We start from the raw sequence: 576,716 nt of genomic DNA, 5'->3' as shown, positions 1-576,716 counted from the left end.
ACAAACAAATGGTTGTATGGAAACATGTTTATTTATTATTTATTTGCAATTTTACATCAGGTACAGACACATATGTGCACTACATAATGGTATAAATACACATAATATATATTTGCCTATTGTTCAATGCTCTCTTCAGGATCCTTATCGTAGAAGGGGATAGAAAAACACCACGCATCCTTCCTCATTAAAACAAATAAATGCACTTCCTTAGAAAGAAACAACCAATCACCTGTCTCTGTAACTGTGTCAGCTACATTAAATAGACTGTTAGCAATAATAAAAAATTATATAAAATAATAAATAATACAATCATAGTACTATAAAATAAACTAAGAGAAAGAACTAAATGCAACATCATCCCATTTTAAGAGAGCAGACAATAATAGGATTATGATCTTATGATTGACAGTTGTCCGGTTATTTCTGTATTTACATTTAGCGTATAGTGTAAGTTGTTCAGGAAAACAGAAATACATAGAAAAAGTCTATAAACTCTTAGTGTTAATAGAAATCCTGAGGCTTATAGTTCCTACTACAAAATCCTGTACAGAAACAGAAACTTCCATTTTACGGTGAGACAAATCTGCCAAAGAAGAGGATGGTCCTGGCGGTTTTGTGCATTATAAAGAAGAGGAAAGGGTGATCTGCCACAAACTGTGGGCCTCCGTGGCCAGTTCTCCCGGTGACGATGGCCCCGGTGCCAGCAGTTGCTTCGGTGCCCTCCTCGTTGACATCCACGGTGGCTTGATGAAACACTTCGGACAGAAAGAGGTTGTCTTCCTCTGACATTCCTAAGAAATTGGCCTGGCCCTTGAGGAAGGCATCTTTCATGCCCATGCTTCTGAGAATGGGTTTGAGTTCATAGTGCTCTTCTAATCTGAACTGCGGGAGGTACACCTCCACATCATCCTCACCCATCGTGTCTTTGCCGATCCACGTGTTGAGTTTGTCATACGTTATTTCACGTTCTAGCTACAAATCCAAAAATATAAAAAATAACCAGTGGGTGCTTAGAAAGTAAGGAAAACAACTTCTAAGTCTAATGATAAAAATCGGTGACTACATTGTGAGTGATGTAAAACTGTAAGAGATTGGTAAACTTTTTGCAAGAAGGTAATAGGAATGATGTACGTTTAAGGTTTTGAATGAAAATTTGAGACATGCCACACATACTATCAACTAATTCACACATTTCTGTAAGTAATTGCACACGATTTCCTAAAGTGTAGACATGTTCATTATGAAAGGTAAGTTTAGGCCCAGAAGTCTAAAATAATTAAGGTTGGAATGGCTTACCAACTCCAAGCCAGTAGACACATTTGCAACTGCATCTGGAAGCAACAGGAACATGCTGACATCTCCAGCATATGGGAGTTCTAGAATCTGAGCCTTTAGGTCTTCTATGTATCCAATGTTCAGCATCTCACGCAAGTACATCATCTGTACAGGTTTACTCAGAGTCTAAAGTGATTAAAGAGTAAAATATGAAATTTAATACTAAGATGTCAAGAGATTTACAATTAGATATAAAAGAGAATGGCTTCTGCTTTCATGTTTAAAAAAATCAACAAAATAAATTATTTGTATAAAATACTCGGGCCTTATTACCTTTTTTAATATTACACCCGTTGTGGACAATAATACTACTACTACTAAGAAATTTGTTTCGTATCCACCATGGGCCAAGAACTCTGCTAAATCTCATTGAAATCTTACAACAACCTTTTGAGTTGGGTATTATTATTAGCCAAGTTTTGCAGAGTGAAAAATGGAATTCATGGAGCATCCATAAGGTTATAGCTAGTAAGTGGTAGAGCCTACCTTTGAGTCCAGGATTTAAGTACAGCATCCATGGTTTTTCACCATTGCTCATATGCCCTCATAAAATTACTCAGTGATATCCAGTAGCTTGAAAGAGCCAATCAATTGTCCAATATCCATAATTTATAACTAGCACATCACATAGTGACATCAATGAATGGTCTCTACTCTTTATTTCTCTGCCTTGTCTCAGACCCTACAATACATGTTGGGAAAATCTGTCATGTTGTCTCATACCGTGTTCACTCGAAAAGGATAAAGCCCATTTAATTTCTTCTCAAATGATGTTTTCCATTTTCCTTTGAAGTAAACAGCATTCACCAGGACCATCCTGGTCTCTGAATCTACAGAACCTTCAGGTAACAAGTTTGAAATTTTACCTAAAAAAAAAAAAAAAAAAAGCATATGAAAATTTATGCTGTTCTCAAAAAACAAAACTTTCATGTGTCTCTAGTTAGGCACTTCGTTTTTGCTTTCACTTCTGCTAATCTTCACTTTCCCTGCCTCTTTTACACCATGGTGTAAAACAGTGGTTTAAAAATCCAGAATGGAAATGAAGAAGTAATAAAATAGTTCAACTGCTTTCAAAGGAACAAAAATGTTTCTAAAACCTGTAGAACTTAGTCCATGTGCTTCTTTTTCATTGTGGGAGCTAAGAAATCAAGACACAAAACTATTGCTTGAAATGGTGTTTTAATCCCAAAAGGTAAGAAAATCCTTTTTCTTTTTCTTTTTTTTTCTTTTTCTGTCCATAGCAGACAGAGTGGCATGGTTATTTCAATCCTGGGATTTCCTATGTTTGAAAACATCTGCCATCTCTCATGTTCTACACTAATGTTATTTACAAAATCCAATCATTTGAGTCCTGATCATACGTCTTCCGTTAGTAGACCTCATTTAAAACACCGCTCAGCTAAACAAGAATAAGGTCGCATTCACCAAAATAACTCAGGTCAAATGAATTTTAAGGGATTTAGGGCTAAGCTCAAGGATGGTTTTAAGAAATAGATCAGAGTTTTCTAAGTGGAAAGAAGAACAGAAAATATTTCCCTGGTTTTACCTTTGGTTTCTGTCTCGACCCAGAAATTAATCTTTTTTCTGGCTCCTTCTGCACATTCTAGAAAGTCGACTTCCTGGGGTTCTGCAGAGTAATATTTCTTAGAGAGTTGCATGAATTCCTTTAAAGCAAGAAAAGTGCAGGTGATTACATAGAAGGTAGGCCTTGGTGTAATTGTAAATTATGGGTTTCCTGTCAGGACTGGGGGGCCTGCAACTGGGATGGGGTGGAAGGTGGCATTTCGGGGGTGCTGAAAGGGATATGCACACTGGGTGGAACACCTTCCCTACACTCCAGCCCCAACTCTATTTGCCCTCCTGCATGCTTCGCATTATAGACACTCAATCAGAGGGAGATGGGTGCATACAGTGGCTCTGGGAGCCGGCTCTGTTCCTCCTGACTTACAACCCTGCAAGCAGGGCTTTTGCAGCAGGGAGAGGAAGCACCACTAGGGGGAGCACAGGGGCAGCTGCCACGGCCAGGGCCTTAGGGAGCCCGTGCAAGCTGCACTCTCCCTGGAAGTACGAATCCTAGAGAACAGCTTTGGGAGCGACCTCCCTGCAGCGTGAGGGCCCTGCTGTTGCACTGACAAGATTTACTTACTTTCCTGAATCTCGCAGACTTCTCGCCAAACAGCTTGTTGGCACTTTCCAATGTGTAACCTGCGGTGGGTGTGTTGACGGCGGAGATGAGCTCATGGAAGCCTGAATGGATTGCGTCTTCAGCCTGAGCCTTGAACAGAAGGGAGGAGTCCTCTTTATGTGACACGGGGAGATATTTCTTAAGCAATGGCATTTTTTTCTATGCAACAATAAAATGCTTTATTAATAGGTACTTTTTTCTGGTGCTTGAGAGGAATCTCTGCGGAAACGCTTTTGACATGGATGTGGTGCAGAACTAATGAGATGATGTTGCGCTTGTCTCCTATTTCGCCTGCGGATTGGATTCAGCCGCCAACTACCCGGAGGAAAGGCCACGCCTCTCACTGTCTCCTAAACCCAAAGATCTCTGCGGAACTTTTATTACATTAAAATGTTCCTTTACGAATGTTCTTTAAAAGTTCATATAACTTCAGAAATTACCTACTTTATAACTAAGGGATAGTCCAGGCAGTGGAAAATGTGGGTTTTGGAAAACCATGGAAGGGAGGGGCAATTCCTGCCTACAACCTAATGCTGGTAAACACGATGCCAGACATGGGGCTCAGTCACAGCAGGAGACAGGGCCCTGCCGATGGCTGCCCGCTGTCTCCAGACACCTGGCTGCATGTCCATGTACCGGCCCTCTCCACCTCTACCTCCGCTAGCCCCGTAATTCCCTGGGTGACAGCCAGATGAAGGATTAGTGACCTCAAGTAGGAAGCTAGGGGAGATATCTTCCCATAACCTCACTCAGGAGTGCAATTATGGAAGGTGGTTACCAGTAGAAACATATCTATGTCCAGTTCCTATAATTTAGCTGGAGAGCTGGTATTTAAGGACTACAGTATTGAGAACACATAACACTGCCTGAGAGAAATGGAGAGACAGCCAGAAAGATAATAAATGGACAGAGAGAGAGGTATGGGAGGGATATCTAAAGGTCACTGGCCTCTCAGGAAGTCATGGAGCCTGACCTGCTCCATTCCTCAGCTATTTGTCACTCCTTCCCTTCCCCTCTGCATTCATCAATGTGCATTCTAGGAGTCTCCTCTACCATGGTTTTAGAATAAATTACTCAAACCCAACTAGCAGCAGGGGGATGTGACAGAATTCAGAGTCTTGGCCTAGAAGTCAGCAAGTCTGGATTCTGCTCTGGCTCTGCCCTTTCTTAGTGTTGGGACCATAGAATATTTACTTCAGGACTGTGAGTGTTTGTTTTTCTTTCTGGGAATGGGGGAAGTTGTACTAGGCTCCCTCTCAGCCTAACGTTGTAACTCCAAGACAAGAAGATTCTAGAAGTAAAAAAAAACAAAAGAAAGATGAATGAATGAGTCCAGTACCTTCAAAATAGCATCAGGGTAAGTGACTGTCTGGATCTGCTGCGTGAATTGACAACCGGTGACATTCTCTGGGCTCACTGGGGCGGCTTCATGGACTCCAGTTTTGTTAAACTGAAGCACCTACAATGGGAATTAGAGGGAATGGTTACAATTGCCTACTAAATTACTTAACTTTTAAATCACTGCCAACAGGTACCTCTTAGAGGCCCTAAGGCAAGTTCCCTGCCATTGTGTATGGGGTATGAGCATAAGTACTTTTTATATGCAGTATGTGTCAGCCAACCTAAATTTCCCTCACAGCAATCAGTATAAAGTATTTATACTAATCTGTACACTAGTCATTAGTCTCTAGACTCAGAGAACTTAAATGCCTTCACTCCCACACTTGGTTTAAGTGGCAAAGCCACAGATAGATCTTGTCCCCAATGCTTGTGCTTCCTCCTCCAAACCAAAGATCTTCTTCTCTTGCTTTTCTAGTAGAGAATTAACAAAATTTGCTTTTGAATTTTAAAATGTGTACATGCAGCAGAATTACAAGAAAACTATAAAATCTTTGCGTAGTCCCATGTGTTCTAGTACTTTCTGGACACAAAAAAAGTTTACTGTGCCCAGAGTGACCCGTAAGCTGATTTTCTTTGGGTATCAAACTCATTTTTTTTTTTTTAATTCCAGCAACCCAGAGTACTTCCTTTAGCATTTGCCCTCAAAATACATTGCTTCTGAGTGCTAGTGATTTCTTTACATTAAAAAAAATTAAGACCCTGATGTTTTCTAAAGTTTTTAGTGCGGGTCACCATCTTTTTTTTTTTTTTTCCAAAGCAAAGAAAATAAAGAGGAAGGAAGGTTGCCAAATGTTGCTGGTGTTGGAGTTGAACAACTAAGTGTTACTGCAAGTCTTGATGTTTAAACTGCCCCTGATACAGAGAGGGATGCGGCCATCCCTTTCCTCCTGCGAGGACACTGGCCAACATTCTCTCTTCAAATGAGACCCATCCTAAGTGGGTCACCTTGTCCCTGGGAAGGGCATATATACAGTCAGGTACAATGCTCATGGGAAACCCAGAAGTAGCCAGCAGCATTTTGGTGTGGCCGAAAGCACAATGCGTGCCTGTAAGTAACCAGGATGATTCAATGGTAACGTTTGTGTGCGTGTGTATAGGAAAGAACTTTAATTATAGGGTAACCTCATCTGGGTCGCTGACCTAGGAAACAACCGGATCCTGTGCATCCTCAATGTGCTGAATTCGTCCCCTAGGAATATTGCCGTGTGCAGTTGAAGAAGTCCCGGGTACTTTCAGGGCCCTGGACTCAGTGAAAGGGTCCCCTGACTGAGCTTGTGTCATCGCCCAGTAAGGACGCCTGCTGCCCACACCCTGTCCATCTTGATTTCGAAGACTGAGCATCAGGCCAGGCCTCATTGTATTGACATGATCTCACAGGGTTGATAACATGGGTGAGTCAACGTTGCTCTCCGTGCGTCTCCGAGAGCATAGTCACCACGGCTATGGGACATTCTTTTCCCTTTGTGACACTCTCTTAAACCATCAGGAGGAATTCTTTCCATGAATGAGGAACAAACACAGCACAGTGGCTGAGCAATGGAAGGGGCCTGAACTAGCAGTGAGGAAAGCTTAGGAGACCTGGGAAAGGTGTGTCCCTCACAAGGTCTGCCTTCGCAAAATGGCACTTGTCTTAAAGCCAAAGGAGGTATAAGGCATGCAAGACACTTTAAAAACATAAACATTATATTATTACAATGTAAGATGTGGTTCCTATTCATCACTTCCAGCCCTGCAGGATAAGAAACTCTGATAAATCATCTGCTATCTACAGTTGAAGGCTTGTAATCTGGCTCTTTGGCAGATCTGAATATCAGGAACTTGTGTTGTACTGGCAGGACAGGTGACTTTGTCATGGCAGGGCAGGTAATAAAGGCCGACCTTGAGATAGTCAAGATCTCTCGAGCACACAGTCAGAGCGATTCTGCAGCTCGGCTCAGGAATCACTCAGCCCTTAGTTTGGAACTTCCACGGAGACTCACCCTGGCCATCTGGTCTGCAGTGTTGCCTCTGGCACCCATGTAGACCATGACCATGGTCGATGAGATGCCCCACGGGGAGAAAAACAGGTTCTGGGTAGGGCTCGTATTTGCCAGTTGCTTGAAGAAATTGATGGCAAAGATAGTGTTTGCCACATAAATGTCTTCCATTGTTTCAATCTAGAAAGAAAGAAAGAAAATACCACTCTAAAAGATGACACAACATTTTGGGTGACGTCAGCAGAGGGGCACAGGCTGTACTTTGCCTAGGACAGGGGTTCCCCCTCTGTTCTTCCTTCATGGAGCAACATGAAGTAAAGCAGGAACAGCATTAGGGTCATGTGACCTGTGTAGCCACACGGTACAAAGCTGTGCTGTCACCATCTTGAATTGTCAATAATTTTCCAAAAGGAGTTCTACATTTCCCTTTTGCATTGGATTCTGCAAATTTTGTAGCCAACCCTGAGACACAGTGAACAGTTCTTTGATGTGTAGTGATACTCCATTTAATAACAATGATAATACTATCAACAGTATTTATGGTATTCTTACTGTGCAAGAGACTCTGTTCGAAACATTTTACCTGTACTTTTTGTCTTTACCAAAACCTATGAGGAAGGCACTGCTAATTCCTCTCCTATAAAGGAAGAATCTGCTGCACAGAGTGGATAACAAGAGTGACCACTGTTGCTCGACTGGGGGCCAAACTGGGAACTGAAGCCAGTGAGTGGCCCCCAGGGTCATGGTTGAACCTCTGTGCAGCACCTGCAAACACACACCACACACACAGATAAACCCACACGTATTCACACATATGCTACATGCCCACATATTCGTGTTGGCTCCAGTTGAAATTTCCTGCTTCTGGAAGTGGCTCAGACTCACTGTTTGAAGGTTGGGGTTTTCATAGTCCTATCTGCCCTTCTCCACAGACACACACACACACGTCACACACAGCCTTGCTACAAAAGAGCTTCTTAGGCTGAGTTCATTCCCAGGAGTGCTGGAAAGGTCCCTTCCTTTCCTGCCATGCGCTAGCAGGGAAGTCAGTGCCAGGTAGCACCACAGGATGATCCTGGGTATGTCACACACGCATACACACCCAAGATCAACCATCTGAACAAAAATGACAGACACCCCTTCCATGGCCAAAGGCTTCACATGCAGCCAAACGCTTGGACGCATGCAGATGTGCAAAGGTATCTGTTGGTCCTGGCCAGTGATCACCTTCCTATCTGTATGTTCTGCTTTCATATTGGCTTTTAACACACCCTACAATTACCAGAGTATGCAAATATACCAAACGATGCTGACACTCGTCATTCCACAGCAAACCTTGTTGTGAGGGCAGTTTCCCAGAGCTGAGGGAAGATGGGCGGGCCCCCGGCTGAGGCTCGCCCTGAGCCCTCCTCTTGGCTCACGCGGCTGGGCTTCCCGCGGGCCGGGCAGCCCCCTTTCCGCCTAAACTGTAGACGTTTTATGTGATCATGTGGGCTGTGAACATTTCTTTTTAGGAATGTAACTGCAATTTGTATAGAAATTTCTCCTTTGAAATACCACCCTATTGTATTTTATCAAGACAAAATAGTAAATTAAGTAAAACCTGTCTCCGAAACTTTCTCACTGCTTCTCATTTAATCTTCACAGGATCCCTATGAAATAGATACTGGTATCTTCAATGAATGTGTAGGCTCTGTCCTGATGCTCAGAGAGGTGAACTAACTTGTATAAAGTCACACAGTATGTATGTAATGGCGCAGGGATTTAAGCCCAGGTCTGCTTTGGAAACCACTCTATGAACGTCCCACAATGCCTCACCTGTGGGTGCACAGGACACCTCAGATGTGTAATAGATTAGGCAAGATTTTAGCTAGAGAAATGCTAGAAAAAGAAAATAAAAAGAGGAAGCTTGTGAGTCTATAATGCTCCTAGAAGGTTTTTTAAGTTAAAAAAAAATTCTACATTTTTTTTCTCTTGCTTCATCACTGAGATTAGATGAACTTGAATGGCTCAGAAATTTGTCTCCTCTTCCTCCTACCAATTTTAAATTGTCTTTTTAATTAATTAGTCTTATTTGAAAAATGGAGTTTTTTTGTAAAACATTTCCGTATTTTGGAAACAAACAAGAATTACTAAATAAAATTTTTCTTTATTCCCATGTGAAAAAACGTAAGAGATCAGAATCAGAAGAGTAAATGTAGGCTTCTCTGGTAGCAAACTCTTTATAATAACCTGTATCATCATTCACCTGGACACTAACAAAATATAAGTATCAAAAGAAACTATCAGAGAGTGCTTATAATGCCAAATTAGGATGTCAGGTGACTTTACACAGGGGAGAAAAAAAAGAAGATAAGGACAAAATTAGATTGTCACACATGCACTTACTTCTTTTAAAAATGGTCTAAATTTTATTTTTAGAATAAGTTACAAATAACTGCATTTAACATAAAGAATATCTGATATCTATTCTGCAGTTACCAAAGTTCTTCAATTGAGTTGTTTTGTTTACTTTGCGTAATTCCTTACCCAGTAAAGTCCCGTGATTCCTGTCCTGCAGGTGAAACGGTAAAGATGGAGACTGCACCCCTAATTAGTTTCGAAGCCTCCACTGAACCTCAGCCTTTGATTGCAAGTCAAGGGCTTTTCCTACAAATCTTTCAAATGAGGCTTGAGAAGTTTATAGCCTTAGGAATCTAATACACGGTGATGGAAGGCGGTTTGAATTGGGGTGGTTGGTCCCACAGTGCAACACACAGATCTTATATCATTGAAATGGACACTTGAAACCTGTATGATTCTATTAACCAATGTTACCCGAATAAACTTAATAAAAAACTTTTTTTAAACAAGAACTGTCTGAAGGCATACATATACAGTGTCTCCTGACCCTCAGACACATCCGTGGCTTACATTGGAGTGGGAATCTTCCCAAGACAATGTAAAACTCAAGTCACAGAGGAGGCATCAAGTAGCACGACCTCCCAGAGCAGGTAACACCTGTTGTGACTTTCTTAACAAGAGTAAGTTATACACCTTCATTAACTCCCTGATACTGCGCTCATAATTAATGTTTACTATTGTCCTTGAGGAGAATGGGTGGAAGCACGTGTGGGGCCGGGCTCCTTGCTGTTTGCGGCACTCCTTGCTGCACAAGTGTCACTGAAACTTGGCACAGGTAACCAAGGACTCGGGAGGGGCCACCAGGTCCCTCTTCTCCCTGGCACTTGATGTTAGATTTGAATTTGCTGTGACATTTAAAACAACTTCTTCATGACTACACAGTGCAAATAGTTTGATATTGACCACAAAAATCAATGGGAACAAAGAGAAAACAATAATTTCAAGGAAACTTTCTGTCCAAAATGACCAAATTTCCATTCCCCTCCCCCCCACCACACAAACACAAAATGAAGAGCAGTTTCTGATACTTGATGACTTTCATAGTGAGTAATTATCTGTTTATAAGGTACTAAATTATTTATTGAACTATTAATTCATTCACTCAGTTCAACAATGTTTGGCTGATTTTTCCCTTTCACTAAATTGACTGATTAAATTCAATACATATATTCCAGTATTGAACTAACTCAACCCAGAAAGCTGCTTACTTTCTGATTATTTTAGAAAAAATCTCAGTCAATTTTTAATTTTTTTAATATTTATATTCAATTGAGAGATTACTTTCCATTATTTAAATTAATATACTTTAATTACCCTAGCTGTTCTCATTAAATTCAGTGTCAAAACATTAGCTAGTAAAGAATACACACATTCTAACCTCTTCAATAAAACTGATATCACAACTCTAATACTCATTTTGGTTTGGTTAATGTTGTACAGGCATTTGCTGGCTTTCGAGAGTCAAGATGAAGTCTTGCTATACATTTACTTCAAATCTTGAGCTACAATATTTTCCATCAAATAACTATACAAGAGAACACCACTAAATTTTTACTCATCCTCTAAAAACATCACACACTTGACATTTCATTAGTAACAACAGAATTACATCTATTAGTAAGAGCAGTAAGGAAGGAGGAGAAGCGAGGAAACCACGCTGCCTAGAGGTGGCCACAGAACTCACGGAAAGACCTGGTGTCCCGGAGGTGCTCTCTAGCAGGAAACACGCCCTCCAAGAGTTGCTGGAGTTCACACATGGTGATACTCGTTTTATAAAGCTTGGCCCCGCCCACAGAGCATTTTTTTCTCTCTCTTTCTAAGCTGAAGCCTTTGAGTGATTCAACATTTTACTCAGAAAGACATCACTAGCATAGAAATGTTTGTTTCCTAAGGCACCATTTAGGAAATTTGTTGGCAAAATGACGTCACTCAGAAACTTATGAGTTTGGTAATTTCTGCACATGCCTGTCCAGAGGAGCTGCAGACCATCAGTTCCACCCACCCTCATGGGCAGCGCCAGATTCTACCATATCCCTGCTATCTGTTGATGAGTTGGCTCATGGGCTCTTTTCAATACACAAAAGTAATGTACTCCTTTCTCTCTTTTGATTCTAGCAACCTCCCAGGGGCCCTTTGGTCAGGGGAAGAAAAAGAAAACCACTGTTTTCTTTTTTTTTAATTTGAAATTCTCTATTTTAAAACCTTACATTTTTCTTAAGCTATAACTCCCTCAATAATTCTGGGTTCCACCTTGATCTCCTGTCACCAGCCACACCCAAAATACTTTCCTTTTGACCTTATTTAGAACACAGATCTTATCTTATTGAACAACAAAAATCCACAGTGTACTTTAAGTTGATATTTAACTCTGGGTAAATCATAGGTGTTGATTGAAAATTGTGATGTTGAAAACTTGAATAAGAAAATTGTTACATTTTTTTAGACCCAACCAAAGGAATTTGAGGAACAAAAATAAATAAAAAAATATGAATGGAAATGTAATTTAAGTCTGAAAACATTCATACTGTTAGAGCTTATAGAAAAGTGTTTGCAACATATTATAAAGATGGCTTCACTTCTCTTCTCTTTACTTTTATGCTCGGGCAATCCCCAGGATAGGACGAAGAGAAGTGAATGCTCCAGGCTTCTTCTCAGCTGGAGTGGGAAGCTCCACACCTTTGCATGGAGAGCAGGGCTGACAATCTGAAGTCCAGAAAACCAAGGCTGTGGATTTGAGTCCTGGGTGAACTACTGCTCAGCTTGGCTGTGGTCCACAGAACCAATTTTATCCGTACCTTCTCTGGCTATTGTGAGTTTCCGGTAAAAAATATGCGGGCTTACTTAACCCAAACCTCTCATTATTATTACAGGGACAATGGCATAGGTGTGTTCTTCAGAACTTTGTCTAACAGTCAAAAGCCAAATTACAGTCATGTGCCTCTTTAATGGTGAGGATAAGTTCTAAGAAATGCATCACTAGGTGATTTCATCACTGAGCAAACATCACTGAGCATGCTCCACAAACCTAGGTAGTACCGCCTACTGCACACCTTGTGTATATAGCATAACCTATTGTCTCTACACTACAAACTTGTGCAAAACAGCACTGGATTAAATCAAACACAAGAGAAGATGATGCAATCAAGAAACACAGGGTGTATGAGGTTGCTGCGATGTAACACAGCTACTGTTTTATGGCAAACTTATTTTTTTTAAGTGTAAACAGTACACTTTAAATAACAATATAAAGTATAGTATAATTACACAAACCAATAACAGCCATTTATTGTCATTACCAAGGATTATGTATGTAGGTGCATAATTGTGTGCCATACTTTTTATATGACTGGCAGCCCAGTACAATTGCTCATAAACGTGTGAGAAATGTGCTTCACTACAGTGACTTTACAATGGCTACCATGTCACTAGGTAATAGAAATTTTTCAGCTCTATTTATAACTTCATGGAACCACCATCAGGTATGGGGTCCCTCACTGACCAAAATGTTTTTATGTGGCGCATGATTGTATTTGAGTGTTTAATTGCTGGGAGATCTCAGGTCACATAAGGAAAAAGAGCTGGAAGTCCACCCTCAACATTGATCTTTCAACAATTAAGTTCCTTCATTAGTCCAAAGGAAATTTATAGGCAGTCATTGACCATTTTACGAGTTTTAATATCCCTTGGTCCTTGGCCAGTTCTCTGTGTCAGTGAGCGTTCGGTAGATGCTATTCCTTGGTGGTCCAAGCCTCTGTCACTTATCAACCTCCATTCCCTGGAGGGCCCCCGCTGCCAATGTCTATGTGACCAACCTGTTCAACTGCTCTCTAACCACACTTCATCAGCAACATAGTCTGCTAAGCCAATAGCGAATGTGCCAAGAACTTTGTTTCGCTCACTTTTCAGGCTCTGCTTTTTTATCCCTCGCTTTCACTCAAGCTCTTCTTCTCAAAGGGAGTGCCATCCTTCCTCCTCCTACTGCTGCCAATCTCACACCTCACGGCTTTCGTGACATCCAGTCCAACCTCTGAAATCCTCGCTGAACTTCTGCTACATAGAACTGCCCCTTTTACAGCTGAGCTTGCAATTTAATCATGTATTATTAATTGATTAATCTTGTGTATTCTAGTTGTGTTATCTGAGTTGGGCTTCTACTTCTAACTAGAGTCTATACTTATTTCCCCTTTGGCAGCAAGAACAGTGCTGAGCATCAATGGGTACTTTCTAAATATTTTTTTACGAATTGAGTAAGATGTTAAAACTCTTTGGAAGGGCTCTAGAATGTGGCGAGCTGGACTCAAGAGACTCAGAAGAGTTTGATTTGAAACCTCCTCTTTTGTTTTTTATCCTTACCCAAGGACATTTTTTTTTTTATTGCTTTTAGAGAGAGAGGAAGGGAGAGAGAGAGAGAAACCTCAATTGGTTGCCTTCCTGTATGAGCCCTGATCAGAACTCAAACCCCTGACCTTTCAGTCTGTGAGATGACGCTCCAACCAACTGAGCCAGAGCAAGGGCTGAAATCTCTCTCTCTTCTCTCTCTCAGCACTTATTAGTGGTATAATCTTGCACAAATTTCTCAACCACTCTGAGCTTTAACTTCCTAATAATGTTATATGGCTGGTACTGCTCATTGTCTACACAAAAGAAATCCATTTTTCCTATCCCTCTTCCTGATTTTGTTTCGGTGTTATTCAGAGATTTCTTGATCTTGGGAAAGGAGGACCTGGTTGCTGGTCTGTGGGAGTGGCTGTACAACCCAATCTGGTAAATGAGATGTAAGAGATGTCTGCTGGGAAATGCTTGGGGAAATTTTTACTTCCCAATAACAGACATGCAAAGAGAAACTCCCTGTCCTGCACCATACCTTCTGATCTGACTTTGAGCATGGTTGTCTAAGGAGGCAAAGCTGGGAGATGCTACAGCCCCACTGCAACAGTAGAGGAAGGTGAAGATATTTGAAGAGATGCCAAACCAGAGCTCTGACATCAGAGACCTTCTAAGCCAAAGTGGAAACCACCTACCCCCAGCTGTTCTCGTTACAGGAGATAAGGAACAATAAGTCCACATGGTTTACGCATTGTTAGACACTTTGGGTCTTCTGTCATTTGCAGCCAAAAACATTCCTAAATGACAAAGACTTTTGTGAAGAATAGATGAGATAATGTCTGTTAAGTACTAGGCGTATTACCTTTCACCTACGAAATGCTCCTTAGTGTTAGGAGAATGAGGGTTGGTGGCCAGATGTAGGAGTTGCCTTCCTGCCTCAATGAGAGAAATTGTATGAGCTCAGCATGAGAAGATGTTTGCATATTAATCAATTAAATAAAGTTGTGAAAGGCAATATATGATTAAGAGCCAAATTGAGTCATGCCAATTGTGTATAGTGTGTGACAGGAAGGAGGGAAAAAGACTGAGAAATGTATGGTAGGACCTCATAAAAAGGGTCAAAACAATTGAAAAAAATTGAATATTGAAAGGAGTGGCCCTGGCTGGTGTGGCTCAGTGGACTGAGCGCTGGCCTGTGAACCAAATGTCTCCAGTTCAATTCCCAGACAGGGCATGTGCCTGGGTTGCAGGCCAGCTCCCCAGTAGGGGATGTGCGAGAGATAACCAAACATTGATATTTCTCTCCCTTTCTTTCTTCCTCCCTTCCCTTCTAACAATATAATAAATAAAATATCTAGAAAAAGAAAAAGAAAGAAAGGAGAAGGCACGGAAATTATAGAGGTGGGAAGAGGAGACCACTGAGTGGCTGGCTGAGGTCTGCCTGGGGCAGAGTCAGTGTTTTAGGGGAGGGAGAGAGAGGAAAGGGGACAGACGGTATCTTGCAGAAGGGCCTCTGATTCCAACGGAGTTAAGATCTAACCTAAACGCCACCTATTGCAAACTCTGGAGAAGTAAAGTGACTTGTAAAAGAGTTATTCTAACCATACACTAAAATAAACTCAAGACGGATAAAAGACTTAAATATAAGTCATGACACCATAAAAGTCCTAGAGGGAAACATAGGCAATAAAATGTCAGATATCCCACACAGCAATATCTTTGCTGATATGTGTCTTAGGGCAAGGGATATAAAGGAAAGAATAAATAAATGGGAGTACATCACATTAAAAAACTTCTGCACGGCTAAAGAAAACATCAGTAAATTGAAAAAGGAACCAACTGTATGGGAGAACATATTTGCTAGTCATATCTTGGACAAGGCTTTCATCTCCAAAATACAGGTTGTGGCACAAATAACACCCCTTTTTTATTACAAAATTATAAGCATATAATTCTGTAATATAACAATATCACACTCAAGCACACCATATGACATTTTAGGCAAAATGTTCAAATTAAAACTATAAATTATTACACACATATTATTACCCTACCAACCACACTCAAACAGGCCTCACTTCTGGCAGACCTTGCATATAAAGAACTCATATGACTCAACACCAGGAAGACAAATAATCCAATTAAAAAGTGGTCAAAGGACCTGAACAGACACTTCTCCAAGGAGGATACACAGAGGACCCATAGACATATGAAAGAATGCTCAACATTACTAGCCATCAGAGAGATGCAAATTAAAACCACAATGAGGTACCACTTCACACCAGTTATGATGAATGACCATCATAAACAAATTGATAAACAACAATTGCATGTGAGGTTGTGGAGAAAGGGAACCCTGGTGCACTGTTGGTGGGAATGCAGGCTGGTGCAGCCACTGTGGAAGACAGTATGGAATTTCCTCAGAAAACTAAAAATGGAACTGTCTTTCCACCCAGTGATCCCACTGCTGGGATTATACCCTAAGAATCCTGAAACACCAATTCAAAAGAACCTATGCACCCCAATGTTCACAGCAGCACCATGTACAAAAGCCAAGTGCTGTTAATAGCCTAAGAGCCCATCAGTAAATGAGTGGATCAAAAAATTGTGGTACATTTACACAATGGAGTACTATGCAGCAGAAAGAAAGAAGGAACTCCTACTTCTCACGACAGCATGGATGGCACTAGAGAGTATTATGCTAAGTGAAATAAGCCAGGTGGTGAAAAACAAATACCATGTGATCTCACCTATAAGTGGAACCTACTGAACAAAATACACAAATGACCAAAATAGAATCAGAGACATGGAAACAAGGAACAAACTGACAGGGACTCAAAGGGAGGAGGGAGGGGAATAACAGGGGAATGAAGGGGAAGGGTCAAGTGAAGGAACATGTATAAAGGACACATGGTAATGGACAACAGAATAGAGATTGGCTGTGGGAGAGGGGTGGGCGGGGCAGAGGAGAGCAACAGGGGGCGGGGGGAAATTGGGACAACTGTAATTGAACAACAATAAAAATAAAATGGTGTTTTAAGAAGAAAAATCTGGAAAGCCTGGAAGGGGAGGAACCAAAGGACATGTCTTAGGAGATGGCTGCCTAACACAGTCAGTAGTCAACTAGGAGAAAGAACCCAGCCACTGCAAAGTGTCCCTCCCCATTATACAGTAAGGTTAGGGTGTCTCAGATGACCTGAAACACTACATGCTACAGGTACAGTGCAGATCGTTTCTACGGAAGCAAAGAAGAGGGAAGCAAAATGTCTTTCACCGTCTCAATTTCTGATCTTCTAGGAAAATATGTATAAGATAATCTTAAGTGGAAAAAAGGATATAAAATTATATGTGTGGTATGACTCAACTATGTAAATAAAATATATGCAGAAATATGACCTGAAGGAAATATATCAAGTGTAACGTGGTTATCTCTGAGTGGTAACTTCATAGATATTTGCCTTTTTTTATTTATACTTCAAAAAATTCCCCACGTTTTCCATAATAGGTATGCAATACTTTTAATTTCAGAACTATGTTACCAAAGTACCTATATTGAGGTGTTTATTTTCTTCCCAGGAGCACTACAAGGAATCGTGTATAAAAGAGAAATAATGACCAAACTTTTTTTCAAAGAACTTTATGAATGAAGTTCTAATATTCTACTCTGGAGGTGGCCTACGCAGCATTTTCTTTGAAAAGCCTCCCAGCTGCGATGGAACGGCCTGCACAGTTGACTATCCAGCGCCTACCTCACTGCCAGACAAAGCCCCAGGGATCTCACAGCCACCGCAGTCTTCCGCGGTGACTGGGACAGGCCCTTGGCTCATCCGGGGTGCTCTCTGAGTGTTTGCTAAATGACTTAACGTGTGCGTAGCACATGGCAACATATTTCTATTCTCCTCTCCACTTTGAATGAGCAACCACAGGTACTTCCATAACTAACCTTTACATGGGACTTACTGGTAGATAGGAAATATTCAAATTAGAAAAATATATCATCTCTGAATCAGCAGTAGTGTCCCCACTGAAATTATCCAAGGCATGACATAATTGTAGGTCAAAAAGGAGTCTCGTTTTGGCATTAAATTTCATGTAATAATGTTATTTTATTAATGACTTTCAGTTAAATATATTGACACTGGTTTTATAACAAAGATCACTAATACTAATTAGCCTTAGAATTTAGATAGCATGATTTGCTCTAGGAATTTAAGTATCTGCTGCTGCGAGCAGGACCAAACAAATGTATGTGAAGGTGGTCACCTCAGTGGTGTGAATTTGGGGTCCCCTTGACTAAAACAGCCTCCAATATATACTTCTCAAAATATCCTTATCAGAGTATAAACCATCCCCTTTAATAATTAGCAATAAAATTTAGTATGGTAATGGCTCTGGGAGAAATGGTGACTGTATCTAAGTTCCTGCAGAGAGGGTGTTGATGGGGTGGAGCGAAGCAGTTTCAGGGTGTGTGAAGAGGGTGAGGGAAAGAATGAGAAGGCTTTACATGAGAGAGAGGGACAGTCCCAGAATCCAGAGCAACAGAAAGCCAGCCTCGCCTATTTTAAGTTAGTGCCCTGAGCCAGCCATGAGTGTGAGAAAGTTTGCACATGAATCAAGCTCGGTTGGGGAGTGTAAAGCCTCAGTCAGAGTATTTATCTCGTTGCCAAGTGATCACCGCAAGAGAGATACCGCAGTCGGGAGACTGTGGGAACAAATATCCGGTGTTCTGTGAGTCAACACTCAAAAAAGCCAATCACATACCTAAAACATGTCATGCCAGAAGCACACACAGAGAGAAATTACCTTTTCTGAACTGCTCCAGAAGGCTTTGTGAATAGGAATTCACTCATCCCACACACCAGGTGAAACTCAGGGCTTACAGTGCTGTACTTCCTTCATGGGTCTAATGATATAATATTGGACTTGTAACCACAAGGGACACATTATTCAACTTTCTATTATCCTTGGATTATGTGTGGGTGACTGGATTATTACACTACTGAACAAGTCTTAATTGAGCCACTCTCTCCTCCAGCATATCCTGAGCACATCTCAGCCAATGCTGTATGATGCCTAATAATAGTAACCCATTTCAATGTCAACTTTTATAAAACATATTTAGAAGGTGAACATAAAACCACATCATAATGGGTATGTAATCATAGCATACATTCCAAATCTAAATGTCGATGATTTCTTTTTACTCTTTCAAGGATTTCTGTATTTTTTGTCATTAAGAGTAGATAAAAAACCAGAGACCTATCGACACTCACCATTATAATGTACATGTGATTCACACACAGACACACAGAATTGGTCCCATATAAAATGCGTGTGGGCATCCGTTCATTTCTAGGAAGGAAATGTCAAAGAAAAATTAGAGGAGTGATGAGCCAGTGATCACAGGATTGAACCAGAGAATCTACATTGTCTTCAAACCACGATGCCTTGTTTAGGCCTGTGTCACAATGAGGAGGAAGCACAGAAAATTATTGCTCAGTTCTTTCCTCTGTTAATTAGTCAGAATCCATGGAATGCATGGACAGGAATATGGGAATTCAAATGTGATGTGTGAGTGACTGGGAAGGAAGAAACGAAAGGAGACAAGAAAGGCTCCTACGACTGTATCTGCAGCCGTGACCTCCCCCCAACCTAGAGGCTGCCAAGTCTAGCCTCCTCGTGGATATCCCACTTGACTGCCCATGGCCACTCAGTTTCAGCATGTCCAACACTGGACCCGTTACCTCTTTCTCTTTATCTACTTCCCATCTGTGTACCAGTAATCCAAGCCAAAATCAGAGAAACATCATGGACTCTTCTTTTTATCCTTTTTCCCATCCATCATTTAACAAATCTCACTAATTTTAGCTTTAATTTATTCTCTAAAACTATTGCTCTGCCTCTGGTCTTCATCATCTCTGGCCTGATCTCACTGTCTGTAGTGTCTTGTCACTTAAGCCATAAGCTTGATCTAGTTACAATGTGAATCTGTCCCAGTCATGATTCTTCTTTAAATTCTTCAACAAGTCCCATTACATAGAGGATGACGTGCTAACTGGGTTCACATGAGTCCAAGATCATCTGTGATCTGGCTCCTGCCTTCCTCTCCACTCACATTAAGTTCAAGACTCTAGATAAGCCTTTATCATAATACCTGGCACATAGTAGGTACTCAAAAGTGTAAGCATTAATGAGTACTATAACTTATATCTCTATTATTATACTTAGAAAATTATATTAAAATTCTATTTTTACATATTTTACATATCTCAGTTTTTACACTTAGTATAATATGTGCTCATTGGGGATGCCTACCTAATTTTTTTTGAACTAAACTGCACACAAACTATTGTATTCCAATTTTGATGCTTCCTAGCCTGCTAAGATAACCCCAAAGCCAGGCTTTCCTTCTCTTCCCCCTTCTCTGGGAGGATAGAAAACTATCTTCCAGGACAGGCAGCAGTGAAGGTTGAGTCCCATAACTAGATCTGAGACGAAAGTTGGGATTCTGGGTCTAGGAGCTGGGGGAACTTCAAGGGCAGGTCCTGGGAGAGCACTCCATAGGCAAAGGAACAGATAAGTTGATCTTGGCTAACTGCAATAGGCAGAGAAGGGAACAGACCTATGGAAAGGAAAATACTTCCTCTCCCCCAGGGCTTGGGTGAAGGCGTCATAGGAGCTCTGATACCAGGATTTCTAAGAAGTGAGCAAGGATGCAGCCATGAAGAAAGAGGGGAAGAGCTAAGAAAGATGGCAAAGGTCAAAGCCACAGGAGGAGGACTCACAATGGAAAAGCTACTTCATTTTCCTCAATTTTCCAAGTGTTGTTTTGGATACTTGACTATAAACAGAAACAAATAAAACTTTAAATTGGCAGGGGTGGGGGGACTTTCGAAGACGCTGTTAAACACCACGTCCCAGGTGTAGACTACATAGACTTGGCAAGAAGATCGGCTTCAGGGAAAGAAACAATTCAAATGATTTATGTATTAGATATTGAAATAGGCTAATGAGATCATATTCAGCTCAGAACACCTCAGACTTCCAACAGGCCTGGACTTGTGATGGCTTCTTTTTTCAGTCTATATCCCTAATCCATCCCTTTGAAACTCTTGCTTATCTGAGATCTGAGTCAAAGGAAAGAATCTTTCCCCAAATACGTTATTTCTCAATGGTTTCTGCTCTTACTACCCTTCCAACACTTTTTAAACCATGTTTCCTGGTGATTTCGGTACTTGCACCTGTGTGCTTGCTAACCTAGTATGAAGGTGTGGCTCCATTTTTTCCCACATTGGCAGAGCATGGTATTGGGTGCAGTATTTTAACTTTTCTATAGTAGTGACTTCTCAATGTTCAATGGCTCTCCAAATCAGCTACATATTATATTAATCTCATGTCTCATCAAGTGGTGCTAAGAAACACAGATATGTAAAGGGATAGGGAATAAATCCATACCATTTGCTCCACGAAAGTTTTAGACTTTCCCACAGCAATCAGGTATGTATATCTTGGTGACCATGTTTTGGAGTTACAAATATTTAACAACTCTTACTCCGTAATGAATTCCTGTTTATCTAGACATGAGTGCATAAAGCCCATTTTAAAAAATTTCTTGGAAAACTTCATCAAGGAAGAATCACTTGTCATCACACTTTTCTAATGAAAAGCCATGACCCCTTAGCCTGAATCTGTGACTCATATGAAATAATGTTGCATAATTTTTATAATCTTGAAGTAAGACCCCCTTTTTTCTTATTGTATTAATGCAAAAAGTGAGGCTCAAGTCCTACTTTTCCAAAGTTTCTCATTTAGTCATTTAAAACATAATAATTCTCATGAGGTCCAACAGCTCTGGATGAAATTCTAAACTCACTTTAAAGAGACTTGAAAAGAGTTATGTGTTCTCTATACAAAACTATTGTTATAAATGAAATAATTTAGGTGAAGCCTTAGGCAGAATGTCTAATCATAATAAGCACTTATTATTATTATTATTATTACTATTGAAGTAGTGGGTAATTATTTCCACTTGAGTGTTATACCAATGTCTGCTGATAGCTGTGTGCTCACAGGTAGATCACTTGACCTCTTTGGGTTTCCCTTTCTTTATTTACATTGTAATAGTCCCATACAATTTACAAAATGTCAATGCACGTTATCTTATTTAACGTTTTCAATGACTAAGTGGGACAAGTTTGTTTTACAGCTGAAGAAACAGAAGAGTAGAGTAGTCGTTAACAGTAGCCTCAAAGTTAGGAATGGTAAGGATTAAATTAAACCCAACTGTTGTAGATCAATGCTCTTTCTGCTGACACTGCTTTTCATACCTTTCCCAATTGTGAAATGCTGGGATTCTAGGGTTCTGTGATTGAGCAAAGAGCTGTTAGGACTTCAAGTCCAGAGACAATGTTGTAATAGAGGATATTGCATTCTAATTTGTAAAGAATCTTTACCTTTAGTGACATGTACTGAAATATTTGTGGCTAAAATGAAGTGATGCCTAGAATTTGCTTTGAAGTAACCAAAGTTGAGGAAGAAAAAGGGTGGAGGTGAAGGTGAAACAAGAGGGGTCATGCAGAGACAACAATCAAAGCTAGTTGATGAGTATGTTGAGATTCATTCAACTTACCTCTGTATGCTCTTATGTTAAAATTTTTCTACAATAAAAATAAAATAAAAATCAATCCCCTAATACAATAAAAGACTTTTGTCAATTACTCAGTGGTTCCATGTGGATCAATGTTTTTGGCAGTCTGTGCAGTCTGCCCCATACCCACATGTGAGATTCTTTGTTATCTAGCAAAAGAGCCTTGGACAAAGCTTCCAGCTAAAGGTTATTTTGTGACATAATTCCAGGGCATCGAGAGAGGATGGAGACGGGAAGTAATTCAAAGAAGGAAGGACACCTCTCTATTAGCTGGTTGGCCACAGCTGGAAAACCCAGCCAGGTGCTCATTCACACAGGACATCTCATGGAAGCTGTATGGAAACAGCACAGCGTGGAACAGTCCTTCAAAATGAAAATGAGAGGGTATTTATCCACAGGCTTCTTCTAGGTTCCTGTCTCTCGCTGATTCAGGCTTGTTCTGTGGAACATTAACTCTCAGCTTCTGGGCTGTCTTTCCCAGCCCCTCTCAGCAGCTGCTGGGAGAAGCATCTACACGGAGTATGCTTTGTTGTCATTCTCTCATTTTTGATGTTTTCCTTAAATGCCAGTGGACAATTGTCAGTCTATTACTCCTGTCTTAGGAGGGAGAGAGTCACCCATAAGCTCTCTGCTTAGAAGAGGATCTGGGAGGAGAGGAGAGAAATGCTGAACAGAGGATGTCCTAGCTGAGGTATTTCTCTGGGGTATCCCCATATTTTGTCTTGGATGCTCAGAGAAGATAATTTCCACCCTCTGCCAGAAAGAAAATGGCAGCCAGATTTTTGAGGCCCCAGGAGGCATGTTTGGTTCAGAATTTAAAGTTTCACTTACTCATCCTTTTTAATTGTGGCAACCTTGATCTTAATTCACATCTGGTGTGATGCAATCTGAAGGTGACCCTCTGTTTTATTCTCTCTGAAGAACCAACCTCCAGTCATGTGACCTCCTTCCAGGCAGGGGGTGGGCAGTATGCTGAATGCATGGAATGTAGGGGAGGATCTGAAGGTCAAACAGCCCACCATTTGCATATTTTGGGCTCCACACTCCATTCCTGAGGTGCCTAGTGCTGCCAATTCTTCAGCCTTACATTCTGTGTGTTCACTAAACTGATTATCAACCTTCCCATTGCTCACTTTCTAGGATTCAACTTCCTTGGTTCTGCTAACTCAGTTACCTCTCATAATCACCAATCTCCCTTTTAGCCTCTGAAAAGTCATTTCTATTATACTTTCTTTGATTCCCTTTACCTAAAACAACAGCAGTAACAATAAGAGAATGTTATTATTTTCCTGTGTGACCTTAAGAAAGACCTAAGGTTCAACGGGTATGTGTAATCTGCCAACTATTAACCAGATGTCTCCCCAAATTTCTTGCAGCAGCCTTCTGTGTTAGTTGTCCCTGTGTCTCTGTGTTACCTGACTGATCGCGTTGTGACTGATGGCAGGAGTTTTCAGTGTTGCTGAAGAGACGTTTTTGCACTGTTGGGGTCAAGAATGCCCAACATATAATAGCCCAGACGTTTCTTCTCATGTATGAGTTGAGTCATGACTCCTTCATGATGCATGTCTGAGTCAACCGGTTTACCTGTGATTTTTACAAATGTCTTTCAAGCTTAAATTGTGGAGTCAGCTCTAAACCTTGTCTTAGTTTGTATTTTGCTCTTTCCCATGTCACACCCGCACTTTCCTCCTCAGACTCTCTCTCCCCACCCCTCCCCACCCTTTGACACCCACAGTGAAGTTAGTTCCAGATAAAGTAATTACACCTCAGAGCCCGGGAATTTGGGGCCCGCAAGCCTGAAGGGACAGGTCCCCAAGTGGCGAAGCCACCGCTGCCCTGCTTTCATCTGGGAATGGGTCTCTTCCCCCTGGTTTCAGCTTCAGGGCCAGGCAACCTTCAGGCTGAGCTCCATCCCAACCCACCACCGCTGCCAGGTTCAGAGGCCAGCAAAGCATGTTTTCTAATACTCTGGAGCCAGGCTTCTTAGAAATTAATGTGCATACAAATCTGAAGATCTTCTTTAATTTTTTTAACCTTCACCGAAAGATATGTTTTTATTGATTTTAGAGAAAGAGGAAAGGATGGGGGGCGGGGAGAGAGAGAAACATCAATGTCAGAGAAAAACATCAACTGGTTGCCTACCATACACATCCTGACCGGGAATCAAACCCACAACATTTGGGTATATGGGACAACGCTCCAACCAACTGAGCCACACTGGCCAAGGCTGGAGATCTTCTTAATATTCATATTCTGATGAACTAGGTCTTCAGGGAAGCCGGAGATTCCACATTTCTAATAAATAATAAGCTCCTTGGCGATGGGTCCCCATTAGGACCCCATTTCGAGTAGCAGGGCTCTGGGCGCTCTCTCCTTCTTTCTGTCCCATCTCCAACCTCCCACGCTGCTGGGTGTAGTGGCCACTGTTGGTGTCTGGCCCACACACCCATCCACCAGCTTCCGCCTGCTTTGCTGCTAGTGGCTTACACTGGCACCCTCCTGCGAATTGCCTGTGGGTGCTAGGACCATGTCCCCAGTGATGAGAGCTGGAAGTGCCTGGAAGTTCTCCACTCCCCACAGGAGGCCATAGCCAATGGCTGGCTCGGGTGGGAATACAGGAACCCACCTCCTGTGCTCTGGTGTGGTGCAGACTCAGAAGGGGTGCCCTCCAAGCTTCCCACAGGGTCAGGCTGAGTCTGGGACTTCACCGGAAACCCCACCCTCATTTGGCTTCTTCTCCTTCCTCACCCTGCCTCCCGTACGCCCTACCTCATTCCCCCAGGACACCTCATTAAATGTATCACATCTCCATGAATCCTAAGCCTAAGGTCTACTGTTGAGAGAACTCAACCTAAAACAGGTGGTGCCCTCACGTGGTTTTACATTCTAGCCATATAAACACAGAGGGATTCCGCAGTGAGATTGTGTGCTGCCTCTTCTCAGCACCCAGCACAGATTCGGGCGCACAGTAAGCACTTCATCAATTTTAGTTTGATAAAGTTAATTTGTATAGATCAGCACCCACAAAAATGGGGGCACCCCAGTAACCTGGGCCACACCACAACCTAACCCTAAATGAGCCTGCCCTTATGGAAACACAGGTCAAGGACACTGAACCTACACCCATCATGATCCTCCACCCAAGCTTCAGCGAGCTCCCCTCACCCTAGAAAACACAACCTGCTGGCCTTCCAAGGATGTCCCTCGCCTCCAAGGCCATATGTCCTGTTTCCACGTGGCCTCTTCCAGTGCTCCACATACTTCGTTCTTGCCCTAAATCCTCAGGCCCAGTGCTCTACAGCTCGTGAGGCACTCCCCTCCCCGATCCATGGCTTGTTCCCCTTGAATAAAGGACATCAAACTGGATACTGTATTGTTTCATCATTTGACAAGTTGAATGACTTACTGGGTGATTGAATCAAATTTCTTGATAGCATTGATTAGACACCTCACCTGATTTTCTGATCCTGTGGTCATGGCAGAACCTGAGCCCCCGTTCCCCCCCCAACACTTGCCTAGGTAGGGCTGGCCCATGTGCCCCCTCCCCTCCAAACCACCCAAATCCTATTTAGGGATCTCTAAGAGGTATAGAGGGCTCAGCAAAAATGTTGCCAAACCTCACTTTTTGAAGCATAGATCTGGGCTTGAGTTCTTAGATGCTGGCACGCCAACCCTTGCCCCTTCTGCCCCGCTCCAGGAAAGAACGCCAGAGCATCTGGTAATTGCCACATCAATACTGAGCGGCTGACCCAACACTCATCCCCAACAATACATCTTTCTAATCATGAGGAGGAACAGGAAGGTCACTCCACACGCAAAACCCATTTCCTGCCTCTGTGTAACGGCCGCACACCCACAGCTCTGTCATATAGCAACGCAGTGGTGCACGGGTTCTTGCGACATTTGTGGAAGGCAGGCCCAGCCCACACGCATGGGGTCAGAAGCACCATCCTTGTAAGGATGATCAATTTACACAAGAAGTTTGGAAGAAAATGTCCACAAAATATTGTTTGTGGTTCCTCCAAATTACTGCATAGCATTACAGGCAATGGAAGAGAGGGGTACAGGTACCGTGGTCCATGCAGACACGATACAAAATAAGAGAACTCTGGATGCAGCTGACGATAGAAAATGAACAGAAAAAGGTAAAACAAACGTTTTGCTCAACTAACAATTTCCATCCCCGCAGAGAGGGTGAAAGCATCTTATTTTGGCTTCCAAAGGAGTGAAATCAATGACAGATGTTTGCGAAACATGCTCCCGCACTTGGGGGTGGCAGGGAGTCTCTCTGATTTACACTTTGCTGTCTGCCCTTGCTAATCTTCACTTTTCTGTTTTTTAATGGTTTATTATAGCATTGGCCTATTCTAGTCCATTTGTGATTATTTCTTCATGTGTTTTTAATAGGCCATGAAACCTTGTTCACGTGGAAACAAAAACTGACCCTTTTCTTCACTTCCAATATGATTCAGCACTTCACTTATAACAAGAAAAAAATACATCCTGAGATAATTAAGAACATGGTCAGAGCTGGTGATGGTCTTTCAAATAAAAAAAACTTTGAAGAAACCCAGACTCCCTAACAGAAATCACTACAGTTCTGACTTCTGTGTTGATATGTGAAGTTATGCCATGACCCTTGTGAATAAACCGATACATGAAAGTTGGTTCCCCACTATGAATGGATTCCCATAAATTGGGAAGCCTTGGTAATTTTGCACATTTTTTTTTCCTTCTGAAACCTGAAGTTGACTTATTCTTTATATTCCTCAATGCTTCTGTCCCTGGGTCTTCCTCGATGCCCACCCTCCAAGGTTCCACCCACATAAAGCTCACCCAAATTGTGCATTTGACACCATGAGGAATGCTTGGCTTGTGGTGCATTTTGACCAGATAGCAGTGACCAGGAATAATCAAAAAGCAATTCCACTCTTTCCTGCCATCCTTGGAAGAACATTGTTGGCTTTCTAGTTGGGCACCCACAGCAACACCTTGTAAGTCTCTGTGCACTCCTTTCCAAATCTCTCAACACCTGTCCTGCCCCTGCATCTTGCTCTCATGCTTGCCTTTCTCTTCTGCCTGCATCTCTTGCTCTCTGCTTTCACATTCCCTCCTTCATCCGGGACCCCTCACTTTATAACAATTCATCCTGCCTCCTTCCTCCTTTCCTTGTATCGGTTAACTTATCATCTGGCTTCTTTGCATTTCCTCTTTGTTCTATGCCTCCCTCAGCTCCTCCTGCCTGGAAGCTCAGCCAGGAAGCAAGGAACCTCCCTACTTAGTAGAAACAAAGAGAATTGAGGGAAGCAGGAGTGGGGAGATTGTCAATGTCATTTATTAAGAATTCATTAATTTAATTGTGCATTTAATTCAACAAATCATTAATTTTTAAATCCAATTTTAAATGAGGATTTACATTATGTTAATAAAAGGTTTTGTGTTACTGTCATAAAACAGTTGTGCCAAACATTCGCTGGCTCCATTCCCTGCCCCACTGCGCCCAGTTCCTCCACATTGTTCAAACATGTTTGCATCTCCCTGGCTCTCAGTTCTGGTTCCAGATCCTTGTCTTCATCATTGCTTTTGGCCTCCTTTGGCCTTGGAAATTTTTTAATTTCTCTTTGTTTGTTTTTTTAAATAAAGACATTCCCATCTAACTTTTAGTTCCCCTTGCTCCTTGTTCTTGATATGACTCTTTCCTGGGGTGGGAGTTTCTCCAAACCCCTCACCACACGCACCTGATTCCTTCATCCCGAATTCAAGCAGGTGGTCCTGGATGGATCTGTCTTATTCACTAGGCTATGGTTTTATACTAAGTCATATTTATCTTTGCTTTGAGTAAAGCAAACCTTTAGTGAATGTTGGGTGAATCCACTCAACCGAATTATTCTTCATGGTCATTAAGCAGTTCCCCAGCTGCCCAAGGCCAAACTACTCATCCTCAGTATTTCCACTCCAGCACCTTCTCTGATTCCCCTCCTGACACCACCTCCTCACTTCCTTCCTCTTCCCCACACCCACAGTCCTTGTCCATCAAGGTTAAGTTCAAGTACCACCTCATCTGTCCTCACCTCTTTGTGTACTTATATACAGACAGTATTTTCTTGAGTGAAAGTAGCACAGGTTTTCATTTCATTAATAATGATAATAACAACATAGTGAAGATAGGTTTAAATATAGCACCTCCTTCATGGGGTTTTGTGAAAATTAAATAAAACAATAAGACCAAGTTCTGGTAACATTGTGAAGTGTTAGTACTCAATAAATATTAGCTTCTGAAAATAAAAATATTAACTTTACATAAAAACATTTACATTGCAAGTTCATCAATTGTTAAGATGTAACCTAATTTCAGAGGCATTAAAATATACATTCATCATTCTCCTGATTTAAAAGATAATCCTCGGCATCTTTTCATGTGTTTATTGACCACTTGCATGTCTCCTTTTGTGAAGTGTCTGCTCAAATGTTTTGCTTATTTTTTAAAAATTGAATCTTTGTCTTTGAGTTCCTTATCATTTTGAATACAAGTCCTTTTTCTGAAAGATGTGTACAAGTATTTGTTCCCAATCTGTAACTTGCAGTTTTGTTTTCTTAACAGCTTCTTTCAAAGAGCAAATGTTTTGACTTTGATAAAATCCAATTATCTTTTTTTCATTGATCATCTACTCACTTGGTATTTTAAGAAAGCATTGCCTAGGGTAATATCACAAAAATTTTCTCCCTTGTTTTCTTCTAGAGTTTTAACTCTGCCATTAAATGCTTCAATCAAGACGTAATGTGCCTGTACAATGAAATACGACTCAGTAATAAGAAGGAGCCATCGTGATATATGCCAACTCTTGAAACTATAGGCTGAGTAAAAGAAGCCAGACACAGAAGAGTAGGTGCTGTACCATTCCATTTATAAAAATTCTGGAAAATGCAAACGCATGTGCACTGACCGACAGCAGGTCAGTGGGTGTCCGAGGATGGTGCCGAAGGCAGAGTGGCCTCTGCAAAAGGCGATGAGGGAGCTTAGAGGGTGATGGAAATGTTGGTTTTTGATTATGCTGGTGTGTATACAATTCTCAAATGGACCAAAAGGTTTACTTTAAATGTGTGCAAGTTATTACACATAACATGTCAAATAAAGTTTTTTTATATGTATACATTTGAGATCAAGAACATATGAAATTGTGCTCAAGCCAATTGGTTCAAAATTAAGACCCTACACTCATACCACGCCAACCCCAGCATTTGTCTGACTCTTGATACCCCCTTCATATTCTGCAGCTGCCATTGGCTCTGGGTGGCTGGCATGCAATGCCTGTCCTCTGGCATCAGGCTCGTTCCAGAAAGATAATTCAGGAAGCCAGTCAATACACCGGCTCATCTTCACATTGTGAAGTAGCCTTAAGATGTAAGGGGGGAAATCTCTATGTGTGTGTATTTAATTTGCATCAAATAAAAACTGATACGGTTTACTATGAGAGCCACCCTGCCCCAGATGTATTCCTCTAGCAGGGGTGTCCAACCTTTTGGTGCCCCCAGGCCACACTGGAAGAACAAGAGTTCTCTTGGGCTGCACATTAAATACATTGCAACACATCATCGCAAAAAAAAAAAAAAAAATCTCATAATGTTTTAAGTACATTTACGATTTTGCATTGGGCCACATTCACAGCCGTCCTGGGCTGCGCACCCCTGCGAGTGAGGATGGGGACAGTTAACATTTTATGGGAGAACCCGCTAGTGAAATCTAAAGGGACCTTAAATTAGGAACCCCTGGTTTCATGAGGATTTAAAGTCAAAGCACTTTGGAAAACACAGACACACTTAGCAATTCAGGTTCTTTTCTGCCTGAAGTAAATATTGGAAGAATGTAATCAAAGGCAATTATTTATTGAGGGTCTACTATGTGCCAGGGACTGTACTAAGGGCATCATATAGGCCATCAAAATTAATCCTCACCACAATTCTCCGAAGTTGGTGCCAGTTCTGTTTTCAATCGGGAAAAAGCAGGGAATTGGAAGGCAAATTAAGTCTCCAAATTCCCATGGCTTCAAGGCCTGGTCTTGTTGCTCTCAAAATTTAATTGACTACCACTGCAAGACATTACATTTTCATTTTAACAAGGCATCTCAGGCCTTAACCCAGAGGTATAGTTCATTAATATAAGCAATTTGCAGCCATGGCTGAAGTTCTTGGCCAGAGGGTTTTTAAGGGCTATTCACATCACACTCAAGGAAAACAGAGTCATTGGATATGTTATTTAATGACTTCATAGGAGGCCTTGATGACAAGCTGTTTGAATTTGTAGTTGACAAGAATCTAAGGGGAGAATTTTGGGTAATATAGTACCTTCAGAATATATCAAATCCAAAAGTACAAAATTTAATAAGGATTAATTTTTTAAAAGCCCTGCAGAGCTTGACAAGAGCAAGTTAGAGGGGGATTCAAGCATCTGCAAATGGGGGGTTGTTCTTGGGCCTGTGAGTCTGACTGCCCCCCTCTCACTGTAGGAGACCCCCGGCCTCGACCTGAGCTGGGCTCCATTCGGGCCATGTGAGAGAAGGGGGGTAAAGTGTAACTGGAAGCAAAATCCACTATGATTCCCTTCTTGATGATAAAAGAATACATTCAGGGCATATGGGTTGTCCACAGTTGATTTATTTTAACTTTATTCTATTTGAAAATTGCATAGTAATTTTTTAAACTATACAATTATGAATTCTGCAGTTCTGGGAAGATTGGGAAACACCATTGAATGAACCAAACTGAAAAATTCTAGCAATGAATTTTTGTTATCAGAAAGTTAGATATTTATGTTAAGAAGGTCTTTGTAAAAGCATTGCTCTCTACTACATGTCTAGATAGAATGTTGGTTCTCAGCCGGGGTGATTTTGACCTCAGGGGGTGCTAGCAGTGTCTGAAATATTTTAGAGGGTCACAGCTTGGGAGGGAGTGGTGCTATTCAGACCCCGTGGCTAGAGAAATGAATACTACTATATATTAATATAGCTATACATCTTTTTTAAATTTTTATTTATTTATTTTAGCGATGGGGAAGGGGGAGAGAAACATCAATGTGTGAGAGAACTTTTAATGCACAGAGTAACGCATCACACCAAAGAATCATCAGGCACAAAATGTCAAGTGTTGATGTTGAGGAAAAATCCTCAAGTAGAGTAGGCAGGCCCATTGTGCATAACCATTTGAAAACTGCAAGTGCCACAAGGAAAACACTAGGGGGCAGTAAGAACTCACGAAATGTCACTTCCTAGGTACAAATCTTCCACCTGGTAAAAAGAGGTCCACATTGATTCTAAAACTTTGCGGCATGTATGGTTTTTGGAAACCAGGTCTTTTTGTTGTTGGAGAAGGATTCTACAAACAGAAAATGGGGTGAAGTGAGCAAGAACCTTGCAAGGCTGGATTTGATTTGCAGACGTCAAACTGTCCAAAGCAGAATTCTGATACTTGCCCAGATTGGGGTTCCATTTTTAATTCATTCATTTTTCTTGAAGAGGCCTTCTCTGAGAAGTCACTCTGAAAAGAGTCCCTATTGGCTTCTCTCCCGACATACCACAGTTTACCTTCGCAGTCCTCATCCAAATGCGTAATTGTATACACACTCCTGTGTCTGCTTTTTAAATGTTTATAAGCTCCACAAGGGCAGCAGTAGGTCTGTTTTGTTCTCACTGCACATCCAGGACCCAGCACTGTGCCTGACGCCCAGCATGTGTAAATAAGTAACTGTTGGCAGAATCACCGGTGAGGCTGCTGAGACAGGTCCTGGAGCACCCAGAGCAGAAGACGCCACGTTTGAAAAGGCATGGGTTCCGTGCCAACAGGGGTCTCAAACCCCCCACAGTCAGGCATCTGTAGTCACTGGAAGGAGGTGAACCTGCTAAAATTCAGAGATAGACCTCAAAAGATAAGGACTTAAGCCCTGGCCAGTGCCGCTCAGTCGGTTGGGTATCCTCCCGCAAAGCAAAGGGTCAAAGGTTCAACTCCCTGTCAGGGCAAATGCCTGGGCTGTAGGGTCAGTCCCTGGTTGGGACACAGAGGCAACAGGTTGATGTTTCTCTCCCTCTTTCTCCTTTCTTTCCCCTCTCTTTAAAAACAAATAAATAAATTTTTTTAAAAGATGAAAGCTTAATAATATAATTCCATATGATTTTTTCAATATTAAAATTTCTCCCTCTGCCTCCTCTTACCCCTGGAAATCATGGAAATTTGTACCTGTTCATTGTTCTTCACTCAGGCCTTCTAGAATGTATGTATATTTATGCTAACGTGGGTTTGCTAATTTAAGTTCTTTGCTTCATGAATCTGTGGTATGCAATATTTCATTCATGGAAACTCAAAAAACATATATCCATTCATTAAAATTCAACTATTGTGTCTTTTTTGCAATTGCTGGGAAAAAAAAAACCCCTGTATTTTATTCTGTATTCATATTTCCATCCATTATCCTACAGATGGGTGTTTTCTAATGATTCGGTACCTTTGAAGAGTCCTCAGGCTCAAGTTCACTGAAGAACCCCCTCAAGAAGGCATTTTTGTTAAAGATTTTATTTATTTTTAGAGAGACGGAACAGGCAGGAGAAAGAGAGAAAGAGAAACATCAATACAAGAGAGAAACATGGATATAGGTTTCCTCTCATATGTGTCCCAACCACAGACCAAACCTGCAACCCAGGCACGTGCCCTGACCGGGAACTGAACTGGCGACCTTTCACTTTGTGGGATGACACCCAACGAACTGAGCCACACCAGTCAGGGTAGGAAGGCATTTTTAGGGTCCAAAATACCTGTTCATTCTCTGAGCCTAAGTCTATTTTTTTAAGAACTTGTTTCATTTCTGTATCTAGCATTTTCCAGCTTATGAAGTAGAGAAAACTTATAGTTTTAATTCACTAAAACTGCTGTGCTAAACAGAAGGGAAGTCATTTAACAGTATACAGACCTTTTGTTTTGTCTATTTTCCACATGAAAAGGAAAGGACACACATTCTGGCACAACAGGACCGCCTTCTTCTCACCCAGAGACTCTGACAGCAGATTATTAAAGTGGGATCAGTCTTCGTTCAGTGTTGTCGTTCATTCTCTCTTAACTCTCTCTAGGCTTGCCCGAGTCTGTTGATGGTCAGCTGTGACCACTTCATGCCACTGGATGATAAACATTTGAAAGACAATTAAAAACAGGACTAAAACATCGAGGTCCTGAATAAAGCATCTGCTTGAAAATTCACTCTCTCTCTCTTCCCAACCCCTATATTTTCTAAAAACTGTATATAAGTTGTAACTGAAACGAATTTTACACTGCAAAGCATTCGCCCTCCACTGACGTGGAAGTGGCTGTCAATCTTACAAGGAATAGATTGCCTTAGTATTATCTTAATGGAAAAGTGTTTTGAGAAAGAAAATAAGAAAAACGCTTTACTGAGGTTTCTCCACTGCTTCTTGATTCTACACCTGAGTAGCCCCTTCCAGCTTCCTAACTAGCATGATAAAATATACGACAACAGTTATATAATACATATGATGTACATCTTAAATAATTTGGTAATGTACTATAATAATGAATAACAATATAACAAGATTGAGTATGTAGAGTCTTATTTACACATTCCTCTAGAGCTTGTTGCAAAAGAGAGCTATGCAAAAAGTACACTCTCTGGCTGATCTCTAAAATCTGTATGCAAAAGAACTGCTAATAGAGTTTTAAATATCTTTCATCACTTTATTAACTCGTACTTAATTAACTCACACAGAGTTAAAATACAGTGAAAAGAACCTCGTAACTTAAATAAAGATCCCTGGCCAGTTCAGAAATCGCTCTCCTGCCTGAGTTGTTTCTTTAACGAGAAAGAGTCACGTGTCCCAGAACGGAAGATGGCGGCCGCTGCAGGGAGAGCTTCCGGCGACGGCTTGCGGCTCCTTGGAGAGATGCGCAAAGTCAAGGCCTTTACCTCATCTCAATTTCCTTACTCTATTTCTTCTGTTGCCTCTTCCTGGATCAAAAGCACTACCCAGTCTTAGAAATAACAAGTGCCAGCCTCTGGCGTAAGCAAATCACGACCCAGCTGAAAGAATTAATTAAAATTTGGAAGCCAATAAATAGCATTCCTCTTCCTTTTGTTTTAATCGTCATCGTTATGGCTTACTCTCACAGTTTTATTGCCCATATTAAAATTTCTCATCGAGATGCTGGTCAAGAGTGTGTCACGGGTTGTTAAAACTCTGCCCAACCGTCGTCACAGGGGTGGGGGGAAATGTAAGATTGCACAAGTAAGTTTTATGATTCTTTGTTTTAGGAGCAATTCCTAAGGAATGCGTGTTTCCACACAGCAACTTAAGAAATCATTTAAAGTTTATTTTTTCAGACACTATTATTCTTCCTAAAGAAATAAGTGATTGTTCTGAAGTTTTAATCGCTGCTATCGTGCTCGTTGCAAGCGTTTCCTCCTCCTCCGCTGGCCGCCTGGGTGTCCGGTCTAAGCCAGTGCCCGGGGAAGCTCATTCTCAGTGTTCAACTTCGTGATAAGGATTTATTTGTTATTTTGGCAGATCTCCTCCCCTCATTCCTTGTCCTCAATTTTGTAAGGTCAAGAGCAAAGAGATTAATTCATAAAATGCTGTGTTTCAAATTTTATCTTCCATCTCATGCTCTATCTTCCTTAAATGAGAGACACAATGAAGCAGCACCTCTGCTAGGACAGAGCTGCACACAGAACAGCCCTCGGGCGCCCCGCCCGGGAATGGCGGCTGGGGGCGGTGAGGCTTCCTTGAGCAACCAGTCCCCTTGTGGCTCTGGGGAAGGGGAGGAGACATCTTCGGGTGGTGCCATGTTCCCTATAGATGCGCACCCAGCAAGTGGTAGCCAATTTCTCTAGTGCTGTCATTGATTCGTGTATAAATCCGTATATACTAATGAACCGAGCAAGCTGTGTACAAGATGAGGCATGTAAAGATGTAAATGTTGATGAATAGAAATGAAATATTTTTATCAGTACCAAATAAGGGTTTTGAGCCTATTATTCATGCAAATATAGGGTGGGGCAGAAGTAGGTTTGCAGTTGTGTTACTATTTATTAATTATTGTATTTTCCATACAAACAACTGTAAACCTACTTTTGCCCCACCCAGTATATAACTCCACGCTCAGTTTTGCCTGCTTGTGTGTATTCTACACACATTCCAGACTCTTTTAAAATGTACGTTCTTTATTTGAAGTAAAGGCATTTTTCTTTAACCCATGCTATCTACCAGAGCTATTGTTAGTTAGTTGTTGTTTTCAAGTATTTATCTATTGTAATAACTGTGGATGTTGCCAGGTGGGAACTGGAAATATTAGGGAGTATACTTTGTAAAATTATATGGTAGTCTAACCACTATGCTGTATACCTGAAACTAATACAAAATGATATTGAATGCAAAAGAAATGCATTTATACAATCTCTATGAAGAACAACTGGGTGATGTGTATCAAAATGAGAAATATACATAAAATTTATCCAACCGATATGATTTGCATATTATGGCTAAATTATACTAACCCAGAATGAAAGAAACTCAAACTTGCATTGTTAAGGAATAGAGCCAAGTAAAAAACGGTTAACATTTGTTTTAAAGGGAAAGGGAAGGAGATAAGTAAGCAAAGTTGATTATATATGGATACGTGCCTCTGAAAAGATACATAAACTCAGCATCAGTTGCTTTTAAGGACTGAGGTGCTGGTGACTTGGTGAGAAATGGGTTTTTCCCTATATAGTCTTTTGTACTTTTTGAGTAAAAGCCATATAAATGTAATGTTTATTTAAAAATAAATATTTTAAAAATAAAAAGATTTATCTTCAAAAATCAGTATTTGTTAAGAGTCATTCTACATGGTGTTTGTATAGATTTCTAAATTTTCTGTATTTTCTTAATGATTGTGTTTTGGGTATATTCTTTTCTGTTTAACACAGATATATTCTCTCTCTCTCTTTCTCTCTCTCTCATTTTTCCTCTGTTTTTGTTTGTTTGTTTGTTTGTTTTGTCTGCATCAGGCAGGTGGAATTCACAGAATTCCATTTACAATTTCTGTCTTTGGGAGTTAAGAAATTTAGAGCATTCATGGATGGTGGTTAGTTTATATGACTCTTGGCATGTCCTGTATGCAACATTCTTATCTATACCTGTTTTCAGGAAATAGAAATTGCAATCCAATTCTGATTGCATTGTGTTTCTGTGTATCAAATATGCTCTATGTTGTTTAAAACAAAATGAATTATTCAATAAGATGTCAAACTACTTATTCAGCAATGATTTTATGATTCAAATGAAGCTCTAATCCATTACATTGGAAAGAAAAATGTCTTCTTCTTACATAATGTTTGGCATCATTTAGTGCCATTGAGCAATATTTCAGGGTTTTTTTTTGTTTGTTGGTTGGGTTTTTTTAGGGGAGGTAAGTCTGTAAGGAAGTAATTGGTGTTCTAGTGGACCCAGTAAGTTTCCTCTTTCCCCGAAGGAGAAGCCGAGAAGCAGCATAGCTACAAGAGTAAAGGGCAGAATGGAGATGGGCAGAAGACTGGTCGGAGAGGCAGAGCCAGGCAATGCGTGCTCTTGGGGTGCAGTGGTTCCTCGAGAGGAGAAGGCAGAGGAGCGTGAGGACAAATAGAATGCAGGTCGAGTGAAGACGAAATCGCATGCCCACATCATCTAATTAATACTGAAATGCAAGTCTAGTGAAAAGAAATTCAATGATTTGAATTTTAGAAGAGCAAAAAGCACAGCTAAGAACACAGGGCACCTGACCAAGTAACGGGTGACATAACCCAACGTATAGGGTTCAGAAAGCGGAATCCACGGGTTGATTCAGGAAGAAATCCAGGCATTTAGCAAATCCACATATGAAAACAATCAAATATTGCTAAAACTACCCAAGCATCTCTATTTTGAATGATCACATTTTTTTAAATTAGTGGAACCAAAAGCACCCCATGAAAAATCATGGCCAATTAAGCTTCATGATTCTACTTGTTGGGAAGAGTGGGTTACCAGTCCATGACCACAGGCTCCCTTGGGCAGAGCAGGCCACCACACCCTCCAGAGACATGTCCCTGGCGAGGAAAGCTTTGGGGAAGATAGCTGTTTGTTTTGTTTACTTTAGTGACACACTGGCTTAGTATTCAGCCCATGTGCACTCCGTGTGAACTAGACTAGGCTCTTCAAATTTCATTTTTACAGAAAGTTCTCCAGATTATATGAGTCCCACTTTTCCCTGTTTGTTTCTTTTTCTTTTCTTTTCTTTTTTTCCTGTATAGCTGAGCAGGGGCATGACTGTAACAGCTTAAGAAGAAGAAATAATTCCAGCATTAAAATGAAAAACATTTTAAAGATGAAAAGTTGCAACATATAGACCACTTGCCCTTGCGCCTCACCTTTCTTTGACGTCCTTGGCTTGGCCAGCAGCAACTGGCTGCTCCTGGCGGTGCTGCACTTGGAAACCAGTGGCTCAGATGTCAGCGCCAGCAGAGGGAAGTGTTCGCGACCAGCTCTGGGGCTGCACCATTCGGGTGCACCCCGTCAGCTGTGTAGCACGGGCTGTGCAGTTAACTCAGTGCAAAGTGCTCTAGGCAATAGGTAAATGTTTAATAGTACAATTTTACCAACAGTTTTTCACCCTTTACACATTACAGAATTTTTGTTCAGATCTGTCTAAATATAATCGCTGTATCCCTCATAAAGTTATTAAAAATCTAAATTGTGAGGTAGTGGAGCACACATTGCAATGAGAAACAGTCTCATTACAATAAACCAGCATTAGTGGAATGATTCACTCTATTGAAGTTTCCAAACAAGTGAGTTAAGAAAAGTGGTTAATATTAGATGTTAGATGTATTATATTAGTTAATTTCAAGTGAAATGTTAAAAAACAAATTTTTAAGTTTTGACACAAGCAAAGGTATTGAACTCGTTCTAAAGTTGACTGTGTCCCTACCTCACTTGAAAGGAGAGCCGGGATTCAAATTTCAGATCTCTGGGGAAAATACTTAAAACTGTTTCTCTGAATCATTGCCACCAGATAAAAACTGAAAATGCAGAATGATTGCAAATTTATACCCCCAGGGAGTGTAACTGGCAGTAAATAATCAAGCCCACGGACAACACAAAGGAGTAAAACTCTTCCCATAGGAGAAAGCAGAGAGGAAAAACGGGAGAGACCCAACAAAAGAAGGGAGGCCCCAAAGAGGGATCTCAGGCCCCTCGGCCGTGTCCCTAAGACAATGGTACACTTTGGCAGCCCGTAATTATAAAGCTAACAACCAGCAAGCATTTTCTTTGGTGTTAACTTTCGAACCTCCCAGCAGGCTCAGGAAGGGGGCAGGATTGGAATGGCCATTTGGCGGAGGGGAGACTGAGCCCGGAGCTGTGACTCTCTCACCCAAGTATGTCACCCATCAAGGGCACAAAGTCAAGTTTTCAGCTTAGACCTCCTAACTCCACGTCTGGAGGGACTGGGGACAATGGGCACCCGGAAGCCAGGAGGAAGGAAGGCTTGGTCATCAGAAAACGGGAATTAAGAGGTGGGGCAGGGGCCCATACACACAGGAGAGCGCATAAAATAAAAACACATGTTTCTATTAAATAAGTTCAAGTATGAAACTTCTTTGTAAACTTGAACAATTCTGCAAGTGTATTTTCTAAACTGTGCTCATCCCTTCATGACATAAAAGAGAAAAACAACTCTCCTCCTTCTTCCGCTTCCTTTTGTTACCACAGAGGACACAGCTCCGAGTCTCAGAACGGACTTGTGATGAGGACACAGGGTTGATCACAGTTAAGAGTTGGGGTCTTGTATCAAACCTTATGGGTTTAAAAATCCACTCAATCGCTTGTGTGTTAAAGAACTACACCTAAGTTTCAGTTTCCCATCTTGGAAATGGGGGCGGGGGGGAGAGAAAATGATAATTCTTGCTTTTGAGGATTTTGGTGAGTCCTGGTATATGCCTCCCCCCACCCCCCGAGGCTGTTAGCTCCTCTTACTAAGCACCCTTTGTTCAGCCCCTGGTGAATGATACTGTTTCTTTGGAGAAAGGAATTCTGAGGTTTAGTAACCTGTAAATGAGGTTCTGAGCAAGCTGAAGGCGATTTATGAAAGAAGGAGTGCTGATCATACTTTTGTAGTAAGAACAACTAATGGCATGCTATAATTTTTTTAACCAGTGTAAACCGAACCAAGGACAGATAGCCTGTGTGAGACAGTGGAAAAATAAAATCATTGTTAAGAAGCATGGTTTGTCTCTTTCAGTTGCACCTGTACTGTTTTCTACAAGTAAAAGTCAGCTAATCTGAAGAATCAGAGAGTCGTTTGCCTATACGTTTACACTCTTGTGGAAGGGGTGAAAATTCTGCCATAGGAAAGAATAGACATGGTTACCTTGGGGAGGCTAAGGGAAGAAAGGGAGATCCGCCTTGAAGATGGAGGGGTTCCCCACTTGGTGTGTTTGGTTGATAAGGGTTAGCTCTTAGTCACCCTCTGAAATCTCTAGCACGGCCTTATGGACTACCCTGGAGACCACAAGGCCTGGGGCTCATTCAACAGTGATGCCAGACAAGGTCACCCTCAAGCGGTCAAAGACATCAGCCATTCCCAAAGCCGCCAGTCGGGAAGTCAAAGCTCCGTGACACACAGCAAGTCTCAGTGGGGGCAGGGGCAGAACCACAGCTGTGTCTTCCCTGTCGGCCGAGCCTATGCAGTTTTTTTAGTTTTTCCTGAGTTCCTCAGCAGCCTACGGGGCCGAAAACAAGAAGCAACAGATACATAAATTGTATTTAGAAAGATAAAATTATACCAAAACATGAAGCGTGCTAAGGACTGGTTGTGGGGTTATAAATGGTTAAGGCTACTTCTCACTGTCATCTTGGGAAGCAGAATCTATCAGAGTAAGCAGGAAAAATTTGTCCATGGGCAAGAATTTCAGTCAAAGCAGGTGGCCCTGGAAAAGATGCCTTTCAATCTACGATCAAAGCATGGACTCCGGGCCTTGGCACACCATCCAAGAGTCACTGGGAAAAATATACATCAGCATGGGCAGTTTTTACTTTTCTTCCTCCTATGATTCCTCTATAAATTGCTCAACTTATGTATTATAACTGTACACTTTATATAAGTGCCCAGCCTTTCCTCTTGCCCACTTAAAAGCCATCTTTGGGCCCTGGCCAGTGTGACTCAGTTGGTCGGAGATCATCCCGTAAACTGAAAGGTTGCAGGTTAGATTCCAGGTCAGGGCACATACCTAGGTTGCCAGTTCGGTCCCCAGTTGGGGCAGATACAAAAGGCAACCGATAGATGTTTCTCTCTCACATTGATGTTTCTCTCCCTTTCTCCCTCCCTTTCCTTCTCTCTAAAATCAATTAGCATGTCCTTGAGTGAAGATTAAAAATAATAGTAATATGTAAAAAACATATTACATGAGATCCTCCAATTCTGACAACATAAATTATAATTCTAGACTGATCAACGTAACAGTCTACCTCAACTCAACTCAAAATTCTCATTACCAGGTATCCATAAAGACTGAATTTATATCAAAGTAACGTATAAAACAACAATGACCAGCCTGTAAGTCCAAAAAAGGAAGTGCGTGGCTGTGCTTTGAAAGCCAGAAATTTTTTTGACAGGTACAGGCAAAGCACTCTAGTGCATGGATGTTTACTTGACCAGGGGTTCTGCTTATTTTTTAAGTGGACGTTACTTAGCACCGCAGTGAATCGGCTGTAAGCGGTTACTTTAAATGCTGCAGCTTTCTGCAGGCGTAAAGTTCAGAGCCTTCCCTTGTGGCTGTGGCTGTGGCTGCAAAAGCTCAGTGGTTTACCTGTCCCAGGCTAATGCCCGATGTCCTTGCTGGGTGGGCAGATGACCACACTCAGGTGACCCTCAGCATGGGCACCTCAAGGACTCGGACCCCCAGGGTCCTTTGCAAAGCTCAGTTTCCAGTGTTCTTGCAGCTTCATCATCCCCACAGCTTTGCCCTGGGACTGTAAGTGTAAAAACAGTGACACAGCAACGCTAATGCCTTCTTATTTTTCCATTTAAGACAGGAAATTTACATTTCTAGCCATCCTCCAAAATTGCCCTATTGAGTGATCAAAACAAAAGCCACTCATCTTCTCACAGAATCTTATATAGGATCATTACTGTGATGATTTAAAGGTGAGGAGCCTATACAAAGTAACTATTGAAGTACAAAGGATAGTCTGTTTTTATTCAACTGTCCTTTTTTTGATGCCCACAAGCTGTTAGTTCACTTCAAAGAGCAGAGAAATATGTACCATAAGATCTTATCAGGATAACCATTTATAAAAGTCAAATAGGTCCTTTCAAGAATATAATTTAGGAATCTCTCCAACTCAAGTAAAATCTGACCAGTATGCCTGCATTGAGTTGGAGATTACAAATTAGCTAAGAATATAACAAAGTGCTGAGTTCTACATAATGAGGCCATTTAAGGAAATTTAGTTATGACTACAACCATATTTTATGTTTTTCCCTTTGAGAGGCTAGTTAACTGGTTAAAGATATCTGTATTGTGTATGTCAACTAAGTAGATGAGAGTAGATCTGTATTGTGAAATTAAAGATTCTGTTTTATTAACTGTTTCCTCTAGCAAGTCTGTTTGCTTTGGGCTATTTTTACCCCTTCAAGTATCTCTATGAATCCTGCTAAAAATATCTTCCTCCATTTTCCTTATACTGTGGTCCCCCAACTGGGCTGATCTTTGAATGGACCTATAAGAGCTACTTAAAAATAAATATACTCAAGTACTTCTTGCCCATCAGAAGCCTTAGGAATGTGGCCCTGGAATCTCAAATTTAAAAAATGCTATAGATATATACAATTTTGCTATTTGTTTATTGACTTCAATATCTGATGGCAACATTATTTGGAAAGATAGTTCTAGATACTTGTAGATGTGATTAGTGTGTTTGGCGAGGGTATTACATTTTTCCTTGAAGTCATTTGCTATTTCTTTTACATGAAAAATATTTATCCACATGTATAAACCTTTTTTATTTTTACAATCGACTGTAACAAATTTTAAAGTGACTGATAATTTCAAGCATTTGTTGGTAATACATTTAATAGAGGGAATATATTTGATAGCTTAGGGACTTAATTATAATATACAGAGCCATTCTTTCATGTTAAATAGCATGTTTTGGTTTGATTGCAGCCTGGTGTTTAGCACACTTGGGAGCGCTAAGAAAAAAAAGCTGGGAGGCTGAGAGTGATAGGAGAGCCCACCTGGAAACTTTTATTTTGACTGGGAAGCTTTTTCACTAGTTTTGATTTGCTTCATAAGATCATACCCATTTTACAAATAACCTGCTGTACTTCTCCTGAATATTTTTTTTAATTTAAAAAGATTTTCAACTACAGTTGACACCCAATATTACATTAGTTTCATGACCTGCCTCTTAATTCCAGGAACGCTTATTAGTTCTTCCCCACCACCTGACTTCATTTCCAGTTTGCAACAAGTAAATGGCCTCATAGGGAATTAAGCCGAGCCCACAGTCTATACCTACTGTGAAAGCTTTTCAAGGTCTGTATTTTACATCAGTCTTTCACTTTACAACTAGAGAGCTAAGAAAACAACACATCTATTTTCAAAATAGGATAAAAGTTCTGTGAAGAATTTTGTTTGAAGGTTTAATAATTTTTTTAAAAAAATTCTTGTAAATATAACCTTGCACTTTATTGAGTATGTAAGGATAGTCACTTGGAAATTAACTCTCCTACCCAAATCCAGAAATAATTTAACATATATTTAGGGAATAAACTTTGAGGATTACCTTTAAGAGAAAAACAAATTAAATCATGAGACTACCTCATCTGACCTGAAAGACGCAGCTTTGGTTTGGTCTCTCTGAAGTGCACACGTCCAGGTCCCTCTGAAGGAGGTGCACTAACCAGCACCCATTTTTGAAAGAGCCAATGTGATAGGTAACCTTAAGTGAATGTGGATATTCTCTCTTATTTCTAGAGTAGGGTGTCTATGAAATCTCCAAAACCAGATGGGTTTGAAACCATTACTTGATTGTCTTCCAGGTACAATTACAAGTGTTTGACTTACTTTTTCCATCTGGGATGCACGGCCACCACCAGCCCCGAAGAGCCCCACAGCCAGGGCGGACGGGAGACGCGACAAAGAGGAGACACACTCACCCACGTGGTCAGAGCTAATCTCTTTAAAGACATCAAAACAGAACGGTGCATTTGCTGCACTAAGTGAGCCTACTTCTTTTGGGGGGCTCTGGAACACAAGGGCTATCAACAACAACGAAAACGTAAGTCAAAATACCACCATTTAACAGCTTATTTCAAAGCAGGAAAAGAGCTACATCTCTTTATTTTGTAAAATCTAAAATGGCCAAAATGAGGCGTTAGGGAAGCAACAAGAACACAGATTTTGCAAGTGTTCCAAATCTGTCACATTCTAGATTTATGACCATGGACCAATTATTTAAGCTTTCCTAGTCTCTGTTTTCTATTCTGCAAAGGCTGCTAAGTAAGAGCTTCCTTACGGGACTAGGGCGAGCATCAAATTACATAATGCATGTAAATACTTGTTTGAGCTGTGCCTGCATAGAGTAGGCGATCAAATGTGTCAGTGAATACCGTCATTATTGTTGGGATTTTGTTGTTGTTCTTGTTAACTTAGAATAGTCCACTGGGTTAGATAATGACAAAAAGTACAAGATTATAGTTTTAATCCCAATAGACACATGTCCTCTCTGAGTCTTTCAAAAATACACAAAGGAACTGACTGAGCGAGAGAATAAGGACACAGTGGCCGAAGCCCATTCCCACCATTGCAGAGACATCTCCAAGGCACATCTGCCCCACGGACTGGCAGTGCCATCAACATATATAATGGAGAGCATTACTTAATATATTTTTTAAGAGGAAGAGAAATATAACTAAGCACGTTAGAGTCCTACAGAATTTTATCCCACTTTCTTCTATAAAACCATCCTCAAATACCTATCAAGGAGAGACAGAGCTTCCTGTTCTGGGGTCTGTGAGGCTGGCAGAGCCCCCCTGGGCCTGGGGCCTGCAGGGGGCTGTCCACAGTCATGCAGGGTTCAGGAGCCTCTCCAAAGGAGCCACACCAAGTCACAGGGTGTTCAAGGAAGAAGGAGTAGTCAGTCATTCCTGACTTCCTTCCTTCCTTATTTCATGTACTAATCCACCCTTGCCCTGGGCTCTGTCTGGGGGAATAATGAGGTTAGAGGATCATAGGGAAACAGCATTTCTGCTTCAGCCTGCCGCTTAGTGCAGGCAGGCAGGCTGTGGGACCCCCGTTACTGTAGACTCACATCCTGCATCTCCCTTCCCACAAGGGGCTACTTGGAAGAACCCCCTGGAGTTGGTGGCCTCTAGAGATTCACTCTGGGACTAGGATGAGGGAACACCCTAGGGTGTAACATTGAAGGGAGCTCTCACTTTAAAGAATCAACTCCGTGGTCTACAACCCTGAACCTGAGAGTGGGCACCTCCTGAAGAATGAGCCACCCGCAGAGCAAAATTGAAGGAGGCAGTTGCGCTCAGAGTCATATACACATTGACTAACACCTGAGAATTAGTGCCCCCTTAAGTTTTGCTCCCTTTGGAGCTTTGCTTGTATCACCTTACTCCTGACCCTGCTTGGAATACCTGGTCAGGGTTTTGGATACCAGAGGCTGAAAGTCTACATTTGGGTGGCTGTTCTGTTACCTTATATTGCACTACAGAGGCTTTAAGGGGCTTCCATTAAGTTACTGGAATTAGAGTGAAATTTCACTGCCCCCTCCACCCCCCGCTAGTCTACTGTTCGCGTTAATGGAGTATCTCAGTCTTAGAAGGTCAAGTCACCTTAGGAAAATGCCTTGTTTGCCCTGATGTTCTAAAAAGGGAAGGAGACTCTATATGGTGAGGTGAGCATCTGCAAAGAAACACTTGTAATTGCTGGTTCTGAGTGATAATATAAATAGAAAAGCTGTCATTCCTTCTGCTGTTGACTTAATTTATAGAATGTCTTGCTAGCCTCCGGAGACCCAGCTGCAATGTCTCCAGGCTGAAGGGTGTGGTTCCAATAAAGCAGCCTGAAGAAGTCCTACACAGAAGAGAGCAAGTTTGAATAATTTTACGGGCAGGGTGGTTCACGTTTTATAGAAATGTTGCCACTTGCTTGGAAAGCTATCGCTCTCTTCATAAAGCCAAATTCTGTAAGACATCAGCATATTTCTATTGCCTGCTATCATATAATTAAGACTGGAGGGGGGGTAGGCAAAAACTAGGGCTGAGATGGGGTTCGAGTTCACAAGAAAATGGAAGTAAATGTCCAGGTCAGGACCTCGTTCTCAGTGTGTGAGGCACTTGGCCGACTGGTTTTTCCTCCTTTGCTCAGCTGTCTAGGAAGACTACCCCTCTGGGTAATTCATACGGTCGCCCTACAGCCCAAAACCTTCCTCTGGCTATGCCAGATTTTTCTAATTGGGTCCACCGCATCCAAAAAAACAGGTTTGTCCGGCTGAAGGACAGTTAGTTGAAATAGCCTTTCATGGGTCTTTTTAACAGAGAGCTTTTAAATCAGACAAACTTGAGTTTTCACATGAACTTTGCCTTTTGTTATACACCTGAGTAACTTATTTGACTTCTATGAACCTAATTATAGACTAGGAACCCTAGCAGAGACCTGACAAGGTTATTGGGGGTGTTCAATATGATAATGAAAACGAAGCCTCTAAAAAAGAAAATTATCCAATAATGTTTGTCTTTCCTCCCCCTTTGTAGGGATTATGGATTTAACTTAAATAAGAAGAGAAAGACTTGAGAAGAAAACCATCGGGTCCCCTAATTAGTCCTACAAATGGGGGAACTGACATCCTCCTAAAGACAGAGTCTAGGAGTATGTTATTTTTGAATGGCAATAGGTTGGAATGGAGTTAATCAGAAAGAACAGTTTCTCCCCGCTGCTCCCCTCAAAAATACCTGTGAAGATCTCTGAAAGACATAGTCATTTAAAGGGTGGCAGGTCGGTGACCAAATTATTTTAGTCTGCAGCTCCTCTATAGCTTTTAAATTATGTCTCACATTCACTCTTTCATGCATATTCACAGGTTCCACCATATTTGTTGAAAGTTGAGTACCTGCCAGGTCTCGCACTGAGCACCACAGAGCAGTACCTTACGCTTTTAGGAAGTTCAGTATGGCCTACTGATTCTCAATTTATTTCTAATCTGCTCTGTAAAGCTACCTGCGACTTACCATAAATATTCATGTATGCTAATCTTTCCCTCTTAGGAATTGAAATTTTAGTATTTAAAATGAGCCCATGTAATCAGCTGTAAAAGTAACTTCCATGTATCATAAATGAACAATATTTAACAAAATCAGGTTTATATTTGGAAAGCATTCTTTCTTTTTCATTGCTTGCTTGCTTGCCCTAGAAAACACAAGTGCTGTCAGTCTCCCCATTGGTCATCGGAGAGCAATCACACCGCACAGTTATGCTGTATTTCTTTATTCTGATAAATAAAGAAACACATGTAAACTACACAGCATATGAAATAACATACTGTAAATAACAACTGCAACAGTTAAAAGGTATTTAATATTTGAAAAAAAACTATGTACATATTAAGTCTCCATCAAGGAAAAGCCGAAAGACACTCACTCACTTGAAGTTATTAACAAAATATTTTGGTTGGCCCCAATCCCAAGTCCCTATTTTTTTTTTTTTTCTCATTTAGAGACTGAGTCCACATCAGTGTCAAAGTCAACTTGAATGTCTTCTTAGACCAGCAAGGAGAAGTCATCCCTCACCTTCATTTCTGGCAGCTGGGCTTACTTTCTAGACCATTTCCAGTAAAGACTAGACTGTCAGTGACACCTATGGAGTTTCAGAAAAGATCTCAGGGCTGCTTCGCTGTTGTCATTACCAGTGGAGCCCATGTCCGCCAAGCCCAGGTGCCATGCCCAGACCTGTGCGCAAGTGACTAAGGGGCAGACTGGTAGACACGAGTGTGGGCAGAAAGACAATGAAACTATAAATAGGTGAGGCAGATGGTGGTAGAAATGCTAAAAGCAAGATTGGGATAATCAACCAGGTGTCTGAGAAGGGTTCAGTCACCAAAATCATCTGCTGACCAACATTAGAAGAAAGTAACCTAAAGGAAACACCTCATGCTTCCCATTAAACTATATCTATTCACTGGTGGCAGTTCCTTGATGTTGGTGGGACTATCATAATAGCAACCAATTGGATCGTCAAGGGCAAGAGACTTTGCCACTAAACAAGATGACATCATTCTTCCTGATGACAAATAAGAAGGGGTGATCCGCCCGGAACACTGTAGACTCGGGGAGGAACTTTTCTACGATGTTGTTTCCTGAGACAACCGCCGCCTCTGTACCATCCTCATTCACCTCAATGTGGGACTTGTGCATCAGTTTTGACAGATACAGGCGACCTCCTGAAGCTATGCCAGAGAAGTCAGCTCGGGATTCCTCAAAGATATCTTTCAGCCCTAGGGCTTTTAAGTAGCCTTTGATTTCATAGTCCTTCTCTATCTTGAACTGAGGAAGAAACACCTTGACATACTGGGGGCTCATTTTTCTTGGATCGGTCCATTTCATTAGATTCCTAAAAGTCAGTTGGTTTTCAATCTGTAAGAACATGTAAAAGGCAATTTAGAGCCATGTGGTTAAGAAACAAATGAAACAACAACTACAAAGATATGGTTTTTCATAATTACCCTCTCCTGGATACTGTATTTAAGTGTAAATATGTGAATGGGTCCCAGAGGGTTTGGAAAGGGGAAATGAGGAAAATGGACAGTTCAAGCATTCTTTAATGAATCACATGTTTAATTTGTTCTGCTATGACAAGCTATGATTTAATTGTATAATTGTATTCCAGGGCATTTCTGTTCTCTGCCCACATAAGAACATATATAGAATTTGGGAATCAGAGATCATCAGAGGGAGAAAAGAGCTCAGTAGTTGTTTATTATTTTTCCTTTTTTTTAATTGTTGTTCAGTTACAGCCTAAGGGCCCATCAGTAAATGAGTGGATCAAAAAACTGTGGTACATTTATACATGTACCATATGGAATATTATGCAACAGAAAAAGAGAAGCTCAGTAGTCATTTAAATCAGTGTTACCTGACCATTTCCTCATCAAGAAAGACAAAAAATGATCTTGTTTGAGTACCTCACAGGAGTAACCAATGGAACAAACCCCAAGTGACCTGAGGCAAGGAACGCGGAGCTCTAGCCTCAAGGACCTCGATGATCGACATCTCCCAGCACAGTCCCCTACACTATCAGGGAGCCTTGGATCCAAATGGACTCTCCTACTCAACACATGGGACTGCTGAAACTCCAGAGAATGTCGGGAGACTTGCCCAAGGGGCGCAGCTAGAAGACTTAGTTACATAGCTAGGAGCCTATGTTTCTTTCCAACAACATCTGCTGTTCAATGATTCACATATTAAATCCACCAACTCCTGAGAATTAGTCATAGATTTTTCCAGGCTTATAATGGCAAGGTTTTTTTCATGCACATTGTCTGCAGGTCTTATGTATGGGCATTTGCTCTCAAATTCAAGTTCACTGGAATCCTAAAAAGATTTTCATAGCTATTCAACCTTATCTGTATTCTGATCAAGAATCCGAATTTATGTAATCAAATATAGGCTTATTCAAATTCTCTGTGTGTAAATTATCCATTTTGAAGTTAATCTGTCTTAACTTTTTTATTCTGAGTTAGAATTTTTTCTCATTTGGCCCACTGCAAAGCCAACTTCCTCAACATTATTTAGTAATACAGGATTATGTTGACAAGTACATGCATGCTAATCTGATCCACACAGTAGGCAACCTATTATAGAAAAAGACAACTTAGGCAATAAGTACAAAGACAAATCTATCTTTTGACTTACCTACTGCTTGTTTTATCTAAGCTACCTTTTTTTATTATTACAGATTGTTTGAAGTTAAAATAATTGATGTGTGCTACAATCTCATTGGTATGAAGATTGCCAAGTGAATTATTTAAAGAGAGTACCAACATTTTATATTGTCACACTTTTAATTTTAAAATGCCAGCTTTATGACATTTCACTTGCTGTTCATTCCAAACAAGGTGATATAAATGAAGCACTTGGCACATAGTAGGTGCAAAATAAGTAGCCCTTTTGATAGGAAGCACAAAGAAAGAAGATGAGACCTAGGTTTTGGGATTGCAAGCTGCAGACGGAGGGGGCCGAACTCCTGACGAGGAGGAGAGGATGAAGGGCTGAAAGAATATGGGGACCTGAGATACAGCAGTGATGCCTGGCTCACATGGCCACCGCTGCCTGCCGCTTGCACTGTGCTGGTCGATTGCTGTTGCTTCATCGGTCACAAGGCCGTCCCTAACCTCTGCTTTTGGTAGAGACACAGCGGTGCTGAGTGAGAGCACACATTTTAATTCTCAAAGGGCGAGGACCTCAAAACTCCATCACATCATTCCTGCCTGAAAATTCTTAGTCTGTCAAAATTTCAATAGACACGAAAGAGACAGTTTTCATGGCCAAAAGCAAAGAAGACAAAAACTCATGCCCTTTCTCCTCCATAGCTGAGATTTGCGATTTTCCAACTATTTAAATAAAATTATGTTAATCCAGGGTAAGGCAATCCCAACACCTGTAACAATGCCTGGCACCCAGTAGGTACTCCTTAAATATTTGTCAAATAAACAAATAAGCGGGTCAGTCTCTAATATTCCAACAACGTGAAATCTTCAAGCTGATGGATGAACACACAGCTAACAGTACCCTAAAAGTCATCCCCACCAGCGAAAGCGGGAGTGGCAGCTTACCTGGGAGAGGTCACTCTCAGGCAGCATTACATACATACTTATGCCCCCATGATATCTGAGTTCAAGGACTTGCATATACGGGTCCTGAATGACGGACAAATTGAACATCCGCTCTTGATACATCATGGCGACTGTTTTCCTAGAACACTGGAAGGCAAGTCACAAAAACATTTTAATGAGCCCACCTTGTTCCACTTACTGAGTGGGACAAAAAGAAGAATGACTCCAGTTTCTGTCCAGTTGGTCCAATAGGTTTTTCCTGACACGTTACCGATGGTGGTTGGGTTGGTGCACATCTCAGTGGTGACAGCACAGACTTTGACTGCCAGCTGTGTGACCTTGGGCAAGTCACTTCACCTCTCTGTGCCTCCATGTCCCATCTATACACTGAGTGTAACGACAGCCTCTACTGCACAGATTATTGCAAGGATTATGAGAGTTAATATTATATCCAGGACTTAGGACATTACCCGGTACTGAGTGTTTTATCTGAAAATATCTACATAATAAATAATAAATAACTATTCAATACCATTACAATTAAAAATTAATGCTATAGTTTTTTCTCTCATCAGAAGTAAACTATAGATAGTACTATCAAAATCACACAATTTAAAAATAAAGTCTTACAGAAAGATTTTTAATTCCTGTAAAATGCCTGACACTATTGCTCAAGGTAACTTGGAGGAAACACAGCAGCTCCCACCTTGAGGATATGATCTGTAGATGTGGAAACACCATGGAGGTGTAATAATCCATCCTTTTCCTAAACGATCCTGCGACTCTGAACGCTTGTCACCTTGCCTGTCATCCCTCCCTTTAGCACAGAAAGTTCTGCAGCAGGAAGGCAGATCGTTGTCTGTGCTGGAGCCAAAGGGCTTCCCCCTCTGGAAAGGATTTCCTTTTTGACTGAGAGTTTGAATCTCAGAAAGGACACAGCTGGAGCAGTTGTGGGGGAAAATGCCTAGAGACACAGATCAGTCCAAGTGAGCCTGGTGCAAATGCAGGCTGGCACGTCCTAGCCACAGTATTGCAATTCCGCACGGGACAAGAGCCGCACAGCAGAGTTTCGCTGGAGAAAGGCTGAAACAAGGCTTCTTGGCAAAGAGGTCATTTCCCCAAAACCGACATCAGTGATACAGAGTACACAGTCAATTAGAAGCTCTGCACTACACCTGTATCAGAAGGGACGGAAGACAGGCAAGAAGATTATTTCATACAGTTATTACAAACACGGCAGGGGACAGTCACGCCATGTCTTCACTGAAGGAAATGAATGCACAATGCAGCCTACTCTGTTAACAACGCCAGCCCCATCCCTAAAATCCCAATTCAAAATCCTAATGTCCTTCCTGTTGCAATTACACAGATAATGTCTCTAAGAACAGAGCTGCATTTTATTAGGATTTATTATATTACCGTTTTTCACATACAAATTTAAAAACATTTCTGTGCACCTCTCTTTACTCCCACAGAGCCTCCTGCACTGCGAACTCACCCTTCACACCCCGCTGTCGTCAGGGACTCGAGGCTGCAGTCTGTGCAAGGAGGTGCAGGGAGGGGCCATCACCAGAGCCAGCCTGGGGGCCACCCTGGTCCCTGTCTGCTCTGCGCTCAAGTCCTCCGCTCCTTCCTCTCAGACACCTCCCAAATGCCTTCCTCCTGCCACACCTGTGGTTCCAGCCTACCTGGGTGGCCTTTTACGCCCCGCCTCCTCACTCGTCCAGGGACCTTTCCTTCCTCCCGGCCCACAGCACCCCTGTGTCGTATCCTTCCGAGGTGGGACAGTGCAGAAAGAGCATTTCAGTAGCATTTTCTACTTGAAAGATAAGACTAAGTGTAAAGTTAAAGCTGAACTTTACCGCAGCATAATAGACTGAGGGATGGATAGATGTACCAGAAGAGAATTAATGGAGTCCCTTTGCTCCACTTGTGAGGTCTCCAGTGGGTAAGTCAATGTGCGGAAGACAAGGCAGCTTCTTCTATTTCCGTTGCTGTTCAGTTGCGCTGTCCCCGTTTCCCCGCACTGCTCGCCCCTGCCGCTCCCACTCCCCACCCTCCAGCCACAATCCTCCTCCCTTTGGCCTTTGTCCATGGGTCCTTTATACGCAGTCCTTGACTTGGTCCATCCTCCTCTTTCCCCCGAGAACCCCGACGTGGTATTTCTGACTCCAAGGCCTTTTTAGTTTCTACTATGCTAAAAATTATTATGTACAAATTGGTTAAAAAAATATGTACTTCATGAAGGTTGTTTTAAATCCAAGAGAATTAAATGATGAAATGGATATAACCAATACTTGGAAATGCATAACTCTAGTAAACATAATTTCATGTTTTGTAAAAGAAAACATGTATTTGCTTTAACTCAGAAAAAATCATGAATCGTAAATGACTCTAACTGTGCCCCCCGCAGTGAGCATCACGATAAATAAAACTTATGCTTTTGTCATATTTTCTTCCTAAAGGCCCCCCTACCGGACTATCTTTGAATAAATTCATGTTATTACTTTTCTCAATTTCAAATATATTTTAAGAAATATCAGTTCACAGGACACCTCCACGAGTATGTTTTCCATAATCTGCATCAGCAGGAAAATAGAAAGCTTATTTTTCAAGCACTGGACCGTGACAGGGATGTCTGGGCTTTCGGCGTCTCTGGGCCACGCTGGAGGAAGAGCCGTCCTGGGCCACACATTAAATACATTGCAACATGTAACCACAAAGAAATCTCATAATGTTTTAAGGAAAGTACAATTTTGTGTTGGGCCGCATTCATAGCCATCCAGGGCTGCATGCCGCCCACAGGCCACAGGTTGGATACTCCTGCACATTGTGTTATTGTTAATGCAGCAGAAAAATGAGGAAAATGTGGGTGAACCCAGCATTTGTCTACATAAATACCACAACTGCTGTGAAGAAATACTATTGGCAAAAAAAATACCCTGCATGAAATCGAGTCCCATACCTTGGGAGACTTGAAAGGGCAATGCATGGTGTCACTCTTTATGAAGGCTGACTCCCACTGGCCTTTGAAGTACACGGCATTTACCAGCACCATCACCGCAGACGTGCTGAAGCTTTCTTCGTGAATGACGTTCTTGATCTTGCCTTTTGAGAAATAAATTGAGAAAAAAAAGTTAAGTTTTTAATGTAAATTTAAAAAAAAATTAAGATGGGATAAGCATACTTTTCTTGTCATGGAATTATAAATAATTATCATAGTCATAGCAATCTACAACCAATGACTCTGTCCAACATTTTTTAAATGCTTTATGTGCAATATTTTGTTTCTGCCTCACAAAATCCCTGTGAAGTAGGCACCATAATTGTTTCTCCTCTTTCTGTCAAACTGGGCAGGGAGAGGGTAAGTGATTTGTACGAAGTCCCACAACAAGAAGTCCTCGCAAGAGGATTCCCACCCAGGAGACAATTCCCTGACCCTCTCCCTGTTCACAGGCACCAGGCGGCCTTTATTTCGTGGATGAGACACAGCACTTCATCCCGCTGAAAGAGCTAATTCTTTCTTTCATTCCACAGTCATGAGATTTTTCCTAAATGACTTGCACTACATAGTCTTGGCACTTGAATCACGCCAGTGAAAGACACAGTCCACGCCATCCTTGCGTGCACACTCCACATGCAGCTGCTACACGTGCAGGCTCAGTGTGTGGTGGGATGGGGCCAGAGGTACCCTCTCCAGCAGGGCCACCTGCTGAGCTGACCGGAAAGAGTGAAATGGACCTGTGGAAACCCTGACGTTATAGGGAGAGTAAAGCTGGAGACAGTGGAGTCAGGGGCCAGGTAATGAAGAGCCTTCAATGTCTGGTGAAAATTTTGGATTATCCTAAGGACAGTGGCTATTGTTCATGATTCTTTGGAAGACAAGAAAGGGCATGGTAATGACATATCAGATTTGTATTTCAAGAGGATGGCTCTGGTAGTGTGTGTGGGGGAGGGGGGGGGTGGCGATAAGACCTAAGTGGGTCTTTGGCAATATTGGCAGCATTTGAAATGTTTCCCCAAATGAGTACTGAGTACACATGCTTATCAAAATGAGAGCAATTCTATATATACATATATATTTGCATGGAAAAAGAAGGAACAGAAATAAATGGCCCAGATGGAGAAAAGTATTGGTAATCTGATACCTTTAGATACTAAAGAGCAAATAGAAGCCCACTCAGTTATTAGAAAAGTAATGTCATAGTTTTTCCTGATGCATGAATAGTAGATATTTAGGAAGTATGGCGCTAATGGCCAAAGTAACCCTCAACTGATGTAATGATGAATTAAGGAACAAGAAGAAAATTGAGACAATGTATTCTTCCTCCCAGGACCAATTGTATGCTGCTGAATGTTTGCATTTAACAGTATAAATCACATCTCATATTTCTATCACAGAGCCAGACTCAGCAAATACATGTATATTGGTCAGATTATCAAACAAAGCCAAGCCTTAGGTAAAGAAATAGCTAGCTTTGGAGTCAGTCGATGAACAAAAAGGCAAGGAACAGATCTCCTTATTTGCTTTGCACAGGACATTAGTTGTGACTCAGTGTTAAGTTGTGAAAGAGACCAAAAAAAAGATGCTCTTTTTCTTGAAGGTACTATCTGTGCTACATATACTATTTTGATAAATAAAAATAATTTTTAAATTAAAGACAAAGTATGCATCCTTAGAAAAAGCAATCACATGAAATATATTTTTTAGACAGTAGGAGGTCATAATTTTAATAAGATCCTCCAGTCCAAGAAGGAGCAGTAAGATGCTAGATTGGTTATTAGAGTGAAATATGTTGTGGTCATTAAAAACAATGTCCTGCAAACTACTCTTAGACTGGTTCACTAACCAGGTATAAGATATTGAGGATAATGGAGTAAATTACCTTATCACTAATTTATGAAATGGCCACAATAAAACCTATTTGTCTCACAAGATTATTTCCCAATCAAACGAGAAAACATAATAGCCAAGACTTCTTAAGAGTATAAAGCATTCAAATTATTAGGATTGCTCACCACCGCATTGCAGACAGATTTTAAAACAATTTTAAAAAAACAACAGTCATTATTTTGGATGATTTTGGATCATTATTTTGGTTCCTTCTATGTGCAAAAGACTCCTAACTAGAACGTTGACAGTTCCCAGTACTCACAAATAACTGACAAATCTCGTAGAAAAATCGAGCATTGCACTCACCATGTGTCTCATCTTCAACCCACTTATTAATCTTATATCTGCTGTCTTGTACAGCATTTGTGAAGTCAACACGTTCCACTTTGGCCTTGTATAATTTTTCAGCGCACTTAATAAATCCCTATAAATACAAATAATATACAGTTCTATAAGGAACATGCAGTTCTTATATTTACAAATCACCACCAATGAAGCATATAAAAAATATATTCTTGAATTTGCCTCTTTATTTTCACCACTTTACATGAGGATTCATTCCTGCCCCAAAAGCGAGGGAAATACAACTAGAAATAGGGAACCGGCTAGTGGCAAAGCAGGACAACGCGAGCACCCTGTTAAATTTAAGTTTGTCTGAAATGGACTGGGGCAGACTAATAGGGGCCATGGCTAATGCCCACCCCCTTGCCTTTACTGCTGCTTTCTCACCATAAATATTTCACAGGCCTCCAAATTTGTGTCCCTTGTTTATGTCATCGCTTCCTACTGAACACTTGCCAAGGCTGCTCCCCGTCCTCACAGTAACACCCAAACCCCAGGCCCGGCCTGTGAGGCTCTGCGGGTCTGCACCGCTCTCCCCGCATTTCTGGCCACCACCCCCGTTGTGCTCTGCTCCGCAGCCGGAGCCGACTGCAGGGAGCTCCTCCAAAGTTTCGTGTGTCCCACCTCCCGGAGGCCATTGCACAGCATTCATCCCGCCGGCAGTGCCCCATTGTGCCCCATATTTCTGTCTTACTCATTTTCTAGTGCCAAGCATAGATGTCTCTCCTTGAGAGAAGGCTTCCCGGGGCCCCTCCTGTGTCCTCCACTAATCCTTCGCTTCATTTTCTGATCAGCTGTTATCACACTGCATCTTACTAACATGGGAGATTTCTTGAGCCTCTCACAAAACAGTAAATTCAGTGAAATCGAGCCCATTGTATTCCCAGCCCCTGGCACATTGCCTTGCACACAGTAGGCGTTCAAGAGTATTTATTGTTTTTAATAAAAAGATACCATAACAAGCTCATTTGGCAATATACCAGTAGTACAACAAATACACACATATACATTTTGAGGGAAATATTTTCATAATTGGGGAAAATAAGAGTCATTGCAAATCATACCCTCATATGTATTGTCAAGGGATATCCTGAGAAATTTTGTAGGATGTTCAACCCTAATACTGAGGATTGGTTAGTTATCCACACTCTGTCCGCAGGATGACATTACCTCTATAAACAAGGCTTTCTGTGTAGTTTCCATAAATAAGGCTCTTTTCATCTCCTGATTCATCCATCCATCCATCCATCCATCCATCCATCCATCGACCCATCCATCTACTCTGACACTGGCTACAAAGAGTACTAAGAACCAGTCCCTGGCCAGAGAAGTTGATGAGTGCAGGGTGTCAGCACTTCCAGAGAATTCTAGAAGAGCTTTGGGCCACCAAGAATTTGTGTGTGTATGTGTGTGTGTGTGTGTGTGTGTGTGTGTGTGTGTGTGTGTGATACATATAATTTTTGTTTAGCCCAGCTAGTCGGGTTTGCTGATCTCCATCAAGTGCTGGTGCTTATGTCCCTCAAAAAGATACATGAAACACGAAAGACAAGGAATGAAACTATTGAGACTGATTGTTGGTCCATATGTTTATTGGCCTTTCAAAGGTGTTCTTTTGTAAAATGTCAGTTCAAGATTTTCTACTGGACTGTTTGTGTTTTCCTTATTGTCTTATAGGAGTTTCTGGTTTTGGAGATCAGTGTTTTGCGGCTTCTCTGTATTGCAAATATGTTCAGCCACTGTGGTTTACCTTTATACTCTCTTCATGATATCCTTCAATGAAAATAAATTCTTAATTGTAATGCCATCTATCCTGTCTTCTTTATCCTATAGGATTAGTGCTTTATATACCCTAAAAGAGAGATTTTTAAAAATCTTTGCTTATCCAAGGTCTTAAGAATAATATTTGTCTTCTAAACACATTGTTGTTTCACCATTCACATGTGTATCTGAGAGCCATCTGGAACTGATTGTTTTTTGTATACAGATAGGTATCAACAAAAGTTCTCTATGGATAGCCAGTTGAATCAATGCCATTTATTACGAACATTGTCCCTTCCATGTTGCTCTGCAGAGACATTCATCATGTGTCAAGTGCCTCTGAGTATGTCTCCTTCACAATTCTCCACTGTGTTCCACTGACTTATTGTCTATCTTTGCAAAAATGCCACCAATCTTCATTATTGTAGCTTTTAAGCCTTAATTTTCAGTAATATAAGCCTTCTGAGTTTTTTTCCTTTTCTTCACAATTAACTTTTCTTACTTCTTCGCATTTCTATGTAAATTTTAAAGTTAGCTCATCAATTTCTCCTAAATCAATTATTTTGAATCTATAAATAAATAGACATCTTTATAAGATTGTGTTCTATCCATAAACAAAATCTACCCTTTGTTTTTAAATTCTTCTTTCTCTTCACAGCTTTTTTGTTTTGTGGACATCTTTCATTAGATTTATTCCCAGGTACTTGATGTTTTAATGTCACTGTAGATGTTATTATTTTTAATTTTATTTTTAATTATGAATAAAGCATAGAAATACAAATAGTTTATAGGCTCACCCTGATAAATTCACTATTTAATCTAATAACTGATTCTTAAAATCTTTTAGATTTTCTACATACACAGCTGTTATCTGTGAACAATGATGATTTTATTTCCTCCTTCCCAATTCAAATCCATTTTACTTCTTTTTCTTCCTGCCTGTGACCTCCAGTTAAATGTTTGTATTGGTTATGACTTCAGCAAAACATTCATGGCAATGTTCCAGAAAACATCCTCATCTTGTTCCTTGTTTTAGGGCAGAAACATCTGGCATTTTACCAAGAATATTTTATGTAGAAAATTCCCTTTCTAGCTCTGACCCGTGTGGCTCAGTTGGTTGGGCGTCATCCCACAAAGTGAAAGGTTGCAAGTTCAATTGCTGGTCAGGGCACAGGCCTGGCTTACAAGTTCAGTCCCCGGTGGGGGCATGTATGAGAGGCAACCAATTGATGTTTCTGTCCCACATTGATGTTTCTGTCCCTCTCTTTCTCCTTCCCTTGCCCTCTCTCTAAAACTAAATAAATAAATTCTTTAAAAAAAATAAAATTCCCTTTCTAGATTGTGAAAATTTTGTTTTCTGCATCTTTTGAATTGAAATTAAGTGCTTTCCCCTTTAATCTCCCACTGCAGTGAATTACTTGTGTTGATTTTAAAATGTTAACTCAGTGTTGAGTCCCACAGTCATCTGCGTCTCCCTACCATATCTTCTACAGGTCATGGTTCTTGGCTCTTGGTCCGCACTCAGGAACTGGTTGTGGACTATTGATAGAAGATGGTACATCAGTGCCACTTCAACTGGAGGTGCCACAGCAATACGACGTATACTTTCCATTTTCAACGCATATCGAAGATTCAAAATTACAAATTAAAAATAGAAGTTGAGAGCCACAGAGACTATTTAGTATAATTCTCTCATTTTTATCAACAAGGAAACTGAGGTTTGAACATATCAACTGACGACCAAAGAGCAATAAAGTGACAGAGTTAGGACTCAGATAAGCCTGACTCTCCACCTGGCACTCTCTTGATTCCACCTGAAGGCCTTTAAAACAGTGGCTCTGTGGTTCGGTCGTTTAGGAGGCCTCCTGACTACATTGAGGATTACAGGGCTGCAGGTTGGAAAGAGTGTCCCTCTGACAGCTCTTGTCTTTCTGTAGGCCACGCTGCTTTCTTCTCCCCATCAGGGACTGTCCCCCGCTGTCAGTGGTCTGCGTGACACTCTTCCTCTCTGGAGTCTGCAAGGTCACAGTCACCTGGTTGAGTTGTTGAATTAAAGATTTTTGACTATGTGTGTCACTGTAAGCAGAGGGGGCTCACTGAGAGGTCCCCATCCCGTGACCAAGAAAAAAGTGTTCTCTTTTTTAAAATAAAATAAAATATAAATAGCTTTCATGAATCAAAGTTCCATTATGGTATCATGAGGCTTACACTGCTCCTCATCTCTCATTTTTGAAAATATCTGATGGTCCTCAAGTTGTAGCGAGAGGAGCACTCCTTAAAGTAAAAATGCCTGGGTGAATTCTACATGCTTACCTATACGTTTAATGAAGATAAAGTACGTGGCTTTTGATTTGTAATAACCAAGTGCTCTATAAGCCTCACTGGTAATCATCTTCACGTTGATAAACAATGAGCTGATTTTGTCTCCATTTTCCAAGTTCTTGGCCAACTGTCACCTTTACTGTGCTTCAGGTGCATTGCTCTGTACACTCACCAAGGACCAGAAAAGGGACCACGCAAGTCTGCCTTAATTAGTAGCATGACAGACATATCAGCTTTCAATTTAAGAGAGCTGACAGCCCTCAGAGACACAGCGGTATGTGTGGGAATAAAGACACAAAATGTGGAGCCAAACATACAGGGTAGCCCCTGTAACACTTGTCTAGGATTCTTTGGAGAAGATAAAAAAACAAAGAGCTCTAATGTTTCATAATTGGCAGACTGCCAAAGGACTTGGGTGTGGTGTGGGAAGGGGCAAAGAATGTGAGTGGGTGACAGACAGAGGAGACAGTAATGGCTGGGTGGAACTCAGAGAGCAGGGAGGATACAAGCAGGGATGAGTCCAGAGATGTCACAGAATAGTTGTCTCAGAACTGGAGAATTAAAAGGGAGAGCAAACGCGCCCAGAGAATCATGGCCACTGTGTCTGCTTGCATTGCACTAACCAGTTGCTGGTTGTCACGGCGAGGGTGGCTCTAACGCATGTGTTGAACGTAGCAACATACAGAGTGCATTCTGGTCTGCTGATCTCTGGATGAACATGGTACTATGATAAATGAATTGATCTTAAAACAGCATATAGTAAGGCTGAAATTTAGGCTGCTGACCTCAAGAGAACCTACTCCCCACCTCTGTGTCCAGTCTGAGCTGCTCCTCTGCCAATGGCTGGCCTCCTCTGGCTATGTCTCTTGCTAGGAACTCTTTTTATAAATGGTCTTACTGAAAAGATAAGTAATTCAGAGCTGCAAGGAGAAATGAAAGGGCATGGCTGAAAAAAAAAAGGTAAATTCAACACTGGAGATATGAAACTACCCCAGGAGACACAAAGCTCAGAGGAAAAGTGGACAGACTTTTCCCTCCTGCCCATGGACAGCCCTAAGTGGGCTCTCTGCTTTCCCCTCCCCAGTGACAGCTCCACATCACAGCCAGGGGACAAGTCTCTTTGGTTTTGGAGCCTGTCCGTCTAGTGACCTTGAATATGTGGATCACTCAGGTGAAGTAGTACTTTAAAAACTGGTGATGATATTTTGAATACACCTGAGAATGTAATTACTAATGACAAGAAAAAAATCACCTTTGTATGGCTCAGTAGAAAGATGCAAGCCTTTATCCAGATGCTGGATTGAACATGACTCAGGTCCAGAATGGAAATAACCTTCTAAGACAGGAGGCTGAACTTACCTCATGAATATCAAACACTTTTTCTGCAAAAAGACCATTGGCCATGCTGAGTTCATAATCTTTGTGGAATGCGTTTATATCATAGAGAAATCTTTTCAGTTGAAGTTGGAGTCCTGGCTGTTATTAAAAAGATTTATAAAAATGTATTCTTGGACTGCAAATATATGCACAATCTTATTTATGTAGAAAATAAAACATATATTATAAAAGAATTGAAAAATAATAACACTATAGAAGCAACAAACAATGCCACATAAATCAACAGTTTCTTACTCTTTTTCACAAGTGTCTGTAATCAAAGTTAATTAAAAGATTTACTAAAGTACATGATTAGCCTTAGAATAAAATTATTGACAGAAGATAATGAATTTGCCTACGGTGTATACTAAATAATTCATTTTACCAATGTAAGTTGGCTGTGAGTACCCAAGATAAAAGTAAAATATTTAGTTCCACACTACCGTGCCCAAATCTGGCTGACACACAAGGAAAATATTGGTAAATTAATAATTAAAAAAGAAATTATCAAAAATCATTCTTGAAATACTCACAACATGGAAATCTGAATGAAACATGTTCCTTTGTTTTTAAAGGAAAGAGCACACAATTCAATATATCAGCAAGGCAAGAATTTTTCTAAATTTAGTCTTGCAGTCTGTTTTTCTAAAAGAAGACAGTGCCTTTACCTGACTGTTAGAAGAGTTTCCATGTCCTGAGACAGCATTGAAGTGGAGGACCTGCACACAGAAACAAGGAGAGCAGTTAGCAGGTCATGTTGAACAAGAAGGGATCTGGGGAAACAAAATAAGGTGTAGAGACCTCATTGGTAGTGTGCATGCGTGCATGTGTGCGAGTGTGTGTGCACACTCGTGTGTGTGCGAGAGTGAGCCTGTGGGGCAGGAATGAAACATGCAGCTGCCCTACTGACTTGGTTTAAAAAGGTGGCTCATTGGAGAAAGTATAAACTGGGAGAGTTAAATCAATGGCTACAAATGAGATGCATTTAATTATTTTAGTATACTCATCCTGGAGAGTAATTTAATAATTACTCACTAATTAAACCTAGACAAGGATGAAAAAGGGTCAAATAAAAAATGAAAACTTTGTTTAATCAAGTGGGATGCCAGATTAAAGCTAACCACATAGGCACCAAAGCATAAAACAAAGTAGTTATGTCTAAGTAGAAATTAAGTAGACAATTAAGTAGAAATTCCTAAATCTGAAGCTAAATTGGAACACGGGAGATATAATTTCTGATACTGCAATTATTTGAAAGTAAGCAGTTCTAAGTTTTTCCTTTTTCACTGTGGCTTTCAAAACCCCCATTAATCTAATAATTGCTCTATGCCCAACTCTTGATTTTCTGTTGTATTTTGTCAGAAACCCCTCGCTCCAGGCCCTTACGTCTATGGAATCTAAAATGAAAACAACTCTACAAGGCAGTGATAAAAGTGTACTACCCATGTGACAATCAGCTGGGCAAGTGACTGGACCAAACCGCATGTGTGCTGCCCCCTGGGTGTGGATGGACAGGACACAGAGATAATCGCAGACTCATTTAACTTTTGCTCCTCCAACCAACTGTTGGAAAAGTCTAAATAGCTGCCAGGCACTGGTGGACTTGTTCTACTGTATCAGTTTGTGACTCCTAGAACCTTATTGGTTAGATTTTTGTAAAAATATAGTATGAAGCTTTTCCTTAAGGTGTCCTGTATGCTGTATTTGAACCACATCCCTAGTGAGCAGTCGGGGTAGGCAGAAGGGAAACTTAATTTAAACCAGTCAGTCTTGCTCTCGGTGCCTCTGTAGGGGCTTTCAACATCAAGGCTTCAGATCCCTAATTCATAGCACCATCTTATTGGTTATGGGAAATGGAACAGCTCCCAAAGAGATATGAACACTTAATAGGGCCATGAGTATCACTCTTAGTCCTGGAAACAAGTCACGGAGAGTTGGAACCTACTTCCTTTCTACATCCTCTTAATCTTGAATAATAATTACATGAAGGAGAGAGAGATGTAAAATCAACAAGGCAAATTTAATAAACAAATTAGTTAATTTAAAGTTCACAAGCAGGGCCTTTGCAGGCATCCAAACACCATTCTTGGCAGACTTTGTGTCATATTTTTTTCTCCAATTCAATGATATTATGGATCTTGAAGAACATCAGCCCCCTTTCTCATTTTGCTTTGGACAAGCATGGAGATTTCCAATGGCTTAAAGAATATTGTAGTTATTTCTTCCCAATCAATAATGTTGTGAGGGTCCTTAAACAATTCTGCTTCACAGTTTCGTGGCTTATTTCATGGCTTGTAACTATAACCCCTCTACTAGTGAACGTGGAGCGGTAGCTTGTCATTAAGAGAGGAAGGTTCAATGAAGACCCTTCATTTCCATGGAATCATTTATTTTGTTGTACCAAGGAGAGGAAATAAAAGACAGAGCCCTTATAAATTGGACTATGTCATTATTGTTTTTTCACTCTGCATGATAACACTTATCTTAGAAATAGATGAAGCTTGCTTCTCAGTGCCCCCAAAATGAAAACAAAAAGGTTGCAAACAGAAGTTATCACCAATGATCACCTCAGTGTCAGGTGGAGAGGGAGAGAAGCAAGGGCCAGATGGAGCCCACAGACCTTGAACTTGGGTTGTCCCTGTGTGTCTTTCCTCCCTAAGATGAGGAGTTGGGGGTGGGAAGATCCAGTTCTGTGAGCTTTGAAACAGTTCAGGGAGAAAGATTTAACAAAAAGAAGGCCGAGAAAACTTCAGAAGTCCTAGTTATTATTCTGTAATCTTGAGTAAAATATCAATGGCATTGTGGGAAAACCTTTCTAATAATGTCTGCGCCTCCGAGTTTTAAACATTTCATTCACTGCCTCCTAGAAATCTAGAACCTAGGAATTAATGTGAAGCCCAGTAAGGGGAGAACCTCCCCCTTTTCAGCCAAAATTCCTCCTTAATCTGACTTTTTAAATTTCTTGTAGTTTTCTTTAAAAAACAAAGACCACGTCTATGGCCATACCACCCTGAACAAGCCCAATCTTGTCTAAAAAAAAGTCCTAAAGTTCCATTGGATATATTGGTATTTGGAAGTATACAGATGTACTAGAAAAACAAAATACCATCGTAATGTGTCAGCACTCACAGATCCTAATGTCTTTTCTGAGATAACTCTTGTGGAACCCAGACAACATTATAAAAATCATATGAATCTCCAGAAATCATTCTTCTTAACTTTTGAGAAAAACTTTACTAAGCATCAATATTTAACATCACTCTTTGATTATTTCTAATTTTACTCCATTTTTATATTAATTTTGTTGTTTTTTCCTGACATTTCTAATTCGCTTTTACTAAACTAGACTAGTATAATATCAAGGTGAAACATATCTGTTTTTATGTTTCTTTAAATTCTAAGAAATTACAGATTCAATAATAAAACATCATAGCTACAGATGAATAATGATACCAGTAAATATTTAAATATGATAAATGTTAAATAAAGTTTCAAAGGGCATATTTACCATAACTCAAAGTGCTAGGAGTCCTACACTCTCATATACCCTAGTTTGCCTATGTCAAAAAATCAGATTTTTGTTAAATAACTGGTAACATACTCAGATGAGGGAAAAAAGAGGAAAATTAGGGGCTATACAATGTAAGAAGTTTCAGGATATTTGGATTGGAGGTAAAAAAAAGATACTATGAGACATCTGTATCCCAGCAGGTTTCTACCTGTGTTTTCACACCAAATGACAAAACTATTATATCTTCTCACAGAAGTGGTAAAATCAGTGATATATTATAATGATTACTTTTTGGTGAAACCTAATTGTGTTTTAGAAAATTTAAATTTGTGTAACTTTTAGATACTATTGTAATAAAAAAAATGACTTAGGATAAAAATTTATGACCTCTATTTTAATGGAAATGTCATGCAAGAGAGAAGAGGGGAGAGGAAAGTTCAGAAAAAGAGAAATAAATTTAAAAAATTTTATATGAAAACAAGAAAGTTCAGTAATATTAGAGCTAAATAAAAAATATAAACCTGAACACACAATCTTGTAAATAAATATAGTTTTCTGAGTCTTTCCCTCAAATGGCAAGCAGCTTGCAGCTCACTTTCATCCATGGAACCTCACTCGGGCTGATTCTGGACTTTAATACTATTATCTGTTAAAGGCGCCCTGCTTCATGGTCAGTAGCTGACCCCTCTTTGAGGCAAGAAAATTCAAGGCCAGTCTAGAACAGCTTGTTGTCAGTAAGCAAAGATAATTTAGAGTCATGTGTAAGGATTTATTTGTTTTAATGATTTGTTAAGTGTATTTTTTTATTGTTGGCACTATTCTAGATGTTCCCTCTTTGCCACTCCTTGCTGCCACCCTCCGCCCAGCCCTTGTCCGCCCCCTACCTGCCAGCCTTCACCACGTTGTTGTCTGTATCCATGAGCCATGCGTATATGCACATATATTCTTTGGCTAGTTTAAGGGATTTGTACTGACTGTGAACATTTGAGCATCAGGAAGAAAAAGGACTCTTGGTCCATGATAGTGCTTAAAAGAGACACGTAGATAGAAGCCGTAATGAGGGCAGTCACCAGGCAAAGGGGGTGACAGTGGCCTCCACATGCATTCTGGACCTGGCATCTCTACTGCTACCGAATTTTGAGGACCAATTCCTGAGAGAAGAGAGGGAAACCGCTGCTATTTCACTTCCCTGTGAGCCTGGCTCAGGGCGGTGTACAAGAGTGAGTTAATAAGCACTTTCTAAAGGTGGTGGCGACGATCTGATGACAGTCCAGGAAGGCTGTTATTATCTGGAATGTTCTATCATGCCATTTGTGCCCAGTCACAGCGTTTAAACTAGGACTTCCTTGGTATCTCCTTGGAACTCTTCTTTCTTATCCATATTTATTCAAGCACGGGTTCTCTAACTTTCCTCGTGCACCTAGAGAGTTTCTTAAAATGGGGATTGCGCTGGGCTCCATCCATGGTTTTGGATTCAGTAGGGCTAGGGGAGGCCCAAGCATTTGTATTTCTAACCAGCTCTCCCGGTCATGCTGTCGGTGCTGATCTGGGAAACACGCTTCAGGAACCTGTACTAAAGAAAAGGACCAAAGCTGCAGTTCTGGACATAGCCCTGCTGTCCCCCAGCTGGAAAACAAGGCCTGCGAGCTGCACGCATTCTTCACGTCCGGAGAGGGGCTCGTTGACATGCCCTCACTTCCCTGGGACCGGTGCGATCAAATATTCCCTGGGGGAACATGAGTTGTCCTGAGGGTTAACCGCAGCAGCCACAGCTGAGACTGACCTTATCCATCTGGGCACCACAGTCGCCTCGCGCGCCCAAGCGGACCACGGCCAGGGCAGTGAAGATGCTCAGAGAGGAGAATAACACATTTCCGCTTCCAAGGTTGTTATCCATCTCTCGGAAGAGGTTGAAGCAGAAGTCTGCATTCACTGCAGGAAGGGAGGCCATCGTGAAGTGGAATGCCACCTGAAGAAGGACGAGGACATGAAATGAGTCCCGGAGACATTGTCCATGAATGGCGTGGGCTTTATATTCTTTTACTTTCTAAAAGCTTCATTTCTTCCACCTTGGATGTAACTATCAAATAACTTAGAACAAAAAAGACGTTAATTTGCTCCAGTGTTCTTGTTGCCAACACACGAAAACTACCTCTTCTGGCAACAAAAATATGATACACTCATTTTTTTTTTTACATTAACATTCTCTAGTGCAATGTTTCTGTGTTCCTGCCCATGGTCTCATATTCATACCCAGGACATATTGCCATTTCTTCTTGATGTGGCATTTCTATCCCATGTCCTCTCATAGTTTCATTTGTAAGTCCTAAGCAGACACATTGATGGGGTCTATTCTAAAACCATCCCAGATTTCTAAGCTGAAATAAAGCAAAAGTACTGTTTGCAATAAAGTAAATATTATATTAGTCTGTTAAATGGACTATAGTCCTGGAGATTTAATACAGCATTTCCTTAGTCATTCTCTTCATTATAGCCTGCATACACATTCTTAAAATAATCATACATCCTAACTTTTTTAGGACCATCTTCATTTCCAACATTACGCATCCGTGGTCCTATAAGTATATTTATTATTTTCAGAACTTTTTCTGCTTCTTCTGAGAATGGAAATGTAATTACCATACAGTGTACCACAAACATTCATAAGACTTTCCACCTGAGAAGTCTACCTCTTACTAGAGAACCTAAGGTACAATAGCAAATTTAGAATCCAGGATGAAAATGAGATTATCCTTGAATTCTTGATGTTGTTCCTGCACCCCTCCATGGAATTCTTCCGGGATCTACTGTGGTATTTTGTTTTCTTGCAGACTCATTTCTTGAGTATTTTCCATAATACTCAAACTGATCCTAGTACCACAGTAGAGATTGTCTCAGGCTATGTGAATTCACATGAATACTCCAAATTATTATTCTTGAATATTCTGTGCTATCACACCCCATGGTGTGGCAGGTCCCAAGAGATGTGAACTCTTAAGGGACCGAATCCTAATCCAAACCCTATTGCTAATGATTGTGTGACCTGGGTCAAGTATTTAACTTCTCTGAGGTTTGAAGTTTCATCTTTTTCAGTGAGATGATTTATAGGACAGAAAAACATGTGTCCTTCCACCCTTACACCTGTAAGAGGACCACACCATAACATCTGGGCATCTGAAGTGAGGTGTCAGGGCATGGGGAGGAAGCAAAAAGTCAGAGGGAGGGACACATTTGTGGTTGGAAACAAGAATATTCTAAAACTGTTGTCATATTTACATCACTGAAGTCACAAAAATTTAATGCCTTGGAAAATTAAAAATGACATTAAAATAAGTTTTCAATTCTACTTTACCAAATGGGAGCTTGAGTTTAAAATAAAATTGAGAAAGAACTCTATATAATGCCTGACCCATTGTAGATGGTCAATGGGTTAAAGCTGCTGCATTCATTGTTCTCTATTCTGTCCTGAAAAACACCAACTTAAATATGTCCTGAGTGTTCTGAGAACCCCATATTCTGCACTTGGGAATTCCAAGCCCTGAGAACATCATGGAGGCACAAGTCTAAAACAAAACTGTGTTTCAAAGTCAAATTCAGCTCCCTCTCAATTCACTATGGATCCCACTCTACAGTTATACCCCCAGGAACACAGGGTGAGAAACTCATTTACTCTCAACATACCCTTTACTCCAAGAAAGAACATCTATGTTTTTTTCATAGCTATCCAGAAAAATTTTAACGGATTTCTTATTGAATCCAATGAGCAATGTTGGCATTGCCTAAGGCCCCCAAACTTTTCAAGGATTCAAAAATCATATTTTACATCTGAAAAGTAAGTATTGTTTATAAAAATATGAAAAATGGTAAGATTAAAATTAATGTATATACAAGTAAATACACTAAACTGAAGCATACGTTGGTTTTTATATTGTTTAGTAGTCATAAAAAGTTCCTTAATTTTAGGGAGAAAATGTGAGCCAGATTGTCTTAAAACACTTTCTGAGACTTCATGTTGATTGCTGAAAATCATAATAAATGAAATTAGTCACTCTTAGGAGAGTAACTTTAAATGCAAGGTCATATAATCCTTTTAAACTATTTACAGTGAAAATTATATTTAATAGAGAATTGTGGGTACATTATAATATAATTGGTATAATATGGAGTAAAATCTTCAAAATAAGACCTGAAAGATTTTTAAATGACCCTGTTTGGGGACCTGTTTTATCCAATGTAGTCTGGAAGCTACTTGGTAGTACCACATTCTCAAAGCACAAAAGCACATTTTCCAATACATTTTTCTTTGGTCAAGCTCTAACTTGTCTTGTTTCTTTACAAATTTATGTTTTAGTATTTTACCCCCTAGGGTGAAAAAACTCTTTCAAATAATTCTTTAAGTCACATTTTTTTTAATCCTCACCCCAGGATATATTTTTAAATTGATTCTAGAAAGAGAGAAAGGGGAAGAGAGAGAGAAATATTGACATGAGAGAGAAACCTCGATCAGTTGCCACCTGCATGCAACCCTCACCAGAGATCAGACCCTTAACCTAGTATGTCCCTGACCAGGGATCAGACTGAAGCCTTTTGGTGTATGGGACGAGGCACCAACCAACTGAGCCACCCAGGTGGGGCTGAGTCACAAATTTTCAGTTTCTTTTGGTCACCCTGGTGACTTTCACAAAACATCAAAGAGAAGGGAAGCTACACAGAAGTTGGTGTATTCAAGCATCAAGTATGTATTTTTTTATCACTGAAGCAGAGAAACTATACTAGAGAAATAACCATTATAGAGAAATATGAACCGAGACATTCCTAGACCATTATCAATTCTCAAGCAATGGCTTTTAAAGTGGTAAATGGAATTAGATTATATGTCTTTAAGCATTCTTGTTCATACATGTTGAAAATAAATACCAAAAAGTAAGTTCACTTCACATAATTGATTTTGTAAGCTTTATGCAGTTACGCTGTGGGTTCCAGAAATGAAAGCAAGATTCTCTTCTTCTCATCTGACATAAAGTCTGACTCTTGTTGGCAAATTCAGCACTTAATTTCCATCAAGTGAAAGATAAATAAATATTTACATGATACCAAGCTGTGATTTTTCTTTCTCCTGTAATTTCCTTTCATAGTAACTCTTAAAAAACAACAACAACAAAATACAACAAACCATCACCAAGTATACGATGACTTAGGTCTTAGCTAAATAACTAAAGGAAAGTAAAAACAAAAATAAATTTTAAGCTACAGAAACAATATCAGTATATCTGTTATGTCATTCAAACATAGCAATGAAGAAAAATCTTTTCATATGGTAAAAACTTGGCTTTCAACTAATTTTATATTTTACTACAAATATATCATATTCTTATGTTTCTTACATAAATATTTCAGTTTAATATATTGATATGTAGTTGATTTATAATTTTTAAGTTAATAAAACTCATGAACGTTTTTCAATACCAAACAGACTTGAGGACCTAAAAGTCCACAGACACCTAAAGCCTACTTGCTTACTTTCGGTATATTTCAGTCCAAGAAATGTTTTACCCCTTCCTTCCTATCATCAACACAAAAGGAAAAAAAGGTACTCACTAAAGCATTTTTTTTTAAGTCTAATTAAAAGAAAGAAAAGTAATTTTTAAATAAAGCATAAGAAAAACCAGAGACAAAACACATTCAATAAAACAAAATTATAATGATCATATTTCATGTACCCAAGAATATTATACTTGATTGATAAATCGTGTCTTAAATGTTTGATCAAAATATTATCTAATCTTAGAATAATTTTGTCTGCACAAGGAAAAATAATCATATTTCATAGTATATTATTGAGAGAGAAAAAAAAACTGTGTTAACAAACCAAAATACACATATTGGAGAAAAAGATGAATAACTGCTAGTTCACATGTTTAATTTTTATTGTTTCCAAGTAAGTTAATTGTAATGCTATAAATAGAGTTACTCCTTTACAGAAATATTTTCAAATCTTTCCATTTGTATTAAAAATGTAGTTTCAAATATTGATAAATCCCTAATCAGTTGTGCACTTTACTATGCAATTAAAACAGAGGTCAATTATAACATCAAAAATTAGTATATTTCAACCTGCAATGCCTTAAACAAGAACACTGGAAATACAGAATCTAGATTCGTCCATCATTCCCTAAAGGCTGTTCATCAGTCTGAGAACACACCACGAAGCTCCGACGGCCTCCGAGCCCCCGGCCGGCGGCGGGCACCCACCTCCCCGGGCAGCCCCGTGGAGTCAGCCATAGTCAGAGCCGGAACACAGAAAAGCTGAGAGCAGGACCTGGCAGCAATTCTGACATTGTTTGATGAGTTAGACTCTCAGAGGCAGAGAAGCAGCCATAAATTCACTTCCCTCTCTCAAAAGTGTCCGGCCAGATATTGAGTGGCGGGCTTTAGAAATATTTACCTTACTCTCTTCATAGAGGAAGTTAGCAGCTGGTTGGGTGAGTCTGAAAGAGCTCCTTGCACTACTCTGAAATATAAAGCCTCTGATTCAGACACTCCCTACTTCCTTTAGTGATGACCACGGTAGTTTTAAATAATGTCATTAAGATGGGACTGTGTTCAGGCCCTTCATAGAGCAAATTAAAAGAAGTGGGTAAAGTATTAGCTACAGATCCAATTTGAAGATATCAAAATAGATATTTTCTAATGAATCAAATTTGAGCATAAACTTTTGTTTAATTTGATGTGAACATCACATAGTATTTTCACATAGTATGTGTAGATATTCATACAGTGTGGTACAACTGGTATTTATAGATGGAAAGGTATGCTTTTCCTATTCAATCACTGATTTTTGTCATTGTTGCTTCAACTCCTCCTCCTCCTCCCACTCTGGTATCTAACAAGGAACCCAGCATAGCCTCACCTTCCAGGTCTCCTTTTCTAGCATGTCTACACGGAACTATCACAGAGGAGCTTCAGGGCAGTCCTAGAGACAGGGAGGGAGCAAAGCACTGGAGAAAGGGCTTGGGTGGGGTGTGGGGAAACCCTGCTCCAGTAGAGAACTGGGGGCTTCTGGATTTGAGGGAGATAAGCTATCTGACCGGTTCAGGAGAGACAGGTTTTCCTTTACATGGTCTTTCTGGCTTTACCTTACACATTATTCCTACAAGTATTTGCCCAGCTGTCTTTAATTGTATGTTTTAATGCTAAAGACAGACCGTATTGTTATGTCCTGACGGCCTGAAGCCCTCTAAGGTGAATGTTCTACGGGAGGGACAGATGTGTTTGGCCATATTGGACACCTGGGTTGCTCTCTTCCTTCAGCGGAAAAAACATATTAGTGATGGAGACACTGGAAACTAAACAAATGAAAAAATTAGGGAAAAAATAATAAAGAGTAACTCCAGGGAAAACAAAGATTGCACAGTGAAATGTGTGTCATACCACCCTTTATAGTTCAGCTGTGGATAATGATTTAGTTGCAATGATTTAAACATTAGGGATTGAGATGGACAAAACTTGTATCTCTGTAGGGGTATTTGGAGGTTGTGGGGGGGTGGAGTGGGGCACAGAGTATGCAAGAGGCACATGGTCTTCCCATGGAAAGAGGTCTGTCACGGGTCTCTAAAAGCAAAAAGCAAAAAAGACCAGCATTGGCGTGTGATTTAGATGTCTGGAAGAAGAATTTTAAAAGCAGCTGAGACAGAAGATAAGTATACACCTGTGAAACCATCACCACCAATCAATCATATCTCAATAAAGTGATTTAAAAAAAAAAGCAGCTGAGAGTTGCTGTTCCTGTTAAGTGGGACGCGGAGTGGGAGGGGGCGGGGAGGAGGCTGCTGTTCCACAGGAGAAGTTTTCAGTGTCCTTTGGGCTCCTCAGATCATGTATAATATAAAGATGAAAGAGATGAAGGATAAAATACTAAACTGAGATTAAATCCAAGCTCAGCACCTCTATTGGCTGTGTGACCAAGTAACTGCATTTCTTGGAGCCCCCATTTTCTCATCTATAAAATAAGAATTCAGGTCAACTTTATTGTATTCTCATTTGAGATATTTGTCTGTATATATTATATATACACCTATGTGTTTGTGTAAGTATATAATCACGAGCATGGTGTTCGGGGCAGGATAGACCTTCAATAATTTTCATCCTCTTCACCTGCCTTCGATGTTTGTTGGCCCGCATTGTATTGTATTATATGTTATTGTCCTGCCACATAAGATGCTGGAGCACTTTGGCCATTTTTATGTAGCATTTACCTCCCAGAGCCTGGGGTTTTGCTGCTACTATCCCTTTAGAGGAATAGTTCCAACCCTCTGAGGCAAATCATATGCCGGCTTCCTCAGGAGCATTTTCATTGCAGGGATCAAGAGCGGTTCTGAGTGAAAACTCAGTCAAGAGCCAGGAGAGGTGAGGCCTTGACAGCAGAGAGGCTGATGTGTGGAGGAAAGGACTGAGGTGACTAATGTGACCCAATTTGCCAGGGACTTTCGCCCAAAGTCCCGGAAACCCCCTCAGACCTGGAGAAATGCCCACTGGGGAGCTCCTTCCCTTTGACTGGAGTCCCCGGAGCTTTCCCCGACAATCGCTTATTTAGAGCACCCCACATCTGGGCTCCACACCATCACACGGTCATTCAATTCACACTGCCTTGAGACACACAGCATGTAATTCTGACACCCAAAAATAGGTCTCCATCTGCTCACTGATACCCAAAATCACCATGATGGGAGACATGAGGTCCCATGGCACAGTTAGAAGTCAGGCTTAGGAACCAAGTAAGTCAGGGACGAAAGACTAGGGTTCCCTCTATGGAATGATCAAGCCAAGCAAAACTGTATTTCAAAGATGCTTAGGTAGATGGGCGGGCTATGTTACGGAAGTGATTGTCTCCGCTTACCTCCCGTGGGGAGGGAGAATTTGTTGGTAAAGAGATGGCGGAGGGGGGCTTCAGAGGGTCTGGCAATGTTCTTTCTGTTTGTTAATCTGCAGGAGTATATTGAATGCATTTTGATGTATCCAAGTTAGATTTCATAATCTTTAAAAGTCAATCAAAAAATATTATAAGGTAATAAGGTGCCTCAGAGACAGGATCACAGCATTTGTATATATAACTAGTCATTGCTCTGCTCCTGAGAGCAGGTTTGGATGGAGGAGGCAGCTGAGGTCCTTAGCCCAGGATACGCACAGTGGCAGTAGCTAAAGAATAAAATGCCACATTAAACCAGGAGGTTTTACTTGTACTGACTGAGTGGATGCCTGGCAGAAACGAGGGCTCACAGCGCTCCCTTCAGCAACCCCCACGCCTAACAAGAACTCCTGCCGTGACACAGGCTGCCTCCCAAAAAGAGCAAATCCGTCTGGAGTAGTCCTTGGAGAGATTTCGGGCTTCTGCCTGTGATCCTTGGCCATTTGCTGTTTTTCTCCCAATTCAGTAGTGAGCTCATCTCTCACCTAAAGCAGTTGAGATAGGAGCAGTCTATGTGAATATGCAAATCAATAATGTAATCACACCACATCTGGGAGAAGCAATGATGAGGATCTGATCTTCTTTCCCAAAGTGACCCCTTCTCGCTCACAGAGGAAATGTTTCCCCCAAGCACTTGAGAAGGTGACGATGAAAAGCCGGGTGGTAGTCTGATTAACCTCTATCTAATGAAACCAAGCAAGCTTTTCTAAACTGATTTTTTTCCCCTAAAATCTTAGAACGAGCTTTTAAAGTTTGTCCCTAGGTGTGGCCAACACCCTGCCCGAGCACCTGCTTATTGATGTGTAGACCGAGCTTCTGGGATGGTTTTCCTCTGACTCAGTAAGGGCTGCCTCTAAAGAAGGTTATAGGCACTTAGCCTCTGCACCTGCTTTCAGACTGGTATCTAAGGAGGTCATTATGAGGGACATTCTCTTTGTGTGAATCAGATTTGAAGAGGTAATTTGCCCATCTCTGTTCTTTACAAAGCCAGTGGGTTTAATGTAGCCAAACAACCAAATGTCAGGGTCCCCAGCATCTATCAGCCTGTCTCAGCACATACCCTGTTTGTGGGTGGGAGCATTCCCAGACCAAAGCAAGACGGTAGTGACTTTGAGCTTGGTGTATAATTTTATTGTGTTGTGTCATTGAGCTCGTGTGCTCTAATTTCTTCCAGCTCTACCCTGTGCACACATGCTTGGCATAGGAACCTAGATAGAATTTAATACAATATTTTCATCACTCCTCAAACTCAGATGTCCATCTAGACCCCAAACTATTTTGGCCGTGGCTTCTCTTTTTAAGTGTTCCCCCATCCTTCCCTGTTTTTCTCTAACTTGGAATTTTCCAGAGACCTATCTGTCAAGTTAGTAATCTCACCTGGATGCTTACCTGTACTAAGCAGCTTCAGATAGGAGCTGAAACTTGGGGTGTTAGTTCATTCTTGTTACCCTGCCAGTCTCTTCCCCACCCTTCTGATCTGGCAGTCGCAACGTCTGAAACACCCAGACCCTCCCTGCTACGTAGTACAGACCAGAGTTCACTGAAATGGGTTTTCCCCTTGAAAGTGGCCAGGTGTAGGCGCAGGTAGGTTAGGACCAATCAGTTGCTGACACCATTGCCATTAGAACACGCCACACAGGGGCATGCCTTCCAGTCTTGGCTCGAGCATCACATCGTTGCTCTAGAAGTTGCACCCGCCTGCATCTATCATGAGCAGAAGGAAGAGCAAGCCTGTTTCTTCTGGCTGAACATTTTCCAAAGGATAGCCAATGCTCACTCTATTATGAAAAGCTATCAGAATCTGTAGGTACCATCACCACATATTTGCTCCTCAATTTTGTCTAGTTTTCTCTCTATTGCAGGACAAAGAGGGTCCTGGACCTTATCCAGAATCAAAGAGTAGCTCTTGCTCATTTCCATGATGGTTTATGAGTACTATAGTAGCAGAGGAAAATAAAGTCATAAATAATGTCTGGAAATTAATCTTGATTTAGGGGTTGCAGTCAATTTTCTGATGAAAAATATAAGCTTACAAATGGATTTCCTGTTCTCTGTATCCTGACTGTAGTGCTCATTGACTAGAGGGAACTGGAGCATTTCTAAATCCACGTCCTTTCTACTATCTACCTACTGAAGGGATCAAGGACTTCCAAGTGGTGCAATGACTGGTCGGTAAAAAGCAAGGGACCTGAGTGTCGTCCAAACCGGATAATCCTCCTGGAATTACCAGTGTCAGCCATAATTAAAGCTCTTGTCACCATTGTTTTTCCCTCCGCTTAAATCCAGACAACCCTCCCACTGTTGTGTTTACAATAGTTTACTCCCAACTAACCAATCCCAAAGTGACATGAATCCAAGAAGGAAACTCAGCCATGGGAACGAGTATCTCGTATGCATTCTTCTCCCTGGCCGTACAATGATAACCCAAATTTCCATGGGCCTTACCAGTTCATGAGTACAGATGTCACATGAGCTGTAAGAAGCTGATTTGACCGTCTCCTGTCCTCCCTTACCCAGAACTGATGCTTGCTATGTTTGCTCATCACCTGTGGCCACCCCACAAGCCTTTCAGGTCTCTTTTCCATGCAGGTGCCCTCATCAACTCCCTCAGTCTCCGGGACTTGGGGGGTTCCCTCACCTTTGTCACTGCCGCCAGGGCTCATTGAGAGAGCACCAGGGTCCCTGCCAAGAATGCTATTTCCTGGCGCCACCACAAACTCCAAGCAAGGTGTCCACACCTTCTCTCAGTCCCATTAAGAAATGGGAAGAAGGTCGCTTCTGCACACTTACACCCTACTGCCAGGATCTAGCAGAGCTGCTTACTGCACCTGCATCTTCCAGAGCTTAGCATTTATTTATACAGTGTCTTTGGCTAACGCGTACCCTTGGGACCAGGCAAATAACAGAGATTTTTCTGTGTTCCTTCATTCATGCACTGAAAGCATGGAGGCCCATATGTTCATATCCTTCTTGTAGGTTCCTTGCCTCAATTAAGTGAACAACTATAAATAGGCACTTTGGGGAACTACCAAACCCTCCTATAACACACTTTCTCTACTATTAATGAATTTTCTGTCTTTAACAGTTTACATGAAGGTTTCATCTGAAATATATTTTACTGTTAAAATCTTCAAATGAACCACGAGGCACATCTTCAGTTTAAAGGCACAATATAGAGTGAATTAAAAAAATGGTCACCATTCCCCAAAGAAGGCCAGGAAATAAAACAAAATGGTCCACCTAGATCTAAAGGAATTCTCTGCTCCAAACTGTAAATGTCCCGCCTCCCTAGGGAGTGATTTCCTGGGTAATGAGGGGAAACCCCAGTGTCTGGTGCCAGTGCTGCTTCCTCATGGTCATGTTCTTGCACACACTACAAGGAAAGGGCTGTTTTCCTCACATAGCTTCTATGTCATGACTGCCAGTCTCAGAGAGTTTGTCTGTCTGTTTGTTTGTTTATTCATTTATTTATTTTTGCGGTAGTTCTGCAGCTACCTGAACATTTCTTCATTTTTTAAAGATTAAAAAATATTTAATCAGATGTAACATGGGGGTTCCATGTATATATGTTGTATATCTTCTAGACACTAGGAGACTTTTTCAAGCCAGAAACCAAGATTTATTTCTCTTTCTTCCCCCATGTATATGACAGTGTCCGCCTCAATAAATGTTATTGAATGAATAAAGGACCTAGCATCAAATAAGTGTCATGACAGAGAGGCAAGCCGATGAAATCCCTGAGGAAGACACAGTGAAATGGAAGTGGGCCTCACCAGCGGGTAAGCATTTGATCTGGAACTTGGAAAATAAAATGAGAAGCGTTCCAAGGAGAACAGCATGAGTGAAAACCTGGGGGAGTTAATATGCGTGTTGCATGCTGGGAACAGCTAGCAAACACCTAGAAAGGCAATGTTGCGGGGCGGTTGCGCTGCAGGCTCTGCTGCCAGGATGGATGAGGATGGGTTAACAGGGACAGAGGATTCAGCAGTCGAAGTGTGCATGATGGAGGAAGACGAGGTAATGAGCTCTGCTTTGGATATACTGAATTTGAGGTGCCCACGGGACATCCAGCTGGACAAAGCAGCTGGAAATTCAGGCCTGTATATAAAAGTGGTTAGTGATAGAGACGTTAATTTGAGGGCCTTTCACACATAGGTTATAATTAAAACCATAAATGAGATTCCCAGACAGAGTCCAGAGCAAGGAGAAAAACTCATTGGGAAGGCTCCTTGGGAAATTTCTACATTTAAAGGTTAGGCGTAACAAGGGCGTGGAGGGGCAGAAGCAAGAGACGATAGAGGAGCAGGGAATTGCAATAAAAGATGCGATGGCCTCCAAAATTCCTATTCTTCTCTCTACACTAAATTGTCTTCTATTCATTGATGTAAGATTTTTTTTTCCACCTTTTCCCCCTGAAGTTTCTCTTTGCACAATTAAGATGAGGAAATTTCACAATTAATTGTGAAAATACACATACAGCTACTTCCTTGAGCTTCCCCTTTGAAAAGCAATGATTTCATATTACATCGTTTCTGTCTTTTATTCAGGGGCACTATTTTTGGAAGTAACTATTAAAATCCATCAACAAGAATAGCAATAAAACACTAGCCAAGAGAAATTTCCTTCACATCCTAAAGTATATTAGACTATCCCCTGAAAACTGAAGTCACTTTTGTTGTATTTGTTTGCTTAGTGTCTGTTTGTTCTGAACTGCAAAGAATGAAATTTGGATCTAAACTGTATTTATCATATCTAGTCCTCCTCATCTAAGTTATCTATTTGAATAAAATCTCGTAGTAGCAAGTTCCATGACTTAATTGCATGTTGTGTCATGGTTAATTCATTCTAAATGCTTTGAATGTTAGGTCTATTTTTACTTCTTGACATTTTCTTTGTTGTTTCATTATGGGCAGGGCACAAAAGAATTCAATCAGTCTACGTCCCTTATTTACATGTCAATATTTACCCTCTCTTCTCTCTCTACCTTCTCCACGTCTTCTCTTTTGCTTTTGAAATGAATAAACTTAGCTTTCACTCAGCCACAGATATTGTGATGCAGTGTTCCCTCAGACACTTAAATGAATGCAACCATGGGCGCTTTTTAGGAGGCCCTTCCACCAGAATCCTAAATCCTGGAGGCCTTCCTGGCTCCCCCTTGTCTGTGCCATGTCTTTCCATCCCATTTTCATGGTCACGACAGAGTCAGGAAGGGCAAATTCCCAAAGGATTCAGTCACCACTGCTGCCGATGCCTGACCTTTTTAATTTAAACTCCTTCAGGTCTGTGGTATTTATGAAGCACTGCAACAGGAGGTTTCTCAAAAAGCATCTGATTCAAATTTCTTAGGAAGAAAATTAGAGCTCCCTGTCCACAGCCGAATTCCTGCTTTCCAGATAAATGCGATCATGGCTCCCATTTGATTTCCTGAGCTCTTTTTTCACCTCATCATTGAATATCATCTTCCGTGGAAAATAAGTGTTTTAAATCTCCAGTTTCATTAAGCTTTACCTTTCCTCAGCTCCAGTGACAAAGTTAAATGTAAGTGATATATTTATTTTTTCTATAAGCTTTTATTTTCTCATACTTTGAAATCATTATTCTGGTTCTCAGTGACTACTTTAAAGTTCTATTCTAGCTATGTTCTTATACTTGCAGTGTTACTTTAAAATATCCACATAAATTGTAATTAATTTTATAAATTCAGCAGCCTGGGAGATAAAAATAAATCCAATTCTTTATTTACTGACAGATAGGTATATAATTAGCTAAAGAAAAGTTTAAAGATCATTTAAGTCTCCCATTTTACAATCTGAAAAAAATTAAACTCAAAAAGTTTGTGCTTTTTTCAAATAAGAAGCAGTTAGACTACTTCATATGATTATCTCAACATAAGATGAAAAAGCCCATTCAATACCCAGACAATTCAATACCCATTCATAATTTAAAAATTTTAAAAACACAAGAAAACAAAAAGATGCCTACTAGCTCTGTTACCACTTAGTGTTGTGCTGGCTATATTAGCAAGTCAATGAGAAAAATGAGTGAGTCAAAACTATAAGTAAAATTATCTGTATTTGTAGATATTGTAAAAGTATACCTGGGAAACCATAAGTAATTAATGATAGCAGCAAGTCTGAAAAGGATTCAGTGAAGTAACAGGTATAAATTAATGTTCAAAAATCAATAGAAAGTGCAGATTTATACCCAAATGCCTATGGAAACACCAAATGCCTATGGAAAGTCCAGATTTACACCCAAATGCAGAATGTGATAAAGACAACACCTCAAATCAATGGGATAAAGATGGATATTCAAATAAACAGCTCTGAGACAACAGGGTAACTATTTAGAAAAAGATAAAATTATATCCACATCTCAGTCATATCTGGGAATAAGCTGCAAATGAATTAGGGATCCAATGTAGCAAATAAAATCATGGATGTACTAGTAAAATATATACATGTCAATTCCTTTTTAACTTCTGTGAAGGAAAAGACTTTCTAACAATGATTCAAAGTCCAGGCAAAGGAAAGGAAGATTGATAAACTTGAGTACAAAATAAAAATTAAAACTTGTGTATGCCAGACAAATACCATATGATCCCACTTATATGTAGAATATAAAGAACAATACAAATAAACTAAACAGAAACAGGCTCATAGATACAGAGAACAGGCTGATGGTGGCCAGAGGGGAGGAGGTTTGGGGGGCTGGGTGAACAAGGGGAAGGAACTGAGAAGCACAGACTTGTAGTTACAAAATAGTCCTGGGGATGTGAAGTGCAGCGCAGTGAATACACCTCACAGTCAACAATGTTGTAATAACTCTGTATGGTGCCAGCCGGCTACTGGGAATATCAGGGGAACCACTTTGTAGAGTACATGGTTGTCTAACCATGATGCTGTACACCTGAAACTAATACAAAATGTTATTGAATGTAAACTGTTATTGAAAAATAAAAATAATGTAAAATTAAAAAAAAAACTTGTATATGTCAGAAAACACCAAAATCAAGCCTAACTGAAGAAAATAATTCACAATCCCCACAAAGTCTTATATCTTTATTATGTAAAAACTCTTACGAATGAATAACACAAAGTACCAAGGCTTAATAGGGGAAAAAATGTGGAAAAGACACGAATGGACAGTTTGCAAAAAAAGTTTTTTAGCCTCTAATAAGTTTTATTTTTTAGAGCAACTTTAGGTTCATAGCGAAATCGGGCAGGAAGTGAAGCGGTTTCCCTGATATACGCCTTGCCCCCATATATGCATTAGCCTCTCACGTAATCAACATCCCCCATCAGAGCGCCGCCTTTGTTACAACTGGCGAAACCACGCTGACATGTCTTTATCACCCAGAGTCCATAGTTTACAGTAGGGTTCTCTCTTGGTGATGTACATTCTATGGTCTGGACAAATGCATGGCACACAGCCACCAAAACAACATCATACAGAGTGGTTTCACTGCCCTAGACACCGGTCCTCTGTGTCCCCTCTAGTCATTCCTCCCTCCTCCCTGCTCCTATTTTAAATTTGTGTGCAGTTAAGAATGTGATGTCTTCTTCTACGCTTATGTTTTGAAACTCCTTCTCTTCTCTGAGATCTATTACCTAATTACCCATGTCTTCTGCTAATTTGGTTATTTTTATTTCTTTCTATAATTTTTGGTATAAAGTAAAAATCTACATATTTAATTATAATAATATAGTCAATTATTCTACTATTATTTCTATAAACTCTTCCCCCAAATATGTACAATTCCCATTTATCACACGCTAAAAGGTAACTATGAAAGTAAATTTCTGAGCTATATTCTGTTCCTTTCATCTGTCCATTTTTTAATCAATGAAAACTGTTTAATAAATTACATTTCAGCATTTGATAGGACAAGTCCCTCAAAAATCCTCTTGCTTTCAAAAGATTCTTAACTATTTTCACTCCTATAATTTCTCCACAGGAATTTTAGAGTTCTTTTTCAAGAGAAAAACATCCCAGTAAGGAGTACAGTGGCATCGATTTCTGTAACTTGAAAACCACCCTGAGTCTTGGGTTGCTTTAAGTTGCTGAGCCTTGGGACTGCAACACAGCACCTCCCAGGAGACCAGCACAAAGAGCCTCAGGACAGCCAGGAGGGGCAGGCAGCTGTGAGCACCGGATGCAGAGACGGATGGAGCCATCCAGGACTCCAACAAGCATCGACTTGACTTCCTTCAAGAAAGGGCCAAACCACTCAGTCACTCAATGTTTACCTGACTATGAATCAGAGAGAAAATAAGTTTGGCTCTGAAACCCCAAATGTACAGGAATTGGGGTAGGAGCCAGAAAAGAATAGAGACTAACATCTTCTTAGATTAGCTAACCGAGGCTGTAAATCACTGAGGAAAATCCATCTAAGGGGTGCCTATCAGTCAGTACTCCAAGTCTTGGGAGAATCCTTTTCTTTTACGCTGAAGGTTGGGTAAGTTTCACTCTCGGACCTGCCTTCAATTTAGCTCATGCCATATAAATGGCACGCAGAGTTTCTGTTTTCATAACTGAATACTACACAATTGTAATTGTATTACAATGCAATTGTTTATAGTGACCCATTTAGGAACACAGGTCAAACTTGTTCTTTTCTGACTCCCATGGCCTGGAATATGTTCCCAAGTCATGGAATTCTCAAAGCACGGCACGGTGAGATGTTAAAATTTAAGTCATCAAAAATGAGTACTTAATCTAGGAATTCAGGGAGTGTATGTTCAGAGGATGTGATCTTTACCAGCGGAAAGCAGCTGCAGCAGTTCTTGCCAAGCAGTCAGTAACTGCGGCCCCCATTCAATCAGAGCTTATTCACTGAAAGCCGCAACTCACCTCGGTTACGGTTCGTTAGCCCCTAATCTCCTTCCCTGGCTTTTGTTATTTGAAGTGCTCTTTGTAAATGTTTTATAGTTCCATAACACCTTAACATCAACTACTTAAGTTTTGGACTAGTAATCATCTTTTGGGTCAAGCATCTGATGAATTTGAGTATTACCAAATTTAGCTTCTGACTATGACTTCACCAGGATTCTTTTAAAATAATAAAAGCCTATTTTAGACCCCTTCATCCATTTAAAGTGGATTATTTAAATAGTACGTGCTAGACGAGCTCAAACATAAAATCATCCTAGGTTGAAAATGTTAAAATATTTAAGGAACAACAGAAATCCTGCAAGACAGTTTATTCTAGTGACCAAAATTCTTTCTGAGAATCATCTTAGCCGTTTCCACTTGTTAGCATATTGTTTGTGCTTGTTCAAAAACGAACCAGTGGCAGGAAAGTTTGAAGCACAAAGCTGCGTGAAGGTGACAAAATTTTCAACAACTCTCTGGAGGATCTCAGGAAACAATTACGTCAGCATTTCAATACTAAATGTAGAGGCGAGGATGCTCAGTCTGTACCTGGAGCAGGCCTCTCATCCTCCCTTCCATTCCTTTCCACAGACAAAGTGAGTCTGTGACTAACCACGACCCACCCAAACCCCAAGGTGGTGGAATAATTTTAACAATAGACCACACTTGCTGGATCCCAGCCCCCTCCCATTGTTTCCTGATGTAATCTAAAAATAAGGATATGATCTAACTTCTAATAAATCTCATCAAATGCTTAATTTACAATTATCTGCTTATGTTATGGGCCTAGGAGTAATTCAATGTTTAATTAAAAACATCCTCTTATGATATTTATATAACTCTTATTTTTGACCAAATACATGATAATTGAGAAATAAAGATCACTCTAGAATGTTTCATGGAATGTAGTGCAATAGGTCATCACATTAAATAACTCTTTCTTTCCCTAAGCATTTGTACACAAAAAGGCCAAGCTTAATAAAACTCCTATTTTACACACCTATTTAAAAAGTCTCATGTTCGTAGCACTTGGTTGTAAAGAGAAAAAATGCTCAAAACCAAAGAACAAGTGAGCGTGCGATGTATCAACAACACTCAGGCCTTCTGACACTTAGTCTCCTGCACTTGCCAATGACCACAGATAGAAGTCAGACAGAGCCCATACCACGTCCTCTTAGTCTCCGCTGCCAGCTCTTCCTGTTCCCTTTATGCTCTAATGGTTGCTCCCTTTTCTCTTCCCACCCTCACTCCAAGAGATCTCACCCGTACGCATTACTTCCAGACCACTCATCACTGAGGACTCCCAAATCTGCCTCCAGACCCAGCCTCTCCTGTATCTCCTATAACCCAACGTCCACTTGACTTTTCACAGACATCTCAATGGTCTCACTTTCACACCTGCCCCCATGGCCTTTCCCCCGGCGGGCTGGTTTCCCCCAGACTTCCCTAGCTCGGGAAAAGGAACTCCTGCTGGCCCAGTTGTTCAGTGTGAAATCTGAGAGTGACCTGAGGGTCTCCATCTCCCCCATTCGTACACAATCCATGGCTACATACTGCTGATTCCTCCTCCAAAACATATCTCAGGTCTGTCGTTTGTCATCTCTCAACTCTTGTCATGGTTTCCTCCCTCCTAACTCCTGGAATGGGTTAAGTTGTACCCCTCCCCCGCCCCAGAATATGTGACTATGACCTTAATTGTATCTACTTATCTGTGGAACCTTTGTCCGTGTGTTACACTGTAGGCTCCGTGAAGGCAATGTCTGTATCTGTTGTATCCCTAAGAGAACTTCTGTCCTAGCAGGGTAGACACTTAAAATAATTCTCCAATAAATAAAATTACAGAGCTAAAAGGGGACAAAAGGATCTCCTTTTGCTGGTGACTATTCTCAGAAGCGGCATGTCCCATGTTAAGTTAGCTGAATTTCATCAACTCTGGTAAAGTTAAATTTATAAAATGTTGATAAATTATATCCCATAGATATAAGATTAATCCAATTAAATCAACCTAACATTTGAAATTAAAATGCCATTATAAAGAAGTATACCTCCTCTTTGATATTTGATCTGTTGGAGAATAAGGTAGATTTTACTAATCATGGGAACTGACTGAGACAGGCATGATACACAGGTAAAAACAGGTAAAAACCATGCCAAGGAAACCCTACAAATCAGATCCTTGGCACATGAATGTGCCTGAAGCAAGTATCCTTAATATACATGATGTCTTCCCATTTCCTTTCAGCCAGTAAGCATGCCATAGAGGCCGCCATGTCTCCTCGGCATGACCCACTGCTACACATAACCATCTGAAACTCGGACTCAATAACAGAGGCATGTCTCAGGCAGGTGAAACCTGAATCAGGATACAAAAACTGCATCACCAGGAGAAGAGGAAAACGTTCCCATCTTATTTCAGAGGGAAATGCCAGCATTTTGGTGCTGCACACAAAGCCAAAGAAGAGTCTTAACTCTCCTGAACTTATTTTAATAAAATTGTGCATGCAGATCCTTCATCTTTTCACCGCCGTTGACTCAACAGTCATCCACTCCCTACTCAACAGACGTATGTCAAGGGCTGACAAGGTGCTGGGCCCAGCGCCATACTTCAGAGATACTACAGTAAGGAAGGCACGGTGTCTTCCTTCAGCGGGTCCCTAGTCTGGGCTAGGAGACAACTGGTGAGCAATTACAAGGCAGCATGAACTGTGCCACAGCGGGTGATGCGCGAACAACCCAGACACAGAGTTCACTGAGCATCCGAGGGAGCAGGGAAACCGACACCTGTGAGAGAGGTCGGACAGGATCCGGCCTGGAGGGGCAGACAGCAGCCTGAGCCGCACAGGCAGCCGTTCAGCGAGGGCCCAGGGCAGCCCCTCGAGTGACCGACAGAGCTGGTGGTCAAAGGCAGGAAAAATTAAAAAGGCAGAATGGGAGAAAAGTAAGGAAAGAGAAAAGCTGGGTAGTGAAATAGAAAGGAAATCGGGATTTGAAAATAATCGGTTGTGGAAGAAAAAACTAAGCACGCCTAGAGAGCGTGCTGTCCTCGCTAACGTCCCTGCATCCTGCTCCTGTGTGAAGGAGAATGTGTGTTGTTTCCCATGTGTCAGTTTTAAGAAGCAAGTGTCGTTACTGTTCATTATCACCAAGAACATTATTTTTCAAACTTCAGGTTACAATCCATTGGGGAAAATTAAATAAATTTAGTGGACGGAGGCCAGCGTTTTTTAAGTGAAATACAGTAAAACACGATAATAAAGGATAGAATAGGATACATCAGAGCAGAGGCATAGAATAAAACAGACCACAGAGCACTGCTCACAGTAGGGGTAAGTATTATTTCAGGTGTGCACACACATATGATTAATTACAATGTTACTGGGGCGGCGGGGGGGGGGATCAAAATTCCTTAAGAGCCACTGACCAAGAAGTGGGTCCACATTTAATGTTGATTCTGCTCAGGTTTTGACACACCTTTGAAATCTTTCTTAAATATTTAAGGCTTCACACACACACTCTCGGACTCTGGTCACAAGCAAGGTTCTTGCTCTTTGCACTAAATGCACCAGGACCCTGTGAAGATGTCTTTGAAGAAGTGGCTTTTTGCCAAAGCCTCATCGTGTTCATCTTCCTGGTGAGCAGGCGAGGTACTGGCAAGGAGCAGGCCCCTCACACACAGGCGCCAGGATCCCTGGGGACGCATTCTTGTCAGCTTTATGTTATGTACATTAGAAACCCAGACAAGGAGGATCTGGCCACAGAAGGGCCAGGCCCTGGAGAACTGCCCCCTGTGGCTTGTCCCACAGTCCACCGCTCCCTCTCCCGAGGTCAGATACAGTAGAGGTGAGACTGGCTGATTAGTCACTGCCATTCACAACCAGTTTCTAGACAGCGGATAGATTTTGACTGCTACGGTGAATCAGGGAGCATCTTTAAGAAAGGAGTTCATGACTTTTTGCTTTACTTTATATTAACTGATCTTTTCTAGACAGCAGAAAAATTGTTCACTATGAAACTGAAGTCCCACGTGCCACGTTTCCCAGCCAGGAAGTACACAAACCTGGGAGGAAAAGAGCTAATCTACTGTGGACAGTGGTTGTGGGCGTGGCTAGTCTGTTGGGATAAGTCACGGCCATGATACTGTGAAGAATTGCTAGGGTTTTATATGCGTGAACATGTTGAGGTCACCTAAGTCATGCCTTCTTTTGTCGTCTGCTATATAGGCTGAAGTTGATAATGGCAGTTTATACAAAGCATGTGTGCGTATGTGTGTGAAGAGACAGAGAGACAGAGAGGGAACGCCATGAGAATGTGGCAATGTGACAGTGGCCCCAGATATGAAGAAATGATTATTAGAATATGAGGACAACACACCCTCCTGGTAAAGCGAGGGAGCAGGTTAAGGATGAACAAGCAAACAGGACAGGATCCCTCAGAAACTGAAACCTATCAAGAAGGCAAACTAGACTGTGAACTTGAAAGGAAGCTCTTCTGCTATTTTTCCCAATGCAGTGCCCAGTGCTTACCATTATGTGAAAGATCAAGCAATACATTGTAGTTTAGAGAATGTGTTTCATCAGGAATTCTCGAGAGCAGAGGTTGGCCAATGTTTTCCGTAAAGGGCCAGATAACAAATGGTTTTGGGTTGTGGGCTATATAGCCATCTGTTGCAACTCAATTTTTCAGTTGTACCATGAAAACAGATGTAGCAAAAATATTAAACAAAAGGATATGGCTGTGTTCCAATAAAACTCAATTTATAAAACCAAGTGGCAAGCCAGGTTTAGACCAAGAGCTAAAATTTGCCAACCCCTACCCTCCATGGCACCATGGAGGTCAAATATGGGGTTACAGGCTTTGGTAAACCACACAAAAATTGACAGGTCTACATGTGACTCTATATCTGAAAACTATTGCACCAAGAAAATCTAGAAAAAGAGAATAGCAAATTAGCCTCTCTCGACCCTCACAAGCATCGATACAATTATTTATTCTATTATTATTATTCCTATTTTGCAGATAAAAATTGAGACGTCAAGCTATTCTGTTGTTTATGTAAAGGTACACACCTCTAATGAATGAGATAGAATTAATAGACAATCATTTAATTTTATAAGGATGAGAAAATCCAAATTTTCAGGTAGCAGCTGACTAACTGAATTTCCTAGACAAGGAAGATGGACCTTTGGTGTTATAAGCTCTTAATGCTGAACATCAACTTCCAAAATGGTGGTGGTGACTCATGTGGAAAGAGATAGAGAATTTGAGAAAAAGAAGGCTTTTAACTCACTACAACGCCAGCTACAAAGAAAAGAGGGTCCTTGTAAGTTTTTCTTTCTTTTTCACCCATGCGCATGTGTGCGCACGCACACACACACACACATACACACATACACACACCACCCCAGCACTGTGGAAACAACCAGCAAAATCTAAAATGTTGAACGGGAGTCTGGGAGGAAGCTCCAGCTGCCAGGCCTACCTGCCCTAAATAATTGCCGTCTTCTCATCTGGCATGATCTCCTTCACAGCTCCTCAAAAGATGCCCAGCGTGAAGGCAGGAACCTCTGCTTATCCCCGACCCTGACTTCAGCTGGGACGGAAAGGAGGCCCGGGCTCACCCTGTCATATAGGAATGAAGGGCTGCATGGCTTTAGCAACTTTAAACAAGAGCCCCGGATGAACTTATTGTCACATCTGAGGGTTGTTGCTGGATCCCTCTGTGGGTCCCGCGGGGGAGTCTGAGGAAAAACCACTCACCAACCGGCGCTCACTGTATGCTCTACAGTCACTATATGCTACACACACACACACACACACACACACATTCCCAACCAGCGTGCTGAAACATCCCACACACCCATACAGCGTCATGACGTTATGGAACCTGGTGTGCAGTAGAGTTCATACTGGAGACTGAAGCAGATAACAACACGCGTGAGAAAATATCTCTGGTCTGCACTTGCATCCCTTAGAGTGCACGCTCATTACATAACATCCCTGTGCACTGGGTTAAAAAAAAGCATCCCTCTACTTTTCAGCTTCAAAGGCTCATGTGTAAATCTCTAACATTTATCTCACTAAATGCTTTTCTATTTGTTTCCACCTTGGGTGTTAATATATTGGCAGGCCATTATAATAACCTTATAGGGAGAACTGGATACTTCTTCATTTATGAAGTGATGCAGTTCTTCTCAATTTGCAAATAAGGATTTTTAAAGTTCTCCAAAATGCAGATCAACGGAGCAGCGTTTGCCTCTCTAACTCATCTTTCAAAGTGATGTTATTGCAAGTGGCTTTTGCTCAGCTAACCTGCAAACTCCAATGTCTGCCTTTAGAAGCGCCTAATTATATACCAAAGGGACAGAAGACAGAAGAATCTAGGATCACCCTCATTTTATCCCAAATTTTTGTTTCTATTAATGTCTCCTCCAGTTCAAAAATTTCTCATGACTTCTCCCAGGAAAAGAAAATCTGGGAACAAGTGGGGAATGAGAAGAAAAGAAGCAATGAAGTGTTAAAAAAAAAAAAAAGAAAAAAGAAGTGTTTTTTATCATTTCAGGAGAAGCAGGGGAAAAACATTGGAAGCCTCTAACTATGGCCTGAAAAACCAATTCAATTCAACGCCTTGGTTTCAACACTGAGGGTCAGTAGGAAACTACTAAGATGTTGTCCCCGCCCCACTCCAGCCCCCGCCATAGTCCACGACCTGAACGTGAATTTGAACTTTGGCCTACAGTGTGATGGCGGGAGGTACCCTAGAAGTGCTTCGGGGCGGGGGGGGGGGGTATGGTGGAGGGAGGCTTTTCTGCAGGGTTGATGCCCAGACTCCTCTGGCAGAAAGAAGGACACAGTTCAGGGAGGTGGACAGGCCGCAGGGAAGGGCTCAGGAGCGGAGCGTCAGCGGCACTGCCGTTCCCGGGGCTCGGGCCTCGCTCGGAACCACCCGCCACCAGCATCAACCCTGACCCCGTCCTCACTCCTCCCAGGAGCCTCTGAGACCACAGGGCTAATGTCCACAAAGTGTCACTGGTGGAGCTTTCACGGCTTTACTGCTGTTCTCGTCAGCACGACCCGTGGCAGCAACACAACCAGGTTCAGGCAGGCAAACAAGACCTGGTTAGTCCTCAGAAGACACAAGAGGAAACGTGCGAACCCAGCCCCCACTTCACTGAACATGAAGACAGCCGCACTCTTTGCCTGGGTGAAGCTCCGTTTTTCCTTCTGCCCTGTGGACATCTCTGAGGCACTTTTCGGACACATGGGGGACTTGATACCTTTTCAGAAGAAAACCGCCTGGAATAATTTTACTTAATCCTTTCGGAGGAGTCACTGTGATTTTATCAGTATACATATAACCTTCTCTAATCCTGTGTGAGTGTTGGAAATCCGGCTGCAGACTTTGGATCAAAAGCTTCCAGATAAAACTGTGATTAAACACAAGGTTTCCTGTTGTTACCATTTCTGTGCTACCCACCACAGACGTCTCACCAAAACAGTCCTCCTCCCTCTCCTGTGTGTCTCACTCTCTAACAGGATCCCCTGAGAAGCCCCCTCTCCCGTGCATGGTTACTGGGGGCAAAAACACAAGCAGAGACGTCCCGCCTGTGAATTATTGGAGGAGACAATTGCAGCACAGAGATAGTCCAAAGCTCAGTGGTGCCCAGCTTTGCGCATTTTTTTTAGAGAATCTCTGATTCTGAAAAAGTTTACCAAGTATTCAAAAGTGCCTAATGTTACTAAAAAAAAAAAAACCACACACAACTACAAACTCAGACCTCTCACTATTGTTGCTAAAGTTGCCAAACAGCATTGATAACAATGAAAATAGAATCAATGGGGAGGGTCTCACAGCTGGCAGACTTTTGGGGAGACAATGGTCATCATTCCATTGGGGTCTCTAGCTTTTGTTTTTCACCTAGGAGTTGACATGTAACTTGTCACCAGGATTTTAGGTCACTTGCTATAAAAAAAGAAAATAGAAAAGGCAAGCTTGTAAATATCCTCCCCTTTCATTCATCCATGCATGTTTACCCAGCATTGTTGTGACTCCCGGCAATAGCAAAGTCAGACACAGGCATTCAGTATACTCAGTGTGCACATTATCTGTCATGAGCATCAGGATCTGTTCAGCATGCGGGAGGCGTATTTCACCTAAGGTAAAGAACAGTGCCGGCCTTCCTATACCCGATGTGTTGGCCATCGTGGTACACGCGGCCCCCCACTGTCTCTCTACTCTTGAAGATCAGTCTACAACAAGGGAGATGGGATAGGGGAGCTGATGATGCCTTCAAGGAAGTGCAGGAGGCTCTGGTTTTACCACGCAAGGGGGTGTCTCACTGTCCAGAGCCTGCTTCTGCCCACTCAAGAGCCACGAGGAGAAAAGAGGCACAGAGAATGTCAGGCAGGGGCTGTAGCCAAGGCGTTAGGGGCAGCGCTGTTTGCTGAAGACAGCTGAACCCTCCCACAGACAGCTCAGGGGGCTGCTCGTTAACTTTAGGGAGCCTGGGAACACTCAGGAGCCTGGAAGGTGGAAGAATAGTCCAGCATGTATAAGAATGCCACTTACCTCCTCCCACAGCACTTCGGAGGCCTTTACTGCGGGCTCCAGGTGCTCTGCCTCCTCCCTCCTAAGGCTCCTCACTCCTCCCATCTCACCTCTGCCAAGGTTCAGGAAAAATGTCCCAGACATCCCATTGGCTCAACCCCAAGGGAGAGGTTGGCAACAGCTGCGGCAACAGCAGTGACAGCAATGCATGGGGAGTCCCGCCCCTCTCCCAGATGGCACTCAGAGGAAAACCAGGGAAGGGGCACCAGGTGGCTGCTGTGTCCAGCTCATGGCATCTCCCTGCTCAGCTGGAAGCAGACAGCAGTGCTGTGGTGGGTGTTAGTCATCCTATTACCAACTGATGAAGAAACACACCCAATAACCATGAGCAAAACATTCAAAAGACCCTCCTTTCACATGCCCATCTACACCGTGTGTATCTGGACGTAGGGCCAGTTGTAGGTTAAGAGTCAGGAATCAGAGCCAGCTGAATAGAACACAGGGAAAAGGTAAATGTGAGGGTGAGTCAGAGCCAAGAGGGGCCACCCAGCAGTACAGAAGTCAGCCGCTCCTGCCCTACATCCAGGACGGAGGTCCATGCCTGGGGTTTAGCCACTCCTGGGCTGTCATTACCTAGGGTTCAAATGGGGTCCTTAAAAGATGAAGTGATTCAAGTCCCAGATCTCACAATAAGCTGGTAACATAAGGATGGTTTTGTCAACAGCACATGGCAACGCGCAACTTGGAGAAAGGCTGACAGCCCCAGTGCGCCGCTGAGACCTCCTCCGAACCGAACATCAGGAAGTGTCTTCTGGGAAGCACACTTCTGCTGGCAAAACACAGATGGTGTGGGGTAATGGGACACTCCAGCTCCTTCCTCATTCTCAGGTGACCGGTGGCAAGCTGTTCAGCGTCTCTGTGTCTTGCTTTTCTCATTTGAAACATGGAGAGAATTTTAGTGCATTTATGGTTGAGAGGGTCATAGGTAAAATGTGTAAAGCATGCAGTGTACACACAGTTGACCTCTGTGAAGGGATTAGGGGCACTGACCCCACGTAGTCAAAACTCCTCATAGAACTCTTGACACCCCAAAGACTTAACTACTAATAGTTCACTTGCGCATATCTGTCAATCCATCAATCACATGAGCAGTGACCTTGAGGGAGGAAGTGATGGCAACCCTGCCCTCCACACTTAGACTCGAAAAAGAGGGCAGGAGTGAGGGAGGCCAATGAGGCAGCAAGACCAACAGAGAGTGGCTCTCCATGGTTCTCCTCTGTTGTTGCAGACTGGCAGCGGGGCGGGACCTAGAAATTCCTTTGGACAAGAAAGCAGAAAGCTCCTGAAGGGGGAATTCCAGAGATGACAAGACATCTCTTTAGAGTCAGTAGTTGCCTGACAAAAATTGTCTTGAAAATCAAAGGTATTAGGAGTTATTCCAAGAGATATACAGCACTGGCGATATTTTAGAAGAGTGAATTTCCAAAAATGGCTCTGTTATAAACTGGAGAATAAAACAGTTATTCTAGTCAAAAAATGGATTTTATGCCCGGCCACCAGGGATCCTGAACCAGTCTCAAGGGTCTGGAAAACAACACAAGACAAAAGAGAAAAAAAAAAGTCAAAACACAGGCATGACTCCACAGAAGTGAGTTCTCCCCACCAGCTCGGTCCATGACTCAATCTCATCGTCGGCCCTGACGTTTGCACTGCTAACTTAATAAATGTCAGCATTGATGATACTTATAAAGGGGTCCAAAAATCAAAGTACATGCAAGACCTCCTCGTAGAATACTGAGGAATGTAACTGAGAGAAATAAAACTTAAATGGCAAGATATATCATGTCTATGTATTGAGAAACTAACTATTATAAATATGCCAATTCTCCCAAAATTTTTTCCATAGATTCTTTTTTGTTATTCCAAACAAAATCCAGCAAGTTTTCATATGGATATATTTATAAATTGACAAGGTGATTCTAAAATTTATATAGAACTAAAGAGAAAAATCTTGAAGTATAAAAATATAGTTGCAGCCTCACATTAGCAGATGCCAAACTCTAAAGCTACAGTAATTAAGAGAATGATAAGAGGGCAAGGATAGACAAGCAGATCAAAAAAACAGAAAGGAAAAGCTGAACAAATCAACCAATATGATCTTGACTTAAAGCATAGGCACCATTAAGTGGGGGAAGAGGAAGAAAGGTATCTTTTCAATAAATGGCTCTGAACAAACTGGATATCCATTCTTTTCCTTCAAAATTAAGTTTAAACCACACTTCACAGCATTTACATGAACAAATTCCAGATGGACCGCAGGTCTCATGGAAAGCAAACAGTACAACTTCTAGAAGATAACAAAGAAGAATATCTTTGTTAACTTGGTGTAGACAAAAATTTCTTTACCAGATCACAAAAAGCATGAGTTATAAAGAAAAAGATTGAAAAATTGACTTCTTTTAACATTAAGAACTTCTAGTCATCAAAGAAACATCTTCAAGAAAGCAAAAGACGAGATACAGGCTGGTAGAAGCTATTGCAATAAATATTTAACAAAGAGTTGTCATCTTGAACATATAAAGAAGTTCTACAAATCAGTTGCAAAAGGAAAGATAATCCAATAGAAGAATGTGCAAAAGATCTGAACAGGAACTTCTCATGCATTGCTGGTGGAAGCACACATTGTAAAACTCACTTTGGAATGATACCCTTTGGCAGCACCTACTAATGCTGATCCTCAGCCTATGCTGAAGCTGTTTCAGTCCTCGACATACATACTCAACAGAAATGTGCACCAGACTAACCACAGATTCTACTCCTCTCGTGGTTTGCACCCTGCATATTTAGTGTTACATTTTGTAAATTCAAGAGACTAGTCTCTTTCAAATTCAGCTATATGCAAGTAAAAGTTTGACTGTCAAAGCTGTTGTCTAGACAATCTACTGAGAAACCTCAGCAATGCCTCTGTCCCAAGTACAGACTTCTCTCATGAAGGCAGGTACAAAGAAGTCTGGAAGGTGGATGTGAGGAATCAAGGGGTGAAGTAATCCCTCAACTAGAACTTCAAACTGTCCTCTGATACACTTAAAATTTTAAAAGTAAACTAACTGAAAAAATATATATAATGAGGAATTATTTATATAAATCCTGATGTATCCTGTAAATGAATACTGTGGGGTTCTTTAGGATTAATTTGTAGAGAATGTTTATAGACACAGAAATATGTCCAAAATATATTAAGTACAAAAATCAAGTTTAACACGGTATATGCAATATGATCCTTCCTAAAATAGAAATTTAAATATATATAAATATATACATAGGAAAATTCTGGATGGATATTGGCATAATTTTAACAAGGTTATAGTTAAGGGAAAAATTAGTAATGAGGTTTTTTTCTTTATGATTACTTAATAATTTTGAATGATTATACCATTGGGTAAATTTTTTGTAAATACCAAGTCTCTTTGTATTCTCAAAAAATTTAAGAGTAGATCCTATTCCATTAACTATTGTTTATATTTGTTTCTAATTGTTTTTAGAATACCTTCTCACTTTAAAAATATGTGACTTGACAAGACATTCCATTGAGAGAGATCATTACATGTCAGTAAAAAAATATTTATCTGAAAACAGTCAACAGATGGTAGATGTACAACATACGCTGAAGTTTATGGACAAAAGTTAGAGGAGGTACAGGATTTGCATAATCTTAAAAATCTCCTTAGGTGTATTTATTAACTACAAAGGGATAGAAAAGAGCAACCTGACCGTAGAGAAACCTGGTAATCCCCAAATTAGCCAAGTGATCGAGGTGAACGGCGCTGACATGGTGAACTGAGAAGGACACATCGCTCTTCTGGTTTCCTTGCCGGAAGCACATCGCCCCCCTCCACCTGGAAGGCACCGCACAAAGCCAGGTCAGCGGACGTTCTGTAAATAATGGAACAGCCCCTTCAAAGCTGTCAAGGTCACAAAACACTAGGAAAGATCAAGGGACTTTTACAGACCACGTAGAAATAATGACTAAACGCAACATGAACGCCTGGGCCTGATCCCAGAACAGAAGGAGGATATTAATGGGGAACAATGGGTAGAAATTCCAAAACAGTTTGTAGTTTAATTAATAAGACTACGCCAATGTTCATTTTTTATTCTTGATACCTGTATTGTGTTTATGTAAGATGTTAACATTACTGGAAATGGAGTGAGAGATATAAAGGGACTTTAATATGTAATTTTTCCGTAAGACCAAATTTGGTTCAAAATAAAAGGAATTTTCAAAATTAGGTGCTTAGGACATGAAAGAAAGAAAAGCAATTATCAAATATTTTTGCGTCCCTACTATAGGCCAGATACTGTTCCAGACATAGTCATGAATGAGGCAAATTCCCAGCTCTCTGATTTACAGTCCTTTTGCAAATAATTGTATGTGTACATCAAACAAATAAAAAAGAAAAAATAGAGCGGTTAAATACAGAGTGAAATGAACGTAAGGAGTATAAATTTAATAGATATTTATAATGCCTGACTGCAATAGCCCATGAACTGCCATATTTTGCAGTGTATAATGCACACTTTTTTGCCCAAATTTTTGAGGGAAAAATAAGGGTGTGTCTTACCCAAGGGTAGTACCTGAAATACTTTGTATCTGTTCTTGTGTTTTGTAATTATTTGTTATATAAAATTACTTGTACCATAATATGTTTTAAAAAATGTTAAAATTCCTCTATAATATAAAAAACAAGTATCTAGATATGAATAAAAAAGTAACTGATTTTAAAAATTAAAACAAAAGATATTTTCCTGGAAGCTTGGGTCAGAAACGTGGGTGCGCATTATACATGGCAAAATATGGATCGTAGTCGTAGGATTCCAGATGAGGTTTATAAATTGCAAACCACACCACACCCCGTTACCTGCCGCTGGCAAGCCTGTCATCTAGTGATAAAACGGGGAACTGCAGCAAAATACCTATAGCCTCTAGCGTGAGTCAGCTCAAACTGCTTGGGGATTACAGGATTTTGAAAGGAGATGAGGCAGAAGCAGAGTTGGAACACAAATGTACTGAGTAGCATGATATCAATAGCACAGAGGATGAAGCATGGACTCCAAAGCCAAGCTGCTTGGGCTTAAATTTTAGCTCTGCCGCTAATATTGTGGCCTTAGGTAAGGTACTGACATTCTCTAAGTCTCAGTCAGAGTAGCCAGTAGCATCACATACAGTCTTGGGGTAAAACGCTTAATATCGTTCGTGGCATGTAGTAACACCTCAATAACTGATAGTTTTCTTGCTGTCATGGTCACGGTCTCCCACAGCACAGATTACATTTTACAATCTTCTCATGCTATTGTCTCACCCACTAGAGGGAGCTCAAGACACACTGATCAACACAGAGGTGGTAACGTCCGTGTAAAACCTGAGTAAGATTTAGCAGAACCACTGGCCAACAGGTTACATTATATAATGCAGTATTTTGGAAATGCCAAAAACCCTTGACCATCCATAACAATTGTACTTGATTTGATGGTGTCCAAACACACCAGCAATCACTGAACAGGTCAGCACCCTGTTACCGACACTTTGCCCTCAGTTAGGTTGGAATTCCCCTTGTACCTGCGACCATCATGGCAATGGATCAAGTGACCATGGTGGTCATCGACTCTCCTAAACTGTAGCTTAGATGTCCTAGGGAGCCCAGCTCCACACAAGGTGTATCTTAAACCATCTGATGTATATGGAAGTGTACGGACTCTCTCATTTCCTTTATCAGAAAAGATCATGTATGTAGAAATAAAACATTTTTCCACAGCACAGCCTAGGACCATCTTAATTTATGTACAGAACAATCCTATTAGAATTGTCGGTTGAGCTCTGCCAGCATGTCTTATTTAGACCAATAATCTTCACTTTGCAGCTCTAGAACATAGTAGCCACTCAAAATATTGATGTATTAAGGGAATGAATTCCATAATTTATTCAACTGATCTTTATTGAGTATCTACTACGCTCCAGACATTTTTGGCACTGGGACAACAACAGCAAAAGGAAATTTTTTTTTAAACCCTGACTCCATTAAGATCACATACGAATGTGGAGAGATTATCTATAAACAAAATAAATAAAATGCATAAGGAGAACACTGAGCACTAATGAGAAGAGTAAAGCAGGGAGGAGTCAGGCAGAAATTCAGGCAGTGGAGCCTGTGTGAGGGGTAATGAGGAAGCTCAGTGGAGTCGATTTGCATGAGGAACCAAGAAGCATCCTGGGAAGAGTTCATCAGGAGGAAATTCAGGGTGTCCGTGACTCAAGGACTAGGGTTCAGGCTTGGAGATGAAGGGCATCTGTGCACACAGCCCACCTGTGTGCTCGAGCCTGGGCCCCAGGGAGGGAAGCCTTCATGAGACAGCTCAGATAGTCTCCCCATCAAGTCTCCCCTTGAACAAGACTGCTGACCTGCTTGAGAATGATGGGATAGGACACAACCAACAGGTGGGGAGAGGTTCACATCCCACCTTCCACTGCCAGCACTGAAATGCCTCCCACACTAAGTCCATGGGCCCTTTGGGAAGAAACAGCAAGTCCAGGAGCTCAGGGAGTCTTGGCCCAATGCAGGTCTGGGTGCAGCACCAACAGAGGGTGGTACCTGAGGGACCTGTTGGCAAAGTCACAGGCTTTACCACTGCTCTGTGGCACCGAAGGGAGGGTAGCAGATTCCACACTGAGCCAACCATGAGTTGGGGAAGAGTGGGCAATCCCAATTAAAATTTGGGGAACCAGGGAAGTGAGGCATGGCATTCTGAAGGACCCACAATAACCAGTGAGATCCAATAGAGAGACTGTTAGTTCCATGTAGTCTGGGAGACATAGACTACACAAAGTCATACAAAGATTTTATTAACAGAAAGCAGTATTTTAAAAATAAATCTGTAGATTGCATATAGAATTTGGAAACCCTGCCAAATCCCAGTCTGGTAAATGTCAGCCAACAGCCTTATTACGTCCTAACAAAGGATCTTTTCAACATTGATGGTCAAAGGCTCTTGGGGACCAGACTGGGGAATTCTTGGCATAGATGTATCAGAGCTGTTGAGGGTGACTCTGACTCACGTCCACATTACTGGACAATTCCATCACCCAATTAAACATCCTAATGGCGCCTTCCACTGTCACACCTAAACTGTCAAAGATGCTATCTACGTGTAACCAAAATAAACCATGAACGTGTGTTTTATCCCCAATGCTAAACTTCCCCAGTCCTACGGAAGTGATTATTGATGTAGAAAATGCCCTTCGGTGATTTATTTCATGTAGTTATAATGCATCTTTCCCATCGTGACAATGGCTATTTGTAGGCCCAAGTGATCTTTCTAGAATCCCAATCCGATCAGGCCGCTTTCCTCCGGAAAGAGCCCTCACTCCCTGAAATGGCTTACAGGGTTCATCACTGCAAGGAGACCCCTGCCTCCATCGCTCCATCCCCATGGCTTCTTCTTGCTGATAACGGACTTCTCACAGCAGCCATCGTCATGGCTGTTCTAAAGTCTGCTTTCTCTGCTGACACGTAAGCTTATGCGGGCAAAGATGGAGACTCTTTGTTGTTCATTGTATGTACCTATGGGTTAACATGGTGTTGGAACTTAGTAGGTGCTCAAGAAATATTTATGCAAGAAATGAGCCAGAGTGTCAATGAATAGTGAAATGGCCAGAATCTTTCAAAGTCTGTCACCCTGGGGTAGCAAATCTGGTGTTTTATTGGCTGGAGGTATTTGTGCCTTTTCACATCTGGTTATGCTGAGCTACCCTCATTGTGCTCTGCTTTCTCTGTTGACACAAGAAGGACCATGTGCCACCAGTGGAAGGAGATAAAAGGAGAGTCTGTTACTCCATTTAGAGCTTAATAGAAATTTGGCCAAAAATTCCACTAAAATGGCTTCAAAGAACCTAAGGCATTTCATGTATTTATTAAAGTCGACACAGAATTTTGAACTAAAATTCATAATGTTACACTTACACATGCAAGGAAAATTATAACATTTAAAAATCTAACCAAAGTGGAAACCCTTCAATTGGTGTTCCAAAGGCAGAGTGCTCACTTATTCAAGAGCTCACTGACAGATACACACAAGTCAAGAAAATGTAATTCTTTGAAATTTTCTTCCATGATTTGATTATGTCACCCATATAGCGCTCAAATGATGCCCCAAAGATAAGGGCCAGAAAGCTTTTTATTCCTTTTTTTTTGGGGGGGGGGGACATATACCCGCTTCCCTGATTACCACAATCTTAGGGTTCACCAACTCATGGAATAAGTTGGGAGAGATCCTAGACCCATTTGGCAGACATGCAAGCTGAGGCTCAAGGGTGCGAGGGGTGTGAACTGCTTTGAGTCACAGGTCTGTCCCCGCACCTCCCCTGTGACTCTGAGCCTTGCTCAACCCCATTTGCTTAGGGAGAGGCGAGCTTTCCGCAGAAGAGAATGGTGTTGGTGCCGGAGTGCTTTATAAAGAACAGGAAAGGGCGGTTTGCCACAAACTGAGCACGGATGGGGAGTCTTTTCATGACAAGGTTGTCCCCAGTGGCCGTCGCTGCCTCGGTGCCCTCTTCATTGACATCCACATAGGACTTGTGGACTACCTTTGATAAATACAGGCCCTTGGCTGTTGATATTCCAGACAGGTCAGCTTTGATCTGATTGAAGACATCTATCATCCCAAGGGATTTTAGCAGGGAATTCAACTCATACTTGATCTCCAGTTTGAATCGGGGCAAATGGACCTCGACGTCTCTTTGCATCATGTTGGAAGAGCTGGTCCACTTATAAAATGTCTTCACATTCAGCTGCTTCTCTACCTAGGAGACAAAGCACAGATGGGCCCACACCAGCCAAGAACATGCCTCTGCACTAACTGCTGTTTGTGGTATAATTCTCAGTGTGAATGATTCAATTCCATTAACTTCTTTTTGGCTTTTAAACTGTGCTTAGATTTTGTCTGGGGGAAAAAAAAAATCTTGCATTCTTGCATTCGTCCACATCTTCCCTTTTCTATTTTCTACCTCTCATCAATATTTCATAATTAAACTTTCCCAATGTGCACCCCACTGTCTTTGCCTTAAATCACTCTCGCAATGTGTGGACTTGACCTAACCTCCCTCATGCCTCTGCAACCGTGTTCTCGTTTCCTGAATGAACTCAAGCATTTCTCCTTGGTTCTCACACCTGAAACATTTAGCAGCAACCTCCCTCATGCACTCGCTTGTCCTTTGGTTTCTATGACGCCAGGGCCCCTGTCCCACTCTCCTCTAACCCCCCCCCCCTCCCTACTCTTAAGGCTGACCTCTGGGGGCCTCCGTCCAGCCAGTCAGCTCCCACACCCCCGCTGAGTCCCCACAGCGGCCTCACAGCCCTGAGTTCTCCTTCTCCACCAGTTCCAGGAGTGTCTGTAAACGCTTCACACTTCCGTCTTTGGCCAACTGAAACTCTCCAGAGCCCTCCCCGCAGCTCCAAACTGATGAGTCAAACCATCATTCTCTCCCTACAAGAATCAAAGACTTATTGGTCGCCTTCTCACCATCCTGGCAATAGCAGATCAATGGTTTCTCTTCCTATTGTCCTTTTGTGCCCTGCTCCAAGTCACCACGGTTCCGGGACACAAAGCCACCTCGCTGCCTCGTCCTTCTAAGGCCTCTGCGCTCGCCCTGTGCTCTGGTGGGAGCAGCATGCATATGCGTGAGCCCCCTTCCACCAAAGCCCAGGAGCTCGGCTGGTTTCCTAGCAACTGTCCGGCTAGCGGAGCCCGGGGAGGTCCCCCTGCATCCATGGCTTGCTCGCCCTGGGCAGCTGGGCAGCTGTGACAGGAGCCAGGGAGAGGGGCTAGACTCCCGCCACCGCGGTGACCTCTTCACGGTGGCCGGGGCCGGGGCTCTCCTTTCCCCGCAAAACCAGGACGTTCAAAGTGGTTGTTAGCCCCCAAAGCATGTTACTTTTGGATCGGCAGCGGCCCCTGAGAGGAAGATTGGCTTCATCACGGACCAGGAACGTTACCATTTCATGACAAAGATGCTTCCCAAGGGTCCAAAGGTCAATGCGAGGGGGTGTTTGTACACCATGCACTTCTGCCTCTGGGTGCCTTTTTAATATAAAAATAGATTGTTTTCCCTAAATACATCATCCTGAAGGCAGGAGCTTGGAGGGCCCCCTTCCCCCTGCGCTACGTGTGCGCACGCGCACGCCTGCTCTCCCCGCCGCCGGCAGCGCGGCCCGCGTTACCTGATCTAGAGCCGTGGCGCCCGCCGGCAGCAGGACAACCAGGCTCAGTGTGCGGTCCGCGTAGGGCAGCTCCAGCACTTGCATCTGCGGCTCCCTGACGAAGGCCATGTTAAACGTCCCCGTCTGATACATCATGTCCACAAGTACGCTCTTACCCTATTTTTTTTTAAAGAACGATTGCAATTAGACAATAGTTACATAGGTGTGTGCACGTGCGTGTGTGCTGATTTTCTTGCACAACATAAATATCTGCATTAACCTTCTAAACGCATGGGGAAACGGTGAACTGCAAAATATACCCGTATTACTTTCCGCCGCAAAGGTTATGATTTTTTATTTGAAAATAAGTCCTGGTTAGAGCCTGAATAGTTCACATAATAATGATAGCAATAAAACAATAATATATATGCCTCCGCAAGACAAAGCCAGGGCTTCCTGATAAAATGAGATCTAGGGGGAAAAAAATGATATCATAGGGTCCTTTCTTAATTCAATTAGTTACTTTTTAAGAGAAAAATAATATATAGTTGTATTGTGCTGCCAGAGCAAATAACCACAGCACATCCTGAAAGAAGACAGAGATAGGAGAACAGACAGGGGGAAAAAACAGACTGGCTCTTGCTGGGCGTACCCGTGCCTAAGGCTCCACTCAGCTGCCCTGTGAGAAAGGTGACCATCACGTCATATGGAAAAACGAACACAAAATTCACAGAATACACAATTAAAGGAACCCAGGGAAATCAAGAGCACTATTTTCACTGAAATCTTCTCACTGTCCTTAAATGATTATTGCAGTCTCCAGAACTGACCATCAATCGGACGAGACACGTACCTCACTTAGCTGAAAGGGGGCTTTAATCGTCTCTCGCTCCTGAAATTTACTTTGCCATTGTCCTTTGAAATAGATGGCATTCACCAAGACCAGTACAGAAGAAGGGTCGATTGTGCCCTTTCCAAAGAGGTTTGTAATTTTTCCTTGTAATAAAAAAAAGAATAGAAAATATATTTGGATTTGAACTTAGATAGGCACAATAGCTAACATTAAATGCTCTCTCTCTATACATATACACATATAATTGATAAATATATAAATGAATTATTAAGGAAAAATAGTACTCTAAATAAATACACAGCATATGGATTCCTAATGTGCACCCACGGCAGACAGCACGAATCAATCTATTCATTTATGTTAAATATTTCTAAGAGATGGCACTGTTCTAGGCACTAGGACACTAAACTAAAGAGACAAAAGCCACCACCCTCATGGAGTTCATGCCCTAGCGACTCCGCTGTGGGCTTTCCCATGCCACCACAGTTTAAGCCTCGGACCCTTTCTCAACACACAGTTGGTTCCCAGGCAGCACTGGGAGTGGATCAGAGTTGGCATGTGAGGTGAAACCCACTTTTCTCCACTGTTCTGAGCAAATGAACAGATCTAAAAATATGTGGAACTTTCCATGAGTTTTCTAACGATACAAAGAATTGAATGGATACCTATTTTAATCTGATCGCCTATTACATAGTTTGAATAACACCCATCAATTAATGACAAGATACTTTTGAGAGCTCATCATTGTTAAGTGATAAAATAGATACAAATATGTTAGAAATACGGTCTTTATGCTCAGAGAAGTAATTATCTTCTACTAGTAACATATTACTAACACATTCTTCATAAATGCCATGAGCTCTAATTTAATACTTTGTTTTTATTTCATTCTAATTTTAATGTGTTAATTAATAAAGTTAATTCTCTTCCATATCAGAAAATATGATTATCTGTGTTCCAAGCCTTCAGGAATTAATGGTTCGATGAGTCAGTGGCAAACTCACAGAGGTTATTGTGACATGGTAATTTGACTGTACATGTTCAGTGGAATACGCCCTAAGGACAGAAAGAACTGCAAAAATATCTTCAGCTACTATTGTTGATTGTTTTATTAGTTAGTATTGCTTCTTTCGACACTGTGTGTTTTGTTGGTTGAGTCATTGTGCAATAATATTGGTGGCATTGAAAACTTGAATTTTTGACATGAGAACAAGAGAAATAGATGTAAAATGGAAGGGCATATTAAGTAAAAAGTCCTGTGAATCTGAATTTGAACTGGTGATATTAGTAAGAAATTAAAATTTCTAAATATATTTCATCTAAATATATGTAGTTCCTAGTTATAGCCATTGAAAAGGCCTAAAAATGATGATCAAACCAGTAGCAATGAGCACTCTTATACCCAAATGATGGTCTCTAAATAGCATTTTGCATTAAAAGGATCCAGGGTTCCTTGGAGAAGTAGGTGCTAGGTGAGGGACAAGAAATGAACAAGATTGGCTCTGGCCGCTGTGGTTCAGTAGATTGAGCCCTGGACTGTGAACCGAAGAAATGAACAAGATGAGCCTAGAACATCTCATCAATTCAGAATGAAAGGATGCTACCAAATTCTATAGGAGCCACGTCAAAACGACTCGTGGGCCATAGGAAGATGTATCCCCTGGCTAAAGGGAACAATTTGAGTTTCGATAGCTTGAAACATCTCATTACATGTTTAAATGTATGGATTCATAACGATACTTTAAAAAGAAAACTCATTGGCTACATTGGAGGACAGTGAGGGGGGAAAACGTTATTTTAAAAACTTGTGTTGAAGAAAAAGAATCCAGCATGCTTTTTGGTTTTGTTTTGTTTTGTTTTTCTCATATGAACCGTACTTAGGGCAACCAAATATTTTATGAGAAGTTTCTCATATAGAAATAGTCCAGCTTATAAATAAAGAAGGAAGGCAAGAATCGGCATATGGTAACTTTAGAGCCCCTCATAAAATAATGGACGTAAGCAGGAAGCATCAATTCCAATCAATCAGATGGAATTTTAAAATAGGCAGAACTCATACATAGCAATAGAAGTCAGAGAAGTCTTAAGATCTGGGAATGGGGTGGATTAGTTTCTGGGAGAAGAAATGAGGGTGACCTTGGCGTGCCCTTCCCAGTAGCAAATGTTTTATTTTCCTGATCTGGCTGGTGGTACAACAAGGTATTCACTGTTGTGATAATTCACTGAACAACGAATATGTAATGTATAGGCTTTTCTAAATGTACATGTATTTCAGTCAAGAAACATATTTTCAAGTTTATTTTAAAAATCAAGCTTGAAGGAACATATTCATTAGATGCAATGTAGAAATATTCTTTGGGGTCTGATTTGAACAAATAAAGAGGCAATTGGAGGAATAAAAAGCTCACTAATCTTAATAAGAAATGATTTTTTAATTTGGTAGGTATAATAATGGTGTAGTGGTCATATTTTTTAAAAGCTTATATTTTTGAGAGGTGCAAACTAAAACATACACAGAAAAAAAGGTATGATATCAGGGATCACCCCCCAAAATAATCTGAAAGCGGTGGCGGGAAAAGAACATGGGTTTAGTAAACAGAACTGCCCTGAAGTAATAAATATTGGAGCTGAGTGATGTGTAAATTAGGATTCATTGTATTCTCTTTTTTCTCTCATTTATTTTTCCTTAGCTAGATTTTTAAAAAAATAAATGAACACATCTTTGATATGAATATTTAACATTCCATGGAAAAACATTTAACAATATATAGGATTTATTTTAAAATTGGGAAAGGTAGACTTCAATTGAATTCAATTTAATGTTAAGCTGTATGATGACACCTCTATAACAGAGACATAGTATTCTCATTCTCAGAGTCACTTGCTTAGATCACTTAGGACACATGGTTATAAGGGGTATTCAAACATATTCCCCCATTTTCTCCATTGCTAATCTGTGTGTCAGCTTCCAGACTTCACCCCACTTCCTCATTAGTGCTGACTCAGGGAGTTTATCAAGACAGTGTGAATCAAGTTTGGAGACACATATGTGACTTATCCTTACCATTAGTTTTACTTTCAACCCAAGCATTAATAGTTTGCCTCGTTTCTTCTGGAGACTGTTGAAAATCAACAGCTTGCAGCCTGGCTTGGTACAATTTCTCAGAACAGCTTAAATATTGCTGTAAAAGAAAGGACTACTGCATAACAACACAAAAATAATGTAAGGAAAACAAACACACCCAGCTCGATGTAGTCTAAAATCATAATAAACAAAAGCAACTCATGCATATACCTAAAAAGGACCAGAATCCATGCAAAGATACATAATCAAATCAAAGAACTTTCCCAAAGGAGCGTTCAGAAATTTTTGGTTGCTACTTCTGCCATATCGTGGGCATTCTTAGTTTTAAAACATTCAAAGCAAAATGACCGATTGCAGTAGAGCACCTACCTTTTCACTGTCTCTCCTCTCTCCTTTCCAGAGAATACACACAAATGGGAGTTACTGCTTTAAGGTTCCAGATAGGAAAACTGAGGACAAATGTGATTAAATGGTTTCCTTGTTTGAGGTCTAACACAAGGTTAGTTCTCCACATGGTATATTTCTACCTCCTCACAAGCCACCACAGGTAAAATCAATAATATTATTCTCTGTCCTGGCCAGTGTGGCTCAGTGGGTTGGAGCATCATCCCATAAGCTGAAATGTCATGGGTGCAATTCCCAGACAGGGCACATACCTAGTTTGAGAGTTCATCCTCAGTTGGGGCATGTAGGAGAGGCAACCGAGCAATGTTTCTCTCCCTTTCCCTCTCTAAAATCAATGACAATGTCCTCAGGTGAGGACAAAATAATAATAATAATTAATAATAATAACAGTCTCATGGAAATTTCTTCAACCTTATGTAAAATGTAAAGAAAAATATCTTAAGGATACACTAGTTTTTTCACATGTATTATCCAAGTAATAAGTAATGTACAAATTCAGTGTAAAGATCCTAGTGCTCTCTTTTAACCAAATTGTCGCTCCCAGCGTGGCCCCCATGTAGTATTCTGGGGCCACTATCCACCGCCACCATGAACTGGGAATGTTCCACAACCACATCTATGTGGACCCAAATGGAACGGTTTCCAATTCCATTCTTGCAACCTTGGGGACATGCCTCTATAGTCCAGCAGGATCTGATGCCGCCCACGAATATCTAGGGTAATATAAGACCTACAACTGCAGCAGGTATGAAAGTGGATGGCCAGCATCGGGCTTGTCACTTGCTTAACTGAGTTCCCTTGTGCCTAAATCAAGTGTAGAACAAAAGGAGAGTTTAACTTAGAGCAAAACCTGGGCCGTGACATGATTCTTGTCCTGAGCTGGGTCCCACTGTGGCTGGACTGTGCTTAAGTGACTTCCCAGAGCCCACGAGATGGGAGTTTGTCCAGACAGAACCCTGCGATAATATTATCTATGGCCCAGACCATGACCATCGTCATCCTACTGATATGGAGCTTCATGCTTCGGGAACAGATGCAATCATCATTATCCCTAATCACCATTTGTCTACTCTTACGTCCAGATCGCTGTTTGAGGGGACAAAGGAGCGAGCGTGGTCCAACTCCAAGGATCACGACTGTTAATCCCCACCGCTTCCAGTGCTCTCCGTAAAACACTCTCTATATGCTTCTGGGGCAGTAGAGGGAAATACCTCCGAAATATCTGTAGTGTCAGGGCAGGCTACCCCAAGTTAAAAAAATTCTAACAATCAAAAACTTGTCTAATATTCAAAGTCATGAAAGCCAGGGACCTATGGCCAAGATTGTTCTACCCAGCAAAGCTCTCATTTAGATTGAAGGGCAGATAAAGAGCTTCCCAGACAATAAAAACTCAAGGGGCCCATCACCACCAAACTATTATTATACGAAATGTTAAAGGGACTTATTTAGGGAAAAGAGCAAGATCAAATCTATGAACAATAAAATGGCAAAAAATACATATTTATCAACAACTGAATCTAAAAAACGAACTCAGCGGACAAGAAGAACAGAGACAGAATCACAGATACAGAGAATGTTTTGATGGTTGCCAGATTTAGGGGGGGATGTGGGGGAATGGGTGAAGAGGTGAGGGAATTAAGAACAAATAGGTAGTTACAGAATAACATGGGGATGGAAAGTACAGCATAGGAAATGGAGCAGCCAAAGAACTTACACTCATGACTCACGGACACGAGCAATGGTGGGGGGATTGTCTGAGGGTGGAGGCTGGTACTGGGTGGAGGGGGGAAATCAGCACAACTGTAATAGTCTAATCAATAAAATATAATTTTTAAAAAACTTGTCAAGTGTAAGACACCTCTGGGCTAAAGAAGAACATTAGAAGTTCAGGGCTGCTTCAAACAACAGTGGTCACACAAAAGCTATGTCACTGACGCTGGCATTTCCCTTCAATCACAGCAAGATGATGTAGCAACGAGGAACAGGAAAATGGATTTGGACAGGGATCAAATTCCGGCTTTGCCACTTAATTATCTCCGTGACCTTTGTCAACCTGACTTTTCCGGATCTGCTTCACAATTGTGGAATACTGACAATTTTGTACCTGTATCTTAATACTATGTAAGGATTATATAAGCTAATGTCTTCAATGTATAGGGCAGAGTGATTGACACATAGTAAACACCCAATAAAACTATATATTCCAATGCAGTTGGGAAATGGCATAAATAGTGTTAGAATTTTGTAGCCAAAGAAAACTTGATCCAATACTGTCATTTTAAAGATAGATGCGGCTTGCCCAAGGTCTTATGTCTAAATGAGAACAGAACTCAGATCTGTTGGTTTCCAGTGCAGCATCTTTTCCACTCTGCCATTCAGGAGTTTTTCGAAGAAGAAATGAGAAACAGATTTTGTTTTTCTTCTGATCCATACAGGATAATTTTTCCCTGCTTTGTTTTGTGCTTCATCTTTGACCTTGGTTCTTGGACAACTTTGGTGATTTGGGGGATGTAAAATTTTTATGTGATATTTCACAACTTTAAATGGGGGTTTGGGAAAACCATTTCATTGAACTCTAACTCAGCTCAAATGTAATCTCTTAAAGATAAACATCAGGTGTCTCTTCACACTCTTGAATTACCTTCTGGTGCGAAATTCAGAGGACGCCAAGAAAGCTGTTAACCACCAGTCCAGGTGGACTTACCTGAAGGAATGCCACGTCCTGTGTCCCGTAGAGTTTGTTGGCAATGCTGAGCGTATAGTTAGAGTCTGGCTGGTTGATCTGAGAGAGTAAGACTCCAAACTCTGAGTGAATCCTTCCAGCTTGGCTGCACTAAAGCACAGTAAACAAAGGATGGAGTATTAAGTTGCTTGATTTCTTGCCATTGGAGAGTTATAAATAACGTGAAAACAATAAGGAGCTGAAGGGTTGAAAGCATTTTTCCTCCTTAATTTCCTCCAGCCCACTAATCTCTGCACCCTGTGACTCTGGTTACAGATTGTGAGCAGAACTATTAAGTTATTGCAAAATACACATGCACCTGTCAGCCCCCATGTTTTCATTCAAAAGCAGAAGTTACCATAAATAAAGAGATCCTAATCTCAGGGCAATAATCCAAGTTTTTGTTTTGTGTTGTTTTGCTGCCTTCGTACCTATGGAACCATTTCTCTTCTCTGTCGCACACTTTTTAAAGTCTCTGTTTCCTGTGACCATTTAATCAAACTCTTCAGCTCCTCATTGTACTGGCCTTCCACACCCACGTGTCCCTCACAGGGACAATCTGGCCAAGCATAAAGCTGTGACGCATCCAAAGGCACGGACGTCAAAGGGGTTATGCCTATATTCCCTAAAGCAGATTCTCAAACTATCACCTGTAATCTCCTAACAATAAATTGGGTTCTGTGAACCAAGTGTCCTGTGAACCTATACATACTTGGGAGTTGTGCATAAATCTCATGTCAAAAGGAATCCTCCTACCAGAAGTAACTAGGAACAGGTGGGCTAGGCAGCATCAGCCTTGTTTTCCTGGTGTCTAATTATGCACCAAAGCCTCAATGTCCTTTCTCAGTCCCTTCACAGATCTGAAAAGTGTGACACTTCACTGAGGAGGCTGGCAGGCTCACTATGCACACAGTTTGTAAAAGAACAGAAAAGTTTGCGTAAGGATGACAATAAGCCACATGATAAAATCTGGGGACTTTATTACTGTTGTCACTAAATCTGTAGGCCGTAGCAATTACCAGGGATATTGCAAGCCCTTTTAGGGGACAAGGAGGGGCTCTGCTCCTTAACCCTTGCACCCTTATTTCTTGGTGCTCTTACATTAAAGAACGTTTGACAGCTCAGCCATAATGTTATCATACCTCAGCCGAGTCCTTAAACTGCAGCTTTAATGGTTCTGCAATATGATTAAAGTGAAGCACCTAGAAAAAGAAAGAAGGATCAATTGGCATCAAAAGCAACAGTTGTAAGTACTTACTTTTCCATTTCAGATAAAAACCAATGTCATAAGTAACATTTAACGATGTTATGTTCCAAGTCCTGAACTAAGCCTTTGCATATCTTACTTTACCCTCCCAACAACTTTATGAATCAATATTATTATTCCCATTTTCTGCTAGGGTAATGGAGCCAAAGAAGGATTAAGTGACATGCCCAGACCACTGTCCGTGAGGGTCCCCACACTAGACTTTTCTTCTGTCTCCAACCTTTCTCAGGCCTATGACAGAACCCACTCAGGACCACGTAAAACATGGCATGGTTTTCCAGCACAACACCTATTTTAAATGCAAAAAACTCATGATAGTACATCAAACTATGGAATAAATCAATAAAAGACAAACAGTAATAGGATGTTAACAACTCCTGGGAGTTGTTAAGTGATATATTCTTCTAGGATTTCCACATCAATAAAATATATATAATGGAAGAAGTCACTGATCAGCCTATGTAATCTGAAAAGTCAATCTCAGCTTTTGTAACCTGAATAGGCACCCTTTCTCTCTCAGCCTGTTCTCCCAACTGTGAAATGGGGATAACAATAGCTACTTTGCCACGCAGGGTGGTTATGATGTTCAAAAAACTAACAAATATTTTTTAAAACTTGGTAATGCTTAAAGTGTAATTAAGTTTTATTATAAATTAAACTTCTAGAGAGGAAGAATCGTGTCATACATGTGCTCTCAGTCATGTTTAAATAAATGATTGACAGGATGAACTCAAAAAGTAATCATGGAAATGTGTGTGTGAAAACCTCGATGGTAAGGAAGAGACTGTGTATTGCATGGATTTTGCTATTCTCTTTATACTATGTTATATTACTTAAGCCATTATCCACTTTTAAGGATTATGATTTGCCCAAGTGTGTTCTTTCACAAGGTGGCAGTATTCCCGGTGTAAATATGCAATCTGACCCATAGAGGGTGCAAGTGGGACTTCCAGCCTCTGGGGCATCATTGGACATTCCATACCTTTTCCATCTGTTCTGCACTGCGTCCTCTGGCACCAAGTAGGACCATACTTAGAGCATAAAGCAAACTCAGTGGGGAAAAGAAGATGTTATCTCCCACGTTGTTATTGTTCAGCTCTTTGAACACATCAAGGCAAAATTCAACATTTGCTGTGCTGAGGGAATCCATTTTATGCCAAGCGCTACCTGAGAACAGAATGGAAAACAGCTCAGCATACCACATGGAGATACAGACAATACATAGAATTTGGTCATTACATTCCATAAATTAAAGTTGCCTGAGCACACTATTTTTTAAGAAATTAATGAAGGGTGGAGGCGGGCAAAGGGGGCTATAGTGTCAACAATAAAAATAAAGTAAAAAAGATATTAGTAAACGTTAGAGAGGAAGATTCAGAGTAGTTTTAGAGTTTGATGAATAGAAGATTTACGATTCCTTTCAACTGATACTTCAAAGCTATCGTTTGTGTACATTCAAAAGTGATCTGCAACTGTTCTGAAGCAAAAGAGCGGAAGGAATTCAGTCTTTGTGCTCTGAATTTCCATGTTTTATGACACTCCTCTCCTGGAATCTGTACAGAAAAATCCTTGAGCTACAAAGGCTCTGCCCATAACATGCTTTCCCACTAGACTGCCCACCTTTACACGGAAGGAACAATTCCACGTACATTCCATATAATGGGGCTTAACAACTTTGTCAAGCACATTGTTGCCCTCAGGGAGTTGTCATTCATTTTCCATAAGCCTTCATCACCATCAGACACTTTCCTCTTTTAATTTCCCGGTCATCGGGCCACCCCTTCTCAGTCTCCTGTGTAGGATCTTAAGTTTTGGGTCTCTTCTCTGTTTACACTCAGACAGGTGATCTGATTCAACTTCAAGCTTTTAAGTATCACTGATTGGCAGTTAGCTCCCAAGTTTATATTGCCCCTGAATCGCAGATTCTTAGATCTAATTGCCTACTCAACATCTCTACTTGAGTGTCTAATGTGGACGTCAAATTTAACAAGTCCACAAGCAGACTCTTGACTTCCTGACCCTCTCTCCAGCCTGCACCCCAGAAGCCATCTTGATCTCTGTAGATGACAGTTCCATTCGCCCCTGTGCTTGGGCCAAAAGCTGTGAGATCATCCTTAACCACTTTCTCATTCACATCACATTCTACCTATCAAAAAAATCCTCTTTTCTCTGTGTTCAGAAATACTCATCTACCCATTTTTTCCCCCTCTCCAATTACCACCCTGGTCAAGGCTGTCATCATCCCTCTCGTGGATTATTGAAGTAGTCTTCTCACTCACTTCCTACTTCAGCCCTCACCCTCCCCACTGTATTTTCTAGAAAAGACAGAGCGATGTTTTTAAATATCAGTTAGTTATCTCCTAACTGCAGAACTGCTTATGGCCTCTGCTCAAAACTCTAGTGGCTTCCCTTGTTCTCGGAGCAGAAGCCAGACTCCTTTCTGTGACCAAGGTCCTTCATGATCTGACCCCGGCAACCTCTCAGCCTCGCCTCGGTCTAGTCTCCCACCAGCTCTCTCTGTTCTAGCTACGTTACCTCTCTGCATTCCTTCAACGTGCCAGGCAGATTCCACCTCAAGGCCTTTGCGTGTCTTCTCTCTGTCCTGGCTTGTTATTCCCAAAGATACCCAAATGGCTCACTCTGGCAATTCATTGATCTCTCCTCTCCGCCGCATCCCATCAATAAGGCTGTCACTGCCCACAGCGCTCCACTTACACTTCATCCCGTGACCCTATTTATATGTATTATATATATGCACCCACATGCTTTTATGTAAATATAAATAAATTTATATTTACTTATTTGCCGTTATATATACATATTTTACTTATTTATTTGCCTTATACATTACATACATGTATTTATATAAATATAAATAAACTATATATATTATAGTGTATGTTATATGCTATACACGTATTTATTGTCTGATTTCCCCCTCCCTCTAGAGTACAACCTCCACTAAAGGAAGGACTTTGTTTTTTATGCTTCATTTCAACATCTAGACCAGCCCTGGCTCACCCCCACTGCACATCTGTGAAAGGAAGAAATGAAGAAAGGAATTTTAATCCAACTGGTCCTAGGACACACAGGTATAATAAGGTACCAGCAAAGCCACACTTGATTAAAGAATAAGCCACCCTCATTTGGCTCATTACACCCCTGCCCAGATGCCCTATTTTACTGCCCTTCTCTGCTCCCCTTTGATAGCAAGCTCAGCTGAATCCATAGAGCAGAGACATACTTCTCTTTACCTTTGTTGCTGCCTGGTGGCGGAGTGGACAGTTTGATAGGTGAGCGTGGAGCCGCGTCTCTGGAGAGGAAATATAAAGCCTTTACTTTTTGCCCCTCCCTTTCCATTTGTATCCTTAGTGATTCAGCTCTACACCTGCTGGGCAGTAGGCTCAGCCCAGAGAGGAGGCCTCCCCAAGTGTCACCAGAGCTGCTTTGGATTCCCGAGACTCTCAGCAGGGCCAGTGCTTTCTGGGGAAGTGCCCAGTTCTTAAACTTCTTCTGCTCTGCTAGAGGGGAAACACTGACAAGCCTAACCTCTGTTCAAGACAACACTCTATTCTTCTAAAAAGACTGACAGAGTGTTCAAGTTGGCAGTGCCATATGCCAAATCCCGGGGACAGCCTGTGTCCACGCGCCTGGCCCACAGCTACCCGATAGGAAAGGATCCAGCCATGACAGACGCTTCCTAGCCTGAGGCACATTCATCCCAAGGTCTTCTGAGCTCTCCAGCATGGAGCATACGTTTTTATGTGGAGTTTCAGCAATCTGCTGGCAGGTAATTCCTGTCCCATAAAAAGAACAGAAGAATGAGCTCCAGCAGGAGTCTTTCTGTGGTTTCAGTTTAAAAGCTTGGTGGAAGCAACAAGCCACCCTTACCTACCTGACGGGAGTTCAGACGTATGATTCAGGACTGTGTAAATAAGATTACAGATTAGGCGTAGGGATGAAACCTGGAGAGAGCAAATGTTTGGGGTGTGCAGTAGCCAGAATCAGCGCCGGGGGACAATTCTGTCTTCCCAGAGACCACTCGGGTGCACGTTACACACAGCCCAGCCTCCGGGGTTGATTCCACTGCCGCAAGGTGACCTAGGACGCCTGGCTACTCTTAGAGCATCAGTGAGTCCTTCGTGCCAGCGACTTTTCTCTTCATCCTCAGCATGCCATCTGTTCTCCCTTAGACAAAGGAAACTATTCTACAAGACATAGGAGCTAGAAAAGTTAGGCTTAAAATGATGGCCCTAAGATCCACCTTGCCCAAGAACTTCTTAAAAAAAACAGCTGTATACAGCCAACCACACAGAACTAAAAGGAATCCCAAATCTGTCCAGACTTTTTCTGCTAAGAGCCAAGTGTTCTCTGACACAAGCCAGGTCCAGCAGGGGGTTGCCAGGGCTTGGAGGCCTCAGATCCTCCTAGCTTAGGGCCAGGCCCTGCCTCTTCGTCCTGTGTCCATCTCCCTTGAGATCCAATAAGGAAGGGACTGGTTTTCTTAGCTTTCTCGCCATCTAAGAACTGGGCTGATGAAAGGAAGTCTTTTTCATCCTTGATCTAAAGTGTACCCCTGTTACTTTCCCTGTCAGAAGGGGAGATCTTGGGCTCATTTGATTTTTCTTTCCAGACAGAAGGATATCCATTATATAACACTGTTTGCCTCTCTTTATTCTCTCATCCGCTCATCCTTACTCCACCCAGCCCCCACCTAGGGTTTTAGCCTTACACAAAGTCTTGCATGCACATAATTTATTTGGGAAACTGTCTCAGGAAATAGAAATAGAAGAAAAAGAGGAGAGGAACAGGGAAACAAGGAAAGCTAGGCAATGATGGTTGTAAGTTGGCCCCTGGTACCTGGTCCCATAGACTTTCGGAAGAACCTTATAAAATGTGTCTCAGAATTCTCCTCCCAGAGGAAAACTGAAGGAAGCTTTTGCTTACTGGTTTTCACCCCATTAGTCAAGAATGACCCCACAGGTAGTAACTCAGGTTGCACCTGTACGCATGCCAAGCATGCACAACAGACACCAAGGCATCAGAAAAGCTCTGGCGCTGGAAGCAAGCTGTAAAGGGAGGCGCTGTCAAGTTGAAGTGCACAGACTCATTTACAGCTTGTGCAGAGCTGGTAGCCTGGCTAGCAGCCACATTAGGAGGAGGAGGTGACACAATCTGATGTGGCTCAGAAGAGGTGGCCAGCCCACCTCCTCCATGGCGTAGCCTGCAGAGGGCCTGGGCGGGGAGCTGTCCTCCACTGTCCTGACATGGGCGCTAGCTGTCCAGAGGAAGCACCCACTCCGGTGTATTCCTTTGGCCCTGGGTTTTCCTGGGCGGCACCCCTACTAAGAGCCCAGAAATCCCAGGGACTAGGCTGGACATCTGTCTGACTCCGAGAGCCAGAATTAGAAAACCCCTTGTTGGCTCACATCTAATCCTGTCTTTTAACCTATTTTTATCTGTAATAAATATTTTGCTCTTCATTGGCCTGAATTCATTGACTTTCTCTCAAATTTTTTCAGGATTCAGATGAAGGAAGAAATATCTTGCCCTGGCCAGGTGGCTCAGTTGGTTGGAGCATCAACCCCTTCACCAAAAGGTTGTGGGTCAATCCCCAGTCAGGTACATACCTGGGTTGCGGGTTCCATCCCCAGGCAGGACATGTGCGGGGCAGCCAGTTGATGTTTCTCTCTCACATGGATGTTTCTTTCTCCCGCCCCCTGCCCCATTCTGCCCACTTCTTCTCTCTCTAAAACCAATAAACATGTCCTTGGTGAAGATTTAAAAACAAAGTTCTTTATTGGGCCTCACAGCCTAGGACAGTGAGCATGGGCTGGACAGGGGAATAGAGGCTGGCTTCCTTCCCCCAGCCACCGCCTCTGCTTGGCCAGGGCATAAGTAGCGCCACCTGTACTTGATGGCCCACGTCAGAAGTTAAGGGAGGAGAAAGAACTGGCAGGTAAGTAGGAGGACCACAAGGAGATCACAGCCGGCATTGCGTGGGTGCTGTTCTAAGGCCCCAGGCTCCACTAATGTGCGAGAGAACACACCTGTTTTAGTGAGGGTGTGCCCTAAGGCAGCACAAAAGAAAGCAAAGCTGAAGAATTATTTTATCAGCGACATTAGGGGAAAACAATGAGTGACATATAGTTACAGCCTTCTTCCCTCCTGGCTTTCCCACAGGAAGGGTGTCAGGAGAACAGCTGAGCCCAGACCACCTCTGCGGTTTCCATGGAAATGATGAGGGTGGGGGAGGGGCACATAATGGAGGAGCAGAAGATTCACTGTGGAACTGAGAATCTCTCACGGGGAATGCAAAACACAGAGCTGGACCAGCGGGAGCCCGTTTAGACCGAGGCGGCTGCTCCTGGGAGCCTCAGTGGGAGTGAGAGTGAGCGTTACCTCCGGTGCGCCTGCTCGGCGTGGGACACCGGGGCAGAGAATGGTGACTGGAGCTTTCATGGGCCTTGTGCATGCCATGCCCTCTGTGCGGCGGCCAAATTTAGCAAGTGAAAAGACAGGATGCCCAGTTAAATTTGGCTTTCTGGTAAACAATGAGTAACGTTCTATATAAATATGTCCCGATACTGTAAGGGATGCATTTATACTATGTCTAGAACAGATACACACTAAAAATGGTGTTTTTTGTGTATCCGAAGTTGACATTTAACTGGGTGCTCTGTGTTTTATCTGGAAGTCCCACTTATTTGGCATTTTCATGAGAGAATGTGGTAAATATACATATATATATATTTGTATACATATATAATCTTATTTGAAATAAGATTATAATATATATAAATAAAATGGATATATTTGAACTAGACATTTGTTCGAACTAGATACAGAAGTAAGTCCACAAGGCAGCTTGAGGTGAAGCTGGGCACTAAATTTTGTAATGAAGGGAAGAATAAAGTGGACACCACGGGGCTGTCGGCAGAGAAGAGAGAGAACGATGGGAGGGAAAGCTGCTCGGAGAGCGGGGAGGAGGAGAGCCACAGCGCGGGAGGGAGGGCCAGCTTCACACACGTGGCCAAACACAAAAGCAGAGAAGGGTGGATGCGTATTTAAATAAATTTGCACATACAGTGGTTAAAAGTTTGGTCTGGATCATTAATTCCTCATGGGCAGGGGCTACGTTTTTTGCCTGACATTTAGTGAGCACTCGATAACCACAAGTCAAACTGAAGTGGCCATCTTTCTACTGAGTGGAGGGGCAGGGGTGCACTTCAGGGTGGGATGAGGCAAGATGTGAAGGCCTGGAATTGCCAGCTGGGGAACTGGAGAGCGGCCTGATGCAGACACACCAAAGGCTTCCTCACTGCTGCCCGGTGAGGGGGACCCACGCGTCACCAGTCAGATGGAAGTGAGAACACTGTCCTACCAAGTGCACTTTGCTGGGATGTGTGCCTCCCAGGCTTCCCAAGTGCTGGGAAAGTAATTCCCACAACCAACTTGCAAAAGTTTCCTTTTTCTGACAGGAAGTTTTCAAAAAGCCAGGCCTGTTTCAAATGCATCCCTGTAACTCTTATTTTCCATTACTGAAAGCAAGTCTTCCAAAAGAAGTCATGCCACGTGACAATCAAGAGTTTTGAGAACAACACTAAGGAAACTGTTACCTCTTGACAGTGACTGAGTTGTAACCCAAATGGAGTGTGAAGCACAGATCCAAGAAAAATAACTCCTATTTTCCGGAAGGCACAGAAAGAGTCTTTCAACTACAATAAGCAGTTCTAAGGACCAGAAAGATGGAAACTTCAAGCCTCGGACAGGCCTGGATGTTTTAGTCTGCACGCTTGCAATATCTCCTCAAGTAATTCAAGAGGCATTCACTACTTGAGACGTAAACCAAGAGAGAAGGGGTCTTTTTAAAAATCATGTAAGTCTTACCGAAAGCTACTATTAAGAAACTAGGCAAGCCATGTCTGGGGGACATAGTCACAATGCATATACTTGACAAAGGGTTTGTATACAGAAAACACCAAGAACTACAGACCAAAGCTAGAGTTAAATAAATGAGCAAAATATTTGTGCAGGCACCTCACTGAAGATGATTTATAAATGGCAAGAAGCACATAACAAAGCACTCAACATCATCAGTCATCAGAGAAATGTAAATTAAAACACAAAGGCATACCACTTCACACCCACGAGGATGAGTAAATAAGAAAGAATGAGGACACCAAATGTTGACCAAGATGAGGAGTGACCAGGGCCCCCCTGCGCTGCTGGTGGGAATGCAAAATGTTACAACCACTTTGGGGAAAGTGCCAGGCTCATAAAAAGCTAAACATGTATCTACCCAACCATCTAACAAGTCCTCTCCGAGGTGTTTATCCAAGAGAAATGAAAACATGCCCACAAGAAGCCTTGTGCAAGAACGTTGCTAGCGGTTTCAAACATGAGAGCTAACCACTAGGAATCCTTCAAGAGGAGAGAGTGGAAACATGCCACGGTGCATCCATGCATCCGAATATTCCACATCATTGAAAAGGAGCAAACTACTAACAGGCCTGACAACTCTGGCTCAATCTGAAAAGCACTGCACTGAGTGAGTGAGGCCAGGCCCCGCCCCCCACAAAGACGGATAACTCTGTAGCCAAGTATGAATGATAACAAAAATCAAAACAGTGGTTGCTCCTCTTGGGGGAAGGAACTTTCTGGATCATTACGAACAGCTCATTTCTTGGAGGGTTGTGGATTACGTTGGTCAAAATGGATTAAAGTAACTGATTTGAGCATGCTGTTCTATGTAAGTTGTACATCAATAACAGTGTTTTATTTTAAAGTAAACTTTGTATTTTGAGATAATAGCAGCTTCATTCACATACAGTTGTAAGAGAGAATGCAGAGAGATGCTGTGTATCCTTTACCTAGTTTCTCATAATGATAATACCTTGCAAGACTACAGCCCAATGTCACAAGTAGGATATCAACATTATCAAAGTCAAGATACCGCTGCAAGCGTTCCTTCTGTTCCTCATTTAAGATCACACTCACTCCACCCTAGCCTCGCACTTAAGCACTGGCAACCACTACTCTCTTCTCCATTTCAATAGTTTTGTCATTTTGGTCATGTCAGATGAAAAGAATCACATAGTAGATAATCTTTTGGGATTGCCATTTTTTCACTCAAAGTATGTCTCTGGAGGTCTACCGAGTTGCTGTGTTTATCGATACTCATTCTTCTTTTATTTCTGAGCAATGCCCATGGTATGGATACACCGCCATGTGCTTACCCATTCACTGGTTGAAGAACATCTGGGCTGTTTACAGTTTGTAGATGTTACAAATAAAGACCACTATAAATATTTATGTACAAGCTTTTATGTAAATAGAAGTTCTCATTTCTCCAGGATAAGTGGCCAATGTTGAGGTCATGTGGTAATTTCACACGTAGTTTAGTTCTTTGTTTTGTGTTTTCAGAAACTGCCAAATAGTTTTTCAAGGATGGCCCTACTAGGCTGCACGCCACCCGCAGTGCATGAGGGACCTAGTTCTCCGTATCCTCACCCGTCTCTCCGCTGTTGTTGCTATTCTTTATTTCGCCATTCTGACAGGTGCCTAGGAACATTTTACATTTCCCTAGCATTTAATGATGTGGAACATCTTTTCATCTGCTTATTTGCTATCTGCCTATGCCCTTCCTGGAACTATCTCTTTTTGTCTTTTCTCATTTTCTAATTGGATTGTTTGTTCTTTTTTAATGTTGAGTTTTGAGAAGTGTTTATTAGTCCTTGTTGGAGAGCTTGTCTTTTCATCCTCTTCATAGGGGTTTTCACACACCAAAAGTTTTTAATTTTGATGAGGTCTAATTTATCAACTTTTCTTCTTATGAATTGTGAGATTTTTTTGTTTTGTTTTGTTTTTTGGGCAAGCCTAAGAACTCTTTGCCACCCCTAGACCCCAAGTATTTTCTCCTATCTCTCTCGCCATCTAGAGACCCTAGAGCTTCTGCATTAGAACTACAGTTGCTCATTCAGCTTCCCTTCTGCCCCTATCTTGGCAAAAGCCTGGGGAGGTTGGGTCCAAAATAAAGTGGAGCGTCCATGCTGCCAAACCTTGGTGCCTGCGGAGCCCCATTGAATCCCCCCACCCAGAGCCACAAGCCCAAACTGTAGACCATTCTCACCTGTTTGACTGACAGGCTAATCTGCTCTCAGGGTTTCTCAATCTCTCAAAAACTCTCCAGGCCTCTGCCCTCGGCTGGCACCACCCTCTCCGTTTCCAGGTTCCTTGGAGACCGCATTCTACAGTGTTTGTGTTGGTGGGGTGGGGAGGCAGAGTTCAGCTCCCCGAAGGAAGGCTTACTCAGAGAACACGCAGATTGACAGTTAGGAGTTACTGTGCAGTGGCCTTGTTATTTGTACATTTTCAGCCTATGTACTAAGTAATGCTGAGAGCAGGAAATGGTAAATACTGTGTGCTGCTGTTATCTGAGGTGTGTGTATATCGCTGAGTCTAATTTGGAGAGTTAAGAAAACAAAAGAAATAAAGTTTTCTAGGGCTAGGATCCACAAGGGAACTTCTGGAGTAGGGAAGGAAAGAGGTTCCTTTTTTTGAGGGGTGAGGGGGGCGGGGGGTGGTGGGTGGTATTCAAATCAGAGTAAATGCAGGGTCATTAAGCAGTTTAATTAATGTACTGCTTTTAGAGAGATAAATATACAATATTTGACATAACCACTTGTAAAATAAAAAAAGATTCAAAACAGAGTACTGGATTGAGTAAGTATAAGGATACTATAAATTTCTACGGCAGACCAGATGAGAAAAAGGAGGTAAGGGTGTAATTCAACATGGGGGGATCTAAGTGGAGGAATGAAAGGGGGGAGGTGTGGAGAAGGGAGCAACTGTGAGAACTGGAGAGGAGGAAAGCAACAGCACCCCACGAGCTCCAGGAGGGACCTGGGAGGGAGGAGCCATGTCCCTTCGTCCCTCTGACTGAGGTCAAATTACTAGTCCTCTTTTCTTGCCAACCTTGAGCCTTTGGGCTTCATTTTTGGCACTTGCACATCAGGCGAGTGGAGCAAATGATGTTCTGGAGTTCCTGCCCCGTCCTGGCATCTCGCCCCACCTCTGAGGCCTGACGCTGCCCGCCCCCCGTCCCGCCCCGCGCAACCCTGTCCCTCGCCCCCCGCCGCCTCTCAGGTTCTGCAGCCTGGATGACCAACCCAGGAACTCAGGCTGCAGTTGGTTTTGCTAAATGTTCAATTTGCTTTTATATTTTTCACCCTTTCAGTATACTTCGTAATTTCATGCATGCTTGCTGGTGATTTAGCTTCTCAGGTCCTTTTTGGTTCCGAGTCTCTGATTCTGGAGCCAAAGGCTGCTTGGTTATCTGCTTCTCTGCGGTGACAGGGCCAGCCCACTGCCTCGAGGTAAGGAGGCCCTGGGCTCTTTGCCGGGGAAGAGAGCCCATCAAGTATTGAATCCTGAGATTCCGTAACCATCCCCCCTACTGCCTTCTGTTGTGGACACAGCTCTGTTGTCTACCTGGTTGCCTCACAGGGAAGAGGCAAACTACAATAGAATTGCGTCTTTCCAATTACACAGCACAATGAATAGAGATAAGCTAACAGCGCCTTTAGGTCATGTTTGTTCAGCTTATTAAAGAACAAGAGTTTGCAGGCAGAGCAAAGAGCTACAGCTTTGAGAGGCATTGTGTTTAAACAGTGGTCCCAGATTTCCTAGGCAGCTGCTCAAGACTCCGCGTTGCCTTCGAACCAGGTGAGTTTCATCACATCCTATGCCTTGGCCTCTCAGCTTACTTATTCGCTCTATTTAATGTGCGTTATTGGCAGATAATGCTCACGAGTGGCTGAGTGACACGAAGGTAGAATCTGTCTTGTGTTACTTTTGTCTTTCATAGAATCTGGGACAAAATTGGTACCTAGTAAGCATACAAACCATACCTTTTTATATTTTTTATTTTATTTTTAATTTTTAAAACATGTTTATTATATTACAGTTGTCTCAATTTTTCCCTCTTTGCCCCCCTCCACCCATCTCACCCCCAACCCCCGCTCCCACAGTCCATTCCCACTCTGTTGTCCACATCCACGGGTCATTCATACATGTTCTTTGTCTAGTCCCTTCCCATTCTTTCCACCATTGTCCTCTTTCCCCATCCCCTCTGGTCATTTGCAGTCTTGATTAGTGTCAGCTGTAGGAAAACACGCATTTCAAGGACAGCCAAGTTCCATCGGAAGCCATGGAAAAGCACAGGTGACAACCTGGACATGTGATCGCATCCCAGCCTTAACCTGAGGTCCGCACACTCTCTCTCTCTACCTGCAACCTTGCTGTGTACCCCTCAGGCAGGCCGGGTTAACTCCAGGACTCCTGAGTAAGAAATCTTATTTGTCAAGGCTCCTTGATACTCTTTTCTAAAGTGCACTATTCAGTCATTATAAGAACTACAGCCCTGGCTGGTGTGGCTCAGTGAATTGAGTGCCGGCCTGCAAACCAAAGGGTCACCGGTTCAATTCCCAGTCAGGACACATGGCTGGGTTGCAGGCCAGGTCCCAGTAGGGCGCACATAAGAGGCTACCACACATTGATGTTTCTCTCCCTCTTTTTCTCCCTCCCTTCCCCTCTCTCTGAAAAGACATAAAATAAATAATTTTACAAAAGAACTACAAGGGTGAGTCCAACCACAAACTTGGCCCCTGAACAGAAATACACGTGGGCAAGAAAAAGTCAATTTCTTTAGGATCCAGAATCCTGTACTATTTTTGGTCATGGTTGAAAATAATTTCATTTAGTAATGTGTAGTTACTGATAAATTACTCTTCAGTCCTTAATTTCTTAGCACATTGATTGATTCTCATATGTTGATCTATCCTCGCATTCCTGAAATAAATCTTAATTGGCCACGATATACAGTCCTCTCAGAATGCTGCTAAATTCAGTTTGCTAGTGTTTTATGAGGATTTCCGGGCTATAGTTTTCTTGTTATATCTGGCTTCAATAACAGGGTAATGCTGCCCCCATAGAATGAATTAGGAAATGCTTTCTCCTCTTTGATTTCTGGGAAAAGTTTCAGAAGGACTGGTGTCAAGCTTTTTAATATCTGGTGGAATTCACCAGTAAAGCCATGTGGCCCAGGGCTTCTGTTTTGGGGAAGAAAGACCACATTCCTGTGCATCATCAGGTGAAACGGGTCCTGTCTGTACAAGGTCAGGCTCTCCGCCTGGGTCCTCCTTCTCTCAGTAACTGTCAGAGCCCAGTGTGTTTGCCCAGTTGGGGGAAGATGAGGGGCAGTCAGCCCTGCCCTTGTTTTAAACAGGAAAGCCAATTTTGTCCCCAGGAAATGCGCTCTTGAGCAACTGTTTCGGCCATTGCGACGCAGTGTCACGAGCGGCAGGGCCGGAACGTGCTGACATGGCAGCACACAGCATCCACAGGCCTGGGACTGCGACCTGCTCCACAGCGACGCACAGCTTCTTAGAAACCCTCACGCAGCTTCCAGTTGGCATCTAAACTTTTATCCACAACATAAATAAATAGTTAAAAGGATGCAGTTTATGTCATATTATGAACATTGCAGTTTTAAAATAAAACCGTTACATCACTCTTTTAAATGCATCCAGTGGAATCTAACCATATGATACCCACGATCATCCCTCTTAAAATTTTTTTCCAGTTTTATTGAAAAATAATTGACATACTCACCGTATACATTTAAGGCATACCGCATGATGGTTTGCTTTACATATATTGTGAAATGATATCATCCATTTTTAAAATGCACAGGCAACCCTTTTATTTTACATCATTCCTTTTTACATGGAAATTATATTTCCATTCCACTTCCTCCAAAGAATTTTATTCTACTTAAATATTTTTATATTTTAAAATCTCTTACTGATAACTTTGTCATCCCTCTTGCAAATGAAAAAAGTATATAATTTTAAAATATGAAATGTTTGTATTTCTCATGACCATATTGCTCTAAACATTTAAAAGTTCTCTTATATTGAGTTATTACTACACTTATTGTTAGTATGAAATTGAAAAATATAATAAATACATTAAAATTTTTGCCATTATTAAACATGAAAGCTATTGTTTTTATTGGAGCAATATCTCTAATGAGATGTCATTAAATTTTTTTTATGTGCTTTATAGTTGAAGATAAAAATATATACTTCTAAATATTCATAGGTTCTTCATTTAACATAGAATCTTGGACTTTGTTGATGGAAGATTGAATGAGTAATAACTTTTAGGGATGAAATAAAATAAAGAGTAACTTTCATAGGAGTAAATATTCATGAAGAAATTGATTTTATGTATTAATTGACGAATGCACACTACATTTGAAAGAAATTTCATGGGTTTGATCCAATGTACCTTGAAAATATATAACCCAGTAAAACATTTCAATTAGTTTGATACTTTCTTGTATCCTCAATAAGTATCAGGAATAGCAGGAAAAAAAATGATCACATGTAAATCCATGGGTAGAAAAACCATAGTTAGTGTACAGTAGCTCTCGTAGATGTTTTTCTGCTCTGGCCTCCAGCGGAACACGATTTCAGCAGCAGCCTACGCTTCAAAGAGCTGTGTTGTTGTTGAAAATTTGTCCAACTCCAAACACCACCACCTTAATTTTTATATATTCTCATTCAGAAAAACTCACACTGAGCTAAAATACTTTCCTTCTGACATTCCATTGTCCAGTTTCCAGGATTCACTATAAAACAAGGGGAAGCAGGAAGCCCTACGCCCTAGCCAGGGGTGTCCAACCTTTTGGCATCTCTGGGCCACACTGGAAGAAGAGGAGTTGTCTTGGGCCACACATTAAATACACAAACACTAATGAAAACTGATGAGGAAAACAGAAAAAAGTGTTAAGTACATTTATGATTTTGTGTTGGGCCGCATTCATAGCCACCCTGGGCCGCACACCACTGTCAGAGTATCCCAAGTAATCGTTCAGTGACATTTTGCCTGTGTTACTCCTGGGCATGTTACTGTGTAAGGTATGAGGTAGGTGAAGTTTGCTTTTCTTTTGTAAAATGTGGGAGAATTGGGGAACCTACTACTGTGAAGACAGGACATTTTCAGGCAGATAAATTTTGGAGAAGAGAACACAGGCATTTGAGAGTTAGAAATTTCCATCCACCTTTAGGATTACTCTAGTCTCAAGACCACTCTTTAGAAGATGTTAGGGTTAGGGTTAGGGTTAGGGCTAGGGCAAGCCTCTCTCCCCCAGATAGTCAACTCTAACAATTCCATGACCCACCATCCACTTCAGGGACATGATTCTCTTTCTCTGTCTCCCCGTCTCCCTCTGTCCTCCTCCCTTCTACACTGTCTCACAGCCTCTCTTCCTCTCTCTGTTTCTCTCTCTTCTTTTCTTATTTCTCTTTCTCTGTCTTTCTTTTCTCCCCTGCTTTCTTCCTCTCTCTCTCCACATTATTTTCTCTCCCACCTCCCTCTCCTTCTCTTTCTTCCTAATCACATGTACATATACCATCTGACCAAGGGAACTGGGTCAGAAGTGGTCCATCACTAATCACATGTTGCCTTTGGAACTAGCCCTCCTTCAAGGCCTTGGGAAGAGCTACTCATATGAGATGCCAATTTCTTGTGTTGTCCTTTTTATCTTTGCCCTTGAAACTAGGACTTTACCTCTATGGCCTATCCATTACTGCCACCAGTAGTGACCCTCCTCCTAAAAAATGGAGAAACCAGAGTGTAACTCACCCTGAGCTAATTTCTTAATGTCTAGGGTAGATAAGCACCACAGGAAACATGACCTCAGTCACCCTATGCCATTTTGGTTGGCCTCTCAAGGCCGCTGAATGTCCCACCTTCTGCAAGCTCCATGGTCTACCCATTTGTTGCCCCAGGATGATTGACAGTCCTCATACTGATTATCCTGACCCATCACCCTCAATAGACAGATGATCATGAAGAAGTATACTATGGTGTCTATGGATTTCCCAGCATTTGGGTTGTTCAGGCTTATTTTGTATTCATGATCACATGAATACAAATGAAGATCTTATAGTTATGGAAAAATAGCTGAATCGTTTCTCCTCAACCTGTTCAAAGTGATTAGTGAGGCTAACGAGATTGCTAATTATAAGAGCTGAACGGTACCCCTCAAAAATTCAGAATCTCAGAGCATGACCTTATTTGAAAAAAGGGCATAGAGATAATCAGGTAAGATAAGGTCACACTGGATTTGGGGGGGGTCCTCCTCCAATAACCACTGCCCTTGTAAGAAGGGAAGAGACACCCAGAAATGTCATGTAAAAACACTGGCAGAGCTTGGAATCACAAGCCAAGGAACACTAGGAAACCCCAGGAGCTGGAGGACAGGAGGGAGGACCTCTCCCAGAGCCCTCAGAGGGAGCGTGGGCCTGAGGCCATCTTGATGGTAGACATCTAGTGTCCAGAAGTGTGAGGGAATAAATTTCAGGCGTAGTAAGCTACAATTTGAGTACCTAATGATAGAAGTCCTGTCTGCTGAGCCCCTCTCACACTTTCCTGTCTACATTTCTGAATTATTACTATTGAAGGAAACCAGTAATTCAGCAATGTAAAAAGAATGCTTTTGAAAAAGTAAAAATAAGCATCATGAGGATAATATTATAAATCAAAGCATATATTGACTAAATATTCAGTTTAATGCCCTGGGTTTCAAAAACAATTCTTTCATATAAAGTGCAATTAACTCACATGTTTTTCTTAAGTCATCCTCATAGGGTAGATGAAACACCCCTGAGGCAGTTTCAAAATAGGAGTTTGTCATGCAGTAACGGATAATGACTAATACTTGTGGGGGTACCTTTTATTAGGCTTGGGTCACCAGAAGACTCAAGGAAGTGATAACAACTTCTCCTGCAAGACTGGGCGATGCAAATGAAGGACAGGATTATTTCCAGGAATACAGAGGCTGGTTTCAGAGGTTATCCAGGGGGAAGTGCACGGCGATCAAATGGGCTCCGACGTCTGGCTCAGGGAATCAGTTTTAGCAAATCATTTCTCCTTGCAAACCTCCCTTGTCAATAAGTCTCTGCTCTGGCCCTGTGCTGCAGACCGTTCGCTTAGCCCACTACTAAGTCACAGAAAATAACCCAGAACCCGTTGCATGGAGAATGGATTACCGAAGAAGTCTTAACAATGTGTGATGAGCAAACATGTAACCATCTCTAAATTCAAATCGAACCTTCAAGAAGCACTCATGAAATGTAAGCAGCTAACAATCAGTTATTCCTGGTTATTGTTAGATTTGGTGTATAGAGGAAAATATCTCTTTCTGTCCCAGAGACACACATATTCTACTGAAATATCTACAAAGTTCCGTAACAAAAGAGATGCCTCTTGGGGCCCGTAGGAGGTTGCGAGAAAAGGTAGAACTGGAGAAGCAAAATAAAATCCCCAGCATGCCCACACCCCTTATTTCTCTGTCTCTCTAGAACTTTGCATCTCTGTTGGTATCCTACAGACTGGTATCAACAATAATTAGTATTGCCTTTCTATAAAAAGCATATTCAAACTGATAGGAAAACATCATGGATCGAATAAACTAAAGGGCAAAAAAGTGACTTTTTTCACAAAAAAGGAGATTCAACTAGAACACAGATGTAAAATAAAGCAAGAATGGATTTCAATTTTTGCCCCCCCAAAAATGAAACTTTTGAAGTCCCCTAGAATACTGGAAGCAGTTAGGATAAAGAGGAAAACCACAAAAGGGTAAGGAAGCAATGGAAACCTTAGTGAACATTAGGAGTCATGTAGGCGATATTAGGTAGGTGGGCATGTCAGGAAACAAAATAGCACATTGAGAAAGGGAAAGAAACGTGGCCAGACAAAGCAGTGGAAATAAAAGGAAGAGAAGACTGGCTTCCTGGTATGAAGATAACAGAGGGAGAAGCTGCCCCTGAGGAAAAAAATCAAGGAACCTGCCATCCTGAGGAAAATCTGTATTTCAGCTGAAGCATGGCAGAAGAAGGATAGTTCTCAGAAATGGGAGAGCCCTCACTGGCCTTTCTAGGCAAGAGAACAGGAATACCAAGATGAATCAGGGAGGGAGTTATAAAAGTTCACCAGAGTCAGGATTGGATTTGGTTGAAAGGACCGAATGGGATGACTGCCCTGGGTGGTGGTAGAAATGGGGGAGGGGGGGCGGGTGTGGAGCTGGTATGACTGTCTCCATCTTCCCTGATATACCTACTTATGAAACCAATTCCCTATCATCTTTTTAAATGTGACTGGAGTCAGCTCTCCCCATGAAAATTAGAGCAAAGTTAATTAACCCTGTCCTAAATTATTCAACATGTCCTTATCTATAGAGCTATCTGTGTCTGTAGAGCTTCTAGGGAATACAGTAACTGGCAGACATTCTAGCGTTTGATGCTTGAAAACTCTTCTCCACTCACGGGTAGTCCTGCAGACTGGCACAACCACAGTCTTGGTAAAAAGGAAAAAATAAAATGTCCCCTATGATTTACAACTCAACAATGCTGTCAAATCTTCACGCCTTCACAACCTTGGGAAATATTTCTTAACCAACCAATAAATACATTGGAAATAGCAGGATGGTGCCCGAAAGCTGTAATTTCCTCTTGGGTGTCATTGGGCTCCTGTTGGTGTTTGGGGATATTTCGAAAATCCCTGAAGACATAAATTGGCAAGTATTCACATGGAAAGACTCCTGAGAATTCCTGAGTCGTCCATGACAATAGGTCAGGGTGTCATAATCTTGTCTATTACAGGCCAGGAGCACTTTTCAAAAGCAGGAAAAAAAGTGTGAAGTGGTTGCTTATTTGAGCTAACCCAAACTCTGTAGTTAAGCAAAGGGCTGGTCCTTACCCCTTAGTGCCTTTTCCTCCAACCTGACTTCTGTGCGAGGAACCTTGGTAGCTGAGTCTCAGGAGGATTCAGCCCTAGTTAGAAGTTGCCTTAAAGGCCAATTTATCCTGCCTTGTCACATTCTTTCTTCCTGCATGTCCAGGCTGAGCTACTTGACTCTGTCTTATGGGAGTCAGGCCCCTTTCTTTTAGATCCCAAATAAACTCACCCTTCTATTACTCCAGGAGTTCAGCCCTATCCAGTGACAATGGCCTGTGATACAACCTTGACTGAGAACTCATATTCTTCATGTTTGTAATTTTTTTATTTCTTGTCATTTTCTTCTATCTTTGGACTTACTTCTTAGTTAATCAAAATTTCAATCCTCTACACCACGCCCCCCAACCAGACCCAGTTTCAACTCAGGGATCATTCACATGACAGTGTCAGTCAGGGGTGACTGTGCCCAGCTGGACAGAGGACACCTAAGAGCAGCATGGCCAGGGTGGGGGGCGGAAATCAAGCAGTTTTACAAAGATCCCTTTCTCACCCCACTTCCTACCTTCATCCTCTCAGCTTCTGGGACCCTGTGGTAGGTAAATCTTCCTATGAATTCATCTCTCTCTCTCTCTCTCTCTCTCTCTTTTGTATTCTCCTACTTTAATTTTTTTTCAATTACAGCTTACATTCAATATTATTTTGAATTAGTTTCAGGTGTATAGCATAGTGGTTAGGCAATCGTATACTTTATAAACTGTTTCCCTGGTATTTCCAGTTCCCGCCTGGTACCATACATGGTTATCACGATATTATTGACTCTATTCCCTGCTCCGTGCTTCGCATCCCTGTGACTATTTTCTAACTGCTGATTGTACTTCTCAATCTATTCACTTTTGTACTCAGTTCCCTAAACCCCCTCCCCTCTGGCAACTGCCCGTGTGTTCTCTGTGTCTATGAGTCTGTTTCTCTTTTGTTTGTTCGTGTATATTGTCCTTTAGATTCCACATGTAAGTGAAGTCATATGGTAGCTGTCTTTCTCTGAGTGACTAATTTCCTTTCACACCCTCAGGGTCCATCCATGCTGTCGCAATGGTGACATTCTTCAAGTGCTGGGACTAGAGACCCTGCTCATGGCTGAACCCATGGCAGTGACGAATGTCGGAGGGAATCAGAGAAATCAGAACCCTCATACGTATTCCCATCACATTCTGGTGGGATTGTAAGACAGCCTTGCGCTATGATCACACAGGTGGCATCTAATAATAATAATAATTTTTTAAATAAATAAAAATTTAAAAACCCAAACTCAGAGATAATGGAGAACAAACTGGAAGTTGCCAGAGGTAGAGCATAGGGTGGGGCAAAGGGGTGAAGGTGGTCAAAGGTATAAACTTCTGGTTATAAGAAAAATAAAACCTTGTTGGAATTAGTGTTTCCTAAATGTATCCGAGGGATGGCTGGCCGAATAAGAAACTAAATTTTTTTAAAAGTGTGAAACATTTGGAAAATTCTGCCTGCCTTATCTCCTTTTTAGAAAGGTATAATGAATACCAGGACAGGAGGGCTTTGAGAAGTCCCATGGTGAAAGAATTTGTTTCACTCTGTATAACTCTGTGGTTTGACCATCGAATTATCCCCACCTCTTTTCTCCCTACCATCTCTTGACATTTCATTAAACAGTTACTTTGTCTCAAAAAAAAAATAAGAAAACAAAAGGAAGATCTGAGATTTAGTGTACAACATGGCGAGTATAGTTAATAATAATACTATATGGTATATGCGAAAGTTGCTAAGAGAGTATTTCTTAAAAGTTCTCATCACAGGAAAAACATTATCACTCTGTGGTAGTGGATGTTAACTAAGTTTATTGTGGTCATTGAAGCAGGGAAGTAGGAAGCTAGGAAAATTCGTTGGCAAGTGGAATGGGGAAACTGAGACAGATAGCTGAACAAACTGACCAAGCAATTCACAGCCAGAGACAGATCACCAGGGTGGAAGGCCCCGCATGCCCAGCAAGGGGCAAAACCGGTGTTGGACCTCACCACCAGGGCGGCTGCCCCTCCCCGGGAACACCGCAGGTCATGTGGGGTAGCCCCCTGACCTCTCATATCACCAGTCCGTCATTCAGTTCTGACTTTCCCTTGACCTTTCCTCCCTGGAGAGGACATCTAGGCCTCAGCTGTATTTCGGCTACAGGGAAATAGAGCAAGAAAAGCAGAAAGACCAGGCAGGCAATGCCAGGACCAGTGTTGAGGACTAGTGACTCCCCGACTCCCCAGTGCTAACCAATCAGCAGAGACCACAACCCTGGAAACCCACACCTGAGAAGGCTGATGAATAGACCACTGAGATCTCCCCTGAGACCTGCCCTAAAACCCCCATTTTTGGAAAGCAGATAAAACCCCTTAAGACAAAGAAGCCAGCATTTTGCCCTTCTTGGGGCACACCCACTCCAATCTCTTATTTGAGTGAAGTTTCTTTCTCCTACACTCTAGACACTTGTAACGAGGGGAACAGTGGGCAATGGCAGCTCATCCCAGGCTAACCCCCCTGAACCTGTCCAAGCCCCCCTTTTCCCTGACTTCCCAGTGAGCTAACTGCAGCCCCACCTCAGCTCACTGCTTTCGTATAATGTTTCTAGGGAGCCAAAGCAGCCCCGCCTAGGCTCTCTCCTGGTACATCTTCGTGCTAAGCCCTTCCTTGTTTCCCTGTCTCCAGCTTTAATAAATGTACTCTGAAAATCACCCACACTCGTGTTGTGAAATCTTTCCTATGCAAAGTCAAGAACCCACACACCACAACCGGTCCTGCCCATCCGGTGACAATAATCATTTTGCAACATATATATATATATATATATTCCATCTTTAAGTGTGATTTCCTAAAACTAAAGCAATATTATGTATCAATTATATCTCAAATTTTTAAAAGAAAATAAACAAAGGAATTTGCACACAAGAGCTCATATCAGCATTATTCACAGTGTCCAAAATATGGACACAACAAAAATGTCCATTGATTCATGAATGGATTAAAAAAATTGTGGTATATCATACAAAGGAATACTATTTAGCATAAAAATAGAAGCACTAATACATGCTACAACATGGGCAGACTTTGAAAAATATACTATATGAAAGCAGCCTGATACAAAAGGCCACATACTATGCAATTCCACTTACATAAAATGTCCAGAATAGACAAATTCATAGCTTTAGGAGGAAGGGAGAACTGTGTACAGAGTTTCTGTGAACAGTGATAAAATCATTCTGGAATTAGATTGTGATGATGGTTGAGCAACTTTGTGAATATACTAAAACACTGCTTTGTCCAATTTTTTAAGGCGAGCTGTATGCTATATGAACTATATCTCAAAAATTCAGTCCACAGGACAGACATCTGTACCCCCATGGGACGTGGGCTAGGGGCCCAGAATGGCAGCCCCTGGCCCCAGCCAGGCATCAGATACAGTGTGCTCTGGGGAAAAACATCTTCCTTTTTAGCCCCCTTCCCTCACAAAGTCATTCACTTCTACTAAGCCCCAGCTGGACAGAGCTATGTGAGGTGTTAGACACAATTGGATTCTCAATTTGAGCTCAAAGGAGGTCACCCCCTGCCATTCACCACACACTGCTCATGGTTGCCTCTAGACAGAACCCTAAAAGGGACTGAAAGCTAGGCCATCTCTCCTGGTGACTAAGGGGCCCAAAGGAGGGCGTGGGGGCTTAGTATTTGACACATGCCTGCCTGCTTTGGATTCTGTGTGAAGACATTCTATCGTGAGCGCTGAAGAAAAGAGTTTTCTTTATTGAAACACAAAGGAATACCTCGTTGGAAGAGCAGAGTCTGACAAACATAGTGTGGGTAGTAGATACACATGCCATTCCTGAGCCACATCATCTGTCTGGAGAGCTCACCTGGGCAGTTTACCTGCAAAAACCTGGGCTTCTGTTCAACCACCCTGTGCCTCAATTCTATCATCTGTGAAATGAGTATAACAAAGAGACCTGGCTCAAGGGATTAGTAAAGCCATAAGTGGGCAAGTACATATCCCAGCTCATATACATCAACAGTTTTTAATATGATTCTGGGAACGCCATGCCCACAAAGAGAATAAGGCTCTGTTGGTAATGAAATTAACCACGTCATCAATAAACAGCTTTTTCTTTTTTTTGTTTTTTTGGGGTTTTTTTGTTTGTTTGTTTTTTGTTTTGGCAGGCAGGCGACTTCATTCTCCAGCCCATGGATCTGAAGCTGGTGTGCCAAAGGGCGGGGTGACAGAGAAATGTTGTGATCCTGGCGGCTGAAACGACTTGTTTCTGTTTCATAGCTATATCAAAAATAGCACGCAAAATGACCCACTTGTATTGACTGTTGTTGTCATTGTGAGCATGCTAAACCTGCTAGGCCGCTGAGCTTCCCGCTAACCTTGGAAAAGAGGGGAAGCCTGGGATGGGTTGTGGGGGTCACAGAATGCTACAGCCTTCAGGGGAAGGCAAAGGATTGCTGCCCTCCACGGGTTGCTCAACACCTTGTCAGAATTTGGGCTGTTTCCCTGGTCATGCAGAATAACCACCAAAGGAAGAGGTGGGTTGCCCACACCCTTTCGTGACTTCAACTTGCAAATGCAAGTTTTCGGTTTTTCAGTGTTTGAAATGGGCCTGAAAGAATTCACCACCAAGAGGAGAAAGGGTTGATTTTTTTAGGGCTTAGTTCTGGATGGGTGTAGCTGGGGGAATGTGAGGAAGCTAGAACTTGAACTTTATTCTCATTGGTATCAGAAAGGCATCTGTGTGTGTGTCCTATGGTCCAGAGGAGGCCATGATTGCAGGCCCACGAAAAGGAAGTAGGAAGGACCGTAATCGTGTCTTTACTCATATAGATTTTATGTTCATGGGTAAGGGCTGGTCTAGTTGAGAAATCAAGTGTTGGATTATTTGCAATAGCAACTATTCGAAGGCGGGGCAGGAGAGGTGTATATATTCAGGAGCTCACCCTTCACCACACACGGCCTCACAGGCTCCCTGCCCATCTGCTTCCTCCAGGAACACAGGTAAGTGCTCCAGCTGCTCCAACTTAACAACATGAATCATTTGGGGAAATAATAGCAATCATGTGTTTTCTATCATGCACTTACTGAAATATCCCATTCTGGATGAGGGGATTTTACTTATTCTGCCAGGGCACAACGCCAACACCTTCTTCATCTTGTTGTCCTTTATCAAATTTATTTCCTGGTAAACACACTCTTAGGAGTACTTTTGGAGAGTGGCAACCACATAGCCTTGAAGGAAAAGGCAAAGAGGTGCCTCAGGAGGGCTGACTGGATCTTGTCCACATGGACCATGACCTTGTCCACATGGACCATGACCTTGGTACCTGTTATAAAGCCTTTTCTGTACAGAGGCAGTGCAGCCAGTTACAAAGGAAAGATAAAGACATTCTCCTACTTTCTCACAAAACGCTTAAAGTAAAAATTGAGCTAGTCTTCTAATGATGAAATTAATATACCTACCTTATAGACGATGTGAAAGTAAAATGAACTTGAGTTGCCAGAATCCTAAAACCCAAATACAAGTCACTTCTTTAAGAAAAATTCATTGCACGGGGTACCCTTATGTTTGGTAAAGTCATTCTGTAATAAATCTGCTGCTTCCTCCAGGCGTGCCAGATCGCACCGCCACCACCACCATGGAATCCCTCAGTGAAGCAAATACCCGCTTTGCACATGATCTGTTCCAACAGCTGAGAAAATCAGAAAAGGAAAATATCTTCTATTCTCCGCTCAGTATCTCAGCAGCCTTAGCCATGGTTTACTTAGGGTCCCGAGAAAACACTGCGTTAGAAATTCAGAAGGTATGTGTCAGCTTTCTTTACATTGACCAGCTAGGGCTGGTCCTTCTGCTGGCTTATGCGCAGAGATGGTCGCAAATCTGTCTGTCCCTATGGGTAGCACGTGAGTATTTACATGACTAGTCCAACTGCTTCACTGTGTGTAAACTTCCTCTGGAAGCTGGGATAAACTCCTACCATTGCCCAACAACCAGAGGGGAGGCTTAAGTAAAGAATTATGGGTCAAAGGGATACATTGATTTAAATCCATGGGAACCATCATCACATGTGTCCTCAGCAATGAATGAATATAAATTGGATTCTTTGAAGTGGATGGTCATAGCCCACTTGGTTGTGTTCTCTCAAGGAGCAAACTCTCACACCAAAATTTTCTTTATTCTTTTTGGTTTGGTTTCATTTGGGGGTTTTGTTTTGTTTTTTAGTTTGGAGTTTAGTTTTCTTTTTTCTTCCATTCTTTTTTTTTTTTTCCTCTTAATTTCCTCAGATGTAGACAGACCTTTTGAGTAAAGTTTTTTGTCCTACTTCCTGTCCGTTCCAGGCTCTTCACTTTAATGAAGTCACAGAGGACACAAAAGGAGGAGCCACAACAGTTCACGTGAGTCATGCAGCACTTGGGTCTAGAAGGGGCATCAACTATCCAAGAGAGTCATCGTTTAAACTGGGACTTTCACATAAACTGTCAGAAGTCCATTTCATTTTTTAGGGGAAGTCTTGGGCAAGATAGACTGGATGAGCAGCATTGCTTTTTATTTCATATTACGTACTTATTTCCTATTTTTGTTTTCCTGAGAGGAGGTCAACATTGTGAGTAAGAGCACAGGTTCTGCACCCAGAACACCAGCTTCACATTTCTGCTCTGCTGTTCACACCTGGTGGCTGTCAGCAATGTGCAGCTGCTCTGAGCCATTAATTTAGGGGCAATAAAAGATGTGCCTCTTTTAACAAAAATATACTCAAAACATTACAACAGTGCCTGAATTACAGGAAACCTTGATAGAAACGTGTTATTACTATCACAGAATAACAATAATTCTAGTAATCACAATCACATTGCTAAAAATAACCATTTTAATTAACTCACAAATGGGATTAAGAAAAATAAGCATACATCCATGTATTTTGTGAAATGATTGTATGAGATGTAGGGCTCATAACCCTAACCATTCAAAACTCTAAACCAGCAGGTGGAAAGCTCTGGATTCAGATAGGCCTAGTTTCAAAAATTGGCTCTGCAACATTATGTCTCCTTGGAGAAGTTATTTAACTCTCTGTGCTTCTTCTTTTCATCAGAACTAGACTAAAGATGTAGAAATACAGATGTAAAGCCCTTAGTAGTGCACCAGGCACACATCGCTCCTACTCGTGGAGTATGACCACCATAAGTAAAGAGCGTAGATCACAGTCAATGGTCTCAGGAGCCAATACTGCCAAGCAGTATAATAGGACCTCATGTCATAGCACATTAAAATATACAAGGTTAACATTCTCATACCACTGACAGCCATTAGCAATGACATGTGGTCTAGGCTTAAGTTTAGCTGGAAAGCTAAGCTGAACCACTGAACCAATCAAAAGACACCCCAGTAGTTGCGCAGTGCTGCCTCTGTAGTTCACAGGAGAAAAGATTGAGATCTGTTAAGAAAAAAAATTATGGATGATTAAATGGAAGGATTCGATGGCTATTTGAGGTACAATACACTGAATATCAGAGAATAGCAACAAAAGCCATCCCTGGGGCTGTCAGAGGTTAGGTATGGCCCTGACAGACTTAAGTGTATGGGCTTAGTGCATAGACTTCCATTGACAGAGAATTCAGCAAGCTCACTTTTTGATGTTTGAAGGTTGAAAAGTCGGGGAACGTGCACCAGCAATTCCAAAAGCTTCTGACTGAACTAAATAAACCCACTAATGCCTACGAGCTGCACCTCGCCAACAAGATTTTTGCCGACGAGACGTTTCTGTTTCTTCAGGTAAGTTTCAGGAGTCTGCCATGCCTTCCATTTGCATCCTGGATCCTGTGTCCCAGTAACCAAACTGGGGACAGTGAGTCACATGAGCTTGGCTGACCCACATGGGGATCACGGGGATCCTTTACTCAGGCAGTTGTCAGGACCCCTCACCACAGCCCTGTCCACCAGAGTGTCCCCAAAGTGTGTGTTTAGGGGTGATTTTATGTACTGTATTTGGTCATGATTAAACATAATTTAATTTGGGAATACACAGCTACTGATCAATTAATTCTCCCTTTCTCACATCAAAGGAATACATGGATGATGTTAAGAAATTTTACCTAGCCAGTGTGGAAAATGTTGATTTTAGAAATGCTGCAGAAGAAAGCCGACAGATAATTAATTCCTGGGCGGAAAGCCAAACAAAAGGTATAGTATGAAAGGGTCACCCATGAGAAGCCACTCTGAGTCCCCACTCAGGGTGCATGCACCGCATGCCTGGCCTTCCGTAGGGTACCAGGATTGGAGCGGGGGCTGAGTTCACAGAGAGGCAGCAGGAGGGCACTACAGATGGTAGGATGGTCCAAGTTCATGTGGAGAGGAACGAGGGGACCCAGGACAGCTCACAGGACCAGCTACGTGGAAACACAGCTGGAGACTGATGGCATCTTTGTGGACCTCAAGTCTCTGCTCAGATCCCATCTTGGGTTCATATCTATTTCTTTAAACCAGAGGCTTAACTTCTGGATTATGATCCCTAAGAGAACATATTAGAAAGGGAGCCCTTATCCTCTGTTAACTGGGAAACAAATGGCTCTCCTATAAATTCCCTTCTTGCCACCTGCCTGGCCCACTCGACCATCCCTACAACATCTTCCCCGACCACAGAGAGAGCTTGACAAAGTCTCCATCCTATGAACCCTTTACTCCCTCCCACCTGCAATCTAGGCTAAACCTACAGCAATTTGACATGGGGAAGGAAGAGGAGGACCCCCCAGGGGATGGGGGCTGACCGCCCAGGGCGTATGTTTGAGATGACCCAGCTCATATCCTCCATCCTAAAGAATATTCAAGCCCTATTTCCTCTGAGTAGTGAGCCTCAATTTGAAAAAATAGAAAGGAAGGAAGGGAGGGAGGGAGGGAGGGAGGAAGGGAGAAAAGAAGAATAATAGAATGGGAAGGCAAAGGAAAGAACAGAGGAAGAGAAGGAAGAAGGAAGGGAGGGAAGAAATGCATGTGTTGGAAGAGTAGCTAAAACCAGCTCATTGGCACTCAGTGTGAGGTGGCTGAAGTTGCCCACAGAAACTCTGAGCACCTTCCGAATCATAAGAAGGGGTATTGTCTCCTCCATAGGGAAGACTCCACAAGGCTAGGGTCATGAGAAGAGCTGTACTTTGTGGATCCTTTGGCCATGGAATCCCTAATGTGACTTGGGCAAATTGCTAATGACAACTTTGACTTTCAAAGCCTCTTCCAGACAAACCACTTGTAGACCTTTGTTTGTCTTTCTTCTACAGGAAAAATCAAGGAAGCCTTTCCTCAAGGCTCTATTGGAAACGCCACCGTTCTGCTTCTGGTGAATGCCATCTATTTCAAAGGGCAGTGGAACAAAAAATTTGACCCAGAATTAACTAAGCTGGATGAATTTTGGGTGAACAAGGTATGGCTTGTTATTTATTTACATAATGAAACATAGCTCTCCATGGAATGTTTCATTTCAACACGTATTTGATTAGTGTACAACTGCAGGTAGAAAACAGAATTTTTCATGGCTGTCCTTTCTTTTCTTCTTTTTCCTTTTCTTTCTATTTCTTTTTTTTTTACTTTATTTAGTTAGGAACACTTAAAAAAAAAAAAACCCTTCTCTTTAATTCACAGATGTCCCAGGTTATCTCTTAGAAAAAGGATGTGTTTGGTATCTCGATAAGATGATCGTTTCTTCTTTAACTTGTGTCTCCCTTGGCATTTGTTCTCCACACTCATTTACTGCAGGACACAAGCAAGCCCGTGCAGATGATGAAACAAAGGGGTGTCTTTAACTTCACCCTGCTGGATGACGTGCCAGCTAAGATCCTGGAGATACCATATAAAGACAAGGACCTGAGCATGGTGTTGCTGCTCCCCAGCGAAATCGATGGTCTTCAGCAGGTAAAATCTTGTGCCCCCGATTCTTCCTTCTGTTGCCCCCTGGCCCAGGAGGACAGTGTTTGTGCGCTCTGTTCACGGAAGCGGCACTCACAGCTCATGGGTGATGTCTGACGGGGCTTAAGAACAGGTTACACTGTTTCTTCTCAGCGTACAGCCCGAGGAGGACCTGGCATTCTGTCATGTTCCAAAGTAAAAAGAAAGAAAGAAATCTCTTAAGTGTCACAGTGTGCTATGGAAGAGGATGATAGAAAATTTTCACATCACGGGTCTTGTTCATATTCTGATGAAACCATGAGTGTTAGTTCAGAAAAAATATATGTTTACCTTGGTGCACACAGAGAATATTTCATAACCATAAGAGCCTCTGTTATATTCTAGTTTGTTCATTTGAAGACAGAAAGGAAAACAACAAAGACTTTGATGTAGGTGACATGTGGAAAATATATGCAAGTTCCCATAAGCAAAAGCAAGCAAATCAAAGCACCAATAGATACCATTTTGCATACTGAACCACGGTGGGCTTATGGACGGTAGACAAGCAGACTTATCTTGATGTTCATTTTTTCAATTTAGATGAAGTCTACCCCTAGGAGCTCAAAGTCATTTAGAGCCTCTATTCTTGTGAAGGCAAAAAAAGGGAATTTTTCTCTTAACATTGTTATAATGATTAAAGGGAATATGTAAAAATATCAATAACAATATATGGCATATTGAGGATATTCCAAACACGCCATCTGCAATTACTCTAATAGTCAGTGATGCTGCTGAAATTTCTGTGAACTTGCCACACGCAAAAATTGTGCAGTAACACTGGCCATTGGAAGTCCTCAGGGACTGTCACATGGCAGGGTCTGTGAACAGCCGTAACAAGGGTGGCCCTCCCACTCAGCAATCTTCCTCTGCAATGACATCAGGAACCGCAGCCCCAGGATTTACCCTACGCCGACAAGTCCAAGTAAGGCAAAAGCTTTTGGATCCAAGTGGCTAAAAATAATCAAAAATTCAAAACAAGAAACAATCGTGCAGCTTTGTAGTGCCAACAGTTTAACTAAGGACTGATACATAATAATTGCTTAAAAAAATATTAATTACATAAAAATATATGTTAACTATCAATTTAATGGTAGTATTATATAAAAATTTAAACCTGAATAAAGAAATATATAGCTATATGGAAAATGTTTACAAATAGATCAAGCAACAAAAAAAGAATAAAAATAAGTTATATGCTATTAATTATTTTTAAAAAGTACAAAAGGACATTAACTAGAAAAGACTATTTAAAATTAAAACATGCAGTGGACAAGCAGTTAACAATGGAGATATATAGTTAATCTTTTACAAAAAAATTTTATTTAATGGTCCCATTGTTATATGTAAAATACAGAAGATTCAGTTTATTAGATATAATGTATATTGATATATTGCTGTGTATTATATAATATATAACTGAGGGTCCTGTATTTGTATTTGCTGTAACATTTCAAACCACTGTTACCTGGTGTTCAGAGTGTGCTGAGAATCGTGCCGTTTGTTCCGTTTCTCCATCCTTATAGCTGGAAGAAAAACTCACCGCTGAGAAACTGGTAGAGTGGACCAGCTCGCAGAGTATGAGCATGAGGCATGTGGATTTGCACCTCCCACGGTTCAAAGTGGCAGGGAGCTACCGCCTGCAGCGGGAGATGAAGGCCCTGGGCATGGTGGACGCCTTCAGTCACGACGCGGACTTGGCGGGCATGACGCGGGGCCGGGGGTACGAGCTGACCGACATCCTACATAAGTCCTTTGTGGAGGTCACAGAAGAGGGCACAGAGGCCGCAGCCGTCACCGGCGGAATGGTAGGGACGACCTCGGTACCATTCCACGAAAGCTTCCATTGCGACCGCCCTTTCCTGTTCTTTATCAAACACAACAAGACCAACAGCGTCCTCTTCCTGGGCAGGGTCTCCTCCCCCTCCTCCCCTTAGGCCGATCGGGCGCGGTCGCCGCGCGGGCCAGCCGCGCCCCCGCCCCGCCAGTGGCAGGGAACAGGGTTATTTAGCTTTCCTCGCCCACCTCCCAGGCATCGCTGAGAGTGGGATGCTTGAAACAGCGTGTTTGTGTCTCTTTCTCTCTATAAACAACAGTCATATGGACTTTATTTCTCTGCAGTAATTCCACCTATGGGACAAAAGGGATATTTCAAGACACGAGCTCCTAAGTTTGAAATAGCATATCTGCTGTTACACAAATCATATCTGCTATTCAAATGTATTAACCTTACACCTACGTTGGTTTAAATCTAGGTGATATCCAGGACCCTGGCCCGTCTGAATTTTTGTTTGTTTTAGGAAATACATGATCAATAAAATGGTGACTTATTCATGTAATTTGTTGCTTTTTCTTAGTCAAAGATGAAAGTCAAGCCTCATAAACTGCCTGTACTGCGTAAATCAGGGGTCACCGACCCCTGGGCCGCCGACCGGTACCGGTCAAGGGCCTGCCAGGACCAGCCCCACGCAAAGCTGGTCGGAGCTCTGCTCCCTGTCTCCCCACCCCCCTCATCTTCCACGAGACCGGTGATGGTGCCTAAAAGGCTGGGGCCCGCTGGTGTAAATGCAAGGACACATACCTTCTTCCCTTATGAAACGATACTGCCCTCTACTGGGAAAAACCCTCATGTATAATCTTGTCATGCCATCAGGACGGGGCGCCGTCAGAATTCTGCCTGCGCTGCACCCACAGCGCACGCGGGGATCAGCCGCTGTGTGACCAATGAGTGCACGATGCAGCCGCTCCCTTTAAGTCGCCCAGGAGCCTCTCCTTTCTTCTGTAAGGACTCACTTCTATTTCTACTGTAAAAGACACAAAAATCCAAGGATGTATTGATTACCTGCCTCACTGTGTGTAGTGTGGTATAGGCCATTTAATAAACAATTATGCTGCACCTACTATGTACCATGTTGGCTTAGGCAGTGGGTCTCAGATATAGAGAGAAAGAAGAAGAAAAAAAGGAGGGAAGAAAGGAAGGAAGGAAGGAAGGAAGGAAGGAAGGAAGGAAGGAAGGAAGGAAGGAAGGGAGGGAGGGAGGGAGGGAGGGAGGGAGGGAGGGAGGGAGGGAAAAGAACTCCTGAAGGCCAAAATAGGGAAACCAAATTCAGCACACAAGCCAACCAGGACTCGGAAAAATGCTCTAATGTTGATGATCAAGACAGAGTTCAAGGTCTGGAACTATAGCAGCAGTACGAACAGAATATTTACATGTAAGCACCTCAAGTCAGTCAGAAAATAGCTAGTGGGCAGTCAGAAAACTAGAACTCCACAAAACTTAAGGATCCCATAAACCACTGCTGAGGGGAGGGGAGTATGAGGGGACTAAATGGTAATGGGATAAAATACAATAAAGATTAAATAAAAAATAAAGAAATAAATGAATAAAATACTAAAATAAATAAATGAATAAATAAGTAAATAAATAAATTTTTTATTTTATACAGAAAAAAAAATAACTCAGAAATTCGGGAAGACATTTTGCAATGGACCCAGAGAACAGAACTCATGAAAGGTTCTGCAGTCCCAAGTGGCTCTGTGTGCCCTTCCCAGAGGGCGGGGCCATCCCAGGGCACGCCTCTGGGCCAGGCCCTGAGAGTCTCAGCATCTAAGGCTGTATTGTCTCTATTCCTGCTAATTATCTGCCCTAACTCGTGGAAACCAGAGACACTCATGCTCCAAAATATCGCCTAAGACGATGCACACTTCATTTGAGATGAAGGATGCACTTGCTTCTTTTCTAAGAAGGAATTTTTCACCTATATTTCATGCCTAATAATTTTAAGAAAAGAGAAGCTTTCTTTTTTTTCTTTTCTTTTCTTTTTCTTTTTTTTTAGTACGCTCTAAGTGATCAGGCTAAAGTTCACTTGGAGCTAAATTACACGTGACAAATGGCGCGTCGTCTGCAGGTTCACTGCCCTGCAGTAATGTCTATTCCAGGGACTGCACGTCAGTGACCTTGAAGCCAATGCCAAGGCAGCTGCTGCGGGGGATCCTGGACTCTGCATATCAGGACTGATGAAGTCCGTCACAGCGTCAGTCTCGCTCTTCAGAGCACGTCCCGGGTGGCACAAATGGTGGTGCTGGGAAGGTCATCCGGCCTTGCCATCCCCAAACCGCGCCCTCCCAATACACATCTGCACAAACACGGCAGTTAGACCAGTGCTCAGAAGTCCTGGGAGCGTCTGCTGACCCGCAGGGGAAGGCATGGAAAGGGTGTTAACTTTAGAACCAGTTATTCTGCCCATGTCTCTTGCAGTGAAAGTTTTTGGGTGCAGCAATGAGATAAAATTTGCTTGGAGAAGCAGAATGCATAACAATGTACGATCTGAAGTAAATATTTTCAAAATCCAGGGATTAGTCAAAGTGAGCTTAGTGAGTCAGAACTTATGAGCGCCCTTGATGGGCTTGATAGACACATTGGTGTACACTCACTTCCAAACGCCAAACATACCAACCAAAACAACCAAAAATATTTGGCTGTGGAAATGTAAACCAAACAGTGGGGACAATGCCTCTCTAACCAGGAGCCCACCATTTTAGAACTGATGAAATAACGGCTCACATTCTAATACGGTGGCTAAGGACAGGGTGGCCGTGATTTGGTCGCCATGAGAGGATGCCACTGTTGCTGTTGGTGATAATGACAATGACTGTCGTAGTGATGGTGGTAATACGGTGGTGATGGCAAAGAAAGTGGCAGCCAACATCTATTGCACGCGTACCATGTTCCAGTTTCTTTATTAAGTGTGTTTTCTACTTATCCTCACAATAGCTCAGTAAAGTGGGAACTCTTATAAAACCAATTTTTAAAACAAAGAAACCGAAGCTCAGAAAGATGAAACAGCCCAAGGCCATATATCTATTTCCAAAGCCCAGATTTATATTCAGTTTGTCCGACCCTAAAGATGACACATATAGGAGGAGGATTTAGGTACGGACAGGAATGCAATTTGTTTTTGTTGCTAAAGTGGTTGACCTTAATTCACTCTGTATGTCTGGATTATTTTCCATTATAATTAGATAGTGGACCATTTCAAGGAGTAGTCAACAATATAATGTCAGAATTAGAGATCATTTATACAACTGTATTCAGTTAAGCAATCAAAAAAAACAAAATTCCAAAGAAATTAACTGCTATCCTTGGGATCACAGATAGGTCAGGGCAGAACTGGTATAGATACTCTAGCTTCCTGCCTCCAGACCTGCCATTCTCTACTTTGCTTCCTTCCCTACACAGGCTGCACAGGCCTGGAGGTACCCACTCCCAGATGCACTTGCTCTTGGCCATCAGCCGCAAGCCCAGTACTGACTGCACTGAAGTTCATGCCTAACTGATTCTGTAGGCATTAAACGTTCCCACTTGTATATTCTTCATTGATAACTTGTCATTAGATGCTGTTTCCGTGTTCCCTCAATAGGTTGGTGGTTAGAACATTGTCTATAAGATGTGCAAAAAGCTCAAACTAGTTAGATTTTTGAACACTGGAACTTCAGACATTGATCTAGGTGCTGAGGGTACAAAGATGACCACAGTGGGTGATGGAGACAGAGAACAGATGCGATGGAGTCGGAGTGTGAACCAGTCTCACCCAGCTCTCTGGAAGGACAGACTTTGGCACGAGAATGGCTCTATGTGTCAGCATCTTTTCTCTTTCGCAAATACTGATAAGCAACAAGAAGACAAAGAAGAGGAGGAGAAGGAGAGATGGAAGAAAGGAGGGAGAAGGAAGAGAAGAAAAATATCTCTGTAAATTCCTTTTTCAACAAAGGTAGAGGCAGGTATAATTCATGGTCTCATAATTCATATAAAGGCTATGTGGGGGTTCAGAGGTAGTCACCCCAATATGTGTTTCTGTGGTATGTGGATCGTTATAAGCTAAAGGCAGCTGCAGGCTTGGGAGAAACCTCTGCCCTCCCTTCACCACCTGAGAGAATTTGAATTAGGGACCTTGCCCATCATGGGATATCATCAGGGACAACTTCTTTTGACCTGTCTGCAGGACAGGACAATTTTCTATTTACCAAGCATCTGCTCTTCTCATCCTGCCATGACCCTTTGAAGCCCCCAACTCACCTCACCTTGTCCCTAGCTCAGGAAGCCTCATAGCCCCATGTTCCCTTCCTGCCTCTGAACCTCTCCTGCGTGTGGGGTCCCTGATTCTCACGTGTGCAGGTCCCCATGCGTGTGTATGTATTAAATTTGGTTATTTGCGACTCTTTCTCAGGTCTGTTGGATTATGAGACCAGCTGTGAGAACCTGGAGGGTAGAGGAAAGCTTGTCCCTTCTGTGAGAACAGCTGAGATTGAGCAGGAGGCCCTAGAGCAGGTAAGGAGAAAAACAAGGGAATTGACAAGAGGGCTCCGCAGCCGCAGATTTCAGAGAGTCTCTGCAAAAACACATTTCTCACAGGAAAGAGCGTCTCCCTGGATACAGAAAATAGCACGATTTCCCTGGAAATAATTGGCATGGGGCCTGGACCCGCCGGGTCAGCAGCAGGAAGCTCCCTGGGCCTGGTCTGGCTCGGGAGCCCAGAGGACAGGAGTCGCCCAGGAATCACAGAGCCTTCCCACTTCTGTTGTGATGGGGAAAGCTGGGGAAAGTGCTACTCCACCCTACCCAGAAGAAAAAAGGAAAAACCATCTGGATAACACACAAATTCTGAAGCCCATCAGAAAGCTGTGGGTGCAAGGCCACCACCCAGCCTAAAATTTAAGGAAAGATAATGGTCTCCAAGAAGAGACAGGGTGCCAGCATGGTCTTGCCTGGGGCAGAACATGGGACGAAGACCGGGCCCCAGACAAGGGCGAAAGGCCGAGTGTCGGTGGCAGCATGGTATAGAACTCCCAGCAGCCTCAGGCACAGGGGGCATCTAGACCCAAAGAGGTTCTTGGGTGTTCACGAGAGTCACGTGGGGCTAGCTGGAAGGAAGCCCTGGAGCTCCCTCCCTTGGCACCTGCAGGAAGTGCAAACCAATCAAGCAAGTCTTGACCAGGCACAAGAATGCCCCTCAGCCAAGCCCAAATCCGAACCTTAATAAAAGCCCTCCTGGAACTCTGAAGCCAGCCACCCTGCCATGCTCTCCCCAGAAAGCCTCATTATATAAGTAATCGACCTCTTCATACCTTCTTGGTGCATGTATGGTATCATCAGTCAGTCTATCCATTCTATCTCCATGGGATGACCACAACATCCCATTACATGACGTCAATTCTTAGTGCAATAAACAGATGATGTATCATAACATTGTACACTTGAAATCTGTGTAGTCATGTTAACTAATGTCACCCCAAGAAATTTAATTAAAAAAAACAAAAAATAGAATCTCACTTTAAGTATAAGGACACATCTAGGATAGAATGAAAGGATAGAAAAAGACATATTATGCCAACACTAGTCATATAAAAGCCTGAGCAGTTAAATTATTAGACAAATCAAATCTCAGCAAGGACTATATTCAGGGATGGGAAGAAACGGACATATAGATCATCAGAAGAACAGAGGAAACAGACCCACATATACATCTGTCACAAAATCCCCAGGTTGATTAATTCATCGAAGTAAGAATAGTCCTCTTCAACAGATGATGCTGGAACAATTGAATGACTGCATGAGAAACAATGATCCCCAAACCTTACTTAACAATAATTTATTAAAAATAAGTCAAAGGTCTAAAGGTAAACATTAAGGCCATAAATGTCCTAGATGAAAGACTCAACAAACTAGAGATATGAAAAAAATTTTTAAATAAGACAGAAAAAAACAGAAATCATAAAAGAAAAAATTTAATGCATTGGAGTCCATTAAAATTTAAAATTTCTTAATGACACCAAAATTAAATTCATATAGCTGACATAGAACTTCTATTCAGAATATATCAATTAAAACAATTACAACTCAATAATAAGAAAATAATTGAATAACAATGGGCAACAATACTGAATATAGACACTTCACAAAAGAAGATAAGCATATGGCCAACATGCACATGAAAAGATTATCAACATTGTGTCATAAGGGAAGTGCATAAATTAGAACCGCAATGAGAGGCCAACTTCATGCCCACCAGAATGGGTGTAGTGAGGATAGTGAGGAACACCAGCCACGCCGACCACTGGTGAGGGGACAAGGCAGCTGGAATGCTCATTGGTTGCTGATAAGAGTGGAAAATGGTACGACCATTTTGGCAGCTTCTTATAAATTTCACCATATACTGCACATTATCATAGGACCCAGCAACTTCACTCCTAGGTGTCTACCTAAGAGAAATGAACATTTTGGCAGCTTCTTATAAATTTCACCATACACTGTACATTATCATAGGACCCAGCAACTTCACTCCTAGGTGTCTACCTAAAAGAAATGAAAACACAGATCCACACACAGACTTACGCACACAAATATGCATCATAGCATTATGCATAGTAGCCGAACACTACAAGCAACATAAATGCCCATCGGTGGGTAAACAGATAAACAAAATGTTGTTTATCCATATGATGGAATACTGTCTGTCAACAGGAAGGAATAAACTACTGATATCCCAACAACATTGATGATCTCAGTGCTCAGGCAAAGAAGCTAGGCACAAAAGGGTACATATGATAGGAACGCATTTGAATGAAACCCTGAAATGAAAACTCTACCCTGTAGTGATTGAAGGCAGGTCAGCAACTGCATGAGCTGGGGCTGTATGGGGCGGTTGACAAGGAAACAGAACCAGGGAACCTTGGGGGATGATGAAAATGTTCTGTATGTTGGGCGCGGTGGCGTTTGCACAGGTGTATACATTTATCAAAACTCATCAAGTTCATCCTGGTCTGTGTGGCTCAGTTCGTTGGGCGTTGTCCCGCACACCAAAATATCAAAGATTCCATTCCTGATCAGGGCACTACCTGGGCTGCGGTGTAGTCCCCAGTCAGGGTGTGTGCAGAGGAAACTGATTCTCAGATCAAGGTTTTCTCCCTCCCTTCTCCTCTCTCTGGAATCAATTTTTAAAAAGAAAAAAACGTTTTAATTCCTCAAGTTCTAGGATTAAAATGAGTGCATTGCATTTTATGATCACACTGATTCCACATTATCAAGATGCTCACAAGATGCAATTGACAAAGAATAATATGCCCGATTAGAATAGAGGGTAGAAATATGGGCATCCTTTGTTTCACTTTATTATGGCTTTTGAGTTTTAATTTTTATTTCACTAATGAGTTTCTAAATTCTCTTTCCTAAGTGCAGGTTGCTACACTATTTGCTGAGAAAGAAAAAAGTAACACATGAATTGAGTAAATTATTGTTTTTATTTTACTTGTGTATTATAATCTGCCAAGATATTAGAACTAGAGGGACTCCCAAAATCACTACTCCATAGCCTTTTCTGAGGAGGCTATTTCTTTCATTAGTGCATGAAATTACAAGTCATTAATTTACTTTCAGAAGAAATCAATAGCATATTATTAATGAGCCTTGATTTAACTCACTTTATACATAACACAAATAAAAGGACATTTCACTTTTGAAAAAACATTATAATTTTGAAAAAACATTATAAACACACACACAGTGCAATCACTAAGGCATCAATTTTGATGGTAATATTGGAATGCAAGCAAGAAAAGCAAAATTTTTTTTAAAGAATGGGCTAGTTCCGTAGTCATATTAATAGTCCAGCACTGGTTTCCTGCCAAGCCGATGACCGGCCTAAGGAGAGGAAAATCTGCCGAAGAAGAGGATGCTGTTGGACTCATTGTGCCTGACGAAGAACAGGAATGGGTGATTGCAGTGGACAGTTTCATAGTCGGGCTCTAGTGTGACCCTAAAGCCAATGCTGGTGGCCGCAGTGGCCTCGGTACCTTCCTCAGTCACCACCACAAAGGACCTGTGCAGGAACTTCCGGGCACTCAGCGTTGAGTGTGGGGACATTCCCGAATAGTCGGCCTTGGGCTCGCTGAAGGCCTCCTCCAGCCCCAAGGCGGCCAGCGGCGCCTGCAGGTCGTAGCTGTCTGCCACTTCAAATCGGGGCAGGCGCAGGTCCACGCGCCTCTCCTCCATCTGCCCTGGCCCCGTCCACTCTTTTAAGTCCTCGGGACTTATTTTATCTATAATCTAGTAAGAAAAGGGGCGGGGGCAGAGGGAGGAGAGAATGGCATGATGATCGATAAAAGTTTGAAACAGTGTAACACGAATTTGCATCAGTCAGAAATCATTAATTTTAGTAACAAAAGTAGAAAGTTCATTTCACTAGACTGTTGTCTTTCTATAGCAAGTACTTGTCTTATATTTCTCTATTTATATTATCTGTGCATATGGGAAAAGTCAATAGCATTTAGTGAATTTTTAAAGATGAAAAATATAATTTCTACTACATATTATTTCATAGTTTACTATTTTCCCAATGTCTTTGTATGCCTATATATTGTACAATTTCTCTAGATAATGAAATATGTTTATATAAATATATAATAAAATTATAATTAATGTAATATATTATTGTTAATATCTAATTTGTATTATAACATATCAAACATTAATATATTTACATATAAAATACATATTTATAGTTGCAATCACAGTGAATGTCCATTTTCTTATTATAATGTAAACCTTTTACACTACTGCGTCTCACTTCAAAATACCTTCAAGCTGATAGATATTTTCATCAAATTGATCAGTTTTACCCAACATTAACCCATTCTTTTACAAGTACCTAGTATGTATCATGCATTATGATAGAGGATAGATTCTGTAGATACAAAAATAATCATTGTGTTCCGTTTCAAACTACATATCCTAGTATATTTAATGCAGAAACTACTAATTTGGCTCAGACAGGCAATTTTTTTGTTCTGAATTATTTCCCTGGAATAATTTCCACAACTGCAGTTTTTGAGTCAGAGGAGGAATACTCTTAAAGCTTTCCTACAAACTGTCACTTTGCTGTCCTCAAGTACTTTCCAGTGTATTGTGAAGGCTATTAGCTAGTTTCACAGCAACAGACCAGCATCCAGTATTATAATAATATACGTGATAGGTGCTGTGTTATTATGATACTGATGTTGTCTCTGTGCATGTTATAGAGATAGAGACAGAGTGTGGTCTCTAATCATTATAATAACATGCTACACATTAAACTACAAAGCCCATTTTATAGATGGGAAAATATTGAGGTTCAAGGAAGTTAAATGGCTTCAAAGGACATAATGCTACTAAATATTTTAACAGAAAAGTGGGTAGGACTAAATCAAGGGGTTCAAGATTAAGGGTCTCATGGACTTTGGTTGATTACTGTGTATCGATGTAGGTTCATCCTTGGTTTTTTAAAATATATATACTATCTTTTTCTGATAGAGATGTTGATTATGTGGGAGGAGAGGAGGTATGAGGGAAACCTCTGGACCTTCCTCTCAATTTTGTGGTAAACCTAAAACTTTTAAAAATTGAAGGTTGAAAAAATTTCAGAAAGTCTCAATAGCATGCAAAATTTGCTGGATATATGCACATGTGATCTTTTTTTTTTCTGGGGGAAAAAAGGTGCCTAGAAAATCAACCATTTATCAGAATGCTGGGTGGTCTTTACAATCCCCATATGACCTTAAAGGTTCATTTTAGCTCATTCCCAAATATTTTAGTGCCGGTTGTTCCCAGTACACCTGATGTCATTGTTGGCTCCTCTTCAGACATCCTGCGCAGCGTCAGAAATATTCTACCAGGGCTCTGCCAGACACCTGCCCCGACTCAGAAGCCCCCTTTGCAGGCTCACTCAGAACAAGCTCTGAGACGCAAAGCCTCCAAAAGCGGCAGTAAGAATGGGCAGGAGCGAGGCTTTACCTTCTCCAGGCCGTCGACGTCATTGGGCAGCAACACGAACATGCTTAGTTCATTGTTTTTATACGGAATGCCCAGAATCTTGGCCTGCAGGTCCTTCAGGAAAGTGAAGCTAAAGGTGTGGCGCTGGGTCATCATCAGCACAGGCTTACTCGTGTTCTGCAACAAGTTAATAGAGCGCTGAAGGTCAAACTGGGCATAAGACAGCCAGGCAAGCTCATCAAAACCATGAATTCAATCTAAACCGTGATACCGCTCAGAACCCCCGACTCAGCATTTGCGGTACGCCCTGTGCCGCGACGCAAGCACGGCATCAGGACTTACATGCCATGTACAAGCATGTCCCATGTATATAGGGCTGTACCTTATCCAGCCAAAATTCCTCCTCCTTGGTCTGTTCTTTCTTAAACTCCCTGTCCCATTGCCCTTTAAAATACACGACGTTCACCACCACCAACTTGATGGAGCTGTTCAGAGAAGCATTTGGAAACAGGTCCTTGATTTTTTCTGCAAACAAACAACAACAACAACAATCAGTCTGGCCTATCTTGGAAATTATAAGTGATAGGCAGGGCAGGCACGACGTGGGTGCACTTGACTGGTCATTAAAGCCTCAGCCAGCTCATCACCAGCAGGCTCCACCCACAGAGGCTTCGGGGGATGTCCTCACTGCTCACTGCCCACGTATCCCACTGGATGGACTGAGGTGCGACGGTTCAAGAGCTCAGGCTATGGGACCGAACTGCCTCTGTGAGCGTCCAGTCATAGGTCTTATCAGCCAAGGAACCTTTGGCAAGCTACTTAAGCTCTTCATGCCTCAATTTACCCTTTGGTGGAACAGGAATGACACTGGCCTATCAGGTTGTTGAAAGGAGTAAATGATCTCTTATGTGAACAGCACTTAGATCGCCGTCGGGCTCACAGTAAGCACTTGGTAAAGGTTAGCTCTTATCATTTCTACCCACTTGATAGAGTTACCATCTGAGATTTAGAGGTTCTTATTTTACTGGAAAAGGAGCTGATGTTTTTGTCTCTGGCATCAACCCAGCACACACTAAATTCTAAAGAATACTGCCTTAAACTGACTTTTTGATAGACCTTTTTCTCCCCTGCTTTTTTTTTCTTTTTATTTCCCTCCAACTGACTATGAAGAAAAATGTATTCTGAAATAAAAGATGTCTTCCCGGATAACTGGAATAAAAAATGTAATCTAAAACTCTAACACTAAAGTATCAGCTATCACCCTCCCCCAAAGTATATTTGGTATTACCTTTCCTCTCTGGCGTTTCTTGTGTGTTTGGCTCATACTAGGTAGGGAACAGGGAGAGGAGGATGAAGGGAGGGCTTTATCAAGTTCTCTGCAGTGGATGGGGCTGAAAGTTATCATTCCCACGTGTTGCTCTAACAGAGATGAGAGCTAGGCAACCCCAGCTCAAGGTAACAAAAGTAGGTCTTGATGAGAGAGCTGAATGTTTCTCACTTGATAAAAAGAAAGGAAACCCTCTACATTTCCACTTAAGGACCGAGACTCAGAAAGAAAAACTCTAATATAAAGAAAAGGATGTGAATCCAAGAAAGACATGAGCCCAGTTTTCGGGGCCTCAAGATATTGTGATCCACAACCATGTGTAAATAATTCTCCACCAAGTGTTTCCATGTGCTAGGGTCCCCTCTCCATTTCTCTCCTCTATTCACAGTGCCTCCTCCCACTCCTCTGGCCCAGGCTGCCTTTCCAACCCTGAGAAACCCCTCTCAAGTCCCCGCCCAGAGCTCGTCCACCCTGACGCCCCACGCAGCGCCAAGCACAGGCTTCACTCACAGCGGGCGCTCAGGAAGCGTTTTTATGATGAACGACCCATCCATACTCTACCATGTGTTTGGCTTTCAACCCAGGAATTAATCTTCTTTCGACTTTCATCTGCTGCATTTACAAAATCAACAGGTTCCAGAGAGGCATGGTAATATTTTTCAACATAATCTAAGTATTTCTTTAGGAGAAACAGGAAAGGAATAGAAAGAGGTTGAGTTTCAATTTATCCATTGCCAACATCTCTAAATATGTTTAGCAGTACATCAAGATCACTAGCACAGTAAGCAGGGATTTTGAGGATCTGGGCAAATCATTTTGAGTACTTCCATGCACGTGTTGATGCAGGTGCAGTAGGGTTAAAGCAAAAATCAGATTTCAACTGCCGAGATTAAAAAGGACTCTCAAAGGGCCTGGATGTCTGAGAAACAGGCACTGGGGACCCCAAGGGATCCAGGCCAAGGCAGGCAGTCAACACAGGCAACATGCCTCCAAGACCCACGAATACCACTCACCGAGGTGGTGGGCATGGCAAAACTTACTTGAAGGAAAAGGTATGTCTTTTCTCCAAATAACCTGTTGGCTATTTTCAGTTCATGATTATTAGTGAGTTTGCTTATTTCACTCAGAAACATTTGGAATTGGTGGTGTATCTCTTCTGTCTTCTCAATCTTCAAAATCAAAACAAAAACTCAGTGAGTTATCTTAGCAAAAGCAAGTCTAGATTCTGCCCCAAGAGGACATGGCTGCTGGGTCTTTCCCTCATCTTGGCAGCCTTAGGGATGGCCCATGAATTTTGTGTGGCCCCTGATGTCAGGTGGCTTTGACACAAATCAGATGATAATGTAAGTCACAAGCAATTTCAGCTCCACAAAGAAGCCTGCTCCTCCACCCAACACTACAGATCTCGCTTTTCTAGCTCAGGTTGCATTTTTCATCTCAAATGTAATTACTCACTAAATGTTTCATATGTTTCCTGTTTGCTTTTCACAATACTAAGCACCTAAGCAAAGTAGATGGTTCCTTAGATGACTCTTATCCACTTTAAGGTTGGCAATATCTATTTCAGACAGTGGATTTAAAAAAACTGACTGAACCCTGGCTGGTGTGGCTCAGTGGATTGAGTGCCGGCCTGTGAACCAAACAGTCACTGGTTCAATTCCCAGTCAGTAAACATGCCTGGGTTGCAGGCCAGGTCCCCAGTTAGGGGCACACCAGAGGCAACCACACATTGATGTTGCTCTCCCTCTTTTTCTCCTTCCCTTCCCCTCTCTCTAAAAATAAATAAATAAAGTCTTAAAAAAAAAGTGACTGGGACAACTGTAGTAGCATAATCAATAAAATAAAAAAAATTAAAAAGCCACTCCAGAATCTGTAGTCCCACAGACAGACACCAGGGAGAGCTCCTGATAGAAACCACAAACTTCTTCAAGTAGATTACACACACATACATATGCCCAGAGAGAATGCATCCCCAGAAAAGTCTTGAGACATCTACAAAATCTCTAGTCAGCCTGACTTCAAAAAGTATTTCCTGTATGGCTGACTTTCCAAATGCCAGGTCCCAACAGAGCATAACAAGCATGCAAAGAAATGAGGAAACATGACTCAATCAAAGGAACAAATTAAATCAACAACTTAATTGTACATCTCAAGGGACTAGGAAAAGAACAAACTAAATCAAAAAGGTTACAGTTAGAGCAAAAATAAACAAAATAGAAAGTAGAAAAACAGCAGAAGAAATCAACAAAAGTAAGAGACTTTTTTTTTAAGATCAACAAAATTGACAATCCCTTAACTAGACTAAGAAAAAATAGAAGACTCAAATAACTAAAATTAGAAATGAAAGAGAAGACATTACAATAAATATCATGGAAATAAAAAAGGGCTACAAGGGACTACTATAAACAAGTATATATGCCAAAGCAATAAGTATCTTGAAAGAAATAGATATGTTTTTAGAAATATATAACTGACCGAGACTGAATGATGAAGAAATGTGAACAGACATAACTAGTAAAAAGACTGAATCCATAATCAAAGATCTCTAATTAAAAAAAGCCCAGAACCAGATAGCTTCGTCAGAGAATTTTACCAAATACTTAAAGTCTTCCAAAGACAAGAAGAGGAGGGATCACTGCCAAACTGATTCCATGTGACCAGCATAACCATAACACCAAAATCAGAAGAGACATTAAAAAAACGAGACTTAAAAAGCAACATGACATAAGAGAAGAAAACTAGGTACCAATAACCCCGATGAATATTAATTCAAAAATCTTCAGCAAAATACTAGCAAACCAAATTTAACAGCACATTAAAAGGATTATACATCATAACCAGGTAGGATTTATACCTGGAATGCAAGGATGGTTTAACATATGGAACTCAATCAATATAATACAACATATTAACATTAAAAAACAAAACCCGCATGATCGTTTCAATTGATGTAGATAAAGCATTTGAAAAAATTCAACACCTTTTCATGATAAAAACACCCAACAAACTAGAAATAGAAGAAATCGACCTCAACATAATAAAATTCTCATATGTAAAGCCCACAGACAATATCACACTCAAAGGTGAAAGGAAAGCTTTTCTTCCAAGATCAGACAGAGATGTCCACTCTCACCACTACTATCTGACATATTCAACATAGCACTGGAAGTCGTACCCATAGAAACTAGAGAAGAAAATAAAATAAAAAAGCCCTCGCTGGTGTGGCTCAGTGGATTGGGTGCCAAACTGCAAAGCAAAGGGTCGCCAGTTTGATTCCCAGTCAAGGTACATGCCTGGGTTGTGGGTCAGGTCCCCAGCTGGGGATGCAAGAGAGGCAACCATGCATTGGTGTTTCTCTCCCTCTCTTTCTCCCTCCCTTCCCCTCTCTCTAAAAATTAATAAAATATTTAATAAAAAAATAAAAGAAACAAATAAAATAAATGTAACTTCTGGTAAAGATGGCAATGAAAGCAGACTTGGCTCACCTCTTTGCACAACTACATCAAAATTACAAATAAATATGGAAAAACCATCAGTCAGAACTGTTAGAAATTGAGTTGAGTGGAAGTCTGACAACTACAGAATTAAAGAAACCACATCCATCCAGACTGGTAGGAGGGGTGCACACACAGAGTAGGCTGGCTCCTAACCCACATGTGGTGGATAAAAACTAGGGAGGGATACCTTGGGAGTAAGGAGTCCCAGCCCCACACCAGGCCCCCCAGCCCAGGGTTCCAGGTTTGCAGCCCTTCCAGTGCCAGGAAGATAAGTCCCCACAACTTCTGGCTGCTAAAACCAGCGGGGATTGAGTTGGTGGAAGAACCCCAAGCACTTCCTCTAAATACTCACCTACTCACACTCACTCCCTCTGAGCTCCAGCACTGGGGTAGCAGTTTGAAAGGCAACAGTGGTATAGAGGGAAAAACTGAAGTGTCTGGCATCAAGGCGAGCAGAGACTATTGTCCCTTTTCTAAACTCTCCCCCTCACAGAAGCATCAAGCTCGTGCCATATCTAAGACTCCATCAACCTGGCTAATGCCATTTGACCAGCTTTGGAGATCCCCAGAGACTCTGCCCCACCCTACTTATGGGCCCACCCAAGCTGTTTTTCCATATGAATGGCTAGTCTTGGCTCATGCTTCACAACTTCCTAAATCCCCTCAAATAAGTAACAGCTGGCTTCAGTGAGTCTCAGGGCTGGCACTAGCAGTAACCATCCTAGATGCACAGCTTGGCTTCACCTAGGAATCACCAAGCCCAGCACAAGTAGCAGCCATCTGAGATCACTTTATAGTTTAGGCAAGGTGGCCCCGGGCAAAACGCAGGTGGGACTGACCTCGGTCTGCAATACCTGGAAACCCCTGGGCCAGTACACCCAGTGGACAGCTACAGACCACATCAGAGTATCACCACTCTGCCCCTGCACAGTTGGGGCCCATGGAGCGCAGAGGTTGGTGGTAAGTGGTCACAGCCAATCCTTGCAGCTGACCAGCCTGGGTAAATCCCTCTCACTGACCTGCCAACAGCAACCATGGCTCAACTACAGGAGCGTATACTCAGGCCACCTTGTGTGCCCAGATTGGGTGATACGGGAGGCTGTTCCACTGGACCTTATAAAACACCTAGTGCATTAGGCCACACTACCAAGACACAGAGTCAAAGCAGCTCTACCTAATACATAGAAAAATACACAAGGAGGCTGCCAAAATGAGTAGACAAAGAAACCTGGCCCAAATGAAAGAACAGATCAAAACTCCAGAAAAAGAGCTAAACAAAATGGAGATAAGCAATCTATCAGATGCAGATATCAAAACACTAGTTACAAGGATGATCAGGAACTTAGTGAGGACCTCAACAGCATAAAAAAGATACAGTCAGAAACAAAGGATTCACTAATTGAAATAAAGAACAATTTACAGGGAAACAACAGTAGAGTGGATGAAGCTGAGAATCAAATCAATGATTTGGAACATAAGGAAGAAAAAAACAACCAATCAGAGCAACAAGAAGAAAAAAGAATCCAAAAAAATGAAGATAGTGTATGCAGCTCTGGGACAACTTGCAGCATCCAATAGTCATGTCATAGGGGTACCAGGAGAAGAGAAAGAGCAAGAAATTGGAAGTCTATTTGAAAAAACAATGAAAGAAAACCTCCCTACTTTGGTTAAGGAAATAGACATGCAAGTCCAGGAAGCACAGAGTCCCAAACAAAATGGATGCAAAGAAGCCCACTCCAAGACACATCATAATTAAAATGCCAAAGGTTAAAGATAAAAAGAGAATCTTAAAAGCAGCAAAAGACATTACTTATATACAGAGGAGTTCCCATAAGACTATCAGCTGATTTCTCTAATGAGACTTTGCAGGCTAGATGGGATTGGCAAGAAATATTCAAAGTCATGAAAAGTAGGGACCTACAGCCAAGATTGCTCTATCCAGCAAAGACCTCATTTAGAATCAAAGGGCAGATCAAGAGCTTCCCAGACAAGAAAAAACTAAAGGAGTTCATCATCACCAAACCATTATCATATGAAATGTTAAAGGGACTTATTTAAGAAAAAGAAGATCAAATTTGAATCTATAAAAACAAACCAAGAAAACGGGAAGAGCAGAGACAGAATCATGAATACAGAGAGCATTTTGATGGTTGTCAGATGGGAGGGGGAGTATGGCGGAAATGGGTGAAAAGGTGAGGGGATTAAGAAGTGCAAATAGGTAGTTACAGAATAGCCATGGGGATGTGAAGGATAGTATAAGAAATGGAGTAGCCAAAGAATTTGCACATGTGACCCATGGACATGAACAATAGTGGGGGGATTGCCTGAGTGGGTAGGGTTGCTGGGTGGAGGGGGCAAAGGAGGAAAATCAGGACAACTGTAATAGTATAATCAATAAAATATAATTTAAAAAAGAGAAATGCAAATCAAAAATAAAAGAAGTAAAATTATGTCTATTCACAGATGACCTGATCTTATATGTAAAAAACCTTAAACATTCCACAAAAATATGTTACAACTAATAAATTAATACAATAAAGTTGCAGAATACAAAATCTACATTCAAAATTAGTTACATCTCTATACATTAACAATGACAACCCAAAAAGTAATTAAGAAAATAATCCCATTTACTAAAGTATCAAAAAAGATAAAATACTTAAATATAACTTAACTAAGGAGGTGAAAGATTTGTACACTGAAAACTATAAAAAGTTGCTTTAAAAAATTAAAGATACAAGTAAATGGAAAGATATCCCATACTAATGATTGGAGGATGTAATATAGTTAAAATATTTATACTACCCACAATGATGTATAGACTCAATGAAATCCATATCAAAGTCCCAATGACTTTTTTTTTTAAATAGGGAAAAAAATCTTAAAATTCTTATGAAACCTCTAGGGACCCCAAGAAGCCAGAGCAATCTGGAAAATAGTTGAACAAAGTTGGAGACCTCGCATTTCCTGATTTCAAAACATGCTACAAAGCATTAGTAAGCAAAATGATGTGGTACTGGCATAAAGAAAACTATATGAACTGATGGAAATAACAGATAACCCAGAAATAAACTTTTGCTTAAATGACCAAGTAATTTTCAGCAAGGGTGCCAAGACTACACAATAAGGAAAAGACATTCGACAAAATGTGCTTGGAAAATTGAATGTCCACATGCAAAACAATGAAGCTGGACCTTTACCTTACACCATATACAGAAAAAAAATACTCAAAATAGGTTAAAGACCAAAAATAAGACCTATAACTATAAAACTATTAGAAGAAGACACAAAGGAAGAACTTTAGGAGACTGGATTTGGTAATGATTTCTTGAGTATGACATCAAAAGCACAGGCAACAAAAGCAAAAATAGACAAATGGAGTTACAGCAAACTAAAAATCTGTTCATCAAAGGATCCAATGAACGGAGTGAAAAGGCAACCTGCATAAAGAAAGAAAATACTAGCATATCATAAATTTGATAAGGGGTTAATATCCAGAATATACGAGGAACTTCTACCACTCAACAACAATAAATATAACCCAATGAAAAAAATGGACAAAAACCTTGAGGAGACAGTACTCCAAAGAAAACATACAAATGGCCAACAACATATGAAAAGATGTCCAACATCACTAATCATAAGCATACAAATCTCAAAACCACAATGAGATATCACCTCACATCCTTTAGGATAGCCACTATCAAAAGAACAAGAAATAACAAGTGTTTAGTGAGATTGTAAAGAAGTTAGAACCCTTGCACATTGTTAGTGTGCATTTAAAACAATGCAGGTGTTACAGAAAACAGTATGGAGGTTTCTCAAAATTTAAAAATAGAATTAACATATGGTCCAGCAATCACACTTCTGGAAACATATCCAAAAGAATTCAAAACAACATCTCAAAGGGATATTTGCACATCTATGTTCATTGCAGTATTATTCACAACAACCATGTGCTGGAAGCAACACAAATGATCATCAACAAATGAACGGATAAAGAAAATGTGGCATATACATGCAAAGGAATATTATGCAGCCTTTGAAAAGAAGGAAATGTGGTTAAATGTGTTAACATGGATGAATCTCAATAACATTATGGTAAACAAAATAAGCCAGTCATACACACACACACAAAACAAATAGTGTAAGCTTCCACTCATGAAGTATCTAATGCAGCCATAATTATAGAAACAGAAATTATCAATCAATCACCAGGCCCAGGCAATTTTACACCCAAATTCTGAACAGAATATTATGTGTGTTTCTGAATTTATACAAACTCTTACAAACTTAAAAAGAGAAAACATTCCCCACCTTGGTCTAGTGATACCTTGATAACAACACTAGAAAAGGATAGGAGAAAGCACAATATTACAGATTAATCATGTTTATAACATAAATTTTTAAAAACCACCTAACAAAATATAACCAAATCCATTTCAATAATGTATTTTTTTAAAATCATGACCAAGTTGATTATCCCGCGAATGCGAACATGACTTAACATTAGAAACTCTTACTGTAATTCACTCTGTTAACAGAGGAAAAAAACATCAGTCACCAACAGATACAGAAAAATATATATGTATGTAAATCATCTTAAAAGGATGGATGGTTGAAAATGGATGGCCGGGGACTGTGAGGCCAGTGGGATCTCCGTTCCCCCTGCCTCTGTACAACTGCATGAAATGGGCCTGTATCCACTGCTGAGAGGAGAAGATGTTGGCATCATCCTTTCAGCAAACATTGGTTGATATTTGATAAAGTGGAACATGCCTATACCCTACCTCCCAGATATATACTATAGGCCAGCGCTGTCTCATAGAAATGAAATGCGGTCACAAGTGTGAACCACACTTACTACCTTAAAATTTCCAGTATCTATGTTCTGTTTTTTTCTAATTCATACAAAGATCCTACTTGGGAAGGGAAGTGCTCTCCAACAACTGTGCTCCTTGACCGAGTGGAGAGCTGAGCAGCTATCTGACCCACCTCTGTTGTGCAAAACCTGGAAGGAAGCCTGACTGTCCACGTGTGCACCTGAGGGCCCCGGACTGCCTGGCCGTGTGGGATGGTGGAATGAACAGCCCGTGTGGCCCCGTGACCTGACCCCCGGCTTTAGGAGGGTCTGGGACTGGGCCATGACAACTGTCAGGCCCTCCCAGTGAGCTCTAACGATCTCCAAATGCCAGCCCCCATCTATGAACATTATCTCTCTCCCATGTGTGCACACTCTGTCCTTTCAGTGACAAACGTTACAACTCTAGAACTGGAAGAGCCCCCAGGAAGTCATTAGTCCTGTGCTAATATATTTTTTTAATAAAACATCAGAGCAGTGGGTGAGGGGCTTAAAATAAAAATACAATGTAGTAACAATATTACCTACTATCACTGTGACCACCCCTGGTAAGTCACCAGTGTGCTCCAGACATTCTGCTGGACACTTTCCAAAGGCCCAACGAAGAGGAATAACTTACCCAAAGCAGCACAACTGTTAACTCACTGGGCCAGGATTTGAACCCCCAATCTGTTTAACTCCAAACCCACCCACTCTGCTGTAGGGACTTTTCAGTCTATTAGCCTTTACCAGTATCTACCCTCGCAGTCAATATGCACGGACATTAAGGTCTCTTCTTAAGACTCGGGGATGATTATCATTGTACAACCCTAGGAACGTTATTTCACTGGTGTGATTATTACTACGGAAAAATAACTATTACCTCTTCCACACATTTCCCCAGTGAGCCCATATCTACAAAGCAACCTTAGTGAAGGCGGTCAAACATGTCTCGCACCTCTTTTTCTTCAGCTTTGACTCTTAAGCTTTCTGTGTCCTGTTCAGAGAAAAGCACCTGGAAGGGACAGAAAATATCATGACAGGGCAGGAGCAGAGAAAACCTCGCACAGAATCAGGGGAAGTGGACATTTGCTAAAGACACTTCGGCACACACAGGTAACATCTGTCTCCTTGCAAAATCATACTGGTTGTCTTCAGAGGAACCCAGTTGGTTCGTCCACGCATGTATTCATCTTTGATGTGTCATTTATACCCTCCTGGGGATTAGGCAACTTGTCCCAGCAGGTATGGTTCTTGACGCTCTGTCTTTAATTATGAGGTTAATGGCCGTGGACAGGGCCACCCACCCAGCCCCCACCCAAAGGAATCTCAAGCACCAGGGAGCACAGGGCACGGTGGACTTTGGAGTGGGAAGAGGGCTTTGCTGACAGACGCGAAACTGCTCCACGGTCACGGGCTTGCGCTGTTCCCTAACCCACTGGTCAGGATGAGCATATTGGTGAGGTCATTCGAGAAGGCCCACCCCAGAAAAGAGGCTGTGCCCGAAGAGCTGCGCAGCCCGCCCTACCCACCTTCCGCAGCTGGGCCGCGGTGGCTCCGCGGGCCCCCAGGAGGAGCATGCCGATGGCGGTGGAGATGCTCGCGGGGGAAAAGAAGACGTTCCCATTGTTTTCTTTGTTCAGCAATTTGAAAAGATCAAGCCCAAAGTGAGCGGTCATGTCGCCTAGCCACTCCATCGCGACTCCAGCGAGATCTAGAACAGCAGCCGCAACCGAAGCGCATACAAAGTAATGCTGAATGTGAACTGCAGTTGAAAGATACACTTTAAAAAGAAAAAGAAAGAAGAAAAACTGAAAGAGCACTCTTCACCTGTCTGAATTGCTTTGCTTTGGGTCCGGGGACCCTCCCCGCTTCTGTCACTCTTCCTGCCCTGGGCGAGAAGAGGGGGGTTTCGGAATATTTCAAGGAACCAATTAGATTCAGACGCTGAGCTCGACCTGGATGTGAGCAGCAGAATCCTCGCAGGGCGTTGCAGACGGCACCTCCGCCGACCACGAGAATGGCCACGAGCCCTTCGGGAGGCCTGGCTGTGTTTATGGCGTTGATCACCGACAGTGGTGATTTCAGGGGCGCACAGCTACCTCCAGACTCACTGAGTTGTGTACATTAAATAGGTGAGCTTTGTGCATATCAGTTATACCTCAGTAAAGTGGGGTTTTTTGCGGGGGGCGCTTTCCACCCTCTGGGTGCAAGGTCCCTGCCGCCTGCTTCTCGCCCCTTCACTTGGCCTCCTTGTGGCCGTGGCCGTGGCCGTGGCCGGAGCCGAGCATCAGCCTGGCACTACCCAGCGCTTCTCAGCTCTCCTGTCTGCAGGGGGCGATGTCACTGCCTCCTGCGGTTTGCAGCTCTGGTTCGCCGTCGGGACCTGCCTACACCTGCCTGCACCTGCCTGCCACTGCACCCCACCCCCTCGGGAGGCAGGTTCCCCAGGCAGGCGCAGCCCTTGCCCTACACTGCGGCTTGTCCAGACGCTGGACCTGCTGCCCGGCAAGAGGAAGGCGGAGGGAGCCCTAGGAGCTCAGGTCCACGCAGCTGCTGCGGCGCAGCCTGAGCAGTAACCCAGCCAAGAGCGCCTGCTTCTCTGATGTTTCAACGGATTCAAAATCCTCTGCAGAGAGCGGGAGGATACAGTAATTCTCTGAGACCCCACCCCCGGCTGCATGAACGCTGGACTCGGGGCCGGTTTTTTCTCAGCGGCCATAGTGCATCTTTAGCCACGGATTATTTAAATAGAAGGAAAGCGTTTCCTTTTTTTATAATTTTCTCTATTATTTCAAGTTTGTATGGTGAGTTCATATTTTTTGTTATCAAAAAATTTTAAACAGTTCATATTTACCAATAAACAAAATACATTTTCTATTGTCTTCAACTCTAGCTAGATATGTTATAAGTAGTTAATAAAGGCTTTAAGAAAAAAATTTAAAACAAGAATGAGGTTAAGGGAGGATAGATTTTTGTGACTGCCTGCACACTCTAGGGGTCTTTGCGACCAAGAGCCAACGACTCCTAAGGTATCCAACACCTGCCATAAAAATTCCATTTCACTCCGGGTTTCCTGGCATGGGTTCCTTGCTGTTTAACCCAGAAATACAATGAATTAACTTACTGGCAAAAAGCATGAAGAAGATACAGTATTATGGCAGCGTAGACACTGAAATAAATAAAACCCTCCCAAGGGAAGTTACGCACAACATAAGTTCTTTCATATCAACAAACATTCTCAAAACAGAAAGAGCCTTCAGTTGCACCTGAAGAAGGAACGCACCTGGGTTCTGGAGAGACGGAAGGAGCTGAGCGCGGACCTAGGAAGCACGTGTAAAATGAATGATTGAGTTCTTTAATTTATCTCCGTCTCTCTGCCTCTCCCTAGTCATTAACATTTTTGCATTTCCAGTGAAACAACCTTCGGTTTCTCAATGACCATTTCCCTCCTAAATCCCTCATGCAAAATTTATGACAAAATTAAGGATGGAATTTCCTCTTTCCTTGATGCCTGTCCACGAAGCTATGCCCTCGAAGGTGTCAGCAATTTTACTGGGCACTGTAGCTCAAATAATACACACATTAGACAGAGAGGCAGAGAGTTGCAATCTCTAAATTCTCCAAAAATCCCTTACAAATTCTTTTGGGGATCCAAGTATAAAGAAACCTACATTCACCAGAAAACAAAATAAGTCTAAAAGCAGGAGCTCAAGGCAGGACCGCAGCAGTCTGAGAATGGCCAAGTAACAGTACTTTGCCGTATTTAGTGCACACTTTTTTGGCCAAATTTTTGAAGGAAAAATAAGAATGCACATTATACGTGGGTAGTACTAATTCTGTATCTATATAAATGTTTTTAATTTTTTATTTATGTTTATGTGTTAAAAGCATAACCCTGGAAAGCAATAATGATATCTATATGCAAAATAATATTCTGGAATTCAATAATTGATTTTGTTTCTACATGTAAATAAATTTTAAAATGAATTAAAAAATTAAAACAGGAGATTTTGTTTCCTGATAGTTTGAGCCAAAAATGTGGGTGTGTGTTATACTCAGCAAAATACGGTAAGTACATCATGATCCCGGTTCAGGGAAGACCTTGAGAGGTCCTTCAACCATAATGATATTGGGGATCCTCTGAGAAGAATTGGTTCTCCACCTTGGGTGCACATTAAAATCTGGGGAACTTAAAAAAAGAAAGGAAAAAAAACAATGCCCAAGCCCCCTCCCCTGCTCCTGAGTCACTGAGTCAGAGTCTCTAGAGTGGAAATTTTTAGCAGCTCAGGTGATATGTGCAGCCAAGGTTTGAAACCACTGGTTCATGGCCACATGAAGCTCTCAGTTAATGCATACTTACTTACCACGATGTACAGAACTCTGCCTGGACAAGCCCGGGCTCAGTAATTACATTAACTTTGCACTGGCATTATGTGGATGCCAAGTGCAAAAAAGAAAATGAAAGGAAGCTGTCTTGCTAGAAAAATGGTGAGAAAATGTCATGAGGAAAGTCTGAGCAGGCAGACACACACACACACACACACACACACACACACACACACACACACACCCCAGCTCTGGTTCTCAGGTATTCTGCTCATTAATTATGAAATCTCCCACTTTAATTCATTCAGTAAACATTTATTGAGAGTCTGCTATGTGCCAGACATGGGGCTAAGCGTCATTAATTTATAAACACCCAACAAGCTCATTGATTTCAGGAAAACAACACTACTAAAAAAACCTCAACAGGAAATTCCACCTCCCAGTTCTAGTTTTTCCTGCCAACCCTCAGGCACCCCTCAGGCTCTGCTAGCTCATTAAAAGAGGCAGCAGTTGGGCAGGGTGTAGAGATCTGTCTTTGCCACCGAGCACCAAATCCTAGAAGGACACCTCTGCTCTTCCCTCTGAATATCTGCCTAAGGAAGCAGCTCAGCTCAGCGATGCAGCTTCCAGGGGCTAACTAATGTCTGTACCAATCCCAATTCACACAGTTTGCTTTAAAAAAAATGAAAAAGTATTTTAATTACAGCTCTTTAAGCAAACTCACAGCAGTGTTAATTGCCTCTGCTTTCTAATTGTCACTGAGAAATATACAAACAGAGGAAGGTTTAGAAAGAATTAGCAGTCAGTTATGGAGTTAAACCTGGATGCTAATGAAATAAAAAAAAAAAAAATCAAACAAAAACTCCCAGACAACAGGATGGCCGTCACCAGAGAAAAAGGAGGGTGAGTGTAGTAAAGAGTAAAAGGGTCAAACATATGGTGGCGGAAGAAGATTTGACTTTGGGTGGTGGGCACACAACGCAATATGCAGAGTAGGTATTAATAGAAATGTACTCTTGAAACCTATGTAATTGTTTAAATCTATGTCTCCCAATAAATAAGTTGTTTTAAAAAGAAAAAGAGATGGCATGAAATATTTGAGTTGGCAATAATGCTCTATGTTTTAATATCCCAATCAGTTTGTCCTCTAATTCCATTCTCCAGAACCCTAGACTCCCCGTTCCATCACCCAGTCATTTCCGTATGCCCTCAACTTCTGTCTAAGGCATTTCCTCTACCACCGGGCTTTCACAATGATGCCTGAGACCGCCACGTCCCACAGTCTGCACTGGGGACAGCCACTCAGATCTTGAGATCAGGAAGCAAGGTGCCCACTTGAAGTCTCTCTCCTGCTCTTGTTTCTTCCCAGCCGTCTTCCTTCAATCACTCCCAACGTCCCCTTTTCAATTTACAACATCTTGCTGTGCCACCCTTTCCCCCGACCACAGTCTGCCACCCCGTGCGTGGCTCATGGTCTTCCTGTTGCCTTAAACACAACCGCCCCTCTGGACACCTTCACAGCCCAGGTCAGTAGCATCGCCCCCGTCCCCCACCCTCGCCCGTCTCCTCCAGGAGCCCAGGTACAGGCTAGGCTCCGGGGGTCACCACCACCGGGGTCTGCTGCTGCTGCAAATTACTGGACACCAAAATGTCCCTGTCTGGTTACAGATTGCTCAGCCTTGTTCTTTCTAAACCTAATTTTCAAAGGTCATCACCACCTCCAATCATTGGGCTCCTCTGCCTTCTTCTATTTCATCTCTGCCTTCCCGTATCGAAACTGCCCCAAAGGTAGAAAATATGTTAATGATTAGAAACTATAAAAAAATGGTTTCTATGCTTGTAAGTGAGGACAGAGAATAATGAAACCCTGAATCAGAGGACTAAGGAGTTCTGCACCCCATTCCACGTTTGGCACAACTTCTGCGTGTCTGTAACTAATACCGCCTTGTAACATTTTTCATCTCCAAGACTACACTGTTGTGGATGATGCTGGGTCCCACCCAGAGACCCTTAACCAGCCAGTGTTTCTATCACCCAGTGACTGATTTGGCTGATAATTCACAGCTGCCCTCTCTCTGTCAAATGACTCTCAGGCAAATGGGAACCACCTACCAGGGAAGTACACAGCACCCCACCCCCGCCCGGGCACACCTCAGGAGTGACTAACTGGTGTACGGGTTTTTATTCAAGGACAGGACAGTCCCCTTGCATCAAAATGGGACCCATTGCATTTTGTAAGTGCAATTCATCATCCAGAGCTTCTCCCATAGGATCAGATGGAAACTAATCTCTAGCTGAGGCCCTGTGGCTGATTAACGTTTCCCTTACCTTGTTCTGCTTCTCTCAAAGACACAGCCCTCTGCGCCACTCCCAAAATACCTGAACAAGAATCCCCATCTTCAGCTCTGCTTCTAGGGTAGCTGACCTAACCCCTTCACTGGTTTTGCCCTCCAGAAATTCCTTGACAATCCTTGCATATATTCATTCTCTTTTAGATAAATTTTCCAATCAGTTGATCAAGGCCTATGAAAAAATCTCTGGGGATTTCAATCAGACTCTTTAGAACTGATACATTAATTGGGGAGAAATTGTAATCTTTACATATTGAGCCAGGAACATGCTCGTCTTACAAGTCCTTCAACAGCATTTCCAGATAGAAAGAAATGGAGAGACTTCTCTTTGTGCTGAAAAAACAAAACGAGCATGCCCATGATCACTGCCTCCGTTCAGACTCAACCAGAGACCTGAGTTAAGTGCAGTAAATAAGACAGTTGATTAATTAACTCATTAATTAATTAGTTAAAAGTTTCAAGACTAAAAATGAAAAAAAATAAAATTATCATTCACAAAGGAATTGACACACACATTATGAGAATTAAAAAGTGAGCTTACCAAGATTGATGATTACAAGGTAAATATGAAAAAATCAAATATTTTTTATGTACTAGCAACATACATTTAGGAAATGGAAATTTTTTTAAATATATGATTTTAAAAAGTATCAAAGAGCATCACAGGCCTATTAAAAATGAAAGATGTGCAAGTGCCTACCTAGAAAAAGATTAAACATAAAAGGGAGAAATTAAGAAGACCTGAGCACATGAAGAGAGATATTTTATTTGCGGTTTGGAAGACTCAATATTGTAAAGACATCGGTCCTCTCAAAATTGATCACCATAATTTTAATGAAATCCCAGGAAGTTTTATTTTGTTTTCCAAAAAATGGACCAGCTGATTCCAAATTTATATGAAATAGCAGAGAGCCTAGATCAGGTAAAACTCTGTTGGAGATGGAGGAAGAGTTTCTGTCAGATGGCAAGACGTGTCATTAAATGACTAAGTGTGGTTTGGGCTGTCATTAAGTGACTAACTGTGGTTTGGGCTGTCATTAAGTGACTAAGGGTGGTTTGGGTAAAGGAGAGGCCGGAACACCCTCCTGCACCCACGTGCACACTGGGTTTTGGGAAAAGAGTCACTGAAGAGCGGAGGGGAAAGGCGGCGCTTCCTGCCCCCCCCCAACCGTGCTGAGTCAGCTGGGCATCCAGAGGCTGCCCCAGTCCACGCACACAACTGCCACTCTCAGGGAACTGCCGAGTGACACGAAACATGCAAACGTGTTAACAGCAATAGTAAAGGTTACTATTAGGTACTATTACTGCCATCACACTTGAGTGATCGTGTGTATGGATACACGCTTCAGTTTCATAGTTTTTTCCTCTCAGAATTGCAGATACTGCTCTGTCTTCTTGTCGGATTACAGAGAAGCCTAAACCCAACCTGGTTCTCGTCCCATTGTATAAAGCCTATCTCTTTCCATCACAAGGCATTCAGAATACTTCCTTTTTTCCTGGATCTGTAATTTGTCACACTGTGGAAGTATGGATTTTTAATGAGCCCTCTCAATTTTCATGACTTTTTTCAATTCTGTACATTTTTCTTTTCTTATATCTTTGAGTATTTCCTCCCCCCACCCCCAGAACTCTCTTCCTGAAATCTTCCTTGATAAATGTTGGAATGTCTTAAACTACCCGGCATGGCTCTTAACATTTTTAAGTACTTTATCTTTTTTTCTGTGTTTTGTAGAATTCCATGATTCAGTCTTCCGGCTGACTTTTCTGCTGTGTTCATTCTGCTACTCAGTCAACTTACCAACTTTTTGTAACAATTTATTATTTCCAAGAACTCTAAATAAATATTTAATAATTCCCTATTTTTATTGTATGTTTTAATGTCTCTCATTTGACCTATTAACTCTGTTGAGGCTCATTCCTTTCTTCCAAGTGTTTCCTTCAAACACTTGGTAGTCTAGGTTATACTCTTATCTCTGTCTTTGAGGTTCCTCCTTAGACTGTCTCTGAATGCTGTTCTGTGGTTACCACCGCCCGCCTGAGCAATTTAGGAGTGGGAGGAGCCACTGTGCTTCCAGGCAAGGGTACCGGTGGCTTATAACCACTAAGTGGGAATTGCCTCCTCCTCTTTGATAATGACAGTCACCTGGGGCACTACTAGGCCTCTGCAACTGAAACAGGCACACCTACTGCTCCTGCCTGGGGACAAAGACCACTGTCACTGTCACCTGGCATCAGGCAGGGAGAGGAACACGCACACCATACTGATCTAGTTACTCCCACTGAAGCGCTGCCCCAACCTGTCCCCACAATGGGTACCTGCCTCATAGCTCCTCTTGCTTCCTGAATTTTCCGCCCCCAAACTTAAAGATCCCCTGCACTCTCAACTCTATTGGCCACCTAAAATGTTATCTTGATGGACCCTTGGCCCGCAAGGTTCACAGGTGCAAAATAAAGAAATAGATATGAATCACTTCTTGTACTCTTTATTTCTACTTGGAAGGATAGATAGAGCCATGGTTAGTAACCCACTGTATAGTATCTAGCCAAACAGCCTAGTTCGAATCCTTATTCAACCATTTGCTCCCTGAGAGATCTTACACAAATGTCTTCATCTCTCTGTGCCCCTCGGTTTTTTCATCTGTTAAACTGGCTAATAATAACATACCTCTCAGAATGACTGAGAGAATTAAATGGGCTGATGCATACCAAGGTCTTGGATCAATACCAGTTCACAATAAGTATGCAATAAATATTAGGTATTGTATTCCCATTCAGAGATTTCAAAGCTGCAATCTTATTCTTAATACTGAAACTCACCCCATGCCTGGACCCAACGTAAAAAAAAGAAAAAAATCAGTGCTAAAGAGAAGAGTCAGTGCTGCCAACAATTTTGTGACATCACTAGAATTTAAATTAAGAATTTCTCATCTTCTTTTGGTTGTCAATTGAAATCATATTTTCACTGATGGAACATTTAATACTAATTTTTTGGAATCTTTGACTGCATTGGATTCTGCTCAAAGCAACAAGAATTTAATTCCAGTTCCTATGATTTTTATAGCAAGGTGCTAGGTAGTGGAATTGTTCAAATGCTAATAGAATTGTTTTTTCAACCATTTTTTATTTTTAAAGATTTTTAGGATGTCCATTTTGGCTTATTTTTCTTGGAAATCTGCGTGACCAGGTGACTAATCAAGTTAAGAAAGTTTTTTCACTTTTATCTTCGGTTATTGATTTCATGCCAATTAACCTACTTCTTTTCTCAGAAACACCGTAATTCTTGGGTGGACTTTCTGTTCTCTCATTGCATCTGCCAAGAGCCCTCCTATTATTTCCTGTACATTCTAAGAAAGATACGCAACCACACCCTGTTAATCACTGGCTAAATTTCCCAGTGCATCAGTTTTGTTTCTTTATTGCCTCTAAAATCTATTTAAATTCTGCTGTTGCATTTTTAGTTTCCTAGCAGTCTTCTTATACTGTTTTCTACTCTCTAGCATCTTATCACAGTTTATGTTCCTGGAGTTCCCTTCCAATTTCATAGCTGCCCTGCCTTCTTTTTTCCCTTCTTTAATCCTATTGATCTTCTAATTCTTGCCATAAATCTTTTCCTGAAGTTTTATTTTTTGTCTGTACCATGATGTGTCCTTTCCTTGTTTGACACCATTTTTTCCATAACCCTTTAGCTTGTACCCATTTATTTAACCTTGAATCTGGATTGATATATTTACAACTTATGTGTCAACAGAAGGTCTGTGGTTTCTATCAGCCCCACTGCTGTGCATTTATTTGATTGCTTCTTAAATCCTTCTCACCCATCTCTAGCTAAAACATTGTTTGATGTATGCTATGGGTAACATTATTTAGAAGGGAAAGAGTGTATTAGAATATGAGAGTATTTAAATTAAATGTTAAGTACAGAGAATACATTGACGAAAGATGTGCATATGTGGGGTAAGTTTTGTGTCATGTTTATTGAGTGAAAGAACAGACTAAGACAGTGGCTTGGGGAAAACAAGAATACAATGTGAGTGACATAGATGAAGTTGACATTCAACTGTGGAACAAAGGACTCCACCAAGACAACTACACACTCCCTCCTCCTGTTACCCCAGGCACAGGACCTGCGCCACAGGTTACAGACACGGTGATAAAGACAAGTAAACAGCATCGGGATGAAACAACACGTGTTTTGGGCAGCTTCAGGAAAAACAGGGGAGGAGTTTGAAGGGGAGATACGCATTAGATAATGCACGGAATCATAGGGAGGGCTTGGGTTGAAATAAAACAGAACGTCCAGAGCCTGGGAATTCAAGAGTTGGCTATCAGCATAAATGAATCAACTGTTTTGAAATCTCCTTTGCTGTGCTTGTCCTGCAACATTGCTGGATGGAGGAAACTTTGAGCTAGACGTGGAGGAGCTCTCTCCCCGGATTTTATGCTCTATTTGGTTTTCCTGCAGTTACAGCAGCCTCCTGATGTGCATGCTCTCCTGCCTCCGCCTGCTTTATTGAAGTGTCAGTCTTGCTGGTGTGGAAAGATCAAAGAGTCAAGAGCTCCTAATCTAGTGTAGCTCTGCTGGATGGTGACTATGCTTTTCTCCATGTATGACCTGACTCTGGGGGTGGATGAATATACAAACCCAAACATGGCCAAATTCACAGGACAAATTCTCTGTGCAAAATGGATGCTGGCTGGTGCAGTTTTACACCTTTGAGCTCTCGCTGAAATCCACCCCCCAAGCCCTGCTTCCTCCCAAGGGAGAAGCCCCTTACAGGGCATCTTTCAGGAAATAGAAGACAGAAGAGGAAGACACATCCTGCCCAGCGAGACACCATAATTTTAACTGCCGTAGAAACAGAGCTGACTTTCCAAAGCACATTCCGTGTAAACACTTTCTCTTGCCACCATGTCAAAGTGGATTCTGAGTTTGCCATCCCCCAGAGGAGGCCTAACGATCTGAACTTTCAGGATTCCCTCATAAGGAGGTAACTTAAAGTCAGTATCATTCTTAGCGACGTTGACCTTCAGGTCACAGAGGGTGAATTTTTTGTATATGCATGAAAGCTCAGGGTGCTGAGAGGCAAGGGAGGGAGCAAGGGCACTTCGATACTAAAAGACTTAGATGAAGATCAGCTACAGGGCGAGAAGAGGAGCGGGACACGCGCAGGCCAGTGGCTGGAGGAAGGGAGCCCCGCACTGTGCTGACATTCCACCTGCTTTAGATAGTAGCGAAAGTACAAAAGCCCACATCAGGCCAGGGCCCGATTTCACTGCCAGGTTCTTCCAGCCAGTACTACACAGTGTGCTCCTTTCAAGGAGAGCAGATCCTGCCATAGAAGAGAATGGTTTTGGTTTTGTTGTGTCTGATGAAAAAGAGAAATGGGTGATCGGCGTTAAAGGTCTCCCAGGATGGCGCAGACATCACACTGCCGGTGGCCCCGCTGGCACCGGCGGCCTGGGTGCCATTTTCATCCACCTCCACAAAGGTTTTATGGACCACCTTGGACAGGTACAGACTGGGGCTTGGAGAGATTCCGGTGAGATCGGCCTTCTTTTCATCGAAGATATCCGTGATGCCCATGTCTTGGAGGATGGAATTGAGGTCATAGCTGTCTTCCAGGGTGAACTGGGGAAAGGCGACGGCCACTCTTTTTTCTGTCATATTTTCTGAACTGCTCCAGGCCACTATTTTTTCATAGGTGATATTCCTTTCAAGCTGCAAGAGAAATAAAAGAATGTCGAAGGTCAGCTTATGAGCCCGCAAAGGAAGCCCCAGTTACCCAGGCTCGAGTGCACTTCCGCAGTCGGTGACAAACTTCGCGTTCTTTCCTTGCACCTCGAAATACTCTGGCTGCACTTAGAACTCCTCCAGGTGGACCTCTTTTCTCTTTAGGAGTGGCAGGACAATTGGCGTTCCGGGGTTCTTTGGGGTCTGACAGACTAAGGTTCAAAGGCGAGCAAAGCTCAGCTGGTTAGGCTGGGGGAGCATGAGCAAGCCCGGACATTGGGAGTTCAATCTCTTCCAGAAAACGGAGATAATACCATTAGGCTCTTCAAGGATTAAACAAAATAATGTAGTTCAAGTCTTTAACATAGTGCTGGCACATAATAAATTTGGATAATGGTTATTATAGTATTTACTATCCAGCGTTCCTCTCTCACTTTCTCCTTCCCTCTGTCTCTCTCTCTCTCTTCCCCCCACAGGACTGAGCATCCATGCGGCTGAGCTTCCGCAGCCTTTATTAATTCCTGCAGCCCGAGCAATCTATTCCAGTATCAGAACCGCCACTGCTGTCAGGGCGCAAGCACCCCGCACCGGGCTTCAGCCACAGAGCCTTTAACTGAGCTACAGCAAAACAGCCTGCATAAGAGGCTGGCAGTCAGGATGCTGAAGGAAAAGGAAAAGCTCTTTTATCTGTAGCGATTCTCCAGTTACTCCCCATCCAGATTCGGGGATATGGAAACTATTCAATAACAGAGAGCAGTGAGATTAGAGCAGAAAGCCCTGGCGTCCATGTTTGGCCTTTGTTCATCACTAAACAAACGAGTAAATAGGTCACTGAATTGAGATTCTGATATATTCTTTGCTTGGCTCTGACTGCTCGGCACCACCCTGACTCAGGAGGGTAGAGGGTAGGTGGTGGTCCCTCCGAAGACCTGTAACGAGATGTTTTGGAGAGACAGGAGAAGGAAGGGTTACCTCCTGCAGGCCCTCCAGGTTGTCCGAAGAGCTAGACGGCAGGAGGACGAACATGCTCAGCTTGCCCTGGATGTACTGCATTTCAAGGATCTGTGCCCTCACCTCCTCTATGAAGCCCACTCTAAACATACCCTCTTGGTTCATCATCTTCACCATCTTCTTTTCATTCTGCAGTGAACAAGGAAGAAAGTCACAGGAGCGCCATGAGAAGCTCACAAACACACAGGGTCCCCAACTGCCCTGAAAACAGGGGCCCATTAAGATGAGTGGAGCCTTCACCAGATATTCTGAGCCACACCAGTGATTCAGCCTATGAGTCATGTACCCACTGGTCAGCTGGCCCTTACTTTGCCAACCCCTTCCACTTCCTGTGGTTTTAATGGGTTCTTCAGCCCCTCAAACCATTTGCTGGTAGATTATCTCTCCAGGCACCTGCCCACAGCCCAGCTGCCAGAAGCGAGCCCTGCAACTCTCTCTTTCTCTCTTTCATGCCTCAACCTCCCCAGCCTCGGGGCCTCTCACGACTCCCGTCCCCGCTGGACTGAGTCACCCCAAGGCAGGGCCAGTGGGACCCTTGCTTTAATGATGATCACCTACATAATCAATGACAACACCTGTTCCATGGACTTCCATCAGAGGAAAGGGGCGAGGCCCAGACCCCTTCAACCTCCTAATAACCTCACAGATGAGGATGTGAAGCCCTTGAGGGCGACACAGCTGGCAGGTGCTGTGCTGGGGCCTATGCTTCCCTTTCTTCCTATTCAGCCCGGTGGCTGACAACAGGGGTTTTCCAGGGCGAGACAGATGTGAATCCCAATGCAGGGATTTGGCTAGGGAACTTAACCTTTGCATTTCTTCCCCTCTCAGCCCTACGTGAGAATAATAATAATAACACCCACTTTCATAATGTGATTTTAGGGACCAAATGAAATAACAAACCAAAAATGCTGAGTGCAATGCCTGGCATGAAAATGCTCACTAAAGTTCAGACACTGATTTTTCTAAATAGCAGAAGTGTACTTGTTATAAACGTAAGCTGTAGCCCAGAGGCCTGCATTTTAGATTTGCACGCACATACAGCAAATAGTTCTCAGTGGAAACTGCGAGCGGACCCCTTAGAAAGCCACATGCTCTAAATATAGTACCTCATTCAGAGAGAAAGGTGCGTCAACTGTGTTTTCACATTCAAAGTATTTCTCCCACTTGGCCTTGAAGTACACTGCGTTCACCAGCACGAGCACAGTGGAGTTGTTAATGGTGTCCTTGCTGAAGAGGTCCTTGATTTTACCTAAAAATTTTTTTTTTCCAGAGAATGTCTTGAATAGGAATTGCACCAAAAGTATTCACATAGACAGATTTTTTTTTTTTAATGAAGTTTAACATCCCCAGAGCTAGAGTGTCTCATTCAAGAACTAACCCAAGAAAATTAAACCCCTCAGAGTCCTGGGTGGGATATGAGAGGAGGTAAGATTGGGAGCTGGGGGGGGGCGGGGGGGGGGGGCAGAAAATCCAATTAAGAGCCCCAGCACTGAGGGACTTGCTATCACTGTGAGTGGAACTTGGCATCAGACATCATATGCCCTGATTTATCCTTCAAAGGAGAGATCCTGCCACCTGATTACATTATAATGTCCTGGAGAAAAAGGGCTATTCTGTAAACTGTCTGTCTCATGCACTCATCACAGCAGCATACATATGCTTGCATATAAACAAAAAATGTATGTAAGTATATGAGACAATGATATAAGACCTATTTTATAAGGACTTTCCCATGCCCTCTTTCATTCCATCCGACGTCATCCAAGAGAGGTAGATAGTATATCCCTTCTCTATAGGAGAAGAGACTACAGCGCATGACAGAAGAGGCCACACAGCAAAAAAATCAAGAAAGATGGCTGAGATCAGTCCCAGGACCTTCCTTCCCACCCTTTTCTCAGCTCTGGGGCTCCTTCTGCACCTAACACAGCCCTAAGGCAGATGGGAGGAGCCTGTGCTATCAGGCAATAGTTCATTTTCAGTACGCATCCTTTTCTGCCTCAAAACACCAAATCACCCATATCGTTACCTGAATGCATGCCCAGGCTTTAGGATGAGGAGACCCTTCCACCTCAAGAAGATTTCCACTTATATCTCATAATACCTTACTTTTTTTGTGTCACCATCTACTCTGAGAGAGTTGACTAAGAAGAAACTAGATATTCATACCTTAATATAAAGTTTTTTAGTGAGCTGGCCTTCTTCTCAGCAACGGAGTGGAACCCTGAGGATGTGGGAGTTTTTGTGGCATGCGGAAGAAGTGAGGAGAAATAATTTTGGAGTTTGGGTGTCTCCCCCAAGGAAAGGCCAGGCAGGAGCAGCCCAGCCCTAAGCCAGTGTGGGGAAGACAGGAGATAGCGCATATTCCCATGTAGGAAAATCTTTGCTTAAAAAGCACATTAAAATATTTGACATCTGTCATAAGGAGACATGAATGGCATGTCAGAAAGGTGATTTCTTTATTTGGGCTCCTAGACTCTGCTTTTTATTTTAGATTTTATTTTGTTTTTATTTTTATAGAGAGAGAGAGGAAGAGAGAAAGAGAGAGAGAGAGAAACATCAATGTGAGAGAGAAACATTGATTGGTTGCCTCTCGTACATGCCCCAGCTGGCGACCAAACCTGTAACCCAGGCATGTGCCCTGACCAGGAATTGAACCAGTGACCTTTCACTTTATGGGACAATGCCCAACCAAACACCAACTTAGCCACACTGATCAGGACTGCTTTTCATTTTAAAGAATTTAAGATTTCATGTTAAAGTGTCCTCTGGGTCATTCCTGTTGACTCTCAGATGTTATTAAACAATCCATCATCTATCCAAGTATTTGGTAGAGTCCTTCCGGTCTACCTCTTAATATCTCCCACATCCATCCACCTCTCACCATCGCCGGGGCCACCATGTGGTCCAAGCCACCAGCGCCTCCCTCCGGGGCTTCGGCAATGATGCTCTCACCCTGCCATTGGCCCCTACATCAGAGGCGTCTTCTAGAAGACCTGCTCCCTGTCCTTAAACTTTCTCTGGCTTTCTTTTGTTCTTAGTTCATCATGTAAATCAATTCTGAAAGCGTTTATACTTGTGCGGGTTCTCACTAAGGCAATGTGACTTTATATATTAATTATAAGTAAATATAAGGCACTGAAACAGCTATTGTAGATTTGAAACTCCCTACATCTCATTTAAAGACTAGCTTTTAAATGTGCTAAGTTACTTTTGTAGTATGTTAGTTACTGTAAGCCCAAGAAATGGGGTCACAAGTATTTCTAATATGACAAATTCCAATACCAGTGGATATCTTGAAAAAAGATGAGTTTTTTATTCTACGGGCAAGTGAATGTTCAGTGGTTCAGAAACAGGAGTGATCAATACCACCAAAAGGAAACACTAAACTTTAGTGAAAGCATTGGCAGCATGAGAAATACTGAAACAAGAAATAGAACCTACGAGAAGGAACTATCTAGAACATGAACTTGTGGGTTCAATTTGCTAAAGAAAATACAAATTATGGAATGTTATGGGAATGAGGCATCTCACTCCATCATTTCACAGATGTGGCTCCCAGGAACCAGAAAGCTCATCAACGCCAAGGTCATTGGGCCCATTCAGTGGCTGTCAGCCCCAGTTCCCGGCAGTTTCTGCATTGTTTTTAATGCAAACATCCCAGGACTGAAGAACCCCACACGCCACCAAGCTAAGCTCAGGGGCAAGGGATAGGCAACACACGCAGACTGATACTATTCCAATGTAGCACAGTTTATGTGTTTTGGGGAACAGCCGAGTTAGGGAGTTACATTGAAGAGAACATTAGAAAGAGGACAATAAAGAGTAGAGGGGTGGATGAAGGTCAACATTCAGAGGGGTCTTGGCTGAGGATTTTAGTTGCCAGGCAAGTGTATTTGATGAACTGGGCTGCAAGCAAGCACAGCAGGGGGGCTGACTGTATTTAATTGTGACATGTGCCTGCTCGGTGGAGGGCGCTGCTGCTTTGGGAGCCTTGTGTTCACACAGTCCATTTAGAGACTTCCATTTTGCTGGAATCTAGCTAAAGCTGGAAGGGGAGCTTCATATTTAAAAATAATTGCATTTATGCTGAACTCTAATGTTCGCCACCACTCATCGTTACAGTTAAACCCCCTTGACTCAGAACACCTGTATTTCTAGTGAAAAGTTGATTTAAAAAAAAGGCTTTTATTATTTCCCTGTTCCTCTGAATAACTACGTTCTCTTCACAGTCTCTTTACTGACCCTTTAAAAGAAATGGAAATAGTAAACCTCCTGCTGGGCATCGCACTTGGCTGAAAGGCATGTCACCTATACGGTGGAGCACAGAGTGACAGTAAGTAACTGTCGTACCTAAGCATTTTAACTGTTTGAAACGTGCACAAGAAGCATTGGACCCAGTGCACACGCGGGAGCAGGTGGTCCCTGACAGACGAGCTATCCGAAAGCCAGGCTGGCCCGTGTGCTTCGAGATGGCAAGGCAGGCCAGCTGCAGCGTGTTTGGTCTTTCTTACCTTGGGACTGTGACTCCACCCAGAAGTTAATCTCTTGTCTGGACTTCTCAGTGTCTTTCCGGAAGTCAACACTTTCAATGGTTGTGTGATAAAATTGAATCACGCCATCTAAGTACTCCTGTTAAATTAAAATTAGAATAAATGGAAAGAGTGGGACAAAACCCTATCATCATGCTAACAGTTGGGAGTCGAGCAGTCACGGGCCTCGCCATTCACACCGGATGCGGTCAGTCTCTGTCTACCCCCGTCCAGGCAGCCAGAGGCTCTGCAGTTGTCAAAGGGGCCGCTGAGCATACAGAATGCTTATTTATGGGCTGGTTCACAGTTGTAACGGCGCAAGGCTTCCCTACCAGGTGTCCTTGGGTTTGGGCGTTTCGTTTGTGGAGACATTACAAAATACATATCAAGGAACCTCATGACTTAGCTGATTTGATGACTTGCTTCTATTTTAAAAAATTAAAACTACTTAATGGTTGTGGAGTTTCTGACTGAGGGGACAAAAAAGTGTCAGAGCATGACAATGACTCAACATGGTGAATGTAAGTGATACCACTGAATCGTATATTTAAAAATAACTAAAGTAGAAATTTTTATGTTATAGATGTTACCCAATTTTTTCAAAAATTAATAATGTGGTATTCCAAAACCATTGATCTGTACACTTTCATTAGGCGAATTGTACGTTTTGTGCATTTATATTTCAGCACGGACAGTTTTTTAAAACAGCATGCAAAAATCTCATTTGCATTGTAATATAACTACTTATTTTGGTCAAAGTAGGCTACCCCCTCCCTTACCAGGCCAGCCCTAACCAGCTGTGTCGCAGGTTTGTCATCGGGCACACCCCCTCCAGTTCAGTGCCATGGATACAGCTCCTTCTAGTGGTGACAGAGGAGACGGAAGCCCCAATTCAGATGAAGGACAGAGCAGTGTGGCTGCTGAGACAAGAAATGTGCCTTTTGGCTCAAATACAGTCCTCTTCTGCTAGGCTATCCCCCTTCTTAAAGGAGCGCCATTTCTCTGGGGAGTGGCCTGACGGTGGCATCAAAGGTGATTTTCCGGAAGTGCCTTGGAAGGCGTGGGTGGGGAGGGGACCACAGGAAGGGCAGCTACCAAGTCCATCTACCGGACCCCTTGATTGGGAAAGAGGTCTCAAGAGAGAACAGCATTACCAAACCCACGCACGCTCTGAAGGCCATGAGTCACGTGACCCTCTTTCCACCCACTCTAGTCCACTCACAAGAGACCTCCCACACTGTTCCAGTTGAAAAGTGGGAGGAGGGCCCCAGAAGGAGTGGGAGAGGAGGCGGCTCCCGGGCCTCCCTCCAGTCCGCCATGCGTACCCTGTCAAAGAGGTTTGTGTTCCGGATGGCGCGTGATTTTTAAACAGTACGCTCCCCGAGAGCTCGAAACACCGTTCTTGCCCAACTCACCGGACAGATTGGAAATTCCTGCTCTCCATAAAGCCTGTTCGCAATGCTCAGGGTGTAATCAGACTTGATTCTATCTAATCTGGAGAGAAGCTGCCCAAAGCAGTAACTGAGACGCGCACTGTCATCCTTAGGAGACCCCGCCTAAGAAAAGGAGAAACAAAATGTGATCTTAATCAGCTAAAAGCAAGTTGTCGTTTGGCTCTGTTACCCTGGCGGGGAGCAAGACGAAAAGAAAGAGAGCAAAGAGGTCCCGTTGGGAGATCATCCTTGAAAACTACATCTGGGGGCCCTGAAATGCACCCTATGTTTTAGATCAGTGCACCTTGTTTATCTCTGTATTCAAAAGATACAAGAAAGAGACAATATCTCCACCGTCCTCAAACTTCTTCAGTTTGAGGGATTTCTAACCCGGAGAATATCAGTCCTGCTCCTGGTGCAAGACAACCAATAAAAGGTGTGTGTGTCAGTACAGATTTCAGTGAGAAATGAAACCCGCAACAGTGGAGGGGAGACAGTGAGACTCTCAGAGCTGATGCCGCCGCCCCCCCCCCGTGACCCCCAGACAACTGCCTTTCATCCTCAGCCAGGCCCGTCAAAGCAGGTGCATCATGGGGCTTTGAGCTAAGTTTCTTTATCAGGAACAGATGATACTAGACCCTACTCTTTAGGAAAGTAGCATACAGTCAAGACCAAACAAGACGCATAAGCAGAGAGGACATGAGGGTCCTGTGGGGTTACGGCTGTGGCTGGAGCTGCGGGTGCCAGCCAGGAGATACGGCCCGTCAGCGCTGACAGGACAGCCAGCGGGGCGGTCTGTAAGGACGAGGGCGGGAGCTTCGGGGGCTCACCTGCGGCGCGGCTCCCTTCTGCCCTTCCGGAGATCTGTGGGCCAGCACCTCCTGCTCTTTGCCTTTCAGACAGGGATCCCCTGCTTTGCCTTCACTCTGGGAAAATTCGTTGAAGTGGAGGACCTGCGTGATGACGGCAGGGGGCCTTTGAGACAACATGACCAGCACAGAATCTGGAGCGCTTTGGGGACATTTTCATGACGTGGCAATGACAGTGATCACAGAGTCAAAACAATCAGCAACAGTTGGAAGGAAAGTGGATATTCTTTTGGCTTGGGTTGTAAGGTGGAACGGAGGAGAAGTCAGCTGAGTGCCACCCCCACCCCCTTGGGACAGGTAACGACAACTGTGACCAAACTAAAAGGCTGTCAGGTGTCCCTGAGCCACGTGTGGCTATTGACCAGTCTGAATTCACTTTGAAAATACAAATTGGATTTTGAAGACAATATGAAAAAAATAAAGAATGTAAACTATCTCCTTTAAATGTTTAATTGATTATATGTTGATATGATATTTTGGATGTATTGAGTTAAATAAAATAGTTCATTAACATTAGTTCACCTATTTCTTTTCACTTTCCTAGTACGGCTACTAAAGATTTTTACATGACACCCGTATTTCAGATCCTACGTGTGTCTGACAGTGCTGATCTAGCTCTTCAGATCCGTGAGCGAGGACGGGAGGATGCACGTTAACCAGAGCCTGACAGACAGGAGGGGGCCAGCAATGCATCCGGCCCTGCTCAGGGTAGGTTTGCTGGCCAGTGACACCCAAGTACCTGGAGAAAAAACACCTGAAACCTGACCTGGAGGATGCCAACCACACTCTAAAGCTGTTTTGCTAAAGGAATAATATACCAAAAACAAGGGAAGTCAAGAAAGTAGAATAACCCTAAGCACACTCTACCTTAATCCAAGACTTCCCTCCCCTGTATTGGGGAGAGCTTCTGGGTTCAGAGAGAACCCCTGTGCTAAGTGCTGGATCTGGGGAAGTATAAGACCCACCTCAGGAGCCTGCAGTTTAATGGGGAGTTGTTCTTGTCGCTTTCATTCATTCATTCATTCTACACATAAGGATTGGGGTCTGGCTTTGAGAGTGGACCCAGGGTTACCACATCCGCACCTGATCGATCTGATGTGCACTGTCACTTCTGGCCCCGAGGCGGACCATGCCAAGGGCAGCTGAGAGGCTCAGAGGACAGAAGAAGATGTTTTTAGAACTATCGTTTTTGCTTATCTCTTGAAAAAAGTCAAAGCAAAATTTGGAGTTTGCTTCAATGAGAGAATCCATCGTGAAACTGATGACAGTCTGAAGCAAATAACGAGAGAGAGAGAAAAATGATGATCAAAGGAAAACAGGTAGACAATTCTCATTTTAATTACCCAAGATATGATCGCATACAGTTATTCAGTATTTTATTAAAAACTGGAAAATCTGGTCATTGTCATCCTGGTGTATAGATACTGATTTCGATACCGATGCAGATAAGAATCTATTTTCATTCAGTGGTGTGAGTTAGTTTTCTAGGGCTGCCGCAACAAATTACCATGAACCAGGTGGTTTAAACAACAGGAATCTATTCTCCCTCAGTTATGGCAGCCAGATGTTCAAAATCAAGGCATTGGCTGGACTGATTCATTCTGGAAGCTCTCAGGGAAAATGTTTCATGCCTCTCTCCCAGCTTCTGGTAATTGCCAGGCATTCTTTGGTTTGCAGAGGCACCATCTTTGCTTCCACCTTCACATGTGTTCCTCCCTGTGTCTTCTGTGTGCGCATCCAAATATCCCTTTTCCTATGAGGACACAAGTCATTGGATTGACACCAACCCTAACCCAGTAGTTTTGACCTCATCTTAACTTGATCACATATTCCAAGACCTTATTTCCAAATAAGATCACGTTCATCATTACGAGGGATTAGAACTTAAGCACATATTTTGAGGGGCAAAATTCTGGCCACTTCATGGCAGAACTTCCTTTATTCATGTAAAATAAAATCGCAGGATACCACGTCCCCAAGGTCAAGTTACAACCAAGAAAATGCCAAACCACCTCCTTCTTCTCCTGGTTCTACTTAAGACATTTGTCTGCACTTTTCCTGAATTTCCTGTGACAGAACATATGCCCAGCAAACTGTCATGGGTCATGTCCTTTGTTAACATTCTCACCTCCTTTTGATCCATTCCCTCTGAAACCTATAGGACTTGAGGCACTTTACTTAATCCTTGATACTGTCCAAGAGATAACAGATCTTTAAAGATGCTGAGGGTTTGGAAGTCATTAGGTTTAGTGCTTTCTCTTGACAGTGTAGAACCATAGGTCATATAGAAGAAAAGTAAGGGAATGACTTCCCAAGAGCAGTCCTTTCCCCAGCCCCTACCCCAATAATCTATCCCAGAAATGTCAAGACAATCTCATGAAGAGCTCACTTTGAACCTTTCCCTCTCAAATAAACTGTTTTTTTTTTTTTTTTTTTTTTTTGTCTTTTGCCTACTGATATTGTGTATTTCCAAGATGGAACCTTATTTGTGTTTTTATCATCAGACAGATGGCACATGGCAAGCATTAAAAAAATAGTTACTGCTTTGAACTGAATGGTGTATATTGGTTTCAACATCTTCCCACTTTAATACCACTTTAATGTTTTTAGTCTATCAAACCTAATTCAAAAAGATAACATTAGGTAATTTTAAAAACATGTCACATACATCTTTACATCTATGCTAAAAAACATCCTTCAATCAAAAAAGTCACTGTTTGGCTACATATAAGTATGTATAACAGTAGCCAAACGGTTTGGCTACTGATATAGACTCTCTCTTAATAGGCTCCGACTTGAAAAACTTGTACCTAATGGGCTTCAGTAATCATTATTTTCAAACAGACTTGGAATAACCTTTTAAAATGATACGGTCCCTCAGAAATCTATTTAGCTCAAGGAATCAAGAAGACTTCATTATAAATGACTTTAGAATGAATAATAGTTACCATTTAATCTGAGCCTACAATGTCCCTGCCACCTCACAGATATTGTCTCCAATTTTCAAACAATCCTATAAGCCAGAAATTATCTTCATTTTACATCCAACCATGAAGTGGCATCGCTGGTGTGCAAATCAGTCAATTCAGCCTGATTTCCAAGCCACGTTCTGTCCTCATCGAGCATGCTGCCAGGCTGAGCAATAACACGGTGCCCTAAAGTGCCACGCCCCGGCATAATTCACGTCCGCAGTCCCCAACATCACCTCCTACCGACCACAGCTATGGATAGACGCTGAGGGATAATTTTATTCAGAAAAAAAGAAGTAAAAGCTCACTTTGACAGCAATAAAAATGTTCTGTTTTTGCCTGTAATACTTCCAAGTGATTTATCATTTAACCTCTAAAAAAGTAAAAAGAAGATTTTGATTGTCAAATGTAAATTTATTGTACAGATGACTGAGTATAAGGAATGAGGTCTGCCACCTGTATAATAAATTTGAATTTTGCTCTCATAATATTGACAAATCAATTGCCTTTATTTTTTCATGGGCCTTCTCATCTTGCAGCCAGAGCATATATATTCGTATATGTGTTCATTTGTCCATATATGAAAAATAAATGTTCATATTCCTATTTCCCTGATCACTCTGTCTATAAGGTGATTGTTTTGATATTTCTACCTTTCCTTCCAAAATATAATTCTTTTGAGAGTAAGTTCCATGTTTTTATTCCTCTTTGTATCCCATTAGTAAATATAAACAGTAGCACGCAAGAGCATAAATAGGTATTTATGGATTTATTTGCTATCATCTGCCCCTTTTTTGTTGTAAATAATTCTAATATTTGAAATAGTAGGTGTTAATTCCTATTTTGTATTAACTTTATACATTCTGCAGACAGCCATAATCAAGAGAGATGTTACACAATAGAATCAACTTTGGATTAATTTTCTACTCTATTAGAAATAATTTAGTTACTAAATATAGTTTCCTTTATTGTGACAATGTAAAAGCTTAGACTAGATAGATTTTCTAACGTCTCAAACTATTCTAAGGGTAATTATTCTCTTCAGTGTAGTAGGGAAAAAATTATATCCCAAAAATGTTTCATGCCTTATAATTTCCATAATTTTTACAAAGCTATGAATAAGCTGAGAATAACATTTTGACTTCACACAAGTAGATGCTATTCTGCTGGAATCAATGTCCAAAACTGGTTGTAACTAACTAAATGATAAACAATATCTAAAAAACAAAGACATGCTGGTGAAAGAGGCAAGCAAAACGTTTCCATCTCATGTTGCCAAAGAGAAATGTAAACTTGAATTAACTAAAATACAGATAGTCTAAATATTATACCATTTTACATTTCAGAAATCAGTAAAAACATACAATCTGCCAAGTATGTAAAGATCTTTTAAAATTTTTCAAACATTCACCTTTTTAAGAAATCAATCAGACACACCTGACATCTGACCAGGTATTAGGGGGTGAAGGAGGTGACAGAGACCACTGTCACATTTACAAAAAAAAAATTGCCACATTTACAAAAAATTCAAAACATCATAAAACAAATTGCTCATTTTCAAAAGACATTTGACTAAACAGACACAGCATATCTTTTGCTTTCAATCAAGTCTACTTTGGGTTTCTACTATTTAAAATAATTTTCCAATGCAGTGTTCATTGTTAAGAATGATAGCAGGCAATGCTAGCTTTTACCTTCTTGCCTTCAGAGGTGCTGCTAACAGCTGGCCAGGTAAGTTTCCATCCACACCCTGTCAGGAATGGAAATATATGAACTCTGCCCCTCCCACGGTGGCACTATTCCAACTGCCATTTTGGAAGCCAGGGTCAAATTAGTATTGATTGATTAAAGAGGAGGGAAAAAAAAGGAAGGCATGGCATATATATTTTTAAACAAATACGCTCTATGTTTTCAACTACATTAAATATTTAACTTACTATATTGATATTTTCTTTGCTCTTTCCAATTGGGTGTCTATGGGGCCCTCATAACAATATGGAGCTACACCTTTCCTCCCAAACCCCCCACTACATAAAGAGAAGCAGAGAACGATTTTGTTCCAATGCCCATTGTCTTAGACATTTTCTTATACCCGAATCTCTATGTTATTCTAAACTTTTTAAACTGATTTATAAGATGAGCTTTAAGCCAATGTCAAAGTTGTGGGTTTGTTTTCCTGCAGCAGGAACCTTGGCATGTGGGTAGGGATTACTATTCAATTTATTGACTAATGTAGCCGAATGGCAATCAGAAGATAGAAAATCATCAAGACAGAGAGAGGGGGCGAGGGAATTCCTAGAAGAGAACTTATTCGCTGGGAACTAGAAAACTAACAGCCCTTGTGCCAATGCCTCCAGAAAATCGGCCCCGCTTAGCTTTCTGCGCTGTGACCTGCTCGCCTATTTATCCTGTTTATTTCCTCAAAAAATTTTGAGAGCCCTAAACATCCCCACTTTCTTCCTTTTCTGTTCATCCTTCCTTCCCCCCACCCTCCTTCCTGCCTTCCTTCCTTCCTCCCTCTTTTTCTCTCTTCCTTTTTTTCTCTTTTATTTATTTACTTTTTAAATACATTTGTCTCTGCCTCCCCCCCACCACTTTCCCTTGCCCCTCCCTCCATCCCTCCCTCAGCTCTTCCCCGTTGGTTTTGTCCATGAGTCCTGGCTATATGTTCCTTGACTTTCCCCTTCCCTTACGGGGCTTCTGATACAGATTTCATGGGACAGATATACTCCACAATTGAAAAAAAAAAGTACGTTTTTAAACTAATCCAAGTAAGGTTCTGAGGTTCCCTTTAGTTCTAACATTCTATGATCCTGATTTCCGTAAGAACGTACACATGGGGGCAGTGAATGGGGCACAAGAGGTTGTAGTGGGACGAGCATTAGAAAGGGGGAAACGCTGGGACTCCACACGACTTGGGGACAACGAGGATTCCTTCTTGGCCTGGTTCCCTGTGTGACCCCCAAGTTCTCTCCTTTTCCAACTCATCAGACAACAATATTATCTCAGCTCCAGCCCCACACACACGATCCTGTCAGACGCAGGGAAATTCAAAGGAAAACGTTTTAAAGCAGGATATTGCCTTTATGGAGAATGTAAGCTGCTTATATGTAGTCAGCTTATATTTGTGCAGCTAGTGTAGAAATGAAACAAGTAAAAACATTTTTACAAAGTAGGAGATCGACCGACCGGTGGAAACCAGTAACTGGGCATCAAGGGGATCCTCAATTCCCAAGAGTGAGCATAGAAAACAAATAGGCCATTAATTTTCTTCACCTCACTTTTTCTCTTGACAAATGCTTGTCAGGGGAGGGGCTTCCACAAAATTCTAAAAACCATCATTTTTCAGTTGTATCGGGCCATTGCTTATGGTTTACAAGAGGTTAGAAATTTTTAACATGTGAATCAACCAACGCTTCATGCCGCTCGGTCAATAGCTACCTCACCCAGCACCCGCTGAGGAGGAGTAGCGAGCACGCTTAGAACAGGAGGTATTTTCGGCCAGGAGGGATTTTCGGCCAGCTCCCTGGGTTTCTGGCTGTCATGTTTGTTTCTTGTTGGCTGGCGATATTCACATCGCCTTGGGCTTCTGGATGCCTGAGCAGATGCAGAGCTTGTTTGGATCTCTCCAATCTAGGATTGCATCTGTTTAGCCTCCCAAATAATTCAACAAGGATGTGACAACGTGTGGTTGTGCCCTACAAGCCTAAAGGTCTGGTGTGGTGTGATTGTTCAATCGGTGGTGATGAAATCCACCACTACGTGTAGCTAAATATCAAAGTCACTTGACAAGTCACTAAAGAGGGCATGAGAATTCACGGAGCACCTGCTGTGTGTCAAGCACCAGTTGGGACTTGGCGTACAGAATCTCATCTGAGTGGGAGGAGAAAGTCAGGCTCTCTAGCACCAGGGACTTAAAGCATCAGAGAACAACAGCAGAGGTGGAAGGAATTTTGGAGGTCGCTAACCTGACATTGCCCTTCAAGGCATGCCAAAAAGGTTTTCTGAGTCGACAGGCTGTAAAAATAGGGTTTCATCAAGTGCAGCAATGGCTGGATCCTCCCAGGTGTGTTACCTACAACTCAGAGTGTGGGCGAGCCAATCATTTAACCCGTTAGTAGCTAGTCTTTTTCTGACTGGAATTAAAAATTCAGAGATGCCAGGAGGCAAAGCAAAACAATGTGACTAAAACTCTCCTGTGTGATAAAGGCGGCATCTCTGAGCTCTTGTAAAGAGGCTCTTTTCACCCAATTTTCCGTCACAACACTGAGGAAGACAAGTGTGTTGATGAGGAAAACATCAGCAGAGAGACTTGCGATCTAGTGAAAAGTGTATCTTTTGTCTAAAGTAAACAGTTGAACGGGCATTCACCATTTTATCCTCCAAACTTAGAAGCATGAGGAACAACATATAAAAATCAAAAAAAGGGGGGAAATCCATTAAAATAACAAAAAGCAATAATAAAGACTAAAACACAATAAACTTATTTTAAAGCTTGCAATCACCCTTAGGATAGCCATTAGCCTTTCCATAAAAACTCTCAGCTCCCTCAGATCCTAAACTGAAGGCTGCAGGATGGCCAATCACCTACCCGCTGTGTGACGGATGCACGGGGACCCAAGGCAGGCAGAGCCGCAAGGCGGTGGAGAATACACTGCAGAGAAAGCAGTACCTGTGCAAGCCGAGGGTCCAGATCCTGGTATGAATCTTACTAGCTTGAGACCTGGAGCAAATTCCTCTGGAACTTCAATTTTCTCACCTATTAAAAAAATAGAAATAATAATATGGCTTTACATGCTCTACTGTGTTATATAAATGTTAGAGTTATTCTTATAATTACATAGAATTATTACTGCATAAACTTTTTTTCACATCTTAGACAAGTCTATAGACATATAGCTATTTTTTCTATCATTGTAATCAGGGCTTCATCTTTCAAATCAGAGTTTGCAAATGATAGCCTGCGGACTAAATCTAGACCCATGTTTGTTTTTGTAAATAAAGTTTTATTGATACACAGCCATGCCCATTCATTTAGCTGCTTTTATTCTACAATGGCAGAATCTGAGCAGTTGTGAAGAGACCGTATGGACTGCAAAAACAAAAATATTTACTGTCTGGTCCTTCAGTGAAAAGTTTGCTAATCCTTGCTTTAAAGAATGAAACATAACAAATTTTTTAAATTTATTTTCAATACAGTTGACATATTATATTAGTCTGGTGTGTACAATATAGTGATTAGACATTTATATAACTCACGAAATGATCACCCCAATAAGTCTAGTACCCATCTGACACCATACACAGTTATTACAATATTATTGACTAATAGTATTCCCTATGTTGTATTTTACATACCATGACTGGTCTTATAACTGGCAGTTTATATTTCTTAATCCCTTTCACCTTTACCAAAGAGTTTGTTTATCCTTGCTCTAAATGGTGGAACAATAATACTTAAAGCCTATGACATTTTTACACCCTTAGACATTTAACTTCGGTCATAAAACAAATGTTAAAATACACTTAATAAATTTAAAAATATGCATTTTGGTTTGATCTTAACCCCAGACAAAACTCTAAGCCCCTTGAGCACTGCAGTAAAGTCATAGCCCAGATATTCATTTCCTGGCTATTGAACACCTACTATGTGCCAGACACTGGGTATAAATGATCCCAAGTGGGACTGTCCTTGCCTTCAGGCCCTTCTGCATTCCTGCCCATTATCTCGTTCAGTCCTTCCAAGAAGTCAGAGAGAGATGCCTCGTTATCCCACTATGACAAATGAGGAAACTAGACTCAGACGGTTCAGTTGCTCAGAGTCACGAGGCTGAAGAGCACCCGGGCGACAGCATCACAGCCCCCACGAACGAAGACCCGCAACGCAGAGGGCTTCCCCCGCAGGACCGCGGGCCACCAAAGGCACCTCCCCCAACAGCGGCCTGCCCACCTCCCGGCACGTACCTGGAAGCCGACGAGGGCTGTCCCCAGCTAAGGACTGTGCTCTGAAGAAGTCAACTCAATACCACACAGAGAAGGGAACAGCCAAGTCCTACCGCCTGTGGAAACTGGTAAAACATAGGGGTTGAAGAATTTCTGTGATTTTTCAATAATGACCATGAGTCAGAAAATTAACCTATAAGATAAGGGGGAAAAGACATATATTTACAGTCTCTAACTCAACGCGTGTTGAATTATCTCTCTGTCTGTGGTATCTCCCTCTTAGACCAGAGCACAGCCTCTCTTTACCAGCTGTCCCACAGCCTGGTTGTAAAGCAAGTCACAGAGGAAGCTTTTATAAAGGGCTGCTAGAAAGGCCCTGATTTCCTATCTCTGTCCCTGACCCCCCTAAACCACCTACAGATCCCTTTGAGTGCCGTGAAACCCCATGAGTCACAGTCTGTAAGTGAAACACACAAAACCCAAGAGGAATTGTTTTCCCAGCATGTCCCAATCCACTCCCAGCAAATGGATTGAGTGCTGACAAATTCCGTGGTCTGAGCCAAGTGTGAAGCAAAATGTAGCTAAGAGGGAATTAAGAAAGAATCAGGTATTACAAACTATTGTCTCTGTGCTTTCATTACTTACCTTGCTCAATCGCGGCCACAACTCCGTGGCTTCTAGGACAATTCCCTCAGCACCTTCCCCAGTTACTCATGTTTCTTCTGGCATCTCAGACAAAACCTAGCAAATGGACAAATTGTCTCCCCTCTTCCCTGGTTCCTTCTCTTTGTCTCCCTACCTGCTTCCCCATCTCTCTCTCTCTCTCTCTCTCTCTCTCTCTCTTTCTCTGCTATTTCCAAGGAATTCATCCACCTGCAAAACTCACAAAATTTGCCTTATCCTAGGACAGCATTGGCTCCTTTTCAAACCACACTTCATATTTTGTTGTTAAAGAACATAATCCCCCCTTGAAGGATTTTTGAGGCACTTGGAGGTCATCCTGTTCATTTTGCAGCCTTGAGTTTTCACAGAGAGTCTCTTCCTCCTTCTGTAAGCTCAGGACAGCCGACTGGAGGTCCTGTGGAAACCAGTTCCTGCGCCACGACTAAGTGAGGACCATGATTTGAGCAGCACGTGCCGTCGGTCATTCTATCAAAAATGAAGACTGTTACCCACTGGGAAAGGAAACCCGACAGCTCTGTGGGATGTTACAGCTGTGAACTCCTAACCTATAGACCAGAGAATGAGAGAATCTAAAAGAATTTAAAGTGGCACATAACCTGCAACAGTGAGATTAATTCTCTATACATCAGATTTAACCCACAGGATAGTAGTATAACTGAGGATGAACTGTAAAAGCCACAAAGTTTTGGATAGAGAGATGGTTGGAAATGTGGGGTAGTAGGCTATCAGTGAATTTTAAATAATGTCACGTCATGGGAGAAAATGAAAGCTATTTAGTAACAAGTAAAAAATAAAGATAATTATAAGCCCATCAAAACTCACAATTTCCTCTTTTTCTACTCACTCTCTTTTTCCATCTTGGAGCTCACGCTACATTTGTCCTTCCGTGTCCTGCTTTTCCCTTTCTAATGCTTCAACGTAAATATTTCTCCAGGTTTTAAAATTCTGTTTATAAGAATTACTTTTAATGACTATGTGGATGTGCCATAAATTACTCATCTATTCCTTTATTAAACAAGCATTTAGGTGGTTTGTAATTTCTATAAATAGTGCTATTGAAAATCTGTGTGTTTAGCTTTTTTAATCTGAATGTCAGGTCTCCTTATCTGGGTGCTGAGTTAAAGGATAAAATGTATGGGCGTTTTCATGCTTGACTACATCATGTCAAACGTACTCCCGAGAAATCCTACCAGTAGTGCACAGAAGGAGCCGCCTTCTCACTGTTACTCGCTGACAGGTCTTCCTCTCCCGAAGCCTGGAGCCTAAACCTCTCTCCGAAGAAAGAGGAATGAAAGATCAGCATTCTTTACAACTCCCCTAACATAAATCACTGCTTTGCACAACTTGAACCGTCTTTTTTTCAAGTCAGGTTTTGGATATCCTTCAACAAGCCTCTCTCTGCGGGGTGGGGACAGGGTGTGACCCCCTAATTTTCTGGATTTTCTTAAGGGAACACCAAAGACAAGTTGCAGCCTACCTGCCTCGTGTTTTCCCCTGTGGCTTTCTCACCCTGATGCAATTCCCCATCCAGCCTCCGAGCTGCTGCGGCAGCTCCCCGCAGTGGCTTACCTGGGGCACGTCATTGGGAAACCCAGGAGACCAGCCTCCAAAACTTCATTTACCCGTCGTTCTAGCACACAAGATAAAACGGTGCATACGGAGATTATCCATGCAGAGTGTTCCCCTGGCTCATGCAGAGTCCAGCTGGTTGTCCCTTCTACTGCGAGGGTTTTGGGGACAACAATCACCCCGCCACCATCCGTGTCCCCGGGTGCTGGGAGGCTACCTCACACTTGAGAAACACGCTGCACCAGACAGCGGTGTGAGTACCCAGATAGGATGATGGGAGTTTTCTGGTGATTTATTTGAAAGCGGAGGGAGGGGAGCTGGTGAGAGGAGGGGAAAGAAGGAGCGCGGCCAGAAGCATAGGTCCGTGACACAGCCTTTCCTGTACGTCAGCCGGGCAGCTGCTCGGCCCGCTGCCTGCGGAGCGGCCCGGCACCGAATAGACGAGAGTCACACACAGTCACTACGCTGCTCACTTGGCTGTTATTGAATGCAGGTTCACTCAAAGCAGCACAGCAACATACGTTAATATCCTACTCACACTTGAACAATCTAAGGGAAATGTGACACACACACACACACACACACACACACAGCAATCAACAGGGGATATGCAACCCGAGTCCCAGAGTCTCAGTCTGCGGGTGCAGGAGACAGCACGGTGGGCAAGGGGGTTGTCCCAGCATCTTGCAGGGAAGGACCCTCTGGAGCCAGAGGGCAGCAGGGCAGACGAAGTCCTCAGCCCAGCAGGGCAGAGGCTCCGGTGGCCGATGCCGAGGGACATCAGTGTGGCGTGGAGCAGCGCTCTGGGGTGGGGCGCTGGCTGTCTCCGCAGTGGTCTGGGGCCTGCCTCAGTTTTACCATGAGAGTGGTGGGCTCCACCCCTCCTGGGTCTTTTGACAAGTGTCTTGGTGCCCTGCTGGCAAGTGGGGAACTTCCCCAGGAGCCTGTCTATGGGAGGTCCCGCTCTGTAGACTTGGCTCTTCTGATCTCATGTGCCGATATCTTAAGTGTGTCTCCTTGCCAGGTATGTCCGCTCTGACCAAGTGGGAAGGTATGTCCCCTTTCCAGGTGTGTTTACTCTGACTTAGGTAGTTTTCTTCTTGAGCCAAAGTGTCATGGCTGACTGACAGCGTTTTAGTTGGCATGAGTGACCCCACTTTGTTTTACATACTTTATGCTCTCTTGATTGGACCAATGCCATTTTATTGGTCCTGCTCTCCCCCAGCGGACAGACAGCAGCTCCTGGACACTGCTGGGGAAGAAGGCAAAGTGTTCGTGACCCTCCTACGTGCCTTCCTGCCACCCTCTATTTTCGCACAGCCCAGCACACCTCTCTCCCTGTTTCTGGAGATGACAGTGATAAAAACATTTTGGCAGTCAGTGCCTCCTAGGGCTTACTCAGCTTTGTGGAAGAAGTGTGAACATTTTGTGCATCCCTTTATTTTCTTTTTATAAATAGACTTTATTTTTTAGAGCATTTTTATACAGAGTTTTACATTTCTACCCCTATAGATATATTCATTTGGCCATGGAAATTCAAAAGTTGGGAGGGTTCCCCAAAGGGTGTGTTGGGAGGCTGCCAAAGTTACAAATACACCATCATAGATGGAATTGTGTAAACTAATCCCTAAACCCCAGCCCAGGGTCAATAATGAAGATCAGCACCTATTCATTATAGTCATAGGAAATCTGGGTTAACATGTTTTCAAAAGGATCACAACTGTACCTCTGTTTCATTGTCTGAAAATTAGGGGTTGAACAAAAGGAACTCTCCGCTCTGACATTCTACAGTGGCAGACTTGGTGTGAGGTACGATGGGGTGTCATGTTTGTTCAGATGCTAATTGAATGGGAGGACAACTGGACTGACCGGTGGTGACTTTACCAAAATGTTGAAGCTCTAAGATCTCATTAAATGCCATAGTTGTCGTGCAACCTTACACACACCCACCCGTGAGGATTTAGACTTTGATTCATTCAACAATAAACATGTACTAAGTGCTTATTGCAGACCAAGGATTTATGTTATAAGGAGGTTCTATCGCTCCCAAAGTCAACTTTCTGTGGCTCAAGAAGGTTTACGGAAAAGCTACAAATAGACCCTGGTCCCTAACAAGCAAGAATGGTGATGGGTTTGCTGTCGCTGCTGCTGCTACTGTTGTTGCCGCTGTTGTTTGCCTGGTTTTCCCATCATCCTCCCTCTCAAACGTCACCCAGGAGGCAGCCTTCCTACTGCCTGATGTGCAGACACACCCTTAGAGTTGCACGGTATTCTTCATAATAGCAACACTTTAGCGAAGTCTTTTGTCCTGGGCTTCCACAGTCACTTATATTTACTGTGGAGACAATCTCTTGAATCTCAAACAGCCCTAATCTTCAGGATGAATACAGGGAGGGGTGAAAGGCAAAACTGTGGAGGAGGCAAACTTCATCCAGGACTTTATTTCCACCTCCAGCATCCCCAGTGCTCCTGGGGATGCTCAGCCCAGGACTCAACCCGGTAATACCTATTTCCTTAATCAGCGTTTTCTTCCTGCATTCCCAGTGCCCACATGTCAGGCCCCGGGGAGAAATGAACCTTTTCGTCATTCCCTTTGAAGTGAAGCATACGCCATCTAGCTGGCCTGATAACGTGTGCTGAGTGGAACCTTTCCTCCGGTGCATGTGGCCTTCTCCAGGGACCCCACCTCCCCTCCCTCAAGCCCCCACCCCCGCCTTGATGACAACATTAACATCGATGGGGGGTGTTTTCAAACACGAAAGAGGCCATCAGGGCTTTGGCAAACGTGTAAGTAAAGGCTGGGGATTAGCAGCCCCTGAGTCTCTAACTAAAATGTATGCTGGAGTCCTGTATCTGCACAGAGGCTCTACCACCAAAAAGATGTCCTCTGTCTTGCCCAGCGGAATACAGGGAATTAGAGGGCAAAAGTGGGAGCTAGAGTCCCACTGGCCTTGAGGGCTATAGGATGGATTTGTATTCATCACAATGATACTGTTCCCAAGATCTTGAAAATAACCTTTTAAATCAATGGCAATGACGGGATTCCGTGGCTGCCACGTCATGGGGAACAGTACCATTCCTGAGTCACACCAGCTGGAGGTCCTCAAGGTTCCGGGGGCCACCGGTCCGATTAAAATGTTCCAGGTCACAGAAAGAAAGCAGTCACAAGTAGGATTGTTTCAACATAATTTTTAAACCTTGGACACTTGTTGCAAGTTATTTATGTTGGGACTGGGTACAAGATGGTACTTGATTTAGGAGAATGAATAAAGCAGAGATAACAAATACATGTGGAATGAGGCATTAAACTCAGTGCGTTATTACTTTATCTCATTCACCCCTCAACAGGAGACAGGGACTATTACGCGCATGTTACGGGTTAGGAAATGGAACCTCGGAGATGTTAAATGAATGGCCCCAGGTCACTGAACCCCATACAGTGTGATTCAAACTCACATCTCTCTAACTCTGAAATCTATGCTGCCTCCTGTGTGTTATGCTACCCCCCTCCCCCCAAAATCCAGAGTTATCTGAATTGAAGAGTGAAAACTGTAGGGTGATCCATCCCTGAACCAGTTTCAAAACCCCCAGGCTTGTCTTATATCTCTGGCAGTTTTTCCTCCCTCCTTGTGAAGTTGGTCCAAATTATTAATCCACATGTTGACTAGAATTTAAGAAAGAAATTCAAGCTTAAAGATCCCAGGATTCAGAAGGAAGCCAAGAGAAAGTTAAAGGCCTCAAGGAAACACTTTTAATCCCTTCGTGTGCGCGGATTTATTATCAGCCATCGCTGACGGAACTCTCCCCGAGCTGCCGCTGGGCAGGCCTCCGCACATTTGGGCAAGCACGTGCTCTTCAGGCGACACCACCACACGGAAGACTGAGGTTCACAGAGCCTTGGGGAGCCCTGTCGATGTTAAAGAATGATTGTTTCTCCCTGCCATGCAGCACGTACCTAGGTATGAACTTGACCTCTTACAATGAAAATAATGTATGTGGACTTGACTGGTTCTTAGCAGCTGACAGGTAAATGTTCATTAAATTTATGATCTGAGTTTCTGAACTGTTCAGAATCTACCTTGTCCATAAAGCTTTACCAACTCACTCGCCCTCTCTGTAACCCACTCTTCCCATTTAAAAATATCGTTCTAATTATTGCCTTTCTGAGGACATACTTAATTATACGCCTGTCACCTGTGAATCCGTGGGGGAGGGCTGAGTCCCTGAGCACCATGGGTTATGAAATCCGTGGCCTGACCAGCGCTGTGCTTGCAGATTATATCAAGCTCTGAGGGCAACTCTTTGAAGGGAGGACACATGTTGAGGACAGCATTGTGACAGCAAGTTCTGATTTTCTCCAACATTGTCTTGACTGATGTCTGACAAGTTGAGTAGAGAAATATCAGTCATCCTGGGACAAGAAACAAAACCAAGCCCTAAATCCAAGGGAAGGAGGGCCATCTTCTGTTCAAAGGCTGAGACGTGGAAGTTTGAGGGAAGGGGTAGGTCCAGACCTGGCTACCCCGTGGCTTCCCTTAGAAAAATGGCTGTAAGTGTGTATAAATTAACAAACAAGCAACAGCCACAAAGTGGCAGGGTAACTGGAGAGAGTGGAGACATGTATTGATGAGGTCCACACATACAAGAAGAATAATGGGACAAAGACCTCTGCCACCCTGCCCCCAAAATAGTGTCACACAGCAGTGGTAGCTGCAGCCATCGGTCACCAAGGAGCTTTGCTTCAGGGGACAGGGATAGCCTGTCCTGCAGGGTGGCAATGCCCAGGTCACTTACCGCATGAGGTGCCCAAGACATCTGTATTTCATCAGGGACAGTGACAAAGGGTGGTCAAATGGGACTCCCCGACAAACTTAGGTGGCTTTTTCGTTTTTTCCCCTCATTAGTACAGTAATCCTCAATGATTCCTCAGCACCTGCAGGTTCTAAAATTATCACGGGAGGGAGGGAGTACCTGAAGAAGGGTTGAACGACACTCATCTAATAAGTTAGATGACTAATAAAAAAATTCATTAAAATGGAGAAAGAAAATACCTTCATTTTGTGCCCCAGATTGATAACCAAGACGCAAGTGGCTGAACGATAAATTATTTTATGTCTGAATGGCCTAATTGTGCCTTCACTGATTGGGACTTCACCTCCTCTCCCGCCACACACAGCCCTTGGTTACTGGTGCAGCCGTATTTGCCAGTTGTTTACTCTCACGAAAAAATACTCCAATATATGATTGTACGTCACAGTGCAAACATCAGGCCAGCAGACAACTGTCGACGTCCAAAACGGAGCTCGGCTCTTTCCTCCCAGCTGGTTTTCCTTCCACACGGCCCTGCCTGGAGCCCCACCTTTCTCCTGCGCCACCCCAGCAGCCTGCAGTCGGCACTTGCCGTGTCCCCGCATTGCAGCCTGTCTCCCTCTTTTTCTCAGTGTGCCGATCTGCTCGCGCACCTCCCTTGCCAGCGAGCAGCTGTCCAGGCCCTTCCCATCCAGGGCCACCCTGGTGAGTGGCTTCGATGCGGCCTGAGAAACCCCAGTCATTCTCCAGGCCTGGGAAGGCGAGCCCTTCTGTCCCCGTGGTCCAGTCCTCGTAACTCCGGGGCTGCGATCGCTTCACAGTCGAGGCTTCTGCCGCTCCAGAACCTGCACGGTGCCGTGGGCGAGGGCGTGCCCTCCCTGTCCAGCAGGTGGGTCTCACCTAAAAGGTGAGGGTCTCCCAGCATCAGTCTCTGAGGAGGCGCTGGAGCCTGGAGCTTGAACGTCGGCTTGAAGTGGGGAGACATTAGCGTGGACAACAGACGGTCCCCAGGGGCCAAGAGGCAGCCTCCCAGCGCCCGGCGTGGTGTAGAGTGCCGGCCTCTCCTCGGGGCGAGCGGGCGCAGCGAGGCGGGCGCGGGAGACACAGGGCTGTGACGGTGTCCCGCCCTGGGGGAGCCTCGAAACCTGCCTCAGAATCACCTGCGGTGCCTGTGTCAAAATGCTCATTCCTAAGCCCCGCATGAGATAATAAATTGGAGCCTGTAGAAATGGTGCTCCAGGATCTGCACTTGAACAGGCTCTCGGGAGAATCTCACGCAAGGAAACATCCTGGAATTCCCAGAACAAGCGATAAGGGAGCTCATGACAGCACAGGACGCAACCTCACCAACCACTGGCTTCCAGGGGATTCCGCCCACAAAATGCCGTTCAGCGACACCGGAGAGACTCCTGAATTGTGACAATGCGGCACACAGGGCTGGAATCTGGGGACCGAAGCCAGGAAGGCAGTCACTTGGTGTGGCAAGCTGAAGGGGATGGCGGGGGTGGGGCTGACGAGAAAGCCAAGAGAAATCAACAAGAGTCCAAGAAGCAAAGTGGGGATCGAGGTGCGCCGCGAGTCCCTTCCCGGTAGGGTTTTGCAGATGAACGCAGAAGAAAGTACCTGGCACACAGCTGGCTCTCAACAGATGGCAACTGTCTCTGGGTTGTTTCCGCTGGGCTTTCCTTCCACGTGCATTTTTGTGACCCCGGAGAAGCTCCACCAGGGAGCTCCACCAGGATGGACACCATCCCCAGCCCACGTGCCTGGCACTCCAGAGCTGCGGGCGGCAGCCGGGCGGGACTCCCGGGCCTCGCCCGCCGAGGTGCTCTCGCGGACCCGGTGCTCTCGGGCAGGGCGCAGCCCCTCCTCACCGAGGCCAGTGCCCTGGCCATCTCCAGCCGCCCTCCCAAACACCCCGGCCTCGCTGCCCCGAACTGCAGGGGTCAATCTGAGTAGCGCAGGAAGCAACATGAGGTCCGGAAAGACTGAAAATGATGAGCCTGTGGTTTCAACCCAAGATGAATGAGCAGGCAAGAGGTGATGGTGTTCATCGCAGGACGGGTGCTGGAGCCCTAGCCCAGGTTTCCTCCGTGTCAAGGAGTTCAAAGATCACGGGGGCGGGGTCAGGGGAGGTTTCCACCCCCCTCCTCTTGTCCACAACCTTTTGGCTGGGGCTCCTTCTGGCTCAGCACAGGGTGACCTGTAGGTCTTTCTAGGTGGCTCGAGAGTACCTCCAACACCACCATGCGAGGCTGAGCACCCTGAACGCAACATATCCCAGACTGAGCTCATCTTTCCCCCCAAACATGTTCCTTCTCTAGTAGTGCCTGCTCTGATTAATGACGTCACTATCTGGCGAGTGACTCAGCCAGAAACCCCCTCTCCTCTTCCCCTTTCTCTGCTATCCCAAACACCTGTCGATGTGATCCCTCACTTAAATGTTATGTTTCTTTTCTCCTCTCCACCTCCGCTCTCGCTGACTTAGTTCAAGTCCATCCTTGGCGTGTCTCACCGGGACACTGCAATACCCTCCTGGCTGTATTTCCTGCTTCTGACCTTTCTCCCCTCAGATATATTCCTGATGACGCTATCTTAGTGATTCTTCTTAATAAACAGGAGGCTCGTACACTATCTCCTATTTAAAAATCTCTACTGCTTTCTCCATTGTTTAGAACATTGGTGTCAGAAGAAGATGGGTAAGATCTTTGCCTTCCACCTCTGGCAGGAAGGGCCCTCCCTCTACGAAAGCATTTTTGCTCTTGTTGGACTCCCATGATGTAAAAGTGAGGTTCAAGAGCAGCATCGTCCAACAGAATGTCTGCAATGGTAACATCCTCTATCTCTGTGACCCAATGCAGTTGCCACAGCTACGTGTGGCTATATGGATCTCTAGATATACTTCATTGTACTAAGCACATGTGGCTAGTGACTATCATATTGGACAGCACAGTTTCAGAATCTATGTTAAAAAGTAACTTGCAAGCTGCAACCTGAGCTTGATAGGTTAATCAAACTCAAAAAGAAGAAAATCTGATCCCCAGACTTCCTCATAAAGCTCTGGGCTCAGAAAGGATTATGGACCAATTACAGATCAGTAGCTCCCCCTGGCTCTCAGCAAAGGAAAATGCAAATCGTTTGAGAAGAAATGCCTCCATTATTCCCCCAGATTAATATCAGCCAACCACAAAATATCGCCAGACATACAAAGAAATAAGCCATCATGAGAGAAGGCCTGCAGAAACCAAAACAACACCTTTAGAACCCAAGATTTTCAGCTATTGGACCCATCATATACAGGATATAAAATAACTGAAATGTTTTTAAAAAAAAAGTTTGAGAGTCCCAAAAATGAGTAAGTAGTAAGACAATCACACATGACCAGGCATATTTGAGAAGGAACCAAACAGAAATTGTAAAGATTAAATACGTATGTACTAAAATTAAAAATTGAATAGAAGATTAAGCAAATTAGACACAGCTGAAGAAAGAATTAGGGAGATAAAAGATACATATGAAAAAGTAACTGAGAATAAGGTATAATGCTATAAAGAGATTGATAGTATAAACTGAAGATTAATAGACATGGAAGATAGAATAAGAAGTTGTATGTGTATTTTAAGTCCCCAAAACAGAAAATACAGAAAATGGATGAGAGAAAAGAGACAGTGGCTGAGAAATTTCCAAAACTGATAAAATACACAAGTCCACAGATTCTGAAAGACTATCTTATGCACAGAACCAGACCCAAGCAAAATTACAAATTACAAGGTGATCTTCTCTGCCCCACCTACTCTTGGAAATGACATTCTCATTTTCAAAGATCCTGACAAACTTCCAAATGCCCAGCTTTCCCACACTGCTTCCAGCCTATTCAAGTTCATTATACACACACCCTCATCCAAAACAAGCATCCTTGAGATATCAGAGAATGATAAAGAAATGATCAGATAAAGGGTCGCCTCTCCCATCAGATAATGCTTTAAAATAGCTTTACTTTACAGAAGCTCCATGAGGAGTGGCACAATTATTGGAATGCAAGGCACAGTGTCAGAAAAAGATCTGGCAGATAAAACAACTCCGAATGTCCTTAATTCACCTATTGGATCGCTCCTGAGACAGATGAATGCCTAACTCACCCACGAGTAGCATTGGCCCAGAAAGTGAGGGGGATGCAAAGCTCCATGGGATGTCTCTCAGAGCACCCCCAGCTCTCTAAGTAGCGTGCACAACCGATAGCTAAGATAATCAAAACCCAGCATTCCTCCGGCCACAACCATTAGTCCAGCAGTGAGCTCCACCCTTCAGTGAACAGACACTGGCTGAGCGCGGAAAGCACAGCACATAGCAGAGTGCACGCGACTTCCGCCCTCATGGGCCTGACCGTGGGTCGAGGAGCAGACAACACATCAATAAGCAAAAAAATGTATTTATGTAATTTCCTTATAAATATCTCTTCGTACAAGGCTATATATGCGTGCATATAATGTGTGCGTGTCTACAACATGAGAATGGATGGAGGGAAACACCAGAGGCCATTTAGGAGTCTGTTGGATTGTTTTGTTTTGCCTTTTTTACGTTTTATTTATTTATTTTTAGTGAGAGGAGAAGGGAGGGAGAAAGAGAGGGAGAGAAACATCAGTGTGTGGTTGCCTCTCACTCGCCCCCTACTGGGGACCTGGTCTGCAACCCAGGCAGGTGCCCTGACCGGGAATTGAACCTGCGCCTCATTGGTCCTCAGGCCAGCGCTCCATCCACTGAACCACACCAGCCAGCGCCGGAGTCTGTTTATATTACCCACAGAAAAGATTATGGAGTTTGGATCAGAACAGTAGCCCCAGAGAAGGGGGTGACTTTGTAGGATATCGGGATGTCGGGTGGGGTAAAGCGGGGAAACTATGGAGGAAGTGGTGAGAGTCCAGTTTGGACCTCGGGAACCACGTACAAAGAAAGTGAGCAGGAAAAGAGGAGCAGTTAACGTCAGCTTGGGATGTCTGTCACATGTAGCTGTCCACGGAGCAGCTGGATATGTGGCTGGGTCGCCGAAGGGAGACTTGGGAGATAATAACTTGAGAACGGTCAACATCGAGCTAGTACGTGAATCCGGGAAACTGTATCAATCACAAAAGAGGGCCGCCGAATAGAACTTTCGGGAATGTTAGTATTTAAAGGGCAGGCGGAGGGAGAGTTGCAGAATGTTGTGTCTTGGCAGCAGGGCACTAAAGCAGCTTCAAGAACGTCCCCAGAAAAAGCAGGGTCAAGAGGTCTTAAAGGTGCTGCCGAAATTTGGGTGTTAAAAGTTGGGGAACCGGGCCCCGCTGTCATAGTGTGACGAACAGCACCATCTCGTGGACAATAGGATGAACAGACGCGAGGAGGCCGATTTTTCTGATTGCAGGTAATCAATCACCTTGAGCTGGACTGGCTGTGAACCTCACCGACCGCATTTTACAGAGGAAGCACAGGACACTGGGACAAAGTCTGATTTCCTCGCAAGTCACTCCAGTTCTCTGGCGACAGAGATGGGCTAGCACCTGGCTGGTCAGCTCCCAAGCCTCAGGACCCTGCACCGCCGCCACGCGGACTGCAGACCCCAGAAGGCATTCCGACCCCAGGAACTTAGGCCCCAGGTGCGCTGGGGTCTCCCTGCTCCTTCGGGCCTGCGCGGGGTTGGGGTCAAATCCCTCGTCCCTGCCCTGCGGAAGGTCGACGCCTTCCCAAGGCCTCCGTGCATCCCCAGACTCCCCTTTTTCGCGAACCTGCCTCCAGTGAATCTGCATCCATAGCACTGCTTCTCAGTGGTTCCTTTATCTCAGCCTTGACGCCCAACGCGGGACAGACCCTTGCTATGGTGCAGGGTTGAGATCACAAAAATGCCTCAGTGAGGCCAACGTGGAGCTGAAAGGAAACCGGGTGTTAAAAAGCCCTTTTCTTGACAGTATTTTAATTATTCTGCCATTCTACATGGGTTTCTCTTCTCTCTCCTTGCTTCTCTAACACTTACAGGGAGAAAACCATTTTTTCACATTGTCTTTCATAAAAAGTGTGACCATATCATTGATCATCCAAACCAGGACACTTTTGAAAGTGTAAAGGTCACCAAAAATAGTTAAACGCGTAGATATAACTGATATAGGTAGATACAGATATGCCTACGGATGATAGAGATTTATCAAACACTTAACAAGCTGGTTTTATTTTATTGGTAGGCCTTTAAAATAGTTCTATCCGAAAACTATTTTCAAAAATAAAATTCTCTTTTTAAAAAATAGCAGGGACCTGTGCACACTAAGCAAAATGGGAAAAAGGGGCCGGGCGGGGGCGGGGGCGGGGCGGGGGGGAGCGGGGGCTGGGATTCCTTGACTTGCTTCAGCATTAAAAACACAACAGACAGTGAGCAGAACACTTCAGGGCCAGCTCAGAAAGGCTGGCTCCCCTGCCAGCCGCTGGGCGTCTGTGCCTCCCCCAGGACGGGAGAACCTGTTCTCCACTGACCTAGTTACCTAGCCATCGAGCCCCTGCTTTCTCCTAAGTCAGCGAAGAGGACTTACAGGCAGGGGAAACCATCTCGTCCCAGCAACACGCAGCCTGCCTGCAGGCTCTGGTCACACTTCGCAACCGACACCAGCCTATTGGAAAAGAAAAGGTCTGTTTACCTGGGCGCAGCGTGCCCCGCGCCCGGCTCGCGCCGTGGCTGGGCTTTGGTCCGCAGGCATAAAACTGCCCTCATCCCCGTGTCCTCCTTAAGAAGCGGCGGAAGTGGAGACGGTGTGGGGGCAACCCTTGTGCACTGCGGGCAGCCAGAGGAGGAGGCAAGGGTGAAACCAAGGCATCGAGTGAGGCCTCAATCTGTCATCACAGTGAGCAGGATGCTCGTTGAGCCCACCCACCCCGGTGCTTACAGGTGCTCAGTATACGGACAGGAAGCCCCCCGCCCCCACCCCGCTCACCAGCTCTCTCCCTGGGTCGCTATGTCTTCGTAAGTGTGGCCCATTTCTTATCTGCTTATTTGCTTCTAAATTCTTTCTACTTCTTTTTAAATTGTGGTAAGAAATCTTCACCTAAGATCTACCCTCTAGCAAATGTTTAAGTGCATAATACGGTCTTGTGAACCAGAAGCACAAGGTTACACAGCAGATTTCTAGAACTGTATTCATCTGGCATAACTGCAACCTTATATCCGTTGAACAACCCCTGCCCACTTGCCCTCCTCCCAGCCCCTGGTACCCACCATTCAACTCTCTGCTCTATGGGCTTAGAGGACAGACAAGGAGGGCTCTGTCCAGGCTACATGGGTCTGGCAGGTGTCCGCGAAGGCAGTGAGACATTCCAGCGACACGCCTGCATCTATTTTATCTCTAATGGAGAACAAGGCCATCTGCCTTTCCCTTCTAGGACCTGGGTCCAGAACAGTCATTTACTGTCTGTGGGACACTGTGATCCCCTCCCTTGAAAGCCATCACAAACTGGGGCAGCTATTATTGTCTCGGAGGAGGACAGTGACTGAGAAGAAGCCATGGAGCAGGGAAACGCCCATCTACTAAATCTTTCGCATCAGTGGGTGGGGCGGAGGGCAGGAATGTTGTAGAGGTGGTTGGTTGCAGATCCAAGACCTAAAACTAAAAAAAGAAGCCTTTCAGATCTGGTGAGAACAGCAACAGGCGTACAGTTGACTGACTACGACCCCCGAGGAAAGGGCTCAGAATTGCAAAAAAAAAAATATTAGATTTAACCAGAAATGTTTGAAAAGTAAACATTCCTCGAAAGTTTGCTCATTACATAAATATTTAGCGGAGGTTTGTCTTTATCTACACTTATTGTCTTGGGTTTAACATCGTATTTCATTCTTAACATAAACGGAAGAACATCTGCCTTTGGAGGTAAATGATTTAGTTCACCGAGTAGAGATTCTTTTATGTAATCAAATGCACAGAGATTGAAAGTGTGGGCTCTGGAGTCAGAGAGTTGGGGGTTAAATCCCAACCACACAGCTCAGCCGTGTGTGCTTAGCGAGTCCCTTCGTGTCTCTCCGCTCCGCTCCTTCGGCCTCGGGCAGCCCTCACAGGGTTGCTGCAGGGGCTGGGTTTAGAATAGGTGCCATGCTCAGCACGGTGCCCAGCTCATTATTGGCAGTGGAATGAGTAAGACTCACGGCTGGGAAAATTAATCATTCATAATCATTATTTTAAAATAGTATGAATGGGGAAAAAAAGAAAGCTCAGCTTTTGTCCAGAACTGTGAAGGTCACAGACTTTGGCTCACTTGCCACCCAACAGGTTAGGCTGCCATCATTTTGCAGATGAGGGCAGGAGACACAAGACTCCTAACTCAAGGACAAACTGCACTGGCAGCAGCCCAAGGATCAGCACCTGCCCCGGGTTCCCCAAGCCCCAGTTCCTGCAGGCGATGCACAGAGGGCCCGCTGGTGTGTGCACCGCTAGTGCAGGGCATCATGGAGAGGAACCCCAAACTTAAGGAACTCAGTTCTTCTGTAATGGGCAGTGAGCCTGCCGGACCCGGCCCTGGATTGAGGCATTACCTCTATTATCTTGGACAAACTACCTACCTGCCTTCTGCTCCTAAGGGGAGACGCCACCCTTCTTCTCCAAGGCTGTTCACTATGCACACATCTTTGAAAAGATTGTTCAGAATAGCTTGGCTGGTGTGGCTCAGTGGATTGAGTGCCAGCCTGTGAACCAAGGAGTTGCCAGTTCGATTCCCAGTCAGGGCACAAGCCTGGGTTGCCTGCCAGGTCTCCAGGAGGAGGCATGAAAGAGGCAACCACACATTGATGTTTCTCTCCCTCTCTTTCTCTTTTCTTCCCCTCTCTCTAAAAACAAATAAATAAAATCTTTTTTTTTTTAAGTTTTTAAAAAAAGAAAAGAGTTCAGAACAAAGGCAGTTACGGTCTCTGCTTCAATATGTACAGTAACATAAGAGAAATATGGAGAATTGTTTCCCAGCAGTCTTTAACTAGTGCTTTATTTTAAAAGAGTTCTAGTGCAATGTAAAAACTTTAAAAAAGAAAGAAAAATTAACTATAAAATACTAGGAGGAAAAAAATAAAAAGACATTAATTTAAAAATTAATAAGTATCATATAATAATAAAAGATAAAAATAATTATCTATGAGATATATAATAATAATAATTAATAATAATAATTCAGGAAAACCACTTTGGAAAACTCTTTGGCAGTATCTACCGAAGCTATTTTCATCATGTATGATTCAGTAATCCCATTCTGAAGTATCTGTGTGTGTGTGAACAGATAGACAGAATTTTTTTAATCCTTAGTGAGGACATGCTTATTAATTTTAGAGAGAAAAGAAGGGAGAGAGAGCGAAACCTCAATCAGTTGCCTCCCACATGCACCCCAACCAGCGATGGAACCCATAAGCTAGCTCTGTGCCCTGTCGGGGAATTGGCCTGGCAACCTCTTGGTGTCTGGGACGACACTCCCACCAACTCTGCCACCCGGCCAGGGCTATAGCTCCCGCTTTGATGGGGCCATTGCAAGGCAGCTCCGACGTCGACACCGAGCCCAGGCCCCTGCCATCCTGGGGCTCCTGGGGCCCGGTGCCCTTCACACACTCAGCCACAGTTTCCATCCTGCTCCTGCTTTGTCCTTCAGTTTCCACAACCACACCGAGCCTTGAGTGCATCCCCTCATTTTTCCTTCCATAACAAGTGAGCACATATCCCTCCCTTGGGGGCACCCTGCCCCACCCTGTCCCCGCACATCAGACTGAGATTCCAGGCCCTTCTAAAATCCCACTCCCTCCTCAGTGCGTTCTGGGCCTGGCCACTGGCCACCGGAGGCAGAAGTCCGATTTCCGCCAGTCTTTATCAGGTGGCACTCCCTCAGCACAGGCCAGAGGACCTGCGACGCCTGGCGTCCTGTTGGGGACCAGCCCAGGGCCAGGAGGTATTGCTTTCTGTTGTTTTCCTGAAGGACAGCGAGAGGCTGATTGCTTTAGCAGCACTGGGTGGGCAGGGCGCCCAAGTGGTACAGAGAGTTTAAGCAGAGCCCTCCAGAGGGAGTCTGCCCAACGCACGGTCCAAAGGCCCTACCTAAGTCAGAGAGCAAGGAACGTGGGCTTTGGGGTCAGATGGAGCTGGGGGTGCACCCTGCTGTTAGCGAACTCCTTTGCGCCCATATTTCCTCACGAAATAGAAAAATAGACAAAAATAACTTCTAACTCCAGAGTTATTGTGAGAATTGAATGAATGAAGTCATGTCCATAAAGCACCTTCACATGCGATATCCGGCCCATAAACGATGCTCCATAAACATATCTATCAGGCCAGTTATACCTAGGGATGTTTTGGGTGACAAAAAAGCACTGCCAGAATGAGACAAGTCTTCGGGAATCCCGAAATGGCGAAGATCCAGAGGAGAGAGGATGTGCGCTGGCCATTGGCCGAGGCTTAGCGCCAGGGGGAAGATGGTGGCCTCAGGTACGAGGTCAGGGCTCTAGCTCTGGGCCTGGTTGCCCTGAGGTCAAACCTCGCCAGGAGCTTTCATTAGCTTGGTGACCTTGAGCTGGTTATATTAACATACCTATTCGGTGCATCATTATCCTCGTTCATGGGACGGGGTCGTGGTCTCCCTCTGCTGTACTTGCTGTGATGAGTAAATGAGACAGTATCCTTGTAACCAGTTCACTGGTGACCTGGCCGCCGAGCGCAGGGACGATGCAGCTGAATTCGTTGTGTGCGGTGCCCTGCCCAGCCCACCCCACCCTGCTGCATTTCCTCCCCACCCCTGGACCAAATCCCCTAGACCAAGTGCCCTGCAGGCACTTCCGTGTATCAACAAAGACATTTTCAGAAATGAAAAAGCCCGGAGTTCTTTTAAATCAGTATATCGTGCTTTTGATAAGGAGTGTCTCCCCGCACCCCGGCTGGGGCCTGGCTCGGGCTCGCTACCCCACAGGGAACAGAGGTGGCTTCCTCCCCCTGCCCCCTGCCCGCTTGCTCTTCTCTCCTCCCACAGCACCCAGCCTGTGGGGCCAGGGAAGGAAGGAGAGGGGAGGAGGTAAGGACCTTCCTTGGCTGGCCCAGTTGGAATCCAGTCTTCCGTAGGAGAGGTAGCAACCCCCGGCTTCTCTTCGTGGGCTGTTCCAGGGGGACCCTTGGAGACCCCAAGCGTTCACTGGGCAGACCTTTTGAGCCAAGTCTCAGAATCACCAGGCTGGCTGCCTCCCCCTCTCCCTGCGATGACAGCAAGCACAGAGCCACCTCCACTCCCTCGCTAGGCTTTTCTCCTGGCTTTGCGTTGGGGACTCCTCCAGCCGGCATCTGTCCTTTCGGTAGGCAGAGGCCCACCATTGGCGTTGTGTGATTATTTCTGTTTGGGCGTTGTAGAGTGTTTAGGAAAACCTTGTCTTCTATCCTCTGCTTGCCAGTAGCACCCTCCCTGCGGTTGTTATAAAATGTCCCCAGACATTGCCACATATCCCCTAGGGGGCAGAATTGGCCTTGCTTGAAAACCACTGCATTAGACTATCCTGGGCAAGAGTTAATAAAGAATTTCAGGGCTTTCTAAACTCCAGGAGAGACTTCAGGCTCCACAAACATTTGGTTTAAAGAGGCGCTAATGTCCCTTCTTCTAAGTACTCACTAAGTTTGTCAGGCCTCCCTGCTCCCTATTCCACAGCCTGGAGAAGGGGGACCAGGAGCCAAGAGCGGACAGGAAACCCTGGCTTGGGCCACGCCCTGCCATCATGCACAAATGGTCTTTTCTTTCTAGAATGTAGGGCATTTGTCACTTTTGGGACTCAACATTTATTGCAACAGAGGACACATTCTATTTGGGCACATTGCAGGGACAGGAAAAGGGCCATGTTGAATACTAGGTTACAGGGACACCACAATTTAAAACAAACGTACATGAGGAAAATGTACTTAGTAAGAAAATGTTCTAAGCGTACACAGCTTACTTGATGAAATGATGTTTTGAGGCTGAGTCCAAAGGCCTCCACTTCATAACACACTTGAATGTGACTGAAAGCCCTTTGAGGCTCCCCTGGGCCTCCCCCAGGATGAAAGTGGGGGCGGGGGGCAGGAAGCAAGAGCTGGCGGACAGAAAGAAAGGAAGACTGGAAAACAGGGGCAGTCATGGATTCTAATTCCTTCTTATTCTACATCAATCCCCAGGAATGTTTTCTAAATAGATGGCTAGGTTCTATCTCAAAATAAGAAATTCAACTTTATGGGAAAAGAAAAAGAAGATGTCATTTAATAACACTTTATTGTCAATAGCATAAAAGAAATTTAATATTGATCCTTTGGAGGAAGAAGACAGTTGAACCTATTTACAAGGAACACCAGAGAAGAGGTGAGGAAAGATTGTCACAAAATTCTCAGTAAATTAGTGCTCAGTGAATTGACGTGTGAATTCATAAGATAGGGAACTTATCAGATCAACTGGAAAAAAAACTATTAATGCAAGTTACTGACCATCTATAGTAACTAACCCCACAAACATGAAAAGAAGTATGTGTCAAAGTAGTGTGAACACTTCAATAGGTTTGGTTATATTTTCTAAAGGTGTACGTTCCATTCCCTTCCCCCCATCACATTAGACAAAGAGACAAGGTCCTTCAACAGTCATAAAATACTTTTATTGACTACCATGAGAGTCCCTGCTTTTTAAGGCCTTGGTTGTCAAACATCCAAAGCCTTGTTGAGTCAGAAGCCCCACCCAGAGGTCTGTCCCCACCCACATGACCAGGCGGCCATTCTATCAAAAGCAAAAATGAATGTTTAATTAGATCTGAACTCCCCTTCAGAGGGGCAGGCAGCATGTCAGCTACAATAGGTCTGCAATTCCTTATCCAGCATTTCAAAATATCAAAAGGCTCTGAAAACGAAGTGTGTTCACAAGCTGGTGGCACACGCATTTGTCAGCAAAACCTGACTCTCGTGGGCTGCTTGGAGTCTTTATGCATTTTGTGTCAATATTCTACATTTTATGGCAGAAATGGCAAGGTGTTGACTTACAGGTAAGGGCATCATTTCAGACTCTTTCAATGGACTTCCATAATATACAGTGTGTGCAATATAGTATCTTTCTAAAAGCCAAAAAAAAAAAAAAAAAAAATCCGGGCTTGAAGAAAACATTTGTCCCACATTTGTGGACCTACAGTAGCCTGAACATGTGCCCAAGTTTGAAACCAGAAAAGTTTGGTAGATCCCCTGAACCACAGTTCCTTTAATCTCTCAGGGAGGTAAATACATCTGGAACATGCTGTGTCCCAATAAAAGAAGGCACAGCTCTGGGAATAAAGCCGATCCTCCTTATAGGAATTTTCTTTGTGAGAGACTGTATTTCAGCCCATAACCCTTGATAGTGTGACGAATAATAAATACCTATTTCCTTTCCACTGAAAACATTATCGCTGCTGGGGGGTAAGAGGGTCTAAAGGAGCAGATTGGAGAAAGGAGCCTATCAGTGTGAGGGCCACGAGTGACAAGGACCAGGGTGTCCCTCATGCCTCAATATTAACCATTTATCCTGTTTAGAAAGTGATCCTCTGGATACAGTGTTTACAGAAAAGTCAGGTGGGACTTAAGCTGGGGTCTGCCACTTAAGGAGAACAGAACTTGCCAAAGAAAATGATGTTTCGCGTTTTGTTGTGCCTGATGATGTAAATAAATGGATGGTCAGCATTGAACTCATCTTTGTGCTGCAGGATCCGCGACCCCGGCACCTCGATGGAATCCCCGCCCTCCTCGGTTATCTCTAAGCACACTTTGTGAATGACCTTGGACAGTGCTGCTCCCTTGGTCTCTGACATTCCAGAGAAATCAGAGGTGTCCTCATTAAAGATATTTTTCAGCCCTAGGTTTTCCAGACTAGCCTTGGGATCGATCGTCTTTTCCACCTTAAATTTGGGAAGGGAGAGTTTGACTTTGGTGTTGGCCATGGTGCTGGGATTGGTCCACTGCAAGAGCGTCTCTGAGGTGAGCTGTTTTTCAACCTAAAGGACAAAGGGGAGGAGAAAATATTATTTTTTTTATTTTCAGTGGTGAAAGACCCTGTTTGATGAAAAACGTAAGTGTCGCTGTGGGCCCCGTTTTGAAACAGCACATATGGACCATCAAAGATGGCATCAGCCCTGCCGTTTGGGTGCACGACTGCTTCTCCCGTACGAGGCCTACTGCCCAGCACAGGTCTGCACCCCGTCCTAAGCTACGGCCCCTTTGCACGGGGATTCACAAGGGCAGTTCTTTTAAGCCATAGAGTAGCTTTGTAGGAACAAATGCAGGATTACGGCATTGCGTACGTAATAGTGACCTAAATGTAAAATTAGAAGGGTTTGCATACATAATATTTCTTGAATGCTCATTTTGATTTCACTACTAGGAAATCCAGAATACTCATGTACTAGGCATGATGTCACATTTAATAACTCAAACTGAAGCCAAGATAAGCTCTTTTAGAATGAGAATTTGAACTATGATCATCCTTTAAGATAATAGCTAACAAATGCATCTCTTTCAGTTGGTTATTTTTTTTTAAATAATAAGTAAAAAGATAAATATATGAGGTGATGGGTGTGTTCATAAACTGGATGGGAAGAAACTTTTTATAATTGATACATTTATCAAATCATCCTGCTGTACACTTTAAATATCTTACAATTTTATTTAGTTATAGATCAACAAATCTGAAAAAGAATAGGTTATGTTCTTAACCTGCATAAATGCTGAGTATTCATCTGTCATGAGAAGGAGCCTCTAAATCTGGGCTCCAATTCAGAGGCCACCATAGGGCTAGGATGCACCTGAACATGACCAGCGAGGACTGAAAAATGCTCTGTGTGGCCAATACACAACAGATTTCGAGGCAAAGGATGTCACTACATCTCATTAATACTTTTTATAGTCATTGCCTGTTGAAATGATAGTATTTTGGAAGTGTCGGGTTAAACAAAACATTTTATGAAAAAAATCTTAAATGAGGCATGAAACAGTTTCATCATAAAATGCTTCCCTGAGCACATCTTAAATTGCTCCTTTCATTTTGCACTTCAGTATGAAAAAATAATGATATAAGGATATTTTAAGTGAGGCAAGTCTGAGGCAGCTGAACAACAACTGATAGAGAAAATGAGACAAAAGCATGAAGTGGAGTAAAAAAGAGAGGCCAGTGAGTAAAAGAAGAATGGGGACGGGCTTCGAATCCGGGGAACCAGGCAGTGGAGCAGGCAAAATGCTAACTGAAGTCACGGCTGTGACCGAGTTACATCGACCCTAGAAAGTCAGGGAGTTGCTGAGGCGTGAGAGGAACTACAGCAGGGGACCCCTGGGCCCCTCAGGTCTCCCTCCTTGTCCCTGGCCGGGCTGAGAGCCTGGCTGAAGGTGGGTGGCAGGGCGGCGGTGCAGGGGTGCCGCGGGTGAGGCTGCCAGAGGTGAGGGCAAGCTACGCCATTCACAAGCGGGTAAAACCTCCACCGCGTGCGAATCTGGGGCCTCCGATAGCCTGTATGAAATGTGACGCATAATAAACCTCATCTATGCGGGTATGCATGAAAAGAGCTTCTCAGAACTCACAGAATGCACGACACACAGAGCGAACCCTGATGTAAACTGTTGACCTCAGTGGATGATCATGGGTCGACGCTAGCTCATCAATTGTTTAACAAATGCACTGTGTTGATACAAGATGCTAATGATAAGCAACTCTAGTCTAGAGTTAAGAACACGGGTTCCAACTTCCTGGGCTCAAACTCCGACGCTACGAACCACCGGCGAGTTGCGTGACCGTGGATCCGCTGCCCGCCCCCCTGCGCCTCCCTGCCCTCGTCGGCGAACGCCTACAGTGACAGTGGCCCATTGGGAGAATTCAATGAGAAAGCGCACATAGGGAATGTACAGTTCTGTGCACATTGTAAGTGCCAAATAAACGCAGCCATTTTGAACATTAAGGAGGAAAGCCCAGGAAGGACCTCAAACCCCTGGAGACAACAGGGCCGCGGCCCCGTTCACCGGCCCGGCCCGCACAGTGCCTTCCACGGGCTCTGCCACAGCAGGGGGCCCCTTGGCACGGCCTGCCGCCTCCCCCTCACCTTCTCCAGGCCCGTGGACTCATCCTCCAGGTCCTTGGGCAGCAGGATGAGCATGCTGAGGTGCTTGTTTTGGAAGGGGAGCTCTAGGATCTTGCAGTTGATGCTGTCGATGTTGCCCATGCAGAACATGGCTTCCAGGTTCATCATCTGCACTGGTTTGGTGTCCGTCTGCAACAACAGAAGACATCTGGGCCGTTTGATTTTCACTTCCCACAAGCGTACATACAGATATGTGTTTTATTTTCCACCATAGAAGACAATGACTTATGCTTTTATACATACACATATATACACACGTGTCCATATACACATATACACAGACATCTATGCACATACCTACTAATTTGTTCTTGTTATAATTGCATGAAACACCTCAAAAATGTGTTCCCTCCCTTTGTAAGAGGAGGAAATTAGCCTAATTTGGCCTTTTTATTTTGGGGTTAGCGATACATAAATGTGTGTGTATGTGTGTGTATCCACCTTTGTCAGAACGGGCACTACACTAAACTTTTAATACTATCGCTTCACGGATCTAGTCTAGCCCTCAACGGAGACACCACAGGACCTGAGGAAAATTTTCCTCACAAAAAATGCAGGGGCTGACAAAAGCAACTGGAAGGAGACAGAGAGAAAGCAATGGCCCCTGCCTTCAAAAAGGGGGCGTGTCCCCACGCAGCGTCCAGTCGTGTTTTACTGCCTCGTGAAGTGAAACGCAGTGAGATCAATAACATTTCAAAGCCAGGTTTAAAACCCAAGGACTTTACGTGAAAAGCCCAGTACAGTCTAAGAACGGAACGCCCTGTGCCCAGCGTCTGGGACGCACCTGTGTGGGGGTCAGTCTGCCCCCCCCAGGCACCTGTGAGAAGGCCACTGTGCTCTGGGGAGGTCAGCTGGGGACAGGAAGTGGGTGGAAGGTCCCCAGGAGGAGCGGATATTTTGAAGAGGTCAGCAGCCCTCGTGGCAGTGACCGTCCTTGCCCAGCGGATCTTCTATAAGGACCCACGGTGGCCCAAAAGGCCAGTCGGGTTTGTCTGCTGTTGACTGTATATCCAAACTGACCCTTAGGGACGGGTCACTGACTCACCTAACAGTTGCTGAGCACCTACTAATGGACCAGGATCTGCGCCAGGAATTGCAGAAACCGAGGCGAAGAAGGCATTCTATTCTCCCTGCCGCTACAAAGCCCATGCAACGTGAGAGATCTCAGTAAGTAAATGAACGATTGGATTTCACTGTGGAACGTGCACTTGAGGCAGGGGCGGGGAGGAGGGGATGAAAATAAAATACTGCGTGTACAAAGAAAAAGCACCAAAAGCCGGACCTGCTACAGGTATAAGTTGTGTATGGACGGTCTTTTCTTCCTGAGTCCTAGCGTTAAGGACGTGCAGTTGTAATATTTGGCAAAAAACAAATGTGATTGATGCTAGTTACTCAAAGTGCTGGAAGAAACTTGAGAACTGGAATGGATGCATAGGAGCTACAAGGTAAATGTGTAACCTTCAGGTTTGTGCTGAAGGCTGGATTTCAGCCTGCATTCTTAGCCCAAGTCAGATCCCATCACGTGAGATCAAAGTACGTGATCGTCACATAGATTCCTGGGGTTGTCTGGGTCCTCTACTGAAATGGGTCAATTCAGTAGAGGATTGACCCATTTGGCTTCCTTTATAGAAGAGGTACTTTACCTCATGCCATGAATCCTTTTTCACAGAGGGGAGGGCCTCGTTTTTCCCTCAGGAGTATTAGGAGACTTCCCTGCAAAACAGGTTTCTCATTCTTCCCCACAACAACGCCCAGAGCAGCAGGCACGTAAGCTGGACCTTTTCCTCCACAGCTGACAAGTACCTCAAAGCACCTTATAAATTAAAATGTCAGAACCACTGACTTCCCTACGAATAGAGGAGATTCTCAAGTGGCCCAGGTTTCAGGTTGATTTAAAGGCTTCTGAGGTTAGAATTTGGTTTCTTTGCCTTTCCTTCTAATGGTCCCAAATATCTGTAGCCACTTTCCAGTCGGCGATTTCATTTTACCCACTGGGCTATAGGCTCTAATAGGTTCTCATTCAACTCAGACTCTTAGAATATTCTGGAGCAGAGTGAGAATCTCCAGATTATGGTTCCTTTCCTACCAGAGAAGGCACGCCACCCTGATCCTTAAATTCCCTCTCTTGAGTGAACTCCTACGGTCCTTCCTGTTGCGACAATTTTTCAGATCTACAGCCGGGACCCCGGGACTCACGGCCCCCTTACCTTGTTGACTCGGAAAGGACATTCTTTGGTTTCTGATTCAGGGAACTTCTTCATCCACTTTCCAACAAAGTAGGCAGCATTGACCACAAGGATTTTGGTCTGATCATTTACGTTGTTGTTGGATAAAATGTTCTCGAAGCGGCCTGCAAACAATTTTAGGAAGCCACAAATTGCACAGAGTTATTCTTCCCAGGCACACATGCTGTTCACGTGCCTGTCTACTCGCGGGGTACTTAACGCTCACCCGAACCACACCTGGCAGGGGCTGAGAGCCAGACCACCTCATTTCAGAAGGACTCCTTTCCCTCCTTCTGTCCCCACAACTGGACTTACCAAAGCCTCCTCAGGAGGAGCAGGAACAGGGAAAGGAGGGAAAAGAAATGAAGAGGAGGGAGAAGAAAAACACAAGCTACCACCACGTGCTAGACATTCAGGGGCACGCTATCACACGTTCTTCCCCTTTTTGCAGATGAGGAAGCAGGGACCTGGCCTACAGTCACCCGCCCGAGATGACACACGCGCGAAGGGGGAGTCAGGGCTGGAGGCCTGTGCTCTGGACTGAAAACGCAGGAGCGTCCCGTTCACACCCGGCCCGGGCTCGCGTTTTCACAGGCATCAGCCCCCGTCCCTCACAGCGATCCTGTAAGGCAGAGGCCGTGGTCCCCACGTCACGGACAAGGAGCCTGAGGCTCAGAGAGGCCACGGTGCTTTCTGGTTCACTCAGCTGGAAAGCAGGTCTGAGCCCGGACGGATGCTCCTCTTCACCCCACAGCTGCGCCCCCGCCCCAAGCTGCCCTGCAGCGGGCAGGGCGGCCGGTCTGTGCCAAGGGCGGCCGGTTTGTGTCGGGGTCAGCTGGCTGGAGCATAGCCGTAGTTACTCCAGACCTCAAATCCCCAACAGCAGAACAGCTCAGTGGCGATGGTCCCCTAACGAGATTAAGTCCCCCTGTTTGAATGGCACTGACGGATTCTGCAAAGGATTTTCATTGACCTAATCTCCTGGATTTTCATACCACGGCTTGGGGCCGGCCTCCCGGCCTGCAGCCAGTGTGTGAGGGACCCTCCACGGACTTAATGCTGTGCTGTCACCATCTTAAAATTCGTACATTTTTAAATAAAGGGCCCTACATTTTCATTTTGCACCAGGACCTGCAAACTATGTCACCACAGCTGCTAATGCTGTGAGATGTGTCAAGTATGTAACAGTGTTCCTGGGAAACCCGAGGACCAGAGGAGAGGGGCTGCTGGGACCTGGCAGGGCTCCAACTGAAGCCTCGCGCTACTGACTCCAAACTCAGAGGCCCCCAGGCAACACTGTACATGGGTGAAGATTTTCGAACAAAGGCCCATAGGTGAAAAATATAATTATTTAAAAATTTTAAAAGCAGGCCTGGCTGATGTGGCTCAGTTGGTTGGAGCATCGTCCTGTGACCAAAAGGTTTACAGGTTCAATTCCCAGCCAGGGCACATACCTAGGTGGTGGGTTTGATCCCCGCTCAGGGAGCATGCGAGAGGCAACCAATCGATGCTTCAGTCTCGCATCGATGTGTCTCTCTCTCCTTTCCTCTCTCTCTAAAAGCAATGAAAAAATGTCCTCAGATGAGGATTAAAAAATAAAAAATTCTCACCCCAGCTGATGTGGCTCAGTGGATTGAGCGCCAGCCTGTGAACCAAAGGTTTGCCAGTTTGATCCCCAGTCTGGGTTGCAGGCCCGGTCCCCAGTAAGGGGTGCATGAGAAGCAACCACACATTGATGTTTCTCTCCCTTTCTTTCTCCCTTCCTTCCCCTCTCTCTAAAAATAAATAAGCCAAATCTACAAATCAATAAAAATAATAAAAAATTCTATATGCAGAACTGTTACATAGCAATTTAAACAGGAGCTGCTTTTTGCTTATAATTGTGTCTACCCTGATGTTAAACCATTTTTTTCTTCACATAGGAAGGCACAGGAACTTCATGTCAACAACAAATATATATGTATGCATACATTTGTGTGTTTGCATACATATCTGTGACTACCACGGACTCTCTCGGCTACCATACTATCTAAGTTAATCCTCACAATAACCATGTAAAAACTAAACTAGATAACATAGGCCCCATTTTACAGTTCAGTACACTGAGGCTCCAAATACTCCAGCTAATAGGGGGCAGTGTCTGGGTCTGAATCTGAGGCCTTGCCGATGCCATGGCCATATTTTTTCCACGCCCTCGCCCTGTAGTGAGGCGCCGACACTGTCGCTCCAGAGTCCTCACAGGGATGGAAGGCTCCGGCCATTCAGACAGGAAGTGCATGTCCCTCGCCCTGGAAGTATGTCCCTCACTAGACTGCGATGGCGCCCGAAATATGCATCCCTCCCTTTCATGCCTTCACAATTAGGCGCTGCATCCCAGCAGGTCCCTTGTGATGTAGGTATAAACATGTTCCTGGGAACAGGGGGACATGGACCCTGACCTGTACTCAAAAGCCATCTTATTTCCAAGTCCTTTCTAGCAAGGAAGACCCGAGGGGAACGTGCAGGGAGGGAGGCTCCAGGAGAGGAGAGGCCCGAGGGAAGCGCAGGGCCGGAGGCCGGGCCGAGTGGACGCTGCAGAAGAGACCAGAGGCTGCCGGGGGGCAGACGGCAGGAGGGGTGGGACTGGGGACACACTTCCGCCCGCTCTGATTTGTTTTATTTTTCATATATATATATAAGCGATTGCCTAAGACTCTCTATCCCTTTTTTCCTTAATAAACTTGGAGAATATTGGAGCTGAAAGTGGCCTCAGGCCTTTCATTTCCAGACTGAAAAACTGGACTTGTGACCCGCCCAAAACCATGCTCTGTTAGAGGCACAGCAAGGGGCAGCTCGTCCGAGAGCAAGGCAGGTAGGCTAAGTAAAATGGAAGCCCCGGGAATTTCTGCCAAGCGGAAAGGTGGTGGCGGAAAGGCCCAGAAACCCAAGGGCTGGAATGGCTGCATGGGCAACAATGCGGCTTCTGAACTGAAAACATCTCAGGAATCCGCCAGGTGTTCAATGTTTTGCTGAGCAGAAAGGTTCAGGAGAAGGCAGATTGTGATTTACAGCAGAATAAATAAAGATACTTGCCATCCGTGAGATCCTTAATTGAGTCGTTGATCTGACCTTTCGTTTCTTCCAATTTATCTTTGAAGTCAACAGTTTCCATTTCCTTTGCGTAGGGTCTCTTCGTGGAGCTGATGAACTCCTGAAAAGCAGCCAGTTCATAAAATCACAAAGCACTTAGCAGCCTGTAGTCGAACTCTCACGTTGTTACATGGCTCTAACAAAAGGGCTTTTATGTGCCTCTTACTACGAATACACTTTCAAAATCTGAACTGTTAGGTAAACTGAAACCTCAGCTAGGAATGAATGAATCTTCTTTGTATTGGGTGTTTCATTTTTTTTTAATTCCAAAACAACGCCTATCATTAAATGCATTCATCAATTTAGTATCAGCTTTGGGGAAGAAGAAGCACCATGCTAAATGTACGTAACAGTTAATATATGATTTCAGGAACATCAAAACGTGTGTACATGGATGTGTCTTAGAATGGAAGAAATGTGCAGAAAAGAGAACCCTAGGAGCAGAAAACTCTATTCTCACTGAAACAAACAAGCTATAGACTCTCGCTACTCAAAGTGTGGTCCAAGAACCAAAAGCCTCAACGTCATCACCTGGTACCTTATTGGAAGTGCAGAGCCTCAGGGCCCCCCAGACCTGCTGAACTTAAATGCGCCTTTTATCAAGATGCCAGGGTGATTCACCTGCACCTTAAGTGTGAAACAGTGCAGAGAACTTAGCTATGAGTCTAATTCTAACGCTTGTTAAAATGCAAAACCCTAAATCCCATCCTTATTCATTTTGATTCAAGTGATCTGAGGCCAGGAACTTGCCCTTTTAACACCCAGGTAGTTCTGCTGCAGGTGGCCCTTCTCATACCACACCTGTTTGTACCGTTACCAGTGAATCTGTGGGTGCTAGACAGCCGATGAGGGCCGTGAAAGCAACCTTGACATAAAATTCTTTGCAATTCCCGGTTTGGCTGAAATAGTTTGAAATGTTGGATAGATGTTCAACCAAATTAAACATAGCTGATTTAATGTCCTTACAGGGGGCGCCTTCAGTCCCTTCAGAGCAACCATGGCCTTAGCCAACCTGCTTCTGTTCATTGCAACCCAGCCTCTGGCCCGAGTGTTGCCCTTGACCAAGAGAACGGGGCCACCTTACAACAATCAGACAGTCTCAGCGAGATGAACGACCTCCGCCATCCTCAATGCTAGCAACAAGATGTATTAAGCATCTCTTTAAGAACTACCTAAGGAGCTTTCAAATTTTTTTCCACTTTCCAGGTCCCAACTCACATCTCAATATTTTATTTTAACTCCCTGAGTGATTGTTGGAAGAAAAATGGCCTCATATAGGTGTCTTCAAACAAGAATAAACTCACAACCATGTCCAGTGACCGATGTCCTCAAAAGATCTCAACCAAAAAAACAAACAGCTACTACAGAAAGTAACAAAACTATGGTAAAATATTTAAGTGGTAATCTACCTTTTAGGTTTGGAAAGCTTAAAATCATGACCATCCAAACACAAACTGAATCAATTCTGTATTACTAACATAGAGAATGCACTTTTTTCTCTAGGAACAGGGAAGAAAAAAATAAACTTCTTTCATGCAGTTGGAAATGTTGGCTATTTGTTTCAAACACAGATTTTTAAATATTATGTTATAGTCTGGGGTCAACATTAAGGGCACCAGAGTGTTCTTTATGTAAGTCCTTCAAGGAATGGCTGAAATTAAACACCCACGGCTACCTCTATAGACACCCTCATGACCAGCCTAGGCAAGCAAACAAAAACAATTTGTGACTGGTGAAAGCAGATGATTCATACAGTATGACTTTTCATATTGATTTTGAGAAAATCAGGAGAAGGTTGTGCACACAAACAGTGAGGTAGAGAACTTAAAATGTCCAGGCCAAGCGCCCGCCCTGCTGTTTAAGGAGAAGGGTGCAAATCATGAGCTGTCTGGCACTACAGAGGTGCATCGTCACCAGCTCCACTCTCCATTGCTCTGAGTGAGGAAGCCAACGGGAAGGGCAGGATCCACGAGTGTTCAAAAGGGAACAGGGAGGCCCACAAGCTTCTCCCTGTTTGGAGCTAGAAGATGTGACTACAATTGAATTCCATTAAATTCAACCTCTCTGCCAGGACTTATTTTAATTAGCCTCAAATCATAAAGGAGCACCCTAGAAGTGAGTTTTACTAAAAAAAAAAAACGTTGTGTGTCTGACCATGGGACAATGCCACTTCCGGGAAGAAGTTTAATCTTGCTGATGGCATTGAGAGACTTACTGTAGATGGATTCAGAGACTTGTCTACGTAGAGCCGTTTGATTAGTTTCAGCGAGTAGAAAGAACTAAGTTTGTTTACATCCGACGTTACTGTTTGAAATCCAAAGGGCACATCTTTGACATTTTCAAAATGAAGAACCTATGAAGAGAAAAAAAATCCATGACTCATGAAGCATCATGTCTTCCCACTGCAGTGGACACATAGTAACTGTCACTGTCCATGGGGGGTGGACTTCCCTGCTCCACGATCCCTTGAAGCAAAGCTTCTCAACCCCAGCACAGCTGACCTCTCAGGCAGGATATTCTCCGTTGCCAGGGCAAGCTGGGTGGCTATTGTAGGGTGCTTAACCACATCTCTGACCTACTAGGTACCCTTTGTGACAACCAAAAGTGTCTCTGGACACTGCCAAATGTCCCAGGGGAGTGGGGGGCAATATTGTCCCCACTGAGAGACATTACCATAAAATACTCTTCTCTGGATTTAACTACAGGGGAAATTTGCCCTTTCTTCAAAATGACACCTCCAATGCTCATACAGAAATCTTTCCAAACTTGGAAAAGAGTGAAATGGGGTTATAATGTCCATCTAACTCAGACACAAGAAGAGAGACAGTACTAGCAAGATAGACAATCACTGGGCAGTTACCAGACTCGAGGGTAGAGGTGTCTCTGGGCCCTTTAGTTCCTCTGACAAGTGCCAAACGGGCCGGTGGGTAACTTATGGAGGGAGCCCCCAACAGCGGTGGGCTGCCCCAGCGGGCGAGACTCACACAGCCTGGCCGTGAGCCCCGGCCTGAATTGGCTAGAAATACGGCCGAGCCCAACTCTGCGATGCTTCACTCTCCCCTCTGTGAACTGGGCTGGGGACACCTGCCGTCCTGAGTTGTGATGAGGTTTACAGGCATTACATGTAAAACACCAGAAATATCATATCAATTCAAAACGTTAGTAATTATTCTTAGAGTAATATTCTAAGCCATTTAAAACTAGGATGTCCTCTTCTGGAGGGCATAGCCCTTTCATTTGTCCTGAACTTTTCTTTGGTTCCAGTCAATAGGCCCGCGTCTCCGCAGCCCTGCGGCACCGCCGAGCGAGGTGTCCCCAGGAGGCGAGGCGCTCCCTGCTCCTCACTTGTGAAAACCGTGCCCAGAGGCCACACCTCAGCTGATGTCACTAAACGGACCCACTGCACCAGTGAGTCACACAGCCTCAATATTGCAGTGTCACACTGGCTAGGCCAAGGTAGTGCATAACTGTCATGCCTGGTGACAGGGGAAAGAACCCAAAAATTTAAAACCCAGGTAACTACTGCTGATGAGACAATGGCATGTACGTGACCCTTGTTATTACTGAGGAACAGATCCGCTCCCAGAAGCTGTCTTTTCTGCCCTCCTCTAGCGGCAGGTGAGAAATGAGGAATCGGAGACAAGAGGGTGGGGGGGCGGAATTGAGAGAGCAGGGCAGGTGAGAAGATGTAGCCCCTCTGCCCACAGCAGAAGGTTCTTTTTCAAGCACCATTAATTTCGAGAGTAAATTCTTCACTTATCATGACCCAAGCAACACTTCATGGGTCCTGCTTTCTGGGGCTTTATAGATACAAGGAGATATTCTCTTTTTAAATGCTCTGACCTCATGGAAAGAATTATTCTGTTGAGCTTAGGGTGATCAACCTAAGAATAATAATGGAATGGAGTTAGAAAGACACATACCATCTAAAAGTAAATGGGGGGGCAATTAAAAAGGAGTCGGGGGAGGTAAAAAAGTACAAAGCTCCAGCTATAAAATAAGGCATAGGAGGGGGGTGCAGTGTACAGCTGACTATAGTTAACAATACTGCATTGCACGTTTGGAAGGTAAGAGGATAGATCTTGAAATTTCTCATCACAAGAAAGAGAAATTCTATTCCTGTGTATGATAACAGGTTAACTAGACTTACTGTGGTGATCAGTCTGCAATACATACAAATATCAAATTATTATGTTGTACACCTTAAACTAGTATCATGTTGAATGCCCATTATACCCCAATAAAAAATAATAATAAAACATGATGCTGCAAACAAATTTTGTGCATAAGACAAGGATATAGATTTACACTTATTGGTCAGAGTATCTGCAGGGGAACATTCCGTAAGCACCACCTTGACTGGTTCTTGCAGTAGAACACGTACAAAGATGTCAGGTGACATGCCAAAGGCCACTCATTGGTAGAAGCCCTGTGACTACCTAGCAGATCCCAGGTGCCCCATCACACACGGCGCCTGGGTTGCAGGGCAGATAAAGGAGCTTTCTTTCACATTTAAAAATAGACTGAGAGAGTGTTAGAAGGGGCCCAACTCTCTACCCCTAGCACCTCTGACCAGAGCCCCACTCACCCTTCACTAGGCGCTACCACATTTTCTCACAACTATTCCCACGCAAAGCAGACGCAGGGTGTGGGGCTTACCTGTCCGATTTCACTGGCTGTGTCGCCTTTGGCTCCTACTTGAACAAGTGACAGGGAGGTGGAGAGACAGATTGGAGAGAACAGGACATTGTCTGCCGGCTCCTTTTCACACAGTTTTTTGAAGAGGTCAACTGCAAAAGCCGAGTTTGCCAGTTGCAGGGCGTCCATTGTGGGCCTGGAACAAAGGACAAGGGTCTTTAAAGTCTTCTCACCTGCATTCTGCAGCCCAATGAGAAATCCACCTCAGCAAAGCAATGGTCTTGGGTAGACAAGAGGAAGAAACCAGCCGCTAACTGCAATTTTGAAAGCCAGTGGGGAAGAAACTTCTGGGCAAATACCCTCAGGGGTGGACGGCGCAGCGTGTGAGGTCTCTGTGGGCACAGCCCTGCCCGGAACCTTCAAACTCAGGGGTGCGGAGGCCCCCATGGCCATTGTCGGGAACCAGACACCCACCGGTCTTCCTCTGCGAGGTCAGAACCGTTGTCAGCACTGATCTGAATCAGTTGGTTTCCTTTGTCCATATTGTGTCAATTAGGATGTAGGTGAAAGCATACAAAATGAATATTTCTGTACATGAAAAACAGTTGAATCACTGCAGCTTTGTGTGGCTCAGTTTTTAATAATTAATAAGTGCTATGGGGTGAATTTATGTCCCCCCCAAAATAAGCTGAAGCCCCACCCCTGGGTACCAATGAATGAGACCTTGTTTGAAAACAGTGTCTTCGCAGACTTAATCAAGCTGAGGACATCAGAGCTGCCCTCATCCAACAGGACCGGTGTCCTTCTCAGAAAGAACAGGAAGAAAGACAGAGGCAGGAATGCACAGACAGAAGGTGGCGTAAAGACACACAGGGAGAGGCCAGGTGACGACAGAGGCAGAGAGACTGGAGGGAGGCTTCCGCAAGCCAAGGAACCCCATGGACACTCAGGAGCCAAGAGAGGGACGAGGAAGCAAGGCTCCCGGGGCATGCAGACAGGTAACGCCCTGCTGCCATCGTGATTTCGGACTCAGGCCTGCAGGAATGTGGGACATCCATCCGTTGTTTAAGTTGCCCGGTGGGTGATGCTCGGCTTCTGCAGCCCTAGGAGACCACTACCGTGAGAAATGCCTCAGCAGGGCACCCAGCACAGAGCAACAGTCAATGCACAGAAGCTGTTACTGTTTCTCATGTTAATACACTTTGGAATACCCTGTGCGTAGCATTCAAAGGATCAGCCAAGCTCCTTCTTCTGCGAGTTTGCAATCTATTTGGGCAGATACGTAGAAAATAAGTAAAAGGCACGGCCACCCAATGCCAGACAAGGCGTATACCAAGCTCTGTGGAGTTCAAGGAAAGAAAGAGGGCAGCTCAGCAAAAAGTGGGGGAGCTGGGTGAGTGGAAAGCGCGCGAGTGGGCCTGGGTCTCATCTGAGAACTCTCTTATGCCGACGCTGGGGGCCTCTGTTGACCCTGGCAGTCCCCACAACCTTTTCAGCGGGTTCATGAGATCACCACTATTTCTGTAGTAATACTCAGACACATTTGCCTTTGCACTCACAATCTCTCACAAATATACAGTGGAGCTTTCCAGAGGTGGTACGGGGGCGGGTCTTCTGCTACACCGAATGTGAAAGAGGCTTGCAGAGATGAAAATCAGTGCTACCCTTCCCGCTTACCTTTCTTTACTTTAGAAAACAGTTATTCTTTCCATTGAAATATGTTATGCATGTTAATATGTAATGGTAACATTGTTTTTTTATTGAATTTATTGGAGTGACATTGGTTAACAACATTACATAGGTTTCGGGTGTGCCATTCTGTAACACATCATCTGTATGTTGTATTGTGTGTTCACCCCGAGTGTCTGTCCATCACCATTTATGCCCCCTGTGCCCTCTTCTACTTCCTCCCCACCCCCAGTAGCAGTACTAGTTTAATGAATTAGTAAATAAATATTTCAAACTGTCTCCAGTTCTAATTTGGTAAATATGGATAGATATTACCAACATTTTTAAGAAAAAGAAAGATAAGGGCTCAGGAATTTAAAGAATGTAAAGGGGTCCCAAGGTTTAAAGTTTGAGGACAGCTTTTCTAATGAAAGTTCTACCTATCTGGTCCTGTAGTTACTGATCAAGTCTGAAGGTGCTGGGGTAAATCGAGCGGTCAGGGCATAGCGTTCTTTTTATTTTTTTATGGCTACATCCATTTATTCTAAAATAAAGCAAAGAGAGTGAAATCAACCCCGTCCCCACCTCCTTACTCTGTCCTATGTTATCAATAAATAAGTTTATTCTTGCATTATAATAATAATAGGAGCAACAGGGATGGGGTGCAGGGGGACTGAGGGCACCCCACTTTTCCATAAGCCGAGCTGAGCTACACAGACCTGCCAGGCCCTGCCTGACCCAGGACAGTGTGTTGCAAAGGAACGTGGATTGATAGTAACACCCCTGAGCGGCCAGTGCTCGGATGAAGGCTTGAAGCCCAAAGCGGCCAGGCACTGCACAGCCTGCACACAGCCATGGAGAGCAGACATGGCACTGAAGGTCAGCAGGTGGGGCGCACCCCCCAGCATCCCCACTCAGGACAGAGCGCTCCCTTCAGCCAGACCCCAGGATGCGTTAGACCTCGAAGAAGTCTGCTGAAGGCGTTCGACTGCAAAAACCTCAAAGGGTATCAGTAAGGAAATGTTCATGTTACCACTGTGTTCCACCGAAGCATTGCTCGATCATTCACTATAGCATTTTGAGATCCATTTAGTCTAAGTAGCTCCATCCGAGTACAAGCTCATGGTAGCTTTTAGCACAGCTAATTTCACCATGTAGTTAACACTGTTGCAGCTCAAGGCTTTAGATTCAGGTCCCTGTTGGGGAATGCCAATCAGCACCCGACATCTGAGGCTTTCCCATGGGTGGCAGGACCTCCTTTCAAAGAGTCCCTTCCTTTGCATGAGAGTCAAACAGACCTGGTTTCCCATCCAGGCGATTGGTTCCAAGTCACCTGAAAGCACAGTGAAGCTGATCTGGACTAAGCTAGTTCAAGGGATGACCTGGGCCTCAGACCACGGTCACCTCACCATGTCACAAGGCAACCCAAGAATTCAAACAGATCTTAGCAATGTAAGCAACACACATAGGAAAATGCATCAGGTTTCTACACAGGCCATTATGCTATAAAAATTGTACAAGAGTAGAGATGAACAAGACCTACAGAGTAAATTTACATGTCTAATGACTTCTGTTCAGAGTACCAAAATTGCTACAGATTTTTTTCACTTTATTATCACTTTGTTACAGAGACAACTTCTTTGGTCTTCATGAAAACCTTCCAATGATTGTAACAAACAAAGAAGATTTCATTTACCACTCCAGTGTAGAAAACAGTGTTTTTTGTCACTTAAATGTTTAAAAAGCACTTTTTTTTAACCAGAGATGAAAATTTAAGTAGTAATACAAATGCAACAAATGGACAACAAAGAGCTGTAAGAATTTATCACTAAGTTGCCTGTTTTCTTTTGCAATATGTCTTAAAATCATAAACCTTAAAGTGGGACAAGATCTTGGTATGGATCTTGTCTGGCTCCATGTCTTCATTTTACAGATGAGCAAAGTAAGGCAGATAGAGGTGAAGCGATCCTCCAGGCCGCCCACACAGGGAGTGAAAGTGGTCAAACCGGCCCGGCTTCACTCCTCCCAGCGCCCAGCTAGGCGCATCCAACCAACGATGCCTCACCCCCAGCCCTGGTCACTGTGTCTTCGCTGGCATCGGCTCTCTCGCAAGCCTTTGGCATCCAAAACTCCCTTGTGTACTGAATTCCCCTTTAGGGATACCAAGATGCTTCACATTTTTTTTAAATCAACACACACTTTTTGTGTTCCTCCTTGAAGAATGGCTCATTCTCTTCCTGCTCTTTATGTTGCAAGTTGTTAATGTTACATGGCTTCCATGTAGTATTAGCTGAGTACTGAATGCCTGTCAGGCACCAAGTTAGGCGTGAAAACATCAAAGGTGAACCCACCACAAGTCTTGTCTCCAAGGAGCTTCAGCCTAGTGGCATGATGTGTGTAATGCGTCGTGGGCATTTTTCATGGGGCGGGGCGGGGGGGGGGCCCACAAGCTGCCATGGGAACCCTTTGTAGAGAGAGCTCATTTATAATGGAAACCTCAGCGAGGTCTCCTCAGAGACAGCGACAGCTAAGTAAGTCACACTAAAAGGTGAGTCCTAAAGACAAGTAGGAGGTAGCTATGCAAAAAAATGCAGGCCAAAAAGACCTGACACAACTCAGAGACCACAAGCAAGGCCAAATGAACGGAGGCGCGCAAGCTAGAATGCGAAGGGGAGCAGGCGTGCCCGCTCCTCTAGGCTGACTTACAGCTGGTCACCGGCCCCCTGCCTAAAGATGTCTGAAGTTTCTAATGCATCTAAGCCAATGCTCCTCAAACTTGTCTCTAGACCATTCGAGTGAGAAAAATGCCCATACGCCCCGCTCTGCCTGGAGCCGTCCTGGTTAATGTGTGTTGCCCTGACATGCCCCTTTCATTCTCAGTTGCGTTGTGTTTCAAACAATATATGTTCAGCCTACCTGCGGGCCACCCGCCCCACTCATCTATACACAGGTGAACACCACGCGCAATGGCTGGGTGCACGGGTTTCTCATTCCTTTTCATTCCTTCCCACTGTGTCAGGTTACTGTGGATCTCATTCATCCCGACCTGCCTTGTGTTACAGATGAAGAAAAATGTGAAGAAAAAAAACATCTCTCACGTATTTGGGGTAGTCAGTCCCTAGGCAATGGCCTTGAGAAAACTTGCCTATTAGAATAACTATCATGGAATGTCTAAAAACATCGCCGCTGCTGTCTGTATTCCAACTTCAAGAGGAAAAGCTCCAGAGCCAGGCTCAGAAAAGAGGAGACCTTGCAGCGTCTGCAGTGTGAAAGCATATCAGAAGCTTAAACGAAGTGACGAAAGATACACACATATATGAGAAGATCTCTGTTAGCAAGAAAGGACCGTGCTGCTATTAGCAATAAGGTCAAGTTCCTAGTTTCCAATGACAAGAGAGCCCCTCCTCCGCTCCAACATGCTGAGACAGCCTATCTGCTCCTGTTTGTTTAGAAGCCCCCACCTGGACCACTTAACCATCCCACTGGTGGCTAAGAGTGAAGTATAGCCAGGCCAGCTAGGCCGGCGTGACCAAAATTGCTGAGGCTGCAACCTTCAAGGTCAACCCACAACTCAAAGGGATTGAAGTGGCAGAATTCAAGGTGTTAGGAAGCAAAGATAGAAATCTGCCAAGTCATTTTCTGTGGAGGATCCTTTCTTTGGGCAGGTTAGCGTCTCTCCAGCCACCGAGGCACCCAGCACGTCCTTGCACCTATTTGTGGGAGGTTCGAGACCCACCTAATTCTATTCAAAACCTACTGAGTGACTTGAGTGACATAGGGAGTGGAAAGGCCACTAAGAATACCCATGGCGTCATGAAAACGTCCGCAAGCTGTGAGTCTGAAGGCTTCCGGTCTGCTGACCTTGCCACTTACAAGCTGTGTGACTTGGACCACCATGCCACCTCTGTGAGCCACCTGAGATGAAATACATCTAAGACCCCTCAGCTCTGAAGCTGAGTCTGCGGAGCAACCTGGCACGTTAGGTTGATCTTTAATGCGATACACTTAAATGAAGCCATAAAAACACTAGCATCCTTAAAAAGAAACCACAAGCCAAAAACCTATTGGAAACGTTGTCCAAGGACACATATTTGAAATTTGTAACTTGTTTCAAGTTCCCTGAAACCCAGAAACAGGGAGGGAGAATCCTTTCTGCCTGAAAGAACGTAGTTTCAAGTAAGTGGACACTGACTAGGTGTAGAAAAGTGGTAAAAGGCAGAGCAGCTCTGAAGTCTGAATCCCAACCCCACAAAGCCAACCAGGAAGGTGAGCCAGACACTCACAGGCGTCTCCACTTTCTCCAGGTTTTGAGTACCAGCCCTTTCTGGGATAAGCATTGCAAAATTCATTCTTAATTCCAAGATCGGGCTAAAAGTGTGCTCAGAAATATTTTCTCTTCTCTCGATTATTGCTGTGATCCACCCGACCCCCCACCCGCTCCCAACACCACCTCCACCAGCCAAACCTCCCAGCCATGTTACTCCTTCATATTCTTACTTTATATGGTTAAGTGATTTCTCTCCCTACTTGTCATCCTGGATCCCAAAGGACTGAGAGCTGGAGATGCCCCAGGTGAGAGGGGTGGGTGAGAGGGGCGAAGGGCCACAGCCCCTAAGCCAACAGCCTACCCTTGAAAATAACCCATTCGGTTGACTTTGTTCACCATCCTGAGTCAACTCAAGCGCTTTTGTTTTAAAGAATTGCCCTGAAAAGGAAAATCACCAGTCCTACGGCCCCACTTCACTTACCTGGAGTTACAGTTATCCTGGAACACACAGGGCAGGGCAGAGGAAAGCGAGGCTCAGAAAGGCCTGGATGTGGAAGCAGCTCTGCGGTCAGGGCCGCCTGCTTGGTCACCTGAACCCCGGCGCTCCCTCTGGCCACGCCCCATCCGCACTCTCCGCCCCTCCCACTTCTGCAGATAGGCTCTTACTCATGTCTCCTGGCAGCTTCTCCACGATTGAAGAAACTATTCAGGCTGAAGTTGCTGTTGCCTGTGCAGCTTCCAAAGGCCTCCGACATGCTCAGGCAGGAAGGGGCTGTCATAAATCCTGCCTTGGCCGTAACACACACATACATACGTACATACACCTATAAGGGGAACCCCAGCAGCCTGCGTGGAACCGGAAGGTGAAATGTTCCATGAAATAGCCATGTAAATTGCAGTAGGTCTTTCTGTTAGATGCCAAAGAGGTAGCTACCTATCAGATAAAAAGGCGATCACAAAGGAAAGAAGAGGATATATCTACTAAATTATACTTAGCAAAATATGTAATACCAAACTGGTAAGAGAAATTTTTTGGTAGGGTTATCCATAAAAGGTAGCGAATTGGTTTATACAGCTCTGCCCAGAAGTGTCTCTGTGGATCCTGCTCTTTGCTCATTTGTTGCCCTGACTTCCTGAGGCTCCATCCCTCAGGGGGACCTCCTCCCTACCCCGCCCAATCTGCTCACAGCAAAGGACCTCAGACTGAACCAGTCCCTTCTCTGCTGTGCCCACCCGATATTCCCTCTTGCTCTTTTACCACATTGTTTCTTAATAATCTACTTATTGCACGATCTCCTCTATCTGGACACAAGAATCTTTTTTTAATTGTCCAATTACAGGTGTCCCCATTTTTCCCCCATTACTCTCCCCTGCCCTACCCACCCCTCCTCCCACATTCAGTCCTCCCCACCCTTGTTCTTTACCCTTGTTCATGGGTCCTTTACACATGTCCTTTGAAAACTCTTTCCCTTCTTTCTCCTGTTACCCACCTCCCTTACTGTCAGTTTGTTCTTTATTTCCATGTCTCTGGTTCTATTTTGCTCCCTTGTTTATTTTGTTGATTAGGTCCCACTTATAGGTGAGATCATATTGTATTTGTCTTTCACCTGCTGGCTTATTTCACGTAGCATAATGCTCCGCAGTTCCATCCACGCTGTCGTGAAGAGGAGGAGTTCCTCATTTCTTTCTGCTGCGTAGTACTCCATTTTGAAAAGGTACCGCAGTTTTTTGATCCACTTGTTTACTGATGGGCACGTGGGCAGTTTCCAGCACTGGGCTACTGTAAATTGTGCTGCTATGAACATTGGGGGGCATAGGTTCTTTTGAATTGGTGTTTCAGGATTCTTACGGTGGAATCCCAGCAGTGGAATTGCCAGGTCAAAAGAATCTTAAAGGCAAAGACCAGGCCTCATTCCTTTTTGCAACACCAACACTTGGTATGGACTTGATAGACAGTGTGCCGCTGATAAGTGCATGTTGAGTAAATGAATGGCAGCAACTCATTTGGCTAAACAAAGATCGGCTAATAGCTTTCCTTCCCTCCAGACCCTAGGCATTTTCTTATTGACCAGGATCAAAGTCATAAACTAAATAAGTTAAATTCCAAAAGTAGAATTTCAGGCACCAGTGGAGCCAATGGAGGCAAGAAGGTCCTAAGAGAGTGACGCGGGCGGGCTAGCTCTCAAAACTCACTCCATCCGGCTGTGCCAGGCAAAGTGGGGTTAGAGGCCAAGTTGCAAACTTGGAAACCAACTCTCCCCCTCATTGCTTGATAAGTCTTAGACAAAACGCTTCACCTCTCAAGCCTCAGTTTGCTCATCTGTAAAATGAGGCACATACAAAGATGCTCAGACAACCTATCAGTAAGCACAGTGCCTGGCATATGGCATGTGGCCGCCCCTCACGGTGGTGGCTATCACCACTTTGTCTATTCTCCCGACAGGCAGGGCCCCAGGGAATATCAAAGTGGCCAAAAGGCTGGCGCAGGGGGTCCACATCTCAGTCACTAAAATAATGTCATGAACACCTGCTGCCTGCATGCTGCTGTGTCTGAAAGACGGTCAGAGAGGCTGGCACTTGCCTCAGGGGCTGTGTCCATCCTCCCTGTTGAGGGCTAAGTCCCCTCCATCAGGCCCCTAGTCAGCACGTGTCTCCCGTGGACAAAGCACTTCCGGAGACAGCGATTCCACGATACTCCGGGGAGCCCACACTTCGTTCTGACTGTAGGAGGCAAATGTTTCTTTAAGAATATTTAGTAGGAAATGAAATGCCGGCTTATAGGAAGAAGCATGTGCTCTATAATTCCAAAAATTATCCGTAATTTTCTTCGCTGTTTTTCAGTTGCCACAAAAATTATGTTATTGACTGCATATTACAAGAGCAGTTTTTGGAGGGAGAAGAGACCTATATCACTTAAAAAGTGAATTATCCATTCATTCCTCATACGCTCTTACCGAACACTAATTTCTTCTAGTTTAACAAAAGTATTCATCAGCCCAAATATTTAACAACCTAGGAGACTGCTCTGTGGGTGCTTTTTCTTACCTATAGGTTGAAATGTTACAGACATTATAACTTGATTATTCAGCATTCAGGCTGAGTGACGGTTTGACACACCTCGCCACTCCCAGGAACAATTCAAAGGAGCTTTGTTACAGCACGCTTAGAACCATTCATATTGCCTTTCTCTCTCTCAGAAGGTAAATTTCAGCCACAAATTCTTGAGCACCCTCCCCATTTACCGACAAATAATGAAGTGTTTTTCCCCACGGATAAGTATGAGTTTCCCATACAGCAGGGGAATAACAAGAACCTTGCACATTTCAGTAATTCACAGAAATGGTACCTGAGAATTATTATCTCCCTTTCACATGTGGAGAAACTGAGTCAGGAGAGATAAGGCAACTTTACCTTGGAGTTTCTGAGACAGAAAAAAAATGTTACAAAATCTCCAATGTATAATCTTTTGCCCTAACTACATCCATTTCAAGAACAAAACAGCCTAACATTTTGGTCTCATAAGCTTCTAGTGTTTAAGAAACTCAACCTCGGTCTAGAATAAATTTTATAGCAAATGATAACCTGTAATGGAAAATAACTTACGTGTAATTTTCTGCTGAGAAAAAACTTAAGAGGAAAATTAAAAAACTACGGTGAAAAAACAATAAGGAAAGAGTAATGCTCACAAGATTAAGTTGTGTAAGAGTATGTTAGGAAATATATCTATATAGATGTGTACTGAGGGACCTTTGTTTCTTGCTGTAATACACTTAAGGATTCCTTGATTTTGCCTTAAAAATTACATATGTGTGTGTATACTCAGAAGACAAAGAAAATGCATAAAATAATTTTAACAACAGTTATTTCTGGCTGGTTAAAGGCTGGATTTTAATTTTTTTGTGTAGTGACCTGTAGCTTCCAAATTTTCTGCAGTCATCATATATTATTTCTTATGATTAGAAAGTTCTTGTTTCTTGGCAAGTTACTTTCAAAAAGCTGCCTGCCACAACTGAGCCGCGGTGTAATAAATCTCTAGCTGTAGTCAATGACTACCTGTGGCGCCCAATAGATACCTGCTATTTTAGTAGCTAATAAAGAGCCAAGTAACTTTTTAAAATAAGTTATGTCTCTCAAGAAGTAGAAATTCCAGCGTCTCCGTGAATGAGGTCTAGGAGCTCAAACTGGCCCAGCAGAAGCTGGGGTCACATCCAAGACAGCACACAGCTCCGGCTCCTCCAGGGACGGATGTGGCCAAGGAGGATGGGAGCCAGAGGCAGGGCTGGCCCAGGGAGCACTTCCAGGAGGATCCCTGCCGCCCCCCAAGAGGGAGACTGACCCCCCCCCCGCCTCCTCCTCCGCAGCACCAGCCCCCACACTGACTCTGCCTGACTGTGACGCAAGAACCGGTGTCGAGGAGGAGCCAGCCCACGCTCAGCTCTGAAGGAAACTGGGCCATCACCAAGGGCAAACCCTCTGCTTCCAAACAGAGACACTGAAGCCCCCAGCACCTTGTGTGAGCATTTTAAAAAGTGAGCACTTTTTAAAAAGTATGCACTTTTACCGCATGACTTGTAATAACCACTTTACATACATTCTATTTTTTTTTCCATTTTATAGATGAAAAGAAAATAACTACAGAGGCTCAGGGCCAGTGGGTAACTTCTCCCAGGTCACAAGGATGATAACGGGGGAAACCAGAATCCCTACTTAAATCCAGATGGTGTTCTGAACACATACATGTCCCTCCTGTATTAAGAACTGTACTGCTGGGTGTAATCTGAGATTAAAGGTGGATTATGGAGTACATTGTGTGGAATATAAGACATGCTCCTTCCTCTATAAGTGTTAGCTCTGTGTAAGGGCATAGAACTATGCGAGAGGGAACCTAAGAATATCCACATCTCAGAAGCATGGAGTCAGCTGGCGTCCCTTGGAAAGGGAGGAAATTTTCAAGAAGCTTCCAAGAGATCTGGGAGGAGAGAGAGAAATGTGTGAATTTACCCTGGATGTGCATGTAAAGCACAACGCCAGGCTCCTCAGGAGAGCACTCTGAATTCTGGTGCCTACTTCTGAAGAAGGGATCTAAAGGGCCCTTGCTATCCCGAGTCTGCATTTTCCCCGGACCTTGAGGCCTTTGGGGTTTGCTTGTTGTCGCTCCAAGTCATCCCCATGTGGAAACTTGAGACCGGCACTCCTTCCCTGAGCCCCGTCTGCACTTGTTCCCCTTCATCGCACCCACTGCCATGGGCAACTGAGCCTGGTCCCTCCCTAGGCCAAAGCCACATGGAGAGCAGGGACCCCGTTTTATCACCTGTCCATCCCTACTCCCCTCCCAGACCTCACACAGTGCTTTGCACACTAGACCTTAAATAAACACATCTGGAATTTGTAAAGGACACGTGAGCAGATATGCAGTAGAAAAAATAGCATTCGTAGCAGCGACAGATGCAAACAATGGTTGTTATGAAAGCAACTGGTGCCCACGTACTAAGAAAGAGAGTGGCCATTTTAATATTTTGAAAGAGAAAGAATTAAAAATTATGGTAAGCCAAAAGAAAAGATGAAATACCGCCATCTGTGACACAAGGATGGATCTTGAGCATATCATGCTAAGCGAAATGTCAGGAAAAGTCAAGAACCATATACAAGTATTTTACTCCTGCGTGAGCTATAAAACTGAAAGCAATAAATGAACAAATAAGACAAACAAAACTCATAGACACAGACAACAGTAGGGTGGTTACCAGAGGGAAGGGGGTGGGGGATAGTGAAGGGTTAAAGGGGTCAAATATATGGTGACGGAAGGTGGTTTGACTTTGGGTGGTGGGCACACAGTGCGATATGCAGATAGAATTTTACATTTGAAACCCGGTAATCTTGTTAATCAATGTCACCCCAATAAGTTTAATTTAAAAATTATTGTAAGTAAATGAGAGTTTTCTTTTTTTTATCCAATTATATCAAAATACTCATGCTACTGGCTCTTTGACACCATTGTGCATCAGAATGTTAGGGGTAGAGAGTATGCGGTGGGGGAGGGAAGTACAACCAAACTGCACATGCCCAGGCCCAAACCGCCAGATGTGATTCCGTATTTCTGGCCCCCAGAATCTGATTTCCTTCCAGCGGTTCAGCACTGGTTGTTCACAAATCACACTTTCAAAACCACAAGTGTCTGGCAGGTTCCACACTGACACAGGCTGTCCAATGGTTAGCGCCGATTCTGGCAGGAAACTGGCTGATTCCCAGCTCTGTCATCTACAGACTCCATGGCCTTAGCAAGTTACTGCGTCTCACGTTGCCTCGGCCTCCTCATCCGTAACCCAGGGTAACATTAGCAACCCCTCGTAGGGTGAGAATGAGGACTGAGCGAGAAAACACGTGTAAAGTACTCAGAACAGCACCTTCCACCAATAAATGTCCAGCAATGGTAGTTATGATTTTTACTCTCTAAAAACTGTAATGAGGTTACAAACCTCAGAGAGATTTATTTTATCTATATAGGAGACACAGAGAGGGGAAAGGTAGAATATTTTTAATTGGAGGAAAATTTGATAGTCTTTAAAGCTTAAAAGGAATTAAGAATGTTTGACAATCTGACATGCATCACACACACACACACACACACACACACGTTATGTGAGGTTTTCACTTTCTACATTTAGGTCTGGGTGTCTTATAACCACCAAACGGCAACTGCAAAAGAACAAATTTAAAAACAAGAATGAAAGCAGAATTGACAAGCAGTACAAGAAGGGGAGGAACACTTTGAAGAGGGGAGTGTATATTTAATATTTCATATTAATTAATGGATACATCATTACTATCACTATGACAACTTATAATGCAATTTATAAGTTTTTATTGCATACCCAGCCTCATCCTCAGAGCAGTTTTGTGTATATTGTCTCTTTCAAGTCAGTGACTTGATTCTAATTATTAATTCTATTATGATTCTGATTTCATAAATGAGGAAAGTGATATTAGAAATGTAAGCAATTGCTGGGAAGAGATGGAGTCAAGCTCGACTCCAAACCCTGAGCCTGTGCAAACAGCGCCCCACTTTCCACTGCTTAGAAAAGAAAGTTTTCAAAAAGTTAACACGTAATATGGAGTCTAGAATGGAAGAAAACAAATGAATCAAACATAACTCCCTCCACATCAATGATCGGTTTTCTGTTCAAAGGACCTTTTGAGGGGAAAGCCCTGGGCCTCCCCGCAAAGCTGAGCCACTATCCCGCCTCACTGGGTTCAAGTGCAGCTCTGGACCCCCAACGACCCCCCACATGTCCTCCCGACCCCCCTACACACACACACACACCCCCGCCTTCCCGCCCCGCTGCGCTCAGCGCCCTTCCCTGGCGGGCTGCCGTGACTGCGCATCGTTGACTGCGCATTGTGATGGGCGTCTCCCACCCACTTCCCTGAACCGATTATATTGTCAGCTCCAAGCCTTGTTAGTATTACAAAGATGATGTAATCACTCTGTTTGTGCAAAAGGATGCCTCCTTCGTATTAGTCTTCAACCTACTTTCTTCAAGGTCTTTGTATTCCAGGCTTTGATAAGCAAGCCAGGGTTTGCTTGCTGATACCAGTCTTCAGAGGAAGATGTCATTAGCCAGAGGAGGGGCCGCAGGCGAGCCGAGCAAGGCTGGGCTTCCATTTGGAGGAGGAGGAGGAGGAGGAGGAGGAGGCCAAGCGAGAATGGCAAGGGCCCCCTTCCCCTTGCCTGTCCTGGAGGTTACGAGGACGCCTTCAAAGAGCTGACACCCAGAACAGCAGAGCTAGCTGGGAGTCAGGAAGGAGAAAAGCCAAAAAAGCATGCAGTTCCCTAAACAAAAAGGTCAATAAATACGTTTATTGGCCCATGAGTTGAGAATTAAATAGAAAGAAGAAACATGAGGTACAAATTAAACAGAGTCCTCACCCAATAAATAAAGCATGGAGCATTTAATTTCTCAATGACAGTCCACCCTACGTGGAAGGTATCAGCAGTTCTTTGCAAGGAGGAGCTAAATGACTAAGTCATCATCAAGTCACCAGATGGGTTGGAGGTTAGGAGTGTTCTCAGGTGAATAATAAAACAAATCTAATGTCAGAAAAAAAAGGCTTCTCAGTTTCTTCCTTTTGGGAATCACCTTAGGTTGCCCTGATCAGTGTGGCTCAGTTTGGGAGTCCACGGACCGAACAGTCGGCAGGTTCAATGCCGAGTAGTCAGGGCACACACTCAGGGTGTGGGTTTGCTCCCCAGACGGGGTGCATTCGAGAAGGCAACCAATCGATGTTTCTCTCTCACATGGGTGTTTCTCTCTCCCTCTCCCTCTCTCTCTCCCTTTCTTCTCCCCCCTCCCTCCGTCCCTTCCTCTCTCTGAGAGCAGGGAAAAATGTCCTCGGTGAGGATAAAAAATAAATAATAATAAAATTTAAGATAAATGAAAATCGCTTTATGTTAACTTGCTTTTTCCCTCTCTCTTGCACCACTGACAGCAGTTTTTATGCTGATGAAACAAGTCTCCCTAACAATTAAAGGCTGCTGGGGCAATTAGTCCGGGTGGAGAGCACAAATTGTGTATGTTCCAACTCCCAGGTGCTCAGATTATTTTAACTTCAACATCTCTCCATTGAAAAATCCAAGTGCCAACCCCGGTGTTGAGAAGTCCCAAGAATTATATCATCTCCTGTTTGACTCAGGCTCACAACTACCTGTGACTTCTCAGCATGAACTAAACATGTTCTAACTTGAATACCTGCTTTATCCAGGAAGTAATCCACACACACTAAACAGTTTTAACTTAGAGCAAAAATGACCGTCACCTTCCAATGCCTGGCGTGCAATAGTTAGAGAATCTGACTCTAGAGGTGAGCTTTCTGTCCTTGCCACACTCTTAGGCAGATCAGTAATAGCAAAATGAAGCAAATGAATTGTTTTGAATCAGCCAGCAAGCATGTGCTCATCACCTTTGGTATGTCAGGCATTACAATATCAAATACTTCATTGATAATTTCCAGTGGCACCGAGTGTCCTCACATTTCTGCACACTGCAGAACTCACGGTGTCAGAATTGAGTCACTGGTCTTGAACCCCATTTTTCTCTGGCTTTCCCCAGATCTCTCTTCCTCAGCACAAAATTTAAAATTAAGCCATACATAAATGTTCTCACCTTTCATGGTGACGCCCTCTTAGCTTGGGGCAAGTTGCTCTCATGTCTTCTTCAAGTCTCCATTTCCTTATCTTTAAAATGAGGTTAATAACATATACTTCTTGGGGAGATGGGAGAAATAATTAGCCCCGAAATGCTTTGAAGATGAAAAGTGCTCATTGTCTGGCCAAAGATATTGAATTTCCCATTTGTCTTGGCATGTTCTTCAGGAAAACTAAAGATGAGACTGTACTAAGAGAGTTTGTATATTTAATTCTTGGCAAACGGGGCAACATAGCCTAGAGTTGCAATCTTCCCCTCTCCTAACCAACTTACTGTTTTGAAAACAAAGGTAAAATGGAAAGAATCCAACATTAATTAAGGTTGCAGGTTCAATCCGTGGTTGGGGCACCTATGGGAAATAAGCAACCCTTCGATGTTTCCCTCACATTTATGTTTCTCTCTCTCTCCCCCCCCCCACATGCATGTGTGTGTCTCCTTCCTTCTCTCTGTAAAACAAGTAAATATCTTTGGATGAGGATTTCAAAAAATAAAAATAAACTTGGACTCTTACCTCACACCATATGCAAATATTAACTCAAAATGGCTTATTGACCTTAGCGCAAATACTATAAAACTCTTACAAGAAAACCTAGGAGTAAATTTTTGGGACCTTGGACTAAATAATTTCTTAGAAATGACATCAAGGCACAAACAACAACAAATAGATAAATTAGAACTTATTACAATTAAAAGTTTTGTTACGCAAAGGACAAAAGTGTGAAAAGACCATAGAATGGGAGTAAACATTTGCAAATCAGTAAAGGTAATTGGATCCAGAATATATATAGAAGTCTTATCTCTCCATAATAAAAAAACAAACAACACAATTTTTAAAAATGGGTTAAGGATTTGAATAGGTATTTTTCCAAGGAAGCTATACTAATGGCCAATAAACATATGAAAACAATTCACAACATTATTAGTGATTAGGGAAATACAAATAAAAACTATGAGATCCTACTTCAAGCCCACTAAGATGAAAATAAGTTTAAAAAAAGAAAATAGCAAGTGTTGTAGAGAAAGAGGAACCCTGTGCATTTCTGGTTGGACTATAAAATGCTACAACTGCTTTGAAAAACAGTGGGGCAGTTCTTCAAAATGCTAAGCACATGACCCAGTCATTTTACCCCGCAGCACACGCCCCCCAAAATGAAGAAGTATGTTCATATGAATGTCCCTAATACTATTGTGCATAATAATAAAAAATGGAAACAACCCAAATGTCCATTAGCTGAGGAATAGACTAATAAAAGGTAGTATAGTTGTACAGTGGATATTATTGAGCCATAAAAAGAAATAAAGGCCTGATACATGCCACAACATGGAAGAACCTTGAAAGCATTATGTTCAGTGAAAGAAGCCAGACACAGAGGACTACATACTGTATGACTCTATTTATATGAAATGCCTAGAAAAAAACAAATCTTTAGCGACAGAACACAGACTAGTGGTTTCCAAGGACTAGGAAAGGGGCATGAGAGAGCAGGTGATGGTTCAAGGGTACTGAGTTTGTTTTAGGGGTGATGAAAATGTCTAAAATTAGATGGAAGCGATGGCAGCACAACTCTGTGAGAATACTAAAAAACACCCAACTGAGTCCTTGAAGGGTGGATTTGATGGCATGTGAAATACACGTATCAGTGAAGCTGTTATTTAGAGAAGGTTTCTACAGGACCGTCAGAGTGACTCGTGACTGTCAGGAGTCAGCCTGCTGTAGGCGAGGAGAGAATCATGCTTTTCTGGGCACTTCTGGGTAGAATGAGGGCTGCTCCAGAGGCTCTGGAAAGGAGAAGCAGTGCAAGGTGCTGCTGGGAACCATCCCCGGAAGACGGAGCGGGTGGAGCGAGCCAGTCGCTGGAGCAGCCGGTCAGCCCGCAGGCTGTGTTCCCAGACTCCAGGGGTCCGTGTGGATACCTTGGGGAGTGGCTTGTTTTGCAATGACACATCACACAAAAGTAAGGCTTCTCAGTCGCCTTCTAGTTGTCATTCCCAAGTACTCCTGAAAAAAATCTGAAACCTAGACTATCAGTCCCTCGTTTTAACTCAGTCTTCCTTCAAAATCAAAGTTTTTGTGTTGGGACTCACTGAGAAAAATGCACCTCATCAAACCTCGTGGATGCAGAAAGTCTGTGAGATTCCTGTATGTAATTGAAAGGAGCACTGTACGGAGAGCCCCTCCCTGCATGCAGGAGTTAATGGAGCAATGGGTGGGGCAGCCAGTGGTGGTGTCTAAATAGCCACAGGCTGCTGGGAGCTCTCGGTGAGTGAGCATGACTCTGCCAGAGCCACTGCCAAGCCCATTAGTCTGGCTGCCAGTGACCTCACAGGCCAGGCAGCGAGGACAGCTCACGGCTGTGGTCACACCCCTCCATCAAAGCTGTGTCAGATCAAATGTGAAATGTTGTAAATGAAGGGGTGAGAGACTAAGGATCCTCTTTCAATTTTCATATATGAGTTAATGTTCCCCTGAAATTCAAAACAAAGACTAAATTGAGAGACGCAAGAGGCACCTGTTTCAGGCAGGCCTGTCCGGGAGGAGCTGAGGGGCTTCGGCGAAAGGGTCTCCGGCCACAGGGAGCGGGATCATGGGCCTGTGGGGGGAGCCAAGCCTCACTCTTTTCCTCAGGACGGAGAATCCTGTAGATCAGACACTGACAAGGTTGTGTCCAATTGGTTCCCCATTCATCACATTACAAGAGCGTGACCTACCTAAGCTTATAAAATATTATGTACATCTTATCCAAAGGCACTTGATCATCAGTTCATTTGAATTCCAATAGTGAATCCAGTTTGCTTTTTGTTTTTCCACAGCATCTCCCTGTGGAAGGAGAGAGTAAGATACATTAGGTCATTGGCTCCGGAATCCAATGCTCATTTTCCAACATTCATAAAATATGTGTCCTCAGATTAACTGTACAGCTTTTCCAAGCCTCAATATGTTCATCTATAAAATGAGGATAATTATACTAAACTCACAGAATTGTGAGACTTAAGTGAATGCCTTAAAGTGTAAGTAATCCCCATTGCCCATGAGTACGATGGAAAGCCAGCTTCGCCCTGGACAATCAGTCGTCTAGCAGGGATTCTCCTAGCTCGGGCTACCTGTCAGAATTGCCTGGGAGCAGTTAACAAGGACAGTTCCCAAGATCTACCCCCAGAAATACTAGTGTAATGAACCTGGGGTGGCACCCAGACATCAGTGTTTTTTTAGATGCTCCAGCGCCATTCTAAATAGCAACCGGAGGGGTGAGAAGCACAGATAGGTGTGTGCTCCAATTATGATTTAGGAATCAGTTTCAACAGAATCACTAGGGTTGATTGTAAAATGAGAATTCTAGGGCAGGGCCCCACCCTATACCTATTGGGTCAGGATTTCTGGGAGGAACCCCCAAATCGCCATTTTTAACAACTTCCCAGATCATTAGAATGCATATTAAAATTCAACACCAAGAAAGGGGAGACGGGGTGAATAACTAACGCTTCCTAAATCTGGTTGAAAAGACAGTTCTCTGAGTCCCACCCCTCGGAAAGATGATCGTTTTTTGTAGCTCTCCGAGATTCTGAAGTTTGGAGATCACTCATCCAGACTTAACACCGCTTCTATCGTTAGGATATAAAGGACAGATTGTGTGATAGATGACCCAAAACCTATATTCAGGGTGAGGACATCCCCAGACCAATTTAACGATCACATTTCTACATGAAAGACTTATGTAGGAGACACAGATGCCTGTTCACTTCAGAAGAAATGTGAGTCAATAGTATGTTGGGAATCCCCATCTTCCCTCACCTCTTCTGAACTTCTTCCAGTCTCCAGCTCAACGAGAGAAAAGACATAAAAATAACATATTTGCCCTGACCAGTGTGGCTCAATTGGTTGAGCATCGTCCTGCAAAGCGAAAGGTCGCCCGTTCCATTCCCCGTCAAGGCACACGCCTGGGTTGTGAGTTCCGTCCCCAGGCAGGGCGTGTAGGGGAGGCAACCAACCAATCCATGTTTCTCACTCACATGGATGTTTCTCTCCCTCTCTCGCTCCCTCCCCCTCTCTCCAAAAATAAATAAAATCTTTAAAAAATAAAAAATAAAAGTAACATTTATTCAAAAAGAATATGTTCACTAATATAGCCATTAGAATCACATATACATGTATACATACATATATACAAAATTGTGTACATGCATACACTTACACACACGCACACACAAATATACACACATACTCATTGAATTTATTCTAGAGTGTTTTTTCAGTGAATTGATCCTGTAGTAAATTGGCTTTTAGCAAGTTGACCTATAGTCCCTATTCTCATCAAAGGGGATTCCCTCTTTCCTGGATAAACTTTTTTTTTGTTTTTGTTTTTGTGTCATTTCTGCTGGTGCACCTGGAATATTTCACTTCCCTTTTCTCCACCAGTGCACTAATGCTAATGAGTATTACTAGACTGGGCAAGTCCTTTTGGTTGCAAATAATAGAAAAGCAAACTTGCCTAAAAACTAGATTGAAAGCGGGGGTAGAGCAGGCCCATTAGACCAGTGGCAGATGGGGCAGGAGCACACCACGAGGCAACCCTTCCAGAGCTTCCAGGCACGCCTAGCTCTCTGCTCCCCTCTCTGCCTGTTGGCCTCATCTCCTGCTGCAAGTGGGCGCCCGCCAGACAGAGGGATGGGGGCCCGGCCGCTTCAGCCCCACGCAGCACAACGTCATCCCCAAGGAACTTGGGGCTCTTTCCTGCCCGTGCCGCTGAGAAACCCCCGGGGAAGTGCCCCGCGTGTCCCAACCCCTCCGCAGACCAGACGCTGGGGTCCCAGTCTGACCGCAAGGGAACAGATCCTTGCAGAGCTTTGAGCTCGGGCTGTTCGTTGCAAACGGGTACACCCCTCAATGATCTTTCAGGGGCCTCAGAGCAGGTCTCATTTTAGTGATTGAGCAATAATTACTCTAATATCAGCAATAAGTCAAATAACTCTATTGATTTTGACTCCATTAATTTGAAATGTATTCTCATGCATACATAGTACTGCAGTTTGTATTTGCTTAAAAGTTCAAAGCAACTTGGTTTTTTTTATATATATTAAGATATGCTATAGGGCTAAAAAATTATACCTTTCATATAGTTGACTAATAATCACAGGCACTTAAGTTTATTATATATAATATAATATTTTGAAATAATGAAGTGTTTCAAGCATTCCATAATCCAGAATTTTCCCTTACTCAAGTTCACATTTTTCCTAAAAACCCTAAACCCTCCCGAAACGTTCCTCTCTTTTTCCCACACCTGCCTCCTCTGTCTCCCCTCTGGCACAGTGGCCCTCTGCTGCTCTCCCCATAACTCCCCGGACAGCACCTCTTCCCTCAGCAGCCCAGCCCAGGGTGCCTCCGGGAGGCAAGCGTGATTGGGTAGGTTCTCTGCCCCAGGTCTGGGCACAGTTCCCAGCGGGGTTTGCTCCGATGGAGCAACGCCCCGACAGGCCCCAACAAGACCGCCACCTGGTGCAGTTTCTAGAAATGAATGTATTTCTGTTACACATTCGAAAAGAAGGTGTCATCAGGGCGTGGGGCGAACCCTGTCCTCACTGAGCCGTGGCTCCACACAATGAACTCACTCTGAAGAAGGGCAGGGAAGGAATTTGGGGGAACAGTTTTAAAAAAGTATCATCCTCTTTTAAGTCACCAGTCACCCCAGGCACAGGGGGTCCCGAACTGAAACTTTGAGGAGTGAATGCTGAGTACACCAGCATCACATTCACTCGGCCTTAGGGATACATTTTTATGTGGTGATAAGAAATCACACATATATCTATGCATTTGCAGAGACATATTTATATCGGAAGGAACTAGAAGCAGAGCAAAGTGTTTCCCCGGGGACCCGTTTTTCTAACTTCCTGTCAGCCCCCGTGAGTCTACTGCCAAGGAATGACTTCATCGCTGCCTCACTCAGGCAGCACATTTGGAAAAGACGCTCAGCTTGACCCACTCGGACACAGGGGGTGTGTGTGGGGACGGGGTGGGGGAGAGCAATATTTCTATAACCTACCACGTGCTTTTAATTTCAAACATCTAGCCATTACTCAAGGTCAAAAAAAAAGTGAGTTTTAATGCCCAAGAAATAGAATAAGCCATCTTGTTTCCAATCACAATGAATAAATAAAAATAATAATAATACGAGTTTTCTTAGAACCACGGTGTGAAAGGCTCGCAGTATGTGGTTTAAGTTTTGTCGTCTCTGAATTCCTTCACCTTCGCTTCCACGACACGGCCCTGACTCGGTTCCCCTCAATCCCAACACCTACCGTCCCTAATTGTTGGTGGAAACCTGAGATCCCATTTCTTCCCAGGCTCGCGTCTCTGTCCTGACTGGGTCTTGTGTCCCCAGGTCCCACAGCCCCGCCATCCGCCCCCATCCACACGGGGCCACTTTAGACGCCTGTTCTCTTGGGAACGTACCTAGTATCTTGTGAGATGCTGTTGCCGGTGGCTCTCACCATCCAGATGCACCTTTCGTTTACACTCTAGGGCCCTCCCACCAGCCCCAGTGTGACCCGAATTAGTGAACAAAGATGTTTAACGCAGTAAAGCAGAAAGGATGGGAAAAGAGGAGAGTTGGAGCAGACCTGGCTCCCTGAGGCCCCACTCCCGCCAGGGAATTAAAAGGCCCTCTCGTCTGGGAGTGAGGAGGAGGGAGGTTTGGAAAGGAAGCAGGAAGGTCGTGCTCGGAGTGGGAACCGCACAGCCCACCTGTCCTCTGGCAAGGCCGGAAGGAGGTGGAATGAGAGGTAAGAGCGCACGATAAAGCCCCCTTGTATGTTTCTAATTTTGAGAACAGTCGGGGCCTGAGCCTCTGGAGGAGGCCCAGAGAGACAGCTCACCCTGCAGATAGCTTGTCCCCAGAGTTACCAGGCGGTCATAGCCCTACAGGGGAAATGGCAGCTGGAGAACATGTAGGGAGAGGGGCGGGCATCAGGACGTGCCACCCCACCCCCACCCAGGGGAGTCCTGCGGTGGCAGAGATGCAAAAGCACCACTTCCTGACGGCTCTCCTGGCACAGGCGTAGTGCCCGGAATGCTGGTCCTGCATGTGACTGAGTGTGTTCTGACTGTGACAAAGTTTTAAGTCAGTAATGCCCTGGCCAGATTCCTGGGCAGAGCTGAATTGACTTATAAACATCCAGACTATTTTTCTTTCGCTATATTAAAGCTAAATTCAGGCATCAAAACAGTTACATTTGTTTGGTCTGCCTTTTGAAAGTTCATCACGTTACCTGCCGCATTGGCCCTGCGTCATCCAACCGGCCTGACCGACCTCCATACGTGCAGTTCCTTGGAACTGGACTTTTCCCCAGTTACACTGCCCACCTTCCAGTCTCTGCTGGAGGAGGGTTGTCCCTCACGTCCCTTATGTTTAGCCTGTTGTCTCGCATGGGAAGCCTCCTAAGACCACCCCCTCTCCTATTCTAAACCTTCCCACAGCACGCTCTCATCCGAGCACGCATTGTACTTATAATTATTTGCAATCATCTATTTTTACTATTTATTTACGATTATTCTTTACTATTGTGACAATACAATCTGTCTCTTTTTGACTGTCTCCCTCCCTGGGTCCAGCCTGGTGCCTGTCCTACAGCCGGTATTCAAAAGAATCCGGTAGATCCTCTACGTTCAAACTTGTGCCTCACAAACATTCACAGCTTTACACGAGCTGCTCTGGCAGGCAAGGCTGCATCACATCAAATCGCCGACAACGTGCTGTCTAATCTCTACTGCCGAAACCGTTAATCGCTGGCTACAGGGAATGGATGGTCCACTCTGCTCTCTTTCATAGCGTCACTGCTTCAGAGAGGCTTCCGACAAGAAGCCGCACCTCCATCTTTTGGCATCTTTCCTAATCTTCAAAGTTCAATTTAAAACTTTTGAAATTCTATATCTTATTCAGAAGAAAACAGAGTTCCACTTGGTCCAGTTTGGTGAAGATACCCATTTTTCAAGAACCTTGATCATTTACTTTCGGCTTTCCCCACTCTGGGCCGACTTGGAGACAAAGCTGACCGATGTGGGGAGAGAGAAATAAGAGCTGCCTCAATGTAGAAGCGAGGTCTTGGGGGCGGGGTGGAATGCTGGTTGAGGTGTGATAACAGGTATGGAGAAATGGAAGTCCCTTACCCAATAAATTCCTTACAGGGTGGCTTTAATCACCACTGGTACCCCATAGTCTTCCTAAAGCAGCAGCCGAAGGACTGCCACTTGACCGGTTTAATTATGTATTTCTCAAAGGCTATCTGGAATGTACCCTACACCCAGGGAGGGAAAAAGTAGTGCGTGGGGTACACAGAGAGCAAGGACCCAGCCTGAGGAGGGGCCGACACTCTCAGAGGGGAAGGAGAGTTAGGAATGCAAAGGGTGAGCATCCATCGCGGATGGGAAAGGAAAGTGCTAAGTCCTCACCCTCCAGAGTGAAAAGTCAATGGGTAATTGGAAGGCAGTTTGAAAATGATCAGCTCAGCCCTGGCTGGTGTGGCTCCATGGACTGAGTGCTGGCCTGAGAACCAGAAGGTCACCAGTTCAATTCCCAACCAGGGCCCGCGCCTGGGTTATGGGCCAGGTCTCCCATTGGGGGCATGCAAGAGACTAACCAATTGCTGTTTCTCTCTCTTTTTTCTCCCTTCCTTCCCGCTCTGTCCAAAAAATAAATAATTAAAATCTTTTAAAAAAATGACCAGTTCAAAAGAGCAGGCCTCTGGGAAGAGGAAAAAGGTAGGGTGATGCTTTACTTATCAAATCATGTGCAACTCTTGGGTATCACTGACAAAACTAGAACTAAAAAGGGAAAACATTCATTGACACCTTGCTTTGAAAGCTGCGTCATATCCATCCTGTGAGGATGGATTGTTGTGAAGCAGTGTCCTGTTGCTGAATGCCTAAGCTGCTTCTATTTTTCCCTCATAAAAGACGGCCCTGTTGGACAGCCCCGTCCAGGGACCCTGGTCTGCATCTCTCGTCACCTCCCGAGGGCGGGTTCCCGCCCGGGCGCTCGGTTACGAAGGCCATGCCCTTTGCCGTAGACCATGACTCCTCCCAGTTCGACCCAACAAAAGTGCCTGGAAGACGGAGACCTTATAATCAATAACAAATGTAATGAGTTTAATGATACACTCATGAAATCATACATGTTCATTCATTAGTTTAATTTGATGTCTGCACCGTGTGTTTAGCCACTCCCGGCCTCGGGCCCCACGAGAAGGGACAGGGAGCCAAGAGTGTGACTGCCAGTGTCCAGGCGTGTCAGCGCCTCCCAGGCCCGGGACCCGTCACCTCTGGCCAGGCCTGCGGGCCCTGGGCTTGGCTCCAGAGCCGAGGGCGGCAGCCATCCTGAGAGCTGACAGAGACTTGCCAGAACTGGGTGGGGAGGCCAAAAGCCATTATCGACTGTCCAACAGGAGCTTGGCATCCAAAGCCAGTCTTGTGCTGATTCCCCTGCTCCCATGCCCGTACGCCTGGACACACAACATCCAACCACTTCCCAAAACCCACATAAAGCTCTGCTCCACCAATGATTAAAAAAAAAAAAGAAGAAATCATGAACCTCTAGGCTCCCGCAGGCCAATTTATTCATGTTTAATGGTCCTTTTCTAAATGGGTTTTACAGCACTGCGAGATGCTACCTGGAGCCATGCATGAATTGTAAGTTACGAAACAGCGGGTGACACATCCCTCCTGTTCCTGTTCTTGCTGGGCTTTCTCTAGTCCCTGCTACTTAGTTACCAGCCGCTTGCACCGAGGGGCCACTGAGCACCTGAAAGTGACCAGTCCGAGTTGGGAGGTGCTACAAGTGGAAAGGAAACCCCGAATATCAAAGACTCAAGGCAAGAAAAGAATGTGAAATAACTAAATATTTCTGTATCGATTACACACTGAAGTGATAATATGTTGGATATATGGGGTTAAAGAAAGATACGTACTTAAAATTAATTTTGCTTGTTTTGTTTCACTTGTTTTAATGTGGCCACTGGGGGATTTTTAATTACATTTGTGCCTTACATTTTTTTTTTTTTAATTGAACAGCATTATTGTATTTGAGAAGCATTTTTCTATAGGAAGCGCTTCTCTGGAAAGCTCTAGGCCAATATTCACTTCAAAGCTCATTGCCTAATCTGTGTCTCTTCTTGTTCCTGTCCTGACGCTACTAGTATCTCCAACAACTTTCATGGTGGGACTGGGGTACAACAAAAGATTAACTGCTTAGTTTTGAATCCGTGTGAAGGCAGATGCCTTAGTGAAGAACTGTAGTTTCTGTGATTAGCCAGGAGAGGGAGCCCTTACCACACTTAGGACTGCAAAATAATGCATACTGCACAGTACAAATTCTTTGCAAAAGATTCTTAATTGGTTAACAGGTAGATTGATTGAACTAAGAAAATTAATTAAGTCATATTAGTGGAATAATTTCTTTAAAATTAGCACATGTACCTGATATTTGGGAACTGCTTCACTAGCCAAAAAATATGTAAAAGGAGAAATATGTCACCTCCTCTTTTATTTTCCTAAAATTCTTTTAATTAAAAATTTTAATAGATTTTGAATTCCTCTCTTGGGCCCTTAGACAGTAAAGAGTAAAATTTTAAAGTTTCATGGTGTAACAAACTACTTTATTTATAAAGGAGCTTTATCTTTTGTCATTTGTGTAAAATATTTGCTAAAAAAGGTTGACTTGGTAGTCGATATTTAATGCCCTGTCATAATTAATGGTGTTTTTTAGTACATGAAAACATAAGTGGATAACTTTACTTTCATTAGTTTTAATTCTCACTTGAGGATATACTCACTGGTTGTAGAGAGAGAGAGGGAGAGGGGGAGAGGAGGCAGAGAGGGAAACATCTGTAGGCTACCCCCCATTGCCTCCCATACGACCAGGGATCACACCCACGGCCATTTGTTGGTGTATGGGACGATGTTCCCACCAAGTAAGCCACGCGGCCAGCACTTAGTTACTTTATTTTTCAATTGAATTTATTGGGGTGACATCGGTTAATAGAATTATACGGGTCTCAGGTGTACAATTCTATAACACATCACCTGTATGTTTTATTGTGTGCTCACCACCCCAGGTCACGCCTCCTTCCATCACCATTTATGCCCCTTTACCCTCTGCTGCCTCCCCCAGCCCCGCCCCTCCGGTCATCCCCATACAGATGCCTGTCTATGAGGCACAATTCATGTTCTTAATGGCAGTCACTCCCCTGAAGCTAATTGTCCCCAGGTTCTGCTGCTCTTTGGAGACTTCTGGTAATATTTGCATAATAAATTAGTTTAATTTGATATTGCCATTACTCAAAGTTTTTGTTTGCAAACAAGAAGAATTGACTTGGTCTAATTTAAATACAGGAGGGGGAATTAGTTGAAAGGATATTAAGACAGTGATAGAACTGAAGGGAAGGTCAGAGAATCAAGTTCAGGACTCAAAGCCAGAACCAGAGGAAGGCAGAAATCTCCCCCCTTAGCCACCCACATGTCACTGCCACGCACGAGGCCAGGTCATGGGGTCCAGCCATGCTCTCCATAAAACCCAGGGCCACGTGCTCAGGGTTCGAAAGCTCAGACAAGAGCCCCCGAGCTGAGACTGTGAGCTCCTCCTCTGCGCCCCAGGGTGTCCGCCCCCAACCCAGCCGCCACATGGAGGGTCCTGCCTCCTCCTGCACTTGGGCAATCTGGGTGTTGTGGTTGAACTGTGTCCTCCAAAAATAGACATGTGCAAGTCCTAACTGCCTGTCCCCGAGAAGGGGACCTTATTTAGAAATAGGGTCTTGGCAAATGTAACTGAATCAAGATGAGGTCTACAAGAAAAAAATTGTAACTGCGTGTGGTGATGGATGTTCATTATACATATTGTGGTGATCACTCTCCAATATAGGCACATATCGAACCATGATGTTGCACACCTGAAATTAATATAATGTTACATGTCAATTAAACCTCAGTGAAAATAAAATTAAAATGAGATCAGCCCTGGCAGGTGCGACTCAGTTGGGTGGAACACTGCCCCGCAGATCAAAAACTTGTGGGTCTAACCCCTGGTCAGGGTGCATATGGGAGGGCCGTCAACCCATGTTTCTCTCTCACATCGATCTCTCTCTCTCTCTCAAAAGCAATGAAAAAATGGCCTCTGATGAGAATTTTTAAAAAAGAAAAGATCATACCAGATTTGTGTGGGCCCTTAATCCAAGATGGCCGACATCCTTATTGAAAAAAAGAGAAATGTGCCCAGCAGCTCAGACACAAGAACAAAATGTGACAATGGAGGTAGAGGCTGGAGTCATTTATCTGCAAACCGAGGAACGCTGAGGATGGCAGGCTCCCACCAGAAACGAGGAGAGGCGAGGAAGGGTGCCCGAGCCTTCAGAGGGGGGTGGCCCTGCCGCCACTTGGACAGGGCCTTCCAGCCTCCACACTTCTGAGAGAATACATTGTTGGTGCTTGACAAGTTTGGGAGGCTTGGTTACAGCAACCCCAGGAAACTGAAACACCGGGGGTCCCCCAATCAAGAAAGGGGGGCTTGGGAGCTGGCCCACCCAATGTCCCGCACATACCTTCTGTGTTCTGTGCTGATATGTTGGACAAGAACTCTTTAAAGTTATCTTTTGAAGTCTTTCAATCCATCCCAGAAATATTTCAGAAATAACAGAGTTAGGAAATCTACAGATTCACTACATTTGGTTTTATTCACATACGTATATGAACTAATTTTATATACAAATTAATTTATTTGTATATAAAATATATTAATTTTATATAGTTCATGAATGAACTATATAAAATCAATAAACTGCAGCGATAACTATGACCCCATCATATGGGGGGCAGGTGGAGAAGTGGCGTCTCACATCTCTCAAGGGGCTGCTCCTTCCCAATCACATGGGTTCCCTTGATATTGGCGGTAACTGGACTTCACGTGGACACGCGGTTTAGCCAAGTTCATGCGTCCACTGCAAGAGGCCCACTCTTCTTCCCTGTGGAAGGCTACACGGAATGTCCACAGCGGAGGTAAGCTTATGAACTGATGGCGAAATAAGAATGGTCCGTTAACCTTCTCTGTAGAAGAGTCTGCACGAAGCAGGTGGTGGGCAGCGCCTGCGCCACGCCCGGCTGCGGCCTCTCCGCTCGCGCCGGGTCGGGACTCCTTCCTCGACGAGCAGCCAGCCCGGAGCAACGTCTCCTCCCTGCAGCCCCAGCGGCCTGCGACGCTCAGCGCAGGCTCGTCTCTCCGGACGGCCGGCGGATTCCGAAACGGATCGCGCAGCCTGCCATCGGCGGTCGCGCCTGCTCCAGGCACCTACCAGCCAAACCGTCAAAGCAGTTTTTTGGCTTAAAGCAGCAAGAGATTTCAGAGAGGACCTAGCTCACCCCCCTTCTCAGACAAGCACACCGAAGACGAGAGCAGCTAACCACCTTCCTGGTATCAGAAAGCGAGGCAGCGAACTGCATAGCCAGCGTAGAGCTGGGGTCTTCTGATTAAATCACACAGCGTTTTATCTGAACCCCTCTCTTAACTCTAAGAAAGGCCACGAAGCTGGACCCACTGCAGATCAATGCTCACTTGTGAGCACCAACAGGGGGTCACAAGTCCAAGAACAGTGAATGGAATAAACAAGCTATTTTCAACCGGTGTGCACAGGAATGTTTAAAACGGGCAATATGTGACTATTTAGTCTGGGGCACTGACCTCTTTTCCCTGAGACTGTCAAATAAAAAAAGAACCACCAACACAAAAACAGCCATCCAATGTGAAGGAATCAAAATGACACCTTTTTTTAAATTAGATTAGCAAAAAAAATTACAATTTACTTTTTTTAATGTGCCACAGAATTTTAGTAAAGTGTACCACGAGGTGAGAAAGGTTGAAAATCACTGGGATAAATTAATAGATTCAAAGCTGATTCTGGAGTCAAGCTTTAGAGGGTACAATGAAGGGTTTCTAACTCTGCACCTTGTGGTGGTCACTGCTGGTGCCAAGGATGAAGGGGAGGAAGTGGCCGAGGCCACCAGAAACCTGCGCGCTGGTCTGTGTTTGCCCAAGACAAAGAGGAAGCGGCCAGATGTGGCACAAACGCAGAAACACAGGGCGGTGGGCGCAGCGTGGGAGGGATGGTGGTAAAGAGCAGGAGCCAGAGGAGGACGGAGGAGGGCAACCCCGGGCTGCGAAGGCGCTTCGCCCCGTTCCTCCTGCTGCCCCTCCAGAGACAGGGCTGACCTAACCGGCTGGGCAAACCGCGGGCGCTCAGTGTCAGAGGTACCCGCACGATCAGAGGGGTGAAAGGCGTCACGAAGGTAACACCCAATACCTTTGTGGAGTAATCGACTCCCACTGGAGCCCATTAGTAAGTTTTCCTAAAATTTCAGACCGCGTCGCCATCTACACTACAAAAGACGGCATTATGCTGTGCCAGCCACGGCAATGCCTTTAGAAACCATAGATTGTTATGAACTCTTTTATTTTCCCAGAGGAATAATGCTACACCTTGGCGTCAAGTCGTTCGTAGAGGTAAAAATAAAAAGCACCCCATTTATTGAATGTCTATCGTGGGCCCATTCATCATAGTCCACTATCTCTTATCTTTGCTGTAACCTTGTAAAGCAGGAATTATTAGTCCAGTTTTAAAGACAAAACTAAGTTTCAGAGCAGGTAAGTGCCTGTCCTGGGGTCTCATTTCAGCATCCCTGCCACATTCTGCGGTGAGTAGTGCCTCGGCAATCTGGCATAAAAACAGAAGTGCAACCTAAGTATCCTCAGTAAATTTGAGTAATATGATTCTGCTTTTCTGCCAGGCGTTGGTTTAAAGCAGCAAGAGATTTCAGAGATGACCTTGCCTATACCCTTGTTGGGCGACCCAACTGAAAACGAGAGGAGCTAACGACCTTCCGAAGGCCAAAAAGCAAGGCAGCTGCATAGCTTGGGTGTAGACCCGGGTCCTGCGGATTAAATCACACAGGGTTTTATCTGTGTGATAAACACTCCTCTCAACTCTCTAAAAAGGGCCACAACGCTGTTGAGTGGGAGAGTCGGGATTAGAACCTCAGATGTCAAGGCTCCCAGCCCAGGGAGAGCCCTTCCCACCACACCGCGGAGTGCAGACACTGCGCAGTGAAATCACCACATCCCTGTTGGCACTTCCAGAATATATTTGTGTTGTAATACCCTTTAGTTAGACAATGAATGCACAATGCTGGCCTTTTTCATTTGGGAAATTTAGACGGAGTTTGGAGGGTTGGATGCCTTTCACATAATAGTCAACTCAATTTAGATTTGTTAATTGACACATTGTCCACTTGGATCAATTACATGATACTTTACAGTCCGGGGTCTTTGAAGGGAGCCAACTTCTAAATAAGTTAATGTCTCCATCTCTCTCCAAGGTATATATTACCCCTGACCTAAATCTACCTACCCCTTAGGGGCTTTTATAATATCCCTTTTCTGGAATTTCTCGCTGGCACAATAAAACCACTTTCTTTGGGGGTATTCCTTGCCTTGATAGGGGTAGTATACTTTCTCTTTTAAAAGGGAACCTGAATCTTTTGCATCTACAAAGTTCCACCATTTTAAAAACAGGCCCTAAAACGTGAAGAATGAAAGTTGAGCATTTCAGTCTTTTCACATCTTTATTTATCATTTCCTCAAGCATGATATCTCTTATCATAGTGGTTGAACAACCTGGGAGCACCTGATCATAATGACCCATGAGAAGCACTTGTCATTAACACCACAACTTGCTGTCTTCTCCATATGACTTTCATAGACTCAAGTTGCCTCTTTATAAAATTTATTACAAATTGCTTTTGAGACTGCTACTAGTTGTCATTCACATGTTACTAAGTGTCTTTTACATAAGTGTTTGGCCCAACGCTTTGTTACACTAGGTGAGGTAAGCCAAGGAACTCTCCAAGAGTACCAGGGGTGGAAGATGAAATTTTCCAATGAAAAATACAGCTATTTTGCAACTTCAGAACTATCATTGGCCAGGAGTTGCCCTTGGGAGTGGTTTGTCTGGCATAGAATATCTTATTTTGCAGCATGACCTTAGGATATAATTTGGTAATGAGATCATTTGGCAACCTTGAGATTTAATACAGTGAAATTAAATAATTGAATTGGCTGTGGTTTTTAACCTACCCTTCATCTTCCAAAGTGGACTTTGGCCAACATTATGAATACACACTTGAGCTTTCAAGACTTCTATTTTGTAATTAGAAATTGAATAATATGAAAGGACAACTCTCCCTGGTAGTACAGAGTGTCTTTATATGAACACATGGAAGCTCCTTTGCCGTAGCTGGAGTTTCCTCTCTAGGCAACATGCAACAGCCTTTTCCGTGATCGCTGTAGCCAACATTTCTCGCCACTCATTTTTATTTATTTTTTTTATTGAATTTATTGGGTGGCATTGGTTAATAAATTTATATAGGTTTCAGGTGTACAGTCTCACCACTTGTTTTTAACTCAGAAGGCATACATTGCATTTATCATCTTCGTTGATGGTGAAGACTGCTGTTTCTTTGTAACTGCTTGATTTTTCCAACTATATTAGAAGTTCTTGGAGAAGGAGCTATGTTTCATGTCTCCCCTGGATACATTTAAACATCAGCTTCAGGGACTACACACCTAACAGGGGCTCAGGCAGCACCAGTTGGTTGCATGATTGAAAAGCATTACAGGCCGGTTTCAGGGATGTTATGGGTTCGATTCCAGACCACTGCAATAAAGCAAGTAGTGTAATAAAGCAAGTAGTAATCTTTTTGCTGGTGGAAGTTCTTGCTTTCAGTTTAGAAACTGGGGGGGAAACAAAAAAGCCCTGGCTGAGGAGCTCAGTTGGTGAAAACACTGTCCCGATAACCCGGGGTTGTGGGTTCCACCGCTGGTCAGGGCGCTTATAAGTGGAACAACAAATCGATCTCTCCCATCCCCTTCTCTCCCTCTCTCCCTCTATTACTCTCTCTCTCAAAACAAATTTAAGAGAATAATATACTTTAGAAAACAAAAATAAAATGACATCTGTGAAATGCAATAAAACGAGATACGCTTGTATTGATTAGTTCAAGTGTCATCAATTCTACCGCCTCTTTTTAGAGTCCTAGGTTTGCATCTACGTACCCGTATAAATAGGAATCCCATCCCACATGCTCTGATTCCAAAGTCCAAGAAATAGAGAGGAGTGGGAGTATTAAATGTCTTATCTGGTTAAAAGATTGACCTTAAGGGACATTGAAACAGCAGCTTCCAAAAAACATTTTTTAGGCTTGGCACTTCTTGGTTTTTCATTTTACTATTGAAACGTATCATTTTAAAATGTTTTAAAATATCCAACAGGTAAACTAATAAATCCAAAGGAGAACGTTGCCAGGTGATACTCTATCTTAAAATGGTCAGCGTGACCTTTTACTCAGAGCTCCCAGGCCCTTTCCCCACACGCCCGTCTCCCCATATTCTTACCAGCTGAAATTTGCCCTAGTGCCATTCACTTAATACCTAGCCAGTAATTAAATGATGTGTTCTACACAAAACCACTGCTGATTTTTTTTTTTTTTTCCTGACGTGGTGCCTTTTTGAAAGTGTTTGCAGACGTAAGCTTATACATCTATGAAGGGAAAGAGCTGGGTGGAGCCAGAGTGGAGAAAGGTGTTTGAAATGGACTCCTGAAATACATTATCACATTACTGGCATTCACAATCTGGGGGATGAGGGGGTTAGGCTGCAAATGCCTTGAGAGCGGAGACCTCATCTTTTCTTCCATGCTAATGGCGCGCAATACATACTTTCCCGAGGTCATCAACCGTGGAAGGTGACTGCTTCAGTCAATATGCCCTCCCTCACGATGCCGATGGGTCTGTTCTCAAATCCACTTAGTCCAGAAGTTCTCTGTGACAGCAAAGGAATAAAACAAGCAGCAATGAGGGAGCAAGGGCTGGGCCTCCAGGGTTACGGAGCACGTTCAGAAAGGTATGCTGCCACATGTGGTGAACAGGTCCCCTGCCTCAGCACAGCCTGAGTCACTTCCTTCACATGACCAGCACTATCAGAATGTCGCCTTCCTTGTGGCTCTGTCCTAGGTCAGAGCTGGTGATTCAACAGGCAGACACCTCGCTCCTGGGTGGACACAGTGGCTGGCATGCTGGGAAGGCTTTCATTCTAATCATTTCCTCTACGATGGTCTGGGTACATGGATTCGGTCCTGGACGGGCTGGACATGAGAGCCTGTCGCAAACTAAATCCACAAATGCCACCTACCGGCCTACTCATCCCTCTCATTGTGTATTGGGGGGCAGGAGGGTACATGATATCAGTATGAGTTGTTACTGGTAATAAAGGAACAATTTTAGTTTGGTTCATATTCGGCATTTAAACTAGCCTGGCACATGGTAGTAGTCAACATGTGAATGGTCTGCTTTTCCCTAGTATATGTCTGTCTTCCACTAAATTGTAAACTCGTAAATGGCAAAAGCTGCATCTTGTCTTCACAGTTTCCTAGTGCTTAGTAGACTTGTGTCTAGTGGGTGTTCAGGGAATGTTCAAGGATTGAACTGAAAGGTAAATTGGAGTCTGATTGTATGGCCAGGCAAAATCTAGTTTATGGGACAGTCAATAAGGAACCAGACCCTAGTTCAAGTTCTTTCCAAACAGTTAAGGGAAGGCCAGAGGTTTCTCTTGAGCCTACGACTCAAGTTGACTCTAGCTCAAACAGTCTGCACACCACGGAGACACATCTTGGGGTGACTGGTTGTGAACCCCCTTAAGGACGAAAGGGAGAAAAAAAGAAGGTTGTGACTGCAAACAACAGAAAGACAGAGGGAAGGCCTTAGCTCTGCCCAAAGCCCTCACTTACGTGATCTCACATAAAGCCCTGAACCTTGCCGTTGTATAAACCGCATCCCATCTACCAGTTTCACAAGGCTTGTGTTCGCCAGGCTGCAGGCTCCTAAGGGCAGCGGCCCTACACATACCAGTGACCTCAAGGCCGCTAGACCCACGATTACAATAATTTGCAAAACGCTTGTTGGATGAAGTGTGTGAGCAGTAACCCGCGGCACTCGGACCGTAACTCTCGCCCGCACTGTGTTATGGGCCCTCCTGAGCACGGCTTGCCTTCTTCGCCACCCTGCAATGTCCCCCGTTTTACAGAGGACACAGCACAAATGAGGCAGGAAAGGGGCCCAAAGTCCACAACTGGCGGGCCTCGGAGGCGGAATAACTTTTTCAACCCAACGCTTTAGAGTGACAGAGCACGCTCCAAGACGTGGAGTGAAAAGAGCCAGAGCCAATAATTCATCTTAAAAGTCTAAGACTTCCGGAAAAAGAAGAAAAGAGAACTGCTCTCGGCAAGGGGCGGCTTCTAAGCACCTATGCGGGGACCGCAGCGCCGAACCTCGGCGGGGTGCGGGGTTCCCTCTCCCAGCCTCGCGATGCTCCAGGCCTCGGCGAGGTTCGGATGACTGAGAACTGGGTAGTGCGCGCGCTGATGACGAAAGCGGAAGTGCTGGGTCGAGGGCGGGACGAGAGCCCGAAGGGGCTCCGGATTGCGGAAGTTTTGTGGGGAGGGTCTGGCGGCTCTTGGAGCTCCGTGTGGCTTTGGAATACGTTCCGGAAGGGAGGCCGCTGCTAGAGGTCCGAGAGCCGCCAGCGTGCGCACGTTTGGGACTCGACGTCGCCGCTGTTGGTCCTGTGCCCTCGCTCTTCCGCGGGGAACCGCCTCGGGGCTCCACCATGGCATCCACCTCGTCCAACCTCCAGGTATCACTGTCGTCCCTCAGCTTGGAGGGCCGGAGCCGAGGGGTGGCGCGGGGACGGGGACGGGGGCGGGGGCCGGGGCCGAGGCCCGGGCCGGGGGGCGGGGAGGAGGGAGGAAGCGGCCGCGCCCCCGGAGCCGGGCGGGCGGGGGCGGTGCCCAGAAGCTGATGGGCGCGACCGGTGCTTTCCGCCCGCTTCCGGGGTCTCTCGAGTCCACTGGCTTTCTGAGACTTGGCTTCTATGCAGCTTTTTCTTGTTTCCTTCAAACCAGCCGACTTTGGCCCGAACTGGGCAGAGCTGTAAACAGACGCTTCAATCAGTGTCAGAGAGTGGAAAGCACGTAATGTTTGCAAAGCACCCCTCTGGACCAGTTTAAAATAGGGTGGTCCTATTTCTCGCCTAGTTCCTCAGGCTGGCATAGCAGAGCCTTTCTTCTCGAGCTGTCAGGCTAATGGAAACAGGAGGACAGTCTTGGACCCTGAAGAATCCGTGGGCGCATTGAGCATGCATAGAGATGTGTGTGTGTGCACTCTTCTCTGGCTCCCAAAATGTAATGCAGAAGATCAGGGAATGTTTTTTTAACTTCTTTGTGGCTCCACCTCCCCACTGGCACCGCAGTGAGCACGGTATTTTGTACACAGATCGTGGAGTCCTAAAATTGTAGACTTCATCGTTAGACCTCTGTAGAGTGGACTCGCAGAAATTTCTAAAGTGTCTCCCTTCCTCAGAATGGATCTGGAGCTTCAGTAGGGTTGTGACTTGGCCACGATGACGCCCAGTCCACTGGGTCAGTTTAGGGCAAAAGAGTAGAATGAAATACCTGTAAAGATTCCTTGTCTTGATCTTGCATCAATTGGTTAAATGGGCATTTATTGAGGGCCTGGTACAAGCACCAGAATAATGGAGGACCTACTTAACTCAGGACCATTGATCCTGAAGAAAGACCTCTGAGAGTAGACCCATTTAAATCTTTTCCAACAAGGTTGCATTACACTAAAATACAACAGTCTGCACTTAATGGTGGTTTTCTTGTAGCCCCATTCGGAACGGGTCTTTTGGTAAATATACTTGGAAAAATTATTGGCCATTTGAAAAAGTATTGTTCTTTGAACATTGAAGGTGATTTCTTTTGAGATGCCCATCATGTCATCCTTTTTGGTCCGGCAGCCTTTGCATGTGACTTGTGTATTCTACAACATGATTTTAATCCATTCATTGATACTTTTTTTTTCTTTTGGGAGATTTGCAGTTTCATTTTATAATCAGTTTGCATTATATTTGAATTGGATTGTTGGATGTTCTTGAGTCAGCTAGAGGTTGACCTGCATTAAAGGCATAGATTCTACTGTTAAACAGGGAGAGATACTGAGCTATAATTCTGTTAATGGTTGGTTCACAGATGCACTTTCTCATTCAACCTTTTCGGCCTTCTAACCTAGGAAACATGGGTGAAAAATACTCAGATAACGAATACCTTTCCCACCAAACAAGCCAAAAAATCCCTGTAGCCAGATGCTTGTAATCCAATGGAGGGATGCAGATAACTAAAAGTAAAAACTATAAAATAATACAATAAATGTTATTGTAGAATTAGAAGTTAATGTGGGAGGGCAGAAAGGAAGGGCATGTCTAACTTCAGGACGAATGAGAAACATTCACAGAGGAAGGATCGTGAACTTAATTTATAAAGGGAAAGGTACTAACACTAATTGTTTACCTGTTGTTTGATGTGATTTCATTTAATCCTCAAAACAACTCTTCAAGGTGAATATTATTCCAATTTTGCAGTAAGAAATTGAAGCTTACCAAGGTTAGATTTTGCCAAAGACATACAGTTAATTAATGTTGAAGATAGTTTTGAATCTAGGTCTTCGTGCTTACAAGTTTGTGCTTTTCTCACTACAAGATTATGCATCCTTGGACAAAAAAGTGGGACTCATTCCAGGCAGAGAAACACAACATGTCCTCAATTTAGAAGTGTAATAAACCTTGGAAAGGGTTAGGAGAAGTTGCAAGTGATGCATAGAACTTAAAGCTTACTCAGGACTGAGTATCTTTTGGAGTGTCTACTATGCCATGCATTTTGCTAAATCTTGGGGAATCATGAAAGAAATAATATTATTCTTGACTTCCAAGGGCTTATATTTTGGTGTGAAAATAGACATGTAGAGTGACCAATAGGATACTTTTTGATCGCTGGAAGTGTGCCCAGGAGGCAGTGGCAATCTGGAGGAGGCACAGGAATAGGCCCCCTGAGGGTGCTGGTAAGGGCTTGGCGGCAGGAGGACCAGGGCCGCGCTGGTCCTGCAGAATCTGGAGTTTTACAACAGACAGTGGAATCGAATGTTCCAGGTGGGGGGACACCGAGGCATGAAGCCTGAGTTGTCTGGGTTGTCCCCTTAGTTTGGAATGACTGGAACTGAGTGGGCAAGGTGGGAAGATGAGCCTAGGTAGGCCATATCACATAGATGACTGATCCTCTTCCAGGTCTAGATGGGGAGTCACAGATAGTGATGCGCTCAGGGGAACGGAACTATCACATGTCCAGGAAACAACTTGACTAGTCACAAGCCTGGAGCAGGAAGACAAATTAGGCAGGGTTCTTTGTGATGGGAGATGATGAGGCCTAAAGGAGTATAGTCCCTGCTAGAATAAAGAAGAAGAGAGTGATCAGACACAAATCGAAGAGGACGCATAGTCAGGCTTGGATCTGCATTTAGAAAGTGAGGGAGGAGGGAGAGTCTGGCTTTTCTCCCCATTCCTGGATTGGATATCTGAGCGGGTGGGAATTGGTTCTGGGGTTACAAGACGAGGGGCATATTTGGGGCCAAGGTGGTTCTGAACTTCTCGAGTTTGAAGTGCCTATGGGGACAATCGAGAGGAGATGTCCAGTGAGCAGGTGGATGCGTATGTGTAGGATTAGAGAGAGAGGGCTGGGCCGGACACAGGAATTTGGGAGTTACTGGCATGCAGATGGTAGCAGAGGTTGTGCACATCTTAGAGAGTTTATAGAAGGAGGGAAGACGTGGACCAGGGTAGAAACCCTGGGGAATAATGGGCACTTATGGAGCGAGAGAAGGGAGCCTGGAAAAGAATCTTTATGTAGCCAAAGTGAAACCAGGAAAGAATGGCGCCACGAGGGCCAGAGCAGGAGGCTGTGTCCTGGGGTCTCCTTTTACGGAGGAATGGCAGGGAGAGGGAGGTCAGTGACTGAGAGATTTGGCGATCGGGGAGCAGGAAACATGGACGTGGGGAGGGATTGAGAAACCGCGATGGGCTTGGGGTTCTCTTCGGGACCTTGCGGTGATGAAAAGGTAGTAAGATGGTAGCCAGAGCGGAACCTGGCGCTGGGGAGAGCTGGTGTGTTTTGGTTTGTGTCTGTAGGTCAGAGTCTGAGGTAGAATTTACATACTTTTTTATCCTGAGAAGTCCCCAACAGAAGGGGAAAGGTTCAATGGGGGTAAACAGTAGGGTGGCATGTAATCGGTGGAATAAATGTCTCAAAATTTTTGGAAGGTGGAGAATGGGCTCAAGAGCACAGGGGGAAAAATTGGCCTTGACAGACGGGTTGGGACATCTTTCCTCTGGAGATGTGTGATTCTAGAATATCACCAGTTTCCCAGGGTTTTTAGTGTGGGCACGTCATGGTCTCCCAATCTGAAAAGGACAGTCCTAGATGTTCCCAACCCTGACCTTTCCGTATCGATGACTAAATCCTGACTCACGCCGGGATCAGGTATTCATGCAGCCTAGTGCCAGCCCCTGTGCTAGACTCTGGAACATGAAAGAGTGAACTCAGTAGGCAGAACTCCCATGCTCGTGGAGTTTAAGTTCCAGTGGGAGAAGACAGGCAGAAACCGCACAGCCCCCTCCCACAGGGGCAAGCCGCTGGAAGAATTTTAAACGGAAGAGTGATGTGCTTTAAAATTGAATAAATTCAGGAGTCATCAGCATAGAGATAATCAGCTTAAAACCTCAAAAATAGATTACACAGGGTTTGATCAGAAAGAAGTGACTTCGTCCCACCCAAACCCCGAGGAACCCTAATAGTTCAGTATTGTGTGCCCAAAGAAGAATGGGTAAAGGAGACTGAGCCGGCAGCGGCAGAGAGGGGGAGGAAGACGGTGCTCCGGAGCTCAGCACGGGCCTTGTTCAGGCAGGCAGTGAAGATACCGCAGAGTATTGTCAAGCAGTCACCGTGCAGTTGGAGCCGGCCTTTGGATCTGGCACCGTAGAGCCATGGTCTGACCCTCTGCTGATGTGGTGATGGAATGAAGCCCAGACGGGCTGAGCTGAAGGGGAAGTAGGGTAGGGGACAGAGGAACTGGGAGAGGCTGCTTCGGTGCGATTTCGGCTCCAAAAGGTTATAGAGAAATAGTACTAAGCCGAAGGGTGTTTTCGTGTCAAGCATTTCTGAAGGAGGGCTATTGTGTGCGGACAGAAATGTCTAGCGGAGAGAGATTCTTGCTAGGGGTGACAGAGGTGGAATACCAAAAGGAAGGTTAGGAGAAAGTGATGGGGGATTTTTTTTCATTTGTTCAACAATTTTAATGGCTTTGTGTGCCCATGTGTGGGCACCTGTGTGTGCCAGGCATTGTTCTAGGCTCTGCGGGGATAAAGCAGAGCTCAGACGAAGTCCCTATCCTCGTGGAGCTGACCTTCCTGCTTAAGGAGACAGCCAGCGAGTGAGGGTGCCCGTACGTGTAATGCTAGATGATGGGGTGGCGGTGCAGGGCCGAGAGGAGAGCTGGAAGCAGCGTGCAGTGTTGCCTGTGGAGCAGTAGATTAGGGAGGGCCTCCCTGGGGACTGCCATTAGAACTGTGACTCACAAGAGACCCTCAGTGAACATCTGAAGAGCAGGGAAGAGTGTTCTGGGTGGAGGGGTCAACGGAGCACAGGCTACTGAGTGGAGGCTGCCGAGTGGAGGAGTGAAGGAGGACCGCAGGGTTGCAGGCGAGGCCCAGATGGCGCCAGGACCCAGGTCCTTTAAGCTCTTGTAAGTCGTGGCCCAGCCCTTGGGTGTTCCTGTTCATGGTGGGAACCCACTTATGGCTGCCCTGCACTGGCTGCTCTGCGGACTCTGGGTGGCAAGTGAGGGAGCAGGCTGACCGCCGAGGGGCCTGGGCGATCGCGTGGATGCATGTGATTGTGGGGTGAACCAGGGTGGGAGCGAAGGAGACTGTACTCTGATAGAATTGTTAGCCTCCCAAACCGCACAAGGCACGGTCACCTTGATTTCAAATGAAAAAGGCTCACAGAAACAAGGATGAAGTGGGGCACTCAGCAGGGAAAAATGGATGTATAGCCTCAAATCATCGTCCTTGATTAAAGGCGTAACATGTGGTGTCCAGAACAGTAGCTACATGTGGCTATTTAAAGTGTACCTAAAGGAAATCTAAAACTCGCTCCCCAGTCACACTAACTACACGTGCTCAAAAGCCGTGCGTGGCTGGTGGGTCCTCTGTTGGGCAGTGCAGATAGATGCATGTCCATCACCAGAGACAGGCTGGTTTAAAGCCGTGGGTCCCATATCTGGAGTTAGATGAAAAATACTGAATGTAAGCGTTTTACCGTTACAAAGATCAGTGCAGGGCCTAGAGGAGGGCCGACGGGGAGGGGCCGGATTGCAGGGCGGACCGCGTGAGTGCACAGTCCTCCCGACTGACGCCAGGAGAAGGTTACTGCAGGATAGGAACGGTCGTCTTCCTGCGGCAGGGCTTGGCCCCCGGCCTTCCGGGTGCGTTTTTACGTGAGCGGACCCACTGACCCACCGGGCGACCACGTGCTCCCACCCCACCCTTTCGAGTAGCTGGCCAGACTTTTCAAAGTTTAGCTTTAAGTTCAGGTTCGTTGAGCTTTGAAACATGTGACTTCTGCATGTTGTCAATTCTAAAGCGTGTGATTTTTGTGCTTCCCTCCTGCTACCACGTGGGGTGCGGGGTGCTGGGTGCCCAGCGAATGTCTCTTCTCCCGTGTATAGCGCTTGCCCCTTTGCTGTGCAGTCCGGCGTGACCGCTGCAAAATGCACCATTCTGACGTCTGATTGGTCGGGAGCTGTTTGAGTCGTTTTTTTCTTATATTAAGCACATGCTTATTTCTAATATAGCATAAGCATGATCATTTTTTTCCTACTGGTTCTTATTTCTGTTGAGTACAGTTTTACTACCTAAATTAATCCAGTTGGAATGTTTTAATAAACCATGTTGTCTTTTATTTGTATGTAGGTGTATGCTTTTTGAAAGTTAAAGATAGTGGTTTAATGAACATTTAATTTGACATAATTACATATTCACCCTCAGCTGTGAGAAATAACACACAGACCCTGTGCGCGCTCTGCCCCGTTGCCTCGCGCGACGGCCGTCGGTCAGGTGGCGGCGCAGCGTCACAGCCAGTGTGGTCACGCTGATCGGTTTCCCCAGGCAGGTTCAGAGTCCCCTAGTGTTACTCGTACTAGCGTGTATTTGTGTGTGTGTCGAGTTCTGGCGCATGTAGCTTCATGTATCTGCCCCTACAGTCATGACACAGAACAGTTCCTTTCATCGGGATCCCTCCTGACCTTTCATAACTGCAATCACCCCTTTCTCCCCCGCCCGTGCCAGCCCTGTGTCGAGAGTGCCTTCCTTTCCGGTACTGACTAATACTCCACGGCACGGATGTATCCCACTTGGTTTACCATGCAGTTATTGATGGACATCTGGTACATTCATGTACAAGTTTCAGTGTCAACATACGGCCTCATTTTTCTGGAATAAATGTCCAGGAGTGCAGTCGCTGGTTCATAGGGCAGGCGCATGTTTAGATTTGTAAAAAACAAACCAGCCAGTTTCCCAAAGTGGCTGTATCTTTTTACATCCTACCTGTAATACATGAGTGGGCGATTTCTCTGTATCCTCACCACCGATCTCTCTGTAGCTTCATTGCCCTTTGGTATTGTCACTATTTCTTATTTTAGCCATTCTGATAGATACGTAGTGACATCTCAAATGTGGTTTTAATTTGCATTTTCCTAATGGCTAATGATGAACATCTATTCATGTGCTTTTATATCTGTATATCCTTTTTGGTGAGATGTCTATTCCTGTCTTTAGCCCATTTCTTATGTCGATTCTTTTTTTAATTTTTGAGTTCTTTATATATTCCAGATACCAGTCTTTTGCTGGGTATGTGGTTTGCAAATATTTCTACCAGTCTGTAGCTTATTTTCTCACCCTTTTAACAGGATCTTTTACAGACCAAAACTTTTTAAGATTGATGAAAATTTTTATTATTTTTCCTTTTATATATTGTGCTTTTGGTGTCAAGTCTGAGAACCAAGATTTTATCATTTATATTTTTATTTAAATCCATAATCCATTTTGAGTTAATTTTTGAACAAAGTGTGGGATTTAGGTTGAAGGTCGAGTGCTCGTGCTTGCTCTCTCTTTTCTTTTGCTGATGGATTTCCAGTGGCTGTCACACCATTTCTTGAAAAACCTATTCCTCTGTACTTGCTTTTACCTTGTTGTCAGTTAGTTAGATCTGTTTGTATGGGTTTATTTCTGGGAGGTTTTTTTTTTTGTAATACTTTAAAAGTAGTCCGTGTGCATTATAGACATTTTTAGACGTTGTGAAATTAGGAAATGAAAAAATTAAGTTTCATCAAAGATAAGTTGTTAAATTTCCTTTACATCTTTTTCCTGTGCTTTTTTCCCTGTTATTTCAGAAAGTTGAACTTGCACTGCATGTAAAAATTGTATCTTTCCAAAACCTTTAATTATAAGTACATTCCATGTTACTACAAATGTTTCTTAATATTATTTTAATGATTCTATAATTTTCCACTGTGTAGCATTTTTTTGCTGTTTAAAAACTTAAGTTACCAAGGCTTGTTTTTGTTTTTTAAAAGACCTTTCTGGTTACTGTCTTTATGCAATAAACCTTTTACTTAATTACTGGGTTATAAGACATGGGTATTTTTTATTATTTTTGATGTTTTATTGCCCCATTGCTTCTGAAAGGGTTTTACCCCATTTACATTTGAATGTTATATGCCTCAGATAAAGCAGTATTTGATTTTGAGAATTTCCTTAAGTGCCTTTTAAATTGAATTTTCAGACTATTTGATTATCTTGTGCGAGTTCTAAGCTTGACTTATGTTGAGTGAAAATTACTTGAGAATCTTAGCTATTGCTACCAGATGAACTTGTATTCAGATAGCATTTACCCAAAAAACAAATTTAAATTGCATTTTATAAATAGTTACAATTTATAATAAAATGTTATCGTGGTTTAGGAAACAAATGGAGGTTTGTTTTAAGATTGTTTTTATTTAAAACTACTTTCCATATGATTATTTACTTCAAACTCACACTTATGCTTTGATTTGGATTGCGTGATTTGGATGGCGTGATTGTGGCGGTTTCATTTTGATGGTCCGATTGCGTGATTTAGGTGGTGTGATTTGGATGGTTTCATTTTGATGGTGCGATTGCGATGGTATGATTTTGATGCTATGATTTTGCTTCTCTTCAAACAGAAAGCAATAGATCTTGCTAGCAAAGCAGCCCAGGAAGACAAAGCTGGGAACTATGAGGAAGCCCTGCAACTCTACCAACATGCTGTGCAGTATTTTCTTCATGTAGTTAAATGTAAGGCCATAGTTTGTGTTTTTATTTAAAAACACTAAAAGAAAAATTCTATTAATTTATGAAAATTGCCATACAGTACCAGAAAATTCTAAATCATCATCTTGTTTAAAAAAAAAAAAATCCCACTCGCTGTCTAGTATGCATCTAGACAGGCTTTGGGTACTCTGCTTAGAAAGGTGCACAGCTGTTACTGTTACTACTTTGCATACCTGAATATATGAAAATGTCACATAGTCAATGGAAATATGTTTTTATTTAATGTACCTAGGTTATGTAATCTGAACCAGTACATTTTCTAAGCATCTCTTTGATTTAAAAAATGGGTTAGGAAACTTTGTTCCCATGTATTTTTCAAATATTGGATGTTTACCATGTGCGACTCCATTCTAGGCACCGGGATACAGCAGTGAGGAAAAATGGGTTAAAACCCCTGCCTTCATGTATCTTAAACCCTATTGCTAAACTTTTTAAGTTATTTTTAAATATAAAATTTAAGTGATTGGATAATTTAGCATTTTCATTTGAGCTTCTCCATTTAACCTTAGAGATTTTTTCTGTCAAAGTAAAATTAAGAATGAATCATAACAAAATGTGGGGCTAATCCCATGTGCTGCATATAGCGCTGAAGTCTGCTTTGCAGGTAGCTCTCACAGACACCTGCCTGCATGGAGTAAATTACTATATGGTGGTACTGGGGGTTTCTCTCACTGTTTATACTCAGAAATAAAGCTCCTGTAGACATTAACGGAAATGGTTACTATTGCTTTACTTCTGTTTGTCTTATAATTGGTTTTATATGAAGCAGGCAGCTTTCAATTCTCTGCACAAAATGTAGAGTATGAAACCCACAGGATATTAAGTAATTTCTTATTATCCAAACATTATCTTAAAATATCCTAGTGCCTTGCTCAGATCTCTTTCTGACTCAAACCCACTGTTGGCCTCCAGCCAACCTGAGAAGGAAAAGAAAAGAATTGATAATCTTTGGTTACGACAAACTAGAGATGATCTTCCTCCCACAAAACAGATTTTCCTTGTTTAAAAATATAGTAAGAACCTAAACGTGCCTGGACAGAACACTAATGGAAAAATCTCCCTCACTTCCCTTTAACAGATGAAGCGCAGGGTGAGAAAGCCAAGCAAAGTATCAGGGCAAAGTGTACAGAATATCTTGATAGAGCAGAAAAACTAAAGGATTACCTGAAAAATAAAGAGAAAAAACCACAGAAGCCAGTGAAAGAGGGACAACCGACTCCAGCCGATGACAAGGGGTATGTATTTTAGAGATTTAAAAAAAAATTTATCTCTGATTAAAAGATAAAATTAAATTTTGTTTGTGAAATAAATTTCTTTTGTTTAAACTAGGTGTTGGCAAACCATGACTCATGAGCCAAATGTGACCTGCAGCCTGTTTTCTTTTTTTTTTTAATTGTATTTTTTCTCCATTACCATTTACTCCCTTTATACCCCCTCCATTTCTCAGCTTCTTTTTGTAAATTAAGTGTCAGTGGAACGGAGCTGCACCCATTCATTTACCTATTATCTATGGCTGCCTTTGTGCTGTATCGGCAAAGTTAACAAGGTTGAGGAGTTGCAAAAGGGACTGTAAGACCCACAAAACCTAAAATATTTACTGTGTGGTCCTTTACAGAGGAAGTTTCCCAGCCCCTACTCTACCAGGCGCAGGGGTGACATACCTCAAGTGACTGACTCTCTGTAACCACTCGATAGTATTAGGAAAGGCATTTGTAGGATGGCGCTCAGTTCTTCACCCTCTGGCCATAATGTAACATTGGAGTTTAAAATTATAGGAGCGATTTGTGAATTAAATCTTTGATTAGTTATATTGACTCTTAGTCTGTACTAACCACATGGACAAAATGAAAAATGACTCCAGTAATGTAAATAATTTTTTGGATATCTTATGTAGAGTTCTTTGATGTGGATTTGCTTTAGATTTGCTTTTATTTTGTCATTGTAAAGAAATCAACACAGCATAATTTATAAACATCAAAACCCAGTTTTGGAATGTCACCCTGGAGGGGAGGTATATCCCTCACAGAGGCAGAGGTCATTATTCAGTGAACTCGTGCCCAGCTCTGTGCTGAGCAGTGGGAACGTATTCTGCGCAGACCCTCTGACCGTTCTAGTAACTGGTGCCGAAAGTGTTTCCAGGTGCCAGCACACGCTAAGAGAGGGAGATTCTGGGATGGAGTTATTTGGCCTCTTGGGTTTGAAGGCCAGAGGTTCTGCTTGGCTTAGAGGAAGTGACAGCCATAGGTCATGGTGGGAGGGGCACAAGCGACTTAGCCAGTCCCCCATGGTCACCAGGACTGGCGCTCCTTGAAGGCAGTGTTGTGGTGGCTTGAAGGGCATGAGCAACGTGAGAACTTGAGTTAACTGGCTGCTTCAAACCACACCGGAGAGTTTGAAGAAAATTATAAGCTCAAGGTTGTATATTCTCTGTTCAAGACATGGGTCTGGGAGCCAGGGATTTTCTGGGACACAGAAGAGCGGTTTACCTTCTGCAGCTGTAGCACTGACCTAAGGAAAATCGGCCCCTGACTGGTCTTGTGGATTAGAGGACTTCAACAGAAATTCAACCTCATCAGCCTTCTCATAGAGAGGTGGGGCACCTGTTGGAAGACTGGGGCTCCAAACGCGAAGGGAAGCGGTTGGGAGGAGTCCAGTTGACTGCGAGAGTCTGGCCCCCGGCTTCCCTGAAGTTGCCTGGGCAGCAGGACGTCCTCGCGCCCTGAGAGCCGGGGCTCTCCTGGTCTCGCTTGAGGACCCGACAGTGCAGCAGGGCCCACTGTGGCTAATTTAAGCAAGGTGGGGTTTATTACAGTGTATTACCTTACAGAATTCGGGGGCCAGGGAGTCAAGCCTGGGTTCCACGCGTGTAAGGGAAATGCCCAGCTCCACCAGGGACCCCACCAATGACGGGGACCCACTGCTGCCAGCGCCCCTGCCAAGCACTTCCGATGCCAGGGAGCGGGGGCAGACCTCCACAGCCCCCTCAGGGAAGCTGTGCTCTCTCCCCCAGAGGTGGTCGTGCTGCAGAGCTCCTCTCAGTGGCTGGCTTCCTTCTTGGGGGAACTTCAGTCTCGTGGGGAGCCCTAACGGCAGGGGAGCCTAGGAAGGGCAGTGTTTAGCAGTGCGGCTTTTTCTGTGCAAAACACCACGTAGGAGGAGGTTGGCGTGAGTGGCAGCCAGCGGTTGGCAGTCTCCCCCTGCTGCCTGCAGCCCCGCCTTCCTGTGACAAGCAAAGGCGGTCCCATTTGGGGATAAAACCTGTCAGGCTTTTTAATCAGCCTTTGAGCTTACATTTGAAAAATGATATAATGCCTTGTTTTTTGCTTTATCACTTTTTCACTCAACATGCATCGTGAACATCTTCCCAGTAAACTATGTCTACAACATCATTTTTGTTAACATTGCAGTGTATCCTATCATGTTAATCCCCGTATTTGAACATATGCTATTCCTGTTTTTCCTGTTGCAAACAGTGTGGACATGATTATCCTTGTAGTCAAATCCTTGAACTCATTTTAAATTATTTCCTCAGAATAAATTCTTAGTAATGAAGTGCCTGGGCTGATCTGCTTGTTCCTTGGACGCAGTTTATTTTCATCACAAGCTTCATTTATCCTTTGGAACCCACAGGCTAAGGGCTGTAGACCGTTGTACCTTAAATAATGATTACTGGGTTTTTCCTTCCTAGTTACAGCTTCTTGTTCTGACACATAGTTTGCTTGGTTCTGGTGGTGGTGTTGTTTACAATTCTCCTGTAATTCTTCTTAATTCTTTTGCGGGATAAGGCGTGGGGCATGCATCTATATGAATTAACGTGGGCCTAGGTGCGGCATGGCAGTTGGGAGCTAGTTCCTGACTTCATGCTGGTCTTTTTGCCCCTTTCTTGTTTGTGGTTCCATATTAATGGGTAATATGCTGCTTAATAGTTTATTTAATATTTAAAATAATAAAATAAATATAACTTCTAATGTGAATGTCTTATTTTGCCACTTACAAGTATTTCGAGTTAATCTTTCCTTCATTTTTCCTTATTTTGATAGCAGTGAGTGATCATTTGAATATATTAAATTCTTTTTATTAGGAATGACAGTGATGGGGAAGGAGAATCTGATGATCCTGAAACAAAGAAACTACAGAATCAACTTCAAGGTTGCTTTAGATTTCCTTTTTATATTTACTATCTCATTTAAAAAGAATTCATAGTGAATTGTCTGTTCGAATTGCTTTCTTTCCCCGCTGTATTGAAATGAGATTCAAGAACCAGCTTTAGTTCCTGGTGGTCATATGCTCGTTTTCATAGCATTTTCTTCTTCGGGTCTCTAATGGGTTTGGTTTGTTTTTTTCCCCCATGCAGTAAAAATACTGTTTGGTTTTTTTTTTTTTCAATCTGCCTAAAAAGCCTCTCAGTTGACTTATTCTCTTTTATTTTGTGTTATCTGTCCCCCATTAGAGAAGGTAGCATTGAGACTAATAGCACACCGCCACCTCTGAGGGCATTAATATTTCCTGTGAGAGGGTCAGAATGAGTTAGCACTTGCACTTGGCTGTTACTGCTGTTGCTTTAGCTTATTTATTGATGGTTTATTTCATGTCTCCTTCCTGCTCTTCCTCATCTCCTTTTTTATCCTATCTCAGCACTGCCCTTTATCTCTTTCCACTTTCTGTTTTTACCTTCCACACGGAGGGGGTGGGGGACCTGTCATTTTCTGGACTAGAGTTGAGTGGCATGAGGGAGGGAGTGTAGATTTTGGCTCCATTCAGACCTGGATTCCACCCCGGGTTGGCCACTTAAATGTTGGGCAAGTTCCCTAACACCTCTGAGTCTGAGACCCTAGCTCAAAAATAGAACTGAATAATATTTTCCTTTTAGGGCTGGTAAAGATTTATGACAATGTAAAAACTGCCTAATGTTATATTTAACAAATTCTAGGAACTCAATAAATGGTAGCTTCGTATATCTAACAAGTAGTCTCTTTAACGACTTCTTTAGTTCCTGAGATTGGATTTTTTAAAAATGTCAGGTAATGGTTTCTCAAGGTGAATTTTATGTGTTTGGTCCATTTGCATCTTGCCGAATAGAATGCATAGCTGGGGCAGATCTCCATTATGTAGGCTCAGTTTGGTTAGCGGATGGTAGCTGTGCCGAGCTTGGTGAGCCCTTTTCACCTTGCTGTGCTAGGCCCTGCATTTTGGAATATTCTGTCTCACCAGCTCCTCTGGGATGAATAGGGGAATACTAAAAGGGTAGTATCTTAAAAACAGTACAGTTAATGAGGCTATTTTTATATACCTGGCACATCAGTGGGAGATGTAGTCCAAGGACAGAGCTGAGTTTCCACCGCCACACCTCTGCCCAGGGCAGCGTGGACACACACTTCTTACCCAGGGAGCATGGTTGGACAAGCCTGTGGTCCATGCCAAGTAGCCTTATTTCAGTTGTAAGGCAAAAAGTTTTTTTCTGTTTGTTTGTTTGTTTGTTTTTCTTTCTGGGGGGGCAGAGGGTTGGTTTGTTTCCCATCTTACCAGCCCTGCCCACCAAACCAGGTAAAAATTGGATTGTATATTTAATTTTGAAAATGATACAACTCAGTTTTTAATGGGGATTTTTTCTTTAAAAATCAGTAGTGAGAAGGACCAGAGGTATATAAAAAAATAGAAATGCCTAAGACATTTAAATGAAGAAATTTGTTTGGAATTTTAAGATGTAGAATATGAAAGGAGTCCTACTCTTTCATGTCTAAGAACCCTTTTTTTTATCTTTTAATTTAAGGGTTTGCTTATGGATTTCTATAATATAATGTATAATAAAATATTGCATTTTTTTTACTCTTTTGTTTTTTTCCTTGAAACTTTTAAATCTTTAATTTCTGTTTCAGGTTATGACACGAAGTGTAATAATATTTGATTGTTAAAATTAGAGTTTTTGAGTGTTAGCTAAATTTGATATTTATGACTTTTTTAGATTAAATAACAAGTTAGTTTATGTAATAAGTAGTATAATCAAAGACTACATAAATTATATCATTGGAAATAGTCAAATTATTTGGCCTTTATTTTTCAATAATTCCTCCCCTCTTTTAATTTTATAAACCATTAATCAATGTCTAGTAAGTAATACCACTTTTATTTAATAACCTTTTATCACTAAACATTCCAAAGTAACCTTTAAACTTTAAGATAAAAAGTACTAGTTAAATGTGAAGTTTAATTATGACATATTTAGAAAATTCATAGCCAAAAAACTTTAGTTGACCAGATGACACTTATATGTAAATTCGCTTTTGTTTAACTAATCTTATTTGGTGACATAAATTATTTTTCCATGTAGGGTATCTAATCTGAATGGAACATAGAAAAGAAAAAGTGAATTGGTTTTCTTAATTCATACTTAGTCTGAATTTTTAGAATGCAAGAAAGTGTTTATGGTCTTAGTTAATTTTAATATATAGCTAAAGATTTTCATAATTTAGGGAAGTTGCAGAGTGTAGCTACTCTTAGAATAATACATGTTTTCTAATGAGAAGAAATACCCATTAAAAAATTTCATAGGTAACCAGTTGTGTAAGTGATGTTTTATTATACTTAAATAATTACACATCACTTTGGAACAGACTGCTTAGTAGTTTGTAGTTGAGCAGTTTCTGTAATATACTGGAAAATTGGAAACCCTTTTGATGAAAGATAAACTAAAAAGTTTTGCCAATAACTATATTAAAAGAAATCTTTGAACTCTTATTGCAGCAATTGCTATGGCTTTTGAATATATGGTGTTCAACTAATTATTTAAATAACTTTGTTAATGTAAAAAAAAACCAAAAACAACTGTAAAGGGGCCTGTTTAGAAGCCAAGCAGAAAATCTGGCAAAGTTTGGAAAATCTACAAGAGTACATTTTCTCTTCCTCCCTTCCTCATCCTCTTCCCTTATCTCGCGTCCCCTCCCTTCCTCCTCCCTTCTGTCTCTTTCTCCATCTGTCTATCTTCAGTTAAATTTCATTAAGTGTATTTTCTTTCTATGGTTAAAAAAGAGTATTATTAGATCATCAGTTTGTGTTGTTCTTTGGTTAAAAGGAGAAATCACCCCCATTGAACAAGTACTTTCACTACTCCAGGATTAGTGCTATAATGTAATGTTTGGTGCTTTTCCAAGCACTTTAATATTTATTATGTCATTGGACCCTTACACTAACCTGTCTGAGTAGTGTGGGCGATGGTGGTATTTTTATTTCACAGTGAGGAGGCAGTCACAGGAAAGGGACTTACCCGGGGTCACCTAGCCTCCCACCCCAGGTCCCTGACACCTGCTGCCTGCTCCTTGCTCCCGCCCACGGTGTCATCGCACTCTTCCAGAAAGGGTTCAGAAAAACAAACATTTTTCCTGACAATTTTATTATATATTTCTTTAACATCATTAGTTCATGTTGTCTTCTAAATTTGATGCAATAGTCCTCCATAATTTAAGGCTGACATAATTTTTTGTAGGTGCCATTATTATGGAGAGACCTAACGTGAAATGGAGCGATGTCGCTGGTCTTGAAGGAGCCAAAGAAGCACTTAAAGAGGCTGTGATATTGCCTATTAAATTTCCTCATCTTTTCACGGGTAAGATGACTTTTAGAGAATTTGTTTTAATGATTTTCCAAAACTGCACTGATGACTGAGGAAGAATGTTGTGAATCTTTGTCACCACATCATGAGCTACTACCTTAAATAAATTCTAAGGCCATGTTATGCCTTTATACAAAGATACTTATTTCATATACATATATGTATACATAGTGTTATTATATATACTGCAAAACAATCTAAAGGTCAACCAGTAGACAAAGGGCAGACGTCAGGAGGGAGTGTCGTGCTGTGCGCTCTTTAAATAGAGTCATCTGCTTTCAGCAACTTAGATCTACACTATAGTTAACACAAGAGCATGTCCGACTATATTATAAAGATCAAAAAGCAAGTTATAAAACCTGCGTAGTACGATTCCATGTTTGTTAAATCCATGTGTGTGCTGAGAAGTAGGTGTAGAAGGATTGACAGAAATGAGATGGATCATTTTTACTTTTTCTTTTGACTTTCATCAGAGGTTTTTTCTAATGGACATGTACTAGTTTTATAGGAGTATTTCCATTCCTTAAAAAGAGGAGGAATTGCTTGCCTTTACGGGTGATGCGGGTGTCCCTTAGTGGCGGAGGGACAGCCCGTGGCACTGTGAGGAGGATGTCTCTGGCCCGCCCTCTGTGTGTAGCTGAGGCTGTAGCTCCAGCAGCGGGTGATTGGTCTGTGCCAGCCCGTTCCTTTTCGTTGTCCTTGCTGTGGCTGGCAGCCTGTGCTTTAGATTTGGCTATACCCGAGTCTGACAGGGACACAGGGTTGTCTGGGGGGTTTTTTCCCTCTTAAACACAAGCTGGTGTATGTAGGGAGCAAATCTGTGCTGCTGGCCTCAAAGGGAACAGGCCTAGACAGGGAGGTCGTGTAGCGCAGTGAGGAGGAGCAGAGAACATGCGGGCCGCCGCGTCCTCCTGGCTTCAAGGCGGGGCTCACAGCCTGACTGCGGAAGCTGTGAAACCACAGTGTAAGAGTTGCCATCATAGTCCTATAAAGGGACAAGTACAGATGGGCTGACCTTGTTTTATGTTATTTATACCAGTGTTTCTCAATCATGAGCCATTTATGTATCATCTTCATGAATTTTTTCATATGCGTGTGCCATCATGTAAAAAATATTTTTCTTTAAGTCCGTCACTTTTAGAGCAAACCTTTATTAAAGTACAGCATGAATATACGGAGACATGCAGAAACCCTAAGTGTTCCACTTCACAAATTATTGCTAAGTAAGTAACGCCGCACAGTCGTCGAGCAGGTCGGCAGACGTTGCCAGTCACCCGAAGTCCCGCGCTGCCTCTCGTCTCCCTAGCGGCCGCCCCTCTCTCAGCCCTGGACAGTTGTTTTGCGCATATTTCAACTTTTAAGTCATCTCACTTATTTTACTTAGTAACTCTATGTTAAAAGACTGCTTTCTATTTACTATGAATGGAAAAATTAGCATTTGTCTAATACACATTAAAAAGATAATCATTTAAATAAAAAGCTTTTGTATACCACCTAAAAGTACTTTAAATGCCACCAGGGGTCTGTGTACCACACTTAAGGAACACTGACTTATTGCAGGCATTTAAAATAGGAAAAGAGAATTCAAGTAAAAGTTGAGGCTTTTGAAACAATAAATACAACAATATTTAGCTTAGCCATTAGTCATCTACATATCTTTCTTTTGCAAACACTGTGTACCCATCCGCAATTTGCACTCAGTTTTTTTCAATGTATATTTGATATTCTATCGTCAGGCATAACCCAGCCTGATTTATTTCGGGCAGCATTGTAATTTCTCATTAGCAAAACTGAGATACAAAGAGTTGATTTGTTCACGTTATATTTTGGGAAAACTAAGGTTTAAGGCAGAGCCCCTGTCATTACTCAGCCGTTTGAATGAGAGCATGCTGCCTGTGGAAATGGCCTGTGCGTCCTGGCCGAACCAAGACCTGGGAAGAACTTCACAAGGGGTCAAGCAGACTGTGTTAGTTTCATTCCTCCAAAGGCCTTAAGTGTTTAAAAGAAAATATTTCCAGCTGCCTTTCCCCCATGGATATAGTTTCTCCAACAATATTCGGATACCAAGCAGTGCACCCAGTAGACGCTCAGAAGTGCCTTTTAACTGAACTCTTTTCCCCACTAGACTGTGAGCCAGCGGAGGGCAAAGATCCTTTGGTATTCATAGTTCTCTGCCCACGCATTTTGGCTCCTGTACCTAATGGTTGAAGGAGAGAGCACGCAAATGAACGTCCTGTTAGAAGGATTATATCCATGTAAACACACTTCACAAAGTGGTCTCTAAAAACAGCAAATAAAACACATTTAAGATTCACCTTTGATTTATTTAAAAAATGTTTTATTCTACTGAGAGCTTTAGAGTGAAACCTCTTCATAGTATTCTTCAGGATAGATGATGTCTCTGGTAACTGAAATCAACAGTCTGGAAATTCTCATGTTACTTTTCTTATGCAAATTTCAGGCAAGAGAACACCTTGGAGGGGAATCCTCTTGTTTGGGCCACCTGGAACAGGAAAATCATATTTAGCCAAAGCTGTAGCCACAGAAGCAAACAACTCAACATTCTTTTCCATTCATTCCTCCCACCTTGTTTCTAAGTGGCTAGGTGAAAGTGAAAAGTAAGTAAGAAATTGTTTGTTTTAGTTTTTATTTGCCTGGTAGTTACTATGCACTCTATAAAGTAATGGGTTTCTGACATCATTAACAGACATTCAGGAAAGTGACAGAATGTCGTTGGTCATTATTTCTGTCAAATCAGCCCATAGCTTGGAGTTTATTTTGTAGAGAGATAATATATGTATAGTTTAGTAAAGCGTAAAGTGAACTGTCCAATTGTAGCATTCTTACTTTCTGGACCAAAACATGACTAGGCTTTTTAATTTATAGTGTTCCTGTGATATTTTGTATTCTGTTTTCGTTTTTTGTGTTGTTTTGTTTTTGTCTTTTCATTAAGTCACGTCGCCTGTTATTTTTTAGAAACTGAAAGCTTTCATTTGTTTCTAGGCTAGTGAAGAACTTATTCCAGCTTGCCAGAGAGAATAAACCTTCCATTATCTTCATTGATGAAATTGACTCTCTGTGTGGCTCGAGAAGTGAAAATGAAAGTGAGGCCGCGCGCAGGATTAAGACGGAGTTCCTAGTTCAGATGCAAGGTGACGGCACCGACCTCTAAAATAGCTTCCATTAATTGCATAACCGTTATTATAACCGTAATATAAAAAACATCCGAGCAGTATCTGTGCATTCTAACAGGCCGTTCCATACTGCCGTGTTTGCTTCCCGTGGCCTTTCGTCCAGCTGCAATCATCTTAGAGGCCTTGCCAATATAGATAGTGAGGAGATCCATAAATTCTCTAACACCAGGAACAACATCAATAAAAGGAATGTGCAGACTTCAAATGAAATCTCTCCAGAAATGTTTTGAAAAGAATATTAATAGTATTTGTCCGCAGTTGAGGAGAGTCAATTCTTGGCAATAGTTGCATCATATTTTAGTAATTTGATATTTGATTCAATACGGTTTTTTAGAGAGAGACTCAAGATGAGGTACTTTGATGTTAAAGTATCACATTGTTAACAGAACATGGAGATGAGGTTTAATGAACACTAAAACGACAAATTGTCTAAAATACTACCCATGTTGATGCAGGGGTTGGTGTGGACAATGACGGAATTTTGGTTCTGGGAGCTACAAATATACCCTGGGTTCTGGATTCTGCCATCAGGCGAAGGTATGATGCCGTAGTAAATCTTTCTGTCTACAGATCTAACAAGTGACTAAGAATTCCCATCCTGTCTAGCGAGGGGTCATTCCAATAAGGTTTTAGAACTTTCTAATGTGCCCTAACCGTGTTGCCTCCTGCCTTGGGGGAAGAGAGGCAGGCGTCTATTTGTGTGTGTGTTTGCTGTATTGAAGATACGAGATTTTCAGACACTGGAATTTTCATATTGGGAAAGGTAGTACCTGGTACCCTTTAGTTTTGGTTATGCTTAGGAGGCACTTTATAAATTTACAAATATTGTTTGATGTTTCAGTGAAGAACGTTCATATAAAACTTTGGCAAAATTAAAATCATACAAGTTGAAGAATGATAAATGATATATTTTTAGTTGAAAAACATATGTCTGAAATTTTTAAATTGCATGTGAAACTTGAGCTACAGGAAAGGTAGCCACTCTGACAGACTTTTTACTGCTTCACAGTTCCCTATTCTAGTCATTAAATTTTGCATGGTAGAATTAATACTTGCATTTTTGCCACTTTTGTCTCATCCACTTGATGGTTTGCCAGGATGATAGATTACCATCTGGTACCAAGAAGGGAAATGTGCTGAATATTTTTGAGGATGGCTTAATTCTGAACCCATCTCTAGAGATGCTGGCAACTTTTTAGATTCTTCTCATTGCCAGAGAATTACCTGAAGGGAAAAGAAAAATCTTAACAGATCACTTGAATCTCCCCTCACCGCTTCCTCCCTATCTCTAATCCTGAAGTTCTAAGAGGGCAAGCAAAGTTATTGTTAATATAGCATGATGTTTATTTACGACATAGTAGAATTATTTGTTCTGGATACCCATTTTAATAAAGTGGACATTTCGTGTAATGAATATATGTTTATTCTAAAAGCTTTTGAGGAGTTTTCCTGTTTTGAATTTGGAGAACTATTTTGTCATCTCTAATTTTGTATTGTCAGCTGTATTAATCTTTTGATCAGGCGTTCAGAGTATAATTCTGTGGGAAGCTATAATGCTGGAGGACATGTCATGTCATGACTTGCAGGCTTGTGAACAGTATGGCCAATGTAACCCGAAGACTGTGTGAAAAGACTAAACCACTCCCAACTAGTTCCCTGGCTATTTTGGTTTTATTTGTTTTGTGTTCTGGATATTTTCCCTTATTTAATGTAAATATATGTTTAACTTTGGCACATATTGGCCCATTTAACTTACTCAACATTGTAGAAGTGATAATCTCTAAATACCGGTTTCTTCTTGGAAATATCCTAATTTTCTACTGAAATGAAATATATGTAGTAATATTCTTGATTTTTCAATTTTTTTTTTCATTTTAAGATTTGAGAAACGAATTTATATTCCTCTGCCAGAGGGCCATGCCCGAGCCGCAATGTTTAAATTGCACTTGGGAACCACTCAGAACAGCCTGACAGATACAGACTTCCGGGAGCTTGGGAAGAAAACCGAGGGCTACTCAGGGGCAGACATCAGCGTCATTGTGCGTGACGCGCTCATGCAGCCTGTTAGGAAGGTGCAATCCGCCACTCATTTTAAAAAGGTAAGCAGCTTTTATCCTTCCTCATAGGTTTTAAAATGAATTTCAAGACCATCATCGCTTTGTCTTGAAAGAATTTTAGAAAGGTTCTAGTTTTGTATAATAAATATGTGGATTTATATAAGAGACTACTTCTATTTTGCTGGAAATAAGTTCTCCACAGAGACTGGCCTTTGGGTGCTAGACACAAATACAATACACAAGCGATGCACCATGGAATTGTGTTCCTGAAACTGACATAATCTTATTAACCGATGTCTCCCCAATAATAAAGTTTTTAAAAATGCTATAGCAAAAAACAAAGTTTTTTTAATAAAGTTTGTCTATTAGCCATTATTAATAGTCCTAAAATACGTATTTTAAATTTTTCTATGCAATGACTTTTGAAATACTTACTATTTTGATACAAGTGTAGAAACTTGCATGTCTAGTTACCTCTATGTAACTAGAATATTCCAGAGCAGAATCTGGTGTATTTGTACCTCCTTAACAGAGTAACAGCGAGAGCAGCTAACACCAACTCCCGGCAGGCCTGGCGCTGTGCCCTGTTATCTTACTTTTCCATTGGGCCTTCACACAAAAGAGGCGCACACAGCCACCTACTGATACTTCACCGGACATGTAGGTGTCAGCACGATTAAACTGGGACCTGGAGGCTAACACCAGTCACCAAGATATAGCTAGGGAGGGGCACAGGTGCTACTGTCCCCCAGGTAAGGGCGCTTCAGAATCTGAAGTCTCAACCGTTCGGCCCTCCTGCTCCTCCCCTGCGTTGTCTGTCTGCAGGGGCAGTTCAGCAGAGATGGCTGAGTTGGGGTTGGATAAAAGCGGTGATCCTGGGTATCCAGTTTAAGGAAAAATGCAGTGGGTGATTTGGGCCAACCCTTTTGCTGAGAACAGCAGTATCCAATGTCACTCATGAATAGGAATGTGAAAATCCTGAAACTCTATTAGTACACTTAATCCAGCAATGTAGGACAAGACCAGTGTGTCACGACTCAGGTACATGTGTCTGTCTTTTATATACCACAATACAATCTTTTTTTTTTAAAGTATGAACTTGAATTAAAACCTGAATTAGAATCCTGACTCCAGAATTTACTTGTTATAGCTTCTTTATCATTGCTAACACAGGGATGGTAACATTACCTTGAAGTGGTCCTGAAATGAAGTAGTAGTCATAAAATACTTGTCGTGGTACCTTAATAGCCTGGTAAATATTATTCATCTCCTCTTCAGCAGTTTCATTGCTGAGAGAAATATAGTCAACTGAGGATCAAGTTATGCCACAACCGTTGTATTTTCTCTCAAATTCGCTTTGCCATCTCCTTTCCTACCTACAACTTGTCATTCACACCACCAGGGACAGCTTCTGTGACCCTGAAGCCAGGCCCTTGTCAGGAGTAAAGGTGAAGCGTCCCAGTCACTTCGACCATGAGGCCTTTTGTTTCACCAACTAGATGGTCCATCTCTATGGCTCCATCCCTCCTCCATCTCTGTTACCAAGAACAAGTTGCCTGTTTATCACATATCTGAAGTACTAATCTGTGCCCAAGGTTAAGTCATAAAACACAGCAATCAAAAAACACAAAAATCCCTGCAGCTGAAAATTTTGTGAGGAAAGACAAACAATAAGTAAGAATACTTATTTCTGTTTTTGGTCTCAAGAATTATTTCCACTTAATAAGCATTAGAGAAGAAAAGAGAAATCATAGCCACAGGTAAGTTTCTTATTATTATTTTTTTTTAATCTTCACTCATTTTCTCCCTGTGATCATTGTAGGAAATTTCAAAATATAAAAAAGCATGAAGAAAAAAATTAAAATCAAGCAAAATCTATCCCCACACCCAGAGATAACCACTTTTTGTTGTATATTCTTATTTTTATTTTCAGAAGTAAACATTTTAATGAAACAAATAATATATGTTCCATTTTCCTGATTATGGCCTAAATCTTGATAATTACTTAATTTGTTCAAATAACTGTGCTAGATCACACTTTATTCCAGGTTCGAGGGCCTTCACGAGCCGACCCTGACACCATAGTAGACGATCTGCTGACACCTTGTTCTCCCGGTGACCCTGGTGCCATTGAAATGACGTGGGTGGACGTCCCTGGGGATAAACTCTTGGAGCCAATTGTTTCCATGGTTTGATATTTTTGTTTCATTTTAAGAAAAAATGTAAAACATATACTTTGTAATTTAGGAAAGGTAAAATTTTCAGTTATGTAAGGTTAGCTAGGAAATGTTAGCCTGTTAGGCATGCTTCTTTAATACTGCCTACTCACTTAAAAAGGCGAAAAAGTAACTGAACTTAAAAATAAAAAAATTATCTTTAAAAATAATTTCCTGGTCTTTGAGGAAAATTTCATTTTAAGTGAATAAGCTATTTTTCAAAAATATGCGTTTCTAACCTTATAGATTTTATAGTTGGGATATTATTGCCAAAATGCTCATATAAGTTGCGTAAGTTATTGTTAAGACTTACTAAAAGGTGGGATTGGTGAAAAATTTTTTTCTCTGGATTTCATATTTGATAAAATATCCAGAAACTCTTATGCATGTATCACAGTATTCATAATGGTGTTTTTCTGTTTTACCTCTCAAGGCTTTACAGAAAGTTTAAATAATGCAGTGCTGAAAAAAATCGTGAAACGATTTTTATTATAAAAAAATTACATTTCTGTTACTTATATTGAGGGAGTTAAAATAATTCATAAGACTTTATTTTATAAGGCATATAATTTGTAGGGAACTTACTATAACTGAAAAGGTATATTCATTATGTTTATGTTTTCTTATTGACAAACACTCAGTTTTTTAAATCTTCTCCTTCAGTTACAGATTTTCCAAGAGCTTTATGTCAGAATGAACAGTAACTTCTGGGAAAGAAACATTTGCATGATATGTAGACATATACATAAAGATAGGTGTGACTAAATATATGTGTGGGTGTGTGGCTATATTTATGTGTTAATTAACCATAATGGTTATCTGAGAAGTTATTCAGAAACGCTTTTTTCTTTGTTTCCATCCTTTTTTTTATTTATTAGTCTTGGTTCTTTTGACCATTTCCATACTGTTTTACAGCAAACATAGCCATAGCCTAGAACTTTTTTAACCAATTCCAAATATTAGCCTACTTTCTTGCCATTTTTATTTTAATTTTAATGAATAGTTAAAAATTTTGATCAGTTGATTTGATCAGATAATGTTTCACATAAATATAAGTGAGTGACAATATTCTTATGAGTTGCATTTGAGAACCTGCTCTCCTGTTTAAGAAAACAATGGGTAAGGCCGGGAAAGAGATGGGGAGCGTGTGTAGGGGGTTCTGGATCCTCAGGCGGAGAGGACTGGCTGCTTCTGACGGCCGGCGAGTTGCTGTGGAGGCTGCGATCGGGACAGGGCAAGCGGTGGCAGGAGTGACGTGGTCAGAGCTGTCCTTGGGCAGAGTAAGGGCCTGTTGCCGCTAACTTGGGGTATCGTGCAGATATGCAGCTTCAACCTCACTTGAAAGTCAGTAATAGCGGTAATGCAGTGACGAAATCTATGACTGATACTCCCCGTCTTTTTCCTGACAGCCGGATATGCTACGGTCACTGTCCAGCACAAAACCCACAGTCAATGAACACGACTTGTTGAAATTAAAGAAGTTTTCAGAAGATTTTGGCCAAGAAGGCTAAACCAAAGACAACGAGGAAGACGTTTACTGTGTGTGTTCTTTCTTTCGTAGGTGTTTTTGCCCCTCTTGGATGGCATTCAGATTATTTCAGTAGAACACTTTACCACAAGGAAATGTAGCTCTCACTTCTGTGTTCCTCTAACTTTTATGTGTATTTTTGCTGTATTATCCATTAAATGCTCTTTTTTAACAAAAATTGTGAAGTAATAAACTCTGAGGAAAAAATGAGTGATACATGAATGGCAGAAATAGAAATTACCCAGTAAAAAGAGGATTCAAATTGATTGAGACACAAATAGTTAACATTGTTATGAATAGTGGTCTTTGTAAAGAACATTTTTTTTTTTTACTAAAATGAAATAGGGCTTGTTTCATATTTTTAAAAAATTCTTAAGCATCATTTTCATCAATGTAAATTTATTTTTAATTAAAAGTTAAAAATTATGACATGTTTACTCTCAGGGATGGGGTAGTAAAACAGCAAAGAGCACTGTGGGCATGAAAGACTTTGAGTTACGTTCTAGCTGAGGCTCTTGTTGCTTTTTTCGGTAGGTTGTAGATTTAAATAAATTCCTTAAAAGCTGCAAGCTTTTATATTTAACTAAATAATACCTTTCACTGTGCAATCTCAAGGGAAAGCCTTTCTAAATTAAGCGTTGTCTTTATCTTGAAGGAAAAAAAATGTCTGTTTCAAATGTGTCCTTTTGTAGCAAGATCAGCCTAACCCAGTAGTAAATAATTACGTCCTTTTAAAATAACCCTACCATAAGATACTGTAATAGGAACCTTTCCTAAAAGGAATGGCCTTCCTTTGTATTATGGGAAGTGTCTTGTGTGTGATGTGGGTGTACATACATACATATATATATGTGTGTATATATATATGTATGTATGTATGTATAATTTTTTTAAAATAGGGTAGCAAAGCTCTTTTTACCTTTTAAGTTCAGGGAACCATGTGTCCTGGCCACACATATATGTGATCAGTGTGATGCTTCGTGAAGCTTTAGAAATGAGCTGATGTCTCAGTGATAAAATAAAAATATGACACTATGTTATTTTAATGTTTTCAAATAAGAATTCCGAGGGTATGTTACCCACTTCAGCACCAACACTAAGTTGTGCCTTGTATATTTGAGTTGGCTATACATGCAAAGGAATATGAAGTTAGCTAGAATGAGGTAGATCTCTACCTTGAAAATACTATGGATTGACTTGTGTTTTAAAATACATTTGCACATTCTATGTGGTTGCCTTAGGGTCTTCTGTACAGATTGTTTTTTGTTATTAAATGAAATCATAGGTCTAAAACATGTTGTTCTTAGTGAAGTAAATTACTATTACTAGTATTACCTATGTTCTGTGTATGCTTCTTTATTTTGGGTCTTCTGTATGGAAGAAAATGTCCACAATGATTAGGCACAAAAAATACTTTTAAATTATTAAGAATGTATGTATGAAAATCCTATTTTCAACAACTTTTATGTGAGGGTTGGGAATTAACTTGGCAGACCAATGCAGAATTCTGTATAGATGTCTTAGATAATATATATACTTTATTAGGCTCAGAATTATGTAATATTGCTATTGTATCATTAAGAGATTTAGCATAATTATATTACTCAAATAATATAATAGTTGAAGCCCAGAGGTTTTTGTGAATCCAGAATTTGTTTTGAGGAAGTATTTTACTTAAATTGATCAAATACATGAGCAAATAGTATATAAGTATAGTGTTAATGCTAAGTGGATAATTTATCACACCTAATTCTTACATGTGAACTTTGAAAACTATGTCTCAGTATTCATATCACTTCTAGGCATATCTCTGTTTTCTACATTTCTAGTTCTAAAACTGTTTCTGGAATCTAATAATTTTAGACTTATTCTAGAATGGTAGAACATAAGGCATTTCTGTGTGTTCTTTTTGGACAGATAAGCACAGGAAACTGAATGTTGCAGGCTCTGATTGTCTTGACCTTGACCATTATGAGATTTTGGATAGTTGTTTTCTGAGCCAACAAATATATCCTACTTGAGGAGCGTCTTTATGAGCTGTACCCTGGATGGTGAAGAACATTTTTTGTCTCAGCCTAAAAACTCTATAGCGACCTTAATTAATGAAATATTTCAATAGAAAATAGACATTTGAGTTCATTGTCCCCTACATGCAGAGAAAGAGAATGAGTATATTTGATATATTAAAATATTATTAACATGAAGTACTGTTTTTCCCCCTCATCTGAGCTCTCACTGATTTTAGATAGACAGGAAGTGGGGGAGAGAGACAGACATTCATGAGTCACTCTCAGATGGGCCCTAAATGGGATATGTGTTGGGTGATACGTAGTGTTACAAGTTAGGTTCTCCAGGAGCTAACAAGAGGCAGAATTTGGCAGCCAAGATGTTTATTACATACCAACACCTGTGAGGAGAAGGGGGCAGAAGCAGAACTGAGCAGAAGAGGAAGTTAAAATTAATGTAGAGAGTTCGTATGTAATCTTCAGAAGCTTCCCCTAAGGTTAACATCTCATATAACCGTGGTACAGTCAAAGCAAGAAATTAATGTTGCCATAATACCATTAACCAAATGACAACATGATGTTGATTTCATCAGTTTTTCCACTAACATCCTTTTTCTGTTCCAGGATCCACTCCAGGACTGCATTTATTGTCATCTCCTAGTCTCCTTTAGTCAGTGATGTTCTGTCAGCCTTCCCTTGTTTTTTCATGAATTTGAGACACTTTTGAATAGTTTTGGCCAGGTGTTGTGAAGACTGTCCCTGAATTTATGTTAATCTGATGTCCTCTCTTAATTAGACTAAGGTTAAAGATTTGGGGGAAGAATACCACATAAATGGTCATTTTCATTTCTTGTCATTATGATCTACTTCACTCTTTGACCTTCCCTGTCATGACTGAAGGTTAGTGTTTGCTGATACTTCACATTATAAACCCTAGCTTATTTTCAAACAGCATATCCTATTCCTGATCCAGTACGTTTCTCTTGTAAAAAGTGTATGTTCATTAGAAATTAGAAATGAATAGATTGTTTTAAAGTAATGGCATTATAAGTGATTTTAAAATTGTTTTCATATAATGTTGTGTGGTATATTTCTATGTAATGCATTCTTAAAATTTATTTTTCTAATATAAAAAAATCAAGTCAAGGGGACACGATCTCAAGACTTTATTCTTAGCGATGTTAATTAACTTCGGTCTTGTGATGAAGATGATGTCTGGTGGGTTTTCCCACGGCTAAGTTACTGGTTTATGCCGTGGCTGGTGTGGCTCAGTGGGTTCAGTGCCAGCTCGCTCATCAAAAGGTCACTATTTCAGTTCCCAGTCGGGGCACTTGCTTGTGTTGCAGGCCAGGTCCCCAGGTCGGGGCATGTGAGAGGCAGCTGATTGATGTATCTCTTGCACATCAATGTTTCTCTCCCTCCCCCTCTCTCTAAAAACAAATAAAATCTTTAAAAACTTTTTTTTTTTAATAGGCTTAGTGAAGTAGTAAAATGTGTGGGTTCCATTTGTTAAGTTAACGTTTATAACTTAAATTTGAAATTATTTAACAGCATGATGTCAGATAGGACAGCCATAATAAAATGCCATGGACTGGGTGGTTTAAACAACAGGAAATTTATTTCTCACAGTTCTAGGAAAGTCCAAGATCCAGGTGCCAGCAGCTTTGGTTTCTGGTGAGAGCTGTTTCCGGCTTTCAGAAGTTGCTTCCTTGCTTCGTCTTCACATCTGCCAGTATTTTGATTTTGGGCTTCCCACCCTCCAGAACTATGAGGAACAAATTTCTATTGTTTATAAGTCACCTGGTCTATGGTATTGTGTGATAGCAGCCCAAATGGACTAAGACAGTAAATAGCCTTAATACTTGTGGGAAAAATATTTCCTTAATTATTACATGTTCAGTGGGTAAAATGCAGATTGGCTGGTTATAAAACCTTGGCTCAACATTCTTTCCTTGAGAATCTTAGAGATCTATTGATGTTCTCATGTTGAATGTTACTATGGAGAAATCTGAAACTAGCCTGATTTCTTCTTTAAATAAGTGACCTGATTTTTTTTTTTTTCTTGACTGACCAAAGTCTTCATTCTTTTAAAACTCAGTGGGTTTTCTAAAGGTTTCATAGTTTTGCATTTAAGCCCATGATCCCTTCTGTATTAGTCAGGGTTCTCCAGGGAGACAGAACCAATAGCAGGTAACCTCGTGTTTGTTGATGTTAGAGAAGCACTGTACTGGGGAAGGACACTGATGGGCCCAGAACAGTTTCATACTGAAACGGAAGTGTTTTACAGGAACATGCTACCAGGAAATGCAAAGAGATGAACTGCGTTCACAGCAGGGTGACTCGGGGGCTGACTTTGGAGCCCCCTAAGGAACTGCTGGACCTAGAGTCACTTGGGCTGTGTGGGCAGTGTCCTACGCACAGGTCTCTGTTGACCAAAAGAGCTGCTTGGTTTACGGCTGTCGGTGTCAAGGTGAATGGACGGCATCCTGTTGGGAAGGCTGCCACCCTGGCTGAAGGAGAGAAAAACAAGTCAGCCTGGTTGGCTGAATTACGTACCGTCAATCCCTGTTTGGGTGTTGGACCGACTGGGCACCAGCTACTGGCCTGGCCGCGTGGTTAAGTAGAAGGGTGATGGGAAACTGGCTGTTAAAGGGGTGCCTGTAGGGGGCAAGGCTGTATGAAAATCAGGGAAACTCAAGGTGTACATTGAAGTAGGCCGTGTCCCTGGTCATCAGAAGAACCTCCTGAGATGGGAAGGCCGTTGGAAGCAGCCAGTGGATATCCGGGAGTGCTCACTTGAGGTGGCCACCTGGATCCGTGAAGTGAGGAGATGTGGGAGCCTCAGCCACACAGAGATGGGGTGAATCTAGACAAAGTCCTCTTGTCCCGCCTGGGGCACAAAATGCCAACCAGAATGACAGGAGTTGCTGATGGCTATGGGGCAGTTTCCCCTGAGGGAAAGTCTGCACAGCTGGCTCTGGAGAGACGCTAGTAGCCCTGGAAGGTTACAAATAGATCTTGATGGGATAAACAGACTGGACTGGGCTTTGCATACTCAGAATCAAATGCAATGCTCAAAATACTGGGTTGGCCACAAAGTCTGTTTTAAGTTTTTTCTGTAAAATGTAACACACTTTTCATTTTTACAAATTACCTTATTGACTTGGATATGTTGAGTATGTTGGCTGTCTTCTGTGTGGTAGAACAATTGTTCTCAATTCATGTCTCAGTCACTGTCAACTTCAGCTGGTCTACTCGACTGTGGAGCATCGTCGTCCAGCAAGAAAGCTCCAGCACGATACTTCGCAAACCACTTTTGATGCATTTGATCAGTCACAGCACCTTCTCCACACACTGCACAAATCTCTTTTCTTTGCATTTCAGCTGTGTTTTTACCTTTCTTGAAATAATAAAGCATGCTGAAAATGTTGCGTAGTTTCTTTCATCTTCAATATTAAAATGGCTACACAAAAATTCACCAATTTTAGTTTTTTTTAAATGCACGCTGATATGACAGCTGTCCAATACAATCTTAACTATCTTGAAGTTAAAGACAACAAAGTGCTACTAGAGCCATCGTATGGAGAAAAAGCAAATGAACTTTTTAGCCAACCTAATATCACGTAAGGACTGACTCAGAAGACACTGCACCAATTCGGACCTCGGGACTGTGTTTCCTCAGACCTAGAAGCATATTTTGCAGTCCCTAGTTTCTGACAATGGTCGGAAATCACATCAAATGGACATAGCATGTTGCAAGTCACCCTCAGAGTAAAGGTCTCATGGAGAACTGAAGCAGGCGGTTGGAATGGGAGAGGGGAAGATGAAGACTGGAAGGGCTAATGTGCACGTCTTGCTGAATACGCTCACACTCAGCAGGATGGGGAGCGAGAGAGGGTTCCCGCTAGATGCAGTCCTCTCCCTTTCAGGGGGATTTGGAGGAGAGGGCGTGGGGAAGGGTGCCGGTATGACTATGCAGTTCTTGCAGCTATACTTCTCCCTTTTTTCTCTATTTCACCTTAACTATTTCTGGCTGATAGAGTGATACGGTGGAAACTGCCATTAGTGAGATTGCAGTGTGGATACTGATGGTCCAATCTATAGGGAAATTGAGTGGAGAACCTCCTTCTCCACTCTGCCGCCTCCAAAAATTAAGCATCTGTTTGTTCATCTGTAGGAGAGCTTGGAACAAAGACCAGGCGGTGGCCTGTGTAGTCAAGACTCTCGCCTTGTCCAAAGAGAAAGGTCTGGCCTTTCTCTTTGGCTTCTGGGAAGTATGTGTCATCCCTGATAGGAATGTCTTTGTTTAGATGAGGATTGGCCAAACTAGATTTTAAGGTGGGGCTGGCCGTGGCAGAAAGACCAACTCTGGTGGACGTAGAAGCTTTGCATCATGTGTTATCAGTTGCCCTGGAAAGTGAGTTCAGCCTGTGGGCAATCAGTCAATCACACCTACATATAATAAAGCCCCAGTAAAAATCTCTGGACACCAGATGGACTTCCCTGGTTGGCAGTGCTCCATGCATATTGTCACTCAGCAGTACTGGGTGGTCACAATGTCCTCACGCCATTGGAGATGCAGAAGTGTTGCTTTTGGAGTCCTCCAGACTTTGCCCCATTCACTTTTTTCCTGAGCCGACTTTGCTGTAAAGCACAACCGGGAGTATAACAGTTCTCAGTCCTTCTAGAGACCAAAGCAGAAGGTGGTTTGGGAAACCCTCACATTTCCAATTGGTGTCAGAAGTCTTGGGGCCTGTGTTCTCACACCCTGCAATTTGGCTAACTCTGGGCAATAAATTGATAAAGAAGAAAAGCTCAGAACCTTTGCTCCTTAGCACCTTATCATTTCTAAAAACAACAAAAACAAAAAGCAGGCAAGAAAACACAAGTATGCCTTACGCAAGTCAAAATCACAATGAAATGTCTCTTCATGCCCCCAGGAAGGCTATAATTTAAAAACGTGGTCAAGTGTTGCAGAGGTTATAGAGAAATTGGAATCTTTGTACATTGTTGGCAGGAATGTAAAATGGCACAGCTGCTTTGGAAAACAGTCTGGCAGTTCTGGTGAAACAGAGTTACTATAAGATTGTCGACATCAGAATGGCCAAACCTGTAGACAATGTTTATAAAATATTTATTTGAGGATAAGCCTGGAAGCAAGATCTTGACACACTGAGATTCCAAGAAATGACCGTTTGCAGCCTCTTCTGTGCAGTTAGAATTAAAGAGGGAAGTAAGGAGGATCACCTGAAGGTGGGAGAAAGCAAGGGGGGGATTGGATATGGGGTAGTTAATAAGATTTTGTGTTCCCTTGAGGTCATGCTTTAGAAGGAGGGGGTCTAAAAAGATCATTTCAAAGGTCTGCAAACCTAGATGCACAGAAATAAGAAAGAATTTGCTGAAGGCAAAGGTGAGCCTTTTACTAGAGAAGTTCCCGAGGGTGATTACTGCCCAGTTAGGGATTTATGACCACGTCACCCAGTGAGGTTACTCTCCACAGAACCCCTTTTCTGGCCACAAGATGTAGCAATTCCACTCCAAGGTCTAAACCCAAGATAAACACATATGTCCCCACAAAAACTTGTATGTGAACGTTCACAGAGGCATTATTTATAAGAGCCCCAAGGTGGAAACAACCCAAGCGTCCATCCGATGGTGACTGGATAAATGAAGTGTGGTGTATCCACACGATGGAATATAATTTGGTGATTAAAGCAATAAACTGCAGTCCTGGCCGGGTAGCTCTGTTGGCCACTGTCTTCCCAACACACCAAGGCTGAGGCCTGGTCAGGGCACATGCGAGAATCCAGCAATGAAAACTTAAGTAAGTGGAACAACAAATCGATGTCTCTCTCTACCCCCTTCCTTTCTCTAAAATTAATAAATAAAAAATTTTTTTTAATCAATAACGTACTGGTACATTGTACGACATGGATGAACCCTGAGGACACTATGCTAAGTGAATGAAAGAAGCTGCATAATCTATGATTGCACTTGTGGGACATACCCAGACTAAGCCAGTCTAGAGGCAGAAGGAGGGGGATTGCCTTAGGGCTGGGAGGAAAGGGGTAGTGGCCGCTAATGGGCACAGGATATTTTGGGTGGAGGGGGGTGTAATGAAATGCTCTAAAATTGTCCTGGGGGTTGTTCAACTCTTGAGTGTACTAAAATCCATGTATTGAATCAGGATGTCAATTAGATCTCAAGCTTTTTCTCTTTTTAATTTAAATCCTAGCTTTGTTTTTAAAAAATTCTACTCAACGAAATCGAATTATCTGAGTGATTTTGGAAGACAGGCCCTGTTCAGGTTTTCCCGTTGCTGTGAGAAACGATAGTGATCTTTGACCTTTTACGCCCAGAAATTACGAAATGGAGGCCGGGATTTCATTTTGATTCCAGGGCTTCCAGGCCTGGGCAGAGTCCGGTGACCCCACAGCCCCGGACCAGATCGCCGCGAACTGCCTCCCGCCTGGCGGGCCACCGGTTCGGCGACACTCGGGGACGTGGCGGAACCGCACGACTAGAACGGGCCCGACGCCCCGACGCGCGGTCGGGAGGGTCCGGAAACCAGCTCTCCGCGGTCCTAAGACGCACCCGCGACACCAGCCCGCGGTGTTACCGCGTCCACGCAAAGGCGCTCTGCGTGGCGCCGCGGGGGGCCGAAGGGGCGGACTAGGGCCCCGCGCGGAGGCTGCAGGACCCAGCCGATCGCAGGGGGCGCTGGGCCCGGCCCCGCATCCCCGCAGGTGGCACCGCCCCGCCGCGGTCGCGCCCTCTACCGGCTCCGCCTCTTCCCCTCGGCCGCCGCCCCGCCCGGAACCCAAACACCGGCTCCTGCTGCGCGGTCGCGCGTGATCGCTTGTGCCACTGGCTCCCTGTCCCGGCCCGGCCCGACCCGCCGAGCGATGCTGCTCCTCGTGGCCACCTGCGTCGTGGCGTTCGTGCTGCTGCTGTACATGCTGTCTCCTCTCATCAGCCCCAAGCCCTTGGTGCTGCCCGGGGCGCATGTGGTGGTGAGTGGCCCCCAGTGCGCGCGCCCAAATCCCGGCCCGCTCGGCCGCCGGGCCTCCACCGCCCCTTCTCCAAACGGAGGGTCACCTGCCGCCGCGCCCCCCGGCACTGTCCCCGCGCAGGGCCTCGGGGACCCGTCCTGTCCTCCGCGGCAGCTGGCTCCTTCCGGAGGGCGCTCCGGGGGCTCGGGAGCCGCTCGCTAATCCCAGGCGCATCCCTGGGAGGTGGCTCTTTTTGTTCTCGGTTCTCCCGACGAGTCACCTGAGGAGCAGAGAGGCTGGGAAACTTTGTCAAGGACACTGCGGTCGGTGACGGCGCGGGTTGGCGAGGCGGGCGACGGAGAGCCCCAGCTGCCGGGACCGGCCGAGGCGGCCCCCAGCTGGGAGATGGCTTGTGCGAGTGGCAGACAGTTGTTGCCGAAGGCGTCTAGGGAGTGACTCACCAGGGAAAATTGGTCCGAGCCCAGTGGGCCGGGAGCCCTGGCTGGATGGAGGCGCTGGGACGCTTCTGCCCCGTCTGCACTGCTCGTCTCTGCGAGCTCAGTCTGGGGTCCCTGGGCGCTCCTGTGTCATCATTCCAGAGTCAGAGGGATGAGCTAAGCCACCTGGCAGGTGCTTTAGGAATGAAGAGGATGTGCGTCGGTTTGCTTTGTTCCTTCCTGGAGGATCCTGTCGTCAAAGGCCACCTTTCGGCAGGTGTAGCACCTGTCTCCAACTGAGCGAGAGCGCCTCCCTACCTGTGCCCAGCACCTCGCTGTTGGCGGTGGCTTTGTGTGCCGCCACCCCAAGGCACACCGAGGCGGGAGGTTCTGAGTAAGGGCAGTTCGTGACTGAGCTGGCAGCACAAATCCTCCTGGTACCCGAGGTGACATACTTGAGTCTCCCCCCTGGGCTGTGATGGGACGAGACGGTCATTCCTTTTAGCATGCTTGAAATCTGGGGGCAGTGTGGGGGCGGGGCGGGGGGGTGGGGAGAAGCAAAACTTTACTGTCCTGCTAAATCCTGAAGGTGTCACGGCCACGCACAGGACAACCTTTGCCACAAAAGCATGGCTTTAAAAGTTGTCTTCTTTCACATTTTATGTTTGCAGAGCGTAACTTGGTAAAAGGTAAGCCAACAGCAGTGATGAAAATTTTGAGCCTCTTGTTTAGGAGGGAGTTGTCACCAAACCTTGACCCTGGTCTTTGCAGCCCCATGAGGCTGCAGGCCGCCAGTGGGGAAGACGACAAACACGCTGGCGATAGACCAGGGAGAGTTTCTTATTTTCATCGACTCCTTTTCATATGCGTTTATAAATAACGCAAGGATGATGTGACTGATTCACAGGGTGCCACTCTCTGCCCTCTTTTTTAAGGTCATAAGGGGAGCGAAAATGTAATTATTTTCCTTGAGATTTGTCAGGACTAGACCGGGTGGTGGTAGGAGAGGGAGCTGACGTTTCGAATGTCTGCCCGCGTGGAGGCCTGCACAGACTGGGTCGTGACTATGGAGTGTTTGTTTTTGCTATCTCCCTAACTACTGCGTAGAAGTCTAACAGGGTATGTAATTATTTAAATCAGCTGGTTTTTTAAAAAGCTGTGTAATTGACTTGAGTACTGGAAAGTCAAGTTCTCCTCTTTTGGAGATGGCTGGAAGCCCTTCCCCCTCGTGCCCTCAATGGCGGTGGAGTGTGTGGTGAAGGACTTAGTCCCGCTTCAGCTGCATTTCCAGTGACGGGTAAGAGGGGATGAGAGAGGAAGGAAATTAAACTGTTATCTTGCATGTCCCGCATCTGGACTCAGTTTACCCGTTGTCAGGCAACTCCATACACATTTACCATTTTTCTAAGCCATTATGAAAATCTCTTACATTTGCTTGTAACTTTCAGAGTAACACAGGCCAGAAATGGCCAATCCTCAGGTGCCTGCTTAAGGAGGAGGTGACTTGACTGGGAGGTTAGTTTCCCATGAACCATGACCCAAAAGTTGAAGTCTAACTCTTGTTCTTATGGAAAAAGCTTAGCAGGGATCAGGTTGAACAGTTCTTTGATGTGCAGCAAGCTCACACAGCTCCTCTAGAGTGCAATAGTCTAGAAAGAGACAACAGTGATAACAGGACCTCATACCTACATAGCACTTTACAGCTTAGGCATTTTCTCAATAACCTCATAGCTTCAACTGCCATTAATTCACTGAATAGCAAATAGGGGAATTGTACTCACAGGTGCGGTTGCTGTTGTATCTTTCAGAGAAATGGCACTGTTCACCGTTCTGCAAACTAATGCAGCTGTTTACATGAGGCCCTGGTCTGGGAATGAGCGATGAATTGGACTGGGTGCTCATTCTCAAGGGATTTACGGTCTGGCATCAGACATGTGCATAAGGAGCTGTGCACAAGGTACAAAGTGACAGGTAAAGGACAGGGCTGAGTGGCAGTCGGGAAGAGCTGCTTGGAAGAGAGGACTCTGAAGCTGGCCCTGTGGGAGAGGCAGGATTTGGAAACAGAAGTAGGTGGAGAGACACTTAGGCAGCAGTTACATCATCCAACAGCCAGGACATTTTTAGGGGTCTTGTTAATTGCCATGGACTTGGGATGTCTGGTGGCAATTCATGAACCAGAACCACCCATGAAACAGCTTCCTAGCTGAGACCTCCTCAGAGGTGATCAGCTGCCTGGCAACAGGTCTGTTCTTACGGTAACCTTCTGTCGGTGATGGTCAATGATCCGCCAAAGAAAGCTCGTCAGTGGTGCAAAGATGAGGCTGGAGAGAAGGGGATGCTTAGGAGCTGTGTGCAGACCAGGGCATTGTGCACAAGGGGCTTCGTGAGGATTTACAGTCGTGGGATGGGGTCGGAGATGTTCACTGCAGCACAATATCTAACAGTAAAATATTAAAAATAATCCAAATGTCCCACTCTCGGGAAATGGTTGTTTTGATAGAGCTGTGAATGCAGTACTGTGAAGCCTTTTAGTTTTTTGACGTAAGACATTACAAGATAATTACTTTTTTAAGTAAGATATGGTACCCTATGAGGACAGATGTGTCCTGATCCTCCCCCCTCCCCTCCCCTCCCCTCGCCTCCCCTTCCCCTCACCTCCCCTTCCCTTCCCTTGTCAGCCCCCAGCCCCCCAATCCCTGGGCCCATGTTATACCATCTGCATAGGGAAAATGACTAGAAAGAAAACATTGCATTTGTCTTATTAGGTTAAATATACATTGAGTGCATCCTCTACGCTAGGCACTGTGCTAAGAGTTAGGAATATAGTGGGAGCAAAAATAGAGGTAGTATTTTTAATGGAGTTTATGGAGCGGTGATAGAGATGGTTGTGAATTAAATGAATCACGCAAATCAATCCGTGGCCGTTCGTTTCGGGCCTGCCCAGCATCAGGGAGGCCTTCCTGCGGGAGCCGCGTCTTGGCTGCGTTGTGATGGGTGAGCACGTGCAGCTCCGCGAAACGAGGGCAGGAGAGCCTTCCTGGCCGGGACCGTGGGACGAGCAGAGGCCCGCCGTGCGGTGGGCGGGAGCGTGGAACTGCAAGACGGCCAGGAGGCTGAGCTGTAGAGGGGCGGCCGAGAGAGGAGGAGAAGCTGTGCTTTTCAGGGTTGCAGTGGGATCGTATATTACGTTATAATAAGCAGTCACTGAGATGATTATAAGTCATAAGCATGTGACCGTTCTTTTCATCTCTTGTAGAGCAGGTCATGCATAGGATGTACGCAATAAGGACGTAAGATTCTGTGGGAGGCTGGGTGGTTTGTTTAGTTGGAGCATAATCCTGTGCACCGTAAGGTCACGGGTTCAATTCCCTGCTAGGGCACATACCTAGGTTGCTGGTTCGTCTCTGGTCAGGGTGTATAGGTACAGGAGGCAACTGACTTGATGTTCTGTCTCACATGTTGATCTTTCTCTCTCTCCGTCTCTCTCTCTCTCTCTCTCTCTCTCTCTCCCTCTTTCCCTCTCTCTTTGAAATCAATGGATGTTATCCTCAGGCAAGGATTTAAAAAAATAAGTAAATAAAACAAGGAGAGTTTATATACATTGAAACAAAGAAGCCCATGCAATATTATTAAAGAGGAACACAGTGTAAAAAAAAAAAGGTTCCATTGGAATGGACTTGAAGCCAGACTAACGTATTATCATTTTTTTTTTTTTGGAGTTTTCTTTTTCAATTTCAATTGACATTCAGTATTATTTTATTTTAGTTCCAGGTGTATAATGTAGTGGTTAGACGTTTCTATAATTTACGAAGTGATCCCCCAATAATTCCAGTGCCTGCCTGGCACCGTGCACAGTTACTACAATAGTATCGACTGTATTGTCTACGCTGTGCACCACATCCCTGTGACTGTTTTGTAACTGCCCATCTGTACTCAATCTCGTCACCTTTTCACCCATCCGCCCAACCCCCCTCCCAGCTGACAAGCATCAGCTTGTTTTCTCTCTGTCTGTTTCTGTTTTGTTTATATTGTTCATATAGATAGTGCTTTAGATTCCACATATGCGTGAAATCTTCGGTACTTGTCTTTCTCGGGCTGGCTTGTTTCTCTGAGCACAATGTTCTCCAGGTCCATCCACCTTATTGGAAATGGGAAGATTTCCTTCTTTTTTATGGCTGAGTGATGTTCCATTGTACCACATCTTTACCCATTTGTCTAGTGATGGGCACTTAGGACTAATGTGTTATTTATTAGCTAGATTTATAGGCACTTCCCCTCCAGGGAACTTTGGACAATATTGTAGGTGTGCCCTGGACAGCTCGGTGCCGAGGACAGTGACCGACAGCAGCGGGCCCTGCTGGTGGTTCGGTCTCCCAGGTTTGCACTCATCCCGCTCATCAAGTGTGGGATGGAGAAGCGACAGGAGCTACAGACCTAGTCCTTAGATTGGTTTCTAGAGCCCGTGATTGTTACATTCTGTCAGCTTCCCTCAGAAGTGTAAAGCCATGTGCTGAGGAGCCTTTTTGTCTTTTTGCTTCTAGGTCACGGGCGGCTCCAGCGGCATTGGAAAGTGCATTGCTATCGAGTGCTACAAACAGGGAGCATTCATAACTCTGGTTGCACGGAATGAGGTGAGTCCTCCAGGTGCGGCAGTCCTGGCTTGCTCAGCTGCCGCTGGTCCGAGAGGCTGCGCAGAGGGCCCGGTGTGACACTCACGCTGGAAATCTCTGGGTCGAGGTGCCACTCCGAACCACTGGTTATTTCTGTGGTTTAGGACAATTCCTGGGCCAAAGGCAGACCAGCTCCACGAATATTTATCTAGAGCCAGCAGCTGTTAGGGAGCACCGTAGATGCTGCTGACCTTGAAATGGGAGAGGCCAAGAGGAAGCTGGGCAGGCGGCCCACCTGGCTGGAGGTAGGAGGCTCTGGAGGGCCCTCCGCCCACCAGAGGCGCCAGTGGAGGCTGGAGGCCGTGGTGAAGCTCATGCTGAGTCCTGACGGCCGGGGAGACGTTTCTCCTTTGCCTGGAACTTGATGGTCTCTGGTGAAACACAGCCGCAGAGCAGTCTCGCCCCTCCCAGCGGTGCGGCAGAACGCGGGCTTTTCTGTGCTTAGTTTACTCGGGGTCTGTTATTCTTTGTGATCTTGGTCTGCTGTCCTTCCCAAAGTTGCTTCCATGGCCCTGTGTTCACAGTTGTGGGGATTCCGGCGGAGCCCTCTTGCTCCATGGGACAGGGGCAGTGGCCGGGGTGCTACTGTCCCCTGCCATTGCTCTGAGCCTGGCGGAGCTGGCTCGCAGCGGGCGCTCAGACCTCTCTGTTGAATGAGGGGTGATGGAGGGAATGGGAACGGCAGTGTGGCCTCCATGCTGGGGACTCGGGTGTCCCCCACGCAGAAGGAGGGCAGGGGTGCAGTGACTGCCCAGGTAGGGGCGTTCCAGGCAAGCAAGGCGCCACGACAGTGGCTGGCCGTGGGGGGCCCTGGGCGAAACATTCAAAGGAGGCTGTTGAATTAAGTGTGGGCATCCATTCTTTTTTTTTTTTTTAATCAAGAAAGGCAGAAGTAGCTACCTTTTATTTATATGCTGACTTCTCTCACAGTGAATGTGCTTTGTGCTGACACCACCTTGCGGGAATGGAAACACCACTCTAATAGGGGGGCATTTTGTGAATCTGAACAATGCCCATATTTGACGCGAGGCAGATGGAAATGGGGGTGGGGAGGCCCGTGTTTTGGGTGCTCAGAAGCCCGTTGTGTGGTCCCTGGCATGGCTGGAGGCGAATGGCCCCATGCCTTCTGGCCTCGGGACATCCTTTACTTTCTCAGGTGGTTTTTAAATTCTGATTTTGGTCAAGCCAAGTCGTGTCTCTCTCTATTAATAGAACAATGTTGTTTTTACTATAGACGCATCCATGTTTAGAAAGCCCATGTGACTTTCTGAAGGGTTGCCTTCTTCCTGTGCTTTTCTGCCGTCATGATGGGTTTAAATCACATCTTTTATAGAGCACACTAAGACACTGTAGATCGATACGTGTCTCCTTGAAAATGAGTGAAACAAGCAAAGTTGAGGCCTTGGAAGAGTGACTGTTAACCTGGATAGCTTTGCCTGTCTGAAGAGTATCTCTGAGAATAGCCAGGAACAGATTTACCCGATACATCTAAAAAGTGATCTGCTTTTGGAGCAGAGGAGGAAGATAATTGGGTGATCTCTTGACACGGAATCACGTACTCTTAATTATATCTCCATATGGTTGTTCTTGTTTTATATCAACTAAAAAGTGTCAGATCAAAGCGCTGACTGCAACTGATAGGGTGACCCTCAGCAATTAATGCTGTTAATTGGGATTTTGAAGTTCATTTATTTTTCTGTTCTCCTCCTATGCAGTGATTTTAAAACCTTGGTACCACTAAGCCCGAACTTAGCATATGCTGTCCTTCTTTCTTTTGGAGGCTGGCCCATTGCTCTGCAACATAGGTGCTGCCTTATGTGTTTCCTAGACTTTAACACAGACATGAATAATGATCTTTTCTCTCCTTTTCAAACAAACAAGTGGATCATAGACAGTCGCCAGAACTAATTGTTTTCTTTTGCTTTCAGGACAGGCTGCTGCAGGCAAAGAAAGAAATTGAAAAGTACTCTATTAATGATAAACAGGTAAAATCACCGTCCACCTGATGCCTTTTCTGTACGAATCAGCGCAGTTGTGTTAAGGAAAAAAAGGGTTTATTGAAAGATATAAGATTTTCCTAATTATAAAATACATATTAGGCTGTGTTTGAAAAGGTGAAATAGTTTGGATTGTCTAGAACTTCAGATTATGACAAAAAACATAGACTCTAACACACACAGATGATCAGATAACAAAATGCCTTATTAGAAAATGATTTTATTTCAATTATTTATTTAAATCAACTTTATAGCAACACTGAAGGAAAAAGGGGCATTTAAAATGCTTCTGGGTTATGGAATTGTTTGATAGATACAATGTTTTATATATATGTATTAGTATAAAACATAATAACAAATTAATACGCATACATTCGTCACCCAGCTTAGACATGGGATCCACCAGGGCCCGGAAGCCACTCTGAGAGCCCACGGCAGCTTACCCTGTGTGCCATTCCTCGGGGGGCCCCCCCAGCCTGATTTTTGTGTTGATCCTCATTTTGCTTTTCTCTATAATTTGACCATAAGTATTTGACCTTTAATAGTGTGCTGCTTTTTGAACTGAGTGGCATTTTTTTTTGACAGCTTTATCAACATGTTCTTCACCTAGCACACCATGTGCTGATTTAAGGTGTACTGTTCGGTGGTTTATAGTGTATCTACAGAGTTGCACAATCATCCCAGAGTCAACTTAACAATGTTTTCATCATCCCATAAAGAAAGTCCATGCCCGTGGATAGTCACTCCCCATTCCTCCCAGCCCGTCCCAGCCCTAGGCGATCCCGTCTCCTTTCTTTCTCTGTAGATTTGTATGACATCATTCTTTGAATCTCTTGCAACCTAATTTCTCCACCCGATACTGTTTTAAAAATTCCTCTGTGTTGCATAAAGCTCACTCTTTTTCCTGCTACATAGTATCCTCTCGTATGTATAGACCACCTTTTGTTCATCAGTTCTACTGTTGGTGTCTAGGTAGATTGTTTCCAGTTTCCTTGTTAGCTTCCTTTCTTGTTATTACCGAAGTTTGGCTCTCTGGGCACATGGGCAAGAATTATACCTGGAAATGGGATTGTTGGACTGAGCAAATGCCTGTCTTCAACCTCAGCAAAGTGGCACCACCCCCACCAGTGTGGTTGCTGGTTTCCACAGCCCCACGCCCTCGCCAACGCTTGGTATTGTCTGGCTTTCTAATGTTTCCCTTTTTGATGGGTTGTAAATAATATCTCATTGCAGTTTTTTCATTGTCTCCTTTTCCCACCAGAGCATATTAGAGATTTCTCACATCAATAGAAATTAATCTGCCTCACCTTTTTATTTTCCTGTGGCTTAGTACTGGGTACCCCAGAGCGTATGTCATCAGCCCCTTGTTGCTGGGCATTTGGCATTTTTGTTTTTGTGCCATTGCATTCTTTGCTGCAGGTAGAAGTCCCCACCTCCATGTCCTTGTGTGCACCTGCAAGTTTTCCCCAAGTACCGTGGTCTCTGCCTGTGCTCCCTTCCCTGAAGCACACAAATGCAGGAGAGCTGCCAGCTCAGCACACCTCCCCATTTTCCCCCACATTCTTGTACCTTCTGAAAGAGAAGGAAATACCATCTCAAACCATGGGGCCTGAATGCTCCAGCCTTGCCTGCCCCCCGGGACCGTCCCTCTGCTCTGGACTGGATTGTGACTCCCGTGCCCTCTTCACCTCTCAGGCGGCTTAGGGTGCGTGCACAGTTCTTGAGGGAGGGGAAGATATCGGGGCTGGGAGTGCCAGGGGGAGCTTGGCCTCCTGCAGGGCCCCCAAAAGCCTTGTCGCACCACCTAACATAAGCAGGGCCCTGGGGGCACTGTTGTCCTGGTAATGTGTGAACGCTTTTTTTTTTTTTAAATTTCACTTGTCCGTGGTATAGCTTTTATTTATAGAAAATGATCCAATGCTGGATAAAAAAGCATGTTTAAAAATTAATGCTATGGTTCCTACTCCCTTTTTTGTTATTCTTTTCACAACCTAAGATATTAACAACCTGAGATATATAATTTATGTCCAATTTATACATTCTTTATGTAATTTATATTCTTTTAATAACAACTCGAGGTAGACTTTGTGTGCAGTGAACCACACCCACTTAAAGATGTGTACACATGTGAAACCACCACCGAAATCCAGGCACAGAGCGCTTCCAGCGCCCCCCGGGGTTGGCCCTCGGCCCCGCAGGCCACTCCTGCCTCCCCTCCCAGCCACCCGCCGTCATCAGCCTGCCCTCTGTCACTTAGATTAGTGGCATTTCTAGAGGAGCATTTTTACTTTTTTTTTAATTTCCAGCCTTATCGAGGTATAATTGACAAATTCTCTCTCTATATATATACATATATATAGACACACACATATGCATAAAGTGTACAACATGATGACTTAAGACACATTTACATTGTAAAATGATTATCGCAGTGAAGTCTGTTAACACACCATCGCTTCATGTAGCTATTTTGTGTGTGAGTGTTGTGCGAACAGTTAAGGTCTGCTCTCTTCGCAGATTCCAGGTACACAGCAGGTCAGCATTCATAATGACCGCCTTCATGCTGCCCCAGAACGTACCCATCTTCTACCTGAAAGTCTGTGCCCTCCCTTTGACCAACATTTCTTTGGAGCTTGCTCAAAATAGTTTTCTACGAAAACTGCCGAGAAAATTAGAGTCTGCTAATTGCCTTGTCAACAGATTTCAAACAATGTGATGGGTATATCCAAAATTGGACCCCTTACCTTTTGGAAAAAAATTGTCCCTGATTAAAAAAAGAAAACAACAAAACGGCTTTAAAAAGTAGTTTCGCATACCTGCATAAGTTTGATCATCATTTTCTCTTCCTAACAGGTGGTGCTTTGTATATCAGTTGACGTATCCCAAGACTATAGCCAAGTAGAAAATGTCATAAAACAAGTAAGAGGTTGGGCAAATTGGAATGAATTCATGGCCTTTTATTTGGTTCTTGGCGTTTTGCTCTGTGGTTTGAAATTGGCAAATCATCCTGATAGGTTTAATAGTTTTACGGGTTTTATGTATTGGCACCGACTCGCTGCTAAGTGGTCCTTCTCTCCCTCCCCTCATGTCTGCCCTGGTCGACTTTTCCAGGCACAGGAGAAGCTGGGCCCGGTGGACATGCTTGTGAACTGTGCCGGGATGTCCCTTTCAGGAAAGTTTGAAGATCTTGAAGTTAGGACTTTTGAAGTAAGTGAAAATTTGGTTTTTGCCCCCGGGGGTAGCCCATACCCTCCAAGTAGAACCCGGCCTTGGGTAAAGGCTTGAGAGACGAAATACGTGAAATGGGTTCGGATTGCGCAGAAGCTTCAGAAGACCAGAGGAAGGCCGCGCTGCACCAGCTTTTGGTCCCGCTGCCGTGCGGTCCAGCCTTAAGGGTCCACACAGGTCTCTCCGCTGGGTTTCCCTGGGAAGTACAAGGGGATTGGACCCTTCAGTCTGACACAGGTGACCGTGATGAATCCCTGAGACAGTAAGAGATTTAAGAGAGAGCTTTATAAGCCGAGAGATGCTGCCTACCTGATGTCAAGTGTCAGTATTCTTAACATGGAAAAACCAGGAAGTTGAGGAGCAGCCTCTGTAAGAGCTCTGACATCAGAACAATAAGACAACGCAAGATATTTATGGTTCTATTTTCAAACAGGTGTGCCATGGAACCTCTCTTAGTCATTTGTTCCCGCTCATGCTTTAGAATGGACATCAGATCGGACATCTTTAAAGTGCAAGACACTTTTTATAGCTGACATTGCATGAGCCCTCTTTTTCTCAGTGTTCTCCCGAGCCTCCATCAGTGTGTGGGGCTTGGCCGCGCTGGTCTGCAAAGCAGACCTGCACCGTCCACTTTGGAGCCCGCGCGGCGGAGGTTCGGACGCCTGGCTCCCGTCGGGCGGGGGGAACGCGCCCTGAGCTCTGGTTGACTGCCGAGTCGGGAACGTCGGGGCGCCAGATGAGCAGGGTGCGCCCCACCTGGGGCTCAAGAGTCTCAGGGCTCCTTATCAACTAGGGACAGAGATAGGGGGCCAGTCTGCCTCTCTCTGTGAGCGATCGAAGGGGAATTTTGAAGAGTATGTCAATGGCTGTGTAAAGAATCGATGGGGGGAGATGGCTGTGGTAGTGACCTCAGCGTGAGAGGATGCGGGAGGGCCCTCAGAGGGGGCCAGCATGAGAGGAGTGGGGGGTTGGGGGGGTGAGAGAGAGAGAGCACGCGCGCCGGAGAGAGCTGGCACGAGGGACAGCCAGCAGACCGCCCCTGACTGCGCGCGGGGGCGGAGGACTGCGGGGTACTTGGTGGCAGGGTTGTAACAAACAAACGCGCGCTCCTAAAGCTAGGACCTGGGGTGGCAGGGCGGCCACCAGGGGACAGGGCGTCAGGGCAGATGTAGGGACGTCCCTGAGTGAAGGCGTGTGTTGTGGAGTTTGTCGCGGGGAGCAAGAACAGCAGAAACGAAGTGCACAGCCCCCGGGGAATGCCTGTGTGTGGCGTCAGTGACAAGGAGACGGTGTGAAGCAGGTGAGGCAAAGGGAGAAGGAAAATCATGAGAATGTGAAGCTTGTAAAATGTTAAAAAATGCACAATTCTAATCTTTTCAAAAAAAAACTTGCAGTGCTCTCAACCTTCAATCTCCTGTTCATACTGTTTCCTTTCCCCTCCCTCCTTCCCTCCCTCCCTCCCTTCTTCCCCTCTTCTCCTCACCAGTCTCCTCTCCCTCTCTCTCGTTTTAAAAAAACAAACCAATCACCACCGACTTCTTGTCCACACGCCAGCACCGCCTCGCAGCCCCCGCTGGACTCTTTGCTGCTCCCTGTTCCCACCAGACACAGCAGAGAAGGGGTGGACTTTGGCATCAGGCTAAACCCGTTTGAGATCCCAGGCCTCATGGTTTCTCATCCGACCGTTTGCTAGCCCTGTGATCGTGGGCAGGTCACCCTTTCCCCTCCGGCCCCAGCTCCCATCTCTGCCCCGGACGGCCAGCCCTCAGAGCTGTGAGGGCTGAGTAACGGGTGCGTGACCCCCGGCCCGTAATACTTGATTAGGAAATATTAATGTCCTTCCCCTCGTAACCACTCAACCCGGAGACACTTGAGAAAGCCTCTTCTGCATTCAGTACTGTTCTGGGCCGGGTGGGGAGGGGTGGTAAGCAAGAGTCAAGTCTTGACCCCTGTGAGGCGGACAGACCGCCTAGGAGCAAGCAGACAGCAGTGTAATTTCAGGCCGGGGTACGTGCAGTGACGAAAGGCAAAGGGGCCAGGGGCTCGGTCAGGTGGTGTGGAAGGAGACCCCGCGGTGCGGGGCCAGGGAAGAGGCCTCCTGCAGAAGAGCCTGCAGCTGCCCTGGCTGCAGGTGGGAGGAGCTCCGCACACCCCGGGAGCCGGGAGCAGGCCTGTGGCTGCGGCATCCCCGGGGGTGGCGGAGTGTGGCCTGGTCTGCGAGGGCCTTGAAGGCCACCCTCAGCAGGATGGAGTTTAGTCTAAAACCTCTGAAGAGGCTTAAGCCAGGCTGGGCATGGCGTGATCTCCATCTCAGTTCGCAAAGGCTCCCCCGCTGAGGCAGGGAGGCTTTTAGGAGCTCCTGGGGTTACTGAGGGATGAAATGTGATGTTGGGAAGTGGGCGGGGGCAGCGTGTTGGGCAATCACAGGGGGTGGGTGGCAGGAGTCGGGGGCAGGTCAGCGCAGGGGCTCAGCCGGCTGATGGGGGTGTGGAAGAAATCCTGCCCGCAGGGAGAACTCACCTGAAAAGGAGTTTTGACCAAACCTGAGGCCTCTATTCCAGCGGCAGGGCCTGACCCCAGGAGGCCCTCTCGGTCCCTCCTCCCCTGGCTACCCCCATGGAGGCCGCAGGGGACCGGCCCCTTCCAAGGCCCCTCTTCCCTCTGGGGCTCAGTCACTTGCTTTGTTCTAGCCAAGTCCAGGGGTCTTCAGGGAGCCCTGTTAGAACACACACTACCACGTTGCTGCATCTTCAGAAGCTAAGAGTTCATTTTTATGTAATTACTATGCAATTATAAATTCTGTCTCAGTTACTTTTGTTTGGCTTCTGGTTCTCAGTTTCCATGTTACTGAAGTTCACACGCACGTGAGCTGCCTAGGCGCCATACCTTGCCCGTGTCTTTCCTGCACAGTGCGGGCAGGGTGGGGGTGGGGGTGCAGGGGAAGTACGCCTGCCCCGTGCGAGTCCGCAGGCAGCCGACTCCTGGAAGCCAGTGCCAGGTGTCACTGGACTCTGCCCTGGGTGCCTTTGGCCCTTGCTGACTTTGCTTTGTGTCTGTTCACTGTAATAAACCTTAGTCATGAGCACAACACTGTGCAGAGTCCCACGAGGCCTTCCCATGAATCACAAAACTGGAGGTGAACTTGAGGAACTCCCTCTCACTTCCTTCTCTTCATTTTCCTTTTTGATGCCTTTCTTTGTGGTTTCTTGGAGCTGTGCCTTGTTTTCTCAACCTGTGAGTGTTGAGCTAATTTACATTTTTTATTGGGATTGCATTGACTCTATGGATCCATTTAGGGAGGATTGATGTCCTAACAATATTGCCTTCTAACCCGTGGACATGACCTAGACCTTCTACGTTAAAGACCACGTTACCTGCAATAGCTTTGCTGGTGACCCTGTCCTCCGGACTCCCTTGTTGCTCTGCTGAAACTTCCAGCACAGTTTTGGGCTGCAGTGTTGAGAACAGGCATTACTGTCTTGTCCCTGATCTTAGGGAGAAAACATTCAGTCTTGACCATTTAAGTAGGCTGTTAGCTATAGTTTTGTTTTTGTGGTTTTGATAGATGCCTTTTTTCAAGCTGAAGAAATTCCCTTCTATTTCTGTTTGCTCAGAGTTTTTTTTTTTTCTTAATAAGGAATGGATGTTGAATTTTGTCAAATGCTTTTTCTGCATCCATGTGGGCAACCAGAGTTCTTCCTTTTTTAGTTTGTTCATGTGGTGAATGACATTAATCTATGCAGTTAAACCAACCTTGCATTCTTGGCATAAATCCCACTTGGTTATGCTTATTTCTATGTTCTTGAGGGATATCTTCCTTTCTCATAATGTTATTTTCTGGTTTTGGAATAAGTAATGCTGGCTCTATGGGATGAATAGGGGAGTATTCTCTCCAATTTTCTGGAAGGGTTTGTATAGAATTGGTACTGTTCTTTCTTAAATGTTTGGTAGAATTCTTTGTGGGAAGGTTTATGATTTTAATTCCCTTTCTTTAATAAGTAGATGGCTACATATGTCTGTTCTTTCTGAGCAACTTTTGGTAGCTGTACCTTTCAGGAAATTGGTCTGTTTTATCTAAGTCATTGAATTTATTGGCACAGTGTTATTCACCATATTCCATTGTTGCCCTTTTCATTTCCATGGAGTTTGTAGTGTCACCTCTTCCATTCTAGAGATTGATCATTTGTGTCCTCTCTCTTTCCCGGCCAGGATGACTAGACGTTTATCAATTTTATTGATTTTTCTCAGTAACCAGCTTTTGGCTTTATGTTTTTTTTTCATTGGTTTTCTGTTTCCTTTCTCATTTATCCCCTCTATTATTTTTTAAAAATGCAATATACATATATATATTTTTAAGATTTTTATTTATTTATTTATTTTTAGAGAGGGGAAGGGAGGGAGAAAGAGAGAGAGAGAAACATCAACGTGTGGTTGCCTCTCGCTTGCCCCCAACTGGGGATCTGGCCTGCAACCCAGGCATGTGCCCTGACTGGGAATTGAACTGGCGACCCTTTGATTCACAGGCTGGCACTCAGTCCACTGAGCCACATCAGCCAGGGCCCTTCTTTTATTTTTATCATCTCCTTTTTTCTGTTGCCTTTGTTTAAATTTGCTCTTCTTTTTATAGTTTCTTTAGGAGGAAGCGGAAATCGTTGATTTGAGGCCTTTTACCTTTTTAATACAGATATTTCAGTGTGGCTTTTGCTGCAGGAAGTGTTTTTACTTTCATTCAGTTTCCCTTGCCATTCCATTGCTTGGCCCCTCAGGTTATTTAGAAGTGTGTTACTTAGTTTCCAAATATTTAAGTGTTTTTCAGAAATCTTTCTCTTACTGATTTCCAATTGAATTCCATTGATGTCAATGAACATACTTTGTATTACTTGAATCTTTTCACATTTATTGAGACTCATCTTACAGCCAGAATATAGTGTATCCTATAGCCATACTTGAAAGGTACACTTAGTAACATTGTCCTAGTCTTCTGTATCTTTGCTGATTTTGTGTCTACTTGTTCTATCAGTTATTGAAAAGGGCATATTGAAATCTCGGATTATAATTGAGAATGTTCTTGTCTGACTTTTTTTAAACAGGCTTTTAGTTGATACTCTTGCCATTCAGCCCCATGCCCTCCCCTCCTGATGTTTCTGGCCTTTATTTCTAAAAGTCATCTAACATTCTATTGGATTAACATTTCATGATTGCTTGAAAGTTCCTCCAGTGAAGTATTTGGTTTTACATGATGACCGATCTAGTATTTTTACGAGACTTGTAACATAAAAACATCTTGATGCAAGTAGTCTTCGATTTTCAAATTCAAATGTGAGGTATTGAAGAGTTCCCAGGAGGAGGGGAAAGTGTACTGTTGGTACTTATGGAAGGTCTTCCCCATCGCAATGTAAGCGCCAACATTTACCGAGTACTTACATTGGGTCAGGACCTGCGCTAGCGCCCAGCCTGGGTTCCCTCTTAGTCCTTGCGGTAGCCCTGTGAGATGACAGCATTATTAGAACCCTGTTTCAGCTGCATGGGACTTTCTTGTCTGTCACCAGGTAGGTAGTAAACGGTAGAGCTGAGGCTTCAAACCACAGCCCAGGCTGTCAGCCACCGTCCTCGTCTCTCTGGGGTCTTTCTTAGATTAGAATGAAAGGGCTGGTCCGATTTGGAAGCTCATTCCTAAAACGGCCTTTCCAAAAGTATTACCTGCTAAGAGAAAACTAGTTTTGACCCAGTTTCAGCAAAGACATAACTGTGATCATCAGGAGAACCCAAGACCAGATAGAAACAGACTTCAAATAACAGATCCTGAGCATCATGGCTCAGTGTCAGGGTCATTTTCTCGTTTGTTCGTTTGTTCCTTCCTTCCTTCCTTCCTTCCTTCCTTCCTTCCTTCCTTCCTTCATTCATTCATCGAATCCACCAGGCTCCCATCTGGAGAGCAGACGGCATGCCTGGGAGTGCATGCAGCCTCGTGGCTTTGACCTTCCTCATTCCCCACAACCTCTTTGCTTCCTGCAGAAACTCATGAGCGTTAACTACCTGGGCAGCGTGTACCCCAGCCGAGCTGTCATCACCACCATGAAGGAGCGCCAGGTGGGCAGGATCGTCTTCTTGTCCTCCCAGGCAGGCCAGGTGGGACTCTACGGTTTCACGGCCTACTCTCCGTCCAAGTTTGCCATCAGGGGGTTAGCGGAAGCGCTGCAGATGGAGGTAAGCGCTGTGTTTGGTTTTATATTTCTTCCTGTCAGCTCAGCAAAGGGTCCCCTTTAGTCTGTCGCTTCTTTACACATGTTGTTCTGTTGCATTACAGATTCGTAGACTTGACCTCAGTGAAAGGGCATTGGCTCAGCGCCTGAATCTTGTGATTAAAATGTTAATATTTTTTATTGCGTAAAATTGATTGTAGTTGTGACAAGTAAAATGGTTGCGAGGTTTTTGCTTGCTTAATTGAATACACAAAGTATTACTAATATCTTAATTACATCATTGGTCTAATACTGTGTATGTGTAATAGGGTTGACCAGATATTTTATTCTCTAGAGTTGTTTCTTTAACAAAAAGATCTGTCCTTATGACTCATTAATACAATGAGCGTGTGTTTGATGGGAGAGTGGAAGCTGCCTGGCTGGCAACTTTTAGACAAATCATTTAACTTGGTCTCAGTTGCCTTATCTGTAAAATGAGAGGGTTGGACTAAATCATTTGATTCTCCTCCTACATATATTTAATTTCTTAAAGAAGCATTAATAAGTGGGGCTGCTTTTTATTTTCACAGTTAATAGAACCTTTTGGGGAAGAGGGTGAGGTTGGGATTGGTATCAGAGGTAAGTGTCGCAACGTGACAGCCTTGGCCGCAGGCTGTGTGGAGTAGGCTTCCGCGTTAGTGTCACAGGGGAAGGCTCAGAGGCCGCCCCACTTGCCTGTCCAAAGTCACGAACTAACTGAAAAAGGCAAGGCGATTGCAATGTATGCAGAAGTATAACACCGCGCTGTGACGGTAAAGACCCAGGAGCGAATCCATGGTGGCCAACTCTCTCAGGGTAGCCGTGTGACTGGAGAATCCCATTTCATGACTGAGATCAGCGGTGGGAAAATGTTTTTCTGCCATGGTCCAGAGAGTTATATTTTAAGCTTTTGAGGGCTGAGTGGTGTCTGTCCTGACTACTCAAGCCTCCTGTGATGCAGGAAAGCAGCCGTGTGTGACACGTAAATGAATGGGTATGGCTGGCTGCCAATAACACTTTATTGATTAAAAAAACAGGTGAAGGGCCTGGTGTGGCCCACAGACCATAGCTTGCTCACCCCTGATTTAGAAAATCCCTAGAGGAGCCCTCAGTGGCATGTGACACAGAGCCACCCTGCTTGGATCCGGGATGAGCACTGCCGTGGGCGAGCTGGCTGGTCAGTGACACGTCCTGAGGTGCCACCAAGGGGCTGATAGACCGTGCCATTCTTTTCAAAGGAACCAGCCCCAAATTTCATGTCCATCTACTTGCTGAATGCTTTCATCAGTAATAAGTCATGATAATATGATTAGCCAGCCGGACACATACAACTGTGACATTTCAAACAAGAGTGCTGGATTCCTGTGGCAATTTTTACGTTGAAAAGTCTCTTTGTGAAGAACCATTTTATTTTTATAACAGTTTTGTGAAATACTTGAGGCAGAGGATGTTATGCCACCTTTCAGATCAGAAAGCTGAGAGTTTTCAAGAAGTTCATGGGGGAGCTGAAAGCCGTGTGGTAGCTTTGTGACCGAAATAGTTACCAAAGGCCTGATCTTTGGGCTTGATGTTTGCTCCTCTCCTCCAGCAAAAAAAACTGTCTGCAATTCAGGTCAGAGTCGCCTCACTCATCTGGCTGGTTGCCTCCACCCTTGACTTCGGTCTGAGAAACTTAGTAGGGGGAAGCGGTGTTTGGAAATGACAAGTGTGCTCATTAGGGCTGTGTGTCCTTACGTCTTGTTTTGCAGAGCCGCCTGATCAGGATTCAGTAATGTAGGGCAAAGCATAATACAGGCGGCCTGGTTCCACCTCAGGTAGAATGGAGATGTTAGTGAAAAAGAGGGAAAAGAACATCAGTGGCCATTGCAGAGTCCCCACAGCCTCTTTGTGACAAGTGTGAGTCACATGCTGCAGGTTGCTGGCCCGGACCTGCCAGTCTCCTTGACTTCTCTCTGTATTTGGACTCTCTTCAGAATGTCCTCGTGTAAACAAAAAATAAAATAAAGTAAACCTGTACAGTGAAGAATAGTTTTGGGAGGAAATAAATTCAATAATCCAAATCTAGTTTGTTCATAGTAGAACGTGCATCAAAACAGACATTTCCTTACAGACTTCTGGTGTTGTGCTTTTGAAACCTGGATAATTGAGTCTCTTTGGCCAAGATGGTAGTGTTTTTTTGTTTTTAAAGATTGTATTTATTTATTTATTTATTTTTAGAGAGGGGAAGGGAAAGAGAAAGAGAAAGAGAAACATCAATGTGTGGTTGCATCTTGCATGCCCCCTACTGGGGACCTCACCCACAACCCAGGCATGTGCCCTGCTGGGGAATCGAACCAGCAACCCTTTGGTTTGCAGGCCAGCGCTCAGTCCATGGAGCCACACGAGCTAGGGCATGTTTTCTTCCTTTTTGTGTGTGTGTGTGTGTCATTTAAAGCCTTTTTTTTTTTTAAAAAATAATAGACATAGGCAAGAAATATACCAAAACAGGTTTAGTTTCAACAAATAGTAAAGGGAGAATTAAAATGTCATTGTTACAATCAGATTAATGAGTATTTAAAATATTGGTAATATCAAGTATTGGCAACTCTGAGAGGAACTTGGTATTCATAGAAACTTTTTCTTCATCTTAAAGCAGTCCCTTTAGCATATTTTGCAGTGTTGGTTTGGTGGAGGTGTAGTCTTTTAGCCTTCTTTTGTCTGGGAAACTCCTTACTTCACCTTCCATTTTAATTGAGAGCCTTACTGGGTAGAGCAGTCTTGGTTGCAGGCCTTTGCTTTTCATGACTTGGAATATTTCTTGCCACTCCCTTCTGGCTTGCAGTGTTTCTGTTGAGAAGTCAGCAGCTAGCCGTATTGGGGCTCCCTTACATGTTACTACCTGTTTCTCCCTTGCTTGCTTTTAGGATTCTCTGTTTGTCTTTGATATTTGCCATTTTAATGATGATGTACCTTGGAGTGGGTCTCATTGGGGTCCTCTCGAATGGGACCCTCTGTGCTTCCTGGACTTGTGTGACTTTTTCTCTCATCCAATTAGGGAAGTTTTCTAGCATTACTTTTTCAAACAGGTTCACTACCCCTTGTTCCTCCTCTTCTCCTTCTGGTATCCCTATTATATGGATATTATTATGTTTCAGGTTGTCCTGCATTTCCCTAAATGCCTCTTCATTCTTTTTGAGTCTTTTTTCATTTTCTGGCTCTTTCTGGGAGTTTTTTTCTACCTCATCCTCCAGCTCGCTGATTCGGTCCTTAGCTTCATCTAGCCTGCTTTTGACCCCTTCTACTGTGTTCTTCAATTCAGAAATTGTATTCTTCATTTCCTCTTGTCTCTTATTGTTATTTTCTATGTCCTTTTTCATGCTGATGTAGTTTGCAGTAAGTTCCTCGTAGTTTCCCTGTAGTTTTTGGTAATTCTCTCTGAGCTCATTGAGCTTCTTTAGAACCGTTGTTTGGAACTCAGTCTCTGATAGTTTACTTGCCTCTATTTCATTTACTTCTCTTCTTGAGGATTCCTCCTTTCCCTTCGAGTGGGGCATATTTCTTTGTCTTCCCATTATTTGTGAGACTCTTTTCTTTTGATTCTGCTTCTTAAGTTGATCTGTCTTGATTTCCTGCTAGGGCATGTTTTCAATGAATGAAACAGACCTTGTAGAATTGTTCAAATGCTAACTCCTTTTGATAATCCTTTTTGGTTTAACTCTTAAGTCCTGTCCACCCCACCCCTTGCCCCAAAACTAAAGCCAGACCCTAGAAATGTATTACTAATTTGGAAAGAATGCCTTGTTGCATTTGTTTGTCTTTTCAAAAGTCAGTCTTTTAGGTACAAATACATCAGTTAAAGATTTTAATTGTTGGCTTTTGGGGAAAGCCGAGACCAAGTAAAAGAAAATCTTGTCTGGATCCTGCTCGCACCCACTGACTCCACCTCATCCCTCTTGACCTGGAGGTCCGTGCTGCATGTCAGCTCCTCTCATCTTCTCCCCTGACACCCTGTGTTTGTCGGGATGGAATCAGGAATAACACACCTTGGATGGGGTTATCCTGACACTAAATCAGTTCTTGAGTAGGTGATTGTCTTTCTGCTGAGACCGAGCCCAGGCAGCAGGGGAAAGATGATACATAGGACGGGAGGCGGGCAGAGGGGAGGGTGGGGATGAAGAGAGGCCGACAGTGGCTCGGGGGGCAGGGAGTCAGCTGGTCAAGTTCTGGCTTATAAATTCTGAGGAAGAGAAGTGACGCTTTCTGGAGCCCGCATTGTCTTGGCAAGAACAAGTGAGGCGAAACGAACCTCATTTTCTTCTCTGCAGGGGCTGTGGGATTAGTCGATTAAAGGAAAGTATAGATATAGTTTAATGTATTTGGATTTTAGCACATTATCTGACCAAGAATTTCAGGAGACCGTAAGCTCCGTGAGAGCAAGGATTCTGTCAGTTTTGGTCACATCCGTATGCTTTATTCTTAGAACAATACCGCCACAGAGTAGTAATTCGGTATTTGCTGGATGAATAAATAAACTGGTTGGCTTGCTAGCCGCTGGGAGGTATCCAGCCAGAGGCTGAGAGAGTCATTTGGCTTCCTGATTATAGACAGGGTACCGCACCCGAGAAGGGATTGGCCGGGTCTCTGTCCGTGCCCAGGCTAGGAGAGAGCTGCTCTGAAATGCTGTTTTAATTATTTGGAAACTCAGCCAAAACCTTGAGTTTGAGAAACTTGAGAAACTCTGCTTTGAAATGCTGTCTTCTGTTGGCTTATGTGCCACGATCCTTACTGTTGGGCAGCATAGACATGACTGTGTCTGAGAGGTCAGCATCAGGCCTTGTAGGGTCTGCTGACCACTCACTGGCTTTCCTTAATTAAATTTATTGAAGTGACACTGATTAATAAAATTATATAGTTTTCAAGTGTACAGTTCTGTGGCTCATCAGCTGCATCTTGCATTGTATGTGTACCACCCGCTCCCTCACCGTATATTTGACCCCCTTTACCCTTTACTCCCCCACCCCCATTCCCTCTGGTAGCCACCACACTGCTGTCTGTGTCTGTGAGTTTTTGTTTGTCCCATTTGCCCATTTGTGGCTTTCAGTTTTATATCCCGCATGCAAGTTCTCTGGTCTGTGCACAAGGCCACGGGAAACAGTTTTTAAAGTCACTGTCTCAGAAACAAGTGGAAGAGAACTTGCTTGCTCATCAGCCTCCCCGCCCGGCCTGGACCCAGAGCCATTTGTGAGCGTAGCCGGGCTCTGAAGCCGCATTCCCGGTCTGTGCTGACGGAGCCCTGGGCGCCCAGGGGTCCCGCCGACAGGAGCTCCCCCTTGGCTTCCGCACTGTCCGGGACCGGCTGCCTGGGACCTGCTGTCCGCAGGTTCCTCCTGGCCTTACAGCGCCCCCCATGGGCTGCAGAACTGGGCCCCGCAGAGGGACCCCGGGAGGAAAGGGCTCTGCGATGAGAAGGGACCCTGGGGGCTCTCCGAGGCTGCTGCCCTGGGTGGTCCTGCCATGTTTGTTCAGTCTCCGGGGAGACCCGCTTCCTGTCAGCTGCCTGTCCACTTCCAGGTCAACCAGAGTCCTGGTTTGGGTGGTGTGAACCATCACCCTTAGAGTCGCTAAGAACCCGGGTCAAGCAGGGCTTTGGGAAGGGTGTGTCCCACTTGACCGGCAGGAGAATCTTCTGGAATTGGAGAGGGCGTATGTTTGAGGGGGACGTTTGAGTGTGGAGGCACGGCAGTGAGGTGGATGTGTCTAAGAAGACGTTCTTCCACACCATCCGCGGGGCCCGCTGAGGCTGTCCCCAGGGGAGGCGCTGGGTTGGGCCTGCGCGGCGGCGCCGCCTGCGGGAGGAGGCCTCGTGTCCGGTTCCGGGAAGCACGAAGGGACTCCCGAGCCCCTCACGGGCAGGGCCGGCTGCCCAGGGAGCCCCTGCAGGAGCAGTCTTCTCGGGGTGCACGCAGTTCTGTAGCCAGGGCTGGGTGTGACATGCAGGACACGGGGGAAGGGTCTAAGTGATCTCAACATATTTTGTAGATGAAATCAGCGTAACAAGAGTTTCAGAAACAGCAGGAGGGAAAACACGTTTGCAATCTGATGGCGGAGCAGCAGACCTGGGGTGTCACCTTGAACCCAGAGCCCAAGCAGGGTGCGGTGGGCGCGGAGGCCAACGGGGCTCCTTCTAGCGTTGTCCATTTGTCACTTTTGTCACTGGCAGCAGCAGGAGGGGTGAATGGCTATACCCTAAGACCAGCTGTCTTCTGGAGTGGAAGTTAGGATGAGCTATTGTCTTTATTTCTGAGTGAGCTTCAGGGAGAGGCCTTCCCTGGCTCAGCGGGTGGTGCTTTTGCCCTTAACAGAATCTCCTGTCACGCTGGGGCCACCTTTGAGACAAGCAAGGGCGCGTTTGGTGCCGTATGTGTACCCAGCACCCCGTGCAGGCTGGTTGGGGTGGACGCGCAGTTGTGTCTTGTGTACTGAGGTGCAGCTGTTGTTTCCGACATGCAGGTGAAGCCCTATAACGTCTATGTCACCGTTGCCTACCCACCGGACACAGACACACCTGGGTTTGCAGAAGAAAACAAGACAAAGGTAAGCTTTGCTCTGTGCCCCGACTCAAGTCCTTAACGTCGGACACCCTGCTTCTCTTTCCACACTCCAGCCTGCAGGCATTTTCATCAGTCAGAACAATGAGTTCCTTTCAATTTATGTGCGAGCTATGGGCCTCGGAGCGTTCTGGAACATTTGTTTGACACCTTGGAGAATGCAGCCATATTTTCAAAGGCCATGAGTTTTGCTAATGGTCACTGAAGCCTTGTTGAATTAACAAGGTATCTTCTTTATGATGGCGCGTACAGCCTGTATTTTTAACTAACGAGATGATATTCTTTGTAAGTCATATTCTCGCCCCTGAACTCAAAGACCTGGTTGCAGTTCCATTGTCTCCCTGTGGAGCTCTCACGGGCACCTCAGACAAAACGGGACTTTTGATTCTCTCTCACGCCCCCTGGTTGTTTTCATCTCATTACCTGGCACCCACCGCTCACCCCACGGAGCAGGCGATGAACCAGAAGCCGGCTGCTCCCCGTCTTGGCTCCCCTGTCAGAACATGTCCCAAACCTGACCTGCTTATTTATTTATTTTGAACTGCACATGCCACTACCATTCAGGCGGTGACTACCACCGATGTTTTTGCCTCAACTTACTTTACTGGCTTCAAACTGGTCTGCCTGCTTCCGTTCATCTGCCCTGGGGTCTGTTCTTTACAGTCTCTGGTGGCCTTTTAAAAGCTTAAGTCAGGTCTTGCCACTCCCCTGTTTAAAACCCTCCTGTGAGGGAAAAAAGAAAAACACCCAGAAGACCAAACCCCTCTTGGGCAACACAGTCCAATAAAATGTTCTAGAATAGTGAAAGTGTTCTGTGTTTCACTCTCTAATATGGTAGTCACATTGTGGTCTGGCGCTCCCGCGATGTGGGGTGTGAGGTTGAGAAATTGAATTTTTAATTTTATTTCATTTTAACAAATTCAAAGTTAAAATTAAATAGTGCCTGTCGGTAGCGGCTACCACCATGCCGAGTAGACTGCAAAGGCCTGTGTGAACGTCCGCGGTGTCTGGGCCCCGACCGGCCACCCGCCCGCCCGCTCGCAACGCGCCCTCCACGCTCATGCTCGGTTCCGCGGGCTGGGCTGGCCTGGCCCGTTGCCACCTGCGCTCTCGCCGGGCCCTCTGGACGTTTGAATGGCTCACCCCCTTGGATCTTCCCATCTCTGTACAGAGGTCGCTTCCCTGACCCTCTGTAGCTCTGATGGCATCTCCCTGGGGGGGCCTCCATCCCCTGCCTTTATTTTTTTCCTCTGTGATGCTTGTCATCCCTGGACATGACATGCAGCAGCTGCCGGGGGTCCTGAGCTGGAGGCAGGCTTTGCATTTTGTTCGGTGCCTTGAGGCGCAGTAGGCACTCTCTGAGCACACGAATCAAGTGGAGAGGAAAGGAATCCATCAGAACGTACCACCTTGATCTGGTGTTGCTTGTTTTCCCCCTCTTTTGTAGTGATGTTTAGTGGGAACCTGCGCTGCTTACAAATGGGCGCTGAGACTCCACAGACTGTAGAGTTGCAGAAAGATGTTTATGATTTAGAAGCTTTTTTTCCTATTCACTTCTCTTCGGCTCTGCCTCTTTTAAAATCACTACTATTTCAAAGAAGTAAATTTAAGCCAAATGTCTGTCTTAGAATAAGCAGGGAATCTGCTAAGCAGATTTGCAGCATTTGGTAAGCAGTCTTTTAGTTTGAAGCCAACACTGACAAAGGGTGGTGATTTCCCTGTGAAGATGTGATTTTGATGTTAAGTTGGGTTATTTTTTTCCACCGCTAAAATGTTGGGCAGGCTCCTTAAGGCAAATCAAATGCTACTCTGGTCTGTGGCCCCCATAGGGGGCGCCATAGTGCTTTTAAACACAGTGTGGCTGTGGCCGCGTGGTTATCCCGGCGTCTCTGTCTGGAAGAATGAGTCGTGGCACCTTCAAAAAGGCCTTTCTCTGAAGTCAGGTTTCTCAAGAAATACTGGACTTTAATGAAGAGCTGTGCTTTTCTATTTTAAGAAGATACATTCTGGTTTTAATTTTAATTCTTTTCAGCCTGCACAGTAAATAAAATTTACAGATCTGTGCAGTTTAAGGCTTCAGTTTTGAAACTTCTACCCGAAATTCCCTTATAAAGCATGTTTGGGTGTTTATGTGTATCGCCACAAAGAAGATTTTTAAAAATGGGGGCGGGGAAAGACCCTGTCCATGAAGGACTTAGGAGGTAATTTGTAAATACACAAGTAGCTCTAATATACATTCATGCAGAAATGTTCAAAGACAGGAAATTACTGCTGGTTAAGAATTCACAGAAGGCTTTCTGGCCTCTGTGGCAGTGGAGACAGACCTTTAGCGAAAGGCTCAGAGTTGGGGTTCTGATGCGCCGACCCAGTAACAAGCACGCAGCCATGAGAGGGACCGACCCCTTAATACTTCATCTCCCAGACCTCATCGTCTCCCCTGCAGGTCCTTTAAGAAACAGCTGCGGTTGTGGCCGTCCCTCCGCTCTGTCCAGGTGCCAGTCCTTGGCTGGCCTCGGGGGAGAGTGACAACGGAGATGCAGGCGGTCAGAGCAGACGTGCTCAGGACGCCCGGCCCAGGCCGGGTGTCAGCCTCGTCGGTCAGGCGCCTGGCCAGTGGCGAGGGGTCAAGTGGGGAGGTTTCTGGTCTCGTGCCAGTCGTGTGTTCTCATTCAAGCTTTGGTGGTCCTCACTGGGGCCGAGACCTCCGTCCTACAGAGAGTGGCCAGGGCCTCTCTGCCTGGGTTCAGGTTCTGGGCTGAATTGTGACCGGGTCGGAACAGATTTAGAATCCAGGTGGCCGTAATTCCAAAAATAGGAACCTACTCAAAGGTAGAAAACTGAACTTACCTATAAACCGGAGGGGGAGGGGGGCTCTGAGAATTATTGATGTTTTCAATTTAATGGTGTTATGTCCATTTTCCACTTTAGCCTTTGGAAACCCGCCTTATTTCAGAGACCACGTCTATTTGCACACCAGAGCAAGTGGCCAAACAGATCGTCAAAGATGCCATAGTAAGTCACTCCTGGTTTTCTTTATTAATAGCTGTAGTTCTATATGTCTGAAAAGCTATTAGTCCCCAGACCTAATTCAAAACATAAATTATTGTACATTTTTGGTCAGTCAGATTCATCGTATCTAGTAGGGGACTCTGCTCTTCTTCTCTGAGAAAGATTACCTATTCCATGTTAATTAGCAGGCTTCTGGAAGCAAATTAGACAGGGTCCAGTACAAATAGCACCCCTTTTTTATTACAAAATCAGAAGCATGTAGTTCTGTAACATAACAATATCACACTCAAACACACCGTATGACATTTTAGATGAAATGTTCGAATTAAAACTATAGATTATTATACCCATAGTATCACCCTACCAATCACACTCACGCAGGCCTTATTTCTGCCAGACCCTGTATTATATCTTAACCTGAGGAACAGATTAATCATTGTTGGTGTCTGGGAATGTTGGTTCTTTAAAAAAAAAGGGGGGGGGCTTATCTGTGATGTGTCAATGGTATGTTCCGTGCACTGTATGTGGCATGCTGTCTCCTTCCTTCTTCCCACAGTAGTTTCAGTGTTAGATTATTTTAGGTGCCTTGCCAGACTTGTGGGTTTTTCCTTCACCTCCCTGCTTCCCAGAATCATTTTCTCAAATGTTCACAAATAAGAAAGTGCAGCCAGCCCATTGGGCCACCGCCTTCGCCCCGCCACCGCCCCCCTCCGTCAACCCACAGAATGTGCTTCTGGGCTACTGAGTTTATTTGGAATCAAACACGTTATCTTCAGAAACCACGTGCTGTTTTGTAGCACAGCACACGTGTCAGAGGCTTTTGGAACATTCCTGTTAACCCACACTCAGAAAAATAGCCAACAATGGGCGTGTCTGTAAGCCTGAGGCCCACATTGAACTGGGGAAATTGGAGGGCCCCTAGAATGAGACGCGTCGGGAGGCTGTGTCTGAGGCTGACCTGAGCCGAAGACAAGAAATCTCGAGCTTTATGAAAGCACATGCAGACGTTGGAAGGACTTTGCCCTGCTGTGTTCGAAGGCATGGAAAGACGGCCCATGGATGGGGTGGACTTTGTGTTTCTTGCTTATCTCAAGACAAAGCAAATACTTGGTGTTTTTAATGATCTGAAACAGCCCTTTGTATTTCAGCAGGATTCATTTAGTCTAGCGGCGATCAGCCTTCACCTCTTGGCCACTTGACACTTGGAATGGGTGACAACCCCAGAGAACTTTTGCTTACTTCGGTTATAGTTGCCACATTGCAGGTGGAAACTGTATAATTTTTAAAATATTTATTGACCCATTTAAACTAACAGTAACAAACCCGTTACATTTTAATGTAACATTTTTACAACCGTAATTATTTCTCAAAACAAACCTTTGGTGGACCAAAGGCTTTGCTTTACGCAGCAGTGGTCTCCTCGCTGTGTGTGTTCCTGGAAGGCAGCTGGGTTCTCCGAGCCGCTTCTGAGAACATATTCAGTGTGTTATCATATGTGGTTTTGAATGAAGGATACAAAGAAAACCTGGCCTTACACAGACATGTAGTTAGAAGAGGGAGGGGTATTTTAGAGGCTTTTCAGATCATTACGGACATGCTTTTATGGTTTGAAACCCACGCTGGATGAAGAGTAGTTTCTTAAAGGTTAGTTGCCGTGTGGAATTGGAAACTGTTAATGAACTTTTTGTTCTCTGTTTCATGAAAATCCATTGGTCTTTGCACTTTGAATGTTTTGGACCCATTCATGATTTTGTAATGGCGTGCATTAGTCATTCGGAAAATATGGGTTCGCCACGTTATCCAAAAAATCACATTTATTAATGTCGCGGCTGATCTTATAAAAGGGGAGCTGACAGTCTCATGGAAAGCTCAGATTTTATTTATTTGAACACTGACCATAAAAACTGCCAATTTTTCTTGACATGACAGGCCATTTCCTTAATTTTCCAGAAACAACCTTCCAAATACCAAGCGTGAGTAACCATAGGTTGTCTGTTGGTGGTTCTTGCATATAAAAATGGTATTCCATGAACAAAGTAGCAAGTTTCCATGAAAAAAAAAAAAGCAAGTTTCATGACCTAAGCCATAGGAAGAAGGGTGCTTACTTAATATCAAGAAGACATGTCCTCAAGGGTTGAGATTTAACTCAACAGTTCATTTTACTGCCTTATCAAGGGCATTTTAAAGCAAAACCGGCATTTTAAAATTTTACGAGTTTTTTTCAGAATTTCTGTTTGTGTATTTATCACAGCTGGTGTGTGTGGCAGTGGAGAGGTGTCACTGCTGTGATCTGTGCCAATGAGCATTTTGCAGATGTCACTCGGTGAAAAACTCCATGAATGCGTTTGTATTATGATGACAACCTTTTTGTCCTTGGGAACACCCAGGGTCCCCGACTGACCCACGTCTTGAGGACCTCCCATGTATCAGTCCCTGGGCCAAGGCCCCGTGCGTTTCTGAGCTGCGACAGGTCCTTTGTTAGCCTCTCCTGCCGCATAGGGTAAATGGAAATGCTTCTCTCTTCCTGACACGTTGAGTTGATTCCTTGCTGTGTAACTACTGTTGCTTCTTTCTTTTCTCTCCCTTCCTTCAGCAAGGGAATTTTAACAGCTCCATTGGCTCGGACGGGTACATGCTCTCGTCCCTCACCTGCGGGATGGCTCCTGTCACTTCCATTACTGAAGGGCTCCAGCAGGTAAGCGGTGCCGGGGCCAACAGGCAAATGGACAGACGACAGACAGCACCTCTCATTAAACCTCAGTGGGAAAAGGCTAAATAAAAGGAGATTTAGCAGCATGATCTGAGCATGTGAAAAATTTTTATTCAAGCAGCAACTTTCTCCCTGCCTCTCCCAGGGATAAGTCACTGAGGAGCAGGTTAAAGATTTCCCTTGGGTGACTTGGCCTGGGCAGAAGGCTCCCTTGCTGGGCACGGCAGAATCAGAGGCGCGGCGCTGTCTCTGCTGCTGGGGAGTCAGCCTGGGCTCTCGTCTGATCGCAAGTATTGGGAACATGGAACTCTCCTCTGTCTAGAGTAGTTTAGGGTGGCCTTGCCTGAGCATCCTGGGATGTTAGACTAGAGCTCCTTTCCTAGGTGAGTCAGGCCATAGGTAACTAAGCTTAGGGAGGTACAGGTTCAACACAACCCCCGCCCTAACGGACACAGTAGTTCACCCGGGACATAAACGGTTAACTGCTCCTTGGTGAGCTGGGGGCTGTGTTTGCTTCTGGAGGATGGGGGGGTGAACTCCAGAGGTGCACGGTCTGGGGGGAGAGGCCGACCTCCAGGGTCTCCAGTTACACTGGAGGCCGGCTCCGGAGAGACAGAGCCACGATGGTGCAGGGTGGGTGGGGGCCCAGCAGCGGCGGAGGCTGCCCACGCGGAGGGGTCCTTACAACAAAGTGCTGAGTTAGGTGCCCCAGCCTGCGTCCAGACTGAATGTCCGAATGACTTAGCGGTCGGTTTTCCTCACTCTTCTCTTCTCTAAACCCATCCACAGTGTCGCGATTCCCTCTCAGACACAGGCAGCTCTGTGACGTGTGGGCTCTTCCTCCGTCTCCGCCCCCGGCAGCCCCGGCTCTCTTGACCATCTCCGTAGTGTTGCCTTTTGCCAGCTTCCCTTGGGTTTTTACATTTCTCAGAGTCACCCTTGTGCAGACGTCGGAGAATCAAAGCGGTTTCAAGGCTCATTAGGAAAAGCAGCGGTCCCTCGTTCCGCGTCCCCGCTCCATCGCTGTCCTGTTAGCCAGACGTCTGGTTCGTTGCCTCCGTGAGTCTAGGTTATGGACGTAACAGCCACTTCCACTGTGCCTCTCCCTTTGGGATTGGGGACGGACTTCAAGGCCTCCCCGCTCCCCCGGCCCTTGCACCCACCTCTTCTCTATCCCCACCCTCCCTTCTTAGCGATACTGAGATTTTGGTTAGATTCACAGTAGGATCATCATTTTAAAAATGCTGTTTAAATGCTGTTCACAGCTGAGCTGTGCAATATATATACATCATTCATTTCTTTTCCTTGTACAACCTCTTGTTTTCCCTGAAACTGTTAGGGGTCTTTTTAATGTATGCTTTCCATGGATTATTAATAGAGACTGTCTCCGTCTCCGTTCAGGAATACTAGATTCTCTATCCGTTTCACCTTCCGGAAGGAATTCCTCCAGGAACCTGCCCCCCATGGGCTGGCTGCTCCCATGTCTGTGCATGGCGGCCACCGCCCCGCCTTCCAGCCCTCCTGGGGAGCCCCTGGACCACATGGCTTTGCCTTTCTGTGTTGTCCCCCTCACGCCAGCTGTTTGCTGATAGTAGCCTTCTGGGAAAAAAAGGTATATGGCAGGCAAAATGTTTGAGGCCTTGCACATTTAAAAATGTTTCCCCGTAGTTTTATGTCTTCCAAGAATCCCACTTAGAGGTGCTGGTAGTGAGTCTTTTAGTGGAAAAAGTGAAAGTCAGCAGATACAGTTATTTGCCATCCTTGTTGACCCTGAAACAGTACCTGTCTTTCTCCAATTGCTTGTCTTTCCCATTTGGGCATAAACTCCTGGAGGGCAGGCCCGTGTCTGCTCTCAGCACCTGGCACAGGGTCCGACGTTGTGATCAGACCATAGATCTTAAGGCAAAAAGCCTCTATTGCAGTTAAGATGTGGGTGATGCTGGAGCGGATTTTCCTGAGCTGTTGGAACCCCGAGACTGCTAGCAATACCTGCTTTGTTCTTGGTTCAATGTGAATTTATTAATCGGGGTGCATTCCGTTGTTACCTGCCTGGCAGGCCCTGCGTATCCAGTGATGCAGAGCAGACAGCCTCTGTCCTCAATGCGTCACTGATGCCAACAGAGTTGTCATCATCCTTCTCCTGGCCGCAGGTTGGAAGATGTGGCTCAAAAACTATTTATTCGCAACATACCCTAAACTCTCTTGAAACGAGCTATTGTATCGCACTGTTGGCTGAGCTCACAGTTCTGTCATTATCTTCCAGGTGGTCACCATGGGCCTCTTCCGTATGCTCTCTTTGTTTTACCTGGGAAGTTTCGACAACATAATTCGTCGCTGCATGTTAGAAAGAACAAAATATGAAACTGCCGACAAAACTGCCTAAACCTTGGGAAAAAAAAGAGCATTTCTAAATAATGTAAGCAGCTTGCTGCTGGACGGGACCCAGTTTTTGGACCACAGACACTTGCGTATTGCTTTTGAACCTGTCAGATGGGACCAGCGGTCTTCGGCAACCTGGCTGCGAGCAAGGGGATAGAAGTTCAAGTGCAGACAGTACTATTCATACTATGCAAACACGGACTGGGAGACCATCTGGTTCCCTGGGAGGAGAGGCGATGACGGTGGGGGAACTAATAGGTGCGAGCCGGCCAGGAGCAGGACTCCAGGGGGGTCATTTACCTTTCTCCTAGTTATTCTTTCCCATCCCCTTAGAGATCAAGTCCAGAGATGGACTGTATGACACATAAGATGTTGTGAGGACTTCTTAAACTTGCCATGTAAAACAGTTTATGGGTTTCTGAGGCCTTTTTTTTTTTCCCTCTTTAATTTCATGTATTTTATTCAAGATGAGTTTTACACGTTGCTGGTAAGTCTGATTACCTGATGCTTCTGGCTCCCTGTGCTGCTTGCTAGTGGATGCTTGTGGATTCTCTCGCTCTTCGATCCCACACCATTCCAAGGGGATGGGAGGGCAATGCAGAGAAGGGAAGGGGGGAGGTATTTTCCAGTAGGAAAAACCATGCTTTCTTATCTTCTTTAGGTTCCAGTTATTAGGGCACTTCTCATTTTTCACTCGGGGCAAGGCAGCCTCCTACAATGTTTTTTTGAAGAGGAATAAAATCTTAGAAGCTTAAACATTTACCATTTCTTCACTAGCCGTGATGAGCTGAGGTTTCATTCCATTGTATCAACAGTTTATCCTCATCTCTTCCTTTCCAAGTTTGCTTATACTATTACAATTTTTTTTAAAAAAGACCAGTTAAAAATTTTTGACTTGACTTGTTCAGTTCATTCATGAATTAGTGAAAACAAAGAAAAAAAATTGAGATGTGAGACAGTCTTCTCATAGTATATATGTAACTTTTAGGAAAGGCTCGTGATAGCATATTTCAAGTTCACTCATTGAGGGGGGAGAAAAAGGTGGACAACAAGCCGATTTTGAAGATGCTGGTTTTGGGAATGAAATGACCGCCTCGCCCTTTTGTGGCCCTCCCACGGGCCGCCAAGTGTTCTCTCTGAACCTCGCATTAAAGATGCCCAGTCAGCTGCTCACAGCAAAGCGTGGAACCTTGCGGCCCCACGGATGCTGTTTGCAGGCTGCAGCCTCCGTCGTCCATTTCGTGGGTCCCACAGTAAGTGCCTCGGATGCGTTTTAGGCAGCGAGGCACTTCATCCTGTCATTGTGCGCCTCTGACCCGAGGACAGTCACCTTCGTCCTAATGTGGTGCCCCACCTCGCACGGCCAGGATGCGTGTTGAGCTGTGCATTTCAGCTCACTTGGGTGAAGCAGACCCCTGCTTATGAAGAGGAAAGTTTTTATTGTTAAAAAAAAAAAACCAAAACTCCCCAAAAGATTAAAGACCTAAAAATGATAGCAAAGCCTTTTTTTCCTCTTGAGTTTTTAAACCTCTTGACTTTAAAATGACTTGATTATTTTTTAAGTAAGATGTTTAATGGCTTTCACTCAGAGGGCCTCATTAATCAGAATCTGAGAATGGCATAGTTGAACACTATCAAAGGAAGGAGAAGTTACTATTTAAGGTGTGAATGGCTTGGGGTGAATTAAGGGCAGCCGCCTGGGTGGGTCGAGGGCCTCACGAGGTCACGAAGCTCGGTCTTTGGTCGCCATCATCTGCAAACTTTGCAATGTCTCAAATGCAGTAAGAGCTGTATTTTCCTAATTCTCAGAAAACAATTACACTCCTCTCTGGGTTTTTCCTCAAGTTTATTCTTTCCTCATAAATGTTCCTCAAATGTCGGCACCTTCTGCTGGTCTGTGTGGGAAATCTAGTCCAAGATGGTGTCTCATTTAATAAAAGTAATGAGTTAACAGTAGTTATTTCAATATTCGTTTCTCAAGTTGTCCTCCTTGACAGTACTGTGACTGCAGGTGACCTACTGCCTGGACAGGTGTGAGCCCCCAGGTCCGTGGTGAGAGGTGATGTCCCCACGCCGTCTGAAGCTCAGGCACAAGGGCATATGGGTGGCGATCACACCGTCAGGGAAGGGGCTCGTCACAGACGCCGCAGGGCCACGGTCCTTTATCCAAACAGCTTCGAGAACTAAGGTGCTTTTTGTTTTCCTCTCTCAATTGGGTGCCATGATGCCTTTGATAGCAAGATGTGACGTGAACCGACATGAGATCCGTAGTTTCTGTTCATGCCCCTTCATGGACTGTTTGTTGGTTTTGCCTGGAGAACGACCCGTGGGTTTGATGATCAAGGTGGCCTCCCGATTCTGTGGAAATGATTCGCATCTCCAGCATATGCCCCATGTTACCTGTTCGGAATGCAGATGCGAATGCTGGGACACATCTGGCCGGAAGGCATTTGGGTAAAGGGATTGCAGACGTTTAAGCGGCGTTACGCAAAGAACCGACTTCACCAAAAACATGGACGTATCACAAGGCAAATTCTATTTATTTTTTTGGCTCAGTTCCTTTCTTTCTTTCTTTCTTTTTTTTTTTTTTTTTTACAGGAAGAAGAAAAAAAAGCCCTGAGTCAGATTGTTAGGGAAATGATTGGCTTTTTTCTTTTTAAAGGAGCACATTGATTCAGTGCTTTCTATTGTACCTAGAAGTGGATACATCTTCCCTGTGGCTGGAGGAGTTTAATTATAATTCTGTTGAAATGTTGGTTCCCTGTGACCAGCATCAGCTCATTATGTGAGTTTCAGTTCTGAAGTGCCTGTCTCTGCCGGGTTTGGCTGTACTGTTTTATTATAATGTATTTGTGAGTACATTTATTTTAGAATGGGTAATGTCATTCAGCCTTAGAAATTCCAAAATGTGTTCAAGGACCCTTCATAATTGAAAAAGGTATTTAAAAAAATATGCATTTCCTTTTATAGAAACAAAGTCAAGGGAATTATTTTCTATATTTTTTAAGTTTCATTTTCAGAGCTGAAAAGAGAAGAAATTTACAATGTTAACGATGGATGGTCTCTTTACTAACTCAGGTTGAGCTTTGAATCTTTATTTTGTTCTGTTGTTAAACGATATATCGAAGTGAAGTGTTGAGAGACTTTCCAATATTTAGACGACAGAAGCATTTTGGTTATAATTGCTTTGATTCAAATAATTATAGAAGACAGTACTGTAATTTTTTTTTTACTGAAATATCAACAGATTTAATTTTATTACATCATATTCTAATTTAAATGTGTCTTATTTGAGAACACTTATTTATACTTTTGACTTAAGATGCTTTGAAGCTTCCTTATTTCTTTTAGTTTTTAGTGACCCTACTTTAAAAAGCACCTGCTAACCATAACTTTCCGTCTTCTGGGCTAAATCTCATTTAGTTCAGTGCAGTGATGGCAGCTTTGATATTTTGAGAAGGAGATAGCAACTATTATATTTTACACTTGCTTGATGTCACAACTCTAAAGACTTTTTTTAAACCCAACAGTACACATGGCTATTTTGATATCTGAGACCTTGCGTTTGCTACTTTGGAAGCTACTTTGTGGCGTAATTGTAACCTAGTTTTCATACCTTGTATTTCTGAATGACAACAAAAATAAATGGGAATAAGCTTTGCAGATTTGAAAATTTACTTTGCTAGAAATATGCGTTTTTAAAGAGACACTTACGTAAAACATAAACCTCCTCCATAAGGTTTCCTAACCTTGCTTCTTGAACACTTGACAAGGCTTGATTGATTTTCATCATTTTTTAAGAGGTAATTTTTCAGAGTAAGTACTTGATATGATGAGCTCCGTTTCAAATAGGTTGTGTGTTTGCGTGACTCTGATGTGGGATCTATGAGTAAAACTCTTAAGAAATGCGGAATTTAGTCAAATTTCTTAATTATGTTTCATGTACAAATAAATTGATTTCCCATACCTTAAACCTTCATATTCTAATAATAAAATATCTCTGGTGCTGAAGGGTATAAATACTGATATGTAAAAGAGCACACCTTGACGTCTCTCAGTCCTTTAGTAGAAAAGCTTGTGTCACATTGAGAAGAGATTTCTTGGACATCTGGGTTTGGAAACTTCACCTTCCTTTACGTCTGAGCAATGTATATATGTGAATGGCATACGGTATCCCTTCTATAATTTTTATTTTTGGAGCTTTACGAAGAAACAATGTTTCTTCTGTTCCACTTCTGATTTTATAACTCCCATTTTCTCTCCTTCGGTGTGTATTTATGGAGTGCCTGTGATGAGCTCCGTCCCAGGCCCTGGGCTCCTAAGTGCATCAACAACTTGTCCCTCCCTTGGCAGTTCCATTTCTTGCTTCTTTCCCTCCCCCTCCCTCTTCCCTCTTACAAGTCTCTTTGGAGAAAGGACCACTCCCCATTCCTTTCTTTGGCTTGGGGCCTCTGAATTTTATGCCATGAATATTTGAATGCCAGGCACTATTCTAGGCTTGGAATGCTCAAAGGAAAAATACGGTCCCTGCTCTCCAATAGTTTATAATCTAGAGGAATGCCAGAAATTAACACTGTGGATCCAATAATAGCTATGATGAAGCTGCAAATAAGTAACGTTGAAAACATAACCAGTCCCAGTCACTGTTGTGGGTGCTTTACATTGAACTCATGTAAGTCATGCTCTAAGCTCCTGAGTGCATAACCCCCTCCCCCCGGCCCTTACTCACAGAAGACATGTTTGAAGACCCTCAGTGGAGGCCTTCAACCACAGGGAGTACTGAACCCTATAGATACTTTGGTTTTCCTATACCATGTGATAAAATTGAAGTTATAAATGAGGCACAACAAGAGATTAACAACAACCAGCAATAGAACAATTAACAATACACTGCTATAAAAGCTATGTGAGTGTGGCATCATCCAGTAAAATTAGGGTGACCCGAACACAAGCACTGAGACAACGGGACTATGGATCTGGTGACAGAGAGCCACTAAGCAACAGAATGGGTAGGGAGCGTCCACAGCTTGGACAAAGGGGTGATTCACCTCCCACGTGGGACAGAGCGGGATGGCAAGAGATTTCATCACGATACCCAGACGCGCAATTTAAAACTTGGGAATAGTTTACTTTTGGAATTTTCCATGTAATGTTTTTGGACCTTGGTTGACTGGGTAATGTGAAACTGAGGGTGTTGGGGGAGGGGCCGTTTAGGTCCCCGTGTTCTAAAGGAGGGCCCAGTACTTGGGCCAAGGTCACGTGTACCAAGCCATAGAGCAAGGATTCAGATCCCTGTGTTGATTCCTTAGCTCACAGCCTCTACTGAGTCTCTTCTCGGGGCGCAAGTGGAATCCTAGGACTGCCCAGGAAAGTCGGGGACAGTCTTACCGGGGAGATGGAAGTTGAGGAATGCGGATGCGTTTGCCATGAGAAGCCTGAATGCATTTCAGGGAGATGAGCGGAGGAGCAGAGGCGAAAGCTGTGAGGGACCTTGACATATTCCAGAAAGTGCACAAAGGTACTCTTGCTGCAAGAAGAGAGGAAAGTGGAAGGGCGCCCCGGCGGTGGGCTTGGGCCATGTGTCATGCCGTGTGAAAAGAGCTGAGATTTTAGCCTCTGAAACACTTTGAGCAGGAACAGGGACAGATTCGAGCTTCAGAAAGATCCCGGTTCCCCTGGAAATTCAGGAGTTGGTGAGTCCCTGGGCCTTAAAATAAACAATCCTCATTTGTTTTGAAAGGTACCTTACTGGATACATATTATGGGTGTAGTTGTGTGCCCTCAGAGCAGGTTGGTGTCCTAACCCCAAGTACCTGCAAATATGGTCTTATTTGGAAATAGAGTGTTGACAGAAGTGACCAAGTAAAGACAAGCTTATTAGAGCCCTAACCCAATAGGAGTGGTGACCGTGCAATAAATAGGAGGACACAGACACGCAGGCAGAGCGCCATGTGATGACGGGGCGTGGAGGGATGCACCCACAAGCCAAGGACTGCCCGCCACCACCAGAAGCTGGAACAGGCAAGGAAGTCTTTTCCCCTGGAGCTTCAAAGGCAGCACAGCCCTGCTGACACCTTGATTTTTGGATTTCAAGCCTTCAGAACTGTGGGAGAACATACCTCGGCTTTAAGTCCCCCAGTTTGGGGTATTTTCTCATGGCAGCCCTAGAGATCAAAGCCTTGATTTTTCTACATGTATTGATCAGGAATTAATGTCTGGGAGACACTGTTCTAACTCGCACGAGAGAGTGAAAGTTAAATTTTTGCCCATTAAGAATGTAAATTCCTTGTCTGTTAACCCCCTGGGTATCATGGTGTTTCAGGTTGTTTGGTTCTATTAGTGCTGTTTCAATCCAGGGAGAGTAGTAGGCATTTGGAAAATAGAAGTTTCCTCCTTTTATCTCACTTTAAAGTCAAACTCATTAATTTGAAAGGGAAAAATTACTGCAAGTGAATTTCCAGCGCGTTCCTTTGTAAACCCAAAGTAAAGTAAAAGTTAACTTGCCCGCTATTAAACTTTCATAAAGAATGATTGATCTGCTGGACATTGCCTACTTTCAAAGGTGGTTGTTTAATTATTCTAAACATTTCTGAAGTTGAGGACCAGCAAGCTCAGAAACCCAGGTTCGGAGAGCTTCCTGATGGTAAGGGTGGTTTGAGAGGATGGACGGAGCAGGCGACTTTGACGTGACCGCTCCTGCAGCAGAGGCTCGGGAGCACGAGTAATTGGGGAACAGCGTTACTGGTAGTATCAATACAGTGTCCGGCACAAATAATGCTCCTTGTGTATTACAAAATCATAAGCATGTAATTTGGTAACATAATATCACACTCAAGCACAGCATATGACATTTTAGGTGAAATGTTCAAATTAAAACTATAAATTATTACACCCATATTATTACCCTTACCGACCACACTCAAGCAGGCTATCCTTCTGCCAGACCCTGTATTAGTAACTAGTTAGTAACATTATTACACGCTTGCCGACCAGGTATACAAACCATTTGAGAGTATGGCACTAAGCATACACGTTTATAATGTAGCCCTGACCAGTGTGGCTCTGTTGGGTGTTGTTCAGCAAAAGAAAGGTCACCAGTTCAATTCCAGGTCAGGGCACATGCCTGGGTTGCAGGTTCAGTCCCCAGGCAGCTTGCGTATGAGAGGCAACAGATCTATGTTTCTCTCCCCTCCCTCCCTTCCCCTCTCTTAAAAATAAATTTTAAAAATATTTTTAGAAAAGAATTTATAATGTACAAGATACTCATGCCAACTACATCTCAATAAAGCTGGAAACTGATTTGGAAGATTCTTGAAACTGGAAATTAGCATTTTGGATTGTTTATCTAGGTCTGTGAAATGTTATTTTTTAAGCACTTTGCTTTTCCGCTTGTGAGGACTATATGGACTACCTGATTTTACTCTCTCTGGTCAGTTTGTTTTGTGTATGGATTTATCTCCATTTCAATTTGCCTAAATGGTTTGGGGTCATCTTTTATATTTTTTAACTCTTTTGTCTTAACTATTATCAATTCTCTCTCAAAGATGCCTTTCTGTCCTCATTTTAAATAAAAAGCTTAATAGCTGGGAATGTTTTATGCATACCTATGTTAAACATCAGTATAATATGTCCAGATTAAAAGAATGTTTTTCTTGAATTTCATAAACTTCGGAAATATTTATATTGGTGATAGATAAAGAGAGCTTTCTCAATGACACCATTACACATCAACCAGTAGGTGGCGAAAACTGGCAATAAAAAGCTTTTTGTTTGGCAGACTGGAGAAAAAAGAAGGAAAACACAGGCCTTTCAGACTCTGGATACAGGCTCCACTCCCTGCGTCTTGTTCTTCTCTTCCTGGTGCTACCCTCCTCCTAGAATCCAGCCGGGCAATGCTGGCAAAGAGCTTGTCTATTGGCTGTTAACAGTAGAAGACATCTTGGGAAATGAAAAGTCCGTAGCGCACACATTTGGAAGGGTGCTGGAAGGTGTCTGTCACAGATCTGAGGTTCAAACCCAGGGCTCCTGACTCAGGCCAAAGCTCCCTCTGCAACCTCATCAACGCCCAGAGACAAAGGGCTAAGGCACACACTTCGGAGGAACGCTTGGCCTCATTGTTCAAAGCGGAGTCTAATCAATATGGAACCCAAATGGAAGAAGGGTTTCAATCTTTCCATTCAAAGTCTCAGGGAATATAATCCTTAGTCAAGGACTGCCATGAAGACCTGTCCTGAGAATGTTTGGTGATGGTCATTGTGCCACATACAGAGTCAGTCTGGGGACATCTGTAAAGTGAGGCTCTGCGCTGCAAAGGAGGGGAGGAATAAGGAAGCTTGTCTTCCTCTGGGAATGGGGTATGTTTCGTTCTGGCTGCCCCTTTGCAGAAGTATAGTCTCTTTTCCAGCTCTGTCCTCTCATTTCCTCACTCACACACTGGGTCTCAGAAGCACTCAGCCTTTCAATTCCTCCTGAGTAGTTTTGGAGGTTTACGACAAGGTTCTGAGAAGATCCCCAAACCAGAATGCTGTGGAATTAGGTGGGTTTCTACTAAGTCTGTGGGAACACGTATCAAGGGTCAATCTATACCCAGTGTCCATCTCCAGGCCAGCACACCTCCCTGTCACGGCCACGGGTACAAGGGGACTCTGTCACAGCCCCCAGAAGACAGGGCAGAGCACCTTCCTTCATTCCCTCTCGCCTGGACACGAAGTGTGGACCAGGCGCTCATTCCCACATGCAAGAAGTTGGCATGTGGGCCGATTGGGATGATTAAAACAAAACCAAACAAAAAAAGGAATGCAATTTGCTGTGCTTACTTGGCTTAGGAATAAGTGCTTTGCTTTTAGGTGCAGAACGAGACAAAATAAAGGTAGCGTCTGAACATATTCATACAAAGTGCAGCGCTCATTGGTCATGTTTCTATGGCCACAGTCCAGAGTCCCTATACATTCGTACTTGAGCCCTAGTGAGCAAGCTGCCGTGCTTTTCGTAAACATGGTTTTCCTCTAGGCTTTATTTGTCAAAAGACTCTTGGAGATAAAAATAGTTAAGCACGTGCAACTTGATTGCAGTCTTGGGCTTTTCTCCGAGGGGCTATTCATGCTGATGAATTAAAAAATGTGTGTGCTTGTATGTACATATGTGTGTGTGTGTAACATGCGTGTGTGTGTAGCTCACTTGAGAAGGTGTGGCCATCTGGGATTGGCTGCTAGGCGACCGTGGAGGCCTTTAGAAACCCACCCACTCGGATGCTGGGACTGTGGGCCTGAAAGTTGCCATGTAGACCTTCCCAGAGCCCGGCCCTAACCCAAGGCCGAAATTGTCAGGAGCGGAGGAAAAGCATGTACAGAACCATTTCAAAGCCCCGATCTCCTCCACTCGCCCCTCCGCCGGCCCGCTGGGAGTTCCGTCTGGCCTTGGTCTTGGATGGTGTCTCCAGAGTGTGTGTTCTGCGTGGACACCTAGGAAGCAACTTGAAAGTAAACAAGACGCTTGGAGCTTCCCTCGCTAACGACTGTGCAGCGTCGCCTCTCTTCACGGGAGGGCAGCGCCGAGGTCCCTGTGCTTGGGTTCGGATCGGCCTCGGCGGCCGGGCGCTGGTAACACGATGGGTGTGTACGTACACACACACACACACACACACACACACACACACGCCACTCACACGGCTCGGAAGGGTCGCAGCGAGTCCCCGCGCTTGTTTTCTTGGCGCACCCACCCACCCAGCCGCCGCCAGCCCGGCTGCGTGTAATTCCCCGGGCGCCCCGGCCCCTCGCGGGCCCCGAGCGCGCCGCAGGCCCGAGGAGGCCCCTCGCACACCCACCGCGCCGCGGCCGCGCGGGAGGCCTGCGCCGCCCGCGCCGCCCGCGCCACCCACCGGCCGGGCGGAGCGGGAGGAGCGGGCCCAGAGGGCGGGCGGGGGCCGTCCCAGGCGCGCCCTCCCCGGCTCGGCCCTGCGCGCCATGTGTCCCCGGCGGAGCGCGCCGCTGCCCGCCCGGCCGCGGCTCCTTTAACCCGGGAAAAGGAGCGGGGCGGAGGGGGCGGCGGGGCCGCTCAGAGGAGGGCTCTTTCTTTCTTCTTTTTTTGAATGAACCGTGTGACGTACGTACAGGAAACCAGTCGGTTCGAGCGGAGAATGAAGTAAGAGGCCAGGCCCCCCCGCCCCGCGCCCGCCCCCTTCCTCTCCGCCCCCTCCCCCGCCCGCCGCGCGCCCGCTGGCCCGGCCCGCTCGCCCGCCCGCAGCTCTCGGTTTCCCCGCCGAGCCGCCGACGCCGCCGCTGCTAGCGAAGGTGCCGGGCGCCGGGCCCTCCCCGCCGGCGCGGCCGTCATCGCCCGGAGCGGGTGCGCGGCGGGAGCGCGGGGAGACGGCCGCCGCCAGCAACGCCGCGCAGGAGCAGGAGGAGGAGAAAGGGTGCGCAGCCCGGAGGCGGGGTGCGCCGGTGGGGTGCAGCGGAAGAGGGGGTCCAGGGGGGAGAACTTCGTAGCAGTCATCCTTTTTAGGAAAAGAGGGAAAAAATAAAACCCTCCCCCACCATCTCCTCCCCACCCCTCGCCGCACCACACACAGCGCGGGCTCCTCGGCTCTGCACCGGCGGGCCGGGCGCGTCCTGCCTTCATTTATCAAGCAGCTTTTCGGAAAATGCATTTGCCGTTCGGAGTTTAATCAGAAGAGGATTCCTGCCCCCGTGCCCGGCGCGTCCACCGGCCCCCGGCCCCTGTCTCTCCTGAGGAGGCGTGAAGCGGTCCCGCGGATAGGGGTCCATGTCGGTGCCCGCGCGTGTGTGCGAGCGTGTAAATTGCCGAGAGGGGGGAAATCACAGGACTTATGCAAATACTGGACTGAACGTTGTAATTCATCTGCCGCCACCGCTGCCCCCCCGCCCTCCTTTTTTTTTCTCGTGCTCTTGAGCTCTCCGGTTGGGATTCCTGCGGATTGACATTTCTGTGAAGGAGAAGTCCGAGAATCCATCTGCCAGTTCTCGTTTTTACCCCTCCGCACGCACCCCCACCGCCGGGTTCATTTGGAAGTTTCACAGCAGCTATCACCGGGGAGTTCGGAAGATCGATGGGGTCTTTGCCTTATGCATTTGTTTTGTTTTCACAAAAAAAGGAAACTTGACAGAGGATCATGCTGTCCTTAAAAAATACAAGTAAGTTCTTTTGCACAGGAAATTGGTTTAATGTAACTTTTAATAGAAGCATTTGGGATGTTAACTTTAAGTGCATTCGAGTAAGTTTAATTTCCAGGCAGTTTAATACAATCTTTTTAGCCGTGTGATTGTAGTGTGTGTCTGCTCTGCCTTCACCCAGAATGTAAAGGAAGATGCACCTGATTTTGACTTATCGGTGTTGTTGTTTTTTTCTCTCTAACCTTTCAGGGTCATAGAGGAAGTAAACTGATATTGACAATAATTAATAATAATGTGCCTCATGAAATAAAGATCCGAAAGGAATTGAAATAAAAATTTCCTGCCTCTCATGCCAAAAGGGAAACACCAGAATCAAGTGTTCCGCGTGACTGAAGACACCCCCTCATCCAAGAATGCAAAGCACATCCAATAAAATAGCTGGATTATAACTATTCTTCTTTCTTTCGGGGCCGTGGGGCGGGAGCGGGGGCGAGAGGTGCTGTTGGTACCCGGCTGCTTTTCCTCGGCTTTTCCTCGGGGGAAGGATGGCGCACGCTGGGAGAACAGGGTATGATAACCGGGAGATAGTGATGAAGTACATCCACTATAAGCTGTCGCAGAGGGGCTACGAGTGGGATGCCGGAGACGTGAGCGCCGCGCCCCCGGGGGCCACCCCAGCGCCGGGCATCTTCTCCTCCCAGCCCGGGCGCACCCCGGCGCCCGCCAGGACCTCGCCGCCGCCCCTGGCCGCCCCCGCCGCCGCCGCGGGGCCTGCGCTCAGCCCTGTGCCACCTGTGGTCCACCTGACCCTGCGCCAGGCCGGCGATGACTTCTCCCGTCGCTACCGCCGCGACTTCGCCGAGATGTCCAGCCAGCTGCACCTGACGCCCTTTACCGCGAGGGGACGCTTTGCCACGGTGGTGGAGGAGCTCTTCAGGGATGGGGTGAACTGGGGGAGGATTGTGGCCTTCTTTGAATTCGGTGGGGTCATGTGTGTGGAGAGCGTCAACCGGGAGATGTCGCCCCTGGTGGACAACATCGCCCTGTGGATGACAGAGTACCTGAACCGGCACCTGCACACCTGGATCCAGGATAACGGAGGCTGGGTAGGTGCATTTCTGGTTGGATGGGAGTCTGGGATGGAAGTCTCAGGTCTGAGACGCGGTGGTTGGAGTGTGGGTGGGCCCCCGGGCCCAGGACTGGCCAAGGAGCCGGCGGAGGAAAATCAGGCTTGTTGCTTCCCACCGTCTTCCCTTGGACAAAACTCGTCCCGCCAACCCTACTGTGATCATTCCTTGCCACCCAAAGTGTTTCCCTTGCTTGCCAGCTGTTGAGGTTCAAAGAGCCAGCATTTGCTATCCAGTAAGAGGATGGGATAAACGGGACCCCTCTAGGGCTGCCTCGTCCGGGGGGCCCCACGGTCCCCCGCAACACGGTTAGCCGGCCCGCGTAGCTCGTTGAAATGGGAGACCCCCGTTGGGTCCTGGCGGTCCGCATCCTCCACAGACTCCCCTGGGGGTTTCTTCTTGGTACTAAAATGTGAGAACCACCCAGTTAGAAGAACAGACTGCGCCCGAGGACCAAGGGGCAAGCTTTTTTCTGACTCACTTGGTGAAATCTACCCCAAGAGGGCAGCCAAGCTGGCCCCTTCCCTGGAAAGCTTAGCTGTGTTTTGGAAGAGGTAAGTCGGCTTTCCAAAAGCCCAGGGACCCCAGCCTGCAGGGTGTGCCACATTCCCAGTGGGCGTGGCCGAGTGACTTGAAGAGCACTCAGCTGTGGATGCTTTAGTTTGTCTCATCAGTGACAGCATTTGCATTGGCTGCGAACTTCACGTCCTATTTCTATAACGGGTGTACGGTCTTCACTGGGATTTTAGTATCTCTGAGTTTTCACCCCCCTGCCCCCCAGACCCCACATCATCTGGTTCCTGTGCTGCACACACTTGCGCCTACAGTACCTGCAAGAAGCGTAGAAGAAGTGATTCTTAGCTGTGAATTCTCTCGGGCTCTGCGTGTAGCTGAAGTGGTCGATGTCTGTAGTTTTGAGAAGCATCTGTGAGATGATTTTTTTCTGGGACTGTGTTGGATAGAGTTTCTGTCATGTTACCATAAAGGCCTGTGTGTGTGTGTGTTAGATCCTTGGGGAAGGGAGAAGAATTGTAATTGAGATCTACACCTTGTATCTAAAATTACTAATTAATGAAAGAGTACACGAGGGGTAATTCTGGTCTGAATTTTTTTTCCAGACTTTTTGTTTTAAACTACAGAATTACCTTTGAAAAAGGAATCAGTTCAGTGCTTCCTTTTATAGTCTCTAGGGAGAATTACTAATGTTATTATTTTATAGGACCTAACAGGAGCAAAAAGCCTAGAAACAATTACCAGTGGATTCAGTCTCAAGAAGCATGTTACGTATTTTACTAGTTTACAAAGTGTGTGGATGTTAAGGAGCCAAAAAGAGAAAAGGCCAAGAAAAGTATATGGCTGACAGGAATATCTTATCCTGCTTTACCAAAGCTGACAAAATGTTCATGCTACTCTTTAATATTTAAGAGTGAAATTGGCTAAAATACCACCCCCCCATTTAAATCTTTACTTTCTAGTACTCCTTGTAAATTGGTTGTTTGTTGTTGTTTTTTTGAGATGCTATATTATCAGATCTTTAGTAATTCTGGAAAAATTCACCAAGGGGCAGAAAGAATATTTTTGTTAAATGTTTGGTTAAGTAGGTGGTTTTATTTTTAACCACCATAACCAAAGAGGTACGGACTTCCAGACTCCAAAGTGGTCATTTTAAGACCAAAGTAAAACTGATTTAACAGTTTTACTATTTCATATTTTTATGAAAAGTAAAATATCTAAAAATTTTCTTTCTAGTTGACAGCAAGCTGAGGTGGTAACTGTCATCTATCAAGTAACTTAATAAAAAGATGGGAAACAGACATATGTTTATGATCGAAATTAAGATATAACTTTGATCATTGTTGTTGAGTTGTAGTAATCTCATGCAATTGAGTGTTCTTCTTAAGTGAAGGCTCACGTTTCCTCCTTTCAAAATAGAGTTTTTGTTGTAGAGCCCATCTTTGTGGTCAACAGGTATCTGAGGTTAATAAATGTAGAGGCTACATTTTATGATGCCAAACCACAACAACATACCATAGAACATGATAAAAAAATTTTTGACAAAACCTATTATAGTAAAAATAAATCAGAGAGAAGTACAAAAGGCTGAGGGTAAAATGTGGAGTTTTCAGAACAACAGATAGATGAAGGACTTTATAGGAAAATAGAAATAGGGCAAAAACTATATATCAGGAAATGCAATCAAAGTGGTCACGTTTGAATAAAAGTGGTAGGAATGATGTACCCATCCTTTCAAATGTGTATCATTAATGTAAATTTTTGTTTTAGGCACCTGGCATATAGACAGACAGACTTTCCTCCAAATTTGCATCTGTCAGGGTTGCATCTCTAATAACATGTTGCATCTTACAGTGTAAAGTACTCTTAATAACAGTAATAAAGTTTCAGAAGAGAGCTAGCACATTCTTTTTACATTTGACAGCGACTTGCGCTGGATCCAGGACTCAGTGGATCAACTTGTTTACTGAACAGATACTATTGGGGGCTTTAGACTTGAAGTCACAGTTTTTCTTTGCTGCTGCTGATGCAAAACCAGAACCTCTTGAGGCCACGAAAACTGTTTGCATTCCACGTTCCATAATTTGGAGAAAGCAGGGCCTTGGAATGAGAGACATTTGAGAGATGGTCCCAGAATCCTACAGATTACATAAAGACTAAAGAAGAAATTGGGTGTAGAGTGGGATGTGGCTTTATTCCTAACTCTGAATAAGGCATCGTGGGACGTCCAGACAGAGGCAGAACAGAGGGAGCAGAGAGGCAGCAGCAGTTCTAGGACATGGCCTGGACCCTGCTGGTCAAAGTGTGGTTCACGGTTCAGCAGCATGGGCGTCGCCTGGGAGCGGCTCAGAGATTCAGAATCTCAGTTCCCACCCCAGAGCTACCAAATCAGAGTCTGTGGTTCACACGCTCTACGGGAGTTTGCGTGCACATTAAAATTAGAGATGCACCATCTACTACTATTCCTGCGGAAGTCTTTTATAAAGACGGACAATCTGGGCCTCAGGTGTCCCTTGGCCATGGCTTCACAGGTCCATACTATTAACCCGTGGGGGAAATAAGTAGGAATGAAAGAGTCAGGAGATACACGATGATAATAAGCTCCGACTTCTCCTCAGTCGTTTTCATGGTAGTTACGCAGCTTGTATTGGCAGCACCCATGAAAGTAAGATCGCTTTCCTGCTTCGGTGGGAGGCAGGAGATTTAGTTCTTTTCATCTCTCTGTCGGTTATTGTTTGAGTGCCTTGTATCACAGTTTAAATTCAGTAGATGGGTTTAGCGGCCCCAGCACTGCTTCCAGAAGAAGGGCTCTTGCGAGCAAAGGGCTGAGATGCAGGGAAGTTGATGGTGAGTGAAAATTGGTAGCACTGTCCAAACTGAGAAATGTGCTATTGACTTTCATGTTTTAGAAGAGACTGAGCCGGGGGCTGCTGAGCGAACAACAGGGAGGACTGACTGGCTTCATTCTGCTGAGGAGATGGTGGTGCACCTTTGTTTTTTTTTTTTTTTCGGTCTTTTGGTCTTTGTGGTTTAGGAAGGCAGAAACTTCTCCACATCTAGTAGAGGTAGCTTCCTTTTTATTAGCTGGTCAACAAGCAATTTCTCTTTTCTGTATCTAGTCCAGTTCTACCAAAACATTTGATTAACTGGAAAGCAATACCATTCTCATGCCTGTGTACAAAATAACATGAAACAGCATCATTTTTCCAGGGGCTGAGTATCAGCGGCTAATGGCCAACTTTGGCAGCAAAATGATGAGATTAAAAATAGCCAGAAGATGATCCAGTCTTAAATAATATATTTAATGATGAACTTTCCTTGGGAAAGTGCATCTGCCTGCTAACAACCACATGACCCCTTTCAATAATTCATTTTGTAGAAAAAAAATACATGATTGCTCCTAGAGTTTGCAGTCATGTGCTGTTGAGTAATTATATTTCTGGACCTTTGTAAAATTTTATAGTTCACTCAGTTCTCTTTTCTATTTCAGGGCCGTGGTAACTATTTTACGTCTGTTGAAAACATGGCTTTTGTATACGCCTCCTGTTACTTTTAGCTGTGCCTTCTAGTGAGGACTGATTGATCTTGTTAGCACTCCTTGATTGAACTGGTACATTTCAGATTGCTTCACTGTCGTTAGGCCACACAGCACACCCAGTAACAAAAAGCCACAGTTTTTGTTTTGTTTTGTTTTGTTTTAAGCCAGACTCTTATAGTTTTTCCTTATCTCTGCTCCCAGGCCTCGCCAGCTTTCTGGAGGAATGATAACACACTCATAAAGCAGGTGTGTGGGTGCTGTTATTAATAGTGGTCTCTCCCACTCAGCACACCCCACACCCATTTCTGAGGTTACCCATCGCGTCTCTGCAATCGTTTAGCAAAGCAGGGTTTCAGCCGAAGCGCATTCGTGCTAGAAACACAACACTGTCTTTGTCGTGTACAGGTAGAAAGGTTTTTCCCCCAGAGATATATTGTATTTGAGGTTCAAAGGTTTTGTTAAACCTTTTTAAGGTAATCTAATATCACCTTATTCAGGTATAGCAGTACCTCCAAAGCTGGTCACCCTTTCCCCTGCTCTGTACAGAGATCACTCAGTGTATTTCCTTCCCTGGGAAGCTTCTCTTTTATCCCTCTTCGTTTGATTCCAACAAAATTAGTTTGACGTCTAAATGGAATTGACAATGAAAATCAGCCAAGGACGGAGACGGTTATTCAGCAGATGGGATCACAAGCCTCCTGTGTGCCCTGGGTTAGTTTGGGGCACGGGAAGGAAAGCTTCGCCCCTCTCCCGGGTCACCTCGCAGGCTCGTGCTGGGTGTCTCAGCCAACTCGTAGTTGCCACGCAGCCTGCTGGGCACAATCCTAGGCTTCAGAGGGAAAAGAAGAAATCTCAGGGTATGTTGTTATTTTGGGTACACATCGATCTTTGTCTAAGGAAGTTATTTCTAATCCTGTGGCTGTTCATTTGAGCATTAGGCCTGATTTACATAGGAGGAGAAATGTAGATAAATTTTGAAACCCTGTATAATAGCAAGACACATGCTTAAGAGAACTGAAAGGTAGGGGGAGTTCCCTTGTTAAATATTTACCCATTAAGCGCTCTTTCTACACATTAAGAAGGCTTAATAAACACTACTCTGCCATTCTCAAAGTATTCCATTAGTTCTTTTTAAGTAAAATACAATCAAGGCTCTGATTAGAATGATTAAAATAGCGTCATGAAGAACAGTCTTCCTTAAATAATTCTTGCATGCAGAAAAATACAAGTTGATTTTGAACCAGAACAGGGGGTTCTTCTATGGGGTAGGAAAAAAAAAAAGCTTTTGTTTTGGTTTGGTTTTAGGTTATAGTACTGTTCTATTAATCAAGAGGCTCCTCTTCCAAAATGCTGTTTGCAGAAATCCCTAGTCCGCTGTAATTTGTGTTCCTGAAGAGCAGGTGTTCAGCATCTAACTTTTTGCCCTCCTGGTCCCCTCTCTTTAAATGGAGATTGTAAAACTTTTGAAATTACAACAGAGCCATTTGCATTTTTAAAAGTATTTCTGCCGGTCGCCTCTTGTTCTAATCTACGCTCAGTTCTGTAGTGCTAACATTATTTCTCTGCTTTCTATTTGCCAGACAAAAAGATAAAGCCAGCTGTCCTTTAGGGAGAATGAAGATTGATTATTTCTCTGTCTCCAAAGCCATTTGGGCTTTCCCATAGGGACCCCACCCCATCCCCCATTGACTGTCTCCTACCTGCCCACGGCCCCACCACAGAGAGACCTCCTTCCTAGGTGTGGCTCCTTGTTCCGTTCCAACCCGTGAAGGGTATGATTCACCTGAAGAATGAGCCTTATGCCTGGACACCAGCAAGAGGCAGCAGAAAAGGGTCTGACCAAAGCTAGCATTAACCCCCACTCCAGTCTTGCTAGAGGCAGCAGGGCAAGGGAGACTTCTCTTCTCGGAGACCATGCGTTCCCTCTGGAGACCGTAAATTCCAATCCTGTGCAGGGAAGAGATAGAATCTCCTGGCAGAATTTTTCCTGGCTCTGATCTCTGCCGTGTGAGATTAGGGTGGGGGCTATGCTGTAGCCTTAGATAAGTTTTGACTTACCAACGTCAACTAAAATAACTTAGACCAAAGACACTTCCCCAAACACCTTCTTCAACATGTGCGCAAGGGAATCTCCCTGACATGGTGGGGTGACCATTTGTAGCAATATGCTAAGAGCTACTTGGGTGGCTTGCTTGTGCGACTGACGGATTCTACCAAAAGGTTCGCTGTAGAATCTCTCTCTCACACATTGCACACAGAGGACACGCTTCCCTGGGAAACCCTTTATTTGTAAAATTGGTATTTCCATGCTTCTGGTTTTGCCTTCAGAACTTCAGGAATAGAGCTCTATTTCATTTCCAGTTAAGAGAAGTTTCAGATTTTCAGGGGAGATTTTTACCATTGAAACCAACACCTCTTTCTTGCGACAATTACAGTGACTATATTTCTCTACTTTTAAGTGTCTTTTCTTAAGTTTTGAAAGAGAAGGGAGAGTTAACGCTTGAAGCACCAAACAAGGGATCAATGTTGTCGATTGACTTTTCTTGACTTGTTCCAACTCTTCTTAAGCAACACTAAGATTTCTTCCGCTTTATAACATGATGAATGCTATTTCTATGTATTATCTCTGAAATTGAATTGCAGCCAAATGTTCTACTCAGCTCCATTAGAATTTTCTAAGAGAACGTGGGACAAATACTTAGTGCTGTTCATTCAATGCCTATTTGCAACATATATTACCTTCTTACAATTAGGACAGGAATAAAATTAATTACAAATTATATCATCAGCTTTAGATATTGATTTTTTTATCTCTTTGAATAAAAAACAAGTTCATAAAGGATGCCAGTTGGCACTTCTGAGTCTAAAATTTCAGAACTGTCTCTGAGCCATTTCTGTAATTAATTCCGGCCAGCATCTCCCTGTCTCTCTCCCTGTGTCTCTTTTTTTAACAGTGAAAATGTTTAGAGGTGGCTTGGAACTATTTCGTAACAAAGTTATAAGTACAACGAGGCGGAGGCCCTTACTAATTATTAAAGTGGCAGTATAAGAAGAAAAGGATTTGAAGAAGTCTTAATCGAGGAAAATGAGCAAAACTTAACCCACAGTTCCTAGTCACCAGGACAGTGATGGAAAGTGAAAGGGTTCTAGGATCTTATTTGAGATGGCAACTTCTTTCACTGAAGAACCACTTATTGAGAGCCTACTATATGCAAAGCTCTATGCCAGGGGTTCCAGTTGAGTAAAACAAGTGCAAGATAACCTTCACCTTCAAGGAACTTACAGACCAGTGGTGAGGCTAAGATAAGTCCATGCATATATTGCTGTGCAGTTGACACTTTTTAGTGAATGGAGAGATCTGGTCCAGTTGGAAGGGGATCTGGAAGAGTTTCAAGTCAGAGATGATAGGTGGGGGATAAGGGGAGAGGGCATTTCAAGTTACTGGAGCAGAGGAGTCAAAGCAGGCAGAAATGTACAAGGCGTGTTTGGGGAATTAAATAGAGTTGGATCTCCCAAAACTTAAGACTGGGTCCTAAGCCCAGTGGTTTCTATTTAACTTCGTAGCCATTAAAAGGATGTTGGAAGGGTTCTGAGACATCTGTGGACTTGCAGAAGATTGACAATGACTAACACTACACAGTGGGAAACCGGGTAGGAGGTTTAAACCACAGTGGTAGAGTGGGGAATGGAAAAGACAAGACAGACATGGGGGATGGTAAAGTCAAACCAAAGAACTGACAACAGATTGGATGAGAACAATGAAGAACAGGAAGAAGCAAAGGACTCAAGTGGGAAACCCAGCTGGTTCAAAACCTGATAGTGTTCTTAAGAGAGAAGGGAAAGATAAGAACAGTCACTGTTTTGTGGGGTAACTGTGATGAAATTAATTTTGGACATTTTCAACTTGAGCTTCCAGTAGGATATCCAAGTGGAAATGCCCACTAGCAATCGGCCTTAAGGATCTGGAGCTCAAGAGAGAAGTCTTGGCCAGAGTACAATCTCCATTTCCCCCAAACCATGTAGATTTCCCATTTTCCCTTTCAAGTCCCAAAGCGGTCCTAGTGGCTGCTGCTGATTCTGTCTTCTTTTATCACTGCTTTTCCCACACCGCCTTTCCCCAAAGTTCTCTGTAGAGTTCTGTGGGTTGGGTTAAAGTGATTAACTTGGAGTTTTACTGTTTAAAGGCTGGCTTCCCGGTACTAGGTTGCCTACTTAAAAAATAATTCGACTTGAGTGAAATTAGTGTTGTTCCAATATCCTAATATTATTCCCCACTTGTCTTGTACAGTCAAGGTATTCTCCTTTGCTGGGACTTCCTCATTTGATAAAATATTTTTCCTATTAAATTTATCCTGGCACCTAGCATAACAGCTAATGGTGCTCACACATTGATTTGTTATTGAATTAATGAATTAATGGAATGATTATGTTGGAGGCATTCAGGGCATTTAACGCATTCTAACCCAACTGACCTTTCCCCGCCCCCCTTATGGTGTGTGTATGCGCGTGCATGTGTGCCAAATGTCCCATCCTACAGGTCTCTCAATATCTAATAGAAATGAAAAAAAGAAAAATACCTATTAACTCTTTTGATTTCATCCTTCATCATTGAATTGAAATGATATGTCATTTATACCTGAAGAGAGATCATCTAGATTTTGCTTGATAGTAAACATTCAACTTTTATGAGCCCTTAATGCTAATGTTAGACACTAAGCTACTGATGGTCGTGTTGTCTTGTTTGCACGAAGAATACATATGTACAATCTACATACACGTGCATAGGTGCTCTCAGTCCTCACATTTCATATGACACGCCCCATCCAGACTGTGAAAGTCTTGGCATTTGAGATTATCCACCCCTTACTATTAAAGAAATCAGGGCTTGTCCAAGCTTTGCCCAGCGGGAACAAGGTGGGCTTTGCCTCTGATCCGCGTTGTAGCTCAAATATAAAAGAAACAGGCAGCCAATTGAAGGTGGAAGTCAGTACAGCTCAGTGTTCCTCGAGGTGAGAGGCCCTGAGGCTTCATTTCCCCAGACACTGACCAACGCGAGGACCGCCGGGGGCGTCAGGGCTGAACACCGCGGGCCAGGCGGCTGGGGGCCAAGCTCTCTGTTCTCTGAAGCGAGCATCGCAGCCTCTCTGTGGTTTTTCGAACTGGTGGAATTTGTATTTTGAGACTCCTCGTCCCTGGCATGAAGCAAACTCAAAGCCTTATTACTCCCCATTTGTCATCTGTTTGAAAAAGATGGTATGATTTGTTTACTTGTAATGAAGCTTGACCATACTGCTCTAGGGACTTTTTAAGAAGAGGGATGTGTCAGCTTCCAGATTTGTCCCCATGAATGAAACTACAGTCAAATTTTCTCTTCTCCCCCATCCTCCCTTCCTCCCTGTCGTTCCTTCAGTGACCATCTGCGCACTGTGTTGCCATTGCCAGACCCTCTTCAAGTGGCTTATCTAGGAGTGAATTCAGAAACTTCAAATTATAAAGGACACCCAGATAATTGGCCTGTTTTCCAAAGTATCTGTCCCCTGCGCTGCTGCCAGATTCCTTCTTAATGAATACATCCAGTGACAGTGGGACTCTTGAGCTTGTCCGCATCCGTGAGAAAATGAGCTTCCCTGCTTTGTGACAGCTTGCGGCTCAGGGAAAAAAAAAATGACAGCCATTGCACAAGTTTCCTTTGAATGTAGTTTTCTTTCTCATAAACGATACTTTGAGAATACACTTAAGGGGTTATTAGTTTTCTATTTCATGCTTGGCCTGTGAGTGAGAATAACACAGGCTGTCACAGCAGATCAGTAGCTAAACATGCTTTGTCTGGTTAATGTGCGCCTTTAATATTTGGCTCAATTAAAAATTAACTGATGAAAGTACACGTCAAATGGAATTTGAAAATACCTTTGGAAGGAATACCGAAAGGGCATGACCAATGAGTAAATTAGTAGTTTGAAAAGGTGGAGACTTTGGGGAAATTTAATAGGAGTTGAAATGCTTGACTCTGCCTTCAAATTTCTCTATTTATTGGGCTCGGCATGATATCGAAAAGGATGTCCTTCTTCTTCCTCTTAAGGACCCTCTTGCATCTCTGTTTTCTAGAGAATTATTGTTTGGCGGGGGCTGGATCATACAATTAAAGCAGACAGAACAGGAGATCGGTTATTCATTAATCCCATGCATTTTTTTTTTTTTAATTGAGTACGTGCTGTAAGCCAGACCCATGGGAAGTGGGAACTGGATAGACGTGGCATACAGTCTGGGGGGCGGGGGTGAGGATCATTAAGCAGCAGGTACAATGAAGCAAGGATAGAGCTGGGGGGAAAGAAATGCAGCCACAGGAGGGGCATTTATGAGAGTCCAGGACATCTTCCCAGGAAAGGGGGCTGAAGCCTGAAGGACGAGCTGGCGTTAACCCAGAGGAATGGGAAGGAGGACCAGTCGGCACACGGAGAATGAAGGCCAGAGGCCCGAGTGATGAGTTGCAGGAACTGAGGGGCCAGCCCAGCCAGAGGGAGGGAGGAGGCCAGATCAGATAGGTGAAGCTGGACATGGACCACCAGGGATGGTTTTGCTCCAGCAAGGTCATCGGTTCATGAGACCAGGCAGAACTTGGCTCAGTAAGACCCTGTGCCCCACCTGGAGGAATGGATGGGGACGGTGAGACAGCTATAGCTTTTGGCAACGATCAGGACCAGCATGGAGAGATTCGGGGGAAGATGTAGTGACTGACTGAACGCTTCAAGTCATTGCTCACTTCTTCAATTTCAGTAGTCTTTTTCTATAATCCTTTTGAAAAGAATATGGTCCTTGTCGTGGTTATAGATGAGCATCTCCCCTTCGTTTTTCCCACTCTCTTAAACTAACACTACCTGGTTGAAAAAACTTTATTCTCTTGGAATTCACATTATATTAAATCTTCATTAACAACTAGTTAATAAAAGGGTATTTGAAGAATGAATTCAAAGCAGTTTTCAGAGTTTTTTCTCCAGGTGAAAACATTTCAACAGCTCGATGTTAGGTAGGACTTTAAAGGTTCCAAAGGCGTTTCATATCTACTGACCCATTTAACCTCTGAGGCAAACCCTAGGCAGGGCAGGCATTGTATTCCCCCTTCTCTCTGCCTCACTCTCCCCACACCCGTATTGTTACTGTTTATTTCCCACATGAAGAGAAAACTTTGCCTGACAAAGCCACAGGAGAGCCAGCAAGTCAAGAAAAGCTGGTATTCCTTCCCAGACTGGAGTCCTGTAGCTGCTGCTTTACGCCGTGGTGCCTTGCGGGATGTGATTTCTCAAGGACACCAGAGTCCTCACTAGAAACTGAATCAAGGGTATCTGTCTTTTAAAAATGGATCCTCTCCTGCTCTCTATCTAAAGATTTTCAGAAAATTAAAATGTAGTCTTTCCCTTCAGGCTACTGTTCCTTCTTCGAGCTTGTTTCTGAGGCGTGTTTTGTGTTTACCTCGGAGGGGCCCCCGACCCCGCCGCTTGCTGTCGTTTCACTCCTCCACGTTCACTCGAGACCCCGTGGGTGAGCGTGGGAGGCAGGCGGTGGGCTCAACCTTGCACTGCCTCTGTAGGGAACAACAGCGAGATGGTTGGGAGCATTCTCTAAAGCTCTATGCGACAGTTCTGGAAAACAGCCCCTTTCCATGGGGGACAGGTGGAATTATAGGAACGTAGACGATCGTTTTTGATGGTTGGTATCTAGCCACTCACGGTTTCATTTCCTTGTAAAATTGGGCTTCTCTCTTTAGGTAACCAAAGTGAATTGGGCTAGTGAAGTGCTTATGGAATTTAGAAGAAGGGGGGAGGCTTCATCAGGGAGCATTTCCAGTGTCTCATTGGCATGTGGCTATGTTAGTTCAACTTCTCATTCATTCAGAAAGTATTTGTGGAGCTAGAGTGGAAAAAAAATGACAGCCACGGACTGTCTGTACTGGCAATTTTCAACCTTTTTCATCTGACGGCACACATAAACTTAATTACTAACACTCTGTGGTACACCAAAAAATATATTTTTGCCGACCTGACAAAACAAAGTTGGTATAATCTGGACTCATTAACACCAGGCGGCTATTACTGTGTTGGCTGTTGTCTTTTTTTTTTTTTTTTTTTTTTTTTTACAATCTAATGGAAAAGAGGTCAGTGCCCTTGACTAAATAGTCAGGTATTTCACATTTTAAAAATTCTTGTGGTGCACCGGTTCAAAAATCGCTGGTCTATACCATTCATGAATCCAACATTGTGAGGAAGTCGGAACAGTAAACAGACAAATAGTTGACAATACACTACAAGGACTAAAATGTCACAGACACAGGACAAATTGATACAGGAGTGCTTATCTGCTTAGGTTAGCCTTGGAGGTTCATCTAGCCCTATATGCAGTTCACACAGAGGAGGTGGAATGGCTTTTTAAAAATTAACAGCTGAAAATAGTGCTCTACCTTAGAATTAATACATGTGCTAGTATACCACAGCCTGTGCATCAGTTAAAATGGGCCACAATGCACAAGGTAGGCTTAAAGGCTCTTAATGTTTTGGCTAAAATCTTTGGAGCACTTTCCCCTTGTCCCTGCCGATCCTGTCATTTTCCCCGTGGTCATTTATCACGGCACGGTCACTGGCCGCAGTTATGAAAGGCAGGAGGAAGGAAGGAAACAAGCATGTTTGAACCCCAATATGTGCCAGGCTCTGGGTTTAACACTTACATGGGCAGGAGATTATTTAACCCTGATAACCTCTCTTGAGGGTAGGAAGTGGAATTACAGAGGAGGAAACAGAGGTTCTGCAAAGGCAAGTAACTCTGCCTCCTAAGAGACAAAACCGGATCCTTTTTCAGTCGATCTGAGTGATAACTGATGTTCTCTGAAACTTAAAGAAATTTTCAAAAATTTAAAACAGAAACCTATCAAATATAACACTTTGATACATGTAACTTTTGGGTTTCTCTTGTGTCTCTTTCGAAAGCCAATTAGCTGTCTTTGTTTTAGTAAGTAGGAGGTGGATTTTTGTAAGCTTTTATAGTTTAAAAGAAGAGAGGGAAACATTTTGTTTCTGTCTCTCTCCTCTTTGGCTCCAATAGTCTGCATAAATAGCCTTTGAAAAATAAGTAGTAAAAAGCCCTTCATACCAAGACCAGATACCTGATTCAGAAGCTCTCCGGGGGTCGTCGTGTCTGTGTGCGTGTGTTGGAGTGATGTCCACAGTGTGCTCCTGGTTCAGGAGAAATGAGCTCACTGTCCGATTTTAACAAGCCTCAGGCCTTAATCAAAAGGTGGGAAAGTCTGCGGTTTTACCTGGGGTGTGATCCACAGCCCTTGGCCGTTCTTATTTTAGGCATGACCTTCGTGTGTTTTTTCAGGGCGCAGAAGTGGAATGACATGGTACTCAAGTTTACAAGATGATGATGTGTCTGTTTTTATATCTAGCTGTAAATTTTATTCTACTCATAAACAAACCCACCTTTAGCAACCCGGCTGTATCAAGGGAGAGTTATTTCCATCCCCTCAGTTTAATTTGGATACGTTTGGCTTAGAACAGCACAGTGTTTCCATAATAACATTTCAACAGGATGCTGCTGTGTTGATCTGCGGGGCTCAGGGAGTTTCACCATCAGCCAGGAAACTACTTTCTTAAAGAAACTTAAACATGAACTTCTGACAAGATAGGAAAGTCTTACTAGGCTCCTTATTAAACTGTTCTCTCTTTTTTTCCTGCTTTCTCATTAATTTATGTATCTCTCTGTGTTATCACACAGGTATAGAATGAATATTTAATTAATTTGAAGTTCATGTGCTGAATGAGAAACTCACATTCAGAAGAAAGAGAACTGTTGTAAGGGCTTTGTTTAATAAAGCATGCATAAATAAAAAATTAAACATTTCTCCCAGGCACAACATGTTATAACATTTGGAATAGAACTTCATGGTATTTCGTAAGGAAGCAAAAAAGGAAGGGAAATTATTATTCAGGCCGAGAGACAATAGTAACCTTTCATTAAGTGAGACAGAGTTCAACACCAGGTTCCCCAAACCCCGGGTTCTGTGTTAGTAGAACTGAACACGCCCCCAGCCATTTCCTCTCTCTTTTATGGACCAGACTGCTTTAAAATTTTTGGTCCAATATAATCTAAAATGTCTAATTTATACTCTCTAATGCAACAGTATAACATTTAAAAGGCTGCTTTATGTATTTTTAGAAATCCTTAAAATCCTAATGACTTCAGATAATTAGGACCTTTGTTGTTTAACGGCTTTATACGCGACCGCTTAGTTATAGGAGCTGATCTCAGGGACAGAGGGGAGGCGTAGAGTCCGTGCCCAGGAGCCCACGCCCAGGATGGGGCTCACTGGTGTCCAGTGCAAAGAGGAGAGGGCTCGTCCTTTCTCGGCTTCTGAGATTATTTGTGACGTCCATGTCGGGGTGAAGCGCACCTGTGTGTCACCTGTACTGTGATTTGCGAAGAGAAGGCCTCGATGGCTGCAAGGTCCACCGGACACCTTTGAGATCTCTGTTTGGCAATGACAATGATCCGAAACACAACTTGGAACTAGGAAGTAACTTCAAGCCTTGCTGTGCAGAAAGATGTCACAAAAGTTCACATGCTAAAGGTCATACCCTGACTCATAAGAGCTGGCACATCATTCTTAACAGGTTTGCTTTTTTAAAAGGTTATATATACAGTGGTAAAATATACATAACATAAAATTTACCATTTGAACCATTTTTCGGTGCACAGTTCGGTGGCAAGGAGACTGTTCACAGAGTCATGCAACCTTTGCCACCCTCCATCTCTAGAACTTTTTCATCACCCCAAACTGAAACTCAGTCCCCAGTGCACAGTGACTCCCCATCCCCTCCTGCTCCCAGTCCCCGGTGGCCACTATTCTACTTTCCGTCCTTATGAAGTTGACCGCTCTACGTGCCTCATGGTGGAATCATACAGTATTTGACCTTTTGTGTCTGGCTTATTTCGCTTAGCGTGATATCCTCAAGGTTCATCCATGTTGTAGCATGTGTCCGAATTTCATTCCTTTTAAGGCTGAATAAGTTTCCACCCAATTTGTTAAAAAAACAAATACAGTTTCTCACAAGAGTAGTTCTCATTTTTTTCCCAGGTAATGGAAACACTAAATACAGTAGACGAGTGCTAAGTTGGTAGTCGAGGCCTGAACGTTATTAGAAAAATTATTTTAAGAGTCTGATTGTAAGGAAGGAAATAAAAATGCGCCTAAAGCCAATTCAGGAACTAAGACGCTCAGCCATCGGAGGCTCCTCTGTGTGGGGCAGACAAAAATGAAGTTGTCACCAGCCCTTGAGGTCGTCCATGGGACCATCTTCCTTAGTCCTAACGACACCGCTGATTCATCGGGACTGGGTGGCTTTCCACAGGAAGAGTTGAAGAGTTTGGAGAAAGGGTCATACGTTTCAGAAGTATCTCCGTTGCAAATGGCTAAAAAGATATTTAAAGTTTCAGCCTCAGTTATCTGAAAAAGCCACTTTGGTGAGATGACTCATTCTAGAATATGGTGAAATAGAGGAAGCAAAGCAATCATGGTGTAAAGAAAATAAAAAAATAAAATAAAAAAGACAAAGAGACTTTAAATGGCCCCTGCTTACCTATTCTATTTCTTCTCCTACCTTGCTTTTTTTCCAGCAGAGAATTAGTAGGAAGATGACTTGGTGGATATGAATATTGTTGTTTCTGGGGGAGTCTGTGCTGTGTTGCTGTATCTCAATTACCCTCTGGTGCAGAGCTGCATCGCTCGCATAGTTTGAATAGCGGCCCATCCTGCTGCAGGACACGTAGGAGATGCCTGCACTCCCTTAACTCTGAACATCTGCCTTGCGGCTTCACTTGGAAACCTTCGTACAGTAAAATGTGCTCATCTGCCCCTTCGGCAACCTCTGCGCCTACAGTGTTTCTGGATGTGTTCTCTGGCCTGGCCGAGGGCAGTCTCCTGGGGAAAGAGACACACAGGCAGAACTAGTCCAACCCAGGGAGTTTTTCCTGAGAAACTGAAGGGTGGCTTCCCAGAGGAGGTGCCATTTGGCCTGGGTCTAGACCGATATGTAGGAGCCTGCCCTGTGGATTGTGGGAAAGGGTATCCTGTGCAAATAAACAGTGTAATAGAAGCGTCCCACCAGAATGATACAAAGGTCGGCGTGACCAGAACATAGGGGACATGGGGTGAAATGGAAAGAGACAAAGCTGGGGACTTAGTCGAGGTTGACTCCCCAGGGCCCTCAGTGTCTCCTTAAGGAACTTCAATTTGATCTTTCATGCAGTGGACAGCCAATGACCGTGTCGAGCAGGGTAGTGATTTTTGTTGGTGGCGGAGGGGACAGCAGAAGGCCAGATGGGGCAGGAGTCTATCCTGGGATGGGCCGAGCACCTGCCCCGCTGGGATGGCATGTCTGGGAAAGATGCTCCAGAGGGACAATCTGCAAGGCTGTTCATAGCAAATGGATGTGATCAGATCATCTCTGGATCCCCGGTGCTCAGCGCAGGGCACACCCGTAGCACGTGCCCAGTAAGCATCGGCCGATGGACAGTCATTTGGCTATACCTTTGCATGAGTACAGCCTGGCGGGGTAGACGTGACAAGTAGTACTGGCAGCATTCAGGGACACTGTAGTTCTACTTACGGTAAAGCAGATGTTCACGGGTGTGTACTCCATGCCAGACACTTTCTGAATGTTCTCCCTGTGTGGGTGCCTCCACTTCGTACGATAGCCGGGGGGTGGGGTCGGGATGAGGCCAGGAGAGGTGACTCAGTACAGCCGCCTTGGGTGTTGAGCTGGGGTTCGAACCCAGGCCCCCAGAGAGGACTTGGCGCTCGTGATCACAATACTCCGTCTCTTCTCTTCTTCTGGGGTTTCCAGGACGCCGCTGCGATCAAGGCCCCAGAAGTGAGGACTCGGGGCAAGCATGCCCAGCAGCAGGATGCAGAAAAGCCTGTTTAGGAAACCATTTATCTCACATAGACATACCATCGGAGGTGACCTTCGCAGAAATAACAATGGCGATAATAACGGCACCGCAGCCTTTACGCTGGCGCAAGAGCCCGGTTTTGTAATGAAAATGGAATTTCTCTGGGAAGTAGTCCTAGAAAGAGATAGGCCGTTGAGATAAAATAGCAAAATATAAACTGGTGTCACATTGTGTTCTCTGTGTTTTTTCTTCCACACGCGCCTTCTCGCTTGTGTCATTTACTTTGTATACTTGCCATCTGTAGAGTGGGCCCCTCGGTCCCAAAGGAAGAGAGAGGAGGTGTGTGCGCGCACCTAGAGGCAGTCGCACGTCACCTTGAGGGGGCCCCTCGCCATACCTGGCTAGAAGGAGACGAGGTCCTTTAGGGTGAACGAGGCTTTGGGGATGGAGGCCTGTGGCTTTCTGGAATGAAGGGTGGTGAGTTCGGTTGCTCAGGTGACCCGGAGGCCGGCCCCCGAGCTCTGAGGCATTCAGGTGTGTCTGCCGTCTTGGATCGTTGCAACCCCGGCCGAAGCTGTGTGCTCATGCCATAGGTGAGAGTCATATAAAATAAACTCTTGTCATAACAAAGGATGCAGCCGCCAGATTACATCTGAGTTCGCCCCCGAGGACACTGATTTTCATGTCAGTGTGGGGAAGGGATTCCATTTTTATGCCGATTCTAATTGGGGGTCTGTCTTGCTCCACCGCCCCAGTAAAGGGGGATAAATAGCGGTGGTCATAGCAGCCCGGAGCAAGAGCGGGGCCTGGAAACCCAGCCAAGATCTCTTGGCTCCGATGTTAGGCGAATTCACCGAACAGCATGCAATTGATTTCTTAGTGACACGGGACGCAGGGACAAGCGCTCATCTGTTTCCAGCAGGCTCCCTGGGCTTTTAGCGGCGGCCACTTTAGAGACAAGGACAAGTCGGCAGTGAGACAGGTTAAAGACGGTTTGGGGAGGAATGTTCACTCCATCAGTAGATTCCACGCCTGCAATGTCATCGTGGCCAGCAGCTTGCCTCTTGGCAGCCTGGGAGCCAAGACTTCTGTGTTTTGAGAACAGAAAAAGGTCAACACAGATCTAATGCTTTTTAAAGCTCCTATTCCAGCTCTTATTTTAAAGATGTTCCACAGTACGGGCTTGTACAGGATCCAAACGCTTACGCATCCCACGCACGTTGGTTGGGCACGGATTCCCTACAAGGCAAGGTGCTAGGCATCGAAGAAAAGCCAGCTGACATGCACCACCAAAGTGTGGAGCCATACGCCGCATCTAAAATCTGCAGTGTCCAGTACGGTAGCCACTAGCCACACGTGGCTGCCAGGCATGTGACTGATGGCTAGTCCAAATGCAATGTGATTGGAATGTAAAATGCACACCAGATTTCAAAGACTTAGTATGAAAATACCAATGCAAAATATTTTTATTATCACTTTTTGTTCATTGCGTGTAGAAATATTGGTTTAAATGAAGGAAATGTGGCCACTAGCAAATATACAATTACATATGTGGCTCACATTAGATTTCTATTGGGCAGCTTGCGTCTAGACTGCCAGCTGTTTACTGAACAGCGTGGTCACCATTTCATTCCCATATTTGGGTATTATTGTATAGAAGGGTAGGAAGACCTTCCTTTTTTTGCACAGATTGGGTAGAGTTTAGACATTTTCATGGCACATTGTGCAACTCTTTACAAAGTGTGTTCACATCCAGGTTTTTGTTGATGCCGTTGTTGGCCCACTAAGGTAGGCAGGGAAGGCCTGACCACACCCACATGGGTAAGCATGTTGAGGTGATAGAGGGAGCTTGCCCACCTGCTTTATGAGTTAGAGCTGGGAGTAGAATTTCAGAGCTTTGACTTCTAGTCCAACACCTGTTAGAAATATACTAACAATTACCCATGAAAATATTCACTTGTGTTTCTGTACTGAAGATAATAGAGCAGAGTCCTCTTTAGAAGTAAATATTTATGTGTGTTTATGTATTAAATAGACACAAGCATGTCCTGCAGCTGGCCAATGTGACACATTAGTCAGAAGCTGTAGCTGGTATTTAATGGAAAGTTTTGACTCATGTTGAAATTTTAAACCCATCAGGTCAAGGCAGAGCTTGGGTGGTAGGCATGTTGCCATGACAAGGATGTTTCTTCTGTTGGGAGCCAGCTAGTGTCATGTCAGATTCCTGGCAGCATGAGGTAAGGTTGGTGGATCTCACCTGTCTGAAAGGCCTGAGGTCTGTTACCCACAGGATGGAAGGATGAGGCAAGCACCCTGACCAAAGAAACAAGGGATCATATATAGGAGGTCACCTCTGAGTTACTTTATTCACAACATTCCTAACACCAAAGGTGTTACACCAGCAACCAATTCTCTAAATCTCTGGACATCAACTGGGTGTCGTAGAGTTTAATTTTGACACTAACTACTTGGGGTTAACATCAGATCCCACAAGTGAAGGGCTCAGTCCCGCAAGACTGCCCCCACTTTAGAGACCAGTCAGAGGTCTGGGCCACTCATACTTCTGACCAACCAGCTCTCAATCAGAGGTTTCCATGAGCCCCTCCTCACGTTTGATAGTCTGTTAGAATGGTTCACAGGACTCAGGAAAATGCTTTACTGACTGAGTCACCTGGGCGATTTGATGTTTCGCCAAAAAAACTCTGCAGAAGGCATGATGCATGAGCGGGCGTGTTGTGATGAAGCTGCCAATCACCAGTTGCCCATAGCTGCAGCCTTCTGAATCATCAGAGTAGCTTCATGAGGAATGTTCAAGCTTAACGCAGTTTGATGCAGATTCGTTGGTCTACTTGTTCAGTCATTTTAAATGCGACGGCCACACAGTACACATGCTCACTCAATAGTATCTACTGCCCCCACTGATTAGTATAGTGAAGTTGTCATTGTTCACACATGCTCATTCCAGTCCACTCTCCTTGGCTGCCAGGTTATGTCAATGTTGCGTAAACTATTCTTGTTATGTTAACAATGGTTGGACTTTTTCCGGACAGACCTCATTATTTCTTATTATATCACAACATCACATACCTAATATGGAAAGAGGATGGAAAGCTAGTCTGCTAGGGACCAAGAGAGAAGCTGTCAAGGTCAAGAATAGGAGTCAGCATAGCGTGTGTGATCAGCATAGTATTGAGGGCACTTAGGGCCAAGGGCTTGAGTTGTATCCTCCTAGCCATCCCAGGAACATACTATTTGGGGCACATCATACACTTGTGAGCTTCAGTTTTTTCATCTGCAAACAAGTTGGTTAGAAGGTCTCTCATGAGACAAAATTTGTGATTTTATGAGTTTGGAAGGCCAGAGAATCAACAAAAATAGCATTAACAAGCTATCGATGACAACAGAGGGGTTTGGTTCTTACTGCTGTTCTTTCTTCTGATATACTTGGGGGGCACTGAGATTTGTGGTAATACAGTCATTGGTCTACACCATTCAGTTGGCTGTGGATGAGGCAGGGGCTGGGTCCAGGACTACCTCACCGCTGAGTCAGTACACGGGTATTGCAGTGCAATATCTGAACACACTTAGACTTCTTTGTCTTTTGTGGCTCTCTGCTGTCCCTATCCCTATACTTTCTGTGAGTTATAATTATCTCTTATTTTATACCTTGAGAGTCTAATGTTATGCAGGTAGTAATTCCCCACATTGATCATATGCTTCTGTAAACCACTGCTTGTTCTCTGTCTACAACTATTTTCTCTTCCTTATTCTTCCTAGAAATTAAAAAGCTTCTGGGCCATAGGTGAACGACATAAAATTTTAACTACTTTTCCTTTTTGAAGTCTATATTTTAGTTGCTTTCAGCCGGTGTGGGGAGACAGAAGCCCTTGGATCTTGAGATAGCTTTGTGCTTTGTAGAGAAGCACCCAGGAACAATTCCCCCACAGAGGGTTCTAGCCACCCCTTCAGCCTCATTATACCTGGCTGAGCCCCGAGAAGCCTGGCATTGTTTCTGCTGGAATGAAAAGATTGGCAGAGCTGCCCTGGACAACAGCATCGCAAAACACTGTGGCAGAAGGTTTGGTCTACATACCAAGGCTGCCGGAGTATTAATTGCATTCTCTGTGATCACAAAAAAAAAAGGCGCCAAATTATTTTCTTCATGTTTTAAGAATGACAGGCTTGTGCCAACTCTAGGCATCGCGGTATCACATGGAAAGGAGATGATAGATTCCAGGGGAAAAAGATGCAGAAGTGGAGATCTCTCTGGTAGGTAGCTCGTTCTTAACAAAGCTCTGAAGATGCGCTCTTTCGTAATTGGTACCTGTAGGCAGTCAGGAGCGCGGTGAGGATGTGTTCCCATATATGTGCAGGAGCTGTTAAAGCGGTTTCCATTTTGCAATATTCCTTTACATTTGGGAATGGGGCTTTACAAGTTGCCCATTACAATTTGATTCTGTTTTCCTTGGTGTGGGGACTAGGGAAAAAGTGGTCTTCGTGATTTCTGCACGTACTTACTCTCCCCCAGGATCTGAGCAAACACACCCTTGGGAATGGCTCATGTTTCTGGGGTCCTCCAGACACGCCATGCAGCCGTGCTGTCCCGGGCAGCCGTGCTGTGTCATGCTGCTGTGCTGTCCCCTGCAGCCGTCCTGGCCTGTGTGGCGGTCCACTTGAGCCTGATGTTCCCTCTCCAGGAATACACCCCCTTCACCCCCACCCCCCACATACACCGCACTAACAGGTGCACTTTTTTCTTCCTGGTCACTCTCATCTCGGAACCCGGGGAGGACATTTCGTCAAGACCTGTTTGCGATGACAGCACTGGGCCAGGTGGATAGTGTGTGAAGCAGGTGTCTGCCTGTGTGTTGGGGATTTTCCGAGGCTGAACATTGTTATTGGGTGCAGCACCTCACCTCCCTTCACAGCCCCCACAAAAGAGAAGTAGGAACATGGCCCGTGTTCAGGGTTTGAATACGTTTCGGTTTAAAATGCTCAGCAGGTCAGAGAGCGTTTCATTCTGGGCGGTGCCGCCTGGAGAAGTAGTTTGTAGTCATGTGATTAAACCTCCTCTCCCCAATCCTGGTTGTGGGGCAGGGGTGGGGGGCAGTTGCTGAGCGCCGGCCTTGGCCCTGCGGAGAGGAGGGCTGTGTCCACGCAGGAGACGGGGTTGTCCGATGCACATGTCACGTGGTTGCCGGTGGCTCAGAGCCCGGCTTGACCCCTCTGGGCATCCCCTGCCAGAGCTCAGCTCCAACCAAAGTGAGGCTCCTGCAGCCGCCAGGTTGTGGTGCAAGAGCGTCGCTGACGTTACCTGTCACCTGCCACAGGAGGAAGATGCCAGACCACGAACGTGTGGCTTTAGGCCTGTCTGCCCCCGACCTACGGCAGAGGACTGCTTTTCTTTCCTAGTGCGTGGTGTGGAGAGTGCTTCCCCTACTCTGTGGAACCTTCCGCAGCAGAAACCTCTTCTGACAGTCCCTCCTCCCACCTACACACACACCTGTTGTGCCCACAGAATCAAAGGGAACTGTCAGCCATTCCTCAGCGTCATATCTTGCGCTCAAGGGCCATTCATTCAAGATGTTGGTGAAAATCGCTCTGGCACTGCCTTCTTGCTAAGGCCGTGTCGCCCGCTGTCTGTGTGCAGAGCAGCTGCCACGGGCCATACAGCGACGCTCCGCTGAGGGCAAGCCCCCGCCTCGGTACCAGGATGCAGCTCCCGACCTGGAACTGTGTATGTGCATGCAGCCCGTGAAGCCTGGGTTATTCATTAAGTACATTGCACATGAAGAAGGAGTGCCTTTCCAAAACTTTGTATCTTGTTTCAGTGTTCACCTTGGTTTATGGGCTTGCCATTCCTGCATATCTAAGGTGACCATAACCTCTATTGCCCCAGCTGGGGTGCTTGTAAAAGGGAAAAGCAGTGTTACTAATTATCAGACTGGACCGTCCTGGTAAACTGGGATGGGGCCAGGCCAACTGGCACCTATAGTAATAATCCCAGACATATCCACCCAGTCTTTTTAGGGATTGGGCATGATTACGATGATCATTGTTAAGTTTTGGGTTTGTGTTGAGTCCTTCTCGCATTTTTGTGAAAACCAAATGAAGGAATGCATCTAAACTGTCCTTTCGGCATTTAAAAAAAAAAAAACCAAACCTTGTTGAGGAAATAAAAGAGCGAATACCCATGAGAACCTTGTCTGATAGAGGGACCTAAAGGTTTCCGATGAACTGAGTCATTCAGAGGTGGTTCGCCCACCTGTGTGCAGCCGAACGTGCGCTTCCCTGAGCTTTCACGGGTCGGAAGGGGCCTCCTCCGTGTGAATGGCAAACGCCAGGAGGGTGTTGAGCGCCATTTGTCTGTCTGTCTGTGAACGACGCCCAGGGCAGCGCTGTGGGCCCTGGATGCGTCTTGGTTTCCATGCGAGCGATGACCTGTTGGACAGCAGCTGGACCGTCCGTGAGAGCATCTGTCCAACTAGGTCATGGACCCTTCAACACTGTCTTGTGAGTCTTTGATAAGAAAAGTGATGACTTTTTTGAAGAATGTAGACTATTTTTTTTATAACCATGAGCTTCTAGTCAAAATAATAATATATTTTGGGAATAATTGAGAGATTCTTTAGTCACGTAAAGGATGAAAACCAAGTAGACGCCCCTCCAGCATTTGATTTTGGAAGAAAATCAGCTTCATCGCACTGAGTAACTCTTTTGAAAACCTTCTCCGCTTCTTGCTTTTGTGGCACTTTGCAATCTTGCAGCTAAATTAGGCCACAGGAAAGGGAGAGCTACCTTCAAAGAGACAGTTGGGTCGCGGGGTTCTTTCTCTTTGTGGAAAACAGCTGTGGGTGCTGAGGGCAGAAGTCGGGCTTTTGTTCCACGCAAAGGTGGGAAGGTTCAGTCTTGAGGCGCGCCTGTCTTCCGTGGCGGGGGTCGCAGATGGGGAGCCGCCTTATCAACATCTCTGAGGGAGGCGTTTGAAAGGTGTTGATAAAGACCTGGGAAGGAGAAACGGGTGGGATGAGGGTGGGGGTAAGAAAGAAACATTCATCCTACACAGTGCTCACATCTTCTCTTGTTTTTCTGTCTGTGGTGACTGAAGGTTAAATGAACTAGGTTATTCGTTTCCATTGCCTTTGACCAAATAGAAGCACTTCTACCAGCCTGTCGTTATTTTTTCCCTCGCTGAGTGAGGCTCAACTTCAGCCTGGGAGCGGGGAGCTGTCCGAAGCCGCGGGCAAGACGGGCGTGTCTCCCTCCTCCCTCCTGCCACCCCCCTCCAGCGGCTTCCAGCACCGGAGTTCAGTTGAGTTTTGTTGAAAACGATTATGGCTATTACCCTTCTTACGAAGGGGGTGGTGTTGTTGTTTTTTTTTAATTTCAAGTTGAAAACCAGTTTCAGGAACTCTCTTTCGCTTTGAAAAATGTGTTCAAGGGGAATAGGTTGAGTAAATGGTTTGGAAGGTCCTTTAATACTTATTGTTTACCTTGAGATCTCTCTCTCTCTCTCATCCTTCTCCATCCCCACAGCTTTAATATCATCTCTACTCAGATGATTTTCAAATGGGTCTTTCTGCAAACGCCAGTCCTGTGTCTCTACTATTCCCTGACGAACCCACCTTTCCACCTGGATTTTCTGTTGGCAGCTCCCATTTAACATATAATCAAAACATTTAATTCAAGACTAAACTCATAATTATTCCCCCAAAACCTATCTGGGACTCCACAGTTTCTCTTCACGTCACTGCCATTCTGCTGGTCATCGGGCTCCAGCCCGCGGGTGCCGTCCTGGGGCTTCTGCTCGCCCCCCGGGCCGGGCGGCAGGAGCCCTCTGTTCCGCGACTCCTCCCTGGCCTGCTGCCACCGCCCTCGCCAGCTCCTGCCTCGGTGGCTTCGTTAACCTGCTCTGGTTTCTCCTCACTCCAGTTGATGTGATGCTTTCTAACAGATTTGAGTAATTCTTTTCTGGTTAAAAAGATAAAAAAGGCGTATCCTCTCCTACAAGACGAAGGAGGCTGATGCTTGAATTCTCCTCTGGTTGCGAACTTTCAGCATCCAGCAGCGTCTGCGACTCACTCCTTGACAAGATTTGTTAGTCTTTAAAGACACCCTGTCCTCTCTGCTCTGGGGATGTTTTTTTCCTGCTATTTTTACATTCGAGGACACTCTCCTTCCATCCAGGTTTGCAAAATTCTTCCTCTCTTAAGGCTCAGCCCTCCTAGGTGAAGGCCAGCTGGGAGTGACCCCGCTGACCTCTAACTCAGTACCCCTGCAACCTTCTCGGTGCTTCCCTTCTAAGCTTCCCAGCATGCTCCCTGATCATGCTTTGATATACAAGGGTTTGCTTTTTTTTTCTTCCTCTTCTAAATTATCAACATGTTGAGGCCTACAGCTGTGTTCTCTGTATATATACCACCATGCCTGAAAATGGCAGGGCACTAGTGAGTTCTCAATGATAGTTGCTGAAGGAAGGAAGGAAGGAAGGAAGGAAGGGAGGGAGGGAGGGAGGGAGGGAGGGAGGGAGGGAGGAAGGAAGGAAGGATGGTAGCTTTGCCATCTCTCACTTTGACTTGTTCACTTCTAGCTTCATTCATTCATTCAACAAGTATACATTGAAAGCTGCTATAGTGCTAAGCATTGGATACATCATTGAGCAAAACAAAGATCTTTGCTTGAAGGCACTTACATTGTAACTTCTGCCTGAGACTCACCAAGCTCAGCTCTTGAAAAAACAGGAAGCAGTTATTTTAACTGTTATTAACTTTATATTTTGTTATTCTGTGATTAAGCTTTACAGCCAAGAACACTATGCCTTCTTGTTGGCTTGTAACTTTGAGGATCCTGTTCTTAAAATTGGTTACATATCCCAGGGGCTGTGAGGGTGTTGAAAACTCTCCTCTTCCCTGCCTGTTACATCAAGTCATTTTGCAAACTGCTGTGAAATAATGACAAAAGTCTCCCCGATTTCAGTCTTGTCTGTAGCACTGACACTTGGGCTGGGCTGCTGTCGGTTGACTAGTAGTAACTCGATGTTCATCTTCCTTTGGTTATTTGCTATATGTGACAAAAACAAAAGCAAAACAGGGCAGTGAATTATATCTTGGCATCAGTAAGGATGGGAAACAAGTGTTTTTCAAAGTTTGGTCTGTATGTTACGGGTAAGAAAGAACAAACTTTGTTGTATTGATACAGGAACATATGGTAGTGTGAGTGGCGAACACATTAATGAAGGGTGTGCCTGACATCTTAATTGGATTAGTGTCATTATTTGTGATTTTCATGACTGTCGGTCACATGCACACAAATTGAGACAATCTAATGTGCCATCTTCATGTAGGACGCTATAGCCGTGAGTTCTTTTTTTTTTTTTTTTTTTTTTTTTGTAGCTGCAGTGAAACAGTATTGGGAAAAGATACTGCTTTTTTTATGCCAAAACCTAACCATTTTGTTTTCAAATTCCTGAAACCTAAAAAAAGAAATCTTGGTGACATAAATGTTCCAAATTCAAAATATCCAAAAGTGAACTCATCCACTTCCTCCCGGAGCCTGCTGTTCCCTGTCTGTGCTGTCTGGTTAATGATATCACCGTCCAGCCAGACAAAGCCCAAACCCTGAAATCATTTGCAACTTGCTCTTTTCATCTGCGAGACACAAGGTTCCTGGATGCTCCGTTCAGCTCCTTTCCAACTCTAAAAATCCATAGCCTACCAGCCTGTGAGTCCTCCCTCACACGCGTCCCCGCACATCTGAACCTCACCTCTGGAATCTCTCTCACCTAGGTCCCCCCCCTCTTTTTTTAAATTTAATCTCACTCTTGCTGGAACTCAGCTTCTCATTACTTCTTGACTATCCTATAATCTCTCAGCCAGTCTCTCTGCCATTTTCTGGAACTTATTTTTAAATTGACATGCAGTAAGACGCACCCACTGTGCACAGCTGGGTGAGTCCTGGCAGATGTGCGGACATCGCCACCGCTGTAATCAGAACACAGAACAGTTTCCACCCCCCCGGCAACCGCTGGCTCTTCTCCATACGTGGAGTTTGCCTTTTCCGGATGTTACGTCATTGGTCTTTCTCTCCTTGAGCACCTGTTTTGAACCCCTCCATTCTCTTTGGCAATGCCTTAACTCCCTAAATCACCTGTCCTAGGCCTTGAGAAAACCTTACTTTCTCTGAGCTTCCACTTCCTTGTTAGTATATGACTGGGCAAGACCATAAGATGATTAGCCTAAAGAATTCTAATACTTTCTAGGAAGAGGGGTTCTTAAAGAGGACCCTTTGTCTTGCTAACTTGAATGATTGATGGGAAAACCAGAAAAGCAGTAAGATGCTCTAAGAAAAGGTGCCCTGGAGCTATTGGGGCAGGAGAGAGAGAAAAGGAAGAGGGGGGGCGATGAGAAGAGGTACTACAAGGAAAAAAAATGAGGGGCAGAGGTGTTTGCAGAGGAGGTTTAGGGTGAGAGTTGCTGTGGAATGTGCCCCCTGCCACCAAACCCCAAAGTCGAGAGCTGCATTGCCTGAACTTGATTAGAGCCGCTAGGGTGGGTTTTGAATGGCTCTCCGTATTGAAGAGGGAGTCAGCAGACCCAGATCCGCAAAGGGAATAATAACCTCAGCTCAACGGGGTTATCATGGCAGTTCCATGAGGCACCGTGTGGCTGGCAGAGTTTCAGTGCCAAGGAAATGTTGACCCTCTTCCCACGAATCCATAGGCCATCTCCTACCTCTGCTTCACATTCCACCGTTCACTCCCAAGTAGCCCCAAATGCTCATTTTTCTTTTCTTTTTCCTTTTTTTTTTCTTTTTTTTGGCAAAAGAACTTAAGGGTCTATGTTTAGAAAATAGCCCACACCTGGAGACAGGTGAGCTAATGCTCCCCGGTGGGGTTCCGAGGGCTGGGTAATAAAGGGGGAAATCATTAGTCACGGAGACGCCGGGAGTTAGGGTCGTGGCTTCACTGGTTGGTCAGCGCTGGGGCCGAGGGCGGTGGATCGGTACGTTGGGCCTGATGTCAGTCAGTTCCTAGCTCTTTAACTTGGAGTGCGGGGTCGCCCGGGCTGGCACCGAGCCTCTCTCTCCCCGACTCTTTCCCTTTTGTCCTGACCCCCTTTCTGCCCCCCGACCCAATCTCATGCTCCAGCTGTGTTCGGCTCCACTGTGTTGAATCCTGTTTCCCCTTCAATCAGCATTAACCTCTCCTTTGTTTATGTTCTCTTTCTGTTTATATGAAGCACAATAGGTTTTGTACCATAATTATTCATCTGTGTCTCTATCACCGCACCCGCCACCCCCGCTGTGTAAAAGGTTCTCAATTCGAGTCCGACTCACTGAAATCAATTCCTCGATAGTCACAGCAACTGGAAGAGCAGTGGAGGAACAGCAGGCGCGTCCTCTACGTCGGGCTCTGTCTCCGGGCACACATAGCATGGCTGCTCTGGGGCAGGTTTCACTCTTACAGGTTTCTGTTCTCCAACAGCTGTCATATGGTCAGAGTTCCCCAAGTGACCCTTAAGGACACAGCTGGCTATACCCAGAGTAGCCGGGCATCCATGGCCTGGGAAAGGCAGGCTCCCACCCCCCACCGCTGCACCTCCCCACATCCCTGTCAAGTATTTTGTGTGCTCTCCAATTTAAGGTGCCAGCAGAAGGCAGGAGCACAAAGGCACACCTGCTAAGTAAAGTTCAGTGTGTGCACTTCCAGTGTCTTCCTCCAAACCCAGGCTGAGAGGCAGGGCCCCTCCCCCACAGCCCACCAACACCCCCCCCACACGCGCGTTTGCCTTCCATGTAAACCTGCCCCACCTTCACATCACGGCCCTGGTCCTACACGATGAGCCTGCTGCTGACACCCAAGCTCAGGATTCTGTCTGTGTAGCACACGGAGGACACGTGTTCAGTCCGTGGCCCGCACTGCCCCGTGAACATTGTGCTGTCGGGCACGTCGCTGGCGGTCCCCCGTCCTGTGTCTGCCCACGTTCCCCCTTCACAGGATGGTGGGGAGGATGCAGTCTCCAGCTGCCTCCCTGCCCAGACACCGCTCCAGTTAAGGCCGTGCATCCTCTGGGCCACGTCAGGAGACCCGCGCAGGCCCCGCTCGCCTGGGGACCGGTTCCAGGGGTCAGCCAGAGACAGCGCGCAACAAGGACAGAGCCCGCCCACGAATCTCTCCCCAGCAGCCACCTCCAGGACACTCGTCCTCAGCAGGGAACAATGCCCCCGCCCGCCGTCCTGGCCAGGGGAGCGGAGCGCACGCGGCTCCGGGACCAGTGGGAAGGTCCCCCCCGAGATCTTCGTTTTCCTGTTGGCACAGAATCCTTGTCCCAGCCTCTGCTCCCCAGCGGCTGCCTGTGCATCCCGCCGGGTCTCGTGGGTGGTGTCGCTGAGGGTGAGCTGGCCTGGTCGGCACTGGAAGAGAGCAGGTGGGGCGATGGCTTGGGAGTCCCCCGCACCTGGGGGATGATGCTCTGCAGCCAGTGCCCACGACACCTTTTCCCCTCTTCCTGCGTCTGCACTCACAGGAGTGGGGCCTGGTGAGAGCCGGCCCCTGGCCCCTGGGTTCCCCCTAGTCTGCAGCCAGAGCTGCCTGTGCCTGACTTGGGCCCGAGGGGGGAGTTTTCTGCCAAACCCCACATTTCTCCTGCCCTCAACCCAGACTACACTGTGACCAAACATGTCAGTATGTCCCCGTGCCATTTGAAAATAGGGTGCTCCAACTAGGGCAGCAGAGTTGTCTGCTCTGAAATTTTGGGCTCTTCAGCCATGCATTTGAAGGGACCTCCCTTGGTTTTAAAATGTTAAAATAGTGAACTCGTTTAAAGTCCGCATTGAACATTGGGGGCCTTGGGTGGAAGTACTAGAGAGGCTGCCTGTGGTCCAGGCTTGGGTCCTGCCATCGCACAGCCCGGACAGGGGTGGAGGGGCTCCTGGCAGAACCTGCCTTGTTGAGAATGACCCTTGTGTCCAGACACCTTTAGGACAACCCAGACCCCCAAAATATTTATTTGTGGGGCCCCCAAATAGGGGAGACTGTGATCAGGGTGGCATTTGGGTCCCTGCAGAATTATTTGTTTGGGGGATCAGTAGTCTTCCTTGCGGGGAGGAAGCTGTAGCCGACAGTGGGGTCCCTCCCTTTCTAGGAGCTTCTGCTGCCCCTCAGCTAAGCCGTGCCCTCGTGCGCCTCCCTCACTGGGCTTCAGCGTACTCCGTGCTGGGAGGGAGCCCCCACTGGCCCTTTCCTTACAATGGAATAGGGGCATCTTGACCAACTTCTTGGTTGCTATAGACTGTTCCCCACCCGCTGCAAAATTTGTGTGTTAAATCCTAACCTTCCGTGTGATAACATTTGGAGGTGGGGCTTCTGGGAAGTGAGTCGGTCACGAGGGTGGAGCCCCCATGAATGGGATTAGTGCCCTCAGAGTTCCCAGAGAGAAGCCTCTAGGCTCCAAATAGGTGACGTCACTGAAAAGGGCTCTCTGGGAACCCAGACAACGAAGCAGCTGGTGCCCTGGTCTTGGACTCCTCGGCCTCCAGAGCTGTGACAAATTTCTGTTGTTTGTAAGCCGCACAGCCTACGATGTTCCGTTCTAGCAGCCCGAACAGATGATGACACAGGGGTTCCCAAACTTGGCTGCACATTGAAATCACCCTGGGAACATTTAAAAGTGGCCAGGCCACACCTCAGGCGGATTTACTGAGAACATACGGGGGTGGAGGGTGGAACTCAGGAATCAGTATTTTTTTCAAAGCTCCCAGGTGCTCCCAAGCCAAGGCCGCCAGCCTCACATTTCCGAGCATTCAATGGCACACCGGTACCCTTCTTGTTGACCTTCTGAGGTTATGGTGACAAAAGCTAGATCCTGGTTGCCCAGAAAAGTAGGGTTTCTCTCCTGTTGCCACATTGTCTGAAGTCAGATTTTCCATTGGAATAGGAAACAAAGGCCAAGTTTATTTTAAAATTAGTGCTCTTGATCTACCTAAAACGAGGAAGTGCCGAGGCTCCTGCGGGAGCCGTTTATTCTCACATTTGAAGGAATCTTTGCTTCCTCGGAACCAAGCCTGCGGTTTTGTCCAGTACCAACGGGGCCTGTGACTTCCCAGGAATATGACTGAGCTGGAAATTCTGGGCCGTGCACTAGGTGACTGGGAAAGGGATTGAAACACTTTTTCGTGATGGAGTGAAAAAGGACTTGGCGAGATGGCTGGTCTCTGTGAATGGCACCCTTCTCTGTCATGTTCCGAGGTTGGGATGCGTATCTCACCAGTAGGAGATCATTCCTGGCCGATTCTGTCCAGTGATTATTTGTTTAAAGCTCAAAAAGGAGAAGACCAGATCCAGTACATTTACACTCAGTTAACCACGCGAACATTTTTAGGCTAAGAAAATAAACAACTAGATTGGTGGTTTGTTTTATTACAAAACCGGTCGAGTTGTACAGGCAGGATCCTAGCTCCCAGACTGGAAGAGGTTAAGTATTCTTGTCAAGGGAGACTGAAGACTCGAAAAGCTTTACTATTGGTTGAATTTCACTGAAATCAGAAAGTGATCCATTTGATAGCTAGGGACCAAAGACCTTTAACAGTGACATGGAGTGTTTTTAATTCTGAGAGATGGGCTCTTCAGAACTCTGCAAATTACATTTGTTTTGGCATTTGGTGTTTTTGTTGTCATATTTATTGCCTTTAGTTCCTAGTGGGAGTAGATTTCTGCTCCTAATTACCCAAAGGCAAGAAATAAAGAACTAAAATTAAAGGAAAAAAAAGTGGAGGGGAAATATGTCTTGAAAGTTTCATTAATTGCAAAATGAAGTTAAATGGAGCGTTCAATAAAAGTACTTCTCAGAATCGATGGAGGATTTCTCAGAAAGAGCCCATTAAAGCTGGATCCTCTAAAGCAGTGGAAATCCCAGGAACAAAAGCCAAATGCCTGGGAATTGAGTTTCAGAAGAACTTTTGAATTGGTGCGGCTCAGTAATTTACAAAATGGAATGGAATCATTGACTGTTCTAAAATCTTGCTCGGCTAAAACGGGATAATACATTTAGCTTACATGGACCATGTGCATTGGACCCTTGCTGTTATTGTATTTTTTACTGCCATTTATTAAGCATTTTTCTGTGCGCCAGGGCCTGTGTTCTGACATTCATGATCTTACTTTTGATGATTACAAAGATTCAGTGCCTTTCCCAGGAGTCATTAGTAGATTATGGAAGGGTCATACTGCCAGCACGACGTTTCTGTAGTGACATTTGAAATGTTATTTAGATGTATGTTAAAGCCGACCTTGAAAAGAAGATTTCCATTCCATTCACATGCTGTACAAATTGGACTTCCATTCGGGAGGAAAAAAGAAAAGTAAGTGAAGTCATCTTTCTTATTGCTTAAACCATGGGTTAAAGTGGGTGTTGGGGCAGATCATTTTCAAGGTCCTATTATTGCAGGCTGTTGTATGCATAGCTGGGTTTTTGCAGATTGGAAGCAATTTTGATAAACTTCCGGGGTAAATTCTGATCCTTTGACACACGAGAGACACAACTACTAGTTGCATCGTATGGACTGGAATTTTAGTTTGAAGAGAATTAGAATTTCACCCTAAACATCATGAAGCGTGACTCATAGCTTAACTTTCTTTACTACACCTGTCAAGAACTTGGGAGCGCAGCCCTGTGTGAAATGAGTTGTCAGAGACTGTTACTGCCCTTTTAATCAACACTAATCTTTCATTTACCTGATTGACATTAAGCTCATTTTCCTTCTACTGAAGGCTAGGGGCCACGTCATACTACAAATAGAATATTTAGTTAATATCGATAGTAATCTGATAATGTTAGTTACTGCTATGGACTAATTTGAGTTCTCTCTTTACCATTAGTAATTCTTGTTGGTATTTATGTTGAAAAATTAAATAACTTAGGGAAATTGTTAATGGAGTGTTGGAGAAAGTGATAAAAAAAATAACTACCAACAGCCGAACACCCATGAGCCTGTGGTGGACATGCAATCTTCACTCTTCTGAGCATTAAAATGAACCTCTCTGGTTTATGGATGTGCCTTACAGTAACAGTTGCTCTCATTTTTTAAAAATGTTAAAGTTGTTTTTAACATTGTGGTAAACATATATACACACGCATATATTAAAAAAAACATAAATTTTACTATTTTAACCATTTTAAACTGTACAGTTTAATCACATTAAGTGCATTCACATAACCACTCATCTCCAGAACTTTTTTTCAGTTTCCCAAACAGAAACTCTGTCCCCATTAAACACTAACTCACCAGTCTCCCCTCCCCAGCCCCTAGCAGCTGCCATTCTACTTTCTGTCTCTGTGAATTTGCTCGAGGGACCTCATAGAAGTGGATTCGTATTTGTGTTTTGCTTATTTCACTCAGCATAATGGCTTAAAGGGTTACCTGTGCTGCAGTATGTGTCAAAACTCCCTCTTTAAAGCTGATTAATACTTCACTGTGTGTGTATGTGCCGTTTCTGTTGGGTTCATCCCAAGTACTGGAGTTGTCGTAGACGTAATTAACACCAAGTGATTTTCCAAAAATGGTTGGATGACTTTACACCCCCACCAGGTATATATGAGAGTTCCTGGTATTTTGCATAAACTCCAAACTTAGAATTTTCAGTCTCTTTTTTTACAAAGTTTGTATTTATTTATTTGAGAGAGAGAGAGAGAGAAACTTCAATGTGTTTTCCACTTATGTATGCATTCATTGGTTGGCTCTTGCGTGTGCCCTGACCGGGGATGGAACCCACAACCTTGGCGTATGGGGAGGACTGAGCCAGCTGGCCAGGGCCCAGGCTCTTTATTTTGGCCATTCTGATATTTTCATAATGGTAGCACAGTGAATACTTTTTTGGTCTTTTTTTTATTTTTGCATTTCTCTTATTACCAATAATTGGTTACCATTGCTTTTCATATATTTAATGATCATCCTCTTTTGTGATGTACCCATTCAAGTGTCTTGCCCGTTTTTAAACTATATTGCCTAGCTTTTCCTTTTGGACTCATAGGAGTTCTCATAGCCCTTGGACTGAACTCTTCGCTAGTCATTTGTGTTGCAAATATCTTCTCATCTATGACTTGCCTTTTCACTCTTTTGATGGAAAGAAGTTCTTAATTTTAATGTAGCTTTATCACTCTTCCTTTATTATTAGTGCTTATTGTGTCTTGCCTGAAAATTTCTCCTACCCCAATGTTGCAAAGATTTTCTCTAATACTAACTTCTAAAACTGCTATTGTTTTGCTGTTCCTGTTTACATTTATCTAATGTACCTGCAATCAATGTATGTGAATGTTTTGAGCAGGATGGGTGATATTTTCTCTCTTCCCATACAGATATCCAATCAACTTGGCCCCAGTTTACTGGGAGAAAACATCTCTTTTCTAATGCACTGCCGTTAGAATTTTCAAAACATAGGTTCCGCACATGTGGGGTCTGATTGTGGACTCTCTCCTCTTTTCCTCCAGTCTCTTTGCCTCCACCATACGACATCGTGTCATATTTTTTAGAGCCTCAGAAGACTTGACATCCAGTAGATGTTGTCTTCTTTTTTCAGTTGTACCCTGACTGTGGTTGGCTGTTTGGGCTTCCCTTTTAGGGTCACTGTATCAAGTTCCACCAAAATACCTTGTTCTTTAGAGGTGGTCCTTTAAAACAAGGTACCCTCCTCCTTTTAACGGGCTCCTTTCCCTCCCCTGGCTCTTTGACGAGGCAGAGGGGGCAGCTTCAGAAACAGGATTGGTGGAAGAAAGAGCACATTTTTAGCAGCGGTTATGGGAGGATTTGCTGGTTCCCAGGGAAGCTGAGCCCTTGAAGATCAAACTTTAGTGAGTTTGTTTGTTTCTCTGTTTGTCAGCAAATGTTAATAAGTGCCTTTTGTGTGTCAGGCACTCTTCCCGGTGCTAGGCAACAAGGCAGACCAGTCCTTGGTCTCGTAGAACTTAACTCTAATAGCAGAGAAAGTCCATAAACAATTAAGTATAAATTTTAATTTTGGGAAAACAAACAAACAAAAACCTCATAAACACAGACAACAATATGGTGGTTACCAAAGGGGGAGGGAGGTGGGGGAAGGTAGAAATGGGTAAAAGGGCTCAAATATACGGTGATGGAAGGAGCCTTTGGGTGGCGGGCACACAATACAATATACAGGTGATATATTAGAGGATTGTACACTTGACACCTTTATAATCTCATTAATCCATGTCACTCAAATAAATTTGATAAAATTAATAAAATATTTAATGTTGGGTAGTGGTAAGTTCTATAGAAAGATAAAAGAGGGTAAGGGGACCATGAAGGGAAGGAGGAAGGTGGCTGAGGGAAGACTTGAGAGAGACACTCAGGAGCCCGGCTGCTCACAGGCGGGCCGAGGGGCGGCTCGGGGTGGGGGTTGGGGGTGAGCAATGAAGGGAGTAGCCCTGGCCAGGCCCTGGCTCGCTGCTTGTAATAGGTCTTCAGTAACACTCCTTTTACTCTCTCACAATGAAATTTGTAGCAAATACAACCTCCCTACCACCATCACTACAAACCATCAATATAATGCCTCAATCGGCTTAGAAAAGGAATACCACAACAAAGAGTCAGTTAGAATAAAGTGAGTGTTCCAATATATCGGTGTTGATACTGGAAGTCCTAGCGACGTGTCAGATTTTGTACCCCCGGGTGGGATTGCTGGCAGCATGGCCGGGACGGAGGCCGACGGCTGTGGACGTGTTATTGTGATGACTCAAGGGTAGTCGGTGTCGCCTTCGTGATGTGATCGTGCCGGAGCGGTGAACACGCCTTCACACAAAGTACACCATTCCCTGGTGCATCCCTAGATGTTCGGTGTTTATGAAAATCAAAAAGAGAACACTTTGTGTTGACCTGTAAAAAGGCATTAGGTTTTTCACCTGACGGAACGTCTGGTGGGCTTCAGACACTCATGGGGGACACAGAGCGTTTCTTGGCTGTGCTGGGCGGTCTATCCCATGCATTTCAGGTCCCGCCCCCCCCCCCCCCCCGGTGCCACTGATGACCCCCAGCTGTTGTGTGACCACCCAAATGGTCCCTACGGTTTCCCCAGATGCCCTGAGGGCAGTCCTGTTCCCATCGAGAACTTGGGCGGAGGGGGCTGGCAAAGCTCCTGCAAAGCTTCTGGATTTTGCTCTGTGTGCGACAGGAAGCCGGCGGACAGTTATGCGCAGGCGGGCAAAAGGCTCCGACTGAGGTTGCGACGGCACCTGCTGTCCGCAAACGGAATGAAGCAGAGAGGTGCCTGTGTCTCTCAGCCAGGACTGCCCCCCAGAGACGGCTGCAGAGGTCCTGAGCCGCCCTCCGTCCTTCCTGCCTAGACGTCCGTCTGCCTGTCCCAGAGCTGCCCGCATCACCCTCGGAGGGATTCTGTGGGCACCTAGGCAGAACGCTGCTGTCCACAGCAGCATGGCACCCCCATGGTGGCCTCTGCGCCCCAACCTGCGTGGGCAGGTGCGGGCTGTCACCCAGACAGCTTTCCACAGCATCAGCTCCCGCCCCCGATACACACCCCTCGCATGTTTTTACTCCCCTGCCTACACTAAAACACAGACCCACGCAAAGTGGTCAGGAGTAGCTTTGTAGTCAAACTTCACATCAGGTGACTCTACCAGGCGGCCTCTCCTTCGGAGCCCTGTGCTCTGGCGCTCACCCACCCCTCGTGGATGTGGCTCCGTCGGCTGCGGGGTTTGCTTCGGGCCTACGATCACAGCAGCATTTCCTGTAACTCGAATGCCCCGTACAGGCCTGCCAGACAATAGATAGATAATTGGATAAAGCCTAAACTGGAAACTGCAAACAATAAAAAAGAAAATGACACATAATGGAGTGGGCACGCTACTTCTCTGAGCTGGGCTGTTTACACATGAAACTATTTAAGCAAGTCCTTTATTTTCCAACAACAATGAAACTCCTCTAGTCCTGGAACTCCGGCGCTCTCTCAGAGTGTGCTGAAGAGGCTCGGGGCGGGATCATTCTTCGCACCAGAATGGAAAAGCAGGTCCAAGTTCTCTGCCACCCGGTGGCTCCTGACGGAGTCAGGATTGTGGAGGAGAGGAGAGGAAGGACAGAGTTGCTTGTAATTTGCTGTGCTTGGGAGAAGGTGAGGAGGAGTGAAAGGTATTCTTATTGATGTGCGTGTTTTAATGAAATCTAATGTTACTTAACATGGTCTCAGTAACTCAGTGATCTTCAGCTCACCGAAATCTGGCCATCAAAAATTATTTCCAGATTTTTGCGTATAAAATGATATGGAGCGAAGTAGCAAATGTGTATACCATAGTAGCCACATAAATGTTTCCCCAGGGACCACACATGGAATTATGAAGGCAGAACCTGGCCTTGAGTGTGTCGGTGAATGAAGGTTTGCATCCTAGAATGTGGTAATAACAGGACTACATTCTTGACATTGTGGGCATAGCCAGACTTAGAATTTTCTGTTTTAAAAAAATTAAGCTTTTATTTAGGTTTACCGGATAGGCTGACAGAGACCTGGACTCATCCTAGTGCCTGAAAGGTTCTCCCTTTGCAGGAAGGCGGGGCTTGTGGCAGGCTCTACACATGGTGCCTTCATGGGCATGCGGCAGGTTGCAGAACACTTCATTGCTTCAAAAGTAAGAGTGGGAAGGATTCAAATGCTGACCTTTGTGGATCTCCAGTGTGGGAAAGTGTTATTTCACATGCCCTTACAAAAGGCCAGCTCCTACGGTAGATGGGCCTCGATCGAGGTATACCAGCATCTCAGAAATCCGGGTGTGAGATTCTAGGCATGAAGCGGTGGTCCAAACTGGGCCAAATCAGAAGGCAGGGGAAATACCGCTCCATCTTTCCTGGCCTTGAGGGAGGTGAGAAAGTAAGAATCGGAGCTTCAGGAAGGGAGACGGAGGCAGTCAAGCATGCCGGTGGCTCTTCTAGACCCCTTCTTGAAAAAACAAGTCCAAGGAGTCAGTCTCCCAAAGTGGCTTTTTTCCTCCTCACAAATGTGTTTTTCTTCCTCTTTGCGGTGTATCACCTCAGTAATCTTAGTGCATCCTTTTATCTTCTTCGTACTATTCATTTGATCTGAGATGCTTATCAAACCAAGAAACAGAAAGCATCTTGATGAGGAAGGTCTAAGAAAGATCTCGTCTGTGTCTGCCTCCATGGCCTGCTGGTAATGCCGTGGAGAGAGAGTGCAGAGGACGTGAGCCAGGCCAAGCTCTGAGGAGGGGGAGGGGCAGCCCGGGCTGGGGGTGGCCACGGCCTTTGATCATGAACCACGGACAGTGAGAGCTGAAAGGAGCCTCAGAGCCACCTTGTTCAACTCCCTCATTTCACAGATAAGAAAAATAAGGTCTAAAGAGTTAGACGGCCAGAGGTTGGACAGCTAATTGGTGGCCGAGCTAAGGATCTAAGGGCAGATTTTTGGGGAGGAACTTTCTGGAGTTCTTCAGATAGGCTCATGTACCTGACACTGAGAGAACAGAAAGCACTCGAAGGATTTTTTTTTTTTTTTTAAATAAACAGGGGCTGTTTTAATTCTTTCTCATTGCCAGTTTACTTTGGTTTACTTTTGACCTTCACCACCCCTGCTGGTAAGCGTAAATTGTAGTTGTTAATTTGCTTTCCTTGACATGTTTGTGAAGGACTCTTGGTTTAAGGAATTGGTGGGGTTTAGAAGGGAGAGTGTTTATTGTCTGTTGTACCTTTCTACTCTGTGATCAATGAGAATGGCCTTGGAAGTTCTTAGTAGGTTCACTCAATGCAAAATCTGGGCACTGGTCTGCCAGGTTTGCTTGGTGCATTTTGCGTGTGCATTGGTTGGTTGGTTTTGTGGGAAACTCTAGCCAGGAGAAAGCATTCTGACATTGACATTAGCCTTGCTCCTCATGCATCCAATTTCTACTTTCTACCTTTTGTCTATAAAATTTGCCACGTAAAAAGGACTATCCTGTCATGGAAAATGGACTTGATTTTTTCTATGAATAGCATTATGGAAATGTTGCTTCAACACAAACTCTCCTCAAAGGTTAGGAAGCATATTTTTATTTGATCCTTGTCTTTCCTGTGAATTGAGACTAGGTTGTAAACAAGCCATCAGGCAAAGGGGTTACCAAGAGATGTACAACAGGCATAGTCTCAGAAATAGAAATTGAATTTATAGGCAGTGAGATAGAGTAATTAGTTTTTATATTTAAAAATATCCTCAAACCAGAAGGGCCTGTTGTCTCAGACAAAGGGTGGAATTGAGTTTGAATCCTAATACTTCAAATATAGTTCAGTAGAAACTGTCTGCTTCATATAAAATATATACATAAATCTGTTTATGTGTATGTATGTATAAAATTTAGATATATATAGTCCTCTCAAATACATCAATTAAAGTGTCAGTTTAAGTCCAAAAATTTAGATTGCACCAATTGTTTTTACTTATAATTTTTAGCCTTAAATAGCGGAGGATAATCTGATTAGCCCACTCTCTGCCTTTTTCCTTTGAGTTGTTATTTAGAGTTCCAAAATTAATCAAACAAAAAAACCCTTCTGCTTTTTGCATGGAGAGCAAGAACTGTATCTGATGTTTCCTCGGAGTTATACGTTTTTTATCCAACTGTTGTTCTCTACAGAATGTACACTTAAAACATGATATATAAGTAAAACAAAGACACAAGAATATGAAGTGTCAGTTGATGTTAAATATGTGTCAATTCAGCATAACTTCTGGAGGGACAGTGTTTTAGCCACTGGCCTCTGAAATGGCAGAAACCAGATTCTGGTTTTGGAACATGAACAGATTTTTTTTTTCGGGGTTGCATCACGCCTTTGGGAGGGCATCCTGTCTGAAATGTGCTGTCTCCCCAGCCTGGGTCAATGGGGACAGAGAGAAATAGTATCTGTCAGCTGTGCTGAAGTCTCCCACATGTGGGGTCAGTCATTGGTTCTTTGCCGAGCGTTCGGCTAGCGGAACTGCCACTGTGTGTGGCAACCTTGTTTTCCAGAGAAAAGGCGACAAGAATGGGAAGAACTTGAAAACAGGGCAAGATGATGCTGTCCTCTGCACCTGAGCAAAGAGAAGTTAGGGAAGCACAGTCCCTGATCCCTGCTCTGCGGGTCCCAGGAGGGCTTCCTGGGTCCTGGGACCTTTGTCTCTCTCTCTCTGCCTTCCGTCATAAATCTGTTTCAAAGGAAAGAAAAGAGGCGGTTGTTAAAGCATAAACCTCCAGGTCAGGTCTTGTTATATCAGCTCCAAGACGATGTCCAAACCTTTTGTTGAACCGCAGTGTTAGGTTGGTTTGCAATAACTGAGCCATTCATGGCCTGGGGATAGGAAATCTTTTTGTTGTAAAAAGGTGGCGCGTTGGTTGGTGTGTGGGAGTGTTTTCATCTGTGAAAGTGGAATATCATTTGCCTTGTGGGGACCAAGTGCAGCAGCAAAACTGGATGCGCTGAAAAACCAGAGACAGTGGGACAGGGGAGCACCGCCCCGTTTCCAGAGCCATCTTCATTCAGGTACGATTTCTTCCGGTGGCTTGAAGTTTTCTGTGTCAGATCAAGTTTTCTTTCATATACCCAATACCTCACGTGCTTGTTTGCCATCTGTGCATTTCCACTGCAGGCTGCTCTTAACACAATGTTACTTGGTGTTAATTAGAACATGTGTCTCTCTGTCATTCATCTGGGGAAGGGGTTAATGATGATTTATGTCCCTTTAATTGGTTTTCCTCCAAACTGTTATATGTCATTTATTATTTTATAAGAATGGAAAGAGAAAGAGCACCTCATTTTTATTCTTTTAAGAATCAGTCTTGACCTCGGTGTTTTGGTGTTTAAAAAATGTGGTCCTTACATTCTTCTTAAGGAGCAATGCATATGAGTGTGTATTTATTGCTTTGCAGCGAACAATTTATTATTATTTACATTGGTTAATTTATTTCTCAATAGGTAACACATTCACAGGGCTCAAAATTCAACATGTATATATCGGTATATGTGTATGTACCTGTACGCATACAGATGTGTATGTATTCATTCCCCCCCCTCTCTTTTTTTTTTTTACTAAAGGAGGCGAACATATTCTGCACATGTGCCTCTCACTTAAATACATTTCGGAATTTAGTGTTTATCAATGTCAGGAGCAAGCTGCTTCTTTCTTTGGTAAGACTACACTGTGTTAAAGTACACTGGGCTAAAGTACTTACTAATAGCCCCTTATTGATAGATGTTTAGACTGTTTCTGATTTTTTCTGGGACAGACAGTGATGCAGGGAATAGCTTTGTGTTACATTATTTCGCGCATCTAAAGGAAAGAAATCCTCGAGATAGAATTGCTGCCACCCAAAGTGTGCCTGTCATTGTGATTGAGTCTGTCAAATTGCCCTTTAGAAGTTACCAGTTTACAGCTCTCCCAGCAATGTGAATGGTCATCAGCCTTTTTCTTTTTTGTTTACATTTGTGAAAATAACAGGTGAAATATCTGCCTCGGTTTCTGGTTTAATTTGTCCTTTCTCTTATTTTGAGTGATGCTGGATATAATGAACAATTTGTGTACCTTTTACTATATATATTAATTTGAAATGTGGAAGCCTATTTCTGCACTTTCCCCTCAAAACACCAGTAAATGATATCTGGTTTCTAGTAAATTAGATATCTAATTTCCATATTGCTGCATTATTAACAGTAAATATGCCATAAATGTTGCAAGATACCTAATATTCTCCTTTATGTAATTACCAGAAGCATATTGCTGAAACCAAATGTCAACTGAAGTTTTTAAGAATAATGTATTTCAAACTAATCTAATCCAGCTTCGATTTGTAAGGGCACATTACACAGTATCTTTTAAGATACAATATTTTAAGTCAATTAAGCCCTGACATATGTTGCTTTTTACTAAAAGTACACAGATTCTAGAGAAATCACATTTTGAAAGACATGATAAAAAATTTTTTTTAAAGAAAAACTGGCCCTCTCCTCCTTGATATTTTTCTTTGTGCTGAGCTTTGGACAACAATGCCCCCCCGCCTGTTTGTGATGACAGTTGCCGTCGCTGTCATGGCAGAATTCGTAGGCGTCCCCGACCCCTGTCGGAGAGGGCAGTCTGGATCCGTCCCTCCGGCTAGGCTTCCCGTCCGCGCTTCTTCCTTGCCCTCTCACCAGTCACATACATCGCTACAAATAGGAAAAGACATTGTCCATTTCTTGGTAGACTGAACTTCCTATTTTCTGTTTTAAAAAGGTAAGCTGATAGTTTACACAGTTACAGACTGAGTAATAATTCCGCGGCGCGAATGCCATTGTTTTCCGCCCTGAGGGTCACAGCTGTGGACCCGTCAGACCGCAAAGGGAGATGGCTTCTTGGCAAGAATGAAATCTGAAAACGGAACACCCGCTGTCGTAGCGTAGGATGGGTTTCCCTTTAAGATACATATACTGGCCATTGAACAAACTTCGGGAATATTTCTATTGCGTAGTCAGAAAAATCAGCCTTCAAAAATGAAGTTGCCTTGAATGTTTAATGGTAGTTTTGAATTGTGGAAATATTCCTGTCATGAAACCAATTTCCATCTTCCCTCAAATCTAGACTCCTACAACTGTAGAGCCAGAAGGAAATTAGAGGTGCCCCAGCCGTGAGTCCCAATTTTATAGATGAGGAAACCGAAAGTGAGAGTTCAGGATCATTTTTGTGAGTCACTAACAAAACTGGCACTCTTGAATCCTGGCCCCACACTTCACCTGGTTAAGTTGTTCCAGAAATCTTGCTTAAACATGATTTTTTTTTTTTTTTTTACTAGAAAAATACATGCTCTTCGAGAAGCCAGTTCTAAGGTCACTTGGTAAAACCCTTGGACTTTCAGGGGGGAGTGTGGTTTTGCTGAAGACTCTCAGCTGGAGAGAACCACAGACTGCCCTTTCTAAGAAACACCTAGACAGTGCACCTGTTGAGACAGTATGAGGAAAAATGAGGTCTTAGGGATGCAGCTACAGGGCAGTGACAACGTTCTTGAGACTTCCGCGATGGATGCAGAGAGAAGCAGAAGGAGGGCAGTGTCAACCAGCAGTTATCGGTCCCAATTCAAATGCCACCAGGAATGCTCAAATCGGGGTGCGGTGAAGAAGGAAAATGCAAACAGCTTGCTGTTAACACAGGAAGGCTGAGAGCAGAGCACTGCTGTGGAACAGCCTGGCCACGAGGCTGCCCCCGGGGCCGGGTAACCCTGGGACTAGGTGACCTGGGGCCAGGCCTCTCTTCAGCTGGGCAGCTCTGGTCTGCTGCTTCAGCTGGGGGAAGCACAGTCTTTGGTCCTTTGTGGAAAATCCCTGCCCAGAGCCAGAGGGACCTGGCTTATATAGGGAGAAGTCTCCAACCCTGGTCCCTGATTGGTCAGAATAGAGCCACTCCCATTGATCAGAGCCGTGCAACTCCAGTTGGATGGAGAAAGTCTCAGTCTTATTGGTTGAAATAGGATTCCAGGAAACCTTTATAAGGGCGGGCTTGGCCAGCAGAAACACAGCGCAGGAAGGCAGAGTAGTGCAGAGGCTTCTCCATGAAGTGCAGCTTGCAGGAGAGAGGACCCTGTGCAGAAATGGCTGCTAGGCTTATTTTGTTTACGTGTATGTTTTGAGCCCAGTTAGCCACCAGGAGCCCTTCGTAGTCCTCAGAGTTCACAGCAGGAATATTGGAAAAAGGTAAAGACATCGCCACTGGTAAGCCGGGACCAGTCGCAAATGGTTGGCCGTATGTGAAGCATTTAAGGAAACCTCTCATGAGGACTACTGTTATGTTTTCAGGAAGGAGGGAGGACAGGTGGAAGAAAGAAAAAGAGAGAGAAGTGGAAGTAAGAAGGGAGAGAGGGAAGGAGAGGAGAGGAGAGGGAAGGAGGGAGGAAGCGTGGGTCTCACTTGCATCACAGGTAATGTACCTTCTCAGAAGTCTCTTGGACCGAAGGGGCCATGCCATTGTGTGACAGCTGCCTTAGCCATAGTCCGTAGCTCTTCAGCATTAAACATTGGTCTGGTCCACCCCATAGCTGTTACTCACTACACCAGTCCTTTCTCTAAAGCCCCGACACCTGTAGCTGAGGGCAAACCACCCATGAGACATTTGAACCTCGACAAATCTGGGACTTAACCTGCCCTCTTGCCTCCTCCCCCAGCAGTCCCTTTGTCGGAGCTCCTTGTCTCAGGGAGTCGCATCACAGTCCTCCGTACTGGCCCCGGTTCCGTCTGTCTTCCCACCCACCCCATCCCAGTCAACAGGCCCCAAGGATTCCACCTCCATGTTGTCTTTTGACTCCCTCCTCTCGTCCGCCCTCGCTGCCCCGTCTTTGCTCACAAACTCACCCGTTTCTTCTTGAGCTGCTGCAACAATCCCCAAGTGTCACCCAGTTTTTGCCTCTCCCCAGCTGTCTTCCAGACAGTGGCCAGAGAACTCTTTCTAGGAAAGCCTGTCCAACCCTGGAATTCCCCTGCCTGAATTCCCCACCCCATTTGCAGCCCATCCCCCCGCAGAGAAACGGTCCCGACAGGCCCACGCACGCTCCTTTGGCCATGACTCTTGCTGTCTCATCCTCATTGCTGCACCTGTTTCCTTGGGGGCAGCGGTGTGCTTCCTACCCCCTGACCTATGCACGCGCTCTTCCTTCTACGCGGCACATTCTGCTTCCCTCTGCTTCCCTTTCCCAAGTCTAATGCCTGATGTTCTCTCCGATCTCAGCTTAGATGGCACTTTTCAGAGACATCATCCCCAGCCAACCAAACACATTTAATTTAACACTTGCCTACTTATATCAAGTGCCAGGCACTGGTCTAAGGGCTTTCCATATACTCATTCATTTACTCCCCAAAACTCCAGCAGGGGGGAAGGGTTAGTATTCTAGGGATGAGGAAACTGAGACCTTCTTTGGGTGCCTGGCCCAGGGTCACACAGCTGTGAGCCGGGGAGCCCCATCCCGAGCCACTGTCCCAGCCCCTCAGCTGGGTTGGTTTCGCGGGGTGCTCCCTTGGGTGTTCTGTAGCTTCTCTCACTAGCCCGCTGGCCGCGAGGCTGGACCAGAAGCTTTGGCCACTGTGTGGCGTCTTGATTTTGATTTGTATGGGGTATATATCAATTCATGTATATGTGTATATATACAGGCAATTTGCATGTGTATACATGTCATATGTATAATAGTTTGTTACATATCTATACATATATGTTTGTGTATATAATCTATTAAAATCAGGTATATGTACACATAGAAATATATACTTATATATACACATATAAATATGTATCATTTATTTTTTGAATAGAGCATATAAGCACATATTATTAAATTCAAAAGACCCACGTTTAGGAAGTCTCTCTCCTACCCGTGCATCCCTGCCACTTCTGCCCGGAACCAAGTGGTGCTGCCAGCCTCCCGTGATCTTCCCAGGGGCCGTAGATAGGTACATCGGTGGACTCTGTTCCATTTGTTTTTACGTTTGTGATAGCGAATTCTGCTTGCCATTTTTAATTTGCTTTGTTTTCTTAGCAGTATTCCTTGGGGCTCGTTCCATATCAATACATGAAGGGCTTCCTCTTCCCTTTTGTGGCTAAATAATAGGCCGTTTGAGAGAGATGCCCGAATTTATTTCATCGGTCTCCTTTTGTTGGGTGTTTAGATTGTCCTCAGACCTTTGTTAGTACAAACATTACTGCAGAGATGGCCTTCCTACAGACATCGCTGTGCACACATATGAGTTTTATCTGCAGGATAAAACCCTGGAACTGGAATTCAGGGTCAGAGGGTAAGTACATTTATAATTTTGATGGATAGTGCCAGATTGTCTTCAGAGCGGATGTATCCATTTATTCTCCATTAGTAATTTATGAGAGTGCCTCTGTTCTCGTAGCCTCACCAATGTGTTATGAGAAAACGTCTTGTGTTCACCAACCCTAATACGTTTAGTGTGCATTTCTCCTACATGAGTCAAGTTTAGTATCTTTTAATGTGTTTGTGAACTACGTTGATTTTTTTTTTAATATTAGCTGATGGTCCATTTGGCTTTGTTGAATCTATCTTTTCTTATTGATTTATAGGCATTCCTTATCTATTAATGAAATTAGCCTTCTGTCTATGATTTATGTTCCAAATAGTTCTCTGCTTTGTCATTTGTCTTTGTTTATGTTTTTCGCTCCCCCCCCCCCATGACAGAATATTTTTATTTCCATGTAATCTCATTTATCAGTTTTTTCTTTTACAGCCTGTGGGGTTTGAGTCATAGCGCGACGAGCCTGCTCTCATGCCTGGAGCCTAACAGCCTCCTCCACGCGCATGTGCATGTGTGCGGAGTCGTTTCAGAGAGAACCAGGAGAGGATCAGAACTTGGAAAACAGATTCTGGAGTCAGGCTGGCCTCACTTGGAGCCGTGGCTTCATCCCTGTCTAGTTCTATAATCTTGGAGGAAATGCTTAAATGGTTTATTAGTGTCTATATCCTAGGGTCCCAGGGAAGATCAGATGCAACCACCAGGGAAGTGCCCTGTGTTTCATTACTAATAGCTGCCTTTATCGTCTTATTACTCCTCTGCAAGTGCAGTAACAGTTGCACGAGGACAGAGGTCATTTTTCTCTTTCTTCTGCATTCCTCTTGCCATCATGCTCTCATCATGCCCCCAACCCTCCCCTGCCTTGGCATAGGCTTTTCTGGACGTGCCTGAGTGGTTATTTTGGTTGCCTCACTGTTTATGTGGATTGCAGAGCGAGAAGCCTGGGGTCTGGCTGTGGCCACCTGGAGGGCCCCATGCCTCTCTGGGACCCTCACCTGCCATGCATCTGCTCCCCCGGCCCCTCGAGGACCCTGGTGCTGTGCAGGGCCTTGAAGTTTTGTGTCTTTTCGCGGGTCATCAAGGAGAGTCCGCGTTCTTCCCCTTGACTATCTTGCAGCCCCCTGACTTGGAGGGTCCCCTTGCCTCTGTGCCTCCCACTCTATGGACATTCTTCCTCTGTACGCAGCCACCTCAGCTCTCATCGCTAGTCTCTGTGGGTTGGTGCCATTCCTGGTTCCCGTTCACAGCTGAGGGGACTTGAAACGGAAGTATAGTCCATACCACAGGTAGCAGGTAAATCCTGTGACCAGATGAGAGGAGTAGAGGCATGAGGTATAGGTACTAATGGTAAGAGCTGTAAATCACCTGACATGATCTCCATTCCCATAGACCACGTCGGGGAGGGGAGTAACCCAAAGTAGGAAAATTTTTAGTGGATGATCACCCTAAAAATTTCCATGATGTCAGCATCTCTTAACAGTGACTCAAAATGTTAGTTGTCAGGGGTGTTAATGCCTTAAGAAGGTTTAAGATTATGTAGGCTGTTCAAAGACACCGGTACTTTGGTGTCAGCGCCTGAATTTCCTGACTCTTATCTCTGTCACTCCCTTTAACCCTCCTTTGCCTCTTTAAGTGTTTCCTGTGGACCCTCAGGCTTAGCGGTGGCCCCTTGACATCCCAGTGGTAAGCGATGCATCGAAGCGGTAAGTTCGCCTCCTGCTTAATTTTGCCCCTGTCCTGGCCATCAGCAAAATCACGCTTGGAGCACAAGTGTTGGGCTTTACAGTGGGGCGTATCCAATGTCAATCACAGCTGATCGGAAGCAGGCTAGGTCAGCGAGTGTAAGGACAAGGGCACAGGGGAGATTATGAGGGGAAAAAAAGAACAGAGGAAATACGACATCTAACTCTTTTGTTCCGTGTCCCAGGAGCCCTGCTGAGGGAGGAGTGGCATAGGGGACACAAAGAGGGGTCCGTCACAGGCCCTGCTCTCAGAGGGCCACTGCACGTTGAGCACTTGACTTACATTTGATATTGGCAGCAACCCTAAAAGAGGGGCGTCTTTATTCTGATTTTATGCATATGGGAGTTGAGTTGCAGAGGAGTTGGGTAGTTTGACGTCGGTCCCATAAGGGACTGTGGAGCTGGGATGGAGGTAGCCAGCCTGGTTTTAAAGCCTAGGCTCCTTGGCCGAATTGCCACCGCCTCCCAGGAACTAAACTCCGGTCAAAGAGAGAGAGTGACTATTCTCAAAGGAAAAGTAAAAAGTCACAACATAAAAATCAGAGGAGTGTATGGATCCCCTTGAGTTTTCTTTCTGGTTGAGGTTTTGGTTGAGTTCTGCTGGGCAGTGAACATTCAGGAGAGGAAGGTCCCTCCCCAGCCCCCACCTTGATGAAAGAAGTCTCCTGACCACCTGACTCGCCTGCAGGTAACAAAACAGGTTTTTAAAATATGTACTAAAGAAGCACTGCTTGTTCCTTCCTGGCAGCAATCCCGGGGGAAGCAAAACTACCTGGCACTGCCTGGAACCCTGGGCCCAAGGGGTTAATCGTAAGAAATGCCTGAGGTTCCTGAATTCCCATTATGTGTTACCAGAATAGTCTGTAGCTTTAAAAACCCTCAGCCCTCTTACCCGCTTCCCCACCCATACCCATTCCACATATTCGGAGATGGATCGGCTCAGCCTCCTCACTGGATGCCCCTGAATGCTGACATTCAGGAGGAGCGTAGAGTTTTCTTGGAAGAAATTCAGCCCGTCTGTGAAAGATTTCACTTATGTGCTCTCTTGCTTCCAGAAGGAGCTTCTCTACCCTGACTTGAAATCTTGCTGTCTTCCCAAGTGTTTTGGAAACAAACTGTGTAGTGGGAGAATTCCTGCTCTGTGAATATTGGATCACTTTGTTCCCTGGCACAACAAGCTCTCCTTTGTATTGCACATCTGAGAACAGAAGTTCTAAATAACATTTTTACATTCCCTGTCGATGTGAGTTCTTTATTTGGGGACAGCACCGTTGAGTTCGGATGTGCTTTTCCCTTCCTCTCGGACGAGGATGCTGCTGACCCACAGCGCTGGGTAGGGGTGAGAGGTGGGTGCCTACCCCCTGGGACTTTGCCGTGGGGTGTCTCCTATCTCCAGTGGGTGCCCTGTGTCATGCTGGGATGGCCGTGTGGTAGAGCGAAGGCACCTAATCGGCCGGCCTGACCGCGAGCTGAGCGGCTGAGCTAACCAGCTACAAAAGGACCAGATGGGCAGACAGACCAAAATAGCCACTTATCCACCTCCTTCCTGGAAATGCACAAGGGCTGCCCCAGAGGGCCAAGAAGGCCTAATTTGGTCAAAAACCCCGCACTTACTCCGAATAAGAGACTGAGTTGTGACCCCGGCGTGAGACCCCCCTACCTCCAGTGTTTTATGTTCACCAACCCCGCTTGCGCATCCCTGGACTCGATCAGCAGGATCAGCAACTGCTAATTGGGAAACTACCCTTCGCCTCAGAGCCCCTCTGACCGTCTTCCTTTAGTTCGTACTTGTACAGAGTGCTGGTACTTTTTGAAAATAGGTCTATGTATTCTCATCTTTAGGCAGGCCCTGTATTATAAAAATACAGTGTTGTAACACTTTAATTTGTTTGTTAGAAAATTAATCACCACATTCCTTAAATGGCACAGATAGTATAATAAAATATGATTTCCTCCCCAAGAATATTTATGTTTCTGTGTAAGTTTCAAAGTGATCCTTTTTCCACATTCATTTGACAAATGCACGCTGAGTTGTCCTACGTGAGGTCAGGCTGCCCTGTGGGGGCTCGTACAAGGAGCATGTGGGCTTTGGTGTTTAATAATCCCTTTGGGCCAGAAGTATGTTTCTTGCTCCTCGTGTCTTCAGTGAGTGTTTAGTTCGTGTTTCCTGTGGGCCAGGCTCTCGGCCGGTTTGCTCCGTGTCTCCTGGCCCTGACAAGAACAGCTGAAATGGAGGCCTGCGGCCTTGGAGGAAGGGGCCGTGGTTGGTCCTCGATGCAGCCAGGGGAGCCCCTGGAAGCCGATGCACCAGGAGGCCCCGCGTGCCCGACGTCCCGGGGTAGATCGGGGTACTTCTGAGTGGATGAACATTCTACTTTTCCTAGTTAACCTTTTCTTGCAAATGAATGTGGGAAACTGGCTGTCCTAACAGACAAGCTCAAGTGATAATGAAGGTTGCTCTTCAGGAGGCAGCTGGACAGTCAGTCAATGTTTAGATAAGGACAAGCCCCTCGAGCGGGACAGAGCCCTCCTCTGGACCCTAATTGACTTTTGTGTTCATTCTGCTCTCTTCATTCTTGGTAGAAAAGTGACTTGTAGGGCAAAGTGGCTTTACGTGTTCTAGGCGCCGTATTATGTAATACTGGTCTTATCAGAAGATCATTTCTGCTTGTTTTGCCTTTTATTTTTTCTGATCCAGCTCATGTTTATTTTTCTTTCTCATTTTATTTCTTCTTGTTTATACAATTATTGTTCCTCTTGTCCTTCCCACATCGTCAATCCCCACCATCGTCTGCCAGGACAATGGGAGGAGGTGGGACCCTTGGTCCAGGCCCCCCGCCTCCACCCCACAGCGCGTTTTAAAACCGATTGGGCAGACACCTTTGGAAATAGTCCCCATTTCCCTAGTGAGTCTGTTACATAATGCGGGGCCTCATTAGTTTTAAGTCTGACCCCTCAGGAGCTGGATTGTTTCGCTCTGAGAGATTGGGGGACTGGCCCAGCCTGCGTATCGCTTTGGGGTCTGCGCCATCACCCACCCCTGCCGACCAAAGTGAGCCGGGCCTAGGAGTGAGGCCACTCCTTACAGATGTGCCCTGTCATGTAAGGAAGTTCTGCAGAAGAGTAGCCACTGAAATCTCTTTTTGGTAAAATGGGGATGTGAAGCCCTCAATCATGTGCCTCTTAATTTACATGATAAGTCCAGGACGTGGCGATCCACAGGGTACTGGCATGTTCTCAGCGGCGTCGCTAGGGACCTCAGCCCGTGTCCTCAGATGGTACGTTGCTGTGTGTGCGCGTGCGCGTGCATATGGACGGAATGAGGAAAACGAGATAGTCTGTTTTTACCTACTCACAGAGACGGGTTAGGCTTCGAGCGTAACGAAAAAGACAGGATGTGTTTCCAGCAGCACTAATGGGACCGGGAACAAAGCAGCTGAGAAGTCGCTGGGCATGATCAAAGCACATTCAATAGATCAGGTTTCCAGAACCTCTGAGTCCAAGGGTTTGGTCTTCATCACAATACAGTAAGAGATGATGTTTTAACACAAGAAAGGAGGAGAGGCCAGCACTAGGGAATGGTAACCAAGATTGTAGGAAAGCAGATGTGTGAACCTGAATGTGTCAGTTCTAGGTGGATCCATAGCTTTTCTCTCTGTGGGGCTGGAGAGAGAGTTCCATGAAAAGTCCCATAAGAAAAACCAAGCCATTCTATTCTTTGGATTCGATGCAGAGCCACCGGTAGTGGCTTTGTGGATTGTGACTTGCTTTCTCATGGGCACAATTCTCACGTGTGTTGGGAAGGCCATCCCGGCTGACCCTGCCGACGGCAACACGGAAGGGCAGGCATTTGCTGAGACTGGAGGTCTGGTAGCCTAGTGGGTAGGGAAGGGACCGCCCCCGCACCCTGGGTGGCTGTGAGGTGTTACCCACGGAAACCAAAGGCTGGGCTGGCAATAAAAGCAAACTAGTTCCCCTTGGGCAGTGCGTTGACTTCAGTCAGGATGCTGCTCCTGATAAAATACCACCCCCTGGTCCGCCTCCTGCGTGTCCATCATGTGATAGCTCTTAGACATTCCACTGCTTTCAGCCAACAAGTGGTAAGGTGCTCCCCAGCTGTCCCCAGCGAGCCGTGTGCAGACCGGCCTGTGCGCAGGCCCCGGGGCCCACCCACCATGTTTGTCCTCTGCGTTCTGTTTCTCTCTCGCCGGGTGTGCTGGGAGCACTAATGCGCTTCCTGCTCTTTCTGCGACAGGGGCTGGTGCTCTTGCTCTAGGTCCCACAGTCATCAATAGGCCTGTTCATGTGGGAGGTGACAACACAGATTGCCACAGCATTACAGGCTGCTGGGCTCAATGTGAGCTTTCTTCTGAGAGTGAGCAAAGGGCATGGGACTTCTCAGGGCCGGGAAGGTCAGAGCCCACAGCACAGACGGACGATCCTTGATCCAGGCCACAGGGGAGCGCTGAGCATTTCTTTTTGTGGGTTAAATAAAATTTGATGAGCAAACGTTTGTGATTAAGCCCTATTATGAGGTTTTCTGATAATGCATAACCTAATCACTGAAATCTTTGTCAGGCATTGTTTTGCATGTTAATCTGCAAAGGAAGCCAGTGACAAGCTCTCTGATGGTCTCTGTTTTCATTATAGTTGATGCTTCATCACCCGAGTCAATAGGGAAAATTACCGTAATCGATGATACAAACCCACAGAAAGTCCCAAAATACTTTGTGTTTGATTTGGAGATGTGAACAGCAGGCAAGTGAGCACCCGGCGCCCAGACCTTCAGACCCTGTGCTTCCTGGCTCCCTCCCTCCCTGCTCGGCAGCAGCCCTCCCCGAGGACGACTGGGGACAGTGTCCAGGGAGAGTCCACTGGAGGCGGGGCGTGGGGTGAGCGGCAAGGCCGGGGGCGGGGGGCTTGGAGAAAGCTAACCGTGACATCCCGGGGATATTTCACTTATGCATTTTTAAGATCAAAGTAACACATGTGAGGTTAAAAAGCCGGGGAGTCCGGAAGGCATTTAATAAAGTATTATGGCCTCTGTATTCCCTTCCCGTAGGCCCCCTTCCCAGAGGCAACACCGTTTTCACCCTCCCACCCTTTTTTAAAGCTCTTTGGGCGATTACCTTCAGATCATTAAATAATGTATGTATAGCATTTGCTCTAGCGTTTGGGACTGCTGTAACACAGCACCGCAAAGCGGGGGGGCTTAAGGCAATAGAAATGTATCCCCCCACGGCTCTGGAGCCTGGCAGTCCCAGATTCAGGTGTGGGCAGGGCCTTGGCGCCTCGGACCGCTGCAGGGGAGAGTCCTTCCGCCGCTCTTCCAGCTCCGGGGGGTGGGGGGCGTCCACCCTCGGCTCCTTGGCTTACAGCTGTATCTCTCCAATCTCTGTCTCTGTGGTCACAAGCTGTCCTCCCTGCGTGCGTCTGTCGTCACATGGTGGTTTCCTCCTCTCACGAGGACACCAGTCATTGGATGACAGCCCCCCCCCCCCAGTGACCTCATCTTCACATCTGCAAAGACCCTATTTCCACAAAGGTCACACTCTCAGGTACCAGGGTCAGGACTCAAATGTAACTTTTGGGGGGGACACAGTTCAACCCATAACACCACTCTTTCTCAGTTCATAAGCGCTTGGCTTTGTTGACTTCCTTCTACGGTACATGAGGTTGTTATTCGGCCCCATCTCCCCCCGAGTTTCTCCTCTCTGTGGTATGTCACCCCTTAAAGGACCTTGCTTAAATTTCAAACAAATTCTTGCAACTCCCTTTCCTACTCAGTTAACCATAGGGAGCATCACTTAATTACTTATTAAAGAAAATGAGAACATTAGCTCTTTTGACTCCCATCCCTTCCCCCACCTCCTAGCCTCTGTCAACTAGTGCCAAGTTTGGTAACACCTGGTTTCCTTTTGGTTCGCTGCATGGTTAAATCCTCGGCCATCTGTCCTCAGGTGCAGAATCGATATTTGGCACAAGCTACCATAGAGAGGGTCTGCAGCTGGCGAACCAGTCAACAGCCTTTCCATTCTTTCCTATTGAGACCTTGTCTGCTGGATCCTGTTGCCTCTGTGTGCCCTGTGGGCTTTAATGAAAGCGCCTTGTACCATTTGAAGAAGGACGATGTAACATATATTTGTATAGTGCATTAGCATCTACGTTTTGTTTGACTTTAGGTGGCAGCATGCTTTTCTAGTTGAGCTTGGAAATCCCTTTTATTAGTACAGCTTTTGAAATCCTTTTGCATTACATGTGGAAGTGGAGCTTTGTGTCTTATTAGGAAATGTTTGATCACATGAAATAATACATGAAATAATACCCACGTGGGTCTCTGCTCTTTCCTTTTTTAAAATTTTTTTCATTTGTTGATTTGAGAGAGAGAAACATCGATTTATTGTTCCACCCATTCATACACCCACCGGTTGATTCTTGTATGTGCCCTGACTGGGGATAGAACCCACAGCCTTGGCATATTGAGACAATGCTCTAACCAGCTGAGCTACCTGGCCAGGGCGATCTCTACTCTTTATGAGTTGTTAACAGCAGGTTACTCATTGTTAGCCTGTGCTGGTCAAACTTGGATTTCAGACCCTTTTTTTTCCCTGTTTGTTTCCTTTTTTCTTTTAATTTAAAGACCAATATAGACATGCTAACTTCTTACTTTGCCAAGCTGGAATAGTAAGAAATTAGTTACCATTTACTCTCATTGGTAAAATAAAGAACACCAAACACCAAGAAGCTAGGAAGGTCATAATCTCAGAGTAAATTTCACTATGTATTTTTAAATGGGATGAATTTTAACTTTAAAAACATTCAGTACACTTTCTAAATTTTCCCATTTTGTGTAGGCTGGTGAAAACTGTTTGGAGGAAGGATGTCCTGAGTCAGCCTTGTCTAGTGGATCTGTGTTTGCTTTTAATGGATGTTGAGCGTAACTGTTAATTATGCCACTTATTTTCTGGTTACGTGGATTCATTAGAACCTGGGATAGAAGACGCTCAAGACCAGGGGGCATGCTCCATGTGGGCTGGGAAGGTTGGTCACTCTGCTTTGTGACCCCTAGCTATAATAGACCCATCCCTGAACATGTACCCCTTAGTGCAAGCCAACTGAGCCAGCTCACAAATTTGGGGTGTTGGGCAGGAGAGGGATTTAAGATTTGTCATCTTTGCATATGTAGCCCTTGATTAAATCGCCCCTTAACTCTGTCTTAATTTCTAGAAATTAAATAACATGGTCATAAAACAGTATCTGCTTTTTTGTGTGTGTGTGTGTGTGTGTGTGTGTGTGTGTGTATTCTAGCAGGGTCATTTTGTAACTGAGGTACTGTAATAACTGACAAACTTAAGCATTCAACAGATGCAGGATGACAGCATTTTTACAGTATTCTCAAACTAAATTTAAAACAGAATGAGATTAGTGACTAGATTTGTTCCATCAAATATATTTGATTAATTAACCATCTGGTTAAATTCTTTCTCTCCTTAGAGAACATGCAGATTGGGATATTACCATTACTAAATTTTATTACATTCCTCTGCTACATTCAATGGAATTTAGGTATCAGAGTGTTAATGTTAATATGACATTTTGTGAAATTCTCCTCAAACAAGAACAGAATTAATTCCTTGTTTGTTTGTCATTTTTTTTTTTTGTAAGAAACGTGAGTGTGTGTGCCCATAATCATCCACACACCGTCTTAATCACTAGTCACATAGAGTACATGGTGCTGTCCAAGGACCATGCGGTTTAAAACATCAGTTGGGTTATCTTCATGCCACCCCTGAGAGGTAGTTAGACTTTATTTTCCCACGTTTTTTACACAGGGGAAATCCACGGTTAAGAAGTGAGTAGCCCCAGTTTACTCAGCAAGTGAGTTCCAAAATGAGAAAAGGAAGTCCAGTCTCTCAAAACCACACCACCTATTCTGGCTAGTAAAGTGGCACTCTCTGGATCCACATTTTCAACTTTCAGGATTCACACTAGGCCACGTCAGTTTTTGAAGAACTGAATGGTCCGATGAGTCAAATGTGGCTTTCCAGTTAGAAGAACAGAGGGCCATGGCTCCCAAGGCCTTGGGGCTCCAAGAAATGGAGGTCACGGGCGCTGTCCTCTCCTAGGCACGGTCCCGCTGGGGTAGAGGAGGACGGGCTCTGAGCATGCAGCATCGCCGAGTCTGAACCGTTTATTCAAAGGAATGATCTGGATGGAGCTGTCCACAGTGCCACCCCGTTTTGTGGGTGACCCGTAATACGTAACACAGAAAAGATCCAGCTATGATTTATAGAGCTGGAAAAGGTGGGGGTGTTATATTGCTCGCTCTCTCTGTCATTCAGCTCTGTGGACCTCAGCAGCGCCATTGGTAAAATGGGAGAAATGACATTAACTACCCAAAGGCAGAGGATCAGAACAGACCTCCCTAGCACTTCGATTTTCCTAAATTCTCTTAAAGAGCAGGGAGACTGGCAACCCTAGGCTTCTTAGGCCTACACGCTCCTCAGCGGGGTCCCCCGTCCGAGACCCGGGCCCGGGTCCTGTGGCTTTGCATTTGTCTCTGCCCTAGTTGCCCTTGACCTTCGGAAGACCTCATGCCTTGCTGTCTTTTTGTTCCCGTCCAGTGGTTTTTGCTGTCATACAGGGAATGTGCTGCATGTGCGCCATCAGGACAGTGCCATGTGGCAACCCTGTGAAGATCGAATCTTCATTTGAGTTGAGAGCTGATGCTTCGTGTGAAGAAGGCAGACAAGACAGCTCAAAGGCTCGGCCAACCCCAGGCCGCCTCCTTTCGAGAACCCGTATTTGGAATATATGCATTAATTTAAAATACCAACAATAACATTGGACTAACAAAAAAAATCTGGCATCGATAATCACGGTCCCCATGGTGAGGAGTACTCATCAGAAAGATGGAATTCACTTGGAGCGCATTTTGGGTTTTGTCTGGTCATGTTGTACATGGTAATTGTTAGGAAACAGAAAAACACCAGGCATCCCTTTAACTCCCAAACAAACATTCTAAATAGTGGGAGTTTGCTGTACATAAAAGGAAGCTTTCTCTCACGCCAGAGCTTGCCAAACAAATTGTGAGTCCTAAAAGTAAAACCCAAAGAAAGAATAACTGAAGCTTTCCATGGGTGGAAAATAAACACTAACTTTATATGCATTTCAAGAACGTAAAGACACAGGTGGGAAACGAATCCTCCTCGATAAGAAAGAAATGCTTAGTCGTGTGGAAAAGAGAAAACATTCAGCTGGTTTTGGAACTGTGCAAGTCCAGACAGTTTCTTTCTTTCCTTTTTTTTTTTTCTGGTTAGCTGCTCATAGCCACAAATATGTATATTATTTCCTTCTTGCCCGCAATTATACTAAGAATCATCTTTCTAATGTACTGGGGAATCCCAAATAAAAATCTCATTTTCCTAAAAAACAGACAGGTTTTTAACTCTAGCAATTAAGTTATTTATATCTAGAATCTCTAAAAAAAAAAAAAAAAAGAGTCATAGAGGTCTCGAATGCCCACCTCAAACATTTTTCCCCGTTTATACTGTAAATGGCTTATGTGCGGAAGGAGGGGTTTGCCCTGGTTGCTGATGTTCCGAAAGAGTCCTCGGCAAGCTCCTCGGGAGGTCTCTCCAGTTCTGGGATAGAGCGGAAGGATCACAGAATATTTTAACCCTTTTATGAGCATTGAAATACATTCTTATATGGGAAATGATTGTTAATTACCTTAAATATTCTTCTTAGCCACGTATGTCAGAAAAATAAACCCAGCTAACTTCCTCATCGGCCCTTGGAGTGTCAGGTCCTAGTGGTATGGACCTGGGCTGGGCTGTGTGGTTTCACAGTTCATTGTGCCCTTTTCTACCTGGTGCTCAATGCTTCCTTTTGTTCATCTGCAAAGTGCCAATCACAGAGCACCTTGCCCGTAAGTGCTGTCGTGAGTCGACGTGAATCCATTCCTTAGAATGTGCGTGCCTGGCACATGCTGCGCACTCTGTCAGTGGCACCTATTATTTTTGATAATGAGGGAAATGAAGAAACTCAGACTGTTCATCGCAGGAGTCATTCCATTTACTAGGTTTCTGTTTATGGAGTTGGTATCTGTTGTCTGTGCATTCACTTAAGGAAAAAAAAAATCAGATCTGGAATAGCTGATGCTGGAATGCTAGCTGCTGCCTGTTCTGCTCCAGCTCCGGGTCTGATGGCTTTCTCTACTCAGAACCTGTGTGGAGTGGACCCTGCCAATGTACTTGCATATGGGAGGAATGGAAATGCTATTTTTTATAGGAGCTCTCCCACTAGGACACGAGTACGTGCGCGGAAAGTGCACGAGTGAAGTGAGTTTGGATACTCATGAAGCAAGTGAACCTGTCAAATAGGGCCGTCAGTTCACTGGAAAGTAAATTTTCTGTCAATAAACCATGACGTGAATGGTCAAGATTTAACAAGCTCTGTTTTGTTGTAGACTTTCACTTCATTATATCTAATAATCTCAGTGAATAAAGATTTTATTGGTCTTTTTTGAAGTATTAGGAAAATTGGCATCACTCCGATTTCAGAAATAAAGGATTGGTAGATACATAAGTTCACCCTTGTAACTTGTCCTTTGTTTTAATTTCCAGATGGTAAACCTAATGCTAAAGTTCAGTACCTAACACTGACTAAAAAAATGGCATTTAAATATAAAATGTCCTCCTTAGTCATTATTTTTCTTAAGGTTATACAATCATGGTTGACTTTTAAATACTGAAATTAAAAATTTCCCTTTCTACCAATATTGAAAGTCCATGGCATCCATAAACTGAATTGCACATTAATTATTATAAAGAGCACTATAAATCTTCCCAAGCCAGTTTTTTAAAAATTGATTACTCATGGAGTTGTTGATATAGTTGTTGACTACTATTATTTATTGTTGGCTTATTGTTGTCATTTTTAATATTTTACTTGGACTTATGGACCACATGCTGCTTTGAAAATTCTTTAAAAAACAGTAATTCTATGAGTAAGTGGAATAAATCCCTTAACCAGTGTTCAAAATACCTCAAAAACTAAAGAAGTTTGTATTTTAAAATTTGGATTACTGAGAGATGAATATGAGACAGAATGCTCTCAGAGTTCATCAGTTGATTAAACCTGGAGAGAGTTTTCTTTCCTTGTCTGGACCACAGTGGTTTTGAATGGCGTATGTTTTTGTATGTAAAATGGCAAATATACTGCTTGCCCTCCCCATTGTCATCACATTAACCAGACTTGTGCCCATCACGGCTTTCACGAAACATCACCTCGTGAACCCACGCTGGAAAGAAGCCAGTCAATTCTAGCATTAAATGATCTTGCACAACTTGGCACATGTATTATTTGCAATATTCAATTATACCAGAATTTTGTTCTCATTCCTTGATGAACTTGATTCAATTTTCATTCATTCAAAATTGTCACTTCATTAACGTTGAGGGAATTCCAAAGTTCCCCATCTTCTTGACATCCGCAGATGACAGAATATTTTGATGGAAAACAAAGGCTCACGTTGTGTCCTTCCTTGCGGCAGTGGCGAGGGGCTCTGCCTCTAATTTCAGATATGCAAATTCCTGGTTTAATATGTAATTCAACGTGCTTCCATCGAGGGCCTCTTTGTGGAGGGAGTATCATACTCTCGCAGGAGTATGTGTTTTGGAGTCAAACTGTTCTTGGCTCAAATCCTGGCTCAGCTACTTGCTTACTGTGTGGCCTTGAGCTTCCTCGTCTTTCAAACGCCGACCCACAGAGTTATGTAAGAGTTAAGTGGGAGGATGGGGTGCGAGTGTATGGCCTCCTGTGGGTGCGCTAGTCCCTTCTCTTGCCCACTGGGGGCCCACAGCTGTAATCCCTGCCCTCAGGGCGGATGGGGAGGCAGAACATGAGTGCTACAAAACATCCCGGCCATTAGGGAGCCAGACGTATTATATCGTGACATCCTCGGCCAGTCCCTTCACCATGGGGGCTTTGGTTAACAACTGCTCAATTCAGGGTTGACCTTTCCCTTATGGTTGTTTCTAAGAGAACTTCCAGATCTGACCTTCTGGGAGTCTATGCTACTATGAAGCAATAGGTTAAAGAATAAGAAACTAATAATAGGGTGTTATATGGGCAGCATCAACCACAACGATACGACATGAAGGAAGAATGGGAGAATGCGTTGGTCTTAAATGACAGATTGGATGTGATTAGCCGTGAACCAGAAATTACTCTAAGGTTCCATGCTTGAATATGTCCTCTACCAAACACCAGCTCCTTAGGATGGTAATGGGTGGTCACTGAGAGAAGGTTTCTGAAACCACTTGGGAAATGCTGACTTCCACAGGTTTCTTTCCTGAAGGCCTCCTGAGAATCTCTCCTACGCATTACGATTCCAGAATACGGGAGTCTAGTAATTGGACGAAGCATTTCCCAAGTGTATTTCATCATGGAATCAGAATCATGTTGCACCCAAGTAAACATTTTGCTGGACTGTTATTCCATGGGAGTTATTTTGCAAAGATGCTGCTCTGTGGTTTTGGACCAGGAATGTGCTACGGTGTGGATGCCATTGACTCAACCCACTGAATGTGTGGCGCGTTGACCACTTGCAAGGTCCTGTCAAGCCAGAGATTAATAAGACCTGTCACTGCAATGCACCTGGCGATGAGGCTTCGAGTGTGGCCCTGTCCTCAAGGCTGACAGCAGGGTGCCCACAGGGACAACACCCCACCAGCATCAGCTGAGGGTGAGGAGGCCTGGGTTCTGCCTTGCATGTGTTTTTATCTGTCTCTCTCTAATGCTCTTATCGTGATATTTGCATCCTGTTCACCTCAGAGAAATTCTGAAGATAACACGAACGTGCGGGGCCCAACCTCAGGTGGTTGCAGTTAAACGAGCTGGTCATTTGATTTGGGAGATTTTACAAAGTTGACTCTGAGCTTCAGCTTTGGGGCTGTCATTGTCTCATCCCTCCTTTGACACTCGGCTCTAAAGACAAAATATAATCTAAGGAGAGGAGCTTAAAAAGAACACAGCAAGCCACACCCGCAGGCAGCCTACTTCTCCAGGAGTGGCGGGATCGTGAAATGTTGGTTGAACCTGCTGGCGGAATCTACGTTTGAATATCTTATCGATTAAATATGAACAGATTTTGCTTAGGGCAGGTTTTCCTGGGACGAACCTTTCTTCTCGCCAATCCGATCTGTCTGTGCGCTGCTTCACCGCTGGATTTTTCCGCCTGTTAGGCCTTAGGAAACGTTTTGGCAGGTTGTGCCGTTATTTTGCTCGTGTTGTGAGTAGCATTTCTCTGACCTTTTGTTATTTACTGAAACAGTCTGGCCTGTTTTCTTTTAAGAGAAGCGTGAAATGAAGGGGAGTCAGGGAGCACAGGCTGACTTTGGTATCAGAAGACTAACTTCAGGCTGTTTGGCTCCAAGTAGACTTTTAAAGTCCAGGGGTCATTGGCCTCCTTGTTTCTTATTCCCAGGATTTTAAGGGGTCTTTGGGGGGAGTTTTTTTCACTAAAAGAGATACATGTAAGGTTAGCCATTTATTTAAAACATTTCATATCTAAAGCACAACCCTCTAAGAGTTTTCTTCTGACATCTTGGGCGTGGTAGGCTGTCCAAAGCCTCTCCTGTTTTGAACAGGGATGTGACCTGTTTCAGGAAAGATAGGGTCCATTTCAGGGCTGACCTTTACTTTATGATCATTTCTAAGGGCACTTCCAGATCTGGCCTCCTGGGAGTCTCTGATACCATGAAGCAGTAGGTTCAAGAACAGCAGCCTGGATTTGAATTCTAGACAGGTGACTTGGTGGACAGGGCAGCCCTCATCCTGTCCCTGTGAAACCACATGGTGAACGTGATGACATCGTTTCAGACACTCAGCCTCCTGCAAGGGCTCTTAGCCTCTTCTCTCCGCCTACCTGTGTTCTCCATACCTGTTTCCCTGTGCTCCTCTGCCTCTGCCCTGATAGAGGACTTGCATTCATTGCAGGATGACTTGCAGGGGTAAAGGAAGTACCAGGCATCTTCCTTTGGAGATGAGAAAAGGAATGCGTGTATATGTATTTGGATATATTCCTTTGTTCCTATCCTCCCATCTAACTACTTACCTCCTGGTCTCGTTGTACGTCAGAAAATTCAACAGGAATCGTGTCTTTTCACTGGGATTCTCTTAGCTCTTGTCTAGCATTGAAAGCCCCCACTCAGATTTTTGTCGTGTGTATGCCCTTAGCCAAACATAAAATGGTCTTGACATACATGACTTTTCATAATGATCTGTGTGTTTGAGAATCACCAGTCTAGCGACAGGCCATAGCTTTGGAAATGTTTCATTCCTTTTTTTCAGTCATTCAGTCAACAAACACTGCACTGTCCCCAGTGTTGGGGACACACTAGTAAACAGGGACAAACTGCTCATGCACCTCATATGTGAATGCAGAAATACATACAATACACAAGGAAGCCAGGAAGTAAGGTAATGGTAGACCAAAGGGTGACATCGGATAACTGGGCAGGGGACACGCGCGTTGAAATCAGTGTCACAGGAGATGTTGCTTTTGCCCCAGACCTACACGATGAGGAGGAACCATGAGAAGTCCCAGGACAATTTCTGGTGAGCAGTATCTGCCATCAGGGTACAGAACTATTTCATCACTACCAGGAAATTCCCTGGTCCCGTGGTCTGCTTCTCGTCTGGGTCATATTCTGTTTTGTTTTGTTTTTAAGATTTCATTTATTTTTTAGAGAGAATGGAAAGGAGGGAGAATGAGAGGGAAAGAAACATCGATGTGTGAGAGAAACATTGATTGGTTGCCTCCCGCACACCTCCAGTAGGGAACCTGGGCCACAACCCAGGCATGTGCCCTGACTGGGAATCCAACTGGCATTCTTTCTGTTCACAGGCCGGTGCTCAATCCACTGAGCTACACCAGCCAGGGCTTGGGTCATACTCTGTTTGATTCTATAGGGAGGTTGGGTAAGTCTCTAAATCTGTTAGTTGGTTTGGGTGCTGTGAATGAATAATTGACTGACAGTGAAGATCCCTTGTCTGATTTGGATGGAGAGCACCTCTAAGCCCAGCACAAAGAAGCACAGGTGTGAATAAATAGCCCTGGTGTCATTGTGGCAGCACAACAGTGGACACCCAGTGACGGGACCTCAGAAAAACCAAACACTTTCTGTTGCCACTACCTTTGGGGACTTAATCTTTATGGGACTTTACTACTGTATTTCTTGATGCTAAGGAAGAAAACATCCCCAGTGATGGGTGAATAGGTTACCTGTTGAGCAGGTACATGCCTTGTAGGAAAGAGAACAAATGATAGAAACATACCCCTTTCGGTTTGGAGGGAAGAAAGTTTTAGGACGTGCAGTGAGCAGGAAGAACTGGAGGTGCAAGTAAAAGGGAAACAGCTATAAACAGATTGAGAGAGACAGCGGGTTTAAGGAAAAACATCTGCCTGCCGCATCCGACATCCAAGAGCTGCATCTGGAGCCCAGGATCAGCCTTGTAATGCTTAAAAAAGGAATGCAGAGGGGCCCAAAGCAGGCTCCAGAGTTTCTCTTTGCTCGCGATTTTCTGTCCATTTTGCCCAGGACGCTGCCAGGGACTGATGAAGTAAACTCAGGGGGTCCCGTTCCTGGATGCTGAAGTAGCATTCCGCAGACGCTAACTTTAGAATGGTTGATGTCAAAGGCATTTTACCAGTATTGTTCCAGACACATGGGTTCAGATGAGCTATTTATTTATTGAGAGAGAAATATTGATGTGAGAAACATTGATCAGTTGCCTACCAAACGCACCCTGACAGGGGATTCAACCTGCAACCTGGGTATGGGCTCTGCCTGGGCATCAAACCTGCAAATTAGGTATGTGTCCTGACCGAGACCCTTTGGTGCATGGGATGACGCTTCAACAAACTGAGCCACCCAGCCAAGATCAGACGAGCCCATTTAGTTTGTCCAACGAAACCTCTGGAAGTCTTAAGATGGGCTCTTCAAAGATTATGTACTTCAAGTAGCAGTTGTTGGCATTAAAGAAGCTGGAAACCAGAAAGAAGGAGCGGATCACGGTCTCACGAAGCCTCAGAAGTGACCCGGGACACCTTTCTTGATGTCAGATTCAACTTAAAATGTGTCACATAAGCCCCTGGACTTGTGCATTATTTTTTTCTTGTGAGTCATTGGTTTGTATCCTGTAGGCACAGCCCAAGAGGCTAATTTAAAGAAAATAGAGATCAGGTGTTCTGCACACATATGCTGTTTCTCGATCCGCCTCCCCGACCCCGACTTCACAGTGGGACGCTGGCACACGTAGACTTCATGGTCAGTGGTTTTTTTCTTTGAAGAACATAAACGACCCAATCTATGTTACTTGAAGTCTGCCATACTGAGGTGGAGCAAGTGGTCCTAAATGATTGTAAACAACTTTTCTGGAAATTTCACTCCCTCGCTTTACACTTTCCTCTCACTGTTTGTGCCATGTGACCTCTCTTCTTAACTCTTGTCTTTATTTTTATACATTGCACCCCAAACCAAGATGGCAGTTAGAGTCCTGCGTTCCATTGCCACCTATGTTTTAAGCCATTTGAAAGTGTATCGAACATGAATTAAGCTTGTGTCAATAATATCACTTCCTGTCCCTGGCCCAGAGCTAGGGCTCTGTTCTGAAACAAGGAGGAGGAGGGAGTGTTGCCCTGAGGAGGGACTGATAAGAAGGGATTGTGATGAGACAAGGGGGAGGAAGTTCAATAAACAGAAGAAAGAAACTGGGGATGGTTGGGTGCTAGAGTGTTGAAAACAAAATAAAGCTGTGCGTGATGATTGGCTGCTTTTTGTGCTCAGAATCTGTGGCATCTTCATTTTCCACTCTCCAGCGCTGACACACAATAGACTCTGAACATCTGTTGAAATAAATTGGGCCATAGATAGTATGTCCTCTGATTTCCAGATTTCTCTGCAATGTGTATATCCTGGCCCTGTGTGAAAAATAAGGACAAGTTTCATTCCGCCTGATCGTTTGCCTGAAGTCACGTAGGTTGAATGTGGTAGATCTGAACTCAGGTCTTTGATTCCCCAATGGTGCCTTCAGTGGTTTCTCATTTTCTTCAGGCTCAGAATCCTTCTCACTTTTTGTACCTCATCCAGGTGTTGAGGAAAATCTTGGCCAATTGGAAAGGCTCACTCTTCAGTTTTTTTCTTTTTTACAAGAAATTTCAAGAACTCTTTCGTGACACCCTAAGGATGGCTGATGCAATTGGACGATCTCTCCCTTAGATTAGCCCATCTCAAAAAAATGGCCGCCTGGGCCCTCCTCCGCACATCGCTGGCTGCGCATTTCCTCAGACCTCAGAAGGACAGGCTGAATTTTTCCAAACCTAGCCATGAACCGTAGGACTTTGCATCTTTTCAGCTCCCATCACAATTCAAATCTGAACTCCTCTTTTAAGACCTGTATTTTGCACAAAAGGTAGCCTGATAGGAAGAGAGTAATGGCGGGCGGGGCCCTCCTTAATCAGGCCAGGGTGACAGGCTGGGACATCTTGTTTCCATCAAATTCTCGTAGCTGCCCTTTACTTCTCTGCGTGTTTGCTCGCGTTTGAGGTTCTGTTGTGCTTTTTGTAGCTGGATGTTTTCCAGAGGGTCATCAAGAAAAAGGAGTACCCCACTCTGCATTAATAAGCTTTGGAAGGAATTCAGCAGTAAAATCAGATGATGTGGTGGAGAGGGAGTGGGAGTGGCTGGGGGCGGCCTTCATGCCCCGTCTCCAGGGAAGCGCCTCGTTCACCCTGCCCCCGCGCAAGGCTCTTCCTTCCCCCAGCAATTCCGAGACCTTGAATCAAGTTTACTTAATAACGGTGATGTAAGTGGCAAAACTGCGACCCTCATTTTGGGGGATGAGAATTGTTCCCTTTAAAGGCTTATGATACACAAAATAAGTGACCATGTAATACGCTTGGAGTAACAGCTAATTTCTCTGTGTGTTTTTCTGTGTGTGTGCGTGTGCGTGTGTGTGTGTATGTGTTACCGAATTCATTCATGTGGAGTCCTAGAACAACTCTTGAATGTTTACATACTCTGCGCTTTAATTATTGCAAAGTACAGGTGCCATGTGAAAATTTAAAGAATATACTGAGATTTATGGCAAAAACAAACACCGTAGATTGCGGGTCAGAAAGCTGTGGCCCAGGGGCTGGACCTGGCTTGCCACGTGTTTTTTACATGCAGTGTTTTTGGAGCACAGCCATGCCCAGTGTGGGTTGTCTGTGGCTGTTTCGCTATTACAGCAGCAGAGCGGAGTATTTATGATAGCGAGCATATACCTTAAAATACTTGCCATATTTTGCTGTGTATAATGCGTACTTCGTGCCCAAATTTTTGAGGGAAAAATAAGGGTGCGCATTGTACATGGGTAGTACCTGAAATACCTTGTGTCTGTTCTTGTGTTTGGTAATTATTTGTTACATAAAACTTCTTGTACCACAATATAAATGCTACAATTCCTTTAGAATCCAAAAAAAGAAAACCCAAGTATTTAAATATAAATACATTTTAAAAATGACTTAAAAAATTAAAATGAAAGATTTTTTTTCCCCCTGAAAGTTTGAGCCAAAAAACGTGCGTGTGCATTATGCATGGCAAAATACAGCATCCTCTGGTTCTTTCCTCAGAGGTCTCCGGCCCCTGCCATAGACATCGCCATGATATTTACTTACTCATTCACTTATTTATTCTTTAATGACACCCTGGGGAATATCAAGATGAATAGAGCCGTCCCTAGTGTCCAAGAACTTAGGATGTAACAGAGACAAGTCATGGACTCAAACTGCCACCTGGCGAGGTGGACTGCAGCACCTAGCAGGCCAGAAATGATGAAGGCGTTGAGCACCTACCAGGCCCGAAATGATGAAGGCGCTGTGCAGAGGTGGCGCAGGCCTTCGACAAAGGGAAGGATTCGGGTTAAGTGGAAGGATATCGCTTTCATAACTGTGGCTCGCAGCGGTTTCCCCGTGGGAACTTCAGGAGAAGTAAGAGTCATTTCCTTCATGGAATTGCATAAATTGTAGTACCCAAAGGGGGGAAATGATTTAGGATATTGCTTAGCATCCAAATTTCTTTATCTGGAAGCTTATTTCCCCTGTAACTATGGGGATAATCGTATTTCTAGAAAAATTTTAAAGGTTTGAAGGAAGGCTTCCTACTTCAGGGCAGGAAGACAGGGAATTCCTTTTCTTTTTACTGACTGTTCACTGAACAAAGTAATATTAAATATTGTGGATGGAAAAAGGCATTCTATAGAAAGTAACCTCAGAAAGGGACGTGGCCGTAAGTTCCTAACTGGCAGGTCATGGTGGACAGTCACATCCCAGACTTGTCGCTTCTTAGTGGAAGGTTTATCTTGGCCTTAAGCAAGCCCTGTCTGCCGTTTTTGTGCATCAAGGTTAACACACCTTTGAAATGCCTCTTTTTCAGACCTGTTCTTAAAAAGGACACATAATCTTGTTCACTGTCCTGTAATCTAATTCCTGCCTCACTTTTTCCCACCATCATGTCATCTTCCTTACGTTCCCTCCTTAATTAAAAAAAAAAATTTTTTTTCAAAGTGATGAGAGCGAGAGAGAGAAACATCGATTTGTTGCTCCACTCAAGCACTCACTGGTTGCTCCCTGCGTGCGCCGTGACCGGAGGTGGGACCCTCAGCCTAGGCGTATTGGGACGATGCTCTAACCAGCTGAGCGACTCGGCCAGGGCCCCTCCTCAGCTGCAAGTGCATGAAAGAAACTGAAAAACCGTTGTTCTCGGGAGCACTCGATATCTCTCTGCTCAGCATGTGTCGCCAGTTTGGCTCAAATAAACTCCGACAAGTTTGCACATTCCTTATGTCGACAATGGTATAGATCTCAGAAATGGAATATGGACAAGAAGCCCCTCGAATGTCAGATGGATGAATAACAAGGTAAAATTAGAGAACCCCAGCCAGGAAGAAGCATGGCTCAGAGACAGTTATATCTCTTTCCTCTCCAGAATACCACAGTGTACAAGTGTGACCAGAGCTTTTAGTAAAGGTCCAGGTCACATGTCACCTCCTCCGGGAAGATTCCGGGCGGGAGGCCTTCCCGGATCCGCCGGTTGGAATTCACGTCTGCCTCTTCGTTCGTGACCTGCTTGAGGGCAGTGTCCGTGCCCTTTTGGTTTCTGTATCGCCAGTAGCGCCTCCTTCAGTATTTGTCTTTCTAAATATCTCTTGAAGTAACAAAAATTAAATGCAGACCGACGCTGTGCATTCAAAATCTAGGTGGGTGGTTTTGGTAAAGGACCCAAGAATTTCAGGTTTGTCTAAAAATAAACGAGCCCGACTCTTCCCATTCTGCTTCTATCAGAGGATCAAAATCATTGGCTAAATTCCAGACCCTCATCCTCTATCTTCACAATGATAAGATGCCAGGGCGAACACAGCCTAGTTTTGTTTTAGAAAATGACCTTGTGAAGTTTTACCCACCGAAAGTATAATATTTTGACTGATAAAGTGAGTATGTTTGGTGAGAAAGCTACCAAAAGAAAACGATACCGGACACCACCCCCCGCCCCCGACAGGTCATTTTAATATTTGAGGAAGCACGAACCCAAATACTTCACATTTCTTCCCTCTGAGTAGGAGAGGCCCCGAAGTGAGCGACCGACTGTGTCCCCTAGGGCTCCGGCCTCCCGGCACCAAGAAGCCCAGACCAGCCTGCCTTCAAATGTGTCCCCACTGCCCTGCGCTCACAGCCATCTGGGTTGAGAGACGTGTTCTGGAAGCTCCCCTTGCTCGCCCCCTTCCCCTCCCTCAGCCCAAAGAGGAATAGCCAGTGCATGAAGAACACACGTTAAGGCATTTACTGACAAATAGATGCAGTCACTGCATACACAGGAGTGCTGCGTTCTATCAAGGCTGTCTCCATAAACAGAGCCTCAGCTGTCTCCTTCTAGCCCCACGTGTATTTATGAATGAGATTGCTTCATCCTTCCCTTTGAGTGTCGGTAGCGGGGAAGTCAGAAAGCATTACCCCTAACATGGGGAGGGAACCCTGTGAACGCGCCCATCCCCAGCCAGCCAGGTGGCCACAAGCAGACAGGACGCCGTCCTGTACCCGGGCATCAGGGGCCCCATCCCTGCAGGATCCTCCCCGAGTTCCTCAGGTAGCACGGTCCCTTTGGAAGGCCTAGAGACGCTGAGGTGCGAGGCAGTGACCGACGAGGCTGCAGTTCGCTGTGTTTCCCCCGGAGTCTTTCTGGACGGCTGCGGATTCCGTCCTGCTGGAAGTGTTCGGTGGCATGAGTCCACTGCGTTTCTGCCCACATCACTGCATTCCTGGGATGCCTTTCACAGGCCTCCGCTGGATCATCTGACAGCCGCCTGTGAGGTCAATGAACTTTATACATAATTAAACATTCGCAGTTGGGAGAATTCATTTTTTTGCTCCCCGAGCAGCAGGGAGAGAGTACACGTTCTGTTGCCCTCCGTGACCGGGGAAAAGTTACGTGGACTAATCAGGCGAGTTTCACATGATTTAATGCTGAACCGAGTAAGAAGTGATTGCATCCTCTACTGGGCCTCACCGAGCAGTCACCACCCACACTGTTTATTCAGACTCGGATCTTGGCCATTTGGGGTTTAAGCCAAAAGAACGGGGAGGGGGGCTGGGGGGGGGGGCGAATCCAAGCCTGGAACGGAGGCTTTTGAAACTCTGTATTCTTGAGGAAACACGGCCAAGGATTCTTTTAAAAATCTATTTAAAATCAATTACTGGGATCATATTTTCATTTACAACGGATTGTTAGCAACAGCTAATTTTCTGTGTTCCTATCCAGCTCTGGAGTTGGGGCTGCAATAGCAACCGTGGCTGTGTTTTGCCTGGGTATCTGATGCTACCAGCAAACTATGTGTGGGTAATTGGGCAACTCTGACCTTTGACCAGCTTTTCAGAAAACAACAAGCGAAGGTGTGAGGAGGCAGGAATCAAGTGAAAACCAGCCGGAGGGGCTGCAGAAGCCGTGCCCCTCTGGAGGGGGATGTACAGGCGGCAGCGTGTCCAATACGGAGACGGGTTAGAGAAAGCAGGAGGTGGAGCCGGAGGCCTCCTGGTTAGGCACCAGGTCCGTCTGTCTGTACTTGGGATTGCAAAAGATCATCTCAGATATGTGAGATTGTACAGGGTTTTTTAAAGATCTCCAGAGGACATTCCAGAACCTCTCTTGGTTACTATTTGGCAATTCTGACAGGCAGGAAGTTCTTATTTCTGGCTGAATGTGTGCATGGAGTGCTGTTTGGGCGGATAAGTTATTGATCAGGACCACCCCAGCTCCCCGCAGTGTATATGACCCTGAGGGTGGGGTGGACTGTGTTACTTGCTGCTTAGTTAAAGCCACAGTCATCTTTACCTTGGTGCGTAAGCATCAGCAGACGCTGAGCGTGGGAATGGTGCTGGGGAATGGGGCAGAGTAGCAGCATTTTTTGCAGCGTGCAGGCACCAGGAACTAGGAGTAGGCATTTTGTGTATGTACGCAGTGGGGAAGAATGTGGCTGTGACATATCCAGGGTCTGAGCCTCAAGACCACGTGCAAATATTAAATGCTGAAGCTCCTCTTTGGGGTTTTAAAAGAAAAGAGAAATCCTGAAAACACAGAAAGGTAATGGATTCTAGAATTTCTGTGGCCTTCAAGTGGTTGTCCACCTCCTTGGTTTTCAGTAAGAAGACCTAAATGCCGGCGTGTGTAAGGGACTGATCGCAGGCTAGATCTCAGGCCTCATGCCCCAGGGGAGCAGCCTGCCGCTCCTTCGTAGAATGCTGTGTTCCGAAGGCGAAGTGATGCCGAAGTTGAGGTCATTTTTCTCACTTCCTCTGGCCACTTCTTCCTCCTCAGCAGGTGCACAGTGAATGGTCAGCTTGTCCACGAGTGAATTACAGATTCATTGAAAAGCGGTCAGATGACCCGGACAGCCTGGCTTCTTCCCTTTTTATCAAGTTATGTCATTGCTCTTCCTTGGCTGTGGTTTGTTCCAGAAGGGAAGAGGTTGTTGTCTCCCCACCGCCTGCCCGAAGTTGCGTCAAGTTCCTGTTCCCTGTTACATAAATTACTGAATGAGTGGGGTGAGCAGCAGAATTCGATGATGAGGCCCGGAGCCCTGGGAGAGCAGATCGTGGGCCCACGTGCCTGCTCCTCCCTGGCCTCCACCCATCAAGTGATGGTAGTAAGTCCTGCCCTGCCTACCGTGGGGGCTCTGAGAAACAAGTGGCAATATCCACTGATGTCTTAAAAATGTGCAAAACACAGCGATTTTTAGATGAAATATTTCAAGCAGACAGGAAATACAGAGAATAAGATAGCAAACACATCTGTGTTCTACCATGGTTTTGTCATGCCTTTATGCCATGTTTGATTCAAATCTTCCCACCCACCTTTAAAAAAAAACAGAGATAAAGCACTTCCCCCCAAGTCTACCTCCCTTCTCCAAGCTTCCATAGACAGTATGTACTATATTTGAAGTGTTTTAAACATTATCTCAATAATATCATTGAGTTTGTGTTCTACATTTTATTTGTAAGATTTACCTCTACTCTGCTTCATCTGTGTTCCATGCTGTGCAGTATTCTATCAAGGGAAGGACAATCAAGTTGTTTCTAACTTTTTCTTTCTTTTTTCTAAAAAGATTTTATTTATTTTTAGAAAGGGGAAGGGAGGGAAAAAGAGAAGGAAAGAAACATCAATGTATGGTTGCCTTTTGCATGCACCCTACTGGGGACCTGGCCTGCAACCCAGCCATGTGCCCTAGACTGGGAATTGAACCGGCGACTCTTTGGTTCGCAGGCCAGCACTGAATCCATTGAACCACACCAACCAGGGCTGTTTCTAACTTTTTGACGTTATAGACAATGCTAAAACATGCACGTGTTCTTTGCACACATGTGGCCTACTACTCAGCTATGCTCTATGGTCTAGCTTATTGCTCCTATGCTAAAATCTTTTAGCATGTCACTGCATAAAACCGCATGAGGTTAAATCAAACGCAAGAGAAAATGATGCAATCAAGAGACATGGTAAACATGAGAAGTATGAGGCTCCTGCCTGTGTACATGGCATACTGTTTTATAGCAATCTGGTTTTTTTACAAATAGATATACTCTAAAGTATCAATAAGTAGTATAGTATATAAATACATAAACCCATAACATAGTCATTTATGAGTATCGTTAAGTATTATGTACTATTTATAATTGTGTGCGCTATACCTTTACCCAACTGGAAGCACAGTAGGTTTGTCCATACCTACATCACCATAAGCACGTGAGTAAAGTGTTGTGCTATGTCATTTCCATGGTTGGTTCCACTGTCACTAGGCAATAGGAATTTTTTAGCTCCATTGTACTATGCAGTCTGCCGCTGACTGAGACGTCATTGTGCAACACACACTGTATTGCTAAAATCTAGCTTTAAACTGAACTTGCAAAAACATATGAAGAATCTTTTGTATCTTTTTCTATTATATTTTTGTGTGTCAATTTTGGTAACATTTTTCTAGATTTTCCATATCATCTGTTTTTAGATTTATTGCTGTAGAGAATAGAATGGTCGTACTTAAAATTCCTTGCTATATTCATAATTATGTCCCCTTTCCATGCCTACTAGTGTTTATATTGTTTTATTTCTCTTTCTCATATTTTTTTAATATCTTCTTAATTTATTAGTCTGGTTAAAGGCTCAACCTTTATTTTGTTCCTACTCTATATCATTTCTTTGTTTTTATCTTACTGAGTTGTTATCTTTATTATTGCCTTCCTATTACTTTATCTGTTTGTGGGAAAAGAATTTTTTATATTGTATTTAAGTTTACTTTATTGCTCTTTATGTTCTGAATTTAACAGTTTTCTTGTTTTATGATATTACAGTTAATGCTAAACTTCCCTTCTACTGAAATCTAGGGTTTTAATTATTGTTACTTTGAAATGTTTTGTTACTTGCATTTTGATTTCATATTAACAGCTTAATAGTGTGCTTTTGAAATTTCAAAATATATTGTGTTTGGAAGGCTGTAGATTTATTATTGATTTCAACTTTTAATGTCTCTCGGTCAATGAATGTAGTCTAGCTGACCGTAGTTCTCTGAAATTTGTTGAGACTTCTTCTGTGGCTTAGAACCTGATCAATTTCTGTAAACATTTTATGTATATTCTTTATCTACTGGGTGGAAGATTCTCCTTCCATATCAGTTAGAAGAAGTGTGTAATATGCATTATTTAAATCTATTTTTTGTCTATTTTTTAGCTTGGCCTATTGATTTCTTAGAGATGTGTATAAAAATTTATCACTATCATTTGAATTTGTTATTTTCATATCATTAACACTTATACATATATATATTTGACACTATATTGTTAGATATACAGAAGGATTCCTGGTGAATATATCTTTTTATCATTAAGCAACAATCCTCTTTATCCCCCAAAATACTTTTGGCTATAAAGTCTGTTTTATTAGATTCATTCATTCAGTTACATATTTATTGAACATTTATTACTTACAGGGATACTTACTCAAATATGTTATTTTATGTTTATTCTTGCTGTGACATTATGTTTATGGCTTCTTTCTTTTAAACAACTGGAGTTTTACAAAATTCACTCTGAGCATCTCTGCCTTTTAACAGATTAGTAGTTTAAGCTATTTACATTTATTATGATTAGTCATACATTTGGAATTCACTAGGAATCCAAATGTTTTCTACAATGTCATGCTTCTTCTGTACTTACATTTTCTGTCCTATTCTGTCTTCTACTAGATTACTTGAATTTTCCTGTTGATTTCACTGTCCCTTCCCTGTGCCTATTCTTGGCTTCTCCTGTGGCATCAGGTCCCCTGGGCCACGGCCACACTCAAGGTTAAGCCTGATGCCCGAAAGCCCAGGTGAATGTGTCCAGGGAAGAGCTGTGTAAGACAGAGAACCTGATCAGTAGCTCTTTCCCCAAGAAGCTTTCTCAGTTGGATGCATTTTGAAAGGAGCCTGCCTGAGCAACCTGAAGTCCTGGTGCCTGACCCACTCAAGGAGAAAGAGAAGGAGGAGCAGAGGAAACAGGAGTAGGAAGATAAGGATGAAAAGACCAAAGGGAAAGGTGAAGGCAGAGGCTCTGTTGGTGGCCCAGTTAGTGGCAAGGAGAAGGGGGTGGGCCTCTTGCAGCAGCGGCAGCCCAGGACCGGAGATGCCATCAAGCAGTCAACCTGGTCAGTCCATGGCTGAGGCCGCAGCCGCCTTGGATTGAGATGGGAGCGTTTTGGAGCGGCTCTCCAGGGAAAGGTCTTTGAGCTGATGGCTACCCTCCGTGCCAAGCTGACTGGCCTCTGCTCAGATTTCCAGAGATGCCACCGAGTGGGGCAATGTAGCCAAGCAGCCCAAGAGCACTGTTATCGAAAGACGGTATGCAAGCTAGGCAGGGCAGAGGTATCAGGACCTCGGTCGGTGGCCATGGATACCTGCAACGCTTATGGTATGTAGTTTGACATCATCCTGCAGAACATTGAGAAGCTCAAGAATCCCAGGGGAAGAACCAAGGGAATGATGCATTGAGAGCCTCCTCTCTGATTGGGTGATGGCTCTGCAGGGGCCTTGCTGCCTCTTTCCGAGGACTCCAGACTCCCCCGCACGCCCCACCCGCCTGCTTCCTCCTGCTATGGCTTCCCCCGCCCAGGCACAATAAATGTGGTCATACTGTTTAAGAACATATTACTGTTTTCCTCTTGATTTGTAACATACATGTTTTGTTCTGTAATTTTAGCTGTTACCCTTTAATCGTAAAAAAATATTTGAATTAACAAAGTCTAAAATTAAAGTTTATCTGTATCTCTATTTGCTTCCCAATGTAATACAGACTCCTTAGAACACTTTAACCTAGCTTTTCTGTCCCAAGATGACACTATTGAATATTTTATCATCTATCATTTTGTTTCTATAATTTTGTTCCCATCCAATATTATTTTTAAATCTGCTTTTCAAAATGTATCAAAGTAGATGCCATTCTATTTTCATTGTGGTTGAGCATATGAAATCCAGAGCCAGACTGCCTTAATTTGAATCCCAATTTAGTTGTAGTAAATCACTTACAATGGTGCCTGGTGTGTAGTCAAGTACAGAGTGAGCTGTCAATAAATGTTATTGATGTGGCTTCTTGGATTCCGCTCTTCCTTTTTCAGTTCAAATTCCTTCTTACCAAAGTTCATCCTTGAGTAGTTACTTCTTCAAGGATTTGGGAGTCTTAAACTATTTCTCTCAGTCTCCATCTGAACATATATTTAATTCACCCTTGGGACTGAATAATCATTTTCTAAGTATAGAGTTCTACCTAGATATTTTTTCCTCGGCATTTGAAAGTATTATTTCATTGCCTTCTGATATCTGTTATTCATAATGTCAGTCTGTCACTCATTTAAAGGTATATATATATTTTTCTCTCTAATTACTTTAAAGATGTTTTTCTTTTAATTTTTATCTTTGATTATCTATCGTCTCACCACAATCCTGCCTGGGATTCAGTATGTCTCTTGAATCTAATGATTCCCAATGTTAATCAATTCTGAAAAATTCACAGTCCTAATCTCTAAATGTTGTCTCTGCCCGGCCCTTTTTATTCCATCTTTCCCAGTCCTCTGTGGTGTGTATGGCAGACCTTCTTCTTCTCTTCTTTGTGTCTCTTCACCTTTGTATCTCCCACGTCTCTATTTTTCCGTGGTCTACTTTTTTCTTAACTTCCCTTATCCTTTTCATTCCTAATCTTCTAAGGTGATCAGCAATAGCATCTTGTACGCATCCTTCCACATGTTCATATAAATACACCACATATATCCTCATATAAATTAAATAACCATTTTTATTGTTGTTTGCAAAATATTCAGTTGTATCATATGCATTACTTTACAGCTTGTCTTTCTCTCTTAATAGTATGCCAAGGATATACTTCAAGATAAGTACATGTAAATGTAACTAATTTTTTATAAAATAGCTAAGGAAGTTCCATGGTGTGACTATACTACAGTGATTCAGCCATGCCACCATTATTGGTGAACATTTAGGTTATTTTCAGGTTTGTATCTCCACAAGCACTGTAGCTGGAGAACATCCTTATATGTACTTACTTGTGTGCTGGTTCCTTCGTTTCTGTGGAAACAAATTCTACTCCCCAGTCCTGCTCCCCAAAGAAGTCACTTTTTATATTTTAGCTTTTTCTTTTGGCATATATGCATCTCCGCATTTCTAAATAATGTACATACTGTTATCTTTTGTTGTATCAATTTTATTCAATAGGATGTCTTAACGTCCTGTGAAAGTAGACAAAGATTTAGCTTTCTTGCATAACCATGTACACTTTCTCTCCCCTTCTGCCCAATATAATTATCTTGCAATTTTTGGTTAAATCTGTTGTTAATGTTTCCCCTATTTTGCCTATGTAAATCACATGAACAGCTGAACATTTTATTTTTCTGAGGTTAATACCTGTCTCGTTTTTCATTTCCCTCATGCTCTTTGTGCTCACTGCAGATTTCCCCTTGTATCTGTCATGGCCTCATAACACACTTTCCACAAGGCTGATCCCATCAGCCATCGGTTCTTTCGACTTCTTTTCTCCGTAACATTTCTCCTGGAGATTCCCATTTTCCTTTTGTTTGGACTTTTCCCTCTGCCTGCTACACAGTGGTCATGCCAGAGTTTCCCTTCCTTACTATTCTAGAACTTTCCTTTGCCTTTCTCCTTGATTTATACCATTGTTCAGGGTGCACAGTATCCAGCAGGCCATCGGGATGACCAGCAAGTCCGGTGGTGGCCTTCCCAGGGTCTTCCTCTTGATCCTCCGCCCCGTCTGGAAGGACCGCTCTCCATGCCTGGGCTCAGTTGTCCGCTCACCTGACCACATCGCCCCCGGCCCTGGGCCTGTGTTTGCTCATGCGCTATTCCCTCTTTTTTACTTTACTCATCTTTGTGGCTGTCGGCCTGCCATAGCCTTTGAAAAATGGATCTGTGAGAGATGCGTGCACACCCTGAATGTCCATCCAGGTCTTTATCCTGTCTTGTCACTGGATGGCTTGTCTGCCTTGCACAAGGAACATCTAGGCCAAAAACAGCTTTCGTGAGAAGTTTGAAGACATCGCTATCTTGTATGCTGTCTTCCAGTATGGCTGTTAGGAGGTTAAACTGTTACAATTCTTGATGTTTGTTTGGTACCCGGACTTTGTTTTCTCTTTCTCCCTGGAACTTGTAGAGTCTTTCCTTTCCCCCAGGATTCTAAATTTCACCGTAATCTTCCCACGTGTCTGTTTCCCTCTCTAATACCAAGCTGTTGTTGTATTCTTTCAATTGGCCGACATTTGCTTTTCTCTGTTAGCTCCAGTTTTCTTCCCAGCACTCCTGCTATTTGGGTGTTGTACATTCTAGGCCAGTCCCCTAATTTCCTCATATTTTCTCTCCTATTTTCCTTCACACTACTTTTTGGCTCTCTTCTTGGGTAATTTCTTCAACTTGAATTTCCAACCTGTCTATTGTGTTTTCATTTCTGTTATTGTTTTAAATTTCCTCTTTTCATCTATAAATAGTTGGGTTTTTTTATATATATATATACACACACAAAGCATTCTGTTCTCTTTTCATGTGCATGACATTTTCTTTGTTTTCTGAAAAATAAATTTCATTCTCTTGAAATTTTCTTCTCCTTTCGTGGTCTCTGTTTCCTCCACGTCCTGTTTTCTGTTTGTTTTGAACCCTGTCTTTCATGTAGAGACTTTCCTTGCATGTCTGCGAATCCTTGGCTGTCTGCTCATATTTAAGATGAAGAGCTAGCCCTGGCTGGGCAGCTCAGTTGTGGAGCATCATCCCAATAAACCAAGGTTGCAGGTTTGATCCCTGGTCAGCACAAGAATCAAGCAATGAATGCGTAAACAGGTGGAACAACCAATTGATGTCTCTCTCTCAAAATCAATACATAAAAAAATTTAAAAAATAGAATGAAGAACGAATAAGCTTATTGAAAGCTCTGAGGTAGTGTGATGGGCTTGTTGACTCTGAGCATCACTGTAGAACAATATATTTATGCCTTTTGTTGGGAAACTCCTCATGTCAGCCCCTGAAGTCTCCCCCTGGGGAGCCTTGGGTGGTCAGATTCTCCAGAGAGCACTCACTCTCCAAACTCTCCCCGTAGAGGGTGCAGGTCTCTCTGTCCCAGGGCTGACAGCTGGGGTGAGGAATAAGACTGGAAGGGTCAGCATTCAGTGTGCAATATTCTACTTTGTTTGGCATATCGCATCTACCAATCCAGTAGTCCTGTCTCCAGAGACCAAACTTCTGGCTTTGCCAGTTGGGTTGCGACAGAGGCTGCTGCCCAGTGGGGTGGAATTATGGAGGGCACCTGAGGATCTAGGGCTATAACTGTGCTCAGTTGTCTTTCCTTCTCCTTATTTTAGTCACTCCCCGCTCCTCCTTTCTCCCCGGTTCCAGGGGTAACTAGTGCTGTCTGTTCCTGAACCTGCGGAGCATCTGCTGGTTTGTTTCTAGCTTTCCTTACTCCTAATTTAGGATTCAGCTTCCTTTGGTCTGTGAGTGCTCTTACTACTTGTCCATCTGTTTTCCATCTCCCAAAATCTTACTACTATTATCTCTTCACCTGTCCTCCTTGTCCTTGTGGGTTTATGTTTTCTAAGTGGCCACTTTTCCTAGCTTTAGTGAGGTTTCAGGTGAAACCATTATGAGGTATGGGTATTCAATTCTTCATTTTTGCTTGGAAGTCCTAAGTTACATTTTGGTTGATTTCCTCAAATCTATTTTTTTTTCAGTTCACTAATTCTGTATTTGTGTCACTCTGTTGTCTAATGTTTTCCATTGTGTTACTTTCAGGAGTTTTATTTTGTTCTTTTTCAAATCTGCTTTTCTTTTTTATCTTTGCAGTTTTTAGGATTTTAATTTTTAAAAATGTCTCTTTGTGCTACCCCTCATGGTACTGTATTCCCTTGCGTGTGGGTACGTGTGTGTGTGTTTGCACACATGCAGTGTGTGTTTTGGCAAGTTCATCTTCACAGAGATTTATTTTCTATGGGAATCTTGTAAGTCCTGAGTTATGAAATCATTCCTACATAGTGGCCACATATTTGTTTTATCTGGAGAGTTATGGAGTTTCAATGGTCCTGGAATTGTGTTTTAATTCATTTCTTGTCATGGGACTCCAACACCCCCAATACACATATAATATAAATTCTGACAACTGAATGTGGCCCTTGTTTAGATTTTGATTTCTCAATGGTGACCTGAGCTCTGGACTTAAGGCTATTTTCTGCCATTTACCTTGGGGGCCAGTGGGCAGTGTTTAGTCCTCTTTCCATGGATAGGGCGAGATTTACGAGAGGGTCTCAGTCCTGCCTTCCCCCACCCCACCTCATGCATGTCCGTCACCAGCATTAGAATTTAATCCCCACCCTCAGGTCCCCACGGGCATTTGGGCAGGTCCAGACTGCCCGTGGGGACTATGGAGTCAGCGTTTCATGAAAGTTCTGCCTGCAGGTTTTCTCTTTATTGCTAGAGCCCATGCATTCCCTCCCTCCCTCCCTTCCTAGCTCAGCTCTGTGGCGTCTTCCTGAGAATTTCGCCCCTTTGTAGTGAAGAGATCCATGCGATCAGCCCAGCGTGGGCCATTTGGCTGGAACTGAGCCCTCACGCCCAGTGTTGAGCTAAACCCAGAACATGCTGAACAAAACATGGAATTGACTGTGAAGGGCCATGGATTGCCAGAGATGAAAGGCCCTAGAGATCACTTCATCCTGCATTTTATTTAAGGAAACTGAGGCTCAAAGCGGATCAAACCACTTGCCTCCAGACACATGATCAGTGAGTGAAAATCTGGGGGCAGAACTCAAAGCGCGGCCAGGTGTTTTCCCCCCGCGCCGCAGGGACCAGCACGGCCCTCCAGCAGCGAGCGCTTGTCTGGTGGCGCGGCGCCTCGGCCCGATGGCATTGTGCCTTCAGTCGCTGCGCGATTTGGGGAAAGCCACGCAGGCCATTGGTGTTTGTTTTGTCTAGTTTTCATCCTCTGGAATGTAAATTAATACTGCTTATAGAATCACTTAACGGGTCTTTATTCCTGTCCCAGTTTTTTTTGTTTGTTTGTTTTCTGCTTTTATTTTTCAAACAAAAAGACCTTTTCCTCTTCTTTCTTCCTTTTCCTTTCGTTAAGGCCCAGTTAAGGTTCCGTCGTTTTCCAGAAACCTCCCCTGAAGCCTGAAGCCCATCGAGGCTTTTCTCCTTCTCTGACTCCTTTTGTGAAATCATCATGTAACCACACACTCGGCACCATATTGTGAATATACCGACCCTGTTTAATTAGTGAATGTGAATGTGGTTTATCTCCCCAACTACATTGCAAGTGCTAGTTGGCAGAAACCACGCTGATGCCATCTTGACCATTTCCCAAAGTGCTTTTCTTGATTAATTGATGAGGAAACAACTTAGAGGAAATATGTTCTCTGAGATAGAGCCTGGGCTTGGGGTCAGGAAGCCTGGATTCGGTCGCGGGTCTCAGCCCCGGCTCCTACTGTGTTGGAGCACAGCGTCCTCCGCCGTGTGGCTGGGCAGTGAGGTCTGCCGCCACACTCCAGACAGAGTGCTCATGCCGTTGGCCACTCGCACCGGGACAGTTATGGGAGCGATGGGGGGACTATTAATAATGGTGCAGGGACAACAGGTGTAAACCGGGACTCTCCCTGACAAGCTGGGACATGTGGTCACCTTATGTCATAGATCACCTTGAGCTCTTCAGAAAATTTGGCACAGCTGTTATCAAAATACCAATCTGCACGCGCGCATGCACACACACGCAATGACCATCTTTTCCAAAAGTTTTCATCCACCAGCACAACGTTACAGGCGATCAAATTTTTAGTTTTCCCAGACATTCATGTTTTCTCAGCTACTTGCATGGCTTTAAATGCTTGTTATAACTGAAGTTAAAGTAAATTATGGGTTGGAGAGTGAGTACTGCTAAGAGACAGATGCCTTTATTTTCCATACCACCCACTCTCTGTCCTGGAGGGAAAGAACCACCCCGATTTCCAGAGCTCTGGAAACCTCCCCTGTGTGCTTTCCTTGTGTGCTTTTTGAAACGTAGGGGTCTTACCCCTAGCACATCCAGTAACGGAGGAAAGGTCTGTGACTGATGGCTGATCCACAAGACTGGATGTGTCCTCATAAAGTGGTGTGTTCTGTGGCTTAGCATAATAACGTGAGGTAGGTCTTTAAAAAGATGCATCATACACACACGGCTCACTGGCTGGCCTGCTTCTGCAGCTCCTACCAGCTGTGCCTGGTCTGTGCCTAGTAGGCACTTTATAAATGTTTGTTGGCCTGAAACTCCAAGGAACATTTGGAAGACAGTGGTGGCCAGTAAGTTCCCTTGTCAGTGCTAGTAAGTTCATTTCAGCTTACGCATAGGGAGCATCCTGAGGTTGGGGCACGGTGTTGGAATGCAAAGCAAAACAGATGCTATCTCTGCCCGCTAGGATTTTATGATCTGGAGGCAGCTTCAGACTGTAAACAACAAAATCTAAGAAAGTTCAGAGGAGAGAACAGTCCATGTAGAGGATGGGAGTTAGGTGGCGTTGGAAGTAGTCCTTGCTGAGGAGGGGAGTTAGGTAGCCTTGGAGCTGGTTTTGAACAGCAGGGTTTTCCTCCAAGACAGAGGCAGGTGGAGGCCCCCTGCACACAGTGGGCACCGGCTCCAGCAGCGGCCTGCAGGGGCACAGTTGCTTGGTGTGTAGGGGGAATCTGGAACAGTCGTGGTGTTTGCAAGGGAGGCTTTAGTAGATGGTGGGATGGGAAAGGCAGGGGTCCTGCAGGGTCAATCAGGGAGCTTGAGTTCTATCGTGTAGACAGTAGGGTCACATCAAGTTTTGTATGCGTGCAGTGATATCCACCAACTCGCACGTTAGAAGCAGGAGGCCAGTTGTGCAGAGGGTGTGAAGGCAGGAGTAGACAGGAGGAGCTAGATGTGAGCTACAGAATGGGCAGCTGCTTGGAGGTAGGGCTGAGGAGGCAGGAAGAACTAAACCTGACACCCAGGGACTGAGTCAACGGTGACGGCATGAAAAGAACCTGGAAAGCTAGACAAGAACAGAATCCAACGGGCAGACAACTCCTGATACCAAAGGAGGCCTAAGACGAGCAGAGTGAAATACGTGAGGAAAGAATAAAACGTTGAACAGTGCTGTGCAGAAAGGAGGAGTTCAATAACTCCTAACTAAACTTACTAAATGGAAAGAAGAAGGAAAGAGAGCAAGGAGCTTTTCCTCAGTCCACACTGTGCTGCAGCAGGGGGAGGAGATGTTTAGTGTTTTAGGATCTGGTGGGGTCATGCGCCGGGGCTGTTGCTGTCAACAGACTCGCTAATTATTTCATGTTAATTGAGTCCACAAGTCCAGAGAGAACTCAGAAAGAATGAGAGATCGGAATTTGCTGGGGTCACACAGAGGAGAGTTTTGAGCCAGGCTTGGAGGAAGAGAGGATGAGGAAGAGGCCATCCTGAGTCAGAGGGCGTAGCAGCCCAGAAAACAAGAGGGCAGAGCCAGCACGCAGAGAAGGAGAGGGGCGCCCATGACCTTGGAGGTAGTTTTGCATGTGGGGAAATATCGTGAGGGCCTATGGGGATTCATCAAGGGGAGGGTGTGGCTAACTTTCTGACAAGCTGATCCTGAAACTCTATCAGGAGAACCCTGCTTTTCTATGAAAACCAACCCACTTCCTCTTAATTTTTTTCTTTTCTCTCATCATTTGGAATAATAACAGGGCAGTCCTTTGGGTGATTAGAAACCAAGTCACAATGACTTTTTCTGAGGAACAGTTTCAGGATAACACTCAATCCATTCTTTCGTTGGAAGCATTGGCCAGTACTTTGTCTTACAAAATGCCTTTTGCTTGCTCTGCCTAAGTCTTTGATTATTGGGTAAACATTTCAGTTTTGTGATTGCATGGTGCTTAGATGGCAATGCATGAGTTGCATTGCTGAAATTGTTTGCCTTCAGTGATATTACATCTGCTTCAGGAATGCCAGAAAACATAAACACAGCTTATTTAGTAAATGACCTCCGCTGGAGCATCCGAGAGAGAGCAGGCATAGAGTCTGGCAGTTGGCATCATGTCTCAACTTGAATCAGAAACTCTTGAAGCCGGGAAGTTCTTCGCAGCCTCTGTGGCCCCTTCTCCCTGCTTGGTGCCCCTCATCCCCTTCCTGAAGACTTCTAATGAAGGGGAGTTCTCAGAACATGCCAGCCTTTAGAAAAAGGCAAACCACACTTAAATAAATATGTTTCATTTCTCCTAACGCTGGTCATAAACTTGCAATGTAGGCTGCAGAAGAAAATGAATTCAAGCCAGAAATTACCTGGGAATATTTTTATTTGATCTACAAAATCCCAGGGTTTGGGGGTTTTTGGGGGGTTTTTTTATGCAATGCTTGTCAATGATGCATTCTTTTTGTATAAAAGAAATTTTCTTAATCATCTCATCACGTAATTGTTCTTCATCTTCTATGGTTTCCACCACTCTTGTCTGTTCCCTTGAGCCTGGTAGCTTTCCTGAGCGTGGCTTCTAAGAGGTGGTTGCATTTTGAGACCTGCTTTAAAAACGGGCCAGTTTCTAAAATGTAAAATTACAGTCCTCTGTGATCTTGAGGTCAAATCAAGTGACTTTGACATTCGGCTGTGTTCTTGCAGACATTCATGTAAACCTTACAAAGGCCATGGAGACTTAGTCACTCTCCTTCAGCAACGTTCCACTCACTCATCCTTTATTCAGAGACCATCCAAGGCCCACTGTGTTCCTTTCCATTTCCACCATTTCTTCCTTATTTGGGGCCATTATTAATGCACATCGACACCACTGCTTCATAAATGGGTTTTAGTCTCTCTCTGTGGGGGCCACGGCATTAGACCCTAAAATGCCACCTTGAGGGCTTTCCCCTCCCACTTAGGAGACTTCATGGCATCATTCTTAAAATAATATTTTTTTCTGACTTTAAAAGCAAGCTATGGTTTTTGCAGAAAATCTGGAAAATAGAGAAAGTCAAAAAGAAGAACAAAAATCACTCATCATTTACCAAAAAAAATAAACAAACAGCCTGTAGTTAATGAGTTGGTCCACAGCCTGCGAGCTGTCCTCCTGTGTTTGCCCAGCCTTGAGACCCCGCCCCCCAACTCCAGGCCCAGCCTGACTTCAGAACTCCGCTCCCTCTGCTCGCGTCCTCCCTGGGACCTGGAATGCCTTCTGTAGGGCTTTTCATCGTTCCCCCTCAATGAGTTTTAAAAATTATATAAATAATACATGTGGATGTAAATATTTTTTTAAATAGAAATGAGGAAAGTGACAACTGTATTTAAAAATGTCTCAACCCCCTGAGATAAAAACCATTGACATGTTGCAGCCCACCCCACCATCACATGTTTATATACGCGTGCCCAAGTAAACACACAGGACTTCCGATAAGTGACATCATAGCGTCCATGTGGTTTTTGGTTAACATCTTCTTTCATTTTCACTTATTTCTTTCCTCCTACTCCCTTCCCTCCACCCTCATCCCGCTCCCCAGGGCTGCCAGTGTTATCCACCTTGTACATCGCCCTGGCTTTACTCCACGTGCAAATAATGATATCACACAGTTAGAGAGACACAGATACGGACATTCACATACACGCTGTGTTTTTGTCATTGGTTTTTAAAAAATTAGATCATATGTCCCTGCCTGCGTCTTGCTTTTTCTCACTGAGTGAGTCATGGTTGAAATTCCTGCGTTTTCTTTTTCATGCTTGCGTACTATTCCTTGGTTGACTGGAGCGTGGCTAATTGGGTGGTTTTGCTACAAGCAGTGCTGTAGAGAATATCCCTGGACTTCCACGGGCGTGAGATGGCTTGATCAACGTCGGTAGCTTTAGATTTGGGTAGGCATTTCCAGATTACTTGATGAAGGGGACAGCAGTTTCTAGTTGCACCAGCAGTGTAGGAAAGTACCTTTGTCCGTGTCCTGCGTTGTGGCTGTGGCATTGCCACAGCCAAGAGGCAGTGCCGCCCCTAAAGTGCAGGGGAGGGTGCCTTCGAGATCCCAAACTTGAAGACAAACATGGGGCCTTATTGGACCTTCAGGATGATACATATCAGAGAATTCATTAAGAGGAGATCATGCCTTACTAGAGTTGGGTTCTGGGGAAGTAGTATTTACAGAAATGAACCCTGGGCCTGAAGTGTTATTTTATTTTTAGGACGATTATTTTTTTTAAGCCCGACACTATTTGTTTAGTGTGGCAGCTTGAAATTTCCCTTTTGGCTTTAATTTGCTTCTCTCCAGTTTTTGTCAGAACTCCGTAAAACTCATCACACACAACCTCTGAACATTTAAGTCAACCTTGAAACTACGCAGACGGATGGGTGTCAAGTTGAGAACTGACTGAGTGTTCCTGTGAACGTGGTTTATAATTTAGCTGCTTTTGAAATGACTGTCGACGTGGTGTTGGAAGGGCAGAGACAGGTGGGAGCTCGCAGCCCATCTTCTGAGCTGTGCAGAGACGTTGGTCGTGCCTGTGCTCCTCTGATATGGCAGCACCATCCCATCGTCTAAGTCTCAGACCTGCCGGTGCCCTCTGCCCCCGCCCTGGCTGCCAATACCTGCCACCCCTTCTGTTCTCCTTGCTTGCGCTCTTCTTGGTGCCTCTGCCCCCTCCCTTCCATTTCTCCGTATTTCTCAGCTTCCCACAGAGAGACTCGCCTCTGGAGCTACTGAGATTGTCTTGTGGGGCTGGCGAGGCCACCTCCTGTGTTGCTATCCGTGCAACCTCCGGGTCATTGACCTGTCTTAGCTACTTTTATCCCTAATTTTTCGGATGATAGGCTCTCCGCCTGACAGAAGGGCTTCTCTTGGGCCCCACCTCTAATTTTTTTTAATCTGACATCCTATTGGAACCTGAGTGCCCGAGAGCTGAGGCCTGCCCATACCCCGAGTGGAAGCAGAGTCTGTCTCTGAGAATGCTCTGACCAGCTGGGTCTGCGAGGGACGGTCAGCTGTGGGTGTCCCACCTAGGAGAGAACCTCTGGATTATTATGGGTTAGATTTCCATGGAGAGCAAATGAGCTCATCTGGAATAGACTTTTCATCCTTTTTCAATGTATTCTCAATGTCAGGGAAAGTCAGGGGTAGGATTCTGGCCTTAACTCCTTAATTCTGAATTCACTCACACTTGTGGATTAGACAGAACCGAAACATTATTTTGATATAGTTCGTGTGTGGTTTAATATGTACAGCTTGTCTAAACGCAGTAGCTCTGTGGTTTATCGTTTACTGAGAACTGCCTTTTTTTTTTTCCTTTTCTAAGAAAACGCTAGTTTCCTAAACTAAAGCCTTTCTTGTGAGTTCATCAGCAGTGAGGGGTGTTGTGTGAGGACCTGTTGCTGATAATAAGATCAAACAATCCCCCGATTCAGGTGACTTTAACACAAGTCATATTGACTAAAATAGTATTAAGCATGTGATGCTGGCGTGTGATATTTGAATATTTGCCAAGGAAAGCACCCATGTCGCTACGACTGGCTGCAAGAGTGAGAGATGTGCCTGTTCTACTGTTTTTACATACATTTTTATTTGAGAATCTGAAACCAACCTTTATAGTTTGGGGAGGGAAAGTAACATATACAGTCAGCATAAATCTGTTTACCTACTTTTTCCTTTCACTGCTTGTAAGAATTCAGGTCACTTAGTCCTAATCAAGAGCAATGTAGAGCCCTGGCTGGGTGGCTCAGCTGGTTGGAGCATCTTCTGGTACACCAAAAGGTTGCAGGTTCAATCCCCGGTCAAGACACACACCTAGGTTGGGGGTTCAACCCCCGGTCAGGGCACATAAGGAAGCAACTGATTGACGTTTCTCTCTCACATCGATCTTTCTCTTTCTGTCACCCACCCCCCCGCTCCAAAACAATCAGGAAACATATCTTCAGGTGATGATTTAAAAAAAAGAGCAACGTATAAATTAGGGAACGTGGATCTTAACAAATTTGAAGTTTCTGTATCTTCCTTCTCTCTCACAGCCCCTTTCTGCATTTCCTTTCCGCGCTTTCTTTTCACATCAAGGCAGAGACCTCTATTTGACAAAGCTTGGAATCCAGATACATACCTGAGTCCCAGGTGTGGCTTATGGCCACTTAGTACGATGAGAGTCACCCTCTAGCCTGGGTTTTCTAATCTCTAAAATGGGACACCCTGCTTCCTACCTTCCCTCCTTACTTCCTTTCTTTTGGAGAAACTCAGAATCTTCAAAACTCCTAAGTGCATGATTTTTAGGGCCCCTCAGGAGTTGTCCTAGCAACTGAGAGCAAAACTAAGAATGCCATTTCCTACAAACGTATCCATTAAAATCTGCCCCCCTCGCCCCGGAGCGAACAGATTGCAAGTCTGGTAAAAGCCTGGTTGCTGTCTGATAAAACTTGTGCAAGGATGTGATAGTCATAGGTGGGGTGGCCCCTGATTTTCATGATTCAAGAGCTTCCCCGGGTGCTTCTGTGAGAAGGGCCTTTGCCTAGTGGGCTCTGCCACGTGGGCCATTAGCAGCAGAGAGCACCCCCAAGGCAGAATAAGGCCAAGCACCACACTGTTTTACACACAAGAGAACCAGACCACCAATCAGCAACACCTATTGTTGTGAAGTGCCTGCTTTACTGCGCGTGTCTGAAGGACTGAGCAAGGCCGGACTCCCTAAAATAAAACGTAAAAAAGAGGGGTTGCTTAGAAGTACAGGGCTCTGTCAAAGGGAATTTTAGTTAAGGGTTAACAGTGACCACTTAAAAAATATAGACGGCTTAAAACTGGAAATAGAGGATGCCACACAGAGATTCCTGTGGGCATGAGTCAGGATGAAGGTTTGAGTCAAAAGCAAACAAGACCAGTCGCTCTCGAGGGGCAGCTCCCTGAAGGCTTCAGAAAGGCATGGAGAAATACAGGCCATGGAACGACGGGGGGACGCAGTGAGAACAGAGCAGCGTTTGAGCAGAAAACTTGACATTTGGGGCGAGGCGAGTGAGGGAGAGAGAGGGCTGCAGATTTGGAACCGGGTCAGAAACTCAGGCCACCCGTGAGGACAGAGCCTGTGGGTTCCCAGCAAGGACAGGAGGGGCCAAATCTTCAAAGAGTTGCACAAAACCACTGGGTTTATTTAGTGGAATCCTACAGAAGTCAATGGCAAGAAAAAAAAAATTTAAAAAAAACCCAACCCTACCCCGCTGTATGAATGGCAGGGGAAAACTGAGCAGAAGGGAAAACAGAAGCCTTATGGGCAAGATAAGCTCATTCGGAGACATATGACTGAACTGAAACCCAAGTAAAATATTATCTTTTAATCCTGTGTCTTTCATTAGAAGTTCAGTTTCTTTGTATTTCATTCACAAAAGAGCAATGTTCGTTTAAATTAATATATTTGCTCATGGAATTATGGCTAGAAACTCAGTGCTGATGAGGATGTTATAAATTAAGGAAGTTTTAAGCAAGCACATTTGGGATGTATGACATGGGAATGAAATTTTAAGCCAGTGATAAGATAATAAAGACGCAGTGCTAATCTTACATTGACTACTTGGTGAGGAATGAAAGATTATTCTCACTTGGGCCTGAAGCCTTCCCCTGCTGACGCCCGCATGAGTCACCTCCTCTACCTTCACATTCTGTCTACTGTCCTTCTTGTCTTCTTGTTGGAATAACCTGGGCCCTTCCAGGCGTCCGCAGCCTTCCCTTGCCTTCTAGAACCTTCACCACCTCCCCTGCACTGCCCACAAGTATCCACAGGGCTCTCAATCCTAGGAAAAAATTGCTTTTAATTCTGTTGCTCCTTTGGACTGCTTTCACGACTCCTCCCCATGTTTTTAAGCTTCTTAAAAGCTAGATGGTCTCTCTCTAACTCTGCTTCTTCGCTCTCCACTCCCCCTCCCCAGCCCTGCCAGCGGGCCTTCTGTTTCCACTGTCTAATAAAACAGCTGTTTTATAAGGGGATTACACACCAATTTCCGAGGACCTCCAGAGCCATGCTGTTTTACTTTCCTGTAGCAGTTGGAACCCAGGGAAACGTCTCTCTCTCTCGACGCTAGCCCTTCTTGCTTCTATTACACAAGGCTGATTCTCCCTCTGATCTTGCCAACCAGCTCTTCTCTGTCCAAGACACCGGCTTTTCTTTCTCCTCCCGCTAGGGTCAGTCCAGACATTTGTCCCGATACGAGCCTTAGGCTCGTCTCTCTATTCTCTCTCTCTCTCTCTCCTCTCTCTCTTGGATCACATCGACCCACTCTGAACCTTTTTAGTTATATGCGTGTTATTCCAAAACCCCCATCTGCAGACTGGAGAGCTCTCCCGTTTTCTTCCTGCGTTCCCAGCTCTCTGCTGCTGACATCCACGTGGCTAATCCACCACCACGTTGAACTAGGCTCTGCCGCTTCCTTCCCCAAACCAAGCCTTCCTAGAGTCTGGTAATGGGGGCACCTCATCCTGGTCCCCACATCTCAGCCATGTTTCGTTCCATCTTTTCATGTGTTTCTCTATCCAAACACAAATACCTCATTTCTTTCGTTTCAAACTCAGTCCTCCTGGTGTTCCTTCAAATGAAAGAGATGGGCAGTGTACGAAGTTCTTACTTGATCTGTGTAAGCAGAAGAGTCCTAGGCCCAGTGAACATGAGTCTAACTTGAATCATAACAACAGGGAGTCACGGCCCCTCAGGTCCCAGACCTGAGCCAGTGTACAGACCAAGAGCACCTTGAATGACGGGGAGCCTGGGGCCCTCGAGAGAAGACCCGGTTACACGGCCAAATATTTTTACTGATAATTTTTCTCCCCGCCTTTTTCAGGGCGACTGTGCACTGGGGGGAAGGAAATAGACCTTGCATTGGACACTGGCTCTGAACTGACACTAATTCCGAGGCCCCGAATGTCACTCTGGGCCACCAGCCGGGGCAGGGGCTTATGGAGGGCAGGTGATCCTTGGAGCTTCAGGTCCACTGGAGTCCATTCCTATGGCACTTTGTGCCAGGGGAGGGGCTGGCCGCGCTCTGTGGCAGGGGCTTCCTGCCGCTTGCTGTCCTCCCTCTGTGACTTCGGTTTGACATCTTGGCTACAAATCTTTAGTCCAGCGCTCTGCCCTGCACACTCCTCACCCCAATACACCGTTCCCCAAAACGGCATGCCTTCCTTCTTTCTCGATTTTGCCTACGCTCATGCTCTTCCCTGTGCCTGGTATTCCTTTTCGGCTCCCTTCTCTGGGATTGTATGGTGCCTGTTTTTAGCACAAATATACCATGTCCCCTTGTAAAACCATTTTTCTCCACTTTGGCCCCTAACAGCCAGGGAAACGAGCAGAAAAGTGTGGATGGATTAATTCACCAGTCTTGGGGGAAAAGAGGGGTCCTGCTAAGAGTGGGTCGTTAACAATCTTCGTAAACAAAAGATTGCCTTGTTTATACCCGTTCTTCAGAGTCAGCATTTCTAAAATCTGCTTAAGGTAAAAGTGAGTGCTTTGTGTTGAAAAAATCATACAGGAAGCAGAGAAATAAGAAACGCTCACTTTGTTTAATGCATGAGTCTATTCCGCGACAGGTGGCCTCTCGACTTGGGCAAATAAAACAGGATTCGTCGGCTGACACCTATCAGCAGAACAGGCAGCATAATGGCCCAGTGGCGGGACCAGGAGCAGATGGGGATGTTGACTTAGATCTTCAGTTCTTCTTGTCAAGAACCCGTCTAATCAAGTACCTTCCCTCAGTGCAAAATAAATTTCCTGTGTCTTCCAATAGTCTTTTTTTAAGGGTAATTCCCACGTCAGGGTCTCCTTTTTCCAAGGTCAAGTTTAGAATAGCTCGTGTCAGCGAAGTTTGTGCAAGCTTGACTATTCCGAGAATCCTTTCAGACTTTTAGTCAAAGTCTCCAGATCTCACAGTCAAAATTAAAACAGCACTCAAATTAAATTGAAAATATGGTTTTTTTCATACCAAACAGGGCAGCGTCGCCCCTGGGGTTGGACTCTGCCATGCGGCAGAGCCTCTGTGGCTGGTCCGCCCACCCCGGTGCTCTGTCACCTCGCAGGCTGGGACTCTTAGTGTAGCCCTTGGCTTTCGGGAAACCTTGTCCCTCTCTGCACAGCATTAGCCCTTGACCACCTGCATTCGCCTTTGAGGCCTGTGACACGGCCCCGTTGCTGGTTTTCTCCCCACTTCTCTGAGAGCCGCGTTTCCCTTGCAAACACTTGGGGAGAAGCATTTATGCAGCACCTACTGGGGGCCAGAGCGCTCAGTTGCATGGATATATGCAAAGACGAATGGGACATGCCCTGCCCTTTAGGGGACCCTGGCCCGCTATGCTGACCCCGCTGCCTCTCTGTGGCTTTCCCTCCTCCAGGGTGACACTGAGTACTCAGAGCTCAGAAGGCCCCCACAGAGGAGGTCCCCATGCCATTCCTTTGTCCTCTTCTCCCCTATGCCCTCACTTCTCCACTGAGGGGGTGTGTGTGTGTGTGTGTATATTTTAAAGTATAATTATATAATTATACATATAAATGATAAAACTATAATTTTCATATATAATTATAAAACTATATTCCCCAGTCCCATTTTCTTATCCATTTAATACTCAATTTCCTCTTGTTTTCTCCAGAATTCTGCAAGTCCTGTGAGTGAGCCAACCAGCTCCCCGGGAATGCTCCCTGCCTCTGGCAGGAGTCACTGTGCCATTTTCCTTTGCCCCTGGGTCGTCCCCCACCTGTCCCCTCGGGGTCCAGGAATCAGTGTTCAGGCGTCTCTGACCTGCTCATTGATTCCCTCCGTCTCCGCCACTCTCCCTGTCTCCATTCTACCTGGTCCCGGCAGCCACACGCCTGCCTCAGCCCTTCCCCTGGACTCCGATACCCAAGCAACATTCTCTTCTTTAAATCCCATCTCATGGATGTCCCCTCTGTTACATGGCGGAGAGGATGTCTTACTCTTTCTTATCTCTGGGTTAGACAGCGTTGAACCCAGCCCCTGGCACATAGTTGGCACATAACCAGTGCTTGTTGATCTGTTGGGGCAAAAGCATGCCTAGATTTTGTATTGTCAACCTCAGCTTTCCTCCCGTCTTTCCCTTGCAGAACCTCCACATAGTGACCCTTGCAGTGACAGAGTCCTCCCTGTCATACCGATTGGTGGGAGGGGACGGGGTAGAAATGCAGCATTGCAGAGAACCGTGAAGCCGATCAAAAACACCAGGAAATGCAATGCAGGAGGAAGTTAAAGAACTGGGATTTTTTGCTACGGGGGACGCAGAGACAGTGGGAGCTTACGGGGTAGATTGTTTGAATCTACTGCCTCTTCTGGGACAGTTGTGTCCACACCCTCAGTTTCCACTCTCTCTCACCCATGTCCTTTAATACTTAGTACGTTGCCGTCTACCTCCTTGTCGCCCATGGTCCTCACCACGCGTTGTGTTCCTGGAGCCTGGCCCTAGGGCCTGGACTGCGGGATGCTGCCCGGTGGCTGAGTCCTGGATGCACGAGGGTTGGGATGGCTTTGCACCCTGGCCGAGCACGTCCTGGGGGGAGGGCGGCGGACACAGCCGTGGACATGACCCAGACCTCCTCCTCTGGATCGGACATGGAGACAGTGAACTATAATAGAAGAGGAAGAGGGCAGGGCCCTGTGAGAAAGGTACAGGTTCAAAGAAAGTGAAGATTTCCAGTGAGAATTGTCAAACCCAAAAGGGGTTACAGAGAAAGCTGTGGTCTCCTCTTTCGTAGAAATGCTGCAGGCACAAGAGACAAACTCCACAGTGGCCTGAGAGCCGACTTCTCCGGAGGCCAAAGGGTGGGACAGAGAGCCCACGTATCTGAATCACTCAGGTTGCTCTGCAGAGTTAGCTTGCTGCAGGCCACTGCTTACTCAACCACAGAAGTGAAATTTCTTACTTATGAGACATAATAAAAGATCTGTCTTTTTCTAGACTTCCTCTAATCAAATGGGTGTTGGTGTTGTCTTTCTAAATGGGGGAATTTGCTTTGCTTTTTTTTTTTCCCCTTTCGTGGCATTCAAATTTAGCTTTTGTATATGCTCTGCCCGGTAGAGCTCAGTATGTATGTGAGAGACGCAAGACCCAAATCATACTAAACGCTTACCATTTTCCACAAAGAGGGTATGTGGAGTGTGTGTGGAAGGAGTTAGGCTGTTGAAGATTTTATAGAACTCACCAGCGTTAACAGTGGAGACGTTTAGGGATGTCAGAATGTTATTTATTTCTTTGACTCAACAACCATTTATTTATTGAGCACTTACTCTGTGCCCTGCGCAATGCTTGTCAGTTGTAGAAGAAACAAAAATGCATGAGAAGTGGTCCCTGCTTGCAAGGCACTTACAATCCAACAGGGAAGATAAAAGGTGTGTGCAAATAGCCATGTGTGTTGCAAAGGAAGGGTTATTCAGGTTCAAAGGAAGACCAGCAGGAAGGATGGCATCATGGTAGGATGATAATAATCAGTATGAAATTCAACTTTTTCAAGCTTTGTCATTTCTATTTTGTATTCACCTGGTTTTTACTTTTTAAAAAATTATTTCTGAATAGGTAACATATTCACACTGTTCATATGCTGAAACAATTTTGAAAGATAAGTATCGATAACTCTCACTCCCACCTATGTTTCCATCTACCCATTCACCACCCCCTCCCTAATCCACTAAAACAGGTAACTGTGTATATTAATTTCTTGAGTATGTATCCATTGTCTAAACACACACACACACACACACACACACACACACTATATATATATATATGGGTTGGTTTTATTTTTTTGTTTGTTTATTTTTACACAAAAGGCAGTATACTACTTGCCTTGCTCTTCACTCGCCTATTAATTTAACAGTTTATCTTGGAGACCTTAGCGCGTCAGTATACAGAGTGCATCCTCTTTCTTTCTTCATGGTAGGATACTACCTTCATAGTATTTCGTTGTTTGCGGATATCATGGTGTATTGGTGATCTATTGCTGCATAACAAACTACTCTATAACTTAGACACACAAAACAACAATGGTTTTATGTACTCACAATCCTATGGGCGCGCTCTTTGGACTGGGTCATCTGAGTGGTTTTCCATGGATTCACTTGCGGGTGAGGCTATCTGGCAGCTTGACTGGGCCAGTTGGCCCACAATGGCTTTGCGCACTTGTCGGTGGTAGATTCTGGCTGCCAGCTGGAATGTGCGTCTCCAGGAGACTAGCCCGAGTTTCTTCACATGGTGACTAGATTCCAAAAGCAGAGAGAGGGATTGTGCCCCCATCCCGAAAGGCTGTTGAGCCTCTGCTTGCCTCACATGGGCTAATGTTTCATAACTAAATTGGGCCACAGGGCCAAGCCCAGCGCCAGTGTAGAAAGGACCCACCCGAGGGGGCGAACAAGGGGAAGCCATTCACTGGAGGTCGTTACATAACTGTCTTCTATGCATGTTTGACTAACCACCCCTGTTGATGGACACCTGGTTATTTCCAGGCTTTTGGTATTACAAATAATGCTCCAATAGATAACCTTGTGCAATAGTCAGTTCACATGTGAGCAGGATAATTTACCAGAAGTGTGTCTCTGGGGCAAAGGGTGGGTGTTTTAAAGTGATCTCTCTAGTCTAATTCTGTGGCGCTATTTCTCTGGTTATTTTAAGCGTATGTGCAGGAGCTTTGAAAATGTGTGACGAGTTTAGATAACAAAAACATCGAAACTGAATTCATTAGAAATTCATCCCTCAAATAACCAAAAAAATGAAGTACCAAAGTCAAATAATTTTGAATAAAGTAACATACCTTTGAATAAATGTCTATTATAATAATCCTTTGCACTTCTCTTGTGTCTATAGTATAGAAACAGTTTACTTATAGTATGTCACTTGTCACAATTCTATACATTGATGTTCTGATTGTCCCCATTTTATATATATATATAAAATATTTACCAGTATATTTACATATGTAAAATATATATATGTGTGTGTGTGTGTGTGTGTGTGTGTGTGTGTGTTTGTATAGAGGGAGAGAGAGGGAGAGTGAGTGTGTGTGTGTGTGTGTGTGTGTGAACACTTAGAGAAGTGTCATGAGTTTCCCTAGCTAGCAGATTATAGCCAGGATGTGCACCCAGCCTGTGACAATAAACTTAACCTCTTCCCTTAACTTCATTTTATTAGTAGGGACTTGTGTCTTATATCTTAACTTCAGATGACATTCATTTGCTCTGCTTGTTAATTGCCACATGAAGACACCACAGTCACATGTGATATCTTCTCAGGAGGCCCTTTCTGAAGAATTAGGAATAGCTCCTGTGTAACTTCTGAATACTTCTGGAACGTCCCTGAAGTTTTCTCTTATTTTGCGTCTGATGTCAGCGGCGGCGTTGAGAGCCCTGTCTTCTGACCTTACTGAGAGTGGCCCGTGAAGGAGGGTTCCCCTTTGTACCCGTGCACTGGCTTTCGGTCTCCAGGAAAGAGGAGTTATTTTAAATTAACCTCGGCTTGGCCCTCCTGCAGCGGACGTGGAAAGCAGGCTGTTTTCTTTTTCTCGTTCACACTCAGACGTTTTCCTACGGGCTTGGTCACGGCACGGTGGGCCCGTGCGCACACCGCCCGCCTCCCTGAAGCGTGATTGATTAGCAAAGCTGTTCTGCCCAAGGGCAGCTTGTTTGCCTGCACCCGGACGGTAACAGGGCCGACACGCACAGACTTTAAAACAGGTTTCTTGTCCCCGGGCTGTGGGCTGCAGGCCAGGACGCTTGTTCTTGAGGGAGGAGAGAGGATCCACTTCGGGGAGCAAAACTGTATGGGTCAGAATCACCCCACCTTCTAGAATCCCCAACATGGCAGTGCAGGCCCATGTCGGCCTTGCAGAGGGCATTCCTGATGGCCTTGGCGCGGTGACATCCGTGCTGTGGGAGAAATGGGAAGCGCAGGAGCGTGTGGGTGAGGGTGCCGGGCCAAGCCTGCGCAAACAGGAGTGGGCCCGTTTGACCAAAAATCTCTCAACATCAAAGAGAGGCGTATGTATAAAGAAAGACAGAAATTTGATGCCTCGTCAACATAACCCACGATGGAAGTTAGGAAACACAGCCAAGCAACGAGACCGTAAACAGGATGAGGCTGGGACCGTGTCCTGGCATGTTTGGCTCCATCATGGCACCCAGCAGGGTGTCTTGCATAGAGTAAAATCCACCGAAATCTGTAGCCCCAAAATGCTAAGGCCGAAACTGAGACACCATCTTTTCCAGACCTTACCATTTTAGAGATCAGTAAACTGAAGCACTGGAAGATTAGGTAAATGGCCCCACGTTGCTTTCCTGGTGGGCGACAGAAATCGGGTCTTCTCGGCGCTGGTCAAGTTCACTGTCATAGAATTGCGCTGCCAATCAGTACGAAGTAAATGAATGAATTATGAATGACTGAATGAAGGAAGGAAGCTTATTTAAAAACCACTATTCAGTAAAGTCACAAAGAATCATCCACGTAGTTTCCCATGAGTCGTCGGTGATCACCCCAGCTACATGTGTTGGGGTGGAGGAGAAAGGCGGGACTAATAAAGATGAATTGGTTAGTGTCTTTTGAAAGACTTTCAGGAATCTGGGCTTTAAGATGATGAGACCATCTTATGGAAAGTCTTAAAATATCAGCCTTGGATGAAAACATTGGACTTTTCTTATTTGTTCTACACTCAGCGTGGTGGTTAGGGAAGTCAGCCTGAGTTTGAGAAGCTTCCCTTTGGTGACGCGGGTATCAGCAGAGCTGTCAGAGCAGACTGGCTGAGGACGAGGTCAATACCTTTCTCTCAGTCCCACCCCCACCCCCACCTTCTGTGCTGCTGCCTGAGCCTAGACTCTCACTGTCCTCTACAAGGTGTGAGGGGGAAGCCAAGATACCCCTTCTTGGATATGGATCAGTTTTTGTTTTTGTTTTGCCACCGTGGAGAACGTTTTAGAAGCCCCCCGTAAAAGTATCTACAACAGTGCCTCCTATTTGGTTTCCTGTGTTGTAAAGAAAAACCTGCAAATAACTAAAAGTAGAGATTCCAATGAAATGTGAGTTCTCTTTGCTTTGTCGGGTGTGGGAGGCTGTGTAGCTCTAAGAATACCGGTAGTGGTATCCACCTACATTCTAAGAACTGAGAGGGAGGCGAGGTTTGTGCCGAATTAAATCATCATGTCACAGCTGTGAGGCCCTGCAGAGCCCAGGCGAAAACACACCCAAACAAACAAAACAGGAGCATGGCCGAGACGGTGAGGCGTGTGCTTCTTCAGCAGCCAAGGTTTTGAATTGGTCCTTGGAAATTTGATTGGAGACCTGCTTGTTTAAAAAGATGCTTTTCTTTTCTTTTTTTTGATGTTGTTGTTATTGTTTTGGTTCTTACGATCATATTTACTCTGTGTGTGGTTAGAAATGTCCGGATTTTCTTGATAAAAAAGGGGAAGAGAGATAGGGCTTTGCCACCCACACTATAGGGGACGAGCCCAGATAGGACGCGTGTGCCTGGGTGTGCATCTACACAGGCTGTGCGTGTTTGTGTCTGTGGTTGTGTGGGTGTCTGTGTGTGCTTGTGTGGGCGTGTCTCTGGGTGTGTCTGTGCGCAGGGTGGCCCCTGTGCAGGTACCTGACGTCGTCAGGTTGACCCTTCTTCCGTCAGCTCTCCTCTCCTAAACCTGAAGTTACTTTGCTTGGTTGTGAAAGCACGCGTAACTGTCTTCTTACTAATGAAAGGCCAAATAACCTGAAGAGCTCAAAAAAATCCACGTATGACCCAGTATTAAAAACCATAGCAGTTTTCCATGGAGAAAACCCCACAGCAGACAGAGGGAGGCGGGCCAGTTTAACTTGTGTCTCTGGCCTGTTTGGGCCCCTGTACCGCAGTTGCCCGCAGAGGAGTGCTGGCTCGCTCCCGGACCACACATTTCGCCTCCTCACATCTGCTGATTATGGTTTTTATGTGAATTTAAACTCTTAGGTGATGACTGAGGAAGGATGAGGATGAGAGGTTGAATACGACATTATCTTGTGTAAGTCTCCCCCCTGCTCCCTCCCTCCTCCCCGCCCCCGCCCCCCATGGCTGCCTCTCACCTCCCAGACCTATTCCTCCCAGGCAGCCCCGCCCCCAGGAACTTCACGGAAAGCACAGGCCCTGTTCGACATGCCACTGCATCCTGCCCCCTCAGGCAGGGCAGATTGCAGCCAAAGATGGTGACAGAAATAGCCACCAGGTAGTGGCTTCTCACCACATGACAGACACCTGCTAAGGGCTCGCCTTGCACTCACTGTCTGCATCCTGAGAGCTGCTGGCAGGTACGAACATTTGCTCATTTTCAGGAGAGGAAACCCAAGCGCAGAGAGAGCAGGTGATCTGCCATCGACGGCGCGGCTCCGAAGGGACGGAGCGCAGCCTGCACCCGGGTTGGACTCCGGTGACTGTGCTCTTGGTCCCTGCACTGTCCATCGAAGAAACCAGGTTAAAACCCAAGACACAGTAAAGTCTATTCCAACCCACAGAAACTTGGCGGTTACAGGTCACTAAAGCCATCATTGTTGCACCTATTTCAGGAAAATGGTACTTTTTCTCACCTGTCTTTGTAATCGTCTTATCTTCTGTTCCAAGAAATCAGAACATAAAGAATTGGGGGGGGGGTGTTGTGTTGTTGTTTTTCTTTGCCACTTCTGGTTGTGAGGTGCAGTCTGTGAGTTGGAGTTTGGATGCTAAAATATTAGGATTTACCTTAACAATTATATATATAATATGGACAGTTGAGCGGAAAAGTAGGTTGCAATGTGCAATTTAAGAAACCTGAGAAATCCTGGCCGAGGAGAACCCAGAGCTGTAATGGTGCTTCCAGGCGCAGGAGACTTCAGGCTCGTCTCTGCCCCGCCTTCTGCAAGCGTGTTTGTATTTCACCCTGTGTGGTAGGACCCCTGCAGTTCTTTCTTGCTGCCCGAGTTAACTAAGCATATTAACTGCATGCAGTGGTCAGCTCTCATTAATTTTCCACATTTGCCTTTGATCTTTCCATTCCAAGGCGCCAAAAGCCCACGCAGAGAGAGCCCGTCGCGTTGTAGCCCCCTCCGGTGGGCATCGTCAGACCCCTCCCCGTGCTTTCCAGCCAGGAAGAAGGTTTTCATGACCAAATGGCAAAGTTACACAACAAAACATTCCCCCGCCTCTTTTATCAATACTTAATTAGTATTGACTCTCTTCTGGCTCAGTCCCATTTCAAAATCTGCACCAATGAGCTTTTCTCCGTAACTGAACCTTTGAAAGTATATATTTGAAATATCTTTAAGCCTCAGAGAATAGTTTTGAAACAAGTTACGCATTGATTTCCTCTTACCCTGAATTATTTCTCGCCTGATTTTCCTGAGGTTTTTCCTGAAACATTCTTTGTGGTTCATTGAACACAAAAAACAAACCATGTACCGTGCTGGGGGTGGGGGGTATGGGAAACACCACATTTGGTCTCAAGGAGCTTATGTCTTGTTGAGAAACTAATCCGCTTCAAAAAATAGCCATAAGGTAAAATGGAAAAGTGTCAAGCGCTATAATTTTAATGCTGATTATTACATACCTAAAAGCTGGTTAAATTACAGTTTTATTGAATGCTAACGAATTATTACTCCCCTCCTGCACAGAATTTTTAAAACTCTTTACTTTCTCTGGCTTATAATTACGGCGACCACATTTTCCATACCAAAAATTAAGACACGTGGTCTGACAAAGGATTCTTGTACCACTTCTAGGTGTGAGACCACCCATAGTTAATTTTTTTAAAAAAGTGGGCTTTTTTTAGGCCGGCTCTATAAAAATGGAGGTTTGTTAAATAGGTGTGTTTTGAGACTTTTCATTAAAAACCTACCATACAAACAGTATTTTATTTTGTTTCTGAATCAACATGTTATATCCTCCAGCATGGTTTTACAGCCTACGGGTCTGTGTTAGCCTATTCATAAAAGCATACTGCTGGAGAGAGTAATAATACCTGCCATTATCCAGGTGTAATAAAAAGGTCCCAAGTGGTCCGCTCCAGGCCTTTAATTTTCCTTTTGAAGATAAAGCGTCTTACTTCACTTTCAAGGTCCAATGTTTTTGAAGCTTGCAAATGGTTACCATTGAGGCATGCCAGATGTGAGCAGTCGTGAGCAGTCGTTCTCGAAGCCTGGGTGCAGGAGTGGCTTTTTCTCCCGTACTTTCTCCTATTCTCATCGGTGGTTTCTGTACCTGTAAGTTTTACAATGGCAAGGCCAGGGGGATGGGTACCGGCTGGGGCCACCATGGTCCAGGTGTGGGACTTGGGAACTTTTAGAGATGCAGTAGGCTCTTTTTGGTCATATAAACATGAGGAAACCAAGGGCTACTTGAGCAGACGGCGAATGACTGCCCCAAAGCCACACCGCTTCGGGGGCAGGGCCATCTCCTGATCCTCGGCTCTCGGACTGAGGTGGGCTTCTTTGCCCTGGCGTGATGTTTTCTGCTGTCCTGCTATCGCGGTGGGTACCTCCCAGCTGCTCGGCTGCTGCAGCGGCCCCCGCCCCGAAGCGGCCACGGCTGGAGAGGCGGCCTAGCACGCACCACGGCCTCCTCAGACTGCCCCCCTGCTCGCCTGCAGGGAGTTCAAGGCGAGCCTTTTATACGGTGGTCCCCGCTTTCCTGCGCACTGTTGAGCTGCTGATCCTAGCACCCTTGGGACCAGAATGTCCTCATTAGTGCTCTATTTGAGGTTGAAGTGGCACAATACGTAGTTCAACCACTGTGCTCTTTAGTGGATGATTTTGATCATTCATTTTGTAAGATGACAGCATTTACAAGTTGATTATCTGAATGCGCTTTCAGGATATGTCTCGTCCATCAAAAACACGTCAGACGATTCTGCTATCAAGATAGTTTGCCTTCCGATTCTACCTCATGTCACTGTAACCCCCATCCATTCGTTCAGCCACTATTTATTGAGCACCTACTATAATCGGGTGCTTTTCTGGCCACTGAAGATACAGCTGTGATACAGATAAAAATTTCAGCCCTTTTGCTTATATGCCATTGGATGGTGTTCATAAATGTACCCCCAAAATGAAAATGCTTGGCTTGCTAAAAAAAAAAAAAAAAAAAAAGGTGGAGTACCAAAGAAGCAGAGAGTCGAAGGAAAAGTGAACGGACATCGATGGGTGTCTGCAGCTTTGCCATGTGCTGTGTTGAGCATTATTATCTCATTTAATTATCACAACAACCCTTGAAAGATGAATAGGATGATCTTCGCTTGTTATAGATGAGGAAGCAAGGTTTAGGAATGAATGTAAATTGCTCAAATGAAAGTCATGCTGGGAAGGAAAGAAGTCTGTCCGTGTTTTCGGTGCTGTACTATGTGCTACCCTTCCTTTTGAAACGTGTATTTGAGATACGGCTACCACACTACCATGGAAAAATAAGCTAAAAAACCTTAGGGCACATTTTTGCCCGTGTTAATAATAATTACCAAGAAATGTCGTTTCATTGGACTCATTTGAAATGTTATTTGAAACTTGGCTATTAAGTCCATGCTCCCAGTACCATTTATGCCAATTTCTGTAAGTTTCTGAATAGTGGGAATCACTGAAGGACGCTGTGCTTTCATGGCTAACATCTTCCATGGGACGGACCCCCCCGCCAGATTAGCTGTTTGATGACTACAGTAGCACGCGCATCTCAGATAACACATGACCTTTCATTTGGCTCAGCCCTTAGCGGTTGACTTTGCTAAAAATAGGTCTTTAATGGTTGAGTGTGACATTTGTCACGGGTGCTGATATTCGGGAGATTTCCCTCTTCATGTCACAAAACATGCCCATGCATGGCTGCAGAATTGATTAGCCCCCTTTCTTTGAGGAAGTGCATTAAGAATCTCAGAGACAGTTTGCTGTATTTTTGTCCCCAAAAGTCGTTAACAGGAGAAGGATGGAATCTGCCTGTGCATGGCGGCCCAGAGCCTTTGGCATATCTAAGTGTGGAGGGTAGATGGGGGCAGTATTTCTGGGGAGGAGTGAGAGGCGGGATTAAGTCTGGGAGCTGGGGCAGCGTCAGGGGGAAGGTCTGTTGCTGACTTGGGTCTCCACCAAATGAATGCTGATGTAATGGCGTGTGCTGATGCTATGGTGTCGCATCCTGATGTCATTCCAGGAACCCAGCGGCCATCCGCGCCTCCCAGAGCCCCACCGACGGAGGGAGGGGTGACAGGAGATCGCTACACTTCTGCCGTCCCTTCTCCCCACCCGTTTGGGTCATCTCTCTAGTCTGGGGTCTCCGTAAAGGGGTTGTGTTCAGTTCGTCTCATCACCCTGAATACTTCCTGTCGCTCTCAGGATAACACCCAAACTTCTCAGTCTGATTTACAAAGTTTTTCTCAGCCTGACCTTCTCACAGCGTCAAGCCTCATCTGTGACCACATGCCCATTGCTCACACGCCACGCGGGCTGAATCCCTGGTGCTCTCCTGGAGCACGCTCATCCCCTCTTGGCGCCTTGTGCTCCCTGTGACCTCTGCCTGGATGGCACTCCTGATGGTCCCAGGGCCACTCCCTTTTGCCATTCAAAGTGGCACTCTCTGAGAAGCTGCCCCGGCCACCCAGTCCTCCCCGTCTCCTATCACCCTACTTTCGTCCTCTGGATATTTTCATCTCATACCTCGGGGCTTTGCAGAGCCCCAGGGCTCAGCTCCGTGAAAGCAAGGAGCGTGCCTGTCTTATTGTCCACAATACCCCCAGCACTGAGGGCACTGGGCACAGGGCAGCTGTCAGGTGCAGGCAGGAGGGTACCCAAATTGTGGGTGACTTCAATGCCGCAAGCTATATTTTTAGGGTTTTTAAAAAAATAATGCAAAAGAAATGAAAAACCAGATCATGTTTTAAAATTTTACATTTCACGTCTCAACATTTAGCACCTTCTGATGGGCCAGTGGGTAATTCATCACTCACTCATGAGGGGACCTCACCTAGAGTGAGGGGCACTCTAAGCTTCGCACACACAAGGGTGAAGCTGGATTAAGTGATTTTATGCCACAGCAAGTTCTCTGTGATTTGCTAATACAAAGGTAGCCCCTGATTTATATTTTAAAAGTTGTTCTAAGAGTTTTTCAAAAGTCAGGTTGTTGAAACTCAATCTACATTTTCTCCCCAAATTAATAAGGTTACGCCCCCAAGGACGAAGCCATGTTCCATAAAGTATCAGAAACCAGGCTGTCCTGAAACCTCACTCTCTGCCACCAACTGCAGAATCCCCACTTAATGCATCGGGGACTCCAGGGCTTACGCTGACTTCAAGGGCAGTTTCACTTCTTCACTGAGCATCTTCTCTGCACAGAGACCTGCAGTGGGTGATTCCACAGAAACCCGCCTCCAGTACTTAGAGTTTGATGTGTTTCACACACACAAAACACACTTTCCCATTTGAGTAGCTTAGTGACACTGTTGAATACAGATGACCTCTTCCTGAGAACGCTGGAACTTCACGAAAATTTTTCTGGCCAAGAAGTAGAATTCAGTCGAAAATAGGCCTGTCATAGATGGAGCAAGGGGATGTATGTTGACTATATAAAGACTCTCAAAGTGGCTTCATTTGCTGGGGTAGCCCCATGGTTTCTAAGGCTTGGAGAACATCTCTAGAGCAGAGGGCGGGGAGAACTGTCCCCCTGGCACAGGGCGCCGGGGCCACGCGATCCTGGTGGTCCTGCCCTCCCAAAGTGAGACGTGGACTCCAGTAAGTGGAGACTAAGCCTCACAACACAGTTGGTGTCTGGCTTCTATGCTTTACAGAACATGGCTTCATACTTGGGGGCGTGACCTTATTAATTCGGGGAGGAAATGTAGATCAAATTTTAAAAACCTGACTTTTGAAAAACTGTTAGAAAAAAATTTTAAATATACATTAGGGGCTACCTTTAGATTAGCAAATCACAGAGAATAAATATATCATGGCAAGAAATCCCTTAGTCAAGTTTTGCATTCCAGACCAATTACTTACTTGCTCTAATTCAGTGATGTAGCTGTTAACGGGGACATTGTTAGTAAGGGTGGATTAAACACTTACGCTGAAGTCTGACAAGGGGTAATGATGGGAAATAGCTGTTTAAAAAAAAAAATTTCTTACCCTGGGAGCGGGCCATCTGTTCTTTTGCTCAGTTTGACAGTAGGAGAGAAGTAAAGAGTGGGAACTTTTGATGGGGAGACCAGGGTGAGTAACATGGAAGTTCCACTTTATCTGAAGTACCGTAAATTCTCCAATTAGCCTGAAGAAGAGTGAGCTGTTCCAGTTAATTCAACCTTCTGTTGAACCTAGAGGTATCAATAGACCACTTCTCTATGATCAGCTTTTATAGAATTCAAATACAACAAAACACACTGAACACCAGAAGTATACCAGACTTGTGTGTCTGTTTTAATGATTGAGACGATATTGGAGGATCTCACCAAGCCTCGGGTCATTAAGAACCTCAGTACGTCGGTTATCTCGGAAGTGGCCGTTAGTTGGGGTTGGGGGACGATAGAAGGCTGGCCTGTGACTGCTGGTTGAAAGCTGCACTTGATTTCCTGGGGGGGGTGGGAGGGCGGTGGGGGGAGGGTTGATATAATCACTACTGTTCATCAGAGGTGAAGGACAGTTTGTATTTTCCCAGGTCTCATCAGACAATTTGCAAGGCTTTTATTGGGCTTATAAATACTCACAAATACACAGACCCGAAAGTGAGATAAGGTGTGTAAAGTGTCTGGTGCTGAGCCTAACCTTGAGCACATGCAAAGTAAATGCAATGAGTGTGTCTGTGATTGGTTGGGTTCATTGTTGCTCTTTCCTTTGCGGGGGTTGGGGAGCTCCTCCTACGCCTCCTTTGGACCAGAGGAACTTTCTATACCGAAGCTAGGATAGGCGGCGATGTTTTGACTTTCACCGTTGTTTATATTTTTAAGTGAAGCATCTTCCGAAGAGAACTGTGAGCTATTACTAGAAAATGAGGGTAAACATCAATAGGTCCATATTTGAATCACTTACTATTATAACTTCAGATTATACCTTCTTCTCTAGGACAAGTCTAGAAAGAGAGAGAATTAGGAGAAGCAAGTGTAAAAATGTCTAGTTTTTTAAATATACATATAGTGTTAAAAGAAGGGGATAGTCTAGTACATTTTTTTGGAAGGGAATTCGACCTTAATTTTGAAAGTTTACATACCCTTTGCAGCAATTTCATTTCTAGGGCGTTTTCCTACATGTATGTGAGGACATCCATTGTAGCATTGTTTATTTTGTTTTTTCAGCAAAAGCAAACAAAATAAACAAACTGGGGGGAAAATGAAATAGCTGTGTAGGGGACAGGCTAAATAATGGTAACCTGCCACTACAAAATAAAAACTTGATAGGTATGTATGAACTCACTTAGAAAGACGCCTGAGATTATTGTGGAGTGAAAAAGTTGAAGTCTGTATGGGGAATGTGATCTCACAGGTGGGAAAAAACATCAGCCACACGTACATAATGTGTGTCTATGCATAGCATTTTCTGGAAGGCTATGCAATGCACCATTCTGTTAATATACTCTTATTTAATAATTATGAGTATTATACATTAAAATTAGTAATTGACAAAATAAGATTAGTTGATGTAAACATATTGTTTACAGTAAAATGGGTGTTACTAAATTCCTTAAAAGTTAGCTGTCTTTTTGTGTAAGTATTTCCTAGTTGCGTCCTGATGTGCTTATTCAGACCTTTGTGGCAATCACATGCACGATTCCACTTCGGCCCAGCTCAGGGTCGTTCGTAAGGGCCGAATTGAGGCTTTTACTGTTCCTCCAACAGTGTTGAAGGTAATGCTGGTCACGCTAGCCATTACTTATCGAACCCCCACTATGTGCTAAGCACTTGTAGTTTTCTCTCCACCTCACAAAACCCTGAAAGATAACGAGGAAGCGGAGGTTCTGCCAACTTAAGTAACTTGCCAAAGTCGTCCAGCCAGGAGGCTTGGGAGCCAGCACCCAGGCCCGGCCTATCCCCGATGACTGTGCTCCTTCCACATGTCCTTCTGCCTGAGTTATGGGGCTGGTGGACTTGAATTCTCAGAGAGACTGGTTTGCTGTTGCAACAGAAAATTTTGAAAAAAGCTATAACAAAACACACGCTTTAATTGTTTGCTGTTATTCTTGCTTTCTCGCACATTCCACTCACCATTGTTATTAATTTTTTGTCCTGTGATTCACATCTGTCTGAACTGTGAGCATATACCAGTGAGGCGAATGAAAACCTTCCGAGCCTGTCTGATCCTGCCGCTCTTTCCATGGTGTGAGTGCCAGCCCTGGGTCGCAGGGCCAGGTGGGGGTGCCGTCTGAACCCCGCCGTGGTCTCCAGAGCTGTCCCTGACTTCAGATGAGCACGCCATACCATTGTTTATTTTCCTGAGATAAGAACAAAGGAAAAGAAAAGGCCAAGCCTGGTTTCAACTGAAGAGATCTCCCCAGTTCTGTCAGGTGCGCCCGGGTGGCCAGGCAGGAGTGACGGTGACAGTCCCAGGAAGGCTCTTCCACACCCCATGTACCATCCTGCTTTCTTGCTGTCCTTCATCCCGGCTTCAGTCAACGCTGACCTGAGACCTGGCCTCTACCGGAAGGTGATCCTGGCATTGTCAGCCCAGTAAGATAAGTGGGATGGGCACAGGGAGCTGTGGCCACAGAATAGGCATCCCACCCAGCTTTAGGAAAGGCTTTGTGGAGAATGTGGTAACAAACCAAGTCCCGAGAGGCAAATAACAGAGGTGCCCATTACTGAGGAAGGAAGAACAGAGAAAGCAGAAGCGCAGAGGTAAAGGAGAACTCGGGATATCTCTAAGCCCTGAGTCTCCAAGTGTCGGACCTTCTCTTTTAAATGAGGATATTGACTACAGATTAGCTCTTGACCTTTGTCATATCAGTACAACCACGGCACAAAAACATTCCTAGAATTAGCGACTTCGTTTCTGAGCGAATACACTCCTCCACACCATGACTGGTACCGTGGGTGTTTGTGACTCTCTGATCTCCCGCCTCTGGCCACGCCTGTCCCATCTTCCTACATTCACATGCCTGGGGACAGACCTGGGCAAGGTGGAAACTCAAAGGACTTGTGTAGAACGAAACGGTAACTGCCAGTTTCTGAAAAGGGACTGCTGGTCTTGTATCCTTTTGGCAAAAGCAGGGACATGCTTAAGGCTGGAGTTTCTGTTTTCAATAACGAAGATGGATATTCAAATGAGAGGAGGACAAAAGAAAACAGAACACCCAGCCTTAGGCCAAGCATGGGGCTATTTTTATTTGTCACTGACAGAAATATCAAATGACAACTCTTCCTTCTTTCTCTTTATGCATCTAACACTAGGGCACACTTCTAAATCTTATGCCCTCTTACCTCCTGGCAGCGCGTAAGCCCAGCTTCCAGTTTACATGCACCATAGTCTGGACTCTTATCCACCCTCCAGCTAGTCAAGTAACCCTTTCTGTGGCATTCTTTTCCTTACTCTAGTTCATCATCGAAATCTATTTTTTGCCCATGAAGATGAAAACTGAAAAGGTGAAAACCAAATTTGGAAATTCATGTGTTCCAATGCACTAATCAACCTGAAAAAATGAGAAGAATATATAATGAACCACAGAAAGTCAACTAAGTTAAAAAAAAAAAAGAGAGAGACAATTGTACCTATAGTTTTAAAATAACAGATCTATTCTGGTTCAACGTCAGCCATAAATGGAACTGAAAAGAAAGGATAAAAAATTATATATGGTTAATATTCAGGGACAAGAATGGTCATATCAGATGCAAAATGAATTTAGCTAAAAGAAGCCATTACATGCTCTTCTTTAAATGTCAACAGTGTTCCGCTAATTTTAAATTAAAGGCAGTCTGTAAACCACTTAGATAAAAAAAGAAAGTTGAAAACTGAGGATCCTGTAGTAAATAGTAAGCATTGTAGGATACATTAGTCACATGTGCATATGAAAGACAATAAATCGTCATAATGACCACGATGAAATGTTTGTAAAGCACTTTGACCTCCACAGAAGTAAGCAAAGTATAAATAGATAGCATGCTCGGGCAGAGAGGCATCAAGTGCTGTTTTGCACTTGGGCTAGTGGTAATTTACTGTTGGAGCACTCCAGCTGAGTCAGTGTTTGTAAAGTGTTGTATATTAACTGAGACAAAAATAGTTGGTACACATCACTGCCTTGGATAGATTACCGAGTGATCAGCAGACACTGTACTCGGTGACCACTCCCCTACGCGAGAGGTTTGTGATATTTTACATATTCATCTGAAAAACCCAGGCCACTTTGACAATTTTGTCTGGTTATGAATATGGTTCAAAGATAATGCGGTGTGGCGAACGTAATGGAAAAGCCAGTCAATGGGTTAACACTCCAAACTCAGGGGGCAGATTGTCTGGATTCAAGTCCCAGCTCTCTGTTGACCTTGGGCAAGTCACTTAACCTCTCTGTGCCTTGTTCTCGTCATCCGTCAATGGGGTTCATAATAGTACCTACTCACAGGGTTGTTGTGAGCGTGAAATGAGTTAATACAACAAAGCATTTAAATAGCACCTGAGGCAGAGGAGTACACAGTCTCTTTGTATCTTACCACCTTCTCATCCCTTCTGCGTGGATACTTTTTAATGACCATTTCCTGGGCACCTCCCATGTGTTAGGCACTTTGTTCTCACTCTGCTTAGCCTTGCCGGCACCTTATGAGGTCACGGTCAAGCCTTTGAACCCAAGTCTCTTTGACATCAAGAGCCATCCTTTCATCATGACCCTTAGCTGCTTTTCCTTAGAAATTCTTCTTTCAGGAAGCCTTTCCAGATTAAATCCACCCAGTTCTGGCTCACTCCTTTATTAGTTTGGGTTGTATTTTTATTGGGGATGTTGCATATACTTGATCATTTCATGTATATATTACATCTCCCCAAGTCTTGTGTCCCCCGAGAGCAGGTGCCATAATGCCTTCTGGTCAACCTTTGACTGGCTTACTGTCTGATTATCTCAGAATCAGGCGTGGCTGAAGGTTTCAACAGATCAAAACTGCTCTCAACAGTGAGGCCTGTCTGCCCTGGAGCTAAGGAGTGGAACAGAGATGTTCCCTGCTCCCGGCACCATGGCAACCATACCAAGCGACCAGGCTGTCGAACTCAGCCCATTTCTGAACCTATAGTCTTCATGTTCAGTAATTTCTTGGGCTGTCACTAGGGAAAGAATAAGCACGACCTCCAAGAGACCACGAAGGGTGGCATTAGTTTCTGAATTCACCCCAGTCAGGACCTCGTAACGGCACCTCAGAGGCCTGATTTTTCCATCCCCTGAGGACAGATCTGTTTCTTAGGGGCTGACTCTCACTGACAGCACACTGGAGAGGTGTTCAAACCCGAAGGCCAGGATGTTCATTTGCTACGAGACGTGTGCTTTCCAGCCCCAGGCCTTGGTCTGTGGGCAGGTTTTCCTGGGAGGTCAGATGGGCTTCAGAGGATGTCGGTGAGCACAGAACATGAACAAGGCAGGTTAGGAGACTGGGTTGCCTCGGTCAGTTGGCCAGCATTGGCCTCTCCGGCTCACTGGCCACAGTTGACAAGTCTCTGTCCAGATTGGCCTAGCCAGCGCCTGAACACACCTGCCAGGTTGTAGTTAAACATTTCAGGATTGGCTCCAGCCTGTTGCTTCGGGGTGCCTTTTGCTTTTCTGCTCCGGCCGCAAGGTGTCTGCACCTGTGTGCCCCTGGAGACAGCACATGCTGGCGAGGCAGGGCCACAGGGCAGACTTTGTACACCGTGGAGTGGCACGTTGGTGCTCCAAGGCAAGCCGCCTTCAGAAGAAGCTCCAAGTCGGGCAACAGGAGAGGAGTCCAGTTATTCTTGCTACAATAAATCACACCGCCTAATGTACACAAGAGATAGGAAAGAGGAGAGAACAAAGGGATTCTCTCCAAGCAAATGTTTACTAGCCCAACTGCGTGATTACAAGATGTCCATACAGAGTTCTCAGGCCTGTTTTCCAGGCCCCGCACCCACACAGAGGGCTATGCCATGACGTCCCCTTCCTGAAATCCTGGCGCACACGGAGCCACTCAGATGCCACCCCTTGTCTTCAGTCACCTTTCTCAGAGCTGGTTTAATTCTTGGTGTCTTTGAAACTGCTCTCCTGTAGAAGCTGCTTCAGCTCTCTGAGGTCCCTGTGGCCACAGCTGAGCAGGCGGCCCAGTGTGGGGCCCCCTCTGCAGCTGTCTCTCATGAGCGGCAGCTGTCCCAGTGCAGAGAGGGAAGCCTCTTTCCTCAACTATCGCTGAGCCCCCACGCCCATGGGGCTATGGCTCAGCTCACGTGCAGCCTCGTGGGGTCTGGGACATGGGTGCCCCACAGCGCCAGCTCCTGAGGGAGGCCTGTCCAGCTCACCTGGGAGCTGGGGAAGAAGACACCGCATCTCTGTCCTTCTTCTGTCCCTCAGCCTTGGCCCACAGCCAAGGAAGGGGCTGTCCAGAGGCGGCCTGCACGCGGGAGGCACTGTAGCTCTCTCTGCACTCTGACTTGCTGGCCGGTCTTACTCCTTGAGGAAAGTGTCATGTTCGTTATCTTTCCCCGGCATTTCCTGCCTCGTGGTAAGCAGTGGGTTGAAGCCCCACGTTCCATATGATGTGCATTTGCTCATTCACTGGACACCTGTGTGCACCAGCCTTGTTTGCAGGGCTGCATAGACCACACACACTCTCCACCGCGGCACCACGACCTCTCTGTGCAACCTGCTCACCCCCCATGGGCTGCAGTCTGTGTCGTGCCCAGAATCCTTGGCAATGACTTGTTCTTGTCCTCAGGCAAAAGCCCAAGGTGGGAACAGGAGGCGTGCCAGGGTTTGAAACAGGAGGCGTGCTCCAGCCTTCCTGACAGAGACCGGTGCAAAGCGGGGCTCTGTGGGGCACGTTCTTCCCAGACAGGGCACTCGTGTGTGGAACAGACAGGGAGCAGGTTTGCAGGCGAGGCTGCCGAAGCCAGACTGATGGCGGTCATGTCCCCGGGAGTGCCGCGTTTGCTCAGCCCCTCGTGTTTCAGGCTGTTCGCTGCAGGGAGGCTCCTCTTCTGCCACCTGGTCCCAAGGGAGCAACATGTGTTTCCTCAGAGTCCCTCTTCAGAGACCAGCCCTGTCTTTCAGGTGCTGCACTCTCCACTCCATGTGGTCAGGTGTTATCTCAGTTGATGTGGCTGGCGCGTCTCTGGAGACTACCCGGCGGTCAGCCACCTCCTCAGCCTGAGCGTGTCCAGGTGGGTTTCCGGATTCTGCAGACTGTGTCCAGCTGGTTTAAATAAGGCAGGTCTCAGTCTGAGCTGCATGTTCGAATCACCCGGGAATATTTTAAAATGCTGATGCCCAGGCTACATACTGAACAAACTCCATCAGTCTCTGTACGGGTGGGACCCAGGCTTCTCGAGTGAGGTCACCATGTTGGTTAGACTGAGGCTAAATGGTCTACGGGAAAGGGGAGGGGTCAGAGCAAAGCGAGACAGGAGGAGAGGGTGATAGGGAGGGTGAGAAGGAAGGACGGGCTGTCGGGGGCGATGGAGAATGGGGATACCGCCCGCACGTGCCCGGAGCTTCCCTGCAGAAAGGCAACAGCCCAGCCCAGCCCCGGGATGTCAATGTGGGGCATCAAGGAAGAGCTGGAATTCCCTTGTGGTGTTTGCATCTGGTCTTTCCCTCAGACAAGCTCTTTAGCAGCCGTGCATCCTAGACACAGAGTTCACTGGAGCCTCTCTGAGCTTCTGGGTCCTCATCCACAAGCAGGGAGGGGCGAGCCACCTGCGGGTGGAGGTGCGGATGGGACAGAATGACGCGGACCCTGGGCGTGGGCCAGGCATTCCGCGGGCCCTGCCAGCGTTCCTCACCCATACTTTCTCTCCGCCCTCCTGCAAGGCCGTGGTTCTGAAACGTTCATTTAGGACGGCAGATAGAACAGCCAGAGGACGGGCTCCTGGAAGGGCCCAGCATCTGTCTTTTTACCAAGCTGCATGGCTTGCTTTTCACCCCCTGGTTTCCTGAACTTTCTAATGATTTCAGTGAACTTCTGCCCCACCCTACCATAGAAAAGAGGGGTGCGTGAAATGCATTGGGGCAGGGAGGTGCGCAGAGGGTAATTTTGGCGAGGTTACACCTTTCATTTACAAGTCAAACTGAGCTGGACTCTAAAACCGGCATCCTCCAAAATAGTTACCCCCAGCCAACACGGCGAAAACCTTTTCAGTTCTGACTACCCAGGCCAAAATGAGCTGTTTCACACCCTGTTTTATCCCTGATCGCCCCGAAAACGTCTCATTTCGAGCCTTCAATCATCCACCATGGGAGTCAAAGCGAAACAAAGCGCCCTCGCAGCGTTAATATTTATTTTTAAAGCACAAGAAGCCACCCGGACTACAATGAATCAAAGGGCCTGCGCATTGACAGGCTTCCATGGGCAGTGTGAGAACGCTGGTCTGTGGGAGCCTACAAGGACCCTCGGTGGATTTACTGCTTATTGTTTTTGTTGTAACTATAATAGGAAAAAGGATGTGTCTGCCCATAGGAGCAGCTACTGTAGGGGCCCCGCTGCAAGGATGCAGGAGCCCAGGGGTGTGGAGCGAGGATGCTGCAGCCCCTTTGTCGGGGGGGTGGCTGTGGAGTACGGGTGGGCGAGCTGCCTCCTCTACCGTGTAGCAACAGCGCCACTGCTCCTGGGAGGCAGAGTTCTCACCCCAGCCCGGCCACTCAGCTGGCTGGCAGCAAATCATTCACGCCACCCTGGTTGGTCTGGGAAAGTGGAGAGCACCATGGAGACTAAGCCTGGACTGCGGGGCGGGCAGACAGCCGCCTCCGCCCCGCTTTCCGGGGAGGGGGGCACACGCTGCCCAAAGCCTCGAGGACAAGGGACCCGGCGAGTGGTTCATTACCCAGGGGGAGAGGGCATTCCTGCTACAGGTTTTGCTGAAGGACACGAATTCCTAGCAACACTGAGGGCTTTGCTTTATGGCAGGATTTTCTTTTCTTTTCTTTTTTTTTCCCCCTCCTCTGCTCTGCATGATTCGGCCAGAGTCCTGGTGTTCGATTCAGAAAAGCAACTTTATACACATCTATCTTCATATTACTGAGACTCATTCTCCATAACCTGTCAGGGGTTAATGAAAAATATCTGGGAGGACTCTTCAGGGGATTTGGAAAGGAGAAGAAGGGCGAAAGGGGAAGGAATGTTGCAGAAATGGAAGTTTTTAAAAATTATGTGAGAAATGGTGCTTAATTGATAGATGACCAGCATAGATTGCCACAGGCCCATTTCGCTGGGGACCCTGGCGTCCTTTCAGGAATGGAGAGGGATATGCAACATTCATCAAAGTGCCTTTCTGACACGTGTCAAAATGCATTAATCTCACTGAGTGAGAGAACAGAACGCCAAATGAATGAACAGAAAATGACGGCCTCACAACAGAATGAAATGGAATATATTGAGCACCTACTCGGTGCCAGGTTCCGCTTGAAGCACCATGTATGTCAACTTGTTTGAACGTCACAGGGACCCTAACCTACGAGTTAGGCATATTATTACCTTCATCTTAGAAAGGAGGATGGGCCAACTTGAAAAATCCCTCGACTTGAGCAGTTAAAGGGTATTTCTTCAGCGTGAGTGTCAACGCAAAGATGGGACCCTTCTGACCGGGTGACGACCGGGCCCCTTGCCCGGGTGTGCTCCGTCCCTGAGGTGGAGTTGGGGGCTCCCCAGTATGTGGCTCTCTGGGATCCAAACCCGCAGAATTAGAACTGCTTTGGTATCGCCCATCTTTCCTCATTGTTACAAATGGCGCCAGGAGAGAGCACGTGGAGGAGTTCCCATGGAGAGCAGGCACAGTCACCTGCAAGGATTTGGAACCAGGTGGCAGACACGGGGGCCCTGGAGGATCCAGGGCTGCCTTCTGGAAAGCCGGGGTGTCCTGCGTGTCTGGGAGTCTGGCAAGGCTGCCGAGTCAGGCGGCTTCCTTACAGCCTGTTTCCAGCCCCCTCATCTCTTCTGCCCCTGCCTCGGAACTCCATACTTTCTCCTCCCCACCCCCCCACTCCAGCCACTTGGCCCGGCCCCTCCCCGGCTCTCAGGAAGTGTTCCGTGGTGGGCGGACCACTTACTCTCGCTCTCCACGGCAGAATCTTTGTGTGTCAAGGGCAGGAAAGTAGGTAAAAGCAGCTGCGCTCTTGGCACCCGTGCTGTGCGCCAGGAAACCTCCAGGTTCCCAGGCAGGCTCGAGAATGGAAGCAGCGAGCAGCCAGAAGAGCCTTACTACCTTATTGTACTATGTTTTTAAGTTGCGGGCTTGTGATTTCCATTATTTGTAACTGAGTCAAATCCCGTGACTTTTGTGATCCTCGCCTTCTCCATAAATTTGCTGCAACTGACTTTTCCCCCCTCTTCGAACCCCTCTCCCTTTTGCGCCTGGGAACCTGCCCTTTAAATTTGACATGGCTAGGATTTTAATCTCTCCTCAAAGGCGCAGTGACAATTTCACAACAAAGCGGGGAGGTTGGTCAGGGGGAGGGAGTTTTGTTTTCTGCTCCCATTAAGAGAGCAACTGTTCTCTCTTTGTCCCGTGGGGCCAGCTCTTGGCACCAGACTGGGGAGACCTCAAACTTGGTGTTGCAACATCCATCCGACCCAAGTGAGTCCAGGCTCCTTGAAGGTGAACTGCAGCTGTTTGGATAAAATTCTAAAATCTTGTTTGTGAGATTCTCAGCCCTTGTTTTACAATCGCTCTTCCTGGCAGACAAACCAGGAAGTTTTACTTTCCCAGGATCCCAGGCAGGTAATTGTTTTCCCAAACTGCGTTTTAATCTCTGATGGCCACGGCCGTTCCTGTCTCTGAGAACCTACACCTCCCCCACCACCGCCCTTCTAAAAACCGTTCCCACTCGCCGTGTGCGTCGGAGAGGCCGACGGGCCGGAGACCCCATCACAGAGAGCCTTTCCCTCTCTGTGCAGTGCCATTGCTGCTTATAATTTAGGGCCCATTTACTTTTCTAAACAACAGTATGAGCCTTTTAGTCTCTTGGAATCTTGGAACGTTTTTCCTACTAAGCGTCTGGCCGTGTCCAGGTGGCGGGTGATCTCCGGAGAATGAGAATTGGCAGAATCCGTTACTCGGTGCCATTTTTAAGCCAAGTGGCATAGACTGCGCCTTGTGGGAGCTCATGCTACCCATTGCCCGCGTGGCCCACGGTCTCGCGTTGATTTACCCTGAGGCCCCTTGCTCGGAGGACATGGTGCGGGATGAGGACCCCAGAGGCCCCAGTTCTGTCCCCGCCCTTGCAGCGCGCTAGGACTGCGAGCTTAGGGAAGAGACGGACAGCCGAGGATGCCTGAGACGGGTGCAGATGCTGCGCCGCGCTGGCTGGCTTCCTGGTGCTGTTCTTTGGAGGAGGGGGGGATGAGCGAATTCCTCACCGTTGTCTCTTCCGGGAGGTGGAGAATGTCCTAGAGGGAGCACACCCAGCCATTCCCTGGCGAATCGTCAGTCGGAAGACATGTTGGTGCAGAAGCTTGATCCTCCCCCAGACCCGTCCCGTGACCCTGCTCTTCCGGCCCCTCTGAGGACCCCCCTCCACTTCTCACCCAAGGGTTCGGGGCTCTGCTTCCTGAGGGTCCCTAGAAATGTAAACACTGAAACCCTGGAAAGGAAAAGTCTCACTCACCGTCATGTCATAGTTATTCGTCATCAAATATCCACCTGCCAAGTCTGGTACGAGGGTCCTAACACCAGAGGGGTCGCTGTCCAACTTAAAACATGAGCAGAGGCCCCAGCCCAAGGCAGCCAACCGACGCCAGGAGCGTGGGCAAGGGCGGGTGCAGCGAGGAGGGTCTTGGTGCCATGAAGTCATCCCAGCGACCCGAGACAGGCCGTTCATGAAAGCGGTGACGGTGGAGAAGAAGGGGCTTTCTGGGCTAAGTAAACAGCATAACACAGAGAGGCCCAGGGAGGACACTCAGAGACATACAAGGGGACCCGCTGACATACTGTCATGCAGGGGACTCAACCTGCATCAGAGGCCTTGGGGGAGGTGGTGGTGGTTGTTTTTAGCCTGCAAGCAGGGTTTTATTAGTGACACGTTCTCGGAGAGGTCTTGATTTCAAGTGCTCCCTGCATAGGCCTTCATTTTGTGAAGTGCCTCTGTAGAGCGAATGCGATCAGAAATGCAAGGGCATGGCTGAGTGTCTGGCCCCTGCCCTGCCCTTAGGAAAGGCACTTTTAAACTTAAAAACCAAGGGGTTCCAGGAATGGACTAAAACTTGAATGTGACTGCCCTTGGCCGCTTACCCACATCCCTGCCATTTGCTCGCTCATTCGCTCACTCATTCATTCATTATTTCACTTATCCTTCCATTCACTTGCTCTTTCAATCCACGCATATTTCCCGAGCAAGCACTGGGTGTGGTTAGACAGACAAACACCCTATTGTGAGCCAACAGCGGGAAGGTTTTAGAACCTTGGTCCCTGTTCCCCCACCCCGGGGCCTGGCCCCCACCCTCGCCTCCTGGCCCCCCTCTTCACACCCACTGCATCTCTAGTGTCAGAAACGTGTGGAGAGAGGACAAGAGACAGACCCGTCTCTCAGGCCGGATTTCAACGTTATGGAAAACACTGATTAGTCGGCAGGCGATTTTGTCACAAGGTTCTCGGAACACTCGTCTCCCATTCCCGCCACTGGCCTGCAAGCGTCCTGTCTTGTCAGTGGGCCGTGCAGAATGCTGACCAGCGCACACCAGAACGCCCACCTGGGGAAGCACGGAACCTAAAGACAGTAGCAGCCGTCACAGCTGAGGTCCCTCTTAGATTTACCTTTTCCTGAACGTGCCTCCCACAACTTCCGCTGACCTTCCCGTCATCCCGAGTGACCGTCATTCGCGTTATCCCACATCAGACCCGGTGTGCGCGCCTCCCCGTCCCAGCCCTTGAGGAACCCGGGGCGCTGGGACTGCTGAGCCCTTGTCCGTCACTCTGCTCTCAGAGGCACGAGGCCCACGCAGGGCTCGAGGGCAGAGGCCCCCTGCTCCACAGCTCTAACAGTGTCTAAACAGATTGCCTCCTGAGTGGTCCCAGAAGCCGCGCTGTCCCATGTGGCCTGGGGCCCCAGACTCCCGAGCCTCCCAGAGAACTCTTTGGTCCCCTGTGCGGTGGCAGGAGGCTGGAGCAGGGCTCAGATCTGAACTTGAATCTCATTTCTATCACAGCACAGCCGATGGGTCTGGGACACGTCTTAACTTCTCTGAACTTAGGTCTCTTCACCTTTAAATTTCTTTTAAACCTCCAGGTAAAACAGGTTTCGCACCAATAGGGGCCTCAGAGGCCCTAACCAGGCTGGGATTCCCCTGGATGCCCAGCACCGCTGTGCCAGCTATGCGTAGCCAGCCGCAGTCCGTTCTGACTGGGCTGGGCGCACTCCGTGCTGTTTGTTCAATGTTTCGAGCATGGCTCCTGGAGATAATTTGTGTAAAAAAGTTTGTGGACAGCACAGCACGCCCTCAGCCAGTTCAACTCTGGCATTTGCACGGTCGCTGCTCCTGTGTCTAACTTAAACTATATATTCCCTGCGTACATTTTTTTATTAGCTGACAAATTAACAATCTTCGGTTGGAGCCCATATCTTTTGAGGCTCAAGAGAGGAGAGTTCCTGCAACATTTAGGTTCTGGCATTTCTATCCAGTACTTTTTCATGAGGTGCAATGGCCTGGCTTCCCACAGGGTCCCGGGAATGAACTGAATCTGAACCTCATGAAGTGACTCATGTTGACCTTTTGAATGAAGATTATAATTTGAGGAAGTTGACTTTTGACAAAATATGGTAGACTTATATAGAATGTCAAGATCTCCCTTCACTTTGATTTGTGACTCAGCGTGACACCTTAGGTGAAATGGCAGACCACAAGCATTTTAGAAGGGGGTATCAGAGTTCATAGTAACAGGGTTTGATACGTAAAAACAGGAAAAATTAATATATGGATAAATATTAATTCATTTCTAAGCTTAGCTCGAGGTCTAGTTTTTCATTCCTCCCTTGTGCCGATGTCTTTTATTCTTTCAATTTGTTTTTCCACATCTATTTAGAGCAACTGAAATAGGAAAAGTACTGCACAGGTCCTGAAATTCACTTCCTCCCTTCGTTTTCTGTGCTCTGTTCCAGGTCTGATGACTGTAACTTTTTAAACATGTCATTTATTTTTATTTTTATTTTAGTCTAAATGTCCCTTCAGAAACACCAGGGGGAAATATTTTTAGCCTAACTAAGAAAACAAACATGTTTAAACAAATAACACCCAAACTGTTCAGGTAGAGCTGATGTTTTGGTGTTTGCGTATTCTAACAGTGAGCCAGGAAAATATACACTGAAACAGAATGTTTTTTTTCTTTTTTTCTTTTTTTTTCATCTGAAATGTGCCAGTTTCTTTCAGGATTAAAACAGAGAACAATTGATCACAACTTTTATATTGGAACTAAATTCTTCTGCTGTTTGGAAAAGTAATTTCAAGCTAGATAGTCTGTTGCCCTTCCCCCGCCCCCCAGTTTTTAATTACTATTTATAGACATCCTATGCAGAGCCAGTGGAAAGGCAAGTAATGACGTGAACGAAGAAAAAGGTGAGGCAGAAGAGGAATGAATGCTTCATTGCCATTATTCCAAGTCACCATAGAGAGGTGACCCTCCCCCACCCCCCAAAAAAATCATCCAGGCACCGTAAAGTATAGACTTTTCTGCCTTTGTGACCTCATAGAAGGCTTTCTACATTTTTTGGTGCAATCGATGGTTTAAACATCATCGCTTCCCATTTGATCCCTGCTCTAAGGGCATGACCCTGGACACCTCAAGCATCCAAGGTGGGAAAATAATCCCCCTTGGATTAAAAAGTACGATCCATCTCCCCCGTTCTTCAGGACCAAGCAGTCCCACCAGCCTCACTGCCTGCATTGTTCCTGTTCAATAAACAGATGAGCGTGGGATAACACTCACGAATGAGTAAACAGAACTCACGTGTAAGTAAATGAACGCAAGGATGAGTATAGTAATTACCCGGGGAGGTGCTTCATCAGTCTTTAGAAATTGTTCATTCATTCGAGTGTTTAATTACATACACTGTGCATGAGCCCAGTGCCCTGCATGACAGGGGGGCAGTTGGAATGCTCAGTGCCCCAACCAGAGGTCAGAGTTGAAATCCTGCTCTATTAATAGTATTTATTATGTTGATCTCCTACAACTTGAAGCATGTTTACCATATACCTAGGACTCGCTTTCTTCCGAAGGGTTCTCCAGTTTCACCTTACCCAGTGCATTGCATAGCTCTTTTGTGAGTGCACTTAACTAGACTGGTACAAGAATAAATGACGTTATCGGTCTGTGGGTTGCTGTCGGTAACATCCCTTCTCATCTCGTGATTGTAAGTGCTTTTCTCTTGCGGGCCTTCTGAACCCTGCTGGGCCCCCAGTTGCTAAGCATTTTCCTTACACTTGATCTGAATGGATCAGCATCTCCTAACCTTCTAACCCCAGTAGTGAATTAGGCTCATTCACACCCTGCTTGTAGAAGTGCATGGTAGACACTACGAAATCTATCATCAGGCTCTTTAAATGCTTTCATTTCCTAAAAGGTTAAAAGGACAGGTCTTTGAAATTAAGGTGGTCTCTCTCTTTTTTTTAACCCATTAAGCTGGCACAGGGACTGAAACTTGAAAAGTACACAGTGAACTCAAGTCATGAGTATGGAGGCAAAACATGGTTTTTAAAATTATGCAAAAAAGTTCACTTTGAATTCAGAACCAAAGAAAGCCTCAATGTCAACAGTGAGAAAATCTCGTGGAATCACAGTTTATAATATTAAAATTTTATTAACATTATCTCACAGGTAAATGAATCCTTTTCTGAGCTTCTCAAAAAAGCCTGTCTACCAAGAGTTCCTAATGGAAGGGTTGTCCCCTCCCTGAGTCTAAGTTTTTGGAAGAAGGCACCTGATTGGTGCAATGTTCTTTGTACCAGTGCTCAGCCAAGTCCAACAGTGACACGTGAGACAGGCATCTGTGGGAACACAGTGACCTTCTGTGATGAGCACGACTGATTTCATACCCTGTTTTCACGTTATCATTTGTACCTATGTCTCCTTACGTGCAACCTAGAGGTACGAGTGAAAAACGCAGGGCGCGAGGGCTCGGGACCCCGAGGCCTCAGGGCGGTCAAGTAGGGGAAAGTCTGCACAAGGGGGCCCAGCTTCCTGGCCGTGTATGGGGCTATGGCTCTGTATCTCCAAGCACCAAAGATGGCGGAGAGGAAGCAAAGTGTAAAGTAGTACCACAAAACTCTGCCAGGATAAGTCAAGGTTGTCAGAATAAATAATTCAAATATAAATTTGTCCCAAATAAAAGTGGGGCCCAGGTGCCCAAGGGGTTTGTTGCTAACATTGAGCGGGTCCTGGGCACCGAGCTCCTGGCTGTATTGTATGCTGGTTAAAATCCATCTTTCTAGATCCTACCTCTTCTGTTTGGGGTTAATTAGCTCTGTGAGTTATTTATTCCTCATAATAATAATAATAATAATAATAATAATAATAGCAGCTAATACAGTGTATCTGGCACCGCTTTAGACATGTTCCATATAATAACTCATTTAAACTCAATGAGCTAAGTACTACTATTATCCCCACTTTACAGAGGAAGAAACTGAGGCATGGAGACAGTTGGGAGCTTGCCCAAGATCGGGCGGTAGTAAGTGGCTGAGCTAGGACTACACCTGTGGCCCTGCTTTCAGTCCTCATGCCAGCCTCCCCTTCCGCACTGGCCACCGATTATAACCACAAGACGGCTATTGATGGCATTAGTTTGGTTGTTAAAATTGCAAAGAAAACATCAGAAAATATAAAAGAATATGAACAGATCACCCCTGATCCCCAAAAGATAAGCTTTAAAATAGGATTGAAATGACCTTGGTGAAGGCCATGGCATCTGCCACTAAAAGAAAATGCATTTAGAAAACCAGGCCTAGATGCTTCTGACAGCCCCAGGGACGTGCTCCGTGGCCTCAGTTAGGGCATCCGTAGCCCCGGAGCTTCCTGGGCACCTCCCTGTGCCTGCAGACTGGCCGGGGGGGGGGGGGGCCTTGTCAGACTTTAGCACCAAAGACCGGAGCTCCTCCACGAGAGCAAAGCAGGACCTCGGAACCAGCTTTCTTGATTCAATGCAGTTTGGCCAATAAGCAGCTCTTCTCAAAGACAATTAAAGCCCCAAAATAAAGACGCATGGCCACTAGGCCTGCTTGGTCTGTAGGACGGGCTGGTGTGGATGTTCAGCAGTCGCTGGTGGCTGGCCCTTTGGTTTGGAGTCCAGCAGAGAGAATGCAATAACCATCAGTTAGCAACATTTCTCGATACCACCCTCGTATTACCTTTCCTCTCTCCATGGACAGACAGACCACCTAAAAAGCCCTGCCTTCCAGGAGGACTTTCTGCCTCACAGAAGATGAGGGAAGCTTTGGAATTTTGTGCTGCACAGGCCAGGGTTTCCAATGAACAGAGCAGTCTGCGTTTCCCTCCAACTGGAAACAGATCAGAAGCTTTAGGGCATTAGAAAATGCAAGCCACATAACAAAATGCGAAGTTCAAGCATCTCATGGATTCTTGGCTCTTGATGTCAGTTATGGATGATTATAACCCTGCTGTGACTCTCCGTGCAGAGTTGGCAATCTCCCTTAGAGCTGCAGCCAGCCGCAACGGTGACCTCCAAGATTATGGAGATGTGCCCTCCAGGGCTGCCCTTCCTCACTTCGGCTTTGGATTTGGGCATCTCATCCCAGTGGTTGAAGAGGTAGCAGCGGTCCCTGGTCCAAAGGGACCTATCGGTTCTTGACAATGAAAGAAACAAGGATGTACAGGAGCCCTTGAAAAGTCCTCTAGCTGGCACTTCTGCCTTCATGCAGGACCACCCAACCATCCAAGCCACAGAGAACAACCCTGTTTATAAAGATCCTCTGAGAAGCAACTCCAGACCCCCTTGGTCAACTTTCTCTTTCGCAAGATGATCTTTGGTAGCTAGGCTGCCTCAGCAGCAAGAACAGGAGCCGGCCTTACCAAGTTATTTGATTGAAAATGTTCTAGATAGATAGTAAGTTGTGTGATTTAAAATGTTCTCAACAGATAGATGAGATGATAGGCAGGAAGAAAGAGAGAGAGAGAGGGAGGGAGAGAGAGAGAAGACAAGGAGAGAAAGAAAGTTATGTGATTGAAAATGTTCTAGATAGATGAGATGATGGTATATAGGTAGATAGAATGATTGATAGATAGAATGGTAGGTAGGTAGGTAGGTAGGTAGATAGATGACAGATAGATAGATGTAGATAGATGAATAGATCTGTGCATATGCGTGAGAGAGAAAATGAATAGGTGACTGTGAGAAATAGCTTTGTCCCCAGCAATGAGACATATGAGAAACATTTATTATAGAATCATATGCCAGAGGAGTCCTCTAAAACCCATTCAAAACAGATGCCACCTTTCGTCGTGTGGCCATAGCATTTTCCACATACCTCTGTTATAGCACCTTATCATGTTGCATTTGAGTCTGTTGGCTGTCGTACTCCCTGGCGGAAGTGAGTTCCATAAGGCAGGAATCCTGTCTTATTCTACTGGGTAGTCCCAGCATCTAGCCCAGTGCCTCGCTCCATGGAAGGAAGGATAGAAAGGAGAGAGGGAGGTAAGCAGGTCAACAGAAGTGAGAAATAAGTTCATGTAAGATAAGAATGCTCCTTTTGAGGAATGCATGATTTCTGATGGTGTAATCTTCATTGTTTTTCTACCCAAATTTAACCTATCTGATGTCCCATTTCTCCTCAGTTAGTTCTCACACTCAAAATCAACAAAATTATAAAATCTGCCCACTCTTGGAAGGATTTATTAATATTTACCCCAATTTAATACCATTCTAAGCAACACCAATTCATTACAAAACTATGTGTCTTTGAAGTAATTTCCCCCAAAATATATTTCATTAGTGTTCCTTGTTAATTTATGGATGTATACATTTTCCATGATCTGGGTACTGTTTCCCATTTCCATGATCATGGTCTCAACCCGTGAGAGCTGGTGCAGCCACTGGCCGGGTATCCCCTTCACTGATGACCATTAGTGCACCTTCTACAAGTGTCTTCAGCCAGTGGGTCCTGTCTGCGTTTTCCACTGTTGCACATGCTCTGTGTCCTTCAGCTCTCTTTCTGCGTTGACACACAATGGCTGACAAAAGGCGTGGGGGTGAAAGGACCAGCTCCCAATGCCATCATGGGAAGTTGAGGAAAATGGGGCAAAGACCAGCTGGCAGTGCAGGTTTGCGGGGGAGACCCGTGACCTGGCGAAGGGTGTCATCCATATTATTGTAGCTTGAAGGAGTCACTGTGAAGGGGGCTGGAAGGAACTGGGGCCAAAGGCACAGCATGACTTTTGTGGGATTCTAGGAGAGTGGGGAGTGACAGAGTGTGATGCTAGGGACATCACTCCACAATGACCCTATATGCCCAAGGTGGTGTCCCTAGGCCTGTCAGGATACATGTATTATCTTCACCTCTCCAGAGCTGAAGGCCCAGTCCGAGGTTTTGCCAAGTTTCTCCTCCTCCACAGAATGTCCTTGAAGCTGTCTCTGTCTTCCTTAGCACTTCCTGGTGTCCCCCTTTCCCCAGCTAACCATTCCTGGTGGGCCGTTGTATTCAGCTGCCTGCCACACCCACGGTCCCCTTCCGAGAGGGGTGTGCAGCAGCAGTCCCTTATCCCGAGGGGCTTGGTGCTATGTCTTGGGCCTGCAACCCTGACCGTGACCTTTACTGAACCGAGGCGCATGGCTGAACAGAGGCAAAGGGCTCGCACCAAGGCAGACAGCTCAGGAGGAACAGGATTTGACACAAGAACTCTGCTCATTTGGAGCATTAGATTTTTTTAAAAATGTGTATTGATTGATTTGAGAAAAAGGAAGTTGAGGAAGGGAGACAAGAAACATCGATTTTGTTGTTCCACTTACTTATGCATTCATTGCTTGTTTCTCGCCTGTGCCCTGACCAGAGATCGGACCAGCAACCTTGGTGTACTAGGACAACACTCTAACCAAGGGAGCTAACCTGGGGTATTTGATTTTCAACAATAGCTGGTTCAATGAGACCCTTCCTGGGAGTTACTTCTGTTGTTAACATTGCCATAGACTTTGCTTATTTGCACTTTCCTTTTTTACTCCTTCCCTAGATCATAGGGTCCTTTCAGAGAGAGTCTCGCCTAACCCTCCCTCCCCATTCCCCATACCTGGGCTCTTGGCATTGGGTTTTGTTTGGTGAGCAGGTGAATGTGAACCACGTCAGCCTGATGCCCTCACCCAAGGAGTCAGTTCCTCTGTGGCTTCTTTTCAGAGTGTGCAGCCAAGTAGTATGAGGAAGACTTGGGACAGGGAGGTCCCCCAGCTTTCCTGACCGCTGAGCTAGCGGGGGCGCAGGAGAAGCAGTTGGGCTAGGATGTGGTTGGAGGGATAAATACAGAAGTTGCCTGTGGGCTCCCTCGGCCAGGGAGGTCTGAGGCTTTGGGCTTGGGAGATGGGGACAAAACAGTCCCCAAACAATGAAGACAGAGCCAGAGACATGAGCAGCAACAGCGTCATGTCCAGGCAGAGGGACAGGCTCACAGACAGACAGTTAAACCAAGTGATGTTCGTCCAAACCACAGCACTTCTCCCCTTGCCAGTCAGCCCCGAGCTCCTACTTCCTCCCCCAGGGTGGAAATTCCTCACGAGCAGGGCTTGCATTTTGTTCATTGGGGTACGCCCAGGGGCTCCCGGAGCCTGCACGGGGCCTGGCCCATTACTGTCTCTCAGTAATGGTTTTGAACTGGAACTGAATTGATAGGAGAGGATTTCCTAGCCTTGCTTGACAATATATCCAAAGGGCTACCTAGGTTTTGATCGCTTTGAACGTTATGAAGTTGTCTCCCTTAAATCTGACTGTGCTTTCTTGACACAGATCAAGTCCATTTCCTCTCCAGTGGTTTAAGAGGCTTGGGGTGGTTTCTCAACCATTCAGGAAGAAGGAATGCTGTGTATAAAGCCTGGATTCAATAAAACCAGATTTTTAAAAACAGCTCTTAGCATCTTCTACTACAGACACTGGTCTGGGCAGGGCTTTTTCTTTTATTGAATCCAGCTGAATAGCTTGACTACGTTAATAATGGGGCTTCATTTCCAACCACGGCCTCCCAACCTTTCCCCCTAAAAGCCTTATGGCACTTAAGCGACGGCTAATACATGAATAATTGCTCGTGGCATCATTTCCTGCCATGATTTGACCACCAGGATGAGGTTTTTCTTCTTGTGCTTAATCTGGAGTTCTCGAGCCTGCCATGTGTGGGCCTGTGAGGTCCTGTGTAAAACACACTAAACAAATCTAAGGGCAGCTAGGATCCGGGTGACGTTGAGTTGCTTTATGTTGAGAAATGAGGGATTTGGGGAGATTCTGTTGGGCATGGAGTCACATTGGGCTGAAGAGGATCCAACCTCAAGGTCACCCCAAGGTTCGAATTAAGCATTTCTGTGGAGCATGGGCAGCGCCATATTGTAGGGTTCCCAGGATGAACTGGCAGATTTTATCCCCTACGCTTCAAAAAAGATGCTATTTATTTAGCTCCCACACAGTCATGCTCCTTTTTAAAGCTTCCCTGGAAGGTCTCTTTACATTGGATTTGAGTGACGATGGTTCTTAGTATGCGTAACTGACAGGGCATCCGTGTAGGAGACAGACTGTTAAAAACACACACCTGTTGACAGGAATATAGCAGAGCCCCTAAGAGCACGGGCTGGAGCCACACTGGCTTCAGTTTGAATCCAGCCTGGCCACGTTCTAGCTGCGTGACTTCAGACAAGTTGCCCACTCTGCTCCGTGCTCCTATGTGAAGTGGGGGTGATAACAGGACCTACTTCGTTGGAGGAGTATGAAGTTCAAATGAATTGATATTTGTTAAATGTTTAGATCAATGCTCATACACAGTGCTACATAAATGCCTGCTGTCGCCTGTATTTGTCATTTTGTTGAATGTTCAATACATTTATTCCTCTCCACGTAGCCTCCAATGAGGATGAATAGTACAGTTCATCTTTCAGTTGACATGCAGTCCAGTTTAACAGAGGGCTAAAAGTTAGGGAAGACTTTGCATATTACACTTTCTTGGGGAAAACCAAAATATTATTTCTTTTCATCTGCAAGCTCCATTTGCCTATTGTTATGGGGCCAGTTTCTGTGTGGACGTACAGCACTTCACATCAATCTTAAGAAGTATGACTATCACGTGCGAAGTAGCCAAATAAAACTAGAGAACAGACGTCATGAAGAAGGAGGTGCTTAGGAGACATGGTGGTTAAGACTGCTTGCACGGCCAGGTAAGGCCTCATGGAAGGGCCTCAGGTGGCATGAGCTGAGTTGGGATTGGGATAAGACTGGGGTGATAAAGGCAAGAGGACGCCTTGAGGGAGAAGGGATGGAGAGTGACGAGAGGTGCTGGGGAGTTCGGAGGGAATGGGTGAAACTCGGGGTGGGAATGAGTCAGCTTGTTAAAGGGACAGGGAAGATACCCTGGCAGCCGTGGCCAAGGAGAGATGGCACAGTTAACACAGTGCTGGGATGTGAAGGGTGACAAGTGAGGCTGAGGACGTCGTCACTGAGAAGGCAAGAGAGTTTTCAGATTTGGTAGAATAGAATAAAGGAAGTGAGAAGGAGGTAGGAAATGCTGTCTAGAAGGCTCCTCACCCAGCTGTCACCCAACTGCGTTGTTCCTGCAGGCGTGGTGTCCGTGCTGGGCCTTGTCCATTCTCCAGTGAAGGACAGTTGGAGAAATAAAAGACACGTTCCTATGCGTGAGTTAGCAAGGATCCTAGGAGTGGTTTTCTGTTTGGAAATGAAGAAAGGGGTGTGTGTGTGTGTGTGTGTGTGTGTGTGTGTGTGTGTGTGTTTTCTATCTCTTTGGGTCTAAACTTCTACTGGGACAGAGAGAGAGAGAGAATGTAGAATAGTCTTTGTTTATATGGATCCTCATTGTATTAGATTTTTATGGCTTTTTCTTAGAGCATCTTGATTATCTCCCAACACAAAAAAAAATGTGTTCAGTCGCTCGCCTGTCTCATTCGTCTTCGGGTCTCTGTTATTTTCCCGGTTGGATGATGTTTGTTTCCTCTGGCGGGCCCACTCCAGTTTGAGTGAGGAGCAGGCAGTCCCCGGCAGCTCATCTGCATCATGGTTCGGTCCCTGTGAAGTGAAGAGAGATAAACAGCACGTGGGAGGGGGGAAATCTGTGTTCTAAGAACTGCTTTGGTTTACACATCTATAGATACACTCAAACAGCACCGCGGGTCACATGTACCGGCTGGTGAAGCAGAGCATGACTCACTTTTCAATTGCTCATAGAGAAAGAAATATGCCTCTAAAAGCCAGCCCCGCTGGCTCACACATGGAGCCGGGGGAGTGAGCAGACAGCCTCATAAAGCACCCGGGCCTCCCGTGACAGCTGGCGAGCAGGGTGCATCTGGTGGGAAGAAGGGGTCCCCGGCCTGCAAGCTCTTGGCTGTGCATTATATTTGGAGGTGAGGATCTCCATCGATGAGAACCCCTGCCCTGGGGCACTGGGTGCTCGGGATAAACATTCCATCCATCCAATTTCTCTTACAGATTTGGCACCAGAACTCTCGATTAAGGCCTTCAGTGAGTGGCACAGTCTAGTGGTGGGGACCAACCCATCTGGGCCTGAAATATGGAGAAGTATGTCAGTTCAACCAAAGGTCAGATAGGGAGGGCCAAGGAGAGAGAGGTCTGAGAGCCTCGTGGAGTCTGTGAACTTCAGCTGAGCCTTGAAGGGCTTAGTTCATCATGATGGAGAAGAAATTCCATTCCGGACAAGATGGAAAAACCATCCGAGAAGGAAGAAAGGGTAAATGGCAAAGTCTGCACCTTGGTTTTATCCATTGGGAGTCTGAATTATTTTGACAGAGAAAATATATATATAGCAGACAAGAGAACAATCACAAGGAAGCCCAAGGCACTGCTTACTAAATTGGTCCAAAGGAGGGATTTCACCAAATGCAAATGAACAAAGAACAATACATGTGACTCAAAATATCCGTTATGCTCTTAATGTGACAGGGTGTGAGGCAAGGAGGTGACCTTTGAAAGGTTTTAAAGTTGTAAACTTTTGCAACCACATTGTTTTGATTGCTGGGAGATTTAAGAAAGGATTACCTCAGGGTACCATTTTGGAAAAGTGATGTTTTAAAAAAATTACTTCCTGCATAATATTTTGGGACTTTTTTTTCGTTCTGTTTTGGCTTTGAAGACGCACAATTCAAAGGCCCGTGAAGTCGCTCAACCCTTCAAGAGAAACCCATGCCCAGAAAGGAGAGGCGCTGGCTCCCAGTCCAGCTCGTCTTCTGCTCCCGGTCCCTCGGCCAGAATTTCGGTCCACTGGAGCAGAGGTGCCCCCACCCCCACCCCCAAAGGAAGTGCATTTGGCCTTGGCTTTCCTCCCAGCCACGCCCCTCCCCCTTTTGAACAGGCCACTTGGGCGACATTACGCCAAAGCGGAGACATTGCCCCTCACACTGAACGCGCGACTGTGGGCCAGACATTCCCTGAGGGTCTCCTCTGATATTTGGGAAACAGGAAATGTTAAGTAAATTTCTAATTTGCCGGGTCATGTGAACTCCTCTTTCGATGTTGCAACAGAATTTTGGAAAGCAGTGCTGTGAGCTGTGGTTGTACCCTCCTCATCGGAGAACATTTGCTCCTTTGAGAATATGGTAGATTTGACTATCCAGCCCCAACTTCCCTCTTTCTAAACCCTGCCCGATGCCTAAAGCACAAACCCAGAAAAGAAACTCACTCGGTCTTAGGGCCATGGTCAAGGGACAGCAGGGCTGCTGAGAAGGGCCCGTGTGCCTGTCCCCGAAAAGGCCCTTGGCATTTACTTCAAGTGCCCTTCCCCGCAGACGCCCCAGCTCCAGACCCTTCACTACCTGAGTTTGTCATAGATGGTGGATGAGTAGCCTCCCTTTCCACACAGTTGGCTTTGATAATCTCCACGCACAGACGTTCAGATGCCAATAATGTAAAAACAAAGTGGCTTTGAGCGATCTGTCTGGGAGGATGGCAATGCGCCCTATCTTGATGGGGGTGTGGGTCCTGGGGGGGTGTGCTTGGGTGAGTATCCATCACACTGTACCCAGGAAATGCATTCTTTTTGCAGTATGTAAATTCTACCTCCATGAGAATTTTTTTTTTGAAATAATAAAGTGGCTTGAGTTTGGCAAAAATAAACAGGAGACAGGCTGCAAATGGCCCCATTAAAAAGGATTTAGAAACTTTTGAGTTGGCCAGCAGAAACTAAGAAATATATGTGGGCAGTCCCCACCGTACGGGAAGTCTTTGCAAGGTGAGCAGATTTGACCCAGCTTACAGAAGCGACAGCTGGCTTATGTGCGCACGTCTGCGTTTTCGTAGGTGGTTTTTTTAAAAAAATCTGTATGTCCCATCTTTGTTTGGCTCATCTCCCTATTCAATTGGATGTTGTCTTCTCTTTCCTGGACCCGACACCCCCACGGCACCTACTCTTTCCAGGCCTGTAAGAAGTGAATGCCCAATAAATGCCCACTCGCCCCCCTGAGAAGGGGTGCTGCCCCTCGCTTTGGAACCTTCTACTGAAATTAGCCAGTGCACGCTGGCCCTTGGGGCGTATGTAAAAACGGAAAGTGAAAGGAGAAACATCCATACTTACACTAGTTTTGAGAAAATTCCCAGCTATCTTTGCTTCTGAAAAAGCCCACTTCAGAACTTTTATGTTGGAAAAACTCTTGTTGCCCAACTGGAAAAATAAAACATGTGCTCAATAGGTAGTGATATTCATTTTAAAGGAGGAAAATTGAATTTGTGATTATGTCTGAATGTGGGTGGACGGGGGCAAAGGTACCCTTGCTTTTTCTGTATCTTTCCTCCTCCTCCTCCTCCTCCTCCTGGCGACTCAGAAGAACAAGTGTGGAAATTCCCACAAGTTAGACTGTGTCAGTTTCCACGTTTGTATAGAGTTTCGTGTTTTCTTTGTGACAAGTCAGTCTCTTTTTTTCATCATCTCATCTTGAAACTAGAGAGGAAGGGAATGGAAGGGTGAATTGCTAATATCAGAGGCTTCTGGAAATTCCCCTTTTATGGTACATGAGTCTTCTTAAGAATAGTGTTTTCAGTTGTGTTTTTGTGATTTGGGTGAGAATCTGTCTGCCCGGCCACACCTCTTGTTTCTTGGACCATCATCCCCGCTCTCTTCCGGGCATGGGGCTGGCGACGGCGGATGGAGGATAGCTTGTTGTGCACCGCCTGGGTATGAAGGGCTCAATACAGATATTTTTGTAAGACGTAGATAACCCGAGCATAATTTATATTCACATGATTTTAAATAATTAACTTATCCAGGATCTTTATTATAAACTGGCAACTCTCCCACGAACTAGTGACTCACCCCTGCCGGAATGGTGGGCGGAGAGGCAGCTCTATAAATTTCTATTGGCGTTTTGTGTGTTAATGTGCACGATCAGTTCCAGTTACAACCTGGCTCAACTGAAGCCGACCAACCTGTTTGCACGTCGGGATGATGCAAGGTTATTTTAAAGCAAAGAGCTTTTTTCCCACACAGCTTCCGAGGATGCCTTATGAGAGACGGAGGTGGGCCTTGGAGTCCGGTGCTGGCACAGGCTTGCGTCCGAGGCGCCCCAGGTGGACGGGCCAGTGCGGGGCCTGCAGGTAGAAGGGCCGCCTGGAGAAAGGTGGATCTGGCTGGCGTGGGGACTGGTTAGCCGGCCACCTGGGGGCTCAGAGGACCTAGCATAGACAGACAATTGGAATGTGGGAGTGTGTGACAGACAGCCGGCCCCAAAGCTGCGCTAGGAGGGACTATGCTAACTAGCGAGGGGGTCAGGTCACTCTGAGGGCAGGTGAAGGTATCTCTCAGGTGAAGGTATCGTTTTGTGATGGCAGAGGGGAGGCAGTGGGCTAAATGCCTTCACTTCAAGCTCTTCTGGGCAGTTACTTATTAATTGCACCTCAAGGCACCTCTGGGTTAGGCTAGAAAAATGCTCCTTGAACCACTCTCTCTCTCTCTCTCTCTCTTACTTCCTCACTCCCCAACACCCTCATCCTGCACCCCTGCAGCGTGGGAAACAGCAGAGGCCTCCTACCAGGGACAGCCATTCTCCCAGGCCTCTGGGGTTTGCAGCCCGTTCCCGCCTCCATCAAAGGAGCCCTAGATTCTAGGCCAGGTGGGTGCAGACCGGTCGGAGCCTTTCTTCTGAAATGTCTTGACTTTTGAGTTTCTTTTTCCTGCCACGTTGTGCCCTGAATATGTTTGTTTTCTTTCTAATTTTGGCTTAAAAAAAAAAAAGAATGTTTGGGTACAGTGTAAAAGTTTTTTCATGTCCACTTTGGAAACTCCCTAGTCATCCTGAAACCGGACAGGTGCCTGTTTGTTTCTCTGTCACAATACGCGGTGCGTGTGGGTCTGGAAGCCAACCACTGGCTGCCACTGCGCCGGCCTGGCTTGCTGTTCGAGGACGGCGCGGCCCCCGTTGGGAGCCAAGCCTGCCTCTCCCCGTCTTTTTTTCACCTTCTGATAGAGACCACATAGTGTTCTCTTCACGGTATTTTGATAGCACATGGTGTATAAACACAGGTGTGACCTTTACAATGTGCACAGCGTCACAATTAGAACAAGTGAGAGAAGATAAAGCCAGCTGGAGGTTAGGGTTGAAGCCGAAAACAGCTAATACTCATTTTCACTGAAAACAATGTCACAGAGCCAGGCTAGGGACTCTGCCCTGTTCCCTCTTGAGTGGTTTTATGAACCAGTCCCATGCAAAGGGTTTCCCTGAAATAAGGTCTCTTGAGGTGCAGACATGCTTGCTGACACTCTACGGATACCTTCCCGGCCACTCTGCCTGTGGCGTGGTCCCGACGTCCATCTGGGTGGGGGGAGCCGTGGAACTTTGTTTCAAGCAAGGCATCATGAAATGCCATGCTGGCTGGCATTTTGCTTGCCCAGGACTCAGTTTTGTCACTTAAAAAATAAAGGGATTTAGGCCCTATTCCTTCAGTTTCTTGCTTTCTGGTTTTTCCGGATAGAGGTTCAGCCTGGGAACCTGACCCTATTTGGGTACCTAATTCCTCGCGAAAAAATAAAATCGTCAGACCCACAATTAACTTAATTGTTTATTTGTGCAAAGGCTTTCTTACTTAGCTCCAGGACTTGCTGTCTAAATTCAAGAGAGGGTGGCCCCAGATTCCTGTTCACATGAGTAGCTGCGGTGGTTTTTTTCTTGCTGTGCCCCAGCTTGGGGGATGGGGGAGAAAAGGAGAGGAGAAAAGGGGGAGCAAAGTCTCCAAGGTTCGCTCCTCCAGCCCCAGGGCTGCCCCTCTGGGCAAGGGCTCCTACCTGAACCTCTGCTCCCCTGGGAGATGGGACTCTGGGCGCAGAGACCCCATGGGGTCACAAAGTCCCCTTGTGTGCAGTTATGAGCATAGAGGGGCCCCGCAATTCCTAGGCCTCTGAAGGAAGCCTCTGTTTGAGGTCTAGGAACGTCAAGCAGACGGGCAGGTAGACGCGGCAGTCTTACAGCGCAGAGGTGAGGGCAAGATGGGGAAGCGCACCTGTGGGCATTTGGGACGGGGCTCCCAAGCAGGGCTTCTCAGCAGGGGATGGGTCGGCCTCCTGACCCTGACTCCCAAGGGGCAATCCACGGCCACTTGCTGCTGGACAGGGCTTTGTGTTCAGTCTTGCTTCCTCCACTTCTTTGCCCCTCCCTGTCCTTTTTTCTTCTTTTTTGGCTTTCCAACGAACCTTATGAGTCTTACTGGGCATTATTCTGGGCTAAAATGGCTTCTGGCCTTAGAGTTCACCTTGATCACACCAGTGGTCCACACTGGGCTTCTGGGAGATGGAAGATGAGCGTCAGGCCTGCAAAGAGAAATGGGGAGCTGGGGTGGGGGGGACGGTGTGACAAGCAGTCTTCCCCACCTCTACCACCTGCCGCCATCGCTGTATTTCTCTGTCCTTTCCTCACCTGCTTGCCCTTCCCTCTGTCCATCCCAGCCACCCTCTGCTCTGCCCTCTCCCACCGACAGGGGGCAGCAGAGAGCAGATGACGAGTCTAAAAGCAATGAAACACCCCCTCACCTAGCATCGTGTTCCCCACACTCCCCTCCAACATGTTGACTCTATGAGACCCTCCTCTTCCACCAGCCTGTCTCCCCACCCTCACCCCCCAGAGAGCCCTCCTCACTCCCTGTACCCCGCACTACACGTCAACCATGAGTTTGTCCTCCTGGACATCTCATATTATTCATGTGCTGTGTGGTTTCTCAACCTTTCAAATGAGGCTATGTTGCCTCTTCAAGTTGACTGTCCATCTTTCAAGGCACGAGCTATGCTCTGGCCTGCTCTTTCCCCCACACCCAGGACAGTGCCTTTTAGAGTCTGCATTCAGCTCCGTTGATTGATAGAGGGGACACTGCCATCTGCTGCCGACCCGGTGGGCCCCCTCTGAGGGACATCATCTCGGCGTTCCCATCCCAGCCTTTGCAGCTATTGCTGTCATCCCCTCATCTTTATAGATGGATAAACTAAGACTCAGGAGCATTTGATATCTTGGCCAAAGTCTTAAAGCTATGAAGCAGTAGGCTTGGAAATCTTAACTCCATTCTAGATTCTTCCATGCACCATCTTGCTGTCCCAGTCAGACAGTCCTGAGACTCTTTGACCAAAGTGTAATGAGTTCATCTTCCTTGAACATAGCACAATATTTACGGATTATGCTCTTCAAATACTTGTAATTTTGATTCATTTATTCCTTCTGCAAACCATTACACAACTTTTATCAGGTGCCAGACACTGTTAGAGACTGGGAAGACAGATATGAGTCACCCACAGGTGCATCCCTCCAGGAGGAGACAGACATGTAGCAGAGAGGTCAGTAGGAGCAGAGAAGGGCACAATGAGAAATGGGCGGGGCAGGGAGGTGATGGGGCTTGGTCGAGAAAAGCTTCACAGAGGAAGGGGTGTGTGAGCAGAGTCTCGAGACGCATGAGGATGTGCCATGAGCCAGGGCTGGCTGGACGTATCAGGTTTGGGGCTGACACTGCCTCAAAACTCAGTAGTTACATGGAGTTTAAGGCGTAAGGGGGACATGGGGAGAGGTGAGGCTGGAGGCAGGGATTGGTTTGCCCCGTGAGTGGCGGAGAGCCAGTCAAGACATTTGGGCAGATGGAAGGACACAGTCACTTTGTGGTTGAAGAGGAAGCCCTGGCAGCAATGCGGAGGGCGCACTGGAGGGGGCAGCAAGAGGTAAGGTCAGGAGCGATGCGGCGGGGCCAAGGGAGCTGGCCTCCGCGGGACTGGAAGGAAGAGACATCCGTGTGGTAGAGAGGACAGTGATGGTATGTTGGAGGGGACAGAGGGAGACATTGAATATCACTTTTCTGTGTTTCTGTCTAAGTTGTGGGCTATCAAGGGGGCTGATTGGGCTTTTAGAGGCAGATTTAGGGAAAGCTCAATGAGTTCCCTTTGGGATATATTGGGTTTGAGGTACCTGATATATATATGGATACATTCAGTTCCATATTAAGGTTTAAGGCTCCTAAGAGATGTGGGAACCATCAGCCCATCAGCCCAAAGCCAGGGCTGTAGCTGCAGTGAAGGAAGAGCGTGAGATCTCTAATGCGTGGGGGTGGCCATCCCACACGTCTGCCCCTGTTTGTGGAATAGTATTGCATTGTCTCTGACCCCAAACTACCTGCCCCAGGTTGACAGGATTGGCGCAGAGTTGGAAGGTTTAGGTGTGCGATGAATATGTGATTGTCACCCTTTCTGCACCGTTAAGAGGTTAAGAATAGCCCCCAGCAGCCAACTCAAGCCTTCCCTTTCCAGGGCCACAGCTGAGCTTTAAAGACTCTTCCCTAACAGAAGATCCTCCCCGCTCTCTATCAGCTGTCTGTCTTCTCTGGACCTGCCGTTGGCTTTTGAAGTAGCCATCTATGCATAGAGCATCCCCAGTGAGGACCTTGTGGCTTAGTCAGTACAAGGTCAGATGTTCTCCTGTTGGATGGGAAGTCCCTTCCTGATGGGGACCAGGCTGGGCTTTCTGCACGGGGAACTTGAGGAAATAGCTTCTGTTGCCTCTGTAAGTCTTCCAGGCCTGTAGCTGAGAACTCAGAGGTATCAAGTCTAGTTTGAATTGTGTTTTATTTTCAGAGCTTACTTTGACCAATGGTGTTATGAAATAAGATTCTAAAATCAAAAACTACAAACCCTGCAAAAAAAAGAGCTTCACCAGCTTCAAACATGTCATACTGCTCTTTTCACATGTGCGTTTCCCATCACTCCTTGTAATAAAGAAGGCCCCCAGGAACGGGTCACTGAGATCGCTGACATTGAAATAGGAAGTTGAGAGAGGAATGGAAGGGAACCACAACTACTGAACATCAGTCCCTGTGTGACATGCAGAAGTCACTTATTCTGATGACTACTCAAGAATAGTGTTATTTTCCATGTTTTATGAATCAAGAGATTAGGGCTCAGAGAGGTTAAACATCTCATCTAACACGAGTTGGATTTAAGCCTTCCAGGTAAAGAGAGGAGCACAGGTCACTTACTTATCCAACTCATTGACACAGCTAGTAATTTGCAGAGTTGAGGTTCAAGTCCAGATCTGTCTTATTCTAAGGCTATACCCCTTGCTCTTCATCAAGCTGCCTCCTGGAGGGTAGGAAGCAGAGGTGCAGAATCAGAGGCTGATTTTCTCAGGTGAGGGGTCGGGGGCAGGCCGTGGATCTTCATGCAAGCGAACTGGATGGCATCTGACATCTGAGCTGAAGGTGCATGGGTGTGAGAGCCACTTACATTCTCCGCTGAAGGAGCCATTGTCAAATAGGTAGCACATACTAAGACTGAGGACACAGTGAGGCATTATCACCTGACCAGTAAATCATCCTGTTATGACAGGTACCCTGCAAATGTCACCAAACCCAAGTACTTACATTTGTCAATAAGAAAGGAACCTTTAGTCAGTCCTGAGGACAGGCATTTGAGGAGTTTTTTTCCCCTCCTGGGACTCCTTTGCACTTGTATTATTTAGTAATAAGAACATCTAGGAGTAGCACTCTGTAAATTGGTTGGTTGGTTAGCTTGACAAAAACCTTGTGAAGAATAGATTTGGTCATTATAATTTCTTTTGCCTTCCCTTGACTTGACAGTCACATATGAGGTGTTTGGACCAACTCTGGGGAAAGTGTTTACAAACGAATGAAACAGAATCTTTCACTTCAGGATTTTCTTGAAAGAGATATGTTTTTAAAATTCAAGTACCTAGCATTGGGCGCACAAGGTGTTACCAACTGGTGGTTCTGCTTAGCAAATAATGACCACATCAAAACACTAGGTTCAGTACAAGAGCCCCATTGCTGCTCCCAAAGCATTTACATTGATTGGGTGACAAATGTGCCTTTCTAAAGAACTTGAACACTGTTTTCTCTTAGTTATATAAACAGACTCCTGACGTCTATTTATAACAATTTGTTGGTGAGTCCCTCATAAGTGACACAGAGCAGTCAGAACACACGGGAGATGTTTTGCAGGTGGGCCGTTGAGTAAAAGCTGTCAGTTTGGATCCAGGTCTCAGTGCATCCCATCCAAGCCCCTGCTTGAAGTTCTGATTTAGTATTTCTCAGATTGTCATCCAAAGCTGACCTGCCAGCTGCTGCAGATTATACACATAGGGAGCAGCTACTAAGCTGGTTACTTCCCCGGAAGGAGCCTGGCCCTGAGAATTAGCCCATGGGCCCATTTAACTCTGTTTTCTAGCTCATTTATTCAAGGGCTCAATGCACCATCGAAAACCTTCCTATAACAGAAAGCCAGTGTTTGCGGGGCATTTGGTTTCAACTTGCTTGTGTTTGAACATTTATATTTATAATAGTGCTAATCTCTAAGGGACTCAAATCACATTAAGAGCTTTATCTAAGGCTGCCAAGGAAATTAGCATGTATCCACATGACTGGGAACGATGAGAAATTGGGTTGGACCTACAGAAATTTAATAAGCTCTGACTTCCATTTCAATTATCTTTTCCATGAGATTTTGCTTTGACCACGCAGGCAGGCATTCCCCGGGTACGCCCGCCCCCTCCAGCCTGGGGGTCCCCCTCCCCCACCCCCTCGCCCACTGTGGCCTCCTCCTGTGCACGGGCTGGCCTGCTTGGTCTCGTCCTTCTCAGAACCCCCGCGGCCCATGTGTCTGTGTCACAGTCTGCCACTCAGGCTGTTCCCTCTTGTGTTGCCCCCTCCTGGCTCCCCACAGCCTGGCCTCCAACAGGAGGGGAAGGAAAGATCACAACTTTCTCTGGAGTCCACTCTGGAGCTGAGGTCATGATAGCCACAGAACAGGTGCCCGGTAAACAACACAGGTGGAGGGTCTGCCCGTCGCCGGGCGAATCAACAGTGGGAGGGAGATGGGCCTTAGGGGAAAGTGCGGGGAAGGAAATTTTGAGGGGAAATCTGCACATATTAATTAGAGGCTAATTTATAGAAAAAGCACGAGAAGGGGAAAATTTCCTCTGAGCAATTAGTGAGATAAAAGAGAAGCAGGGAATACCCCTGATTGTATTACAGAAGAAGAAACCAAGATGGCTCACCAAGTCATTAGCTGAATCTACAAAGAGAGCGCAGTGGAGTCCGGATGAAAAGAGGCCCCGTTTGCCTCCTCAGTGGAGATATGGCTGAGTCCTCGACAAAAGGAGTCACCCAGGCGAGGTTGGAAAGTCAGTTCCCACCCTCCCAACCCGGATACCTCCTCCCAGAGCATCAGATTTTATGTTGCAATCCAACGTTCCCAGAACCTCTTCTGCCAGAAGTTCTCCAAAATATGTGTGCTAAGCGTCAGCGTTTTGAGGCACCTCCGTCGAAATCTCCGTCTTTACCCTCCGTAGAGACTGCTGGCGTTTCAAACTGACACAGCTCACTGGAAGGCTGAGCAGAGTCTGCTTCTAGATTTGTGCCTGGCTGTGGGGTACAGGGAAGGGTATGGGAACAAAACCAAATGCTAAGACATCCTGGCGGGTGGGGGGTGGCAAATTAACTGGGATAAGAAAGGGGGAAAAAAGAGTAGCTATACATTGCAATAAAAGAAACATTATTACAATGCCCAGTGGCCTGAAAAGTGATTTTCCTGGTTTTCTTTGGGCCCTACTGGGCTCACCACTATTGCTGAAGGTGAGGGTGGAGAGCTTTCCCTGGAATCCCCTCTGGAAATGGTGCTGCTGAAGGGAAAAGTGAGCAATCTTAGCCATCCTTCTACCGGATCTCCGTTTCTTGCATTTTCGTGGCGGGGGAGCGGGGGAGGATCCCATCTGGACAAAGGAAAGCTCTCCCCAAATCTAACAGCCTTAGGTTAAGAGCAGGCTTTCTGTAGAGAGTAGAATATAGTTTAGCATCATGTGTGATTCCTCACAAAAACTAGATAAGCAGTTAGAAATCAGTATTATTAACAGCATGTCATGTCTTACTCTAACCCTCTGCCTGGCCACTATAGTAATAAGGATGTTCTTCATGCTTGAAAGGAAAATAGGAGAGCCCATCAAGAAAAGGCTCTTAAAGGAAGGCTGTGTTATTGCATTATTATTTGGACTCTCACTCTGAATATATGAATGATTCCAATTCCTTTTAATATGGGTTGAGGGCGGTGGAATGAAATCTCTCTCGGTTAGATAGTGACTCAGTCAGAAACAAGTCAAAACCCCCTAATGTCAGCCAACATTTGTGATCTAAATGAGCTTGATTTTTTCCCCCCTGAAACTTTAAACGCCTTCAAAGAGACAGAGCTGTTAAAAATAGGCAAGTCACCACCATCTTCGAGCTGAGGACACCTTGGTTCTGTGAAGCCCATTTAGCTGGGAGTCAACAATGTTTGGGGAGGTCGTTTGAGAGAATAGAAAGACCAGATATTTGATGTCAGAATTCTGGGTTTGAGTCCTGGTCCCCTCATCCATTAACCATGTGTGCTTGTAATAATTATCTACTGTTAGTCACCTGAAAAGCGGGGGTGACAACAGTCATAACTTACCTGTTGTTGTGAGGGTCAAACCTGTTGACAGATATGGAGGCTCTGTACCAGCTATACTATGCCATTTGAATATGTGCTTTCATTTACAAAGGTACCTTTATAATCAGGGGACAAGAGAGAAGACTCTTGTTTCATCCTCAATATAGTTCACTCTTTATTTAGCTTTTCTTTTTGTGTCCTACCATGTTCCAGGCAGTGGACCAGAGACCAAGAGGGTCCATTGCCACCTCCTAGTATTTATTGTGTTGCATTAGTGGGAGGTTTACTCCTTACCCGGCACCACGTGATCATTTTCGGCTTTTAAAAATAAGGATGAGAGCCCAAGAGTCAAAAATATGAAGGATTCTGTTAATTTTTTTTAAATAACAAATCTTTTCATATATTCTCTTCTCATTTATATGGTGCTGGTAATTTTTAGAATTAGATTTTCCTCTGGGCATTTCATACCAAAAATGATGAAGTTCCTTATTCCTTGTAATTGCATTTCTTTTGATTTTCTCTTATTATGACTTGCATATCACTGACACTTTTTTCCTGGAATGTTAAAAGTATACATCATCCAGCTAAAAGGAAAAAATACTGTCTTAATAAAAATGGGAGAGAGAGAAAGTGGATATTCCTCTCTTTTGGTTCCAAACAAGGCAAAGTCATTCCTGATTCTTCGTACATGCCAAGGTTGATGTCATGAATCCAGACCAGTTTTGAGTTATCTGAAATTTTAAAAAAAAAGCAGTTCAACAATCTTCTGAAGCTTGAAAAACAAAATTTTCACAGTCTGATAACCCGAAAATGACTGAACGGATTTTCTCTGTCATTTCCCAAGGGGATGGTGAGGGAAGAAGGAGGTACTGTGGGAAAAGACTTGAGGATGGAAAGTTGCAGTTTGAGGGGGTCCAAGAAGTGCCAGGGGAGCCGAAAAGGATTAACATGTGATTCTGAGTAACGTGTGACTCCGTTATCTGAAAACCATAAAATTCCTTTGGTTGATGTATTAACTTCTCTTTGAAAGTTACCACTAATGACTCTTATTTGTGAGTGGTAAGTAGGACGCGTCCAAGGAAGGCACCTCTTCATTTTTCATAAATCATCAAAAAATAGCTTTCATTCCATTTGCTTCACTGTCCTGGCTGGCCATGGCAGGGATTCCTAAGCAGGGACAGTTGGGACTTAAGGAAGCCTGTCTGGGACTCTTGTCTCTGATGCCCTGAAGGTTTGGGCCCTTTTTCTTTTGATGTCTAGAATATCAAGCACATTCCTGGCTTCTCTAGGAGGGCAGTTACTTCCAGGTTCCCTCTTGTAAAACCAGTTCTAAGATTCAGGCCTCTTTGTGCACCCAGAACAGCAGGAATGGCAACTCTGGGGCTTTCGGTGAGACTCCTAAAGGCCCTGGAGGCCGGTGTCTCCCTGTCTCCCAATGACTTAACCCTTCTGGTCCTTGCTGCTTTTGACACACAAACATAATCAGGGCCCCAGAACCTACAAGTTACATAACCTCAGAACCAGAAAGGGCCACTAGAGGACAGGTGGGATCCTTACCTATTGTTTCAAGTGAGGCTCTTGGGACCCGGAGAGCTGGCTCCCATGATGACAAGCAGAAGGCCTGAACCAGGAGAGGTCAGAACCCAGAAACCACAGTCTGGCCACCATGCAGGCCATGATGTGACAAGGACAGCAGGCCAGAAAGACACACACAGGTGTCAGCTGGGGATGGCGTGATGAGCTTCGGAGCTACAGTGCAGCTCTGCTCTGTCTTGCTTGGAAAGGGTCTGTTCCCTTGTCAGACATTAAAACTTGGAACCTCGCGTTCTTCTTGGAAGTTCTTGTAGACATGATGGCAGTGAAATTATAATATTTTTACATTTAAAATTACCCTTAATAAAATTACCTGTTCAACAGATGGACCAAGTTAGTAAAACTTACCTATTGAAACCTGTACACCATCAAACCTGAATTTATGCTCAGGGTCAAATATCTCTCGAAGAGCCTCCGGGTGCATGTGGGATAACCCTCACGTCTTTCCCCAGCTTTCTGGGTTGTTTTAGTAGGTCAGGATGGCTGTTGAAGACATTTAAATGACGTTTCAGGTTTAAGCGGAAATGAAAAGCACATAAAGTTATAAGACTAAAGAATTCCAAGAACTTGGCAGAGGTGAAAACTCACAAAAGAAACATGACATTTAGACATTCGCAATCCACGCACTTATCCCACACACCTCCCTGTCCCCTTGTCCCCTCTCTGTGTCAGGGGTTTTCCACCTGCAGGGCTAGTGGAAGAGCAAGGACGTGGCCCAGACCTCAGGCAGTACAGCAAGCCTGAGGCCTGCCAGGCTTCCTGACCTCGTACCCTCTCCTGCAGGTTTCAAGTCCAGCCCTGATTTTTCCATCAGCACCCTGATCAGGGTCCTGTCACCCGCCTGAGGGCCGCAAGGTCCCCACGCAGCTGTGGCCAAGCCCTTCCCATGGCTGCAGGGGCCTCGGTTCACCCAGCCATCCCAGAGGGCGGGCATCCCTGTCTTCTAGAAAACTCGGAGCTCCCTGTCTGTCCTAGAGAAGGGCAGACAGAGGGAGACCAAGAACAAAACCAGAGCTGAAGACAAACTTCCGCCGATAAAATTCAAGAGAAGGACAGAGTAGGAAAGCAAAGAAAAAGACAGAAGAGGAAAACAGAACAGGGATTTCGGAGGAAGGGGACTGGGACACGAGAGCAGCATCCCGTGTGCGTCACAGAGGACTCGGACTCCAGGAGGTCTCCAGGGACCGGCTGAGATCCTTCTCTGTCCACCCCTGCTCCCCACCGTGCAAGGAGGACGGGGGCCTGCCAGACTCGGCGACTCTTGCCTTCCCTCATCTGAGATTTGGTGTTTTGGAGGCACTGCCCTGACCATATTCTCTCTCGTGGCAGCTTATGAACTGTTTCCGATTTGTTTGGCCTGAATGCAGCAAAAGCTCGCCCCACAAACATCCACCTTCCAGAAACATGGACCACGAAAGGATTAAATACCCAACGAGCCGAAGAGTTCTTGTAAAATGCTCTGTGGGCAGGCTCCTAGGAATTTAAAGGTCCCTGGCTTTGTTAAGGGATGAAAGTTTTCCAAATTTAAGTCAGCAGAGAAGACCGTCACTAGTCCTGAGACAAGTGGGCGGGGCTCTGGGAGGAAGACCATGGGTGCTGGCCTGGCCAGACGGCAGGCTGGTGGCAGCGTCGGGAGTGTGGCTGTACCCGGAGTTAGGGAGCCGCTTTTGCGCCTGCCAGGGCCACCATGGCTTCTGATTCATCAGGAACCATTGAGTGGAGCCCTTGGAAGGATCGAAATCCAATAGCCACTGCGGAGATTCTTAGTTCACTGGTTTTAATATTCTGAATAGGCCTCAAGTTGGCTTGTTTGTGTGACTCCAGGAAATTTTGTGCTCCTCAACATCCCAGAATACCTCGGGAAGCAGCCCCAGAGACAGAAGGGCTTTTCCTGAATCCTGTGCAAGGAATTGCTCACGGCTCTGTCCATGCGGCACATTTAAATACTCCTGAGGTGGCATGTGCAGCATTGCCCAGTAGGGACATACTGTAGGCTGAGAGGCCCCAGAGTGCTCCTGCGGGGAGGGGTGTGCGTATCGGGGGGAGCCTTGTGACTCATGCTTTCTCTGTGGTCACAGGGACCTCTTTCTGTTACTGCCACCCTGCTCTCTCTGCCTGCGAACACAGGCCCACCTGAGGACCCGCCACTTGATTCCATGCCCTGAAATGCCATCTCTACTTTTCTGTCTTTATGCACAGCCCTCCAGGCTCAGCTGCTAACCTTTTGTCCCCTTCAGCCCATCCCTGTCACTCCTCAGGACTTCCTCTTTAACCTCTCATTTATCACGTGTCTCCCCAAGGCCTAGATCTCATACTTCTTTTCTGCCCCTGACAGGAGAAAGGAAATATAGTTGAAAAGCGCATGTCTAACAGTTGCACAGTCCTAGATGCAAATCGCAGCTTTGCCCCACTGAGCCGCGTGACTCTACACAAGCTATGGCACTCCTCTGATCCCAGTCTCTTGTTAGAAGGTCGTTTAGAAGAGCCACCTCGTGGGGTTTGGCACAACAGTGAGTTCTCTCTCCTCATCCCAGAAGTAGACACTAAATAAATACTTGGATAAGTGGTTTGACTGCGATTGGATTACTTGATTCAGACATGGCCAAGGGAGAGATCAAACAAGAGCAACCATAGGCACACTCATGAAAGGCAGTGCTAGCCAGAGACATCCAAAGTTTGCACCAATTTATTATGAAAAGCATGTTGCACAAGGATCCAAGATTGATGCACTTGGCCAAGGAGTTCCCTTCCATGGAAATAACAAGTTGCTAGACCCAAAGTTCATCCTGAATCCTTCACCAGCCCAAACCAGAGCTTCTTCTGATGACTTTAGGGATCTTCTCTGAGTTGTCCCATTGAAAGAACATCGATGGAGTCCTTAATCTGTGTGAGACACAGTGTTGGGTCCAAGGAGCTTGTTGTCATGCAGACGCCGCGGTCTCCTGAATTTCCCCTGAGCACCAAGTGCAGGGCTGAGCACAGAGCAGGTGCTTGTGCATGTTTGCAGCGTGTATTCAACTCATGCTGACCCTCCCCGGGGCGTCAGTGATGGCAGGAGCTGTGACACCATTTGTGTAGACGAGGATACCGACCGCTGACCCGCCAGGTCTGCCTGCAGAGGTCCAGCCCTGCTGCTTGCGTGAGGGTGGTCCGTGTAGTCAGGCCCCAGTATGTGGTTCACATCCCACTGGGGTGCAGCCAGCAGCAAACACTTGAGTCCCTTCTGCAGGCAGGTCCCCCAGGCTCCGCTGTGGCTGCAGCAAAGATGTCTAAGCCAATGGCAGTGGCCTTGGAAGCCAACCTCCTGGAGGCCCAGCTTCCCTCTCCGTAGGTGCCTGCTGCCAGCAACTCCAACAGGGCTAGCTCAGTGCGCACGTGTCGTTTCCTGACTTGTTGATGTCCAGCACAGGCTAGCTTTTCTGCGAGAGGGTGTCCTTGTACTAGGTCAGCCAAATGTCACCTGTCCCCTTAGGGACTGTGGGAGGGAAGATGGGTGCTTCCAGGATCTCTGTCCCTCTGTGTGTCTGTCTCTCTCTCGTCTTCCCCTCTCTCTCTGTTTGTGTGTACGGCACTGTATTGCCCTGGCAACAGAAAGCACACACTGTCACAAGTCCATGGTGAATATCCATTCTAATGCACGGCCGCACCGGCATACCTGCATCCTCGTGTTCACAAGCCTGAAGCCGGAACCCCAGTGCTGACCTGGCTGGGATTTGCCCATCCCAGCACCGACAACTGCGTCCTTGACAGAGACTTCGCACTTCCCTTGTGCTGGCGAGGGCTGTTCTCCTCCCTGGACACAGGAAGACCGTCTCCTGTGGAGGGAAGAGGATTGTCAAAGAGCCAGCAGTGCGCCTTGACATGCATCTGTTTTTATTCATGTTGAGTCTTTCCAGGTGAGCCGAACTAAATCATAAACTACAAAGTGAAAGCAGATTTTTCTTAAGACGCCCATCTGGAGCCTGCTGCGCGAGCTCACCAGCACAGGCCCGCGCCTGGGCCCCCAGCGCGGACCGCACACTTGCGCTTCTCTTACGAAGGGGGGGTCCATGGTTTGGGGCAGCATGCGGCATCGCCTCGTTCAGGCACGCGGGGACTCAGGACTACAGAACTGGGGACCTGGGAACAGGGTAAGGCTTGTTACATCGCAGGGTGCTTCTGAGCGCAATGTTAGCCGCCTGGGAGGTTTAAGCAGAGGTGGTGACTGGCTCGCTGCAGACTGGGAACACCAGGACCGGCACCATCAGGGGGCAAATCCGGTCGTGGGCAGGTGTCGGAGCCTGTCACCAAGGCAAGGGCCCTGGGGCCAGTGCGACTCGGAGCTCCAGAAGAGACGCGCCGTGCTGATTTCTCCGCCCATCCTGGAAGCCAGGTTCAGAGCAGGCATGGCTGGAAGCCGGGCGGCCCGCCGCGGTGCTGCCCATGCCAGCTCCCTCTGCTTGGCTCTTGTCGCACCGAATACCTCGCTGCAGGTCCTAGGCCACTTTCAGCAAGTTCCTATTAGGAAATGCGGATTCTTTGTACGCCCCCCCACTACCCACCTCAGTCAACACTTGCTGATTTAAACAAGTGAGAATCAGACATTTGGCCCCCAACTCTGGCCCTCCACGGTTAATAAATGAAGGACCCCCCTCCGCCCCTCCTGATGACAGTGATTAGGCCAAGCCACAGAACTCAGCAAGCATCTGCTTTCAGTTCCCATTTTTGGCATATTTTCATGAATTAACTCTTGCAGCGGCAGCGAGAGGGGCACGCACCTCGGCGTGCCATCGCGGCCCATGTGGCAGGCGCAGCTGAGCGCGGCGTGTGTGCCAGGCCTGGACAGCGGCCTGCAGGGGGCGTGCGGGGGGGTGTAGGGCGTCCTCGCTCACACTGAGGCAGGTACGGACTCCAACGGGGCGGGGGCAGGAAAGGTAGCCACACCTGGGGCTCCAGACCCCAAGGAAGAAGAGCTGGAGGACATATTCCAAATGCTCTTCTGCCCGAGGGACTTCAGACGTGGAGCGCCCCGTCCGATACTGAGGAGAGGCAGAGCGTCCTACCCGCCCCCCATGCTGAGGCCTCCTGATGTCGCCAGCTCTAGTTCTCCCCAGCACAAGAGACAGAGGGCTCTGTGGGGCAAATGTCGGGATTGCGGTCACAAAAACGGAGAGATGGGAAGCACACAGGCGGGTCAGAACCCATGGCAGCGTGGCCACCGTGCTGCAGGGAGGAGGGACTCTCAGAGGCCCAGAGGCTGATGTTCACAGCAGGAGGAGCAGAGGCCACGCCTGGATTTGGGGAAAGGAGGGTCTTAGAAGCTGGAGGAGACAGAGACAGACCCCACGGAGACCAGGTCAATTTTAGCAGTTGGGTGACACAGTCGCTGACATGCATCTGGAGTTCTCACCTCACATCCTAAGAGATGCATCGTAAAGGAAGATGGAGAATAAGGTCGTCCACGGAGGGAGCCCAGGATGGCAGATGGAAGAGAGAGTCCTTGGAACGAGTGTTCAGACAGGGAATGCAAAGGCCAGAGAGATCGAGTGAGTTGCTCGCCCAGATTGGCACTCTGCCAGCCTAACTTCTCATCCAGAACAGTTTTCGCCCACCATGCCACCTCCTACGTTTAAAAAAATTCATTCAAAGAAGGATAACAATGGTGCAAACTGTCTAACCAAAGGGGCCGTGTCTCCCTCACCCGTGAGCAAGAATTACAGAACCCACAGGTCCCTCCGTCAAAGGCCACATGTTATAAAAAGAGTTTAGTCTCTGTCTTCATGTAGTGTAAGAAATGTACCTAATTGCTTTTTAATAATTGACATACTATAAAACTCAAAGGGATTGGTTTTTAGTATTTCACAGGGTTGTACAACTATCATCATTATCTACTCCGAGAACTTTTTTATCACTCCCCTCTCTCCCCAAACCCCCCTGCACCCCTTGGTAGCCACTCTGTCCTCCACTCTCCCCTGCCCCCTGGCAGCCACTCAACTACCTCTGCCCCTATGGACTTGCTTATTTCGGACGTTATCTATAAATGGCACCAATACAACAGCTTCTTTCACCGAGTATAATGTTTTCAAGGTTCACCCATGTGGTATGAGCTTCGTTGCTTTTTATGGCTGACTAGCATTCTGTTGTATGGATGCACTGTATTTTGTCTTTATCTCTTCATTAGTTGATAGACATTTGGGTGGTTTCCACTTTGGGCTATTACCAGTAATGCTGATGTGAACATTTGTGTGCAAGTTTTTGTGTGAACATATATTTTCAGGTACCTTGGGTGTATATCTAGGGATGGAATTGCTGGATGGTATAGTAATTGTTCAACTTTTTGAGAAACCAGCACCGTTTTCTAGTTTCTCTTCCTCCTCGCCAACACTTGTTATTGTCCATATTTTACATTACAGCCATGCTCGTGGGTGTGAAGTGGTATCTCATTGTGGTTTTGATATGCGTTTCCCTAATGACTAGTGATATGGACCATCTTCTTATGAGCTTCTTGGCCATTTGTGTGTCTTCTTTGGTGAAATGTCCATTCAAATCTTTGCCCCTTTTTTAATTGGGCTACTTGTCTTTTTACTGTTGAGTTATAATAATTACTCTTTCTTTACTTCACATACGTTCATGCCCAACACAGCATCATAAAACAGTATTTTCCCCAAAGCAGTGAAAACAGCATAAGCCCAAAGCAAGACAAGGCCAAGTGCCAGCAGCTGCCGGGCACGCGGAGGCTTCTAGCCAAGAGAAGGTGGTGGAATGAGGAAGGTAAGGAAGAAAAAATGGAGACACTTTGTTTTAAAGCCAAACCGCTCAGGCAGGCTACTGAGGCCTCCGTCCTTATGAGCTTCTGCAGAAGGCACCCTTAAAATGAGGTCAAGTGCCCGGGTCTCTTCTCTCCGCCCCCGAGCCCTGCGGGGATAAATGCACCTACACAGAGAGAGAGTTTTGGATGTGTTGAGAACACTCTCAGGCCCGCTAAAGCCTCCGTGAATGCCAGAGACTCTTGCCCAGCAGTTCCTGGAGGGCTGGGCCTGTGTCTCATTTGGCTTTAAGACTCCTCAGCACCTTGTAAAGAGGTTTGGTTCCTGAATGAATAAGCGATCGCAAGATGAGATTTCAAGGTCTAGTATAGATACAGCCGTTCGTCTCTCCTGCTTTGCTTTTTTTATATGAACACGATGAACCAAATAACACAATTATTAACATATGTTAGGACATGTTGCCTTGTGCTAACAAGGCCTTGCCTCGCGCATTTCCGCCTATGGTCTTTTCTTCCCCCCAGTTTTCACCCGACAATATATTTATTGATTTTAGGGAGAGGGGAAGGGGCAGAGAGAGAGAGAGAGAGAGAGAGAGAAACATCGATATGAAAGAGAAACATTTATCAGTTGCTGCCAGTACACGCCCTGACCAGGGATGGAACCTGCAACCTAGGTATGAGCCCTGACTGGGGATCGAACCCAGTGTACAGGATGATGCTCCAACCAACTGAGACACCTGGCCAGGGCTCCATCTATGGCCTTTTGAAGCACTGGGTTGTTGGCACCTCCTGGTAGGAGGGACTGAAGCCTGCGGGTGACTAAGAACCTTCTCCCTGCAGTACCTGCATGTCTAGCAGAGTAGGGACTTTGTCTGCGGTCTTCCCCCACCAAGAGCCCCGCTGCCGCCAGCCTGGCCTGGAGGGCGGTGAAACTAACAGAACCTCCCGGCCCCACCCTGGATGCAGTCAGCTCTGGCTCGACTCTCTTCTAGCAGGTGGACAAGGCAAGCAGCCTTTGACCCAGCTCCTTGTCTGCAGGGTCTCCAGGGCATCTGACTCCTTGGCAAATTATTTTCAGATTGTGCCCTGCTCAGGAAAAGAAGGAACCATATGGGCTTCTCATTTTCTGCCCTCCTTAGCTCCTGAGGGCCCCTGCCTAATTTGCATCCTCAGCTCGATTTGATTTGCATCACAAAATACACCGAAAAGTCCAGGGACCTACTGCGGTAGGCGGGCAAGTTTTGTTTTTTGTTTTGTTTGGGTTTTTCATCTCCTGCCATTTCTCTAGTAGGTTTCTAGTTACATCCAGATGACATGTATATTAGGTTTCATTTTATGTCCTTGGCCTGTGATTCAACTAGCCCCTCCCCCTGGGCCCAGGCCCTGCAGGTTCGGGCCCATTCACTGGAGATGGCTTGGCGGGGCGGGGGTGGGGGGTGGCGGTGCTTGTCCTGCAAGGCTGGTGGCCAGAAGTCACCGGGCAGCTGTGTGTCCTTCAGTCATACACTCAAAGGTTGTTTTTTTACTCCTTTCCTTTTCCCCCAAACCTGGAATTAATATTTTGGGAGTAAGGAGGTGTTGAGGGGCGGGGGTCAGAGGAAGAACACAGGGGACAGAAGCTCGCCACGGCCACAGGGCTGTGCTCTGCAGGCGGAACCCTCAAGACTCATTCAGCACAAAGCGGCTGCAGAGGAAATCCTGCCCAGCCAATGATAAGGGGGGAAATGGAGTCACTTCCTCACCAGCTGCTTTATTCAGGCAGAAAAAAGTCCTCACTTCCTCGCGTGTGCTCTGCTGGCCACCAGTCCCAGCAGCCGGGCTGCTGGCTTCCCCTTTTACTCCCAGACACAGTGGTGTCCGGAGAAGGACCGCTTCCTGGGCTTCGCGGGGAGCTGTCCTCTCTGTCACCGTCACCACCGCGTGTGCCGCCTCCCTCCTTCCTTCACTTCCTTCTTTCCTCGTCTCCCCACATGCCTCTCACCTGGCAGGTGCGTGTCAGCTGGCTTATGGGCTGGAGCAGTCCTGGGCAGTGTGGGGGGAGGGGGAGCCCCCCGGGCGTTCGGGGAGTGCAGGACTAGTTGCCCTGGGGGTGTCTGTGTTCCCGAGGACGCCCAGGAACAGCTGAGGGCCTCTGATCACCTCCCCTGTCCCACGCAGCCGGCCCCAGGGCCACCCGTCCTATGAGCAAAGACTGTTGCTTTCTCGCCCCCAGAGGGCATCTGCCAAGTGCGTCTCCCTAACTCAGCAGGAATCTCCCCGACAGAGGGGCGGGTGGTGCAGTGAGTCTAAAACGTGCCCTTGGAGACTCACAGGCGTCCAGGTAGAGTGTCCTTCAAAATGTGTAACGACCAACGCGGCACAGACGGGGCCCCATCAGGCCTGACGCTGGCCGCTGGCTCTCGTTGCACGGCAGCCCCTCCTAGAAGCCTGGAGTCTGCCGCCAAGAAGAAGCAGCGAATTTTGTTTGAGCCCATCACTACTTACTTGTCCTTCGAACACGTCCCTTGGGGGGGGGGGGGAATATTATCTATTAAGGTATGTTTGGAAAACCTGTTCTAGAGTAAAAGATACCAGTTTACTTCAGGCCCACAGACATTTGCTGAGTGCCCAATATGTGACAGACTCGTGCGCCAGGGGTCCCAACAATAAATAAAACGTGGCTTCTGCATCTCCAGGGGCTAAGAGCGGGGAGACAGCCCTGTGAAAGGATGACCTTGAGATAATACCGTGAGCAGGGGATAGCCCGGGAATATTGACCCCCCCCCCCCGGGGGGCTGGGAGAAAGCTGCCTGCGGAAAATGACTGCACAGAATCCCCAAGTGACCCGAAGTTAACTTACAAATGACAGCAGCTGAGCGGGAGCGCTTGGCTGGGGCCAGAGCCCCGGGAGCACTGGACGGCATGGGAAAGAATTTGGACCTCACACACGTGGAAGGGACGGCTTTGATTCTGAAGAGACCACTCTGGTTGCGGCGCGGCGAGGGCGTTGAAGGGCAGGCCACAGCCTGGGGGCCGAGAGGGCAGACAAGAATCATAGCAGCGATGCTGGGGAGAGGGGGTCGTGAGGAGGGAGGAGTCGGTGGTACGTACACGGCCCTGTCCACGCCCTGGGCCCTGCACTTCGGTGATTGCTATCTAGCTGATCCCTCGCCGCAAGAGGACAGCATCTCTCATCTCTCTCCCCAAGGGCTTTCTCTGGCCTCTGGAGCCCAGCTGGCTTGTGCACGTGATGGGCAGAACTGCTGGTGCATTGACGCCTCTGTAGGTGTGGCCCTCGGCCAATGAAGGCAGGGAGCTGGTTCGTCCCATACACGCTGCAGCCCCCGGGCCCCCGTGGAATGACGAGAGGGGCACTTGTTGCTTCGTCGGCCCCCAGATTTCCCAGCAGGATTAAGTTCCAGTTACCAGCAGCAGGATTAAGTTATGGCGACTTTCCTTCCCAACCCTTCTACTAATGGGTTCTGGGATCATCCCCCAAATAAACTGCTCACAGTCCCCTGAGACTATGGGGTTTACCAATGAGGGAATGGTGGGGGGGGGGGGGGGGGAGAGGAAGGGGAAAAAACCCAGAATACGCTCAGGATGTAGGTTTACTAAGGAGCGTGGCCACGGTGAGGGCAAGAAGGGATGCACGCTTGCCAGCGGGGAGGATGACAGCTCTGGTTTTGGACAAGCTGCATTGTCACTTCCGGCAGGACATCTTAGAAAGCAACTGGGGACAGAGTCTGGTAGTCAGAGGATCCGGTGTGGCTGGGTATAAAGATCTCAGAGGCACCTTCCCAGGGGTGGTGTCTGAGTCCAGGAGAGTGCAGGAGGTGGGCCAAAGAAGGAGGAGACTGTCCAGACTGGAGCCCAGGGAGCAGAAGCAGAGAAGCTGCCCAGGCAGAGGGAATTCTCCAGGAGGCTCGGGGTCCCGTGCATTGAAGCACCCAGGGACATAAACCTGAAAAGCATCCAGTGACTGTGTCCGGGGGAGGGTATTCTGGCCTCTGGGCGGCTGTTAGAGGCACCGTGGGGGGCGAAGCCAGACTGGGTGGATGGAGACAGGCTGGGAAGGCAGCCCCCGGGGAAGGGTTAGCAACTGGTCAGGGGTGGCGAACAGAGACAAGATAATGGTGAGGGCGTAACACAGCACCCGCCTGCTCATTTTGAGGACATCTGAATTTACTTTTTATTTTTATTTATTTGTCAGTGGATAAACACCCCCAACTCCCTTGTCCTTCATGGAGTAACTCAGAAGTATATGTTCTCTGCTGAGGAAATCTGACTGTGTATATGCCAAGGAAAAAAAGAGACCAAAGGAAGGGCGAAGTTGTCGTGGAAAGCAGGGACAATTGAAGGAGGAAGGTTCCAGCAGCGACGGGAGACGCTGGAATAAGGTGCGGGGTGAACAGGGTCAGGGAAGGACGGGGCAGTAAGTCACTGGGTCGCCCTGGTAGGAAGGTGTGGCCATTCTCACCCGGCGGCCCCGATTTTCTCAGAGAAGAAAGAAAGGGCATGGGTTGCCAACCGGGAGAACACATGAGAAAAGTGGTGGCTGTTTGGAATAGTCACGAAAAGGAACAGAGAAAACGTCTGACCAAGGTTAACGGCATGCAAGTGGTTTCGGGAACTCCTGGAGTTCGGAGGCCATGAATTTGGAGCTGCGTTGGTCTGCACGGTTGGGTGACTTCCTTCAGCCCCGCTGGGAGGTCAGAAAGGGAGGGAGCGCACTGCGGGAGGCAGGGAGGAGGCTCCAGGGAGACAGAAGAACCCACTGCTTGCCGGTGTTCTAGCCCCTTAGGCACAGGAGGCGGGAGCGTAAACCGGCCACAACTCTCCTCCTCCACCTCAGGGCAGCTGATTAGTACCTGCTGTAAGTAACTCACTTTACCTGCCTACATTTCCTTTGCCTCACCTATTTAAAAAAAAAAGGAAGGGGGGACAATATATTTATTAGGCATTATAACCCCAGTCCGGGAGAGTTGAACTTACTTGGAGGGTCCACGCAGCTCAAAGTTTTGTGTGATGGCGGTGCGTCCTTGCCTTTTTCTTTTCCCTCCTGACCCTCAGGTTGTCATCGGGGAGGTGATCCCCTGGAGACAAATTATAAAGCTGTTCAAGATAGAAAATGCCAAGGGCATTTGACGGCAATGTTCAATTTCCTGTTGGCACCTTCTGATGTTCTTTCTCCTTCCTTCCTACCGCCGACGGGTCTTCTGCTCCGTGCAGGGCTCAAACGGGCGGCGCTCCTGGGTTTTGTCTAGTCCAGGTGTGCGCACAGCGGCGTCACTCCTCCCTGCGCTGCACGCTCTTCGAGGGCAGGATGGGTTTCCACTTGGGCTCTACCACGATCAAATAATGCCTGGATCCCCAGTCAGTTCAGAGACTGTGGAATGAAGCTGAATTTCTAATCTGTTTATAGCCAACCAAGCCATATTCAAGTTCCCCATGGAATAAGGAGAGCTGAGCTGACTCTGAGCCAGGGGCCTGGGCTGGCAGACGCTGGTGTAGCTGTTACCTGTTCCACTCAGCCTTATGTTGGGAACATCTTTCCTTGCCAGTAGATCTAGGGTACAACGTTCAGTGACTGAACCATACGCCATTGTATGGATGTGCCATAAGTTATTTACCAAATCATATTTGCAGACATTTAAGTTGTTTTCAGATTTTAATAGTTATAAACAACCTGTGCGCACTTTATTAATTACGTTTTCAAGATGAATAACTAGGAGGGGAATTACTAACAGAAGGACAATACTTTTAAAGTTTTGGGTATGCACTGCCAAATATGAAAAGGTCTCTACATTTATCTTTCTTGGGGGGAGGCCAACTGTGTTAGAGCACCTCGGGGTTCCCCCCAACCCCACCCCATCATTTTCAGCAGAACTCAGCATTCTTTTTCAGTTTTTGCCCATCTGATTCATTTGTCTTTAAATCTCTTTTTGTTTGGAATCAATGAAATTTTTTTTTTTTAATTCTCACCCAAGGACTTTTTCATTGCTTTTAGAGAGAAAGGAAGGGAGCGAGGTAGTAGGAGAGAGAGAGACATCAGTTCAAGAGAGGAGCATCGATTGGGTTGCCTTCTGTATGCACCTGGACTGGGGACTGAACCTGCAACCTAGGCATGTGCCCTGACTGGGAATCAAACCCACAACCCTTCAGTTGTGGGATGATGCTCCAACCAACTGAGCCACACCGGCCAGGACTTGTGGAAGGATTCTTAAGGGGAAAAGGGGGGTTTTGAAGGGTGGGCTGCCTCAAGGCAGGTGTGGTGTCAGGAGACAGAGGGAGAGATGGGGGTGGCCATGGTCCCAGGACTGGACCGAATGCAGGAGGGACAAGGACACTTTTGGTGCCGACCACTCCCCCCCCAGCTTGGGAGTCTGAGTCGGGTCTGTTGCGGTGCACACCTCCCTGCCTGGCTCACTTCCAACCCCGCAGCATGGGCCTGGGGGTGGGGTTTGGCCTTCCTGCCCCACTGATGCCGGCCCCGGGTGGAGCGCAGCCTCAGGCCGCCTGCCCTCTGAGTCTGAAGTTCGTGGAGAAGCTGCCTGCGAACGAGGGGCCCGAGCTGGGGCACTTGCTGTCTCCTCTGGGGCGTGAGTGGCCAGCAAAAGGAGGCCAGACCTTGCCCTCGGAAGCTGCTCTGCCACCCCCGAAATCGGGCCAGTCCTGACCCGAGCAAGGCTGGCGGCGCCCCCGGAGGCTGCACACTGGGGTTTTGTCCGAGTCACATGACGACAGCCCAGGTTTGCTTTTTCCCTCTGTGTTGCTTCTAATACATGAAATGAGCATGTGTTTATTTAATACAGCTTTCAAACTTAAACAAATAATGACAGACTGTTCAAACAGACTTCGGAAATCGCCCTAATCAGGATGTTTGAAAAAGCAAGAAGACTGTATGGAAGTCGCTGTTAGCTGACTTTCAGTCCTGAAACCAGGGGCCTACTTGGCGCTTTGGAACGTAGACAGGAAAAGCTCAGAGGCCGGACTGACCTCAGGGCGGGTCACGACGCCCCTCAGCCCTGCAACCTGACTTACCGATTGATGAGGAAGTATAGATGGGCATTGTATTTTCACTTCCTGTCTTCCACTGAGGGCATCATGTGTGCATTTTCATCGGCAATTTCTATAGAAATCACCCAGCATTTTGAGAGGGAGCTAGTAAAGTGCTCCTGTCGAAGCCCGCCCTGCCCTTGGTGGGCCCTCCAGACGGAAGGGCAGCGGGTTTGCAAGAGGGCAGACGCGAGAACAAGTTAATATTTCCACTAGTTCAACGTCCTGGGCCACGTTGACAAATGGCTTTGAGTCACCCACATTAATCGTCACAATAACCAATTTTATGGGCGAAATAAATGAGGCTCAGGGTTGGGTAATTTGTTCAAGGTCATAAGCAATAAAATGTCAAAGCCAGGATTTCACCCAGACCTTCTCCCCAAGTCCAGAGCGGTTCCCAGGGGCCAGCGAGCTGCGTCAGCACCTCTGTGCTCAGCCTCTGGGTCAAAAGAGGCTGTATTAGCTCATCCCACCCGAGCTCGGATGTTTTCTTTATGATGCACATCAGCAATGGCCCATTGGAAGCACAGTATTCGTGCGAGACGATGGGGTTTGGGGTAGGGGAGTATTCCAGCCCCAGAGAGGAAGGGGTATTTGGGCAGGTATTTCTCCTGCCGCCCTGGGAGGGTGCACCCAGCAGATGGGAAGGGAATACCAGCCTGTTTGTCCCTCTCTGCTACCTCCACGTTCCCAGGATGGCAACTTGTCCAAAAAGGTTAGATGGCCAGTGTCTTACTTAGTTCGTGTCCTGGTGAGCCACAGAAAACTCCATGGGCAAGTCAAGAAATGCAGGTTCAGCCACAGCCCTTCCTTCTCAATGTCAAGCTCAGGTGCACGCAGCCCCGTCTCAGTGCTCTGAGGGTGTCCTTTGCTGGGCTGTTGGGGGTCCCACCTGCCCCTCCTCAGAGAGAGCACCGTGGGGGGTGAGGGGCTCGCCGTCGTTCCCAGCCATGTCTCTGGGATCCGAGAATGCACTTCGCGGGAGGCAGTTTCTCTTGCCCCCAAACACGTGCTGACCTCTTCCCGCCCGTTTGTTGCTGAGTGTATACACGGAGGGTATGTTTCTCGACAGGCCACCGTGACTGCTACCTCAGCTTTGTGCTAAGAGCACGAAGCACACATTTCCCTTACGTCTGTTAGAGCCTGGCTTTGCTGAGGCTCACATTTGGAACATTTTAACAATAGATTAAAAAAAAAGAGAAGAAACCCCTTGCGCCCTCTCCTGGTACGAGTTAATCCAGTACATCTGAAGGGCCGGCTCTCCCGCTCGTTGGCTCGCCCGCTCATCTTGTGCTAATTTGACCAAAGCCGTTGACATGCTAGATAGACCATTGGGTCTTCTGTGGTCCGCGATCCCAGGGTTTCTTCCAAGTCTTTCTTCACAGGGTTCCTCAGCCGTGGTGCATTGGAATTTTGTGGTGGGGCTGTCCTGCACCCACGCCCCACCCCAAATCATGACTACAAAAAATATTTCCAAATACTGCCACACGCCCCCAGGGGGGACAGGCCCGCCCACAGTGAGAACCACTGCCGTGAACCCTTGCCTACCTTTTGTAAAAGATGTCACAGGCCCCAGAGCAACCAGGGAGAAGGTTGGGATGACTTCAGGGAGCCATTCTCATGGCTGGTCAAGTGAGTTCACTGCTAGGAATTTGTCTCAAAAAAAGAGAAAACCCACATCTGAGCAAGTGCCTAAAAATATATGTAAGAGATATATCACGATGCTGTGCATAATAGTAGAAGTTTAAAACAGTGCAAATGAAGAATTGGTTATATAAAGCGCGCGCGTGTGTGTGTGTGTGAAATACTATGCAGCCATGAAAAATAATTGTGTAGATCTGTATTTAATGATGTTGGAAGTTGCCCTAATGACACCTTAAACTCCCACCTCCCAGGCTACTCCAAGATTCCCAGAAGCAGTTGTATTTAGAACGAATAATTTCAGAACAGCTAGAGAAAGCAGCTGGGTGAAGCATTAGGCCAAACAGAATTCAAACCAGTTTCTGAATTCAGAAAACTTGCATCATTCATTGAAGAAACATTTATTAAGCATCTGTGTGTACCAAGACGTTGTACAGCAGTGGGGGACACAGAGATGATGCCAGGTCCCGTTACTGTAGTGCTTGCCCCGAACAGACGAAAACACCGTGAGGGCTGTCGGAACCGCAGCCGCACAGCGGTGCCAGAAGTCCCTGCGTGCTTACCGTCTCCCGTAAGGAAATCGTGTGCTCCAGCTCCAGGTTGTTGGAATGCTACATAAATCACACCATGTGAAAAAGCACTTCATTTACTGATTTATACATTTAGATAGATTTACAGAGTTGTCCAAATACTAATTGGGTCCAAATGTGGAAACTAATCTTCCCCAGCAAATCTAAGAAATGAGTATGCAATGGTTGGTTCGAGCTAAGACGACCCAGAGACCTTTGCGACGACACACTGGCGGCCTGGCTTCCAAGCGGCGATAAGAAGGAGAGATGGGAGCCATCTTCTCCCCCCAGGGGCCTGTGGGTCCATAAATGGCCACGTGCTTGTCCAGTTCACAGCTGGAGTTACGGTCATCCAGTCTAGCCCCCCTACCCCGCCCGCCCCAGGGGAAACCCTAGAGCTTCTTTTCCACGGACACCCTGTCCTTGATCTCAGAGGCAGGCACATCACCAGTGGGGGTCGGCCCCGCTATGTCCGCCACATCCGCGTCCAGGGCAGGCCAAAGACCGAGCATACACAGAGCTGCTGTGAGGGCATCAGGAGAGAGAAGGGCACTGCTTTGGAGCTGGGTTCAAATGCTGGCTCTACCGTTGAGTAGACAAATCCTTTAAGCTCAGTGAGTCTCAGATGTTTTTTCTTCTACAGAACAGGAATAAATAAAACGACTCCGTAAGATTGGTAAAAAGAATAAAGTAATGCCTCTAGCAGACACTCAATAAGAGGATGTAGTCATAGGTGTTGGTTTTGTATTACGCTTCAGAATGGCCATGCTCGCAAAAATTGCAAAGCCTCCCATATTTCTAACTTCCTTTGCTGTTTTAGTTTCCCCCTTCGCACTTACCACTCTCTAATACAGCGTATGATGCATTTGTTTTGTTTACTGTCCACCCCACTCGTCTAGGTAAAAGCTTCATGAGGCCAGGAACCTTCCATCTGTGTCAGTCACTGCTGTTCCTCTCCCGTGCCTGGCATGGGCCTAGGGGCTCAACAAATATTTCCTGAATGAAAGTGAACAGAGTGGGCCTGTGCTCTGCCTCTAACCATCTTTCTTTTCTGTCCCTCCTCCCCTGCAGGACGCCTTTGTGGAGCTGTACGGCCCCAACATGCGGCCTCTGTTTGACTTCTCCTGGCTGTCCCTGAAGGCGCTGCTCAGCCTGGCCCTGGTGGGAGCCTGCATCACCCTGGGGGCCTACCTGGGCCACAAGTGAAGTCGCCAGGCCCGCCCCAAACAGATATGCAACAGGTTCACTAAAGCAGTAGAAGCATACACATCGCTAGTGAGGGACCACGAAACCAAGCCGTGGTCTTTTAAAAACAAACAAGTAAATAAACAAACAAAAAACAACAAAAACAGCTTTCAGGCTCTAGATCGAATCAGCTATTTACTGCCAAAGGAAAATACCATTTATTTTTTACATTTTTTGAGGAAAAAAAAGATTTATTTATTTAAGACAGTCCATGGGATATCTTTGGAAACCCTACCTAATTGCCAAGCCCCTCTGGTGTGGCCCCACCTGGACCTCCTGGGCCTGGAAACGGATTCGCTTTCCCTGGCGTTGGCCAGGCTGACTCGCCATCTGAAGAGCAAACTGACCAAGGACCGGACGGTTCCAGAAGCCGGGCTTCTGGCGGCTGGAAGTTTGGAAGAAGGTGTTCGTTTGCGTCGCAGGGATGTGCCCGGGGCTGGGACGCTCAGAGAGGGAGGTGTTTAGAGGGAAGTGCTTTCTTTCCCGGCTGGAAGGACCTGTACTTTGCATACGGCTCACGTGGTACAGACCTGGTTGGAAGAAGGGGGAAAAAGTCGGAAACTTCAGATGGACCTGGTATCGGCCAAGACATCCACACCGAAGGACAGTGACAGGAAAAAAATGCCCTTAAACCATAGGAAAGTATTTTTTTAAACTACCAATTGTGCCGACAAGCATTTCAGCAATTTATACAATATCATCCAGTACCTTAAGCCCTGCTGTGTATATTCATATATTTTGGATACACTCCCCCTCCAAAAACTGGCCCTGTGTATGAAACAGAATCCTCTGGGACGCGAGGAAGTGAACGTCTCGGTGACTTCTGCGGCATCAGCAAGGCTGGGGCTCCCCAGAAGTGTCCGGCCGCCGCAAGTGCCTGCTTTTCCGCAAGAGGCCGAGGTTTGGAGTCCGGCCTGGCAGCCCGGAGGCCTCGTCCTGGAGCTGAGCCTGGGCACTCGCTGGCCTGCTCGAGGGATTTGAAGCAGAGCAGTGTGGCCTCCCAGCGCCGGGAAGCTGACGGAGCCCAGAACCCCTCTGTTAAGAAAGAACAGGAGGCTTGGGCCTGGTAGCCTGGGGCCCTCCCCAAAGGGCCCTTTTCCACGTGGAGCCTGGAAACCAACGCTCTTAAGACGTTTGTCACTGGGGAGAAGAAAGCCGAGGCGCTGCGCCTTGACTAGCAGAGGGAGGTGGCGAAGGTCGGGCGTGCGACCACAGAAAGGGATGCAAACAAAGAGAGGAGACGCCATGGCCTGGGGGGGTGTGCAGTGTGGCCGCGGCGCATGCGCGCTGGCTGCGCTGCCACCGCCTGGCTGTGCAGTTGGAAGCGAGGCTTTGAATGACTTTGGAGAGGGTCATAAATCCTGAAGGAGGCATTGAGATGATGTGTCATGGATTGATGGAGCTGTATCTATGGAATTACAATGTAAAACATTTTCTTGTCATTGCAGTTTGGTTTTGTTTGAAAACCTGACAGAGGGGAGGGGAAAAAAAAAGTTCCAGGTGTGGAATGTGAGGATTATCTGTACATCCTGGGCATTAAAAAAGAACAAAACAAAACAAAAAAAATAGTGATGGACAATTATAGAGAAGTAGCAAAAGAAGTCATCGTCAGCTAATAAACTAGGAAATATTTTTTCAAGTTTAGAAAATCTTGAGACACAAGGCATAACTGTGGCATTATTGCATTATATACAATTTATCTGTATTAACTTTGGAATGTACTATGTTCAATGTTTAATGCTATGGTTGGTATTTCGAAAGCTGCTTTAAAAAAATACGTACATCTCAGCATTTTTTAAAAAATTGTATTTAGTTATGGCCTCCACATTTAGAAACTGATTTTTTTTTCCATTTGAGATTATTGTCTTATAATTCTGTTGAAACATTTCTGAGAAGATGAGCTAAACCCTGGGTCTCAGCTCCCTGAGAAACCCTGGAGTGTGCTGGCCACCGAGGCTCTTTGTTTCTACCAAGTTCTGTGCACTTCTTGACAACACCGCTGTTTATTGTGAGGGACATACCTGTTTGTCTGTGTGCCCTTGTTCCTCGAGGGTTACTTGGTCCCTGGGCAAATCAGAATTTAACTCATCTTATTCAGGACTACATACATGTTTGGTTAAACCCACGAGGTTCATTCGGTTGGAAATCCAGATGGGAAGTGACCAGGGGAATCAATTCTGGCTGCGAGAGTTTCACCTTTCAAGAGTCGCCGCACATGCCTGTTTCCATCTAGACTTAGACTCCTCAGCCCTCCGGCCCTCCTCCCGCAGGGCCCCTGTCCCGGCAGTCCTTCAGGTTTTTCCTGAAATGCGGTGGCATTTCCGCCCCCCACGGAGAAAGCAGGAAACCCCATGGGACAAAGCCAGACCTCCCTGAGGGGCCTCAGGGAACAGGACGATCAGACCTTTGAACGCTTCTAATTTTTAAGAGAAATTATTATTTTGTGAAAGGTTTACATTGTCAAAAGTGATGGATATGGAATATCAAATCCTGTGCTGCTATTCTAGCAAGATCACCGAACAGAGTCCGTGTGCAGGACACTCCATGTGGCGACAGCCCCCACGCTGCTTTAGAAGTGACAATGAAGAGCATGGACGTTTTTAATATAGAGCCTATTTGTCTTTTATTGTTGTTATTGTTATTGTTCAAATTGGGATTTGCAAAACATTCAAAAATGTATATATATTAAAAACAGAAACTCGCAGGGGCTGACTTCTGGCTGGTTTCCTTTTGCTGTGGGGTTTGTTACCTGGTTTGAATGGTAAACGCGCCAGCCGCCCCCCCGCACCCCGCCCCGCCCCAGAGCTGTACAGTGTGGTGGCTGCGCTCGCTCGAAGAGTAGCTACGTTGCATTTTTCTTATTGTTAAAAACATGTTAGAAGCAATGAATGTATATAAAAGCCTCAACTAGACATTTTTTCCTCTCCTTTTTTTCATTGTCTCAATTGTTTTGTGACCCGACAACCATTCCGACTTCTGTCTGGTTGAGAAGGGAGTCACACCTGAAGGCGTGGTGCATATGTTGGCCAAGGTCAGGGTTAGATAGAACACATGCACTTTCCACACGGGGGTCAAGGGCTTTAAAAAGAACCACAAGGAGGAAATCACCTGGGAGCCCCCACACTCTTCCGAGCCTTCACTGCACAAGCACCCTGAACAAGAGATCCAAACAGCTGACATACCCTACAGCAAACAGTTCGTCTCAGTTTTTACATGGCTGCAAATTCTTGTCCATTTGAGATTTGGATTAAAGTCACACTTCGAATGAAGGAAGCACTTTTCAGTAGTTCATACAAACAAAGAAACATATTCTCCCTCAGCGCACATGTCCCTGCATATTCAGATATGGCCTGCCATTTGGATACGACTTTTAGTTCGTTAGTAAATATTTATTGCTTATCATTTAAAGACCTAGTCCTGGTCCAATGTGGGAAATTAAGAAGTGGTTATAAATCAAGAAGAATTATAATAATCAGGATTAAACATAAATAAGGTAGCCCCAACACATGTCTGCTTTCATAGTAAGGATTAACTGATTGAACAGAATTGCAAATAGCCTATCTTGTGAGTAAACTTATGCTAAAATGACTAATTTAGAAATGTGAACTTAAATTCTAATTTCAATTGTACTTTTAAGGCAGAGGCTGTTTTTATACTTTCTTATCACTTATAGTTAGTAATGTACACCTACTCTATCAGAAAGAAACAGGAAGGGCTTGAAATATAAGCCATTCTAAGGAAATTAGGGAGTCAGTTGAAATTCTATTCTGATCTTATTCTGTGGTGTCTTTTGCTGCCCAGACAAATGTGGTTGCACACTTTTTAAGAAATACAATTCTACATTGTCAGGCTTATGAAGGTTCCAACCAGATCTTTATTATTCTTCAGTTTGGATCTTCCAGGGATTTTTTTTTTTTTTAATGGGACAAAGGACATTTGTTGCAGGGGTGGGAGGGAGGAATTTTCCAATGAGTGAAACATTCCCAAGACTGGATCAGCACGTGGAGGCTTCAGAATGGCCAGGACTGTGGGGTATAAAATGGAAATAATTGTGACTTTTCCTAGGGGTCAGTGTCATTCCTCCATGAAGGACCTTATGCAACAAGTGAGAAACATTTTATTTCTTTTTCTTCACCTGAGGGTATGTTTATTGATTTGAGAGAGAGAGAAAAGGGGGGTGGGGAGAGGGAGAGAGAGACATCAATGTAAGAGAGAAACATTGATTAGTTGCCTCCTGTATGTACCCTGACTGGGGATTGAACCCACAACCTAGGTATGTGCCCTGACCGGGGATTGAACCTGGAAACTTGGTGTACAGGACGATGCTCCAACCAACTGAGCCACTCGGCCAGGGTGCAAGTAAGAAGCATTTAAAAGTTCTACAGTATGTTCAGAATGTAGAGACATTAGAAAGACTGAAAACCCAGCTCGGTAGGACAGTGCAGATGGACCGAAACTCTGAAACATTTGCCAGCCATGGTATATATTTCAAACCTGGATATGTCTAATGGCTACTTAAACAATAAATTTGCAGTTCTAACCAACAGGATATTTAGCAAAAGCCTTCTGGTTGGTAGGGACATCTGTTTCTAAATATCAAGCACAATACAGAAAGAAAATCAAAACAAAACAAAACAATGTGAAACTCAATTGGGTAAGTGATGATACAAGTCCCTTGTCCTTACCCAAAGAATCATCCTGTTCCATATCTGTGCTCATAGGACAGACCTTGAACAACCATGAAATATGCATCCCACTGGGCACAAAGAAACCCAGATGGAGTATGAAAGGGATTACACCGATTCATCGTGACGACCCCAGAAAAATAAAGCCAATATCCTATTGATGACAAGTTTGTCTTGTGTATCAGTGTAAGCCCAGCAGACAAAAACACTTTGCAAGACGGAAAGTCTTAATCAGAAGATTCTGGGACTGTTACTAAATATGACTGTGATGTAGATACTTAGTAATGCCATATACCTAAACCTTTTAGGGAATCTGCAATGGGCCTTCCAAGCTAGTTCGTTTTATTAAATTTTCCCTTCTGGGGTACCATTTGAAGGAATAATAGCCAATCAAGTTTCTTTCTGGGATGTATTGGTGGTTGTGTTTATTATACTGTCTTCTTAAGTTTTCACCAAGTTTTGCTTTTGTTTTGAGTTACTGGGATTATTTTTTGTTTGAAATAAAAATAAGTGTGTAAAAAGTGTTTTTGTATTGAAAGCTTTTGTTGTCAAGATTTCACTTTTACCTTCCATGGCTGTTTTTAAGATGAATACTTCTTAGAAGTGGCTGACATCCTCTAACATTTTACACACACACACACACACACACACACACACACAAATACATAGTAAGCATATTTTTTTTTATTGATTTTAGAGAAAGGAACATCTATTCATTGTTCCACTTATTTATGCCTTCGTTGGTTGATTATTGTATGTGCCCTAACCAGGGATCGAATATGCGACCTTGGCTTATGGGAACAATGCTCCAACCAACTGAGCTCCTGGCCAAGGTCCATAGTTAGCATATTTTAGATAGTTAAAACAGATTAAGTCTCTAGTTAGCCAGCATTGAATATAAGGCACTTTTTTGTGTGTCATCAAGAGAAAAGCGACATTGCCATTAAACTTTCCTTGCCTGTGCACTTAATATTGTGAAGAAAAAAAATACAGTGTGAGATACTGGTTGTGCCCTAGAATTGTTTATAATGTGGTCAAATGACTTTGCTCTGCCATTCATCGTCATTAAACTCACTTTAAAAAGCCTTCTTAACAAGCCAGTAGAAACTTCATGCTAATGAAGCCCCAGGGGACAGGCTACGGCTTGCCTTACAGGTGAAACCACCTTAAAGGAGGCCCTTCTGTTTCTTGGTCACTAAACCTCTTGGTCAGTGAGGTCCAAGATGGGCCAGCTGTGGGTCTACTCCCAGAGAGAGGTGCTGTTGCTTTTGGGTGTGTGTGTCCGCACCCAGTGCAGACCCAGCCTATACCTGCAGTCCGTAAGATGAACGATTGTATAAAAGGGGGAAAACAAGCTGAAAGTTCTGTTTTGAAGTGAGCATTTTAAGATACCAAAGCAGTTAGTTGCATTGGAGAAAAGAATAAAAATAAAAAACCGTAAGTAGCAAGGCTCCTGTGTTTCCCTCTTTGTACTGATACTCCCAGCATCAACCTTGCAAATCTCTTCCCTTCAACTCCCTTCTGAGTCAACTAGGAGGACTCAGACAGTGACATCCATCCGGCAGCATCTGTGGCTGCCAGCCCAGTACCCATGGCACCACCAGTGTTTACTACCTTGGAAGGTAGGCATTGGCTCCTCCTATTCTGTAGGAAAATACTGAGACTCATAGAAGTTAAGCAATATGCCTGAGATCGCAAATATGACAAGTTAACGGAGGCAGGATTTGAGCTGTGGCCCAGCGCATCCCCAGCCCACACTTCTTGTCTCAATCAGCAGTCTTCAAATGGCTGCACAGGGAGCCTTGGGGTACACCCTTTCCAAGGGACAATCAGGTGTCTGAGAGAATCCAAGCTCTCAACAAGAGCCTAGTGCACAAGTGCTAGAGAATCATGCCTTCTCTTACTTCATATATTTGAGTTTGGGTGAGCAACTATGCATCCATGGTAGATTTTGACCTCTTGATCTTGAAAGGTTATTCTAGGGTAAGTTCTTTTTTTAGTGCACATGTGTACTGTCCAACTTCAAGACTCTGGCCTTGTTCTGTTATCTCTGAAAAACAACTCAGTATCTTGTTAGAAATAGGAGGAGACCAGTTTAGACTGGTTCTGTGGTTATAGAAGGATTTACACTAAGGACATGAGCAAAACCTGCAAAGCAGAGCTTTTTAAAGAAATTCTTCCTTCCCCTTTATTTTCCATTGAGCCAATTTACCTTCACATTCCTAGGCATTGCCCTTGGGTATGAAAAACCCTCTGGTTGCCAAAAGGTCTGATTTGAATCCTTAGGAGGAGGAGCTAATCCTTTGGCAAACTGTTTTTTCAATTCCTTGCTTTCAACAAAGTTGGAAGAGTACCTAGTCAAGACAGCTGGTGGATATGTGTTTTTTTTAAATGTGGTTCCAGAATATAACTCAGAAGTCCAAAGGGTTGAGTAATATTACTATAACAAACTCCTTCCACCCCCGTGTACTTATTATGTGACCAACACTCCTCAGAGCTTATATCTTAAAAACAAAGAAAGCGAGAATAGGCTTGATGGTGAACCCTAGCTCTTTCTAGTAGTAGGTAAGTTATTATTCATGGATACACATCCTCCTTGGGGAGGTGGAAGAAACCAGCCCCATTCGTTTGGAGGTACATTTCCAAAAAAGTTAAAATTTATATTTAACAATTACTTATCAAAATTTGTAATGTATTTGTAGATTTTTGTCAATTGCGTACTAATAAAAATTTTAATAATTACTCAACCCAGAAACAAAAAAGTAAAACCTTATGGTCACAAACATTTATAGACTTAACTTTGGTTGTAGAAAATTATGAGATTAATTAGTTTTAAGCTTTCAGTTGTCAGAAATATCATATTAGGATAAAATGGAGGGTAGAAATATGAATTTGAGGGGAGAAAAGGAAAATGTAAAATGTCTAGGTGTCAAAAATAACTTGTCTTTATATTTTTCAGGTAGGTGACGCTGAATATCAAATCATTATGATATTTAGATTCCATCGTCTATAATTAAAAGTGATGTAGCAAATTTATTTGTAAGTGTCAATTGTTAAAATACCTTCTCAGACAAAGCTGATATTAGTCTGTGTACAAATCCTGTTCAAACTGGCCTCAGTTCAGCGATTCTCTCTTCGATCAGACATCTAGAGAGAAAATACATGGAGCCACACCGGAGAACGGCCCACGTCAGAGAGACGCGTTTTCAGACAGCCGAGAGGGGAGCCCTAACTTCTCAGGATTTCTTAATCCCACTAAAGCCTATCCGGTAATTACCCAAGCATTTTATCAGGAATTAGAATCACTGCATGGAAGGAGTTATCACTTACACCATTAAAAAAAATCTTACCCCTGACAGTTTGGGGACAATTTTCTCTTTCATATTATTAACAATGCATCGGAAATGAAATCCTTTGCAACTAATACATTTAAATTTTCAATGTTCAGTGCCAACTTAAACTTCCTTAGTGGCAACTTGTTGGAAGCCTCCTGCCCTCATTGTCTCAGCACCTCTCTGAACCTGACTGGAAGTTCCGAGGTGGGTGGGTGTGGGGGGGGGGTGGACGGGAAGGGGGAGGGGCAGAAGACACACTCCCTCCTCCAGGGCCTGGAGGCGGGTTTTTGTATTGAAATAAATCTTCCTGTCAGCACCAAGGAAGCAGGTAATTGGATAATAATAATTGTAATAATTACTCATTCCAGGACCAAAAAGAGTAAATAAATAAAACCTTGGGGCCACAAAAAATCATTTCAGTGCTTTTGTTATAAAAAAGTGTAAGAGGCTAATCAATTTTAACTGTATTCTCCTTGTTGCAAAATTTATGTTAAAATTCCCTTTTTCCTTCCTTTAGGTTTTACATTTAAAAACAAAACAAAACAAAACCCTGCAGCCCATTGCCCACCTTATCCTACCTGTCATTTGTCTCTCTGTGTGTCCTGGGTTGCATGCACCTATACCATCTTTAATCTATGCTGCTGAAATATCTGAGCCCACATCCATAACGAAAGGATGCCCCAAAGCAATGAGGCCCTTCTTCTCTTTTTTCACCCCTGGAGAAGAGCTCCCTGACTTGGCTTTAATTACAGACTCCCTTTAGCGTCTCTGACAGTTCCTCTGTGGGTCCAGAAGAGGGGTCGCTGAGAGTGACTTTCGAAAACTCTGTCAGGCCCAAGGCAAGTCAGCCTGCCACCATTTTTTGGATGTTGTTTGAAAACATGAGATTCGTGGGTCAGAGACAAAAGCTCATGCCAAAGGCAGCAGCCAGAGCATCAGCATTTTTGGAGCCAGGTCCCCAAGCCCCAGTTCCCACAGGACAACGTGAAGTGGACCTGCTGGCTTCTGCACACAAAGTGGGTTGTGATACAGGAGAGGAGTTCCGAGCTCAAGAGTTTTAAAAACTTGGATGTTTCATCACAAGCAGTAAGCATGTCTGCCCTTTGCTGTGGAGGAAGACACCATGTCTGCCTTCCAAGGCTGTAAGCAAATCTGGGCTTCGCTCTGGAGGGAGGCCCTATCTCCCTCTCCCAAAGTGGCTCACTATACATCATCCTTGGAAAGAGAGTCGGGAACCAAGAGCAGTCAGTGCCCTGATTGCAACATGAGCAGAAAAACGGGTGGCCCATGCAAACTGTCCCCCAGCAGTGGCATGGCACAGAACAAGCCCACCCCTGCTGCAGGTCAGGGATCTGAGGCAAAGACAGCAAAATATATTCCTGTAAGTTTTGCTCCTCACGGCTAAATGTTCTAGCCACAGCTCTCAGGCCTACACCACTGCACCATCCTAGGTCCTCTGTTTGGGCATACCCCATGTATCAACATCCCTCTAAAAGGGTTATGCCAAGTATGATTATGCTTTTTAGCTGACTTGATGCTGCTGATGATCAAAGGTAACCTTGAGTTGTCTCTTTTCAGCTACCAGCAATCCATGGGCAACTGGATACTTACTAGCATCTCCACACATCAGCCAAATCTAAGTTACGCCCCCAAGACTAAGTCTTGGGCTAGCGTCCCCCTTTCCATCAGTGGCACCCTCATTTACTCAGTTTTCCACTTTAAACACCTTGGGCACATCATTTCCACTGAGAGTTCTTTTAACAGGTTGATTATTGGATCCACCAAACATTTACTGAGATTCACCCAGAGAGCAGGTGTGGGGCCGGGCTCTAACCACTAGGGATTACCAAGACCAAGTCTTTAGCCTCGGAAACTCTCACTCTAGTGCCTTCTCTGTTTTCTGTTTTTAAAAATCTTTTCCAAGTCCCATTGTAACTGCAGAGCTGGCTTGAAATGGTCCTATCTTGTTTAACCAGACACTTAGCTGCTCTTCAGAGACAGGAGACCAAAACTGCAAGTCATGCAGCCGGAGCATGCGCAGAGGAGAGAACTTCAGCCTCCAGCTGCACCTGGGACCAAAGTCTCCTCCCCCTCCCTGCCCTGCCCTCCCACCCACACACAGAACTGAAGGACCAGGACAGGACCAGAACGGGAAGGCCAGACCCCTGCCGAAACCAAGGGCCCTTTGTCCAGGAAGATCCGGTGGTGACGCCCGTTTCCATGAGCGGCCCAGCTCCAAGACCCTCCAGTTAAACCCGCCACTAGCTCTTCCGAACACCTGTTCCCGCAGCCCCGTAAAAGCCCTTGGCCTTGTCCAGCGAGAAGATGGATCTGAGGCACCACTAGGTCTCTCATCTTCTCAGCTGTGCCTTCTTGATCAATAAACCCTTCCTTACTCCAAACCCTGGCGTTTTCAGTTTTGGCCTTTCAAAGCGTTGGGCATGCAGACTTTGGTTGGGGACCGCCATTTAATGAGCTCTTTGTTTTCTGTAGTCATCTTTAGCATCGAGCGGGAGTAATTTACCATTTACATTCCTCGCAGTCTTTCAGAACGACGGGTTCCCACCAACAAACCATAAGCATTTCTCTGGCCAAGCCTCGAAACACTGTGTTTGAAACAACTGGCTCGGAAGCAATGCAGCTACAAATTTTTCTCTGCATTCTTTGTCTGTTTTTCCGAAGTTCTGAGCCCACTTCATCGCAGGGCCCTGCAGGCGGGTGGAAGCAGACACTTGGAAGACTGAGGGTAAAACTCAGCAGCAAGTAGGCGGGGGCTTTGATCTTCCCTCCCAAGGGGAACATCGTCTCCCATGTCCATGTGGAAATCCTCAGCTGGGGGACAGAAGAAAGAAAAGGAGGAATAAAATATTTATAGGAAAATTATTTCTCACAAGCAAGCATTTGTTCTAAAAGCTTTTAGAAACATAATTATTTTCCTCCTCCTTGGGCTTTTCTGTTTTTAATATGAAACACTTTCAAGTCCCCTGCTTCGATTTCCAGGAAGCAATAATCCATTTTGCCTGGGGGGAAGTTTAGGAAAGAAACTGGGTTTCAGAAGTAAAAATGTTTCCATTGAAATTGCCACATGGAACTCTTGCTGCTTCTTTAATGTCTTGCATAATAAGAGGTCCCCCACACCCCCCTTCCCAAGGGCAGGGTGGACCGGCTTTCCTCCAGCCTGGGCAGCAAGTCTCCGTCCTGTCTGAGACACCGATGGCCTCCCAGCCTCACACCCCGTCACCTCCCTGGTGACTGTCTTCTCCAAAGGGGAAAAACACAATAAAGAGTAAATTAAAAAAAAAGAAACCCCAAAGGGGAAACCTCTGGACAAGCACCATCCAACAGAAATAAACTGTGAGCCCCAAATGTGAGCCACATATGTGATTTTTCATTTTTTAGGAGTCACATTAAAATTTCAAATAATACATGAAATTCATTTGAACCATATATTTCAGTTAACCCAGTATATCATGTCAGCATATAATCAATATAAAAATTGTCGAGATGGTTTCCATTCTTGCTTTTTTTAATAGGCTGTCTTTGAAATCAACGTGGAACTGACAATTGGAGTGCCTCCCGGTCAAACGAGCCACATGTCAAGTGCCCAATGGCTCCGTGTGGCTGGCAGCTACCGTACTGGTCCTGCGGCTCTAGGCTCTGCGTCCCGATACTTTACAGCTCACACGCAAACACGATCGCCTTCCTCTGCCCGCCTCTGTCCCCTCGCCCCCACCCCACCCCACCCACACACAGACACTAAGTAAGTGGCTAAGGCTGGAAGGCATTTTTCCCTCCAACTCCTTCACTCCTTCATCTCCAGAGGTACCCAGAAGAGTCCTTCCTTTTGAAACGCTGGCTGCCAGTTAAAAGGGGGAACTAGATTGCATTGTATTCAATGAAAGCATTGCAAACCCTGTTGGTGGGTGCTGAATGCTTGATATCAACAGATCTGGCTTTGAATTCCAGCTTGCTAAAAGTATGAACTTGGGTAAAGCATTACACCTCTTTTAAATTTTTTAATTGATATTTAGAGAGTAAAAGGAAGGTGGGTGGGTAGGGAGAGGAAGAGATTTGTTGTTCCACTTATTTATGCATTCATTGATTGATTCTTGTATGTACCCTGACCTGGGATCGAACCTACAACCTTGGCGTATCAAGGTTGGTCTAAAGTTGGAAAATGACAATGCTCTTACCAACTGAGCTACCCAACCAGGACTGGCGTTCCTCCTCTTTGCATCTTAGGTTTCTTACCAGCTAACTGGGTGTACTGTTTGTCCCACCACATCCTGCTAGCCTCCTGGGATAGGGGTGTGAGGACATCAAAAAGGTGACTGTGAACACTTCTCGTAATGGCGCCATATAAAATGGAAAATCCCATTATTTATTATTCCAAACCATTAAAAGCTATGCAGCCACGGAAAGTAACCCACACTATCTAAAACACAGAGTGTTTTAAATTAAAAAACTGAATTAAAAAAGAAAATTGCTATAATTACCCACAATGTCAACAATTTTTTAATCGTTACTGAACCTTGACTTTTCATTTATATATATACACATACACGTGTGCGCGCACGTGTGTGTGTGTGTGTGTGTGGAGAGAGAGAGAGAGAGAAATGACCCCCCCCCCCAGGATAATATCAACTGTGGTCCTTGGAACCAGGTACACATCATGAGAACCTATCCTGATAATACCTAGCAATAAACTTAGTAACAATCTTGACAATGGCTCTGCAGAGAACATCACACGTGGACCTTATTTTCAAAGACCAACAATTTGAGATGTCTACAGAGAGTTCCCGCAATATCTCTGCCCCATAACCACCTGGATGTTTCCTTGCTCTGATAGCTTTTCGATTAGTAACGTTAGCTGCTAACATTCCCCGGGACAGCCGTTAAAGCGTACCTTGTCATTGTTTTCTTTAAAATGAGATCTGTGTGCAGGCGACTAGGGAAATATGTTGTCTTCATTTCTAAATTGCCCTCTCCCAAGTGTTACTTAAAAACAAAATTCCAATTTTGGGCTTTTCCCATTTGCCTTCGCTAATTACATCCTGAATGTTCTACCCAGTGGCACCAGCACTAATTCAAGTTCGAACAGAACTTAGTCACTGTTTCGTCACACTCAGCTCCTGCTCTTACGGAAGCTGGGTGTGCTCCACAAAGACAGAAACCAAGAGGGGTCTTGGGCTTCAGGAGGCCACAGTGGTCATGCTGATCTAATCACGTGACTGAATTTGTCACGGCCAGATGCCTAGAGCATGTTCTCACGCTAAAATCCACACTCGCCCTCGTGTGGTATGTGTAAATAAATGAAGACCGGCCAAATGGGAACAGGCTAAGTCCATGGATGCAGAGCTTGCTTTTTGCTTATTTTATTTTATATTTTTATCCTCAGCCGAGGACTTTTTTCTTTTTAATTGCCTTTAGAAAAAGAGAGAAAGGGAGAAAGAGGCCAAGAGGAGGGGAGGGGGAGAGAGAGAGAAAAACATCGACATGAGTGAGAACTCATGTCGCCTTCAAGTACCCATCCTAACTAGGTTGCCTTCTGGTACACATCCTAACCAGGGATCGAACCCGCAACCTGGGCATGTGCCCTGACCGGGAATCAAACCTGCCACCATTTGGTTTATGGGACGACGCTCCAACCAACTGAGCCACACTAGCCAGGGCAGAGCTTACTTTTTATAGCGAGGGAGTCAGCCATCCGCACCTGCGTTTGGCAGCTACTCAAAGGCAGGCGGAGGAGACGGGAGGCTTTGTGGAGGAGAGAAGGCAGCCCTCGGGTGTGCGCTGACTGCAGGCTGCCGGGCCGGGAAAGCCACGGCAGGGCCACGTAGAAGCCAGGCATCCTTCACGATTGGTGGGGGAACACATTTGGCTCTCCCTCGTTGGTCTAACGTTGGAAGTGGGGACAAAAATCAGGGAAGCTGTCAGGTATTAATCAAATCCTGGCCCTCTGGGGCTGGTTGTCTCAGGGTTTATTGTTTGGCTTCCTAGAGTGTTGCTAGAGAGAGAGGTCTGACTCCCTACAGCCTGACTTCCGGAGAGCAGGCTGATTTCCTGGGCTGGTTACCATAGAGAATGAGCTGGTTGCTGCAGACTGCGGTTCAGAGTTCAGTTTTTACACACGGTCTGGCCTTGTCCCATTGTACATTCAGTCTCTCGGGTACTGAACAAAGCCAGTGAGGATGGCAGGCACCTAGAAGGGACCAACACAAGCAATCGGAAAGTTATCAAGCAAAGTCACCAGGCTTATGCGACGCCCGGGCAGCTGCCCTGCCATTTGTTGATGGCAGCCTCTGTGTCTTTCTCGTCCCTTCACAGCCACGTGTCTTGCCAGCATTGAGAGGGTGCTTCTGGCACACCTGCAGCCCTGTGAGCGCCACCAAGAACGTGGCTGTGAGGGGCTGGAACACAGGACTTCGGGGATCCCCAAAGCTCTCTGACATAAAGGACTTGGAAGCATCTTCTTGGGTTCCAGTAATTCTAAAATACTTCACCATAGTTTCTTTGGAGGAGCAGCATCCACTTCCAAACAGCCCCAGTTGGCTTCAGTACAGCAGAGTGGGGGGGCTTTAAGTCAGATTGGGATCCAACCCTGGTGGATCTAATAATATAATTTTTAAAAACACGTGATAAAACCATCTCCCAATTTCTTGGCTGACACCCTGTTAGGCGTGTTAGATGACTTGTCTTACTTAACCTGTCGCAGAGGGCCTCTGAGGTGGGCTCCATTTTTGTGGAATTTTGTAGGTCCCTCTGGGCTAAAGTCACGGTGCCAGCTTCTAGAGGCTGCCATGTGCCTTGGCCTGTGTCCCCCTCCAATTGTCACTCAAGCCTTTGCTTCTTCTATCACCACATCCTGTGTCTCATTCCCACTCTCCCCCCTGCGTCTCTCTCATGAGAACCTTAAGGTGACGAGGGCGCCACTCCCCCTACATGACCCAGGACAGTCCCCCCCATCTCAACATCATTAGCCTAATCGACCCGCAAAGCCCATTTTGCCATGAATGGTGACACAGTGATAGTTTCCAGCGATTAGGACGTGGGCGTCTTTGGGGGACCACAATTCAGCCTACCACAATAGATAAGGAAACTGGGGCTCGAGAGGTCAATCTATTCTCACGAAACCTCATGGCGCATCGTAGTGGAGCTGCAGTTCGGGTTTTCTAATGGCATCAGACTTCCTTTCCGATTCGCCAGAGGGCCCACGGGGCCAAACTCGGCACAGCGTCGCGTGTGCAGTGTACAGCCCTCTCCCCTGCTCTTCTCCAGCTGTGCTGGTCCCCACGGCCATCAGCCAGTGCCGTCGGCTTCTGGTCATCCGCATCTCTTGATCCAGAAGCTCCAGTGTGCAGAGACCATCATCTATGGCCTGGTGACCAGAGGTGCCCGCGTTAGCCCTCAGCCTTCACTTCCGCGGCCACAGGCCAGCAGTTTTCCTTGGCTTCATTTCCTCTTGCTTCCTGCCTATCTTCCGTGCATCACCTCCCTGGACCCCTTAAAATTCTTTCCCGGCTCCATCCTCAAGGCCTATACGGACAATATCTTCCCAACAGCACTTCCTCTCTTCATTTCCTTCTTAAAACAAGTCAAGGGTTGGGAAAAAAATCTGGTTTAACAAATAATTATTTCCAAGACATGTCAGTGCACCAGCACCTGGATGGTCCGGGCGCTGAGGTCTGAGGACCCATCCCAGGCACCGGCACATCTCCAGTCTGAGTCCAGGAGGGTGAAGGGCTTGCCAGGAGAGGAGGGAGGTACTCTTGGCACTGCTACCAAGACCTCGCCGTCTGTCCCCCGGCCACCCTCCCGCTCGACTGTAGGGAAACTCAGCGAGCCCTTGCTCAACCATACTGAACAGAGTAACCAAAGAGAAGGGAATACTACTGTGGGGTTTGCTACTTCTCTGACCTTCTGTGCCCTGGCCCTCCCTTGCCCCGACCTGTGGTATCTGATGTATCCTTCACGCCTCATCTGGTCGTCCTCGACTTGGTCTCTTGTCGTCTGGGTCCTTACAGGTTGGTTTATTATTCTGGAATGCACCTTTTTGATCATATAATTCACTGGAAACACTGGCCAGGACTTCTTCGACCACCCCAGCTCTCGTGTCTGTTCAATAAAATCACATCCATGGGGACATTGGTCTTTCACAGTGTCTTCCTCAACAAGTCAAGGCCCCAGAATCAGAAAAACACGGCCGACGGGGCCAAGAGGAGATGCTCCATTGCTCTCTTTTGTTTCCTTACTGCGCACAGTGGGTGAGCGCTTGGGAGAGCATAAGGAGGGGTATTCATTATAACGAGGAAATTAATGAAGACCATGGTGAGTTCGGATTCTTTCTTTTATCTTCTCTCTATATCATGGTTCGCTTAACTGTTGGGATAATTGCAGATCAATTTCATTTAATTAATAACTTAAAACAATTGCCCAGAATTTCCTTTGATCTCAATAGGGACAAATTGTATACAAAGAGCCTAGCAGGATAGGTGGCTCTCAGAGGATATTTCTGGGCCATCTGTCTGGGTGGACGGGGGTGGGGAGGAATCTTTCTCTTTTTTATTTTTTTAATTGGGTAAGTTACTGAGCAGTATACATATTTTAAATTTTATTTTTCAATTAATGTTTCACACTTAATATTACTTTGTATTGGTTTCAGGTGTACAGCATCGTGGCTAGACAACTATGTACTTTACAAAGTGATCCCACAGTATTTTAAGGACCCACCTGGCCCCATACATTGGCGGGACCTTTCTCAAGAGCCCCGAGTTCTCAGTCTCCCAGATTTAATGCTCTCTGAGCAGGGCTCCAGCCTCCTCCCCACCATGACCTCTGGCCCCCGAGAGACCTTGCCTGAGGCAATGGTGCAGAGAGACCAGCATTGTCCATCTTGGCTCCAAGTGAGGCTGAGTGTCTGTGAAGAATGCTCGGGACACGCACGTTGTCGTAGGCCTGTGCCTCTCACCCTGACCAGGGTGTGCCCGCGGACGCTGATGGACTGTGGGTGCCGCGGTGACAGGTCCTGTGACCCCAGGGCCCAGCTGACCCGCCGGCCTTCCCGCGTGATGGACGCTCACGAGGAGCGTCACAGCGCTGCTGGCACCATCCAGGACAGAGGATGCATTCCTCCATGCTTCCTGGTCTCCAAAAACTCACCCAGGCTTCCTCTCCCTTGTGAAATTCACAGGTCACTAAAAATAGGAAAAAACGTAGATATAAATGATTACACCACATTGAGCATCTCCAAGAAGGATCGCTGGTTTTATATTACAAGACCACCATTGCATTAGATTACTTTACTTGCAAAAATCAAAGAGATATTTGATATAGAAAATTTCTGTCAAAAATCAAGATTAAAATAAAGTACATCCTCCAGGACTCCAAAAATGGCCAAGAAAAATATTCTCATAAATCCCTGGATATCCTTGGAAGGGTCATTTAACCTTCAGGGGTCTCAGTTACTGAACGTTCCCCGAATTTAACTGAAGGCCTGGGCCGGGTGATCTCTGAGGCAGCACCGTCCCGTGGGGCCAGTAGCGGCGACAGACGTGTTCCCTATCTACCCTGTTTGAAATGTATCCAGTGTGGCCAAGGGGCTAAATTTAAACCTTATTTAACAAGACTTCATTTCAGTGTACATAGCCATGGGGCTGGTGGTTCTGTACCGAACAGAGCCGCTCTAAGGGGGCCTTCCTGTTGTGAGGAAAATGAAGAGCGAAGTGGAGGTTGGGGTTCTTGGACTGAGCGGGCCTTGTGACCAAAGCGTGTCATGAGCCTGCTCCGGGAGCTCCGCGCCTGCAGACAGCCTGCTCTCAGCCTTCCTGCGGGGGAAGCACGGGGAGCCTGCGGGCCCGGAAGCCACACGCCTGCTCTGTGATTAGCGGGACCACTTAGAATGCGGAGGAGAAAGGAGAGAGGAACGGCGCGAGCGCTTTTCCGACCCAACTCGATAGCAGCGTGACATCCGTTAGGAACGGACAGAGCAACCTCTTCACGTCCCTGGACATTCTGGGTTTTTGGAGACAGAGCAGGAACCTCGTCTAGTTAGGAAGGAGAGCTGGCTCCCTGCGGCCAATCAATCAGAAAGCTTTTAAGATAGGAGTCTATGAAATATGTATTAAGTAAAAAAAAAAAAAAAAATCGAATGAAGTGAAGTTTCAACTTAGAAGCACCCCTGAGGCCAGACGCCAAGTTCTCATAACATAAAACCTGCGTCAGAGCTCATTCCAGGTGGGACTCTCGGGCACCTTTGCTGAGGGATCAGTGAGATCCATCAAGGTAGCTCCCCTGTGGGGGCAGGGGGTCTGAAACGTGGCCCTTTTCCACCCTCCCCAAGAGCTAATCTTCTTTCTGAAAGAAACAGAAGCAACAAAAACACTCATTTGTGCCGTTGTGTTCCACACAATTGCTCACTTTTAAGTTGCCACATTAAAACCTCTTTCTAGGGCCCTGAGGAGGGAGGTGACTATGTTTGCTATAACCTTCTGGGTTTGGGTTTCATGAAGACCAACAAAGAATATGGAAACATGTAATTCCATACTGCCCAGAGTATTTCGACACAGTTCGAGCCTCAATCAAAATGTTTGTTTACTTATCTCTTAATCTGATTATTTTTTCTAAATTCGCTTTCAGTAAGTGAGAGCTCAAAATCTGAAGTTCAGTCATTTCTGAAATATGACCAAAATGGCAAGTCAGAGAGAGAGAGAGAGAGAGAGAGAGAGAGACTATTCAACTGGGGAAAAGAAACCCATAAACCCCCAAATGAATGACTTGGAGTGTCCGTTAACTTTCCCCTAACAGAAAACCATTTTGTACGGAGAAGGTATGTGTACAAAGGGGTGACTTTTTAGAAATTTACCAGTGATGTTATCGTGGTAAATTGAGCCATGATCCCAATGAGAGTACATGCTATTATTGCTAGAAATGCATGGAGCCTGTATTTATTTTCAGAGGGGTTTGGTATCATTTTTATTAGTTGCTCTTCACAAAAAGCAAAACAGAAACCACTCGAACCTCTGAGAGGTAGATCAGATTTTATCTCTTTTATTTTTTCCTTCCCAAATGAGGAAACCACACAAAGTGATTTGCCCTGGGGTCAGCCAGCCCCTTGGTGGCTGGACTGGGGTTAGATCTTCTGGCCTCCAGACTCCCAACCTGCTGGACTGTCGCGGGAGCCATTCCTCCCACGTCTGGGGAGTGGGGGGGATACGCCGTGGGGCACCGTGCAACCAAGAACTATGCATTTTTCTACCTAAATGCTCCCCAGCCTCACCGCGCCGCAGTCCCGCGGGGCTCAGCGCCATCCCCGAGTGAGCCCTTTGGTTCCTTTGTAACTAACACCATCTGGATGGAGTCCAAGATCCTCCTTATTCTGAATTCTCTGCTAGAGCAAATAAGTCATATTATTATGGTTACTATGATCTGGCTGTGACCCTCAGACTGTTCTAGAGACCCCGTGGGCTGTTGTCCCCCGAGGCGGAGGGCTGCTCAGACAGAGTGGGTTCTCCTAAAGCCTCCCCAAACAGGGGCGGGGGCGGGGTGCTGGGCAGAGCGCTTCCCAGGCAGGCTAAGCTCCTCCCTGTTCCCGGGAAGGCGAGAGGAGAGCCGCTGTGAAGGCCAGCCCGTCCCGCCTGCACGCCGGTCAAGGGCAGCACAGGCCCTGCCCCGAGTCTCCCCTCTGGAGAAGGGCAGACTCTGGGGAAAGAGGTCTTGGCTTCGAGAAGGGGACAAAGCAAGATTAAGAAAACAAAACAAATAAGAAAACTTCGCAGGTGCGTGGAACGAGAGCTTTGGCTCTGCACCCAAATTTCTAAGTTAGCGTGTTAGCCACCTTTCCCTTGCCTGGCCACCTCAGTGTTAACCAAAATGTCCCGTGGAATACCAGCTTCAGGAGGCACGTTACAAAAGCGGGATCCCATTGTCCCCTAAGTTTGAGGACCACAGATTACACCTCCCTCTCATCGAGTCACATTCACATAGCAAATGCGGTGGCAAGTCCCACAGCGAAGAGCCCTTACTTTGTCCAACCCAGCGCTCCAGAACCCCAAGCAGTGAGACAGCCTCGTTTACGTGACACCAACTGCCATTCCACAGGACACGCCAGGGAGACGAGGCAGAGGAGTCTGGCCTGAAGTTGCTTCTCACCTCCGGGACTCTCCTTCTAGAAGCTGGGTCTCTGCCCTGGGTGTCGCGACTCCAGGTGTCTCCAGGGCTTTGCCAGTCCCAGCCAACTCCAGGTGTCTTCTGCCCTTGTACCATGTTGTTTCATTTAGAAAATTCTTCCCAGCTGATATCAAAAGGGAGTTGCCTCGTGGGAGATTTCTACCATTTCCAGGTCCCCTGGACCCCTACTCACCAGGGCAGTGGAGAGACTCTGTTCTTGCCTGATCTGCAGACGTCCCAAGCTGTCACCTGCTTCTGCTGACAGGGCCTGGGATTGTCCCAGCTCAGAAAAGCTACTGCGTCCTCTCTTCCTTTTCCCTCAGTGGGATCTCATCTCCAACTTCTAGTTTAAAGAACCAAGACTAAGTGTTGGACACAGTCGGGGACCTGAGGAACCTAAACGTGCACGTTGACTCGGGTTCCAGTCGAGACAGGGGTTTTCTGGCTTCTTTCTCGCTCGCAGGCGCTTTCTCGCACTCCTGCTCAACAGGACCTTGTCCCTGTCTCTCCTTCCCTGGCTCCTCCTGATCTCTGATCAAGGGCTTTTCACGTAATTTACTCTGGCCCTCCCCAGTGATGTTCACCTGCTCCCTTCTTCCTTGAATATTCTGACACACATGCACAAGGAGGGACCCCCAAAACCCCGGAATTTATTTATAAAAATTGTGTTTATTCTTACATGTTTAAACTTCATCACCTTCAAAGTACCCTCCGTTGGATGCAGTACCTCTATCAAGACTTCTTTTTCCGCTGCTCAAAACAGTTTTTAAACTCATCGATGTTAATGCCTCTTAGTGCTTCTGCTGTTTCTTGTTTCACCTTTTCCACATCAGCAAAACATTTCCCTTTGAGGACTTTTCTCATTCAGGGAAATAAAACAAAGCTACTTGGGGTGAGATTGGGGGAATAGGGAGGGTGGGGCACGGGGATCATGCCATTTCTGATCATGCTGAACACTCAGCACAGTGTGGGCAGGTCTGCTGGTAAATCACCCATCGTTAAATGTGCAAATATGTTGAAAGAGTCTTCAAAAAATTTCACCGACGCCGGACACAGCCTCTCACAACAACGCCAGCTGGCACATGGGTACAGATGGGCTCCTAGAACACTCACCTAGTGAGGGAAGCCTGTCCTACAAAGGGGCCCGCCCTCCAGAAGATAATTCTGGTTTTTGGGGGGTCCCCCTCATACACATGTACATGCACAAACACGCATGTATGCACACACCTCTGTAACACATGCACACACCCCCATGTGCACACACATGCCGTCAGGGTCTCCCACCCAGTCCCATTCCAATCTGTGACACGGTCCCCCTTGCGGCCTTTATCTGGGTGCCGACAACTTTGCCCAGTGCAGCAGGAATGCGGGTGAAGGAGGCAGGGATTTCTTTATCTGTCTGTCAGCGCCTCTTCATTACAGATGAGCTCATGTAAAATGTGAAGACTGTGCTTCCCACCGGCCACACCCCGGCAGGATCTTTTTACACCGCAGATGTTCATCGGCTTGCCCACGGCACGGTGACCTCCCAGGTGGGCACAGGTGGGAGAGTGCCCGTCAGCGCCCTGCGGCCGGGAGGGGCGAGCCAGGGCGGAGACACGGAGGCGGTGCGAGCAGCCAGGCCGCGCGAGGCGGGAGGACGCCGCCGGACGCTCCGAGGATGCTCGAGGGACCTCAGGCCGAGGAAGAAGGGTTTGCTCTCCTCCACCTGTCCCAGGGTGAAGTTTCCAGGAGTCTTTTCACAGGTTCCCCGTGAACTCTGTCACTACCAACACTGCCCCTTGACCTTTTCTCTTTTGTCTTGGAATCATGCATAGCCAACAAACCGCAGCACTTAGTGCCTCTGACACAAAAGAGAGTTTCGAATTATTGGAGAGCAGCTGGTAGCCGCACAGGCGGCGCGGGGCGGGGGGCAGGTGGCCCGATGAGAAGGACGGATCGTGGGGCTCGGGGGTTAGGTGTGCATCGCAGAGCCGCGGGGGTCAGCCGGGGGGCCGCCATCCTGGCCCACGTCTCTGTTTACATTCAGCGATGGGAAGACGCCAGCCCACGGCCAGGCTGCCGGCACTGCCGGGCACACCTTCCCCCGGGCGGCAGGCCCAGCCCAGAGCTGGGATCAGATCCGTGTGGACAGGCTGTAGCCGAGGCGGGAGACGACCCGGCGAGACAGGGACGCTGCGAGCTGTCCTGTGTCCCCCCAGGTGGGAAGCGGGAGCGTGTGGGTGTCATGTTTAGTTCACACGGGCACACACCCCGGGGAGGCTTGATTGGAAACATCGTGAGGCCAGCACAGCCTTTACTCTGGCTGGAGCTCCCGCGCCCCTGAACGGGCCGCTGGGTCTGTCACAGCCCGGTTGGTCAGGGACTTGGAGCTTCCTCGAGCCTCCTCCCCTCCACGCCTGAGAACGGAGGTGAGATGACCACAGGCTCAGGCCCGGGTGCCCCCTGTCCTGGTGCCCCCTGTCCTAGTGCCGGGGAGCCGGGCTGCCGGTCCCTCACCCCTGAGCCCAGGGGAGCAGAGATCAAGGAAGGAAGGGCCCTCGGAGCCAGTCGTCTGGGCCTCGGAGGGAAGGAGGCCACGCCCGGCGGCCCTCTGGGTCTCCCTGCCTCAGGGCCCGGCGCTTTGCAGCCGGGCCACAGCAGCAGGGGAAGGAGCGCAGGGCTGGCGTGTGCGCCCCTGCCCGCCCGCCCTCGCCGCGGCTGCCTTCTCCTGCTCTCTCTCCCCAACGCGCTCCGTTGCGGGTTGTTTGCCTCTCCTGGTCTTTTTTGTTTTTCCCGAAGCCCTAGGGCCTGTCAGTGCCTTCACAGCTGTGGCTTGTTCTGCCCGGGGGAGGGTTTAAAGAGCCCCCTGCGGTGGACGGTCCGTGGGACGCACAGGTCCTCCACGGTGAGGCTGAAGTTCCAGGGGGTCCCACGTTGCCCACGATTGCAAGGCCGGGTGAGCTTATCATCAGGTAAAACCGCACATTTTCTACCTTCGCGGCTTCTGCGAGGCCCCCACGCGCTGCCAGGCGGACGGCTCTGACGGCGCACAGAGAATGAGCGGAGGCAGCAGAGCCGCCGCGGGAGCGGGGGTGCTGGCCCCGCCACCGCGGGAGGGGAACCGCTCTTCGTGGGGCATAAGAGCCTGACTGGCAAGCCGGTGGATGTGAATTTGGGGGTGCAGCTGCCAGAGGGAATTTCCTTCTTGAGCGAGAAGGCAGCTTCGGGACTCGGCCGACTGGGCTACAGCACCGAACTCACTGTTTGCTGCGTGGCTGAGCTCATCCCAAATGGGACTTGCCACCTGGACCCTGCCGGCGTCCAGCCCTTGGTGACCCCAGTCAACAGTGAACAGCAGCCCCGGGAACATCTTTATTTTTAAATCCTTGCCCAAGGCTAAAGTTATTGGTTGAGAGAGAGAGAGAGAGAGAGAGAGAGAGAGAGAGAGAAACATGAATCGGTTTCTCCCCGTACGTGCCCTGACTGGAGATCCAACCTGCAACCTACTTATGTGCCCTGACTTGGGATCAAACCCACAACCTTCTGGTGCACAGGACAATGCTCCAGCTGAAACACCCGGCCAGGGCTCGGGCACATCTTGAGGCAGGAAAGGGAGCAGGAGGCTAGAGGCAGATACCAGGCCAGAGCTTGGAGGAGAAAAAAAGTCACCCTCTGTTCTCCCCACCCCCCAGAAAACCCAAAACCTAGTTAAGACCAACTTGAAAACTAAAAATAGGGGATGGAGAGGAGATGGGGGAGAGGACAGCCCCAAAGGAAATTTGTTTTTGACCATAAGGGTTGGAAAAGGCTCGTCCTTCCCTTCCCTCCGTTGGCAAAGTGGTTGATTGTGCAACCCGGGTGACCCAGCCCAGCACCTCTTATCTGGGCCCTCGTGTCAGTTAAACTGACAAAGGGGAACTGTCCCCACCACGGAGCCACAATTAGCTCCGACTCGCGCTGGGGCGGGTCTGGGGTCGGCCCCTTCCAGGTGCCGGCTCTGCTCACCAGGGACTCCCTCCCCATCCTGCTCACGGCTCCCGCTGCTGCCTGAGAGGCCTGGGCACAGGCCGTGCAACTGCAGGCCACACACATGGAGTGAGGCCGAGCTCACAGGCTGACCGTGAGCAGGACACTGTGCCCTTGAAAGGAGGGAAGCCCCCAGCCTGGTGTAAACATGGTCCGGGTCAGGGGTCTCTGGGGAGGTGTCTGTGGACACTTCTTCCTATGGTCCGGGCTTCCCGGGCCTCCTGAAGGAAGCGCAAGGGCAGGTCCCGTGCCTGCACTGGGCACTGGAGGCTGTGGGTGGCACCCCCCAGGGGCCCTTGCCTCCCAGGCTGGGCCTGAGCCCTCTCCTGGGTCTGGCTCCTTCCCAGTGCTGCTTTAGGCCATGGGTCTCCCATTACTTTGCCCAGTTTCCCGTGACCACTGGAAAGATTGTGGTGTCTGCCACCCTGCTGTTAAAAATAAAAACGATCCCAAACCGTCCGTTTACGAATCCCAGAGTTCTGATGAGTCTTGTCGTTCATAACAATGCTGCCGCTTTTCCTCCTCTCCTCCTACTTTTCCTTTTCTTCTTCAAGTGTCAAATGCTTTCAAAACATTTATTGCATTTGGTGCCCCGAGTATGGGCTTACCTCTGGCGCTGGCTGCAAACAGCTTCCAGCTGTGACCTGTGCCCCTCAGTTACCAGGACCCAATCTATTCACCAAGTTGCATGGATGCCACCAGAACCTGACCTGCAGATATGGGGACCCCTGGTCTACTTCAAATGAACTTGAGCTTGGAACCTTGACGCCCGCGTACCTTTGCAAGCTCTGCCTCTAACAGGCTGTCTCTCTCCCCAGGTTCAGTTTCCTTGGTGGTAAATGAGGGCCCTTCCTCATCTGCAAAGTGAATAGAACCTCGTTGAGGCCCTTCCCAGCTACTGCAGTCTACGCCTCCACCATCAGTTGGATTGCAACCTGTGCCTGACAGCCCGCAGCCCCTTCGCGGCGGCACCATGTCATTCCTGCCTCTGGCTTAGTTTCCACAGAGAACGCTGTATGAGGAGGTAGCGAGAGATGGCCGAGCGGCCATCCACTCCCCAGAGCAGGGATCCAGGCCCAGCTGGGGGGCGGGCGTGCTCAACACCCAGACCTGCCATGCTGGCTGCTTGGATGAGTTATTTTCACTTCTATGAGAGAGGCCTCTGCTAGCGCTTTGCCGCGAGGCCTGCCGCATCTTAAACCACCGGTGTCACGAGCTGTCTTATGGAAAGTGGAACTGGGCAGGATGTGGTTTGGACTGACAAAGAAAGGAGGCAGCTCCCGCCTCTTCAGGGAGGCAGAAGTGATGGCAAGGGTCAGCCCGGGAGTCAGACGCGGAGCTGGCGGGCCAGGCGGCAGCTAAACCAGTTGTTGATCGAACCGAAGTGGTAAAAAAAAGAAAAACAAAAAACCCAGCAGAACACAGATGCACAAAACAACCAAAAAACAAGAACAAATCAACTAACAATATTTCTGGTTTCTAGGAGTCAAACTTTGCACCCATGTAGCAACTTACACACATCAAGAAACACTCACATAGCCCTGGCCAGGCGCTCAGTTGGTTAGAGCGTTGTCCTCATGTGCCGATGCTGTGGGTTCAATCCCCCATCAGGGCACGTAACAAGAATCAACCAATAAATGCATTAACAAGTGGAAAAACAAAGCGATGCTTCTCCCCTCCGCCACCCCGCACCCTCTCTCTTTCTCTCTAAAATCAATTAAAGAAAAGAAACGTTCACACACATTCGATGCTTGCAATAACCTGCAGAGAAACGCAGAACTGTGCTGATATTTCCACTGTCTGGATAGGAACCCTGAGAGAGGGGACGGTTACGAGGACGGCAAGTTACAAAGAGGGTCCTGACACCCAGACTCCCGGTGCCGGATCCAGATCTAGTGTCTGGTTCTGCTGAATCCATGCAAATGGGGCCCCTTTCAGGGAAAGCAGCACATCCCCAAGACAGAGGCATCTGAGTCATCCCAGCATGCACAGCGCTGCCTTCACCTGGGGGCCACGTCCCTGTTTTACGACGCGCCCCGTGCCTGTGCCCTTACGGGCCCGAGGGAACACTCCGTGAAAGTCTGCTAACTCAACAACTGACTAAAAATAATGAAAACACCCAGGGGCCACGGATCTCCAAAGATTTAGGTGTAGAATTCTCTGAGCTCCCGAATGGTCTTGCGGTTGAGGTTTCTGCCCGGCCCTCCGAAGTCGGGTAGACAGATGAAAGGCCTTTGTCTCAGCTTTCCTGGAAAGGAGGAGCGTCGATGTGAAAAGAACAGGAGTTGAATGAGTACCTAGAAACCAACGGCAGCCCATGTTTCTCAGAACGACAACATCACCTGGCTTGATCACTTTCTATCCCAGGACCATTTCCACGAGCCGAGTCCCATCTGCAGGGACCTTTCTCCCTGTGTCTGTTGACACTTGTCATTGCTGAGGGGAACTGTTTGGAGGAACGTAATTATCCCAGCACCTTTGTTGATTGACAGGTGTAGGTTGTTGTTCTAAATGATTTCGGGGGCAGGGACATGACGTCTCTGGGCGCCAGCTCCTCACCTCTTAAGTCGGGGAGATGATCACAGCACCCCCCTAAAACTGTGGGTGGTCACGAGGACCCCGTGGTGTTGGCATGGAAGAGCTCAGAGCAGCGCCTGGGGCGGAGTGAGCGCCCAGGACATGGCAGGCACTGCTGCTCCCCGGGTTCTTGAAGCAGGGCGATCGTTTCGAAATCGTAAAACCTCAGCCTGTGCTTTTTCTTCACAGACATTATCCAGAGCAGCAGAGCTTGTTTAATGTTGCCCTGGCTTCCTTCCCTCTGTCCTCAGCCTCTGGGGAGGAAGGGGGAGGGCAGAGGGAAAAGGAAGGACACGCACGTGTGGCCAACGCCACCTCTGCACGCGCCTCTGAGGAATTCACGGCGCGCACACGCACTGGAATCACGTTTTATTTTTAGCACGCAAAAGTGGCTAATAACACGGTAGAGGTTACACTTCATATCCACGGGGAAAGCAAGGAGCACTCAATAAACGAAGCTGGAACCATTATTCCTCGTTATTTAGAAAAATGAGTCTACTTTTTAGTCTTTAACCACACACCAATTTTACAGATGGATCAGAAATTAATGCCCTTCCAAATCCAGAGTCAAATAGATGGATTTCAGAATGAAGGATGCCTTTCTAAGCATAAAGGTGATAGAGAGAGAGAAACATACAGATGTGACCGCACGTAAAATACAAGCCTGTGAAAATCACAGAAATAATAAAATCAAAGAGGAAATGCCACAGCAGATGGAAATATTTGTAACATATGTGAGAGCCCACGATTCCATTGGGGGGACTTATCTTTTTAGTCACCTTTGTATATTAAGGAACCAGCACTTGTGTCTCACAGGTGTCCTGTGCCCTCATCTACTTGTTTGTGGTGCTCTCTGTCTCATGGGAACTTCCGCCCCCTCTGCAGTGAAATTTGTAATTCTAACATAAATTAATTATAAGCTGACTTCATTGTGTATATATATCTATACGGTCACCTCTGATACCACCTGAGATGTGAACACTGCCAAGAATAACCTAAGCTGTGCTGCAGAACTGTTGGCTGTTGTTAGAGTTTGGGTTGGGAGGGATTACGCAGAACTTGGATCTAGGCTCTTCTGATGCCTTAAAAAAAATTCCCCGATAACTATTAGTGTTGGAATTTTCACATAAAGCCGCCCTTCTGAAAGCCTCTGAGCCCTGTTTTCAACCCATGCCCTCCTGTCTTTGCCTGAAATTCCAGCCAAGTCACCCACTTCCACGGAATGTTTCCAGGGGCAGAAGCCAGAAAAGTTGCCCCCCTCGCCGTGACTGGCTCCATGCTGGGTGGTGTCCTGCGACGTTATTCTTCACTCCTTCCCAGGTCTCCTCAATCCGTGTATTCTTGACAACAATCCGCCCCATTCCTTGCCTGCCTTCCACTCTGGCTTCAAAGCTGGGCGTGTGGAATGTGCGAACAGGAACTAGAACAGGTAGGCCTGAAATCCAACACTCCTGATTTCATTGGGTGTCTTTAAATCTCCATGAAGTTTTTATTAGTTCTGGTAACCAAGAAAGAAAGAAACGGGGGGGGAAAAAAAACCAACCCCAGCAAGTCATTTGTTAAAGTCATAAAGCTGAACTAAATGGATAAGGTCCTCTAATTGACCTCGAGGAAGCTCGGGGACACTGTAGATCAGCTGCTAAATGACTTGCGATGTCTCGATTTAGAGAAGATGTCTGGCTCCCTAGCAAATTTGTCTGCCCATAAATTTCTCGATTAGGCTAAAGGCCCCTGCCAGCACAGCCAGGTCTTCAATTCAGTATGTCCTTCATTTGAGCTAATATCATGACCGAAAGCACATTCGTTCTGGGTGACACAATATTTAAATTTAAAATTGTGTTCACAGTTCATTTCCAAGACATCAATTTATTAGTCGAGGTGGCAGATGGAAGCCACCAAGGCTGCATCTATGACGCGCTTGGAGGTGTGTTAATTGGAACTGCGGGCTCCAGGCAGAGGCTCGGCCTGACATCAGGGCGCCTGCCAAGGCTGCCTGGTTTTCAGTGTGTGAGTGCCCCTTGGAGGAAACACGGCTCGACGTTTATTTTTGATGGTCCGGTTCAGGCTCCACAAGACGTCACTGAAATGTCCAAAGTAAATTCTGAGTATAAGCCACTGGCACTGAAGATAAGCCAAGAGCTCCCTGATATATCTTGCCTGTTCAAAGAGGACAACTGGTTAAAGCAGCCGCATGGAATTTGGAGCTGATTGACCAACTTTCCTCCTTGTCTACTGTTGGGAGGAAAGATGTATGGGCAACATATTCCCTTTTACATTATGTTTCCTTTTGTTGTTGTTGTTAGCTCCTAATATTCTTTTCTACCAAGAGAAGCAGGCTTATAATAGAAACGTGAAAATCCTGCTTAGGAATGCTTAAAAAAAACCAACCTTAATTTTGGTTTTCTGGAACTTTCTTTTCCCAGGCAAGTAGCCTATTTTCTTGTGGGTAGAAATCTCCTCCTACCACATATAACGAAAGGGCTCTCTCAACCAGGAAGAGTCAGGACAAAAAAGAATAGGTGCAGCCACAGATCCTGCCAAAACGGAATTGCTTTGGGATAAATTACTTCTTCCAGTGATTCCTTAACAATAGCAAAGCAAAGCCGTTGACATCAGATCAAATACCCAGAGAATTAATTGAACATTAAAGAAATGAGGCCACTTGTGTTCTGCTTTTGTTTCTAAGCATGCAATGGGACATTGAGAGTCTCACCTCCATCTCCAGGGGGACAGGCACGCCCAGGGCGGGGAGCAGGCAGTGCTCCCTGACAGCTCACCACGTGCACCGAGTTGCTGTTTTGGTCTTCTTATCATCTTCTGAATTTCCTTCCTATTCCTCCTCCTCCCACCACCCATTACAATTCCCTAAATACCAGAAACAAAGGTGAGGCCTGCCCTCGTGCAGCCAATTTGTAGAAGACCTAGAACGTCCTTGCGGTAGGGCGAGCACACCGTATTTCTGCACAGGAAGCGCCAGGCCACGTGACATCCTCTTTCAGGGGTTCTCCCCTGGCATAAATGGGGAAAATCCTTCTTTAAATCCCCTTGAGGTGTAGAGGTTACTTGCGTAGTATGTATGGATCTCATTCCACAACCTCAGATATGCAACAAGTAACACAGATCTTTATTTTATTTCAGTCAAATTGAATGAGACTCTAACCCTGTCTTCCACTAGGGGGGCAGAAAGTTTTTTGGAATTTTTACTGATGGATTTGAGAAAGACAGACATTGTTTTGTTGTTCCACTTATTTATGGTTGATTCTTGTGTGTGTCCTGACCAGAGATCAAACCCGCGGCCTTGGCGTATCAAGACAACGCTCTAATCAACTGAGCTAGCTGGCCAGGGACATGGCAGAAAATTTAATTTCATTGTCCCTTCCCCTAGGACAGAAGAATCCAGAGGTTCTTGCCTAGCAATGGAGGGTGAACCAAGACTCTAGCCCACCCTGAGGTCCTTTTCCAGTGCCAAGGAGACCTCCTGAAGGCAGGTAACCCTGTTGCTTCTGGGTCAGGCTTGAGCAGAGATCTCCGTCAAGCCTGGGAGCTCCAGGCCCCTGGGTCCAGGGCTGGGCCTCATTGGGTACCTCACAGGCCATCTCTTCAAACGCTCTGCCAGGGAGCACGGCCTGTGATCTGCTTCTTTCTCTTGTATCTTGTATCTCTAGCTTGTATCTTAGGCAAGATACTTTGCTTATGTGTTAGGGATTGAATTTTGTTTCCCCAAAAGATATGCTTAAGAGCTAACCCTCAGTGTGTCAGATTGTGACCTTATTTGAGAAAAGGGTCAAGGAGATGTGATTAGTTGAGAGAAAGTCTTACCGGAGTAGGGTGGGTCCCTCATCCAGTATGACTGGTGCTCTTGCAAACAGTGGAGAAGGAGGCTAGACACCGGGACGCGCTGAGGGGACGGTGGCGTGGATGACGGGGCAGAGGCTGGACTGACGCAGCTGTAGCTGAGGGTCCCCATGGACTGACAGCCACTCCGAGGAGCCAGGAAGAGGCAAGGACGGACCCCGTCCGGATGCTCAGGGGGAGCACGGCCTGCTGCTGGCACCTTGAGTTCGGACCTCCTGCCCCCAGACCTGAGAGGATACATTTCCGTTGCTCTAAGCTGTTGCAGCGGCCCTGGCATCCAGCCGCATTTTCAGAGTCTCAGTGTCCTCGTCTGTAAAAGTGGGACAGCAACACTTTACAGAGTCACTTTGAAGATTAAAATAAGGTGCTGTATGCACAGCACCTGGGTCTTAGAAGACACACAAGGCATAGTCACTGTTACCATTATTTTGCAATATTGAGCTGGCTGGCTGCCAATGTGACTCCTTTCCTGTCAACAGCGTCCACCTCCGTGGACACACGCACACTCACACACACACACACACACACACACACACACACTCACACTCACACTCACGCTGTTCTGTGTGCAGCCCTGTGCTCTGACGCAGCAAAGGCTGATGTGCTGTTGTCTCTTTCAGACCTTCCAGGACGCCCTGGCCAGGGAGCTCAGCTGGTTACAGCATTGTCCCCACGCACCAAGGGTAGGGATTCAGTCCCTGGTCAGGGCACATACAGGAGTCAACCACTGGGTGCATAAGTAAGTGGAATAACAGATCAATATTTCTCCCTCTTTTTCTCTCCCCCTCTCTCTCTTTCTCTCTCCAATCAAAATTTTAAAAATTTAAAAACAAGCAAACAAACAGAAACCTTCCAGGATGTTCACCTCAGCCAGGCTGACCGCTGCACAGAAGGCCTGGCCAGGTGCGGAGGGGCCCGGCTCCAGCGACGGCCCAGGAGAGAGGACGGTTGGAGAACATCAATGGCCTCTGTTTGGCTCCTGCCCCACCTGGAAACATTACTCCCTGTGGCTTTAACATCTGTGGCCTTAACTTATAACCACAAGGAGTTGCCAGTTAGAAAAAGCCGAACGGAAAGTGCACTTATTTTACATTTGTCAAGGTGTTTGCCCATGATTGATAAAAATGGCCACAACTTCTGTTCCTTTGATGTGCCCTTCTTTAAAAAAAAAACAAACAAAAAAAGGTTGATTGGTGGTGATGCCCCAAACTCAGACGGGGGAGAGGACACAGGTTTGGTTTGAACTCCTGTGGAGACTCCGGAGGGGGGCCTGCGGCACCTGATTCCTCCAGGTTCTCAAGGGAGCGCCTGTCCTTCTCGCTGCCACATAGGGACACTCAACAATAATGTCTCCAAGGCAGCAGGTAACTTTCCTCAGTGTGAGTGAGAAACAGGCTGCACCTCCCACACACAGGCAAGGCGAGCCCAGCTGCAGAGGGATCTCCGGCGCGCCTGCCTCGGGCGTCCCCTTGTATCTGGCTACCAGCTGCTCAGAGCTGAGACCGGAGCAGCCGCAGACCAAAGATGCTGCCTGCAAATGAGTGATCCTGATCCAGACAGTGCCAGTGCCGTCCCCGGCCTCCAGCTGCTGTGCAAATCAGGGCTCCGGACGCGACGCCCGACTCCAGGGCCGGCCTGCCCCCTCCCTCAGTCGCCTCACCTCTGAGCCATAGGTGGACTTCACCACCATTCCCAGCGCACCTCTCCAGCAAACGCAGCAGGGCCCGAGGAAGAAGCAGCCCTGGGAACTCTAAACAGCAATTAGGCAAAATCCTAAATTACAGAGTTCTCACTCTGCGGAGCAATGCAAATGATAATTTTGCCTCCTCCAAAAGCCCAGGGCCTGATTTTGCTCTACTTGCTCTCCATCTGCAAACTGCTGTTGTCCTGCAAAGCATAATTCCAATGTCCCCAATGGGACTTTCCTGGACCAGGCACACAAAGGGCTCACTGCGGGCCAACTGGGTCAGTGCGCTCCTCCTGCTGAGATGAGAGAGAGAGAGAGAGAGAGAGAGAGAGAGAGAAATTCCTTTGCATTGTTTTTACCAACCACAGGTATGTGCTGGGCACTGATTCTCTGCAAAGCACAGCACTGCTGGGGATAAAACAAAGTGTGAGAAATAACCCTTATAGCTCAAGTAGTTCCCAATGTAGTCAGAAAAGGACAAAAAAATAGCCAGCACAACGATTTCTTTAAGCACTTAATTCTATGCCGCAGGTAACTTACGGCTGTAGAAGCTCAGGGCAGGGGTGTGGCTGGAAGCCGGAGGAGAAAGCCTTTCTTGGAGGAGATAGAACCTGAGGTGGACCCCAAAAGACAAGCAGAATGTGATCAGGAGGGACCAGGAGAAGAGAGAGTCCAGGGCAGGGAAGACAAGGAAGTCCCACGTGTGGCCGCCTGCCTTCCTCCACCGGGAGCAGCCCTCTGCCCTCCCCCCGCCGTGGAGGCCAGACCACAGCCGGGAGAGTAAAGGGGAGAGACGCCCACGAGAGACAGTGCGCCCCTGGGGGGACATCTACCTGCCTGTCTTCCATGCTCTTGAATTCACCATCACCTCCTTGTGTTCTTAAGAGAGGTTCAGGGGCTCTCGGCATGAGTGGCCACACCAGAAGGAGTCACAGGAGAGTCAGTGGGAGGCTGTCCCTGCCCTGTTCCTCCAGGGTCCCCGGAAATTCCTTCTGCCATTTTGGGTTCATTGGGCCCCTACCTTTGCAGTCCCAGTCCAGCTGTTTCTGCAGAATTTGCTCTAGAACCAGTGAGCCCTCTAATGAGCAGGACCTGGGGTTTCCTCCCCTGCTCAGCAGGGTTTGGAGACACTGCTGGGACACTGAGGGTACCAATGGGGGTACCAATCTGGCCCCTCCTCCAGATGCCCCCAGGGCAAGGCCTCGGGGGGCCCCTCTTCTCCCCGGGGCTCCTAATATTCCGGATTCCAGGACTTTCCGAGCTGTGGCCGTGTGCACCTCTGCTCTCGAGCCTGGGCTCTGTGTGGGAGGGGCGCTTCCGAGCTACTGGGCCTGCTGAGCAGGGGCTCCGGGCAGCTAAGGAGGGAGGGAAAAGGGAGAACGAGGAGTTTTCTGGAATGCGAGGCCTGCTGGGGGAGCCCTGGGTCCGGGTCAACGCTTGGAGGGCCTTGAGCACAGTGCTCAGGATTCACCCTGTGGCTAAAAAAAAGAAAGAGCCATGAATAAGTTTTCAGTGGAGAAGCCACATGGTTTGGGCTGTGTTTTGGAAAGATAACCCCCTGCTTCAGTATTTTAGCTATAAAAGATCACCTAAGTTAATGAATCTCTTTTTTACAGGTCTTGTCTCGCATGTCCTCATCCCGTCTCTAATTCATGATGCAGACACTGGGGCACTCGGACTTACGGGGTTTTGGGAGACAGTGGGAGCGGGGCCGTTCTGGGCAGGGGGCCACTGAGTTCCTGCTGACCCGAGCACTCGATCACCCCGTGTCCCGGGGTCCACAGGTCACTTGGAGTTCTACAATCCCTCTGTTTCATAACACAGCAGAAGTAGGTTGCTGTGTACTTGTTCCAGCAGGAGAGGATGTGTATAAATCATTTGATTACGTTATTGCTGGGTAAATCAAGAGCATCTGTGTGGCTGAGGGAGTCTGATGTCTGACGTTGGCCATTTGCAGCACTAATATTAATAATATCTTCACTCGTGCGGCATCACAGAGCCAAGAGGCTTCCACCAGCAGCCACCTCACTCGAGTCCTGCAACCTCCAAGGCCTGCCATGTACATGCTGTGCAACCTTGGGTAAGACACCTAGCCTCTCTCTGCTTCAGCGGCCTCATTTATAACACAGAAATTACAACCAAGTCGACCTCTTGGGGGTGCTGTGAGGACTGGGTGAATCAATCCATGCGAAGCGGCTCCAAGAGTACTTGGCACATGAAAAGGAGACTCTAAGAGACTGTTACCTATTCTTCTCCTTATGACCCGCTGCCCCCTGCCCCCGGCTACTAGACAGGGCCAGAACTGGACAGAAGCTTGTTCCTTTCCCATGGTCTCACTGCTGATCCTTGGTCCTTCCATGTCCAAGGAAAGAGCCGCTGGCTGTGTTCCAGCATCAGCGAAGCTCCCATTTATACTTTTTTCCAGCTTGATTCCAGAGCGCCTGTTGGTTCCTTGGAGTGTATCAATCTCCAGCCTCATTAGTAATGAATGTATTTGTAGGCACCTGGGGCTGGATGCCTGGCAGTGAATTGCTCTAAGGAACTCCTTGATGTGAATTAAACTAGGGGCGTTTGTATTTCAAGTTTCTAGAATATTCCAGGCACTCAATAATGTTTGGTGAGTGAATAAGTGACACGAAGGGCAACAACAGACGGTCCCATCTGGGCCGGTGTAGATTCATTATTCCATCGTGCACATCACACATTAAGTCAGCCCAGGACCGTGCGTAGTTATAAAATGATCTCATTTAATTTACTAAGTGTGAACCTTAAATCATACGGCAAAGCTGAACACAGTCATGAAATCACATCAATTACTTCTGGTCAACTGACCAGATACTTTGCTATTTGATAAAGTTTAAAATGCAGCCTGTATTGGTTCAGTTTAACCATGACTTAAGAAAACTAAATTTACAGACTTACAAAATTGGCTGATTAGAGATTATGTGACTTACAAAAGCATTCTTCAGCTTTACATAAAAAGATCCCCTGGAAGCGTCCCCATGGATGTTAAAAGTATAACTCAATTTACCGAAATTCATTTTCTTTTTGTTAAAGTCCTTTTTTACTGTATTTTTCCATTACCATTTATCCCCCTTACACCCCCTCCCCCCACCATCACCCCACCGTTGTCCATGGCCGTGAGTCCTTTTTCCTCGATCCCTCCAACCCCTAACCCACCCGCCATAGCTGTCACCCTGCTCTCTACCTATGAATCTGTCTCCGTTTTGCGTGTTAGTTCAGTAACAAGTCAACAATCGAGAGCTGGCGAGGAGGTGGAGAAAGGGGACGGAAGCCTCCCGCACTGTTGTGGGGGTGCAGACTGGGGCAGCCGCTGGGCAGAGCAGCATGGAGACACCTCGACCCATTAACAACTGGACCTGCCTTGGGACCCAGCGACCCCACTTCTGGGAACACACCTGAAGAAACCCAAACCACTAATTTGAAAGAACATAAGCACCCCTGTGTTGAGTGCAACATTATTTACAATTGCCAAGATATGGAAGCAGCCCAAATGTCATCTAGTGGATAAAACAACTATGGGACATTTACACAATGGAATTCTACTCAGCTGTAAAAAAGAAGAAAGTTTTATTCTTTGGGACAGCATGGATGGACGTGGAGAACATTTTGCTAAGTGGAATAAGCCAGTCAGAGAAAGACAAATACCTTATGATTTCACTCATATGTGGAATCTAATATACACACTGAACAAGCAGAATAGAAAAAAAAAGAAAAAGAAATTCCTTTACTCAGGAATACATCAATTGTGCAAGTAAATCCAGCTTTAGGATATTGCTAGTTAAGTCGGAAAAAAATGGTCCAAGAGCAGATGTAGAGGCTAATGCGTGTAGAGCACTTGTAAAAGACTAAAATATAGAAATATGTTAGGATTTAAAAATGGGATGAAGAACAAAGGATGATGAGGAGAGAAAGGAAGGACGATGAAGAAGAAGGTGAAGAAGCCTAAAGCCCCAGAGGAAAAACAAGCTCGTGGGGCCTTCCGGAGACAACAAAGGGAGCTTCTCTTTCCACCGCTCACTCGGAGGAACGACGGCAGGCTGGCCGCTGGCAGGCAGGCCGCTGCGCAGCGACAGCGGCAGCAGAGAGGGGACCCACTCTCCTGACTCTCCTCCGTCAGGGACTGGGCCGCTGTCCACTTGGGCAGGATCTTGACACTGAAAGGTGAAGCCAGATGCCCCAGGACTCCGACTCAAAACGCAGCTGCCACCACTCACGACGCCCACTACCTGCCCCGCCCCCACGGCTGGGGCTCTGCTGGATCTTAGCTGGTAAAATTGGCTCAGCCTCTGATTCCCACTTTGTCTCTCCTCTGCCTAGTGTTCCGGCCACTTCAAGGTCGTGTCTCTTCAGCCTCCAGGACAACAGGCACCTTCCTTCCGCTTCCCACTTTGAGCTCCTAACTCGCTCTCCTTATTTCCTCCTTCGACGCAGCAACAGAGAAAAGAACAGGTGCGTGCTGTGGGCCGGGCGCGTCTTTGATCACAGGGGAGCCCTCGGTGGAGCCCCTCAATGAAATCTCGGTAGAGCCCACTGGAGGTTTACACGCTGCATCGTAATAAAACTAGGCGAGCAGTGCTTCCCAAGAATGTTTTACGGAATTCCACACACAGACACAAAGAACAGAGGATTCCACATTCTTAATAGCTCACTGGGCACAATAGTAGAGGCCCTGAGAACATTTTCTTTAAAACAGTAAATCTTATTACTATTTAGAGAAACCATTCCTCTACCAGACACACACAGAAGAACTCTGCCTGGGTGCTGGTTCACAGCTGGTCGAAAAGCTGTCCTCAGAGACTACTGTTCAGCATCAGTTTGTGTAGGTATTTCTAGGTCAGCTCAAAAGTCTCTGTATTTGGTCCTGGTCACCTTGACTCACAAAAGAAAAAAATAAAAATCAATGGCTTCATGTAAAGGATAAAATCCATGCCTATCAATTGGTCATGGGAAGACAGTTAATAGAATAGAAAGCAGAGTCAAAAATCCAAATAAACTAGACAATGTCTACTTGTTGTTCCTTTTTGACTTGAATCCTACACCATCAGCATTTATGTTTTAAGACTCAAATGCACAAGAGTCTCACAGGGGAAAGCTGGTTTAGCCAGAGTTCCGACACACCCACAGCACTACCTGAGTCAACACGGTAATGCACATACAACCCAGAGCCACCGTATTAGAAGTGTGTTGTCCATATGTTTACGTCTGGAGTACATGTTCCATCCTAGGAGGGCCACTTGAAACTAGATAATGTGTAGAAGAGGTTGGACAGGGTGAAAAATTCCATTATGTGAAAACTGTTGAAGCCATTAATATGCTTAGCTAGAATAAGGGCAAACTCTAGGAGGACGCAGTATTGGTTTATTTTCAGTATATAAAAGATTGTCATGTGTACATTGTTTAAGACTTGCTTTGTCTGTGCTCGCAGTGTAGATAGTGAACCAAAGGGTGGAAGTCAACTTTTGCTTCCACATAAGGCCTTTTTGTATCTCATGCAGTCCCATGATGGAATAGGTTGTCCTTAACTAGGAAGTATGCCATCATAGAAAGGGTTCAAACAGATGCTGAATGCCCAAGCGTCGAGGCTAACGAAGGGGTGACATAAAAGGACATTTTCAGCTCAGATTCCAAGCTTCTTCTGGTCATTTTAATATTGAACTACCCCATTGCAGGGAATGGTAGCTGGGATTCCCTTGCCTGTTTTTTCCACGTCTCACAGAATCTTCTACCATGCCGAGTCCTCAGTGAAGTTTCATTCTCAGCTCAATCTCAAAACGAGAACTCTGAGAACAGCAGCCTGCGAGGCCCCGGGCCGCCCGCTGCTGGTCCTGCCGGCCCACGGCTTGGGTCCAGCCCATTCTTCAATGCTGCACGGGGCCTCCATAGCTTTCCAACAAATTCCTCTTTTTTTTCCCAAACTGGCATGACTTGATTTCTATGTCTGACAAATTAAAGAACTCAAAACTATGACCCCAGTCTAATACCTTTTACAACATTATTTTCCAGGTAGTTCAAGCCCATTTAAGTAGCAAGTTTTGCCAGCATCTGATAAGTACTTCTTCCCCATCGCTACTCCTTGGGCATTGAACTCCGTAAGCATTGGAGCAATAGAACGGAGAATCCGATACGTGCCTCCCAGTAAATCACCCTCAAGTGCATATGGTACCTTGAGGAGCCCAGAGAAGGTTGCTGTGAACAGATTGATTGACATTTTAATTCTTAAAAAACACGTGTCCTGCAATGCACATGTTAGTTGGAAGGCAGCCCTTCATTATGCAAATACCAATTTCTCTCCGAAATGTCTCACTAATGGTGTAAGTTTTACACCTATCGTTTCTGGCCTGGAACCAAGAAAATGGCACCACCGCTGAAAGTTCACTTGTTACCCAGCTGGTCTGACAGTTAATTAATGGGCTTTATTAGGCTGGAGGCCGGGAGGCCTCCCTGAGCCAAGTTTAGGACCCAGTTGGGTCTCAAAGGTCGGGAGCTTCGAATGAAGCGCAAACGTCATGCTGTGAAGTCCCCGAACCCCAGGCAGAGAACAGCTTTCTGTTCTGAGAGTAATGGCCTCATGTCTCTCGTGAACAAGTCCTGTTAGAGATCAAAGCAATCTTTCAGAACCTGGTTTTGATGAGTTAAGGGAAAATGAACCAGAAACATGAGGATTAAATGTCCCTTAAAACTCCCCTTGGGATGTAAATACTGAGAAGAATGTGCTGGGCCAAACCGTGTAGGGGATTTGATCAGACCCCAACCACGTGGGGAAACAGAGCAAGGCTTCTGACAAATTGAGGCATGTCTGGCTTTGCCTCTACCTAATTGGTCTGTATTATGGTCCTTAAGGGGGTCTCGTAAAGGAAAGGGCACCTGTGCTCTCCTGGGGGGCTGCTCCCACCTACGGGGCTTAATCTCTTGAAACGCACCAATTGTAACCATCCAAAATGTAGGTTGTTACTTTTGCTTTAAATCACTCATTACATGAAGTGATTCTGCACAGGTATAGATGTCTCATGGGGCTCCAGACTTACGAGAAAAAATGATTTTGCGTATGTGTTAATTTCTCACTAAAAACATAGCTCTCTCAAAGGGGTTTCTGTAACATATATAACGTCAAAGAGGAACGCTAAGTCAATCTGTCTCTTAAATGTGCACTGAGTGAATGTGAGGCCCTGGAGCAGCGGTTTTCAACGGGATGGGCCCTGCAACGCCCTGGTGCGCCGCAAGAATTTTTAAAACGTGCAATACCTGGCTATTTAGTCAGGGCACTGACCTCTTTTCCCTTAGATTGTCAAATTTAAAAAAAATGGCAACAGCCAACACAACCACAGCTGTCCAGTGTGAATGAATCAAAATTATATCTATTTTTTTTGTCAGGTTGGCAAAAAATAGATTTTTTGGTGTGCCACAGAATTTTAGTAATCAGTTTATGTGTGCGTGAGATGGAAAACATTGAAAATCGCTGCCTTAGAGTGTCTGCAATGCCTGCCCCATGGTCAAGGTTACAAAGGCCTCAATTAACCCCACAAGGGCAGGATCCCCAAGGATTCACGCTCCTCAAGACCAAAAGTTTGGGTCGCCTGATCAAGCAAAGATTCTCAACCAACTGAGGTACTGTTAGAAGAAAAAGGAAATGGTGGGGTGGTCTGGGTAGTTATTCAACCAGCCTTAATCTTAAAAAAAAAAAAATTGTTTATCCTCACCTGAGGACATGCCCACTGGTTTTGGAGAGAAGGGAAGGCAGGGAGAGAGAGAGAGGGAGAGAAACATCGATTCAAGAGAGAAACACCCATCAAATGCCTCTCATATGTGCCCCAATGGGGACCAAACCCATAACCTAGGTATGTGCTCTGACTGGGAATCGAACCCGTAAGCTTGTGGTTTATGGGACGACACTCCAACCGAGTCACATAGGCAGGGGCTCAACCACTCTTAATGTTATGACCAGTCGCAGAAAAGCAAACTGACATCTTCACCGGTATTTCTTTGCATGTTGCTAGTATGTAATGACTTCCTCTCTTTTTAGTGTTTAAGTAGAAGTTACACCCCTCAGAACATGCCCCCCAAAATGAAAACATATGTCTATAAAAAACTGAACGCTTATGTTCACAGCAGCATTGTTCCTAAGAGCCAAAAAACAAAAACAGCCCAGGCACCAATCAACTGATAATTGAATAAATAAATTGTGGCTAACCATACAACAGAATATTATTCAGCAATCAAAATGAATGAAATACATTAGCAATAGAAAAATAAGATGTATCCCAGGTGCACTGGAAATGAAAAAAAAATCATAAGGGAACTGCTGCCCAATTTTATGTCAATAAATTTGGAAAAATAGATGAAATTGCTGCTTTCATAGAAAAACTTAAAACTTTCTGAAACTGAAGAAGATATAGAAAAACTGAATAAAACAATTTTAGCACTAAAAAAATTTGACAATCAAATGTCAACTCCTCCCAAAAAGACATTAGTCTTAGATGATTTTAGCAGTAAAATTTACCAAACCTTCTAGGTAAAGATCTTCTCTATCTCCTATAAACTTACAGACAATAGAAAAGGACAGCAGCCTTCTTAATTTGCAAAGTTACTGTAGGCTTGACACAAAAATGAAATGCGACTGTACAAGAGAAAAAAATTATAACATAATCTCACTTATAAATGTAGGTGAGAAGTCTTAAATAAATATTAGCAAATTTAACCCAACCAATATATTTTTAAAAATGATCATTACTAATTAAGGTTTATCCCAGGACTGTGGGAACATCAGAAAAACACATTAACATATCTTATTCTATAAATTCAACCCTCACTCTCACCTAAAAGGAAAAACTAGAAATAGAAGAGAACTTAATTAGATGAAAGATTTTTACCAAAGACGTGGACTAGTCATATCACTTCCTTCTGGAACATTCCCATTAAAAGCAAGATCAAGGCAAGGAGGCAGCTATTGTGGCCACAATTCAACATTACATAGGAAATACTAGCAAATGCTTTAAAAACAAACAAAAAACAAAAACAGAAAGAAAAAAGGAAGAAAAAGAGAAAAAATGTGTGAGGTTAGGAAAGAAAAAAAAATATTTGCAGGCATGGAAAATGCAGAGACGTCAACAGATAAGCTATTGGAACTGAAAAAAAGAATTCAGCAAAGTTGCTGATTATAGATCAACATATAAAATTACAATGCGGCTCCTGGACCAGCAGGGACCTCCGAGGACTTTGGTGTTCCCTGGAGCGTGTGTGGTTCAGGGACTGGTAGCCAATTCCAGAAAGAGGGACTTGGTTCTGAGAGTGATCCTTTCATTAAGTCTGAGGCCTCTTCGCCCATCAGTCCCAAATGTTGCGTGAGCTCCCTAGCATCTCTCCTAAGTTTTTTTTCCTGCTGAAACTAGTCAGACTGGATTCTATTGCTTGTAACTAACAACAATAACTGACATACAATTCCCTCTGAACTGAAAGCATTTTTATTTTTTTAAAAATACCATAATCAAAATTAGAGATTAAAAAAAAAAACCCAGATGGGAGAAGATATTTGCAGAATCTATAATTAAAATGTTTATATATATATATATATATATTTGTTTTATCAGAAAATTTATATTTAATGGAGAAAAAACATAAATCAATAAACAAATAAGAGAATGGATGCACCCCAGTGGAAAAGTGTGGGAAAAATGAAAACAGGTAATTTTCAAAGGTAGAAATTTAAATGCATATATATACATTTTCTTATTTAAAAATTGCATACATAGAATTATGGTATTCTTATTCCATATTTTTTACTTTATAGTCTAAATTTGTATATATTCTTATTTTTAAAGTTGCATACATCTTTATGGTATTATTCTATAAATTTTTCACCCAAGGTGAGCACTTAGGAGAGTTCAACTGCCTCTTCAGGGCAAAAATGAACAGACTGTGACACCATAATTCTGTTTATGTAAAATTTCAAGATAAAGCAATACTGTTATCTGTGAAGACTAAAAATCCAAAATGAAAAAGAAGTGGGAAGCTGGCAGAGGGGGCTCCAACGGTGCTGTCCTTTGAGGGCAGAGAGCAAGGCCACCGAGGGCGCCAAGCACAGGCACCTACCATTTAGTTACCTTTTATTTCTGGGGATAAAAAGATAAAGCTTGGTAGCTGTTAATGGTTTAGTATGAATTCTTTTTCACTTCTCACACATCCATAAGTATTATAATTTTTTAAATGTTCCCCTCATTTCTCTCCTCTTTTATAAAATGTGAGAAAGACAACACTCATCATTTAACCTATACATTATACAATATTGTAGTAACGGTGTGAGAAAAATAATGGCATATCCTCTGTATAAAAATATACAGGGAAACCCTGAATTGGATTCCCCCCCCTCCCCCGCAATAAGCTTTAAAAAAAAAAAAAGTTAAATTTATGCAGCTTTATTTTTAATTCAATCTTAAATTATGCATGCACTTCATTAACAATAAAAGACCTTGCAGATTCATTCAGAAGGATTTTAGGTCTTAAATACACAACCGATGGTTGTTTTTCCCCTTGGCAAGGCCATGCTCTCTGCAATGACTCCATTCCCCACCCCCACCCCCACCCCCAGGCCACCAGCTGTGACTCACGCTTGTCATTCACAGGCCAAGCCACAGGATGCCACTGTTGCATTTGTGCTATAAGCGACTCTCCTTAGGCTTAGGTGAGTGAAGAAAGAAAAAACAGAAAAATCTCTTTTCTGTAAATGGACGCACGACAACTATGTAAGGTTTAAGATTCAAATCTTATCTTTTGTGGTTTTTTAAAATTTTTTTTAAATCCCTCTAAATTGTATTTTGAACATCACATATTGAAATTATGTGAGCCTTTAATGGCATTCCAGAATCAAACCCAAACAAATGATTTTAGAACAGTTAAAAACTGGGAGCAACCACAGACGCTGAGAACACAGCCCCCCGCAGCCCAGCGTGCGGCGGTTTTGACGCCCGCTCCGTGGAGCTGGTAGCTGGACCTGCAGACTCACGAGAGCTTTCTGGTGCATTATGGCTGAAATGGACAAGTCATATATTCACTAGTATTTAAACCTAGTTACATTTGCTTTTTAATGAGGCCTGTGTATTTTTGACATTAAAGTGTTGGGTAAATCAAATTATGGTTTCCCTTTGATTTACCCAAAGATACTTTATTTGCATTTCTGACTGAATCGCAACTGATATCTATACTTGGTGCTTTGAAATTCCTTTCTGACCCTGTCCCAGACTCAAGCCAGTAATTAAAGTTTCATAAATTAACAACGACAGACCCCAGAGAAGCTGATTTGAAGGGAAGCGTTCCTCCTGTCTCACGAGTAAATGAAATGCACAGAAAGATGGTCCCAAAGCAGAATAGGTCCTGTTCAAAGGCAACTATAGTTATGAACTTCTGGTCCTGCATGTAGGAAATAAGTTGTAGCCTCATCAAAGATCCCGGACTCAAATTAGGGACACATGACACATCCATATTTAAAAAATGCCATTAGGAATGCAAAGTGCGAAAATATTTCAAAGTGCCCTGCTCAGAAGAGGGTTCCCAAGGGCCGAAGCAGCTAGAAAAGGCTGTGGAGGAGGCAAGACTGAAGGCTCAGTGTCACCTCCTTGAGCATGTCACCTGCTCTCCACTTGGCCCAGCCAAGCTAGTCCCTTTCCTTGCTAGCTCAGTCGGTTCTTGTCTTCTGCAGAAGTTCCCTGCTCTTGGGACACTGTTTAGTTATCACTCTCAAACATTGCTCATTTATTTATATGGCAAACAGTAGGCACAAAGAATATAACATACTACATGGTCCCTGTCCCTGGAACTTATGGTCTAATAAATACATTGCAACTATTGGCTCGCTCATCTCTGTCTTCCAAGGGACTGTGAGCTGTGGAGTGTCCCCAATGTGGAGGACAGAAGAGACGGTGGCCAAATGCTGGTTAAATGAATGACGCGCCGGGATGGGGCAGAGGCAGGAAGATCGGAAGTTAATACAGCCGTCCGGCCGAGGGGCACTGGGAGCTCGGACTAGAGAGATACAAGAGGGGGTGGCGGAGCAGGGACAGGTAATGCAGAAGAGCACGAGACCCGATGTCCCCGCGAGCAGGAAGGGAGGGGACACCGCCAGAACCCATTCTGAGGATGGCATCAGGAGGCGGGTCGGTTTGTGTGCTTCTTTTCTTCACTAGCCCGCCATGCTGGCCACCCTTTCATGTTGCTGAATTCACCACGGGTGACTTCCCTGTTCTGCCATGAATTTCGATGCCACAATAAAGGGCAGGCTCCCTGGAAGGTCAGCGAGTGTCCCCAGGTCCGTGCTCCTCGGGGTCCTCAGCGTCCTCAGCGAGACGAGGAGGCCGCTCTGGGCATATGAGTCACAATGCATTTGTCCCAGCTGCTCACGCGCACCCGCGCCAGAGGTCTTAGTTCAATTAGAGTTAGAGGCGACTCTTAGGGGGTCAGCGTGACTCATAGGGGTAGGACATGAGCAAAGTGATGGGCTGGGTTGTTGTAAGGTAATAAATTTTTAAACTTAACTAAAATAGCCCAAGTCTGAATTCAGGGTACTGGTTGCCTCAGCAACAGAGAGGTTAAAGCGGCAATAAATTATGGCTGGCCTTATCAAACTGAACCATTACCACTTTACAACATGGCGCCAGTGTCCCCGGTGTTGCTGCTAAGCACAGTTCAGCATGGAAAAATTATCAGCAAGTTCACGTCAAAGAAAAACAGAAGACTGTGACCAAGGGCAAGGTCCAAGCAGGCTTGGGCCCTCAGCTTGGACAGGTAGTCAATCATGTGACTTGTCTGCTGGCTCATCTTGCTGGAGCTGGGCCTGCCAGTAGCTGTGGGGACCCCCACTGTGGGCATGAACGCCTGTGGCTGCAGGGTCTTCCCACGGTGTGTGCAGGGCGGTAGACCGCTATGGGTTGGGATGGTGGGGGCGGTGCATGGCTGGAGGGGCTGGTCCCACACTCGCGCACTGTGGAGGTGGCCAGCCGTTGGGTCTGGGCCGGTGCCTTGCACTCATTCAGCCACAGAGGCCTGGGCTGGCTGCTGGGGCAGACCCCACGCTCAGGCCGGGGCAGGGAGAGAAGGAGACAGGGAAAGATTCAGGTGTCAGGTGGGTGCAAGTGTGGACACCTGAGGGACCAAAACAGAGACATCCGCAGAGGGTCCTCCACAGCTGGGCACGCACGATTTCTTCAGTGACAAGAGTTGTGGGTCCCATTGGTCCTCGCCGCCTCTGAATGTCGGCCTTGCTGGTTTCCGGGTGGGGCGGTGCCGAAGCAAAACATTTGTGTGGTTCCCTGAAAGGCTGGGGAGGCTGGCCCCTCGCCTGCACCCACTTCCCAGGGAGGAGACCCCTTCAAGTGGGGCCTTTCCTCCCAGCACAGAGCCCTGCTGGCCCCCTGGGATGGGATGGATGAGACTGGCACAGTGAAGCTCCTTTCCCTCCCAGTTTGCATGATTATTTCGGTGTTTTGTTGCTGAAGTTCCTGAAGTGGACCCCCGAGCTCCCCCAGACCTGCCACGTCCATGGGTAGCAGTCTAATCAATAACTTCTGTGTGGGGACAGAGACTGAGGTCCCCTTCCTCACCATCTTGGTCTTGCTGGGGGCTCATCTCTTATTAGGAAGAACAAGGGGTGGGAGGGGAGAGGAGATTTTTAAAACTTACTTTGAAATGACTAGCATCCTTACCTCGCTGAAATTTCAGACTTAAAGAAAGAGCAGTGATTGGTCAAACGAGTCTGCATGTGCGTGTCCATATTTAGGATTTGATCGGAGTTTACCACAATGGACTAGATGGAGGGGGTGCTATCTGTTTGGACAGCCACGCTTGGCCTCCCAGCACCTTTTCCCTAACGCAGACCAGCTGCCACACTTGATGGCTATTTCAGTCCCCACGGCTCCTTATCAGCCCTTCTCATTTGGGGGAGACGTGCTGCTGGTAAGAAAATGGGCTGGACAGTCAATCAATAATAGTCACATAAATACTCTCAGGTTGTATACATGAAACTGCTTTAAGTGACTATATTTCCAACTTCTGGTAGCAGCAAATGCTCTTTTGGGAAATGCCCTCAATACACATTATAGCTGAAAAGAGTTTGGTGAACTCGGACTCACTACAAGAAGTCACAGAAGGCAGACCTTAATTAAAACCTGTTTTCAGCTGTCATCTCCATTTTCAAAGCATTCAACTGCCCTTCTCCTTGAACTTGAGATTTGCCTTTCAGTGATGACTCAAGTTGCAGAGCCAAAGACCAGGCAGGGAAAAGTGAAACACTGAACGGTCATGTTGAAAGCCGGACATACTTGGTTCCGTCACTTGCGGGCAAAGGAGCTTCCTGCCCTACGTAAATCCCCTCGGCGGCGGCGTCTGAGAACAGGCAATTCTGAAAGAGTCTCAGGCTGTGGCAAAGGAGAGGGAGGAAGAGGGGACAGCGAGGGGAGGGGAGACGTTGATTTCTTTTCTTTTGCTGTGTTTTCGTTTCCTGACCCCACGTGAGAAAATGGGCTCCGTGTGACAGGGTGCATTAAAGAGGCCAGTGCTGACCCCCTTCAGCCCTGGCTGTGAGGGGAGCTGAATGGAGTGGAGAGAAATAGCTGTGTCATTGAAATCGCGTCGCTGTGCTTCACCTCAGGCCTGGCTCGTTGTGGAGACATCAGATTTACTGAGACAGATGACATCCCCGAATGTAAATCACTTTGCAAATCAGGCCACTTTCTGTAATTCCTTTAGGCCCCTAGGGTGCAGTGCAATACACTAAAGAAATAATTTACTATCAAGTAGGACCCTTGGGTGGCTTTTTCCCCGGGAATGGCTTTCGCATTGGGCGACTCCTTCAGGATACAACAATGAAGAAGCCTCCCTGCGTTTACAGTCCAGAAGGGGACCGTCCAAGCTCCGGGTTTGTAAGGTGGAGAGTCAGGACTTGTGTTTCTGGGAGGACGAGGCATCCTCTGTTCCCAGGAGTGGGCATGAGACGCCACGTGAAGGTCGCCATCTATCTGGGTGTCAGAGCAGCCGAGTTTGCTCCCCACAGCCACCCGGACTTTATTTGTTGGTTGCAGGAAAGACCAGGCTAGAACCCTGAGCCCTCAGATTCATTACAAAGTTGTGAACATCAAACACTGTTTCTCTAAGACACTGGATTTGCATTTAGGATGTGGCTGTATTTTGAGTGTTTTAAATCCTACATGTCATCAGCAAAAAGAGTAACGATTGGTCACTCAACCCTCAACTGTGAAAATGAAGAAGTAGAATTAAGGGTGGGGACGGATAACAGTCACATACTCTAAAAAGTGTGCATTGAAATTAATAAGACCCAGTTAAGAATTGGTAGCTTAAGTTTATTGAAAGCGTAATTACTTTTGGCCTTTGCAATTTTGTTCCTTTTTCCAGGACCAAGACAAGAATTCCCCAAACAATGCCAGCCGGTGGAACATAACTTTCCGGGCGAGGGAGGACCGGGCCGTTCAGGGCAGAACGGAACCCGTGCCTGGGCGGGCTGCGTTGTGCGCAAGCTCCGGACTGCGCTCTGGGCGGTCCGGTTCCCGGTTTCCCTCCGCATCAGTGGTAGCCATGGTTCCTTGCCACTCTGACGACCGCTCCCCTGAAAGCTCCCAATCCTCTCACACCTACGTCTTCCTGCTACAGTATTAATTCAACAGGATTTAGACCACCGCACCTTTCTCCTGTGCTTTTTTTCCTTCTCACGGCTCTACTATTTCACTTTGGAATTTAATTTCTTCTTGTTTATACACAAGCACTATCTTCGAAGAACTGAATGTAATTTAAATTACACTGTTACCTTAAAAAACAAAACAAACAGATTTCACTACAATAACATAGCATGAAATAATTCTAGACTTATCATCCATGCACCCAAAATTCTCCAGATGAGACAGAGGCCTAGGCAGGCCAGCGCCCCAGCTCCAGAAGTCTGGCCACCCAGGTACTGCCAGGGGCCCCCGAGTGCTGGAGGCAGTGCCAGCCCCCTCCGCCCAGACCCTGGCCTCTCGCCTGGCTTTCCTCCTGCCCTCTCAGCAGTTCTCGGGAGGCATGAGAAGATGCTACCACAGAAGTTTGTCCAAAAGCCAGCAGAGCAATGAAAAAGCCAAACCTTGGTGGCTTTTCACAAATGTTAGTGTCTTTAAATTGCTGTCCCCTACTCTCAGGCTGTAGCGATCTCATGGACAACGCTTTGAGGCCAGTCTCGCGTCGTGGCAGTGCTGCCTGCATTTAAGAGGGACAGATATGTGAGAGGCAGGACGTCTCCGACAGCTCTTAAATCTTCAGCGTGAAGGCACAGTGTGGAGATGAAGCCCCGGGAGCCGGGTGCTTTCTGGGGACTCAGAGCCCCGTCTATTAGCCCACACTTGTGCTCGGGGATCTTCCAAATACTCCCAGCAGCAACTTGGGTTTCCATTTCCCTCTGGCTCGGCATGAGTGTGTGTCCAGCACCAGCGTGACTCCAGCAGGGTGGACATGCCTGGTGACATCGTTCATCAGTGCCGGTGGAGACTTGAGCTGGAGTCGGTGGTGTCGCTGCAAATAAACCAGGACTTTCCGACTCGCAAGGAACGGGTCCGTGGAAGCCTGAACTGCCCTGGGATCTTTGCAAACAGTGACTGCAAGCCTGGTGTTTTTCAAATACCTAATAATACAGTAGTACTTTACATAATTGCCTTCCCTAACATTCGTAGAAAACTATAAATAGTCTTCTTAATATGCACAGAAGTACTTCTCTCCCAGATGTTCCCATGGCAAAGGGACTGAACTATAATTTCCACCTATTTCAGAAGCACTGAGACGCGGAACCCTGACAAACACATTCTTTTCTTTTGCCTCCTACAGATACCCATGTCTTCCCCCCCCCCCCACCCCCCGAGCCACTTCAAGGCAGCCCGATGGCCTTCTCTGTCCCCCGGACAATTCCTGGGCCTTCTTACTCCCTCGGAAATAAGCCTCACGCGAAGCCCTCGTGGGAGCAGTGCCCTCACCTTCGCTCTAGGACAGGCGTGGGTTGTTTTGCTTCCTTGTTTCTGTTTTTAAAGACCGCTGGGGTGGGCTGAGCTAACACTTCCGAACGTTGCCTCATTGCGGCTCGTTTTCCTTGATTCTTGAGTTTCCATGTCCAGTCAGTCACAAAACCATTGACTGTAACTCGAACAAAGAGACTTCCCCCACAATTTCAATTAGAACTGTGGCCAGTAATGGTTTTTGAACTTGTTTTGGACTGGACCAAATTTGCAGTACCCTTTCAGTAGCCCCCTGGTCTCCTAGGACCACAGCGTATTTTACATCATGGTGGCCCTAACTGGCAGTCCTCGGTGCATTCTAAGCCACACCGGCCGAGGCACCACCGGCCGGACCAGTCCCAGCCCCGCCTGGGCATGTGGTTGACGAGGATGCAGGGCCGCCCCGTGGGCCCGGGGGGAGGGGTGGAGCCCCTGGGCCTCATCCAGAGACGCGGCAGGATGACGGAAGGGCCGCTGTCTAACCCTCCAGGTGTCCTTAGAAACTGTCAGGCAGATCAGTACCGGAAAGACTCCCAGGGAAGCTGGGGGCCTAGGGGTGTCCTTTGTTACCCCAACTCGCCCCACCACCCCTGGACCTCTCTGTAGCACTAGACGCTTCAGAGTTCAGCAGACGCAAGTATTATTTCCAGGCCCCCAGATCCCCCGGGAGGCTGCCTGGCACCGACCTGCCCTTTGTAATTCCCAGGAGGAAAGCATGTGCTTCCCGGGGTGCCCCGGGATGTAACAGCCAGCGTGGGGGGCCAAGGGCGACCCGATACACTCGTGTCCCATCGGGCTCCGTGCGCTGGCTGTCGCCCCTCCGCTCCGGTGAGGGGAGCATGCCTTCGGAGCTGGGCGTGTCGCGCCCGTGAGCTGTTCAGGCTACGTTGTGAGCATCGCTCCGGTGCTCTAACCACCGACAGAGCTGTGGCCGTGGGGGCCTGGGCGCCCCGCTCCCTCCCTTGCTCTCTGTGAAGTGAGGCGCGCATCTGGAGACAGAATGTAACATATCCATTGGACCCGAAAAAAGAAGGCAGCTTCTTTCCAAGGGAAAGCTGAAGTCTCATGTGGCTGACCGAGTGGACAAATGAGGGCAGACTTTGTCGATTCATTTATGCGAGTATGACAGCTACGTCCTATGAATTAGGGGTGCTAAAACGTTGTTCTGATGTCTTGGGTAAAATACATTTAAAGCCCTTGAAAAGATAAAAGAATTTTATCTATAATATTCTGTTGGTGAAGGCACATTGAAATGAACAATATTTAGAACTTCCTAAATCTTTCTGGCAATATTGTGTGAAATAAATGCCTAAGTGATTATATATATATATAATGCACACACACACACACATATATTTTATATATATATATATATATGGTTGTAATTTACTAAATCTTAGTAGATTTTATTTGGTTATATTTTCCTGAAACTGAGAAACTAAATGACTCTGATGATAGAATAACAAATCTTTTTGTGAAGCAGATGGTTTCCTTTTATTTATTATTATTTTGGCTTTTAATATAATGGAAGAAGGACCTAATTGATTAGTCAGCTGGTAGATTAATAATAATTTTTGAAGATGGATTAATGTGTGATTTTTGATGTGTCCCTTGGAAGGAGTTCAAAGAGCTGTGCGCCATTACTCTAACAAATGCCTGCCATTTGTTTCTGGGGACAGAGACTTACATACCTGTCAGTGAAAATGAGGGAGAGAATGGTAGCTGAGGTCTGTCTGACTCTGGCAAAACATTCGCCTACAGATGAATTCATCTCTTTAAGAGAGGCATTTCCAGTAACATTTTACTTGTATGTGTAATAATTATTTATCAACACTTAAAATATATTTACGTTGTTTTGATCGGTTATGAGCTAATAATAAGTGTAGCAATAACTCAATTTCTCCCAAAAAATGAATGTTTGATGTCTATGGTCACTGAAAATTTAAACAGTTTAAGATTTTGATTTCCAATGGAGAGGAATAAATTTCTGTTGTTTTTAAGCCAAAATTTTTCTTTAATTTCCATACGCAAATGTATGACGGACGACTTTGAGGTACACAGATATAACTTTGGGATAAAATTCTACAGGAAAGTAGAAAGGAAATGCAGGTTCAGGAAGAAAAAAGAATGATGCAAACGTCCCAAGAGTTAAACAAGAGTGGTTCACATCCTTTTTTAATGGAATAATGGACACTTTCAACTCTTACGGTACTTTGACTTCATTATATCTATTTCAAAGAATTCTGTAACAGTTTGTTTTTCCAGTGCCAGAATTTTGAGCAGCCTGGAACGTTCATCTTTTGTAATTATTGTGACTTACAATGGAAAATTTAAATGTCAACTAAAAAATGTGTGAGGGGGTATCTAGTTTTCTTTTGTTTTTATTATTACATAAGCTACAACAGAAAATTTTGAAACGCGCTGGTCCAGGAGGCTCTGGCTTCTTGACATCAGACGGGACAGTTCTCTCCCTTCCTCTGTACTCCTGCTAGTGAACCACACGCCTCCCGGGGCCCCGTGGTTGATGAAACACCCCCTTTCCTGCTATCCAAGTGTGTTTCAGTTTGAGCTACCCTGAGACCCCTTTTAAAGGGAAAATGTCCTGTGGATCCCCATGGGTGGCTTATGTGACTTCTATAGCAAGGTTACTTACAAACACAAAACTCCGTATTTAACCCTTTATACTCATTGCCCTTATACGTGGAATTAGAAAAACAAGTTGACAAATTAAAAATAAACCACAAAACTAACACAATTAAAAATGTGGTTAGCACAACTGTTGCTATTGTTTGCTCAAGCTACACTGCCGCTCTCCGAGGGAACAGAGTGTTGATTGTTGTGACCAAAGACTGGGCCACAGTTTTGCTTTCCTTTTGACATGCCACATTCCTAGGGACCACAGAACGACGCACTGATGGCCTCTGCTCTTCGCTGTTTAACCACTGTGACACTTCTGAGGACAGTCAGCGGGGGCGGTGTCACTGAGCGCTGTCACTGGGCTTTGCCTGGTGAGAACCCTCCTTCACCGGGTCCCACTGTTCTTATTTCAACAGCCCAGGACAATGACACGCTCTGCGGTGACAAAAAGATCATACATATGAATGCAGGCAGTTCCCCCAGGGAGGGGATCTAGCTTTAAAGTATTTATCAAATACTATAAGATTTGTTAAAAGTTAGCAACAAAATGAAAATGTGAGATTTTAAACCTATGTATTGTAGAAAACCTACGGGCTCCGGTCACATCTTCCAACCCCTGGAGTCATGCGGACCCCGGCTGGTGACACCAGCACCGCCACCTCAGCAGCCACCTACTGTGAGAACGGGTGCAGACCCTCCCAGTTGAGGCAGGTCCAAGAAGACTTGTCAGAAAGAGCAACCGTGGACAGTTCTTTCCGTCCAGTCCACACGAGAAACTCAGAGCCAAAGCATCTCTGGTTTGCTCACCGTGGCTGGCACAGTGCCCGGCACTTGTGGTAAGCTCGCGATCATTTGTCTGTTAAAGTGGCTTGAATAAAGGATCTGAGTCAGTAGGTCACCCAGGGTGGGCCTCGGATGATTGCCTTTGTTTCCAAATACCCCTAGAGCAGGTCACCTGGGCTTACGGTCTCTGTCCATCCTCACTGGGCCTCCGCAAGCCGATTGCTGCGGCTCTTCCATCCCTCCTCTATATTTAAACAAGAAAATAAATATAAAAGAATAGAAATAGTGTATGTGAGTTAAATAAAACCTACGCTCAATATTTATAGCATATAAAATTATATCATAACTATAGAAATGAAAAATTAAAACGTAGAGAAATATTGGGGGGGGGGCGGGCCCCGGTAAACTCATTTTGAAGGCCCCAAAGCTCAGCAGACACACTTAGGTCATGTTTCTGTCTGTTGTTTTTTTAGATTGCGTGTTTCTGTCGAGTGGTTTTAGAGGGCGCCCGTGGAGACTGGAGCCCCGTTACTAACACGGGTGGGATTCTAAATCGTTGGATGCTGTCCACACTATTCGCTGTGCTGGCCTCATCCAGCAGCGTCCACGGCCAAGGATTCCCGGGAGAAAGGGCAGCATCTCAGGCCCTTCTCCATCCTTATCCCAGGGCTGAGATTAACGTGTATTTTCCCTCTTAACGGGGATTTTCTCTTAAAGATTGTATGACGCCGTCTAATTAGAGGGAAAGTATAACCAACGCCTTTCTAAGAAAGGCATGTCTGCCCTACGATTTCTCAGCCCTGAGCAAATTTCAAACCATCAATATCCTGACACCCTTAGTTTTCTCCCAGCTACATTAGCAAGATCTAATCACATGCATCAGCATCAGGCTTTCTCCTGCGCCACGTGGTCTGAGGACTAAACACACAGACCTGGAACTACACGACCTTGGTTGAAATCTCACTCTTGCGACTACTTACTCTCTGGTTTGAAGTCACTTAACCTTTCTGAGCCTTAGCCTTCTGTCTCAAAAATGGTTGTTGAAGGGATTGAGTGAGCCAATTGCGTAAGATTTTTAGCACAATGCCTGGCATGAACGCAGCACTCAATGAATGAGAGCTATATTTCCTGCTAAAATATAAATTCACTCCTGGCTTTGAATGAGACTTCCAAAGCCTTTATAAGAGATAATCCCCTTTCCGTAACTTTCCCCTGAGCCCTTCCAGAAAGCAGCATGGTATCAGACCCTGCGAGTCTCCTGAAATCAGGGCAGCAGGCTCACCATCCTGCACTAGTTCCTAGAGCAGTCGGCTTGGCTGTCGGCTCTGCTCTTAAGAAATAAGTGGTGGACACAGCACTTAAAGTAAGACAGAAGCTTCTGTTGGGCTCTAGAGCGACCCTTACTCATGTGGGCCTTAGGGCTTCCCCATATGCGCAATCTTGAATTCTTTCATGCTTAATTAGTTCCTTTTTCACTTTTAAATGACAGAATTTCACTTTTAAGTTACAGACTTCCAAAAGGTTCTGAATTGAACTCTCTAAACCCAGAAGGGACACACTGGGCTGTTTCATAGAAAGGAGCGCTGGACTCGGGAAACACGGGCACCGACTCAACGCCACACAGCCCGGCTCTGTGACCTTGGGGGGCTCCCTGCCCCGCTCTGGGCCTCAGTTTCTTCTTCTATCAGCTGAGGAGGTGGATTATGTGAACTCCAAGGCTTTAAGTTCCCCTCATTCTGAAAGTCACAGGCAAAGTTTACTCATAATCCCAAGGATAAAGTAGTTAAAATGGTTACAGAGCTCGCTGGTTTACAAAGCACTTTTTCCATTGTTCCTATAACAGTGCTCTGAGGTACGATCGCTAGTCCCATTCTATGGGTGAAACTTTTGTGATACTGAGAAATAAAGTGAAAACCAAGGTTAGGCAGTTATGAAACTAAGAGAAGATCCAGCGCCTTTCTGTCTGGGATGTTGGATTTTTCCTTCCTTTCTTCTTTTCTTTTCTTTTCTCTTCTCTTTTCTTTATCCTCACCCATGGGCTCCCCCCCCCGCCACCCCCACCACCATTGCTTTTAGAGAGAGAGGAAGGGACAGAGGAAAGGAGAGAAAGAAAAATTGGTGTGACAGATATGCATTGATTGGTTGCCTCCCACATGTGCCCAGAACGGGGATTGTATGTGCCTGTACTGGGACTGAACCCACAACCTGGGCATGGCCCTGCCCAGGAATCAAGCCTGCAAACTTTTGGTTTATGGGACGACGCTCCAACCAACTGAGCCACACTGGCCAGGGTTGGAATGTTGGATTTCTAAATTTCCTCTAGTATTGTTTCCCTTTGATTAGATAAATTACTTTAAATCCAAAAAAAAGACAATACTCTTTACGACTACTTGTCTATTCACATGGTGTGGATTCTGCAGATTATATATTCATTCATTCAATCAATCATTCATTCACTCATTTAATGAGGATTTTATTGGTCATGTCAATACAGGATTACTCGACCTTCTATGTGGGATATAAGAGAACACATGAGTGTCAGTAGTTCATTTAAACTCTTCACTTACATTGGCATGAACATGAACTTGCTGGGTCCCTCTAGTCACTGCTCCCGCACCTGAACTTAGGAGAGCGTCTGCAGCGTGGCAGATGAGTGAACAAATGAATGAAACAGGTGGGTTCAGTCCTGGCCTCACCTAAGTGTGACCCGCCTCTTCCAGGAAGGGTTCCTCCCGCACACCACCCAAGCCTCGGCACCGCCCACTCCATGCCTGTAGCACTTACCATGTTGTGGTGGTTTCCTTTTAGTTTTAATTTTTTATCAAAATTCATAGACACAAAGAGTTAAAAATCAAATAGTGCCTAAAAGCTGGTAATAAATCACAGCAGTCCTCAACCCTGTCCCTCCCTTCCCCCAACACGTACTCTAGTTCTGATACCTGGAGGCAACCACTTTGAACTCTGAGCTGTTGCTTCCAGCACCAGCCTTCACGTTCCTGCATGATGTGCTTATCTGGCTAGTTCCTGATTTATCTGTTTTCGATGGTATCTGTTATCTGTTATGATGGATCACCATTTTAAATTACATCATATACCTATGACTGACTCTGTGAATATGACTTGTGTTTCAGACGCACTCTCAGTCCTACCGTCCACCTGCTTTTGATCTTGCCCTGGTGACCTGCCCTCTCAGTTATCCCAAGAGTCCCCCTTATTTCCAGAGCTTTCTTTCCCGGGGCCCTTCGTCCTCCTGCTCCAGGTCAGCCGCAGCTCTTCTCTCTCTCTGAAACTCCTCTCCACCCCTTTCCTGGGGAATGTCCGCTCCTTCCTCTATCTTGGCTCACGCCTTCATCATTCCAGGGCGTGAACTCCACTCACTTGCTCGGACAGAACAAATGGAAGGTAGAGATTTTGAGTCCTGGCATGTCTGAACTCTATTTTGCCTCACACTGGAGTGAGTTTAGCACAGAGCCATGTTCTAGGTTGAACACCTTTTCCTTAGTATATAGAAGACATTGCTTCCCCACCTTCTGGACACAATGTTGAGCAGCCTGATGCCACGCTTTTTTTCTTCCTTAGAAAGCCTTTAGGGATAAAGTCCATGGCATCTGCTGTCCACAGCCATGTGCCTTGGTGTGAGTCATTTCCTGTTGTTGTGCTGGCTACCCGCTCAGCTGTTTCAATCCAGTGATTTGTAACTCAGTTCCAGAAAAAGCTCAATGATTTTTTTTTCCTGTCCATTTTCTCTGTCTTCTTACCTGAAGCTCCTATTAGTCAGATGTTGGACCTTCAGGAATAACTTTCCATGTCTCTTTTCTGTCATAATTCCCATCTTTTTATCATTTGTAATTATTTATTCAACTTTACATACTAACCCCCATGTTAAATTTTCTTTTTCAATTTGGTTGTTGTATGTGTTTTAAATTTCTAAAGCTTATTCCTAATCCCTAGTTGTTATCACTTTATAGCACTTTAAAGTTGTAAACTTTTTTCTCTTGATTCTAAGGATATTATTAGGGGTTATTTAAAATTGTTTCTCTTCCTTGATTAGTTCCATTTCCCCCAGTCTCCTTTTTGCAGCTCTTTATTGGGGGCTTCTTCATGTTAAGGGTTCGCCTGGTGAGTCCCAGGATCCTTGGCTGTCCAGTATCAAAGGTCCTCAAGAAGCTGATTGGAAGTGCTGTGTGCAGGGGTGGGATTTGTTGTTGATTCCTCAGAAGGACCAACCCTGCAACACCTTGATCTTGAACTTTCTAGCCTCGAGAACTGTGAGACCATGAATTTCTATTGTTTAAGCCACTCGGTTTGTGATGCCTTGTCACAGCATTCTTAGAAAACTAATACAGTGTCTGTACATTAAATTTTAAATATTAATATCCTATTATGTCTATTATATTAAATATTCAGAATAGCCAGTCTAAGAATAAGGCTTATGTCACAATCCAGATCCTTTGGATGACCTCTTAGCTGACCTTTTGGGCCCTTCCTGAAACTCCTGTTTATTCACTCATTAGTAAATCCTTTCAACAGTTTCTTGAGCCATCAATCACAGACATCTGCCGAGCACCGACTGTGCGCCAAGACTTGCCCCGCCCTGGGACTTAGATGTGAACAAGAGAGACAGGTTCTCCCCTCTCCTGGGCCTTGGAAAGAATCACAAATGGTTATGTCTAGAAGGCTTCAGTGACTTGATCGTTTAACCCACACAGGCCCTGCCTCTGGGGGAGAACAGACTTATTTGCTAGGCATAATCGACTAAAGCAGTTCATTAGAAGTATGATTTTGTGATGTTTATTTGGCGCTCACTGGCACTTGGGAGAGACAGCCCCGTCTCCAAGCTGCCGTGTTACTTCTTTGCAAGGTGGGCAGCATCGTGGAGCAGGAAGACCGTGAGCTCTGGAGCATGAGGGGCCCGGGAAGAACACAGGGGCTGAGCAGCCCCTGCGCCTCCGTCTGACACCGAACGCGCTGGGGCATCAGTGTGCTGACTTGTGAAAAGGTGAGGGCCATCTGACCCCCAGGACCATCAGGAGTCTCACGGGGGAATACTGTCACCTGGACATTTTTCAGGCCACTATCCTTAAGCCATATATAGAAAAAAATCCTATTGGACATTAGATTAGATTTCCTTGATGAAGCTTCACAAGAGCTCTGTAGCCTGTGCTAGGTTTTTGAAAACAGTCCTCTGAGAAGTGACTAGGCTGTTCCCTTGTTTCCACAGAAAATTGTTGCCCACTCACCCTGTGCGTCCCCAGGCCTCCATCACCAGCATCTCTGCTGTGGTCCCCTGGCCAGAGAGAAGGTCCCTACAAAATCGTGCTCTCAGTGGCTGGAGGCTCTGCGGTCTAGGCCATGGGTCTTTCACTCAGGTGATCTAGTGCTTAGTGTCTTAGGATCATGTCCAGCTTGCTCACCTTGGGCGTTTGCATTTTGGAATTTGTAAGTGGCCTCTTTGGTTCTAGGTCAAGTTTTGTGTTGAGATGCAGCTGATTAGAACTGAGCAGTGGATGGCGTGCATAACAACACATGTGTGGCCCATGGCTTGTCATGTGCCAGTGACGGTCCTGACCTCTCCCCAAGGCCCCCTACTCACTCAGCCCTGGTGAGAGGCTGGGGCGAGGACACTCTGGAGAGTGCCAGCAGCAACAAGAGGGATGCCCAGGGTGGCGGGCACACTGGTGACTATGCTGTACTTTAGTAAAAAGCTTACACACTTTCTGGGATAGCCAGAGCAACGTGCTTTATTGTTCGTTTGGTTTTTTTTTAATGTATATTTCTACTTGGTTCCAGCTATTTGGGGACAGATGGCTAACATTTGACAGCTTGTATGTATATGTGCATAAATCTTTTCCCTTCTAGCTGTGAGCTTAAATATTAAAGATGACAACCCCTATTATTGTTAGAAACTGTAAGTAAAAAAAAAGTTCCCATTTTGTATACTCAAGCAAAATGACTTAATCAGTTTCTCCTTGACTCACACAAAGGGAATTTGAAGTTCAAGTTCATGCTTCAGAAGGCATTACATAGGAGACTTTTTCCCTCCCATACTGCACATCAAGCTGACTTTTTATTCACCTGTGAATGATATTGGGGTAATCAAGATAAGCCTCTGAAACGCCGTAGGAAGACAAACAGAAATTCCACAAACAGAGTTGAAAGGGAAATTTTTATAGGGTTTATTGTCAATGGATGCATTATACAATTGCGTGTCATTATACAGTAAATTATTGGCTGCGTTAGGCCTTATAGAGGTGAAGGCCAGTTGAGACGTAAGGACTTTGGACTTCTCCCTAAAATAAGGAAGGCCTGAAGCCTTGTCGTCATCCACAAGATCACATTTGACTCTGGCTGGAACATGAAGAATGGGAAGTGAAGGCCCGAAGAAAGTAAACCAACGGGTGCTGTTGGCATCAGCTGTGGGATGACAGGCACCAGGAGGGAGGGAAGCGATGGCTTCCTGGCTGACCAGTCAGTCGGATCTGATAAGAGGCCGGGTCTGGGGGGCGGAGGGGGCGGGGAATCCAAGGACTCCACTGGGTATCTTATTCAGGGGGAAATCACCACCTGTGGTGGGAAGAGGAAGAGTTACTGACGTTAATCCCCTTTGGCTTGTTATGAAAACCAGACAATTTATGTGTCTGTAGAAATCTGTGCAAAGTCCTTTCAAAAATGGTAGCTTCCTTCCAAAGTCCTGGGTCTTCGGAATCCTAAGTGTGGAAGCCAAGCCGCGGCTCCTTGCTCAGAGGCCTCTTTGCCTTCGAGGTGAGACCGAGCAGAGCTGGGGTCTGGTGTCAGCGTCTGCTCCCAGCATCAGTTTCCGCGCATCGGAAGTTTTTCTGAGAAAGCTGGGCTTTTCCCAGGAGGCCTGGCGCTGGGTGGGGACTGTGCCTCCTGCCGCCTCTGCCGTGCGCTGCGTCCGAACTGAGTTTGATTAGAAAAGTTATCCTTGGAGGTTTGTAGCTGCACTGGGAGCTCTCAGCGCCAGGATGGTCACTGACGTGGCACTGTCATCACGGAAAGCCTGGAATAATTGTCAACGTCAAACAATGGGGGGAGCGGGAAGGGTACGGACATCTCTACAACGGTGACATAGGTAAGTCATTTGCAACTCCGCCCTGTGCAGTACCGCCTTTTTATAGTAATAAATATCTTGTACTACCCCCCTTTGTTATCCCAAAGTTAAATTTATAGGTAATAGGTCTACCCAAGGGCATTATTTTAAACATTGAGTTGTAATGGACCTATAACATTAGTTTCAGGTGTACAGCATAATGATTCAATATTTGTAATATTGAGGATGATCACTACAGTCAATCTAGTTAACATCCATCGCTTCACAGAGTTACAAACATTTTTTTTCTTGTGAGGAGAACTTTTAAGATCTACTCCCTTAGCAACTTTCAAATAAGCAAAATAGCGTCTGGCAGAAGTAACGCCTGCTTCAGCGTGGTTAGTAGGGTAATAATATGAGTGTAATTTCACCTCAAATGTCATATGGTGTGCTTGAGTGCGGTGGTGTAATTTTACAGAATTACATGCTTATGATTTTGTAATAAAAGTCTTTGTAATAAAAAGGGTCAGTATTTTTGCCGGACCCTGTACCATACAGCAGGTCCGTGAATAATGTACTGCCCTGCGACACCGCTTTGTTGTGTTGCTGATGAGATGCCATCCGCACTTAACTCTTGTTAATTAGCCTGTGGTGAAATCAGCTTTTGTTACATGTTGTTTCACTGATTTTCCATGAGCCCATCGGCGACGGTGAGGACTTGCTGTGTTATGAGCTATAGTCACTATGCCGTACGTTACATCCCAGGACATATTTTATAGCCGGACATTTGTACCTTTTGGACATTCAAATCATATTCTTATGCACATGCATATTCTTAAAAAAGAAAGATTATAATGCCCGGACTATAAAATAAAGAAGTCTAATAGTACAAAATTCTAAGCATTTTTTATCCATCTCTGCCCAATCAGGAAAACAAACCACTCCAGGTGTTTCAAACAAAGGTGAGTTAATTGCGAGAATTGGTTAAACAGGGCTGGGAAGGGCTGTGGGCACACACAGGAAGGCCGGGCTGCCCAGGATTAACCTCAGGGACTCCCGGGAACCAGCGAAGCAAAGGCCTCTCATGGCCAGGCTTCTGCCGATGACCCGCTTACACTGCCACACTGTGCACCTCACACTGTGCACACCTCACGCTGTGCACACCTCACGCTGTGCACACCTCACGCTTTGCACACCGCACAACCCAGCGGGAAATGCCGTCTCTCTGACCTCTCTCAACCTCCCCCGTGCCCCTCATTGGCAGGCCCTCACAGAAGCTAGACCAGAAGGAATCTGGAAGCCATAATGTGGAGGTTTCCAGCCCCAGAGGTGGAGAGCAGGGCTTGGAAGAGGTGCACAGAGCTGATGGCTAAGTTTCACTCTGCAAATGCACAATCCATTTGAAGATGTACTGAAGAAACCAGATGCTTGAATCGGCTTTTAAATAAATTGGGACTTAATACAGAAAGACAAGGTTCCACTAAATGTCTGTAGATACTTCCTGTCTCCGACGTTTGGAAAGAAAAGCTGAACGAAAGTGTTCCTGTGCACGGAGAGTCCCGATGCGTGCCAAGACCGCAGCGCAGAGCGATCCAGGTGGCAGCTACGCGGACCCGCTGCGGGGGCTTCGCCATGGCTGATGAGGTCTTCCAAATGGTGGAGTTGACAATTCGTAGTTGAAAGTGCAAACAAAATAAAACTCATGAGTTGCATTGTTATAAAATTCAGTGTATACTAAGACCATGCCAAAAAGCTTTGTGTTTATATGTAAAAGGGAGTTAGGTTTTGGGCTGAAATCATTCTAAACAGGTTTTCTTTTTCTTTTTTTTCTTTTCACTTTCATGAGTATCCAACAGGACGTTCACAATGTGAGCTGGACTCAATATTGTAGGACAGCTCACTCCTGGTCCCTTGCCTTTAAATATCACTCACATGTTGCCATCCACCCTGTCCCGCCCCCTACATGTGACAACTAAAAATGCCCCCAGCGGCATTTGATCCTCTTCTGAGCAGCGGTACTGCTGCTGTTAAGGCCACTGGTGTAAATGTCTATTTTTTTAAAAATTTTATTTATTCTTTTTTTTTTTTTTTTTAAGGGAGAGGAGAAGGGAGGGAGAAAGAGGGAGAGAAACATCAGTGTGTGGTTGCCTCTCGTGCACCCCCCACCGGGGACCTGGCCTGCAACCCAGGCGTGTGCCCTGACTAGGAATTGAACCAGCGACCCTTTGGTTCACAGGCCAGCACTCAGCCCACTGAGCCACACCAGCCAGGGCCAAATGTCTATTTTTGACATGGAAATATTGTGAGATATTGGACGAAAAGCACGTTACAGAATGGCATTCAATGATCGTGGCCTTTCATTATCTTAGGAAGTATTGACACACACATGAGAAAAGGCTTAGCAGTATAGTAACAGCAGTTATCTCTGATATTGAGATTCGAGATATAATGTTTTTCTTTTGTTTTATTTGTATGTTTAAATTTTTCCACTCAAGATTTTTTTTAGTGTTATTTTTCATGATAGTTTGCATTCAACTCCCGTTTGTGTTAGTTTCAGGGGCCCAACACGGGGGACAGACGTCCATGAAGGTTACAAAGTGTTCCCTCCATCCCACTCAGGAAATTTTTAAAACGCATTCAAGGAAGGAAAAACCAGACAGGAGGCCAGGCCAGGTCAGGTGAGCAGGGCCGGGAGGAGCTTTCTTGGCGCGCTGGGTCAGGCCCTGGGCAGATCTGTCCGTAGGGGCCGCGCTCCACACCAGGGCCCGACCCAACAAGCTTTTGTTCGCCTCTGGTTCTAGCAGAGAGGCCACCCCGCTTCCTGCACGCAGACCACCCTGCAGGGCTCGCTGCTCCTTCAGATGGCAGGCAGCGTGTTCCCTCCCCTGGGTAGAAGCCACTGGCCCAAAAGGTAGCACAGCGTTTTCTTTAAAAATAGGAGCCCCTCTGAACGAAGCCCTTGGTGATGTGGAAATAGTCCACACTCATACCTGCACCGTAAAGCTCAGGTGTAAACGTGCAAACGGGGATGCCCAGCGTCCGGCTTGCAGACCGTTTCCACCCACGGCCAAGCCACAGGGGCATCGGCGAGTCGCGGCGACATGGTCGCCGCACGCTGGAGGCTCCAGGCCGGCCCGGCATGAGGACCCTGTGGAGGAAACCGAGGAAGGACGGTAGGACGGGGGCACACCCGTGCTGCTGCTGGAAGGGGCGCGTTGGGATCTCGCCAACGCACTGTCTCCTGACCAAGCCGCCGCCCCAAGACCCCGGCCCCGCATGGGCGTAGTGCGGGGGCGGCAGGCAGGGTGCGGGGGTACCCGACAGGAACACATCCCCTGAGCCCGAAAGCCTGGGCCAAGGCCTGGGATAGTTTCCAGATGTGGGCCTCACATCTGGGCCAGCGATCGGAGGCTGCTTATTTGCACAAAGACTTTAAGTACTCAAAGAGCCCAAGGTCCAGGAGGCTGCCAAGACCTGGCGAGCAGATGAGTGCACAGCAGACCTCAGTGCGCGTTTCCCGGAGAGGGAGAGAGCGGCGCTCCGCGGGCCACTCGGTCCGCGGGGACGGGCCACGCCACTCGGGCGCGGGGCCCCGGCGGCGCTCGCGGGACGCAGGTGAGGGCCTCCGACCCCGGGGCGGGCGGCGGTCCCTGCGCAGGGCTGCGTCCGTTTTCAGCAGCCTTGTCTTGACCACACCGCCCCCCCCACCCGCTCTTTGCATATCATCTCATAACTCGCATTCTCCAGAAATATTTGTGAAATACAGAATTTCACGACTTTATAGTGCGGCGGGCCCTCTAGCCCCTGGGCCCCAGCGGACACGCGCTGTCTTTAGTGCGGACCGGCGACTGGAGGGTTTTTCCCACTTGACAGGAGCTGAGCCGCAGGGGCCCGGCCGCAAATCGCCTTTGGGCGAAGCCGAGGGCGCGGCTGCGGGGGACCGTGCTCCTCTGGCTGAGCTGTTAGGGGCTGAACTGTGACCCTCACGAAATTCACATTTGAAGTCCTAGCCCCCCCCCAGTATCTCAGAATGTGACTGTATTTGGAATTAGAGCCTTTATTAAGAGATGATTAAATTAAAATGAGGCGACTGGGATGGGCCCTCATCCAATGTGACTAGTGTCCTCTTGAGAGGAGGTTAGGACACAAACTTGCCCCAAGGGATGACCACGTGGGACAGAGAGAAGGCGGCCGTCCCCTAGCCCAGGGGAGCGGCCTCGGAAGGACCACGGGGCAGAGGGACGCCTCACTCTCGGACGTCCGGCCCCCAGGAGGAAGAGAGGGGCCGTTTCTGTAGTTCAACCCGCCTCGTCTGCAGGGCTTCACAGCTGAGCGAGCTAGGATGGGGGGGGGGGGGGGGCTCGGAGGAACTGAAGCCCGCCCACCGACGCGCCCGTGGGAGAGCCGCCGCACTCACGACAGCCGCCTGTCCATCCACAGGCGGCCGATGACAAAACGCAGTCGATGCGCACAGTGGAACACGGCCGAACCCCAAGGGGTGAGGTTCTGATTCACGCTCGACGTGGGGGAGCCTTGCAAACATTATGCCGCAGGACACACGCCAGGCACGGAAGGACCAGTGCTGCGCGGCCGCACTCCCGCAGCGGGAGGCGGCGGCGCGGGTGCTGAGCGGGCGTGGAGCTTCTGGTGGGGGCGCGGGAAAAGTTCCGAGGTGGCCCCACAGTGCGCTGCGTGCCCTCAGTGCCGCAGAATTGCACAGCTGAACGTAGGAAAAGATTTTAGCACAACAACAACAACAACAACAACAACAAATTAGTAAAAATGAAGTGACCTGCCCCAGGTCATAGAGCGAGGAAGTTGAGTGCTGAGCCAGGGCCCCGGGGTCCCGCGCTTGTGCCTGGCCGTCTCTCGTGGTGGAAACTGTGCTCCTAACGGTCCGCAATGACATTGTTGGCAGCAGACGTACCTGGGACACGGGGACACGGTGACGGTCCTCACCTCCTTCCCTCCAACCACCCCATGCTCACAGGGTGTCTTCCGCCCCCATTTCTTTGTAACTGCCTTCCCCATCTTCCCTTTAAATCCCACTTTCTCTCCCTTGGGTTTAGGTCTGAGGCCCCTCTGTGTGCGGGTTAGGAGCAGGTGCCCTGGGTTCGAACCCCCACTCTGCCGCTTACTGGGGGGGGGGGGTCTTAGGCAGGTGTGTTCAACTCTCTGTCCATCCGCCTTCCCACCGGTGAGAAGGGGCGCCAGCTGTGTCTGCCTGAGGGGGCGGCTGCGGAGGAAGGTGAGGTGACCGTGCAAAGCCCGAGGAGCAGCGGCCGCGCCTGAGCACCGGGGGCCCTTCCACTGCAGGGCGGAGAGCTGCCTCCACGCGCTCGCCCCGATGGACTCTCTGAGCCCTTTCTGCGTGATTCCTAAGGCCCAGGACACTTCTGGAACGTTGGACTAGCAGCAGGAAGAACGGCCAAGATGCACACAGAACATGGTGGGGCCAACCCATCCTTCCTCAGCGATGCCGCAGTATCTCGTGGTGTATAGATGACGGGGGGCCATCAGAGCACCCTAAACTCCCGGGAAGTGAGCCCACAGGGCCCCACACCTAGCCTAGGTGCACCTCCTCTCTTTAACGGGGCTGCCCCTCTGGGCATTTGGCCGCCTGCAGCCCACGCACCCATCGGGAGGGGCTGGGGGCAGGGGCCGCGCGGCAGCCTGACTGTCCCGTGTCTCCCCGACAGCGACGCCTCATCCTCTCCCCTCTGTTCTAAGTGCACCTGTGAGATAATCCCAGGCTCCTGTTCCCATGGAATGAGGCTTAATGAGGAAGGGCAGGCAGCCTCCCACAACCGAGGGTGCTGCGCGCTCACCTGCCACAGAGGTGGGATGGGCGGGCCCCGGGGCTGCGCCCAGCAGACAGGCTCCTCGAGGCCGCCGGTCTGCTCTGCCCTGAACAGCTCCCCTACTCCCACACTTTTGTTTCAGAGAGAGGGGAAAAAAGGGAGAGAGACAGGCAGAGAGACATCCATGTGAGAGAGAAACATCAATTTGTTGTATCCCATATGTGCCCCGACTAGGGATTGAACCCCAAACCTAGGTATGTGCCCTGACCTGAATGGAACCCACAACCGTTTGGTGCACAGGAGGATACTCCACCCTGGTGAGCCACTCGGCCAGGGCTGTCCCTACACTTTCCAAACCTGTGACTCAAAACCCAGAGGTGTAAGAGATGAGACGGGTGCATTTTTAGAACTTTTTGCATGGAAAGGAAAAATCAACCCCTGTATGCTAAATTTTTTAAACTAACAAATAGGAAAAAAAAAAAAAGTTTTTGCGAATCTAATGACAAAAAGGCCTACCTCTTCCTAATTATAAATAGCTCTTAGAAAGAGAAAAGAAAAGAAAGAGAAGGAGGGAGGGTAGCATTGCCGTTTCACAGATGAAGCGTCGAACTGAACCCCCTTGCAAATAATGCGTGTCCAAGCCATTAGAGACCTTATAAAATACCAGGCACCTAAAATAAAGTCGTAGTCTGTAACAATGGACAAAAGAGGAGAGAGAATGAGCTCATTAAAGCCGTTCAGTGGGATGAGACAGGTCGCCCACTGCGGTTACTGCCAAGGCTAAATTGCACAGTGTGTCACACCCGGGTGTTCCTCCCGTCACTCGGAAGCTCTTGGTTCCCGTTTATTTTAGGAGCGCCAAAGGTGTGCTTCTAATTCCATCCCTCTCCAGTTCTTTTTATAGAGCGCAAACCCGGGCACATCGCTGTATTGTGCAGGTGCGTCCTCTTTTGTAGCTGAAGTCAGCCAGGAGGCTGAGCGTCCTGGGTGTCCTGCGCCCAGACCGTGTGCAGACCAGCCGCACTTGCATGGTATCCCAGGCACACATCTACCTGCCGGCCAGTCTGCAAGATCAGTGGACAGATCACACACCTGGATGTGCTTCAAGTCTATCACTTTCATGACAGGGAAAAGCTCACGGCTGCCTGCACCCCACCCCGACCAGTGTTTTCAAGAAAACTGGGAGCAGGAGGCAGGGGCTCATTTACAAAATGCCTGCAAGCAGCAGGGACGTTGGGGGTGCCTTTCACTGCGAGGAAGACCGCCCTAGTTGGCCGGTCACCGCGTGGCCCTAGTTGGTTGGGGTCCTTTTATTTTCACCTGCCGGAAAGGTGCATCCTCCAAAAGGCATTGAGTTCAGGGGCTACGGCAGTTGCTAACTGAGCCCTACCCATACCCGCTCGTCCCCCTCAGCACTGGCAGGCTGGAATGCCAACTGCCACCACCTCACGGCATGGCCCAAGGACACTCTCTTGACCTGGAGCCCCTCAGCCACCTGTACCATGGGCCAAGGTGCCAGGGACTTGAGCAGCCTCCCGACAGTGGGGGCAGGGCTTGGGGTGCGAATACCCCAGCTCCCCAGTCCCTTGGGCGAGGTAGCCGAGGGGTGCATTCAACGCTGCTTCCAGAGCTTTCTGAGCAGGATTAGCTTCCGCGACCCACAGTGGCAGCGGGCCCGAGGCCACCCGCTCCGGGGGCTGCGTGGCCCTCTCATGCCCTTGTGCTGCTGCCAGGACCTCCTAGGGTCGCCCCCCAGGTAAACTGGCTCTACCTGGAACTTTGGTCAGAGAGAACCCCAGCAAAGTCCTCTAACCAGCAGACGTTGTTGCGAGAATGCAGTTGCGGGCGTCTGGGAGCTTCCCGCACAAAGTCGGAACGTGTGGCCACTTCTCTGGCCTGAGCTACCGAGGGTTCACTTCGGGGCCCTCTGGCAGCTGCCTGGCCCCGGCAGTGGTAGGGGAATAGCGAAGCCCAGCCGGAGGCGGTCAGAACACACGTGCAGGTGGACAGAGCTCAGGGCAGCGTGGGGACCGGGTGGGAGGGAAGGACCCGTCGTGTTCTCCCTCCCGCCACTGCCGTCCAGGGCGTCCTCCTCAAGGTCCCTGCAGACTGTGAGGTAGGAGGTGCGGGGCACGGGGGGGAGCGGCCACAATAGAGAAGACCACCCTACGTATCCCCCTTAAAGAGGTTCAACTTCTTTTTTCCTCTGAAATACATTTTTAAATATTTCTTTCAGGGAGGGTGCACGGGGGGGGGCGGGTAAACTCTTCATATCTGTTTGGTTGAAGACGTCTGCATTTTGCTCTCACCCTTGGATAACAGTTTAGCTGGATTTGAAGTCTATACGGGAACGCCTTCCCTCCTAGCAAGGACGTGGCTTCCTGGTGTCCCTTGCTGATACCGAGGGAGCCTGGGCCAGCCAGGCTGCTGTGGTTTGCAGGTAGACCTGTTTGCTTGTTTGTCAATCTCCGCTTTCCTCATCCAGAGGCATTCAGTCCCCCTTTCCCTCTCTCGGCTGGTCTGCAGCTTTCTCTTCATCAGTTGAGCTGTGCCTTTATTTTTATATTAATCAGGATTGCCTACACCTTGAATCTGAAGAATCATGTCTTCTATTAACTCAAAAAAAAAATCTCAGCCATTATTTCTTTGAAGATTGCCATGCTCTTATTCTTTCCATTGTCACTTGCAAGCCATTTTTGGCGTGGGCTACACTTTCTCCTTTTTACGCCAGCGATTCACGGTGGGACGGCAGGGGCCTTCGTGGCTCCAAATAGCGGTCCTCCCCTGCCCCCTAGTGGCCTCTGGACAAATTGTAGGAACGTCGCTTCTCCATTTTCCTCCTTGCTTCTATTCTTGCTGTTTTCATTATTCATGAAAAATAAAAGGTTGCCTTTAACTCGTCACACTTCAAAGGTCCCTGTGTTGCAAGTGGCACGAATGAAGTGTCCTTTTACTAGAAAACACGCAAGCAGTGGGAGGCGTTGTCCCACCCACAGAGAAGCTGGAAGGCAGGAGGCTGGTGGCCTCTCGTTCTCCTTGGTGGCCGTGTGCCCTCCGTGCAGACACTTCCCAGGACAGCGGTTCACCACCCTGGGACCCCTGGGGCACAGCTCCCTCTGATCGACATGAAAAGTGTTCACTGCCTCCCCTGTTGCCGTCTACCACCTGGGACGTCCCCCACGGCCCTGGGCTGGCCTGCAGGCGACGGGGCTGTCCAGTTCCTGGCCTCTTGTCCAGGCCTCGAGCCGCCCCACATGCGACCTGAGCTCTGGACAGAACACGGGGTGGGGGGTGAGGGGGTCGAGCCCCGAGGGGACTGGGTCCCAGCCTGGAACATGACGCTCGCAGTGAGGCCTGAGCAGCACCAACCAGAGACTGTGCAAACCACGCGTGGTGAATGCCACTAAGTCTGCACTGAGCTCCTGATCAAACGCTGAATATGACCGGCCCCCGTCGAGTCTGCTGCCTCCCGATCACCTTCAGTCCGCAGTGGCCAGGCCGGGCTGGTCATTCTGTCCTCATGACAGCGGCTTCCTTTTTCGTTAGAGTCATGGGGATTTTTTCATCCCTGGTCTTTGCCAAGAGACGGGATCATAACTTGACCATAAAGAGAAATTCCGACCTAGAGGATTTTGACCACAGAGGAGAGAACTTCCTGGCAGCGAAGGGTGAGGGGACCCTCCCTGGTGCCAACAATTGAGAGCCACGGCCTCTCCTGGCTCCAGGCTCCTCGTCGGTGACGTGGGACGCACCTCCCCACCCTTGAGCGACGGCCCAGGGAGGAGGAAGCCTCCCCGCCCGTCGCCATGAGTGGGCCGCGGCGGAGGCGATTCAATTGTAGAAACTTCCCGGAAATCACGGACTCTCAGGAAATCAGCTCTCCCGTCTCCAGCTAAGGGGGACTTCAGTCCACAAATTCTGGTATAAGAAATATATTTTTTTCACCTTTAAAATCCATACTACTCCTTCTAATTATTTTTTTAGGAGATCTTTGACATACTTTACATCCTTCATTTTCCTTCATTTTTTTTTTTTAAGGCTTGCACTGCAAATTAACGACAGGGACTCAACATTTACCTAAAACTTACCATTTCCACCTTTTTATGTGTCCAGCTCAGTGGCATGAAGCGCACGGACACGGCTGTGCCGCCCTCACCATCGTCCCCAGAGCTTTGCCACCCCCCCCCTGAAACCCTGTCCCCAGTAACCGCTGACACCCCATCCCTCCCCGCCTCGCCCCAGCACCCCCCTTCTACTGGACATTTAAGTTTAAGATGTAAAACAAAGTGAACCTCGGTGAGCTACCTTTTTTTGGCACCTATTCTCAGGCACCAAATACACCTTTGTGCTACAGGAATGCTGTCCTTTCCTACAGGGATTCCCGGGGGGAAACCCGTGGACGGGTGGGGAGCGCACCCCTCCCCCACGGGCATCGCCGCTCCTTTTCTTCCGTGGACAGACGGCGGTGGCGCTCAGGGCAAGCTGTCCAAGAGCGTGTGCCACACAGCGGGGCTCCGAGACCCGCGACGAGGGGTGAGGGGCAAGTGGCCGGGCGCAGCGGTGTCCTGCCGGTGGCTGTGGGACTGGTCCGCCCAGGGACGCCTCTGCCCCCAGATCTCAAGTCCAGAAAACCCTGACCACAGGTGTTTCCCCCACGGGCGGCGCTCAGCTGCAGGAGTGCTGCTTGGTGCTTCTTCTGACTCTGTGGGTGGCCTCCCTCCCCGCAGAGATCCAGGGGCGGCTGCTGAGAATGTCACCCTCCCTTAGAGCCCCTGGTGGGGGAGCTGTGGCCCCCAGGTGGGTGGGACCACATGGGCGATTGCAGTCACTCCCCAAATGCGTGGGCATGTGGCCTACCTGTGGCTGCAGAAGAATCAGGATACCAGGGAACCCCCTGGCGGCACACACTGAAACGGAACCCGCGATGGGCCCCGTCCCCGCCCCCGCAAGGAAGTGCCCTGTGGTCCCGGCCAGGACACGGAGCGGGAATATTTGGCTCCGTTCCCGAGGGAAGAAGCTGGCTCTTGCTCCTGCCAGCATTCCGTGCCGAGACCTCTGCGGGGCACAAGCCTTCTGAAACGACGTGACATTACAGCACATCCCAAGATTATAGGTTCCAGACCATTTCAAAAAAATCTGTAGGCTGCCTGCATTTTCATTGTCCTTCATGCATTTTTCAAAATGTTTCATCTCCTCCCCACAACACCCTTTGGTACTAACTTCTAGGGAAGCCACCCCCAAGTAGAACAGGGAGGGTGGCTTCTCACACTCTCATGGGTGTGGGAAGCACCTGGACATCCTGTTCATGTGCAGGTGCTGGGTTCGAGGGTGCAGGGAAGGGCCTGAGACTCTGCATTTTAAAGCTGTTCCCGGGCAGGACCAGCTACAAAATTTACAGGGCCCCGTGGAAGATAAAAAAGCAAGGCCTCTCGTGGAAACGCGATGAAGAAAGTTAAGATGGCAAAAGCAGAGCATGAAACCAGGGGGCGACCTTTCCAAGCACAGAGTCTTTCCGAGCGCAGGGATGTGGCTGCTCAGGTCATACGCCCCTGGAGCTGGCATCGCTCCCAGGCGATGCTGCTGGCTATGGAGGAGCAGGGCTGCCACGCTGGGCTATTACGACGAGGCCATCTGGCTCCGGCACATTCCTCAGAGTCTCAGCTCAGGGCCGAACAGCTGGGCCTTGCCTTCCGTTGAGAGGCGGTAGCTCCATGAGGTCTCTCGGGGCGAGGTGGCCGGAGAGGAGCGGCCCCAGGGAGCCAGCCAGGCGGAGGGGCCCAGGGCCAGGCCTACCTCCCCCGCGGTCGGAGCCGAGTATTCTGCAGGGAGGGTAAGGGTGCAAGCCTCCTCGGACGTGCAACCTGAGGAAAACCACTGGCGTGAATAAAAAGGCTGGTGTTCTCCTAGTGCCAGGCTCTGCATTCCAGCCGGCTCTGCCATTGTGTTAAAGCGCTGATACTTAGTTTAAGCGGACATGAAGTCATGCCCGAAGGAGAGCGTGTGGAGAGGAAGGCGCAGGCGGGTGGGGGCACCGTGAGGAGGGGCTCTGGGACGTGAACGCCGCCCGTGGAAAGCCTGCGGGTGCAGTGGTGTCGTCCCAGCCGCCGAGGAGGAAAGGGTGATGAGTTTGCCCCGTAAGTAAGAGCCAGGCCTGAAGTTCAGATGCGCCGGCAGGGAGCCCCGTGCTCTTGCCTGCGCGCCGGGGTGGAACAAGGGCGCGCTCTCCACCGAGGGTCGACCACCCACGGGGCAGAGCTCAGGGAGGGGCCCCTGTTCCACCGCTCACCCCGCCCCCCCGCCGCCATTGTCCCTCATGTCACCCCAAGGGCAGCTCTGTGGGGCCCTGCCAGGGGCGCCTTCTGGGCCCTGCCCTGGAGCCCGCCTGCCCTCCTGCTGGCGATGTCAGCTGGGGCCACTCTGGGCTGGCGGTCCCTCCTGCCTGTGGGTCTGACCGACGCAGACACCTGGAGCCAAGCGGCCTGCGCACCCGCCAGGCCAGCGGCTCAGGGGCGCCCGGCCCAGAGAGGATCTGTCCTCCCTGCTCCAAAGGGGGTTCCAGGGGCGAATGCATCTGCCAGAGCTTGTTCTTCTTGAGTCACGAGCGCCCTGGTTTCCAGTTGAGCGCCAGATAAGGTGCGCGAGCCCTTCCCACGCCCGGGGCAGGGAGCACTCTCCGTCTTCTCGGGGCCTCCCACAGCCAGGATTTTTCCGCCCTGGCTGCGCAATCGATGGGCCTAGAGCAGGCCCGCCCCCAGCCCGTGTCACCAGGGCCTCGCAGGGCGTCACCCTGGCACCAGGGCTTTCTCACGCTCCCCACGAGTTCCTCCTGCGCAGCTCAGAGCCAGGCGGGGCGGGAGCGCCGACAGCCAGGCACCGCAGAGCCCCGCCGGGAATGCCGCCGCCACCGCCCGCTGGTCCTGCTCCTCGGGACCCTCCCCAGTGACCCTTCATTCCCCCAGGTGGCTATTCTGAGCCACTGTCACTGCCTCAGGCTTCCAAGCCCCCAACCGCTGACCCTCCCAGCATCGGTGAGGTCCAGCTCCTCTAAGTCAGTCTAGACAGCATCGGCCTGTCCCTGCCCCCTGTCCCAGCGCTGTGCTTTGGTTTTTGGAGCATCACAAGAAGCAGGCAGGTCTCAAGACAACGTCAGCCTGGGCCCCGTCCCTCCACCTCATGCGCTGGGATGAGGTCTCCAGACGCACACTGCTCCCCGGGCCCTCGGACAAGGTGGGCGCGGGCCGTGCTCCCAACCCGCCTGCCGGAGGCGGAGGCCGAGCGCAGGAGGAAGGCAAAGAGCCTCCGGGGCCGGGCCTCGGCGTGGGCGCGGCACGCACAGCTGCCCCAGGGGATGGGAGCTGTCCTTACTGCCTCGTGCTCATCCCTGGGCTCCTGGGCTCCATCGTCACTGCCCGTGACACCCACTGGAATCAGCCCGAGTTCTAGGAGCAGCGGTCAGTTCGTGGTGCAGGCTCCTCACTGGTGAGCCCCCAACACATGGCTGATCAACATCGGAGTCACTGACTGGAATGCACAAGGCCGGCGAGGTGAAGCCGGGGCTTCCAGCCCCCGCTGAGAGCCCTCCGGCAGAGATCCTTGGGAAGACCCTGTTTTGGGTCGACCCTGTTTTGGGTCGAATTGTGCCCCCACCAAATTCATATGCCCGTCTTTTTTTTTTTTTTTTTTTAATTTATTTTTAGACAGAGGGGAAGGGAGGGAGAGAAACATCAATGTGTGGTTGCCTCCAGTGCGCCCCCTGCTGGGGAGCTGGCCTGCAACCCAGGCATGCGCCCTGACTGGGAATTGAACCAGCGACCCTTTTGTTCTCCGGCGGATGCTCAATCCACTGAGCCACACCAGCCAGGGCACATATGTCCAAGTCTTAACCCTCAGCGCTTCACATGTGATCTCACACGTGAACAGGGGTGTTGCAGAGGTAATTAAGATCATACTGATTTAGAGTGGGCCCTAAACCCAACGTGACGAGTGTCCTTATAAGGGGCATTTGGACTCAGAGACGCTGACACACAGGGATAAGGCTGTGTCACAATAGAGGCCTTATTGTGACACAGAGATCAGAGTGATGTGGCTGCAAGCCAAGGAAGCTAGAGCGGGCAGGAAGGACCCTCCCCGGCAGGCGAGTCCAGACGTCCTGACTCCAGAGCTGTGAGATGAATTCTGTTGTGGGAAGCCACTCGGCTGGTGGTGCTTGGTTACGGCAGCCCCAGGAGGGGGTGAGGGTGTGAGAGACTGTCTAATAAGCCTTTGGCTGAGTAGTCTGCAGTTTTGCCCTCAAACGGTAATTGTCTAAATCCTTTTCCTATTTCTTTCTTGAGCATCGTCACCAACATCTGTCCAGTTGGGAAGGCAGCTGGACTCAGGGTGTTCCTCCACATTGTCTTACCGCGGAGCCATAAAAACGGGCCCATTCTCAGGAGTCCAGACCAGACAGCCTCGCCTTGCACGCGCGGTGCTTTTGGATTGAGAACCGCAGGTTTCTGCTTGAGTTCCCCACCAGGGGACAAAAGCCTCAGAGTCCTGACACTTAGCTCAAGACACTTTAGCTCAACCCAGGAGTGTGCTCTTTTGAGCAATTGCAGGTCTATGAGAAATCACAAAGTGATTCATGTTTCACGCTGAAAACTTCAATATTTGACAGTCTATCAATATTGCCTTTGATTCCCAGCTCCTGCCTCTAACGTTTAATTGTAACATGTTGCAGTTGCAACAAGTTGAATCCATTGAGATCGAAAACTGAGATGTTAAAAAAAAAAAGTGAAGAAACAGAGCCTTTGTGGTATTAATCTTGTAAAGGTCCCCCCCCCCGCCCCCCCGTTGGAAAGCCTGCCAAGAGCAAAGACAACAAGGAGGGTAGAAAGCGACTCACTGAATCGGCAGCTTCACGGAGGTCAGGAGAGACAGCCTGGCAATGAGAAGAGTCAAGAGGCTGGCTGGGGGCCCCGGAAACGCATCCTGCATGACCGCGGGGTGGGCAGGGAGATGGGGCCGGGGAGGGGTGCCGCAGCCTCCCGCCTGCCCTGCACCTCGGCTCCTGGCAGGGCGCCTTCCCTTTCTTGGGTCAGCTTCCTACCCCCGACAAAACAGTCAAGGGTCCCTCTAAGTCAGTGACCTCTCCATGACCTGCCTATTCTAGACCCTCTACGCTTCTGCTTGGGTCTTCCCAAAGTGACCTTTCTGTCACAGCCAGGAGGACTGGGTGGCACCTCCTCAGTAGGAAGACTGGATCCGTGGGGTCCCTCACCTGGGACCCCTGGCACTTGGTTCCCCAGACTAAGAAAGCTGAGCCTAGAAAATGCTATCAAACGAAATCTTTCTAGACCTCCTCAGTCATGTCCTGGAATCACCCCAAGAGTTCTGTAATTCCCTCAGGCCAGTGCTCCTTGACCTCCAAAAAAATCTCTGCGAGGCAGGAGGGAGGTACTTAGGCATCCATTTGACTTTTGCTGTTTGTCACACGCCTGCTACAGGCCTGGTCCTGTTGGTTGTATTTGGGACGCCTCATGAAGGCAGGTAAGCTTCTATGCTCATAAAGCTCACCACCTGATGAGGGAACGGAGAACAGAGGAGCAAGTAAGATCATTTCGGAAACGAGCGAAGGACAAGAAAAAATTAAATGGTAGTGATGTAGTACAGGGGGATTCCAGGGGGCCGCCTTAGTTGGGGTGGTCAAGATGACCCTTCTGAGGAGGTGACATCTGAGTGGAGACACAACAGAGGCGGCGGACATGACATCGTCTGAGGAAGGGCATCGGGCGGGGCAGCAGCTGCTATGACCGGTCTACAGAGCGATGTGCGGGGCTTGCTCGTGGGAAGGAGGCCAGCGCCCGGGGGCTGCTGACTCTCAGTAGAGGTGATTTTGCCCCCTGGGGAACACTGTCAATGTCTGGGGACATTTTTGTTACTGCAAGTGTGGGAGGGGGCTACTGCCAGCTAGCGGGGAGGGCTAGAGAAGACTCCAGAATCCTACAATGCATAGAACAGCAGCCCGTACGGAAGAATTATCTGGACCAAAATTATCACTGGAGCTGAGGCTGAGGAGCCCAGGACGAGAGGGTGTGCATGAGGCTGGAAGGGGCCACACGTGGGGAGGCTGCTGGGTCGTATCAGACTGGGCAGGCCCTTGTGCGCAGTGTGGGTACATGCTAGAGGCAGAGTTCTGCCCGCTGGAGACTTGTCCCCGGGGGCCTGGCACAGTCTTCCATGTCTTGAATGATGGTTCTGGTGGTAAGTTGCTGGAGGCAGGGCCACGGTGGAACCTGTCCAGAAGCCCAGATGAGAGAGAACGGTCACTTGGACAAGCAGGGGAGATGGACAGAAGTGGATGGTCCGGGACACATGTCCCGGATGAAATGGGGGGGGGGGGGGACAATGGACGAATTGGCAGCGTGGAAAAGAGCAATCCAGGGTGACTCCTGGCATTTTGTCTGGAGCAACCGGAGGGCTCCTTGTGACATTTCTGTCATGAGAAAGACTACGAGAGTACTCGTTCGGGGTTGGAAACCAGAAATTCTGTTTTGGATGGGGTGAGTTTATGACACCTAACAAAAAAGCCTGCATTCGGGTATTGAGAGACAGGGGCTGCCACCGTGTAGATGCGTTTGAAGTAGATGAGAGACCCCGAAACCCGCCCGCAGCACGCCGGGCTGTATCAGGCTCTCGCACAGTGACCCCATTTGCAGCATCACTCTGCTTGCATAGAGGCAGCTGGTCATGCTCTAACCCTCTATGCTTCTTAGAAGGATGATTGTTTTCAAAGAGGCCAGAGAACAATGTGGTCTAAGACGACGTCGACAAATACAGAAGGATCCTGCAGGTGAGTATCAAAGCTCAGAGAACCTGAACTTCTTGCTGGCCCCCCAACTTGACCTCCATGAAACGATCGTTCCCCTGGCGTGGACGCTGTCACCCTGTCTCCAAAGGCCACCTCCCAAAGCGGCCCCCAAGGACCACAGCAGGAAGCGCCTCTCTGCGATGCCAGCTGTGGTCCTGACCTGCGTGGCTGCTTTTCTGTGCATTTGAGACCTTTGAAGTTAAGCCCTTCCTACAAACAAGTGACCGATGTCACCCAGTCCTCTTGTGTTGACTCTTATGGCTGTGTACTATGAACCCATCTGCAGACCAAGTAACCAAAGCTCTGGGTGATTCCATTGCCTCGGTCTCCCAGCTAATCAGGGGCAGAGGCAGGATTTGAACTCAGGCAGGATTTGAGTTCCGTCTGCTCCAGAACTCCTGCTCCTATTATTTTTCAATGACTTTCTCCTCCACCAGCCTGTGAAGCCCTTAAGGGGCAAAATATGCTGAGCTGCATTCTCGTTGAACACTGAGTGTCCTGGGTTTGTTTGCAAAGCACCGCATCTCTGGAACAAGTCTTGACATTGAAAACCTGACCATGAAATCAACCACAGGTGCTAGAGCTCGGTCTTTAGGAATTCAAACCCCGTGCCGTTGAAATCTGCTATCAACCACTAGCCACTTAAAGGACTATTTCGCAGAGCAGAAAAATGAAATCTTGGTTTCCCTTTTCAAAGCTGAATTATTTTTAAGAATTAGCCCAAAGCTAGATCAGAATTTTCTCTTTACTGAAATTCCTTTCTTTTTCCAGAAAGAAAATAAATACTTAGGGTGCTTTTCCCTTTTGCAGCTGATGCTTTGACCCCACCTCTCTCCACGCCATGGGGCCCACCTCCGAGGTCGCCACTGTTGCAGGCGCACATCTGCTCCCCATCTGGGAGCCAAGGCCGGCCCGCCTACGTCGCAGACAGTCACAGCGTGGCTCCCTACCGCTTGCTTCAACTGTTGATGAATTTTAATCCACATCTTGATTAAATTCATGTTTGCAATTATTTAATCGATGAGAGCAAAGAAGTTCACTCCAGGGTTATCACAAGAGCAGAAAAGCTAGAGTCCATCCAAATGACCCCCATCACTGACCTGTTCGACCTGACAGAGTATCTCCAGTGTCTAAAAATACTTACTATGAATTTTTAGTAACCAGGAAAGATGTTCAACACATATTGGGGGAGAAGGATAGGGAATATAGCACAGTCACAATTCCGTGTTAAAAACCGGTGCTTAGCAAAGGGACTGGAAGGGAACAAAGCAATGCTAACGTGACAGTGAGATCGTGGGCCGTCTTTTTGCTTCATTAATGTTCTTCTCTTTTCCAACTTTTGTGTATTATTTTATGACCAGAAAAAAAAAATAATGGTATATTATAGATTGTAATTCTGGAGCAAGAGAAGGCGCTCTTCCACACGGTGAAGGTAGTAGTCTCATCACCAGAGGGTCAAAAAGGATGGTAAGAGCCCAGAGCCACCAGCCGGGGCTCAGACCCCTGCTTCCTGGCAGAGACCTTGGGCTGATCACCTGAACCCTGAGCCTCAGCTGCTGCATCTTGTGTAAAGCAGGATTGTCAGTCTTCAGCTCCTCCTGCTACTGCTAAGGCTACCGACAGGTAAGTGCGTGTAGGCCGAGTCTGACGCTCCCTTAAAGCAGAGTTTGAATGTTAACTCTCACAGCCTTCAGGCCTCAGACGACGTGGAGGGAGTTCAGATGCTCTCCTCCCACACTCCGTGCTTCCTCCGTGGGGTCCTGAACACAGGAGCCCGAGGGGCCCGGTGCCCTCCGCCCGCCCTCCTCCGCCCGCAGGGGCCAGCACTGGGCCTCCTCACTAGCTGTGTGCTGCCGGCCTTGTCCACTCCCCTTCCCCCGGGTCCCGCAATAGGTCCCCATGGAGAGTTACTCAATCAGGACACATCTGTTCCACTTGCTGAGAAGAGTCCTACCTGCGGAGCAGACCCCTGCAGGGTGCCTGTTCCAGTTTGCCTCTGGCTCCTGAAGAATGCGATGAAAGCAGCGAGCCCCGGGTGCCCGGCCACCGCGGGGACGGCACAGATTCGGCCAAGGCAGAAGGCCGCGGCTCACCCAGACCGCAGCTTCCCCTTCTTGAGGGACCATTTCTGCAGCGGCTCAGAACGGGCCGCCCAGGTGTGCCTCTGGGGTGTGCGGGTTATTTTGACCTGAAGGCACCGGAGACGCTGCAGGCTCCAGAGGAACCGCCACCCCCACTCCCACGAAGAACTTGAATGAGAGGTCTCACCCATAACGAGACTTATCAGAGCCCCGGCTGGTGTGGCTCCTGCGGCTGCAGTGTTGGCCCATAAACCCAAGGGTCGCGGGCCCCTCCTCGGTCAGGGCACATGCCTGACCCAGCATGTGAGTCCAGTCCCCGGTAGGGCTCGCACGGGAGGCAACAGGTCAGAGATAACCGAATGGTGTTTCTCTCCCCCTCCCTTCCCCTCTCTCTAAAACCAATGAGCATGTCCTTTGGGTGAGGATTAAAAAAAAAAAGAATGATCAGAGATAACTTTTTTTTTTACTTATCTCTGTGGCAGGGCAAATTTTAAATTACTGACCGTCTGTTCTTCCCATCCCGCAGTGACCCCCGAAGCCCCCCAGCTCCTCACCTCCTGCCTGGCTCCGAGCCTCAGACACACCTGTCTTCCCTGTCCCCGAACCTGTCAGGTACGTGGGGTCTCTGGTTCTGCCATGTGTGTGAGGTTCCCATATGTGCAATGGTAATTAAATTTGGTTTTTTTCTCTTGTTAATCGGCCTCCCGTAGGATGAATTATTAGACTAGCCAAAAGCACTATGAAGGCAGAGGAAAGCTGCTTCCCCGCATTCACTTGGTATTTCTTGATCGTGGAGTTTGTGAAGGGCAGGGCCTGTCCTGGGCCCAATAAGCAATTTACAAGTGAGATGCTTATGGTCAAAGTCATTCATACTCCATAGCATACACCCTGGAGCACAAGGTGAAGACAAGGGTGGGGGTGGGGGGAGGGAGGGGGTGGGTGGCTCGCTCAACAGGACATTTTCCACAGCTCCAAAGAACTGTATTTAATAAAATGAACCCTAGGAAACTGTGTCTATGCCACCAATTTTTAATCTGCCTGAACAACAACTGACAACGACTCAGCCCTGCACCTGCGCCGAGCTGCTCGGTGGCGGCAGCGGGCCCCTCCTTGCGGAAGGCGGGTCCTCCCCCCAGAGCAGATCGGTGGCCCGTGGTTCTCCGCCCTGCCCTCCAGCTCCTGCCCAGAACCGACCCAAAACAGGTCGTGTTAATCCATCCAGGGAGGAAATGGGTATTTTGTTAAATATGAGGCACGTTGAAACTAACAGTCCTACCTCGTCCTCTGTCAGAGAGGTCTTCACATGGGTTAGCGCACGGCTGACCTACATTTCTCATGCCATAACCCCGCTGGTAAAACCACTGCGACAGGGAACAGAGGAATGCACATGTCACGAGACTCCCTGAGGAAGCCTGCATTCCGGTCCTGTCTTAAAAAGCCTTTTCCTGGTCCAGGGGGTGGAAGGTGCACACACCCCACAGGGTGAGCGGACAATGACGAAGGCAGAGTATGGCCAGTCCCTGGTTAGCCTCTAAGAGGGTGTCCCTGATAATCCCAGCCTCCCACCCCTGGCAACGGCCCTTAGCCTCAGGGGCTTGGGGAAGAGTGGCTACCTGTGCATTAAACGCAGGGGCCCAGACGCTGCTCAGAAGCCACCTGGACCAGTCTCAACTCAGGTACAGACGCCATGGGGCTCCTCCACCCTCCGTCACAGCCCTACACTCTGAATCGAAAGCCCTGACACAATGTGTGACAAGTGAGAGAGGACTGAGGGCGGCAGGGTTTCCAAATATGTGCAGGCAGAGTGGATTGGTGGGTGCATTCATTGTTGGGTAGAGTGTCATGGTGCACTTGCTGCGGGACTACACCACCCCCTCACCCAATGACCGGGGCACAGATGCCACGGTGAGCAACAGAGCGGCGATCAGGGGCTGGGGGACCGAGAGCAGAGAGGAAACACGAACACACCCTTAGTAAGCCCCTGCCTCGCCCCAGCCTGTGTCCACTGGCTTTGCTCTGCGTCTCACGCCCGCTTGCCCAGGGTCACTGAGCTCTAACCCTGCTGGCCTCCCTGAGCTTGCCCAGCTCACAGTGGGGGTCCTCCTTCCAGCTGTGGATCAGCCCCTGGCACCCCCCGTGGGAGAGGCAGGCAGGATGCCCTGCGCACCTGTAGCGCTGTGCCTCCCTGTCCGCTGGGGAACCCCAGTTTTCAGCTGCACCACCAGGGGGTGCTCTTTGCCCCAGTGAGTCCGGCTAATGATGGGGTTCAGTAATCAGAAGCCTGCTTACCGATGACTCAAACCCCATTCTGCACTGTCTGCTTATGTAATGAACGTGACCTTGTTGCCTCTGCTGCTTACCTGTCGGACCAGGGGCAAGAGGAGGGACGCTCAAACGCCCATGCCCCCCAGAGCCCCAGCACTCACCGCCCCTGCGGGCTGTGCCCTGGCAGATCCTCTGCTTGGGGTTCTCTTCCTCCAGGCCCTGCCTTCTTCTCAAATACCATCTTGATCCCATAACCCTCTTCCTATTTTCTTCACATCTGAAACAATCATGTTCATTAAAAAATTGTTTATTCATTGTCTCTGTCCTCCTTTAGGAAGGTCCAGGAGGTAGACTGATGATAGGCAGCAGGTTCTGCCCACGTCGGGCTTGCAGGTGTCCAGGACGCAGTGGGGAGCCGGTGACAGCAGGGAGGCGGGGCGATGAGCACCCCTATAGCGACTCCTGAGTGGGCAGCAAGGGCTGCTGGCTCCCTGCTGCGGGAAGGCCCTGCACTGGGCGTTAATGAGGAACAGGGCGCGGGCAGTGGTCCTTCTGCCTCTTGTTCCTTGGAGGTGCGAAGTCCGCGCTGTCCCTCAGGAAGTCACAGACAAGTGTGAAGGCCACCGGGGGACAGGAGGAGCTTCCCACAGCACCGATCCTCAAGGACCACACTGCAGGACTGGGCTTTAAAGAGAATTCTGAACTTGGGGTTGGCCCATTGGCCATCTCAGTCTGAGTGAGAATCTAGGCCCCGCCCCCTGCACTCTTGGTTATGTGGGGCTTCGTGGTGGATCGTCTTCTCTGAGGTGTGGTTTCTCATTCACCTCACGCACGCCGACCCGTCCCGCCCTGCTCTTCTGCACAGCGTGGGTGCTCCCCTTACTCACAGAGGCGCCACGCAGCTTATGAAGGGGGTCAAGGAGCCTCAGTTTTGTGGGCTCCAGGAGGAAAAACAACAACAGCAGCAGCAGCAGCAGCAAAACCCTCAGCAGAGCGACAGTTTGGATTCTGCCCCGAAGCAGATACCCAGAGACATCTCGCGATGAGTCCTGCCCGCCGAGGCGCAGGTGGACTGAAGTGGACAGCGGCATGCTGTGGCTTCCAATGTGTGCCAGGGGTCAGAAGGAACAGAACAGAACCCCACACCCTGTAATCCAAGAAATGCCCCAAGATGTAACCGTGAAGAGTGGAGGAGGCCTAGAAATGTTGACATGAAAGCATATGCAAATGATATGCAGACAGCACTGTAGTGCATGCCTAATGAGGTTCCTAGGAAAAACCCCACCGGGTTTACCTGAGAGGGACGGGGCTGCCGTGGGGACCCGCTCCTGTGCTCCAGAGGCCTGGACACGACGCACATTTCAACGAGCTATTTTTAACCCACTGACATGCTCTAGGAAAAGGAATATTCAAGTCGTTCTTATAATGGATTACAGGCCATAAAACAAAATATTTTGTGTGCATGGCCTATTCCTGGCTTCCAGAGCAATTTCTACTGATTTAAGAGCTTCCAAATGTTAACTGTGGAGCAGTTTTCTTAGACCCAGGAAAGCAAACGACCTCTAAATGAGCTCAAGATCAGTCAGCATCTGGAGGTGCAACATTTGGGAAATGTACCTTAGTTGCTATTTGAATGCTCTTTCAATAGGTGAGATGAGTAATGAAGGGAAAGTACAAGTTTATTGGAATAAGACCTAAGAAATAGTAATGAGTGTAAAGTGCTTGAAATTTCAGTTTGAAACGTTTTATGTTCAAGTCTTTAGCAAAGGAGAGGTGGGAAAATGGGAGTAGATCTCGTCGTCAGCAGATGGGAGGAAACTCTCCAAGAGCTCTGCCGTTCCCCCTTTGACTAGGACGGAACGGTGTGTTTCTGGTCTGGAATTAAAATGAAGGCACTAATGAACCAAAGCCCAACAAAAGCAGCACTTGTTTTTGGGCTCTTCAGCTCAGGGCTGGGGACGGCGTGACTTCCGACTTTATAACGCAGCCCAGAAGTCAGGGATGCTGCCCACTCATCCGTCCCGCATTCGACCTGGATCTTCTAGAAGGGAGGGGACAGTGTGTGGCAGCCCCCTAACCCTGTCACCTTCAGGACCTGTCACTAAATGACCAGGGTAACGGGCTTGCCGAACTGTCTGACCTTGGTTGCAATTTTGGTATTTTAGTGACGGTGGGGAATAAAAAAAATTTAGAGCTGTCTTTCAAATACAAAGCAATAGGAATCAGCTCATGGCAGGTGAATGACAATAGTGAAATAGAACAAAGTTTGCAGTGATTCATTTGCACAAAAGGTATGTTGGAGATGAATTGAAAGAAAAATGAAATTCAATAGCAAGAAATGAGAAAAGCCTATTTTCTCTCCCATTACTGCATCCCTCTGTCTCCTGTAACAATTCAATAGATATTTCTCTAAGAGTTTTTCATTTAAAAAGGCACTTTCGCCATGTTTCCAATTATTTCCTTTCTGGCCACCCTTAATGCTTCATTTACAACAATGACAGCAATACTTCCACTTACATAAGGCTTTACTATCTATCTACAAATTACCTCAAATGCATGACCTGGTTTGATCATTGGGCAGGTAGGAGAGGCAGCTATCATAGCCCCCACACTTCACAAGAATCCCACCTCCTGATGGCTCGGGGTGGCCTCACAATGCCTCCTGAGAGGGGTCACAGGGGGGTCACATGATCAAATGGGACCGTTCGCTGGGCTGACTCTCAGATGTTGTCCTGTCAGATCCAGAGCACGTTACGGATTTTTCTGTATTTGTTTTGCACCGCGGGGAATGGGGAACTGGAGGGATGTTGGGGATACTGACTTCCTCTCTTCCAGGTCCATGCTGTGACTCTGGTTACGCCTCTTCATATGCTTGCACGTCAGTTTCCCCGGGAACACAGTGCTCATCACCGAAACCAGTGGCCACCCGATGTACCACCTTACAAAGCAGACCTCCACAGGCACAATGCAACATGGTTAAATTAGATTATCTGCCTCTGCCCTGGCCGGGGTGGCTCAGCTGGTTGGAGTGTCATCCATAACCGTTAAGTTACAGGTTCAATCCCTGGCCAGGGCACGTATCTGACCATGTGCACCTGTGAGGCAACCAACTGATTTCCCGATCTCAGTGCACAGGAGGCAACCAATGTTTCTCTTGCACATCGATGTTTCTCTCTCTTCCTTCCCCTCTCTCTAAAAGCAACGAAAAGATGTCCTTGGGTGAGGATTAAAAAGGAAAAAAAAGAATTTTCTGTCTCCTTAAAGTGCTGGGATTGTTTTCATGCATCTAGGAGAATAAGTAGCATCAATTTTGTTTCTTCTGGGAACCTCGAGGAAGGATGGAGGAGGAAACAGCGTGGAGGCCATTTCCACCCAGCATCTAACCTCACCAGCAGGTGGTGCTGTGGCAAAAGCAACCAAGAGAAACCAGGTCAGACAGCTTGGGAGTCTGGGCTCCCCGACTGGCCCCAGTGCCCTCTACAAAGTCAGTAATCTGACGGCACACACGGCTGATCCGACACCAAACAACTTCTAGGGTGCTTAGTAGGGTGCTGAGTCTACTAGCAAGGCTGCAAGCCTTCTGCGCTCTTCTGAAAGCTGCTCCACAATCTCCCCTCCCCTCTCCGGCTCTTCCCCAATTACCTG

The 576,716-nt window shown here is 45.4% G+C and overlaps 10 protein-coding genes across 19 annotated transcripts; 4 read left to right on the top strand and 6 right to left on the bottom strand.

The window, feature by feature from the left end:
• Positions 1-570: 570 nt before the first annotated feature.
• SERPINB2 (serpin family B member 2) lies at positions 571-7,071 on the bottom strand. The gene is made up of 7 exons (XM_054583885.1): positions 6,904-7,071; positions 4,863-4,982; positions 3,485-3,613; positions 2,885-3,002; positions 2,062-2,204; positions 1,300-1,464; positions 571-975 (listed from the first exon to the last, which is right to left on the bottom strand). Exons 1-7 carry the CDS (start codon positions 7,069-7,071, stop codon positions 571-573), a joined length of 1,248 nt encoding a protein of 415 aa, XP_054439860.1.
• Positions 7,072-47,569: 40,498 nt separating this feature from the next.
• SERPINB7 (serpin family B member 7) lies at positions 47,570-66,321 on the bottom strand. 2 transcript variants are annotated; one of them, XM_054583882.1, is made up of 7 exons: positions 66,154-66,321; positions 61,528-61,578; positions 60,842-60,958; positions 55,367-55,484; positions 53,132-53,274; positions 50,167-50,313; positions 47,570-47,968 (listed from the first exon to the last, which is right to left on the bottom strand). In XM_054583882.1, exons 1-7 carry the CDS (start codon positions 66,319-66,321, stop codon positions 47,570-47,572), a joined length of 1,143 nt encoding a protein of 380 aa, XP_054439857.1. The 2 variants fall into 2 exon arrangements, with proteins under 2 accessions (XP_054439857.1, XP_054439859.1); XM_054583884.1 differs by lacking the exon at positions 61,528-61,578.
• A 32,882-nt stretch (positions 66,322-99,203) lies between these two features.
• Positions 99,204-110,486, bottom strand: SERPINB11 (serpin family B member 11). 2 transcript variants are annotated; one of them, XM_054583880.1, is made up of 7 exons: positions 110,319-110,486; positions 109,212-109,271; positions 108,052-108,180; positions 104,922-105,039; positions 101,858-102,000; positions 101,026-101,181; positions 99,204-99,608 (listed from the first exon to the last, which is right to left on the bottom strand). In XM_054583880.1, the coding sequence occupies exons 1-7, from the start codon at positions 110,484-110,486 to the stop codon at positions 99,204-99,206; spliced, it is 1,179 nt and encodes a 392-aa protein (XP_054439855.1). The 2 variants fall into 2 exon arrangements, with proteins under 2 accessions (XP_054439855.1, XP_054439856.1); XM_054583881.1 differs by lacking the exons at positions 101,858-102,000; positions 104,922-105,039.
• Positions 110,487-133,837: 23,351 nt separating this feature from the next.
• SERPINB3 (serpin family B member 3) lies at positions 133,838-140,063 on the top strand. Its single transcript, XM_054583379.1, has 7 exons — positions 133,838-134,002; positions 134,538-134,594; positions 135,841-135,969; positions 136,260-136,377; positions 137,466-137,608; positions 137,941-138,096; positions 139,653-140,063. The coding sequence occupies exons 1-7, from the start codon at positions 133,838-133,840 to the stop codon at positions 140,061-140,063; spliced, it is 1,179 nt and encodes a 392-aa protein (XP_054439354.1).
• Positions 140,064-147,823: 7,760 nt separating this feature from the next.
• SERPINB13 (serpin family B member 13) lies at positions 147,824-161,290 on the bottom strand. 2 transcript variants are annotated; one of them, XM_054583878.1, is made up of 8 exons: positions 161,126-161,290; positions 160,552-160,608; positions 159,618-159,620; positions 152,297-152,425; positions 151,818-151,935; positions 150,312-150,454; positions 149,951-150,106; positions 147,824-148,228 (listed from the first exon to the last, which is right to left on the bottom strand). In XM_054583878.1, the coding sequence occupies exons 1-8, from the start codon at positions 161,288-161,290 to the stop codon at positions 147,824-147,826; spliced, it is 1,176 nt and encodes a 391-aa protein (XP_054439853.1). The 2 variants fall into 2 exon arrangements, with proteins under 2 accessions (XP_054439853.1, XP_054439854.1); XM_054583879.1 differs by lacking the exon at positions 159,618-159,620.
• A 10,297-nt stretch (positions 161,291-171,587) lies between these two features.
• On the bottom strand, positions 171,588-181,097 carry SERPINB12 (serpin family B member 12). Of its 2 annotated transcripts, none has more exons than XM_054583876.1 (7): positions 180,930-181,097; positions 179,808-179,930; positions 178,960-179,100; positions 177,527-177,644; positions 174,122-174,264; positions 172,977-173,144; positions 171,588-171,992 (listed from the first exon to the last, which is right to left on the bottom strand). In XM_054583876.1, the coding sequence occupies exons 1-7, from the start codon at positions 181,095-181,097 to the stop codon at positions 171,588-171,590; spliced, it is 1,266 nt and encodes a 421-aa protein (XP_054439851.1). The 2 variants fall into 2 exon arrangements, with proteins under 2 accessions (XP_054439851.1, XP_054439852.1); XM_054583877.1 differs by having other exon boundaries at positions 179,856-179,930.
• A 28,317-nt stretch (positions 181,098-209,414) lies between these two features.
• SERPINB5 (serpin family B member 5) lies at positions 209,415-222,118 on the bottom strand. Its single transcript, XM_054583875.1, has 6 exons — positions 221,951-222,118; positions 219,507-219,644; positions 217,235-217,352; positions 214,145-214,287; positions 211,899-212,066; positions 209,415-209,807 (listed from the first exon to the last, which is right to left on the bottom strand). Exons 1-6 carry the CDS (start codon positions 222,116-222,118, stop codon positions 209,415-209,417), a joined length of 1,128 nt encoding a protein of 375 aa, XP_054439850.1.
• Positions 222,119-256,581: 34,463 nt separating this feature from the next.
• On the top strand, positions 256,582-285,247 carry VPS4B (vacuolar protein sorting 4 homolog B). Of its 2 annotated transcripts, XM_054583771.1 has the most exons (12): positions 256,582-256,842; positions 265,356-265,467; positions 266,582-266,738; positions 269,585-269,652; positions 272,984-273,103; positions 275,571-275,727; positions 276,113-276,261; positions 276,759-276,840; positions 278,183-278,402; positions 280,409-280,549; positions 281,986-282,115; positions 284,022-285,247. In XM_054583771.1, the coding sequence occupies exons 1-11, from the start codon at positions 256,816-256,818 to the stop codon at positions 282,085-282,087; spliced, it is 1,335 nt and encodes a 444-aa protein (XP_054439746.1). In that variant the 5' UTR covers positions 256,582-256,815; the 3' UTR covers positions 282,088-282,115; positions 284,022-285,247. The 2 variants fall into 2 exon arrangements, with proteins under 2 accessions (XP_054439746.1, XP_054439745.1); XM_054583770.1 differs by having other exon boundaries at positions 281,986-285,247.
• Positions 285,248-290,915: 5,668 nt separating this feature from the next.
• KDSR (3-ketodihydrosphingosine reductase) lies at positions 290,916-326,360 on the top strand. 2 transcript variants are annotated; one of them, XM_054583768.1, is made up of 10 exons: positions 290,916-291,123; positions 296,081-296,170; positions 298,138-298,194; positions 301,060-301,125; positions 301,318-301,413; positions 307,450-307,641; positions 314,145-314,228; positions 317,171-317,254; positions 319,845-319,946; positions 322,225-326,360. In XM_054583768.1, exons 1-10 carry the CDS (start codon positions 291,016-291,018, stop codon positions 322,342-322,344), a joined length of 999 nt encoding a protein of 332 aa, XP_054439743.1. In that variant the 5' UTR covers positions 290,916-291,015; the 3' UTR covers positions 322,345-326,360. The 2 variants fall into 2 exon arrangements, with proteins under 2 accessions (XP_054439743.1, XP_054439744.1); XM_054583769.1 differs by lacking the exon at positions 307,450-307,641.
• Positions 326,361-332,562: 6,202 nt separating this feature from the next.
• Positions 332,563-497,418, top strand: BCL2 (BCL2 apoptosis regulator). Of its 4 annotated transcripts, none has more exons than XM_054583765.1 (3): positions 332,563-333,490; positions 333,719-334,575; positions 492,083-497,418. In XM_054583765.1, exons 2-3 carry the CDS (start codon positions 334,015-334,017, stop codon positions 492,215-492,217), a joined length of 696 nt encoding a protein of 231 aa, XP_054439740.1. In that variant the 5' UTR covers positions 332,563-333,490; positions 333,719-334,014; the 3' UTR covers positions 492,218-497,418. The 4 variants fall into 4 exon arrangements, with proteins under 4 accessions (XP_054439740.1, XP_054439742.1, XP_054439741.1 ...); XM_054583767.1 differs by lacking the exon at positions 492,083-497,418 and adding an exon at positions 428,902-428,984; XM_054583766.1 differs by lacking the exon at positions 492,083-497,418 and adding an exon at positions 351,541-352,589.
• The last annotated feature ends 79,298 nt before the right edge of the window (positions 497,419-576,716 follow it).

The sequence above is a fragment of the Pteronotus mesoamericanus genome, unplaced genomic scaffold (genome assembly GCF_021234165.1).
Source record: "Pteronotus mesoamericanus isolate MK-2021 breed Mesoamerican mustached bat unplaced genomic scaffold, CSHL_Meso_final contig_74, whole genome shotgun sequence".
Taxonomy (NCBI): domain Eukaryota; kingdom Metazoa; phylum Chordata; class Mammalia; order Chiroptera; family Mormoopidae; genus Pteronotus; species Pteronotus mesoamericanus.
Note: the sequence above shows the minus strand (reverse complement) of the source record. Positions and strands in the feature narration are given on the sequence as shown.

Excerpts from the sequence above, each read along its gene's own strand:
- BCL2 (XM_054583764.1), top strand. The coding sequence starts at position 334,015 with ATGGCGCACGCTGGGAGAACAGGGTATGATAACCGGGAGATAGTGATG.
- SERPINB3 (XM_054583379.1), top strand. The coding sequence starts at position 133,838 with ATGGAATCCCTCAGTGAAGCAAATACCCGCTTTGCACATGATCTGTTC. Across the intron at positions 135,970-136,259 it reads AGACGTTTCTGTTTCTTCAG|GAATACATGGATGATGTTAA; the intron begins GTAAGTTTCAGG and ends CTCACATCAAAG. Across the intron at positions 136,378-137,465 it reads GGCGGAAAGCCAAACAAAAG|GAAAAATCAAGGAAGCCTTT; the intron begins GTATAGTATGAA and ends TTTCTTCTACAG.
- SERPINB2 (XM_054583885.1), bottom strand. The coding sequence starts at position 7,071 with ATGGAAGACATTTATGTGGCAAACACTATCTTTGCCATCAATTTCTTC. Across the intron at positions 3,003-3,484 it reads AGTCTGCGAGATTCAGGAAA|GAATTCATGCAACTCTCTAA; the intron begins GTAAGTAAATCT and ends CTTGCTTTAAAG. Across the intron at positions 2,205-2,884 it reads GGTCGAGACAGAAACCAAAG|GTAAAATTTCAAACTTGTTA; the intron begins GTAAAACCAGGG and ends TTTTTTTTTTAG.
- VPS4B (XM_054583771.1), top strand. The coding sequence starts at position 256,816 with ATGGCATCCACCTCGTCCAACCTCCAG. Across the intron at positions 275,728-276,112 it reads TGGCTAGGTGAAAGTGAAAA|GCTAGTGAAGAACTTATTCC; the intron begins GTAAGTAAGAAA and ends ATTTGTTTCTAG. Across the intron at positions 280,550-281,985 it reads TGGAGCCAATTGTTTCCATG|CCGGATATGCTACGGTCACT; the intron begins GTTTGATATTTT and ends TTTTCCTGACAG.
- SERPINB12 (XM_054583876.1), bottom strand. The coding sequence starts at position 181,097 with ATGGATTCTCTCATTGAAGCAAACTCCAAATTTTGCTTTGACTTTTTT. Across the intron at positions 179,101-179,807 it reads AGAAGGGAGCCGCGCCGCAG|GCGGGGTCTCCTAAGGATGA; the intron begins GTGAGCCCCCGA and ends TCCTTTTCTTAG. Across the intron at positions 171,993-172,976 it reads ACCTGGAGGGCCTGCAGGAG|CTTGAAAGGAATATCACCTA; the intron begins GTAACCCTTCCT and ends TTTCTCTTGCAG.
- SERPINB11 (XM_054583880.1), bottom strand. The coding sequence starts at position 110,486 with ATGGATTCCCTCAGCACAGCAAATGTTGAATTTTGCCTTGATGTGTTC. Across the intron at positions 108,181-109,211 it reads AGTTTAAGGACTCGGCTGAG|TGCAGCCAAGCTGGAAGGAT; the intron begins GTATGATAACAT and ends ACTGTGCTTTAG. Across the intron at positions 101,182-101,857 it reads CCCCCTTTCAGCTAAGTGAG|GGTAAGAGCGTACTTGTGGA; the intron begins GTACGTGTCTCG and ends AAAAAAAAATAG.
- KDSR (XM_054583768.1), top strand. The coding sequence starts at position 291,016 with ATGCTGCTCCTCGTGGCCACCTGCGTCGTGGCGTTCGTGCTGCTGCTG. Across the intron at positions 298,195-301,059 it reads ACTCTATTAATGATAAACAG|GTGGTGCTTTGTATATCAGT; the intron begins GTAAAATCACCG and ends TCTTCCTAACAG. Across the intron at positions 307,642-314,144 it reads CGGAAGCGCTGCAGATGGAG|GTGAAGCCCTATAACGTCTA; the intron begins GTAAGCGCTGTG and ends TCCGACATGCAG.
- SERPINB7 (XM_054583882.1), bottom strand. The coding sequence starts at position 66,321 with ATGGCCTCCCTTCCTGCAGTGAATGCAGACTTCTGCTTCAACCTCTTC. Across the intron at positions 60,959-61,527 it reads GAAACTCTTCTAACAGTCAG|CCAGGACTCCAACTTCAACT; the intron begins GTAAAGGCACTG and ends TTTTAATAACAG. Across the intron at positions 55,485-60,841 it reads AAGTGTTTGATATTCATGAG|GGATTTATTAAGTGCGCTGA; the intron begins GTAAGTTCAGCC and ends TTGTATTTATAG.
- SERPINB5 (XM_054583875.1), bottom strand. The coding sequence starts at position 222,118 with ATGGACGCCCTGCAACTGGCAAACTCGGCTTTTGCAGTTGACCTCTTC. Across the intron at positions 214,288-217,234 it reads AATTAAGGATCTCACGGATG|GCCGCTTCGAGAACATTTTA; the intron begins GCAAGTATCTTT and ends AATTGTTTGCAG. Across the intron at positions 212,067-214,144 it reads GTCCTTTCCGAGTCAACAAG|ACGGACACCAAACCAGTGCA; the intron begins GTAAGGGGGCCG and ends CTGTTGTTGCAG.
- SERPINB13 (XM_054583878.1), bottom strand. The coding sequence starts at position 161,290 with ATGGAGTGGCTAGGCGACATGACCGCTCACTTTGGGCTTGATCTTTTC. Across the intron at positions 160,609-161,125 it reads CCGCGGCCCAGCTGCGGAAG|GTGCTTTTCTCTGAACAGGA; the intron begins GTGGGTAGGGCG and ends TGTCCCTTCCAG. Across the intron at positions 150,107-150,311 it reads AGGAATTTTGGCTGGATAAG|AACACGAGTAAGCCTGTGCT; the intron begins GTACAGCCCTAT and ends AACTTGTTGCAG.